The sequence below is a fragment of the Lutra lutra genome, chromosome 6, assembly GCF_902655055.1.
Source record: "Lutra lutra chromosome 6, mLutLut1.2, whole genome shotgun sequence".
NCBI classification, from domain to species: Eukaryota; Metazoa; Chordata; class Mammalia; order Carnivora; family Mustelidae; genus Lutra; species Lutra lutra.
The window spans coordinates 26,973,918-27,536,532 of NC_062283.1; the positions used below are offsets into that span (position 1 = coordinate 26,973,918).

Genomic DNA, 562,615 nt, shown 5'->3' on the forward strand with positions numbered 1-562,615 from the left:
TCTGTGAATGTAGTCTTCAGCCTGTCCAACCAGGGAACCTAACCAGAGCATATGGAAAGCTACACAAACATTCAACATCCCTTTGTCCAGTGAAACTTGAAAAGAAAGCACATAATTTTGCTTCAAAAAATCTGCAGAGAAAAACTGGTAACACCATGTTTAAAAGTATATTTAAAGGAATAATGGCTGAAGATTTTTTTAACTGACCAGGGAATTCAGTGCATACTCTGGCCTGATTTGGACCCCCCAAACAATGAGTTGTACAGGATCTCGGTCCTGGCCTGCTGTTCTGCCTGTCAGGAAAGCTACTTCATAGCCCTCAACTACTACTGAATATGGTTCCCAGTCCCAACCACCCACTAAGCCTGACCAGAGAATTCAGGCAACTGTGGAGTCCATGCTACCAAACCAGCAGTCCTAAGTAACTGTTCTTAGCCAGTGGTACATCACCTTCCACTCCATCCTCAGAGTTTGAACAGTTACCTCATCATAGTAGGCCACACCTGCCCAAGGCATTACTATGAAACACATCCAGAAACCCAAACTGAACTGACTGGTTACACATTATCTCTGTCAAAACAAACCTGTAAACTCTTGAAGAAAAACCCTGTTACTTAAATGTACAGATACTAACATAAGAAATTGAGGATCACAAAATATCATGTAAATATGACACACCAAGGGAAACTAAAAAAGTTCCAATTACTTACCCTAAAGAAATGGAGATCTATGAATGATCAAACAAAGAATTCAGAATAATCTTAAGGAAGTTTAGTGACCTACAAGAAAACACAGACAACTAAACAAAAACAGGAAAGGAATGCATGAAGAAAAAGAGAGATTTGACAAGGAAATGGCAATCATAAAAAAAAGAAAGAAAGAAAAGAAATCTTGCAGTTTAAAAATATAATAAACTAAAGAATTCAATAAAGAGTTTCAAAGTGGACTTGACCATGCAAGAGAAAGAATCAGTGGCCTGGAGGATAGGATATTGGAAATTACCCAGTCAGAGGAGTAAAAAGAGAAAAGATTGAAGAAAACCTACAGGGATTATTGGACACAATGAAAAGAAAGCATATTTGCTTTATGGGAATCCCAGAAGGAAAAGAAAAAGAGAAGACAGAAAGTATTTTTAAGGCAATATGGCTGATCAGTGAAATACAAATCAAAATTGCAATAAAACTTATAACAGTTACAATGGCTCAAATTAACAAGACAGGGAACAACAAATGTTGGAAAAGATGTAGAGAAAGGGGAACTCGTTACACTGCTGGTGGGAATGCAAGCTGGTACAGCCACTCTGGTAAAAAGTATGGAGGTTCCTCAAGAAGTTAAAAATGGAGCTAACTTAGGACCCAGCAATTGTACTACTGGGCATTTACCCCGAAGATACAGATGTAGTGAAAAGAAGGGGCACATGTACCCTAATGTTCATAGCAGCAATATCCATGATGGCCAAACTGTTAAAAAAGCCATGATGTCCTTCAACAGATGAATGGATAAAGTTGTGGTTCATATATACAATGGAATATTACTCAGCCATCAGAAAGGATAAATATCTATCATTTATAGCATCATGGATGGAACCGGAGTGTATTATGCTAAGTGAGGTAAGTCAAGCAGAGAAAGACAATCGTTATGTGGAATATAAAGAATATAAAGAATAGTGCAGAGGTTTATAGGAGAAGGGAGAGAAAACTTAATGTGAAGAAATCAGAGAGGGAGGCAAACCATATGAGACTCTTGATTCCATGAAACAAACTGAATAAAAATAAAACAAACCTAAATAGGGCTACACCATAATACACTATAATTAAATTTCAAAAGTCAAAGACAGAGAAAGAATTTTAAGAGCAGCAAGAGGAAATTAGATAAGTTATATACAAGGAAATCTCCATTATTGACAGATTCCTCAACAGAAATTTTCCAGGTCAGGAGAGAATGGGATGATATACTAGAAAGATTGAAAGAAAATCACTGTCAATGAAGAATTCTATACCTGGTAAATCTTTCCTTCAGAAATGAAGGAGGGACAAAGACTTTCTTGAACAAACAAAACTGAGATCATTACCATTAGACCTGCCTTATAATAAATACTAAAGAGACATCTAGGAGTAGAAGTAAAACAACACCTAATTAACATAAGAACACAAAAAGGTAACATAAATATCATTGATAATGGTAAATATATAGCAATAATTAAACTTACAACAATAGTTTAGAAGTTTAAAAAATAAATCTAGCAAAAACAACTAAGTACAATAATCTGCCATTAGTTATGCAATATAAAAAAACAAAAACATGTAAATTGTAATAATAATGACCTCAAATGTGAAGATGTAAAAGTGTAAAGCAAACAAATTCTATTGAAGTTAAGTTGTTATTAGTTTTAAATAGGGTGTTATAAGCTTAAGATATTTTATGTAAGCCTCATGGTAACCATATGGTAAAATCTTGTAGTAATTACACAAAAGAACACAATAAAGAAGGCAAAGCATACTGATATCAGAACACACCAAAAAAGACAGCAGGTTAAGAAACAAGGAGCAATGGATCTATAAGACAACCAGAAAATTAATAACAAAATGACAATAGTAAGTCCTTACCTATAAATAATTACTGTAAACATACTCAAATTAAATGTGCCAGTCAAAAGACATAGGATGGATGGCTGAATAGATAAAAATAAATTAATTTAATATTTGAAAATCAAGATCCAACAATATGCTGCCTACCAAAGACTCATTTCTGCCATAAAGACATACATAGACTGAGAATGAAAGAATGGAAAAACACATATTTAGCAAATGATAACAAAAAAAAAAGCAAGAGTAGCTATATTTATATCAAGCAAAATAGTCTTTTAAAATGATAAGAAGAGCCAAAGTCATTATATAATGATAAAGGGGCCAATACATCAAGAAGATATAACAATCATAGATATTTATGTGCCCAACATAAGGGTACATAAATATACGAAGTAAAAATTAATAGAGCTAAGAGGAAGATAAACACTAATACAAAAATTGTTGGGGACTTTAATATCCCACTCTCAACAAGAGATAGATCATTCAGATAGAAAATCAATAAAGAAATAGCTTATAAATAGTATATATAGCATAGATATATACAAAACATTCTATCCAACCACAGCAGAATACACATTTTTCTCAAGTGCATATAGAACACTTTCTAGAATAAACCATATTTAAGCCATATAACAAGTCTTAGCAAATTCAAAAAGATTGGAATCATACTAAGCATCTCTTCTGGCCACAATGGTATAAAACTAGAAATCAATAACAAGAAGAAAACTAGAAAAATCATAAACACATGAAAATTAAACATTTGCCTGAACAACTAATGGATCAAAGAGGAAATTAAAGGGAAAATTTAAAAGTTTCTTGAGAGAAACAAAAACATACCAGAACTTATGGGATGTTGCAAAAGCAGTTCTTTTTTTTTTTTTTTAAGATTTTATTTATTTGACAGAGAGAGATCACAAGTAGGCAGAGAGAGAGAGAGGAGGAAGCAGGCTCCCTGCCGAGCAGAGAGCCCGATGCTGGACTCAATCCCAGAACCCTGAGATCATGACCCGAGCTGAAGGCAGAGGCCTAACCCACTGAGCCACCCAGGTGACCCAGCAAAAGCAGTTCTAAGAGGGAAGTTCGCAACTCTAAAATGCCTACAGTAAGAAACAAGAAAGATCTCAAATAAACAACCTAGCTCAGTGCCTTATGGACCTAGAGAAAGAAGAACAAACTAAGCACAAAATTAACAGAAGAAAGGAAATAATTAAGATTGGAGCAAAAATAAATGAAAAGAGAGTTGAAAAACAATAGAAATGATTAACTAAACTGACTTGGTCTTTGAAAAGATAAGAAAATTGACAAACCTTTACCCAAACTAGCCAAGGATAAAAGAGAAGGACCCAAATCAACAATATTGTAAATGTAAAAGGAGAAATTATAGCCGATATCACAGAAATTCAAAGAAGCATATGAGGCATACTATATGCCATCAAACTGGAAAACCTAGAAAAAAATTGAAAAATTCTTAGAAACACAACTCACTAAGACTGAATCGGAAAAAAATTTTTTTATCTGAATAGAAAATTATTAGTGAGGTAATTGAGTCAGTAATCAAAAATCTCCCAACACAGAAAAGCCCAGGACCACATGGCTTCACTAATGAATTTTATCAGACATTCAAAGAATTAATACCAATCCTTCTCAAACTTTTCCAAAAATTTGGAAAGGGGGGAAATTAGTCCAAAACTAATTTTTTGAGCTATCTGGATACCAAAACCAGAAGAGGACATTACTAGAAAAGAAAACTATAGGCCAACATGTCTTATGAGTATAGATGCAAAAATTCTCAATAAAATACTGGCAAACCGATTTCAGCAGCACACTGAAAGGACCATTCACAATGATCAATCAAATGGGATTTATCTCTGGGGTGCAAAATTGGTTCAACATATGCAAATCAATCAATATATCAATATGATACATCACATTAATAGAATGAAAGAAAAGAATTATATGATCATCTCAGTGGATACAGAAAAAGCATTTGACAAAATTCAACATCCATTCATTATAAAAAAACACTTAAAAATTAGGCATGGAAAGAACATATATCAGGATAATAAAGACCATGTATGACTGACTCACAGCAAACATCATAGTCAATGGTGAAAGGTTGTAAGATTTTCCTCTAAGATCAAGAACAAAATAAGGGTGCCCATTCTCACCACTCCTATTCAACATAGTACTGGAAGTCCTAGCTGGAGCAATTAGGCAAGAAAAATAAATAAAAGTTATCAGAATTGGAAAGAAAGAAGCACAATTGTCTGTTTTTGCAAATGACATGATTTTACATATAGAAAATCCTTATGATTCAACCAAAAAATTATTAATTAGTGAATTCAGTAAAGCCAGTAAAACTAACATAAAAAATCCATAGTGTTTCTATATTCTAATAATGAAATTTCTGAAAAGAAATAAATTCTCTTTATAATAACACTAAAAACAATAAAATACTTAAAAAATAAAGTAAGGAAAGATCTCTATGCTGAAAAGTATAAGACACTTGTGAAAGAAACTGAAGAAGGCACAAATAAATGGAAAGTCATCCTATTTCATATATTGGAAGAATTGATATTGTTAAAATACTAAAGACCATCTATAGATTCAATGTGGTCCTTATCAAGATTCCATTGCATTTTCTTCAGAAATAGAAAAAACACTCTTAAAATTTATATGGAACTCACAAAAGACCCTGAATAGTAAAGGAAATCTTGAGAAAGGAAAACAAAGCAGGAAATGGTACACTTTCTGATTTCAAGCTATACTATAAAGTGATAATCATCAAAATAGTATGGTATTAACATGAAAACAGACAACTAGACCAATGGAACAGAATGAAGATCCCAGAAACAAACCTAAGCATACACAGTTAACTAATATTTGACCAAGGAGTCAAGAAAACTCAATGGAGGAAAGATAGTCTCTTCAGTAAATGGTGTGGAAATAACTGGATATTCACAAGTATGAATGAAACTGGATCCATATTTTACAGCACCTGCAAAAATTAACATGAAATGAAAGAAAGACTTAAATTTAAGATGTGAAACCATGAGATTCTCAGAAGAAAAAAATAGGAAGAAAGCTCCTTGACATGGTTCTAGGTAATGAGCCTTTGGATATGACACCTACACAAGCCAACAATAAAAAATAAACAAGTGGGATTACATCAAACTGCAAAGCTTCTGCACAACAAAAGAAACTATCAATAACCATGAAAAGACCACCAATGGAATGGGAAAAAAACTGCAAACCATATATCTGATAGAGGGTTAATATCCAAAACTTATAAAGAACTTCTATTAACTCAGCAGCAAAAAGACAACCTAATTAAAAAATAGGCAAAGGACCTGAATAGACATTTCTCCAAAGATATATGAAAGGCCAGCAGGTACATGAAATGATGTTCAACATCACTAATCATTAGAGAAATATAAATTAAAATCACAATGAAATATCACCTTATGCCTGTTAAAATGCCCATTATAAAAAAGACAAGATATAACAAATGGTAGTGTGTATGTGGGAAAAAGAAAGCCCTTGTGCACCATTGGTGGTATTGTAAACTGGTACATCCATTATGGAAAACAGAATAAAGAATTCTCAAAATATTAAAATAGAACTACTATATGATTCAGCAATTTCAGTTCTGGGAATATATCTTTTTTTTTTAAGATTTTATTTATTTGACAGACAGAGATCACAAGCAGGCAGAGAAGCAGGCAGAGAAAGGAGGAAGCAGGCTCCCTGCTGAGCAGAGAGCCCAATGTGGGGCTCCATCCCAGGACCCTGGGATCATGACCCGAGCCAAAGGCAGAGGCTTTAACCCACTGAGCCACCCAGGCACCCCTCTGGGAATATATCTAAAGGTAAAAAATCACAGACTGGAAAAGAAATCTACAACCCCATGTTCACAGCAGCATGATTTACAAGAGTCAAGACATGGAAACAACCTAAGTGTCCACTAATGGATGGTAAGAAATTAGTGTGTGTGTTGCGGGGGGGGGAATACAATGGAATATTATTCAGCCATTTTTGACAACATGAGTGGATTTTAAAGGCATTATGCTCAGTGAAATAAGTCAGATAAATACTATATGATCTCACTTATACATGAAATTAAAAAACTAAAAAGAAAGAAAACCTGAGTAGGTTTCTGTAAATACAGAAAAAGAAATTATACTTGTGGTTCCCAGAAGCAAGGTGTGGGGATGGGGAATTGGGGAAAGGTGGTCAAATGGTATAAACTTCCAGTTTTAAGATAAGCAACTACTAGTGATGGAATGTTCAACATGAGGACCATAGCTAACACTGCTATGTGATATACAGGAAAGTTAAGAGAGTAGATCCTAATAAGAGTTCTCTTCGTGATAAGAAATTTTTCCTCTTTCTTCTTCTTTCTTTTATATATATATTACATATATATATAATATAAATATATATTTATGTATTATATATGACGGATGTTCACTGAACCTATTATAGTAATCATTCTACAATATGTGTAAATATATGTAAATCAAACCATGCTGTATGCCTTAATCTTACACATTGATGAATGCCAATTATTTTTCAATATAACTGGGGGGGGAGTGTTTTAAAGCAGTATGCAATAAAATCTCATGTTCTTAAAATAGTAAAACAAAATTGTTTACATAATTACACTACCTCCACTTCTCAAAGATTCTCCTAATCTTGATTTTAAAATGTCAGGTGCTTATTATTTTCGTTCTCTCTGAGCATAGGTTTTATCTATGTCATCTAAGACATGTAAATGAATAGTAGTAAAAAAATGATGCTCTAACATCCAGATGCTCACACTGAAATCTGGATATATAAACTTAAATATTGAAATGCTTAGACTAATGCCTTAGTCACTTTGTTTTTCCTGTCATTCTTCAACATTAGGTTCCATATGTTGATCTTCTCTGTCTACTTCAGGATCAAGTAACTCATATTGCATGAGTATTAGGAAAGCAGGGTGTTTATGTCTGTCTGCCCATATATATGCTGTATGCAGTGTAACTTTTCATTCATTTATTTTCTCATTAATTCATTCATTCTATGATTTAGGCTCCATTCACTTCAAAAAACCCAGAAGGCAGAATAGAAAAAGAATGCAATCACCATCTTTGACTGCTTTAGATCAGTAAGATGATTTTTACATGAATACTCAACATGACTTTCACACAAACATTTAATCATACACAACTGTGATGAGCACTGGGTGTTATACACAACTAGTGAATCACTGAACACTACATCAGAAACTAATGTTGTACTATATATTGGCTAACTGAACATAATAAAAAAAGAGTTATTTTGCCATCTCTGAATCATTATAATTCCAAATTTCTTTATTGTATAAATTATAAGCAACCAGAGGATAGAACTCAAATCTAAGCAATATTCTTTGTTTTTTAACCATAGGGTATCATAGATCCCTTAACTGATCAATGAGTACTTCTTGATTGTGACGAAGAAACTTCTTAAATCACTGTTCCTGAAAAAAGTAAACTGGAATTGCAGGCAGCAAGTGCCTAATGCATTTGTGCTCATAATGCTGAAGTAAGAAGGTAACTTTCACATGCTGGTAGTGGCCTTATTAGTTAGTATTAGCTAGTTAGTATTAGTATTAGTATTAGTATTAGTTAGTTAGTGTTAGTTAGTATTAGCTAGTAGTTGGCCTTATTACTTAGTATTATATATTAAACTATAAGTAAGTACTATATGTAAATAGAAGACCACTGCTCAGATGAGCACAGTTTTGTACTGGACAGGTAGCAAGGGTCTTCAGTGGTGAAGTTCTCCTCCAGTCTAAGACACCATAGTCTGGCTCCAAAATGGTGGGACACTCCAATGGAGGAGTTAAACAGCCTGAGCACTGGATGAGCAGACTGTACTAGAGAGTCACCCCCTGTGTTATGAGAGAGGCTTAGCTATAACACCAAAACAGTTCATTGCTCAAAGCAGCATATTGGCAACTTGTTCCTAGAAAAAAAATACCATATTCTTAATGCAGAATGAGTTTGGTAAAAGCACTTGCCTTATTAGATAGAAGATTGGCGAGGTAGCTTCATAGTACTTTGCCAGTTCTAAGATTCTAGATTCTTCCTATAAATGAGAGGTGCTCTACACATTCAAAGAGTTGAAATGTTTAACATCAAAGAAATAAGACTCAAGACATATGGGATAGACATGGCCACTACTATCAGACTGTATGAACTAAAGAAAAGCAAACTAACACATGTATAATAAACACATGAACAAGGAAGGCTATTTCCTCAAGGCTTTGTACCTTTTCCACTTTGATGCTTTGGGTGGTTTTCAACCTTCTTTTTGCATTCTGGATGCTGTTGGTAAGCAGCAACAAAAAGAAAGGAAATAATCTGAGGAGCTGAATTAAAACTGGCAAGGTAAAAATTGTCAGGGCATACTTTACCTGGGCATAACTTTATCATGTTATCTCCAGTTTGCTACGAGAGCTAGGCATTACTGTGAGACTGTACATATTTGGGAGAGCCAGGAAAATATCTTTTTGTTCTGTTGTCTTTAAATATTATCCTGAAGGGGAAAATTTTTAAAAAGCTAGTATGTTACAATTACTGGCTGTGTAAAGATCCAGGGAAATGAAAGAATTCAAGAGGGAATCAATCACAAGAGATCTTTCTTCAAAAAGAAGTAAAGAGTATACAATTAATCAAGTTGGAATTTTTCTCTCTAGGATTCAAAACACATTCCCTGAAAATGTTCCTATGTCTGAAAAATGCATATCACCACTTCTCTAAATTTAAAAATGTTGAGTTAAAAAGTCAAGGGGCATAATTAGACTATATTTTATTAAATATATATATGAATCTGACTGCCTGCTCTATCAGTTATTATACATAAAATTCCAGTTTCAGAAATTCTTATAATTTTAATTATTTTTAATAAAAAGCTAATTTTATCAAAATTTTAAAATATAAGTAATGCTTTATTCAGATGTCCAAATCCAAGTAATTTAGCAAGGTTCAAACATCTGCTTCAAAAACAGGCTTAGCAAATGTAAGACAATAAAATTGTTTCTCCATCCTCACTCTAAATAATGTATAAATGTTAAACAGTGTTTGCTGGAAATTAAGAGAAAGTGTTTTAAGTTTCCACTAAGTCACAAATAAGCAAATGGACTGAGAAGATTCTACGTGATTTATAGAGCTAAAATAACACCTGAAGGATAAAACTCATTTTACAATTAAGAAAAATAATCCAGAAAGGTGAAGCAAATTACTGAAAGCTACCCAGTGAGCTTATGCAAAAGTCAGGCTCATAACCTGAAGCTCTGTTCCCTCTCTAGGGAGTTTCTCCTGGTGGACTTGTTCTCTCCCATGAACTATTTTAGGTTCATGTGAAGTAACATAAATTAATCTACATTTGTTTGAAATGAAATCACTGACATACTATATTTGACATTATAAATCCATTAATCCAAAAATCCATTAATACTCATTAGGAAATAAATCTGGAGTTTTCCAACTTAAGATTTTGAAAGTACTGTATGTTTAAAGCCAGCAACTTTATTGATACATAGTTTTTATATCATATAATTCATTCATTCAAAGTGCTCAATACAATGTTTTTTTTAATATATTCAGAGTTATAAATCCATCACCACAATTTTAGAATGTTCTTTTATCCCAAAGAACCTATGAACCATTACCCTCAAACCTCCATTCCACCATACACCTCAGCAGTAAGCAACCATCTACCTCCTGTCTCTACAGATTTCCTATTTGAGACATTTCATATAAATGTAATCAAGCAATATATGATCCTTTATAACTAGTTAGAGTCATCTCCCAAAGACCTAAAAAAAAAAAAAAATCCATATCCAGAAGAATTCCTTGAAATCTCTATTTTTTCTCTTTTTCAATAGTCTAGGGAACTTTGTGAATTTATTTCAAACTTCCCTTTTCCAGTTCTGAAAATGTGGTTTTATTTTTATCATCAAGAGCATGATAAATGTTTTGTCGTACTAGAGCTCTCAAGAAAATGTTCCAAAGTCATTGTGTATTCTTTTGTGACCCCTGCTGGCCGAATGTAATAGTGTATTTTCACTATTTTCACTAGTACCTTGAAACTCTTCCTCTTATTAAATCTTAAAATACTGAACAGAGAATATAATTATTAATTATCACAAAATACAATTTGAATTTGTTTGCTGGTTTCAAGTATCCTAATCTTTTCTTAGATATTACAACTCTTTGAATTTGTCCTAATCAAAAGACTGTCTAAAATTGTTGCCTTCCTAATGCTTTTTATTTTTTCATAAGGAAAACGCTTAATCCTAAAGAATTGCATTTCAGTCCTAACAAAAACATAAAATCTGAAAGACGGTTTAAAAGAATAAAACATGTAAGTGATAAAGACTTTACTGAAGCAATATGTGAGGAGTAATAAAAACGAAAAAATTTATACTTTATATATAAATAATAAAGTCCCTCTAACTCCTAGAACCATATGAAAATTATTTTTAGTAGAGTTATTTAACATACGTATTGCTATTTGATTATTAATCAATTTTTTCTGTGGCTCTCAAATTGAAATTTTAATGTTTACTGAATATTTTCCCTACACTAAGTTTCCCTTATTATTTTTTTAATTTAAAATAGAGAGATGGTGAAAGTAAAATCCATAAAAAATTTTCTATGGTCTTCATAATAAAATAGTTTAGCGCTCCAGCTTCACAAATATTAAAATTATTTTTAACTTGTCAATAAAATGCCATAAACCTAAGACTTGTGCTTCAAAATCTATGTTTAAAATTCTTAGTAGGCATTTAGACATTTTTTTAAACCATTATCTCTAATCTTACAGAAAGTTTTAGAAATTTTCAGAAGTCAATTTTGATTTAATATACATTACTCCAAATTTCCCTCTTGGTTTAAAAAAAAGAGAAATAACATTAAAAAATAATTTGGGACAGATGAATGAGTATATTGTATTAGACTTTCAGTTATTTTACTATTATTTATATGTCTTGGGTAAGTTTACAGGAAGTACTTTATTCTATTTTCTGGAGATTTTAAAACATATCCATGTATCACATAGGGCAAAGAATTTTTATAATCAGTTTATGTGTAAATAAATAAACCTTTTGAGTTAAAGAATGCAAATTGGGTTACTACATTTAACTTTTTAATAAAATATTTTAAAAGGAAATGTATAAAGAAGATATGGAAAATAAATTATGTCTTCTGGAACATTCTATGCAAACGCAAAGTACAATGAAGAAAGGAATGTTGCATTAAATCTGCATTTAGATAAAAAGCTTTGGTTTCTGAAGGTTAACAAAGCATGATAAGGCTCAGGAAACCCATTACAGGGCTTTGAACCATAGGGATCTCATCATCTGATAGAAGTGAGAAGGAAGGGAGAGGACAGTTGGTCTTCATCCATCATTACAAAGGAGAATATATCATTTTCAAGATTATCAACAGGACATATGTGTAAAAGAAAAACTGGATGAGGGGAACATGTTTACATCAATTATTATTGCCCTATCTAATGTGTGTTTTTATATTCACTACTGCAGTTACCTCTTTAGAATGGTAAAGTTTACACATTTTAGTAACAAAAGTAATGCTGGGTAGGTTTTCCTCTCCCTCTTTATTACATATCATTGCCTGCAAGACTGATCCAAACTACTGATTTTTAAATATAACAGTCTTAATTTCTCATATATTCAAACTTTTACGAAGAATATCAACATTCCTCATTCTTGTGGGGTTTCTTCAAACATTTATTTAATTGTAGGTGACCTTTATTTTTGCACTATAGGATCTTTTACCTTTACTTTGTCAAAAAATCAAAGAGAAACTTTAAGAGGCAGCAAACCATTTTTTAAGTTTGTTTATTTTTAATTTTATAAGAGGCTAGTTCAACCCATCTTTCCAGTCCAAAGTAAAGAAATAAGAAAATTAGAGAATGATTTATTCTCTTGGCCTGATTGATGCTAGAAGATGATTTTTAGTCTTCCTTGAGAATGGAAGACTGTCTTCAAGGAGGTCTACTTTTTCTCAGAAAACAGCCAGTTACTGTTTACAGCTCCAGTACTCTTTGATACTGATTGTTGAATTCATCCCCTGGCCCTCAGAGATATTGGTGTTTACTCTATTAAACCGTGCACATTTCAATACAGTGAAACACATGTTCAACTGAAATCTGATCTCTCTGCTCTTCAGCTCCCATGATGCAGAGGTTAGAGAAAAAAGACAAAAGTCTGTTGGTGACAAAAGCAGATAAATTAAGAGCAGTTTCCAAGTGCCTTTTCTTAAAGCAATGGAGATGTTGGAAATCAGTAGGGTAGAGGCTTTGGGTAAAACAATTTGACAGGAGACAGACTTCTTGGGCAGGGACACCTGACTAAAACATGCACGCTTGAGTCCTGCCTTGTCCTCTGCTGTGGCCCTGTGCTCCAGTGATAGCCCCATATAATTTCAGTACAGCAGGAAACCGGGAGCCGCATCCTGACTCTGACAAGGTAATGAGGACGCCAGACACAGCGAGAAGCTTTTGTTTCTGTGCTGGGGTTTTATAGTGAAAGCTTCCATTTCTTACCAGTCTGAATTTGTTACCTGCTTCTTTGTCTTGGACAGGAATCCATCATCAGAAGCATCCAAATGGGGACATTGAAACAGATGGCAGTAACAGGCACATCTCCAGTCTGGGAGGCAGTGTTCCCAGGGACAACTGGGGAGATTTCTAACCTGGTTATTATGATTAAATCTCTTATTTTATACAACAGACATTTTTGCATTTTGTTATGAACTGATGAAATGTGTGAATGTGATATTTTGTAAAAACATGCCATGAACATTTTAAATTATATATATATATATTATATATAATATATTATATATATATTATATATATAATATATATATATAATATATATATATATTTTTTTTTAATTCTGTTACTCTTTACTTCCTCCAATACCAAAAGATTGGGGATTGGGGCCAGACATAATCTAAGGTTCATTGTGAAATACTAAGCTAGAGGAAGAATAGGGAACTTTTCCTGCCTGCCTCCCACTTAACAGATAAATAATGTGAGAAGGAAGATAGAAAGGATCTCTAAGAAAGAAAACTCCTCAGAGCTTATGCGCATGAGTATGATGCAGGACATCATTAAGATGTCCTCCTCCAGCGGATTTAACCACTGTCTCCTAAAATTAGACACACAATCACCTAAACTCAATAGACTATCAGGGTCATCTCAGCCTCACCCTTCACGACCCCACCTCAGGACTCTCCCTCCCCCCATTCAACAGAGCTGGCCAAGTCAAGGAATAGAAATGAAGCCACTGTCACAAAAATCATGCTGCAACTTTCAGCATTAACTGGGCATCTAACTAAATTCACTACTAATTTGTGAAAAAGTCCAGTTATTGGATTTAAACTAGAAACTTACCATAACTTGTCCTACATATTCCAGATCACAGGTGAACTTACAAACTTAAGCTAATTTTTAACAGTAAATGCTTTCTACATATATGACAAAGAATTATATCTATGGATGTATCTATATACATGTATGGAAAATAATACAATTAACTCATTTAAATTTTATAGAAAGTATCAAAATAGTTTATAAATACCATTTTAGAAGAAAATAATTTTTTTCTAAGCAATATATAGCCAGATGAAAGGATCTTAAGATATTCTAAAATAAATTCTGGTGAAATATGTTGAATACATTATTACTATTAAAAAGTCTAATATATAAATGAAAAGTAGAATATGAATAAGGAAAATATTTTAGTAAGTGTTACCCACAAAAATCTTTCAAACTGCTTTTTACTTCCTAGATTCTATGATCTAAGAAAAACTCATTTTCAGTGGTAAAACTTACAACTAAAATACAAAACACTGAGTTGGAAAATAAATTGCATTTGTTACATTTAATGCCATTTTAAAACCTGAGTCAAAATTGAATGTCAGAGCTAACGTTTATTATACACGTGTTGGAGCTCGTTAAAGCTTTCGTGGAGTACTAAAATGCCCCACTGGGATTTTCAAATAGTGATGGAGTGGTCAGAAAATGAAATGCATGTTTCCAATAGCCAATAGTCCTGTGACACATCTACTACATCAATCACAAAATACCTGGAGTGAATCTTGCTTTTCAGTTTTTAGTCACAGCATCATTCCTGTTTACATTAGCCCTTTGTTTGCATCTCAGTCTGTTTACTCCTTCTTCTTCCCTCTGAAGCAGAGGTGGGATGTTTTAGAGAGAAGAGAGGGAGAACAGGCAGTTCTGCTTGGCTAGCTTCAGTCTGAAAGAAGATGTTGTCTATTTCAGAGTTGGCTGAGGGGCCAGGGAGCATCTGGACCACGGCTGACAGAGAAGTTGAACAGCTTATTAGCTGTCCTGTTCTTCTCCAGCTTTATGGGGGAGAAGAGAGACTTCTTTATTTCATAAAAAGTGAAATGTCAGACAGAACTTCAGGAACATATTAAAATTTAAGACCAAAAACAAATCCCAAAACCAAATATACTTTTTGGATTGCCATTATGTTGAATTACTACTATGACTTTTTTCCCTTAGTTAAGAAATGAAGAGGTAAATTTGTTGTAGTGAAGGAAAATGAATAGATTTTCTTATAATTTATTTTCCTATCCAAGAAAATAAGTGGGCCCATTGCTCATTAACATAGCAACCCATTTCCTTCTCGAGATGAAAACAAGCCCTGTCAAGAATTTTAAGGATTTGTCTTATTTCCAAAGAAAGCCTATTGCTTAAATCGATGTTTCAAATACTGCCATATATCTGGTTGCCTTAAGCAAAGTTTTGATTGATTTCTTTATAACCTCAGCCTTTCTGGTTGTGGCAAATTTGCTAAGAGAAGCTGCAATGATCTGAAACTTCATGCTAGCCCTCAGTTAACAAAGTGAGCTCATCCATTCTGAGCCACACAAAATGACAAAATGTTACAAGGTAAGTTAAGAACAGCATGACAGTATTTTGGCAATGGTGTAATTCTCAAGGAAATAGTGCAAAAGCTGAAGGAAAAACAGATTTCCTCAATAGGCCCAATTTGATAGGAAGCAAGCAAACATGAAAAGTGAGGAATAAACAGTATAGTTTTGTAGAGACTTAGGCAAAAACTTAATGGATCTGGGGATTTACAATCCACCAATGGGTTTCCACCACATAGTTGTACATTTTTTCATGCCTACTTTGTGTTATTATATACATAATAGCAATAATAGCTCCCATTTTAATTTTCACAATAATAAGCTTGTCATTGTGCCCATTCTACAGCTGAACATTTATACAACAAACTCAAGATCAGCATTGAGTTGTATGTAACTGTGCCAGTTCTTATTCTGAGCTTGTGTATTGTATCTATATCATATTATCAAACGGTAAAGTTGGAGGAAGTTCACAAATAGATTACTAGCATAAACTATTTTTAAATCTATTAACACAGAAACCAAAATTCCAGATGGTAGAGAATATGCCCTACTCTACAACCCATTATGTTGAGTAGGAGTCTTTTTGAAAGTTGAAGGAAGTCTCTTTTTAAGCTGTTGTCTCTAAAATTCTTATGAATCTGCTAAATAATATGCACTTTTAGGCTATTGTGAAGAGTAAATAAGCTAAGTCACATGACCCTCCTGACAGTGCTGCTCTTCTCTTCTGCCTATGAGGACCAGTCTTTAAAGCTACATTAATGATAAGAAAAGTTGATGAAAAATGCATGAAGACACACATAGTATTCTCTTACAAGACCTACATAAAAGACATCTCCATGGGCATAGGGACATTCTAGAATTAGAAAGCAGCACAAACTGTTTTTCTATCATTGGGTATTCAGCCAATGCTATTTTCATCCCCAAGAGTATTTTGAAGGCAGCCCATGACATCCGGGAAGTTTGGCTCTGTTAACCATTTAATCACACAATATTCACTTGGAAAAAGATATTTGATATCCAAAGATTTCTTCCTGCTGTTTTATGCAACTTCTTTTAGAACTTAACTCCTATTAGGAGCTCCTGGGTGGCTCAGGGATCAAACAACTGGCTCTTGATTTTGGTTCAGGTAGTAATCTCTCCTGGGATCCAGCCCACGTCAGGCTTCTCAATCAGCATGGAATCTCCTTCTCCTTCTCCCTCTGCCCCCCTCCTCATGCTCTCTCTCTCTCTCTCTTTCTCTCTCTAAAATAAATAAATAAAATCTTTTTTTTTTAAAAGGAACTTAAGTCCTATTAGACAGTAGGCAAATTAAGGCATTTCCTCAGTTTTCCCTCCATTCTAAACCTGGTATAAGAAATATAATCTTTAAACTTCCTGAGTATTAAAATTGCTGTCTATTCAAATTGATTAGAAAACAGCTGAATTAATTTGGAGAAGGAAAGGGGACATTTGGAATCAGACCTTGTTCATTCACCAGTTAGCCATGTGTCCAGAAGATGTTTCTTCTATTGTCTGGGCCTTTATTTCCTTAACTATAAAATGAAGACTATTTGCCACATAATGCCATAACTTGAATTTGCAAATCCTATGATTCTAAAAAATAGAATTTCAAGCCCAGAGCTCTCTGGCACCCACCTGGGACTGTGGGAGGCTCTTGAATAAACCCTAAAAGAGGAAAGTGAGCAGCAAAATAGTCAGCATCCAAACTACATACACTCCAAAGTTGAAGCATCTTGGTGTTTTTTAGATCTTACCAACACTTACTTATTCCTTTTTGATTGTTGTGTTTGTTTGTTTGTTTGTTTTCCCAACAGTCTGCAAAATCAACCTAGAGATGACATGAATGCAGTTTCTAACATAACCAAATTCTGCAGTGTCTTCAATGCTTCCACTTGAGAGCAGGAAAAGCAAACAATAGGCAGGTTCTCCATCCATCATTTTTCTTCTCCAATTACTATAAGGATAGTAGAGAAGGAATACAAAAGAGACTTCGACCTTACCTATATACTTACTTACTTACTTACTTATTTTAATTTATTTATTTGAGAGAGAGAGAGAGCATGAATTGGATGAGGGGCTGAGGGAGAATCAGACTCCCCACCAAGCAGGGAACCTGATGCAGGGCTCAGTCCTGGGACTCCAGGATCATGACTTGAGCCCAAGATACATGTTTAACCAACTGAGCTACCCAGGTGCCCTTACGCTCTATTTATTTCATATAAAGAATGACCTAAAACAAATAATTTAACATTAGCATTCTTGAAAGGTGAACACCTGGGTTTTTGTTATATTATTTTCAATATCCATATTTTTTAAATTTTCAAATAGAAAAGGCAGCAAGAGACATTAAGCACAAAATATAAAGAAAAACAATTTAAGGTTTCCTGAGAAATCTTAATAAGCTTTCTTAGAAAATTTGAAATCAGACATGTATTTTATTTTTCTATCCCTACATTTATTAATAAATTGTAAATCCCTACATTTGCTAATAAATTGAATATTTCTTTCCTGGAAAGAAGAAAGAAGAATTCAAAAATGACAAAATAATGTTTTCTACTGAATTAATATTTTGGTTTTCTACAATAGCTATAATAGATACAAAGTGTCCATAAAGTCTTCAAATTTTCTATTACCAATCTTTTTATTGTCAAATGAAATACATCAAGATTGAAATTACATTACAATAAATATAATTCAATGTGCATATGCTTGTATTAATTAGATAATTTTAGGTTGCAAGAAAATTGATATTCTTAGATTAGCTAGCTATTAATTACTTGCTATAAACATGTTTACTTTCATATGGAATGTACAGATATATAAGACACATCTCAATTTTTTTAAGAAAATATTTTGAAGAAATTTAAAGTGATTTTTTTTAACGTTCTGGATATATAATATAATGTATTAATTCTGAAAGGAAAATATTAAATTACAATGCTTAAGAAAATTATACTGATTAGGGGCGCCTGGGTGGCTCAGTGGGTTAAGCCGCGGCCTTCGGCTCAGGTCATGATCCCAGGTCCTGGGTTCGAGCCCCACATCGGGCTCTCTGCTCAGCAGGGAGCCTGCTTCCTCCTCTCTCTCTGCCTGCCTCTCTGCTTACTTGTGATTTCTCTCTGTCAAATAAATAAATAAAATCTTTAAAAAAAAAAAAAAGAAAGAAAATTATACTGATTAATATGGACATATGCTAGGTGACAAAACAAGCATTTTTGCTGGAAAATTAGCTTTTACACTATAATGGGGCACTGCAAGAGCAAATTAGTGTATTCTAGTGAATATTAGGGACTAAAAAGCAAGCCACATTATAAAATAACTTTGATTGACTTTTAATAGAAAACATAAAAGGCAAATATAGCAGTAAAGACTTATACAAATAATCAGCAAAGTAAAACTCTGAATTATTCCTAAACAGGTAGTTTTAGTATATATAGACAAATCATTGAAGTTACAAAAATATAGAGAAATTATTTTGAAGACTACTGTGCCGAGATTCTGCCTTTGTTTGGAAATACCCATGTTTGTGAAGAGTTACTTTGTTTTAAACTGAATAAAAACTAAATTTTATTCTTAAAAAAAGAAAAGAAAAATAATTTTGAAGAAAATCACATTTCTGCATGACTGAAAACAAATCCAACCTTAACATTATCACAAATAAGAAAATGGAATAATAATATATTATAATAGAAACTGGTATTTCAATAACTATCATTGTATATATGTAATAACCGGAATAAGTGGGAAAAAAAAGTACCCAAATTTCAATCTTCATCCTCAAAGACTAGAAAACCCTCATCTTCGAAAGCAAGGAAAACCACCCTCCTGGAAATCCATTCTTGCTGCTAGAATACAGATAATTCTTTTTCCTCACACTGGTTTCTATTAGATACTGAACCATCACTATCTTCAAACAATAAATCATTGTCCATAGAGGTGGAGACATTGCTAATTCCATATGTTTAAGGGACTTTACCACTACCTCTTGATATTCAGCATTCCACAATATCTTAGTTCATTCACACACTTGTCAAAGCAGGCCACTTCCTTCCTCCTGTCAGGGTTATTTCAGAAGCCCTGGCTTGTACCCACCTGTTCCACTCCTTCTTCCTGAATCCTTGAAATCACACAAGGACACTCACATCTGAGGTTTATGACTGGTCTTAGACTGTTCATAATTAAGAGTTAAATAAGTGTATCCTCCAAACACTTGGCACAGAGCAATAAAGCTGAGATTTTAAAAAGCCCAACAGGGGGGCACTTGGGTGGCTCAGTTGTTAAGCATCTGCCTTTGGCTCCAGCCCTGATCCCAGGGTAGTGGGATTGAACCCCTTGTCAGGATCCCTGCTGAGCAGGGAGCCTTGTTTCTCCCTCTCCCACTTCCCCTGCTAGTGTTCCCTCTCTTGTTGTGTCCCTCTCTCTGACAAATAAATAAATAAAATCTACAAATAAATAAATAAAGCCCAACAGGTTGCTTGGACCTTTCTCTATTAATAATTTTACTCCATCCTTGTTCATCCATCATTTGCATGAACACACATATAAATTTCATTTGAGAGTCTTTCTTTTGATACAATATTTATTATTATAAATGGCCTTTCATGAAATTGGCACATGCTAACACAACTCTGTGGTGTTCCTTCTCATGTCCAAAAGTTTTAACAAGCACATATTGTACTTTTTAAAAAGAGTCCATGTTTTTCTTTTTTTCTTTTGAGATGCACAATAAATATCAAAAGAACTTTGGCCATTTATCTGATCAACAAAAGGCAAAACTTATCTTTTCTCCTAGCATTGTAATGTATTTAAGTTGATTATTTTAACTGAACTATGGACCAGGTATATTTTGTGCTCAATATAACTCTATTCTCCTTATTAGTCTATAGCAACAAAAGAGTTACTCCATCTGTATATTGTTACTAATAGTTGATACATTTTCATTTCAATAGTTACTAAATTCTCTGAGTTTCTTTTATCTAATATTCGAGTTTATAAGATGTTATGGTTGTGGCCACTGTGGAGATTATTTAGTTTGTTCTTGTTATATTGTTACATATACCAGCTTCTCCCCTCCCTTCTTGATTTCTAGAATCCTCATGATTTATTCAGGTTTCAGTAAACAAAAGGCCAGTAACCAAGTTTTTCCTAATTTATTCTACTGAATCATTAATAGGGAGCATCTACCTAATACTGTAGCAGTGTCTCCATAGATTTTGAGTCATGGGTTATTGTACCAATAAACATAAAACTAAAATGTGAAAGGAATAACCAATATTGTACCTATCACAAAGTGCTTTGCTACTTTTCCTGAAAAAAAGAAGAAGGAAGGAAGGAAGGAAGGAAAGAAAGAAGAAAGAAAGGAAGGAAAGAAGGAAGGAAGGAAGGAAGGAAGGAAGGAAGGAAGGAAGGAAGGAAGAAAGAAAGAAAGAAAGAAAGAAAGAAAGAAAGAAAGAGAAAGGAAGGACGAAAGGAAGAAAGAAAGAAAGAAAGAAACCAACCCCACTCTTGACTAAGTTTTTTTGTGATATCGTCCCACTAGGAGGTCACAGCATGGCCGCTGTCCTTTATGCACTCTTTGCCAGTAGTAGACTTATGGATTAGACTTTCTATCAACATTTCCCTAACATTTCTAGGTACACTTTTCATTCATAATGTGCATAAGTGTTTATCAGAGTTAACAGAGTAATTAAATAATTTAAGAAATTATTTTGATGTGAGTTATGTGTACTGTTAAGTAGAGACAGTTCAGTGATAAGAATTTTCTTCTGCCTTTAGGCCAACCCATTCTTTTATATCTTTAAGTTTTAACATTCCATTCATAACATAGGTACTGTTTTAAATAATGCATCTTTTGCATCATCAAAAGCAGCATATTTAAGAAAGTAAAAGAGAAAAAAGAAGCCTCAGAAATCACAGAGACTAAACTGTCATTCAAAATACAGAATTGCTCTGTGGTCTAACATTAGCTTCTCTGACTCCCCAAAGTGCGAAGGTTTGTTCCTCCTGTAGTGGGTGGACTACTCAGATGGCACAGCTTCTCCCTGTCTGTATTCTTTCTCCTCCTTCTGCCACAACCAACTCTTCTTTCTCTATCCTTTCTGTTCCCAGTCATGGAATCTGCTGCCTCAACCAACACAAAGCTTTTGCTTACCCTTTCATTTCTGCTGATTTCTCCACTTTAGTACAAACCCATCCTTTACACATTTATTCAGAAATTATTTTTTGAGTACCTAATATGTAGCAGGCACTCCTCTAGGCATTGGGCATATCATATTAAACAAAACTATAGCCCACATTCTAGTGGGGGCAATAAACAAAGTAAGTATGTACATAAATTGTGTGTAGGGGATGAAAATTATTACAGGAAAGAGGAAAGTAGGGAGTTTCAGGACAAGAAGGTGCAATTTTAGTAAGGGTGATCAGGCAAGTGATATTTGAGCAAAGATTTGATGGAGATGAGGGAATGAGATATGAATCTCTTTGGAGGAAGAGAGTTCCAGGGAGAGGATACACAAGGGCAAAGACCCCAAGGCAGTGGTGTGCCTACAATGTCTGAAGAGTAAGAAAGCCAAGTTGGAGCCAAATGAGTGAGTGATGGAATGGTAGGAGAAAGTCAGAGAGGCAATAAGATGCCAATTTGTATAGGGCACTGTCAGACACTTAAACTTTCCTTTTGAGAGATAGGAACCCTTAGAAGATTTTGAACAAACAAGAAACATGATTTGATTTACATATATAAAGAGTGAGTCTGGCTACTCTATTGAGAAAACACAATGGTGAGAGGTGGGGGACACGGGAACAGAATTTGGAAGAACATAAGCCAGAAAGTCAGTTAGGAAGCTACTTCAAGCTCTCAAATAAACCATGGTGGGAAAGTGAGAGCTATGATTTAGTACATATTTTAAATGTAGAGCCAAAATGATTTGTTCATGGATTTGATGTGAAGTATGAGATAAAAAGAAAAGTTAAAAAAAAAAAAAAGACTCTAAGGATGCTGGTGTGAAAAAAAAACTAGGACGGGGCACTTGAGTGGCTCCGTGGGTTAAAGACTCTGCTTTTGGCTCAGGTCATGATCTCAGGGTCCTGGACCCAGCCCTGCATCGGGCTCTCTGCTCAGTGGGGAGCCTGCTTCCCCTCTCTCTCTGCCTGCCTCTCTGCCTACTTGTGATCTCTCTTTCTGTCAAATAAATAAATAAATATTTTTAAAAAATAGGACAAATTTGCAACTTACTGACATGGTCAGAAATTTGCTTTGCTTTAGAGTTGGTATATTTTAAGTGTTTATTAGATATCCAAGTGGAAATGTCAAAGAGATGATAGGATATCTGAATCTGGATTCTAAGAGAAGGATCTGATCTAGAGACATAAATTTGGAGAGCTTTTAGGATATCAAATGATATTAAAAGAAATGATACTGGATGAGAAATCCAAGATGTAAGGATATTTACACAAGAAAAAAGATCCAAGCATAAGCTCAGGAGAAACTTGAATTAGAGATCAGAGAGATGATAAAGACCAGCACAGGAGACAGAGAAGGCAAAGCATGTGAAATTAAAGGAAACCCAGGAAATGTCATCTTCTGGAAGCAAAGCAAATATTTCAATGACAGAAAGAGATACAGTGAGAGAAGGAACACAGGCAGGGGGAGTGAAAGAGGGAGATGCAGGCTTCCTGCTGAGCAGGGAGCCCGATGCAGGGCTCAATTCCAGAACCCTGGGATCATGCTCTGAGCTGAAGGCAGATGCTTAACAACTGAGCCACCTAGGCGCTCCCACTCCCCCTTTCTAAAACCCCCAGTTTGTTTCCTGGAGTCCACAGTCTTTCATGGTTCCTCTCCCCCTCTGCTTACCCCCCTCTTCATTTTTCCCTTCCTTCTAATGCCTTCCATGCTTCTTTATGTCACAAATAAGTGAAACTATATGATAATTGACTTTCTTTGCTTGACTTATTTCACTTAGCATACATGTTGATGCAAATGATGGATATTCACTTAGCAACAGTTGCATACATGTTGATGCAAATGATGGATATTCATCCTTTCTGATGGCTGAGTAATATTCTACAGTATATATGAACCACATCCTCTTTATCCATTCATCTGTTGAAGGGCTTCTCTGCTCTTTCCACACTTTGGCCATTGTAGACATCGTTGCTATGAACATGGGGGTGCATGTGGCCCTTCTTTTCACTATGTCTGTATCTTTGGGGTAAATACCCAGTAGTGCAATTGCAGGGTCAGAGGGTAGCTCTATTTTTAACATTTTGAAGAACCTCCACACTGTTTTCCAAAGTGGCTGCACCAACTTGCATTCCCACCAACACTCTAAGAGGGTTCCCCTTTCTCCACAACCTCTCCAATATTTGTTGTTTCTTGCCTCGTCAATTTTTGCCATCCTAACTGATATAAAGTGGTATCTCATTGCGGTTTTGATTTGGATTTCCATGATGGTTAATGATGTTGAGCATTTTCTTTCATGTGTCTGTTAGCCATTTGTATGTCTTCTTTGGAGAAGTGTCTGTTCATGTATTCTGCCTACTTTGCAACTAGATTATTTGTTTTGTGGGTTTTGAGTTTGAGAACTTCTTTACGGATCTTGGATATCAGTCCTTTTTCTGTAGTGTCATTTGCAAATAACTTCTCCCATTCTGTAGGTTGCCTCTTTGTTTTGTTGACTGTTTTCTTTGCTGTGCAGAAGCCCTCAGAATCTTTTTGTTTTTTTTTTTAAAGATTTTATTTATTTATCTGACAGAGAGAGACACAGCAAGAGAGGGAACACAAGCAGGGGAGTGAAAGAGGGAGAAGCAGGCTTCCCACTGAGCAGGGAGCATCATGTGGAGCCCGATCCTAGGACCCTGGGACCATGACCTGAGCAGAAGGCAAATGCTTAACGGCTAAACCAGGAGGCACCCCAGCCCCCAGAATCTTGGCACAAAGTTGAAACTAAGTATTAATTGGCTGATTAGTGGTTTCACAGACTCATATTGTTAGTGAGGTTGTCTAGTTTGGAAAATTGCTATGACCTCTACTTTCAATAATGCCACATTGATAATAAAGCAAATAGCGTAAAATATTAAGAAATGATGAACCTAGTTTTAGGGTTATGGAAGTAGATTGCACTATTTCTGTTTTATTTTTGTTTTTGTTTTTATTTTTCAAATGAAGTAGTTTTAAAAACAAAACTCACTTTTTAAAAAAGACAATGAGAATATCTGACAGGAGGGGTTTGGTTAAATCAATGTAGTATAGTCATACAGTGGTTGTGACTAAACATGGCAAAATGGCTAAGAAATTTTGCTTAAAAAGGAAAAGCATTTTCTCACTTTCATTCAACCAAAATCTCTGTACCCTCTCTATAGGAGAATGTTCATGTGGCTTCTTTCTACTCCTTTTCCCCTCATTGTTAAATGGAAACAGCATAAAGAAATTTTATGTTCACATGCTCACTCTTTCTTTATCTTAATTTCCTGAGGTCCCAGAATTATTTTCTTCCAGTAAGTAAAGGCTAGCAACAATATTTCTTCTCATTCTCCCCAGCCAACTTGCTTCCTTATTGTTCCTCATTGGAAACTTATAGCTAAAACCACCCAAATACTACATAGCATGACAAGAGGCAAAGGGTAAAAGCTGAAATCTGGGTTGACCTGGACCAGTGTTCAGCACCAGTGATCCTTCCAGAGCTGATGTGTGTCTCTATCACATTATTTCACTTACAAAGTCAGCTCCATGAAAACTGTTGGAAAAACTCCATGAAAACTTTCTTGGAAATCTGTTTGAACTTTGTTTACTGTTATCTTAAACAATAACATATCTCTATTCTGATCTTTCCCCTCCCACTCAAAAATTCCCACTTGCACCTCACTATACACTGAGGATACCAGCCCTGACATTTATCTAAATTATATGGCATTGAACAGCAGGAAAGGGAACTAATATAGAAAACAGGAAAGGTAGAGCTTCATGTTACCCAGCAGCAAGGTGTTTGGGAGAGCTATTGCCTGTAATGACACCGGGGGCAGGCCAATGCCTACAAGTTTTAGTTGGAGGAGAAGATGTAGGAAAACTGAAGGTGAGTGCCATGTGTGACTGCAGTGGCTCCAGTCATTAAGGTGTGTCTAGAAATAAATGGTCTCAGGAATTATTCATCCAGTGTACAACAAGCAGATATAAAAGTGAATAGAGGAAGAACAGATATTCAGAGCCCTAAAGGTTTGGAAAAACCAAATACTTCTGAATCCCAAACATTAACAGATGGGACTAAAAGAGACTTTGAGAGCTAAAGTTCATAAAACCTTCCAATTTGGTAAAACGACTTGGGGCAAAAAACACATGGAAGGTATGGCCTCCACTGTTATTGCAGCAAACCCCAGGGATGAAAGAGGAAGAGAAAAAGCAAGAGCCAGAGTGGGACTAGGGGGGAGGAGGAGGGTGGGGGCAGCAGATGGGTGGGAGGAGTTAGAGAAACAAGAAAGCAAAGAAATTATGCAAATTTGAGAATTATTCCTAAAATATCATTTGAGTGTGGTTAATGGCATATGGAACTGACCAGAATCATACAGGACAGAAACCTACTAAGTTTTTAAGAGTTTTTTAAAGATAAAATTCACTTACTACAGAAATTGTCCCTTTAGTGTATATAATTCAATGGCTTTTAGTATATTCATAGACGTGCACAATCATCACCACAATCAATTTTGAACACTTGACTCACCACAGAAACCCCATGCCCATCCCCCCACCCCAACCCTCTTCTAGGCAACCACAATCTATTTAATGCCTATAGATTTGCTTATTCTGGAAATTTCATATGCATGAAATCATATAATATGTCCTTTGTGTCTGACTTCATTCATGAAGCATGTTTTCAAGATTCATCCATGTTATAGCATTCCTTCTTATGAAGCATTCCTTTTTACGGCTGAATAACATTACATTGTATGGCTATACTACATCATGTATATCCAGTCATCAGTTGATAGACATTTGGGTTTTTCCTACTTTTTCCAATTGTATATAATGCTGATATGAAGATTCACGTAAAGTTTTGTGTGTACAAAACTTTTGTTTCCAGCATAACAGTATTCATTGTTTTTGCACCACACCCAGTGCTCCATGCAATCCGTGCCCTCTCTAATACCCACCACCTGGTTCCCCCAACCTCCCACCCCCCGCCCCTTCAAAACCCTCAGATGGTTTTTCAGAGTCCATAGTCTCTCATGGTTCACCTCCCCTTCCAATTTCCCCAACTCCCTTCTCCTCTCTGACTCCCCTTGTCCTCCATGCTATTTGTTATGCTCCACAAATAAGTGAAACCATATGATAATTGACTCTCTCTGCTTGACTTATTTCACTCAGCATAATCTCTTCCAGTCCCGTCCATGTTGCTATAAAAGTTGGGCATTCATCCTTTCTGATGGAGGCATAATACTCCATAGTATTCCTTATCCATTCATCCGTTGAAGGGCATCTTGGTTCTTTCCACAGTTTGGCGACCGTGGCCATTGCTGCTATAAACATTGGGGTACAGGTGGCCCTTCTTTTCATTACATCTGTATCTTTGGGGTAAATACCCAGTAGTGCAATGGCAGGGTCATAGGGAAGCTCTATTTTTAATTTCTTGAGGAATCTCTACACTATTCTCCAAAGTGGCTGCACCAACTTGCATTCCCAGTTAGAATGGCCAAAAATTAGCAAGACAGAAAACAACATGTGTTGGAGGGGATGTGGAGAAGGGGGAACCTTCTTACACTGTACAAAACTTTTTAATTTTGTTGAGTATATACTTAAGAGTGGAATTGTTGGGTCATATGGCAACTCTATTTTTAATTTTGAGTAATTTCCAGACTGTATTCAAAAGTGACTGCACCATTTTGCAATTCTACCAGTAATGTGTAGGGGTTCCAATATCTGTATCTTCTGCAATACTTGCTATTTGTCTATCTTTTAAATTATAGTTTCTGGGAAATGGTATCTCACTGTGGTCTGGATTTTCAATTGTCTAATAACTATGTTGAGTATCTTTTCACACACGCCTTCTTTGAAAAAAATGTTTATTTAAATCCTTTAAAGTGTGTTGCCATTTTATTGTTGAACTTTAGGAGTTCTTTATATATTCTGGATAATAGACCCTTATCAGATATATCATTTACAAATATCTCTCCCATTCTATGAGTTGTCTTTCAATTTCATGAAGGTGTTCTTTGAAGCACAAGAGTTTTTAACTTTGGTCAAGTTTAATTTATATGTTTTTTCTTTTATTGGTAGTGCTTTTGGTATCATAACTAAGAAATCAATTCCGGCATATCATAAAATTCCACTCTAAATACCTCTAGCAACTTTTGACAGCTATAGAGGACTAGGACTAGCCCATATAAATATTCAGTTGTGTTTTTAAAAATCAGAGATGCAAGAGAATACAAAAATTATTCTGAAATGAGTGAAGTACTGAATTTTCAGATGAAAACAGCCCATCTTCATTCAGAAAAGAAAGTAGAAAATAGTTATCAAGACACATCCTGGTTATTGAATTTCAGTTAAGTTGTAACAATTATAAACATTTTCTCCTAATATCCAGAGAAAAGAAAGCCAACTACAAAGGGGAAAATTCCTTTTAGGCTCAGAGTTTTCCAAGTAATGCAGGAAGAAAATGGAGGTAAGTCTATGAAACTCTATAGGAAAGAAAGTGTGACTACGAATATTCAAGTGGTCAACTTGTGATTGAAGTTTAGGAGCCATATGAAAGTTTTTAGAATAGTCTCTGTAATATCACCTGTATTACAGAAAACCACCGAGAAATGTATGAACTTAAATGGGTAATTATTTATATATATTTCTATACTGTTTATTAATCTCTATTTTTTCTGTATGTTCCCAGTGAGGACTACAATTCCTTCAAGGCAGGAATATTTCTCTCTTGCTTTTCATAGAACTGGGCCATAGAACATTCTCAACACTGTGTTGATTGGTTGTTAAATATTTTTGTGTCCTAAAAAAAATATATGTTTTCGGTGCCTGGATGGCTCAGTGGGTTAAGCCGCTGCCTTCCGCTCAGGTCGTGATCTCAGGGTCCTGGGATCAAGTCCCGCATCGGGCTCTCTGCTCAGCGAGGAGCCTGTTTCCCTCTCTCTGCCTGCCTCCCTACCTACTTGTGATCTCTCTCTCTGTCAAATAAGTAAATAAAATCTTTTAAATATATATATATAAACATATATATATATGTTTTGAGATACTTCTGTATCCAGCCTCTCTTCTATAGACTTTTGGAAAGTTGATTTCTCTAATATAGCTGTTCTCAAACTTCAGTCCACATCAGAATGACCTGGAGGTTTTGGTAACAGGCTGTTGGACACCACTCCCAGAATTCTTGATTCCACAGGTCTAGGGTGAGACTAGCAAGTTTGCAACTCCAGCAGTTCCTAGGTGATACTGATGATGCTGGTCCAGGCAGCACATATGGAGACCACTGTTCAAATTCCTCGGTCCCCAACTTGGGGTTGAAATCAGAAATCACCTGGGGTGATTGTTATTGATGCCAGGTCTCACACCCAGACATAATGATTCATTCAGTCTGTCAGAGAAGGGCCTAATCTCTCAAATAATTATATTTGTATAGGTGCATCCAAGGTTGAAAACTACTATTACAGTGTCTGAAGCAGGCCTTCCCTTCTCCTTTAGCATCCTTTGTCTTCATTTGTATCAAGATACAGATATATGTAGATATCTTTACTTGAATATAATGACTAATTAAGGCAGGGACTTTGGCAGGTTTACCTACTGCTTCATTTCCCCCCCATTTCTAATATTGATCACTAATGGGTGGTCCAAATGGGTTATTTTGAAATGAAAGAAGGAATGAAAAAAGGAAATGGGACAGATCAGAAAAAGCAATTATAGGATAGTGTCTTGGTGAGAATTCACTCCCACATCCTTCCATAAATACCAGCTTTGTGTGTAAGACAGAATTTCATTCCCCTGAAAGTACATTTCTTTTTTTTTTAAGATTTTATTTATTTATTTGACAGAGAGAGATCACAAGTAGACAGAGAAGCAGGCAGAGAGAGAGAGGGAAGCAGGCTCCCTGCTGAGCAGAAAGCCCAATGCGGGACTCGATCCCAGGACCCCGAGATCATGACCTGAGCCGAAGGCAGCGGCTTAATCCACTGAGCCACCCAGGCGCCCTGAAAGTACATTTCTGCTCCAAATTACCTTAATCCATGTCACCTAGTCTCCTAAACACCTCAGAGTTTTAACTCAAGATTTAGTGATGTTCCTTGATAGCTAAGTTCCACAGGGGCAAGTAGTCGGAAATAGGGACCAGAGATCCTGTCTCATGGTATGAAATAGACTTGGAGGCCACATCAGGTTTTTTCCCCTAAATTTCATTATTGCCAAAAACTAATATACCTGTTTTTAGAATAACTAAACTTTTATGTTAATTTTGGCACATAGGGTTTTCACCCTACTATTCATAGAAATTACTCTTGTTGAGTTCAGCACTGGCCTCCCTCTTGTCAAACATAGTGGTTACTCTTCTGAGTTCATCTTACTCAACTTCTCAACAGTTTTGACAGCAATTATCACTGAAGATGTTTTCATCTCTTAGCTTAGCCTGTATCCCACTCTCCATCTTTCTTCTACCTTATGGCTGCTGCTAAAAGCTCCTTTGCTAGTTCTTCCTCTTGCCTCAACTTCCAAATGTTGGGAGGTCCTTACATTCTTTTCCTAAAGTTGCCCTTCATCCTCATAATCTTCACCAGTGATAATCTTAACAAATCTTGAGAGGGAATTGGGGAAAAGAAGGAGGGAAGGGGGAAAGGGTAGTGAATTCTTGCCATTACACTATGTGTATGTATATATAACATATAGCATATAATTCATTGGTTATATTCTCTCTCTGTTTTATAGACATCTTCTAAATTACCAACACTTTGCTTATTCAAAATATATGGAGACAAGGAAGATTCCTCATTCAGAATCTCCCAGGCCTTCATGATGGATTCAATCGGAAATAGGACAACTCAATCATTTCTTGGAACTTCCATTTCACTTGGCCTGCTCTATGGGAGGTCCTTCTCTTTGGTCTTACATGTACTGCTCATTAAAATTCTGACTGGGTTTAGGATCAAAGAACCCTGTCCCATTGCATTTCCACATTCTTCCTTCTTCTTTCAATGTCTTCCAAGATCTATTTTAAACTGGAAGTGTTGCATACTTTTCAAAGGCCCTTTGACCTGTTCCCACTAAATCAAAAGGGGGAAATAGGTCTCAGGCATTCACCTAACAGCCAATCAGTATAAGTCTGAGGTCTGAACAAGTTTGTCTTGCTCCAATGTTCCCACCAGGGAAGTGGTTATTTCCAAATGCTTCCCAGCCAGTTGGTCAACTACTAATCTGAATCCATATTAGTGGGTAATTTTGGAATTCATTTCTTGGGGGCTAAGAGGGAAAGTGTGTAAAGGATGAAAGTCCTAAAGAACTTTTACAAACCTTAGGAGACTGATACAAGAAGTTTGCAATGGGCTGGAAAGGAGTGTAGAGAACTAATATGGCTCTGGAACTTTTCCAAATCCCACCCCAGTGTGCTTGGCAGCTCACATGATACCTTGACTTTTCCAAATATTGGGAAGAAAAAGCAGCCAAGGTTTTATGCAAGAATGAAAGGCCTGAAGCACTTCAATTTCCGGGTGGTTAAACAAAAGAGGACACACACCAAGAAAAGCCACTTTAAGAATGTGCAGAAGAACTGGACAAAAGAGAATAGGCATCAGAAAAAAATTAGAAAAAAATTAAAGTGATCTCATTATTTGGATACAGAAGAATTGCAATATAGGTGTATTTTCATAAATTCCTTCAGCTTCTCCCAGTGATGGAAAATGTAATGTTTACAATTACTCAAAAATTTAACTAGAACTTGGAGTTAGAGTGTGCAAAGGATGAAAGTTCCAAAGAACTTTTACAAACCTTAAGAATGGATACAAGAAGTTGGCAACAAGCTGGAAAGGAGTGCAAAGGAAGAGTGTGGCCCTGGATTGAGTCCAAGTGATATTAATCATGAAACACAATTACCACACAGGTAAAGCTATTCTTATCACAAATATGGCACATCTATCTACTGGATCGTACAGTTGCTAATGCCAGGGGGAATCCCAATTTCACAGTTAGTACACTTGAAACCCAGAGACATTAATTAAGTGATTTCTCCACAGGCACACACTCTCCAGGGAGCAGTGACCTGGAGTAGAGCTTGCCTGACCAGGGCAAATATTCTGTTAGTAGTTACCATAAAACTATCCATCAAAAAAGTAAGCAGAGTGGGAAGGCTTGAAAAAGAGTTACAAATTGATTCCAGACTCCTCTTCTTTTAGGCCATGATGAAAATAGTTACTGAATGTATTGAAAAATTCCTACCAAGGTGTGACTCCTCCAATAACTATTCCTTTCCCCTAGTACCCCTGTGTAACAAGCTGAAGGAATGCCCAAGCATAAAGCTCAGAATGCCCTGGATTTTACCTGTGCCTTACCTGTGCCATGAAGGTCATCTATAGGGAAGGTAAGCATGGAGAGGTATAACTTCAAGAACCCTGCAATGGTAATAGTCCTCTTTCATGTTCTTAGATACCTGAAAATCTTTTACTAAGGGACATTTTATTGGGCTGTTGAGTATAATCTTCCTCTAGAAGTCTTAACCTGACCACTTTGAGTAATACCTAAAGAATCATGCTGAACAAAGAGAAGTACCAGAACACTGGAGATAGACAAATGGGTTAATTTTATATAAGAAATAACAAGAAGATGAATTTTAAGGTTCTAACTTGATATATTTGATTCAGATATCTGAAAAACTATTACATGGAATAATCAATTTATTGACAGCTTAATTACACTTTAAAAGGAATAAAGAATGCATCCAACTGAATGATTTAATTTAAATTTTTGATGGGGTCAGTAGGCAGGTAAATCAGAAGAGCTTAAGCGGTGTGATTCCTGTGAACTGTTTGGCTTGATGGAGAAGTGAAGGCTAAATAAAGTGTTATTAGACATGTTTGTATTTGACGTAATAACAATGATATCAACACCAAAGTATTTTGACACATCAATTAATGTTAACCTGGGAGAAAAGTCTCATAAAACCAAGCTGGTAGGGATAGCTGATATACTAGGTAACAGAAACTACATCCAAATTGATTTCTAGGCCTAGAATGAAGAGCCAAAAATGAATAGACAAAATGTATTAGAAATAAAAATAAGAAAAATGTGCAATTCTGTTTTTGGATATTCACAGTTACACAATTCCAGTGTGGATAACATCTAGCTTGGGATTGATTTTTGAGAGAAAGACCTGAAGATGATTTATAATTGCTTTAGAAAGGGGAAGGAGGATCTGGGTGGCTCAGTCGACTAGTTAAGGGTCTGCCTTCAGTTCAGGTCATGATCCTGGGATCCTTGAATCAAGCCCTGCATCAGGCTCCCTGCTCTGTGAGGAGCTTGCTTTTCCTCTCCCTCTTCATTCCTGCTGCTTGGGCTCTCTCTCTCTCTGTGTCAAATAAATAAAATCTTAAAAAGAAAAAAAAAAGGGGGGCGCCTGGGTGGCTCAGTGGGTTAAACCGCTGCCTTCGGCTCAGGTCATGATCCCAGGTCCTGGGTTCGAGCCCCACATCGGGCTTTCTGCTCAGCAGGGAGCCTGCTTCCTCCTCTCTCTCTGCCTGCCTCTCTGCCTACTTGTGATTTCTCTCTGTCAAATAAATAAATAAAATCTTTAAAAAAAAAAAAGAAAAAAAAAAGGGCCAAGCTTATGCTTCACTCATAGAAGCATGGAGTCCACACCAAGGCTGGAAATAGGACACACAGATATTCCCCCAGGATCCTCCCAGCTCTCTTCGCACATGTCAGAACAGGCCATTGGCCCCGTCCTACACTCTCTCCCTCCCACCTTCTTCTTTTTTGCTTGCCGTGCTTTCCCAGAAGTTTCATTTTTTCTTCTTGTCAATCTGCCCAGATGCTAGTCAATCATTGCTTGCATTTAACACAGTTTTTCTCACATTTCATCTATTGAAAATACAATGACCCTACTCATTTTGAAAACCTAGCTCAAATTCTGCCCACACTGCATGAGTCTTCTTTCCTCACCAACAGAAATAACCTTGCCAACCTCTGTGTTTATGGACTTAGTGGCACTTGGTCCTTATGACTCTCACAGGTATTGTCAGATAGTGTCTGTTTTAAGCCTTGTTTGATACATATCATGTTTACATCCTAAACAATCTTGTAGGCCACTGGGGATATAGGCTACTTTTAAAAAATATAGTTTGCTTGGGTTATGGACATTGGGGAAGGTATGTGCTATGGTGAGTGATGTGAAATGTGTAAGCCTGGTCATTCACAGACCTGTACCCTGGGGCAAATAATACATTATATGTGAATAAAAATAATTTTTTTAAAAATATAGTTTGCATTTGTAATATAAACATATTTGTCTTGTGCACAAGAAAAGAGAAGGAGGGAAAAACAGAAGGAGAGATGAAAGACACTAGTGGCCAGAATAGGTATGTGATCTACCTAACTACTAGGGAGGAAGAGTTAAAATCAGTCATGTCAAATGTTACACTGTATATGATACCCGTCAGTCAATTATAAAGCTCTACATCAATGTGAAGAGTTAATATAGACACACCTTGGGATATTCAGGCTTTGTACTTACAGACTGACATTTCTCAGGCTGTATGAATCAGTCCTTTAAAACACTCCATTACTGTCATGACACTACCACTCCCACATGTTGGCAGGTGTCTCAGATAACATATACAAGGAGAATTTATTCACAACCCAACATCTCAATACATAAGATAGGAAAAGTAGGTGCAGAGAAAAATGTGTTTCTAAGCCCCACAATAATTTATTAAAAGGTCAGGAGGATATATAAGCATTTTCCCCCTGAGGCTTATGTAGACAAAACTAGAGGAAAATGCAAGTATAAAATATATTACATTTCAAGCCAGTAAGGTCTGGTTCAAAAACTTTTAAAGAGGTGCTGGTTGCGCAACTAAAACTTGTAAGCAAGTCTGCCTCAAGAGAGTCAGTTTTGTGCTCCCCCAAAATGGAAAGAATGTGGTTCAGGAGGACATTTTTACATTAACCAACCTATTTTGTTTTGGAAACAAATTTTTCTAGAATTTTCTAATGGGTTATTACTTTTTCTATTGATTTTCTCTAACCTCTACTTTTTTCTGAATCTGAAATTTGCCAATCGATAATTTTAAAGAATATGGCTAATGATCATGAATTCTATCAGCATATCCCCACAAGGACTGATACATCTATGATAGGTTTACATATACATAAGCAAATTTTTATCTAAAGAGACCCCCAGACAAAGATTCTAATGCCAAATCATCATCACTATACAGATAGAATAGTAGCTGGAGGCAGAGGCTCTGCCTCAGGCCCATTCATAATGGAATGAAGAAGTAAATGTGCAAAGCTTCTCATATAATCCTTGAACTTGGACATAAATACATCAAAGGTTTGGAAGAGATTATGATAAGCCATGAGAACAAAACTCAGATTTGTTTATGACACCAACCCAAACTGAAGATCTGAAGGGTGCTTTCATTTCAGATTCAGGGTCATTTGACACAAGGCTGATGGTGAAATATGCCAAAGTATTCAAAACCAAGATGGTTTCACTCAAACAGTGAAGGGCGTCAGCCTGTGAAAACTGCATCAGTTAAGAAAAAAAAATCTCATTTAACTTGCTGCAAATCCAACCCATTAAGTTCCCCTGTAAAGTGGGTTTATAGAGCATATGGAACTTGCTGGCTTCTTGGGATATTGCAAAGACAGATTTGTTGATGGAGAATATTATGCATTTTTGCCTATTTCCTACTTCAAATTTATTATTCTCTTCCTTTTAAAATATTTTTTGCAGAGAGTAAATTTTGGATCAAACTAAAACCTCAATTTTATTTTTGAATATATTATAGATAGACATTTGAAAATAAATGTTGAAACGCTTGTTCTCTTTTAACTAATCCATAACAAAGAACTTAAACTTTCTAAGATGCTTATCAATTATAATATGTACAAAAATTCTACAAAATCATGAAAATCTTACTTTTTTTTTTTTTTTTTGACAGAGAGAGATCACAAGTAGGCAGAGAGGCAGGCAGAGAGAGAGAGGAAGGGAAGCAGGCTCCCTGCTGAGCAGAGAGCCCGATGCGGGACTCAATCCCAGGACCCTGAGATCATGACCTGAGCCGAAGGCAGCGGCTTAACCCACTGAGCCACCCAGGCACCCCGAAAATCTTACTTTTAAACAGCATGTATTTCCATCATCAGAAAAAGGTATATTCAGTATGTTTTTCTTCAGAGAACTTTTCAGATGAAGTACCTCTAAATTTAAAGCTATGATTCTATTGTTAATCTGAAACAAAATTACACTTCACTTCAGAGTACACTTCAGAGTGTGCAACTATTCTGGAAACATGAGAGAAATAGTATTAGTATTAGTGTTTATTAGTACTATTAGTATTGTACTTTTTTCAGACTAAGGATCAGACCTATTGCTTTAAATTTAGAGTTACTTTACCTAAAATGGTGTCTGGAGGTTGAGGGAAAGTATATTAAGTATACTATTTGAAAAGGTAACTAATAAACTATTTGAAATAAGTTTATCCTGTGTTGCCAGACTTTTCAGACAGCCTATATTTTATTTTGGCTCAAATAGCAGAGCATTTTACATACTAATGAATTGCATATGGGTTGCAAAATTGCTGCTCAATAAAATCTGAAGATATGAATGTACATATTGATCTACAGAAAAAGGCTGATTATGGACAGGGCATAGACTCTCGTAGAGAAAAAAACTTGAACAAAAGTAGGGGATTGACATACCCTGGAGAATCAAGTTTCTAATAAGCACAGGACTAAGTTGTGGGATGCTCAACAATCTACCATACAGGTATTGATGGTTGGTACCAAGTCTATGGTCAATTATTTTGTTCATTTACTCCACACACATTTACTTAAGTACCTATCCTGTGTCAGAGATCATAATCCCTGGGAAGTTTTTTTGTGGTTATGCACAAATTTCCTAGAAGACACAAGACTCAAGAAAATGTAGTTCAATTCACAGCATTGACACCCTTTCTCTGAACACTCCAAGGAAGCTTGCCTGAGGAGTACAATTCATAAGGTATATGGAGGAGGCTTGGTTCCTCTGTGAAACATAGTTTCTAAGTCTTTGGACACTGCCTTCTGCAGCACCCCTCTGCTGCTCACTGGGCTGGGACCATCCTTAGGATAAAGTTAGATGATGCTATTTTTTTGCTTCTGGACAAGAATTGAGCCCTAAGAACAGCATCACAAACCTACCAAACATAAATACACACCCAATTTTAATCTTTGATCAGCAATATTATACAAATCTGGACTATGTTATTTGATTAGACTGTAAATGAGCAATATACAATTTATTAATTTCCAGATGTCAGCTTAATCAGTTTAAAATGATTATTACTGCAACTCCAACAAAACACCCTAACTCAAATAATTTTCTCAACCAGATGCATTCAAACTGACTTTCAAATATAAGCATTCACATATCGAGAAGTATGTTAACGTAGAGTCACACTCACTGAAATTTCTCCTTTAATATTTTCCCAGGATGTTATCTCAAGTGTCTTTCTCTTGTTCAAGTCACACCTACCCAAGATCTTCCATTAACATTCTCTCCACTCCAGTCCTTATGCTCCCTCCTATATTACAGGAACTCTTGTCACATTAATATTAAGTTTGTAAACATGAAAATCTAGGTCTAAAAGAAGTAACAATCTAAAAGTAAGAATCAGACCATGAAACAGCTCAGCACAAAGAAAGCACCAACCACAGAATCATGAAAAATGCGCAACACATGTAGTCCACCTATGTCCCTCCAAATTTTACTGTTAATATTACTGCCAGATTAATTTCCCTAATCTGCTAGTTAGAATATAGGCTTAGCCTTGTTGACAAAGACCCAAAATAATGTTAAGTGCTTCTACTCCATAAAGTCTCTGTAGGCTCAGGCTCCACCTGCCTTGATATTCTGCTCTCCCAAAAGTGCTGTCTTTATCCATATGACCTTCTCCACCAAGCTCACTTTCAAGCCACTATGAAGGAAAGAAGTGAAAGGGGAGAGCATGTCCAGTCTTTACTGCCTTTGCAAAGCACAGGCGTGGTTTATGTTATTTCTGCTCACATCAGCCCCAGTAAGAATTAGTCACATGGCCACAACTGCCTCCAAGAGAGTCTGGGAATTAAATCGGCATTTCGTTCAGCTTTTAAAAGCTAAAAATTCTATTGCTATAAGAGATGAAAGAATAGACATTGAGGGACAAGTAGGAGACTGCCATACCAAAATACTTCACTTGTCTCTGCTCAAAATTTCACAATGAGTGTCTACAGTCCTGTAAGTAGAGTAGATTACAGACTATTCAGCTTGCATTGCAAGGTATTCCTGAACAGATTCTTCTCACTTTTATTAGCAGCTCAGGCTTTCAGAAGCCCTTCCCACCTTTCAGAACCTGGATCAATTCCCAACCCCTTTCACAAATTTCTCCTTCCTTGCTATATCCCACAATACTCTCTTTCTTGTGCATTAGTTGCCAGACCACTCTTTAAAACTCCTGATTATTATAGCAGACGCTCTTGATGCCTCATCCTGGTATCCTCCCATACCCCTTGAAGCCATCTTACTGCAACTGTCCAATGGAAGGCTTTCTCCTGATAGTACAGGAAAAAAACAAAAGTGCTAGGGAGTAAATGCTCTTAGGAGCAGCCCTTAGCTAATGATGGTTGGGAATTAAAGGATAATTACCCATCCCCCCTACTTTTGGGTAGACTAATATCAATTTGTGTTCTATACCATTTCTCAGCAGAATTACCAGTTTCTTACAGTGGTGTCTAGATATAGTTGTCTTCCTTGCTTTCCTTGTCTCACTTTTTTCACTTTCTTACCCATGTTTCCTGGAATCACTCCTGAATAAACTAGTAGTCCTCAAATCCTCATCTCAGTGTCTGCTTCTGAGGAAATCCAAATGAGATAATCGTGACCTATCTTTCCCACACTCCATGGAGTTCTGGAGAATCCAAAAGCCTCCATTTCATTATCATTATTTCATAGCCGCAAGTACCTGACACACAGTAGGTGCTTATTAGATGTTGGGAGGATGTCAGAATTCATTGTATATATTTTTCCTTGTCTGTTCCAAAGCCAGTGTAGTAATTTGTTAGAATAACACCCACGTTGCTAAGGACTAGTTGCTGCAAACTTAGAAACCTTTGGTCCAAGTAGGTACCAGCCTGTCACTGACCACACAGTGATTAAACACAGAAGTATTTTACCTTGTGCTTACAAAGCATAAAGCTGTTTATCTTGGCTTTATCACCATCACTTCATTAAGCAGTGGAAAAGTGAGGTTATACACTGAATCCATTTTGCACTAAGATTTGTTTACTTTCTGTTAAACGAACATGCTAATTCACTGTTATAAAATTTATAGTTTACATGAAGATCCATTGTCCACTATTCTCCCAAATGTTAGCAATTCAAAACGTGTAGCAAATGGTTCCATTTATAGAGCAGTGCCAGTGACTATTCAGAGCAGCCATGATACCTCTGTAGTATGGTTCTCCTGCTCCTTCATTTTCTCCCTGCCTTATATGCCCATCATTTTCCATTTCCCTTCCACAGAGAAAAAGTTATAGAAGAAATAACTATTTCCATCAGGCACAACCATGCATAAGCTATATACTGTTTAGATTGGCATCTATCATCTTAGTTATCTCCCCAGGTCATTTATATATTTTTTGCAGTTGTGTATGGGTGTGTGACAGGCATACATAGACATTCCCTTTCCAAAATGGAGAAAATGCAAGGAATAAAAAGGTCACTTGTCGGGCGCCTGGGTGGCTCAGTGGGTTAAGCCTCTGTCTTCGGCTCAGGTCATGATCTCAGGGTTCTGGGATTGAGTCCCACATCGGGCTCTCTGCTCTGCAGGGAGCCTGCTTCCTCCTCTCTCTCTCTGCCTGCCTCTCTGCCTACTTGTGATCTCTGTCTGTCGGGTAAATAATAAAATCTTTAAAAAAAAAAGTCACTTTTTTCTAGCAAGTTCAAAACCCAGCAGGGCAAATTCCAATAGATTTCAAGGCCTATGGACACCTTTCAAGGTGTGTCCATACTCTGTTCTTCAAGCCTGTGGAAGCCCCAGGCAAAGTCCCATCAGCTCTGTAATTAGGGCAATTCATTTTCTGTTTGTGACATTCCAGAAACCTGCCAACTTGCCTTCATTTCATCCTGTCTCTGTCCCCTCCAAACCAAACTGGTGGTGTGTCTGCTGGTAGAGCTTCCTCAAAAACCTTGTGGTCTTCCATGGATATCGTGGGTACTAGTATCATTAGACATAGGGTCCTTCATAAACTTTTCCTGGATAACTCCGTCCCTATTTCTAGCTTCTGTTGCAATGGTTAAGTAGATCCACAAGTCATATACCTAATCTCTTCAAAGAGATTACTCAGCTTCACTCCTGGCCTTTTCTCCAGAGCACACCTTGGCCTCTGTGCAATATGTGCAGGCTGAGAATTTTTCAAATCATCAAATCCTGGTCCTTTTTTGTTTACCAGTTCCATCCTCAATTTCTCTTTTCTCCTACATTTTACTATAAACAGCCACAAGAAACCAGGCCTCACCTTCTGCACTTTGCCTGGCAATCCCCTCACCTAACTATCCAAGTTTATCACTTTATATGTTCTACTTTCCATCCAATAGTAGAACATAATTTTGCTAAATCTTTTGCTGTTTCATGAGTCACAATAACATTTTCCCACTTTCTTTTAAGGTTTTTACCAGGAGCACCTTAAATGTTCACATCTCTGGCAACATTCAGATCATGATAATGTATGTATTTTCTTAGACAATGAACATTTTCTCTACCACCATACTCTAGAGAAACAGAATCAATCAATAAACAGATGGATAGATGATGGATAGATAGACAGAGATTTAGGGAGTTAGTTCACATAATTATGGGGTTTGGAAAGTCCAAAATGTGTAAGGCTCACAGACATGAGTTGATGCTAGAGTCTTTTTTTTTTAAGATTATTTATTTATTTGTTTGTTTATTTGAGAGAGAGAGAGAGAGAGAGAGTATAAGCAAGGGAGAGGGGCAGAGGGAGAGAGAGAAGCAGATCCCCCCTGAGCAGGGAGCTGGGTGTGAGGCTCAATCCCAGGACCCTGGAATCATGATCTGAGTCACCCAGGCCCCTGATGCTATAGTCTTGTTGCATAAATTCTCTGGAAAACCTGAGTTTTGCTCTTAAGACCTTCAAATGATTGGGTGAGGACCATGTACATTATCCAGGGTCATGTCCTTTACTTTTTAAAGTCAACTGATTATAGATATTAACCAAATCTATAAAATATCTTCATGGAAACACCTAGATTAGTGTTTAATTAGACAACTGGATACTATAGCCTAGCAAAACTGATACATAAAGCCATCACACAGTCCTAATCTTACAAGACAAGAATTAAAATAATTTGTTTATATTTTATTGGTCACTATTTTACTTATTTTTAAGACTAAATTGGCCTAAAATGAAATTATCATGTGACTTGCAGGGGCAACAGTATCATACTTTCCTATCAAAGTTCAGAGATAAACACAGTGAAGACAAAAATAATAGAAAAGGATAACTAGCTGACTTATCCTGGTTTATACAGCTTTAATAGATAAGTGGGTTGGAGAAATATAAGACAAAGACACTCCTGTCCAATATGCAAATGTAGGATGTTTGTCTTGAGTACCAAAAAAGAGGGGTGCCTGGGTGGCTCAGTGGTTTAAGCCTCTGCTTTTGGCTCAGGTCATGATCTCAGGGTCCTGGGATAGAGCCCCGCATCGGACTCTCTGCTCAGCAGGGAGCCTGCTTCCCCCTCTCTCTGCCTGCCTCTCTGTCTACTTGTGATCTCTGTCTGTCAAATAAATAAATAAAATATTTTAAAAGAGAGAGAGAGAGAGAGCATACACCATATAGCATACGAAAATATACTTGATTTGTTTTATTTAATTTTTTAAAAGAATCTTTATTTCTCTTGGTTACAAAAATAATACATATTCAATTTAGATAATGGGAAAAAATGTAAGGAATAAATGAAGAAAAATCATTTATAATTCCACTTTGAAGAGAGCCTCTCTTAACATTTTAGTATATTTCCTTCAAGTATGCCTACATATATTTACATAATACATATATAATACAGAAATGTATGTGTGTATACATAGAGGCATACATATATATAGACATACACATGCATACAGGCATATATATAGAAAGAGATGTCATTATGACATGTCACACTTCTGGTTCATAAATCCCTTTTTCCTTCCCAACAATTATCTCTATTAATTAGATCCTTCAAAAAAAAATCCAATGTATATCAAAACCCATATTCTAGAACAGATGTCAGGAAACTACTAAATAACCTATTTTCAAAAGAAAAACAACTATTTTCAATTCAGAGCAGCAAGATGTCATAGTAAGTCACATAGATTGTAAATCAGCAGATTTGGACGCATAGAGCTTTCCTAGCTATGTAACCTAAATATATTTGTCTTCATAAGACTCTAGTCTCTCATTTGCAATGTGAGCACATTTCCTATACTTCTGACATTGCAGCTTTGAAATAAGGATGAAAATATGTACAGAAATATATCTCATGAAACCTTAGTTTTGGTGAGAGATTCTTTAGTTTTCATCAGTGAGGTAATTGCCTCCTTTAAATATTTCATATTTCTATTCCAGCCATCAAGTTTTGAGATAGTTTTATGCTGCTCAGTGATTATATACAGCATTAATATGACTAAACTATAATGATAGATTACAAAATAACCTTATAAAAACCTACTAGTGATTGTGAAATAATATGTAAAACAAGATTTCATATTTAAGACATTGCAGCTGTGGCAGACCTGCTGCAAATTTATCTGGGTTTTGCCACACAGGAATTTGCATTTGTATATATCTACTGGTTTCTTCCCTCATAACCCTCTCTGCCAGGGCCAGAACCTATACTGGCACCCACACCTGGCAAATGAAGCTGCACAAGACCCCTAGGCCAGACTAGTCCCCTGAAACTATCCCACAACAATATGTACATGAATGGGGCTAACCCCTCCAGCTGTGCACCTGCAGGGGGCCTAACACCATCACAGATTTTCACTACCATGCATCTGGAAGACAGTGTTGCTGTAGGAGTGCATACTTAGAGCCAAAGATCCTGCAGTTGCTTGAGGACCTGAATTGGGCCCTGTCTGTTGTCAGTGGTTGGCACCATAGGGCTCACCTGCAGGTAGCCACTTCAGTTGTGCAACTACATGTACCTGGCCTGAGTCCCAACACTGACCTACACTATGTGCCTGTTGTGAGAGCCAGCAGCCAAAAGAGAATATGCTAACAGCCAAGGCCCCCTAGGCTGCATTCTACTCTACTTACATTTGGACCTGTCCCTTGCTGCCTACTCTTTAAATGTGTGTCTGCAAATGGCCCCTACTACCACACAGAACCCACAGTTCCCACAGCCAAATATGCATACCACTGGCTTCAGTCACCACTACTGCCTGTGCTGATCCCTAGCTATAGATCTGAATGCACCTCTGAGGACATCATTAGCATTAGCAGACATTGAGAACTCCCTAATGGCTAGCAAGGAACTAAGAGATGTCAATGCTGTGGACCCCAGTGGCTTGAGCCAAAGACACGTCATGCCCTCCTGAAACTGGAGCCACTACACACCTGTGCACTTAGCACAACCAAATCAAAGGTCACAGCATGCTCCAGTGTGTCACCATCCATAGATGAAGGTCTTTCCATGCCAAAGTTAGTCTATAAATTCTAGAAGGGTCAACTGCTTCTTCAAATATCCAGAGACCTACACAAGGTTACAAGGATCATGAAGAATCAAGGAAACACCACCGAGGAAACATGTTAAACTTTCAGCAAATGACCCCAAAGAAAATGATATCCAGGAATTGCTTGACACAGAATTCAAAATAATTGCCATAAGGATTCTCAAAGAGCAACAGTCTCTTTAACAAATGGTGTTGGGAAAATTGGGCAGCCACATGCAGAAGAATGAAGCTAGACCACTTTCTTACGCCATACACAAAAATAAACTCACAATGGATGAGAGACCTAAATGTGAGACAGGAATCCATCAAGATCCTAGAGGAGAACACAGGCAACAACCTCTTTGACCTTGGCCACAGCAACTTCTTGCTACATATGTCTCCAGAGACAAAGGAAACAAAAACAAAAGTGAACTATTGGGACCTCATCAAGATAAAAAGCTTTGCACAACAAAGGAAATAATCAACAAAACTTAAAGGCAACCTACAGAATGAAAGAATATATTTGCAAATGTTTTATCAGATAAAAGGCTAGTCTTTTATCCAAAGTCTGTAAAGGATGCATCAAACGCAACATGCAGAAAATAAAAAATCCTGACAAGAAATGGGCAGAAGACATGAACAGACATTTCTCTAAAGAAGACATACAAATGGCTAGCAGACACATGAAAAAAAAAATGCTCAACATCACTCAGCATTAGGGAAATACAAATAGAAAACACAATGAGATATTCCCTCACACCAGTCAAAATGGCTAAAATTAACAACTCAAAAAACAACAGATCTTGTCAAGGATGTGGAGAAAGGGTAACCATCTTGGACTGTTGGGAATGCAGACTGAAGCAGCTACTCTGGGAAACAGTATGGAGGTTCCTCAAAAAGTTAGAAACAGAACTATCCTCCAACCCAACAACTGCACTACTAGGTATTTAATCAAAAGGATACAAACAGTGATTCAAACAGGCACATGCACCCCAAAGTTTATAGCAGCAATGTCCCAAAAGGCAAACTATGGAAAGAGCCCAGGAGTCTATCAACAGATGAATGGATAAAAAAGATGTGGTATATATACACAATAGAATATTACTCAGATATCAAAAAGAATGAAATCTTACCATTTGCAACAACATGGATGAATTAGAGGGCATTATTGCTAAACAAAATAAGTCAGTCAGAGAAAGACAAATACCATAAGATTTCACTCATGTGTGGAGTTTAAGAAACAAAACAGAAGAACATAGGGGAAGGGAACAAAACATAATAAAATAAATAAAATAAAAATAGAGAGGGAGGCAAACCATAAGAGACCCTTCACTACAGGGAACAAACTCAAGGTTGCTAGAGGGAAGGTAGATGGAGGGATGGGGTAACTGGGAAAAGAGTGTTAAGGAGGGCATTTGATGTAATGAGTGCTGGATCTTACATGCAACTGATGAATCACTAAACTCTACCCCTGAAATTAATAATACAGTATATGTTACCTAAATTAAATTTAAATAAAAATAAATAAATGATTCTCAGGAGCTACAAGAAAACACAGGTAAACAATGTAATGAAATCAGGAAATCAATACAAGAACAAAATGAGAACTTCAACAAAGAAAAAGAATCAAAATGAAATTTTGGAGCTTAACAAGACAATAATTGAACTGAAGAATTCAATGGAGAGTTTCAACTGCAGACTTGACTAAGTAGAAGAGAATCAGTGAGCTCAAAGAAAGACCAATTGGAATTATCCAGTCAGAGGAACAAAAAGAAAAAAATAATAATGAAAAAAATTTTAAAAGCCTTTGGGACTTATAGAACACCACGAACAGAAACAATGTATGCATGATTGAAGTTTGAGAAAGTTGAGAGATGGAAACAGTGGTAGAAAGCTTATTTAAAGAAATAAAGGCTGAGAGCTTCTCAAACCTTAGGAGCTATTTGGACATTCAAGGTCATGAAGCCAATAGGTCACCCCAAAATTAAATCCAAAACAATTTTTCCAAAGGCCAATGTAATAAAATTGTCAAAAACCAAAGGCAAAAGATAATGGGAATAAGGAGAGAAAAATAACAAGAGAAAAAAAAATTCTCCCATACAAGAGAAACTTCATAGGGCTGTCAGCAGATTTCTCAGCAGGAATCTTACAGGTTCAGAGACAATGGGATGACATATTCAAAGTGCTGAAGAAAAAACAGCCAACAAAGAATACTGTAACCCACAAAGTTGTCCTTCAGAAGAGGTGAGATAAAGACTTCCCCTCCCAAAACAAGGTGGGGGGATGTAGTACTACTAGACCTGCCTTATAACAAATGCTGAAATGATTTCTTAAAGCTGAAACAAGAGAATAATTGGTAACATGAAAACATGACAATATACAACAAATCAGTAAAGGTAAGGATACAGTCAGTTTCAGAACACTCTAATATGGTATTTTGTGGTGTGTTAACCACTTAACTCTACTACAAAAGTTAAAAGACAAAAGTATTAAAAATAACTATAATGGGATGCCTGGGTGGCTCAGTTAAGTGGGTGCCTTGGGCACATGTCATGATCCCAGGGCCCTGGGATTGAGTCCCACATCCTGCTCCTTGCTCAGCAGGAAGCCTGCTTCTTCCTCTCCTTCTGCCTCCTGCTCCCCCTGCTTGTGCTCTCCCTCTTTCTGTCAAATAAATAAATAAAATATTTTAAAAAAATAAAAATAACTAGAGCTACAATAATCTGTTAAACAATAATACAAAAAGTTGTAAATTTTTACATGAAAAACAAAATGTAGCAAAGGATGTAAAAGGGTAAAGTTTTGATATTCAGTCAAAGATAAGTTGTTGTCAACCTAAAATAGACTTATTTGTCTATGAGATGCTTCAAAGAAGCCTCAGGGTAACCGTAAAAACTAACAGTACATACAAACAAGATAAAGATAAGACAATCAAAAGATACTACTACAGAAAATCATCAATTCAAAACGGAAGACAATAAGAGAGAAAAAAGAGACAAAAGAACTACAAAACATCAAGAAAATAATTAACAAGATGGCAGTACTGTCTTTATCTCAATAAATACTTTAAATGCAAATGGATCAAATTCTCAATTCAAAAGGTATAAAATGGCTGGAGTGAGTTTTATTTATTTATTTGTTCATTTGTTTGTTTTTGGTTGAACTGATTTTAAAAAAAAAAAGTTGAGGCCCAAATATATGTTACCTATTAAGTCACCCATAGGATCCAAGTGGAGATGGAGAAATATACTCCATTCAAACAGAAACCAAAAGAGAGCAGGATTAACCATACATTTATCAAATAAAATATGCTTTAGGTAAAAAACTGTGAACAGAGACAAAGGCATTATATAATGATAAAGGAGTCAAGAGGTTATAAAATCAAATATATCTACACACACCGTCAGAGCACCTAAATACGTTAAGCAAACACAAACGGAGCTGAAGGAATAACAGACAGTAGAATAATGTAGGGGACTTAAACACCTCACTTTCCACAACAAATAGACAACTAGACAGAAAACCAATAAGGAAACATTTGACCTGAAATATATTTTAGATGAAATGAAACTAAGAGACAGAACATTCCACCTGCCAGCAACAGAATACAAATTCACCTCAAGTGCACATGGAATTTTTTCCAGGATGGAGCATATGTTAGGTCACAAAACAAGTCTCAGGAAATTTTTAAAAATTGAATTATACCAACTGTATTTTCCAACCACAATGGTATGAAAGTAGAATTCAATAACAGGAAGAAGTCTAGAAAATTTATAAATATGTGGGAACAACACAACACATTCATGAACAACAAATAAGCCAATGATGAAATCAAATATATTTCAAGTAAAATCAAATATCTTGAAACAAATAAAAATGGAAGTATGACATACCAAAATTTATTGTATTTAATAAAATGAGAGCTAAGATGGAAGTTTATAGCAATAAATGCTTACATTAAGTAAGCAAAAAGAGTTCAAATAAACAACCTAAATTTATACCTCAACTAACAAGAAAAACAAGAACAAACAAGCCCCCAAATTAGCAGAAGAAAGGAAAAGACAAAAATCAGAACAGAAATAATTGAAATAGAAAACACACAAAAAAATAGAAAAGATAGAACTAAGAGCTGGGTTCTTTAAAAAGATAAAATAGGTAAACTTTGAAATAAATTTATAAAAACTGTGAGAGAGAGAGACAGAGAGAGGGAGGGAGACTCAAATAAATAAGAAATAAAAAAGCAGATATTACAATTTTACCACAGACGTTCAAAGGATCATGAGACTAATATAAACCATTATGCACCAAAAAATGGGCAACTTAGAATAAATGGATAAATTTCTAGAAACACACAACATGAATCTGAAGAAGTTTGAATCATTAAATAGAAAATCTGAACAGACCAATAAAAAGTAAGGACACTGAATCAATGGTTAAAGACTCCCAACAAAGAATACTCTAGGAGCAGATGGCTTCACAGGTGAATTCTAACAAAAAAAGAAAAATTAACATCAGAACACAGTGAGTTTTCCTTCTTCAAAATAAAATGCTTCTGTACAGCAAAGGAAATAATCATCAAACCTAAAAGACAACCTACTGAATGGGAGAAGATATTTACAAATGACATCTCTGATAAAGGGTTAGTATCCAAAATACATAAAGAACATATACAACTCAATGCTCAAAAGACAATCCAATTTAAAGTAGGCAGAAGACACAAGCAAACATTTCTCCAAAGAAGACATTCAGATGGTCAACAAACACATGCAAAGATGCTCAGTGCCACTCATCATCAGGGAAATGCAAATCAAAACTATAAAGAGATATCACTTCACACATGTTAGAATGGCTAAAATCAAAAACATAAGAAACAACAAGTGTTGACAGTGATAAACAAATTCAGTACTGTTGCAGGTTACAAAATCAACATACAAAAGTCAGTTGTATTTCTACACAACAATAATGAATTATTGGAAAAAGAAATAGAACAATCCCAATTTTTTTGACATTTTAATTTTATTTTTTTCAGTGTTCCAAGATTTGTTTATGCACCACACCCACTGCTCCATGCAATATGTGCCCTCCTTAATACCCATCACCAGGCTCACCTGTTTCCCTGTCCCCTCACTTCCCAAACCCTCAGTTTGTTTCTCAGACTCCAGAGTCTCTCATGGTTCATCTCCCCCTCTGATTTCCCCCAATTCACTTCTCCTTTCCTTCTCCTAATGTCCTCCATGTTATTCCTTATGCTCCACAAGTAAGTGAAACCGTATGATAATTGACTCTCTCTGTTTGTCTTATTTCACTCAGCATAATCTCCAGTCCTGTCCATGTTAATACAAAAGTTGGGTATTCATCCTTTCTGATGGCTGAATAATATTCCATTGTATATATGGACCACATCTTCTTTATCCATTTGTCTGTTGAAGGGCATCTTGGCTCTTTCCACAGCTTGGTGATTGTGGCCATTGTTGCTATGAACTTTGGGGGCACAAATGGCCCTTCTTTTCACTGCATCTGTATCATAGGGGTAAATACCCAGGAGTGCAATTGCAGGGTAGCTCTATTTTTAATTTTTTTGAGGAATCTACACAGTTTTCCAAAGTGGCTGCACCAACTTGCATTCCCACCAACAGTGTAAGAGAATTGCCCTTTTTCCACATCCTCTCCAACACTTGTTGTTTCCTGTCCTGTTAATCTTGACTATTCTAACTGGTGTAATGTGATATCTCAATGTACTTTTGACAATCCCACTTTCAATTGCATGAAAAACAATAAAATACTTACAAATAAATTTAGCCAAGGAAGTAAAAGACCTATACACCAAAAACTATAAGACATTGATGAAAGAAATTGAAGGCACAAATAAATGGAAAGGTAACCCATGTTCATGGATTATAAGAATAAATATTATTACGATATCCATGCTACCCAAGGCTGTCTATAAATAAAAAAGCATTTCTTAAAATTCCAATCTAATAGCATTTTTCATAGAAATAAGGAAAAAATTCTAAAATTTATCTGGAGCCAAAAAAGACCCCACCAGCCAAGGCAAACGAGAAAAAGTAAGCTGGACAACCTGAAGCTATCATGGTTCCTGATTTAAAACAATTTAACAGGGGTGCCTGGGTGGCTCAGTGGTTTAAAGCCTCTGCTTTCAGCTCAGGTCATGATCCCGGGGTTCTGGGATCGAGCCCCGCATCAGGCTCTCTGCTCAGCGGGGAGCCTTCTTCCTCCTCTCTCTCTCTGCCTACTTCTCTACCTACTTGTGATCTCTGTCTGTCAAATAAATAAATAAAATCTTAAAATAAATAAATAAAACAATTTAACAGAGCTATAATAATCAAAAAATTATAATATTGACGTAATAACAGACATATAGACTAATAGAATAGAACTGAGAACTCAGAAAGAAATCCACACATATTCAGTGAGCTAATATTTGACCAGAGAGTCAAGAATACTCAGTGGCGAAAGGGTAGTATCTTCAACAAATGATTCTGGGAAAACTGGGTAGACATATACAAAAGAATAAAATTGCACCCCTATCTTACACCATTCACAAAAATTAACTCAAAATGGATTAAGAACTTAAAACTTGAAACTCTAAAACTCCTAGAAGGATACATAAGGAGTAAACTCCTTAACATTGGTCATGGCAATGTTTTTTTGTTTTGTTTTGTTTTGTTTTATGACACCAAAAACACAAGCCACAATAGCAAAAATCAACAAGTGGGACTACATCAAACTAAAAATCTTCTGCATAGCAAAAGAAATGATCAATAAAATGAACAGGCAATGTACACATAGGGAGAAAACATTTGCAGACCATGTATCTAATAAGAAGTTAATATCCAAAATACATAAAACACTTATAGAGCTCAACTGCTAAAAAAATAAAAAAAAAAAAGGCAAGCAGATTAAGATGAACAGAGGATTGAATAGAAAATTTTTCAAAGAGGGGGGCCTGGGTGGCTCAGTGGGTTAAAGCTTTTGCATTCGGTTCAGGTCATGAACTCAGGGTCCTGGGATCGAGCCCCACATTGGTCTCTCTGCTCAGCAGGGAGCCTGCTTCTTCCTCTCTCTCTCTGCCTGCTTCTCTACCTACTTGTGATCTCTGTCTGTCAAATAAATTAAAAAAATTTGTTTAATAGAAAAAGAAAAAAAAAGAAAATTTTTCAAAGAGTACATGAGAAGTATTCTTATTTACAACAAGTACATGATAACACGCACATCACAAATCATCACAGAATTGTAAATCAAAACCACAAAAAGATCACCTGACACCTGTTAGAATGGCTATTACCAAAAAGGTAAGAAATAGCAAATGTTGGGCATGTGGAGAAAAGGGAACAATTATGTGTTGTTTGTAGGGTTGTAAATTTTAAAGCCACCATCAACAACAATATGAGGATTCCTAAAAAAAAAAAAATTAATAATAATAATAATGATAATAATAATAATGTTTTTAAAACAACTACATGGTATGCTTGGGTGGCATAGCTGGTTAAGTGTCCAACTCTTGGTTTTGGCACAGGTCATGATCTCAGAGTCATGAGATCAAGCCCCAAGTCAGAAGGCCCACTCAGTGGAACTCTGCTTAAATTTTCTATTTCACTCTCCTTCTGATTCTCCCCTCCTCTCTCTCAAATAAATAAATAAATCTTTTTTAAAAATAAAATAAAAACACCATGTGATCCAGAAGTCTCACATCTGGGAATATATTTGAAGGAAATCAAATCACTATCTTAAAGAGATATCTGCACTCACCATCATTATGCAGCATTTTTCATAAGAGCTAAAACGTGTAAACCACCTAAGTGTATATAAATGGACGGATGAATATAGAAAATGTTGTGTGCATATATACAATGTAATGTTATTAACCATAGAAAAAAAGAAAATCATATTACTGTGACGTTGATTGATCCTAAGGGTATTGTGTTAAGTGAAAAAAGTCAGACAGAGTAAGACAAAGACTGCAAGGCATCGCTTATATGTGAAATCTAAATATCTCAAATATCTTCTCAGAAAAACAAAAATTGAAGGACTTTGTTGCCAGTAGACCTGCATTGCCAGAAATTTTTAAAGAACATCTTTAGACGGGGGAGGAGTCAAGATGGCAGAGAAGTAGCAGGCTGAGACTACATCAGGTAGCAGGAGATCAGCTAGATAGCATATCAAACCATTGCACACACCTACAAATCCAACAAGAGATTGAAGAGAAGAAGAACAGCAATTCTAGAAACAGAAAGTCGACCACTTTCTGAAAGGTAGGACCAATGGAGAAGTGAATCCAAAGCAATGGGAAGATAGACTGCGAGGGGAGGAGCTGGCTCCAGACAAGCGGCAGAAAAATAGAGCACCAAATCAGGAATTTTAAAGTCTGCTCCACTGAGGCACATTGCTCCAGAGGCTAAACTGGGGTAAAGCCCACATGAGGTCAGCGTGGCCCCAGGTCCCACAGAGTCACAAAAGGATCAGGCGTGTCTGAGTGTCACAGAGCTCACAGGTATTAGAGTGGGGAAGCCGGCTACAGAGACAGAGCCGAGGAGTGAGCTCTCAGCTTAGGGTTACCTTGAACCGGTCACAGGCTGGGTGAGCTCGGAATGCAGCCAGAGGCCAGGGAGACAGGAGTGATTGGGCACTTTTCTCTAAGCGCAGCCAGGGAGACAGGAGTGATTGAGCGCTTTTCTCCAAGCACAGCCAGAGGCCAGGGAGACGGGAGTGATTGAGTGCTTTTCTCTGAGGGCGCACTGAGGAGTGGGGTCCTGAGCTCTCAGCTACTCTGGGCTGGAGATTGGGAGGCCGCCATTTTCATTCCTGTCCTCTGGAACTCTATGGAAAGGTTCAGGAAACAAAAGCTCCCGAAAGCGAAACCAAGCATATTACTTAGCCTGGCCCCTGGTAAGGGCGGGGCAATTCCGCCTGGGCAAAGACACGTGAGAATCACTAAAACAGGCCCCTCCCCCAGAAGATCAACAAGAAATCCAGCCAAGACCAGGTTAATTTACCAAGGAGAACAGCAGAATTCCAGAGGAGGAGGAAACAAAGCATGGAATTCATGGCTTTCTCCCCATGATTATTTAGTCTTGCAGTTAATTTAATTTTTATTTTATTTTATTTTTTTCTTCTGCTAGTTTTTTTTAACTTTTACCCTTTCCCTTTTTTAACGTTTTTTAACTAGTTTATCTTAACAATACCTTTCATTAAAAAATAATAATAATCTTTTTTGAACCTTCATTATTATAGTCATATTTTATCATTCATTGTATCTAACTTTATTTTTTGTATACACATAGATTTTTTTCTTATAAAAAATTTGGCATACAACTTCTTCTAATATATCAAAATATACCCTAAATCTAGCTCCAGGTTTGTTCTAGTCTCCAGCCTGAGCAAAATCTCTCCACTTTCTTTTTCGTTATTCTCCCAACCTACTTACTTTATCAACTCCTTTTTTAGAAATTTAAAAATAATTTTTTTTTCATCCTTATAGGCATATTCCATCCATTCATTGTGTTTACCCTTATATATGTTTCTCATTCTTTAAAATTTTGGGAGGTAGTTTCTTCTAAGAGACCAAAAATCTCCCAAAATTAAGTGGGTGACCCTGTTCTAGTCAACAGTCTAATATATATATATTTTTTTCTTTCTTATATTTTTTCTCTATTTGTTTTCTTTAATTTTTTTTTCTGAACTTCTTTGATTCCCTTTCTACCCCCCATGATTTGGGGTCTCTTCTGACTTGGTTAAAGCGCATTTTAATGGGGTCTTTGCCACCCTTTTAGTATTTTATTTCCTCCTTCGTATATTCTTATCTGGACAAAATGACAAGGCGGAAAAACTCACCACAAAAAAAAAAAAAAAAGAACAAGGGGCAGTACCGAAGGCTAGGGAACTAATCAATGCAGACATTGGTACTATGTCAGATCTAGAGGTCAGAATAACGATTCTCAAGGTTCTAGCCAGGCTCAAAAAAGGAATGGAAGATATTACAGAAACCCTCTCGGGAGATATAAAAGCCCTTTCTGGAGAAATAAAAGAACTAAAATCTAACCAAGTTGAAATCAAAAAAGCTATTAATGAGGTACAATCAAAAATGGAGACTCTTGGGGTGTCTGGGTGGCTCAGTGGGTTAAGCCTCTGCCTTTGGCTCAGGTCCTGATCCCGGGGTCCTGGGATCAAGCCCCACATTGGGCTCTCTGCTCAGCAGGGAGCCTGCTTCCCTCTCTCTCTCCGCCTGCCTCTTGGCCTACTTGTGATCTCTCTCTCTCTGTCAAATAAATAAATAAAATCTAAAAAAAAAATGGAGACTCTTACTGCTAGGATAAATGAGGCAGAAGAAATAATTAGTGATATAGAAGACCACGTGACAGAGAATAAGGAAGCTGAGCAAAAGAGAGACAAACAACTACTGGACCACGAGGGGAGAATTCGAGAGGTAAGTGAAATCATAAGACAAAACAACATTAGAATAATTGGGATTCCAGAAGAAGAAGAAACAGAGAGGGGAGCAGAAGGTATATTGGAGAGAATTATTGGAGAGAATTTCCCCAATATGGCAAAGGGAACAAGCATCACAATCCAGGAGATGCAGAGAACCCCCCTCAAAATCAATAAGAATAGGTCCACACTGTGTCACCTAATAGTAAAATTTACAAGTCTTATCGACAAAGAGAAAATCCTGAAAGCAGCCCAGGACAAGTAACATACAATGGTTAAAACATTAGATTGGCAGCACACTTATCCACAGAGACCTGGCAGGCCAGAAAGAACTGGAATGATATATTCAGAGCCCTAAACAAGAGAAACATGCAACCAAGAATACTATATCCAGCTAGGCTATCATTGAAAATAGAAGGAGAGATAAAAAGCTTCCAGGACAAACAAAAACTGAAAGAAATGGCAAACACCAAACCAGCTCTACAAGAAATATTGAAAGGGGTCCTCTAAGCAAAGAGAGACCCTAAAAGTAGTAGATCAGAAAGGAACAGAGACAATATACAGTATCAGTCACCTAACAGGCAATATAATGGCACTAAATTCATATCTCTCAATAGTTACCCTGAATGTTAATGGGCTAAATGCCCCAATGAAAAGACACAGGGAAACAGAATGGATAAAAAAAAAAAACAAAACCCACCAATATGCGGCCTACAAGAAACTCATTTTAGACCTGAAGACACCTCTAGATTTAAAGTGAGGGGGTGGAAAAGAATTTACCATGCTAATGGACATCAGAAGAAAGCAGGAGTGGCAATCCTTATATCAGATCAATTAGATTTTAAGCCAAAGACTATAATAAGAGATGAGGAAGGACACTATATCATACTCAAAGGATCTGTCCAACAAGAAGATCTAACAATTTTAAAAATCTATGCCCCTAATGTGGGAGCAGCCAACTATATAAAACAATTAATAACAAAATCAAAGAAACACATCGACAATAATACAATAATAGTAGGGGACTTTAACCCCTGATCACTGAAATGGACAGATCATCCAAGCAAAAGGTCAACAATGAAATAAAGGCCTTAAATGACACACTAGACCAGATGGACATCACAGATATATTCAGAACATTTCATCCCAAAGCAACAGAATACACATTCTTCTATAGTGCACATGGAATATTCTCCAGAAGAGATCACATCCTGGATCCTAAATCAAGTCTCAACTGGTATCAAAAGATTGGGATCATTCCCTGCATATGTTCAGACCACAATGCTCTGAAGCTATCACTTAATCACAAGAGGAAATTTGAAAAGAACCCATATATGGAAACTAAACAGCATCCTTCTAAAGAATGAATGGGTCAACCAGGAAATTAAAGGAGAAGTGAAAAAATTCATGGAAAGAAATGGTAATGAAAACCCAATGGTTCAAAATCTATGGGACACAGCAAAGGCAGTCCTGAGAGGAAAATATATAGCAATACAAGCCTTTCTCAAGAAAAAAGAAAGGAGGGGGTGCCTAGGTGGCTCAGCTGTTAAGAAACAAGAAAGGTGTCAAGTACACAACCTAACCCTACACCTAAAGGACCTGGAGAAAGAACAACAAAGAAAGCCTAAACCCAGCAGGATAAGAGAAATAATAAAGATCAGAGCAGAAATCAATGAAATAGAAATCAAAAAAAAACAATAGAACATATCAACAAAACTAGGAGATGGTTCTTTGAAAGAATTAATAAGATTGATAAACCCCTGGCCAGACTTTTCAAAAAGAAAAGAGAAACAACCCAAATAAGTAAAATCATGAATGAAAAAGGAGAGATCACAACCAACACCAAAGAAATACAAACAATGATAAGAATATACTATGAGCAACTCTACGCCAACAAATTTGACAATCTGGAAGAAATGGATGCATTCCTGGAGACATATAAACTACCACAACTGAACCAGGAAGAAATAGAAAGCCTCAACAGACCCATAACCAGTAAGGAGATTGAAACAGTCATCAAAAATCTCCAAACAAACAAAAGCCCAGGGCCAGACGGCTTCCCGGGGGAATTCTACCAAACATTTAAAGAAGAACTAATTCCTATTCTCCTAAAATTGTTCCAAAAAATAGAAATGGAAGGAAAACTTCCAAACTCATTTTCATGAGGCCAGCATCACCTCGATCCCCAAACCAGACAAGGATCCCATCAAAAAAGAGAACTACAGACCAATATCCTTGATGAACACAGATGCAAAAATTCTCACCAAAATACTACCCAATAGGGTCCAACAGTACATTAAAAAGATTATTCACCACGACTAAGTGGGATTTATTCCAGGGCTGCAAGGTTGGTTTAACATCTGCAAATCAATCAATGTGATACAACACATTAATAAAAGAAAGAACAAGAACCATATGATACTCTCAATAGATGCTAAAAAAGCATTTGACAAAATATAGCATCCCTTCCTGATCAAAACTCTTCAACGTATAGGGAGAGAGGGCACATATCATCAATATCATCAAAGCCATCAAAGCCATCTATGAAAAGCCTACAGAAAATATCATTCTCAATGGAGTTCCACTAAGGTCAGGAACATGGCAGGGATGTCCATTATCACCACTGTTATTCCACATAATACTAGAAGTCCTAGTCTCAGCAATCAGACAATAAAAAGAAATTAAAGGCATCCAAATCAGCAAAGAAAAAGTCAAACTATCACTCTTTGCAGATGATATAATACTATATGTGGAAAACCCAAAAGGCTCCACTCCAAAATGGCTAGAACTTGTATGGGAATTCAGTAGTGTCAGGATATAAAATCAACGCACAGAAATCAGTTGCATTTCTATACAACAACAAGACAGTAGAAAGAGAAATTAAGGAGTCGATCCCATTTACAGTTGCACCCAAAACCATAAGATACCTAGGAATAAACCTAACCAAAGAGGCAAAGAATCTGTACTCAGAAAACTATAAAGTACTCATGAAAGAAATTGAGGAAGACACAAAGAAATGGAAAAATGTTCCATGCTCCTGGATTGGAAGAATAAATGTGAAAATGTCTATGCTACCTAAAGCAATCTACACATTTAATGCAATCCCTATTAAATGGATCATCCATTTTATTCAAAGAAATGGAATAATCCTAAAATTTATATGGAACCAAAAAAGACTTTGAATAGCCAAAGGAATATTGAAAAAGAAAGCCAAAGTTGGTGGCATCACAATTCCGGACTTCAAGCTCTATTACAAAGCTGTCATCATCAAGATAGTATGGTACTGGCACAAAAACAGACACATAGATCAATGGAACAGAATAGAGAGCCCAGAAATAGACCCTCAACTCTATGGTCAACTAATCTTCGACAAAGCAGCAAAGAATGTTCAATGGAAAAAAGACAGCCTGTTCAACAAATGGTGTTGGGAAAATTGGACAGCCACATCCAGAAAAATGAAATTGGACCATTTCCTTACACCACACACGAAAATAGACTCCAAATGGATGAAGGACCTCAATGTGAGAAAGGAATCCATCAAAATCCTTGAGGAGAACACAGGCAGCAACCTCTTTGACCTCAGCCGCAGCAACTTCTTCCTGGGAACATTGCCAAAGGCAAGGGAAGCAAGGGCAAAAATGAACTATTGGGATTTCATCAAGATCAAAAGCTTTTGCACAGCAAAAGAAACAGTTAACAAAACCAAAAGACAACTGACAGAATGGGAGAAGATATTTGTAAATGACATATCAGATAAAGGGCTAGTATCCAAAATCTATAAAGAGCTTAGCAAACTCAACACCCAAAGAACAAATAATTCAATCAAGAAATGGGCAGAGGGCATGAACAGACATTTCTGCAAAGAAGACATCCAGATGGTCAACAGACACATGAAAAAGTGCTCCACGTCACTCAGCATCAGAGAAATACAAATCAAAACCACAATGGGATACCACCTCACACCAGTCAGAATGGCTAAAATTAACAAGTCAGGAAATGACAGATGCTGGTGAGGATGTGGAGAAAGGGAAACCCTCCTACACTGTGGATGGGAATGCAAGCTGGTGCAACCACTCTGGAAAACAGCATGGAGGTTCCTCAAAAAGTTGAAAATAGAACTACCCTATGACCCAGCAATTGCACTACTGGGTATTTACCCTAAAGGTACAAATGTAGTGATCTGAAGGGGCACGTGACCCGAATGTTTATAGCAGCAATGTCCACAATAGCCAAGCTATGGAAAGAACCTAGATGTCCATCAACAGATGAATGGATAAAGAAGAGGTGGTATATATATACAATGAAATACTATGTAGCCATCAAAAGAAATGAAATCTTGCCATTTGCGATGACGTAGATGGAACTAGAGGGTATAGTGCTTAGCGATATAAGTCAATCAGAGAAAGACAACTATCACAGGATCTCCCTGATATGAGGAAGTGGAGATGCAATGTGGGGGGTTTGATGGGTAGGATAACAATAAATGAAACAAGATGGGATTGGGAGGGAGACAAACCATAAGTGACTCTTAATCTCACAAAACAAACTGAGGATTCCTTGGGGGAGGGGGGTCAGAAGAAGGGGGTGGAGTTGTGGACATTGGGGAGGGTATGTGCTATGGTGAGTGCTGTGAATTGTGTAAACCTGGTGATTCTCAAACCTTTACCCCTGGGGATAAAAATACATTATATGTTTATTTTAAAAACGTTAATAAAAGGGAAAAAAAGTTCTTTAGAGCGAAGCAAAATAATATAGGACAGTAATCCAGGTCTACATAAAGAAAAGAAAATCATCATTGAAGGAATACATAAAAGTAAAAGTAAAATTTTATTTTTCGTATTCTTAATTTATCTAACAGATAACAGTTTGTTCAAAATAATAGCAATAATATTTTAATTTAATATCTTTATGTAAATATACATGTTTATGTATGCTTAGTGTAAGTGGAATAAATACCAGCAATAATACAAGAGACAGGAGGGAAGAAATTAGGTTATTTTATTATTATACTTTTTCCTTTGTCATTTCACTTATACTACCCATAATGTTATTTAAAAGTGGATTTGGCTTAGTTGTCAATGTATACTGTAAATTCTAAGGCACCCACTTAAAATTTGTTTTGTTTTGTTTTTATTGTTTTTTTATCTTTTTAAGATTTTTTTATTTGGAGATAACAAAGAGCACAAACAGGGTGGAGAGGGAGAAACAGGCTACCCAAAGAGGAGGGAGCCCAACACAGGGCTTAATCTCAGGACCCTGGGATCATGACCTGAGCCAAAAGCAGATGGTTAACTGACTGAGCCACCCAGGCACCCAAAAAATTTTTTTTAGAAATATAACTGATGTGTTAAGAATGGAGAGAAAATTTGTATCAGTCATGTTGGGTTGCTATAACAAATTATAGACTGGGTGGCTTAAACAATAAACATTTATTTCTCACAGTTCTGGAGGATAAGAAGTCCAAGATCAATGTGTCAACAGATCCAGTATCTGTGAAGGGCCTTCTTCCTTGTGTGCAAATAGCTATTTTGGGTAGAGGGAGATAAAGGTCTCATCTCTCAGGATGCCTGGGTGGCTCAGTCAGTTAAGGCACTTCCTTTGGCTCAGGTCATGATTCCAGGGTCCTGGGATCGAGTGCAGCATCTAGCTCCCTGCTCAGTAGGGAACCTGATTCTCCCTCTGCCTGCTGCTCCCCCTGCTTTGTCTCTCTCTCCCCCACTCTCTTTGTGACAAATGGATAAATAAAAATTTTTTAATTAAAAAAAACTCATCTCTTTTCCTCTTTTGTAAGAGCATTTATCCCAGAATGAGAGCCCTACCTTCAAGACCTAATTAAAATTCCACTTTCTAATACCATTACTCTGGTGGTTAGGATTTCAACCAGGAATTTTGAGGTGAAACAAACTCTAGGTACATAACAAAAGAGAATCATAAAGTGCTCATTTAAAACCACACAAGGCCATAAAAAAAAGAGTGGAAGACAAAAATAGGAACAAAGAACAAGATCGGGGAATAGAAAAACAATAACAATTATACATTATATATATCCAACTATATATATAATACCAATTATATCCAACTATATTAAAAGACAGATTATCAGGGTGGATTAAAAAACAAAACCTAGAGTTGCCTGGGTGGCTCAGTTAAGCATCCCATACTTGGTATCAGGTCAGGTCTTGATCTCAGTCTCAAGCCCCATATTATGCTCCATGTTGGCATGAAGCCTACTTAAAAAAAAAAAATACTAGCTGTATGTTGTCTACAAGAAATTCACTTCAAATACCAAGATGCAAATAGATTAACAGTAAATGGATGAAGAAAGATATGCTAACATTGATCCAGAGGAAGTAGTAGCTACAATAATTTCATATGGAATAGACTATAGAGCAAAGGAAGTTATAAGGGATAAAGAGGAGAATTACATAATAATAAAGAGGTAAATTTTCCATAAAGACATAGCAATCCTTTATGTGTATGTGCCTAACAACAAAGCATCAATCTAAGTAAGGCAAAAAAAACAATACAATTGCAAGAAGAAATAAATAAATCCACTGTTGTATTTGGAAACTTCACCCCTTCTATCAGAAATGGACAACTCTAGCAGGGAGAAAGCCAGTAATGACATAGTTGAAATCAGCATACCACCAATTAACTGAATATAATTGATAATTGATATCTACTGAGAATGTCATCCAAAAATAGCAGAATACACAGACTTCTCATGCTCACATAGAATATTCACCAAGATAGATCACATCTGGCCATAAAACACACTTTAACAAATTTTTAAAAATTGAAATCATAAAATGTCTACTCTCAGACCACAATGAAATTAAACTAGAAACATGAAAGGGACAAGTAAATTAACTCCAAGGTAAGCAGGAAGAAAAAAGAAAAAAAAATAAAAATTAGAGCAAAACTCAGTGAAACTGAAAAAAGGAACTCGATAGAGAATGTTAACAAACCTCAAATCTGGTTCTTTGAAAAGATCAATGAATAGATAAACCTCTATGCAGGCTAAGAAAAAAAAAAATAGAAGACAGAAATACTAATACCAGAAATGAAAGAGAAGGCATCACTACAGATCCTATGAACATTAAAAAATAATAAACATTATTAATAACTCCATGCCCACTTTGGTAAAATAGAGCAATTTTTGATAGATATAATCTAACATAACTCACACAATAATAGACAATTTGAATAAGCTTATATACATTAAGGAAATTGAAGCAATAATTAATAAGCTCCCAAAAAAGAAAGTTCAAGACTCAGATGGGTACCTTCCACTCAATATTGCTGTGAATCTAAAAATATTCTATTTATTAATTAATTAGCTAATTAATTAATTCTAAAAACTATCTGTATCAGACAGGAAACAGCAAGAAAGCAAATACTCACTGGGTAAGGACAGTTTAATGAAGAGACCATTATAAATGTGTGGGCAGTGGTTAGGAATGTCAACAAGGGGTGAAGCACTCTCTCAGTGCTAATGACAGCTGGAAGTCCTCACTACTCTTTGACCTGAAGAGAAAGAGGGTGGGAGGAATTACTGGAATTCAGAGAATGATATATGACAGGAGGTACAGACAGAGAGACTTCATTCTCCTCTTAGTCTCCAATTTCCTGGTTATGCTTCCCATTGGTTCAAAAGAAATAGAAGAAATGAAAAAATACTGGTAGACAATAAAAGAGAAAACAAACACAAAAGAGAAATTCAGTGAAAACAAAAGGTGATTTGAAAGGATCAACAAAATTGATAAACTTCTAGCCAGACTGATCAGAAAAAAAAGAGAAGACACAAATTATTGACAACATAAATGAGAGAGTAGATTTTTCTATAACTCCTCTAGACATTGAAAGGGTGATATAGGAATATTATGAATAACTTTATGCTAATAAATTTTAAAATTTTAAATGAATGGTCAAGGAAATACTTTTCCTTAAAAGACAAACTAATAAAACACACTTGAGAGAATATACAGGCCCAAATATCTCCATTAATTAATTCAACCAAACATTAAGGGAATGAGTAACACCAATGCTCTAAAATCTCTTCCAGAAAATAGAAGAGGGAATACTTCCTGACTTATTTTATAAGGCCAATATTACCTAACACTAAAATCAAAGACATTATAAGAAAAGAAAAATATAGACCTATGTCTTTTATAAACATAATTAAAAAATCCTTAACAAAATATTAATAAACTCAGGGTACCTGGGTGGCTCTGTGGGTTAAGCCTCTGCCTTCAGCTCAGTTCATGGTCTCAGGATCCTCAGATCGAGCCCCGCATTGGGCTCTCTGCTCAGCAGGAAGCCTGCTTCCCCCCTCTCTCTCTCTGCCTGCTTCTCTGCCCACTTGTGATCTCTCTGTCAAATAAATAAATAAAATCTTTTAAAAAAATTAATAAACTTGAATCAAGCAACACTTTTTTTTAAGATTTATTTATTTATTTGACAGAGAGAGATCACAAGTAGACAGAGAGGCAGGCAGAGAGAGAAAGAGGGAAGCAGGCTCCCTGCTGAGCAGAGAGCCGATGCAGGACTCGATCCCAAGATACTGAGATCATGACCTGAGCCGAAGGCAGCGGCTTAACCCACTGAGCCACCCAGGCGCTCCAAGCAACACTTTTTTTTTTTAAATAATCACAACATGACTAATTGGTGGTTATTTCAAGAATGTAAGTTTCAACATTCAAAAAATCAATCAATGTAATTTAACACATGTGCAGATTAAAGAAGAAAATCACAAAATTATATGAAGGGATGAAGAAAAGTTATTTAATAAGCTTCAACTTTCATTCACAATAAACTTAACAAATAAGGAATAAAAGAAAACATCCCAAGTGAGATAAAGAGCAGCAATGACAAACCTACACCTAACATAATATTTAATGGACAAAGATTTAATGCTTTTCTTCTAAGAACAGGAACAAGGTTTTTTAAGAATGGGTTCTTTCATCGCTTGTACTCAACATTGTACTGGAAGTCCTAGCCAATGTGTGAGCAAGGAAAAGAAATAAAAGACAATCAGATTGGAAAGGAAGAAATAAACTATCCCTATGTGCAGCCAACATGATTGTCTATGTAGAAAATTCCAGGGAATGTTCTAAAATGCTTCTAGACTTACTAAATGAATTAAGCAAAGTCGTAGAATACAAGGTTAATATACAAAACTCAATTGTGTTTCTATATCCTAATTACAACAATTGGATATTGAAAATTTTAAATATTTTGTAACAGCATCAAAATTTATAAAATACTTAAGAATAACTTTAACAAAAATGTGCAAGGTCTATATATTAAAACTATAAAACCAAATATTGTTGTCATAATTTGAAGATCACAAGAATGGGGACAACTGGGTGGCTCAGTCAGTTGAGCATCTGATTTCAGCTCAGATGCTTATCTCAGAGTTCTGGGATTCTGTCCTACATCAGTCTCCCTGCTCAGCAAAGAGTTTGCTTCTCCCTTCATCCAGCCTGTGCTCCCTATATCTCTTTCAAATAAATAAACAAAATCTTTTTTAAAAATCACCTGAGTGAATAGAAAGCTATATGTGCTCATGGATCCAAAGACTCAATATGGCTATAATGTCAATTCTTCCCAAAAATGATATATGTATTTGGGGGCACCTGGCTGCTTCAGCCAGGAAAGCATGTGACTCTTGATCTCAGCTTCATGAGATGAAGCCCCACATTGGGCATATAGCCTACTTAAAAATAAATAAGTAAACAAACAAACAAATAAATAAATAAATTACATATTCAATATAACCCTAATCTAAATCACAGCAGGATCTTTTGTAGGTATAGACAAGCTAATCTTAAAGTTTACAGGGAGAGGCAAAGGAGCAACAATGACTAAAACAATTTTGTAAACTAATAGCGAATTACTAGAACTCACACCACCTGATTTCAAGGCTTATTGTAAAGCTACAAGAATCATGCCAGTGTGAAATTGGTGAAAGGACAAACAAATATTCCAATGGATCCAAACAGTGTCTAAAAATAGTACACAATACAGTCAATAGGTCATTGCTAAAAGTGCAAAAGCCATTCGGTGGAGAATAAATCTTGAACAAATTGTTCTAGAACAAATGGGGCATGTATATACAAAAAACAGAAATGAAAATTGACCTACACCTCACACCTTTATATATAAAAATTAACTCAAAATACATTATAGACCCAAATGTAAAAACTTTAAAAGAAAATAGAGGAACAATATCTTCATGACATGAGATTAGGCAAAGACTTCATAAACATGACACCAAAATCACAATCTATAAAAGAAAAAAATCATAAATTAGGCTTCTTCAAAATTTCTTTACTCTGAAAAGACTATCAAGAGAATGAAAGAAAGACAAGCCATAGACTGGGAGAAAATATTTGTAAATCATGTATTTAACAAAGGATATGTAGCCAGAATATTTAACAAATTCTCAAAATTCAACAATAAGAAGAAAACTAACAGATGCAAAAATTGAACAGACATTTTACCAAAGAAGACATAAAGATGATAAAGATAGATACTCAACATCTTTAGTTATTATGGAAATCCAAAGAAAAACCAAAATGGGATACTACAGCACATTTTTTAGGATAACTGAAATTTTGAAAAATAATAATAAACTAACAATACCATAGTCTTTTTGGGAAAGTGGAAGCACCTAGAACTGTGATACATTGCTTGTGAGAATTTGTAGTGCTACAGTCATGTTGAAAATCAGTTTGTCAGTTTCTTATAAACCATTCTTATAAACAATTTCTTAGAACCATACACTTATCATGACTCAGCAATTACATTTTTAACATTTTTATTTAAATTCCAGTTAGTTATGACTCAGCAATTTCAAAAACCAGTGTTCACACAAAAATCTGTCGATAATTATTTTTAGCATCTTTTTTTTTTTTAAGATTTTATTTATTTATTTATTTGACAGACAGAGATCATAAGCAGGCAGAGAGGCAGGCAGAGAGAGAGAAGGAAGCAGGCTCCCTGCTGAGCAGAGAGCCCGATGCGGGGCTCGATCCCAGGACCCTGAGATCATGACCTGAGCCGAAGGCAGCAGCTTAACCCACTGAGCCACCCAGGCGCCCCTATTTTTAGCATCTTTATTCACACCAAAACTGTAAATAATACCAATATTTATCCACTGCGGAATAGCGAAAAACCTCTGGTATATCCATACAATGGAATACTAAGCAATAAAAAGGAATATGCTACAATATTTATGAATCTCAAATTTCTTACACTGAGAAAAATAAGTCATATTTGAAAGGCTAACATTTTGTATGGTTTCATTATTTGGAAGTTTAGAAAAGGCAAAACCATAGTGATAGAAAACAAATGAGGGATGAGTTGGTGGGTAGGGGGATTGACGCTAATCCCAAAGGAACATTTTAGGGTGATGGAAAAGTTCTATATCATGAATTTGGTTGTCTGGTGGTTGTTACATATATACATACATACATATACATATTTGTCAAAATTCATCAACTTAATTTTACTTTGTGCAAATTATACTTCAAATAAGCTGAAAAAACAAAAGGTTTATTTATGGACTACCCACTAACTGGGTCACACACACAACCCTAAATGTGATGTACACAGTTTCCAGAGTCATACTAGCACCATAATTCTTTCTTCATGGTGGGCAGTATAAGATACAGCAATTTATCTCTTATTCTAGGGTTGTATTCCAACATATCCCCAGACCACAACACCTCTAGACACATCACTTCTTTATTAGGTTCCCAAAAGATATTTTGCAGAGTTTATCTACTACTCTCTGCCATGCATGTATGTCATCAAGGCATCTAGAAAGCTTAATATTTCCTGCCCTCTAGGTCTATTAACATAATATTATCAACATAAAGGGCCACCTTGATGGCCTATAGGATAGCAGAATAATGAATTTCCCTCCAGTTTACATTATGACAGTGAACAGAAGCATGAGAGAAAGTGTTTACTGCCTCATGAAGGTAAATTACTTTGAGTACTTTTGTTTTCAAGAATGGGGCAAAAAATTTTTTTAATCTAGTTCAATGCTATATGACAGGAAATATAGGTTAATTTGTTCCAGAAAATATACTATATCTATAAGATTTGGATATCCAGATGAAGATATCCAGAAGAGCAGCTGAAATTAGCATCACCATCTTATTAAATTTGGATATCTTTCACAGAAGTTCTCAAAGAGTGTTTTCAGAACCAGCAGGATTACTATCACCTGAAACCTATTAGGAATGAAAATTCTCAGGTTTTACCCAAGAACTGCTAAATCAGAAATTCTAAGGATGGTACCGAGAAATCTGTGTTTTAATGACCCTGCAGGTGATTCTGATGCTCACTAAAGTTCAAGAACAACTCATCTACAGGTATTCTCCATGAATCATCTGGATTTTGCAATAGCACAGTTAAGATTAAGATGCTAATTAAATTAGGATGTAGTAGAAATCACTATCCTACATCTTTCATGTCTTTGAAATCTCTGAAATTCACCAAGGGCTCCATTATTGCTTTAGGTTTATTATATTTATGCCTGGAATTAACAAGAAAATAGGAACATTTTCAGGGTCTGCCACTTCATCTTTTCATCAGAGAACACAAATGAGGATTTTGCCAGACAGTAATTATATCTATAATCAAATATATTTTTCTCTACATACATTCTTGGCCTGGGGAAATAACTGTGGTCCTCCTGGCCCCTTGGGACAGACCTGGTCCAAGATTCTTCAATCACCTGATTTCCTTAAGCTTCTACTCTAACTGGTGAACTATGGTGGAGTTTCAAACCAGTCTGAAGCCAGTATCAAATAATTCACAAGAGATCTCACTATCTCTCTTTTCCCAGTATGCTGTCACCCTGATGAATGCACAAGTCTCTTTGGGAAGTCTAGGGGTAGAATAACACTATATGTCTAGGGCCAATTTACAGGTCCTTCCTTTAAGAGAATTTTCTTGCTTTCAATCTAGGAGCTCTGGGTCTGCAAACTGCCTTAGGTGTAGGCACTGGTATTAGGACATGTATCCCCATGATTTCTGCCAACCAAAATTAGAATTTTTCCTGATATACATCAAGGTCTCCTTGGTATGCTTCCCATCAATGTCATTTGTAACAATTAGGTCAATTAGCCATCACTGTAGATCCATGATTGCCATTCTTCCCATGGCTTATTATGGTAATTCTGTTCACCTTGCCTCTGCCACTTAAACACCACCAACTGGTATCTGTCACTTCTAGGTGCAACATCTTCCATCATCATCTCTGTCCTATAGATGTCAGACCCACAGAGCTTTTCAAAGATGCTGGTGCTCCTTTGCTGGTGGAATACCTCCTTAAGGGAATGTCCTCTAGGCGCTGCCAGGAAAGGGGTCGGGGAGAAGGAGTAGGAAAGGGACCTGATTAGAAGCTAGTCAAGTTGGACTTAATAGGTGCATTCAACTTTTCTATTTTCCTAAGCGATTAGGGGAGTATTTGAACCTCCCAGACTCTAGGTCACCATTGAGTCCAGGCTTCAATTAGTCAACCTTGTAGACTCAAGCCAACATATGAAATTCCAAATCATAAATGTATACCTCTATTACAATAAATATAGCCCAGTTAACCCTTATATTTCATTTTTATTGGTCTAAAACCCTTGGAATATATTCCAAAATATGTTCCCCAACCTCCAGCAGATAAAAACTGGCAAGATCTTGTAACTATTTGGTGGATCCCCTACAAAAATGGGTTTTTTGCTCCTCCATCTGAGTCCTATTGGTTTCTAACTCTCTTATGGGCCTGGAGTCAAGCAGGGATGATAGAAACACACAGCTGAGGAGAATCAGTATCCTTTTATTGCCAAATTCCCTGGGTTCCTTCATGGAGGGTATTAATAATGTATGGGAAGGGGTTACCTAATGGCAAGGGTTCAGGGTGATTTAGAGGTTTAAACAACTTAGTCTTTTCTATGTCTGCTCAAATGGCCCTTTCCTTATCTTGGGGTCCCACTTCTGCCCCACCAGTGCCATTACCTTAGAGTAAGAGCTATAGGCCTATACATCCACTGATGCTGCAACTCTGCAACCCATACATCATCAGTCACCCATGGTTGGTATCTCAGCCATGTCTACTGTGTGACTGTAGAATGTTAACTTCTATAAAGCCTATAAGCTTTCTGTCTAAGTGTGTTCTGAGTAAATAGTAATAATAATCACAATCTTCAATTTCTTCTTGTCTCTTCTTACATTTTCTCATGCCAACAGAAATAGCCAGCTGACCTTAGTATCACTGTTGCCATAGTTACCAGGGCTATTTGATCTCCCTATTGCTAGTCCTCCACCTCATCTTGTGCCACTGCTGGGAATTTGAATAAATGTGATGTCACAACATGCTACAACAGACGAGTGTCTTACTTCCTCCTAGCAAATTACTGTATACCTCTCTAATATATGAGCAAACCAATATCAGAATTACATTTTGAGGTTTGTTTTTTCCCCCAGAGCCATTTCTGGTACCAATGACTATGTCAGTTCAGTTAGATGTTATACATTTTACACTCAAATAGAGTAATTGAGGATAGTTTAATAAAGGAACTATTTCAAAATATCTGAATAAAAACAGAGATATATAGATGATCAATGATTAATAGATAAATAGATGATTAGATAGAGAGATGACTGATAATTGATAAATAGATAAATAGACAGATGACTGGCGTGGGAAGCATTCAGAGAAACCCATGAGGGACAGTGAAGTATCTCATTTCAACATTACAACAGCAGGGAGACATTACCACTCTTAGACTTGAAGGAGCAAGTTCTATTACAGGAAGGCAGAAAGAATAGCTATATGGAGAGAGTCACAGAGTTGTGGCATTGACAGAGTGATGCAGCCAAATCATGTGGTCCTTATGGAGCTGGAGGATTAATACCCCAACCTCACTCTTCTGGTGTTTTCACAGCAATCTCCTTTACAGAGCAGATGGCACTAAGAGGGCAGCAGGGAGAAGTGTAGACAGAGGACCTGGAGGCCCCATAAAAGATACCCAGAACATTGTGAAACAGAAAACTTCCCTTAACTGATCACTAGAAAATCACCACCCAAAGCAAGACAACAAGGTGAAGCAGGTCACGGGAAATAGAGGGCTGCTGTCACTGCTGCTTTCCTCTCACTCCACTTCACTGCTCTCCCATCAAGACCCCCACAGTCCTCAAATGCTCTGACAAAGACAACCAAAAGGTGATTCAATTTTCTTAGAATTTTAGTTGCAAACATGTCCTATTAGTGAAGACATGTTGACCTCTCCTATGTTGTTTCCCTAGAACCATCATTGTTGTCAGAGACTGGCTAATCTGATCAATTCATGTGTGTTTATGAGCTAACTCATGCTGTTGACTCCAGGTGTTTTTTTACGTTGTACAAGTGCATAAAGGAGATAGTATTCACTGGGTGGGTTAACCACCACAGAGGAATTGTTTTTAGTGCCAACTCCTTGGGATAGAACTATTTTCTGGCCTTGAAATGGCCATATAGTGGTTTTAAAGTTGATGAGATAAAATAATTCAAAGGGTTTTACTTAGAAAAGAAGCTGACCAAAAATTTCAGTAAAATGAAAATTGTTCTATTTTTTCAGTAGGAAGCACATCTAAAAATTTTCAGTATTACATTCCTTTTAAAAATCTTCTAAATGAAAGTTAATTTTCATTGTGAATTATAATAATTTGGCTTTAGAAAGTCATTTTCTGAGGGGTGCCTGGGTGGCTCAGTCAGTTAAGCATATGCCTTCAGCTCAGGTCATCATCCCAGGGTCCTGGGATCAATTCCCCTGTCAGGATCCTTGGTCAGTTGAAGACCCTGCTTTTCCCTCTCCTTCTGCCCTTCCCCCAAGCTCATGTGTTGTCTCTCCCACTCTGCAGTCTTTCTCAAATAAATAAGAAAAATCTTAACAACAACAACAACAAAAAAAAAGTCCTGTTCTGGTAAGTTAAGTAGTCTGCCTAAAATGGAGAAGGAAGGGGAAATGATTAGTCAAGAAGTAATATGGTTTTGGAATATAGGTGAGGTTCAGTGGGGTGAGGTCCAGAGCCAATGACCAAGAAAGAATTCTTGAGACATCTTTGGTACAAAATAGTGGTTTATTGAAGCACAGGGACAGGACCCATGAGTACTCCTTGTGAGGGGTGGCTGATTATATAATATGAGATTGGGGGAGGTAAGGGAAAAGGGAGGTTTCAAAAGAACTTTCATATGCTAAAGAGGACCTGCCAGATACTGGAGGCCTTGCCATTGTCAAGTTAAGGTTGTTTTTCCCCTCTAGCAAGGCATTAACATTAAGATATTGGGAGATTCCTGGAAGAATGTCACACATGTCCATGCAGGAGTGGGGGTGGGAGGAGGTTGCAGGGTGTCAGTTTATCCTTTGTCTTCTGCCAGCCTTCTGCTCCCTCATCATCATCATTTCACAGGGGAGAATGACTTTTTTAAAAAATTAGATCAAAGTGATATAATTGTTGAATTTTAGGCAATAATAAGAGTAAGGAAAGACGTTCCTATGCCTGAAGGTAGATCACTACATTATAATCAAACATACGCAGTGCCTACTATGAGATAGTCACCCCATTAAGAGATAGAAATGCGTATGTGGGTAAGACACAAACTCAATTGAGAAAGCTCTCAAAAATCAATCTCCTCGTATAAATGAAACAGGTCCAAACCATTTCACCACATCATTTCAAATATTATTCAAAGTGCGTACATTTCTATTTAAACTCTCACAGAACTAGAAAGAAGTTTCACATTATTTTTATCATTCTAACGAATGCTGATATCACAGTCTGACAAAAATTGCTCAAAAAAGGGAAAAATGATAAAAAGAAATCACTCAAAAGCAGTTAAGAAGAAACATAAGTGCAAGTTCCGTCTCTGACAAAACAAAAATTTGAAATTTGTCAATCTTAAGCATTGGTAAAGATAGGAAGCACTAAAATGCACATATAATGCTGGTTGAAATATAAAATATTAAATTGCTTTGAAAGAAATATGAAAATATCTATTAAATAATGAGGATGTGTATACCTAAACCCCAGCAATTCCACTTCTGGCTAAAGTCAAGAAAAAAAGTTCACATATTTATAAGGAGACTGCAAGAATGTTCATTACAGTATTTTTTACATTATGGTATTTTAATGGAAAAAAAGGATAATAAAGTAAATTATGGCATATACAGTGCATGTATTGATGTGAACAAACAAAGTAATGTTGAAGGAAAACAAGATATAGAATAATATCTGTCTTATGATAATGATGAAGTTCTAGAATATAGGTGAGGTTCGGTGGGGCGAGGTCCGGAGCTGATGGCTAAGAAAGAATTCTTAAGATGTCTCTGGTGCAAAAAGGTGATTTATTAAATCATGGGGACAGGACCCATGGGCAGGAAGAGATGCTGCCCTGGGGTTGTTGAGGGGTGGCAGGTTTTGTACCAAGGAGTTGGGGGAAGGTAAGGGAAAGGGAGGTTTCAATAGAACTTTCATATGCTAAAGAGGATCTACAAGATACTGGATACCTGAGGCCTTGCCAGCATCAAGGCTGTTTTTCCCTTTTGGCAAGCTATTAACATTAAGATAGTTGGGAGATTCCTAAAGAATGTCATGTATGTCCCACCCAAGAATGGGGTGGGGGAAGATTGCAAGGTGTCAGCCTTTTGCTTTGTCCTCAGCCAGCCTTCTGTTCCCTCATCAATAGTACTTATATAAAATTTGATAACATGCAAAATACTACATATGTATTATTTACATATATGTTGATTAAAATGTTTAAGGGAATGAAAAATACAAAATTGTGAATAATAACTAATACTGAGGAGGTCAGAAGGAATGGGATTAGGAGTTTTGAAAATGAGTTTCATAAAATGAAATTTAAAATAAAATAATAAGGGAGGGGCAAGATGGCTGAGAAGTAGAAGACCCTGTTTCAACCGGTCCCCTAAAGTGAGCTAAATATCTACTAGAACACTCTGAACACCCACAAAATCACCTGAGATGTAGGATTATACACTTCTGGATCTCTAAAGGGACAGAAGACATCAGTGCAGAGGTAACGCAGAGTGGGAATGCTCAAACTGATATTGGAGGATAAACAGAAGGAGGAGGGAGCCACCAGAAGTGATCCACTGGAAATCAACATCCCAATAAAAAAGTGCCCTGTAATTGGAGACCAGCATTAACTTAGAGACTGGTTAAAAGCACTCAAAAACAGCAAAAGATCTTAAGATTTTATTTATTTATTTGACAGACAGAGATCACAAATAGGTAGAGAGGCAGAGAGAGAGAGGGAAGCAGGCTCCCCACCGAGCAAAGAGCTCGATCCCAGAACTCTGGGATCATGACCTGAGCTGAAGGCAGAGGCTTTAACCCACTGAGCCACCCAGGTGCCCCCAAAACAGCAAAAGATATTAAGGGGCAACTGTTGGAATTGGGTGGTCATGGGCACAGGCCTAAGCCCATGGTCCCAGGACAGTCATGGCCAGTGACCACCTGTGCCAGAGAAAGCCCAGCAGTGGGACCAGTCCATTGTCCCTGAGCCAGCAGCTTCCTGCTGTTTGCACTCCCACCCATGCCTGAGAGAGCCTGGTGTGGGCACCATGGGGTCTGAGCATACCCAAACCGGTGGGGTCTCCATGCGGGGTCTCTTGGCATGCAGCCTTCTGCAACCTCTCCCTCTACCAGGTGTGTGCACACCTGGACAGCAGTCCTGGCAAATGCAGTCACACAGGTTTAGGCTCGCTGGGACCAATATTGCTCATAGTTTTAGTGGCACAGGGATGCAGAGACAAACATGGACTTGTGTTGATGAACTTCTAGAACCTAGGTGAGGTTCGGTGGGCTGAGGTCCAGAGCCAATGACCAAGAAAGAATTCTTGAGACATCTTTGGTGCAAAATGGTGGTTTATTAAAGCACAGGGACAGGACCCCTGGGCAGGAAGAGCTGCTGCCCCGGGTTGTGAGGGATGGCAGGTTATGTACCTTGCAGTTGGGGGAAGGTGAGGGGAAGGGAGGTTTCAAGGGAGTTTTCATATGCTAAAGAGGGCCTACTAGGTACCAGGATACCGGAGGGCTTGATCAATGTTGTCTTTTGGCAAGCCATTCACATTTTTGCTATCAAGCATCTTTGTTAGTGAGATTTGAGTTTAGAAGAAATTTAACTTTATTTAGGGCTTGAGGAACTGAGTTATTTGCCTCTGGAAATTGTGCTATTGATAAGGTAACTTCTTTGTTTGTAGATCTCTAGGACATTTGTAAACCAAGGGAGACTCTGTCTTGCAGGATGTGATCTCTGCAAGTTAACTATTTGTTTCTCCTTTATGGCAGTCAGGGGTGCCTGAGGAATGTCACACACATTACCAAGGGGAACGGGTGGAGAGGGGGTGCAAGGTGCCAGCTTTTGCTTTGTCTTCAGCCAGCTTCCTGCTCCCTCATCAGTGTGACCACTGAGATGGTGGCTTGGGTGCACACTGCCTGTGGGAGACTGAGGTGTTCAGCGGGATTATGCAGAGGGGGAGTCTGTATGTTCTGGACCACCCAGAATGGAGCAGACTGAGGGTTCTCTTTGAGGCAGAGATCAGGATGCAAACAGTTTGCATTCCAATACACTTCCAAAAAGCCTAAAAAGCCACCAAAAACAAAAACCTCCAGAGAATAAAAGCCTGAAAAATTGTTTCCACAGAGCCAAGACCCTTGATGGGGGCAGAACTACTCAGCCCAAGCAGGACTGACTAAAAAAACAAGGCTGGAGTCCTTATGCCCAGAAGACAAGCCAAAAGGAAAAGAGGACAACCACCACAGGGTACTCATAAAAATGTAAAACCCCAACATCTGGGAAAACAATATATTAAGCTCCCAGTATTGTCCCAAAGACTCTTTGTTTCATATATACAACTTTTCTTTCTTTTTTCTTTTTTAAAATCTGTTCTCATGATTCTTTTTCTTTTAATTTTTAACCTACTTACCACTACAACTAAAGTTTTTTTTAATTTTTTTTTACAACTAAAGGTTTAATATAACATATTCCATGATAACTTTTTAACTTGAACTTTTTCATACATATGCCTGTCTTTCTTTTCTTTTTTTTTTAATTATACATATACATATAAGCTTCAAGGTAATCCTTTTTCCCTATTCAATACTACCCCTATATATAAACCAGTTTTAATCTCCCTGTATCTCTGCAAAGTTGAGTCCTTTAACAAAGATAACAAAATTCACCCAGGAAGAACCAAAATAAACTTCCTTGCTCACATCGAGGGTTTATAACCATCTTCCCAACTTCTTTTTCTGTTAGGTTTCAGTGTATTTGTTTTCATTTTTGTACTACATAACTCTTATTCGTTCATTTTGGTTGGGTATTTTTTTTCTTTTTTTTTTTTTTTCCTAGTCTTTTACTTTTGTCAGTCTTTTTATTTATTCCTAAATCTTACTTTTGGGGCTAATTCTGCCTGGGCTTTCTCTCTTTTTTTTCTTTTTTCTTTCATTTTGGTGGTGACTTCTGATTGCTCCAAAACATTCCAGGGTGCACCTTGCCTGGATCATGGTTGATATATTCAGCTATAAATCCTGTCAACCACCTCTCATCAAAATGACTAGGAGAAAGAACACCCAACAGAGGAAAAATTCAGAGACTATGCCCTCTGCCACAGAGCTATTGGATATGGACATAAACAGTATGTTGGAAAGGGAATTCAGGATAAAAATTATCCAGGCAATGGCTAAGTTGGAGAAGACCATTAGTGACAACATAGAAACTCTAAGGATGGAAGTGAGAGCTGATCAGTAAGTACTTAAAAATGCTATCAGTGAGATCCAATCTAATCTAAATACTCTAACAGATAGGGTAACTGAGGCAGAAGATCAAATTGGTGATCTAGAAGACAAACTGATAGAAACTGATAGAAAAGAAGGATCAGGAGGAAGCCTGGAATAACAACTTAGTACACCAGGAAACATTCCAATGTCACAATTACTGGGATCCCCCAGGGGTTGGAAAAAGACAGAAGACTAGAAGATATAGATGAACAAATTCTGGATGAAAATTTCCCGAATTCTCCTAGAGACAGAAAGGATTGCCCAAAGATCAAAGAATCCAGAGAGGACACCAGACACTAAATTGTGGAATTCACGAATCAAAATTTTGGACAAGAGGTCCCAAGGGCAGCTAAGGGGAAGAGATTCCTTACATACAGAGAAATATCCATCAGAATAATGTCAGACCTGTCCACAGAAACCTGGCAAGCTAGAAAGGGATGGCAAGACATATTCAGGGCAATAAATGAGAAGAACATGCAGCCAAGAATACTTTATCCAGCAAAGCTGACATTCAAAATGGATGGAGAGATAAAAAGCTTCCAAGACCGGCAAGGTTTACAAGAGTATATGAACAAAAAGCTGGCACTACAAGGAATATTAAGGGGGGTTCTATAAAAGAAGAAAGAACCCAAGAGTGACATAGAGCAGAAATTTACAGAGACAATCTACAGAAACAAGGACTTCACAGGCAATATGATATCAATTAAAATGTATCTTTCAATAATCATTCTCAATATGAATGGCCTAAATGCTGCCATAAAATGGCACGGGGTTGCAGAATGGATAAAATGACAGGTCCCATCCATAGGCTATCTACAAGAGACACATTTGGAACCTAAAGATACATCCAGACTGAAAGTGAAGGGATGGAGAAGCATCTTTCATGTCAACAGGCCTCAAAAGAAATCAGATAAATGAGATTTTAAACTAAAGACTCTAGTCAGAGATACAGAAAGACACTACCTCATTCTTAAAGGGTCTATCCATCAAGAATATCTAACAATTGTAAATGTTTATGCCCGCAATATGGGAGCAGTCAACTACATAAGCCAACTGTTAGTCATGTTGATATGAATACTTCAATAGTAGGGGATCTTAACATGACACTCTCAGTAATAGACAGATCATCCAAGCAGAAAATAGATGAGGAAACAAGAGCTTTGAATGAAACATTGGACCAGATGAACCTCATATATACAGAATATTCCACCCTAAAACAAACAGAATACACACTCTTCTCAATTGCACATGGAATTTTCTCCAGAATAGGCCAAATACTAGGTCACAAATCAGGGTTCAACCAATACCAAAGACTGAAAATATTCCCTGCATATTATCAGACCACAATACTTTGAAACTGGAACTCAACCACAAGAAAAAGTTTAACTTTAAAAATGTGGAAGCTAAAGACCATCCTGTACAAGAATGTTTGGATCAACCAGGAAATAAAAGAACTTAAAGAATTCATGGAAACCAATGAGAATGAAGACACATCTGTACAAAACCTCTGAGATACAACAAAGGTGGTCTTAAGGGGGAAATACATAGTCACCCACGCCTCACTCAAAAAAATGGAAAAATCCCAAATACACCAGCTCTCTTTACACCTTAAAGAACTGGAAAATTGGCAACAAATTAAGCCAAACCCACACACAAGAAAGGATATAATTGAGATTAGAACAGATATCAATGGGTTAGAAACTAGAGATACAGTAGAACACATCAAAGCAACTAGAAGCTAGGTCTGTGAAAGAATTAATAAGATCAAAAAACCACTGGCCAAAGAAATCCAAAAGGAAAGAGAGAGGACCCAAATTAATAAAATTACAAATGAAAGGGGAGAAATTATGACTAACACTAAGAAAATAAAAACAGGGACGCCTGGGTGGCTCAGTTGGTTGGACAACTGCCTTCGGCTCAGGTCATGATCCCGGAGTCCTGGGATCGAGTCCCGCATCCGGCTCCCAGCTCCATGGGGAGTCTGCTTCTCCCTCTGACCTTCTCCTTGCTCATGCTCCCTCTCACTGTCTCTCTCTCAAATAAATAAATAAAATCTTTAAAAAATAAAAAAAATAGAAACAATCATCAGAAATTATTTTCAACAGCTATATGCCAATAAGTTAAGCAACCTAGAAGAAATGGATGCATTCCTAGAAACATAGAAACTTCCACGACTGAATCAGGAAGAAATTGACAACCTGAACAGACAATACCTAGGAACGAGATTGAAGCAGTAAACAAAAACCTCACAAAAAACAAGTGCCCAGGATCTGACGGATTCCCTGGGAAATTCTACCAAACATTCAAAGAAGAAATAATACCTATCGTCTTGAAGCTGTTTCAAAAAATAGAAACAGAAGGAAAACTTACAGGCTCTTTCTATGAAGCCAGCATTATCCTGATCCCCAAACCAGGCAAAGACCCCATCAAAAAGGAGAATTTCAGACCAATACCCCTGATGAATATGGATATCAAGATTCTCAACGGTACATTAAAAAGACCATGACCAGGTGGGACTCATCCTTGTGATACAAGTGTGCTTCAACTTTCCACGTCAATTAGTGTGATAGAACAAATCTATAAGAGAAGAGAGAAGAATCACATGTTCCTCTCAATTGATGCAGAAAAAGCATTTGACAAGATACAGCATCCGTTCCTGATTAAAGCACTTCAAAGTATAGGGGTAAAGGGAACATTCCTCAACTTCATAAAATCTATCTATGAAAAACCCACAGTAAATATTATTCTCAATGGGAAAAGCTGACAGCCTTCCCTTTGAGATCAGGAACACGACAAGGATGTCCACTCTCGCCACTGTTGTTCAATGTAGAACTAGAAGTCCTGGCAACAGCAATCAGACAACAAAAAGAAATAAAAGGTATTCAAATTGGCAGAGAAGAAGCCAAACACTCTCTCTTCACAGATGACATGATACTTTATATGGAAAACCCAAAAGACTCCACCCCCAAACTACTAGAACTCACACAGCAGGATACAAAATCAATGTACAAAATCAGTTGCTTTCTTATACATGAACAATGAAAATATAGAAAGGGAAATTAGAGAATCAGTTCCATTTACTATAGCACCAAGAACTGTAAGATACATGGGAATAAACCTAACCAAAGAGGTAAAGGATCTGTACTCAAGGAACTACAGAACACTCATGAAAGAAATTGAAGAAGACACAAAAAGAGGGATCATGGATCAGAAGAATAAACATTGTTAAAATGTCTATAAAGCCTAGAGCAATCTATACTTTCAATGCCATCCCAATCAAAATTCCACCAGCATTGTTCAAAGAGCTAGAACAAACAATCCTAAAAATTGTATGGAACCAGAAGAGACACCCAATTGCTAAGTAAATGTCGAAAATGAAAAACAATACTGGAGCATCACATTGCCTGATTTCAAGCTTTACAGCAAATCTGTGATCACCAAGACAGCATGGTACTGGCACAAAAAAAGACACATAGACCAGTTAAACAGAGTAGGGACCCCAGATATGGACCCTCAACTCAATGGTCAAATAATCTTCAACAAAGCAGGAAAAAATAGCCAGTGGAAAAAAGACAGTCTCTTCAACAAATAGTGCTGGGAAAATTGGACAGCTATGTATAGAAGAATGAAACTTGACCATTTGCTTACACCATACACAATGATAAACTTGAAATGGGTAAAAGGCCTCAACATGAGGCAGGAATCTAGCAAAATCTTAGAGGAGAACATAGGCAATAACCTCTTCAACATTGGCCACAGCAACTTCTTTTAAGATATGTCTCTAAAGGCAAAGGAAACAAAGCAAAAATGAACTTTTGGGACTTCATCAAGATCAAAATCTTCTGCACAGCAAAGGAAACAGTCAACAAAACAAGGAGGTGAGGGGGAGGAGTCAAGATGGCAGAGAAGTAGCAGGCTGAGACTACATCAGGTAGCAGGAGATCAGCTATATAGCTTATCAATCCATTGCGAACATCAACAAATCCAACAGGAGACTGAAGAGAAGAACAGCAACAATTCTAGAAACAGAAAACCGACCACTTTCTGAAAGGTAGGACCAGCAGAGAAGTGTATCCAACGCGATGGGAAGATAGACCGCGGGGGGAGGGGCCAGCTCCCGGCAAGCGGTGGAGCAACGGAGTACTAAATGAGGACTTTTTAAAAGTCTGCTCCACTGACGGACATGGCTCCAGAGGCTAAACTGAGGTGAAGCCCATGCGGGGTCAGCATGGCCCCAGGTCCCGCGGGGTCACAGAAGGATCGGGGGTGTCTGAGTGTCACAGAGCTCGCAGGTATTAGAGTGGGGAAGCTGGCTACAGAGACAGAGCCGAGGAGTGAGCTCTCAGGTCGGGGTTACCTTGAACCAGTCACAGGCTGGGTGAGCTCGGAGTGCAGCCAGAGGACAGGGACACGGGAGTGATTGAGCGTTTTTCTCTGAGGGCGCACTGAGGAGTGGGGACCCCGAGCTCTGGCTCCTCTGGGCCAGAGATTGGGAGGCCGCCATTTTCATTCCCTTCCTCCAGAACTCTACGGAAAGCACTCAGGGAACAAAAGCTCCCGAAAGCAAAGGCGAGTGGATTACTTAGCCCGGCCCCTGGTAAAGGTGGTGCAATTCTGCCTGGGGCAAAGACACTTGAGAATCACTACCACAGGACCCTCCCCCAGAAGATCAACAAGAAATCCAGCCAAGACCAAGTTCACGTACCAAAGAGAACAGCAGAATCCCAAAGAAGGAGAAAGCGAAGCATGGAATTCGTGGCTTTCTCCCCATGATTCTTAGTGTTGCAGTTAACTTAATTTTTTTTATTTTATTTTTTTTTCTTCTTCTAAATTTTTTTTAACTTTTACCCTTTCCTCTTTTAACGTTTTTAAACTAGTTTATCTTAACAAAAGCTTTCATAAAAAAAAAAAACCTTTTTTGAACCTTCATTATTATAGTCATATTTTATCCTTCGTTGTATCTAACTTTATTTTTTGTATACACATGGGGTTTTTTCTTATAAAAAATTTGGGGTACAACTTCTTCTAATAGATCAAAATATGCCCTAAATCTAGCTCTGGGATTCTTCTAGTTTCCCGCCTGAGCAAAATCTCTCGACTTCCTTTTTCTTTATTCTCCCAACCAATTTACAAATACTGGACCACGAGGGGAGAATTCGAGAGATAAGTGACACCATAAGACAAAATAACATTAGAATAATTGGGATTCCAGAAGAAGAAGAAAGAGAGAGGGGAGCAGAAGGTATATTGGAGAGAATTATTGAAGAGAATTTCCCTCATATGGCAAAGGGAACAAACATCAAAATCCAGGAGGCACAGAGAACCCGCCTCAAAGTCAATAAGAATAGATCCACACTGCGTCACCTAATAGTAAAATTTACAAGTCTTAGCAACAAAGAGAAAATCCTGAAAGCAGCCCAGGAAAAGAAGTCTGTAAAGTACAATGGTAAAAATATTAGATTGGGGACGCCTGGGTGGCTCAGTTGGTTGGACGACTGCCTTTGGCTCAGGTCATGATCCCGGAGGGCTGGGATCGAGTCCCGCATCAGGCTCCCAGCTCCACGGGGAGTCTGCTTCTCTCTCTGACCTTCTCCTCGCTCATGCTCTCTCTCACTGTCTCTCTCTCTCAAATAAATAAATAAAATCTTTTAAAAATATATATTAGATTGGCAGCAGACTTATCCACAGAGACCAGGCAGGCCAGAAAGAACTGGCATGACATATTCAAAGAACTAAACGAGAAAAACATGAAGCCAAGAATACTATATCCAGCTAGGCTATCATTGAAAATAGAAGGAGAGATAAAAAGCTTCCAGGACAAACAAAAACTGAAAGAATTTTCACCAAACACCAAACCAGCTCTACAGGAAATATTGAAAGGGATGGAACTAGAGGGTATTATGCTTAGCGAAATAAGTCAATCGGAGAAAGACAACTATCACAGCATCTCCCTGATATGAGGAAGTGGAGATGCAACATGAGGGGTTTGGGGGGTAGGAAAAGAATAAATGAAGCAAGATGGGATTGGGAGGGAGACAAACCATAAGTGACTCTTAATCTCACAAAACAAACTGAGGGCTGCTGCGGGGAGGTCGGTCAGGAGAGGGGGGTGGGGTTATGGACATTGGGGAGGGTATGTGCTATGGTGAGTGCTGTGAAGTGTGTAAACCTGGCGATTCACAGACTTGTACTCCTGGGGATAAAAAACATTATATGTTTATATGTTTATTTAAAAAATTAAAAAATTTTAATAAAAAAAGAAAAATTTAAGAAAAAAACAAAAACAAACAAACAAACAAAGAGGCAACCCATGGAATGGGAAAAGATATTCGCAAATGACACTATATAAAAATTGCTGATATAAAGAACTATAAAGATCTATAAAGAACTCCTCAAACTCAACACCCAAAAAACAGATAATCATGTCATGAAATGGGCAGAAGACAGGAACAGACACTGCTCCAAAGAAGATATACAAATGGCTAAAAGACACATGAAAAAATGTTCATCATCATTAGCCATCAGGGAAATTGAAATCAAAACCACATTGAGATACCACCTTACCCCAGTTAGAATGCCCAAAATTAACAAGACAGTAAACATAAGTGTTGGAGAGTATGTGGAGTAAGGGGATCCCTCTTATACTGTTGGTGGGAATGCAACTTGATGCAGCCACTTTGGAAAACAGTGTGGAGATTCCTTAGGAAATAAAAAATGGAGCTACCCTCTCACCCTGCAATTGCACTACTGGATATTTACCCCAAAGATACAGATGCAGTGAAAAGAAAAGCCATCTATACCCCAGTGTTCATAGCAGTAATGGCCACAATCGCCAAACTGTGGGAAGAGCCAAGATGCCGTTGAACACACAAATGGATAGAGAAGATATGGTTCATATATACAATAGAATATCATGCCTCCATCAGAAAGGATAAATACCCAACTTTTGTATCACCATAGACAGGACTGGAGATTTTGCTGAGTGAAATAAGTCAAGCAGAGAAAGTCAATTATCATATGGTTTCACTTACTTGTGGAGCATAAGGAATAACATGGTGGACATTAGGAGAAGGAAAGGAAAAATGAATTGGGGGAAATTGGAGGGGGAGATGAACCATGAGAGAATGTGGACACTGAGAAACAAACTGAGGGTATTGGAAGGGAGGGTGGTGGGTGTTGGATGAGCCTAGTGGTGGGTATTAAGGAGGGCACATAGTGCATGGAGCACTGGGTGTGATGCATAAACTTGAATCTTGGAACACTGAAAAAATAAAATTTAAAAAAATAAATAAAATAAAATAATAGGATAAAATATAACTAAGGCAAACATGGTAAAACTATATGATTTGGTAAAGCTGGGTGTAGATATGGAAAATTTCGTTTTGTTTTTCTCTATATTTTTATCTTTATTTAGATTATCTTATAATTAAAAGTATATAATTCAAGAGGTGCCTGAGTGGTTCAGTTGTTAGGTGTCTGCCTTTGGTTAGGGTCATGATGCCAGGGTCCTGGAATCAAGCCCCACCTCAGACTCCCTGCTCAGCAGGAAGCCTAATTCTCTCTTTCCCACTCTCCCTGTTTCTGTTCCCTCTCTTGCTGTCTCTCTCTCTCTGTCTGTCTAATAAATAAAATCTTAAAAACAATACTCATGAATGGTAGTTCAAGAATTTTACAGTCAACTAAACTTTCATTTACATAAAAAGTACAATGGCAAATTTTCACGAACATGTACAAATGCAGTTTCCATTATCTCTTACTGAAAAAATTATTAATGGATGGATTTTGGCCAAAATGAAGCAGTGAACACTAAATGTATCAAACTGCACAAATAAGATTAGAACAAGTGTGGGTTGAATACAGTAAACTTTATGAATCTTATCTATATAGAAGTAATACTACAAAAGATGTGAGAAGGGAAAAAAAGGTGCAAAAAAATTAAGTAAAAATTTGACAATTTCATCCTTAACCTCTTACTCTTGGATATACAATTATGCACTTGGTGCTGATGAATCAAATAACAAAGATAGAAATATATTTAAAGATATAAAAATAACATCAGGAAGAATCAAACAATTAAAATTGAATAGTGGAGGGAGAAAAGGGCAAGGTGAGATAGGAAAACATTAATTATAATATTGCTCAAAGAGGGAAATCAAAGGATATTGTGTAAACCACTCATGTTATCAGAAGAAATAGAAAAAAAAAGGATGAGGAAAATATAAGCCATTTATGAAAAAAAATTAAAATAAAAGATATAGTGTTCAATATGGTGGCACATCAGAACTGGCAAAGGATTGTGTGAACAAATACAGATGACCAAGACACTCTTAATACAATGGAAACAGACTTACAAAGTATACAATAAAGGAAAATGCAACATTATGCCATATATAATCTAAATATTCAAAATACAATGATGGCAAAAGGATATTAGACAAATAATAAAAAACAAAAAGGAAGTTGTTCATTTAATATTATTTAAGATTGATTTCAGAGCAAAAGTATGTTAGACAAAGGTAAATTTATTAAATTATACACATCAAATAATATAGCATCTGCATTCATAAATCAAATGATATATTGACTCTAAAAAGAAATATACAGAAATGCACTTATTGCAGAAAACTTTATTTTACATCCCTCAATTCAGTATAGATGAAATGACAAAAAACACAGAAAGATCTAATTAATATAATGAGATGTATATATATGGATATTTGGTGGATTATATGCCCTGAAAGAAACAATACATCTTATTTTCACAGATACGTGGACATTCATAAAATTGGCTACATATTAGATCATAAAAATTCATCAAAAATTTTTTTAAAGTATAAATAATACAGACATCATTCTCTGACCAAAATGAAATAAAACTACACATTAATAACAATACATGAAACAAAAAAACCACTGTCACCTGAAAAGTTTAGAACTCTAAACAGTTCTTTGTTTGGAGAGAAATAAAAATTGAAATTGAAGCATAGCTATTAACTTTTCATGAAATTAGAAAAAAATTAGAAATTATCATAGAAACACTCTGAATTTATGGGCTACAAATGATCAGTGCTCAGAGAAAAATTAATAGCCCTAAATATATATATATGTGAGAATAAGAAAGATAAAAATCTATATATTAAGAATCCAATTTAAAATCTTAGGAGAAGGGGTTCCTGGCTTACTCAGTCAGTAGAGCATGTGACTCTTGATCTCAGGGTCGAGTTCAAGCCCCATGTTGGCCATAGAGATTACTTTATTAAAAATTTAGAAGGGACACCTGGGTGGCTCAGTTGGTTAAGCAGCTGCCTTCGGCTCAGGTCATGATCCCAGCATCCTGGGATCGAGTCCCACATCAGGCTCCTTGCTTGGCAGGGAGCCTGCTTCTCCCTCTGCCTCTAGCCTGCCACTCTGTCTGCTTGTGCTTACGCTCTGTCTCTCTCTCTCTCTCTCTAAGAAATAAATAAAAAATTTTAAAAAAAATTTAGAAGGCACCTGGGTGGCTCAGTTGGTTAAGCAACTGCCTTCAGCTCAGGTCATGATCCTGGAGTCCCAGGATTGAGTCCCACAGCAGGGAATCTGTTTCTCCCTCTGACCTTCTCCCCTTTCATGCTCTCTCTCTCATTTTCTCACATACATAAATAAAATCTTTTTTTAAAAATTAGAAGAACATTATAATAAACCTAAGAAAAGCAAAGAAAATTAAAAATAAGGGCATTATACCACCAAGAACCATAAGATACCTGGGAATAAACCTAAGCAAAGAGGTAAAGGAACTGTACTCAAGGAACTACAGAACACTCATGAAAGAAATTGAAGAAGACACAAAAAGATGGAAGACCATTCCATGCTCTTGGATCGGAAGAATAAACATTGTTAAAATGTCTATACTGCCTAGAGCAATCTATACTTTTAATGCCATTCCGATCAAAATTCCACTGGTATTTTTCAAAGAGTTGGAGCAAATAATCCAAAAATTTGTATGGAATCAGAAGAGACCCTGAATTTCTGAGAAAATGTTGAAAAACAAGAATAAACTCGGGGCATCACGTTACCTGATTTCAAGCTTTCCTCAAAGCTGTGATCACCAAGACAGCACGGTACTGGCATAAAAACAGACACATAGACCAGAGGAACAGAGTAGAGAGCCCAGATATGGACCCTCAACTCTATGGTCAATTAATCTTCGACAAAACAGGAAAAAATATACAGTGGAAAAAAGACAATCTCTTCAATAAATGGTGCTGGGAAAACTGGACAGCTATATGTAGAAGAATGAAACTCGACCATTCTCTTACACCGTACACAAAGATAAACTCAAAATGGATAAAAGAACTCAACGTGAGACAGAAATCCATCAGAATCCTAGAGGAGAACATAGGCAGTAACCTCTTCGATATCAGCCACAGCAACTTCTTTCAAGATATGTCTCCAAAGGCAAAGGAAACAAAAGCGAAGATGAATTTTTGGGACTTCATCAAGATCAAAAGCTTCTGCACAGCAAAGGAAACAGTCAACAATACAAAGAGGCAACCCACGGAATGGGAGAAGATATTTGCAAATGACAATACAGACAAAAGGTTGATATCCAGGATCTATAAAGAACTTCTCAAACTCAACACACACAAAACAGATAATCATGTCAAAAAAAGGGTAGAAGATATGAACAGACACTTCTCCAATGAAGACATACAAATGGCTATCAGACACATGAAAAAATGTTCATCATCACTAGCCATCAGGGAGATTCAAATTAAAGCCACGTTGAGATACCACCTTCCACCAGTTAGAATGGCCAAAATTAGCAAGACAGGAAACAACATGTGTTGGAGGGGATGTGGAGAAAGGGGAACCCTTCTTACACTGTTGGTGGGAATGCAAGTTGGTGCAGCCACTTTGGAAAACAGTGTGGAGATTCCTCAAGAAATTAAAAACAGAGCTTCCCTATGACCCTGCCATTGCACTACTGGGTATTTACCCCAAAGATACAGATGTAGTGAAAAGAAGCGCCATCTGTACCCCAATGTTTATAGCAGCAATGGCCACGGTTGCCAAACTGTGGAAAGAACCAAGATGCCCTTCAACGGACGAATGGATAAGGAAGATGTGGTCCATATACACTATGGAGTATGATGCCTCCATCAGAAAGGATGAATACCCAACTTTTGTAGCAACATGGACAGGACTGGAAGAGATTATGCTGAGTGAAATAAGTCAAGCAGAGAGAGTCAATTATCATATGGTTTCACTTATTTGTGGAGCATAACAAATAGCATGGAGGACAAGGGGAGATGGAGAGGAGTAGGGAGTTGGGGGAAATTGGAAGGGGAGGTGAACCATGAGAGACTATGGGCTCTGAAAAACAATCTGAGGGTTTTGAAGGGGCGGGGGGTGGGAGGTTGGGGGAACCAGGTGGTGGGTACTAGAGAGGGCACGGATTGCATGGAGCGCTGGGTGTGGTGCAAAAACCATGAATACTGTTACGCTGAAAAGAAATTAAAAAATTAAAAATTTTTTTAAAAATAAGGGCATTAATTAATAAATTCTAAAATTCTCAAATGTACTTTTCTTTTTAAATAAATAAGGAAACTGATGGTTGCAAATACTTGGTTTGGCTCTCTCAACCTCCTTTTAAGGCACCTTCTATTTGGACAGGATATAAAATAAAGAACAATTTTTCCACACTTCCTTTGAATTTGGGGTACTGTTATATATTAGAGTCTACCAGTTAAATGCACTTGCAGAATATTTAGTTTTAACAACTTGAAAGGAATTGTAGGTGGAGCAGTTGGAGGTAAAATATGAGGGATTCAATTCTAAGCATGTTGAGTTTTACTTGTCTATTGAAAATCAACCAGATACATGGAGTATGCAACTGAATATATAAATGTGAATTTCAAAAAGAGCTTATAGCCAGAAGTGTAAATTCAGGAGTGATCAGCATATGGATGGTATTCAGTCAGGACACTAGATGAGATACCCAAGAGAATAAGTGTAGATAGAAAAAAGAAAAGAACCAAAGTGTGAGAACTGGAGTATTCCAACATTCACTCAGTGATAACGGATGGAACCAGCAAAGACTGAAAGTGACCAGTAAAATAAAAAGGCTTGAAAAGAGTGATTCCTTTGAAACCAAGGAGTTATCAACTGCTCATAGATCAAAAAAGATGGGAATTGAGAATTGGAAGTTAGCAAATGGAGAGTTCATTGTTGACCTTGGAAAGATCATTATTGGTTTAATAGAAACAAGATATTTAACTTTTTTTCTGTCTGTTTATTGCTTATAAAATAAGAATAATAATAGCATCGACTTCAAAGGTAGTATTGTGAGGGTTGAGAGCACAAATATATGTAGAATCATGCCTACTGCATAATGACCAGTGAATAGATTTTGTTTTTACACAGCATATTTCACTCATAAAAGAAGGAAAACCAGGGGGGCGCCTGGGTGGCTCAGTGGGTTAAGCCTCTGCCTTCGGCTCAGGTCATGATCCCAGGGTCCTGGGATCAAGACCCACATCAGGCTCTCTGCTCGGCGGGGAGCCTGCTTCCCCCTCTCTCTCTGCCTGCTGCTCTGCCTACTTGTGATCTCTGTCTGTCAAATAAATAAATAAAATCTTAAAAAAAAAAAAGAAGGAAAACCAAACAATAATCCTCAAACTGCTATATGTATGAGAGTGTAGAAAATTGTGTGGACTAATATGCATATTGTCACTTTTAAGATGATAACTGGGATTTGGAGCAGGGATCAAGGATGCAGAAAAAGTAAAAGAAACATTTTATCATATATAGTTCTTTATTGAGGGGTATGAACTTAGAATGTGCTCATGTATATTAGCTGTACCACCTTTTCTAATTAAGAATTTATAGAAGGGAACATTTTCAATCTGATAAAGATCATCTATAAAAAATGCATGCTAACATCGTACCTAATGGTGAGAAACTAGATCCTTTCCTCTTAAGACCGGGAACAATCAAGAATATCTCCTCTCACCACACTTACTGAACATTCTATTGGAAGTCCTAGCTAATGCAATGAAATAAGAAAAGGAAATAAAAGCTTTACAAATTGGGAAGGAAGAAAAAAAACTGTCTTTGTTTGCAGATATTATCATTGTCTATGTATATAATCCCAAAGAATTGACAGAAAAAACCACCACCAACAACAAAAAATAACCAGTAAACTGTTTTGGAACTAATGTGCATTTATAGTAAGGTTGCAGAATACAATGTTAATACACAAAATTTAATTGCTTTCCTTTATGCCAACAATGAATATTTGAATTTAATATTAAAACCCATCATTTACATTAACACCTAAAAAATTAAAATCTAGGTATAAATGTAATAAAATATATACACGATCTATACATGAAAAACTATAAAACTGATGAAAGAAATCAAAGAAAATCTAAGTAAATTGAGAGATATCTCATCTCCATGGATAAGAAGACTTATGTAATTAAAATGTCACTTCTTCCCAAATTAACTATGGATATTGACAATTGTATTTTAAAATTTTATGGGGAAAGACAAAAAAAAACCAACAGTCAACACAATATTGAAGAACAAATTTGGAGGACTGATACCACTTAATCTAAAAGCTTACTATAAAGCTACATTAGTCAAGACAGTGTGGTATTGGTGGAAGACTAGACAATTAGATTAATGGAACAGAATAGAGAGCCCATAAATAGACCTACACAGCCAATCAATAGTTGACAAAGGAGCAAAGACATTTCAATAAAGGAAGGATAATCTTTTCAACTAATGCTGCTGGAAAATCCAGACATCTGTATGCAAAAAAAAAAAAGAAAAGAAAAGAAAAAAGAATCTAGACACAGAATTTACACCTCTCACAACAATTAATTCAAAATAGATCACAGACCTAAAGCAAAATACAAAACTATAAAACTCATAGAAGACAACATAGGAGAAAATCTAAGTAACCTTGAGCTCGGCAATGACATTTTAAATACAACACCAAAAGCACTGTCATGAAAGAACAAGTTGAAAAATGGGACTTCATTAAACCTTAGCAAAAGACACTCTTAAGAGAATGAAGAGATAAACCAGTAACTGGGAGAAAATATTTGTAAAACACATCTGATAAATGATTGTTATCAGTTATCTTAAAACTCAATTATAAGAAAACAAACATCAAACTCATAGAAACAGAGTAGAATGGTGGTTACCAGAGATGAAGAGGTGGGGGAAATGGGGAGATATTAGTCAAAGGGCACAGAGTTGCAGTTAAATAGGATGAGTAAGTCTAGACATCTATGGTGCAGCATGATGACTATAATAACACTATATCAAACACTGAAAATAAACAAATGACTCAATTACAAAATGGGCAAACAATCTGAACAGGTACCTCATCAAAGAAGTTGGCAAATAAACAAGGTTCTCAACATCATATATGATTAGGGAATTGCTAATTAAAATAATGACATACCAATACACACCTATGAGAATAGTAGTACAGAGATTTCTATCATTTACCTGTGGAATAAACACAGATTTGCACTTTGATGTTTCAAAAAAGCATGATTTTTGGTCAATAGCCAGGGGAAGTAGATCTTACATCTACAGAAATGCAATCTGAACTAACTAGAAAGTAGGTTAACCCATTAGACCACTGGCATGATAAGGAAAAAGCAAGCCTTAAATGAGCATAAATAGAGCAAATAAAATATTTAATATCCAAACCTAACTCTGTCATTATTTCTTGTTAAATATAATCAATGGCCCATCCCCCAACCATTACTATCATAATGAAAATATTTCAGAAGTAGAACTGTTACCAGTTTTTTATATATTTTTTTCTCTTTCTCTTCTCATTTCTTAATAAAAAATACAATTGTGGATCTATCGAAGGCAGTGGTTATCCACTTCGACTGCACATTAAATCAATAGAGAGCTCTAAAATGTCCAGGTCAATGAAATCAGAATCTTAGGTGATTTGTTTATTTTAATTGAGATAAATTATAACTGGAAGATGTCTTTCTCTTATTTCATATTTTTGACAAGATAGTCTTTGATATAGAATAATAGCTAACGCTTATATAGTGTTTACTACATAATGGAAGCTACAATAAAACCTCAGGTTCTTTATAAATTATATATAGCTATGTTCTCAGCCTCTACATGCATAACTATCTTCTTTTGCTCTTTAAGGTAAAGTGCACTTACTAGGTTATATTTAAACTGGAAGACAAAATTGAAGACTTTGCATTTGTCCACACACTAAAAGAGGATGCATCTGAATAAAAGGCTGTCTATTTCATTTGCTACCCATGCATAAAACTTAAATTATGAAGAATTTAAATACATGATGGAAATATTTTAAAAGTCATCTTTCATTTCACAGCAACAATAGGACACTCCCTGTCGCTAATCTTGCTATCTTTAGGTTGTGTAATCAGAAATTTCCTCTCCCTGACTTATTTATAAGCAAGCCCCCAGTGGGCAACATAGCCAAAAATCCATGCCATCTTAAGACCACACTCAGCACTTCGCTTATCTTCATAGCAGTCCAGCTGGACAATATGTAGATAAGAACTGGATTGTTCACTCAGAACCTATGGAGATATGGATAAAAAACTAAGTTGTGGGCGCCTGGGTAGCTCAGTGGGTTAAGCCTCTGCCTTCGGCTTGGGTCGTGATCCCGGGGTCCTGGGATTGAGCCCCAAATCGGGCTTTCTGCTTGGCGGGGGGCCTGCTTCCCTCCCCTTCCCCTGTTTCTCTGCGTACTTGTGATCTCTCTCTTTCTCTCTGTCAAATAAATAAATAAAATATTTTATTAAAAACAAACAAAAACTAAGTTGTACACTGCCCAAAAGGAATTTAATCAAAATCCCCACTAAGCAGTGTTGTTCCTTTCCTCAGTTTGTCTTCTCTGCCTATAAAAATTATTTCTGCCAAATCTACATACTAAACTCTTGTCCTCATTTTCAGAACCCAGTCAGCAGAACAAAAACGCAGCCTTAAAGTGACAATCTACGTTTCCTCAAACAGTCCCTTTAGGGACCTTATCTCCCAGCATAAGCAGCCTATCGGAGTGTACCTTCAATAAAAACAAGGCCTAATTTTGTTTTCTTAGAATACTTTTCCCCAGTAAGTATGTATGCAATTATATTTTTTCAAAGAATTTTATAGAAAATACATAACTACATACTGACTGCAACTCTGAATCTACATGTAGTTCTAAAGATACAAAAATAAATTTCACTCTCACTTACAGTTAGAGAAAAAGTATTGAAAGAATAAGGGATTTGTCCAACTTCTCATAGCTAATGGCAAAATTGAAACTGTAACTCTGGTCCTTTGACTTATAGCCCAACTTTCTTCCCACTGAAGAAAGAGATCTGCCTTTCTGCTTTAATTAGGTGTAAAGATTAAGATCTTTATTTTCTCATCCATAAACTGAAGCTACACCTTATCTTTTAAAATTGAGTGGTTTCTATGAGGATATGTATTGTGAATGTGTACATACTTTGTTTCTTAAAAGAAATATATCTAATCAATACAAGGTGTTGCTCCAACAAAGACTCAAGTTTTGACCTCTGATATATGTCAATGACTGATGTCATACATTTCAAAGCAAAATGTAGCCTGATATTGCCTGGGTAAACCAGGCATGTAAATTAATTCAGCCATAAAACCTTTTTTAAAAATTTAAAAGAGGGGGCCTTGGCAAATAGATGAAAATACAGAATACTGTAAGTATTTCAGGCTGTTGGTACCGCTCACTGCCATCCTGTACATTACGATGACGTTGATGAGCGTGGGAAGGAATAGCAATTCTTGTGGGTGGGTAGATATTTTTAAACCTGTTCCTAAGATCATTCAGATGAACCTCTTAAACTGTCCCAGCACAGGGAAGAAGGGAAAATTGAAACTACAAGCTGAGATAAAGCAGATAATCCAGTCCCACCTTCTGATCTCCCTTCCCCCAGTGTACTGTCTACCTGGATAAGTGGAAGTGAAAGGTGAGCCATTAAATCATTTTTCTTTAACATGTGACTGATTTTACTATGCTGAGAAGATGATGACATCTTAAAACATCTTTGACAGTTGGTAAACTGAATAGCATTAACTTCATGCCTGGAAATCTGAAGTTGCTAGTTTTTTGTTTTGTTTTGTTTTTTAATGCAGAAAACGCATTTGAAATATATTTGTCTGATAGGGGTATAAGATTGGCGTAAAGATAAACAACTGGCAAATTTTTCATAGCAATGAGTTTGTGCAGTGGCTTTTCACTCTAAAACTAGAAATTAGAGACTGTTCACCAGATGTTGTAAAAAAAAAAAAAAACGTGGGAGAGTTTCCTAATTTAACTACTAAATTGCTAAAAGGTACACTCTGGTAAGTCCTCTTCTGACTGAAAACGTCTGTGTCTTATTATATGTTTATTGAATACTGTAATTATATTGCTTTTGCTGTTAAATGATATTGACATTTTTGAACATAGATTTTTATTTAGGCAAGATGAAATGTGAACATCTGGCAGTAACCTAATGTGTAACATTGAAACAAACAAACAAAAAGCTTGACCAGTGTGTTCTTTTTTCCTTTTTCTCTTTCTAAATTCTCTGGATGTGACTCACAACGTAATGTACTTAGACATGAGGACTTTGTCACTTATCATTGAAATGTTCAAAGTAAATCCCTAGCAAACTAGAGGCTGCTAGAGTTGGGATCAATTTAGCCATGAAACAACTGTTTCTCAAGCAGTGAGGCAGCTGCTCGTTTCACTTCGAATTATTGTGGTAGTAAAAAAGAAAAAAAATATTTTAAAAATAGATGTAATACAATGACCATTTGTTATAACATTGCCAGAAGAATAATATTTTGTATAAGCTTATTGGGACTCCAAGACACCACAAATAGATAAAGAAATAAATTTCCATATGGTACTATCAGTTTACTTTTTTCTCTACACAGAATATTTTGGTTTAAGAATCTCTTAATTTGGGGCACCTGGGTGGCTCAATGTTACACGTCTGCCTTCAGCTCAGGTCATGATCTCATGGTTTGGGGATTGAGCAAGCATCAGGCTCCCTGCTCAGTGGGAAGCCTGCTTCTCCCTTTCCTACTCCCTAAGTGTTTCCTCTCTCGCTGTCTCTCCCTCTGTCAAATAAACAAATAAAATATTTTTAAAAAAAGAACCTCTCAATTTTATCTATTATATGATTGACCCTCCACAAAGTAGTCATAATTAACCCACAGGAAGAGGATCAGTAGAGTGGCTGGCTTACTGTGTTCCTAGCACATTGCTTTCTTCTCTTTCCCATTTCCTATTACGTAATGGAGGATGACAGAAACTTGGCTCTCCTGAACCTTGGGAACTTTTTATTAATTTAAAGGCAAAATTTTGATTTAGGTGGAAGAAAGAAGCAACATATATTCCTGAGTGTTTCACAAGGAATCTTCAAAGCAGACTTTTTTTCCTTTAGGTATCCCTGTCAAAAAATAGATTTAGACATCAGAGTAAGTCAAATATTATCAAATGCAAATGTCTAACACCAGCTGTATCTACACAGCAAAGCAACAGTTGACAAGCCAATTCCCTAATCCAAGCCCAAGTCTGAAGGCATTCATTCATCTTAAATATCCAGAATGGTTATCGAGAATGTCCCCAGTTGGCCAAATCGCTCAGCATCCTGTTTGCTTTACTTGCTTGAAAACATATTTTCATAGTCATGGCATAACAAAATGTAGCCAAAAGATCAAGTCCCTAATCTTCTGCTCATCCACACGACTGCTTTTAGAATGTGCTAGAATAACCTAAGTAAATGGAGAGAACAAAATTCTACAGTCCCAGAACAGATTCTCAAGCTGAATTATCTCAGCTGGCTATTAAAATTGACTTGAATATGGCAGGCCTGGAGACTTAAAGAGAACTTATAAGAACATTCAAGTTGGGAAAAAACATATCAACACAAGTATAGTTGTTGAAAACCATAGGGCATATCTGGTGAAAAATAAGTGGGTTAACCTAGTCAGAGTAGGAGGTTACTTTCAGTCTTGAAAGATGTGTAGATGGATGATGACAGATGTAATGAAAAAACATTAAAAAGTACAGCATGTACAACAGATCAAATTAGTCTGGCAGGTAAAGATAATTGCAAAAATCTTGACACAACTGGGTACGGCAAGGTAGGCAGGAGTGAGGGAACAAAGTCCCCAGGCATGCTAAAAAGTTTGAATTTAATCTAAGAGGCAATAGTATTTGGGGCAAGGATGTAATATGATGAACTTCATGTTTTAGAAAGATAACCCCTATGACTTTATGGAGGATGAATTGGAGGGACAGTAATGTAAGAATGAAGAGAGGAAGTGGATAGGAGACATTCTAAAAGGGTAAGACAAGCATGCCTTCTTGTTTGGTAGAATGTGAAGGGTGAAGAAGATGATACCCCAGTTGATAGTTTGGGTCACTGTCTCCATGAAGGTGCTAGTCTTAAACACAGGGAAGAAGATATGGATTTTGATTTGAGATATGATAAACTAAAGACTTGCTTATTAAACATTATGGCTGCATCTTTAGTAGATGGGTATGGAATTCAGGAAAGATAACTGGAGTAAATAAATACATACATTATTATAATACTGTATAAAATAAAATATAACTATAGTAAATTATATAATATCTAATTATTCTTCTGATTAAAGAGTAACACATGCTCATTTTAGAAAACTGAGGAAAATCAGAAAATGTAAAGCAGATATGCAGCTGGGTTAGCTTATAGATTTAATAGTTAAATATCCTGAATAATAATTGTTACCTAGCTCATATGTGAAGCCTACATTTTCAAAGACTTATTGAATACTAAAGTGTATTTAAAAGTAAAACCAAACTGTATACATAAGATATTTTGACTACCATGTATAAGGAATGACTTTAATAAATGAAGACCATAAGAAAGTTCCATATTAACTATGCCAAAATCTCAATCATTCATAACAACCAAATTAAGTCTTCTACTTTATAGAAATATCTTTGCAGCAAGCTCATCTTGGCAGGACCATTAGAAAATGGTGCTACAGAATATCAGTCTCCACAAGAGACCCAGCCTCAGGTTTATCAACAGTTGAGACAGATACCTGTAAACACCTGCTCCTATAGTTTTCTATTTTCTGTGTATGTAATTCTAAGATCTCAAATAATAAGTGGCCAAATACAAGAGCAAATCCAAAACTTTCTTTGAGAAATAGCCTCTGTCTTTGGTGATCTCTATTGTCAAATTTCCATTAAGAGGTGGACTGGAACCTCTTTGGGACAAGAATAAAATAAGTATCTATCATTTTCATAAGGGATTGTATAAATTTTAGGTTCATATACTCAGTGTCTCTCTCACTCATGTAGATTCTATACCCTCTAGGCACTTATCAAAACAACTATATAAGCTTATAAGATCTTTTCTTGTTTAGTGAGGTGTAACTTGTGTACAGTGCACAAATCTTAAGTGTACAGCTAGATGAATTCTCACATGTGCTGTACAGACCTATGTAATCACCACCAAGATCAAGATAGAAAATGTTTTCAACAGGAAGAACCCTTGTGTATCTACCCGGTAACTACTGCCTTGAACCCCCACAGATAAACGTTATTATGAACTCCAGCATCATAAATAGCTTTTCCTATTCTTGAAATACAAATGGAATCATTTAGTATCTTTAGCATCTGGTTTCTTTTGTTCAAAATATTGTTTTTGAGCCTTCTCTATAAAGCTACACATTTCGGTATTTGTCTCTTTTATTGTTGCATAGTATTCTATTGTATAAATACACCATAGTTTGCTTATTCACTTTCCTATGATGGACATTAGGGCTGATTCCATTTTGAGTCTGTTATGAATAAAACTAGCATTCTCAGTATCCACATTTTGGTGGACACAGGCATTTAATTTCTCTTGGATATTACCCAAGAGTGTATATATGTATGTTCAACTTTAGAATATACTATAAAACAATATTCCAAAGCTCTTTACAGATTTGTACTTTCAACAGAAAATTTAATCTTCACTTAGACACAGTTTCTTTCAACTCTGTGGGCAGAATTCATATTCTATCAGGATAATATGAGAAACATAAAAACTTCTTATTCTACTAGATTATTAAGCTCAGACCTTGTTTCAAGGTAGAACACAAGAAGTACATGCCTTTACTATACTATTTCACATACCCAAAGAAATGTCTCATTGAATTTTATCAAGAATCTGTATTAGAAACAGAAAAAGAAAAATTAGAAGTATTTAGAACTTCTAATCACTATGACGGATGAAGTTTTCTCCAACTTACTCAAAACCAAAGAAATGTTAGATTTGATCCTTTAGAAAATTTTAATACATAGCCAAACTCAAAAGTGAAAAAAGGAAAAATCCCAGGTGCTCTAAATATAAAAGGGAATTATGGTCAGAGTAAAATGTTGGGGTTGACATCAAATGGCCTACCCAAGAATCAGAATGTGAAACGTGCCTAAGGAACAAGGGTTGAAACACTCACACAAGAATCAAGAGCCAAATATTTTTCTGGATTCACATCAATACCTCAAATTCAGCTTCTCCCAAGGTAAACTACTTATCTTGTGGATTTTCAAACTCAGTGCATTTCATTCAACCAGTTAACTAAACCAGATTCAGGGCTTGGCAAACTTCTTCTACAGAGTTGTATAGTAAATATTTTAGGCTCTGCAGACCAGATGTTCTCTTTCACAGCTACTCAACTCCACTTGCTATAGTGCAAAAGCAGCCATCCATGACACATAAATGAGCAGCCATGGCTCTGTTCCAATAAAACTTTATTTACAAGAATAGGCAGCAGACCAGATTTGGGCCAAGGGTTATGGTTTTCTTACACCTGCTTATTAGGGCAACAAGCTAGTATCTTCTAACATACTTCACTTCAACATCTAATCAATCATCTAATCCTTTTTTAAATTGCAGTGCAATCTGTTCCCACTTCTCATTTGTTGACAACCCAAATTCATTATATTTCCATGTTCTTCTGTGTACTTCATTCACTTTCACCTGATATATAATAAATAGTTCATTGTGTCAATATTTAAAAAAATATTTTATCCATTCTCTTGTGATTGAATATTTGGGCTATTTCTACATTTGTGCCTCAGTTTCCTCTATTGTATCTACTTCTTATGATTTTTCATGTATTAAATAAGTAAATGTACATACATTGCTTGAAAAAATGTCTGATGTGATAAAGCCCATAAGAGTTTTCTGCTATTGCTATATTGTAGTTGTGTCTGAATGTCTACCTCCCTATTGGACTGCAACTTTGTAGAGTTCAAAAATTATGTTCCTTCACTCTTCTTATGCCCAGGACCTACCATAGTGGCTCAGTGACTATTTCTTAAATAAATGAATGAATGAAAAACTAAAGAAAGAATTGATTTGATATATAGATTCTAAGCAATTCCAACCAAAAGCCCAGCAGTGCTCTCATGGAATTTGATGAGTTAATTCTTAAATTTATTTTGAAGAACAAAGGAGTGAGAAAAGATAAAATACTCCTGAAGAAAAAGAAAACTGTGGAAAACTTGACGCACCAGATATTGAATATAAATATAAACTTCTTTAATTAGAACAGAGATTCAAAAACTGGCAAAAAAAATAACAGAAAAGAAAACATGAAAGATGGGGCGCCTGGTGGCTCAGTGGGTTAAGCCACTGCCTTCAGCTCAGGTCATGATCTCAGGGTCCTGGGATCAAGCCCCACATCGGGCTCTCTGCTCAGCCGGGAGCCTGCTTTCCCCTCTCTCTCTGCCTGCCTCTCTGCCTACTTGTGATCTCTCTCTCTGTCACATAAAAAAATAAAAAAATTTTAAAAATTAAAAAAAATGCTTTTTTAAAAAAAGAAAACATGAAAGATAACTGTGCATTTGTGGAATTTTGGTAATTGGCAGAGGTGGTATTGTAAATCACTGGGAAAATTGGGAACTAATCAATAAACAGTATGAGGGCAACTAATTATCAGTATGAGTGAAAAAAAAAATGACCCCTGCCTCACACCATACACAAAAATCAATAACAGATAGATCAAAGACATAAATATGCAATTACAATTCTCAAAAAAATTTTCAAGTATAACCATAAAAGAAAACATGGGTGCTAAAATGAAATACTTCTTTTAGTCAAATGACATCACTTTAATAGGGAAAATGCAGTTCCTAAACTAGAAGAAATTATTTGTAACATATATAACTGAAAAAAGATTCATATCCAAAAGTATGAAGAAATTCTAAAAATCAAACAACATAAGAACAAACAACCCAAGTGAAATATAGCTAAAAGACTCAAACATATGTTTCACAGAAGAGGAAACACGTATGGTAACACCCTCAATGTCAGTAATCACAGAAATGTAAATTAAGAGCATATAAGAGGTCAAAAATTGGCAAGAATTAAGAAATCTGATAATACAAAATGTTGTAAGAAAGTGAACCAAGGGTAATTCTTATAGACTGCCAGTGGAAGTATAAAATGGCACAGAGAGAAAGTGGAGAAAAATGTAGCATCATCTTATAAAATCTAACATTTACTGAATGACCACTTATAGCTATCCACTCTAGAAAACTTTAAAACATGTGTATCATGAGATGTGTTGTGTACAAAAATGTTCATAGCAGCATTGTCCATAGTAACAACAACAACAAAACTAGAAACACCCCAAATGTCCAATGATAGGTAATAGATAAATTGATTTTTTCTACTTACACAATGGACTATATTATATAACAGTTGAAAATGAATGAATCGTACACAATGACATGAAAGACTCATGGAAATCTCATGTTCAGTGTAAAAGGAAAGTCCCACACCACTTAAAATTAAAAGATACAATTGTGAAGCTCAAAAAAGTTAAACAATATATTGTTTTAAAATGTAGACAAAGGGGTGTCTACAGTGGCTCCCTGTAGAGGATGGCTCAGTCAGTTAAGCGTCTGCCTTCAGCTCAGAACATGGTCCCAGGGTCCTGAAATGGAGCCCCACAGGCTCCCTGCTCAGCATGGAGTCTGCTTCTCCCCTTACCTCTGCATCTCTCCTGCTTATGCTCTCTCTCTCCCTCTCTTTCTCTCAAATAAATAAAATCTTTAAAAAAAAGAAATGTAGACAAATATAAAAAGTAAGGTAAGAAAATAATGAAAATAAAAACTGAGATAGTGCTTACTTAAAGCCCATAAGTGAAGAAGTGCCAGTTAGTGGGAATGGCGTGTTTCAGAATGAGTTTGTACTCTACTATATGCTTCATAGTTTCCATATGTTCATATAGTTTGTATCAAATGTTATATTAAACTATCTTAAAAACACAGAATAAATGAACAAGTCATGTTAATGAAATGCCAGGTAAGACTATTATCTCTATCAAACAACTTGACTTAGAAAAGAAGAAAAAAAAAAACCCACAAAACTTGATCTCCACTTCAGGCTTAGAAGGAAAAGATGATACATATATTCTCCAACATAACAAAGTAGATCAATCTTTCTCTACTATTATCTTGGAGTGATCAGATTTCTCTTGGATATTCTCAAGAAGTCACATTATTAGTTCTTATGCCCAATGCATTTAGAAGTCAGTCCTGGAGCTCCATGGGGCAACCTAGAAGCATCAAGCAAAGGTCAGTATCTAATTACTTTCTTTCCTCAGGATGAACAAGAACACTAGCCTCTCCATAAAGATGATGGTGGATCATGTTAACCTCCATGTATTTATTTGTCTCTTCAATTCAAAGCCTTGAATGGATGAAATGTTTGACATTTTAAGTGAACTAAGGGGTTTTGTTATGAGGATCCATAAGGGCAAAAAAACAGATCCTGAAGAGATTTTGTACAGGGAAGATGCATTTGGGGGAGAGTGTGTAGATTGAGGAAGGAAATATATCTGGAAGCATGAGTGTGAGGCATTCCACTCCAAAAGACAGATCATCAAACTGGGGGAATTTAAGATTGTAGGAAGCATCTAGATGTTGCACTCAGGTAAGAAAGGAAAGAAAAAGGGGTAGGAAGAGGTTGTAAAGATTGACAGATATAAAAAATATGACAAAAAGGAATTTTGCCTATGGCTTATGTATTCACACCCTCAAAAGAACAAAGATGCAATGGTAGGGCAATGTGGACACAAATAGCCAAGAATCCACTGTCACCCATGCTGTCTGGGTGATCACAGCTTTGTTTTAAAGCTTGAAATCAGGCAATGTGATGCTCCAGTTTTGTTTTTCAGACAATGTGATGCTCCAGTTTTGTTTTTCTTTTCTTCTTTTTTTTTTAATTTTTTTTAAGATTTTATTTATTTATTTGTCAGAGAGAGATCACAAGTAGACGGAGAGGCAGGCAGGGAGAGAGAGAGAGGGAAGCAGGCTCCCTGCTGAGCAGAGAGCCTGATGCGGGACTCGATCCCAGGACCCCAAGATCATGACCTGAGCCGAAGGCAGCGGCTTAACCCACTGAGCCACCCAGGCACCCTTGTTTTTCTTTTTCAACATTTCCTTAGCAATTTGGGGTCTCTATGGTTCCATACAAATTTTAGGATTGTTTGTTCCAGCTCTTTGAAAAATGCTGGTGGAATTTTGATTGGGATGGCATTGAAAGTATAGATTGCTCTAGGCTTTATAGACATTTTAACAATGTTTATTCTTCTGATCCCTGAGCATGGAACGTTTTTCCCTCTTTCTGTGTCTTCTTCAATTTCTTTCATGAGTGCTCTGTAGTTCCTTGAGTACAGATCCTTTACCTCTTTGGTTAGGTTTATTCCCAGGTATCTTATGGTTCTTGGTGCTAGAGTAAATGGAACTGATTCTCTAATTTCCCTTTCTATATTTTCATTGTTCATGTATAAGAAAGCAACTGATTTTGTACATTGATTTTGTATCCTGCTGTGTGAGTTCTAGTAGTTTGGGGGTGGAGTCTTTTGGGTTTTCCATATAAAGTATCATGTCATCTGTGAAGAGAGAGTGTTTGGCTTCTTCTCTGCCAATTTGAATACCTTTTATTTCTTTTTGTTGTCTGATTGCTGTTGCCAGGACTTCTAGTTCTACATTGAACAATAGTGGCGAGAGTGGACATCCTTGTCGTGTTCCTGATCTCAAAGGGAAGGCTGTCAGCTTTTCCCATTGCGAATGATATTTGCTGTGGGTTTTTCATAGATTTTATGAAGTTGAGGAATGTTCCCTCTACCCCTATACTTTGAAGTGCTTTAATCAGGAACAGATGTTGTATCTTGTCAAATGCCTTTTCTGCATCAATTGAGAGGAACATGTGATCCTTCTCTCTTCTCTTATAGATTTGTTCTATCACACTAATTGATGGGGAAAGTTGAACCACAATTGCATCACAAGGATGAATCCCACCTGGTCATGGTGAATAGTCTTTTTTTTTTTTTTAATTTTATTTATTTGACAGAGAGAAGAGAGATCACAATTAGGCAGAGAGGCAGGCGGAGAAAGAGAGGGGAGGAAGCAGGCTCCCTGCAGAGCAGAGAGCCTGATGCGGGGCTGGATCCCAGGACTCTAGGATCATGACCTGAGCTGAAGGCAGAGGCTTTAACCCACTGAACCACCCAGGCGCCCCTGGTGAATAGTCTTTTTAATGTACTGTTGGATTCTATTGCTAGGATCCTGTTGAGAATCTTGACATCCATATTCATCAGGGATATTGGTCTGAAATTCTCCTTTTTTATGGGGTCTTTGCCTGGTTTGGGGATCAGGGTAATGCTAGTTTCATAGAAAGAGTCTGGAAGTTTTCCTTCTGTTTCTAATTTTTTAAATAGCTCAGGAGAATATGTATTATGTCTTCTTTGAATGTTTGATAGAATTCTCCAGGGAATTTGTCAGGTCCTGTGCTCTTGTTTTTTGGGAGGTTTTTGTTTACTGCTTCATTCTCATTCCTAGATATTGTTCTATTCAGGTTATCAATTTCTTCCTGATTCAGTCTTGGATGTTTATAGGTTTCCAGGAATGCATCTGTTTCTTCTAGGTTGCTTAACTTATTGACATTTAGCTGTTGAAAATAATTTCTGATGATTGTTTCTACTTCCTTGGTGTTCGTCGTGATCTCTCCCCCTTCGTTCATAATTTTATTAATTTGGGTCCTCTCTCTTTTCTTTTGGATTAGTTTGGCCAGTGGGTTTATTGATCTTGTTCATTCTTTCAAAAAACCAGCTTCTAGTTTCGTTGATGTGTTCTATTATATCTCTAGTTTCTAACTCATTGATCTCTGCTCTAATCTTATTTCACTTCTTGTGTGTGGGGTTAGCTTAATTTGTTGTTGATTTTCCAGTTCTTTAAGGTGTAGAGAGAGCTGGTGTATTTGGGATTTTTTCCATTTTTTTGAGGGAGGCTTGGATGGCTATATATTTCCCCCCTAAGACCAACTTTGTTGTATCCCATAGGTTTTGTATGGATGTGTCTTCATTCTCATTGGTTTCCATGAATTGTTAAGTTCTTCTTTGATTTCCTGGTTGATCCAAACATTCTTAAGCAGGGTGGTCTTTAACTTCCAAGTGTTTGAATTCCTTCCAAAGTTTTTCTTGTGGCTGAGTTCCAGTTTCAGTGTGTTATGGTCTGAGAATATGCAGGGAATAATCTCAATCTTTTTGGTATTAGTTGAGCCCTGATTTGTGACCCAGTATATGGCCTATTCTGGAGAAAGTTCCATGTGTGCTTACGAAGAATGACTATTCTGTTGTTTTAGGGTGAAATGTTCTGTATATATCTAATGAGGTTCATCTGGTCCAATGTGTTATTCAAAGCTCTTGTTTCTTTATTGATTTTCTGCTTGGATGATCTATTACTGAGAGTGACATGTTAGGATCCCCTACTATTAACTGTATTCGTATCAATATGATTCTTTATCTTGATTAACAGTTGGCTTATGTAGTTGGGTACTCCCATATTAGGGGCATGAACATTTATAATTATTAGATCTTCTTGGTGGATAGACCCTTTAAGAATGATGCAGTGTCTTTCTTTATCTCTAACTACAGTCTTTAGTTTAAAATCTAATTTATCTGTTATAGGAATCGCTACCCCAGCTTTCCTTTGAGGCCCTTTGGCTGAAAGATGCTTCTCCATCACTTTCAGTCTGGATGTATCTTTAGGTTCCAGATGTATCTCTTGAAGACAGCATATGGATGGGTTCTGCTGTTTTATCCAATCTGCAACCCTGTGTTGTTTTGTGGGAGCGTTTAGGGAGCGTTGAGAATGATTATTGAAAGATACATTTTAATTGATATTATGTTGCCTGTGAAGTCCTTGTTTCTGTAAATTTCTGCTCTATGTCACTCTTGGGTTCTTTCTTCTTTTATTGAGCCCCCACCCCCTTGATATTTCTTGCAGTGCTGACTTGGTGGTCACATACTCTTTTAAACCTTGCTGGTATTAGAAGCTCTTTATCTCACCATCCATTTTGAATGTCCAACCTTGCTGGATAAAGTATTCTTGGCTGCATGTTCTTCTCATTTAGTGCCCTGAATATGTCTTGCCATCCCTTTCTGGCTTGCCAGTTTTCTGTGGACAGGTCTGACTTTATTCTCATAATCCTTTCCTTGTATATAAGGAAACTCTTCTCCCTAGCTGCCCTCAGACGTTCTTGTCTAAAATTATGATTCATCAGTTTCACAATTAAGTGCCTCGAGGTCTTTCTTGATTGGTTGATCTTGGGGGGTGGGGAGGGGTAGAATGTTCTTTCTACTTCTAGGACATGAACACTTGTTCCATTCCCCAGACTGGGAACATTTTCACCCAGAATTTGTTCAACTATATCTTCTAGTCTTCTTTTTCCACCCCTTAAGGGATCCCTTAATTGTGACATTGGAATGTTTCCTGGTGTCATTTATTTCCCTGATTCTGTTTTTATGGCTTCTAAGTTGTTTGTTCCAGGCTTACTCCTGATTCTTCTTTTCTATCAGTTTGTCTTCTAGATTACTAATTTGATCTTCTGCCTTGGTTACCCTAGCTGTTAGAGTATTTAGATTAGATTGGATCTCACTGATAGCATTTTTAAGTACTTACTGATCAGCCTTCACTTCCGTCCTTATAGTTTCTATGTTGTCACTAATGGTCTTTTCCAACCTAGCCATTGCCTGGATAATTGTTACCCTGAATTCCCTTTCCAACATACTGTTTATGTCTATATCCAATAGCTCTGTGGCAGAAGCCACAGTCTCTGAATTTTTCCTCTGTTGGGTATTCTTCCTCCTAGTCATTTTGATGAGAGGTGGTTGACAGGATTTATAGCTGAGTATATCAACAACAATCCAGGCAAGGTGCACCCTGGAACGCTTCCGAGCAATTGGAAGTCACCACCAAAATGAAAGAAAAAAGAAAAAAAGAGAGAGAGAAAGAAAGAAAGAAAAGAGAAAACCCAGGCAGAATGAGCCCCAAAAGTAAGATTTATAAAGTATATAAACAAAAACGGACAAACAAAAAGACTGACAAAAGTAATTGACAAGAAAGAAAGAAAAAAAGAACTCAGTCAAAATGAACTCCAAGAATAAGATTTATATAATACCAGAACAAAAACACAATTACAGAAACACTGACAGAAGAAAAAGATGGGAGGGTAGTTATAAACCCTCGTTGTGGACAAGGAAGGTTATTTTGGTTCTTCCTGGGTGTATCTTATCTTTGTTAAAGGACTCAACTTTGCAGATATAGGGAGATTAAAACTAGTTTATATATAGGGGTAGTATTAAATAGGGGGAAAGGATTACCTTAAAGCTTATACCTATATGTATTAAAAAAAAAAAAAGAAAGTAAAGAAAAACACAGGAATATGTATGAAAAAATTCAAGTTAAAAGGTTATTACAGGGCACCTGGGTGGCTCAGTGGGTTAAGCCTCTGCCTTCAGCTCAGGTCGTGATCTCAGGGTCCTGGGATTGAGTCCCACATTGGGCTCTCTACTCTGCAGGGAGCCTGCTTCCTCCTCCTCCTCTCTCTCTCTCTCTCTCTGCTTGCCTCTCTGCCCACTTGTGATCTCTCTGTGTCAAATAAATAAAATCTTTAAAAAAAAAAAAGGTTATTACAGAGTATATTATTAAGCCTCTAGTGTAACAGTAGGTAAAGAAATTAAAAGAACAAGAATTGTGAGAATGAATTTAACTCACTGAGCCACCCAGGAGCCCCAATGAGAATGGATTTTAAAAAAAAAATTTTTGTATCTATGAAATATACAGGTTTTAGGGTAATAACGGGAGTTTAATATATTCTTTTCTCCTGATGTTGGAGTTTTACACTTTTGTGAGGACCCTGTGGTATTTGTCCTCTTGTTCTTCTGGCTTGCCTTCTGGTGGAGGTGCCTGCCAGCATTGTTTTTCAGCAGTCTTACTTGGGTTGAGTCGTCCTGCCCCCTATGAAGGGGCTGGGCTCTGTGGAAACCGGTTTTTCAGGCTTTGGTTCTCTGGAGGTTTTTGGTTTTGTTTTTGTTTTTTGGAGGCTTTTTGCAGCTTTTAGGAGGTTTAGTGGAAAGCAAATGGCATCCAGACCTCCACCTCAGAGAGAAGCCTCAGTCTGCTCCCCTCAAAGTAGTACAGAACTCACAGACTCCCCCTCTGCAAATTCTGCTGAACAGCGCAAACTCCCACAGGCAGTGAGCCCCCAGCCACTGTCTTAGGGGTCGCCTGAAGTGCCCTTTTGTCTCTGCAACCCCCTGCCACTAAAACCATGAGTGATATTAGTCCAGGGAGCCCACTTCTGGTGGCTGCCTTTGCTGGGACTGCTGTCTGGGGACCAGGCCCATGCCATTGGATGTGCTCAGTCTCATGGCTGCTGCCACTGAGGAATCCTGGCCAGAGTTCCTTACGTGTAGCCTGGGAACATCCAGACCCTCTGCTGGTCCTAGAGACCACCCACACCAAGCTCTCTCAGGCACAGGTGGGGACCCCCATTGCACAGTGTGTGCAGAGTACAAAAGGATGTCATTCTAGAGAGCGCCCACCAGACTCCCTCACATATGGGTGGGAGTGCACCCAGCCAAGTGGTGATGCAAGCAGCCGACAGCCAGGGGCTCAGGGACCAGGAACTGGAGGCTCTGCCACACTCTCTTTGGCATAGGTGGTCACCAGCGATGGCCATCCTGGGTCCATGGGCTTAGACCCATGCCCGTGACTGCCTGATTCCACCAGTTGCCCCTTAAGATCTTTTGTTCTTTTTGAGTGCTTTTATCCAGACTCCAAGTTAATGCTGGTCTCCAATCACAGGGCACTTTCATATTGGGTATTACTTTCCAATGGGTCACTTCTGGTAGCTCCCTCCCCCTTCTGCTTATCCTCTGATATCAGTCCAAGAGTTCCCACTCTGCTTTACCTCTCCACTGGTGTCTTCTGCCCCCATAGAGATCCAGCAGTGTATAATCCTACATCTCAGGCTGATTTCATGGGCATTCAGAGTGTTCTGGTAGATATTTAGCTCACTTTAGGGGACTGGTTGAAACAGGGTCTCCTACTTCTCTGCCATCTTGCCCCTCCTCCTATTTTGTTCATTTTCTACTAAAATATGATATGAATATTGGTTATATTTGCCAAAAGAATAGACATATTAAAACAATTTTAATTTTGTGAATCAGCTTAAAATTTTCCCAAATAGTCATTTAATGGGCCAGATTAACAGTAAGAAAAGTCAGTAGCTTTTGGCATTAAGAACAAATATTAACTTCCTGATGGTTTGGAACACTTCATTTATTCATTCATTCATTCATTCTCTCATTCAATTTCTCCATTCTCTGAATAGCCTATTAATATCAAAGTGATTTAGAAAGTGTCATTTATCAGTATAATTACTGGGGAAAAGAACCTAAATGTAACATCTACTTACTAAAGGAAATAAATAAATGACATTCCCTGTGACATATATTAACAGGGTAGATTCCCTTTGTATACTTCTAGACTATAATAATATTATCAGATACTTATTGAAAATGAATTTTGTAGATGTGTACTGCAAAACATGCATCTTCCTTCATCAGTCTAAAATATTGTCCTAGATTCTATTCATAGTTGGATCTTTTTTTTTTTAAGATTTTATTTATTTATTTAATAGACAGAGATCACAAGTAGGCTGAGAGGTAAGCAGAGAGAGAGAGGAGGAAGCAGGCTCCCTGCCGAGCAGAGAGCCCGATGCGGGGTTCGATCCCAGGACCCTGGGATCATGACCTGAGCCAAAGGCAGAGGCTTAACCCACTGAGCCACCAAGGCGCCCCCATAGTTGGATCTTTTAAAATCTCCCTTAATATATATGGTTAATATTTTTGGATATCAATCATCATCATAATCATGGCCAAAAGAAAAATACTGTTTATTTGGCTTAATTACCTCATTAATAGTAGTATATTAAAATTATCTCATTAACTGGAGAAATTAAGCAATTGATAACCCAAGCTGAAAGGCTTAAGCTAGTAACCTTGTAAGCTCCTTGTAATGGCTCTGCTAAGGAATAAATTTCAACAGCAGAGACTAAGGAGAAAACACCTTTTTATACTCATAAGTGTACATTTATATTTTGCCCACGGATATATTATGAATGCAGAATGAATGTGACCACAGCACTTGTTTTCAGCTGTCTTCAAATTTCAGCAGTTATCTATAAATGTTGATTCTCTCTTTTCATGTTATCATTATTTTCTTATATTAACATATGCTTAATTTTTTACTTATAACACAGTTCACAAGACAGTGATCTACCCTTAGGTGATTTTGATTTGGCATACATAGTGATGTTTTTAAAGTATGCATTAGTTATCAACATATGAAAATTGGGAGAGTTCATATAAAAATCCAGTTTTCCAACTTGAAAACTCAGACAACTGGCCAGTTTGGGGCCTGTTTCTTTGATAATTACTTCCCTTAAATTACAACAAACACACCATAGTTTGCCAGAGTTCCTCACCAACTTATTTTTACCTGCACCCAAGAAATGTGAGTTTTCAATTCTTCAGAATGTGTCTACTGACACAAAGATGAAAGACAGCAAATGTTATTATTTAATCGTATAAAGATCCACCTCAATATAAGAAAAGATAAATTGTGGTTTTTAACATGTGCTTTTTTCAAAATACCCTGTAAGAAGGTATACCTGAGCAGAGAAAAAAATTCTTAGAAATAAAAATTCTGATTTCTTTATTTTGATCGTATTTAGTTCATAAAGCTCTTTTGTAAACATATCTCATTAGAAAGCAAGGGCAGAGTCTGATTTATTTTACCCAGATGAACTTCATTTTCCTGTTAATGAGGTCTAGACAATAGGAAATGTTAGAAGGTGCTAGAGGGGAATTCCAAGGTTCACAGGGTCAGGGTGAAAAGTTCCAAGAGAACATAAGGTCCTATATATGGGGCAAAGACCAACACAGATCAAAGCTGTGGCTTAAAAGGTTGAGAAATGGGAAGATGTCTTAGTGTGGATGAATTGTCACAGCAGAAAAGTCAGAGAGGAAAACTACTTGCCTAAATCATCAAGGAAAGTGTCTAGAATATCAGTTCTGACAGTATGAACTTTGGAGAAGTGGTAAACGATGTATATATGAAAGGAGAGATATGTATAGCACTTTTTTTTTTTTTTAACGGAGAAAGGGGCCTGGTTCTTTTTTTTTTTTTTTAAGATTTTATTTATTTATTTGAGAGACAGAGATCACAAGTAGGCAGAGAGGCAGGCAGAGAAAGAGAGAGGAGGAAGCAGGCTCCCTGTGGAGCAGAGAGCCCGATGTGGGGCTCGATCCCAGGACCCTAGGATCATGACCTGAGCTGAAGGCAGAGGCTTTAACCACTGAGCCACCCAGGTGCCCCTGTATAGCATTTTTTGATAAAAGCTCTACATCAGGTGAATCTAGTAGTGCATAAGTTTTTTAATGGAAGGAAGGAATGAAGGGAGGAAAGAAGGAGAGATGATGGGTACAGTCACTTGATATGAATGTAAACAGGAGAAATCTAGAGAAAGAATGAGCCTGGAGGAAGAGATGGAGTGGCTTCCTTTTGGAAGCATTTGTGGGGAAAGAGTGGAGAGAAAACCAAACTTCGTTCAGTTGAAGAAGTAGGAAAAATGGATGACCAAGAATGTTCAGTATATAAAAGAATTTGCTCCAAGTTAAACAAAGGATTCACAGGTGTAGTCCAGCTTCTGTTTAGAAAGGAATTAATGAAAGCAAAAACCCAAATGACCCATGTTAGAGAAACAAAGCATTTCTCCATTTCCAAATACTCATGATTAATGGTCTTTTCTCAAATTACGATTTTAAATTGTTAAGAACTTAGCTTGACTATCCTATAAATTGTCAAATGAATTCTAGTCAAAGGCAGAATTTAATACATTTCTGCCAGAACTTCAAACACAATGGTAGAATTGTGTGAATTGACTCCCTTTTCTAGATTAAGTCTCCTCAAATGTAAAAAGAATGTTCTTCATCAGCTAAGTTTCATATGTTTGTGATACATTTTAAAACTACAATGGTACTAGAGTTCTAATATGAAGTGGAAAATTGACTTGAAAGTATAGGATTTCTTTTTTCCACCAGAAACTTTCCTGGACTCTTTCTAGTTCAGTACATCAGGAAAACCAAACAATTAAATATCTTGCTTTGATGCTCTCATTAAATTCACCCTACCTATGGGTATTGCATGTAAATGATGAATCACTGAATTATACTCCTGAATCCAATATTGCACTGTATGTTAACTAATATTAGAATTTAAATAAAAATTTGAAGAATAAAAATTTTTTAAAAACAAAGTGTACATTGTGGTAATTTGATATGCATTGTGAAAAGATTTGCCCCACTTAGTTAATTAACACATCCATCACCTCACTTTTTTTCATAAAAACATTTAAGATCTACTCCCTTAGCAAATTTCAATTATATGATACAGTTTTGTCAACTATAGTCACCATGTTTTATATTAGGTCCGAAGATCTTATTTATCCTTTACCTGAAAGTTTGTACCGTTTACCAAACCCCCTATTTCTCCCACCCACTAGCTACTGGCAACAATTTTCTTTCTCTCTGTTTCTATAAGTTGGACTTTTTTTTTTAGATTCTATCTCTAAGTGATACCATGCAGTGTTTGACTTTCTCTGTCTGGCTTATCTCAAATAGCATAATACCCTTGAGGTCAATCTATGTTGTATTGAATAACAGATTTACTTCCTTTCTCATGGCTGAACAATATTCCCTTTTATATGCACACCACATCTGTATCTATGAATCCAGTGATGAACATTTAGCTGCTTCCATATCTTGGCAGTTGTGAATAATGTGATCATGAACATAGGAGTGTAGATATTGTTTTCTATATCTTATTTTTTATTGTATTTTAATACATACCCAGAAGTGGGATTACTGGATCATTTGGTTTCGGTTTTTGTTTTTGTTTCATTTTTTGAGGAACATCCATGTTTTCCATACTGTCTGCACCAATTGACATTCTGCCAACAGTGTACAAAGTTTCTCTTTTCTCCACATCTTCAACAATACTTCTTTTCTCATGTCCTTTTTTTTTTTTTTAAGATTTCATTTATTAATTTGACAGGCAGAGATCACAAGTAGGCAGAGAGGCAGGCAGAGAGAGAGAGAGAGAGGAAGGGAAGCAGGCTCCCTGCAGAGCAGAGAGCCCCACGCGGGGCTGGATCCCAGGACACCGGGACCACGACCCGAGCCAAAGGCAGAGGCCTTAACCCACCGAGCCACCCAGGCGCCCCTCTCATGTCCTTTTAATGAGAGCCATTCCAGCAGGTGTGAGGTCATATCTCATTGAGGATTCAATTTACATTTCTCTAAATATTTGTGATTTTTAAAAAATATCAGTGATGTTGACAACCTGTTCATATACCTTTTAGCTGTCTGCATGTCTTCTTTAGAAAAATATCTATTCAGGGGCAAGACACCTGGGTGACTCGGTCAGATAAGCATCTGCCTTTGGCTCAGGTCATGATCTCAGAGTCCCAGGATTGAGTCCCACCTCAGGCTCCTCACTCAGCGGGGAGTCTGTTTGTCCCTCTGCCTGCTGCTCCTCCTGCTTGTCTGCTCTTTCTCTCTCTCTGACAAATAAATAAATAAAATATTTAAAGGGAAAAAAAGAAAAGAAAGAAAAATAATCTATTCAGGGACACCTGGGTGGCTCATTCAGTTAAGTGGCCAGCTCTTGACTTTGGCTCAGGTCATAATCTCCAGGTCCTGGGATTGAGCCCTAATTTGGGCTCCACACTCAGCAGGGACTCTGCTTGAGGATGTTCTTTCTCCCTCTCCTTCTGCCCCACCGTCCAGTCACTTGCACATGCACATGCTCACTCTCTCTCTAAACTAAATAAACAAATCTAAAAAAAAAAAAAAAAGAAAGAAAAAGAAAGAAAGAAAGAGAAAGAATATCTATTCAGTTTCTCTGCCCATGTTTTATTCAGATTGTTTTTGTTTTTGCTAACATTTTGGATATTAACCCTTTGTCAGCTATATGATTAATAAATATTTTCTCACATTCTATAGGTTGCCTTTCCATTTTGTTGGTTTCCTTTCCTGTACAGAGCCTTGTTTTTTTTTTTTTTTTAAGATTTTATTATGTGTTTTATTTTTAATGTAATCTCTGCCCCCAGTGTGGGACTCAAACTCGCAACACAAGATCAAGAGCTGTATGCTCTTTGGGGCGCCAGGGTGTCTCAGTGGGTTAAAGCCTCTGCCTTCAGCTCAGGTCATGGTCTCAGGATCCTGATATGGAGCCCCCGCATTGGGCTCTCTGCTCAGCAGGGAGCCTGCTTACCCCCTCTCTCTCTGCCTGCCTCTCTGCCTACTTGTGATCTCTGTCTGTCAAATAAATAAATAAAATCTTTAAAAAAAAAAAAAAAGAGTTGTACACTCTACAGACTGAGCCAGACAGGCACCCCTCTTATACAGAAAGTTTTTGTTTGATGTAGTTCACTTGTTTATTTTTGCATTTGTTCCCTTTGCCTTTGGCATCAAATCCAAAAAATCATTACCAAGACCAATGTTAAAGAGTTTACCTTCTATGTTTCTAAGTTTTCTTCTAGAAGTTTTATGGTTTCAGGTCTTTTGTTCAAATCTTTAATCTATTTTGAGTTGACTTTTGTGTATGGTGTAGGATAAGGGTCCCAGTCTCATTCTTTTGCACATAGCTGTCCAGTTTTGGCCACACAATTTATTGAAAAGACTATGCTTTTCCTGCTTATATTCTTGGCTCCTTTGTCATAAATTAACTGACCATACATGCATAGATTTATTTCTGGGTTCTTTATCCTGTCCCACTGATCTGTTTTTATGTCAATACCATACTGCTTTGATTCCTATAGCTTCATAATACAGCTTGAAATCAGGAAGTGTGATCCCTGCAGCTTTGTTCTTCTTTCTCAAGATTAGCTTTGGCTATTTGGGGGTCTTTTGTAGTTCCATGCAAAGTTTAGGATTGTTCTATTTCTATGAAAAATGCCATTGGAATTTTGATAGGGATTGCATCAAATCTGTAATTTGCTTTGAGTAGTATGGACATTTTAACAATATTGATTCTTCTAACCTATAAGCACAGAATCCATTTATTTGTGTCTTCTTCAATTTATTTCATTAATGTCCTACAGTTTTTAGTGGACAGGTCTTTCACCTTGTTGGTTAAATTGATTCCTGGTATTTTATTCTTTTGGATGCAATTATAAATAGAAATATTTTCTTGATTTCTCTTTCTGATAGTTCATTATTAGTGATAGAAATGTTATATCCTTTAAGTTATTTATTGTTCTATCAATTTTCTGGAGTCTTCAGAGTTGTTTGTATATAATGCCACTTCATCTACAAATAAACAGTTCTACTTTTTTCTTTCTAATTTGGATGCCATTTATTTCCTTTTCTTACCCAATTGCTCTGGCTTGGACCTCTAATCTTATGTTGAATCAAAGAGGTGAGAGTAGACATCCTTATCTCATTCTGTATCTTAGAGGAAGAGTTTTCACCTTTTCACTGTTGAGTATGATGTTAGGTGTGGGATTGTCATATACGGCCTTTATTATGTCAAGGTACAATTCCTCTATATCCAGTTTGTTGAGAATTTTTCTTGTGAATTGATGTTGAATTTTGTCAAATGCTTTTTCTGCATCTATTGATGTGATCATATAATTTTTTTTCCTTCATTTTGTTAGTGTGGTATATCAATTGATTTGGTGATGTTGAACCATTCTTTCATCCATGGAATAAATCTCACTTGATGATAGTGTATGATCTTTCTAATGTGTTGTTGAATTCAGCTTGATGTTTTGTTGATGATTTTCGCAACATATATTTGTGAAAGATATTGGCCTGCAATTTTCCTTTTTTGTAGTGTCCGTAGTTAGTTTGACAGCAGGGTGGTGTTGCCCTCATAAGATGAGTTTGAATCTTCTACTTTTTGGAAGAGTTTGAGAAATATTGATAATTCTTCTTTAAATGCTTGGTAGAATTCACCAGTGAAGCCATCTGGTCCTGGACTTTAATTTGTTGAAAATTCTTTTTGTTACTGATTCATTCTCCTTTCTAGTAATTGCTCTGTTCAGATTTTCTACTTCTTTGTAATTCAGTTCTGTTTGATTGTATGCTTGTAGATATTTACCTATTTATTTCGGGTTGCCCAATTTTTTGGTCTATAATTGTTCATAGTAGTCTCTTATGTCCCTTTGTACTTATGTGGTATCAATTGTAATGTTTCCTCTTTTATTTACAATTTTATTTTTTTGAGTTCTATTTTTCTTGGTAAGTCTAGCTAAAAGTTTGTCTGTTTTCTTTTTTTTCTTTTCAAACACAACTTGATTTCACTGATCTCTTCTACTGTCCTTTTGGTCTCTGTTTTGTTTATTTGTGCTCTGATCTTTGTTATTTCCTTCCTTCTACTAACTTTGGGCTTACTTTGTTCTTCTTTTTCTAGTTCCTTGAAGTGTAAACTCAGGTGGTTTATTTGAGCTCTTTCTTTTTTTCCTAATGTAGGTATTTATCATTATCACATTGTTTTTAGAACTGTTTTTGCTACAGACTATAAGTTTTAATATGTTATGTTACCATTTTCATTTGTCTCAATTTTTTTTATTTCCTTTTTTATATTTTCTTTGACTCATAGGTTGTTCAGTAACATATTAAGTCTCCATGTATTAGTGAATTTTCTAGTTTTCTTCTTGTATTGATTCCTAGTTTCATACCATTATGGTCAGAAAAGATATTTGATATGACTTTCTTAAATTTACTAAGACTTATTTTGTGACCTATTATACAATCTATCCTGGAGAACATTCCATAAGCGTTAAGCTCTAGCTTAAACTCCGTACTCCCTCTTTATTTCTCCATAGTATTTGTCACATCTAACATACCATAAATTTCTTAATGTTTTCATTATTAATCTTCCCCACTAGAATGTAAGCCCTGTAATTGCAAGGATTTTTGTCATTTCATTTCTGCTGTGTTTCTAGCACTTAGAAGAGTACCCAGGATATAGTAGATATGCACTAAATATTCTTGAATGAATGAAGGCCACCTATGTTCAACTATTTTGAAAAATGATGAGAGGAAAAAATGTATCTAAGAACCCTTGAGAGGGGGTCAAGACTTTTAGTTACTGCAGTTATTAGCATCTGCCAATGCAGTCATTTAGGAGCATTGCCAGCAGCCCTCTCGGTGTTATGTGCCTCATTGCCAAATCAAAATTATAGAGCAGGGTACACTCATTCAAAGATTTTTCTTCCTTTAGCCACTTTTGAATCAAATAAACATTATAGAAACATCCCTCATTTCCAATAGATCTTGCCAAAACCCTCCAAACAGTGTTTCAACACACTCCCCAAAGAAGAAACCCAATGCTGGGAATGAGTCAAGTAATCAGTTAGCAGCTGCCATTCTTAGGTTACTTTACACACCCTGTTTTTTCTCTCCATTTAAAATTCTTAAACCTTCCAGTTATTTTCATTTCTTCTGGTGAGAGATTTAATTATTGGTATTTTTAATGGTACATGTTCACTACAGGAATGATGAAAGGCAATTAGAATCATGACTGAGAGAGGCAAGAGTGTGCTGTGGTGATGATGAAAGTGAGCAGTGAAGGAACAGTGAGTGATGGCAACAGACCATACTGGTTTGAAACACCCACCAAGACAGGAGACTTCAAACCCTTTACAACTTCTACAATTTATAACAAACTCCATATTCACCAATCATCTCAAAATTTCCAAAAGAGTCAGATAATTTAATTTTTAGCATTATATTTTCTTTATATGTACAATTATAAAATCTTAGTGCAATGTCAGCATTGAAAAGTAAACTGTAATTTGTGTGTTTTTCCTCTACATGCCACCTTTGTAGAAACATTTACATGAATGAAAAATTCTTTGTGCTCTGATCTTGGTTCAGAATAATTTCCTTGGCTGGTTCAACAGTAAAATAATCAATATTTTTTCTCTTATCACATTGGTTTCTTACTGGTTTCATCCAGCTATTTATTCAACACAATTTACCTACTTTATAGAAGCTGATAATATATAGATGTTGTGTGGCATTCATACACAGTGAAATTAAAGCAAAAGGATATTACTAACAGCTACTGCTATTTCTAAATCAGATAGAAATTTATTTATCTGCAGATAAGATTATGTCATTTGTCCTACGGAATTCAGGAGGATGCATAACAAAATTTCTCAATTTATTTCATAATATTAGTTACTCAAATTCTGGATGCAATCCTAACCTACAGAGATTTACTAGTCTACACAGGCAGGTACATATTTTAACTGATGGGCTTATTTTATGTATGAATCTTATTTATTACTTAGAGTTTATAGAAAATGTAATAATCTCACTTTTAACTAATTACATGGAATAAAACAAACAATGTTGTCTAAACTTCAGTATTCTAATTTCTACTCTCATGATTTTTGTCATCTCCATCATACTATCACTTCTCTTTTTTTAAATTTTTTTAAGTAGGCTCCACACCTAGTGTGGAGCCCATGTGGAGCCCAACTCAGCACTTGAACTCAGGACCCTGGGATCATGACCTGAGCTGAGATCCTAGAGTCAGACACTTAACAGACAGAACCACCCAGGCACTCTGTACTATCATTTCTTTCTTTTTTTTTTTTTTTTAAAGATTTTATTTATTTATTTGACAGAGAGATCACAAGCAGGCAGAGAGGCAGGCAGAGAGAGAGGAGGAAGCAGGCTCCCCGCTGAGCAGAGAGCCCGATGCGGGGCTCGATCCCAGGACTCCGAGATCATGACCTGAGCCGAAGGCAGCGGCTTAACCCACTGAGCCACCCAGGCGCCCTGTACTATCATTTCTTAATAGCACTCTTTAAATTCCCTTAATATTTTACTTTACAAACCAACCTTTATCTTCATTTTAAGCAATTGTAGCTATGAAATCATCAGTTTGATTCACGAATTAACTTAACAAGTGTGTTTTGAGCATGTGCTTTGTGACACATTTGGGGGAGCCAAAGGTATAGTTGTGCCTAAGACAAAGACCTTCACATGGGGATTACATTCCCATGAAGAAGATAAGTCAGTCAATCAATAAATCAATCAATATAGGGCAATCTACAAATACAGTGTCAGCTAAGTGCTATGAAGAAAACTAAAGGAAAGTGAAGAGAAGACAAGAAAAGGGAGGAGTGTAAGCAATCCTTTAAAGAATTGATATTTGGGTAGAAACTTGACTGCAAGCCCAACCTGGAAGGCCTCAGCAATAGAAAATGGAAGGGTAAATGCCCCAGTGTGCTAATGAGCCCACTATACTCAAGGAATAGCAAAAGGCTGGTGTGGATGAAACAAAGAAAGGAAGACAGAGAGGCTTGGAGTTGAGACTTCAGAGTCAAGTAAGAACCAGATAGGACCTCATAGGTCCCAGGGAAAAGTCTGGATTTTCTATTGAATATTATGAGAAATCACTGGAGAGTTTTTAGCAGGGAAATGTCACGAAAGGTTTTTCACTCATAATTGTTATTATTTTTTTAAAGATTTTATTTATTTATTTGACAGATAGATCACAAGTAGGCAGAGAAGCAGGCAGAGAGAAAGGAGGAAGCAGGCTCCCTGCTGAGCAGAAAGCCCAATGCAGGGCTCGATCCCGGGACCCGGGGATCATAACCTGAGCCGAAGAAAGGCAGAGGCTTTAACCCACTGAGCCACCCAGGCACCCCATTCACTCATAATTATTATTCAGCTTTCTGTGTTAAGAACTGACCTTAGAGTAGAAATTCACTTAGAAGTTTTCTGCACTGAAGGGGCCACAGAGACAGTAACAATGGTAGAAGTGAGAAGAGTAGGTGGATTGACTACTTATATTTTTTTCTCTGATACATTTCAAAAATAAATAAACCTTTTCTGATAGTTCTGTAAGTCTGTTCCATGTACTATCTGAAAGTATTTCATGGGATGGTTGGGTGGCTCAGTCAGCTAAGCATCTGCCTTTGGCTCAGGTCATGAACCCAGGGTCCCAGGATGGAGCCTTGAGTCAGGCTCCCTGCTCAGTAGGGAGTCTGCGTCTCTCTCTGCCTGCTGCTCCCTCTGCTTGTACTCTCTCCCTCTGTCAAATAAATAAATAAAATCATTTTAAAAAATAAAAGTATTTCATATCCAGTGTTCTGGCTCCCATCGTCTGTGAGACTATGGTAAAACAATTTGACTTGAGGCTCTGAATTCAGACGGCTTGAGTTTGAGTACATTATCTGACTTATTGCCTGGCCAACATTTTGCCAGTTACTTTACCTTTTAAAGTTTCTCCTTTTTTGTCTAGATAATGGGGATGCTATTATCTCTCTCATAAGGTTATTAGAAGTATTCAGCTGGGTAATGCACGTACAGTCCTTAGCACAGTACCTGGTGGATAAAAATAATGACCATTATAGATCTATAAATAACATAAATCATAAAGACATCCAGTTATTATTTTGTCTTCTCACAATAACCACAACCAGAACTATATTAATCTTACAAATATGATTGCTTATCTTTCTTTAGTCATTGCTATTATTACCCTTACAAAGAACCAATTTTTTAAATTGGGCATTTAATAAACAGAATTAATATATTGCAAATGTGGTGGTGATTTCCAAATAATTTTAGTGCTTCAGATTCAAAGTCCTGGGAGATTTTTTGTTGCTCTTGTGCTCCCACAGGTGAAATAACAGCTGGAACTTACCAGAATTCTACTCGTCAAAGAATCTGCATGCAGTGGCATAAAACTAACACAGGTGCCCCAGCATGCTGACAAAGAATAAATAGAAGCACATGTTCTGAAAGGTACATAATACTTCACTTCTTAAAATCTACTTATAAAATGTGGTCAGCTTTGTTCTCCAAATTGGCTGACACCTAACATATAGAGGAACTGCTGTTGGTGCCCACATTGCCATGCCACCTGGATTCCCTTATCTCGTTTATTATTATTAACCGTTTTGAAAACACTTTGGAGATTTAAAGAAAGGGATAGATTGTGATCTCTGCTTTGAGTGTGGTCCTGCTAGGAGGCCAAATGACTTTTTAAGGGTCCCTTTAGTGACATGGTATGTCTTAACTGATACTTTCCTTTTAAAAACAACTGTCCTTTTGGGGAGCTCACAGAAAGGATATTAGGGATTATGTTTGAATAAAAACACTGGAACTTGCTTTCCTATCCGCCCCCCCCCTTTTTTTTTTCAAGGAAGAAATCCTCCTGGAATGTGGAAAAGAAATGAGTTTGAGCATACTAAATCCAAATAATGCAACACTGATCTCTCTTAGTCACAAGTCAATACAATAGCAAAACCCCCAATAACATTCAACTCACTTTTGGGAGACAGGACCATGACATGCTCTATGTATGTTGGACAGACGGGTGGTCTGAAGGATGTGATTCTCCTGTAAAAACAAGGGCATACACACACACACACACACACACACAGGCACTTATAAAACTTCTTGGAGGAGGCCTTCTAAGGAATCTCTGTGTCACCACCTCCAATCATTCCAACTGAAATTGAAGAGTCTTCGAAGTTTTCAAGCTTTCCCTAAGTAACACCAAATGTCAGACTTTGCAGTGCAGTTTGCAGTTTGATTCTTATGTGACTGACCTAATCAACCATCATCTGAGAATAACCTCCCCAGCTTAATCCTTAATTTTCTTCCAACCACTGAAACTATGATTGCCAGGGAAGGTTTGCTTATCACTCAATTGCCTCTCCTTACCTAACCTCCAAAATGAATGTAAAGGAGTAAATTTCAAGACAGAGCCAACCCCAGGCTCAGTGAAATGCAGGATTGGGTTACCAACAAAATCTTATGATTCAGAGCAAATCTACCTAAGAGTTTTTACTAAGTGCTCACTTAGTTTTACAATTCATTGATCTGTAGAGCTGGGCCAATGTTAACCTAGACTAGTGGTAGAAACAATATGAGACAAATACTAAGGATGGCGTGTTATAACACTGTCTTCTGTACATGTTCCTCTAAGTCTGAATGATATGTAGGCATTACCAACGCTTTTGGAAAGTGGTAAAAAGCTAGATTTCTCTATCTGGATAAATATTTCTTCTTCTGGACTCTTGTACTAACTGAATCATTCCACATATTTAAAAAATGTAATAAGTGCTCTATTTATGGAGAACTTTACAGCTAAAATGTAGAAATACCATGGTCAGAATATTTTATGAAAGAGCCAAAACACATAGTAAATTAAGATTGATTTGCATGAAATTTTGCAGACACCCAGATGATAATATAAAAAAAGAAAACAAACTTTGTTTGAACTCTATTGCTGTTATATTAGGTTATCCGCTTGTCTGTACTCTACCCCTGTTCCTAATTTAACACCTGTAAATTGCCATGGAAATTGTATATAAAATGCACATTTCATATTGCAAAGGTAGGGAGGTCAAATTGTATGAGAGTCAGTATTTTATTAGAATTTCTTCAGCTCATGCCTTTCCCCAGCCTTGAATATGTGGGCAATTCATTTTCTATCATATTTTGTATCTTGTAGCATTTGGCAATGGTTAGAAAAAGTGGTCAGGAAAGCAGGAGGCATTGCTAGGACTATAAACCACGGCAAAGAGATGAAACACATTGGGTGTGAACTTAAAAGTCTTCTAATTCACTTTTAAATTTAATTTTTTGAACAAATGGAAAAATTGGAGAAGGCCCTGGTGGCTCCAATGATACTGAACACTTGAGTTAAAGGGCGGGCAAGTGCAAGAAAGGTAGGTGTGGCTGTGTGTCTCTGAAGTAATGAGGTGAGTCCTTCTGGAGTTGCGCTTTTATGGCTCATTAAATTAGCTTTCTTCTTTCTATAAATGGAACTTGTTGATTTGCTGCTAAAAAGGTCTGAAAGCTAAGGTATCAGAGAAATTATTTCCCAGGTGCACTTATGTACTAATCCTTCTGAAATGTTTCATCAGCTCAAGTTTTCTAGCAGGAGTGGTAGGTCATGCTTGTCTTTGCCAAAGTGTCTTTTCATCTTTTTTGGTAAATGTAACTTTGATCTTTTCTAATTTCTTCCTTGGTCTCTCTCTCTGCCTCTCCACCTGCTCCCCCCCCCCACCGCCTTTCTTATTTTTGAGAGCCAAGAGTGTGGTGTCCAATTCCCATAATGCACTGAGTTGTGCTTAGGAGGACTGTTCTAAAATATAGAGCTTACCAAAAGAGCCCCAGAGTGCAAAGTCTTGGAAGGGGCTTCTGTCCAGGTCCTGTCTGCTCCTCCTGTCTCAGACTCAGTGAAGCACGGACCAGCTTCTAAGAGGACTTTCCCTTCCAGACTCTAAGATATGCTGCCCTTGTTTTTATAAATGCAAACAATTAACCATGATTTTCAATTAGTAACATAGTGAGAGAGCATTTCCTAAACACGTGTGCCGAGTACGATATGCCATTTTTCAACAGTGGAGAGAGTACTTCAACTTCCTTAGCTCCCAAATCCTGTATTGCTCTCCAATTCTATCTCTCTCTACTATATTAGCTTACAGTAGGTTAACGGGAAGCACAGCTCATATTTTACATGTATATGCTTTGAAAACTAAGTGCCATGGAAGGTATTGTTATTATTGTCATTGTTGTTATTGTCATTATTCAAAGTTCTTGTAGCAAAAATTATAGCATCTATTTTCCAAATCTATTGTGGATCTATCTCTGAGCTAGAGCTAGAACCTGGACTTTTTCATAAAAACTCCATTTGCAGTGCTTGAAGTTACTTCATACCCTTCCTTTGATATGAAAGCACTTAAGTTTTCTTTCCTCCTATGTTCCCCAGGCAGTCAACAGGTGTCCCAAGACCTCAACAGGCAGGTGGGCATCAAAGACTCGGGATAGTGTGACGCCAGATGGCTAACCCTGAATGATGCTTCCTGCCCCTAATAAGTGTAAATTTCCCATTCTTTCTTTCTTTTCTTTTCTTTTTTTTATCATATGTGCTGCTGAAGGTAGCACCCGTTATTTCTTAAAGATTGTATTTATTTATTTGAGAGAGAGAGAGACAGTGAGAGAGGGAATATAAGCAGGGGGAGTGAGAGAGGGAGAAGCAGGCTTCCAGCCGAGCAGGGAGCCCAGTGCAAGGCTTGATGCCAGGACGCTGGAATCATGACCTGAGCTGAAGGTAGACACTTAACAACTGAGACACACAGTCGCCCGCACCCATTCTTTCTTAACTAAAGCAGCAAAACTTAAAAGTCTAGCCATTATTTTAAAGATAATTCTTTTAAAAATCGGGGCGCCTGGGTGGCTCAGTGGGTTAAGGCCTCTGCCTTCGGCTCAGGTCATGATCCCAGGGTCCTGGGATCGAGCCCCACATCGGGCTCTCTGATCAGCAGGGAGCCTGCTTCCTCCTCCCTCTCTCTGCCTGCCTCACTGCCTACCTGTGATCTCTATCTGTCAAATAAATAAATAAAATCTTAAAAAAAAAAAAAGATAATTCTTTTAAAAATAACTCAGAGAAGTGAGTTGGGAGAAATCGGGGGGGGTGGGGGGGTGGGACAAACCATGAGAGACTGTGGACTCTGAGAAACAAACTGAGTGTTTTAGAGGGGAGGAGTGTGGGGGGTTGGGTGAGCCTGGTGTTGGGTATTATGGAGGGCATGTATTGCATGGAGCACTGGGTGTGGTGCATAAACAATGAATTTTGGAACACTGAAAAAATTAAATTAAATTAAATTTAAAAAACATAACTCAGAGAAATGAAAGAAGAAATTCTAACTAGTTGTTACCTCTTCCCAGTATTTCTGCCATTTGAATGTATACCTTCAGTCCAAGGCTCTCTTTTGCCGCTCTTTTGTTCCATTTCCATTTGTACCACCACACATTGACCAATTCCACTTTGTCTTAGTAGCTACAGGCCACTCAGAGGTTATTCATGGCTTATGCTGGTCAATGGGAAGAAGTTCTTAGGTGAATGAGCTTTGATTTACATCTTCACATGCAGGGAGAAAATGGGAAAGAAGAAACTGACAAAGAGATCCTTTTGGATTCCTCCTTTCCCCTGTTAAAAAGTGACCATTTTCACTCTGAGTTTCCACCACCTGCTAGTTACTGAACTTTATTAGGTAGACCTTGGTGCAGCCTAATTTGTGTATTATACTCATTTATTTGTGCCTTTAGTATTGGCAACAATCTGAACTCACAAACTGAGAAAAAAAGAAAAGTCTAAACAAAATGTAAGCAACTCCTTAAGACTGGCTTTTATACTCAGTTAATTACACCATCCATTAACTGATGCTAATTTTCAACTGACAATCACCTGATCTCCCAGGGTTGGTTCCTGTAATACAGTATAATTTTGGCATAACTACAGGACAAGAAATCCCAATAGATCATAGCTATCCACTTATAAATTATAATTTTCCTCTATGTGGAAGAAAATATTCAAGACCTATATAATTCACATACTTAGAAATGAAAACAACTTATTTTTTGTCCTACTTTCTCGAATTGCTTGTAGGCAAAAAAATGTTAAACGGATAATATCTTTCAACACTGAATTGATTTCTCAGCTTAATTTAAGCATAGAAATTATGTGCCAGATGGCATAATCAACATGTTCTGTTGAAAGATTGCAATCTTACTCTTATAAGAAAAAATAAAATAAGCCTTTTTCCACGTGGTCTCCTCAGTGGGAAAGAAAGTTTATGTATGTTCACTCCAACAATCCCATCTTTGATGAGGAAAATGACAATAGCTTTGAATGTATTAACTGAGCTCTTTTGAAAGCACTATTCCTGCTCTTGTTTTGATTCATCCTGCCATAGGCTTCACCTAAGATCCATGGTGAATAACCGGAAAGAGAAATAGTAGAAGGAATAATCATGAATATAGTAAAAATTTATCTTAGCGCCCTTGGACATTTAAAGACTTTCCAAAATCCATTTCATTTTTAATCATGTCATAACTGTATTTCATCCAATATCCTGAATTTTGTGCTATAAAATCAGAATATGCACTTGGCTCTCTCCTCCCAGGGAGGTCATTCAAAGATTGGCCTATGTTAAGAGAGATGGGAACTGCCTGTTTTCACAACTCATTCCATTTTTATGTGACATTTCTATTTCCAACACTTCCATAAAGCACTTGGCCAAGGAACTTAGTCATGAGCTAAAGAGGAAAGCACGATGTTATAAAGATGGAAGAGTACAAACGGTTAACTTATACAAAATTTGAGCACACAGAGTGTCAAGAAGAGAAAGGGAAAGGAAAAAAGGAAGGAGAAGGAAGTAAAAAAGAAGGGGAAGCAGAGGAGAGGAGATGGGGGCAATCAATTAATATAGAAAAATAAACACATATAAAATAATTAGTGACTTTGTTTCTGAAAAATGAAGAATGCCCTTCCTATAACACAGCAGCAAATAAATAATGTTCAGTAGATTTTAGAGTTACTGTCCTCTATTCCACCCCCACCCCCATGGACAGAAAAGCAAATGCCTAGTACCTAAGTACAGCTCCATCCTCAATTCTTTAAGTGCTAATGTGTATCTTACAATTTTGTGTAAATTTTACAATCTACTTATTTTGCATTTGAGTAATATTGACTATTGTGTGCCCTAGTTTTGAATTTTCCCCACGCAAGTGAAAGAGGAAAAGAAAAGAAGCCGTGAAGAGACTATTGTTGAGCTGATTGCTACTGTGGGCAAATGGAGTTGAATTTCCTTATGATCCTTTGAGAAACTACACAGAGTGCACCTCAGAGAATCATCCCTTTGAAGGACTGGAAGCTGGAGAATATATGCACTGATTTCTGCCTTCATTGATTAAGAGTTGCTCCCATAGGCATTAACTCCTTTCGCATTTCCCAGATGTCTAACTGCTTGGTGAGGAAGAACTTGTATGATGAAAGCCTATGGTAGAGGAGTTCAGAGATGTAGTGAGCCTGGGGCAGTGGGGAAGCAGGCACAAAGAAAGTGTCCACAACCCTGAAGCAGAGGTCAGTGGGATGGTAGTAAGGCACAGGGCACAGACATCATCCTAATTCCATCAAAAGTCTCCAATAGAATTACCACTCCAGTAAATGCCATGCTGATTCTGTATTTTCTCTTTATTCCCTACACATGGCAGGGAGCACTTATATCTGTTTGAAAAGCATGGACTTAGAAGTTGTATATATAGGTGTCTTTAAAGAAATGGACAAACAGGTGGGGAAAAGTCCAGGCTGTCTATGAAATCTGATTCAGACAGGGTCAGCTATCTGAGCTGAGGTTAGCCCAGGTTGAGTGAGGGAGTTGTCAGACAGACTCTATTCAGAGGCAAAGAGCCCAGCTTGCTGTCAAGAGACAGTCTCATAAAGATAGGGACAAAAGATCAGTTCTCCTACCAGTCCCTGCTTGCTATTTCAAAGCCAAGATTAAACCCATATCTCACAAAAAATGAATGAGGAAATTAACACCTTCCCTGACCCATATTATTCAGACAAATTATTTCACTGTTAAATAAAATAGGCAGTTAATAATACTACTAACACAAGTAACAGTGAGAAATAACTGTATACTCTTTTCCAAACTAATAATCTGACTGTCTCCATGCCATTCTCTCTCCATCCTCATGACTCCCATTGTATTCACAGATATTCCACGTCTTAGCTGGAGGCTAAATTATACCTCTAACAAAGTCTCTTCCCACAAGTAGATCAGCCAAAAGGTGAAACAGCAATTCCAGCTCTTTCAGCCTGAATTGGACTCTGGAACAACACATGTGTTTTCTTATTCTTGATGAAATTTGTAATGTTCTAAACCTGTGGGTCTCAAAACTTGGTTTCCAGACCAAGAGCATCAGCATCATCTGGAAACACTTTAGGAATACAAATTCTTAGCCCCTGACAGATTCTCTTCTTGACAAACTTGAGTCAGTTTCTTCCAAACTTTCTTCTCAGGTAGGCCACATCTTTTCAGCTTGTTTTAGCAAGAATCCTGCTAAGTTGGTTTAGCCAGGTTCCCCTAACCCCTTACTATCTAATTGGGCTCCTTATGTCCCAGCACCAACCCCCTCCTATAACTGACCACTCTGGCCTGCCTTCAGGAATATTCCTCTTAGTTTGGTTAGTCAGAATCCTCCTTCACCCCTGATACCTGCTTTTAGTAATTTTCCTTCCACTAACCAACCCTCACTCTGCTCCTAGCTATAAATCCCCACTTTTCTTTGTATTCAGAATTAAGCCCAATCTCTTTCTTCTACTACAAAATCCTGTTAAAGTAGCCCCTTTGAAAAAAGTCTTCCCTACCACCTTTAGCAAGTGTCATGAGCTATTTTTTCTTTAATACCCCCTCCCAGACCTACTAAATCAACAACTCTGGGGGTAGGACCCAGCAATCTATAATTAATCAAGCTCATTATCAGAGTCTGGTGCTTCCTAACATCCCATTGCTAGAAACAGGACTCTACGGAAAGGCGGATACATGCCACAGAGGCAATGTACTAACCAATGGGGACAGGTGCAAGACTACACAGAAAGACCAAATCCTCACTCTCAGAGATCTCACATCTAGTGAGGGTATTTCTGAGAGCTCCATTTAGAGAGGGGTGCACACTAATGTTCAATAAAATAAAGAAAGGCTCACCTAGGACCCCTGGAGAAACCAGCATTATTTCAGGCATCAGATGGTAGTAATTTAAGGATCTGGATGTAAAGTGTGGAGTCAGTTGTGGCTCTGAAAACCCCACAGGACAGTGGCTAAAATTCTAATTGTCAGGATCAGTTCTGTGGTTCTTATTGACCTGTGGTTTTACATGAGAAATACCCACAGCTGTAGAGGAAACCACAAAGGTCTGGAAACTGCAGGAAGAGGTAAACAGAACCACGGTATATTCTACAAACGATAATAAGGAACCACAGAAAAGTATCAAAAGTGAAAAAAAAATGCATTCCTTGGCTGGAAACTTATTGAATGTTTAAAATCAGGGAACAGACTGGTAAGAAAGGGAAGGGGATCTCCTTGGCTTTAATTCCACAAAGAAATAGCAGTGAAATCCTATATTTTTATTTCCCATTAAGACTAGTTAAATACAGAATACAACAGAGAGGTTTATTTCAGAATATAGCATTATTTCATTTTGTATTTTTTTAAGTAAGCTCTACACCCAGCATGGGACTTGAACTCATGACCCTGAGATCATTTTTAATCTCTATAGACATTAGGAACTTATATGTCTCTGCTAACGTTTAAAAATTTTGAACTTTTTTTTTAACAGACATGCCTTTATAAGAGAAATATTCAAATAAGGGAAAAACTTAAAATCTCCAACTTTAGCTTTTTGACCATTTCTATTAAATCTGCTCCCTAGGAAACTCTAGGTAGCAATGAGTAAGCAGTAACTGCTAGGAGGCAAAAGTTTAAATTTTGTTGACGTTTCCTTCCAGAGGAGAACGTTTCAGAGACCTTGACTATTCATTCAAAGGCCTTTCATACTCCCTCTAGTGGTGGCACCTTTGGAGCCTGAGAGCAACAGGGCATTTCCAAAGTCTGGGCAACAGAACTTACTATGAATTTTCAAACCCCAAAATTGCTCTATTACTGTTGCCTGCCCCCATCTCCAAAAAAAGTACATTTTTCTTAATCCGCTAGAAATAAGTTGACAAAGTTTTACTTTGTGGTAAACCCCTAGTATAATATTTGAATATCATTACATTATTTATTCCTTAAAATTATAATTTTAATGTTAGTACTTATAGTATAAGTCATTTATATAGCATGATCAAAGACAGTATTTAATATTCACAACACAGAACAACAAATTACTCAGCCATCAAAAAGAATGAAATGTTGCCATTTGCAACAACGTGGATAGAACTAAAGGGTATTATGCTAAGGGAAGTAAATCAGTCAGAGAAAGACAAATACCATATGATTTCACTCATATATGGAATTAAAGAAAAAAAACAGATGAACATAGTCAAAGGGAAGGAAAAATAAAATAAGATGAAAACAGAGAAGGAGACAAACCGTAAAAGACTCTTACCTATAGAGAACTGAGGGTTGTTGGAAGGAGGTAGGCAGGGAATGGGCTAGAAGAGTGATGGGGATTAAGGAGGGCACTCATGTAAGCAGTGGGTGTTGTATGTAAGTGATGAATCACTAAATTCTACTCATGAAACCAATATTGCCCTGTATGTTAACTAACAAGAATTTAAGTAAAAACCTGTGGGAACGTGGAAAACTAATACTTTAATTATGAATTGTGTGTTGTATAAAAATTAGTGTATTGTCTACAGACTTAGAAATGTATATATCTTTACAAAGGTAGAAGTACATTATACTTCTTAAAGAGTCAAGCTCAGGATACCTGGGTGGCTCAGTCAGTTAAGCATTTGCCTTCAGCTCAGGTCATGCCCCATGGTCCTGGGACTGAGTTCTATGTCAGGCTCCTTGCTCAGTGGGGAGCTGCTGCTCCCCCTGCTTGTGCTCTCTCTCTCTCTTTAAAAAAATAAACATCAAGATCTTTATAATAGCAATATTCAATGCTGGAGGAAATTTCAATTCTCCAACATTAGCTTTTTTAACATTGTTATTTATCCCCCGAGTCCCTTTTCATCCTATGTGCTCCTAGCCCCTTCAGATAGTCCCTTCCCTCTGAACACACCATTCCCAACAGCATGCACACCAGCTTTATTCTTGTTCATTGTAAATAGCATCTCTCTTTACCCCACATGTCCTCCAGCTACCCTACCCCTATTTCTCTATTCTCCTTCCCAGCTAAAGCTTCACATTCTCACCTCACATTCTCTCTTTAATGCACTCTGGTTTAAAGCAGTTTCCATCCCCACAATTCAGCTAAACTGACCTTTATCAAAAGCACCAACTATTGTCCTCTAGCCAAATCCAGAGATCTTTCCTGGGTTCTTTTCTTACTTCCTAAGAGGTATTTGACATATTTGACCAGCCTTCCTTTCTTTAATATCTAATATTAATATAATAATAATCTAATAATAATCTAATAATAATATAAGGTACCTCACACTTAAAGCCAAACCATAGCTTTAGATCTGTTTCCTCAACCTTGCTTATAGTTCTCAGTACATTGCAACACCATCCACAAAATCCTGAGTCAGATTCAGCTTTTCCTCTCTTTTCCTCCCTAGAATACGCCACCAAATAGCAAATCCTGGCCATTTTTAAAAAAGATTTTATTTATTTATTTATTTATTTATTTATTTATTTATTTATTTATTTGAGAGAGAGAGTGATTAAGAGACAGAGGGTGTGCACAACCGAGGTGAGGGGCAGAGGGAGAAGTAGACTCCGCCATGAGCAGGGAGCCCAACTCAGGGCTCAGTCTCGGGACCCTGAGATCATGACCTGAGCCGAAGGCAGATGCTTAACTGACTGAGCCACCCAGGTGCCCCAAATCCTGGCCACTTTACCACCAGAAAATATTCTGAAACTTCTACTGCCAGCACCCTGATAACATACCACTATCATCTTCCACCCACACCTCTGCAGCACCTGTTAAACCTGCCTCCCCTTGGCTTACTTCCCACAGTTCATCTCCACAGAAGCCAGAATAACCTTTTAAAAATATAGATAGAATCTTATCTCTCGGTTTCCAACCCTCTAGTGGCTGCCCACTCAAATTAGAAGAAAATACAATTCCCTCCACCTGCCCCATCCGCCCTGGCCCATGGCCATCAAGACACTACATCGCCTAGCTCTTGCCAAACATCTACATCTACTTTTCCTCTATCCCTGCCCTTATGTTTCATCCATCTTATCTACTTTTTCAGTAGCTGTTTCCTCTGCTTGGCATGCGATTGTCTATTCATTGCTAGCTCCTTCTCATCTTTCATATCCCAGGTGCACTGTCACTTCCTCTGTCTACATCGCTGACCATTCTGTCAAAAGTAGCCCCTTCCACCATCTCCCACTACCCTCTTCTCAAAATCTTCATAGCAACTCTCCCTATCATGTTTCTGTTGTGTCTCCACACACCAGAATGTAAACTCAAAAAAGTCATAGATCTCTTCTTGCTTTTTCACTACTGGATTCTGAGTGTCAAGTGCATATTACATAGCACACTTATTAAACAAGTCAACAAATGAATAAATTCCTTGGCCTGTGACTGGCAACATGCCCAACCCATATGCTGTGATTGCTGTGAATTGCCCCTTCCCCAACATGTCTTTGGGCATATAGTTTGTTTCTTCCTCTTTGCTATACTTGTGGTGCTTCAGAGCCTGTGTCCCAGTGAGTATCCTCTTCAGATTTCCTCCAATTCCCAAAGATCAGCAGTGCCTTGAAGGGAAGCTCTGACTCCAATTTTATATTCCTGGTTCTGATCCCAGAGGTTAATGAATAGCATAGAATGAAGAATGAGTTGATTATGACAGGCACAAGACCAATACAAAGACTATTTTAATTGTCCAGGAAGGAAATAATAAGCATATGAACAAGGCCCCAGCAGTGGGCTTGGTGAAAAGTGAATAAATTTAAGAGATTTTGTAGCACTAGAATCAAATAGCTAAGTAAATGAAGATGGGAGTGCTATAACAAAATACTACACACTGGGCTTCTTAAAAAACAGACATTTATTTTCCATAGTTCTGGAAGCTGGAATTCTAAGACAAAGATATTGGCAGGGCTGATTTCTCCTGAGGCCTCTCTCCTTGACTTGCAGATAGCCATCTTCTCACTCTGTCCTCTTACTCTGTGTGTGTGTGTGTGTGTGTGTGTGTGTGTGTGTGTGTGTGTTTCTCTCCCTTCTTTAAGGACATTGTTCTTACCAGATTAGGACTCTGCCCTTATGACTTCATTCACTTTACATCACCTCCCTTAAAGGCTTTATGTCCAAATGCAGTAATATTGGGGGTTAGGGCTTCAAATATATAAACTTGTGGAGGACACAATTCAGTCCACAACTGAATTATGGAATTATGGAAGCATCTTCCATAATTCCATGATTTTGTCTAATTCTTCTTCATTGCTATTATAGATATCTAATTTATTTTACAAAGCTCATTACAATCATTTTAGAGGGCAGGAAAATTTTCTGTTTACCTGAAGAGCATAATCTGTATTGGTTTTAGAGTTTAGGATCTATATTGGTTTTAGGATACTGTATCCCTTAACTTCCAAATCCCTTGACTTTCAGTTTACACCCACAAATCTTTCTGTGCCAATTTATGTATCATTTAGATGAGTATATCAGTTGGCTTCACTAGTTTTAAGCAACAGAACCATCCCTGCTGCTCCTGGATCCTTCTTGAAGAACTGGGAAGGAACTGAAAAAACCATGGGCCTCACAGAATTGCCAGTCTGGAAGATCTCATATTTGCACAGATCCAGGCTGTATGGATAAGAAGCGTCTGGAACCTTTGGGTGCTTTTACTGAGCTGTCTCTACTTCCTCACTTCCTGTTTTCCATGGTTCATTCCACATAGGCTTCTGACATGACACTGAGGCCCTTCCTGTCTGAGTCACCAGTTTCCTACATTTACCACATTGTATGTCAAGCCTCAAAACCCACTGTACCTGAATTCTCAGTGAGAATTAATACAGCTGACCACACTTATTTTCTTGAGGGACCAGTTCCCATGAAAGTGCATTATTATTTCCCTCCACAGCACTGGTTTCTTCTTTTTTTCTCCACCTCCTGGCTCTTCCTCCTTTCCCCAACCTCTCCACATTCATGATCTCATTTGGGACCCCTTCCTTTCAAGACCAAATCTATATATCAGATTCTGGCCTCTTCCTTGAAATTCCAGATCTTTAGGTCTAGCTCAACACCTCTACTTAAAAGTCTAACCAACATCTTAAACTTAACACTTCCAAAATAGAATTCCAGATATTTTCCCCAAAACCTGCTCCTCTTCCCATCTTCTCTGTCATGGTAAATAACAACAAATTCACCTAGTTGCTTAATTCACAAATAACAATTATAGTAATACTTACTGACTTTGCCAAATTCTGTTCTAAACAGAAAACCTGCTTATTTTTAAGGTTTCACATTTTCTGTGTTTGGCTTCCTTTTGCCTTAGCTTAGAAAGGTTTCTTTTGTACATAGAAGGAGTACACTCCGGGGACATGTTCACTAGCTCTTCTCTCACTCTAGACTCCCAGCCATTCCAAGGTTAGACTATGTAAGTTCCCTATGTCTGTCATACATAGCTTGTTGTAAGTAAATTTGCTGTCTTGTTGACTCCTGAGTAATCCCCTCTTCTCAGGCAAATACCAATCCCTTTTTTTGTGGTAAGAATTAGCTAAAAATAGTAATTACCATGGCCATTTTACAACTAGAATAAGGAGATTTCATGCAGAAGATGTTGCCTCTCAAAATTATAATAGGATAAACTGTTAAAAAGCACAAGCACAAGAAAATATTTTGGCCAAAAATGGAATAACAAGGTAACAATAGTACAAATAGTGCTTTACGATACTCTGAACTACTGTTTTATGTCACCTTGTAGCTGTGAAAAGCAGACTATGAAAGAGGCTACATTCATGAGCCAGTCAAGGCATATAATAATTACTGGGAACATACACCCTTTGCCTCAGATTTTGATGGCCATCTCTCATTGAAGGGCTCAGTGCGTGTGGTTCAGTTTCATAAGCAATCACGGGTATGGGTAAACATGCTTGACTGATTAATGATAACAGCTCTTAAAACACCACAGATATTTCCAGCGCCCAGGAATGTTTATTTTTTTATACTAAATTAAATTCATTTTCTCTCTCATTCTCTCTAAAGAAAATGGTGACAAATTTAAATTCAGAGTGGACTGCTACATAGAAGATGGCCATGCGCCACAACCTCTAAATAGACTATGGTTTGGGTTTGTATTTCAGCTGGAGGATCGTGGGAGGGAGGAGGTTTAAGGGCAGGGAAAGGGAATGGAAAACCCTCAACAAGCACTGTACCAGTGTATAATAGTGTTGAGACAATGGCCTTGCACACAGAAAGACCTTGATAAATATTTTGTATTTATTAAAAATAGTAATAATTTATCATATTATAGTATACAATAAATACTTTTGTGATGGAAAAAGAGAAAGAAACAAATAAATAAGGAGCATCTCCTTTATGCCAGATACTAAAATGCTGGGAATTAGGGCTCTGCCTTATGACCTCATTTAATTTACCAATATAGTCATATTGGGGGTTACATTATCTCCACTAGACACATTAGGAAAAGGAAGGTTAGAGTGGCCCATTTGCCCAAAGCAAAACAGGGAAAACTCAGCATGAGTCTTTTGGATTCCAAAGCCCACTTTCCACCTATTTATATTTTTCTACACTGACTCCAATGATGAGAGCAACAATAGACAATATTTCTATAGTGTCTGTTTATTTTGTTTATACTAATAATTCTGGCCATTTTTATGCTGATACATTTGTTACCTCTTAAAAATTTATATTACACTGGACATCCTAGTCTTGGTGACCTGTTATTTTTTTTCATGTTACTGTGACTTGGTAATTCCTTCCAGCTGTATATTGGCCAGCAGAGAGATGTACTCAAAGAGCACAATCTTCCAATAGATAGCTTCCCAGGCTTCTAAGGATCAGAGCTCTATAACTTAGAAATGTACTAAGATCCTAGCATGAACTGAAGCAGGGGGAGAAATGTAGATTGTTGTGACTCTCATTTTAAAACACTGAGGTGAAATAAAGCTGTGGTTTGCAAATCAGTTCCAAAGAACAATGAGACATTGTAGTGTTTTTCCAATTTTTTAAAAATTTTAGTCACAAGTGAATTTATAAAGGCACACTTGGTTACATACAATAGGAAGATATGTGGCATAGCTATAAATCATAATATTCAAGAAGAAAAGATACTTGACTTACTGTTAAGGAAAAGTCATTTTAAACATTGGACAAGTCATGACAATGATTCCGCTTTTTTCCTATATATTAAAAAGAAGCATATAGTTTCATTTCATGAAGTATGCATATATTCCACATGTAAGGAGGAATAGGGGAGCCGACAATATTTATTTATTCTTCCATATACATTTGTTACATGCTCCTTTGTATCAAGAACTGTGCAAGGATTCAGGATAAGAGCTCAGAAAAACACTACCCATGCCCTTTAGGGTAGAGAACGCAGAAATGAAAGCAAAGAAATAAAATTAATACATGTTTCAGTGCCAAAATATCAGCAAAATGCTGTAATTTCAGATCAGATTTCAGAACTTTCTTTCCCATTTAAGCAAAAAACAAAACAAACAAAAAACCTCTTGTTCGAACCTACTAAATATTCTTTGAGTTAAAGATTTGTTCTAGAAGAGGCAACACACTTTCTGAAACATTCATGCCTTTCTATCACAGTGTTTCTGATCATAATGAACCTGTGGGGCAAATGGCCGTGTCCTGCTATCTCTGAAAGTTCTTCAAAATCTACCTGAAAGGCTATCTTCTCTGAGAAGATTTTATTGATCCCCTAATCTGAATATGCTCCGTGCTTGCTTTTCTACAATCTTCTAATTAGATTACTTTTTAACCTATGTCATGACAATTTTTTGTGATTTTTGCCTTTAAGAACACATGACACAGGTCAAGGTCATCTAAAGTTACCAAAGAGAAAAAAGTTCACCTTCCTCCATTTTCCTGGATAATTTCTTCCTCTTGGCAGCTAAGCTGATGTTTCTGAAATTCAGTCAAATAAATGTGCCTCAAGGTGTATATAGACCCAGTTACCAACTAAACAGTGGGATCCATGATTTTCTGGTGTGCTCTTCTCACCCAGGCCTGGCTTCAAATGATGAGACCATCTGTGGAATCCTGGAGCAGAGCACTGGACGCCTGCCCTCCATGAACTTTTTGATCTAGTACAAAAAGCTAGCGATGTGATATATATAATGATCCTGATCAACGTTAAAGTATACAGAATGGAATGGGTAACTACTGGCCAAGCAATCTCTGGTTTGAGGTTTGAGATTTGAGATTTGAACAACAGAATGTATCAGTTGGCTGAGGCTGTGTTTTGCTGCAATAACAACACCTCTGAATCTCAGGCTTACAACAGAGATTTCTCTTTTGATCCTTTTATATCTTTCTTGGCTGTGGCTCTGCTCCACCCATTCTTTCTCCCAGGACATAGGCTAAGGAATTAACCTTTATACAGAACAAAGCAGATGTCCCAAAAGAAGGGGAAAAAGATGACAGACCATGTAATGGTTTTTATGAGCTTCCTCTTAGACATGGCACAGGTCACGTTTGCTAGTGTCGCATTGTCAAAGCAAATCCATGGCCAAGGCTGACATTAATGGGTTGAGAGTGTATAATTCCCTCAAAGGGAGAAACTTATAGAAGGACCATGAATATTTTAAACAATAATATCATCAACCACAACATATGAGAAAGATTTGGATATTGAAGCAATCCAGAAAGAACACTAGACTGGCAGGTTCTTACTGAGTTTTAGTGGAAAAGTGATCACATCAATTGTCTCACTCTAGGCTTTAACTTCTACATCTATAAAATCAGAGGTTTGGTCTCCATGGTATCAAGGTCTCTTCTAAATCTGCCACTAAGCCAAAAGCCTTACATTATGGTTGTTTGGTTGTCCTAACCAAAGGACAAGCACCGGTATCATTTCTGTATTTCTCAGAGACCTCACCAAGTATAGTGCTTGGAAACATTTGTTAAATAAGTAAGTTAAACCCTACAAGTAACTTATGTATTTGTGTAAGTTCACTAGATAATTTTCTGGAAGCAGGTTCCAATGACAGAATGTGGAGAACACTGAGAGCCTCAGGCAGTGTTAAAGGGAGAGAATATAGAGAAGAAATGAAAAATAAAGAACATGAGAGCAGGGAGAAAGGCAAGCCTGAAAACCAAGGCTGGGAATGCTCCAGTTCCTGGGTAGTCTTCTTAGAGCAACCCTGTGACTGAAAGCATGTATTATAGGGACAGAGTTCGCATTTCCCTATGGCTGAAAGTTGTTTACCTTACTAAATCTAAAGGCAAATATACTTTTAAGCTATTGCAAAAAGAAAGAGGTTTGAGTTTTTTTCTGTTCCTTATTTTTTTATAGGTAAACTAGATGAAGAACCCACTCCCAAACTGTTAGAATTCAATTATAGGAAATGCTGCAGTATTGTATAAAAATGAAATTTCTGATTTTACTGTGAAAAGGAAATGATAGCCTTTCAAAACTAACAAAATAGTTGACTTGCCAAAAAAATGCTCTCAAATCAAGGGAATCAGCTAAGAAGAAAAACAGTGCTTTATTTGTTCCTATTTACTCTGCTTTTGTGAGGTAATGAATAATCACTCTTAAAATGCTAAATCATTTTTAAAAAGCTATCCTAAATTAAGCACAAATACACAGCATTGTTATTTAAATAACTACAAAACATAATTTGAATTTCACATTTAATCTTCAGCGGGAGTGATGGATATTTGTCTTCTACTTACCCATATCATTCTTCCTGCCCACATAATTGTAGCTTGGTGAGATCACTTGTGTTTCATTCCTTCTTTTAGTAATTGTAGTCCATAGGAGCTCCTCAATTATTTCACTTCTTGATTGTAAGAATAAATCAAATGTGTAGATTTACTTTTTATCAATATGGTGTGGAGGTGATCAAAGATTTTGGTGTGACTTGAAATTTACAATTAGATCCACAATAAGATAAAATACATCCAAAATGATAGGGGCCGTTTTGTAAGCTCAACCAACACCATGCTACTGAAAAACTAACCCTTTTTTCTTTTTTCCTTAACTAACTTCAACATGATGAGCTGTAAAACTCCAAATGCTGTAGTGAAGATTTGAGAAGTGAAACAGAAAGCATGTAAGAGAATGACAAAGCAGGAGTCTGGGTGTAATGACCCCTGAAGAATCCATTCTTTTCTATCATTCCTTTTCAGGCTTTCAAGTATTATCTTCAAACTAGTGATTTGAGAATTTCAGAAAAACACATTCAAGGAAAAGGGCTTCCAAACCATAACTTTTTACCTCTCCTAGAAATCTGTAGTCTTACACATGTCTTGCTGACTCAGGAAAGACATCTTTGCCTCTTAACCAGTTGTCCTCGCCACCCCCTCAGCCCCGAAATGCCGCTGGCTCTGGTATGTTAGCCAGCAATGCCACCAAGTGGGAAATAATCGATCCTTATGCCTAACACGTTAAATCAAAAACATTTAATAATTTTCACCAACTGTCCAAAATATTGTTGTTTCCGGTGGTTAAAATGCTGTTTGTGGGGGATACTGAGATTATTTACTAAGCCTATGACATAAAATATGTAATGCCACTAGAACTTTCAAGTGTTACTTCACCATTAAACTTCCAAATATTGAAGCTTAGCAGTACCCTTGGTCAGGATGTAATACCCACTGGGTCTGCTTTAGGAAGTCAGTACTAGCCTATTAACATGAAGTTTTCCTTGGAGACAAGCCATCTTCACACTGTGCTTGCGTTCCCTTTTCCAGCCTTCCTGTCACTGCTCCGTGTCCACGACCCAGCCTAGGGCGCCTTGGACGGATCTCTTGCCATTTCCTGCATTCAGCACGAGCACTAATTGAAAATTTGGGTGGCCTTGCTTATTTATTTTCCTGGAATGCAGTGGGTTATATTTTCATGGCATTTTCTCAGCAGTGCAGCGTTTCAATTTCAAACTAGGACAATGAGAAGAAAAGCCAGTCCCCATCAGCATGCACACAACAAAAGACCATACCCCCGTTTGAATTTGTAGTACTGCCTTTATAAATTGTAACTAAATGTAAGCGATCAGAAATGCCTGTTTTCTCAGGCAACTGAAAATACAAGTTCACTTTCTCCTTGAAAAGGAGAAAACATGGTAATGCGCTCAGTTACTGAGGAAAATAAAAGATAAATAGAAGGTAACATTAAAAATCACTTGGTAAAATTCAACAATTGACTGCCCATGCCTAAATCTTCATAAAAAGCACTGGCTCAAATTTTGTCAGATTAATATATTAAAAAAACAAAACAAAACAAAAAAAAACTTGCTTCACCATCCTGTAGCACTGCCGTTTCATACCGTTTACAGGCTGCATGTGCTGCATGAGCATTTTTCTTTAGGAATATGAAGGCTAACAGTGAAATTTTTAATTTTATCAAGATGTTATAACATGTTGTTCTAATAATCTACCACTGCTGTAAATTTCGTATTGCCTGACATTCAAAGAGGACTGTACTTCAGTGAATTTGTATAAAAACACAATTTTGGCAAAAATTAAATTATACACACGGTTTATAGAATTTACACCTTAAAATTGACTTTTGATTTCACCCTGGGTGTGTGCATCTTTCATTTCTGAACTAAGAGTATATAGAGGGAGTGAGTTTTTAACATCTGATACATTTTGAATGAAATATATTAAAAGAAAGATTTAGGATGGTTGAAATGCACACACATTAAATAGTTATTTACTAAAGACAATTACCTTAATTCAGCTCTGAAAGTGTGCCAATTGACGAACAAATACATTTCCAGGTTTGTATCCTTAAAATAGGACTGAGTCTAAATTATTTTCTTAATTTTGAGAGCTACCTTCCCATGGTTTATTGCATTTCGGCAATTGGTGTAACGGATGGGCACACTAATTGTACATCAATTAACCTCAGAAACGAGAAAATGGTAAGACATTTCTGTAGAGCAAGGTTGTCAAGACTGTGTGAGCTAAAAGTAAAATCTTAAAAACCATTTGTCCTATTTAGTTTGAACAACTGATTTTGGGGGAAAAAATGACATCTGTTCATTTTAATCAAGCAATTAGCGGTATTAAGCACTATTCCAAGTTACTTCTTATAAATTGGAGATAGCACTATATTGTCAAAAAAACAATGACAATCACACTTAAGTCATGTCTTCACATAAAGAATAAGTACATACAGGTATCTGACTTCTCAGTTGAACAAATGTATTAATGCCTTACTATATTTCATCAGTAGGACTTCTTTTCCTTACACATTTTATCTTAAAAGTAAAGGTAATAAAGAGGAAACAAATCTGCTTGGACTGGGCAAATATTGCTTAGCTGAAGTTCCTATTTTGAATTAATATATGTGAGCTGAACAACATAATTATGGTTTGCCATGTGATACTGATTATATATTTGAAACTCATTATGTAAGATATGCTGTGCAATTAATAATGGTCATTTTGCATTTATATAGCTCTTCTTAAGCTGTGAAAGTACTTTTCAACATATATAATTAAGGTTCATACTAATTCTCTGAGGCTCACTCATTAAAAAAGTACATTAAATTCACTAAGAAAAGATTAAAGATAAATGAGTTTATGTTTAGTAAAAATACAGACATGCTAATAGAATCAAGTATGAAAAATGGGAAAAATATGGCAGTTTAAATAAAGAAGATGGTTGTGCTTAATACTTAATCCAGCACAGAACAGAATTATTGCAGCTCTGTCACTCTTTTGGATGGTTGAGAAAGCAGGCTAGCAGACATTAATGTGGTAAATTCAAATATATTTTATTTAGTAGTTTTTCTTCTCATTTGACTTTCTAAAATAAAATGCTAAAAGCAAATCACATTTTCATAACCATATCATTTTTTTCATAGTAGTGGGCCTCTGATTGTGTCTATCTTGTTATGTTAAATTATACCTTAAGAAAATAAATGCCATCTGGGAAATAGTCCATTTGCAGGCTTGCCTTTTGTAGTTAAAGCTGAACAGATATGGGGAAAGATATGTTTTATTATTTGCACAAAGTTTCAAAAAATAAAAACGACATATTTCTAAGATTTCCCTCTATCATTTCCACTTTGCTAGAGTTAAATAATTTTAGCATGACTGATGATTTCTCCCTTAGGTGTCAAAGAGCAAAATTAAAGTATTTTTTTTTTAAGAAATGTACTTCATAGAATAAGCAAGAACAATACCCACTTCTTGTGACTTACCTTTCCTGCATATAGCAAAGAGCTGCCATTTCCTTTCAGAAGAGATGGGTGACTCCAGAGTATATTTTACAACTTGTCCATAGACATAATTCATAACTGAATTTACGTACTGCCTGAAAGAAATTAGTTCCTAAAATTTCAAAACTATTTCTAATAGAAATGTAAAATCTGGGCTGGAAGATTTATGTAATAGAGGATGGGACATTATGTGGGACATTATTGTGCAGCGCAAGCAGAAGAGGGACAAGGTTGCCAAATGGGTGTACAAAAAAAACAACAAAAACAAAAAATTACAGCATAAGTATGAACCATCTTCTCATCTTTGCTTGCTCTTGAAACTTAACAACTTAGAAAAGTGGGGTATATGTATGATGTTGGATAACAGAATTATTGGATCTATGAATCCGTTTTCTACATCTGACATTCAGCTGTAAACAACTGACCACTCACCTGATTTGGATTAGTTTGTCCAAAGCATAATACAAAGTAAAACAGCTTCCTGATTCCTTTTTCTTGAAAAAACAAGCACATGACAGAGGCAAAAAAAGGCAATATAACTAAGACAACAAGGTGCCTAAGAGACCTCCAGGCTTAAAGATCTGCCAGTGTAGACTGTCTACTCACTTCAAGACTAGGAGAGAAGACGCCTTGTGGCTAGGAAGCCCAAATTCTCCCAAACACAATTCTCCTGTTACATAGGCCACAAATGATCTTAAGCGCTGTTGAAAGCAAAGTACCAGTTTACAATCTTTCTATGATGAGTAGGTCAGCCACAAAAGAGGAATGTGTTAATCAGGGAAATTTTAAAAAATTAGAATGCTGCTGTCAGCATTCTTTTTACATTGAATTCTGCTGAAAACCTCAATTTACAGAAAAGATGAAAGAGATGTAGGGAAAATAAATATTTAAACTGTGATTGATGAGACAGGCTGATACAAGGTGGGTGAAAACGGGGCTAAGACAAAATGGAATCTAAACATTCAGAAGGCCTGGATCCCCTACAGCTACTCCCCACCCCTAGTTCCTTACACCTACCATCAGGAACATGATTTCCAGAGGGACTGCCCCTGACTCACCCCATTCCAACTTTTTTCAGTAGCTGCTACCTCCAAATTCAGTTTAACTTTTCAATCTTTTTTAAGTGTGTGTGAGTGTGTGCAGGTATGTGTGTGTGTGTGGTTGGCAGTGGTGGGCTGTAACCCACGATGTTCACTGCTGGTCTGACCCCACTGCGAAACTTTGGATGACCTGCCAGGCAAGCTTTGCCCAGAGAAACTAGGAGACCCCTTGAGTTTGAGTAAGGAACATTGTTCGGCAGTTTTGGGAGGCCTTCCTTAATCTGCCACTGTCTTTAGTTTACACAAGAATGAAAGTTAAAATGATGTCCATGAAGTTCCTTGTTTAAAAAAAAAAAAAAAAGGACTTCTAATTTTCTCAGAACAATTTGTTCTGTTCAAAAATGAAAATGGAGGGAAGGGAGGAGGAGGGAGGGAGGAAGAGAAGGAAGGAAGAAAAAGCTGTAGTCAGTCTCTCTTGACTCAACTTTTTCCTCTGTCTACTTCTACTTAATTTTCTTCTCTTAAATTTTTTTTTAAGATTTTATTTATTTATTTGACACACAGAGAGAGAGCACAAGTAGGCAGAGAGGCTGGCAAAGAGAGAGGGGGAAGCAGGCTCCCTGCTGAGAAGAGAGCCTGATGTGGGGCTCAATCCCAAGACCCCGAGATCATGACCTGAGCTGAAGGCAGAGGCTTAACCCACTGAGCCACCCAGGCGCTCCTCTTCTCTTAAATTTTTATTAGTTAGCTAATTATTCTCACTTGCCTGCTGCTGGCCATTTCTGGTTTTGTAACATCTTTTTCTTCTCACTGTGAAAGTGTGATTTTCAGGAAATGAAAAGTCATAGGATATAATCCATCCCTATGATTCTAAAATGAATTATTTATGCAAAGAGAATAAGATGTTGACATCTGTTGTTACCATTACTTGCAAAGCAACTGCTTGCTTTTATCTTAGGCAATGTTCCTGTGGCCACCAACTACTAACTGCCCCTGAAGCATGGTCATTCCCTGGACTGGCCATTAGGATCTCTGTGTGTGTCATGTTTACAATGGCCTGAAAAGAACATGAGATATGGCAGTGGGTGGAGATTTTAACACCTCAGACTCCCATAGATTTTTATGTATTTAAGAAGGTTTTTGTTTCTAAGTGTTTCTCAGCAATTGAAGGTATTATTAATTATAAATATTATTAGAAATATTAATTGTATTAATAATCATTACAGATATGTGAAAAAGTAATGTCAGCTTAAATTCATATATCAGAATTGCTAAATTTTAAAATATTTCATGTTTAAATAAAGTACTTACTTAGAAATCTTGGAACAGTGGTTTGTTAAAATACTCCTACAATGAGAAATATTCTAACTTCCACTTTAGAAAAAATATAAAATCTCTCAAGTTTATAGATGTTAATTTGCTGTTGCTGTTAATTTGCTGTTGCATAGAACTATAGTCTATAATTATACTTTATAAAGGTCAGTATTCTAAATTAGTTACTTAAGTTCATTAATTGTCATGCAATATGTAACATTTCTGGTAATTTAAAACTGTTTAATGTGTAGTTGGTTGATTCCTAATCAGGATCTACATATAGTTTTAAAACATATTTGCATGATTTGTCATTATAATTTTTCAAAAATAACAATAATAATATGTATTTAATTGTGTAATTATTCTCATATGAAGCTTACAAATGCCTATATTTCTGTATTTCCAATAGAGATCACAATAATGTAGGTGTATAGTCATATTGTAAATTACAATATATATTTCTTCCAATATGTGTAAGTTCACATTAAAAAATTCAAAGACTAATACTGTATGGGTCACTTACATTTTTAAAGTAGTGAATTTATTCGCACTTGTGTTGTAAAAAGATTAGTTGTGTCAGGGTGCCTGGGGGGGCTCAGATGGTTAAATCTCTGCCCTCGGCTCAGGTCATGATCCCAGAGCCCTGGGATTGAGCCCCACATTGGGCTTCCTGCTCAGCAGAGAGCCTGCTTCTCTCTCTCCTTCTGCTGCTCCCCTTGCTTGTGCTCTCTCACTCTCTCTGTCAAATAAATAAATGGAATCTTAAAAAAAAAAAAATAGTTGTGTCAGTAGCCTTGTGCCTGGGATTATTTCCACCTCCAAATATTGCTTATATAATTGTGTTTACTCATAAACCTAACCAACAGAACTGTCCTTCATTTGGTTCTATTCAAAATTTGCCAATTTAAATGTGTTAGACTATGCTTGAAAAGCTAGCAGGAAAGATGGATTCTTCAGAGTTTTAGCTGCTGTTTTCTTATTTGTTAAAGGTCTTTTCCCCAACAGATTTTTTTAGAAAACCAATTTGTATGAGCCATAATTATAAATATTTATCAAATAAGACCTGGGCACAAAAATTAAAAGAAGACAAAATAGAATCTTTCATTTATCTTCATTACTTCCCGCCATTCAAAATATGATTTTTTATTTTGCTTTTGGAAAATAAATATCGCAAAAAAAATAATTATAATGTCTGGATGTCTGGGTGGCTCAGTCAGTTAAGCATCTGCCTTCCGTTCAGGTCATGATCAAGTCCCACATCGGGCTCCTTGCTCAAAAGGACCCTGCTTCTCCCTCTGCCTGCTGCTCTCCTGCTTGTGTCCTCTCTCTCTGACAAATAAATAAAATCTCAAAAAAAATAATAAATAATTTAATAAATAATAATAAATAATAATTTAAATAATAATTATGTCTTTACCTTAATGTCAGATTAGCTTAATTTGTAGAAACCAAGAAAGGACACGTAGAAAAAAACAACAGTGCCTGGAGCATAAGAGGCATTGTGTCAATATTTGTTGATTTGCAAAAACAAGCCTGAATTGCTGCACTATACATGTACAGGTGATCTCTCTGAATTAGTGGTTAGACAACTAGTTTCTTGTAGAAAATAGACCTTTTTTGAATATGCTTTCCACAATTGCACTGCCTCTAGGAATGAAACACAGATTTCTGAGACATTTAAAAAAATTAATGTCTCTATTGAGGTATAATTGATATACAAAAATGCACATGTATATGATTTGGTGGTGACTTTGGAACTGACATCTTTAAAGGAAAAAACTACTGTATTATAAACCAAGAAAAGAAAGGAATGTGCAAATTCTATAAATATAAAAGATTAACTAAAAATGCAGAAAGCTCCTCTCTGTTTGATATGGAAAGCTGACTCGACTTGTTCAGGAAGAACATTCTAAATTCTTTGAGAATGAATTTATCTTTTATTTCTCTTAAAGCATGCCAAAACCCATTGGGGGTTGGGAGGAAGGACAAAGGCTGGTATAGTGATGCATTTCATTCTTCTTTTCCTTTGAATGATCTTCTACTTTACATTATAGTTCCTGGCTTGAAATTCTATTTACCAGAAAAAATTGCTGCCAAATTTACAATCAGTAGTTACCAGTGAATTTATGCAAAACATTAGAAAACTAAATGGTGTTTAATACTTTTTCCCAGCTATTAATCAACATTGTGCCTTGTTACACCACACTTATCACTTTTCCACTGGACAGTGGAAGAGTACTGACACTTCAAAGTGAGCCAGGATAATCAAGAAAAATATGGTCTATAAATTCTGGTTCAAAACTGATTTTCCTAGGGAAAAAAAACTTCCTTGTAAATGTGTTTTAACAAATACATGCTTACAAACAGGAGGCCACTTACCAGCAAGATCACGTTTAAACATATCCAAAATACAAAATGACATGAAAGGAAGAGCAATCACTGAAATCTTCTTTTACAATTTGAAATCAGCAAGTATACAAATATCTAGGATAGAATTATAGTTACAAATTAGAGAGATATTCACCGATTGTTCTTAAATAAAACATTGTTAAGAATCCTCATAAGTTAACAGTCTTGAAAAGCTGTTTTTTGTTTTTTTTTTAATCAGAGAGAAAGGATTTGTATGGGTAAAATTTATCATTCATATGTGGTATTCATTTGACCTTCTAATCTAAAATATATGTAAAACATAATAATAAAGCAATCAGCACAGACGCACACATCCAGGATCTGGGGGAAAAAAAATGTGGCCTAGTTTAGAAGGAAGTACTTCATGGAAAAATAGGAATTCAATAAGAACACAAAATTGAAAATTCAACCCACATATTTAACATTACATTATTTTCCTCTTTATTACTTTACTTCACAGCTAGCCCATTATGATTCGGCTTTGTACTACAATAACCCAGCCAGGAACAAAGAAGCAAAGCAATTAGTTCACAAGGCAAGGGCTGAGGAGGTGTGGAAGTCATTCAGGGCACAGGAGCAAAAGTTACAGAAACAGAAAATGACTAACAATCTGCCTCAAGTTCTGAGAAAGCAACCAAGAAGTTCTCTGGGTGAAAATAGATTGCCTTATATGTAACAAATTCAAAGAACAAAGTATCTAGGAGGGAAAAAAAAATTTCCTTTAATTGGATTGCAGGAACAATTAGTGTGATCCACTACCATGGCATATAGAGTTATTTGGAAAAACTCCACTAACACCACCCATATGTCCTGTCTTATGCAGATGGCCAGATAAAGTTGCCAGAGAGAAGGCCCTGCAGTTCAGCCAAAACTCACTGCAAAATAGTTGTTTGTTGAAAAGTGCAGTCATGGGATTTTAGAGTTTAAAGGGACTTTGAAATTTCTCCCACCCAACCACCTTATTTTAAAAATGAAATAACTGGAACTCTCAAGAGGTTAAAGAATACACTGAATGAGGGTCAATATCAGATTTGGTCCAAAAGGTAGGTTTCTGGACTCTAAGCATAATTAATCTATATTTACATCACCTGTGTCTACGTATGTATCTATCTATCTATCATCAACAGCTCTAAAGCAATTGTTGATTTTTCAGGAGTCATGGATATTTTTGTTTCTTTTAGTTTTTTACTGCTTATGGAAAAATAAGTTCACATTCAAATAAATTGGCTATACTCTATGTTATTACTTTTGTTATAAAAGTTCAGTAAGATAGAACAAAAGTTCTGACTGTTGCCTAAAGTATGAACTGGAAGTGGGATGCCTGGGCGGCTAGTTGGTTAAGTGTCTGCCTTCGTCTCAGGTCGTGATCCCAGGGTCCTGGGATCAAGGCCCTCAAAGGTTAGCCTGGCTTCTCCCTCTGCTTGCCACTTCCCCTGTTTGCTCAGTCTCTCTCTCTCTCTCATTCTCTCTCTGAGAAATAAATAAATAAAGTCTTTTTTAAAAGTATGAACTGGAAATTATCCTTGGCTTTTAAATTTTTGTGTATTTCTCATCCTTTCACACCATAGAAAGTATAAAGAGAGTTCAGAAAGCCCTGCTCTGTTGGGGAAAGGACCCAGGACACTGGCCAGCAGTAGAAACCAGCAGCTGCTTAGATATGAGCTCATGGAACACAGCTAAGTGCAGGTGGGCAGGAGAGGTCCTCCAGGACACACAGTTGTGAGCAGCCAGGAGACAGCCGCAGTGGGCATGCTGAGTGGGCGTCCTGCACACTGATACTTGTAATCACCTCAGGAACCATATTCAGTACCTGCAAGGAGAACACAGTTGAGCTAACAGTGTAAACTACTGAAGTAGTTTTCAGTGACATCTACTGAAAACAGAGATAACTGCCTTTAGGGAATTTAATATCTTTTATTGGGTTTGTGGGAAACTAAGGTGTTATCTGAATAATGAAGGGACTCAGGTAAAAATTGTGTCATCTTAGAACAAAAAGAAATTAGATACAAAGCCAGGCACTCAAAGTTTATGCAAGGCATTTTTGAAAACTCCTGGGAGGAGGGAAGCAAACCTTCGTGGAGTGTCGATAGGTTTCAAATCCTTACACAAAAGTCCAGAAGTCAGCAACATGGTTCTCTACCTGTAAGTGAAACTGTAACTGCTGCTCCTGCTCCCAATGGGGTGATGTTCCTTGATAGTAGATGTATTAAGTGGCAAGCCAACTGGCTTGCTACCCTAAGCCCCAAACTAATAGGGGAAATTCCATGTCGGTGGAAAAACTGAGAATATGGTACCACTTTCTGTGTCTTTTCTATGACTGCAGACACTAATGATAAAATGCAAATTGATCTTGCTCCCACTGAAGTATATAGGAACTTCAAGTGGAAAATTTTAAATGAAAAAATAAAACCTCCACAAACACACACAAAAAACCCAAAACAAAACATACCAACCATCTAGCAATTTAAAATAAGTGAAAATGTCTTGTTGTTATACATTCTTCATTCTGAACATAAAGAGGTCTAAATTCCTGTTCACAGCAAATCACAGAACTTAGACTGACCCTGCCGGCTTTGCAGCAGCAGGGTAGGCCTGATGGGGAAGGGAGATCTCCTGACCACTGAAAGGAGTCTTTTCTCATTCTGGCCCAGTTCCCTATCTGCGGGTTCATCATCTTTCATATCTCTCTGGTGGTGAGTGACTGTCCTTGATTTCTGTGTTCTCCTCCAGACCACCTACAAATACAACCTACTGCCAGAGGCACCCCAGTATAAACACAGGTGGTAAACACAGCTGCATCATTGTGCTGGGTGGTAGAGATGGCCATCTGGTTGGAGTAACACTGTTGAAACACCATATCCCTACATAGATCCAGCTTTATTTACAGTTTTCTTAATAAAATATGCAAATAGAAAGTAAACAGAAAACCACAGAGCTCTACTTTGCTGTAAAATTGGGTGGAGACATTTGACTATTTGAGGACTTTGCACATATGGAGCTCTGGAGCTGATGAGAAACACAGATGCTAAAATCTACATAAAGGTATTTGTTAGAATTATGCAATAGCAAGATTGAGGTAAAAACAAAATGATTTAAGGGGCCCCAATCTGTGAACTGCTACAACAGAGTTGTAATCATTACCACCTTGGAGGATTTTGAATTGTCCTTGTGATCTTAAACTGTAAAAGACACCAGCAAAAGATGACAAAGTTCAGTGGTATTGGGTGAAACATCTCCAATGTTCATGTATTGTCAAGCTTTACATATCAAATTTTGCTCATCTTTTGTGTCTTTAAGTGATCATTAAGACTATTTTGGAATAAATAGCTGGAAACAAGCATCTCTCCAACTCTGCTACTATAATAAGGTATTGTTATTTTTAGTTTTAGTTTTTCATTAAACATTCATTGAGCATCTACTATGTGTGAGTCAGGGGTGCACAATATAAAGTCCTTTCCCTCAAGGAACTTATATCCTAGTGGAAGGAGACAAAAAAGTAAACAAATAGACAATAATATATTTATAGGCTATGGTTAGTGCTATTACTGGGTGGCTATTATATCCAATACCTGTTATATAAGGCTCTGTGGTACCTATAACAATGAATAAGACAGAAATCTGCCAGAAAAGGGCTTAGAATCTATGAGATAACAGAGACCAAACAATTATCAGTCTTTGGTAAAAAGCATCATTAAGATATGGCATATTACAGTTGTTTTGAGGATTAGATTCTATAAAACTATGATCCATTACAAACCGGTAGGCCATGCAGTATGAAATACTTTAGATATTCCTTTAATGTAAAAAAGAAAAAAAATCTAAAAAACAGGGACTTTGTCTGTGATATTATTTCCTAAGACTGAAACCAAAGGAATTTCATGCTTCAAAGTTGTATTTTCTCTCTAGGTCAAACTAAATCTGATGCAGAATTGGAAACATGAAGTTATATGATGATGTTGAATTGCCTCAACAGCTACTACTGCAATTTTAGGTTTACTGATATTATTTGCTGCCAGCTTTTGTATGTATTGCTCTAACATTTGTCAGCTCTCTTCAGGATACGGACCAGAAATTGAAGTAAAAAAGAAAGGAAATACCATCAGTAATTTTTATATTAGCAGAAAATTCTCTCCTCTGAGTATTTGTTTCAGGGATATAGTATTGTCATTCTTTTGATCCAGGAAAGATTTATGAATCCTCAAGAGCCATTCATACCAGCTTAATGGCAGTGTTGCCTAGTTTGAGAAATGTTATGTCACTGAGACCCAAAGGGGAGACAAGTAAAGGGTTTAGTTTCATTTTAAGCAGGGTATCACTGCCAGGGATACAGAAAACTTAATTTCCTTTCAACCTCTGCTGCCAGGTCTCTGACTCATGTTTTCTGTGTGTTTTAACGTGGATGATCCTGGGACAGCTGAGTTATTGCAGACTGGAGCAACACTTGGACATAACTTCTGATGTACAGGAAAGAATAATGAGAGTCATGTTAAATCCCACAACACAAAGGATCTGTACAAAATACCACCTTTTCTTAAGATATATTTCCCTATTAGGTTTGTAATTCATCACATAGACACATTTGAGTTGTAATAAGTATAAGTTGTTTTTGGTCTATGATAATGACTATCTTAGCCAGATTCTCCCAGAAGCCAACTCTGAGATATGGTTTCAAGGGCCAGTATTTAGTCTGGGAGATGATACCAGGAAACACAGAAGGAAAGTGGGGAAGTCAAAAGGGAAAGGGAAGGAAGCCAATAAAAGGTGTGCTGTGAAGGTGTTCCTGAGGGCACTGGAGCTCTGTCTCAAGGGAGATTCTGGAATATGCTGGATAACATGCCTTTCTTTGAGCTACCCTAGGATTGAAGCAAGCTGGATAGTTATACATCAATTCCTTGCCTATCTTTGGCTGAAGCCTGCATCTGGGCCAGTGAATTCTCCAGTGTTTCCAGGTTGCCCCGTGCCCAGGAAGAAAACCCTGAGGCAAAAAGGGAAAGCAGACTTCAGAGAGCAAAGGGGACAGCCGAGGAATATGGGTAGGCTCTGACAGCCTCTACTACTCTCTATCCCCTGCATGCTGTGCTGTATTCAATTTGTTCTGTCACTGATTCTTCATGCTGATGTCAAGTCATACCACACCAGAGGTATTGATAGGCTGAGCTAAAGGCTCCTGTTACAGTTGGTCCTGAGGCTATAGTGATTCCATTATCTTCCTCCTTTATCACCTATTCTAGAATCCCCTCAGCCTCACTTAGCACTTCTGTTGGCCTATGTTGCTTGAGTGATGAAGTGATCCAGACCTCTGTACATGTGGGGTCTGAGCCCATTGCCATGCACTTGTTAGGCGAGGATTGCCATGTTGCCCATTTACTCTTATCACCATGCATGGAAAAGATGGCCAGTGAGTTCCTCGAGTTCCAGAAAAAATATTCCCTGTTCATAGTTCCTTCTGATCATAAGGATCATTTTCTGTTGCCTACATGAGGAGCCCAAATGAGGAGAGACCTTTACATTTAGTGAAACTTTCTATTCCCTGGCAAAGTATCCTCTCCCACCACAGGAGCCAGGACTCCATCAGACACGCAGCACCATATGCTGGTATTAGGTTCAAAATACATATTGCATTCCATAGCATAACATCTTAACCCTGAAAAATGTTATCTTCAAGATGGAGCCTTAGCTATGCCTTTAAGAGGCTTCCTAATGTCCTCTCAGGGTGGTAGCTTCTGGGTATGTGATGTATGGTAGAATCAGTAGATTTTATGTTGTCCTCTTTGTCATACCTCTTTTACTCTTAAGGGTGTCCCTTGTCCTAGGTGTTATTATGGGAAATCCCATTATGGTAAATAAGACACTGTGAGCAACTGGATAGTGATGGTTGTCAGGGCTCTGCAGGCAGGGAAGACAAACCAAAATCCAGGATATGTATCTGGGTCTGAACAAATCAACTTGCCAAATGATCGCACTGGCATCTGGAGCTGGAGGGAGTGGATGCACTATCTGGATCTGCATTGTTGAAAGGTGCCCGTGTAGCTCCATCCCTGCTACCGTGGCTATACCATTCATAGACCCACTGTATAAACCCTGGGGAGGCCCAGGACGGAGGGTGGCCAAATCACCCTGGGTAGTCTGAGCCCCTCTGCTGTGGATGCTCTCTGGTGGGCATTCCTGTGAGACATACAAATCAGCCAAAGATGAAGTTTGTGTGAGGTACATGTCTGAGTTCTTAGAGAGATGGCAAAAATCTTTGCCATGGTTGTGCCTCTGCTTTATAGCTACCCTCCTTTCCATTTAGCTGTAACTGGTCACTCAAATAGCTCTCATACTTTTGAGAATTTCTAGACCAAAAGCAGACAGCATACTCTTAAATCATGTATAGTCCCAATGGCAGGCCAGTTCTTCCAAGAACTTTGTCCCTATCCTGCATGCCTCGGGTCAGCAGAGAGACTGCCTGCTTAGAACCACTTGCAGAATCCCTTCTAAGCCTTGAAGAGGTGTCTGATCTCAATTGTTTGCAGCTCTCTATATAATGTGCAGTGACTTTAGTGTGATGACATATTGTCTAAATGGACATTTTGGCAGGGGCACTCTTACTTCTTAGGTCAGGATAACAGAAAAAACAAAAAACAAAAAACAACCCCCCCACACACCAAAAAACAAACAAAAAACTAGAGTTCTCTCATGCAGAGTGGGACATATGATCAGTTACCTGACAGCTTTTATAGTCTAAGTTGCCAATTCCAAGACAACCAGAACAATCCCTCTAAATACCCTATCACAAGAGGTTGAACTCCATGGTCCTCCATAATAACATTTCTTTGCAGAAACTTTCAACTCCTTTGTTGGCTGCTCCTTCTACCTTGTAAAACTGAATCCTCAGTTTTACAACTAATTTTCTACTAATTCTCTACCTACACCAGAGCAGCCAAAACATACCCAAGTACGCGGACTGCTTTCGTTTTAAATTTAGGACTATACATCCCAAGAGGGCTTTCAACCCTGCCTGGAAATCTTGCCATATTTTCTTAGTAATTTGCTTCACAACATCCAAGACAAAGATTTCACCATTTCTCTCCAAAACTCCCTTGCATCCCATCCTCCATCTTCACAGATGATCTTAATGCATCTTTTGCTAATAAAGCAGAAGGAACCAGAAGAGAATTTTCTCAGTTTCCTGTCACCACTTACCCTCCATCTCCACCATTGCCTCTTCAGGGCAAACTACAATCATTTCTTGCCTAGACTGCTGCATTCTCTCCCTTAGTGACATTTTTCCTCTTACCATGCAACAGTTTATCCTCAGCCCAGCGAGATCCTTTCAAGGAAGTGACTACCTTTTATTCACCTTTGTGTATCTAATGCCCTTCACAGCGCCTAGCCGAGGGTGGTGTTCCCTAAATTTAACTTAGACAATCAACAACACTTCAGAGTCTGGCATTCTCTTCCACAATTTCCGAGGTCCTGTGACTTTTGTGCGTCATCTGGACTCCCAGGGCCTAGGTAGGAGCTACATCGACCTGACCCGGTGCAGATCCCACCAGAAACCGACCGAGTGTCATTCTACATCCTCCTGGAGGTGATCCGAGGGCACCTCACGGCGGTTGCACGCGGCGATCTGCTCCGGGTCGCTTCCTCCTCGCCCTTAGCCCCTTAGTACCCCCCCGCCCCCAAAACCCTCCAGCTAGCCCCAACTGTCACCCATTCCCCCGCAACCCCCGCCCCGGCCCCCACCTCAGTTCCAGCCCTACGGGAAGCCACCCCCGCCCCTCCCAGAGTGGCTTGGCCCATCGAGGACTCGGTGCTCGACTACTCGGCGGATCGACGCCCTCGGCGCTCTCAGCGGGCGGAAGTGAAGGCGCCGGCGGTTGGGGCAGCTGTTACCCCGGAGCTTTTCGGGAGAGCGGCCGGGAGCTTTGTCGTTGCGGGCCGTAGGGGGCGGCAGGCAGGTCTGAGGTATGTTTTGGAGCCTGGAGATCCTGGCTGAGGGCCAGACCGGGGAGGCACGGACAGGCAGGGCGGCGGGCGCCGGCTGGCCTCGCTCCCGGAGAGGCGGGTGGAAGTGGTCCGCCAGCGCCGGTATCAGCCTCCTGCACCGCTCTCCAGTCCTTGTGAGGAGGAAGGCGCGGGGCGGTTCCTGTCCCCAACTCCGCGAGGTCCCTGGACACCTGCTAGAGGCCCAGAGCCCCCCATTCCCCAGGCCGGGCGTGGGCCTCCAGAGCATTGACCCTCGACGGGTTTGTTGTAGTCGGCCTCGCATGGCCCCTGGCGCCCCTGCGTAGTTGTCACTGCGCCAGATGTAAGAATTTATTCTCAAAGAGCGAATGTGAGGCATATTTTGCTTAGGTTTGCATCAGAGTTACACTGAGCATTGTCTATGCGCCTTTATTCGACTCTTCTAAGCGTTTACATTTACTGACTGATATACTCCATACAAGAGGTAAATGCGCTGTATTATCCCCATTTTACAGAAGGGGAAACGGAAGCCCAGAGTGCGTATGTAACTAGCCTGTAGTTACTCAGTTTTTTAACTTCCTTTGAGACCATGCACTGAAGCTCTACAGCCTGCACTATCTAAACACGGTATCGTCCCTCATTTAAGCCTGGTGATGCTTAACTTGGTGTCACAGGATTTTGTAGACACTTTCTAAATATCCAAGAAACAGTTCTTGAAAAGCTTGTCTGTAAATGGAAATAAGCTATTCTGAATTGGTAAAGGTCAGTCATAATAGTAAGTATGAGGACATTTCTTTTTTTAATGAATCTGAGTAAACTGACAAGAACTTTGAAAAATACTCAAGAATCAGACACATCTTAATTAAATCATTTGGATGCACTATATTGAAAAGTTAGTTCTAACCAAGGTTATGTGGCTCGGTCTTCTGATACATAACAATATTTTATTTATAAAAGTCAGTATATTCTGGCCAGGCTTTATGTAACCGACTCTGCTAACAAACTGAAAATCAGAAGTTTCCTGAAGATCATCTGTATGTTAAAAGTTGTTGACTCAAAGTACGCTAGATAAACTCAAAGGTGACTAATAGAGGATGATGTGCGCTTACTATTCAGATATTCTCTTCTGTTTATGTAGGAACTTAATTTAAGCAGAGAAGCAAAGGATCCCCCACCGTAATTTGGAGTAACTCTTGGAATTTTCAGAAATTTCTTTTTTTATGTCAACAATTTAATTTTCTGTACTGAATGTAATTTTGAACTATCTCCTTTTGAAAAGATGATTATTGACCTGTTTAATTAAATTTTCATTCATTCCTCTAATATTTGAGAGCCTGTTATGTATGAATCTTATGGGAAATGAAATTGGTACTCAAAAAGTTTTGCAAAGGCAGTCTTCTAATAAAGTGCTTTGGATAATTTCTAGTGACAGGGAGTGGCAGGATTAGACCATCGTATAAGAAATGCTGTTATATAGTTAGTCTTTTAATTACTTTTTCACCCATTCTCCAATTTATTTATTTTTATGTAGCCAGGATCTTAGTATAGCACCTACCACATTTCAGGAGCATAAATGTTAATTGAATGGATAAGTTTTAGGTCGATGTTGAGTAGGCAGGATTTTGAAATTGACTGGCATGGGAACTAACACTGATTACTTGCTAAGCAGTATGCTAGAATGTTTGTTCTCAGATGGTGAAGAATATGTTCATGGATCTCCTGGAGTGCCTGGTGAATTGCATGGTAGTAAGTAGTGTTGTACTATCATGTGGTTCAGTGTATGTTTATGTTAATTTAAAATAATTATTCTTGATACACAAAAACTTAAAGTACTTGTAAAGAAATATGACTCTTGAAGAAGCTGTGGACACACTCAGAGTCATCTTTGGCTCTCACTTTGAAAAGCAGGGAGTCAAAAGGTTTTTTGGCTTACGAGTCAAAGCAACCATTTACTGGTTTGTGAGCTACCACCTAGCTTCTTCATAGCATGTACTTAACCTCTTTGGTTTTCAGTTTCCTTTTTCCTGTAGTCAGGGAGTATATGAATCTAGATTTTTTTAAGAGCTCTTCCTGGTTTGAAATTTTCCAGCTCAGTGAATCCTTTAACCAGTTAGCACTATCCTATGCCTGTGTTGTCTTGGGGGCTGTAGGTATCATGGTTATTTACATAATCTGTCAAAAGGCCAAGTTCTGGCTGGACAGGAGTTAGTCTTGGTTATTTGTGTATCTCCCAATTTTAGCATATGCCTGACACATACATTAGAAATAAAATAATAGGCTAGATTCAGAAGGGGCATTTTTACTCTCTCAATTAAAGAATAGCTAAGAACAAAACTATAATATTGAGTGTAAGTACAGCAGGAATTCAGAGAGGGGAAGGATCTGTTGGGGTTAGACAGAGGTCAGACCTTGTTGGGGGAGGATGTGGCCCTTCATAGGGAAGGCACAGGAATGTCTGATTAGTACACCAAAAACAAAGGCCCGTAGGCTGGGTAAGTAAGTGCATTTTGGCTTATGGAGTGCCGTGAAGAAAAGGCAGAGGAGTTTGGGAGTAATTTGTCATGCATTTTTTCCCCCGGGAAAATTGTATTAGACTTGCTCAAAAGCTTCGTGAACATTCTTTAACTTAATACCATTGGTAGTATTTAAGACTGGTGCATCCCAGTCTTAATTTCTGGTTTTGATTTTAATTATTCCCTCTACCTACTGTTTCTTTCTTAAAATAAGTCTTGGTGTCAGTAGTGGAAAGAACAGTGGACACTAGGATTTGGAAAACATGGGATTTAGTTAATTAGAATGTAAGCTGCCTAAGGTGGATGCAAATAGGCACCTAGAGTGGTGTCTGGCACAGAGTTAGCATTTGGTAATCATGGTGCAATGAAGAGTGAATTCTCCTTTTGCTACTTGCTGGCTGTGCTGCTCTTGGCAAGGTTGGCTCATAGTTTTATCTGTAAGATTTGATGATTTTTAAAGGCCTTTTCCATTTATAAAGTTATGTGATATTGGAGGGTATAATATTTTAACTTTCATTCATTGTAATTTTACTGAAAGACAAAACAAGACTATAAAGCCAGGAATATTTGGTTTTAGTTTAATTTTAATGAAAGCCCCATGTGATTGACATGATGTGTATCTGGATAAATGAGGGTCTCAGCAGGAATCAGAATTCATGCCAGATGGTTCAAATAAGGAGGTTTTAATAAAGCGACTACTTGCAGAGGTGTGGGCAGGGTTCATGAACAAATAAGGGGTAGTGAGGCCCAAAGAGAAAACTGACAAGTAAAAGGAAAAAAAGGACAAACTACAGCCTGCTGAGAGCTGGAGCCCCAGCAAAGAGGTAGGGCTATTGCCAGAGATGTGCTTGGGAGTATGGGAGCAGGACTAAAGTAGGTCCACTTCTGAAATCCAAAACTCAAATCTCCCACTCTTTGCTTAGTGTCTTTCTAATTCTTCTTCAGTTACCTCCATTACACCTGCTCTTTCACCTCATCTTTGGTCACTCATATCAGCACGCTCAGTTGTATCATTATCCTTCTGTAGCATTTGGTAGCAAATTCTCAGCCCTCAACCATTTCAACCCTTTACCTTCTGTAATGCTTGAACTGAGCTGCTGAAACCAGCAAGGGAAAATATAGTATCTAGATTTGTACTCCTGTAGAACCATGGTCACCATTCCCAACTGCCCATCAAGGAATTTTTTAGAGTTTTCCATGTCAGTTCATGGTTCTGTCCTGTGCAGAATCTATTTTAAGCATTTTCAATTCTTCTCAAATCTCTCATCGTTTCACATGTCTATACTCTTAGCAGATAATCTAGCCTTCTGATTCACAGTGAATAGAACTATCAGTCGGGGGGGAAAAAAAGAACTATCAATGGAGAATCCCATGCTCTTTCTTCCAAAAAAAAGCTTCCCCCCCTTCTCCACTTTTACTGAAAGAGATTGCATTTACTCTAAGACAGATCTCTGTACCCCATCCATTCTTGCCTTTGGGAGTACTTGCCAAAGGTTCATTCTTGTCAGCATTTAAACATGCTTAAAGACAGAAAACAATAAAGCAAAACAGAAAAATTATAACAGTAAAAAAGTAGCATCCTCGGGGCGCCTGGGTGGCTCAGTGGGTTAAAGCCTCTGCTTTCGGCTCGGGTCATGATCCCAGGGTCCTGGGATCGAGCCCCACATCGGGCTCTCTGCTCAGCGGGGAGCCTGCTTCCTCCTCTCTCTGACTGCCTCTCTGCCTACCTGTAATCTCTGTCTGTCAAATAAATAAATAAAATCTTAAAAAAAAAAAAGTAGCATCCTCCTTTGATTTCACATTCCTCTGTTAAAATTTCTCTTTCCTTCCTAGGCTGATTTCTTAAATAGTTACTTATACTCAATTTGTCACTTATCCCACTGTTCTCTGGTTTCAGTACCCATCACTCTATTGAAGGTCAAGGTCATCCATGACCTACTTGTCACAAAATCTTTTTCTTGTCATTTCCCCAGGATAGTGCCTGGGACATAGCAAGTCCTTAATAAATATTTGTTTTGACTGAACAATCTATTCCAAATTCTAGTTTATCTATCTAACAAGGAATCTAGCACTACCACCGTTTGAGGTGCTGAGTGACCAATCTCTGTATATTTCTCAAACCTTCTTGATGGACTAAACAAAGATAGAAATCAGTTTTATTTGATGATGACTTTGCCAGTGTTGTCCATGTGATCTTTCTGAAAAAACAAACACCGGGACACTTTTTTCCCTGAAAAAATTGTTTTTTAAAATACCAAGAAATAATGTTTTGTTCACCCAGTGTAGACCTAATAAAGAGAGAATGGTAAGGGACATGGTACAATTGACAATAGATTGATGACTGAATAATGCTATGCTTTTTTTTTTTTTTTACATGAACTACTGTTCCTTCTTCCATTAAATAGTGAATCTACTTTGAAATTTTTGTTTTTGTTTGTGTTTTTGGAGGGTGGTAGAAGGGGGGGTGGATTTGCACTGGCCTACTTCATTTTCAGTATGTCATCACTGTCTGGTGGCATGAGTCAGAGAATAAGCCACCTTTAGACCAAATTAGTAAAGCTTTGGCTTGAATTGTAGTGAAGGTCATTGTCCTCTTTGAAGACTTAATACTGCTAAGGCAGGAGATTTTATAGTTTCTGGGAAATAAAGAAGGAGACTTTTAATTAACTCTTCTAATTAAGATGAAATCCTCTGCTTGTTTTAGGAGATCAGCTGGGTACTCAAGTATTTATGTAACAGGTGAGTTACGCGGGAGATCTAGCGAGCCAAATCATCAGGCTTTTCCCCTATATACTGTCTTGCTTCTAGTATTCTTTCCTAGTCATTTCATGTACATCCCCTTCCCTTTAATCCCAAACATTGTAGCAGGAGTGAAGTTATTTTTCATATATATAATTAAATTAAATTAAATAAATATATATAATTTAAATTATTCTTTATTCCCAAACGAATTAAAGCACAAAAACTTACATTTTCATTTAAAAACATAGTATATTTAAATTATATTTTGTTTATAGGAGTGATGAAGGAAAGAAGTCTAAAGAGAGAGCTGGGAAAGTAGGGATGCTTTATCTATTCATTCAGTCCTTCCTTTCTGCAGATGTCCCTTCTGAGACCAGTGTTTCTTTGCACAGTTTATACCCTACACATCCTTTCAGATTCGTGTATGATTATATTTTTGTTGACCATGGTTTTGAGATGGAGAGAGATGATTAATTTAGAAAGCTAGGTGGAAGAGTTCATGACCCTTTCTCTGAGACTTGTCCCACCCTGTGCCCTTAGATGGTTAAATGTGTGGCTGTGCTGAGATAACTTGACCTTGACCCTTCACAGGAAAAGTAGAGTCTGAGTTTACAGAAAACTGAAAGAAATAAATTACCATTCTTAAAACCCTTTTCCAGTATTTGTAGGAGATCCCTCTAGGGTTAGCCTAGCCCAGCCCCAAGAGGCACGTATATTCTAGGATAGGTTGAACCTGACTCAAGGAGGATATAGTGAATTCTACATTTGCTTCTGTTACCGGGTGGCCTGAGAGTCTAGTTGAGTGTAATTTTATTGTTGAAACTCTCTAGGCATTTCTGCAATGAGATTTTTCTGGGGGTTCTTTGGAACCATGATGGTTCTGGACAGGATAGATTTATCAAATGTTAATGTGTGCAGAATGGGCTCAAACGTAGGTGGGGTTGGGTTGGGATCTTGAGATTCTGTGTTTCTGATTTGTTCCCTGGTGATGCTAACTTGAATAGCATGGGGAGGGGTGGAGTTCGGGAGGTTTTTTTTTTTTTTTTTTTTTTTTTTTTGGGTTTTGTTTTTTTTAATTGTTGCTATTTTTTTTTTTGCGGAAAACTTTCACTTTTCTGTGGCCTGATCTAAGAAAATAGTTCTTTAATATCAGGCTTTCCTTGGCTTTTTTGGTGAAGGTTCTCCCAAGTCTTCAGTCAATCAGAATTTATGTTATTCCAACTCCTGTCTTATCCCTTTAGCTGAGCTGAGTGAGCCAAGCCTCTGGGGACCTGACTGGGTAAGACACCTGATTACTTGTTTTCTTCATGTTTCTTGTTACGAATTAAAATCAACAAAATTCTTCCTTAATAAGTAGTAAAAAAAAAAAAATTTTGGTTAATCACCTGAAAGCTCTTTGTGTTTCCATTTTTCTGGTTTTTTTCCCCCTAATATCACTGCTAGTAGTTATTTTTTAAATTTATTTTTAGTCTGAAGTTTTGTAAAAAATACTTTCCATCTTTTATTCTACCAGTAAGTATGTTAGAAAAATAAGGTTGCATCACAGTGAAATATGGGAAAATTATAAAATTAAAATTTTCTATCTCTGTAACAGAAACACTTTAAATTCATTTCATTAAAAGAGGAAGATGGGTTAAAATTATTATAATATAAATCTAAAAGAAAATGTATTTATTTAACTATATATTATAAGTTATAAGAAAATGTGTTTTTTCCTCTTTATTTTAGTGAAATGCTTTATAATGGTAATTTTCTCTTTTGACCTGTGATGGATAGGAGGTTAATTGATGTTAAATGCATGCTTTGTTAATCCTTCATCAGCTACTAAATTGATATGGGGGAGTACAGGTCAGTGATACATAAGGCCACAGCCAGCTTGTTTTCTTAGGGAGGTTTTTCCCTTTCTCCAAACCACGTATCACGAAGTCCAGCTGTATGTAGAGGAGATTCTTCACTCTCCCCTCCCCCTCTTTCCTTCTCTCTTTTCAAACCCCCCTCAATTCCCCCCCTCCTTTTCCTCTCAGTGCTGCAGAGTGACAGCTTGTAGATGTTGCGTGCGAGGAGTTCAACTGGCGCTGTGTGGTCTGAGTGTGTGGTCTCCACTCAGTCGAGAGGCTGCTAACAGGGTGGATGAGAGAGCGCAAGACTGTTTACTTTCATTTATTTCGGATGCCGGAATTGTGCCCAGAGTTTCTCCTAAACTTGATTTCATAGCTAGCAGCTTCAATCCCTCACAGCTGTGGTGCAGTCTCAACACTGCGCCTGTCCTCTCCCAACAGGCACTTTCCATAGCATCTGCCTGTTTAATCCCTTGTGGCTCAGAAATGTTAATAGCACTGCTGAGTGCTGTGATTATTTTGCTTTCACTCTGTCAAGATATATGGCCTTGTAGAAGTTTCTTTTGAGGTCGAGCTAGGGAAGTAAAGCAGAAATTTTAAGATACGTGACAAAGTTGATGTATTTTTAGAAATTGGGAAAACTGTTATACAAAATTTGGGTCAAATTAATCCAACTTTGCTCATGTAAAAAATCTGGGAGTTTTGTGACAGCCTGTCATGTTTAACCATTTTAATAAAATTAACCAATTTAAGCTGACGGTTGATTCCTTGACCCTTTTTGAAAATCTGCATTGATTTTGGCATGCCTGTTTACTATAGTTTTTATATTTGTCAGCAATGATATTGGTTTATTTCATAATAAAGATTTGACAGGTCGAGACAAGTGAAACTTTTTATGCAATAGTATAAATTTAGGACAATATTTTTTTCTAATTCTTTCATTATAGACAAATTAGCAGTAGTGTCTTGATTTTATTCCTCTCTTACTTTTGAACGTTATTATTGAGGTGGTCAAGTTTTTGTCATTTAAGTAAACACTAGACTTAATATCACTCGGGATTTTGCATTGTTAGCTTCTTTATTTTCCCATCTTCCCCACAGTCCTGCTGAAATGGAGCTGGTGTCATTGATGTGTTGTCCAGGGCTAGAAAGTCTAGGCCACTGATGTTTTCCAGAGGGATTAATATACTTAGCTTATTGTTGTTCAACAACTTTTGTTATTTTTAACCCTGAGTTTCAGTAAATGAACTCAGTTTCCATCACTGGGAGGGTAAAGTCTTCCCTATTCCCTGGCACCTTTTCAATTGTGACTAAGGCCAAGGTCTTCTTTGGTCTCCTTTGATCTTGTATCGGAAGACTTTAGGAAATTAGGTAGTGTCAAATGCTCTTTTTTTCTTTTTTCTAATGCTGTCACCCTGTATTTCCTCTTGTGTCCACTTTTTGGGGGTTCTATTTATGTTTACGGTGAAAATGATAATCTAATGCTCTCAAGAATTCTGAAGAAAAATTACTGTATTTATAAAGTTGTGCAACCATCAACTACTGTCTAATCCTGAAACATTTTCCTCCAAAAGGAAACCTTGAGCCCACTATCAATCCTTTTCCATTACCCCTCCTGTAGCTACCACTAATCTACTTTGTCTTTATGAGTTTACTTACTCTGAATTTTCATATAAATATAATCATATTATGTAACTTTTTAATGATTATGGCAAAATACGTGCATAGTGTCAGTCATTACCCTACGTCTTTTACCTAACAAGAGAAAATTATATATATACAGAGAGAAAACATTCGTAAGTGATGAGTCAAGTATTCACTATAAATAGAATTGAACTTATGTTTCAGAAACTCAGAAATATGTAAAGGAGCTATGAAATGCTCTAGGCTTATATTTGGTAGAAATACCATGTGCTTGTATTGTCAGTCACCCAGCCCTTTGTTGCAACAGTCAGTCATGCAGGGATCGATTCCCAACCTGTCTTGAATTGACCAATGTCATCGCTAACTGGATTTTGAAATTTGATTTAGAACTCTAAAAGGATAAATCCAAAAAAAAAAAAAAAAGAAAGAAAAAAAAAACGAAATAAAACTGTCCACTGTGAAAAATACAAAACTTAAAAAAGAAAAAAAACAACAGAACCTGTCCACCATGAAAAATACAAAACTTAGAATAAATAAATAAAGAAAAGGATAAATCCTGATTGAACCAAACCCCGCTATTCTTGTCTTTACTTTTATCAGGCTAAATCCTCCAAGAATGGGCACTTAACAAGAAAGAGAGTAGGGTTTTGCTCTATATAACTGAAGTGGCAGTTGGCCTCAACAGCAGTTGATTTCTCTTTCAAGGGCAGAGAAACAGAGTTGAGCTACATTTCTTTGGCATCATTTTTAAACTAGCACTTTTTTTTTAAAGATTTTATTTATTTATTTGTCAGAGAGAGAGAGAGCAAGCACAGGCAGACAGAGTGGCAGGCAGAGGCAGAGGGAGAAGCAGGCTCCCCACAGAACAAGGAGCCCGACATGGGACTCGATCCCAGGACGCTGGGATCATGACCTGAGCCGAAGGCAGCGGCTTAACCAACTGAGCCACCCAGGCGTCCCTAAACTAGCATTTTTAAAAGCATCTTCATTGAATACAAGTTCATCCTTTTTTTTTTTTTTTAAGATTTTATTTATTTATTTGACAGAGAGAGCATAAGCAGAGGGAGCAGAACACAGAGGGAGATGGGGAAGCAGTCTCCCCATAAGCAGGGAGCTCGATGTGGGGCTCAATCCCAGGGCTCTGGGATCATGACCTGAACTGAAGGCAGATGCTTAATTGACTGAGCCACCCAGACGCCCCCAGGTTCATCTTTAAATCTAAGGCAAAAATTACTCTTCGTTTGGATTTTTCATTATTTAGAGCTGAAAAGTGGAATATTTTAATGTATTTTTAAAATTCCGCTCTTCTTTCTTATGTGTGGATTTTGACAATTGAAAGATCAAACTTAAATCAGTTTTTGCCTGGTTTTTATAGGAATAAAAGATGGTTGAAAAATAAGTATTTTTTCTAATGCAAAGAATTATGAGAAGTCCAACTAATTTTGATTTAGACATTTAAAATATTTTTCAGAAAAGGACACATATTAAAGATTTTGTTCTACATATTAGAATTTCTGATTTTCAGGTAATTCTTTATGGAAGAGGTAATAGAATATCAAGTCAAGGTTTTCACCTCTTGGACCTTATAGTTAGTTAGAGGTCGTGTTTGAACTTGACCCAGTGTCACCTAGAGGGGACCCATAGAAGACAAGTTGTTCTGCTCAGATCTTTGTGGTTAATTTGGATTCCTCTGATATATATATATATTTTTTTTTTGGTGGCATGAACAAATAACTTGTCTTTGTAGTTAACATTTTTGTATAGAGTATTAAGAGGAGTTGATTGAGTAAACTTTTTTTTAAGATTTTATTTATTTATTTGACAGACAGAGATCACAAGCAGGCAGAGAGGCAGGCACAGAGAGAGGAGGAAGCAGGCTCCCCACTGAGCAGAGAGCCCGGTGTGGGGCTGGATCCCAGGACCCTGGGATCATGACCTGAGCCAAAGGCAGAGGCTTTAACCCACTGAGCCCCCTGGCGCCCCAATTGAGTAAACTTTTAGGATGTAATTACAAGACTCAGTTTCTATAGTAGTGTTTGGTGATTACTACTTTGGCACATATTTATTGGTTTATATTTGATCTTAGCCTAAAGGCTAACAAAAAATAGATTTACTGTTAAAAAATATTATATGGGACATGGTACAGATTGAAGGAATGGTGTTCATCTTGCAGTGGGACACATAAGCTGATACCCATCTCAAAGACTGCTTCTTAGTGGTTTCTTATAGCTGGAATTCCACATGGCCTAAGGTTTGCTGCCATCCTTGAACAGTGAAAAGAAAAGAGTTGCCAGTGAGCCCAGGTGTTCCCAGGTCTGTTCAGCCCAGCCACACTGTTTTACTGAGTTTCTGCTTTGTTCTGGCACTATACTAGGTCCTAGGAGTAAAGAAAGAACGTGATTCAGTCCTAGCCAAGCCCATTGAGGACAGTTCCTTATCAGGGACATTGATATAGTAATTTTTTTTTTCCTTTTTTGTTTTAAATGTAGGGGATATTATTTGATCCTTTTCCTAAGGAAATCAATTTATAAGGTAAATGAGCAGGTCCAGAATTGCTGAGAGGAAACATTATGTGGTCAGTATTCCCAAAGAAGCGGTATACTGCCTTGTATCCCCATCCATAAGGGCTGCTCCATACCGTGTTCTGGAATTGGCCTTTCTGTGTCGAATTACTTACTGCATTTCTGATGAGATTGGGTGCATTCAGGGTGGTATGGCCGTAGACTATGTACTGCATTTCTAGAAAACACTTGTATTCTTGCTCACTGCCACAGGGAAAGCAATGTAAAAGTGTAGAAAATGTGTGATTTCCCTGATCCTCTACCCTCTCCAGTTTCATTGTCCCAATAATGCTAACCTCTGGTGTCTATTCATCTCAGACTTTCTCCATATTCATACAAGCATATATACTTGTACAAAGGTAGGCTTTGTCTTTCTTCTTCTTTTTTTTTTTTTTCCTAATAACATTGGTTAGATCAAGATTCTAACACATAAACAATTTTTTTAAGAGGGGAGCTAAGGGAGAGAGAATCCTAAGCAGGCTCTATGCTATGGGTGGACATAGGACTTGATTCCATGACCCTGTGATCACAACCTGAGCTGAGGTTAAGAGTCAGAAGCCTAATTGTCTGAGTCATCCAAGTGCCCCTCAACTAACAATTTTTGAGACAACATAGAAAAAATGAATTTGGGTGGGTTAGGAAGTCCATTGTAGAGATACAAACTAAAATATTTATGGGTGATATGATACATTTGGGTTTTGCTTTAAAATACTGGCTCAGAAACAACATAAAAGTGTGTTGGGAGCATGGAGATTCATATTCCTAATCTCTTCTTTTGTGTATGTTTCGAATTTTCATAATAAGTAAAAAAAAAAATCACGTGGAGAATTAGATTAGCATAGAGCTAAGGCCTGGTTTTGAAGGTCAACTTTACCACTTATAGCTGAGACTTTGGCAAACTGTTTAATCTCTGATGATGCTACCACTATTAATAAAACCATTTAACATTTTAGAATACTTGCTTCCAGAAACTTTTACTGTAAATTTTAAAATCATAATATATATATAAAAATTATATAATAATACATACTTATAAATGTGTAATATATATTTTTGTTTGCAGAAGCTGAAAATGTTCATATAAATATCCAGATGAGAGTGTGGATTTCCACTGGATACATTACATGAAACAAGAGTCTATAATTTCTTGCTGTATTTGGGGGACTTTTCTCAGCCTTGGTTGTATTTTCAATGAAGCTGATAATTTTTGAGCAACAGCCAGTTGAAGTAGTTGACGTAGTTTCCCTAAATCTTGACCTGTAGGTTGTCCTTAGCCTTAGGAGAGGGGATGATGGTAGTGTTTAATCTGACATTGTGCTGGAGGATGGCAGCCACCAAATATGGGTCCAGATCATAGATAGACCTCAAGGTTTTTTTTTTTTTTTTTTAAAGATTTTATTTATTTGACAGAGAGAGAGATCACAAGTAGGCAGAAAGGCAGGCAGAGAGAGGAGGAAGCATGCTTCCTGCTGAGCAGAGAGCCCAGTGCGGGGCTTGATCTCAGGACCCTGAGATCATGACCCGAGCCAAAGGCAGAGGCTTAACCCACTGAGCTACCCAGGTGCCCCAGGCCTCCAGGTTTTGAATCACAGCTGCCTTTTTAATAGAAGCTCTCTGTGCAGGAGTAATGTCCCTTGGGTCGATACTCCCTTTCTTCACAATAGGCTCTTGTCCAGGAAAGGTTGCTTGATAAGCACATTGAAATTTTTCCAAGCATCTGGTCAGGAGACCATCCAAAGGAAGGTTCATAATATATTATATACATATACGTACACAAAATAATTTTAAAATGTACAGGAAAAGTTCCCAGAAGTGAGTGTTCTAAAATGCTAAATGGTTCCCTAAATATATATAGATTTATATATTTACATATATATGTGTATATGTCTCTTTTTAAAAACTAATTTGTTATAAGTATTCTCTTGCTCTGGCATACTTTTCATATTTCACTTGCTGCATAATATTTCCTTGGACGGACCTCCACATTTTAGTTACATCATTTTCTAGTTGTTTGGGATGTTCCTATATTTTTTCCTTTGTGGTAATAAATCATTGCAGTTATGGAAATCTTCATGGCTAATAATCCCCATGGTTTGGATTATTTTATTTATTGGCCACATTTCAAGACTATGTTTTAGGTTTCGACAAAATATTAGCAAAGCACATTCAACAATATGTTAAAAGGATCATTAACCATGACCAAGTGGTATTTATTCCAGGATGTAAGGATAGCTCAGTATTCCCAAATCAGCGTGTTACCCCACATTAACAAAATGAAGGATTAAAAAACATATATTTATCTAAATAGATGCAGAAAAAGCATTTGACAAAATTCAACATCTATTCATGATAAAAACTCTCAACAAAGTGGGATTAGAGGGAATATACTTCAGTATAATAAAGCCCTTATATGACAGTCCCATAACTCACGTTATACTCAATGGTGAAAAATTGAGAGCTTTCCCCCTAAGATCAGGGATGAGATAGGGATGTCCACCTCACCACTTCTATTCAACACAGTACTGGAAGTCTTAGCTACAGCAGTCAGACAAGAAAAAGAAATAAAAGGCACTCAGATTAGTAAGGAAGAAGTTAATCTGTCACTATTCACAGATGACATACTATAAAAATTTTTTTTGAAGACTCCATCAAAAATTAGAATTAATAAATGAATTCAGTAAAGTTACAGGATATAAAATTAATGTACAGAAGTCTGTTGTGTTTCTATATACTAAAAGGAAAGTAGCAGAAAGAGAAATTAAGAAAATAATTCCATTTACAATTGTACCAAAAAGAATAAAATACCTAGGAATAAACTTAACAAAGGAATTGAGAGGCTATACTTTCAACAGTAGAAAACATTGATGAAAGAAACTGAAGACCACACAGACATATGGAAAGACATACCATGCTCACAGATTGGAAATTAATATTATAAAAATGTTAATACTATCCAAAGTAACCTACAGATTTAATGCAATCCTATCAAAATACCAACAACATTTTTCACAGAATTGGAAAAAGTAATAATAAAATTTATATGGAACTACAAAAGACCCCAAATAGCCAAAGCAATCTTGAGAAAGAAAAGAAAGCTGGAAATAATCACAATCCCAGATTTCAAGACATACTATAAAACTACAATAATCAAAACAGTATTATTGGCACAAAAATAAACACACAAATCAATGGAACAGAAGGAGAGCCCAGAAATAAACCCACATTTATATGGTCAATCTATGACCAAGGAGGCAGGAATATACAATGTGGGGAAAAGAGTCTCTTCAATAAATAGTGCTGGGAAAACTGGACAGATACATGCAAAAGAAAGAATGCTTTCTTATACCATGTATAAGGATAAACTCAAAATGGATTAAAGACCTAAAACCATAAAACTCCTAGAAGAAAACATAAGCAGTAATCTCTTTGGCATTGGCCTTTGGAAGATTTTTCTAAATGTGTCTCCTCTGGCAAGGGAAACAAAGGCAAAAATAAACTACTGGAACTACACCAAATCTAAAGCTTGAGTGCAGTAAAGGAAACCTTAAACAGAATGAAAAGGCATTTTCGTGGGAGAAGATATTTGTAAATAATAAGGGGTTAATATCCAAAATTATAAAGAACTTCTATAACTAAACACCAAAAACCCAATTGATGCAATTAAGAAATGGGCAGAGGACCTGAACATTTTTTTTTTAATATAATTTTTACTTTTTTAAAATTAACACATAATGTATTATTAGCCCCAGGGGTACAGGTATGTGAATCCTCAGGCTTACACACTTCACAGCACTCACCATAGCACATACCCTCCCCAATGTCCATAACCCAACCACCCTCTCCATAACCCCCCTCCCCCAGCAACCTTCAGTTTGTTTTGTGAATTAAGAGTCTCTCATGGTTTGTCTCCCTCCTGATCCCATCTTGTTTCATTTTTTCCTTCTCTACCCCCTAAAGCCCCCACTTGGCCTATCAAATTCCTTATATTAAGGAGATCATATGATAATTGTCTTTCTTTGATTGACTTATTTCACACAGCATAATATGCTCTAGTTCCAACCATGTCGTCACAAATGGCAAGATTTCATTTCTTTGATGGCTGCATAGTATTCCATTATATATATATATACCACATCTTCTTTATCCATTCATCTGTTGATGGACATCTAGGTTCTTTCCATAGTTTGACTATTGTGGACATTGCTGCTATAAACATTCGGGTGCACGTGCCCCTTCGGATCACTACATTTGTATCTTTAGGGTAAATACCCAGTAGCGCAATTGCTGGGTGGTAGCGTAGGTCTATTTTCAACTTTTTGAGGAACCTCCATGCTGTTTTCCAGAGTGGTTGCACGAGCTTGCATTCCCACCAACAGTGTAGGAGGGTTCGCCAGCATCTGTCATTTCCTGACTTGTTAATTTTAGCCATCTGACTGGCGTGAAGTGGTATATCATTGCGGTTTTGATTTGTATTTCCCTGATGCTGAGTGATGTGGAGCACTTTTTCACGTGTCTCTTGGCCATCTGGATGTCTTTTTTGCAGAAATGTCTGCTCATGTCCTCTGCCCATTTCTTGATTGGATTATTTGTTCTTTGGGTGTTGAGTTTGATAAGTTCTTTATAGATTTTGGATACTAGCCTTTTATCTGATACGTCGTTTGCAAATATCTTCTCCCATTCTGTCAGTTGTCTTTTGGTTTTGTTGACTGTTTCCTCTGCTGCGCAAAAGCTTTTGATCTTGATGAAGTCTCAATAGTTCATTTTTGCCCTTGCTTCCCTTGCCTTTGGCAATGTTCCTAGAAAGAAGTTGCTGTGTCTGAGGTCGAAGAGGTTGCTGCCTGTGTTCTCAAGGATTTTGATGGATTCCTTTCTCACATTGAGGTCCTTCATCGATTTTGAGTCTGTTTGTGTGTGGTATAAGGAAATGGTCCAGTTTCATTTTTCTGCATCTGGCTGTCCAATTTTCCCAACACCACTTTTTTCCATTGGACATTCTTTCCTGCTTTGTCAAAGATTGGTTGACCATAAAGTTGAGGGTCTATTTCTGGGCTCTCTATTCTGTTCCATTGATCTATGTGTCTGTTTTTGTGCCAGTACCATACTGTCTTGATGATGACAGCTTTGTAATAAAGCTTTAAGTCTGGAATTGTGATGCCACCAACTTTGGCTTTCTTTTTCAACATTCCTCTGGCTATTTGAGGTCTTTTCTGGTTCCATATAAATTTTAGGATTATTTGTTCCATTTCTTTGAAAAAAATGGGTGGGATTTTGATAGGGATTGCATTAAATGTGTAGATTGCTTTAGGTAGCATAGACATTTTCACAATATTTGTTCTTCCAACGCATGAGCATGGAACATTTTTCCATTTCTTTGTGTCTTCCTCAATTTCTTTTATGGCTACTTTATAGTTTTTGAGTATAGATTCTTTGCCTCTTTGGTTAGGTTTATTCCTAGGTATCTTATGGTTTTGGATGCAATTGTAAATGGGATGGACTCCTTAATTTCTCTTTCTTCTGTCTTGTTGTTGGTGTAGAGAAATGCAACTGATTTCTGTGCATTGATTTTATATCCTGACACTTTACTGAATTCCTGTACAAGTTCTAGCAGATTTGGGAGTGGAGTCTTTTGGGTTTTCCACATACAATATCATATCATCTGCAGAGTGATTGTTTGACTTCTTTGCCGATTTGGATGCCTTTAATTTCTTTTTGTTGTCTGATTGCTGAGGCTAGGACTTCTAGTACTGTGTTGAATAGCAATGGTGATAGTGGACATCCCTTCCATGTTCCTGATCTTAGAGGAAAAGCTCTCAGTTTTTCCCCATTGAGAATGGTATTTGCTGTGGGTTTTTCATAGATGGCTTTGATATTGAGGTATGTGCCCTCTATCTCTACACTTTGAAGAGTTTTGATCAGGAAAGGATGTTGTACTTTGTCAAATGCTTTTTCAGCATCTATTGAGAGTATCATATGTGAACAGACATTTTTCCAAAGAAGACCTGCATATGGCCAAGAGTCTTATGAAAAGATGTTCAACATGACTAATTGTCAGGGAAATGCAAATCAAAACCATAGAGATAGAACCTTTCACCTATGAGAATGACTAAAATAGAAAGGATAAGAGGGGCACCTGGGTAGCTCAGGGGTTAAGCCTCTGCTTTCGGCTCAGGTCATGGTCTCAGGGTCCTGGGATCAAACCCCGCATCCGGCTTCCTGCTTAGCAGGCCTGCTTCCCCTTCTCTCTCTCTGCCTGCCTCTCTGCCTACCTGTGATCTCTCTCTCTTTCAAATAAATAAAATCTTAAAAGAAGATTTTGAAGATTTAAAAATTTAAAGATTTTAAAGATTCAATAGAAATAAATGTTGGTGAGAATGTGGCGAAAAACTTTTGTGCAATGAATGTGGGAATGTAAGTTGGTATAACATTTGAGGAAAAAAGTATGGAGATTCTTCAAAAAAATTTAAAAAAATAGAAAAAAAAAAGTAGAAATACCATATGATCCAGGAATTCCACTGCTGGATATTTACCCAAAGAAAATAAAAACACTAGGGGCACCTGGGTAGCTCAGTGGGTTAAGCCTCTGCCTTTGGCTCGGGTCATGAGCCCAGGGTCCCGGGATTGAGCCCCACATCAGGCTCTCTGCTCAGCGGGGAGCCTGCTTTCCCCTCTCTCTCTGCCTGCCTCTCTGCCTACTTGTGATCTCTCTCTCTCAAAATAAATAAATAAAAATCTTAAAAAAAAAAGAAAAGAAAAACACTAATTTGAGAAGATATTTGCATTGCTATATTTGTTGCACGATTGTTTACGATAGCTAAGATATGTGAGCAATCTCGATGCTCACCATTGAATGAATGGCTAAAGTAGTAGTATATATATTTGATGGATTATTATTCAGCCATAAAAAGGATGAGATCTTGCCATTTGTGAGAACATGGATGGGCCTAGAGGCATTATGCTAAGTGAAATAAGTGAGAGAAAGACAAATACAATATGATTTCATTTATGTATGGAATCTAAAAAATAAACCAAATGAACAAACAAAAAGCAGAAACAGACCCATAAATACGGAGAACAAACTGATGGGTGCTAGAGGTGAGGGGGAAAGGGAGGGATGGGTAAACTAAGTGAAGGGGAGTGAAAAGTACAGAATTTTAGTTGTAGAATAAATAAGTCACAGCATGAATGGTACAATATAGGGAATATGGTCAATGGCATTAGTGATGTATGGCAAAAGTGGTAGTTACACCTGTGGTGATCATAGCATAAAGTGTAGAGTTGTTGAATTAATATGTTGGGGAGAAAAAAAAGAATATGTTCCAGTCAAGAGAAGCATTTGTAAGACTTGGACACATTTTGCTAAATTGTTTTCCAATATTTTGTATTAGAACATTTATATTTTTGTTGGAATGGTTTATATTGCTGCCAGCAGTGCATAGGAGCACTACACAGATTTTGTGACTGTCTTAAGTATTTTTCACTAATAGTTCAACAATGGAATCTCTTATAATTTGCATTTCTGTGAGGTTGAATTGTTTTCTATATATTTGTTTATTGGTTGCATTTCCTCCATTGTAAATTTTCTGCTTATGCCTTTCTCTTTTTTTTTTGTCTTAATGTTTTCTTATTGATTTTGTAGATGTGTTTATAATAAAACGAGTCATGTTTTATTTTGAATATTTTCTGTAACTTACTCTTGGGCTTTTAAATTTGGTTGTTGCATTTATTAACCTATAGAAGGTATACATTTCTATGTGGTGTGTTCACTGTTGGGATTCTTCCATCAGTTCCAAACTTAGTCTTCCTTGCCCAAAGCTGTAATATACATTTACCTTTATGTTATTCTAGGTTTATTGACTTAATGAAAATTATATTCAACTCCCTAAATTATCCAAATTCTTTAACTCTATAGATGTTTGAAGTAATGTAAGAAAAAGAAAATTATGCTTTAATTATTTTGGGGTATTGGAATTAATATGTTAAAAATAACGAGGCAAGAAAATAATTGTTTAGAATATTAAGCTTGGTATTTGGCTATTCTGAGTATATATCATAAACAGTATATAGAATTTTTTCATCAGATGGTGAGGTACAGTGCTGTGGCTTTAAAGAAGTAGTTTACCCATTTGCTGTGGAGTTGATACACTTTGGTTCTTGAGACTTAATCTTTGCTTACAGTTGCAGTATTGTATTCAGCCTTCACCCTCCTGCTTCTTGGGTCTTTGTTACCCAAATTATATAGCACGACTGTAATTTTCTCTTTTCTCTGTTAATAACATCTTCAGTCTTAAATAGATTAAGGGTATAAAGGATGTTTTACATCCAGTCTTCTTCAAAACGGCAACACATTTAATGACTCACCCAGCCTCCAAATTCCACTTGTTGTTTTTTTAACCCATGCAGAGGAGCAGTACTCTGTTACTTTTTTCTATTGGGCTTTAATGTTTGCAGACATTTTTATATCCTTGGTTTCATTTAATCCTCTTGGTTTACCTGTGAAGTTAGCTATTATTCCCATTTTATAGATGAGAAAACTAAGAGTTTGAAGGTCTTTTGACTCCTAGTTAGGTGGCTTTTCTACTGATTTTGTGTCTTTCCCAGATGTACAAATTGGTTTGTCTGGTTAAAGTGTGGTCTAATGACACCAGTGTTCTTTACCCCTTATAAGGCCCCAAGATGCCAAAGCATTATAAAATATAGAAAATTAAAAAAAAAACAAAACATGATTAATACATGGACTAGGACTTTGTATCACAGCTTCAGGATTTAGTAGCGGAGGAGAGCAAAGATCAGTAGAGCAGCGATTCTTTTTTTTTTTTTTTTTTTTAAGATTTTATTTATTTATCTGACAGACAGAAATCACAAGTAGGCAGAGAGGCAGGCAGAGAGAGAGGGGGAGGCAGGCTCCCCGCCGAGCAGAGAGCCTGATGTGGGGCTCGATCCCAGGACCCTGGGATCATGACCTGAGCCAAAGGCAGAGGCTTAACCCACTGAGCCACCCAGGTGCCCCTAGAGCAGCGATTCTTATCACTAATGAGAAGAGGCATAAATTTGACCTAGAAAAGAGTATTAGAGAAAGCATTTGATATCTAACCTCCTACTCTTCCCAGTTATTTTTGAAGTTACTATTATGTTTTGGAGATATTCTTTCTTCTGTTTAACACAGTCCAAATTCATTTTCACTGTTAGGCTTTGAGAAGTGTTTACAGTCCACATTTTGTACAAGATAGTTTTTTTACAGGGTGTGTGAACTCTTAAGAGGAAAATAGCCTGTAGGCTAGCTAACTGAAAGAATAAATAAATCACTTTTAAGGCTGAACAAATTGCATATATATGTGTATTTTACTTTTTTACTTTATTTTTAACCAAGTTATATGAAGAAAGGAAGTAATCATGTTAGCAGTCTTTGTTGTTCAGTTAGAATCACCTGTTTTGTGATTACGGTAGCAATAAAACACTCATTTTGATCTTAGAGGTATCGATTTAGGTATAATGACCCAAATTTGACTAATTGCTTGTGAGTTATGACGAATTTGGCATTTTTGCATAATTTCTACTTGGAGTTTGATAGTCCTGTTAGTCTTTGGCCCAGCAGAGCAATGTAAAATTTGATTAGAAACAACGACAGTTTGGGGAGCTGGCTGGCTCATTTGAAAGAGCATGAGACTTTTGATCTTGGGGTGAATTGGAGCCCCACATTGGGTGTAGAGATTACTAAACAACAACAACAAAAATGATAGTTCTCTTTCCTATTTTTGGATCAAGGAGGTAGCAGGTAACCACTCATGAGCTTTTGTATATATACTTTTTGGTCGTTATTTGACACTAACACTTGTCTGTAACCTAGAGGGCTACCACAGATAGCAAAGTGAAAACCTGTCACAATTAAGTCTTCCCTTGAGTTGGTTTGTTAGTACTTTAGTAGATAGGGATCCAGAAAGGGAGGGTCAGAATAAATAGGGATTAGATCCTGGGGATATGGGATGGTCAGTAGCCAAGACATAATGTTAAGGAAGATGATGGTGGTGATTCTGGGAGTTTGAGGGGTAGGAGGAGTGGGAATCTTGTCAGGGATATGTTGAGATCTCGGCCTCATTCTCACTCTCCCAAGGTGATGCAGAGTCTCTGGAAGAGGGGTCTTATCCTGAGCACCCAGATCTCTAGCCTCCATTCTAGTCCCTGAAGCAGTGGTCCTCACCTGGGGGTAACCCTCTACCCTTCCCTGGGGGCATTTGGCATTGTCTGGAGATACATTTTAATCATTGTAATTGAGGGTCTGCTGATTTTATGTAGTGCAGAGAGGCCAGATATGCTGTTCAGCACCCTGCTACGTACAGGACATGCTTCATTACAAAGAATGGCCTTGTCCCAAATATGACTAGTACCACGGTTAAGAAATCCTGCCTGAAGCATCACAAATAACTCTGGGTTTTTCCTGACCTGATGGAGATGTGGAGGGCAGCTAGGATACATGGAGCTCCTGGACACCATTCTGACTTCTGTTATGGAGGAAAGCTTGAGAACTGAAGGGAACAAAAACTAGGACAGGAAAAGAATGGTGAGAATGATCGTCATCCAGGAGCAGTGCAGCAGATTAGAAGCAACAAATTAGAAAGAGAGGAAATAGATTTGTCAGAACCTGGCACCCTGTTTTAATAATCAGTAAGAGTCTGACATCAATTGAGATGACTATAAAAAGCAAGCTCAATAAAACTGCAGCTTGAAGCAATAACCCAGGAACATGTACCGAACAGTCTTCAATGATCATGATAATGGCTGTGAATGATTCTTTAAGTTAAATTATGTTTAATATGCTATTTTAAGACAAATTTAGACAATTTCAAAAAGATTCCTGCCAAAATAGTTACAAGTTATATATATATCTATATATCTGTGTATAGATATTTCCATCACAGAATTGAGGTTACAGCAAACTGTTGCTCCCCAAATTAGAGAGATACAGACAGAGAATCACAACTTAACCAGAGCAGAAGTCCAGGAGCAGACATCTCTGTGGGACCAGTACCAGTTGCTTTAATCAATACATCCTGTCCATCTTTCAATTAAACTTACAAGACATACTTAAAGACAAAAAACGCAGTTTGGAGAAACAAAGCAAGCATCAGAACCAAACCAAGATATGGTAGGGATGTTGGAATTATTGAACCAGGAATTTGAAACAGCTGTCATTAATATGCTAACGGCTGTAAATGGAAAAAGTGGTAACATGCAGGAATAGATGAGAAATGTAAGCAGAAAGAAACTTTAAGTAAGTATCGAAAAGAAATAGTAGAAATAAAACACGCTATAACAGAAATGAAGAATTGCTTTGATGGGCTTATCAGTAAACTGAATATAGGTGAGAAAAGAATCATTCAGCTTAAAGAAATGTCAGTAACAATTACAAAGAGAAAAAAACTAAAGGAAATGAATAGAATATCCAAGAAATGGGCAGTTACAAAACGTGTAACACATAATGGAAATACCGGAAGGAAAAGGAGAGAAAGGAACAGAAAAAATACTTGAGGTCATAGCTGAGGATTTCCCAAAAGTGATGATAGATCCCAAACCACAGATCAGAAAATTCAGAGAAGTAGTAAGCAGACGAATAAGAAAAAAAATATACACTTAGATATATATTCAAACTGCAGAAACATCAAAGGGAAGATAGTGAAAGAAGTTGCGGGGTGGGGAATACCCACCTTACCTAGAAAGGGACAAAGACAAATATTACATAGTACTTCTCTTCAGAAACCATACAAGCAAGCAAGGAAAAACTATCAGAATTCTGTATGCAGTGCGGTTAACCTTCAGAAGTGAAGGAGAAATAAAGACTTTCTCAGACAAGCAGAACTAAGGAAATTTATTACCAGATTATGTTAAATGTTAAAAGAAGTTAAAATGTTAAAGAAGTTTTCCAGAGAGAAGGGATATGATATATAGAGAAACTCAGATCTACATAAAGGAAAAATGTTCGAGAAGGAATAAATAAAGGGGCTTCTTGTTTCCTTCTCCTGAGGTACTGTGCCATGTCCAACACCCAGAACCCCTATCCATGCTGAATAATGCAGATATAGAGCATGGTGGATTGTTAGCTTAATAAAGAAAGAGTAGACATGCTTTCTTGTCCTACAGCTGCAGCTTCCTCATTTGAAAATACCAGAGTAGATATAGTGGGTTCTCTGACTTATGGGAAAGAAGAATCTATTCCAAAGACTTTAGGCAAAACTATAAATAAGAAATGAAAATATGATGAAAACTATCTTCCTCTCAGCTGTATAAATGTTAACATACCATATGTCTTATGCAACAGAACAAATACAGTATTGTAATGCCACTTAAGTTGTGTCTTCTTGAGACCAATCATTCAGAGATTACAGAAAAGGAATTATATTAAATGTAGACAGAATAAGCTTTCAAAAAGCCAAAATTGTTACAGCTTTTCTTACTAGAAATGGAAAAGCCACTGAAGCGTCCTATGTTTTTATTTCTAATAAAGTAAGTATTAATGATATTAACCTAAAAAATATAACTACCAGTATTTCGCCAGCAGAAATAGGTCTCTTTGGGAATAGTAGAGAATTGCAAAAGCATAGCCATGCCCAGAGAACATGGACAAGGAAAAGAACTCTCTTTTATAGAGGAAAAGGGAGAGTTGGTAGGCTGTTAGAAACAAAAAGTCCATAGGGAGTAAACTGGGAGTAGAAGTATCGTGGCTTTTCATTGCCTCTCTTTCTGGGCTGTTTCTGGGAGAGAAGGAAAAACTTTCTTTTTCCTGCTGGGGTAGTAAAATAGGCCCTTTTCTTCCTGTTGGATCTGCAGTTGACAGGAATGATAGGCCTTGAGAGCTCCCCCTGTCAGCCTCCTGAGTCCATTCTGAATGAGGTTTTCCTATTATTAGTGTTAACAATGGCTATAACCTGCACAAATAAAGTCTTTTGGTATCTGTCACCCTCCCCCACACTTTTTTTTTTTTTTTAAAGAGTTCTTGAGATCAAAAATCGAGAAAATCACTGTGGATTATACCTAGCTGTGATTGGTTCATTTCTTGCTAGGATCTCATGAGGAGCCCTTGGTAGGGAATTTGAAGCACCTGTTTAAGTCCCTGGCTGAGCCTAGGTTTGGGACCTTTTAACCTATTTAGCTTATGTTTGGTGACCTGAAGGGCTTTTTAGTGTTTATTTTGTTATTTTTTTCTTTTCTTCTCCTAATCTTTTTTTCTTTTTCTTCTCCTCCTCCTTCTTTTAACATTTTGTGATTTTCTTTTTTTCTTCTTTTTTATTATTCACTGTACAATATAGGGGACAGGGTGGAGGATAGGGTGGAAGGATAACTGGTGGACCTCAGTGGGGAACTGTGGGAGACAGTGTGGGGGTAGTAGTAGGCTGTGGGGGACAGGGTGGGTGAGTCTCCATTTATGCTGTGCATGAGGGCCTGTCTGTGGAATGACCTGCAACAATAACTGAGAATTTTCCAAAATTAATAATAGGCAATAAACCATAGACCCAGGAAGTTCAGAGAATACTCATGCAGGACTTATGCTAAAAAAAAATCTATATCTAGTTATATTCAAATTTTAGGAAATTAAAAACAGAAAATCTTGAAGTAGGCCAGGGGGAAAACACCTTGGGATATCAAGGATAAGAATTAGATTGGATTTCTTTTCAGATATCATATAAGCTAGAAAAGAATGAATAAGAAAAGTGTAATATTTATAGTGCTGAAAGAAAAAAAATAGAATTTTGTGTACAAGTAAAATTATCAAATTAGCCTTCAAAAATGAATGAGAACTACTTAAAAATTGGAGGAATTTGTCTCCAGTAAGCCTACTTCACAAGAAACATTAAAAAAATTCCTCAGGGGCGCCTGGGTGGCTCAGTGGGTTAGAGCTTCTGCCTTCGGCTCAGGTCATGATCTCAGGGTCCTGGGATCGAGCCCCACATCGGGCTCTCTGCTCAGCAGGGAGCCTGCTCCCCACACCTCCCCGCCTGCCTCTCTGCCTACTTGTGATCTCTGTCTGTCAAATAAATAAATAAAATCTAAAAAAAAAAAAAAAATTCCTCAGAAAGAAAGATGATAAAGGTCAGCAACTAGGATCTACATAAAGGAGTGTTAGAGAAAAATAAATGAAGATAAATATAATTATTCTTAACTGATCTAATAGTTTAATAACAGGAACAAAGTATTTGGTGATTTTAGCTTATGGAGAATAGAAATTAATGAGAATATATTATAAAGCATATGAAGGAGAAATTGAGAATAGTCTGTTATTAGGTCCTTCCACTAGCCGTGAAGTACAGTGTTATTTGACACTTGCCTTGGTTTAGTTGTGCATGTGTAATGCAAACTGTAGGGCAACCACTGAAAAACATTTAACAAGTATGATTGATATGCTAAGAGGGGAAAAAAGGATTTTAAGGCATTGAAACTCTTCTCCATGATACTGTAATTGTGAATACATGTAATTATACATTTGTCAAAACTCAAATGTACAACACAAAAAGTGAACCTAATAGCAAACTATGGCATTTGGCTAATGTATCAATTTTGGCTTATCAATTGTAACAAATACACCAGGCTAATGTAAGATACTGGTTATAAATGAAACTGTATGTGGGGCTTGTGAAGGGCTATATAACCTTCCAAATAAAATGACTACTTATTTTACCGTAAAACTGTTTGGGGGTAGTAGAAAAATTGCAATTCAGGACACGCAGGCTATGGAAAACCATAGGCAAGTCTGGAGAATGAGAGGAAGGTTACTTTATAGAGAAAAAGAAGAGGAGAGACGGCTTTGAAGGAAAGTGTGTTGGAGGAAAGCAGGAGTTTAAGGTGGTGATGTTACTGCGAGTTATATGGAAAAGGAAAGAAGCCTCAGTTCTTTTTTCACTGCATAATATAGAATTATCAACTTTTTCTTTTGCATGAGTCCTCAGGAGGCCACATTTGAATCACAGGCCTAGATTTATACAATAATGAGCCAACTCTACATGTCCTTTCCTAAAATGTTTTAAAAATGATGCTCGGGATAGGAAACTGCATTATTTCTATACTAGAGACATAGGTCAAAGAAGGACAAGGAGCTGCTTTCTGCAGGAGCACAACAAGCACAATGTACTTCTCTCCAACTCTGTTGCAACCACAAACCAAACCACCCTCTAGATGGGTGGCATGGGGTTGTCTCCAGGTGGTGCTCTGTTAGGGCTCTCCATCAGGATGTCTAAGGTCCATCCTCCTTGTCACTCATGCCTAGTTTCCTGCCTAACAGTGATGTTTCTCATCATCTGAATTGTGATAGTTTCTTATTGGCTGGGCTCTTGCTTGGCAAGGAGAAGTCTTCCTCCTTGTTGGAATGGTAAATTAAATTTCTTCCTGTCCAGGGATGTGAAGTAAGCTGTAATGAAAAGTCCCATCAGGGCTTCCTGACTCCGTCCAAAATGAGGTTTCCCTCAATTAATATTCACAGCTATATGGGAATTCTCTGTACTTTCTACTTAATTTTTCTATAAACCAGAAACTATTTAAAAAAGTTTATTAAGAAAAAAAAAACCAACTTGTCAAGTCTTTAAAGAAATAAAGCAAAGTACCGAATTTCTCAGTTCTGTGGAACAACAGATTCAATAGACCTTAATTTCTTTTTTTATTTTTTAAATTTTTAAATTAATTTTTATTTTTTATTAAAAAATTTTATTATGTTAAGTTAGTCACCATACAGTATATCATTAGTTTTTGATGTAGTGTTCCATGTTTCATTGTTTGCATGTAACATCCAGTGCTCCATGCAGTATGTGCCCTTAATTTCCAAAAGGGATGCTAAGACAGTTTTTGAAATTCCTTTTGTAAGCATAAGATAATAATATTTGGAGTATTTATTCAGTTTTGTATCAGTAGGACTTACAGGACAAAGATGCTGTCACATATACCAATATTTTTTATTTTCTCTCTTAGTTTCTTATATGTTCTAATCACTATTATAAATCACTAAATCACTATTATAAAAAATTCCTCTTAGTTTCTTATAGGTTTTTTCCTCTTAGTTTCTTATATGTTCTAATATATCACTATTATAAAAAATTCCTCACAATTGTGAGGAAAATATCAGTGCTGGAAACAGGAAAGGAACCTTAACATATATTTGGAAATTAAAAGAGCTGAAAATCTGCAGATGTTTCAAGTTAGAATGGTGTTGATACAGGCGATGCTGACCTGCCATCATCTAATAGGGGTTGGCACACTTTTTCTGAAAGGGTGATTAGTAAATACTTTATAAGTATTTTGGGCCTTAAAGTCTCTATTACAACTACTCAATTCTGTTGCAGTAAGAAAACAGTAATAGACAACATGGAAATGAGTTTGCGTGCACCAATAAAACTTTATTTATAAAAACAGGTGTATTTCTTGGTTGCTATAGTTTGCTGACTCCTGATCTAAAACAGGCACCAGGGAATGTCAGTGAATAAGTAAGTGAAGGGATTCCACAAAAGAAACCTCAGTAAATTCCCCAATTAGGACATTTATGGGCTATATTCTCTGACCAAAACAAGTAAACATATTGGACTAAGAATAAAGCTAGTAAATACTGGAATTTAATAATCACAATAATCATCATCATAATAAAGCTCAACAACAAACTGTTAAACTGTGGAATTCTTTAAAGCCTTCTAAAGTTAATCTTGGGTTAAAGAAGAAATCAAAACTGCAACTACAAATCGCTTATAAATGAAGAGTGAACCCATTGCATGTCAAAATCAATGGTGTGACCAACATTATAGATAAGAAAAGTAGTGGCTTTAAAGGAAGACTGAAACAAATGAACTAATTATTCAATCTAGATAGATAGGAAAAACAACAACAACAACAACAAAATATAACCCAAGCAAGAGGAATTGACAAATGTTGAAGCTACGGGTTGACGCTATAGGTAATAAACACCTCTCCTGAAAAAAGGAGGTAGAATTTACAGCTTATATCACGGCCTGTTATTATAAAGGCTCATTAAAACAGAAAGCATTCACAAGTCTAACCATGAAAAAAAGATACTTACAAATACTCAAGACAGTGGCAGAGATGATAAAACCACAGCTATATAAGAAAGTAGTATGATGTTAAATTTGAAAATCAGAATGATATATCTAACTTTCTGAAACATATACTAAAATTATCTAAAGAAGAGTTATAAAACATGGTCCTATTACCATGAAGGAAATTCTCAAACAATCATACATAATGATGTACTAGATATAGATGGTTTTACAAGCAAGCAACAGGAAACATACAAGGAATAGAACATTTCTATACTATTTAAATAACTACGAGATAGCAAATATGGAAAACTTTAAATTCTTTGTGTAAGGCCAGAACAGCACTCTGGATACAGTAAGTGCTCAATAATACTTGTGCACTGCTGAATGCTTCTTGATACTACAAAAATGAGCAAAGAAATATAAGAGAAGGTAATTTCTAATTAATTGAAAATAAGATTTAAGATGTAAAACTCTTAAAGTAGAAGTGAATCAAATCTAGGAATGTTTGAAGAACTAATAAAATGGAACCAAGCGGGGTGCCTGGGTGACTCAGTCGGTAAAGCATCTGCCTTTGGCTCAAGTCATGATCTTAGGGTCTTGGGATCTAGCCTAGTATTGGGTTTCCTTGTTAGTGGGGAGCCTGCTTCTCCCTCTCCATCTGCAGCTCCCCCTGCTTGTGCTCTCTCTCACTCTCTCAAAGAAAGAAAGAAAGAAAAAGGAAGAAAGGATAAAAGAAAGAAAACAACTTAAAAATATGGAACCAAGTAATGTTTATTCCTAGAATATAAACTAATTCATTAATAGGAAATTTATTTTTTTAATCCACTGTATTAATAGATTAAAAAAGTTATCTCAAAAGTTGAGAAAATATTTGGTAGATTTCACTGTCCATTCCTAATTTTAAAAATAAACTTTTGGGGCACCTGGGTGGCTCAGTTGGTTAAGCAACTGCCTTTGGCTCAGGTCATGACACCAGGGTCCTGGGATCGAGGCCCACATTGGGCTCCCTTGTCAGTAGGGAGCCTGCTTCTCCCTCTTCCTCTGTTGCTCTGCCTGCTTGTGTGTCTCTCTCTCAGTCAAATATTAAATAAAATCTTAAAAAAAAAAACTTTCAACAAACTAAGGATAGAAAGCTATTTTCTGTAACATAATTATTAGCTATGTAGTATCAATAGTAAACATCCTACTTAATGATACAGGGCTAGAACATGTATTCTCAACAGAAACAATAACTGAAAATTAACCCTTGAGGGGACAAAAAATATCTTTTAACTTTTATGTGTAAAGTACAGATATACATATAGTACATTATATAGACATTCAGTATATTTATGATATTAGAATTTCTTTAGGGCAGTTAGGCTAAAAAGCCTCCTCACAGAGGCAGTAATGAAAAACAGGTTGAGAAACTTCTAGAGGATTGCCTTTTTTAAAATTGAAAATTTTAATTAATTAGTTATTTATTTTTTAAGATTTTATTTGACAGAGATCACAAGTAGGCAGAGAGGCAGGCAGAGAGAGGAGGAAGCAGGCTCCCCACTGAGCAGAGAGCCTGATGCGGGGCTCGATCCCAGGATCCTGTGATCATGACCTGAGCTGAAGGCAGAGGCTTTAACCCACTGAGCCACCCAGGTGCCCCTAAAATTTAAATTAAAAAAAAAAATTAATATGTAGTATATTACTGGTTTCAGAGGTGCAGGTCTGTGATTCATCAGTCTTATATAATGCCCAGTGTTTGTTACATTATATGCCCCCTCTTAATGTCCATTATCCAGTTACCCCATCCAGACCCCTCTCCCCTCCAGCAACCCTCGGTTTGTTTCCTAGGTTTGTCATTTATGGTTTGTCTCCCTCTCTGGTTTGGTCCTGTTTTATTTTTTCCTCTCTTACCCTATGATCTCCTCTTTAGTTTCTTAAATTTCACATATCAATGAGGTCATGTTAATTGTCTTTCTTTAACTTATTTCACTTAGCTTAGTACTCTCTAGTTGCATTAACATCCTTGCAAATGTCAAGATTTCATTTTTTTTTTAAGATTTTATTTATTTATTTGACAGAGATCACAAGTAGGCAGAGAGGCAGGCAGAGAGTGGGGCGGGGGTGGGGGGGGAAGCAGGCTCTCTGCTGAGCAGAGAGCCTGATGTGGGGCTTGATCCCAGGACCTGAGATCACGACCTGAGCCAAAGGCAGAGTCTTAACCCACTGAGCCACCCAGGCACCCCAAGATTTCATTTTTTGATGGCTGTGTAATATTCCTTTTTATACACACACACATACACATATACATAGACATATACATATACCACATCTTTATCCATTCATCTATTGATGGGCATCTAGGTTCTTTCCATAGTTTGGCTATTGTGGACATTGCTGCTATAAAATTTGGGGTACAAGTGCCCATTCAGATCACTACATTTGTCATCTTTGGGGTAAATACCCAGCAGTGCAATTGCTGGGTCATAGGGTAGCTCTATTTTCAACTTTGTAAGGAACCGCCATACTGTTTGCCAGAGTGGCTGTACCAGCTTTCATTCCCACCAACAGTGTAGGAGGGTTCTCATTTCTCCGCATTCTTGCCAACATCTGTTATTTCCTGACTTGTTAATTTTAGCCATTCTGACTGGTGTGAGGTGGTATCTTACTGTGGTTTTGATTCTATTTCCCTGATGCTGAGTGATGTGGAGCATTTTTTCATGTGTCTGTTGGTCATTTGTATGTCTCTTTGGATATATTTCTGTTCCTGTCTTCTGCCCATATCTTGATTGGATTATTTATTCTTTGGGTGTTGAGTTTGATAAAATTTTTATAAATTTTGGATACTAGCCCTTTACCTGATACGTCATTTGCAAATATCTTCTCCCATTATGTTGGCTATCTTTCTGTTTTGTTGACTCTTCCCTTTGCTGTGCAAAATCTTTTTATCTTGTTGAAGTCCCAATAGTTCATTTTTGCCTTTGTTTCCCTTGCCTTTGGAGATATGTCTAGCAAGTAGTTTTTGCGGCTGAGGTTTAACAGTTTGCTGCCTGTGTTCTCTAGGATTTTGATGAATTCCTATCTCACATTTAGGTCTTTTATCCATTTTGAGTCTGTTTTTGTGTGTGGTATAAGGAAATGGTCCAGTTTCATTCTTCTGCATGTGGCTGTCCAATTTTCCCAAAACATTTGTTGAAGAGATTGTCTTTTTTCTCTTGGATATTCTTTCCTATGTCGTCGAAGATTAGTTGACCATAGAGTTAAGGGTCCATTTCTGGATTCTCTGTTGTTTTCCATTGATCTGTGTTCCATCTTGATGATTGTAGCTTACCTTTTATTGTTAGAAATAAGACAAAGATACTTGCTAATACTATAGTTATTCAGCATTGTTTTAGAAGTTATAGCAAATGCAGTAAGGCAGTTAAAATAAGTAACACATAAATATTGAAGAATAAAAGCCAAAATTATTGTTGTATTTTCAGGTAATAAGATTTTCTACAGAGAAAACATAATAGATGACTGGAAAATGATTTCAGTTGAGAGAGACTCAGTGTCCAGGAGGTTGACTAGCTTCAAGATAGTTACATGGGCTTCTCTGAACAGAGCTGAATAGTTTATTGTCAGTTACAAGTGATTTGAATAAGTGGGAAGTTTCAGTATTATAGATAGTTAATGTAATTGATACATTTGTTCATTTAACAAGTATGTGTTGAGCGTCAGTATATCCAGATGAATGTTCTAAGTACTGGGTATATAGCAATACATGGAAATATAAAAACCTGTTCTCTCCTGGTACTTATAGTCTAGTCAGTGGAGATAGAGAAAGAAGCAGGAATATAGTATGTCAGGGTGTTGATAATCCCATCACAATTTTCATAGGGTTGTTTTAAGAATCTTACTCAATATTTTAAACAAGATTTTATTTATTTATTTAGAGAGAATGAGTTGGGGGTACGGGGTGAGGAAGAGGGTGACAGAGAATCCCAAGCAGACTCCATGCTGAGCATAGAGCCTGACATGACCCTGCAATCATGACCTGAGCTGAAATCAAGAGAATCTTAACTGACCGAGCCACCCAGGTACCCCACACAATATTTTAAAGTTCATTTATATCAATATCTGTGACAGAATGGCTAAAATAACTCATTAAAAATTAATTGTCCTAGTGGACATTTAAATAAAATACAGAAATCAAATCATTATGTTATAGTTGCAAAATAGATCAGTGGGACAAAATATAGAGAAGTGCAGAAACAGTCTTAAAATGATAATTTTTGTTACTGATAAAAGTGACTTTCCAGATCAGTGGAGAAAACAGTGGATTGTTCAGTGAAATAGTATTTGGTCAACTAGCTATTTAGTACCCCAAAATAGATTCCTAATGAGTTAAGTAATTAAGCAGATAACAACAGTATTAAAGTACCAGAAACATAACTTTTTTTTTTTTAAAAGATTTTATTTATTTATTTGACAGAGAGAGATCACAAGCAGGAAGAGAGGCAAGCAGAGAGAGGGGAGGAAGCAGGCTCCCCGCAGAGCAGAGAGCCCGATGCGGGGCTCGATCCCAGGACCCCGAGATCATGACCTGAGCCAAAGGCAGCTGCTTAACCACTGAGCCACCCAGGCGCCCCCAGAAACATAACTTTTAAAGCATGATTCTATAAGTAGCAAGGAAAGGGTCCATTGGTTTGACATTAAAAAAGACTCAGAATTTCCCAAGGGCAAAGACCACCATAAGCAATGTGAAAAAAACAAATGATAAACTGGGGAAGATATTGACAGTGTATATAAGGGGACAGAGAGTTAATGTTTTTACTAGAGATCTTAAAATCTAGGAAAATAAATCTAATGCAGAATTGCAAAGATCATAAAAATGGAATTCATCCACAATGCAAGTTCAGACTATTTATTTTATTTTGCCTACCAGATTGCTACAAATTAAATAGATTGCTACTACCCAGTGTCCCTGGTGGGAGGTTGTGTTTTTTAAAGATTTTTTTTTTTTTTTAATTTATTTATTTGACAGAGAGAGATCACAAGCAGGCAGAGAGGCAGGCAGAGAGACAGGAGGAAGCAGGCTCCCTGTTGAGCAGAGAGCCCGATGCAGGACTTGATCCCAGGACTCTGAGATCATGACCTGAGCCAAAGGCAGCGGCTTAACCCACTGAGCCACCCAGGAGCCCGGGAGGTTGTGTTGATAAACTTTTCTGCAGGCCAGTTTGGTGATACATACATGTTAAATCCACATCTTTTGACTGGAAGTTCCTCTTTGAATGTACTGCAGCGCAATGATTGGATAAATGTGCAAAAAATGTTTTATAGAAAAATGTTCATTGTCGTGTTCATAATAGAAATAATTAGAAATTGTCTAAATGTCATTTTGACTATACATCCATACAGTGGAACGCTAAGCAGCCTGAAAATAATGTAGATTTATACTTGCCAACATGGGAAGATGTCTGTCATGTAGTTTACATGTTAAAAAAAAAAAAGGTTGCAAATGTATGCCTAGCATGCTATAATTTTATAAAGCACATATAACTATACCTACATATATGACCTGGTTGATGAAGACAGTATTTTTTTAAAATTTTTATAATTTTTTTATTTATGAGAGAGAGTTTGGGGGGAAGGGGTGAGTGGGTAGGAGCAGAGGAAGAGGGACAAGCAGACTCTGAGCAGAGAGGGGATCCTGACTTGGGGCTTGATCTCATGACCCTGAGATCATGACCTGAGCTGAAACCAAGAATTGGGTGCTTATCCAACTGAGCCACCTAGGCACCCCCTGATTAAGACAGTTAGAATGTATGAACCAACAAGGTTGAAAGTGGTTCTAGGAGTGATGATTTAAATTTTCTTCTTATAGTTTAGAAAGAATATTTAGACATTTCTGTGGTAGAGTGCCTATCCTTTTAATAATCAGAGTGGAAACAGTGAAACTCTTTTTAAGGGAGGAGTTGGAGGGAAGAAGATGGGAACAGAGGCCTTGGTTTTCGGGCCCGAGGTCTGCCATGCCTTGTGGCCCTTCTCGGGGGCCTGCAAGTAAGTGGAACCTGAGTGTTGGCTGTGTTGGGACCTACCACACTTGAGCTCCCCTCTTACCAAACTCTGGATGCAGTCCGTCTTCATGGCTTCATGAAGTTTTGTGCCAACATCACTGGTGAGGACTTTTTAGAGCTCTTTATTCATATCCCACTTCCAAAGCTAGTGGGAGCCTGTGTGCTCTATGCGCTTTAGGCCTGATGACCTCAGTCATCTGTGATGCCAGAGTGTGGTGTGAGGTGAGGCGGGGAGACTTCTACCACTTTGCGTGGAAGATGTTTTAGAAGCGTTGAAGGAGATTTATTTAGAGCTAACATCTGAGCATTTGTTCAGAACAGTGAGAAGCACAGGGAATGCCTTTTACCTTGAAGCCCCAGTTGACCGACAAGTGGCGTCCCCACCTCACTGTGTCTGGAGCTGCCATTGCCCACAGGTTGGGCTCCTGTGGTAGTACTTGATCCATCTGATGGGCCTGTGAGGGTTCTTAATCCAGTGGCATGAGAAGATTTCCTGGAGCCCAGCATGAAAGCCTGTGATGTTTGGGTTTATCTTCTGGCTTTGAAGACTCTGAAGAGCAGTGTAGAAAGGATAGCCAACTTGGGTGATAAGTGCTGGTTGAAACAAATCTAAATGGCGAAATGAACTTCAGTGTAGAAACTGATGTCATGTCTATTAAAAGTTATTTTAACAATCTTGGAAATCCTCCAAAGTCTGCTCAGGATATGTCTCAAGACGGAAGCCTGGAGAACATGGTGGGAGTGCTAGTAGAGAGTGGGAAGCTTCTGCAGTTTTTCGAGGGACAGCAAATAAATCCTGTAACAGCCTTATGCAATGTTTTGAGCAATACTATTCTTCATCTTGTTTTGGTTCATGAAGATGTCTCTCTTCAGTATTTCATTCCTGTCTTATAAAAATTCAAGCAGCCTGTATTTTTTTTAAGCTTATGATCTTTTAAAAACTGAAACAGACCCTGAGTTAATTGGCTTGCAAGTCTACACCCTCACTGGCCTATGGAGAATGTACATTTTGCTGAGCTCTTGTTCCTTTGCAAAGCTTTTATTTAAAAAAAATCATTGGTGAAAGAATTGGATAATTTGTATGTTTATTGATTTTGTCAGTTTTTTTTTTTCTTCATACTTTTAAAGAGGCCAACAACAACAAAAAGACTTTCTACTTTAACTTTTTTGGGGGAAAAGGATTGTAACAAAATAAAAACTTTGAATTTTTGAAACACTGGATCAATTTTTATTATAAAATGCTACTGTGTGAAATGGGAACTTCATTCTTTTAAAACAATTATAATTTTGTGAGGGATTTTTCTTACTTTAGAGAGCTTAATATACTGTCTAAAAGATAGAAGTTATTTAGCATTTGTGTATATTGCATAGTTTTTGTTAAAGCTGTGTTTTGTCAGTATATATATATATATTAGTTTATATTCATAGTTTTAGATTTATCATCTACAGAGCTTGAATTGGTTATTAGGTTCACTAATAATGCATCTTACTCATAAAGATTCAATTTTGAAATAGTCAATTTATGTGGACTGAGATTTTTCTTATGGGTAACTTTTATATAAACCAAGTTTTCATTTTTTCCCTATAGTATTATGTTATTCTATTTAGAAAATGATGCTCAATGTTTCATTATTTTGAGAAGAGGAAGGAGAGGTTATAAAGGACTGGTACACTGATGAGAGGGAAGGTTCATATTCTTTCATATTACATTTTAGTTTTTTAATGGCTTATGCAATAAAAGGAGCCATTAACTTGGCAACCTTTATTTTTTGCAGACTCAGTAAATTCTCATGACTACATTTTAATCAGTAATGAATAATTTCCTACTAGATTTAGTGATAAAATGCTTAAATTTGCTAATTTATTTTGTTTTGCTGATTTCTAAATTCCATTCATGGTGTTGTGGAAAGAACACAGAAACATGAGACCTAGGCAAGTTACTTGAACTCTGGAACTTTAAGATTTCTTTCAGTTTGAGTAGATTCCATTTCAGTACTCTTAGGGTTTCAATATAGGAAAATTAAACATTTGTTTTCCAAAGTATTTCAAACATTTAAAAATTATTAACACATAACTATTTCAGAATTATAGCTTAAGTTTTTTTCTTTCTGAATTATGTACAATTGCTTTGTGAATTTTTTTTTAATTTTATTTATTTGTCAGAGAGAGAGAGAGCGCACACAAGCAGAGGCAGAGGGAGAAGCAGGCTCCCCGCTGAGCAAGGAGTCCTATGTGGGACTCAATCCCAGGACATGACCTGAGCCGAGGGCAGCTGCCCAACCAACTGAGCCACCCAGGTGTCCCTGCTTTGTGAATATTTTTAAAGTTGTTTGTAAAGATTGTTTTTTTTTTAAGTGATTTTTAGGGGCGCCTGGGTGGCTCAGTGGGTTAAAGCCTCTGCCTTCAGCTCAGGTCGTGATCCCAGGGTCCTGGGATGGAGCCCCACATCGGTCGCTCTGCTCAGCAGGGAGCCTGCGTCCCTTCCTCTCTCTCTGCCTGCTTCTCTGCCTACTTGTGATCTCTGTCTGTCAAATAAATAAATAAAAATCTTTTTAAAAAAAGTGATTTTTAATGTTTATAAAATCCCCTGCCCTCATCAGCATTTTTGTATACTTTAAATGAAAGCTGAAAATGCAAAACAAATATTTTAACTCAGTGAGAAAATTATAAGATATGCAGACTTTTTTCTTTCTGTGCATAAAATGACTTGTAATGCTTGTTTCTAGTATCTTTTTCAATTCTTTCTTTGGTTTATTAATTAAATGAGAATTTTCAAGCTGCCTTTTTACCTGTTTTATCACCTCTCCTCTCCTTCTTTCCCTTAGTCTCTCTTCCTCTGTCTCTTTGTTTCTGTTTCTATTGTCTATATTAAATAAAACCAGGGAAATGAAGAAAACCTATGTTTTGTTTTGGAAAGTAAAATTGTGCATTTTAAACTATGGTGAGTTATTATAATGGTTAACTTTTAATAATTCATTAACAAAGTGTCTATAAAAGTTTTGTAGCCTGGTCTTTGAAATGTAACTTTTGAAAACGAGAGGGGTTATTTATTCTTCTGCTCAACCTACAGATATGTTGCTATTTAAAAAAAAAATTTGCCTATCTCATACTGTAACATTTAAGTATAAGATCTTAAAATTTAAGATTCTTTTTAATATAGTAGAAATTGTTTATAATTAATACAAAAATTTTAAAATAATAACGTGTTCTTGTTATAGTTTAGTTTAATTGTGAAAAGCTGTGGACTGCCAGTTTCTAGTCTTACATTAGTAATTGAACTTAAAAGCCTGGTCTTATAAGTAAGATTCTCATAGAATCCAGAATGAAAAGGGCTTGGGAATGATCTCATCTAAACACCTTATCGATAGATGCGAAAACAGTTTTTTTTTTTAAAGATTTTATTTATTTATTTGATAGACAGAGATCACAAGTAGGCAGAGAGGTAGGCAGAGAGAGAGAGAGAGAGAAGAGGGAGCAGGCTACCTGCGGAGCAGAGAACCGGATGTGGGGCTCTATCCCAGGAGCCTGGGATCATGACCTGAGCCAAAGGCAGAGGCTTTAACCCCCTGAACCACCCAGGCGCCCCCGAAAACAGTTTTAGAGAGCATAAAAGTAACTAATGTTTTTTAATTGTCAATGCCAGAACCCATTTTAGAACCCAGATCTCCAAACTATTTATAGATGTTAACTTTTTGAGCTTGATCTGTCAAGACTTAATTCAGAGACTTACAGCTTGGATACACTTTTGTTTATTAAAATAAACGTAGAGCACCATGCAAATCTCTTACTTACCTGACAAGATAAAATGTAAATGAAAAAGTCTAAAACATGTTATAAGCCATTGTCATATCATCCTTGTGTGAAGATATCCTTTGTTCTTGCAGGTAGGTAGGAAGGAATTTATTTGCTACAAAATGATAATTCGTTGGAAGACCAAAGCCTCACATTTAAAAATCAAAGCATCAAGTTTGGAAATTATTTCAGCTTCTATTTCTTTTTTTTAGAGAAACACCACTAAGAAGCAAGAAAATACACCTTTATGTTTCAGTGTATCTTCAGAAAATAAAACACTGATGAAATGTATATAAAGTGCTTCCTTATATCCATAAGTGGGTAGTTTTTAATTGTCTCTTTATATATTGTAGTCTTTATTGTCTCCCTAAATATCACTTGTTAAAAACTGTACTGGCCTATTTATGTGACACACTTGTACTATTTTTTTATTCCACTACTAAAAAGGTCACTCATTAGTATACTGTGATGATACATACTTACTTATTTATATAAGTGTACTATACCAGTATCACAAAAGATCAGACAAGTATTTATTAGTGGTTAATTTTTGTAGGGGTCCTCCTCTAAGTTTTATCTCCATTCAGGTCTAGGTAGTTGAAAAATGCTTCATAAATTAATCTGAGTCTGGAGACACATCAGAATTAATATTTCTTTTTAAGCAAACTTTTGTAAACCTCTTTGGTAACTGACAGGATATGTTATATATAGTTCTTAGACTAAGAGTTAGTATATCCTAATTTGCAGTCCATCTTCATGTACCGTGAATATGTGAAATTCCAAATAGGTACTCCAGTGCTGTCAAATTTATCATTTGCCCATTTGTGTCATTTAATCCTGTGTTTATTATAAGTGTACTTGTGTGAGGATATTGCCTAATAAAAGTGGCTTATTTTGTATCTGCAGTTATTTTCCTTAGGTGGGTAATAATAGCTACTTTTCTTTTTGTTTCAATCATTCTGCTTTCAAAAGATGAAATTAGCTTGTGGTGTGTGTATTTTTAGGGTAGGTTTGTTCACTTTATTCCTTACCACTTTCATGATCTTAAATGGCTGTGTAATATAAAAACTATATTGTTTTAATTAAATAAGGTTAATGACAGGCAAAGTTAGACTTTTGTTAACCTTTGTCCAGTATATTTACATAAGAAAGACCTTAGGACATGTTTTCAAAGATTATTGGTTTATTGCGTTTGGAAAATCTTTGTGAGGCAAATTTGTACGTACTTATTGACAACTATAGGTGAGAATTTTCCTTTAAAAAATAATAAAAAAAATAAAAATAACATGGGTTGTTAAACTGAGAATGTTCAGAAATAAATTGTTTTCTTAAGGCTTAGACTCTTTCTTAAGGCTTAATGATAAGAGATTATTTATTTGTGATGCTAAACATAATGTAGAGTATTTCTAATTGGACATGGGCTGAAAAGAGACATCTCTTTCCATAATTTATTCCACAAATAATTACTGAATACATACTGTTTGGTATGCACTGTTGTATGTGTTTTGGACACTGTACTGTAAAAAGTAGATATTCATATATTTCTGAATTAAATAGATGGTCTTCCTGCGATAATGGTTTGCCTATGTTTGGGGACATACCATTAATTTTTTTTTTTTTTAAATATATGAACCAATAGGATGAATGCTGCATTTTCAGCTGCCTCTGATTTCTATGCCTGGAACACAGTTGTATTCCTTAATCATAAATAAGAAAATAGATCATACTTTTTGATTCAGTTGTGGCCTAGGCATTACCTATTGTCAGCAGACATTACTTTGTTATATTTGGACAAACTTTGAGGGTAACATAGTTAAGATTATGATCATGTGCTCAAAATGGATTAGAAATACTGGGAATAGATTGGAAATGCCCTGTCCGAGTTTTTCTTTGTCTGTTTGTTTTGTTTTTCTTTGACTAAAGGTAGTCTAATTTCAATTCTGTTGCACACCAGAATTAGCATTCCTCAGTCATATAGGAAACAACTAAGGTTCTCAGAATATGGGCTATCAGATACAAAAGTTACCTCATAATATATACATGGTGTAAAGGAAAGAGTGATAATTAGACTCCTATTTAGAGGACTCAGGAAACCAAGAATCTGGTCTATTTCATAAATAATTAGGTGTGTGACCTTGAAAAAATCATTTAACATCTCTTGGTTACAGTTGCTTTATTTTTTTTACTTTTTATTTTTTATTTTTTAAATTTTAATTTTTATAAACATATATTTTTATCCCCAGGGGTACAGGTCTGCGAATCGCCAGGTTTACACACTTCACAGCACTCCCCATAGCACATACCCTCCCCAATATCCATAACCCCACGCCCCCCTCCCAACCTCCCTCCCCCCATCAACCCTCAGTTTGTTTTGTGAGATTAAGAGTCACTTATGGTTTGTCTCCCTCCCAATCCCATCTTGTTTCATTTATTCTTCTCCTACCCCCTTAACCCCCCATGTTGCAACTCCTCTCCCTCATATCAGGGAGATCATCTGATAGTTGTCTTTCTCCGATTGACTTATTTCGCTAAGCATGATACCCTCTAGTTCCATCCACGTCGTCGCAAATGGCAAGATTTCATTTCTTTTGATGGCTGCATAGTATTCCATTGTGTATATATACCACCTCTTATTTATCCATTCGTCTGTTGATGGACATCTAGGTTCTTTCCATAGTTTGGCTATTGTAGACATTGCTGCTATAAACATTCGGGGGCACGTGCCCCTTCGGATCACTACGTTTGTATCTTTAGGGTAAATACCCAGCAGTGCAATTGCGGGGTCATAGGGTAGTTCTATTTTCAACATTTTGAGGAACCTCCATGCTGTTTTCCAGAGTGGTTGCACCAGCTTGCATTCCCACCAACAGTGTAGGAGGGTTCCCCTTTCTCCGCATCCTCGCCAGCATCTGTCATTTCCTGACTTGTTCATTTTAGCCATTCTGACTGGTGTGAGGTGATATCTCATTGTGGTTTTGATTTGTATTTCCCTGATGCCGAGTGATATGGAGCACTTTTTCATGTGTCTGTTGGCCATCTGGATGTCTTCTTTGCAGAAATGTCTGTTCATGTCCTCTGCCCATTTCTTGATTGGATTATTTGTTCTTTGGGTGTTGAGTTTGCTAAGTTCTTTATAGATTTTGGACACTAGCCTTTTATCTGATAGGTCATTTGCAAATATCTTCTCCCATTCTGTCAGTTGTCTTTTGGTTTTGTTCACTGTTTCCTTTGCTGTGCAAAAGCTTTTCATCTTGATAAAATCCCAATAGTTCATTTTTGCCCTTGCTTCCCTTGCCTTTGGTGATGTTCCTAGGAAGTTGTTGCTGCGGCTGAGGTCGAAGAGGTTGCTGCTGGTGTTCTCCTCAAGGATTTTGATGGATTCCTTTCTCACATTGAGATCCTTCATCCATTTTGAGTCTATTTTCGTGTGTGGTGTAAGGAAATGATCCAATTTCATTTTTCTGCATGTGGCCATCCAATTTTCCCAACACCATTTATTGAAGAGGCTGTCTTTTTTCCATTGGACATTCTTTCCTGCTTTGTCGAAGATGAGTTGACCTTAGAGTTGAGGGTCCATTTCTGGGCTCTCTATTCTGTTCCATTGATCTATGTGTCTGTTTTTGTGCCAGTACCATGCTGTCTTGATGATGACAGCTTTGTAATAGAGCTTGAAGTCCGGAATTGTGATGCCACCAACTTTGGCTTTCTTTTTCAATATTCCTTTGGCTATTCGAGGTCTTTTCTGGTTCCATATAAATTTTAGGATTATTTGTTCCATTTCTTTGAAAAAAATGGATGGTACTTTGATAGGAATTGCATTAAATGTGTAGATTGCTTTAGGTAGCATAGACATTTTCACAATATTTATTCTTCCAATCCAGGAGCATGGAACATTTTTCCATTTCTTTGTGTCTTCCTCAATTTCTTTCATGAGTACTTTATAGTTTTCTGAGTATAGATTCTTAGTCACTTTGGTTAGGTTTATTCCTAGGTATCTTATAGTTTTGGGTGCAATGGTAAATGGGATGGACTCCTTAATTTCTCTTTCTTCTGTCTTGTTGTTGGTGTAGAGAAATGCAACTGATTTCTGTGCATTGATTTTATATCCTGACACTTTACTGAATTCCTGTACAAGTTCTAGCAGTTTTGGAGTGGAGTCTTTTGGGTTTTCCACGTATAATATCATATCATCTGCAAAGAGTGATAGTTTGACTTCTTCTTTGCCGATTTGGATGCCTTTAATTTCCTTTTGTTGTCTGATGGCTGAGGCTAGGACTTCTAGTACTATGTTGAATAGCAGTGGTGATAACGGACATCCCTGCCGTGTTCCTGACCTTAGCGGAAAAGCTTTCAGTTTTTCTCCATTGAGAATGATATTTGCGGTGGGTTTTTCATAGATGGCTTTGATAATATTGAGGTATGTGCCGTCTATCCCTACACTTTGAAGAGTTTTGATCAGGAAGGGATGCTGTACTTTGTCAAATGCTTTTTCAGCATCTATGGAGAGTATCATACGGTTCTTGTTCTTTCTTTTATTAATGTGTTGTATCACATTGATTGATTTGCGGATGTTGAACCAACCTTGCAGCCCTGGAATAAATCCCACTTGGTCGTGGTGAATAATCCTTTTAATGGACTGTTGAATCCTATTGGCTAGTATTTTGGCGAGAATTTTTGCATCTGTGTTCATCAAGGATATTGGTCTGTAGTTCCCTTTTTTGATGGGATCCTTGTCTGGTTTTGGGATCAAGGTGATGCTGGCCTCATAAAATGAGTTTGGAAGTTTTCCTTCCATTCCTATTTTTTGGAACAGTTTCAGGAGAATAGGAATTAGTTCTTCTTTAAATGTTTGGTAGAATTCCCCCGGGAAGCCGTCTGGTCCTGGGCTTTTGTTTGTTTGGAGGTTTTTGATGACTGTTTCAATCTCCTTACTGGTTATGGGTCTGTTCAGGCTTTCTATTTCTTCCTGGTTCAGTTGTGGTAGTTTATATGTCTCTAGGAATGCATCCATTTCTTCCAGATTGTCAAATTTGTTGGCGTAGAGTTGCTCATAGTATGTTCTTATAATTGTCTGTATTTCTTTGGTGTTCGTTGTGATCTGTCCTCTTTCATTCATGATTTTATTTATTTGGGTCCTTTCTCTTTTCTTTTTGATAAGTCTGGCCAGGGGTTTATCAATCTTATTAATTCTTTCAAAGAATCAGCTCCTAGTTTCGTTGATTTGTTTTATTGTTTTTTTGATTTCTATTTCATTGATTTCTGCTCTGATCTTTATGATTTCTCTTCTCCTGCTGGGTTTAGGCTTTCTTTCTTGTTCTTTCTCCAGCTCCTTTAGGTGTAGGGTTAGGTTGTGTACCTGAGACCTTTCTTGTTTCTTGAGAAAGGCTTGTACTGCTATATATTTTCCTCTCAGGACTGCCTTTGTTGTGTCCCACAGATTCTGAACCATTGTGTTTTCATTATCATTTGTTTCCATAAATTTTTCAATTCTTCTTTAATTTCCTGGTTGACCCATTCATTCTTTAGAAGGATGCTGTTTAGTCTCCATGTATTTGGGTTCTTTCCAAATTTCCTCTTGTTATTGAGTTCTAGCTTCAGAGCATTGTGGTCTGAAAATATGCAGGGAATGATCCCAATCTTTTGATACCGGTTGAGCCTTGATTTAGGACCAAGAATGTGATCTATTCTGGAGAATGTTCCATGTGCACTAGAGAAGAATGTGTATTCTGTTGCTTTGGGATGAAATGTTCTGAATATATCTGTGATGTCCATCTGGTCCAGTGTGTCATTTAAGGCCTTGATTTCCTTGTTGATCTTTTGCTTGGATGATCTGTCCATTTCAGTGAGGGGAGTGTTAAAGTCCCCTACTATTATTGTATTATTGTCGATGTGTTTCTTTGATTTTGTTATTAATTGGTTTATAATTGCCTGCTCCCACGTTAGGGGCATAGATATTTAAAATTGTTAGATCTTCTTGTTGGACAGTTCCTTTGAGTATGAATAGTGTCCTTCCTCATCTCTTATTATAGTCTTTGGCTTAAAATCTAATTGATCTGATATAAGGATTGCCACTCCTGCTTTCTTCTGATGTCCATTAGCATGGTAAATTCTTTTCCACCCCCTCACTTTAAATCTGGAGGTGTCTTCGGGTTTAAGATGAGTTTCTTGTAGGCAACATATAGATGGGTTTTGTTTTTTTTTATCCATTCTGATACCCTGTGTCTTTTGATTGGGGCATTTAGCCCATTAACATTCAGGGTAAGTATTGAGAGATATGAATTTAGTGCCATTGTATTGCCTGTAAGGTGACTGTTATTGTATATTGTCTCTGTTTCTTTCTGATCTACTACTTTTAGGGTCTCTCTTTGCTTAGAGGGAGGACCCCTTTCAATATTTCCTGTAGAGCTGGTTTGGTATTTGCAAATTCTTTCAGTTTTTGTTTGTCCTGGAAGCTTTTAATCTCTCCTTCTATTTTCAATGATAGCCTAGCTGGATATAGTATTCTTGGCTGCATGTTTTTCTCATTTAGTACTCTGAATATATCATGCCAGCTCTTTCTGGCCTGCCAGGTCTCTGTGGATAAGTCTGCTGCCAATCTAATATTTTTACCATTGTACGTTACAGACTTCTTTTCCCGGGCTGCTTTCAGAATCTTTTCTTTGTCACTAAGACTTGTCAATTTTACTATTAGGTGACGGGGTGTGGACCTATTCTTATTGATTTTGAGGGGGGTTCTCTGAACCTCCTGGATTTTGATGCTTGTTCCCTTTGCCATATTAGGGAAATTCTCTCCAATAATTCTCTCCAACATACCTTCTGCTCCCCTCTCTGTTTCCTCTTCTTCTGGAATCCCAATTATTCTAATGTTGTTTCGTCTTATGGTGTCACTTATCTCTCGAATTCTCCCCTCGTGGTCCAGTAGCTGTTTGTCCCTCTTTTGCTCAGCTTCTTTATTCTCTGTCATTTGGTCTTCTATATCGCTAATTCTTTCTTCTGCCTCATTTATCCTAGCAGTGAGAGCCTCCATTTTTAATTGCACCTCATTAATAGCTTTTTTGATTTCAACTTGGTTAGATTTTAGTTCTTTTATTTCTCCAGAAAGGGCTTTTATATCTCCCGAGAGGGTTGCTTTAATATCTTCCATGCCTTTTTCAAGTCCGGCTAGAACCTTGAGAATCATCATTCTGAACTCTAGATCTGACATATTACCAATGTCTGTATTGATTAGGTCCCTAGCCTTTGGTACTGCTTCTTGTTCTTTTTTTTGTTGTGAATTTTTCCGCCTTGTCATTTTGTCCAGATAAGAGTATATGAAGGGGCAAGTAAAATACTAAAAGGGTGGCAACAACCCCAGGAAAATATGCTTTAGCCAAATCAGAAGAGATCCCAAATCGTGAGGGGGGAGAAAGGGGATAAAAAGGGGTTCAGAGAGAAAAAAAAAAAAGAAACTTAAAAAAAAGAATGCCGATAAAAAATAAAAAAGGAAAAAAATATATATATATTAGATAAACTATTTAAAAAACGTTAAAAAAGAAAACGGTAAAAGTTAAAAAAATTTAGCAGAAGAAGAGAAAAAAAAATTAAATTAACTGCAAGGCTAAAGAATCATGGGGAGAAAGCCATGAGTTTCGTGCTTTGCTTTCTTCTCCTCTGGAATTCCGCCGCTCCCCTTGGTATTGAAACTGCACTCCTTGGTAGGTGAACTTGGTCCTGGCTGGGTTTCTCATTGATCTTCTGGGGGAGGGGCCTGTTGTAGTGATTCTCTAGCGTCTTTGCCCCAGGAGAAGTTGCACCGCCCTTACCCGGGGCCGGGCTGAGTAATCCGCTCGGGTTTGCTGGGTTTGCTTTCGGGAGCTTTTGTTCCCTGAGCGCTTTCCGTAGAGTTCTGGAAGACGGGAATGAAGATGGCGGCCTCTCGGTCTCCGGCCCAGAGGAGCCGAGAGCCCGGGGCCCCACTCCTCAGTATGCCCCCAGAGAACAGCGCCCAATTACTCCCGTCACCCTGGCCTCTGGCTGCGCTCCGAGCTGACCGAGCCTGCGACCGGTTGAAGGTAACCCCGAGCTTAGAGCTCACTCCTCGGCTCTGTCTCTGTAGCCGGCTTCCCCATTCTAATACCCGTAAGCTCTGCGACACTCAGACACCCCTGATCCTTCTGTGACCCTGTGGGACCTGAGGCCGTGCTGATCCCGCCTGGGCTTCACCCCGGTTAAGCCTCTGGAGCAATGTCCCTCAGCGGAACAGACTTCTAAAAGTCCTGATTTTGTGCTCCGTTGCTCCGCCGCTCGCCGGGAGCCGGCCCCTCCCCCCGCGGTCTATCTTCCCGTCGCTTTGGATTCACTTCTCCGCCAGTCCTACCTTTCAGATAGTGGTTGATTTTCTGTTTCTAGAATTGCTGTTCTTCTTCTCTTCAGTCTCCCGTTGGATTTGTAGGTATTTGCAATCTTTAGATAAGCTATTTAGCTGATCTCCTGCTACCTGAAGTAGTCTCAGCCTGCTACTTCTCCGCCATCTTGACTCCTCTCCGGTTAGAGTTGCTTTAGATGAGGAGTCTAGACTTTAGTTGGATGAAGTCTCTTGGCCTTGATTCTGTGGAATACTGGCATGTCCCTCTGCTGATACTCAGCACCACCATGGGAAGGGTAGCTGACAGTTTAGTATCTTATTAATCACCTTTTCAGTAATATTAATGTTAGTGGTGATTTCTTTTGTTTTCACCCTATTCTTTTTTTGGAGTTAAGGATTGTAGAATATTTCTGCTTAAAAATTTATTCTTTATGTGAACTAGACCTGATTCTGAAATAAGTTGAAGCCACATGCTTATCTGTTTTATAGTCTAATACTATAGACAGGGATTAATATATATTATTAAATTACCACTCAGTGGTTGGTCTGATTTTCCATGCCAATTGAATGAAGGATTTTCCTTTGTCAGGAACTGTAGACATTAATCAATGAGGCAGCTTAATTACCCATTATTTCTTTAATGTTTGTTTTCCTTGCAGTGTTATGGTATCTCTGTGCAATATAGTTTCTGTTTATTAAAGCAGTTGTCAGAACTTTGTGTTGAAATATGTCTTTGCTCTCTTGAAAGTTTTTATTAATATGTGTTACCTTACCAAATTTCAGGCTTAACAGTTTATAATAGTTTTAGGGCACAATCTCAAAGCAAGCTTTTTCTCTTTTGTATGTATTTAGAAACGTGTTTAAAGAGAGTGTAGTAGTATGACCCATTAAAAGAATACTTATTTCTGAAATTAAGTATATGGGACTTGGTTTACCATTCTTTTTTTTTTTTTTAACCAAACACTAGTTTTCGCACATCTGTCTTTTAATAACTGTTTATTCATTGCTTATTTGTGCATTTTCTAATGCAAATGTGAAAATAAGTATCTTTTGGCTAATAGTGAGCTTTATATATTGATTAGCTGGAGAATATTAATTTGATTTAGTTTTGCTTTACTTTAAAATATTACCAAAGCATTATTTTGGATAACTTTTTATTTTGATACAGCTTCAAACTTATAGAAAACTTTCAAAAATAGTAAAAGTAACTCACTCCTATGAAGGTGTTTTAAAAAATTATGGTAAATGACACTGTAAACTCTAACTAGAGTCACCAATTGTTTACTTCTCTTTCTTATGCTTTTTTTCTCATGTTTTTATGTAAATTCTAATTAGTTAACAGCATAGTGTAATATTAATTTCAGGTGAAGAATTTAGCAATTCAGCATTTCCATACAACACCTGCTGCTCATTACAAGTGCCCTCCTTAATCTCCATCACCTATTTAACCCATCCCCCCAACCCACCTACACGCTTGTTTTTTTTTTTTTTTTTTTTTGCTCCATTTATTTTTATTCTGTCAATCTATTGGTATGTATTTGTTTGAATCATTTGAGAATATGGTGCAAACATCATTTTTCTCTTAAATTCTTCAGTATGTAGTTATTAAGAACAAGGACATTCTCTTTTATTACCACAGTATGCTTATCAAAGTCAGAATTTAATATTAATACCATACCATCTAATCTACAGTTCAAATTCACATGGTGATAATTTGTCCAATTATGTACTTTACAGAAAGTATTTTTTTCCACTTCTAGAATCTATGCAGGATCATACAATACATTCAGTTGTAATGCCTCTTTAGTGTCCTTGAATATAGAGTTCTTCAGCCTTTCTTTGTTTTTCTTGACCTTGACATTTTCAAAGAGTACACACCAATTATTTTGTGGACTCTCTGTGAATTTAGGCAGTCTGTTGATGAGTTTTGAGTTACGCGTTTTTGGCAGGAACATCACAGAAGTGGTGTTAGATTCTTGTCAAGATGGACATGATGTGGGGTGCCTGGGTGGCTCAGTCGGTTAAACCACTGCCTTCTGCTCAGGTCATGATCTCGGGGTCCTGGGATTGATTCCTGCATCGGGCTCCTTGTCCAGCAGGGAGCCTGCTTCTCACTCTGCCTCTGCCTGCTTGTTCTCTCTCTGACAAATAAATAAAATCTTAAAAAAAAAAAAAAAAAAAAAAAAGATGGACATGATGTCTTTTTTTTTTTTTTTTTTTTTTTGGAAAGTCAAGATCTTACTGTTGTACTTACTGTATTGTTGTAAACCCCACATGGTCATGGCATTTTTCCACTGCTGCTGTTTTCTGAAATAATATGTGTAGGCTTGGTATTATATCTTCCTTAAATGTTTGATAGATTTTTTCAGTGAAACCACTAGGTCTGGAGTTTTTCTTTGTAGGAAGGTTTTTGATGATGAATTTAATTTATTTAATAAACATGAAGGTATTGAGATTTCTTATTTATCTTGTGTTTGGTAACTTGTCCTTTTAAGGAAATTTTCTACTTCATCCAAGTTATAAAATTCATTGACATAAAATTTTTCATAATATTCCTTCATTATTCTTTAAAAAATATCTTTAGTATCTGTAGTTACCTGCTCTTTCATTCCTGAGATTGGCAATTTGTGCTTCTCTTTTTAAAGAGAATTTTGCTTAGGCTTATTGGTTAATTTTTGCAGAAAGACTTCTGGCCTTACAATTTTTTCTTGATTTCTTTTTATTTTTTGTGTGGGTTTTTGTTTTGTTTTGTTTTGTTTTTGGGGATTACCAGTATTTGTTATTTTCTTTATTCTACTTCCTTTGTTCTTCCTCCCTGCCCCTTTGTGTTTTATTATTAGCTTTGCCTTTTCTAATTTCTTAAGATAGAAACATATATCCTTATTTTTAATTGTTCTTCTCTTATTATAAGCTGTGAAAGCCCTGCTTTGGCTCCGTCTCACAAATTTTGATTATATTTTCATTAATATTCAGTTTAAATTTTTTTCCCCTGTTCATTATTTTTTGACTGTTGGGTTATTTAAGTTTGTTATTTAATTTCCAAATACTTGGATACTTTTCTCAATATTGTATTGCTACAGCTTTGGAATTTCAGTCTTTGGAATTCATTATGACTTACTTTATGGCCCATCATATAGTCTGTCTTGGTGAACATTCTTCAGACACTTGAAAAGGAGCTTTGGTATATGTCGGGTCAAGGTAATCAGTAGTGTTGTTCATATATTCTGTAACCTTACAAATTTTTGTTTTTTTGTTTAACTGTTATCTTTATTTATTTATATATTTATTTAGAGCATATGGGCACATGAGTGAGGGAGGGATGGAGTGGGACATTGGGAGGGGAGAAGAGAGAGGTTCCATACCCACTGCAGAGCCTGACATGGGACTTGATTTCATGACCCTGAGCTGAAATCAAGAGTGAGATGCTTAACTGACTAAGCTATCCAGATGCCCCTATGTAAAGAGTATATTAAAATCTCCAATCATGATTGTGGATTTAGCACTTTAACCCTTTCACTCAGCATTTGCATCATGTGTTTTGAAGCTGTATTACTAGGTGTATACACAGTTTACATGGTTATGTCCTGATGAATTCATCCTTTGTCGAGAATTATAAAATCTTCCAAGTTACTGTGTGGTGTCATTTCTCCTTCAGATTAAAGAAATTCTTTCAGTGTTTCTTGTCATGCAGATTTGTTCCCAGTAAGGTTCCTTTATTTGAAAATAACCAATCCTATTCCCTTTTTTTGCCAGCTTTATTGAGGTATGTAACTGACAAAATTATAATATACTTTAAGTGTATAACATGATTTGTTATTATATACATTGTGATATTATATACATTCCATAATTAGGTTGATCTACACATCTGTCACTTCACCTATTTACCCTTTTTTGTTCATTTTTTTGGTGAAAATACTTAAGTTCTATTCTCCCAGCGAATTTCCTTTATACAGTATAGTGTTATCAGCTGTGGTCACCATTAGATCCTTAGACCTTACTTATAACTGGAAAGGATACAAAGGATACAAAGGACAGTTTGTATCCTTTTCTGTCTCTTCCCCAATTCCCCTGCCCCACAAGCCCTAACAATAAGCATTTTACTCTGTTTCTATGAGTTAGCCTTTTTTTTAAAAAGGGTTTTTTTAGGTTCCACATGTGATAACCATGTAATATTTGTCTTTCTCTCTCTGCCTTATTTCGCTTAGCATATGTTCTCCAGTTTTATCTTTTGTTGTCACAAATGGCAAGATTATTTTCCAGCTTCTTCTCGAGACGATGATCAGTCTTTTAGCTCAGCAAACTTGTGAGCATTATGGAGCTTTGTGATAATCCAGCATAGGCACATAGCCAGAACTGATTGGGCCTGGATATCTCAGGATAATCACATGAGCCATGAAGCCAGTTTCCTCTGTTGGTGGGTCATTTTTGCTGTCACCAGCTATGTTACCTTAATCAACATCTTTGACAGACATATTCTTGATTGAAGCCCAGATTGGCCCTAGGAAGAACTTCACTCAAGCTCAAGTTGTAATTTTGACTGGAACAAAGGTGACCATCACGCTGGGTTTGACAGTTTTCACTCAGCCTATAGGGACAGAACCAATACTATCAATTTCACGGATGTCCTGATACGGAGGGACAGATGCAGGGGGTTTTTGGACGGGTGAGTTGATTTTAGTATACGATTCAGAGCTTCAGGCAGTGTGGTTCCACTGGCATTGCCATCTTTAAGGATTGTTTTCCATCCGTGAACCAAAGCATGTTGTCACCATTCCAACCAGAAATTGGCACAAATGCTAATGCGTGTCAGGGTTATAGCCAATTTTCTTAATGTATGTGCTGACTTAATTTTCTCAAATCTCTTCTGTCTGTAGGGTGGCTCAGTGGAATCCGTTTTGTTAATAACCAATAATTAGTTGTTTCACACCCAGTGTGTAAACCAGAAGGGACTTTTCTGTTGTGGGATCATTGAGTGTGGTGGTCGAGAAAGAATTCTTGAGATGTTTCAGGGTTCAACTTAGTAAGTGTATTCAGGTAGCACAGGGACAGGACTCATGGGCAGAAAGAGCTGTACTTTTGCTGTATGAAGCTGGCAGTTATATGCTTCATGTTCAAGGGGGAGGGAACATATAAGGAATCTTAGATCATGTTTCCTTTGAATTTCTACTCATAAAACTACTTTTGCAAGATTTCTTTGGTGCCTTACTATTGTTGAGATTTACGGCAGTCATGAGACCCTTAATATAACAACCAGCTTGTATTTAATCCTTATCAGAACTATGCAGGCTGTAGGTCTGCATTCCAGGACAGCATGGTTACCCTGACATATGCCTGTTTTGTTTTGTTTGTTTTTGATAAAATCTCTGTGTGTTAAGGCATCAATGATGGTCACATAACACTTGGTGGTCTCAGATTTCCACAGAGAGAGGTCATTGGCGATACTGTGCCTAAATTAAACTTCCATTTCATCCAAGATCCAGATATATTTGAAGAAGCTCTTTCTTATCTCAGCAGGCTTCTTCTCAAATATTAAGGTTCGTATGTGGATCCCACCACATTTGTAGATCAGATGGCTAGTGGTGGTAGACTTGCCCAAATCTATGCGTCTAATGGTGATGGTGATGGACTGAGTCTTTTCCTTGCCCATTTTGGCTTGGATTTCGCAGTGGTTTCATGACACCTCTGTTCTGGTGGCAAACCCATTATGAAAAACTAATTTTAATCTCTTGAGGAACTTCCATGCTGTTTTCCATAGTGGCTATACCAGTTTATATTCCCACCGGCAATGTATAAATACTCCCTTTTCTCTACAACCAGCATTTGTTATCTCTTGTCTTTTTGATAATAGACATCTTACCAGGTGTGGGGTAATCATGTCATTGTGATTTTGATTTGCCTTTCCCTGATGAATAGTCGATTTGAGCACCTTTTTGTGTTCTTGTAGGTCATTTCTATGTCTTCTTTGGAAAAGTGTCTTCAGCTCATTTTTTTTAATTTGGATTATTTGTCTTTTTTTTTTTTTGCTTTTGAGGTATACAGGTTCCTTCTATATTTTGGATGTTGACTACTTTTTGGATATGTGGGTTATAAATATTTTCTCTCATCCATAATTGCCCTTGATTTTTTTGGTTTCCTTTGGAGTGCACAAGCTTTTTAGTTTAATGTAGTTCTCCCTGTTTATTTTTGCTCTTGTGGCTTTTATTTTTGGTGTGAAATCTGAAAAAAATCATTGCGAAGACCAGTGTCAAGAATCTTACGTCCTGAGGAGTCTGGGTGGCTCATGAGGTTAAGTGTTTGCCTTTGGCTCAGGTCATGGCTGGGATTGAGCCCCGCATTGGGCTTCCTGCTCAGGTGTGGAGTCTGCTTCTTCCTCTCACTGTTGCTCCCTGCTCTCCCTTTCTCTCTCTCAAGTAAATAAATAAAATCTTAAAAAAAAAAAAAAAAAAACTTACATCCTGTGTTTTCTTGTATGAGTTTTACAGTTTCAGTTCTTATGTTAACATCTTTAATCTGCTTTAAGTTGATTTTTATGTACAGTGTAAGATAGGGATCTAGTCTCATTCTTTGAATGTGGCTATCAGTTTTTCCAACAGCATAAAATTCCTTTTTAAAAATCTTCATTTCTGACTTTTAAAAAATTCCTTTCAGCACTTTAGGATGTTCCATTTGTCTTTTGGCCTTTAATTTTTCTGATGAGAAGTTATCATCATATTGTCATTCTTATGTATATAATGTGTCACTGTTTTTCCTGTCTGCTTTAATATTTTTTTCTTTATCTTTGATTTTTAACGGTTTGACTTCAGTGTGTCTAGGTATAATTTTCTTTGTATTTATCTTGCCTGGTGATTGCTGGACTTCTTGAGTATTTAGAAAATAATAGTTTTCAGTAAGTTTGGGAAAATTTCAAACTTTTTTTTCTTCAAGTATTATTTTCTGCTTCATTCTGTCTACTCTGTTTCTGAGATTCCAATCATAGCAGTCAGTGTTTGATATTTTCCACAGGTCAGTGAACCTCTCTTCCTTTTTCTTTTTTCTATTCTTTATATTACATAGTTTCTTGACCTATGTTCATGTTCACTGTTTCTTCAATTAATTTCTGTTTAACTCAGTCATTGTACTTTTCATTTCAGGTACCATACCTTCCTGTTCTAAAACTTCCATTTTTTTATATTTGTTTTTATAATTTCAATTCTGCTATTTTGAGTGGTTATATATCCATTCATTATTGTCATATATTTCTTTAATAGCTTATTTTATACTCTTTCAGATACTTGTTTAGGTTTGGATTTGGCTCATCTCGTTTCTGTTGTCTACTTGTTACTTGACTAAGGGCTACATATTTTTCACTTTTTTTTTTTTTTTTTTTTTAATTTGACAGAGAGACACAGTGAGAGAGGGAACACAAGCAAGGGGAATGGGGGAGGGAGAAGCAGGCTTCCTGCTGAGCAGGGAGCCCATGTGGGGCTCCATTCCTGGACCCTGGGATCATGACCTGAACCGAACGAAGGCAGATGCTTAATGACTGAGCCACCCAGGCACCCCAATTTTTCACATTTTTTAATGGGATCATTCATTTTTATTATGTCCTAGGTATGTGGATATTACATTTAGAGACTTTGGAATCTGTTCTGTTCTTCTGGAGAGTGTTGGCTTTGTTTGTTTTTTAACAGGCATTGTTAATTTGACTAGATTCACATTTCAACCTCTTGTCTCCCCTGTGGTGGGCAGGTACCAAAATCCTTGCTCACTTCTTTCATTCTTTAAGCTCTTGGTCTATGTTGTGCTACTTGCAGTCTCTCCTCTGCATCCTATGAAGTGCAGTTCAGGGGCCAGTCAGGGGTTTCAGTAATATATTTTTCTGCGTCTGTGGCCCCCTCTACTCCAGAACTTTGTTCTTTTCTTTTCTTTTGGTTTCTTTCTTTTTTTTTTTCTTTCCTTTTCTGTTTTTTATTTCTTTTCTTTTTTATTCTTTCTTTCTTTCCTTCTTTCTGAAAGATATATTTATTTTAGAGAGAAGGAGAGAGAGCATATGCACACACTGGAGGGGTAGAGGAAGAGGGAGAGAGAATCTCAAGGAGGCTCTGCTCCCAGCTTGGAGCCTGACTGATGTGGGGCTCGATCTCATGACCCTGAGATCATGACCTGAGCCAAAACCAAGAGTTGGAGGCCTAACCCACTGTACCACCCAGGCACCCCTCCTCCTCTCCTTCTAGCTACTCTGTTAGCTTAAAATTTCATCCTCCTATTCCTTAAGCCATAAGACTGTGGCTTTATGATTAAGTTTACCTGCTCTGTGCTAAGTGGACTGGAGTTTTCTCTTAGATGAAAATTGAGTATCCAGTATGGGTGTGTATTGAGTGAGTGGTTTTGAAATTCTCAGAAATATCCTAACAAAAATAGTGATCATTATATTCCTCTCTAAACTTACTATCCAAATAATTTTTTGTCTTTTTTAAATAGAATTATTCATATTCTATATAGTTTACCCATTTAAATGAAAAAATTCACTTGTGTTCAGCATAGCCACGTGATTGTGTAACTATTACCATGATCAGCTTTAGAATTTTCATCACTACTGAAAAGACCATACTTACTGACAGTTCACTCCAGTTCCTCTCAATCTCCCCTCTTCAGCCCTAGGGAGCTACTTTGTGTCTCTGTAGATTTGCCTCTTTCAGAAATTTATTATAAATGGGGTTATTTAGTGTGTGGTTCTTTCTGACTGGCTTCATTAATAACTTAGTATAATGTTTTCAAGGGTGATCCATTTTGAAGCACATGAGAGTACTTTGTTTCTTTTTTCTTTCATGCCAAACGATATTCATTGTATGGATATACTTCATTTTACCTTCTCATTCATTCATTTATAGACTGTTGAGTTATTCTACTTTTTGACTTTTATTAATGCTACTGTGAACATTCATGGACATATTTTTATGTGGACATATATTTTAATTTCTCTTGGGAAGCTGCTTAGGAGTAGAATCAGTGCATTGTATATTAACTCTGTGTTCAACCTCCTAAGGAACTGCCAAACTTTTCCAGAGTGGCTATATATATATAATGGCTATATATATATAATGTACAGTGGTTCTAATTTCTCCCCATCATTGCCAACACATTATTTTTTGCCTTTTTGATTATAGCCTTCTAGTAGGTATAAGGTTATATTTCATTGTGGGTTTGATTTTTGATTTGCATTTCCTTGGCTAATGATATTGAGCATCTTTTCATGTCTTTATTGGATGTTTTAAATCTTTTTTTGCAAAAATGTCTATTCAGATTCTTTCCCATTTTTTAAGTATTCACTTTTACAATGAGTTGTAATTGCTCTTTATATATTCTATTTTTTTTTAAGATTTATTTATTTATTTATTTGACAGATCACAAGCAGGCAGAGAGAGAGAGAGAGAGAGAAGCAGGCTCCCTGCTGAGCAGAGAGCCCGATGTGGGGCTCGATCCCAGGACCCTGAGACCATGACCTGAGCCGAAAGCAGAGGCTTTAACCCACTGAGCCACCCAGGCACCCCTCTTTATATATTCTAGATAGAAGTCTCTTATCAGGGAGACTATTTGCAAATATTTTCTCCTGTGGGTTGTCTTTTTCACTTTTTTAAATGGTGTCCTTTGAAGCACAAAGGTTTTTAATTTTGACCAAGTCTCTTTTTCTCCTTTTGTTGCATATGGTGTTGTGTCTAAGAGGTGTTTGCCTAACCCAAGATCACAAAGATTTACTCCTGCATTTTCTTCAAAGAGTTTTATAGTTTTGTCTTATACATGTAATTCTATAGTATATTTGGAGTAAATTTTTGTGTATGTTACAAGAAAGAGACCCAATGGGTTGCCTGGATGGCTTAGTCAGTTAAGTGTCTGCCTTCGCCTCAGGTCATGATAGTGAAGTTCAGTACATCTATGGGAATGTATTTTAATTTTTATGAACATGATTAATCAGAACGTCTTCCTTTAACAACTTGGACAGTAGCACAGTTTCTAGCATATTTTTGGGATTCAGCAGGTGTAGGTATGGAGCTAATGGTGACATTAGGTTCTATCTATCATATTGAAAGTTCCAGAACCAAGATCTTAGTTGTCTATTATTTTTCTGACATTTCCCTCATAGTACCAGCTATAATGTCCTTGGTAAATTTAATGTTCAGTAGATGTTGGCAGGTAGGTTAAATAATAGCTAAAAAAATTTGGAACTTTATGTTTAAGAATACTTCTTATGTTTGGTATTGAATCTCTAGCTTTCTTGTATTTTTAGTCAATACTTATTTCAGTTGTCACTAATACTTTCCTTTCTTTTTTAGCAGATTACTTCTGTAACTAGACCTCCTGTTTCCCCAACAAAGCACAATGTCCCGATCACGACAACCCCCTCTTGTGACAGGCATATCTCCAAATGAAGGAATACCATGGACAAAGGTCACAATTAGAGGAGAAAACCTGGGAACTGGCCCAACTGACCTCATAGGTAAGAGCAAGAAATATGTTTTCATTTTTGTAGTGGGCAGTTGAGATAAGCTGATAGAAAAAAAAATTGTGATCTGTATGGAATAATCTGAATAAAGAGGAAAGAATTATTTATTTTTCTGGCTTTTCTGTGTAAAAATCATTATTTATCAAATCTTGTCTAAATTGCTTTTCACCGAGTCCTTCAAAAAGTTTCCCACAGCTGAGACTTGCCTCCATTTCCTCAGCCTTGCTTTCTCCTGCTTTGATTGACCAAATAGCCTCCCTAGCTATTTTTGCCCACTTTAGTTTTCCCTCCATTATCTATCTGTTTGTATTTGTTCTGTAGTGCTCTGTAAATTGTAACTCTTCTGTTCTTTATTGCCCTTCAAATCAAATCTAAACTCTGTCTCCTGGTGATATCGGTACCAGTTGGTCATATTCTCAGTTCACCTAGAAGAAACTATCTACTCTCACCAGGTGCATATCCTTACTAAGACCTGTGAATCTTATTTCCTTTCATCTGCCACACTGATGCTTCATCGTGCTTGAGAGCCCCACCATAGATCTGAAATACGAATAGTCTCTGTCTGCCAAAACTTGAGACTTAAACAACCAAAAAAAAAGCTCTTCACACTAATTCCCACCCATGTTAATCTGTCTTTTTATTTAGGCTTCCCTAATATTTATATATTTATGGTAAGCTAAATCATAGTTTCTTGTATCTGTTTTTTTTTAATCTTTTTAAGTTCAAGGACATGCACACTCTGTATCCTGTTGGCACTATATAAATTTATTAGTTTGTATAGTGCCTGTCCCCTCCACTCCCACTCTGTAACATGAAGACCTCCTACTGCTGATTATTTAAGCATTCATGTTTGTGAGTGGTTCTCTCATCCCTTGCTTGTCTTTTCTTAAGTTTTTTTTTTTTTTTAGTTCCCCTTAGTTAACATATAGTATATTATTCATTTCAGGTGAACAGCTTAGTGATTCAGCACTTCCCATACAGTACCCAGTGCTCACCACAAGTGCACTTCTTAATCCATATCACCTATTTAATCCATCCACCTCGCATACCTCCCCTCTGGTAACCATTAGTTTGTTCTCTGTAGTTGAGTCTGTTTCTTGGTTTGCCTCTCTTTTTTTTCCCTCTATGCTTGTTTTATTTCTTAAATTCCATATATGAGTGAAACATAGGGTATTTGTCTTTCTCTGACTGACTTATTTTACTTAGCCTGATACTCTCTAGCTCCGTTCATGTCATTGCAAATGGCAAGATTTCATTCTTTTTTAATGGCTGAGTAATATTCCATATATATGTATGTTTATATATTTATATGTATATTATAATTGTTTGGTCAGGTAGGATTATTTTCTTGTGAACTCTGAGATGCATTTAGAATAGAGATGCATTCAGAATGAGGAAGCGAGAGACTTTAGTATATGCTATTCAACATATATGCTGATTACCATGTAAACTTATCTGGATTCAAACATTCTCTTGACTCTTCTTAATTTATGAGGGATCCTAGGGACATGTAGGTGGCTCAGTCTGTTAAGTTTCTGCCTTCAGCTTAGGTCACAGTTCCAGAGTCCTGCAGTCAGTCCTGAGTCAGGTTCCCTGCTCAGTGGGGAATATGTATCTCCCTCTACCTCTGCTCCTCCCCCACTTATGCTATCTCTGTCTCTCAAATAAGTAAATCTTTTAAAAATTTATGTGGGATCCATTGGTAAAGTATTGGAGGCTGTGAGTTGGAACTTATTTTTCTTATTTTTCTTCCATTATTGGTGCAGGTTGACAGGGAAAACCCTTGAAAAAGAAAAAGTGAATTGGAGCTCGGCACTATGTTTAATAAATGAGTTTTGCATTTTCTAGCTAGTTCTTTTCACTAGTGTTATTTAAATATGTCTTATTTTATATGTTTTCTCTAGCCATAGTTTTTGATTCTTCAGTAAACAAAAATTATTCTTTTTTTAAAAGGATTTTATTTATTTATTTGTCAGAGAGAGAGAGAGAGAGAGAGAGAAAGAGAACACAATCAGGGGGAGCAGCAGGCAGAGGCAGAAGAAGCAAGCTCCCTAACAGCAAGGAGCCCAATGTGGGTCTGATCCCAGGACCCTGGGATCATGACCTGAGCCGAAGACAGATGCTTAACGGACTGAGCCACCCAGGCATCTTAAAAGTTAATTATTCTTATGAAGATAGTTTTATCTAATTCAATGTCTTGATTTTTGACATAGCTCATTCTAGATTTTTCTTTATCCAAAGTGGAAGAGTCCCTAGAATGCATAGAAGTAAACCATAAAGATGGAGGTTATGTCCTACATTTTAACTGGAGCTCCTAACATGATAGTTACTAGTCTGTATAAATTTTAATCTTGCTTTAGCTTTAAGCCATGCTATTCTTATTTGACTAAGTGTGTGTACTTCTGTAAACCTTGCTAGTTCAGCTTTCAACCTGCCTATGTACTGCCTAGAAACCATTTTTTAAAAAAGCAAACCCAATCTGCTAAATAATTTCAGTGTTTTTAGCTCAGAAGATATCTACGCTAGCCAAGTGAAACATTATAAAAACAGTTTATTTGAAATTCTACAAGTTACTTTAAAAAAAAGATGTTATATTTTATGAAGCAGATTTCTTGGTTTGCAGTAACTTAGCAAAAATGTGCTTTAGAAATTAAGAAATTGGTCTTGTGATTTTATTTAATTTTTATGACATTTAAAATGATCTGTTTGAATCTATGTTTAAAATTGTGATTTTTTTTTTTTTTTTTTTTTTTTAGTTAAAATGTAGAGTAGATATTAAATCATAGAAACCTTGAGAGCTGCTACAACTAGATGAATAAACTATTGTTCTGGGTAGCTTTTTCCCAGCTTGTACTGTCATGGATATCGTTTATATTTGCTCATCTGAACATGTTTTTAAGGCTTCCTGTCTATATATTTTAAATCTGCTCTCATTCTTCAGTTTTAATCATAAGGTTGTTCTCCAGCAGGGATCCTATTTTAGGAATGACTTTATATTAAGTCCTGACATTTACTAGTGAGTTAGTTTCTTTTCTGAAATGAGTCAATATATAAAATCACAAGTATCTTTTTGATATTATAACATTTTAAAATATTAAGTTAATGTGTTAACCTAGAGTGATATCAAAATATCTACCACCTATAACACTAAAACTGCTTAGTTTATTAATTAAAGACTTTTCCATCATTTAAAATATACATAGACTGATATGTGTAGGCATAAACATTATGTGAGCAAATACTCATTGAAGTGTTTCAGAGTGCTTCTCTTAAAAATGGAGAGGAGTTCTAGGGGTGTTTTGAATCTCTTAAATTGTTTACATTTTTCAAAACAAAATTGATTTTCAGGAAATATATCATTCTCATATTGAAAAAATAATTTTGAATTATGAATGCATTTAAAAATGTGTAAATGTCATTATACATTTAAAAAAATTAACAGAAAACTTTAAATGCTGTTATTAGAAAGACAGAATTCCAGGGGTGCCTGGGTGGCTGTCAATTAAGCATCTGCCCTGAGATCAAGCCCCACATCTTGCTCCCTGTTCAGTGGAGAGCCTGCTTCTCCCTCTCCCTCTGCCCATCCCTTCCCACCTCCTTGCTTCTCTCCCAAATAAATAAAATCTTAAAAAAAGAAAGGCAGAATTCCATACATGTATAAATAATGGCTGTTTTAGGGAAATCTCTGAAATTCATTATTTTAACAAATGCATCTCTAAAAGGTGATTGTTTTTATTACTCTATGGTTAATATAACATTCTTACCAAACAGTGCATTAAGTTGTGACAAAAGATGACTTGAATCCCTTCCTCATTTTTTCAGCCCAATTTGGCATTAGTTGAGGTGTTCCTGGTATCTGAAAAAAAAAAAAAAATTGTAATTGCCAAACTTGACTGCTGAGCAATATAAAAAGTTAAATAATGAGACTAGAAAGTGTGAAGTGTCTGGTCTTTGCCACATACATTTTGGCCTGTTTTTTCCAAAAATATTTATGAGCTTGTTCTGTTTTGCAGAAATGGAAAATACAAATAAAATAAGTAGTAGAAGAGCTGGCAGTTGTCCTTATGGTGATATATTGGTGTTCTGTCTGGGGTCACATCTTCCTCACTATAATCTTTCAGTGCCTCCCTGTTTGATTATTGCCAAAATTATAATAATTTACTTGATATCAGGGCCTGAGATTCCAGGCATGAGTTGACATTTTGGGAGTTCTGGCTCACTATAAGAGCAAAATGTAGTTTAGTGACAGTATCATTAGGGAAACACTAAAGCAGCATGAACTACCAGTATAGGATACAGATATAAAAAATGAAATAATAATCCAGTTAGGCTCTAGAACATCAGCTGGATTTACCAGACTCCAGGCTCTGCTTGAAATAAAGTGTATATTATGTATACCATATATAATTTAAATGCTAGGAAAAGTAAGTGTGCATTATTTTCAGGAACATGGATAAATATATTTTTAGGGAATGATATATATATATTTAGTATATGTCAGAAATTTATGTCAATAACTTAGATTTCTTTTTTTTTATAAATTTTATTTTTTTCAGCATAACAGTATTCATTATTTTTGCACCACACCCAGTGCTCCATGCAATCCGTGCCCTCTACAATACCCACCACCTGGTGCCCCCAACCTCCCACCCCCCACCCCTTCAAAATTCTCAGATCGTTTTTCAGAGTCCATAGTCTCTCATGGTTCACCTCCCCTTCCAATTTCCCTCAACTCCCTTCTCCTCTCCATCTCCCCTTGTCCTCCATGCTATTTGTTATGCTCCACAAATAAGTGAAACCATATGATAATTGACTCTCTCTGCTTGACTTATTTCACTCATAACTTAGATTTCTAATAATAGCGATAATTTCCCATAAAAACCTATGAAAGCAATTTAAGAGTCGCATAGTCTGAGTATTTGGAATGCCTACAGATATTATGGTCATTATTTTTTAATTCCATTGATATTTGAAGAAACTTAAATATAATCTAAAGAAGTCTTAAATATGAAAGAAAAGGATTAGACAAAAATTAGTAGAGACCGTATATTTGTAGGTACATTGGGTATATTCAATAATAGAAATAACTATTGAACAGGAAATGTTATTTCTAGATTTATTTTTCACTTCATGGAAAAAGCCTGGTAATAGTGAGAGAAGAATTGTCTTTTTATGTAATAGATGTGTTTATGATCTTATCTTTGTTCTTTTGAACTTTGTTATTTACATGCTTTTATTTTCAGGTCTGACAATTTGTGGACATAATTGCCTCCTGACAGCCGAATGGATGTCTGCAAGTAAAATAGTATGTCGAGTGGGACAAGCTAAAAATGACAAAGGAGACATTATTGTCACAACCAAGTCAGGTGGCAAAGGAACCTCAACAGTGTCTTTCAAGCTACTCAAACCTGAAAAAATAGGTATCATCTTACTTTAATTTTTAAAGAGGAAAATGAAAATGGCTTTTGTCTTTCAAAATCTAAAAGTGGTTGATTTGTATAAAATTTACCTACTCTCACATCTCATTAACTTAGATTATGTTTATTTTGACAGGAATGGGATATTAGTTAAATTTGTATTACTTTTGGAAAGGCAGTTTGCTGAGGTAACTGAAACCTAAAGATGATGATCATGAGAGAACTATCATCCTAAATTCTTTATAAAATTTATTTCTTTAACATTTTGCTTTGTCGATTTTAGTTCCTTGATTTTGAACACAGTAATTGCATTTCTTTCTATTATGCAGTCAATATTTGAGGTAAAATATCCTCCTCATTTGGCCAAATTAGCAATAATACTCTCTAAATAATGTTCTTGTTTCCTTCATTTCCTCTATCCTTTGAGGCCCGTACAAAATGTTGCCTGGCCAAAATGTGTTTTTAGCTCTCCAAACAAGAAATAATCACTCTTTTTTTGTATACTGTAGCACTTTAAATGTTACTGTTCGTGTACCTAACACTTCCTTCCTCATATTAGGGGTAGTTAAGAACTTGGTCCAAGGAGCTGAACTCTGAATACTAATCTGAGGTCTAGCACTATGAACTGTGGAACTTCAGTGCTAGTTCTTTGTGGATAAAAGTGGAACAACGATATTACCTACCCTGTAGGATTAAATGAGTTATAGCATGCATATAAAGTGCTTAGTATAGACCCTTACACAAAGTTAATGTCAGATTCATCTTTGTGGTCCTGTGATGTCTTATACATAGTTAGTACTTGGTAAATATTTGTGTAATGTAGGAATATCACAGGTGTAATTAAGCCCAGGTCATACTTCTCTCTTATATTGAAAAGTAAATAATTTTGCAGATTGTTTTTGTTTTCTATCTTAGAGTGTAGAGCCTTTCTACAGCAATAGCTTCCTTAGAATCCTAGATTTTTTTTTCCATAAATAAAAATTTAGATAAGGAATTTAAGGGAGAATACAAAATGGAACACACACACACACACACACACACACACGTGTGTGTGCCTATGCATATATCTGTGCATATATAATATTCCCTGTTTTTGTTTACTCATTTAATATATTCAAAAACTGAAAATTAAAGCCAGAACTTGTTACCAGTTTTCTGGAGGAACTTAAAAACACTGACAGAACCCAGCAATGTTTTATATCATATTTATACGGCAGATAAAGACAATTTATTTTATTCTAAAGTACCCTGCCAGGACCTAGCACAGTATAAACTCAATAAAGGCTTATCAGGCCTAATTTAGGAATATCTAGACTTTAGTACAACCTCTAACAAAGCCTCTTGTTGCATTCTGGCAGAACTGTGGGTGCTGATAGAATTTGTGGGTTCACAAAGGGTCATATAGCTTGAAGTTGCCTGGGATCAAATACCTTCCCTCATGAAGACTTCACATGCCCCATCTGCTCCTCTGCTCATTGGCCCTTTGCCCATTTTCTGTTTGAACCCAAGTTTAGAGGTAGTAAGCCTGTGAGTCCTATGCCAAAGTGAATGACAAAGAACTCAGTCACATAAAAGAGGGTATATTTTGTTGACAGTGTTTACCTATTTTTCCTGAATATCCTAGTCATTTCCATTACACAAGTCATGCATTTCTTGGAAAGTATTTGACTGTTTTCTTTATATAAGGAATTGTTGGATATTTTTTGAATTAACCAAATTAATTTTACTTTTTATTGTTTGTAAAATACATTTGTTTTAGCAGAATTTTTTCTCAAGAGGCTTAGTGTTCCTTCTCTATTGAATAATGTACAGTGAAACCATGAACCAAGAGGTGTTATATTTACCTTTTTATAGATTCTTAGTGTTTTTAATCAAGCCACCAACCATTAAAAAAAAAAAACAGAAACAAAAACGAAAGCACCACAGCTTTTGTGCTTTCAAATTTCTCAAAAATCACCTTAGTGTGCATTTTGTATTAGGTCTTTAAAAAGTAAAACAATAGGGAAAGTGTTAGTTTGTATCTCATTAAGGATGTGCTCCTCATTTTGGCAGGTCTTTTGGATCAATCTGCTGTGTGGGTTGATGAAATGAATTATTATGATATGCGTACTGACAGGAATAAAGGAATTCCCCCCTTGTCTCTACGTCCTGCTAATCCTCTTGGCATTGAGATTGAAAAGTGAGTACCATCTTGCCTTCAGTTTTCTTTATTGCTGAAAAGTTTTATATACTTATGAGTAAAGAGGGAAACTCCAGAAACATCCAGGGAAACACAGTTGAAGACATTTCTGTTGTTTGGGTTCAAGTGTTATTCTGAAGCCTGGTCAGTTTGCTGCCTAGTGAATGTTCCAATTAGTTAAAAATTTTGGTGAAAACTACTCACCTCATTAGTTTATTTAGTTTACTTTTTGTGAGGAAGAAAGGTATCTTGAAGTTTGTAATAACTTATCTGGGGCTGGTGAGTTTAAATATTTAGGTGGTACTTGAGATCAAAATAGAATATTCCATGTGCTTGGTGTTTTGGGGAAATATTTTAGAATGATTAGGCCCACTGTAGTCTTTTATTTTGTTTACAATCCCTGCCTATAATTCATACTTAATCTAGACTTAATCTCTCAGAATTATGGCAGGTAAATGAGAGTGTTCAAGATGTAAACAAATCTATGATTTTCTTAATTGCCAGGATAGTATTTTAGCAACTTTTATAATTAGTACCTCTATCCTTATATCTTACTTAATTCATTTAATACATTAGTTGTGTCTAATTTATTTTCTAACCTTGGTGATTCTGCTCATGGAGTTATATACTGAGTGTTGCTCTATAAACAGTTACTGAAGGTGACAAATTAGTTCTGTTAACACTATAATATAATATAATAATACTAATATTTATATATTTAACCTTCAAGCCTACACTTGAAGACCATTAGTAATTCAAATAGCAAGCTTCTTTTTCACCTACTGGGTTTTTACCTCTGGCTAAGAGGAAAGGAACAAGTGTTTGTCTTGGGAATTCACCATGTGTTGAAAAATCCTGGGCCTTAGCAGCTTTTAGTGAACTTGGATTATCCTAGGTCACATCTTTGAAGCTCTTTGGCAGTATGGGTCATGTTTTAAGGATTTCAGTGCTCTATAAAGGAGTTTGAGGATCAGAAAAGTCCAGAAAGAATGGTAATTGCTGGCTATTTAGTTGAGCACAGTTTCAACCATGAATAGACTTTGCAGTTGATAGGAAGCCTTTTAACAGCCTGCTTCAATACTCTTAGAAGCCAGCTTCTTTCCAAGGCCCGCCACAAAAAAAGTGTAGAGCAGGAGGTCCTTTTTGATTGTTCTTTCATAAGGAAAATACAATTTTATATTTGGGCACAGGGAATATAGGAATCTGTATGAATTTTATATGAGCTTTAGACAAAAATATCAATGGTAGGATTAAATTGAATGTTTACTGTCATAAAATGTATTTTCTTAATTTTCAGTTTGGCATATAACTCACCCCTATTTGACTTCTTTACCTTCTCAGGTCCTTCCAATTTTGAATTGCCTTTATTATTTCTGTTTTTGCTGTTACCCAGAAAAGGGATGGGCTTGAACTCTCTCTGATAGCACTTTTTCTTAATATGTGTCAGGATTATTCTTAGGGAACATTGGTAACAGCAGCCAGGAATAATGGCACTAAATAATGGCACTAAATAATGGCACTAAATGTGCTGGGCTCTTTAGAAGTTTTCTTTTTTTTTTTTCTTCTCTGTGAGGTAGTCTAATTTATTCTAGAGCCAAACTCCATTTGAGCCATAGCTCTCCAGCTTACCAGCAGTAGGACTTTGAGCCAGTTACTTAACTACTCTGCCTCAGTTTTCTCAGGTGCAACATGCAGTACCTGTGTCATAGGGTGTTTGTGAGGATTCAGAGAGTGAATGCTTTAGAAGAGTGTTGCTCATAGCAAGTGCTTAATAAATGTTAGTCATTATTACAATGATGCTTTTGCTCTTCTTGCATCATACACTGTTCATGCTCTGCTCAGTCACTTAGGAAGAGAATATCTTTTTAATAACTGTTGAGATTTCAGGGTAACGAATTGTATTAAAATCTTTAAAAAGCATTACATACATTAATTTAAGAAGTGCTAAAATGGCTGTAAAATTAATAGTAGTATTTATTTCAAGTTGTTACTTAAGTTTCAAATAATAATTTGCTTAGCCATAGGATAAAGAGTAGTCTTTTGAAAAGGTAAAGCCATGACTCTCATACAAATATAAAATGAACACGTTAAGAGCTTTTATTTAATTCATTAATTAATAGGAAAGCCAGAAAAACGTTAAAGCCAGTTCAGAGGAAATTCCAGAGGGTAGACATAATAGGCAGTGAGGAATGCTGAAAGATGTAGACTGACCACATCTACTGCATGGTAATTAGTTGCATTGTCACCTGGCAGGTATTTCTGTGGCTGAGACTCTCTATTCACCATCAGTCCTCCATTAGTTAACTTCTCTTTCTACAGCTTAGTTGCAAAATAGGAACAGAGAAAGGCACAGGTTTCTATAGAATCAGAAAACACTGGGAAGCCCCTCCAGACCGTGAAAGGACTCCAGTAGTTCTTTTGCACATTTGAAGTCTTGAAATTTTCAGTAAAAGAAAGACAGGCTAGAATACTAGAAAGCAAGAAAATGAAAGGTGAAAGTACAAAGAGTTATAGAAAACAAGAGAAAGTTTTTGGCCAGAAAAATGCTTTTCATGGTTCCTTTTTATTTTTTAAAGATACTGTCAGGAAAACAGCATTTATTTTACTGAATCCTCTTACTTCAGTAGAGAAATCTTATTTTAGAAAAAAGAGAAAAGGAAAGGAAAAGCGGATATTAAAATATTGATGCGGGTTTTATTTCCCTGACTCGATTTATTTTATTTATTTTACTTTTTTATTTTTATTTTTTAAAGTAGGCTTCACACCCAGCTCAGGACTTGAACTTAAAACACTGAGATCAGGAGTCGCATGCTGTACCAACTGAGCTAACCAGGCGCCCTCTTGACTCAATATTTTTAAAATAAAAGCTTTGCTCTCCATACGGAATGATGTATGTTCAGGTTAGAATCCCCAAGAGTATTTCCTGACTGGTTTTTATTTCTGTGTATTAATGTCATTCGGGTGTTTCTTTTGTTTAAAATTGCTGGGGGGTAGGGGAGTAGGGATAGGGTGGCTGGGTTATGGACATTGGGGAGGGTATGTGCTATGGTGAGTGCTGTGAAATTTGTAGGCCTGGTGATTTGCAGACCTATACCTCTGGGGCAAATAATACATTGTATGTTAATTAAAAAAAAAAGTTTGGGACAGGATCTAATTTTAATTAAAAAAAATTGTCATTAGAGAAGGAATATTAGGGTTTTAATATTACTTGTTTGTTGAAATATATTATTTAGAAGGTTTGAAGAATTATGATTGCTTATTATAAAATACTGTGGTCCTAATGATTTATCATTAAAATTGTGATGTCACTTTGGAAGATGAATCAGCTGCTAGTAATTGCATTGTGAATGTTGATGAAATTCTCTTCAGCTGACAGTCAGATGTACAATGTGGAACAGTGAGAGGTCCTGTAGTGTTGTGGCCAGTTCATCTGAATAAAAAGAAGTAACTAAGGAGGGGCACCTGGGCGGCTCAGTGGGTTAAACCTTTGCCTTTGGCTCAGGTCATGGTCTCATGGTCCTGGGATCAAGTCCCGCATCTCATCGGGCTCTCTACTCAGCAGGGAGCCTGCTTCCCTCCCTCTCTCTGCCTACTTGTGATATCTTTTTCTGTCAAATAAGTAAATAAAATCTAAAAAAAAAAAAAAAGGAAAAGTAAGTAAGAGTAGCAGATTATAGTTTTCTTGTGAGTCAGAGTTTAATAAACATTTTACTGGTGTGCCCAGCATACATGCTGTTGTCTTTTAGTTACTGAGTTTTTTTTTTTTTAAATTTTTTTTTTAAGATTTTATTTATTTGACAGAGAGAGAGAGAGATCACAAGTAGGTGGAGAGGCAGGCAGAGAGAGAGAGAGAGGAGGAAGCAGGCTCCCCACTGAGCAGAGAGCCCGATACGGGGCTCGATCCCAGGACCCTGGGATCAGGACCCGAGCTGCAGGCAGAGGCTTTAACCCACTGAGCCACCCAGGTGCCCCTAGTTACTGAGTTTTATCAACTGCCTCCTTTGACTGCTTAAGTCCTTCATAACCCTAAATTTTTCACTGATGTTGTGCACAAATGGTGCCTTGATACTTACAAAAATGTTACTAATTGCTTGGAAACAGACAAACTTCACTCTGAACTGGGACTAGGATTTAGTTATTAAAAAGTCTGCATTTCTGATTTATTATACTGATTGTCACAGATGCCTCTGTTCTTTGCATAGCTTAAATTGTAATGGAGACAAACCATTTAAACAGAAAGAAAAGGTAAAACAGGTTCATGTTAAGTAAAAGCTCTCACTGGGTTATATTCCTTTTTTTTCTTTTAGAGAGAGAGGGACAGAGAGAGAAAGTGCACCCACATGGGCACCTGCCCAACTGGGTGTGGGGAGGCAGGAGAAGAGGGAGAGAGAATCTTAAGTAGGTTCCTTGCCTAGCATGGAGCCCTAGAGGGGCCCAGTGTCATAACGCTGACATCATGACCTGAGCCAGAATCAAGGGTTGGACACTTAACAGACTGACACCCAGGCACCCTGCTAGGTTATATTTCTTAAAAGAAATATTTGTCTAACTTGAGAATATTAAATTATGTTTTTGGAGATCATACATATATGGAAGTGAGGACATAAAAATGGAGCTTTGCCCTTGTTTTTATATGATCTACAATTTATTATTATTATTATTATTAAACTATTGTTAAATAATTACATGGGAATGGCTGTCTAGTCATTTGATGGACCAGTAATACCTGCTTTATTTCTACATGGATTTTATGGGCAATGCAAATCTGGTTTTCTTCTCATCAATTTGGTGTTTCAGTAGAAAGGAAAGTTGACCAGTTTCCCCACAAACTAGGGACGGGTGGCAAAATAATTCTCAGTATGAGTATAGAAGAGAAGAGTCTTGGATAAATTCGCTTTTTTAGGAATTTATAAAAACACTTTTGTGGGCTGTGATACAGTGCATAAGTCCAGAACCTTTCAGACCCTGCTCCCCAAAAAGGGAGGAAAGAAAGAAAACAACATATACAACCAAGAGCAAGCTCATAATATTTAATACAACAGAGTGAAAATGATGCTAAAAATTCAAAGCTAAAAGAATTGAGTATAATATACAAACACTCAAAAAAACTATATAAACCCACTTTTACTGTTTTAACCTCCCCACCTTTCATCTTTCCATCTGACAAATCAAGAAAACATGTTCTCTTTAATGCAGTAACACAACTATAACCCGACCTTACTCTGTGAGGTGGTTAGAATTTTTCTCAAAGTGATTTTTTTTTTTCTCATTCACAGGTCATTACTGTAGAATTTTCTCATACTCAAAAGCAAATTCTGATATTTTGAGAACATTGCTGTTAGTTTTGTATGTGACCACTCAACCCATGTACCTGGATCTTCCCCTGGCATGGGCTAAACCTTTCCAGAAGATTTAAACCTGAGCTTACACTGCCATCTAATGGAAAGCGTATATTTTAGGGGTGCAAGAGCTGTCAGCTGTTAAAATTGTGTTTTGTTTTCTTAAAGCATTTCATGAGTGTACATAGTAGAATATATATTGCTTTCACTCTCCAACTCCATGGTAGTATATTTAAAGTGTAGATTTAGTTTAAATTACTCAGAATGTACCTTGCTTTTACTGACTTGTTAAGCCATCACTTTACTTGGTGGATTACAGCTTAAATTCCAATTACCATGAACAAACATTTCAGCTTTAACTCTCAAACTTTGTAAGTGCCATTGACACAGTGATTCTTCCTTTGCTGATACTATAATTAGGACAGTTAGCAATTCTCTGCATTGTAAATCAGTTCTCCCTTCACTCTCCTTAAATTTCTGTCTTTGTAAATGTGTAGTTGTGGTTTCATTTTATACCTAAGCGTTACTTGTTCTTTCTTTGACAATAGAGATACCTAGGTTCAAATCTTGACTATTTACATGCAACCTCTCTTAGGCTGTTTCCTCACTGTAATATGGGAATATGTAACTCACTATGTTGTTATGACAGTCAAATGGAAGGATACTTAAGAAAATAGTCGTGAAATATAAAGAACTAAGTATTAAAAATAGAAATAATAAACACTTTTGAGCATTTATCGTGTGTTAGAAAATGCTAAGCCATCTACTTGCATTTATTTATTTTAATCCTCAGAACATTCCTGGGAGGAAGATACGATCCTATTATCCAATAACTGGGAACTCAGAGAGGTTAAATAACTACCCAAAGTTTATACAGACAAATCTAGCAAGCTTTTGAGATTGAACCCAGAGTGCATGCTCTTAATCACTACTCATATTATTGCTTCCCAATTATATAATGCAATGAGTCATCTCTGCTTTTGGAGATAGGTTCCCTGTAGAGCTTTATTGCTTCTAGGCATTGCCATTCACTGTTTCTTTTTTTCCAGATCTTCTGTTTCACATTCATTTTGAGGTGTTTGTGTAAAAGATCAGTATACTTAAGCATATATTTTAGGATAGAATACTGAATTAGGATGCCTTCAGCTATAAGTAACAGAAAATGAAAATTAATTTAAGCTTAAAAAATGTATTTATTTTCTCATAATATACAAAGTCCAAAGATGGTGGGCTCCATTATTGGTTGAGTCAGTGACCTAGTAATGTCACCAAGGTATAAGGAACCTTGGTGCTCTATTCTGCTGCACTTAGCATAACACTGATTTTCTTCATAATTGCAAATTGGCTAAAGCAATTCTGATATTGAAGCAATAATAACACATAATAAGAAATAGTATAAAAATTAAATATTGAAGCAATAATAATATATAATAAGGAATAAAATAAAAACCAAATACTGAAGAAAGAATACACAATAATTAATAAAACCCAATAATGTCTAGATGCAAGAAGACAGTATCTCTTCTTGATTCTTCTTACAAGTATAGGGACCTTTCCCAGAAATATTCCAGTAGATCTTTCCTCAGACATGTCGGGTCAAAACAAGATCACTCCATAGATAGAACAAAGTGAACATGATAAGCATGATTTTCTTAGGATAATTGATATTTACTCAAGGAAGATACAGTTTTGCTGTTGTGCGGGATTATTTGGCCTGAGGGTGGAGAATGCATGTTGGATCACTAGCCAAAAGTGGACTTACTTGTGTGATTTCAAGTTATTTGACCTCTCTTAGAGTTTTGTTATTTTTTTAAAAAGATTATTTGTGAGAGAGAGAGAGCATGTATGCATGCAAGTTGCAAGGAGGGCCAGAGGGAGAGAATCTCCAAGCATACTCCCTGCTGACCAGGGAGCCCTACCCTATTACCCATGAGATAAAGACCTGAGCCAAAACCAAGAGCTGGGCACTCAACTGACTGAGCCACTCAGGAACCCCGAATTTTGTCATCTTTAATATAATTTCTGTCTTATTCTTGTAACTCTGATTCTTAGTTTAGGTCTTAAGATTCTTCCAATTTAAATTTATATAGTAAGATTGGTAAGAGTTTTAATGTCTAAAGTAGGAAATCACTGTAAAGTAAAACTCAGTCTTAGAGGTGAATATGAAGAGATATGAGGAGATAGTATTTTGACCAGGAGATTCAATACTTTTCAAACTCCACTTGACCCATTTAGGTGCCTGAAGGAGCTATATGTATAATAAATAATAGTACATGGCGGGCGGATGGATGCTTCACATCTCAGCCTTTTAGAGCTCTCTGGTAGAAGGAAATGACCTATCCCTAATGTCTGAAGTCGCTCCTCACCACTCACACTAATGTCAAAGCTCAATTTCAAGATCTGCCCTCTATTCCTCTCACCCTTGCCCTGCCAGTGAATAGTGCACCCATGATTGAAGAGATGAGGGTGCAAAGCCTGGCCATGCCCCACGTGCTTCTTTTATCACCAGGAGACTCCACTACTAGTAATGTGGCTAGGCTCATTCCTGCTTCCTCTTGAGGAGGAAGGAGATGGGGAGAGATTCCTGGGGTGGGAGAGTTTCTTAACAGCTCATCTCCTAGAGCCTTACCAGAATCAGGTCTTTATCTTGTGATAAGACAGTTCTGTTTATACTTGTAAAAATACAGTTTGGTAGAATGTTAATGAGATGTTTATAAAGTATACGAATCAGATGAATTTTAAATTGGGGAAGTTCTAGATAGCTGTATATTTGCATTGTTTAGTATCACCAGTTTAAGCATTTTTACTGTTTAGTGTATGACCTTTTTCATATGTGCTACGTATATCTAGGGTTTTTTGTTTTGTTTTGTTTTTCTTTGTCCTGGGTGTGTGTGTGTGTGTGTGTTTACGTATTTTCAGCTTTCTTGAGGCATAATTGACAATATTTTGTAAATAACATCTTGGTGATTTGATAAATGAATACATGGTGAAAGGATTCTTATCATCTAGTTAACACATGTAACACCTCCAATACCTCATGTATTTCTTTTTCTTTTCTTTTCTTTTTTTTTCTTTTCCTTCTTTCCTTTTCCTCTTCCCTTCCCCCTTCCCTTCCACCTTCCCTTCCCCCTTCCCTTATCCTTCCTTTATCTTTTTCCTTCCCTTTCCCTTACCCCTTCTTCCTTCCTTCCTTCCTCCCTCCCTCCCTTCCTTTTTTTGTGAGGACATTCAAGTTCTACTCTTTTAGTAAATTTCAGTGGATTAATACTGTGTTACCAACTATAGTCATTATGTTTTACATTTGTTCCTTCAAGACTTTATTCATCTTATGACTGAAAGTTTGTACTGTTTTACCAACCTCTTCTTATTTCCTCCACCCTCTAGCCCCTTTCATCACTTTGCTGCTCTCTGTTTCTATGAGTTTGACATTTTTGTTTATGTTTCACACATTTTTGCAAATCCAATAAAGGGTTTATATTCCTTATTGATAAAGAGCTAATGTAAACTTGCAAATTTGAAAAGGGGTTAATATCCAGAGTACACAAAGAATGCATACAACTCAACAGCAAAAAAGAAAAACAAAACCAGTTGATTAAAAAATGGGCAGAGGAGCTGAATAGACATTTTCCAAAAAGATATATAAATGGTCAGAGGAGCTGAATAGACATTTTCCAAAAAGATATATAAATGGCCAACAGACATATGAAAAGGTAAAGTGACCAATCATCAGGAAAATGCAAATCAGAACCACATTGAGATATATCATCTCACAACTGTGTTAGACAATTATCCAAAAGTCAAGAGATGATAGATGTTGGTGAGGATTTGGAGAAAAGGGAATCCTGGTGCCCTGTTGAGAGGAATGTAAACTGGTACAGCCATTATGGAGAACAGTATGGAGATTCCTCAGAAAGTTAAAGAAAAGACCTACCATATGATCCAGCAATTCTACTTCTGGGTGTATATCTAAAGGAAATGAAAACAGAATATTGAGATATTTGCACTCCCATGGTCATTGCAGCTTTACTCACAACCGCTAAGGTGTGGAAACAGCCCTAACTGTTCATTAGTGGATAAATGAAGAAGATGTATATATGTATAATGGAATATTATTCAGCCATGAGAAAGAAGGATACTCTATCAATTTATAACAATATGGATGCACCTTGATTTCATTATATCACACAGAAAAAGACAAATACAGTTTTTTGTTTGTTTTTTTAGTATGTTGAACATGATTTAACTTGTTAAACCCATGGGTTATGTGTTGTCTCAGCTATTTCATGAACACATACAACTGCTGGATTTGGTTTTGTGTCTGCATTTTGTACTTGTTTTTTTACTTGCTATTATTGTATCATAGATCCTTTTTTGATACTGTTAATCCCTCTTCACACTTCTCCAATTATGGGTAGGGAACCACCCAATTGTAATAAAACTACAGGGATTGAGTGAAGGATAAAGAAGTTCAGTTTGAGGGGCGCCTGGGTGGCTCAGTGGGTTAAAGCCTCTGCCTTTGGCTCAGGTCATGATCCCAGGGTCCTGGGATCGAGCCCCACATCGGGCACTCTGCTCAGCAGGGATCCTGCTCCCCCCCCCCACCTTTCTGCCTACTTGTGATCTCTGTCAAGTAAATAAATAAAACCTTAAAAAAAAAAAAAGAAGAAGTTCAGTTTGGCTTCTCAAAGTCCCTTTTCTCTGCTTTTTTGTCAGCCGTGTCTCTAATCTGTGAGTTTGGGACTGATCCTTGTTAGAAGAGGATTTCACATAAGTCATCAAGACTGTTAATAGTAGGGATTTAGTTGGTATCAGATGATTCTGTAGTGCTTTTTTTTTTTTTTTAAAGATTTTATTTATTTATTTGACAGACAGAGATCACATGTAGGCAGAGAGGCAGGCAGAGAGAGAGAGAGAGAGAGAGAGAGGAGGAAGCAGGCTCTCCACTGAGCAGAGAGCCCGATGCGGGGCTTGATCCCAGGACCCTGAGATCATGACCTGAGCCGAAGGCAGAGGCTTTAACCCACTGAGCCACCCAGGTGCCCCTCTGTAGTGCTTTTTGATTTAACTTTAACTTTAATTTACTTTCTGAACAAGCCAAGTGTTAAGACCACACAGAATTCCAGTTTAAGTATTGTATAGAAGTAAGGTTGACAAAAATGTGGTAGGTATTTTTCCATGTACTTTGCCCTCACACCATTGACATACCCCCACTAATTCATCTTGCTGTTCTTTCCAGTTTAGACACATGATCCTTGACTTAGCACTCTAGACAGACATTGCCCACCAATTAAGGTAGAGCTATGGAGTATGGCCTATGCATATCTGAAGGAAGTGTTTCTAGTTACCTAGCTAGGGCTCAGCCACTCAGTCATTATATTCCTCAAAAGTTCTAACTTGAAGACATAATATACAAATAAGTAAAATGAAAAAAAACTTCCAAAGGTGATAGGATTCTTTTTTAAAGATTTTATTTATTTATTTGACAGACAGAGATCACAAGTATGCAGAGAGGCAGGCAGAGAGAGAGGGGGAAGCAGGCTCCCTGTTGAGCAGAGAGCCCGATGTGGGGCTTGATCCCAGGACCCTGGGGTCATGACCTGAGTCGAAGGCAGAGGCTTTAACCCACTGAGCCACCCAGGCACCCCAGTGATAGGATTTTTATTACTAACTAAGTAAAGTATCAAACGAACAAGAAGAATCCAAACCAAAATAAACTTATAAAAATACAGAGTTCTCCAGCTCCCTCTCAGAGATCCTGTCTGGTAAAAATGACCATTAAGGTTATTGAACATACACACATCAAGAATATGCAGACTGTAGTCTTTTAACTTTTGAAGCCAGTGAGGAATGATGTGAGATTGACTTAGTCTCTGAGTTATTAACACTGAGGTGATGCCAGCTGGATGTCCATGACTCTCTTAAAATCTCATTTTACCTTGTCTGTTACTGTAGTGCTAAGCAGGGCTTTCTATCCCCTTTATTTAAAAAAAAAAAAAGAAAAAAAAAAAAAAGAAAAAAAAAAAAAGAAAAGATCATAGTGAGAAAGGTAAGTGATAGGAAATAGAGTGGGTCTCTCTCTCCCTCGACTGAGGTACTGACACAATAGATGTTGGGTTCTAGATTAAAGCGCAGGGTTTACAGAGGAAAGCATAGTTGGTTTTGTTGTTTGCATCCCTTGCCCTTTTACGGAGTGTGAATCAAGGAAGGGAGCCAGGAATAAAGGGTGAGGGTTTGTGAGAATCTTTGGTGAAAGCTTTGCTAGGCTGTGAAGGGGAGGTGTGATGAATGTGTATTCTTCTTCAATCATAACTGGTGAGTTTGGCCTCCTTGGAGCCACCAGGTAAAAGTGTTCCTTGAATTTATGAAACAGAAACCCTGGCACCTGAGAGCACTATGGTGTACATTGACATTAAAGGCATCTGTCCTTCGAAAGATGTTTCTTGGGACCAGATAAGCACCTCACTGGAGAGAGCAGGCTCCAGGGTATTATAAGTTGTATGCAAGGTGACTAGTCACCTACAGTCATAGAGCTCCATTAGAGATCAGAGAGTATTTTTAAAAAGATGGAGTGTTGATCTTGGACCACATTGCTTAGTTTCTTTTTCTTTTTCTTTTTTTTTTTTATCGTTATATTTCTTTCTTTTTCTTCATTTTTTTAAAAGTTAAATTCAATTTAGCATATAGTGTAGTATTGGTTTCAGGAGTAAAATTTAGTGATTCATCACTTAAATGTAACATCCACTGTTGACCACAACTGCCCTCCTTAGGGCCCACCACACCCACCCACCACCCCTCCAGCAATCCTGAGTTTGTTGTCTATATTTAAGAGTCTTTTATGGTTTGCTTTCCTCTCTGTTTTTACATTGTTTTATGTTTCCTTCCCTTCCTCTCTTCATCTGTTTTTTTTTCTTAAATTTTACATATAAGTGAAATCATACGGTATTTGTCTTTCTCTGACTTATTTCGCTTAGCATAACATTCTCTAGCTCCATCCATGTCACTGCAAATGGTAAGATTCCATTCTTTTTGATGGCTCAGTAATAATCCATTGTGTATATATACCACATCTTCTTTATCTGTTAATCAGTTGTTGGATATTTGGGCTCTCTCAATAGTCTGACTACTCTTGATAATGGTGCTATAAACGTTGGGATGCATGTTCCCCTTCTTAATCAGCATTTTTGTATCCTTTGGGTGGATGCCTATTAGTATAGTTTCTGCGTCGCAGTTAATTCTGTTTTTAACTTTCTAAGGAACCTCCATACTGTTTTCCAGAGTGGCTCTTCCACTTTGCACTCCCACCAGCCTCACTGCTTAATTTCTGAATTGAGGCTGTGCTTGTAGTAATGTGACATCAACTCTCTCTCAGAAGAGAGTGAGTAGAAGTCATTGCACCTGCCCACATTTTCTTCCAGGGTGGTGATAATCCCCACTTCCCTCAGTCTTACTCCAAATACACTGGACTATACAACAATGCTGTGTCCTATGCATACCCCGTGAGTTTGGCTTATCCAATATATGGGACTGGGGAAACACCTTTCAGTCAGAGGCGACAACAAGATCAGAGAAACAAAGTAAAAATTAACATGATGTGTGCAGGAAAGTATAATCCTAAATTGAAGTATAATCCTAAATCCTAAATTGAAATTGCTAAAGCTTTAGTTTTAAGGATTAGAGTAGCAAGAATGAGTCCAAAGAGATAAGCAGGTTTGAATCACGGAGAGATTTGACTATGGAACTTGGGCTTCATACTGTGCAGACGAAGAGGTAGGGATATGGTGAGGGCTGCTAGCTCATAAGCCTGTAACAGGGTTTGCCCATGTTACTTTTGCTCTTAGACACAACTTTCTAACTTCCAGCATGGAGCCTGAACTGTAGTAGTATTTATTATTTGAACAAATAAACAAACGAAATGATCCACAAGTTGGTCATAAAAATGTAGGCAAGAAAGTAAGCTGCTGGTAAGGTATTGCCTGTTACAAACTTTTCTTAAAATAATATTCTAGATATAGACATCTAAAATTAGTACTTTATAATTAGCTCTAATTTTTATCAGTAGGCATTAGCATTTTTAAAACAATTTTCATATGTCTTTAACAAAAACCATTTTAACAAACTAATGCTCTTAAATTTCAGTATATCCAAATTTTGATTTTTATCCATTGAATAGAGAATGATTGCATATTTAGATAGATATCATGAACTTTAAACTCTATATTGATATAATTTCTGTATTTTAATTTCATCTTTATACAAAGCTTATATGATAAATCAGCTGCAGTTTAGGAAATATACTTTGTATACACATATAAATATAGAGTCCATAATGTATGATGTATAATTGTGATGGTTTATAGTCATGCTTATTATCCTAGGTACTCTGGGATGTCTGTTGCATTATTGTAGTAATAGCATTTCAAGTATATTTTAAACCTTTTTTCTCCCTTAGAAGTAAATTTCCCCAGAAGGACTTAGAAATGCTGTTTCCTGGAATGAGTGCTGATTTTACAAGTGAGAATTTTTCAGCTGCCTGGTATCTTATAGAGAACCACTCAACCACCAGGTCAGTGGATGTTCGGCTACTGATTATGCATGGTTTCACGTGGATGTACCTAATAGGATTATATAATAATGTGGGTTTTAGGTCTGCCTCTGCCACTTAAGTCCTTTGACTTTAGGTGAGATCATGAATATCGCAGAATGTTTTTCCCCTTATTTATGAAATGGTATTATTAATTAGCAGATTCTTAATTCCTGCTATCTTATTGTTTCTATATGATTCATATTTGTGCAACACATTAAAATTTTGTGGAGTCTCAACTGGGTACCTAAACTGATGTATCTAAATGTGACCTTTCTCTTTTCAAATAATACAGCTTTCAAGTCTTGGTGTAAATTAGCAGCTTGCCTCCTTCCCTAGAACAAAGGAAGATGAGTTGATTTGTCATTTTGCAAAAACTTGCCTTAAAATTAGCCAAAAAATGGTCAAGGTCATATATCCAAATTGAAGTGTGCTCCCTTTTGTCTGCTAATTACATTTTACCACACTCTGTACAAGAACATGTTTGTAACTTTTTTGCAAGATTGATTTAAAAAACTATATTTAGTAACAGTGTTTGAATAAATGAATGGTTTATTGCTTAAAATTTACATTCTTGAAAAGTCAGCTTGTTAAGATATACCTTAGGAGAAATTTTTCCTTCACCACTTAGAATGAAAACCATTAGAAAACATGAAGAGTTGGTATATATATAAAGAGAGAGAGAGAGACAGAGACAGAGAAGTTGGTATATATGTATGTGTGTGTGTATATATGGAGAGAGAGAGAGAGAATCCTGATAAATTTTTAAAATTTATTTATTTTTAGAGAGAGAGAGAGAGAGAGAGAGAGAGCATGCACTCAGGGGTAGGGCAGAGGGAGAAGATGAGAGAGAGAATCTTGAGCAGACTCCCCACTGAGCATGGAGCCTGAGGCAGGGTTCTATCTCATAGCCCTGAGATCTTGACCTGAGCCAAAATCAAGAATTGGACACTTAAGTGACTGAGCCACCCAGGTTTCCCAGTCCTGATAAATTTTTAAAATAAATGTCAGATCTTTCATTGCAGAAGATGGTTCTAATTTTACATTATGGATGTGCTTTTTGTATTACTATAAGTCAGAATTGGTCTCTGCTTTCTGTGTAGGGCTGTCATGGCACTGAAGAATATATTCAGAGTTTTATAACCAGATTTTCTTAGCCTACCTGAAAATAAAACTTCTAAAATATAGAGACCTACCTATTTTTCTCTGCTTGAGATGTAGAGATGAAATATTTTGGTCTTTTAAGTTATTTAAATTGTGAGTTGACTCCCCAAGTGTTTTTTTTTTCTTTTTTTTAAAGTTTTTATTTATTTATTTGAGAGAGAGTGATTGAGAGAGAGCGGGAGCAAGGGGAGGGGTAGAGGAAGAAGGAGAAACAGACTCCCCACTGTTCAGGGGGCCCCACCTGGGCCTTGATCCCAGGACTCCAGGATCATGACCTGAGCCAAAAGCAGTTGCTTAACGACTGAGCCACCCAAGTGCCCCTTGACCCCCAGTTTTTCTGTAATTTCATTGTTAATGACAGAGGACTGGTTATTGACGTGGTGAATAACGGTATGCTTAATTTATATACAGAATACAGAAATGAACTTATAGAGGAGTTCTGTCTTAGATAACTTGATAACCACTGCATTGATCTATCTAGGTCTGCCCACAGGGAATTGATATTCATGACTCCTTACCTGGCATATCAACGCATGATATATATTGCTTATAGAACTACCCACATGTATATTTACTTTTTAGGGGTCTGACATATTTGGAATGATGATATGAAGGCTACAGTACTATAGTTCTATAGTTGCTTTAATTTTGTCATTCGTAATAAAAGTTTAGGTGTAGATGAGAATTTGAAAGCTTTTTGTTTTCATCAGATTACATATATCAATCCGTGTCTTTCTTAACTTAGGCTTCCATATTTTACATTTAATGCATTATCTTAATTCTTTTTTGCTTTTTAGGAGTCTGAAACTTTTGGTTTCTTAATTTCATTTCAGTTTTGAACAGCTCAAAATGGCAGTTACCAACCTGAAGAGACAGGCTAACAAGAAAAGTGAAGGCAGCCTGGCATATGTGAAAGGAGGTCTTAGTACTTTCTTTGAAGCCCAGGATGCCCTCTCAGGTAAGGTGACCCTCACAGCCATCTGTTGGGGCTTCCCAGTGGAAACCTGACACTCTGCTTGTGGAGCATTTACAGGGTGTGACATTCAGTCTGTATTTATAAAAGTAAAGATCTGAAATGTGCCATAAATATTTGTTGCAGACCAGACTGAAACCTCTTAGAAGGCTTGATACTTTAAATACTTGTCTATGAGGCTTTTGTTGATCCACTGCATATATGTGAAATAGGAGACTACTTTGCCTTTCATGATGCCCAATCTCTAGGGCTGATTAGAAACTAAATCCCAATAGGTAATATTCTAGAATTTTAAAAATCCTTTTATAGCCGTTAGTATCTTAGATATGTGACTAATTCTGTATATATGACCCATTGTCTTTTTGGTTTGGAAGGGACTGATGATACTGCATCATTCTTTTTAAGTATCACCCCATCAGCCCCTATACAATAGTTAAATATCTGCCATCCGTGCTGTCATCTTTATATGGGAAAGAAATTAAATAGAAATAGCATAGCTTTAGACATTTCAGGAAAAGATGTTGGGTATATTTTTTTCCCCTAAAATTACCTTAACTAATAGAAATCAAATTAATGTTTAGTAAAAAGTAAACTATATTAATAAAAGCCTAACTCTTTTTAAAAACTCTTTTAAAAAAACCCTCTTTAAAAAAAAGAACAAAAAACAGGTATCTTTAAATAGTAACTAAGTACCTATATGTAAGTACCTGTGAGTTTAAGTATACACTAAGAGGCCACACTGTCTTCACTTCAATAATAATTTTTTTATTATTAATTTGTTTCCTTAAAGTATAGACATCGTCTTATTGTTTTTATTTCATTTATTTATTTTTATATTTAAACATTATTTTATTTTTTCAACGTTCCAAGATTCATTGTTTATATATCACATCCAGTGCTCCATGCAATATCTGCCCTCCTTAATACCCTTCACCAGGCTCACCCAACCCCCTCACTCCCCTCCCCTCAAAACCCTCAGTTTGTTTCTCAGAGTCCACAGTCTCTCCTGGTTCGTCTTCCCCTCCACAGTCTCTCCTGGTTTGTCTCCCCCTCCGATTTTCCCCCAACTCCCTTCTCCTCTCCTTCTCCCCATGTCCTCCATGTTATTCCTGGTGCTCCACAAGTAAGTGAAACTATATGATAATTGACTCTCTCTGCTTGACTTATTTTACTCAGCATAATCTCCTTCATCCTGCATATGTTGATACAAAAGTTGGGTATTCATCCTTTCTGATGGAGGCATAATATTCCATTGTATATATGGACTATGTCTTCTTTATCCATTCGTCTGTTGAAGGGCATCTTGGCTCTTTCCACAGTTTGGTGACCATGGCCATGGTGCTATGAACATTGGGGTACAGATGGCCCTTCTTTTCACTGCATATGTATCTTTGGGGTAAATACCCAATAGTGCAATTGCAGGGTTATAGAAAAGCTCTATTTTTAATTTCTTAAGGAATCTCCACACTGTTTTCCAAAGTGGCTACACCAACTTGCATTCCCAACAACAGTGTAAGAGGGTTCCCCTTTCTCCATATCCTCTCCAACACTGTTGTTTACTGTCTTGTTAATTTTTGGCCATTCTAACTGGTGTAAGGTGGTAATCAGTGTGGTTTGGATTGAATCTCCCTGATGGTTAATGATGATGAAAATTTTTTTCAAGTGTTTGTTAGCCGTTTGTATGTCTTCTTTGGAGAAGTGTCTATTCATGTGTTCTGCCCATTTTTTTACATGATTATCTGTTTTTTGAGTGTTGAGTTTGAGGAGTTCTTTATAGATCTTGGATATCAGCCCTTTATCTGTAGTGTCATTTGTGAATATCTTCTCAATATTTGTGAAACCTATATTCTCAATATTTGTGAATATTCCGTGGGTTGCCTCTTTGTTTTGTTGACTGTTTCCTTTGTTGTGCAGAAGCTTTTGATCTTGATGAAGTCCCAAAAGGTCATTTTTGCTTTTGTTCCCCTTGCCTTTGGAGACCTGTACTGAAAGAAGTTGCTGTGGCTGTAGTCGAAGAGGTTACTGCCTATGTTATCTTCCAGGATTTGATGGAATCCTGTCTCACATTGAGGTCTTTCATCCCTTTTGAGTTTATCTTTGTGTATGGTGTAAGAGAATGGTTGAGTTTCATTCTTCTGTACATATCTGTCCAATTTTCCCAGCACCATTTCTTAAAGAGATTGTCTTTTTTCCACTGTATATTTTTTTCCTGCTCTGTTGAAGATTATTTGGCCATAGAGTTGAGGGTCCATATCTGGGCTCTCTACTCCGTTCCATTGGTCTGTTTTTGTGCCAGTACCATGATGTCTTGGTGATCACAGCTTTGTAGTAAAGCTTGAAATCAGGCAACATAATGCCCCTAGTTTTGTTTTTCTTTTCAACATTTCCTTAGCAATTTGGGGTCTCTTCTGGTTCCATACAAATTTTAGGATTGTTTGTTCCAGCTATTTGAAAAATGCTGGTGGAAGCTGTCCCCCCCCCCCCCAAAAAGAAAGAAAATTGCTGGTGGAATTTTGATCAGGATGGCATTGAAAGAATAGATTGTGCTGAGCAGTATAGACATTTTAACAATGTTTATTCTTCTGATCCCTGAGCATGGAATGCTTTTCCCTCTTTTTGTGTCTTCTTAAATTTCTTTTATGAGTGTTCTGTAGTTCCTCAAGTACAGACTTTTTTACCTCTTTGGTTAGGTTTATTCCAAGGTCTCTTATGGTTCTTGGTGCTGTAGTAAATGGAATCGATTCTCTAATTTCCCTTTCTGTATTTTCGTTGTTTGTGTATAAGAAGGCAACTGATTTCTGTACATTAATTTTGTGTCCTGCTATATTACTTAATTTCTGTATGAATTCTAGTAGTTTGGGAGTGGAGTCTTTGGGTTTTCCATATAAATTATCAGGTCATCTGTGAAGAGAGAGAGTTTGACTACTTCTTTGCCAATTTGAATACCTTTTATTTCTTTTTGTTGTCTGATTGCTGTTGCTAGGACTTCTAGTGCTATGTTGAACAACAGTGGCAAGAGTGGACATCCTTGTGTTCCTGATCTCAAAGGGAAGGGTATCAGCTTTTCCCAACTGAGAATGATATTTACTGTGGGTTTTTCATAGACAGATTTTATGAAGTTGAGGAATGTTCCCTCTATCAGTGTACTTTAAAGTGTTTTAATTAGAAACGGATGCTGTATTTTGTAAAATGCTTTTTCTGCATCAGTTCAGAGTACCATGTGGTTCTCTCTTCTCTCATTGATTTGTTCTATCACATTGATTGATTCGTGAATGTTGAACCATCCTGGCAACCCAGGGATAAATCCCACCTAGTCATGATGGATAATCTTTTTAATGTACTGTTGGATTCTATTAACTAGGATCATGTTGAGAATCTTGGCATAGATATTCATCAGGGATATTGTTCTGCAGTTCTCCTTTTTAACCAGGTCTTTGCCTAGTTTGTGGATCAAGGTAATGCTGGCTTCATAGAAAGAATCTAGAAGCTTTCCTTCTGTTTCTATTTTTTGAAACAGCTTCAAGACAATAGGTATTATTTCTTCTTTGAATGTTGGTAGAATTCTCCAGGGAATCCATCGGGTCCTGGGCTCTTGTTTTTTGGGAGGTTTTTGATCACTGTTTCAATCTCATTACTAGATATTGGTCTATTCAGGTTGTCAGTTTCTTTCTGTTTCAGCTTTGGAAGTTTATAGGTTTCCAGGAAGGTGTCTATTCCTTCCAGGTTGCTTAACTTATTGGCATATAACTGTTGATAATAATTTCTGATGATTGTTTCTATTTCTTTGGTGTTAGTTGTGATCTTTCCCTTTTCTTTCATAATTTTATTAATTTGGGTCCTCTCTCTCTTCTTTTTGATTACTTTGGCCAGTGGTTCATCGATCTTATTGATTCTTTCAAAGAACCACCTTCTAGTTTCATTGATGTGTTCTACTGTATCTCTACTTTCTAATTTATTGATACCTCGTCTAATCTTGTTTATTTCCCTTCTTGTGCATGGAGTTGACTTAATTTGTTATTGATTTTCCAGTTCTTTAAGGTGTAAAGAGAGGTGGTATATTCTGGGTTTTTCAATTTTTTTGAGTGAGGCTTGGATGACTATGTATTTCCCCATTAGGACCGCTTTTGTTGTATCCCATAGGTTTTGAACCGATGTGTCTTCATTCTCTTTGGGTGCCATGAATTGTTTAAGTTATTCTTTGATTTCCTGGTTGATACAAACATTCTTTTTTTTTTTTTTTTAAAGATTTTATTTATTTATTTATTTGACAGAGAGAGATCACAAGCAGGCAGAGAGGCAGGCAGAGAGAGAGGAGGAAGCAGGCTCCCCGCTGAGCAGAGAGCCTGATGCGGGGCTCGATCCCAGGACCCTGAGATCATGACCCGAGCCGAAGGCAGCGGCTTAACCCACTGAGCCACTCAGGCGCCCAGATACAAACATTCTTGAGCAGGTTTGTCCTTAGCTTGCAAGTGTTTGAATTCCTTCCAAACTTTTTCTTGTGGTTGAGTTCCAGTTTCAAAGTATTGTGGTCTGAGAATATGCAGGGAATAATCTCAATCTTTTGGTGTCAGTTGAGCCCTGATTTGTGACCCAGTATGTGGTCTATTCTGGAGAAAGTTCCATGTGCACTTGAGAATAATGAGTATTCTGTTGTTTTAGGATGGAATGTTCTGTCTGTATCTATGAGATCCATCTGGTCCAGTGTGTCATTCAATGCTCTTGTTTCTTTATTGATTTTCTGCTTGGATGATATGTCTATTACTGCGAGAGGCGTGTTAAGATCCCCTACTATTAATGTATTATACCAATATGACTAACAGTTGGCTTATGTAGTTGGCTGCTCCCCCATATTGGGTGCAATAATTACAATTGTTAGATCTTCTTGGTGGATAGACCCTTTAAAAATGAGGGGTAGTGTCCTTCTGTATCTCTGACTACAGTCTTTAGTTTAAAATCTAATTTATCTGATATAAGAATCGCTACCCCACTTTCTTTTGAGGCCTGTTGGCATGAAAGATGCTTCTCCATCCCTTCACTTTCAGTCTGAATGTATCTTTAGGTTCCAAATGTCTCTCTTGTAGAGAGCATATGGACCGCCCCTGTTGATTTATCCAATCTGCAACCCTGTGCCATTTTATGAGAGCGTTTAGGCCATTAACCTTGAGAGTGATTATTGAACGAAATGTTTTAATTGACATCATGTTGCCTGTGAGGTCTTAGTCTATAGATTGTTTCTGTAAATTTCTGTTCTATGTCACTCTTGGGTTCTTTCTTCTTTTATAGAACCCCCTTAATATTTCTTGTAGTGCTGGCTTGATGGTCTTGCTGGTCTTGGAAGCTCTTTATCTCACCATCTATTTTGAATGTCAGCCTTGTTCGATAAAGTATTCTTGGCTACATGTTTTTTTTCATTTAGTGCCTGAATATGTCTTGCCAGCCCTTTCTGGCTTGCCAGGTTTCTGTGGACAGGTCTGACATTATTTTGATGGACTTTCCTCTGTATGTAAGGAATCTCTTCTCCCTAGCTGCCCTTCGAACATCTTGTCTAAATTTATGGTTCATGAATTTCGCAATCAAGTGTCTGGAGATGTTTCTAGATTCATTGATCTTGGGGAGTTAACTTTCTTCCTCTAGGACCCGAATGCTTGTTCCATTCCTTAGATTGGGAAAATTTTCATCCAGGATTTGTTCAGCTTTATCTTCTAGTCTTTTCTCTTATTCCACCCCCTCAGAGATCCCAATAATTCTGACATTGGAACATTTCATGGTGTCATTTATTTCCCTAATTCTGTTTTCATGGCTTTTATGCTGCTTGTTCCATGCCTTCTCCTTCTTCCTTATCAGTTTGTCCTCTAGATCACTAATTCTATCTTCTGCCTTGGTTACCCTAGCTGTTAGAGTATTTAGATTAGATTGGATCTCACTGATAGCATTTTTAATTTCTGCCAGGTCGGCTCTCACTTCCACCCTTAGAGATTCTATATTGTCACTAATGGTTTTCTCCAACCCAGCCTTTGCCTGGATAATTGTTACCCCGAATTCCCTTTCTGACATACTGTTTATGTCCATATCCAATAGTTCTGATGGAGAGGGCCCATTCTCTGAATTTTTCCTCGGTTGGGTGTTCCTCCTCCTAGTCATTTTGGTGAGAGGTGGTTGAGGGGATGTATAGCTGAATATATCCACCACAATCCACACAAGGTTCACCCTCTCCGCTGATATCTTCTGCTCTCATAGAGATCCAGAAGTGTATAGTGTTACATCTCAGGCTGATTTTCTGGGTGTTCAGAGTGTTCTGGTAGATATTTAGCTCACTTTAGGTGACTGGTTGAAACAGGGTCTCCTACTTCTCCTTCATCTTGATGATGAATGATCTGTGCTCTGTATTTTTTGAAGGGTTACTTTTCTTTCTTTGTGCTTGTTGATGTTCTACATAATCAATGTCACTGTGTTTAAGAATAGAAACCTGAGCATATATGAAAAGAGTTTAGCATTTTCAAATAAATTATTAATTCGCTAGTAGCTATGCAAATGATAACTGGACATATGTGATTAGCATTTCTCAGAAATTATTGTTATTAAAATTATTTCACTTAACAGAAATGCATGTTTAGCTTTTTCTGTTTTCTAACATATGTTTTTGTATAAACATATATTTATTTATGGTGTTAGTTTTATAAATGGCTTCAATCTTGGCAGGTTTCAAGGTTTTTTGTTTTTTTTTCAATTTTTTATTTATTTTTTTTATTTCTTTTCAGTGTACCAGAATTCATTGTTTATGCACCACACCCAGTGCTCCATGCAATACGTGCCCTCCATAATACCCACCACCAGGCTCACCCAATTTCCCACCCCCCGCCCTTTCAAAACCCTCAGATTGTTTTTCAGAGTCCATAGTCTCTCATGGTTCACCTCCCCCTCCAATTTCCCTCAACTGCCTTCTCCTCTCCATCTCCCCATGTCCTCCCTGTTATTTCTTATGCTCCACAAATAAGTGAAACCATATGATAATTGACTCTCTCTGCTTGACTTATTTTACTCAGCATAATCTCTTCCAGTCCCATCCATGTTGATACAAAAGTTGGGTATTCATCCTTTCTGATGGAGGCATAATATATTCCATAGCGTATATGGACAACATCTTCCTTATCCATTCGTCCGTTGAAGGGCATCTTGGCTCTTTCCACAGTTTGGCGACCATGGCCGTTGGTGCTATGAACATTGGGGTACAGATGGCCCTTCTTTTCACTACATCTGTATCTTTGGGGTAAATATCTAGTAGTGCAATTGCAGGGTCATAGGGAAGCTCTATTTTTAATTTCTTGAGGAATCTCCACACTGTTCTCCAAAGTGGCTGCACCAACTTGCATTCCCACCAACAGTATAAGAGGGTTCCCCTTTCTCCACATCCTCTCCAACACACATTGTTTCCTGTCTGGTTAATTTTGGCCGTTCTAACTGGTATAAGGTGGTATCTCAATGTGGTTTTATTTTTTTATTTTTTTATTTTTTTTTAAGATTTTATTTATTTGACAGAGAGAGATCACAAGCAGGCAGAGAGGCAGGCAGAGAGACAGGAGGAAGCAGGCTCCCTGCTGAGCAGAGGGCCCGATACGGGACTCGATCCCAGGACTCCAAGATCATGACCTGAGCCGAAGGCAGCGGCTTAACCCACTGAGCCACCCAGGCGCCCCTCAATGTGGTTTTAATTTGAATCTCCCTGATGGCTAGTGATGATGAACATTTTTTCATGTGTCTGATAACCATTTGTATGTCTTCATTGGAGAAGTGTCTGTTCATGTCTTCTGCCCACAGATTTCAAGTTTTATTTGGTGCATTAAACTTGTATCATTTATCTATCACATTTGCCCTAGAAGTATATTGGTAACTTAACGTTTAACAAAGATTATTCTGACCAACTGCTTAATCACATGAGCAGGTGACTCTATGGCATATAGAAAGTGATTTTAATAATAAATTCAAAAAGTTTAGACACACATATTTCATATTTCTATTTTTGATGTAAATGAAATGTGTATTACAAAAACAGTAAATAGATAAATGATAAAGACTACTTGTAATCCCATTGTAGAGATAATGACAGTGACATTTTGATGTATTTCCTTTTGGTCTTTTTGTTGTTAGCTTATATGAGTACATATTACATAATTGGAGTTATAGTGTATATATAGTTGTGTATGCTAGATACCTCCTTTACTCTTTAGAGTACTCCTCTGGGTAATTATTTTAATATACTGTAACATTTGATTTATTAGTAGTTCTTCAGAAACTTTTCTGCTTATTGTCTTAAGTGAAATTGATCTATAGTTTTTTTAAAATGCTTTTTTGGTCAGGTTTTGGTGTTTATGTTCCACAAAAGCACATAGATCTATATGTGTAGATATGTAGGTACTGTGTGATCGGTTAAGTAGGTTAGGAATTACAGGTTGGAAATCTGAACAAGCTAATATTTTGAAACTGTCAGCTAGAATTATGTTATTAATATCTTTTCATACTTATTTCTTTGATGATTTTTAAGATTGGTTGGTTTTTGTTTTACTTATCTCAAGCAGTGAATCTAAAACAGCATATTTCCCTTTAGTATGTATTAAAGTATGATTCCTTCCAGATAAGGGCGTTTACCTATATAACCAGAATGCCATTATCACAACCAAAAAAGTTTCAGTAATTCTTCAATATCATCTAATTCCCATTTCATATTAAAATTTCCCCCAGTTGCTCTCCAACTTTCTTAATTGTTGGTTTGTCCAAATCAAGATTCAGATAAGATCCAGGCCTTTCATTTTTTTTTTTTTTTTTTTTTAAAGTATCTTAAGATTCTTTTAAACTGGAACAATCCCCTTACCTTTGCTGCCTTGGCTTTTTTTTTTCCCCCATGCTGTTGATTTGTTGAAGAAATGGTCTTTGTCCTATAGGATATCCCATACTCTGTATTTGACTGATTACTTCCTCATGGTGTCATTTAATTTATTTTACTCTCCATTGCACTACTTGGACTTAACTATTTGGACATTAGATTAGATTTGGTTTTTGATCATATGTGGTAGTGAGTACTTTTTGTTTCATTATATCAGGAGGCCTTTAGTGTCTGTGTGTTCCTTCTTTAGAGATACTATGATGGATCAAGTGGGTTCCAGTGGAATGGGTACTTGGTAGTTGCATGTGTATGTGTATATATATTTTTTGAAAATACATTTTTTAATTTTTGAAATTTCTACTCTCCGTGTTCTGTTTATTTTGATTTGGTTTTCCCCTGAAATTCTCTATTTCATCAAGATTTTCATTTTTAGCATTGTATTATTATTTTTAAATCATTTATAATCCATGTTATATGCTCTTCTTATCAATTCAGTTTGTGTTCTACTTCCTTTATTTATATTGATTCTTTAGTGATGCCCTTTCTTGTGTTTTTAATATTTAAAAATTTAATTTTCCTCTTAGATCTAGTAATTTGTACTGGATTTCATTTTTAAAGTTAGTGTCCAGTGTAACATGAAAAGAAATATATGTCAATCCATCTGTAACTGTGCCAAGATAAAAATGGGAAGGGAGGGCATGTTCTCATCAGGGCACACTGTCTGATATATTATCAATGCCTGATTACATTATTTAAATCTAGGTTATTTATAGTAAACATGTCGGAGAAACCGTCCACTTTGATTCTGCCAGTTTTTATTATATGTAAAACGTGTTTCCTTTGTAACTTTTGGTAGCTTGGATTCTCTTGATATTGTTATGTTATTACAGTGTAATAATGATAGCTGTGAAATTAAGGGAAATTCCCAAGACCATGTACAAGTTTGATAATTTGTTAGAAGAAATCACAGAACTCACTAAAGGCTGTTTTTCTCACAGTGATGGTTTACTCTAGTGAAAAGATATAGACTAGAATCAGGCAAGAGAAAAGATGCATAGGGCATAGTGCAGGAAAGTTCTGTGCATGGAGTGAAAGCTTCCTTCTCATGGTTGAGTCATGGACGGAATTGATTTTCCTGGTATGATGTGAGACAGTGTACATGGAGTATTGCCATCCAGGGAATCCAAGCCTTGGTGTCCATAGTTTTTTTTTTTTTTTTTTTTTTAAGATTTTATTTATTTATTTGACAGACAAAGATCACAAGTAGGCAGAGAGAGAGGGGGAAGCAGGCTCCCTGCTGAGCAGAGAGCCCAATGTGGGGCTCGATCCCAGGACCCTGAGATCATGACCTGAGCTGAAGGCAGAGGTTTAACCCACTGAGCCACACAGGCACCCCCGGTGTTTAATGGATCTCTGTCACATAGACATAATTGACTGTTCCAGTGGCTGACCTCCATCTCTAGTCCCTCTGGAGGTTGAGCTGATGCTGAGTGACCCAGAGTCTTCACTATAAATCACATTGTTAGACTATCTGGCATGGCCCAAGGCCCCCATGTAAACAAAGACACTTTTATGAAGTAAGAATTCAAAGAGCTTAGTGGTAACCTCTCAGGACCTAAGGGCAAAGGGCAGACTCTTTTGGGGCAAGATTAAATTCTTTACTACACAATATCATTAATATTTCATACCCTTCCTTTTGCATGCATTTGCCTAATATAGTCTACATCATATTCTTTTTAACCTTTAGAAATTGGATTTTGGCATCTCTCTGGTAAGCAACATGTGGTAGGATTTTTGTATTTTTATGCCATTTTGAGAGTCTTTGCCTTTTAGTAGAAGAATTTAAGTTATGTATATTTATCATAACTGACATTTTTATCCTTTTGTTTTATTGTTGTATCATATTTTTTGGATTTCATTTTACCCTTTGTGCCATATAGACCATGTTGGTTATAAATCTTCCAGATTTGGAAGAAATGTTTTTATTTTTAAATTCTGTCATAGCTTGTCTTTGACTCCTGTTGTGTAGGACAATAGTTCAGGGCATCTTTATTTCTTAGGCTCTTTCCTTTTTCCTGATCTTAATTTAACCTGAAGTTAGCTACTATTTTATTTTACCTTTTCTTTTTCATGTTATTATTATGTTTTTAAGATTTATTTTTGTCTTTTGCATTTAATTTTATAACATATTTACCATAGTTAATTAAAATTTACCGTATATTCATATACACTTAATTGGCTTTAATTTTTATTGCCAGTCATTTTATATTTCATGTTTTCTGTATTTGAATTTTTGTTTTGAAGAGTGGGGTATACGTTTTATGCTAGAGCTTTTGAATTCTTGCATGTCCGGAAATGTCTTTTGCTTTCATACATGAACAGCCTCTTGGCTATTAAGAGAATTGTTGTCTGAATTGATCCAGTGTCTTTTACTATTATAGAGAGAAAACCTAAGCCAGTGTAATTCTTTATTAAAATATTAAAGGAATTGTTTTTCTCTCTCCCTAAATGGTTTAAAGATATATTTGTTTCAACTTGAATTAAAAAAAAAAATGCCTTTTCCGGATATATTAGAATGTCGGTCTTATCTTTATTAATTTTTCCCCATGCTTGATAAACTTTTAGAATCTGTAGACTCATATCTTCAGTTTTTAATGCTTTGTTATGTCAGATATCATGTATGATTTATTTCTGAATAACTTTGTGTAAAAATGCTACTCCTTTCTTTCTGCTCTCCTGTGTGTTACCCAGCATTTTTTCTGTTTTCAGTACACTGCTAAGTTGCCCAGTAGTTGTATGCCTCAACTAGTTTCCTTCTGTTTCCTGCTATACTGGATGTTGGGAAATGTGGTCTGTAAATGATTAGAAAGGGAAAGGAGTTGTTAAAGGTAAGAAAAATGGGAGAGCAGAGTTATAGTCCTGAAGATAAAAAATTAGATGTTTCTTGTCAGAACTAGGCTCAATAGAGATCACAGAGTATAAATAAACACCATTCTCTGCTTTTTTGATATCATCTGTGTTCTCCTTGAAAGGACTGTTTCATTTGCATCCAAGGGTGTTTTTCGAACCATCCTGGTCGGGTAGACAGTATGGCTTTTATATATCTTTAAGTTTTTATGCTATTGTCAGTTTGCTTTTTCCCTGTGTATATTCATAAATATTTTAGTTAAAACTTGATAGGTATGTCTGATATAACTTATCTGCCAGTGTTGACCTCAGTGTGTTTATTGTAGTTATTACTTTACTATATCCTGCTAAAATATTCCCAGCAACTTGTGTTACTTTTCTTTGGCAGTCACTCTGCCATTCTCTTCATTCCTTGAAGTCTTGATAAGCCATAGTTTCTTATCATTTACTGTTCAAATGAATTCTGGCAGGCCATGGTGATGTTTGTGGAGCTTTTCATATCATTAAAGGCTTTCTTCAGTTCCTCAGTGCCTTCTGATCATCACCTTTGTTTTGGTGACCATTTCCCTGACTGCTCCTTGAGCTTATCACTTGACTGATATCATTCTTTTTATTGACAAGTCCAGCATTAATCACTTGCTTCTTTTAAGAACAATTATGGACCCAAATGGTATGAATTACTTTTATTTAGGTTATACTAAAGAGTATCTGAGAAAAGAGACCAGAGCAGAGTAAATAACACATGTTGCTCAATGTACAATTGACCTTTTCTCTCATGTTACTTTTATTGCTGCTTCTTGAGGCATTGTAAGCCATAACTGATTTTTTGGCACATTCTGTTGTGTCTACTGATATATGAAGGTTTTACGCAGATGTGGTTATCAAGGATCCAATTCTCTAATAGAGAATCCTTTATACCCTTTAGTGCTTTATGTAATAGTTGTAATTATTTGATTACTTATTGTTTTTTTTTTTTCAATATAACTGAGGAAAGGATTCATAGGTTACCTAACCTATTTCAATGTAATTTATAAAATTTTGTCACTCTCATAAAAATTTGGTAGAATAAGAAGTAGGAATTAAATGTTTGAAAAGCTTTCTACAGATTTAATTTTTTTTTTTAGAGATTTTATTTATTTGTGAAAGAGAGACAGAGAGAAAGAGGAGGCAGAGTGGCAGGCAGAGGCAGAGAGAGAAGCAGCCTCCCTGCCGAGCAAGGAGCCTGATGTGGGACTCGATCCCAGGACTCTGGGATCATGACCTGAGCTGAAGGCAGCGGCTTAACTGACTGAGCCACCCAGGTGTCCCCAGATTTAAAATTTTAAGACACCTCATTCTAACTCTTCTTAGTCTTCTATTTTAGTAAGTATTGTTTTCAGAGTTTGGCATATAGGCCAAATTAGGCCATCGCCCATCTTTGTACAGGCCAGGAGCTAAAGATGGCTGTGTTTTTCAAGGTTTATTTGGGAAGAAAAAAAAAGAGAAGTAGAATATGTGATAGAGGCCCTATGTGGCCCACAAAGCCTAAAATATTTACTGTGTGGTTCTTTATAGAAATAGTTTTCTAGTCTCTGACCTAGTTTGAGTATTCCTGTCTCATAAGCTAGTACTAATATATAGTGGTTAGAGTATATGGATCACAGTGTACCTGAAATAAATCCTTATAGACATTGCCTATACACACGTCATTTCTTAGTGCCTCATTTAATAATGGCATTGTATAAATGTGTAGACAAATACTTTGAAATTTTTAATTGAAATCTGCAAATCTGATGTCCACATTTAATTAGAGATAAATAAAACAATTTCAGTGAATCAACAGGCAGTCTTTCTATAATTCTGATTTTTCTTTAAATAGAACTTTTATATTCATACTTTTTTGGTTTCTCAAATACAATTTTATGGTGTTCAACTGCTTCACATATTTAAGTTTTAATAGATTAGAAACAATAACAAACCTGTGATCATGTACCAAGTTGCTTATTGAGTTATACTATTTAAAAATGTTTTTAGAGAAAATAAAAGGTCAAGGAACCAGACATTTAGTTATTTGGTTTAATTTTCTGGAAAATAGGATTGCCTTTATCAGATCCCAGTGTCTCTTGGTCCTCATGCTTGGCTGACAGCTTGACAGTGACTCTGCTGTGGTGGAGATGGGTGGCAGGAAGCTGCTTTGTCAGCAAAAAAGAGCTGTAAACTGAGCTGAGGGGAGCTAGGCTTACCTTGTTTTGACCTGCTGATCAGTGATGGGTTTTGCCAGCAATAGAAATGTGACTGCCTGATTTCCTTTAATGGTTTTAACTTAGAAAGCAACATTTGAAGCAGGGCTCTATAAGATACAATGTCTTATTGCCATGGAAGAACCTTACACAATGCTCCCGTAATATGGAATGTGTGCCCCACGTTCTTTTGCAGCATGATTGTCAGAAAATTACACCAGCATTTAAATGAATAGTGTGAGCAGTGTTTTTAGTTTAGCTTTTTTATATTTGGGCATTTTTATCTCCTTTCTTTAAAGATAGGGAAGTTATTTTCCATTTAATGTAACAAGTTCAAGTTAAATTTAATTTTGATATGTGGAAACTTTTATGTCACTATCACCACATAATCCAAATTTGAAACATTAAACAAAGAACTTTTTTTTTTCTCTTGTGAGTCAACCAAGACAATTAAGAATATCCTGGCAGACTTTTTTTTCCCCAAATGTATTTCTTTTTCTTTCTTTGAATGTGTTTCTCTAATAAAGAAGCAGTCTGTTTATAAATTTCAAACAAAATTTGAAATTGCTCTAAAAGAAAGGTATTAAAAAAGGGCAGGACTAAAATTAGAAAGTAATTATAAGAAGCAGAAATGTAGATGTTATTATGCATTGAGAATATTTTTATAGTGCATTTGAGCACTGACTTTTACCCAGGATTTTCTAATCAGTGAGTCAAAGGAAACAAAATTGTGACTGATTAAGGAGGGCATGTTTTGGATGGAGCACTGGGTGTTATATGCAAACAATTAATTATGGAACACTATATCAAATACTAATGATGTACATAACATAATAAAGTAAAAAAATTTTTCTTTTTGCTTAAGCAGACTACGCCCCCCACCCCCGAATAAATCTACCACTCGTGACTGATGGGTTGACGCAGAACCTGTAAAATCCTTTTAAGAAGTGTTTGACATTCTTTTTGAATGTTGGAGAATAGCTATATCAGAGTGATGTTAATTTCATTGTACTGGCTGTAAAGCCATGGAGTTATATACATCTTATATTTGAAATTTTGCTAAACGAAGTTAGGTGAAAGAATAAAATCCTGGGTGTTTAGCAGCCATTATTTTAGAGAGAGGTATCATTTGCAACTGAATGCAGTTCCCAACTAACATAATAAGTCTATTATTTTCATTCTACAGATATGAAAAACAGGCTTAGCCAAGTTAAGTTGCTTTCCTCTGCAATACAGGCAATATAGGGTGAAGTTTTTTGTTCTGGGATCAGACAGCGTGGGTTCAAATTTGGGATTTGGCTTTGTGATATTGGTCAACTTGTTTAATTTCCCTCAGCCATGGATTTCTTCTCTTGAAATAGAAGTAATATTGAAACATACATCATTGACTTCTTACCAGATGAGCAATATGCATTAGAAATTTATCATTGTGCTTAATTTATGGTCATGGTTCAATTAATGTTTGCTTTGCTAGTTTTTTTCTTTTTATTATGTCAGAATTTTGAATTTGAAATTATATTTGGTCATTTCATCTTGAAAATTTTCTTAGTGCTTCCCTTAGGCAAGCCTGATTTGCTCTGTTTAAAACCTACTCTACAGGGGCGCCTGGGTGGCTCAGTGGGTTAAGCCGCTGCCTTCGGCTCAGGTCATGATCTCAGGTCATGATCTCAGGGTCCTGGGATCGAGCCCCGCATCGGGCTCTCTGCTCCGCAGGGAGCCTGCTTCCTCCTCTCTCTCTACCTGCCTCTCTGCCTGCTTGTGATCTCTCTCTGTCAAATAAATAAATAAAATCTTTAAAAAAAAATACCTACTCTACAGTAGGTAAAACATTTTTTAAATACAAATTTTTAAGTGATTTTTAAATAATGTTTATCAGAACCATGCAGGCATGTCAATAATAACAAAAACTCCAATATAATTTGTATATCCACAAATTGATATATTGGTAGATGTTACCAGATAGTTCTTGAGAACTTCCAGGGAAATAATAAAAAAAATGGAGAGAACATGAATAGTATGTATTTTGCCATGTTTTGTCCAAGGCTGAAATGGAATATTTTGAAGTTGGTATACTTCAAATACTAGTACTTCTCTTTTGCAGATGGTGAAACTGAGAAATAAAAATGACTTTCCTATGGCCAAATATCAAAGATATTAGTTACTTATGTCTCACTTTTCTTTTTTAGTTTAACTGTTTTTAACCACTCAACCTTGATGCTCAGATGATTGAGTATATGTATTATTGTACTATTTTAATAGTACTAAAGTATGAGTAACATAGACTGGTGTCTCCTGGTTACTTTGCAGAGTTTTTGCATGTTTGTGCTTCTTTCCAGCAGTGAAAATAATATGACCATTTTTTAAAGTTGTTTAAAAATGTCATTTTGATGTAATGTCTTCCCACCCACTAAAATAGCACACACTTTAACTAGATGTTTTTTCTAGCTATCCATCAAAAACTAGAAGCGGATGGAACGGAAAAAGTAGAAGGATCCATGACGCAAAAACTGGAGAATGTTCTGAACAGTAAGTTTTGTCCTACTACCCAAAACTATTTATGGACTTTATAATAAGCTTTAATATAGTTCTTGGAACTGGTTTCACAGAACAGGCAGTGAGTTGCATTTTAATATTTATTTCTAAATAGTAATGATTTAATAAATATAAAAGGGGAATAAAAACATTTAAAATGAGCATTCTGTTTTGTTTGCATTTTCTTTATAAGAAATCATAATTTAAAAAATAAGCCAGTATGCTTCTAAGAAGTAAAACTTGCTACTGTAAAAGAGACTGGTATATAAGTAACATTATCAAAGAGAGAAAAGTACGGAAGCAATAGCCAGGATTGCCATTGACCAGAACCCTGAAACTTATCTTCATATATCTAAGAGTTTTAAAGCAAATATTATCAGCTCCTGGAATGACAGATACTTACATGTCATTTATTTATCCATACCATGTCTTTTTCCAAAGTGAATTTACGGCAGCTTCATCTTTAAGAGTATTACTAACTGTGAGACATTTTGTAAAAATTGTATGTCAATAAAACCTGATATATACAAAGTTTTGGGTCCCACCCACTTGCCTTATATCTTTCTTTTTCCTCCTGACATTCTAGTTCTCAGCTACTGATCCTAATGATCTGGAAGAAACTCATCAGATGAGTCAATTTCTATTTTAATATTGGCAGCTTAAAATAACATTATCCTCTTTCACTCATATAGTAAACATCTGATAGAGAGCAATAGTCCCCAGGGGAATCTCCCTGTTTTTAAGTTTATGTATAGCAAATGATTTCCCCATGAAATAGGGTTAAGAATAGCTAAAACATTTAAGAACCCTCACATCAGGTATTTAGTGATCTGTGAATGAAGGATTGTGATATTGAGTTAGTTTCGGACTACTAGCTTAATTTATTCCTTTGGTAACTTCCTGAACTTTTTTTTTTTTTTTTTGGTAAATGTCTGTTTTTAAACCCCCAGGATCCCTGATAAAACATTTGCTGGAAAGAAGCTTTAATTTGATGTGGACTTCCTTTGCTAGAATTTGAGTACTTTGATTTCATCCTAAATTTATGAGTTTATTAGCACTTGAAATAATCTTTCCTCTGGTGGTTGTGGTGGTGGGTTGTTATTATTTTGCCTTGAGATTTTGCCTTGTTTTCTGAGAACCAAGTCACCAGTTTAGATAAAGTTAATATATTCTGAATTCAACTCAAATAAACATTTACTGAAGCTATTTCTATATTGGTATAGCCAGACGTTTTAAGGTCTTAGGTATTTCTACTCAGGGATACTATTTTCACTGGAGTACTTGTCATCAAATCATGGTATCTGTAAAAAATGATATTTTAGTAACTTTAAAAAGAGTGATTCATAAAAACAAGCTGATGTTGTAATTAAATTGTTATATCAGTAAGAGAAAATAGACACTTATTAAGATTTGGAAAAAATTAAGATCCATTTCATGTGTTAGGTTTAGCATAGTGTGTGAACATAATTTTTTTTTCTTCTAAGGAGCACTTTAGGAAATCCTCCCTTGGGACTTGCAGTATAAAATTTTAAGGGAAATTATTTTACTTCTGTTCTTCATAACCACAAACTTTATTTAGAAATGTGTCATATTAACTTTATTGAAGTTTACTATTCTTCAGTAAATTTGGGCTAAATTAGTCATTTCTTTATGAGACTCCACTTCAGGATTTTCTGGTGTAAAGATTTTTCTTAAAATGTATTCCTTTTTATAACACTTTCTTTTTCTGGAAACATTCTTTTTTTTTAATGCCAATTTGAGTCGGATTTTATTTTATTTATTTTTTATTATGTTATGGTAGTCACCATATAGTACATCATTAGGTTTTGATGTAGTGTTCCATGATTCATTGTTTGTGTATAACACCCAGTGCTCCATGCAATACATACCCTCCTTAATACCCATCACCTGGCTAACCCATCCCCTCACCACCCTCCCCTCTAAAACCCTCAGTTTGTTTGCGAGAGTCCATAGTCTATCATGGTTCATCTCCCCCTCCAAATCCCCCCCCCTTCATTTTTCCCTTCCTTCTCCTAATGTCCTCCATGATATTCCTTAGGTTCCCCAAATTAGTGAAACCATATGATAATTGACTTTCTCTAGAGAGCTTGACTTATTTCACTTAGCATAAACTTCTGGAAACATTTTTTATGAACTTGATGTTGATGTTTGCTATCTTAGGATGAGGTTTTGCTAATTCAGGTCAACATGACAAACATTTATTTAATTGTGTAAAAGTACCATGTTTGGTTCAGTGTGAGATACAAAGATGGAAGACATATGGCCCGTGCCCTGTACACATATCCTTTGTCCAGGTCGGTGTATCATAGTTTGTAAGCTGGAGAATCAGCAAAAAAAAAATTATAGACGGGCACCTAGTGGCTCAGTTGGTTAAGTGTCGGACTCTTGGTTTCAGCTCAGGTCATGATCTCAGGGTCTTGAAATTGAGTCCCACATCAGGCTCTGCACTCAGCGTGGAGTCTGCTTAAGATTCTCTCTCTTCTTCTCCCCCTGCCCCTCCCACTCCAGCTCATGTGCATGCTTTTTCTCTCAAAAAAATTACAGAAGTACTATGGAAAATTTAATTTCTTTTCTTTTGGAAAGGAAAGAAAGAATAGATGAGTTTGAATGTATTTTAGTTTGCTTAGATTATTATTAATGCTTTAATCTTACATATAATTATATACCAATTTGTATGTTTTTCCTGAGTTATTTTAAATGAAGGTTTTAAAAATTCAAAAGGGCAACCTTTTTACTTTAAGTTTCTAAAGGGTAATGTCGACTCTAAAAACTTAGTCCATTTTATTCAGAATATATCAATATTGATGCCATTCATTGAATTTTTTTCATTTTCCTCGATATGTGTTTTTTATATTTGCCTTTGAACCTAATAATTCCTTCTTGATTTCAAGCCAGGGATGAAGGGATGACTATTAATTTATATCAAATTCACATATCCAACTCTATGTCCTTACCTATTCCAGGAGTATAGAATAGTGTTCTTCAATAGAAGTTTTGCGATTATAGTTATTGAGCACTTAAAGAGTAACTATATTGCTGAGGAATTGATTTTTTAAATTTTTTAAATTTTTATTTAATTTTAATAAATTTAACTTTAAATTGAAGTAGCCATATGTGGCTAGTAACGACATATTACATAGTGTAGGTATAGACAATAAGTATTTATAGTAGCAGCTGTGGTGGTTAATAGTTAAAACTTCTGGAGTGCTCACTGAGGGTCAGGTATGGCTTCAGACATTCTCTATGTATTTAGTTCTCTATGGGGCTTGTGCTGTCATACCTATTTTTTTTTAAGTAGACTCATACCCAATGTGGAGCCTAATGGGGTCCTTAATTCACAAGCCTGAGATCAAGACCCAAGCTGAAATCAAGAGGTAGGCACTTAACCGACTGAGCTGCCGAGGCAACCCTGTTATTTCCATTTTATTGACGAAAAAACTGAAGCCCAGGAAGATTATATGAGTTATCTAAAGTCATATAAGTAGTAAGTGGCAGAGCTGGGATTTATATCTAGAAACCTAGCTTCAAATCTGTACTTTGAACTACCAACAGAGCTTGCTGTGCATGGTTTTGATAGGCATGAATTTCAATCACCACAGTTTGGTTAAATACACTTGTCCCTTAGCAACACAACTGAGATTTTAATTATCACAGTGTATTTGTCAAAATTGCATAAAGTACAAAAGTGGTTGCTAGTTCAGTCCATAGGTCACTCCATAAATAAGAGATGTTAGAGATGATCAGTGAGCACTTAACCTCTTTTCCTTCAGAGTCTCTGTGACTGGTCACTATACACATATTCACACACAGACAGCAAAGCATATAGTTGTGTGGACTCCTTGTCCCCCAGACATAAACTCATATAGCTTTTTATACAAATGAATAATCAAAAGAGGGGATTGACCCACAAAGATGAAAGTACATTAAAAAAAAAAAAGTGGTAACAGTGTAAGTGAAATTCAAGTCTACCATGACTGGAGTTACAGAAGCAGCAGCTGTAGGCACTGCTGCTGTTCAGGACACTCAAGCTGTGCAGCCAGAGGAACTGGATAAATGTGAATTTATCAGTGGAAATGAGGAAGGTATGAAGAAAAGAATAAGACATCGTAGGGAAAGTGATGCTTAAAGGAGTGCTCAGAGGCAATCAATGACATTCAGAGTACAAAAGATAAGTTTAGAAAGGAGAATGATAATTTATCAAAGTATAGAAAAGATGCTTGATACATATTATAAATGTTATGATGAATAAAAGCAAGCAATTTTTTTTTACAAAGAAATAGAACAGTTGTATTTTCAGTGTTTCTAATATTTTAAATCATAGATTACTAAGTAAATACTGGTTTTACTGTTTTTTTCATTTTCTTATTCATTATGACCAACAGTAAGCATGTTTTTAATGGTGCAACAATTTTTATAAGTCACAGAACAATCATAATTTTTCCATTACTTATTAAGATTGTTTGCTTGGTTTTACCTTGCATAGCCGTTTATGTGGTTCTGAACACTGTGCCGAAAGGGGCTTGTACTGTACTGTACCACCTCTCTAAGTAGAAGGAATACTGGATGCTGATTCAAAGGGTTATTTTTAGTCCTTGCTCTTAAGCCTTTATTGAGCACATGTCAGTTCCATCCCAAGGTTATAAAGATAGTAGTTTTGCATTATTCCTAAAGCTTATAGTCTAATGGAGAACACAGATAAGCAGGTGATTAAATTATGGTATGGTAATTGTCTGCCGCTGGTAATCATGGGGTGCATCTGGAGCCTACACAGGATGTATCTCATTGAAAAGTAGAGTGAAAGACTCTCAGGACAGGGTCATGTGAGCCTTCAAAGGTGAGGAGGAAGTATCTAGGCAAGCGGAGGTTAGCATGTGGACAAGCCAACTGGATACCGGTGTCCCAGACAGGGAAAGCCACATGAGGAGGAAGCCCCTGACTTCAGGAGAGGAGACCTCCTGCAGTCGAGGGACCAGGATCCAGTATTGTAATGTGGAAGTGTGAGATGTAGGACTACGAGGTAGATGGGGGTCTGCTCAGGATAAGCTTTCTTTCAAATTCTAGTGTAGTAGAATTTGTATTTATTTTGAGGACTGTTGGTGATCCATTTAGGGATTTTAAATAAAGAAATGACATTACAAATTTTTTAAAGAATATTCTGCCATCTATGGAAAGAACCTAGACGTCCATCAACAGATGAATGGATAAAGAAGCTGTGGTATAGGGTTAGGGTTAGGGTGTGGTATAGGTATACAACGGAATACTGTGCAGCCATCAGAAAACCAAAATCTTGCCCTTTGCTACAATGTGGATGGAACTAGAGGGTATTATCCTAAGTGAAGTAAGTCAGTCAGAGAAAGATAATTATCATATGATCTCATTGATATGAGGAATTTGAGAAATAAGACAAAGGATCATAGGGGAAGGGAGGGGAAAAATGAAACAAAATGAAACCAGAGAGGGAGACAAACCATAAGAGACTCAATTTAAGGAAACAAACTGAGGGTTGTTAGAGGGGAGGTGGTGGGAGGGATGGGGTGACTGGGTGATGGACATTGGGGAGGGTGTGTGCTTTGGTGAGTGCTGTGAATTGTGTAAGACTGATGAATCACAAGCCTGTACCCCTGAAACAAATAATATATGTGAATTAAAAAAATATATTCTGCCATCTGCATAGAGAATGGATTAGGAGAGAACTAGACTAGAGACAAGAAGATGCATCAGATAGAAGTGCTGAGGACTTTTAACCAAAACAGAGGTAATGAAGGTAGAGCGAATGGCAAGATGAGAGATTTAAGGAGATGAGAAAGGCAGTGTTTGGTTACCAGTTTGCAGTGGCAAGTAGGAAGAAAAGTAGTCAGTGATGACTTTCAGATTTCTGGCCTCAAGCAGAGCAAGAAGGAGCAGGTTTGGGGCCTGAGGAGAAGAGTAAAGAAGTAAATACTCAGTTCGATTCAATTTTGAGATTCCTGAGGATTGTACCTATGAATATCTTTCTGGCTCTCACTATCTTCTAATTGTGTGTGTCACACTGAGCAAATTGAATAACCTATCTTTTTTTCAGTTGCTTGCACTATAAAATGGAGATAAGAATAGTGACTGTTTTAGGGTCATAAACAAGTTTAAGTGGATTAGGAAATAATACATCTTTTTGGAATAATTAAGAACATAGGAGACTTACTAAGTTTTAAGAATAGCACCTGGCATAGAGTAAGCATTCCATATAGTATGTATGTCTAGTATGTCTTTATGCTACCCACCAAAGCTTCCCAAAACTTTTTATGTTATAAGGGATCCATAGAGGCTAAAATGGTTTTTCTTCCTCTACAGCATCTTCATTCTTTTCTTCCTCTTCCTCAGTTCTTGCCAAAGAAAAGTGAACTGAGGGTCTGTGAGTTGATCATTAAAACCTTAATATTAAAGCTATCTGCCTAGATTCACAATCCTATTCCTGTGCTCCAAGTCCCCTAAAGCTGACATGCTCGAGATTATCGCCCTCCTTAGCTCTGCTGCCAGGGTTCACTCAAAGGGAAATCCTCAGGGTTCCTCTTAGGAACTGAGTTGGTCCCATAGGATGATGCTGGGATGTCACAAGGAATGCTCTCATGAGATCCCTTTAAAACAGCCAAGGCGATTGAATTATCTTTGGGATGGTTAAGAATAAGGAATTTCTTTGTGGTGAGTATTCTTAAAAAAAAAATATGTTGAGGAAAATATATGTAAAGATTAGTCTTTTTTGAAAATACATTATTATTGACTCATGCCATTTATTACATCCCCATGACTTATTTTAAAACTGGAAGTTTGTAGTTCTTGATCTCTTTGACCCATTTTGCTCTCAGCTTTCCTCCCCTCTGGCAACTACCAGTCCATTTTCTGTGTTGATGAGTCTGGGTTTTGTTTTGTTCTGTTTTGTTTTTTAGATTCTACATGTAAGTGAAGTCATATGGTATTTATCTTTCTCTGTTTGACTTCTTTGATTTAGCATAATACCTTCAAAGTCCATCCTACTGCAAATGGCCAGATTTCATTCTTTTTATGGCTGAGTAGTATTCCTCTGTGTGTGTGTATGTGTGTATTGTGTGTTTATGCATGCGTGTGTCTTCTCTCAAGATTAGTCTTAAGCTAACTGACATCATAAGATATATATGATTTTGGAGTCACCAACATATATATATGGTATTTGAATTTAACAGGATTGAATGATTTGACCCAAATTGTATGAATAAAATTAGGAGAAGAAAGACAAGTTCTTAAACCGCTAAGGAATATTGAACCAAGTTTGTAAAAAAGGAATTGACTTGGTGGTGTGCTGGTAAATGCTTAACAATTGGCATTCCAGAAAAGAAAAGAAAAAGAAAACTAACCTTAATATTAGCATTCCCAATGTATAAATTTTCCCATCATGATTGATTTCAAGCTATCAACTTGAGATTACTGAATAGAATTTGAGGAAATGGGAATAGTTGGCTCTTGGGAGCAGTATGGAATTTTTTTCTCATTCCCAAGATTCTAGTTCTCTGTACTTTGGGTAGTGCTATAGAATTTCATTGTCAAGTATGGCTCTCTAAACAAGAATGAACTTTTGGTTATGATATTATTTATGTAAAATCATTATGTTATAGATGGCAGCATATCTGGTCATTATCTGAAATCTGTTGAGAGAAACTGAGACACATAGGGTAGGTTATTAGGTCTCTGTAATCCTGGTTTTGCTATGAACTTAAGTGTATATTTTAAAGTTATTTTAAATTGTTAGGTACTTTTTATTAGGTACCTGATCTCATTCAATTTGCCTATTCCTGGAATAAATTGTGTTATGGTATGTGTGTGTGTTGTGGGAGCACTCCTTCCATTTACCTTTGTCGCCAAACTCACATCAAGCAGAGAGTGTAAGTTAAAAATCACTTCTGTCATCTACAGTCTCGGTGTCAGTTCCTTGAAAAGGAACAATAGGGTCACTTTAAAATAAGAGAAAGTATAATGCTTACTTTAAATAAACATACTTGAAATTAGAAGATAATCATTAGAATTTAGAATTATACAACTAATTTTTCTAGATGATAGGAGTTTCTGATACAATTAATTTTTTTTCATTGTTAAGGATATAAGATCAATAAGGAGATATGAGTTTGACTAGTTAGTATGCAGTGTGATTGTGTCTTCTCTTCCCGTCTTTTTTTTTTTTTCAGCTTTATTGAGATATAATTGACATGTAGCATTGTGCAAATGTAAGGTATACATCAGGTTGGTTTGCTACCCTTCTATCTTGGAATACGATTACCTTAGCATTAGCTAACCTTAGCATAAGCATAAGCTTACCTTAGCATTAGCTAACACCTTCGTCACATCACATAATTCTGTTTTTTTGTGGTGGGGACATTTGAGATTTACTCTGAGCAGTTTTCAAGTATATGATGTATGTTGTTAACTATATTCACAACACTATGCACTAGATCCTCAGAATGTATTTATCTTCTTACTGGAAGTTTGTAGCCTTTGATCAACATCTCTGTATCCCCCAACCCTCTAGCCCCTGGTAACCACCATTCCTCCCTGTTTCTATGACTTGAGGTTTTTTTGTTTTTTGGGGTTTTTTTAGATTTCATGATTGCATGATACCATGTAGTATTTGTCTGTCTCTGACTTATTTCACTTAGCATAATACCCTAAAGGTTTATCATGATCTTCTTACACTGAGAAAAATTTTATAGCTCTTGTTGACCTGACTATGACAGCAGCAACCCAGTGTCTTTATAGCAACCTTGCTCTTGGTGCTTGCTGTGCATCTGTAACTGAGATAGTCACAGTCCTATGAGCTGGGGGTGTTGTGACACCCCTCGTGAGGAGAAATGACCAACTTTCAGGTCTAGAGTTGCCCAAGGCAGGACTGGTTCTGCAACCTGTAAGATCTAAGTCATGTTTTTCAGTGTTGTTCTGCGAGTACACACTGGTTGTTCAAACTCCTGCCAGTGGCCCTAAAATTGGATGTTCTCAATGTGAGAAGGTGAAGTAAAGATGTGGATAGATTGGTATGTGGGGGAAATTGTTCTTGAGAGACATGGCCAATGTCTGACTGATGGTTTATCTGTAATGTCTCTTCGTATGTGAACACCACCACTGAGTTTAGTGGTTTTGTTTTTCTTAATAGCCCTACAGAATAAAGACATAAAATGCATTTTATGAGCTGTTGGTGATTTTTATCTGCTTAGTTTCACTGCTTTCATTTATTTTATTATTGATATAATCATGCAGTTATCAAAGAGCTATAAACTCCCAAAATTTTACTGTGAATGTGGTGTAATTCATAACACAATAACAATTTATGGATAGACATTATTTATAAATTAAAATTATGATTTCATAGCGTATTTCTCTATATGCATATGTTAAAATTCTCCATATATACATTTCTGTATTTATTTCTGCCTATAAATTTTTCTCTATAAAAATTTTTATGTTATTTTATTTATTTATTTGACAGAGAGAGAGAGATCACAAGTAGGCAGAGAGGCAGGTGGGAAGCAGGCTCCTTGCTGAGCAGAGAGCCGGATGCGGGGCTCGATCCCAGGACCCCAATATCATGACCTGAGCTGAAGGCAGAGGCTTTAACCCACTGAGCCACCCAGGCGCCTTCTCTATAAATTTTTTTTTAAGTTTATTTAATGATAAGTGAATTTTCTACGCATACTTGTTTTCATACTTTCTAGAGGAGTTAAAATTATTAGTTGGTATTTCTTTCTTACCTTTAAAATACAGTGAGCAAAGTCTACTTTTGAATATTTATACTTTTGTCCCAAATTCTTTCATTATGCAAAAAAAAAAAGTGCTCCCAAATTCTTTCATTGTGCAAAAAAAAAAAAAAAAAATGCTCGGGAATTTAACATCCACAGCCCACATATAAGTAATCAACTGTTTAAAAATATTTAGTGACATTTACGTATCTTTTCACTTATGAAGCCTCAAAGGCAAAAAATTTATATTTTTAACTGATAAAGAAACACGTAATTTTCTGTGAAGAAAAATGTTTTAACCCTAATCAGATTTCAAATATTACATTTAGCCACCATTATGTGGTTTGGTGGGAAGTAGGGAATATATTTTTTCTCATCTTATAGAAACTTAGTATTCTGCTTTTGAAAGCATGTGGTGAAAACAGCTATCTTGACAAAGTTTTTCTATTAGGCCTTTAAGATTTCAACAATTTAAACATTATTTAGATAAAACAATTATGTTACAAAGACAACTTTTAACATGATCAGGCCACCCACAGTGGAGACTAGAGAATATGGCATGCAAGCCACCCAGTGAGACTGAGGTAATTTTTTCATCTTTGCTTAAAGTATAGTCAGTAGACCAGATAATGTAGAAACTTTTTATGAGCAGCGATCAAACAGCCAAAAACAGTTTTTCTTTTCCCCCTCTTTTCTTGTGGCTAATTAAAAATATTTGACAAGTTGAAAAAGTTAAACTTTGTAGCCAGTAAATTTTGCTTTAGATAAAGCAATTCTTTCATTATAGTGATTTGTATAGTTTGAAGTTTTTTAGGTTAAAAAATGTATATATATATATACATATATATATATAATATTATGTTATATTATATATATTATATATATAATATTATGTTATATATATATATAATATCTAGTGTGTATAAATTGAATTAGCTGATATAAGAAGTATTCATTGGTGATATGTTAAAATTTGTCATTTAAGTTGCTTATGTAATTATTTGTGCATGTTGCATAAACAGATAATTTTACCAAGAAATAGAATTAGTTCTGAAATACTTCTTTTGAACAACTTTCCTGAAAAATCATTGTTTTTCTTGTTTTATTACCATATAGTGTAGGTATTAAATCCGGAGAATTTAATTCATGTGGTTGTGTGTACCTATGTATATATGTGTGTGTTTTAACCTATTATCTGAACTAATGAAATAATCTAAATAATTGCTATACAATTTAAGAAGAGTAGCCAAAATAAATGTAGGTTCACATTAGCAGTTTTATTTGGGCCTGGTAAATATGATTATTTTTAATTGGATACTATTTTTAACATATGAAAAGACTTAGTTGGCAAAGTAGAAGTGTATTTTAGAAAACCGTAAAAGAGCTCCAAAACAGCTAACTTATAAAAAAGTCTTTGAGTTTTAATGTAAAGCTACAATAGCAGCCTATCATTTTGTTTTATTTAAGCTTTTTTTGGTCTTTTTAAAATAGGAGCAAGTAATACTGCGGACACATTATTTCAAGAAGTATTAGGTCGAAAGGACAAGGCAGATTCCACTAGAAATGCACTCAATGTACTTCAGCGATTTAAGTTTCTCTTCAACCTTCCTTTAAATATTGAAAGGAATATTCAGAAGGTAGAGTACATATTTACCCATAGTTATGATGTCATAAATTTTAAAGAGTTACTTTTTAAAAAAAATCTTAATCAAATGTATGCATGATACTTTACTGACAGTCTCCAAAATGTTTCTTTATTTTAAAGGGTGATTATGATGTGGTTATTAATGACTATGAAAAGGCCAAGTCACTCTTTGGGAAAACGGAGGTGCAAGTTTTCAAAAAATGTAAGATTTGTTTATTACTTTTAGATCTCCTAATTTCTTTTTACAGGAAGAATGTAGAATGTATTCTGCAAAGAAAGTTATGTCATTTTAATTTTTGTTTATATGGTGCTCTTTTAAAAATGTGAAACATTACTTCAAAAATAACATGGCTTTTCTTACCTAAATTTAGAGAAAATGAAAAACCGTGACTATAGGATAGGTTTAGGATAGGTTAGTCTTGGACATTCTTTGCCTTTTGTTAACTGTGATAATATTAAAAAAATCTTTTTTACTGGAAAGAATCAATTATGGATATTTTATAGAGATGGAAACTTATGTTTTAATCCCTCTTCAGAAAAGCCATTGTTAATGAATTTTAATCTTATTTTAAAGTGAACTGAACAACTGTTGAAATTATCTCGAATGCAGGAGTTATAGAAAATAAGAAAAGCCTAAAATGTCATGTGGTAATGCCTTATCAACAAAGAGAAATATCATAGGGCTTTAATAAATTCTTAAATGAAATCCATAAGGATTCAGAAAACTTAATTTCATTTCTTTATTGTGATAGATTTACATACAGTGAAATGCACAGACCTTACATATTACAGGACGGTGAGTTTGACAAATACACATACCCACGTAATCCACACCATGGACAGAATGTTTTTGTCACTCCAGACAGTTCCCTTGTGCCTCTTCTTAGTCAACCCTTGTCCCCCAAGGCAATCACTCTTCTGCTTCCCATAATTTGATTATAAGTTTCCATCCTTTAAACCTTATATGTTCTTTCCTTTTTAAAATAGATTATGCTGAAGTAGAAACACGGATTGAAGCTTTAAGAGAATTACTTCTGGCTAAATTGCTTGAGACACCATCGACTTTACATGACCAAAAACGTTACATAAGGTAAATCCTCAAGAATTTTGATAAATCACATGTATCTGTGTAATACTAGATACATCATCTAACTCTTAAAACTAATTTAGGGGAAGTTAGGAAATTGATGAAATGGTGAGAGCGAAGACAAATAGAAATTTACAAGTATCTGCTATGGGACACCAAAGTTCTTTTGTATATTAAATTTAGGAGTTCTCAAGGCAAGAAAATTCTGCTCATTGTCTGGTAATTTCTTCCTCCTGCTCAATAATGGCTTACCTAAGCCAGTAGGATAGTGTAGGTGTTGTACTCTGTGGGTACCCATAGACCACAAGGCAGGGGCTCCCTGTATGGTTTAGAGTACAGCACTGTCATTCTGGGTAGGAAATTCTTTATGCCACAGAAGTGGGCCATGGCTCAGTGGTGTAGAAATTTTGAAAGGTTTTAGTATTAAAAATAAAAAATAAAAAATAAATTTAAAAAATTGCAATAATATAAAAAGTGATGGATACCATGGTATGATGAGAAGGTCTTAGAAGGAAGCAGTATAGCATAATGTAAATGAGTAAGCTAGTTGTTCACTTGCATTCTCTTTTCAGTTTCTTCATCTGTGAAATGACATGATGGCTATCTGTATCTTGGGGTAGTTGCAAACATAATCAAGAATACATTTAAGTATTAAATATAGCACCTGGCATATAAGTAGTCAGTAAATTGTATATATATCATGTTTATACCAGGATTGGAGACAAAGCTAGAGGCTTTTTATATCTGTGATTTAAAAATAAAAATATTAACATTATTTTCTGGTGGCATATTTTGAATGTGGCCTTTATTCTCAGAATAAGCTATTATTTTCCAAACTTAATGCTCTCTCTAATTAGTGAAGTTTATTGAATATTCAATACTTATAAAAATAATAAAATGACCGTATATATTTTTGCATTTAGCTGTCATCACCATATGACCATTGAAAATAATTTCCATGTATGAAAAGAAGGTCTAGCCTGAAAGCTGCTAAGTTTGCCATGGGGAAGGAGACAATGGTCCACACTCTCAGACCTGTGGTCTTGGTGACTTAGGAGAAGAGTAGCAGCATGAGCCCTTGTCATTGTCATAACATTTGTGTTACTGAAGAGGAAAGGGACAGGAAGCTTTAAAAGGGGAGTAGAGAGAACTAACATTGATTGCTGCCACTACCAGGAGTCTGTAGTACATTTGGACATCACGTTAGATGCTCTGTGTACACCATTTCTAATCCTCACAGCTGCCTTGCAGGGGCATATGTCTGATACTTATAATATAGGTGAGGAGACTGAGCCTCAGACTTCATTTTTGCTCAGTGCATATAGCTAGGAGTAGGACTCACTCATGTTTGTGTTTTCAAAGCCTATCTTCGCTTTTCTTTAAGCCGTCTCCATAGGAAAGAATGTATTTGTGGGATTTTTTCTGGCTTGTAGAATCGTGGAAATTTAAAGCTAGAAATAAACTACATGTTAGTTATCCATCTGCTTTTTCTTTTCTTTTCTTTCTTTTTTTTTTTTTTTAAACATATAAAGAAATAGAGTTTCAGGGAGGTTAATCCTCTCTTGTCCAGGGATACACAGCTGATTAGTATATTATTGTCTGTGTTCCACTATGTGACTTAATTGTGCTTTGTATTTATTTACCTGTTTATATTTATGCTATTAAATTTGCCAATAGTGGTATGTTAATCCTTATTTAACGTATGATTTCTTTATTTAGTGAATTACCATTTATATAGATAACTAATATATAGTTCTTATGATTAGTGAAGATGTTAAAAAAGATTTTTTGAATGGCCTATTTAAGTGTTTTTTTCCTGTCATTTTAAAGGGAAGAGAACAAGCATGTCAACAAGAATATCAAGTAGTTTACTTATTTTGTAATCATTATTCTATTTTTGATGCTTTGAGAAGACATTGAGCAAATAATTTTATTATTCTTTTTAATTAATTTTTAGTTATTAATAAGAAAAACAACATCACAACAAGGCCAAATATCTGTTGGACTTTGGAATCTGGCAATAGGTATTATGAGCCTCAAGTAGGATGGAGACCGCTTTATCATCAGCAAAGTGTATCTTTATTGGTTCTCTTCCATAATTGAAGTTATGCATGGTGTGATTGGAAATCAAATTACTACTGTATTGTTTCACTTTGGTTGACTGTCTTGTCTAACTAAACATTTTGGATTATTTTTACTCTCCTTATTATAGCTTTCCTGAGAGGTGAAGTTATGTCATATGCTTCTTTCCATATGAGTGTAATCCTGTCCCTGGTAATTGTTAAAAATCATGTCAGAATATGGCTAAAAAGTATAATGCTTAAATTTTAAAATATTGAGCATGTGTTCATCATAACTATAATTAGCATTCTTTACATTTCCCCTCTAAAAAAAAGCTGTCAAATTTCTTTGATAATGCAGTTTTAGAAGAAATAGTAACATGTACCATATTTTAAACAAAAATCTTTGAAATGAAATTGCAGTTGACTGTTGAACAGTGTGGGGTTTGGGGCAGTCAAAAATCCATGTGTAACTTGATTCCCCTGAAACTTAACTACTAATAGCCTAATGCTGACTAGAAGCCTTATCAATAATGTAAATAGCTGATTAACACATTTTGTATGTTGTATGTGTTACATAATACATACATATATACACACATATGTGTGTGTGTATATATATATATAATATATACCTATTATATATATATCTGCTATTCTTAAAATAAGCCAGAGAAAAGAAAATGTTTTTAAGAGAATCATAGAGGAGAGAAAATACATTTACAATAGAGTACTGTAAAAAAATCTACATATAAGTGGACCTGCACAGTTCAAACTCATGTTGTTAAAGGGTCAGTTGTCCTTTGTTAAACTACATACTAAAAGAGAAGAAGAAATTTATTGGATTAAGTCATTTAACCAAGGAGAAGCCTACCCATAAGTTGTACTTTTGAATTGCAACACTGTAGAATTTCCAAGAGAACACATTTATCTTTCTTTATGAAATTCTTTTAATGTAATACTCATTAATAAGATTATATAAGGGATTATTTTAAATTTTGCAAGTCACCTAGTCACCATGCTAAAGAAATGTGTGATTTTTAAAATTATTAAAAGAATTTAATTATTTCTCTTGTAATGGACCATTTGTATTCCTATTCAGTAGTTTAAAAATTAAAAGGAAGCAGCTTTCCTAAGAGTATTCCTGTAGTTTACTACTAACACTAAATCTGAGGATGTTATATGAGTGAAAGTGTTAGGAGAGAGTATTGTAGAAGTATTTGGAGGCAAAATAAACTTATCTAAGGAGAATGCTAAGATCAATTATCCCCAGCAAGAAAGAATAAAATCATGTGTTTTTTGCAAAGAAATGACACCATGTACTATTTATCATAGTTATATTCCAGATGAAAAAAGCCCTGTGTGAGAGGAAGAATCTATGTTTGCAATATTTATGCCAAGCTAAATGTATTTTGTTAGACTGTAGTTTTATTCTTGGGGTGCTGTTAATTGATTTGTCCCTTTCTCAACACAGATACAATCTATTTGCAGCCTGTAAATAGAGAGTCAGGGAGGGGTAGAAGGGCCAGCTCTTTGGCTGACTTTGAGGTATCTTTGTACAGTGTGAACCCCCCCGTTTAAGGGGCCTGTTTGCTGGTTGATCAAATGCCCAGCTCTGCTCAGAGCCGAGGCTGTCTGCATTAGCTTGTAAAGGTCAAGGCGTATAGTTCCTAAATGTGATGTCCCATGTCTCAGCAGTTTATTTATTGCTAACTTATTACAAAATGTTTCTCCTCTAATTAATTGCTAATTGAGATGTCTGTAAGTAAGGAAATACCTAGTACTGGAGGAACGTGGGAGAGAAGCATCTAGTGTATCCCTCAGTGGTTAGAGTTTGGCTAGAGGTCGCAGCCATTAATTAAAATTTTATCATTGAACAAAAATCTTTAACCACAAGACAACAGACAGCTTATGGTTTAAGAACAATTTCAAGACAGTAAATTAAGCTTTTGGAGTTGATTTAATTGAATTTAATTTATTGCAGTAGTCCCTCCATATCTGGGTTCATTTGCATGGTTTCAGTTAGTCTAGTGCACTGAGGTCTGGAAGCAGATGATCCTCCTTCTGAAGTACAGTCAGAAGGTCACAAGTAGCTTAGTGCTGCAACTCAGTGCCTCCATCATTCTCCTCACTTTGTCTCATCATATAGGCATTTTATCATCTCACATCATCCCAAGAAGAAGGGATAAGTACAGTATAGTAAGATATTTTGAGGGAGAAGACCACACATAACTTTTACTCTGATACATTATATGTTGTAATTGTTCTGTTTTTTGTTAGTTGTTGTTAATCTCTTATGTGCCTAATTATAAATTAAACTTTATCATAGGTATGTATGTATAGGAAAAAGCAGTATATGTAGGGTTTAGTACTATCTGTAGTTTAACGCATCCCCCGAGGATCTTGGATTATATTCCATATGGGTAAGGGGACTACTATATGTTTATATATTTTGTGATGGCCAAGGGTCAAATCTTGAATAATATGTGTCAGAAATTTTTCAACTGAAATATATTTTAATTTTCAGTCCGGGTTTGGATATTTTATATACAGAGATGACTTTGAGTATTTCAAGAACTATTAAAAAAACTGCCCATCTATACTATATTTTCTAGAGCAATATATTTTCTAGAGAAAAATGCTCATCTATATTATTTTCTAGAGAAATATTTTCTTAGACAGGAAAATAGAGTTCAGATGTTAGAGATAAGTGCTTATTGTCACCATCTCTCTTTATGTAATAAAATAGCCTGTTAGATTACATAGGAAATAATGTCACACTGCCATCTAGGGGCCATTTTTCAGATCAGAAAGCAATGAAAAAACAACTGAAATTAAAAAAATATTCACTAGGTGTCCTCTACTGGCTTCCACTTGTATTTTCTGTAATAACTGAGAACTAAGTATGGAAACACTCTGAACTGAATGTAGATTTCAAGATAAGTTCTCACCAAGGATTTAGGATCATTGCAAGTTGTCTCTGTCTTTTTGGTTGTCGTTGTATAAAGTTCTTATTTTTAAAAAATACAGTTTTATTGTTAATTGCATAAAAAGAAATTTGAATATTAATTCATTTAGAATTAAGTATTGAAGACTAATGTTGACAAGTGCTTTACTAATTGATAATATTTTAGATTTTCTTAGAAAAAAAGTAATGATTTAATAGTATACTAGCTTTTCTTTTGTCCTTTATTCATGGCTCTACAGAAGCCTACTTGGTCAAACTTGGCCTTGCTTTTTCAGGTACCTGTCTGACCTTCATGCACCAGGTGACCCTGCTTGGCAATGTATTGGTGCCCAACACAGGTGGATCCTTCAGCTCATGCACAGCTGCAAAGAGGGATATGTACAAGATTTGAAAGGCAAGGCTGCTTCTCTTCTAGTGCATTATGCCATTCCTTATTATCAATTTAATACATTTCGGAAATGCTTAATGATTAAGGGAATGTTTAATTAATTTTCTTGATATCTGTACTTGTTTTTTGTTTTGTTTTTGTTTTTGCCCCTGGTTAGTGTTATACCTGAGTGAATAACAGGGAGGGATGAAAACTCTCTTGATATCCCTATTTTTATGGTTGACAGCCAGTATTGACAAAGGTTTGATTTAAGGAATAGTTAAACTTCTATGGGAAATAACATGATGTTGTAGAAATATTAGTCTTTAATAAATGTGAGTAGTCTATTCACTATTCATCAAATATATGTTGAGCTCTGCCATGTGCCAGGCATTGTGCCAAGTACAGAAGGACAGTGGTGAATAAAACAGACACGGTCCCTGCACTCACGGTATTAAACACTTAACTCACCGAATACAAAGTTGTTGACAAGCGATACAAAGAAAAATCACAATATTCTGAGGGAGTAAAACTGAGGAGCATGCTTTAGATGGTCCATTTGGGAAGGTGTCTCAGAGAAGCCTCCTTGTTCACTAAGAGCTAGAAGAATGAGAAGTAGCCTGCTGGGATGATTTTAGTCTGAAAAAAGAAACAACCTTTGCAAAGGCTGTGAAATAAGTTTAAAGTAAGAAGTCACAGCTGCATTCACATGCAGTTTTATCAACTTCTTTTTGTAAAATTCTATCATCCCACAGATACTGAATGTATTCAATGTCTGCTGTGCTGTGTGTTGGCCACTATTGGATGCTAAGGATTCAGTGGTTAGTCTGGCAGATGGGCCTGGCTCACTCAGTACTTATAAAATAGCCGGGGGTGGGGGGATGTGGGGAGGAGATAGACAAGAAAAGTAGAACAGACTAGTAGAATACAGTGTTACTTTCTAAGCCTGAGAAGTTCCTCCTGCCTTGGAGCACTTAGGAACAGCATCCAATTCAGAGTTTTGAGGTCACAGAAGTGACATTCCAAGATCTGAAAAATATCTATATTGGCCAGTTGAAATAGAGGAGGGGAAAAGGAAAGAGGTAAAGACCATTCCAGGAAGAGAAAATAGAACGTGCACAAGACCTCAAGCAAGAGATAGCCACTGAATTCTCTGTGGCTGGAGTTTAGTGCACAAAATGGCAAGAGCGGGAGGCTAGAGTTAGGTGGTGTCAGGTCTTGTGTGGACTTTGTTAGCCCTTTCAAGGGCTTTGGACTTGATCCAGAGGACATTGGGGTGACCATTAAGGATATGAAGCCGAGGAAAGACTCATTGAGACTTATTTTAAGAGACAACTCTGGCTTCCTTGTAGTAATGGTTGAGGGGGAGCAAGACTGGAACAGTACAGCTGGTTAAGAGGCTGCTATGGTGATTCAGACATATCACCTCCCATGAGGTGGTAGAGGTGGAGAAAGCTCTTGAATCTATTCAGAAATTGGAGTTGATAGTACTTGGTGATTAAAGAAGGAAGAGGGGATCAAGGGGAAGAGGGGACTTCCAGATACCTGACCTCAGCAACTAGTTATGATGATGGTACCATTGAGTTAGGGAGGCTAGCAGAGAAAAACATTTTTTTCCTTTTGTTTGGACAGATTGATTAGGCATTGTCTGGCATGCAAGGGAAGATACCCTATAGGTACTTTGGATTTAAAGAGCAGGAGATTTGGATGTGATTTGTGTGTTGATGGTCCCTGGGAGTTGATGCATTCACCCAAGAAGATGAAAAAAGGAGAAAATTTAGGACAGAATCCTGGGGAATGATATTTACAGGCCTAAGAGAAGGGAAGCCTACAAGAGACAAAGAAGTATTGGTCTGCTGGGCTAAGGGGAAAACAGGGGTTATAATGTCACAAAACCACAGAGGAGAAGAGTGATCAGCAAGTGTTTTAAGATGAAGAATAAGATGAATAGATGTCCTTTAGATTTAGCACAGAGGCTATTGTTGGTGACCTTGGTAAGTAGAGTTTCAGTGCCATGAGATGTCAAATAGAGTATATAAAATAGGAAATAGAGATACAAGACAAAGTTTCCAGGAGGAATACGTGAGATAACATAAGAACAGTCCTGGAACAGAAGGGAGTACAACGGAGAGGTTACTATTATTTATTTATAGCATAGTTTTGTCTTGAATTACTTGGCTTGGTTTTGAGTACTTTCCAGCTGTGATTTTGTTTTTTCCTAGTCTTGATATTCAGGAAAATCCAAATATCTCTTTATTAATGCTACATCAAAATTCCTGTTAATGTCATTAACTATTTTATAGTTTTAGCAGGTGAAAATGACCTCAAATGACATACATAGTTTGTAGTCTTTAGGGATATTTAGAGGGCCTTTCATATTTGTTTATTGAGTGTTCATTATTAGCCAGGACTCCCAACCTTAACCACCCATCAGAATCCCCTGGGTGTTTTTAAAGACTGTCATTCCTGGCCTTCACTTTATGCCTACTGATCATTTTAGAATCTCTAGGTCCAGGCATCAGTATTTGCTAAAGCTTCAGGTGATCTAGGAGCAGTCTGGATTCATAATCTGGGCACTGCATGCTGTGCTAGGGACTGGAAGTACAGTGGTCAGCAGGACAGACATGATCTATGACCTCTTGGAGCTTGTAATCTATTGGGGAAGACATTAATTTTAAGAGTTACGTAGGTATATTTAAAAAAGTATCATGAAGTAGAGCATAAAGAATTCTACTCCAGTCTATTTAGGGGGAGGGCCAAGGAAGTTTTCTATAAGAAGTGGTATTTCCATTGAACCTAAATGATAAATATCAGTTATCCAGATAAAGAGGCATGAAGTAGCCCAGATTCCGAGAAGGTGCTCAGTAAATGTCACCCTATTCCCCACTTCACAAAGTAGGTTAATAAGTATGGTAATGATATTCTCCAGTTACAAAGAAGACAATTGATCTAACAAAAATCTTCCTACTTATGCTAAGAAGAGACAATCTGACCATATAATTTGGTTATGAGAATATTTGAATTTTGGGGATATGTATAATTTATGAAGACAACGTATAGACTATTTGAAATTGGAAAAGTACCATGAAATTTCATATATCTTATAGTCACATCCATAACAGAAATATCTGATAACCAATATTCCATTGCCAAAGGTATGAATCTTTCTTGAAGATAAATGGACACATGCTTTTACCTGAATGATTCCTTCCCTGCCATCTTGATGTTATACATTGCTATATGTAATCATCCAAAACTATTTAAAATGAGTATGTCTGAAAATAAATTGATTAAAAATAAATTGATAGACGTTTATGTGTAATTGGAGCCCTGCCTTTTTAATTCACTGACCACGTTTGTTGCAGAACTTGCTCATTACTTAAGAAATCATGAAAAGAATGTACATTTTTTAGTGATGAGCTTTACTTATTTTCATAAGTTGGCCTTTTTGATTAGGAATAAAAACATAACAATTAACAGCTCTTTGAACTTAATCTGCAGGTTTCATAACAGTACAATGTAAATTTCCCGAATATATTAGTTACATATTCATAGATTATTTTTATTTTTTTTCAACATTCAGAAGAACATCTTTCTTTTTATTTTCAGCAAATACTACTAATGTAAACAGCATAGATAATCCAAACAGAGAGAGCCTTTTAATTGGAAAATTGGTGTGTTCTTTGAGCTCATATTGGGATGAGTTTTTGTGATTTTATTTTGGAGAATTCCAAATAAATATGATAAGATAACCTCCCTTGTACTTAACCTAGTTTCAATCGTTATCAATTCATAGCTCATCTGATTTTATTTGTACCCTTACCTGCTTCTTACCTTCCCTCACCCTGAATTACTTTTGAAGCAGGTCACATTATTTTATAATTATTTCAATATGTAATTTTCAGAGATAAAAATGCTTTTTAAAGACTGTAACCAAAACATCATTATCATTACCTAAAAGTTATTAATAATTTCTTAATATCAAATGGTTATTTTTCAGAATTCAGGAACTGTTTATCATATCCAAGAATCTTTCTAAGTCCATTGATACCAAGGCTTTTTAACTTATACTCAGTGCAGAGGCAAATGACATGAAATGTGGCCTGAATATAGACTGAACTGAGCATGTATTTCCTCGAATGGAAAAATTAGCCCACTAGTAAACTATAGCCCAATGTAGCCAGTTTGCACTTAGTTACTCTTCAGGTTGTTTTCATTAATGCCTATATATACAGGTCATTGGACACATGTTAGCTCTTTAATATACACTTGCTACATTTACACAGGTAATGTACTCATATATGGTATCGGTATGTGTATGTGTGGATATATTTATATAGAATATTTGTTTTAATTAGAAGTTTGCTGGAAATAAGCCGGTTGTTCATGATGGACTCTCAGTTGATATTTGAGTGCCTATATATACTATAAGTATAAAGTAATATGGGATAGATCTCCTAAATATCATTTGGATTTTTATTGGATATCTTCTTATAGTTAGGTCATTTTAGAAATGGGGAAAAAACCTGGGATATGGCCTAGTCCAATTGATGACTTTAGACCTATTGTGCATGTGAAGAAGGTATCTCAGAGAGTGATAACCCAGCTTTCTCTTGACCTAAATAGGGGCAGAAGAAGTGAATGGTTCAGATTTCTCCCCATTCTGCCAGACTGTGCTCTGGACCAGTGAGGTTCTTTGTGTTCTATTTTAGGAGCAAATATTTCATGAAACAGGATTTCTGAACATGATGTACATGATGAAGACAGTGCCTGTATTTCATCAGGCACTTCATTATGAAGTTTCATTGTTTTTATTCAGGTAGTCTTAGGATCCTATTTTCTTTTTTTTAAAACTTTTAAAAAAACATGTTTATTTGTCAGAGAGAAACCATAAGCAGGGGGAGCAGCAGAGGGAGGAGAAGCGGGCTCCCTGCTTAGCTCAGAGAGGGATGCAGGACTCAATCCCTGGGATCATGACCTGAGCTGAAGGTAGATGCTTAACCAGCTGAGCCACCCAGGAGTCTCTAGGATCCTATTTTCAAAATGAAATCTTGTTGCATTCTGAATCTAAAGAATGAATTGTTAAGTTCCTCTATTAGAATATCTACACTTGGAGTTTTAACACTCATTGTAATTGTTTAAATAAACCCTCAGGCAGCAGAACAATGGTTAAGAACTGAGACAGTACAGTGAAATAAAATAAAATAGATAAACTAAATATTTCAGACAGGAAAAGTTTTCTTGATGTCTTTTTAAGTAAAGTTGGTTGGTCTTTTGTACAAGAAATCTAATTAACATATAAATGTTTTTTTAAAGTCTCAAAGTCTTTACACAGTTGAGGAAAAAATGTTAATTGTATTTAGTCTTATGGTCTTCAGAGAAAATTTCATAAGCAAGGATGGTGATAGATTTTCAGAGACAGCAATCCTACATTAAAAAAGCCACCTTTTTCCAAGAAAGATTTTTTCTCCATAAAAAGCATTTGTTAGCAGCTGGGTCGTAAGGTTGATATTCTTATGAACACTGCATTAGATCTTTCTCTGGATTCCAATTTTTATAGTAATAACATATAATGGCTAGTAGAATGGTGCCTTCCGAATTATAAACACTGGGGCACAAAACAAGAGATGACCATTGTACCCTAAACAAGCTTTGACATTTATCCCCAAATATTCCTCACTACTCTTCCATGACCCACCTCTGTAGCCCAAATGTGATCTTTTGTTTTTTTCTAAGGGGAGACACAAAGATGGGGGATGGGGGAGAGCAGGCATAAAGATTAACATTAAAAAAAATGCATCCTAGTTTAAATACTAAAGGAAGGCTTTGATTGTTTTTTTTTTTTTCCAGCCTGACTTGTTAACCATTTTGCTGCTGTTCCCCTATATTCACAGCAGCCCTATGTCCTGAGTTGTTACACACAGAAAACTTTTTACCACCTTATAAGAAGTGTCATTCGTCTCTTAAAATTCCTATGAAACCAGTCCAAAATTAGACTAAGTTTTCGGGTTTCCTGTCAGGAAAAGCCTTTGGTTAGTCCCCTACTGATATTCTCAAACAGGATTTTTAAAGGTAGGCTTCAAAGGTGTTTTTGTTGTTCTGAAAATGAGTTTAACTCTTAAAATATATACTGGTTATATCTAATAACTCAAGGGAAAAGGCAGCAGCCTGCTTGTAGAGTAATTATTCCCTTCTTTCAGATATGTACTTAATTAGGACTTCCCAATTGGACATTTTAGAATACGAGCACAATAATAGACATTTAGAATAGGAGCAATAGTTTAAGCAACAGATTCTATAAAGTAGTCACACAACAGAAGAAAATACATTTATATGTAGCTCAGGTTCTCTTTGGAAAACTTAGAGATATGTAACACCAGAAAAGTTCATTCTGAATCATCACAGTGTGGACCTATTAAGGCAGAAAAAATATTAAGAATAGAGACACTATGTTAAATATCTACTCTTTTAATTTTTCACACACTGAGTAGATTATTAATTACATGCTTAAATAAAAGCATTTGTTTATTTGATCTTAAGCTACAAAAGGCTATATTTTCAACTCAAGCTTATAAAATACATGGATAAATATATTTTATAAGTTATATTCAAATTTCTGAATTTACAAAGTGCAACTAAACTATTTTTTCTTGATATTTAAAAGATACAGGTATGCTCTTTGTGTCCATAATTTGTGTGTGTGTATACACTTTTAATTAGTGGAGTTAATATAATTCTGGTATTTTTATAATGTAAGATTAAGTAAACTTCCTGTACTCTAGATTAAATTGCAGCCTCTGTAGGAAATCAGCAGCAGATTCATCAAATTTTTTATGGAACTACAAAAATACTTTCATGGTTAAAAAGACAGTAAAAATGTGTTGTTATACTTACATTAAGTATTTTAATAAAATTATAATTTTTATTTTGAAGTTGTTACAATGAGGTTGAGGAATGTTCTTTTATGAAATTTATTTTCTGGAGATTTAAAAAATAGTTTTTCCCCTGAATGTTGATCATAACAGAATCCAGAATAATAGAAGTTTATTTAAAAAGAAAAAAAGGAAAGGCACAACTGCAGCAACTACAGATAAGAGATAATTGCTTTGATTTCCACCTGCTCTTCCTAAGTCCCTTCTGATGTAGATTACACAACCCCAGCTTTGTTTTTTTTGTTGTGACTAGAGTATTTTTTTTAATTGGCTTTCGAAGATAAAATGCTCCTGATGGGATTTTATTAACTTGCTTTGAGGTTTATAAGCTGTAAGGGATGTATAGAAGAGAGCAGAGTCAAGAGTGAAAAGTAGAAGTATCAGTTTATAACTGCTATTAAAAACATCTCTTCAGTGAAGTGGTGGTCCGATATTCCTTTCTCCTTTGCCCTTTTTTCAGAAAGAGAAAAAACTCAGGTGATGTTCAGAATGCCATGAATTAGATTTAAAGTGCATACCATTAGAAATCATCACTGTTGTTTGTAAATAGTTTAGGTTTATATAAGCAGTGTTAATTACCTGAATACAGATCAGCAGGGTTTTATATAATTGTGGATTTGTTTTTAATCTAATTTGAAAAAACATTTGTGCTACCAAATTAAAATTATGATTAGTAATTAATACTAGTAATTTAGTGTTTTTAAAGTCAGTGACCTAGGACTTATGAATAACATAGCATTCATTTGTAGATCTGTATAGTAAAATAATAGCTGTTAAACATCATAGGAAAGAGTTGATTAAGTTCTTCTATTTTATACTAGATTCAATTCACCTTATAGTGAATAAGTGATCTATCTTTGTTAATCAGACAGGCCAATAAGACTTATGTCAAAAGGGCCTTTTTTTCCCCCCCCATTTTTTTTTTTTTTAATTATCCTAGCAGCTGGTTCTTTTCTACTGTCTTGGTTTACTGTACATCTGGAAGAAGACTTCTTACAGCTGGGAGCCATTTCTTGTTCAATTCATGTTCCCTGTCCTTAAGAGAGAAACATTTTTGACAATGCATGTCAAGCACACATTGAATGCTAGCATTAACTGGTAATTTTAAAATATTCATTACAAATATTTTAATTTTGTATTTTATCATTTTATAATAACTCTATTGCTCACATATTCTAAGCGTGTTTTCTTTACTTAGATCTATATATAATTACAAAGAATATAGTACTTTAATAAAAGCATAAATAATTTTATTTTGGTTTCACCTATCCAGCTTATTATAAATATCTGGTTCTTGCTTATATAGCCAATGTTAGCTAATAAATACTTCTTTGTAGTTCACACCTGTGGTTTTGCTTTTAAAATATATTTTTTCTTTTACCTATTGTTTTGAATGGTGTTAAAATACACCAGAATTTCTGCCTGGAACCTGCTTAGGACAGTTCTGACACCCTAAAAAGTGAAGTTAAATATGAGCATGTTAAATATATCTCCCTTCATTTAATTTAGATTAAAAGATCCTCTTTAAATTGAGGAAATGCCCCTGTAGGAACTTTAAATATAGAGATCAAAAAGAACATTTTTATCTGTTGACACAGGTCTAATTTGTGAGGAATTTGTAATTCTGTCTTGATATGTCTGCCCCACCCCCCAGCTTTGGCATTGAAATTCTTCTGTGTGGGGTGCTTGAAAGGAATCCCATCCTGCCTGTGTCTGTGGAGACTCCTGGCCCCCGTGTGTTTGGTCAACAAGCAACAGTGGGTGGTCGGGCAGCAGCTCAGGACAAGGGCCCGCTGTGCGCAGGAAAATGTGTTCAAAGGTGTTTAAGGGTGGTAAGGAAGTCGGCCGCCCTTCTGGCCCTTCTGAGAGTCCAGGGGCTATAGATCAGTGTTCTCTACACTATTGTAGACTGTGAGAAAACTTGCTGCAAGAGGCACGAAGGATGAGAAAATATAGTAAACTTATTCACCTGGTTCCACATCTGCAGGCTTCCCTTAAGAAAGGTCTCTTCTGCCCTTTATGTTGTAGAGTCTGTTAAACAAATATTGACTACTCTTTGCATTTAAAATAGGGAAAACTTGCAGGGCTTGAGTTAAAAGGATTTGACTGATACATGATAAGGTACCCTGGAAGTCTTATGGAGTGCTAGGTATAATAAGCATATTTTATAAAGTCTAAACTTCATTATCAGTTTTTGTAGCAATCGGTGTTTTAATGTAAACTGTTAAATTTTTGAACTTTGGGGAAGATCTCTTCAGATCCATTGGTTAACATAAAGCTGAAGATTTTTTATTTAAGAGAAATCTCACAGTTGGAAAAAATTAGCAAGCATTTAATTTGTTAAGAGCAAATTGTGAAAGATTGATAGTTTATTTTCTTTTAGAAAAGTAAAGCATTTTAAACTTTTGATTATTTCTACACTGCAGCTTTTATTCTTTTAGTGAAGTTCCTAGGATTGTTTTATTGATGTTCTATAAAAAGTAACTTCAGCAAACTTTTGAAAGTAAGTTTTCTCTTAATTAAAACAAATTTTCTGTTCTGTTTAGAATGTGCCAGAAATGTTTTTTTTTTAAATTTTATGTTTGTTTACAATCATTAAGTTTCTCTTACATCCTCATAATTAGAAGAAGAGTTCCTTTTGAGAATGCTGGTAGCATGTTACAGAAGCTTTAGTTGGAGAAACAAAACATGGATTCTTATTTGTCAGTAATTAAGAAGCTTAGGCATTATTATTATTTTTTTAAATTTTAAGTGTTTGAAGGTTCCCCCCCACCAAGGTGCTTCTTCTAGGCATCTGTAGAAAACTATATATTTTTTCTTATGATATACTAGTAAAATCGTTAACTCGAACACTACTTTGTAGAATTTAGAAGACATCTTTTTAGTTCTAGGATTTTATTTGTATCATTTTTCCTACAAACACCACATAGTATTTTTAGAACTAGAAGTACTGTAGTGATGGTTCTCATGCTGTGGGATGTGTTCCTATATGGAATTTTCTACCAGAGTAATCATTACCCTGTAATTATTCCCCAGATATCTTTGACTGTCTATAGCCAAATAATTTTGATCTCATAAGCATTTATTCATTTGAGTCTATTTATTGGTTACCCTGCTTAGTGTTGTTAAAATAGCCAAGCTGTAAGGTCCATAACAACAAGTATTTTGAAATTCTGATGAGGTTTTCACTGTTACTTTTTTGTTGTCTTTATTATATTCTTTATATTGGGGCGCCTGGGTGGCTCAGTGGGTTAAGCCTCTGCCTTCAGCTCAGGTCATGATCTCAGGGTCCTGGGATCGAGCCCCACATCAGGCTCTCTGCTCAGCGGGGAGCCTGCTTCCTCCTCTCTCTCTGCCTGCCTCTCTGCCTGCTTGTGATCTCTCTCTGTCAACTAAATAAATAAAATCTTTAAAAAAAAACTAATATTATATTCTTTATATAATTTATATTTAAGGCTTAGTTTTCATATTGGCTCATTGTGTAGGGGCAGACTTTTTTGATAACACCACTTATCAGTGTTCTAAATTGTAAGAATAGTGAGCAAAATAAACATATCTTCCATTTTGTTCTCAGTGGTCATTTAAAGTTTCTCATTCAGACTTCACACCATAGAATCACTATTTTATACTCAAAAAAGATTCTACAATTTTATTGTGTCAAGCCCTGATTTTTACAGGTCATGAAGCATTGGCTTACTAGATTGCTTAAGCTAGCTGCAGAACCCCCTTCCAGTTATATAACCATGAGAATCTTGGGTTAATCCCTGTACCAATTTCAAATATAGCAAACAGTTTGTTAGTATTAGCATAAATGAAGCCAAAAAGTTACAACCTTTCATCAAGATTGTAATCTAAAGGCTTTAAAAGAATTTCATCTAGAAAAAATTATAGGAATAGTTCATTTTTTTAACTTCCAAATTTAATCTTTTATTTTTTTTAATTAAATTTTATTTTTCTTCAGTGTTCCAAAATCCATTGTTTATGCACCACCACTGAGTGCTCCACGCAATATGTGCCCTCCATAATACCCTCCACCAGGCTCACCTAACCCCCTCTACCCCCTCCCCTCCAAAACCCTGTTTGTTTCTCAGAGTCCACAGTTCATTTCTAGAGAAAGTTTACTATCAAGAAAACAAATGATCTCTCATAACCTAATGCAGTATTGAGAAAGACAAAGACAAATACAATTTCACAAAAACTTTAGTCTCTGTCACCTGCAAAATGTGCTGTGAAAAGCTAAAATTGTAATGAAAAAACTGAAGTTGTATATATACAGTTGAATACCATCCTCAGCTGGATATCAAGGGGCAGATAATTTAGGTTGTTAGGTAAAACACACTAAATAACACGAATTTCAGTTACACATAAGTTAGACCATAATAATATGAAATTTCCAGAGAGAGCCAATTATTATATGATTTCACTTATTTGTGGAGCATAACAAATAACACGGAGGACATGGGGAGATGGAGAGGAGACGGGAGTTGAGGGAAATTGGAAGGGGAGGTGAACCATGAGAGACTGGACACTGAAAAACAACCTGAGGGTTTTGAAGGGGCGGGGGTTGGGAGGTTGGGGGAACCAGGTGGTGGGTATTGGGGAGGGCATGGATTGCATGGAGCACTGGGTGTGGTGCAAAAACAATGAATACTGTTACGCTGAAAAGAAATTTAAAAAAATATGAAATTTCCCAATTATTCTCATTTAATAACCATATGTTTTATTTAATGTATATTTGTCTCTTAAATACATCAAAAGAGGTTGCTGTCATATTGTGAGGTAAAACAATCAAGAAAAAATATACTGATTTCTTGTGAGATATTTTAAAGCCTTTCATTGATTTGATGTTACAGAAATAGTTTTCCTCATCTTTTTCTGTTTTCTTTTCATAGTAATGTTTACTTATCATCAAAGCCGCTTCATATTTAAAATAATTTTATAGGGTAGGAATGCCACGTCATATAATTTAAGTTTAAAAGGAGGGTATGAGTCCTCAGGGTTTTTCTGGACTCTTAATAGTAAATAGTTTCTGACAGCTGAGATTTAAAATGTTTTAATTCTGTCTTCAAAGGAAGTCTTCCTAATTCCCTATAAAATAACTGATCTTAAGACCTTTTTCTTTTTCTTTTCTTTTTTTTTAAACAACAAAAAAGCAATGTGTAAGAGAAGCTCATTTCTGAGTTTAATGCCCACTGTTTGCAGGGCTTATGCATGTGTGCGGTGCTGAAGCGCTATCTTCTGGTCACTCTGCAAAAATGCATCTAGCAGATGTGTTCCAGATGCTGGTTCGTCCTGAGGGTGTGTATATGCTGTTTTAGCTCCCTGGTGCTGTGCTATACTTGATGCAATTCAACACTATCAATTAAGAAATTAGTTCATGTTAAATTTTCTTTTCTTGATGTTATAGAAACTGATGACATGGTTTCTAAAAGAAGAAAAGCGTATTCTTAATACAGTTTCTGTTATTAAAAGGGAAGATAAATCAATCCTTTAATGGTTTCAAAATTCAAGATTTACTTAAACTACATAAATGATTTAAAATTAAACCATTTATGTTAACATTGTAAACACATCAGTTTTGGGGAAAATCTTTTTCTGAGGATCTATTCAAATAATGGTAATTATATTTTTTGTAGGAATGGCATATAATTTATTTTTAGGAAACCAGGAGTGCTTTCCTTCTTAATAAAAAATGTATAGTTTTGGGGGCACCTGGGTGACTCAATTGGTTGACTGTCCAGCTCTTGGTTTTGGCTCAGGTTGTAATCTCATGAGTCCTGAGATCAAGCCCTGCATGGGCTCCATGCTTAGCGGGGAGTCAGCTTATTAGATTTTCTCCCTTTGCCCCTCCCCACACTCATCCTCTCTTTCTCTCTCTCTCTCGAATAAATAAGTAAATCTTTTAAAAAATGTATAGTTCTGAAACCTTCAAGAGTAACAGGTAACTTTTTATGGTAGGCGCCACACCCAATGTGGGGCTTGACCATAAGATCAAAAGTCAGGTGCTCTACCCACCGAGCCCTCCAGGCACCCCATATGTAACATTTTAACCCACTGAGCCACCCAGGTGCCCCTGTAACATTTTAAATTAAAGCATTTTCATTCTTTTCTTGCATCTTTTAATGTAAAATTTTATATATATTATAATTTTATGTAAATATTGTGATGCTAAGTTTGCCTCCTTTTATTTCCTTTTAAATAGGTCAGAAAATTGATATTTTGATATTAATTTCCTGAATTCTACAGTTAGTAGCAGTGGTAACTATATAAACTGCAAAGGAAAATGTCATAAGTCATTAAAAGCTTCCACACAAACTTTGCCTTTAATATAGAAAAAAATAAATTATAAAAATATCATTTCTTCATTATATTTTTTTACTCTATATCACATATCATTTATTTTGTTTTAACAAATAAATTGTTTTAAAATACGGAATCACACAGGTCATATCTTAGATATGTTTTCCCAAGTAGAAATGAATGTAAATGAAGCATTTAGCACATAGTATGTCTTCAGTAAAATTCTATTTCAACAAAAATTCTGTCCACAAATGATTTTATTTCTATTTCTACTAACTGTACCTTAGTAGAATTTGTGAGACTACAAGGAGGTAGCTCATACTCTATCATGTTAAGTGGCTCATGAAAGGAAGGATCTCCTGAAAGCAGGTTTTCCATAGCATGTTTTTACTGTATTTTATTTATTGCTTTATTTTCTGCCTCTACTACCAGAAAGTAAATACTTTGGGAGCAGAGCCATATCTATTACTCATCAGCTTATCTTCATGGCTTATAGTTCCTGGCACATAGGAGATACCCAGTAAATACTTGTTAAGTGTTACGGAATAACATTATCAATGGCAGGGATGTGTTTTATATTTTGCATTTGAAAACAAATTTATATGCTTTTATTATTCTATTAAGTTATAAAAGAAGGAATAGAGTCCTTACTGAGTAATTTAGGATTAATCACTCAGTTTACATTGAGAGAGTTATTTGCAGAAGGTCTAGTGATTGAAGGTCTAGAGCAGAGATATAATATTTAACTCTTAAACCTGAGAAGATAGTATTTTGATTTGGATATAGGAGACACTTGACTATTAATGAGCAATAGAAGGCAGAATGTCAAATCAATTGAATTATGTTACTTTTCACTGGTATCTGAAGGCAGAGAAGATAGGTAACTCTGAGTTGGAATAATAAGAGGTGACTTCATGGAGCAGCTGAAATTCAGGTTGCATTTTTAAGGATGAGAGTTTAAGTGGGTGGAGAGGACGGACAGGTAGAGAGGATAGGAAATAAGGCATAAAAATGTAAGATACATTTTCATAGGGAGAATATGTAAGTGTTCTATGCATGGTAAATACTCTTTTTGTTGAATTGCTTGTTTTGAAGCTCTTTGGATGCCCAGCTGAAGAGCTCAGAATGGTAGTGACAAGCACCTCTACAGACTGACAGTGCAAATTTTACCACATAAAGCCAAAGTCTTACTAACTCAGCAACATGAGATACAAGTAATTCTTGAAATCCATTTTAGAAAAAAAATGTTTTCTGTTTCTTAGGATAATTTGGACTGGATTTCTAAGGGTTTTCTGGAAGACCTGATGCTCATATCAAGAAAATACTATTTCAGTGATACTACTCCAGGCAATAAAGAAAGTTTCCTGACAGTAGTTAAAATGTTAGACTTCTAGAGTATTTACAGGGTGAGGTGAGAAGGATCCAAATTGAGTGGCTGGCATCAGGAATAGAAAGAGGGAATCAAATTCCACATCCCAAACAAAGAAATCTTAGGATTTAGGGATTTAATTTTTTTTTTCCATTGGTTTGAGAGAGAGACAGAGATAGCAAGAGAGAGCACAAGTGGGGAGGAGAAGGAGAAGCAGGCTCCCCACTGAGTAGGGAGCCCAACACGGGGCTGAATCCCAGGACCCCAGGATCATGACCTGAGCTGAATTCAGGCAGATGCTTAACCAACTGAGCTACCCAGGCACCCTTTGGGGATTTAAATTTTAAGGAAAAGTCAGACTGCTCTAAGGCTGCTTCATTAAAAAAGAGTCAGAACTCCAAGTATCAAGTTGTTCTTCAAAAAAGGATTTCTCATCCTGATTTTTTGATTTTCCCCCACCTTTGCTCTTGCCAGTTTTGCTGAACATTCATTCTAAAATGTTACATAAGTTTCTCTCACAGTTTGTTACATCTCTTTAGTAAGCCAGAGTAATGGATCGAATCCTATGAATCTGTCATGGTGGGAATGACTTTTAAAAGCTATTTAGAGAAACTATTTTTTATTTTGCTTGATAAATATTTTATTTATAAGAATAGAACAATTGAGGAAGAAATAACTCAGAGAAGTAGCCCATTAAATCAACTAAATAAGAATATATGGAATCTATGGGAATGTCACCTCTCTTCTAGGTACTCCAGGCCTTCACAGTCCCATGTTGGATCTGGATAATGATACCCGTCCCTTGGTGTTGGGTCCTCTTAGTCAGACGGCGTCACTGAAGAGGGGCAGCAGCTTTCAGTCTGGTCGAGATGACAGTAAGTATCTCTATCCACTGCTTTGTCTTTTAAATTTGTACTTGTGCAATTTTAAACACTTTTCTCTTGGAAATTTTCCCATTTAGTCATATTACTGCTGCTAAGAATTACCAACCTTCATAGGTGAATGTTTATTCAACATTCATAGTTGTTGAATAAAACTCGCTAAAGTCTAGTTTTATTTTTCCTATGATTGGCTTTTTTAAAAAAACATGCCACAGAAAATATTTTGTGAGAATTTATTTAAGATGAAATTTGTAACAAAAGTAATCTCTATAGTCGTTACAAAGAAATAACTTATGCATTTTAAAATTTGCTTTGGAAAGAAGGGTTAATAAATATATTTATTGCTAATCATTTTTCCTAAGAATAAAGCATCTTGAATTATAACTATGTTACATTTTTTAACTTTCCAAAGTTGATATTTACTTATTGTTTATTTACCTGTGTGAGATACAAATCATTGGTTATAATGCATTTGGGTACCAATTAAATGCTGTTAGTCACTGGTTATTTATAACCTCAATATCAGATCTAAGAAATCCAAATAGGGTGAGATGCCTGGATAGCTCAGTTGGTAGAGCGTTCAACTCCTGATCTTGGGGTTGTGAGTTCAAGCCCCATATTTGGTATAGAGATCATTTAAAAATATAAATCTTAAAAAGAAAGAAAGAAAGAAAGAAATCTAAATAGGGTATAGAAATATCTTGCTTTATATTAAATACCTCTAAAGTTTATTTTAAAGTATTTTATGTTATTACAAGTCCTGGAGAAGGGCTTTTTCTAAGGTTTCATTAATAAATATGAATGAATGCCCATCATAAGAACAACTTAAAATTAGATGATTCATTTGTACTAAATGGAGGGCTCAATGTTCCTTCTTGTTCTGTTCCCATTTCCTACCAAGCCCATCAAACTAATATACACAGTGAAAGAACAGAATTACTTGCTTCTGTATAGCCCTCTAAGCAAATATGGCTTCCAGGGTCTGACTCTGAAGTGCATCCCACCTGAGTTTTTAAACAATATTTCCTTCTTTTAATTAGTAGGATAATATATCAGGTCTAAAAACCCTCCACCTCACTTCTTAAGTAATTAACTACCATAGCTGACATGCTAACAGGCTTAATTAAATCAATTAGAGACTATTCACGGGTATTGACTTTAAATGAGTTATATCATCTTGAACAGTTCAAATTTATCCTGCCTGGGTTTTGCCAAACCTCTTGAATCTATTTTATGAGATTCTGGAAATTTTCATCAAATTTAGAAAATTGGGGGCCATAGTTTTCTCAGGTGTTTTTCTGTTCTACTTCTTTTTCCAGGACTTCAATTACATGTTTGTTTGTTTGTTTTTTAAGAATTTATTTATTTGACAGAGATCACAAGTAGGCAGAAAGGCAGGTAGAGAGAGAGAGGAAGGGAAGCAGGCTCCCCACTGAGCAGGGAGCCCGACGCGGGGCTCTATCCCAGGACCCTGAGATCATGACCTAAGCCGAAGGCAGAGGCTTTAACCCACTGAGCCACCCAGGCGCCCCCAATTACATGTATGTTAGGTCAATAGATTATCTCATAGATCACTGAGGCTCTGTTTCTCCTTTTCCCCTCACCCCAGTTTTTCCACTCTGCTTCATTATAGAGTCAATTGCTAATGCCTTCAACTTTTCTGATCTTTTATCTTCAGTGTTCTAACCTGAAAATTCCAGATACTGTATTTTTCATTTCTAGAAATTCCACTTGGTTCTTTTAAGTATGTTACCTTTCCGTCCTCATTATTTTCCTTTTCCTTTAAATATTTGAACATTGCCCTTATTGGTTAATTTGGTCATCTCTGTTATTTCCGAATTTACTATTATTGATCTTTTCCTCTTGGTTTCTGGTTCGTATGTCCCTGCTTATCATGTGAATGTTTGATGTTGAGTGTCTGAGTTTTGTTGTCTTCCTTTAAGGAATGCTAGACTTTGTTTTATCAGTACCTTACTCAGACTAATCAGTAAGTTTTAGCCATTCAAGGCTTTTGTTGGTTTGCTAGAGCAGGCCTAGAGTAGCCTTCATTCTGGGAATACTTTAGCCCTACTACTCAGGCATGATCTTTTGGGTCTGTACTGAAAGGCCCAGGTAATTGATAAAGACTGTTCCCTCTGGCTGTTCAGAGGTATAAGGTCTCCCTGCTCTATATTATTTCTGGGAATTGTTTACCCTGGTTGTTCTTTCCCTGGTTTTGTGAAGTTTCCCTCCATATGCAGGACTCAGCAAAGACTTAGGACTCTTACACAGATTTTTGGAGTTTTGTTTTGTTTGTTTTTTTTAATGTAGGTCCTCCCTCCTTTCTGGAACTTTTTCCTGCATTTTGTAGTCACTTCCCCCTCCTTCTTTCCAACTCAGAAAGGCCATTGAGCTTTGTTTAGGTTAAGCTTCCTTTTGTCTGTTGTCTAGAAATTGACTGTAGACTGAAAGCCATGGCAACTGTGGGCTCACCATACATTTCCCTTCCCTTGGGAATTAGTCCTGTGCTGCCTGTTGTCCAGTGTCTAAAATAGTTTATATTATCTGCCCCCATCCCCAGTTTTCTAGTTGTTTATAACTGGAGGTTGAATCTAATCCTTATTACTCCAGTATAGCTGGAAGTAGAAGTAAAATCCATGTTTAATTTCCTTAAAATTATTACTTGAAACTGAAACATTGAAGAAAATTGCTTATAGTAAAAAGTTCTTTTCATCAGTCTTAGGCAATAACTCTTGAAGTTATTCTGTGACTGATAATACCATATAGGAACTTATTTAAGACATGTTGGATTCAGTACAGAAATAACACCCAGGATCATTTTCAGATAATGATCAAAATTTGGATGAAGTAGATGTAGAAGGAATAGGTAAATAGGACTCTCATTACATATATATATATATATATATATATATATATATATATATGTATAAAGAATCTTAGTAATAAAAAGATCAAATAAAACATGAAACTGAAAATTATTTCCTGTTTCTGGGCAGGAGGCTACAGGGACCTGTCTGTTTCCAAGAACCTTGATGATTAAGTGTCAACACATTAAGTAATTACAGAACTCCCAGCTCGTATGATTATTTGGTAATATTATTTAGCTGCTGTATTATCACTCTGTACTATAGTGAGCTTAGAAAAAATTTTACCACTTACTCTGTCATAGAAAGATTCAGCTGAAGAAATCTTTTTGGAAGCCTTATGGGATTGTTTTGTAATATTTTCATTTATATTTGTCCAACTGCTTTTCCTACCATAAAATCCCTTGAGTTGGAATACTTATTAATTAATGGATTTAATAAGACTGAAGCTGTTTAATGTGTTTGCTTATTTTGTATTTTTTGAAATGAAATTTTCCTTTACATTGGTAAAAAGGCAATGTTCCTTATCTTTCTTTGGAGTGGGCACATTGCCCATGACAGACTGATCTTTGAGTCCTAGTGGTCTATATATGTAGAATATTTGTATCTATGTATCTATGTAGAATACATAGATATGTGATAAGCCAGGCCACTCAGAGTGCTTGTCCAGCATCAGATCCAATACAGACTTGGTCCACCATAGGATGTTTTCATTTTAATTTCCCAGCAAAAAAGCTTTGCAAAGAATATATGAGATAAGGATATTAGATGAGTTTCTAACAATAGAGTTACATAAATAGTTGTAAATATAGCTGCATAAAGGAGCTCAGACCATTGAAAGTCTAATTTAGGGGAAGAGGTCATGTAAGAGTCCACTTGCTACCACATGAGGCAGGTCTTTCAGTGCTTAAGTTTTTAGATTTTCTTGTCTTATTTCTTACCTTGTCATTGCCTGTCATACACTGGGCTGTGGCCTATGCTATGTAGGGTACTACATGCCATTTGGAAAATAGTGCTTACCTGTATTTGGTTTGTCTGCTTTAGCTCTGTCTCCAGAAGAGAAATACCTCCAATCTCATTAGACTCATGTCACATTATCATTTAGGACTCCTTTCATTGTCAGTCGTAGGCTCTGTGAAGGTAGAGACTTGCCCTTTTCATTCAGTATTAGTGGTGAGCATCTTAGACATTAAGGTATAGCCACAGGATTAGCACACAGTGGACACTTAATAAATATTGGCTGAATAGACAAGTACAGTTTATAGTGTACCCCTAAATAAAGAACCATGCCTTTCACATATGTGACAACTGAATTTAAAGCTTTTCCCCACAACTCATAGACAAAGTATATGAAGGTAGGCACTCAGCCTCACTTAAAATAAAAATTTAAATGGCCATGTAATGCTACAGTGGGATACCAATTGGCAAAATCCCCAAATTTTTCCTATTTGGAAATTTTTTCTGTTTGGTTTGTTCATTGGTTATTATAGATTATAAGGAAGCTTCTATGTGTTTATGTGTGTTGCTGGTAGGTGTGTAAAGAATCCCCATAGAGGTCAATTTAATAACACTTACTAAAAATCACAACTCCATGTACTCTTGGACTCAGCAATTCTTGTTCTGAGTTTATTCTACACTGATAACTTGTACCTGTGCTAAATGTACAGAGTTATTGATTAAAGCACTTTATTTATTTTGAAGCACTAATTTTAATTACAAAACATTGGAAACAGTCTTGTCCTTTATAAAGGGATTTTTTAAAAAAATTATGATACATACACAATATGAACCACAGTTAACCCTTGAACTGTACTGGTTTGAACTGTGCAGGTTTACTTATACATAGATTTTGTTCAGTAAATATATTGGAAAGTTTTTTGGTGATCTGTAACAATTTGAAAAAACTCCCAGATGAACCATGTGGCCTAGAAATACTGAAAAAATTAGAAAGGTATTGTTTTAAGAGTATAGTACGTAATACATATATAAAACATATTAATTGACAGATTATATAGTTGGTAAGTTTCTTGGTCAACAGTAGGCTATTAGTAGTTCAGGTTTAGTGGAATCAGAAGTCATTCATGTATTTTTGACTGTGCAGGAGGTCAGTGTTCTAACCTCTGCATCGTTCAAGGGTCAATTGTACTGTGTAACTTTGGGGGGAAAAAGAAACATTTTATGTACAGATAGGGAAAAATTTCAGGATCCATTATTAAATGAAAAAGGCCAAGAGTCAAAAGGGTGTGTTTAATATGTTTTCATTTGTGTGAAAGAACAGTTGGAATGGGTGAGAATATGTATTTATATTTGCTTGTGTATTTAAAAGACATGTTAGAAAGAATCACAAGCAGCTAATAGTTTCTTAGGGCAGCAGCTGGGAAGTAGGCAAATGGGGAATGTAGGTGGGAGACAGACTTTGTTCTATATATCTTTTAAATTGTCTTTTCTAACCATATGTTGTCTTTTTAGGTCATTATGAAACATTTTAAAATAAATAAAATCCACCCTTCCTAGAATAACAATAGTAATTTTTGCAACAGAACTTTTTGCCTACGAGTATTTTAAAAGGAAGCTGATAGTTGATGAAGGACTTAATGGAAGTTCCCTTATCTGAACTGTCTTTGAAGTTGCTGAATAGACCCCAGTTCTCCTGATCATTGCTGTGAACTAGACAGTAGGAATGCCTCTGCCTTGCTCCTGCTGGAGGCTATGAAGCAGAATAGGAGGGCGGGAAGCACGGCATGGAGGAAGGAGGAAACAGGAAAGAATGTGATAAAGAAAAAGAGAAGAAACTGGAAGTGATTAACACTCACTGAATTACTAATTTGCTTTTATTCCTGTGAACTTATTTCCATAAAAAATCTTTAAGATCCTATTTCCCACTTCACAATAACTGCATTAAATGATATGTAATCCAAGAGGTTTCAATATTTTTATTTTTTCTTAAATTTCTTTGTTATGGGAAGAGTTATTCATTATATGATTATATTTGAATAAGTTCCTTTATGATAATTTGGTTCACTATTGAACTTTCTAACTGGTTTCTAACATTTCTAACTGGTTGATATTTGCCTCCAATTTAAGGCTAATTGGCCTTGCCCTATCTTTGCCTTTTGTTTGAAAACATGAATTTGCTGTTTGAAAACATGACTTTTGAAGAGAAATAGAATATCTTGAAGACAAGGTTGAAAACCCAAAGGATCCTCCTTACTTCTCCTGCTGTGTCGTCCTGACCAGTCTGCCACTCCCCCACCTGCCATGCACCTTTGAGAACAGCATGGTATTCTCTTTGTATTCTTAAAGTGTATTCGCTGTGCTGGGGAGGCTTTGGTAATGTGATGTGGAAAAGGAAATATTTGGTCTATCACCAAATTAAAGCTCTACAGCCAAAGTGGGACAAAGTGTGACACCTTTTTAGGTGGGGGGGACATTAATATGTTCAAACCGATTTTTATTCTTAATTCAAAATATATTCATAGTATTATTCCCCCCTTAGCATGGAGATACAAAACTCCTCACCGGGTGGCATTTGTTGAAAAGTTGACCAAGCTTGTTTTAAGTCAGCTGCCTAACTTCTGGAAACTCTGGATTTCATATGTTAATGGAAGCCTTTTCAGTGAGGTATGTATATAAATTTGACTGTAGATATAGCTAAGTCATTGTGTAATCTCGTCTTAAAAGTTTTAGATTTTGAAGTGGCTTTTTTAAAACTTAGGAGGCACAAAGCCTGTTAGTTATTGTCAAATATCTTAAGATTAATTAAGATTAATTAAAAGCTCTATAAAGCTCTAACACTTCATAAGCTGTATGATCTTAAAGAAGTTACTTCATTGTTCTGGGTCTTAGTATCCTCAACTGTAAAAAGACGATAAGGGTATCTATATCAAAAGGTAGTCATGAAGATTAAATGAGATATTCAGTTAAAAAAAAAAAAGAAAATGTGAAGTATTTGAAGGAATTTGAGTAGATGGACAGTCAGGCAAAATTATAGATGAAATTATTGTATAGTTGATATGAGCAAATGGTAAAACAAGGATAAAATGTTTGCAGCTTGCACATGGGTCTGAAGTAACCCATGTAATTATGGAATTTCCTAGTTTGAAAGAATTTAAAGATCTTTTTTCTAGTACCCTGTGATCAGCCTGTAGAAGTTGTATAAGCATTTACATTTTCACAAGTAGCACATTCACATGGTGTCTATATCATAATTGGTAGCACAGAAATTATGAACAGAAAGTAATGAGACTGATTTTTATAACTCAGACTCATCGCTCTAGTGTCTCACTTCAAGTTCCCCATGAAAGACCCTCAGATTCTGGAGTATAGACTCTTAACGCCCCTTGCCTTGAGCTGCGAAGGAGGCCGCCACGGGTAACATGGAGAAGACATCTCTGGTTTTGTGTCTCTACAGAGAACTCTTTACAACCCCGAGAGATGGCAGAGGTAGAAATCTTCCTGATGGTAAAGACTATTTCCTGCTGTCTTGCACTTGCCAAAATGAAAAGTGGATATGGAAAAGGACTAACTGATTTTGATTTTTTGCACAAAAGCATACCATATAGTTCAAGACCTTTCTTCCTTTGCAGAAGTCGTCAGATGTCCGGGGGGATCCATCCGGTCTCTCTTGATCCATGAACATTTATTCATGCTACTTTTTTTTTTAATTGCGTTATTGTATTTAATTGTGTTACGGTACAATACATCATTAGTTTTTGAGGCAGTGTTCCAAAAGTCATTGTTTACATATAACACCCAGTGCTCCATGCAATACATGCCCTCCTTAATACCCACAACCAGGCTCGCCCTCCCCTCTAAAACCCACAGTTTTGTTTCCCGGAGTCCAGTCTCTCATGGTTCATCTCCCCCTCCTGTTTCCCTCCCTTCACTTTTCCTTTCCTTCTCCTAATGTCCTCCATGTTATTCCTATGTTCCACAAGTAAGTGAAACCATATGATAATTGACTTTCTCTGCTTGACTTATTTTACTTAGCATAATCTCCTCCAGTCCCATCGATGTTGATGCAAAAGTTGGGTATTCATCCTTTCTAATGGCTGAGTAATAATCCATTGTATATATGGACCATATCTTCTTTATCCATTTGTCTGTTGAAGGGCATCTCGGCTCTTTCCACAGTTTGGCGATCGTGGACATTGCCACTATGAACATTGGGGTACAGATGGCCCTTCTCTCCACTTCATCTGTATCTTTGGGGTAAATACCCAGTAGTGCAATTGCCAGGTCATAGGGTAGCTCTATTTTTAATTTTCTGAGGAAACTCCACAGTGTTTTCCAAAGTGGCTGCACCAATTTGAATTCCCACCAACAGTGTAAGAGGGTTCCCCTTTCTCCATATCCTCTCTGACATTTGTTTTTTTTCCCCTGCCTTGTTAATTTTTGCCCTTCTAACTGGTGTTCTAACTTCTAACTGTGGTTTCGATTTGGAATGCCCTGATTGCTAATGATGATGAACATTTTTTCATGTGTCTATTAGCCATTTGTATGTCTTTACTGGACAAGTGTCTGTTCATGTCTTCTGCCCATTTTTTGACTTGATTATCTGTTTCTTTGTGTTGAGTTTGAAAGTTCTTTATAGATCTTGGATATTAGCCCTTTGTAGTGTCATTTGCGAATATCTTCTCCCATTCCGTGGGAGTTACTTCTTTATTTTGTTGACTGTTTGCTTTGCTGTGCAGAAGCTTTTGATATTGATGAAGTCCCAAAAGGTCATTTTTAATTTTGTTACCCTTGCCTTTGAAGACGTGTCTTGAAGAAGTTGCTGTGGCCAGTGTTGAAGACATTACTGCCTATGTTCTCCTCTAGGATTTTGATGGATTCCTGTCTCATATTGAGGTCTTTAATCCATTTTGAATTTATCTTTGTGTATAGTGTAAGAGAATGGTCGAGTTTCATTCTTCTGTACATAGTTGTCCAGTTTTCCCAGCACCATTTATTGAACAGATTGTCTTTTTCCCGTATTGTCTTTTTCCCGTATTGTTGAAGATTATTTGGCCATAGAGTTGAAGGTCCATATCTGGGCTCTCTACTCTTTTCCACTGGTCTATGTGTCTGTTTTTGTGCCAGTACCATGCTGTCTTGGTGATCACAGCTTTGTAATAAAGCTTGAAATCCCAACGTGATGCCTCCAACTTTGTTTTTCTTTTACAATATTTCCTTGGCAATTTGGGGTCTCTTCTGGTTCCATACAAATTTTAGGATTGTTTGTTCCAGCACTCCAATAAATGACAAAGGTATTTTGATCAGGATCGCGTTGAAAGCATAGATTGCTCTGAGCAGCATAGACGTATTAACAATGTTTCTTCTTCTGATCCATGAGCATGGAATGTTTTTCCATCTTTTTGTGTCTTCTTCAATTTCCTTTGTGAGTGTTCTGTAGTTCTTTGAATATAGATCCTTTACCTCTTTGGTTAGGTTTATATCAAGGTATCTTACGGTTTTTGGTGCTATTGTAAATAGAATCGATTCTCTAATTGCCCTTTCTACAGTTTTGTTGTTAGTGTATAAGAAAGCAACTGATTTCTGTACATTCATTTTGTGTCCTGCTATATTACTGAATTCCTGTATGAGTTCTAGTAGTTTGGGGATGGAACTTTTGGGTTTTCCATATAAAGTATCATGTCATCTGCGAAGAGAGAGAGTTTGACTTCTTCACTGCCCATTTGAATACCTTTTATTTCTTTTTGTTATCTGATTGCTGTTGCTAGGACTTCTAGTACTATGTTGAACAACAGTGGCGAGAGTGGACATCCTTGTAGTGTTCCTGATCTCAAAAGGGAAGGTTGTCAGCTTTTCCCCATTGAGAATGATATTCGCTGTGGGTTTTTCATAGATGGATCTTATGAAGTTGAGGAATGGTCCCTGTATCCCTATACTTTGAAGGGTTTTAATCAGGAAAGGATGCTGTATTTTGTCATACATTTTTTCTGCATCAGTTGAGAGGACCATGTGGCTCTTCAATCTTTTCTTACTGATTTGTTCTAGCACATCGATTGATTTGTAAATGTTGAACCACCCCTGCATCCCATGGATAAATCCCACCTGGTCATGGTAGATAATCTTATTAATGTACTGTTGGATCCTATTAGCTAGAATCTTGTTGAGAATCTTGGCATCCATATTCATCAGGGATATTGGTCTGAAATTCTCCTTTTTGATGGGATCTTTGCCTGGTTTTGGGATCAGGGTAATGCTGGCTTCAGAGAAGGAGTCTGGAAGTTTTCCTTCAGTTTCTTTTTTTTGAAATAGCTTCAGGAGAATAGGTATTATTTCTTCTTTGAATGTTTGGTAGAATTCCCCCAGAGAATCCATCAGTTCCTGTACTCTTATTTTCTGGGAAGTTTTGATCACTGCTTCAATTTTGTTGCTAGTTATTGGTCTATTCAGGTTGTCAGTATCTTCCTGATTCAGTCTTGGAAGTTCATAGGTTTCCAGGAAAGCATCCATTTCTTCTAGGTTGCTCAACTTACTGACATATAGCTGTTGATAATTATTTCTGATGATTACTTCTGTTTCCTTGGTGTTAATGGTAATCTATCCCCTTTCATTCATAATTTTATTAATTTGGGTCCTTTCTCTTTTCTTTTGGATTGGTCTGGCCAGTGGTTTCTTGATCTTATTAATTCTTTCAAAGAACCAGCTTCTACTTTTGTTGATGTTTTCCTACTGTATTTCTGGTTTCTGACTCCTTGATCTCTGTTCTAATCTTAATTTTTCCCTTCTCATGCATGGGGTTGGCTTAATTTGTTGTTGATTTTCCAGTTCTTTAAGGTGTAAAGAGAGGGGGTATATTTGGGATTTTTCCAATTTTTTTGAGGGAGGCTCGGATGGCTATGTATTTCCCCCTTAGGACCACCTTTGCTGTATCCCATATGTTTTGTACCAATGTGTCTTCATTCTAATTGGTTTCCATGAGTTGTTTAATTTCTTTAATTTCCTGGTTGATCCAAACATTCTTAAGCAAGGTGGTCTTTAACTTCCAAGTGTTTGAATTTCTTCCAGACTTGTGATTGTGTTCTAGTTTCAGTGTGTTGTGGTCTGAGAATATGCAGGGAGTAATCTCAATCTTTTGGTATCAGTTGAGAACTCATTTGTGACCCAGTATGGTGTCTGTTCTGGAGAAAGTTCCATGTGTGCTCAAGAGGAATGAGTATTCTGTTGTTTTAGGGTGGAATGTTCTGTATATATGAGGTTCATCTGGTCCAATGTGTCATTCAAAGTTCTTGTTTCTTTATTGATTTTCTGCTTAGATGACCTGTCGACTGCTGAGAGTGGCGTGTTATGATCCCCTACAATTAATGTGTTCATATCAGTATGACTCTTTATTTTGATTAACAGTTGGCTTGTATAATTGGCTGCTTCCATGTTGGGTGCATAAATATTTACAAATATTAGATCTTCTTGTTAGATAGACCCTTTAAGAATGATGTAGTATCCTTCTGTATCTCTGACTATAGTCTTTAGCTTAAAATAATTTGATATGAGAATCACTACCCCAGCTTTCTTTTGAGGCCCATTGGCATGAATGATGGTTTTCTATTCCTTTACTTTCAGTCTGGATGTACCTTTAGGTTCAAAATTCATCTCTTGTAGATAGCATATGCATGTGTCCTGTTGTTTTTTCCAGTCTGCAACCCTGTGCCATTTTATGGGAGCATTTAGGCCGTTTTTTTTGTCTTCATGTTGCCTGTGAAGTCCTTGTTTCTATAGACTATCTCTGCAAATTTCTGTTCTATATCACTCTTGGAGTCTTTCTTTTTTATTGAACCCCCCCTTAATATTTCTTGTAGTGCCAGCTTGGTGGTGACCTAGTCTTTTAGTCTTTGCCAGTCTTGGAAGTTCTTTATCTCTCCATCCATTCTGAATGTCAGCCTGGCCAGATAAAGTATTCTTGGCTGCATGTGCTTCTCATTTAGTGCCCTTAATGTGTCTTGCCAGCCTTTTATGGTTTGCCAGGTTTCTGTGGACAGGTCTGACATTATACTGATGTTCTTCCCTCTGTACGTAAGGAATCTCCTCCCCCTAGCTGCCCTTAAAACATTTCTCTGAATTTATGATTCACGAATTTCACAGTCACATGTCTCGAGGTCTTTCTACCCTCATTGATCTTGGGGGAGGTGTCCTCTCTGCCTCTAGGATGCAAACACTTGTTCCATTCCCCAGAATCAGGAAATTCTCATCTAGGATTTTCTCAATTATATCTTTTAGTCCTCTCTCTCTCTCTTCAGCCCCTCAGGTATCCCAGTAAATTCTGGCATTGGAACATTTCATGGCATCATTTATTTCTCTAATTCCATTTTCATGGCTTCTAAACTGTTTTTTCCCAGGTCTCCTCCTGATCCTTCTTTTCTATCAGTTTGTCTTCTAGATCACTAATTTGATCTTCTGCCTCATTTACCTTAGTTGTTAAAGTATTTAGATTAGATTGAATCTCACTGACAGTATTTTTAAGTTCTGCCAGATCAGCTCTCACTTCTGTCCTTAGAGAATCTATATTGCCACTAATGGTTTTCTCCAGCCTAGCCATTGTCTGGATAACAGTTACCCTGAATTCTATTTATGTTCATATCCAGTTCTGTGGCAGAGGTCTTGGTCTGTTGAATTTTTCCTTGGGGGCTCTTCCTCCTAGTAATTCTGGTGAGAGGTGGTTGAGGGAATGTACAGAGTCCATTTTGATCCATATTGATCACAGTCCAACCAAGATGCCCCTGTTTTATAGGGACTTTGGTGTTCTTGACCTCTTTTTGTTTCAGCCTGCCTTCTGGAGATTGGGGAGTGTCATGCCATTACTCAGGCAACCCTGTTTGGGCAGAATTCCTTTGCCCCCTGTGGTGGGGGATGGGCTCAGTGAAAACCAGTTTTGGGGGCTCTTGTTTTCTGGTGGCTTTCCCTGGTGGGTTTCTGTGTCCCTTCCAAGAGTCAGAGCAGAAGTTACTCCATCCAAACTTCTGTCTCAGAGAAATTGCAGACTGTTCTTCAGAAAGTCTTCCCGGTCACACTGACTCCATTTTTGTCTGTGTTGCTAAAAACCGCAGTGACCTGGGTTGTGCACCCCACAGCAGCTCTTCCAGCCTTCTCTTCAGGTCCAGGCACGTCTCTGCCCTTTGTGTTTCTAAAACCGCCAGCCACCCACAGTTCACCCATGGGCCCCTGCAGCTTCAGGTTGCAACCTGAGGGGCTGCCCTGAAGTCCTTTCCCTGTGGCTACCATTCTGTGAGTCTGTGCTTGGCTCCAGTGTGAGATGCTTTTGCGCTGCTGTGTTTTTTTTACCTTACCAGCGCCAGTGCCTATGGCGGCTCCCTACCTCTTCTGTTTATCTTCCAATATCGGCCCACAGAATCACAGCTCCCAGCTTCATACCTCAAAACCAGCCACTGGAAATATTCTGTTGGTATAGATCCTGATATATCTTCTTACATCTCAGGCTGATTTTTTGGGCATTCAGAGTGGTCTGTTGCAAATGGCAAGATTTCATTCTTTTTGATGACTAAGTAATATTCCAATGTGTATAAATATACCACATCTTCTTTATCTCTGAGTTGATAGACATTTGGGCTCTTTCCATAGTTTGCTATTGTTGATAATGCTGCTAAAATGCTGCTATAACCATTACAATGTGTCCCCTCAAATCAGTATTTTTGTATCCATTGGATAAATACCTAGTAGTGCATTTGCTGGGTCAGGTAGTTCTATTTTTGATTTTTGAGGAAACTTCATACTGTTTTCCAGAGTGACTGTACCAGTTTGCATTCCCACCAACAGTGAAAGAGGGTTCCCCTTTCTCTACATCCTCATCCATACCTCTTATTTATTGCCTGTGTTGTCAATTGTAGCCATTCTGACAGTTGTGAGGTAGTATCTCATTGTATCTTTGCTTTGCGTTTCTTTGATGATGAGTGATGTTGAGCATTTTTTCATGTGTCTGTGAGCCAACTATGTATTCTTTGGAAGAAGGTCTATTCATGTCTTCTGCTCATTTTTAAAATGGATCATTGAGTTTTGGGAGGTATTGTTTTATAAGTGCTTTGTATATTTTGGATAGTTACTCTTTATCAGATATGTCATTTGCAAATATCTTCTCCATTTCCATAGGTTGTGCTTTAGTTTGGTTGATTGTTTCCTTTGCTGTGCAGAAGGTTTTTTAATCTAAGTGTTTTATAGTTTTTAGAGTACAGATCATTTACCTCTTTGGTTAGGTTTATTCCTAGGTGTCTTATGGTTTTTGGTACAATTGTATAAGGGATTGATTCCTTAATTTCTCTTTCTGCTACTTCATTATTGGTGTATAGGAATGCAATAGACTTCTGTATATCTATTTTATATCCTGCAGTTTTATTGAGTTCACATATTAGTTCTAGGAAGTTTTTGGTATAATCTTTTGGGTTTTCTCTATAGAGTATCCTGTCATATGCAGATAACGAATGTTTGACTTTATCCTTACCAATTCAGATGCTTTTATTATTTCTTTTTGTCTGATTGCTAAGACTAGGACTTCTAATACTGTTAACAGTGGTGAGAGGGGACATCCCTGTTCTTATTACTGACCATAGAGGGAAAAGCTCTCAGGTTTTTCCCATTGAAGATTCTCTTAGCAGTGGGTTTTTCATATATGGCCTTTATGATGTTGAGGTATGTTCCTTCTAAACATATTTTGTTGAGGGCTTTTATCATAAATGGATGTTGTACTTTGTCAAATGCTTTTTCTGCATCTGCTGAAAAGATCATATGGTTCTTATCCTTTTTTTTTAATTGATGTGGTTTATCACATTGATTGATTTGCAAAATTGAACCAACGTACAGCCGAGGAATAAATCCCAGTTGATCATGGGTGAAGTATTGTTGGATTCAATTTGCTAGTATTTTGTTTAGAATTTTTGCATCCATGTTCATCAGGGATTTTGCCCTGTACTTATCTTTCTTAGTGGAGTATTTACTGGCTTTGGAATCAGGGTAATGCTGGCCTCTTAGAATGCATTTCAAAGTTTACCTTCCATTTCTATTTTTTGGAATAGTTTGAGAAGAATAGGTATTAATTGGTATTAAATGTTTGTTAGAATTCCACTGGGAAGCCATCTGGCCCTGAACTTTTGTTTGTTGGGAGATTTTTCATTACTGATTCAATTTCTTTGCTGTTTATCAGTCTGTTCAAGTATTCTCTTTCTTCCTGTTTCAGTTTTGGTAGTTTATATGTTTCTAGAATTTATCAATTTCTTCTAACTTGTCCAATTGTTGGCATATCATTTTTCATAACATTCTCTTACAATTGTTTGTATTTCTGGCTGTTATTTCTCTTTTATTTCTGGTTTTATTTATATGGGTCCTTTCTCTTTTCTTTTTGATAGGTCTGTCTAGGGGTTTATAAATTTTATTAATTCTTCCAAAGAACCAGCTCCTGGTTTCATTGATCCGTTCTATTGTTCTTTGGTCTATATATCATTTATTTCTTCTATAATCTTTATTATTTCCCTTCGGCTGGCTTTTGGCTTTATTTGTTGTTCTCTTTCTAGCTCCTTCAGGTGTAAAGCTGTTTATTTGAGACTTTTCTTGCTTCTTGAGGTAGCCTTGTATTGCCATACACTTCCCTCTTAGGACCACTTTTGCTGTAAGGTTATGAACCATTGTGTTTTCATTTCTGTTGGTTTCCATGGATTTTTTAAATATCTTCTTTGATTTCCTGGTTGACCCATTCATTCTTTAGTAGTATGTTATTTAACCAGCACATGTTTGTGGTCTTTCCAATTTTTTTTCTTGTGGTTGACTTCAAGTTTCATGGTGTTGTGGTCTGAAAATATGTATGGTATGATCTCGTATTTTTTTTTTTGTACTTGTTGAGGCCTGATTTGTGACCTAGTATAAAATCTATTCTGGACAATGTCCTAAGTCCTTGAAAAGAATGTGCATTCTGTTGCTTTAGGATAGAAACTTCTGAATGTATCTTTTAAGTCCATCTGGTCCAGTGTGTCATTCAAAGCCATTGCTTCCTTTTGATTTTCTATTTAGATGATCTGTCCATTGATGTAAGTGGGGTTGTTAACATGCCCTGTTATTATTGTATTATTATCAGAGAGTTCCTTTATGTTTGTGATTGTTTTATGTATTTAAACATGTTGGTCATATAAATATTGGCAATTGTTAGATCTTCTTGTTGGATAGACCCCTTTATTATGAAATAGTGCTCATCTTCACCCCTTATTACAGTATTTGGTTTAAAATCTAATATATTTGCTATAGGTATGGCTGCTCAGAGTTTCTTTTGACGTCCGTTAGCCTGAAAAATGATTTTCCATCCCCTCACTTTCTTTTTCGTTTGTTCTTTCTCTTTTATTTTTCTTCTTTTCTTTTCTTTTTAGTTTCTGAGGTGAAATTTAATGATTCATCAGTTGCATATAACACCAAGTGCTCATTACATCAAGTACCCTTCTTAATGCCCATGGCTGAGTTATCCCTTCCTCCCAACTACCTCAACTCCAGCAACCCTCAGTTTGTTTCCTAGAGTGTCTCTTTATCATTTGCCTCCCTCTCAATTTTCATCTTATTTTATTTTTCCTTCCTTTCCCCTATGTTCATGTTTTATTTCTTAAATTCCATGTGTGTTGCTTTTCTCTGACTGACTTATTTCACTTAGCATAATACCCTCTTGTTCTATGTTATTGCAAATGGCAAGATTTCATTCTTTTTGATGGCTGAGTAATTCAATTTTATATATATACTACATCTTATTTATCCATTCAGTTGTTGATGGACATCTGGGCTCTTTCCATATTTTGGCTATTGTGCACATTGCTGCTATAAACAGTGGGATGCAAGTACCCCTTTGAATCACTGTGTTTTTGTATCCTTTGGATAAATACCGAGTAGTGTAATTGCTAGGTCAGAGGGTAGCTCGATTTTTAACTTGTTGAAGAACCTCCATACTGTTTTCCAGAGTGGCTGCACCACTTTTTATCCCCACCACCAGTGTAACAGGGTTCCCTTTTTCCATATCCTCTAACATGTGTTATTTCTTGACTTGTTAATTTTAGTCCTTCTGACTGGTATGAGGTGGTAAGTCATTGTGGTTTTGATTTGTATTTGCCTGATTACAAGTGATATTGAGCATTTTTTCATGTGTCTGTTGGCCATTTGTATGTCTTTGGAGATATGTCTGTTCATCTACCCATTCATTCAGTGGATTTTTGTTTTGTTTTGTTTTTTGGGTGTTGAGTTTTGGTAAGTTCTTTATAAGATTTTTGGGTGCTAGCCCTTTATCTGATAAGGCATTTGCAAATATCTTCTCCCATTCTATAGGTTGCCTTTTAGTTTTGTTGACTGTTTTTTGCTGTGCAAAAACTTTTTATCCTTATGAAGTCCCAATAGTTCATTTTTGCCTTTGTTTCTTTTGCCTTTTCGAGACCTGTCTAGCAAGAAGTTCCTGTAGCCGAGGTAAAAGAGGTTGCTGCCTGTGTTCTCTCTTTTTTTTTTTTTTTTAAAGATTCTATTTATTTATCTGACAGAGAGAGAGAGAGAGAGAGAGAAAGAGAGCGAGCACTACCAGGGGGAGAGGGAAAAGCAGGCTTCCCACAAAGCAGGGGAAGCCTGATACGGGACTCAATCCCAGGACTCTGGGATCATGACCTGAGCCGAAGGCAGTGGCTTAACCAACTGAGCCACCCAGGCATCCCAACTCCTGTAGGATTTTGACAGATTCCTGTCTCACATTTAGGTCTTTCATCCATTTTGAGTTTATTTTAGTGTATGGTGTAAGGAATTGGTCCAGTTTCATTCTTCTGCATGTGGCTGTCCAATTTCACCCCCTTTGTTGAAGAGACTGGTCCCCCCGCCTTGGATATTCTTTCCTGCTTTGATGAAGATTAGTTGACCATAGAGTTGAGGGTCCATTACTGGGTTCTCTCTTGTGTTCCATTGATCTATGTGTCTGTTTTTGTGCCAATAACACACTGCCTTAATAATGACAGATTTGTAATACAACTTGACATCAGGAATTGTGATGCCTCTAACTTTGGTTTTGATTTCAACATTCCTATGGCTACTCAGGGTCTTTTCTCATTCCATACAAATTTTAAGATTGTTTGTTCTAGCTCTGTGAAAAATGTCGATGGTATTTTGATAGAGATTGAATTGAATGTGTAGATACTCTGGGTAGCATAGACATTTTAACAATATTTATTCTACCAACCCAAGAGTATGGAATGCTTTTCCATTTCTTTGTGCCTCCCTCAATTTCATAAGTGTTCTGTAGATTTTAGGGTACAGACCCTTTACTTCTTTGGTTAGGGTTAGTCCCAGGTATCTTGTGGTTTTTGGTACAGTTGTAAGTGGGATTTATTCCTTGTTTTCTCTATCTTCTGCTTCATTATTAGTGTATAAAAATGCAACTAATTTCTGTGCATTGATTTTATATCCTGTGACTTTGCTCAATTTTTGTATCATTTATAGCAATTTTTGGGTGGAATATCTCAGGATTTTTACATAAAGTATCATGTCATCTGTGAAGAGTGAGCGTTTGACTTCTTCTCTGCCAATTTGGGTGCCTTTTATTTCTTTTAGTTTTCTGATAGCTGAGGCTAGGACTTGCAGTACTGTGTTGAACAACAGTGATGAGAGTTGATATCCCTGTCATGTTCCTGATCTTAGGACAAAAGGTCTCAGTTTTTCCCTGTTGAGAATAATATTCACTGTGAGTTTTTCTTTCTTTCTTTCTTTCTTTAAAGACTTATTCACTTGTTTATTTGAGAGAGAGATAATGAGAGCATGAGCAGCGGGGAAGGGGAGAAGCAAGCTCCCCACGGAACAGGGAGCCCAACATAGGGCTTGATCCCAGGACCCAGGGATTATGACCTAAACCAGAGGCAGATCCTTAACTGACTGAGCCACCCAGGCGCCCCTTGCTGTGTGTTTTTCGAATATGCCTTTTATGATATTGAGTTGTGTTGCTTCTATCCCTACACTGCAGGGAGTTTTTGTCAAGAAAGGATGATGGATTTTGTCAAATGCTTTTTCTGCATATATCGAGAAGATAATATAGTTCTTGTCCTTTTTTTTTTTTTTAAATTAATGTGGTATATCACTTTAATTGATTTGCAAACGTTGAACCACAGTTTGTAGCCCAGGGATAAATCTGACTTGGTTGTGGTGAATAATCCTTTTAATTTACTGTTGGATCCTATTAGCTAGTGTCCTGTTGAGAATTTTAGAATTGGTTCATCAGGGATATTGGTAATTCTCTCTTTTCGTGGGGTCGTTGTCTAGTTTTGGGATCAAAATAATCCTGGTCTAATAGAATAAGTTTGGAAGTTTTCCTTCCATTTCTATTTTTTGAAACAGTTTCAGAAGACTAGGTATTAATTCTTTAAATGTTTGGTAGAACTCCACTGAACTTCCCCTCACTTTGAATCTGCAGGTGTCATTAGGTCTAAATAAGTCTCTTGGAGGCAGCATGTACATGGGACTTTTTTTTTTTTTAATATTCTGACATCCTGTGTCTTTTGATTGGAGCATTTAGTCCATTTACATTCAGAATTATTATTGATAGATATGTATGTAGTGCCACTTTATTCCCTGTTTTGTCTTTTTTTTCTGGAGATTTTATCTTTTTCTTTCTAGTCATTGCCACTTTTGGTCTTTCCTTTCCACTCAACAAGTCCCCTTTAATATTTCTTTCAGGGCTGGTTTAATGGTCATGAAGTTTATCTGGGAAACTCTTTATGTATCCTGCTTTAGTTTTTGTTTTTGTTTATCTGGGAAACTCTTTATGTATCCTGCTGCAGAGAGTATTCTTGGCTGCAGATTTTTCCCATTCAGCACATTGAATGCCACTGTCTTCTAGCTTGCCAAGTTTCTGTGGAGAGTTCTGCAGCTACCCTTCGGGTCTTCTGTTGTTAGTTAGGGACTTCTTTTGTCTTGCTGTCTTCAGGAGTTTTTCTCTATCACTATATTGTGCAAATTAACTGTGGAATATGTTGGTTTTGGCCTGCTTTTGTTGATTTTGAGGGAGTTCTCTGTGTCTCCTGAATTCGGATGTCTGTATTCTTTCCTAGATGAAGGAAGTTTTCAGCTATTATTTCCTCATATAAACCTTTTGCCCACTTTCCTCTCTCTTCTTCTGGGACTCCTATGATACGAATGTTTTTGTGTTTGATTAATTCACGGAGTTCCCTAAGTCTATTATTGTGATCCATAATTCTCTCTTTTGTTTGGCTTCATTATTGTCCATTGTACTATTTTCTGTATCACTTATTCATTGCCCTGCTTCTTCTGTCCTTGCAGTCATTACATCCAGTCTGTTTTGAATTTCAGTTATTGCATTTTTCATTTTTTTAACTCTTTTATATCTGTGGTAAGCGTCTCCCTGATATCTTCCATTCTTTTTTCAAGCCCAGTGATTATCCTTATGACTGTTTCTTTAAATTCTGCATCAGGCATATACTTATACCTTTTTTGATTTGATCTCTGCCTGTGACCTTTTTTTGTTCTTTCTTTTAGGATGAATTCCTCTGTCTTTTTGTTTTGTCTAGGTCTCTGTCTTTTTCTATATTAGAAAATCTTGCTATGTTTCCCGATATTGAGAGCTTTAGGAAGAAGAGGTCATACAGTGTCCAGGGCCTGGTGCTTCAGGAAGCGTCTCTGGTGTATGCTGCATGCATTCTGCTACTGTGTTTGGGAGTGTTTGGACATTGGCCAGAGTATGGCAAGTTTTAACTAGGTGTGCTCTGGTCTTCTTGTTAAATGAGACCTGATGCTATTTCCACTACAAGTGAAGTTTTCAGAACTCTATGGTTAGTAGATGTGGTAGGTACAGGGGTTTCTGCTGGTCTTCTGGGAAGGGGCCTCCTGCTCTGAGAAAAGCAGTACCAGCAGAATGCAAGGGAATGAGATTGGTGTAAGCAGATTAGGCAGCCAGTGTTGGCATTGTGTTGTTTACTTAAGTTGGTTTATGCTGAAGGATGGGGGAAAGAAATGGTGCCAGCCAGCTCCTTTGTCCCTAGAGAGGGGTATCTGTGCTTGCTGCTCCCAGGGAAACACTTCCAGAAGAGTGAATAATTTCCTCTTATGCATCCCTGGTGTTTCTCAGATTGCTGTTTTCTCTCTTTCTATGTCCAGGTTGCTTGCCTGCCTGGAGCAGCACAGTGCACTTTGGATTATATCCCATCCACCTCTGGTGACTTTTGAAACTCCAAACTTTAAGGTCATGCTGTAGTGGGTTCTGAGCACGTCTTCTTAGGGAGGGTCTCGTTGCTTTGGGGCAGTTATGCTAGAGTGCAGGGGCATGGGATTTGTAGCAAAGGAGGCTAAACAGCCAGTTTGCAGGTTTTCTACCTTTAGTGCCTATGCTAAGGGGTGTGGAGGGGAAAGAAATGGTGCTCTGCAGCTCTTTTGTCCTCCAAGAGGGGTCTCTGTGAATGCCACCTCTCACAGATGTGCTCCAAGAAGAGTGAACAGTCTCTCTTCCATGTACCTTAGGTGATCCTTGGATTGTCCTGTCTGCCCTCATCTGCTTGCTTGCCTTCTCTCTAGGAGTAGGATCTCTATCTCAGCCAAGCCCACTGCCCTTTGAACTCCAGTCTCTGAGCCCTACTGGTTGCAGAAACTCAAAAAAATCAGCCCCTCTCCAGCCCTTCTCATTTTTACAGCTAATGGCTTTGAGGAAGTGTTGTCCTTGTGCATTTCCCTGTATGCTCTTCTCTCTCTCCTTTCTCTGTGAGTAGGGCTCCTTCCCCTCTGCAATACCTGTGATCCTTTTCTTCCCACAAATCATACCACCACAGTTCCTCTCTTCCTCAATTTGGCCTCTTCTCTCCCTCCAATTAAAAAGTTTTTTTCTGTCAGACCTTATGTTGATTTCTTGGGTATTCAGAATGATTTGATAGTTATCTAGTTGTGCTGAGGTGCCAGACAGGCCTAGGTTCCTCCTAGTACACTTTAATCTTAGTGTACACTTTAATCTTAGCTCCTTAGTACACTTTAATCTTCGCTCCTCCCAGTCTGAGGAAGAGAATGCTTTAATTTCAGTTTTTCTGGTGTCCTGAAAAAAGTTTTTTCAACATTCTGCTTTCACACATGTCTGTATCATTTTGCTTTTTTGTTCCTCTCAGCTGCATGAGAGTTGCGTGGCTCTGTGTGCTGAGGACAGGTTTGGGGTTCTTGCCCTCTGCCATGGTGTAGAACAGCCACACCACTGATACTGTGTCATAACTTCCTCTTCCTATCTGCTTCGTCTCTATTCCTGATGGCTCGTGAGGACTGGAAAGGTTAGCTGCTTCCATATCAGTGCCTTGGCTGATCGTGTTAATAATAGCTCTTTTACAGAGCACTAATTTTAGTGTTTAAATAGAAATGTCCAAAATATATCACTTATTAGCTGCGACTTGAGGCAAATAACTTTATTACTCTATGCCTGATTGCACAGGTCAGGTTTGAGGATTAAACAAGTTAATGTCAGTAAAGTGCTTATAACAGTGTCCAGCAGGTAAATGAAAATTTAATCTTATTATTTGGAATACATATTTATTCCAATATTTAAAATTGTATTGGCCTGGCACATAATAGGTGTTCAGAGAATAAAGTTTAGTAGCATTAAGAAATAGTGGACTGTTGGGGTGCCTGGGTGGTTCAGTTGGTTAAGTGTCTGCCTTTGGCTCAGGTCATGATCCCAGGGTCCTGAGACTAAGCCCTGCACTAGGGTCCCTGCTCAGCAGAAACACTACTTCTCTCTCTTCTTCTGCTGCTCCCCCTGCTTGTGTGCTCTCTGTCTCTCTCTTTATCGAATAAATAAATAAAATCTTAAAAAAAAAAAATAGTGGACTGTTGAACTACTAGAGTCATACTGAATAATGTCTAGATGGATTCACTCATCAAAAGAATTAATACCTTAGGAAATGGGTTTTAGACCTAGTTATTTATTTCCAGTCCAATGTTTCTTCCTTCCAGATTGATTGCTGTAAGTCGCCTACCACACAAAGATAGTAGTTGCCTTATCTTGAGTTTTTTAGAGTTCATAAAATTCCTAAGATTTTCATCTGGAGTATTTTAGTGAAACATTAGTTGTTGGATATGCCTATGGTATTTCTACCTATCTGTATTTTTTTTTTTTTTACTATTTTAAATTTTATTTTTTATAAACATATATTTTTATCCCCAGGGGTACAGGTCTGCGAATCGCCAGGTTTACACACTTCACAGCACTCACCATAGCACATACCCTCCCCAATATCCATAACCCCACCCCCCCGCCCAACCCCCCTCCCCCCATCAACCCTCAGTTTGTTTTGTGAGATTAAGAGTCACTTATGGGGGCGCCTGGGTGGCTCAGTGGGTTAAGCCGCTGCCTTCGGCTCTGGTCATGATCTCAGAGTCCTGGGATCGAGCCCCGCATCAGGGCTCTCTGCTCAGCAGGGAGCCTGCTTCCTCCTCTCTCTCTGCCTGCCTCTCTGCCTGTTTGTGACCTCTCTGTCAAATAAATAAATAAAATCTTTAAAAAAAAAAAAAAAAGAGTCACTTATGGTTTGTCTCCCTCCCAATCCCATCTTGTTTCATTTACTCTTCTCCTACCCCCTTAACCCCCCATGTTGCATCTCCTCTCCCTCATATCAGGGAGATCATATGATAGTTGTCTTACCTATCTGTATTTTTAAGCCTTTAAGAGATTATAGTAATAATTATTAATTATAATTATTAAAAAATTGAGTATACTATACTGATTTGGGCATGTTTTTAAACTATTTATCCTCTATTAAAAAGCGAGAAAGACACTGAAGGGTAGTAGAAGGGAATGGAATGGAGGAGTTAGGAATGTGTGGTCACCATATCAAACTATTAGTGAAATCCAGAAACTTAATTAAATTAAAACCAGGAAGAGTTCCAAGGCTTTTGATAGTTGGTATTTAAACCCACATAAGAGAGTTTTGTAATATTTAAACAGAAGTTACTTGAAGGGTTTTTTTCTAGTTAGAGAACTATTTTGCTTTATCAAGAGCCCATCCGTTAAAGATTTAGATGGAGTTTCAGACAGTTTAAAAAATAGTTCTTCAAACCAGTCATGCCCATGTGAAGTAACATACATGAATCAGAACAGTGAAATCTAGCCGTTGGTCTTACCACAAAGTAGTTTTGGTCTGTGTGTGCAGGAAAGAGTTAAGGTTTTTAGTTAACGAAATGGTTAATATTAGGTTGAGATCTCACCTTTAGATATACCCTAAATATAATATAATTGGAGTGAATATGTTAAGCATCCAAATAATTTTTAAACATTAATAATCAACATTTTAAAAAGTTGTATAACTCATAGTATATAAATTAAAATGCACTTTATCTTCCAAAATTAGATTTTCTTTTAAAAATAGGGCAACTCATGTAGTTCAATATGTTGATAAGTAACTATTTTTTAATTAACAGTTTCAAGAGGTATGCCTTAAAACTAATTCCTGCCCTCTCCAATTTCTGTGTATTTGGAGACCAGTCCTTGAAGTTTGTAAATTATTTTGTCTAGTTAATGTCATCATGCATTCATTAGTACCTGTTTAATAGGCAAAATTTAGTTTTAATTTTGATATAATGTTTTGTAAGGATTGATCTTCACTCTTTTTTTTTATTTAAAAATATTTAGAACAAAGCTACGAAATAACTAGCCCATTAAACAAGCCTACTATACAAAAAGTTCAGTATTAAGTACTGTGACAGGTAGAATTAGAAAAGCACCATCTGTTATCAATATACTTACAGTTTTATGCTGGCTTGACTCATTATTGAAACAAATTATGCCTTTATTTCAGAGCTCCATCCCTTTGTCCATAGCACACTAAACCAACACTGTCATTCAGGGTTCAGAGAAATAGAACCAAGAAGATGTTGATTCTGCTTCCAATTGTATATAAAGAGAAAGATTGAAGGAATTTGGCTTACCTGATTATAGAGGTTAAGAAGTCCCAGAATCTGCAGTCCTCAAGTTGGAGACTCAAGAATGCCCATGGTGTAGTTCCAATCTGAAAGCCAAGAGGCTTGAGATCCAGGAAGTACCAATGTTTCAGTTCAATGTCCCCATTCAAGGCAGTGAAGCGGGAGGAATTACCCCCTTACTGGAAGGAGGGTCAGCTTTTTTGTTCTAGTCAGGCCTTCCACTGATTGGATGGGTTCCACCCTCATTAATGAGGACAATCTGCTTTCCTTGGCCTACCAATTCAAATGTTAATCTCATCCAAAAACACTCTCACAGACATACCCAGAATAATGTTAAATGAATATCTGAGCACCCTGTGGCCCACTTAGGTTAACAGGTAGAATTAACCATCACAAGGTCCTTAACTTAGGTTTTACAGTATAGAATTCCAGTGTCATTCTGTGCCTTTTCATATCACAGTGGGTGCTGGGTTCCTTAGCAACATCCGAATTCCATACCTACAGGAGTCCTCCCAACCCTCAGTATTCACAGGGAGTTCTTAAACCTCTGTTTATCCCTCTTTGTTATTTTAAATCTCCAGGAGAAGCAGTGAATCTGTTGGACTTTTTAGGAATATATCATAGGATTATGCCTGGCAGATCTCCTTCAAAGGGCCAGTTAGCCTTGTGGAGATGTAGGAGTTCAAGTTTTTTTAACAAGTTTATTTTTTTTTTTATTTTTTATTTTTTTTTAAGATTTTATTTATTTATTTGACAGAGAGAGATCACAAGCAGGCAGAGAGGCAGGTAGAGTGAGAGGAGGAAGCAGGCTCCCCGCTGAACAGAGAGCCCGATGCGGGGCTCGATCCCAGGACCCTGAGATCATGACCCGAGCCGAAGGCAGCGGCTTAACCCACGGAGCCACCCAGGCGCCCTTTTTTTTTTTTTTTTAACAAGTTTATTTTTTTTTTTTAAGATTTTATTTATTTATTTGACAGAGAGAGATCACAAGCAGGCAGAGAGGCAGGTAGAGAGAGAGGAGGAAGGGAGTTCAAGTTTTTTAAAGAAGACCTTCAAATTATTCTAGCAGTATGCTTTCTAAAATATATCCCAGGAGGTCCTGAGGAACGCTAACCCTAGGTGATCCTTCATTCACCAAATATCCTGAACACACTATGTGACAGGTACTGATACATGTACATACACTACATATACATGTATGTACATGTAACACACATATAATATAAATTCTAAAATATATAAATATATAAAATAGTGACCAAGATAAATATGACATCTCCCCTCCTGGAGAGACAGAACCAAAATCAATTTTTAAAAAAATTTATCTTAAATTTTGCTAATAGCTATAAAAGAAACAAGTAGGGTTCTAAGATAAAGAATATCAGTGGGATGGAGGTCAGGGAAGATCTCTCTAAGGAGATGACACTGAAACCAAAACTTGAAACATAAGAGGGAAATAGCCACACAAAGAATCAGGGAAAAGAATGTATTGGGAAGAAACAACAGCACATTGCAAAGCCAAGGAAAGGAGCTTGGCGTATTTGAAAAACAGAAAGAAGGTAAAAACATTCAGAGTATACTGAGCTGTGGTTTAGGGTATCAGGAGAAGCGGGAGATGAGGCTAGAGGAGGAAGCAGGGACCAACTGACAAGGCTTTGTTACAGACTGTGGTAAAGAATGTGTATTCCAAGTATGGTGGGAAGCCACCGATAGACCCTAACTGGTGAAGTAATCTGATCAGAGTTTTGGTTTTAAAAAGACCAATCTGGTTATCTGTTCAAGAATGAATTGGCAGGGAACAAAAGGCAGAGTGGATAAACTATTAAAGCTCTCTGGGCAGGAAATGATGGTGATTGGATTAAGGTTTTGTTAGTGGAGTTGGAGAGAAAATGATAGATTTCATTTGTATTTTGGAAATAGTGTTGATCAGACTTACTGATGGATCAGATGAGTAAGAGGAGGGCAAGAGTAAACATAGAGCTACCAAATGGACTCTCAAATGAGTAGGTGTGACATTTACAAAGTCAGATAGACCTGAAGAACATGTTTGGAGGAAAATATTAGTTTTCTACTTTTAATGTATTGAGTTTGAGATTATTGTGAGTTATTCAAGAAGAGACATGAAGTAGACAATCTGAAAATCAGATTTGGGCTTCAGATGAAAGATTTGGGGTAGAGATATAAATTTGGAAGTGTGACATTGTGATTTATAATAAGAAATATATATGGTCTTTTGGTTTGGGGCACAGAGCTCTAAACCCTGGGGATTTCCTTAAATGAGGAAATCTTTTTGTTAATAATGTGTCTTTTGTTAATAACATGACCTCCGTTGCCACCTAAGGATGGGGTGCTGATTGCTTGGATCACCAACGATACAATTAGAGGGTTGAAATTTATAGTCTAACCCTCAGACCTCTAAGTAGGGGAATGGAACTGGAGGTTGAATCAGTTGCCAATGGCCGGTGATATAATCAGTCATGCCTTTGCAATGAAGCCGCCATAAAAACCCAAAGGACAGGGTTTAGAGAACTTCCAGGTTGGTGAATGTGTGGAGATGCAAGGAGAGGGGATGGAAACACTGCATCCTTTCCTTATACCTCGCTCCAACCATTTCTGAGTTTTATCCTTTTATAATAAACTGGTAATCTAGTGGGTAAACATATTTCCTAGTTCTGTGAGCTGTTGTAACAAGTTAATTGAACCCATGCAGGGAATTATAGGAATCTCTGATCTGTAGCCAATAGGTCAGAAGCACAGGTGACAACCTGGTCTTGAGATTGGCATCTAACTGTGTGTTGGGGGGTGCAAATCTTGTAGGACTGGGCCTTTAACTTGTGGGATCAGATGTTATTTCTAGGTACATTGTGTCAGAATTGAGTTGAATTGAGGACACCCAGCCAGTGTCTGGAGAATTCCTTGTTCTTGAGGGAAAACTCCTCCCCCTATATACACATGTTGGAATTGAGTACAAAATCCAAAATAGGAAGACACTAGACAGAAATGATATGTGAAGCCTTGAGAATAAATTAGAGTGTATAGAGAAAAAAAGTGCCTAAGACTAGGACACGACAAACTGCATTAATTAGAGAATAGCTAATAATATATCACCTTGGTAAGCCTGGGCCCATTCATTTGCTTTTCTACACCTAGGCCACTATATTGCCTGAAGTGTTAACTTTGAATCAGAGCATCACACTTTGACAGAAACAGAAAGTAGGCTAACAGACATTCAGGGCCAGTTGGACTTAACCTGAGTGGTCATGACTCAGATGGGAGTCACTCTTGACATCTTTCATTTCTCGCTGAAACACCCAGTAGAATTGACAGGTTCTTCAGTCACCTCTACCTAGGAATCTTGTGTCTAAGCCATCCGCACGAGTTCATGGCTTACCTCCTTTCACCTTAGTTGCTGTGATTGCTCACCTAGGTGAGTGCAACATCCTTCTAATTGGCTGTGATAATACCAGCCCCTATAGTCACTTCTCACTGTCACTTTAAAACACTGCAGTTACTTCTCATTTGTTTTAAAAATAAAGGGACAAATTGGAAGGGGAGGTGAACCATGAGAGACTATGGACTCTGAAAAACGATCTGAGAATTTTGAAGGGGTGGGGGGTGGGAGGTTGGGGGCACCAGGTGGTGGGTATTGTAGAGGGCACGGATTGCATGGAGCACTGGGTGTGGTGCAAAAATAATGAATACTGTTATGCTGAAAAAAATAAAAAAATTTAAAAAAAAATAAAAAAAATAAAAATAAAGGGACAAAAATATCAGCTTCTAAGTGAAATCCTCATTTATAAAGACTTTTGAGTGTTGTTTCTTAATGAATTTAAGAATTTGCTTATTGAATTATTACTGAGGTATATTTTAGGCTTAGTTTTTTCAAAAATTAAACTTTGATTCTTTAAAAGCAGAAGTACATTTCTATAAAGAAAAATTATAAAAGCTATATAATTTTAATATAAAATTATACAGTAAATGTAAATTAGAGCCTGAAGAGGTATGTATATATGCGTATGTTGGCCACTTTTTAACAGGTATGTCTGATGTTTTTGTTGAAAACATTCAGCAATCCTTACCCTTCTTTTGCTCATTCATGTTAGTAATGCTTATCATAATAATGAACTCTATAGACTGTTTCTCTGGCTTATATCAAAAATATATGGAACATTATTTGTATTTTTTTTTTAATTTTTTTTTTTTTTTTAATTTGACAGAGAGAGAGAGATCACAAGCAGGCAGAGAGGCAGGCAGAGAGAGAGGGGAGGAAGCAGGCTCCCCGCAGAGCAGAGAGCCCCACGCGGGGCTCGATCCCAGGACCCTGGGATCATGACCTGAGCCGAAGGCAGAGGCTTTAACCCACTGAGCCACCCAGGCGCCCCCATTATTTGTATTTTAAAATTAACTTGAAGTCAGTTGTCAACTTGAAAGTTCTCTTGACATGTCTCTAGTGAATAATTCATAAGCATTTTACCTTTAAAGGATAATTTCACATTATGTTAGTGAAGTATCAGAATTTTTGTTTTTACCCTACCATTTTGTTATTATTTCTTTATTTTGAAAGTTTTCCAAGCTTACCCTCCCTTCTCAGGCATTTTTTATGGTAATATTTAGTTGTTTGAAAATTTGGGAGTAAAAAGTTAACTAAAATCCAATTGAATGTATTTCTCTTTTAATCAATGTAGTCTTCCACATACTACTTTCAGGAGAAAGAAATATCAGAGGAAAACATGGCTAGCAGTAAATAGATAAAAATTTAGTTTGAGAATTCTAGGATATATTCTCTCCTGAATTAAACTATAAAGTCCCTAAAAGAACAGTGATTTATAATTTTTAAAAAATAAAATGCCAAGTATAATGCTTATTTATAAGTGCTTAAAGGAAGGGAATGGATAGCCCAAGATTCCTAGATGTTAATCGAGAGTTTACTTTTCCTTTTTTTTTCCTATACTGTCTAATGAGAAATAGTATTGAGAAATTTATCCTGGGTATGATTTAGGTTTAACCATAAACAATTATTAATGAATATGGCACATGAAATTCACCTACAAAAAAAGTAATTTCAACTTAATTCTTAGGCTTACTTATGGAAATTGTATTTAAAGGTTTTAAGAAGATGAATAACTTCTTTTTGGAATAAGAAAGTTTTTCTAAGTCTGTTTTTAAATCAGAAACTTAGATTATGTCTTATACATTCCTTTCAGTCACGTTACAACTATATCTTACGGTCTCTTTATATACAACTGGTATCTGAAGACAACTAATATATTTGATTTTGCTTTTTTAATTTTTAAGACTGCGGAGAAATCAGGCCAGATTGAAAGATCAAAGAATGTAAGGCAAAGACAAAATGATTTTAAGGTAAGTTAAGGATAAGTATGTAGACTTTTTCACAGGGTAAGGTTTTCTCAACCAAAGTTACTAGAAAACTTTACATTCAAACTATTCATCATTGTTCAGGCAGATTCCTTTAGCTGATTTAGTCAAATTAATGACTTTTAATGCAGTTTTACTCTCATCATTATCTAGAAAATGATTCAAGAAGTAATGCAGTGTCTTGTGAAGTTGATCCGTGGAGCCCTGCTCCCACTCAGCATCCCAGAGTGTGGAGTGAGGCAGTATGGAGGCTGGGAGGTGAAATCTGAGCTCTCAGGACAGTGGCTTGCTCATGTCATCCAGACCATAAGGTAAATATGGACTCATTCTTCTGAAAAGGGGTAAATTTTTTTTGTCTTTTTGAGGGAAAAAGGAAATACCAACACATTCAACTTGGGATAAGATTTTTTAATATAGTCAACAAAGAATTTTACTCTGTCTTCTTGCCTCCAGTATTTCCTCTGTATCATAAAGCATCTAAGCTAAACCTTCCTGGTGCTTATGTTTGATGAGAATGTCATACTGAATGAGGATCTTCTTATTGTTTAATTCGGTATTAGTGCTGTATTATGATTCCTGTTATGATTTTACTTTCCCTGGGCTTTCAGTATAATATTGTAGCTTATAACCTCCATAACCTGGCCAAACTGATGACAGGAATTGCTTCAATATCATACTCTGCTCATTTTTGTTTTATTGTGTCTCTTTCACAGGCTTACTTATGAATCGTTGAATGCCCTTGAAATTCCTAATGACATGTTACAGACTATCCAGGATCTCATTTTGGATCTCCGAGTACGTTGTGTGATGGTCACATTGCAACACACAGCAGAAGGTATGTTAAGAAAAATTGATGACATTTGCTAGGTAATGATTATCTACATATGCCACCTCTTTCTATCTTCTAATCCTTGAAAATGACAATTACTTTTATGGGAATTTGAATATTTTAGATCACAAATAGCTGCTCAATAGGATTTTTTTCCTTTTCTAAATATCTTTCCAAATCTATTTATGTGAGATGTCAGACGATGCATAAATTAATATAGATATACTTGAAAATATTTCAGGATATAAGAACATCCTTATGGCAAATGTTAAGTAGAAAAAGTATAGTATAAAATGTATATAAAGTATGAGTCCAATTTTGAAAAGATGTATACTTTATTTATTTTTTAAAGATTTATTTATTTATTTATCAGAGAAAGAGAGGAAGGGAGAGAGGACAAGCAGGGGGAGCAGTAGGCAGAGGCAGAAGCAGGCTCCCGTTGAAAAGGAGTCCAATGTGGGACTTGATCCTAAGACCCTGAGCCAAAGGCAGATACTTAACTGACTGAGCCACCCAGGCGTCCTGTATGTATATTTTAAATATTTAGAAATACCAGTGTAAAGTCAGAGGAAAGACTAACAGTGGTTTTCTGTATAGTAGAAATTATAAGTGATGCACATTTTCTTTATATATTTTAGAATTTTCAGGATTTTGTGCATATAATCATAAAAGGAAGGGTTATCTTTATAAAGCAGCAATTTAGATATTAAATATTTTCAAAAGCAGTCAAGAACATCATTATAAATAACATAAGCCATAAGTGTCTGTCACCAGGACTTTCAAGTAAGAAGGTCACTTCTTGGGGCACCTTGGTGGCCTGATCGGTTAAGTATCCAACTCTTGGTTTCGGCTCAGGTAATGATCTTGTGGTTGTGGGATTGATCGAGTCCAACATTGGCTCTGTGTGCTCAGTGTGGACTCTGCTTTAGGTTCTCTCTCCTCCTCTTCCCTCTCACCCGTGCTCTCTCAAATAAATAAAATCTAAAAAAAAAAAAAAGTCACATCTCTACAGAATTGGTGACTAAACATACTGTGTCAACAGAAAGGGAACAGAATCCGGGTGAGAAACAGCAATGTCCTCTGAATTTACCTGGGGACCTGAGACAGCCTGAAATGCTAAAGGTTTGGACAGGTGGCATTCCTTTGTCAGTCATCAGAAGTGTCTAAGATTAGGGGCACCTGGGTGGCTCAGTTGGTTAAGTGACTGCCTTCGGCTCAGGTCATGATCCCAGAGTCTTGGGATCGAGCCCCACATTGGGCTCCCAGCTCCACGGGGAGTCTGCTTCTCCCCTGACTCTCCCTCTCATGCTCCTTCTCACTCTCACTCTCTCTCAAATGAATAAATACAATCTTAAAAAAAAATTTTTTAAAAAGTGTCTAAGATTAAAACAATATAAATTTTTCATCAGATATTTTAGGAAAAAGATATTTTGTAGTTTATTTTGTACATGTTAACTATTTTCTTTTTTTTTTCTTTTTTTTTTATGTTAACTATTTTCAAGAGTGCTTTGAATAAGTAATAAACCATTATCTGAAGTTGTCATTAAGCCTAGCCTAGCAGTCTCCAAATTGGCTAAATTTATTTACATTAATGTTTTATGAAAAAAAATCCAGAAAACAATACATATTTAAATCCTTGAGTTTACCAGAATTATGTTTTATATTATTACCTATCTTTCATTTTTTTACAAACCCATATAAAACAATGAAAACCCATAATATTTACAGATTTTTATCTCTGCAAAGTTCAACTAGATAATTATAATAAAAAGTACTTGTGTGCTTATTTTCTCTTTAGAAATAAAGAGGTTAGCTGAAAAGGAAGACTGGATTATAGATAATGAAGGACTAACTTCTCTTGTAAGTTTAAATTCTTTTCTGTGATTAATCATTAGTGCATATTCAAAATAATGATTTATTTTATTAATAAGCATATATTCTAGGGGAGGCAGTGGGAGGGCTGGGATAGCTAGGAGATGGTCATTGGGGAGGGTATGTGCTATGGTGAGTGCTGTGAATTGTGTAAGACTGATTAATCACAGACCTGTACCCCTGAAACAAATAATACATTATATGTTAATTAAAAAATAAGCATATATTCTCTGCATTGTAATTCTATATCATTTTCAGAAATAGAAAAAAATAATGAAATAGAAATAATAATAGAAATAGAAAATATAAATATTTTTATATATAGAAATATATAAAAATAGAAAATATATAAAAATATATGTATAAATATATATAAATTATATATGTAATTTATATATATATAGAAAAATAGAAAAATAAACTTCTTAATGTTTTCCTTTTCAGAGTCAGTTTTGCTTAACACTAACCACAAATATTTAAAAATTAATAAAAATTGTGATTTCTTTTAGGGTACTCTTCATCATGTGTCACTGTTGTCTGCATTACATTTTAAAATGGATTGTGCTTCATTCTAAGTTACCCAGTAACTTGAATTTTTTAGAAAAATAGAATAGAAAGAAATGCTGGTGCTGGCCTCTAAGCCAAAACAAAACAAAACAAACAACAATAACAGCAGACCTCTCCAGATACATACATAGGTCAAGCAGGCAATTAAAAAGTTGAACTATGATATTAAGCAACTATAACCATAGAATAATTTCATGTTTGTCACAAATACAAATTAGAAGACTAAACTTTGTAGATGAAGGCAGAAACCTGACTGCATTCCCCAGATGTATTTTCTCCATTTTTCTTTCTAAGTTAAAACAGAAACTGTTGGGATTAACAATGTGCTCTGCAAAACAACAACAAAAACAGCATTTTTCCAGCCTCCACTGGGATAAGAATGTGAATAAATTCTAGTCAACTAGATGTAGGAAGACTGGTCAGCTGTGTCTCGCTCCTAAGAAAGTGCTGGACTTTTCTCATGACAGGAATAAGGCCAGGGTGGTTGGAACTACAATGGCCTTTTTGTGATCATGAGGCCATCCAGAGACAGAAGCCACAATAAGGATCACAATGAAGAAAGTCAGAAGGAGCCTTTCGTATTGACTGCATCACTAAGCTGCCATACTAGTTCTGTTTCTTTAATGTTAGAGAAAAAAGAAATGCCCACCTTGTCTAAAGGCCCTCGATGTTTTAGCATCTGAATGTCAATTTAACTGATACACCCACCTACAGGATCGTTGTGGGAATCCATGAAACAGATGTGAAAACATAGTATATCATGAAAACTATTTTCAAAATTATTTTGAAAATCTAAGACTCTCATCTGAACAGATGATGACTCTAAAATTAATATGCCATGTTTCTGATTGGCTCTGTGTGCTCAGTGTGGACTCTGCTTCAGGTTCTCTCTCCTCCTCTTACCTCTCACCCATGCGCTCTCTCTCAAATAAATAAATAAAATCTAAAAAAAAAAAAGGTCACATCTCTACAGAATTGGTGACTAAACATACTGTGTCAACAGAAAGGGTACAGAATCCCGGTTCAGTCCTTAGTTCTGTCACATAATAGTCATGCAATCTTTTTTTTTTTTTTTTAAGTTTATTTATTTATCTCTCTACCCAACATGGGGCCGGAACTCAGGACCCTAAAATCAAGAGTTGCATGCTCTTCTGACTGAGGCAGTCAGGTGATCCAATAGCCATACACTCTTAAAGAAGCCACTTTACCTCTCTGGGTCCCATTTAGTGCTTATGTGTTAGCAACTGAATCTGGGTCCTGGTGAATGTTACATGATAACTGCCACATCTGGGTCCCACTGTGTGCTTATGTGGTGGCTGCCATATCTAAGTTTGGTTGTTTGATTATAGTAGTTAAACCTCTTTGAAAATATTTTGAAATGGTCACTATAGACTTGTTTATAATCAATTTAAAGTTTAACTATAATATTAAGAAACTGTAACCATAGAATAATTTCATGTTTGTCACAAATACAAGTAGAAGACTAAACTTTGTAGATGAATGACCCACAGAAAGTTATACTTCTGGTGTCAGCCGTTGTATCTTATAGCCAGATGTTGGTAAAGAAATATGCTAACATAATAGTGTTGATAAAGCTGAGCGTGTTTTAAGCTAGTCAGCATGGACCTCACTTCAGAAAAAAGGTGAATCAGTGCATAGAGTAAAAGTTGAAACTCCAGCTTTGAGTATTTTAACCTAATATCTGTAAAATTCTTAAAACTTTGAACAATGACTTAAATTGTCTCAAATTCTATTATACACTACTAATTTATATCTTCTTAACATTTCCAAAGTACCAGTCACATTTTTCTTTCCCTGAAATTTTTAATTTTTTAATTTTTTAAAATTTTCAATTCTGAGAGCTTTCCTCTTTCCTAAGAACTGGAATGATTTGTGATAACTCCTTTAGTCAGCTAAATTGGGTGGTTCATTAACAATATGCAGAGATAGTACTATTTCTTTTTAGAGAAAGAAATAGATGTTTGTACTTTTACTCCCACTTTAACTGAAATTACTGGAGTTCTCTGGTATTCCCTGTTTACTGTATTAATATAAATATAAAAAGAAATTAATAAAATCTAGTTCAGCTATTAATGCAAGAAATCTAAGTAACTACATATGAACATCAACATGTAATTGCCCACAGTTGAATTTTGGATTTAATTCTATTATTATTTTAACATCTTAGATTTTCCCAACTTTTGAGGCAGGTAGGTTGGAGGGATAAGGTCAGGTATCTACCAAACATTTTGACTCTTGAAATACTTCTGTGCAGTTGGTATTTCATACTATATGGTTTTATTTTTATTTATTTTGGGGGTACTTTGAAGTTTTTTTTTATGGCGCCCTCTTGTGGTTTCAAAGTGGAGTATTAAAATGATATTAAGGTTGAGGCAATATTTTAGCTTTCATTAAGTGTGGGTTCCTTTTTGTAAAAAAAAAAAAAAAGAAAAAAGAATCATCTTTGTATATAGGTATCCCTTCTGTTTAGTTTTCTCCCCCAATCTCTTTTAAAAATTGAAGCATTTGCACATAGCTTTTCAGTTGAACTATGAGCCTTATGTGGCCTTGTGCTCCTAAGTGAAACCCAGACCCTTAGCATCATCTTGTACTGCCAAGCTCACGGTTAGTGGTTGCGATGCACTGCTATTCTTGTGGTTCCACAACCCCTTTGGTCTCTGCCCACCCTGGCCTGTGTACATGTTGTCCTGCCTCTCTGAGCTCATCACCCCCTTCCCTTATCTTTTAAGGGATTGACTCCTCTTCCCCTTCAAATGTCAGCTTAAATGTTTTCACTAAATCTTCTTTGTCTTAGTTGGAGTAGATTCCCCTCCAGCATCCTCCTCCTCCTCCTCCTCATCATCAATTTTTCTCTGAGTTCCCATATGTTCTTTTCGTGTATATAAAAAATAACTGTAATGATTTTGGAATTAAAGATCATAGACCTCCCACGAATAATATTAGTAACATTAAATTTTGAGCAGTTCCAGACATGTAGAAGATCTAGGAGACTGAGCTCAGAATATATCCTGGAAGTAGTATTTAAAATATGAATTTGTGGGGCACCTCTTTTTAAAAATATTTTCCTATTGGCCTTATCTTTAAATTGCTTAAAAATAAGATTTTCTTGGGGCGCCTGGGTGGTTCAGTTTGTTAAGCATCTGACTCCTGATTTCAGCTCAGGTCATGATCTCAGGGTCATGAGATGGAGCCCCACATCAGGCTCACCACTGAATGTGGAGTCTGCTTAAGATTCTCTCTCTCCCTCTGCCCCTACCTCCCCCTCTTGAGCATGCTTTCTCTCTCTCAAAATAATAATAATAAAATATAAACTTGTTACATCTGTTCTTTTTCAGGTCATTTGCCTCTCAGTAGAATTTTGAAGGAAAATTTTATTTATACCTAACTTCTGTTCTAGAAGTAGATGTATTTTAGAATTTCAAGATTTACCCATTTTTAGATATCAAGTGTAAAACATGCCAAGTCTAAATCTTGATGTCTAAGAGATTATCTGTTAAGTTGTTGGCATCTGTTTTCCTTTCAATAAATCTGTAAAATTGAGAGTTTTAGGTCATTATTTGCTTCTGTTCAATATCTTTTATTATTTTTTTTATTTTTTCAGTGTTCCAAGATTCATTGTTTATGTACCACAGTCAGTGCTCCATGCAATACATGCCCTCCTTAATACCCACCACCAGGCTCACCTAACCCCCCACCCCGCTCCTTCCAAAACCCTCAGTTTGTTTCTCAGAGTCCATAGTCTCTCATGGTTCATCTCCCCCTCTGATTTCCCCCAAATCACTTTTCATTTCCTTCTCCTAATGTCCTCCATGTTATTCCTTATGCTCCACAAGTAAGTAAAACCATATGATAATTGACTTTCTCTGCTTGACTTATTTTACTCAGCATAACGTAAAAAATGGGCAGAATACATGAACAGACACTTGTCCAGTAAAGACATACAAATGGCTAACAGACACGTGAAAAAATGTTCATCATCATTAGTCATCAGGGAGATTAAAATCCAAACCACATTGAGATATCATCTTACACCAATGAGAATGGCCAAAATTAACAAGACAGTAAGCAACAAGTTTTGGAGAGGATTTGGAGAAAGGAGAACCCTCTTACACTGTTGGTGGGAATGCAAGTTGGTGTAGCCCCTTTGGAAAACAGTGTGGAGATTCCTTAAGAAATTAAAAATAGAGCTTCCCTATGACCCTGCAATCCCACTACTGGGTATTTACCCCAGTGATACAGACGTAGTGAAAAGAAGGGCCATCTGTATCGCAGTGTTCAATATCTTAATAGCCAATCTTATTTTTGAATTTTAAGATAACGTATTTTTTTTTTCCTTCAGCCATATCAGTTTGAGCAGTGCATTGTACATTCTCTGCAGTCACTTAAAGGAGTTCTAGAGTGCAAGCCTGGAGAAGCCAGTGTAAGTTTTCCATTAACTTCAACTTCTGTTTCAGTCTTTTCCAGGAACCTGTGGGAATCACAGTTGTAAATAAGTCATTTCAGCACAAGAGAGCTTTTCCCTCAGCTGCTTGCTTGTTTTATTTCATTTAATTGCATAGGGTGTCAATCTTGGTTCCATGATAGGCTGACAAGTTAAAATGTGAATTTGTTATAGGTAGAGTAATTGGAATCATCAACACTTTGTATACAGAGAGAGTGACTGACCTGAATGTTATCAGGCTGCTCCATGCCAGTGTATTCTCAGGACAAAAACACTGCCTGGAATGCAGCTCTTTATCACTGTCCCTTTCAGATTAAGGTTACCCACACTGGAAGCAGTTTCCCATGTGTGATTCTTTTTATATCAAGCTTCATAAACACAAAATTTTGTTTTCTCAGTGAAGTCCAAAAACTTATCAAAATTCTTCTTTATAGGTCTTTCAACAACCTAAAACACAGGAGGAGGTTTGTCAACTCAGCATCAATATCATGCAGGTAATATGTAAAAGCACTGATGCCCTGAAACCTGAAATAAAGCAAATTATAGTAAACTCCCACCTATTAATAATATATGTATAACATTCTTTTTTCATCTTGTCTGAGTCTGTAATAGTTTATGGCGAGTAAGGTAACGAAGTTCAAGGTAGGATTAATTCCAGCTTATTCTAGAAATACCCCTTTATATTATACTTCTTTTTATATACTTTTATACTTTTATATACTTTTTAAAAGTATACTTTTGTATACTTTATATTATACTTTTTTGTGTGTTTTCCTCTTTACTTATATTTCTGTTACAGCACAAATTAAATGACATGATAGTTGTTTACATTGTGTCTACAGTGTGAAGTTCTTTGGTTGGGACTAGTGCTTTGTCAGAACATAACAAAGTTGAGCATGTAATTGAGTGGATGAAAGGAAGGAAAAGGTCTTTTTCCTAAAATAAATTCAGGAATTTATAGTTGGATCAAAACATAGGTGCTTTAAATCTTTCAGCACTTAATTTATGACCATATACAGGATATTCTATCACTTCTGGGAGATATACATACATACATACATACATACATATCACTTAGTATATATTTGGGTTTTTTTTATTTACATAGGATTATTGGGGCACCTGGGTGGCTAAGTTGGTTAAGCATCTGACTGTTGATTTCAGCTCAGGTCATGAACTAAGGGCCATGAGATTAAGCCCTGTGTCAGGCTCTGATGCTGTGCTGGAGCCTGCTTAAGATTCTCTCTCTCCTTCTGCCCACCCCTCTCCACTTGTGAGTGTACGTGCATACACTCTCTTTAAAAAAAAAAGGAATTTATTTACAGAAAATTATTTTTAATGTCCAAATCAATTAATATCTAAGAATCATGTTACTGAAACTTCTTATTTTTGACTTAGATTTTTATATACTGTCTGGAACAGTTGAGCACTAAGCCTGATGCAGATGTAGATACTACACAGTAAGTAAACTGAAACTAATCTCACTGATGCATTTAGGAGGATTAAAAATGCACACCAATGTTTTATATGTAGTCTTATAAACTAAGACAATAAGAAAGATAGATTATATATATTAAAATTATATTTTTATATATTTGACCTGTATTTGTATATAATTTCTTCATCTTCTGAACTCATTTTAGCATTCCTAGAAAAATGTTGAGCAAACTGAAGACATGATTGGTTACTAATTACGGAAAGCAACAAGTTTTATAAATAATATATATAAGTTTTATAAATAATAATGAAAATTAAGATATATAATAGATATATAATTCCTAGTTGATAACCTTTAGAACTAATAGCTGATTCTCTAACATTCTGATGTTAGAGAATTCTATACTCTTGTTAAAGACTAATTTTTCTAGTAGAATTAAGTCTGGGTCAGGCTTAGTTATTTGAGCTTCAGAGGATACATGTTGATTCTTAACATTTACAAATTCTGATAATAATTCTTTTATAATATTGTTCTATAGATCTTTTAATATGTAATTTATCTGAATGTTATTGAATGATATTTGGCATATGTAACTTCTGTGTTAAGGTTAATGCTCTGACACAGAAAATACTGAAATAAATGCCATTTAAGGTATTTCTAACAGGTATAAATTGGTATTTATAAAACCAGGTAATGGGGATTAAGGAGTGCACTTGTGATGAGCAGGAGCGATGTATAGAACTGTCAAATTGCTATATTGTACACCTGAAACTAAAATAACACTGTATGTGGAGTTTAAAATAAAATGAAATAAAATTAAAAAAAAAGAAAAGTTCAGAAATACATAACACTATGTATTAGAATTCAGTGGTGTCTGAAACAGAAATTGTAACAAAACAATATGGAAGGAAAGACGTTTAATCAACAGTATCAGGAAATTGATTAACAATACAAATTCCTGGTGGATCGCGTTAAATATATAACATCAAATCACAGAAAAGCTACAGTTCAATATTTATTAAGTCTGAAAGAGGCAGTAGCATTATACACTGAGAGACTTTATATTTTGGATACTCACCCTTTACTGGATATGTCATTTGTAAACCAATACCAAGAATATCACAAACATGGAAAACTTGTCAAATTACCAATTTATTCCTTAAGGATATTCTAACAGGAGTGAGGTGGTATCTCATTGTATCTTTGATTTGCATTTCCCTAATGATGAGTGATGATGAATATCTTTTCATGTGTCTTGGCCATCTGGATGTCTTTTTTGGAGAAATGCATGTTCATGTGTTCTGCTCATTTTTAAATTTGTTCTTTGGGTGTTGAACTTTATAAGTTCTTTATGTTTTGGATACTAACCCTTTATTGGATATGTCATTTGTAGATATCTTCTTCCATTTTGTAGGTTGCCTTTTAGTTTTGAGACTGTTTTCTTTGCTGGGCAGAAGCTTTTTAATTTAATGTAGTCCCAGTGGTTGACTTTTGCTTTTGTTTCCCTTGCAAAAGGGAAGTTATCCAGAAAAAGTTGCTCTGGCTAGTGTTAAAGTGGTTACTGCCTGTGTTCTGTTCTAGGTTTCTTATGGTTTCAGGTCTCACTTCTAGGTTTTTAATCCATTTTGAATTTATTTTTGTGTATTATGTGATAAAGTGGTCCAGTTTCTTTTTTTGGATGTTGCTGTCCAGTTTTCCCAACACCATTTCTTGAAGAGACTGTCCTTTTGCATATTCTTTTCTGCTTTGTCAAAGATTAAGTGTCCTGGGGTGCCTGGATGGTTCAGTTGTTAAACGTCTGCCTTTGGCTCAGGTCATGATCTTAGGGTTCTGGGATTAAGCCCCACATCGGGCTCCTTGATTAGCAGGAAGCCTGCTTTTCCCTCTCCTACTCCCCCTGCTCTCTCTCTCTCTCTGTCAAATAAATAAATAAAATCTTTTAAAAAGAATTAAGTGACCATATGATATTAGTTTAGTCTTGGTTTTCTGTTCTGTTCCATTGATCCATGTTTCCATTTTTGTGCCAATACCATACTGTCTTGATGACTACAGCTTTATAATATAACCTGAAGTCTAGCATTGTGATACCTCTAGCTTTGCTTTTCTTTTTAAGATTGCTTTGGCTATTTGGGGTCTTTTGTGCTTCCATACAGATTTTAGGATTACTTGTTCTAGTTCTGTGAAAAATGCCATTGGTATTTTGATAGGAATTGCATTAAAAGTATAGATTGCTTTGTGTAATACATACATTTTAACAATATTTCTTCTTCCAATCCATGAGCATGGAATGTCATTTCATTTTTTGGTCTTTAATTTCTTTCATCAGTGTTTTATAGTTTTCAATGTACAGATCTTTTGCCTGTTTGTTTAGGTTTGTTCCTGGGTATTTTGTTATTTTTGGTGCAGTTGTACATGGGATTTTTTTTTTCTTAATTTCTCTTTCTGCTACTTTATTATTAGTGTATAGGAACTCAGCAGATTCCTGTACATTGATTTTCTATCCTGCGACTTTACTGAATTCATTTATTAATTCTAGTAGTTTTTTGGTGGAGTCTTTAGGGTTTTCCCTATATTTCTGAACTTTATTTTCTGTTCTATTCATTTGTATATGTTTTATATCTTTTTGTATTATTTTAATGTTCATTACTTTGTTTTTTTAATTAAGATTGATATCTTTTTATCGATTCTATTTTCAAATATTATTTGATATTTTCATTTATTTACTGTTCCATATGAATTCTAAAATCCATTGGTTAGGTTTAAGGAAAAGAATTCCAGCTAAAGTGTTGATTATCATTCTATTTTATCACTTGATCAGTGGATTATAGTATTTCCTCCCCTGCAATTTTGTATCTTTGGTCACTTGTTGATTATTAGCTAATTTCCTAACTCAGCTCACCTATAAGTGGTTTATTATGTAAATGAGCTTGAAAAGCGCTCTGGAGATTCTGATAGTTAAAAACATTTCAATTAATTTGAATCTGTACCTCTATATTAAATTATTAGCTATTTTCCCCTTTGGTTTTTTTTTTTTAATTGTGTTGTGTTATTCACCATACAATAATACATCATTGGTTTTTGAGGCAGTGTTCCAAGATACATTGTCCGCATATAACACCCAGTGTTCCTTGTAATACGTGGAATACCCACCTTAATACCCACCATCAGGCTCACCCATCCCTCCACCCCATCCCCTCTAAAACTCTCAGTTTGTTTCTCAGAGTCCACAGTCTCTTATGGTTCATCTCTCCCTCCAATTTACCTCTCTTCACTTTTCCTTTCCTTCTCTTAATGTCCTCCATGTTATTCCTTATGTTCCACAAGTAAGTGAAACCATATGATAGATTTTCTTTGCTTGACTTAGTTTACTCAGCATAATCTCCTCCAGTCCCATCCATGTTGATACAAAAGTTGGGTATTCATCCTTTCTAATGGCTGAATAATATTCCATTGTATATATGGACTACATCTTCTTTATCCATATGTCTGTTGAAGGGCATCTCGGCTCTTTTCACAGTTCGGTGATTGTGGACATTGCTGCTATGAACATTGGGGTACAGATGGCCCTTCTTTTCACTGCATCTGTATCTTTGGGGTAAATACCCAGTAGTACAATTGCCAGGTCATGGGATAGCTCTATATTTAATTTTCTGAGGAATCTCCACACTGTTTCCAAAGTGGCTGCACCAACTTGCATTCCCACCAACAGTGAGAAAGAGGGTTCCCCTTTCTCCACACCCTCTCCAATATTTGTTTTTCTCCTGCCTTGTTAATTTTTGCCATTCTAACTGTGTAAGGTAGTATCTCAATGTGGTTTTGATTTGGAATTGCCTAATGGCTAATGATGATGAACATTTTTTCATGTGTCGTTAGCCATTTGTATGTCTTTACTGGACAAGTGTCTGTTCATGTCTTCTGCCCATTTTTTGACTTATCTATTTTTTGGGGTGTTGAGTTTGAAAGTTCTTTATAGATCTTGGATATTAGCCCTTTTTAGTGTCATTTGCAAATACCCTCTCCCATTCTGTGGGTTGCCTCTTTGTTTTGTTGACTGTTTCCTTTGCTGCACAGAAGCTTTTGATCTTGATGAAGTCCCAAAAGGTCATTTTTGCTTTTAATTCCCTTGCCTTTGAAGACGGGTCTTGAAAGAAGTTGCTGTAGCCAGGGTTGAAGACGTTATTGCCTATGTTCTCCTCTAGGATTTTGATGGATTCCTGTCTCACATTGAGGTCTTTCATCCATTTTGAATTTATCTTTGTGTATGGTTAAGAAAATGGTCGAGTTTTATTCTTCTGTACTGAGCTGTCCCAATTTTCCCAGCACCATTTGTTGAAGAGATTGTCTTTTTCCCACAGGATTTCTTTTCCTGCTTTGTTGAAGATTATTTGGCCATAGAGTTGAGGGTCTCTACTCTGTTCCACTGGTCTATGTGTCTGTTTTTGTGCCAGTACCATGCTGTCTTGGTGATCACAGCTTTGTAATAAAGCTTGAAATCAGTCAATGTGATGCCTCCAGCTTTGTTTTTCATTTTTTCATTTTTCATTTCATTTTCATTTCATTTCATTTCATTTTCAACATTTCCTTGGCCATTTGGGTCTTTTCTCCCTTTGGTGATTTTTAAAAATTTAATTTGAGTATTGAGAAAACCAAAACAAATAGCATATGACCTATATTAATAGATAGCCTATTGTGTCTACTTTGAGCTGTTAATTGTTAAATATAAAGCAGGGAGTTATGAGATTTTTGACCAAAAGATTTTAAAGTCAAGTTTATATAAAATTCATTGCATTTTTTATTGAGTTGTAATAGATATATGACATTATATTAACACTGTTAATTTTTGTGCTTTAATCATTACTGTTCTCTTACTTGCTTCCTTTTTAGTCTTTCAGTTGATGTTTCTTCTCCCGATTTGTTTGGAAGTATCCATGAAGATTTCAGTTTGACTTCTGTAAGTAAGATGATAAATAAAAAGCTAAACTTACCATTTTAAAATTATATAATGACTTATAAATTAGTCTAAATTACTTTGACTGCTTATAAATCAGTCTAAATTACTTTGAGAGGCAGATATTGTATTCCTGTTGTAGTATACTTTTCTATAATTTTGAGCTCTGCTTTATTTTGTGAAAATTTTAGTAAAAATATAATTTTATATGTATTCCACAACTTAAAAACCTTTTAGTCGAAGTTGTTATTTAAGTGGTTCCATCTACTCCTTGCATAATTCAAGTTTTTGAGTGTGAAGTAGGTGTCCTAGTGGTTCCCTGCTGTTTGAAAGTTGAAGAGGCAGCAGAAGATGGGGGCCCATCTCCCCATGTTTTTCCTCTTTAACTAGAGAAGTTATGCTTTTCTCTATTTTATTTCTGTAAGTTCCCTAATAGCATTTCATTTGAACATAAAGTTCTGTGGCAAAACAAAGCCAGCCATACCACCTTTTTATATATGTACACTTATATCTTATTTTAGCATATACAGGTATTTGGGGATGATTAACATACATACTTTATTATATGTATAAATTCAGCTCTTTAAATTTAGACCTGTCCATCTTTTAAAAAAAATAACGCTCTCTGGTTTGTCATTTGCTTGAAGGGTGTATGCGTGTGTGTGTGTGTGTGTGTACATGTATGTATGTATATATGTATCTCTCAAGAAGGAAAACATATGACCAGAATTTCCTGCCCTGTATCATTCCCACAGATATTATATTTATAAGTATGAACTCCTAAGTAAAGAATTTGTTATAATAGGAAAGATCAAAAATTCAGTTTGGGACCAGATAAATTAAATGAGTGACGTTCAAGCAGAGATATTTAGCAGTTGATTAGATATATGTGTCTGGACTCCAGGAAAGAAATCTAAATACAGATTTCTGAATCAGTAATACACAGTTGACCCTTGAGCAGTGAGGGATCCCAATGCTCCATTCAGTCAAAAATCTGTAACTTTTGACTCCCCTAAAACTTAACTACCAATAGTCTATTGTTGAGCAAAAGCCTTCCCAATAACAGGCAATTAACACGTTTTATATGTTATTATGTTATATGTTATATGCTATATCACAATATCACAATAAAGTAAGTTAGAGAAAAGAAAATGTTACCAAAATCATAAGAGAAAATACATTTACAGTACTGTACTGTATGTATCAAAAAAAATTGCATATAAGTGGACGAGTACATTTTGAACCTGTGTTGTTCAGGGGTAAACTGTATAAGCAATACAAGGCCTGGGAGTGGATGAGTATACTCAGGAAAATACTAGGAAAGATATTGGTAGAATGAGAGGAGGGCCAGATATATAAAAATAACATTGGGGTACCGGTATTTAAGGGATGGCCAGAAGCAGAGAGCCTCAAAGTTCCCAAAAAAGAATAATCAGAGAGAGAGAGAGAAGAAAATTCAAATGAAACAGTGTTCCTGAGAGAGATGGAAGAGATAATTTAAACAAAGGAGTATTTAACAGTTTCAAAGACTAGTAGAGGATCAGGTGGGTCAGATGAAAACTGGAGTGTTATGGGCTTGGCAGTTAGGCCTGTAGGAGAAGCGTATCAGTGGATTGCTAATGAGCTATCTGAACATATATAGGATCCAAGGAAGTTGATGTAATGAGTTTGGATCATTCTTTGCACTGTGAACTTAGTAGACTAGAGAGACACAGGCTGGAGGAAAGAGCCTTCTAAATTGAGAAGGGCCTTATGAGCTATTGGGTCAACTATGCTCTTTTTCTCTGCCCTTTAGAACAAGCCTGATTTCTACATGACAATCTCTTTACTGTTTGAAAACATTTGTTGTGTGGGCTTGGAATCTTCCTTTCTCTTAGGTAACACCCTAAATCTTTTAGGCATCTCCTAGTCTACATGGCAGTGAGTCTCCTCTTAATCTACTTCTGTCCTCTTTCAAGAATGGAGTACCAGACTCTGATGTGGCCCTGGCAACTGGGAAGCAGCCAGAACTACACATTAGGTTACATCTCTATTGAGTCACATTGAATTTACTGTCAACCACACAGCAAGTGTTTCATACTTGCTTCTCCCAGTCACAGGACCTTTTCTCTCCCATTTTACTCCCTAAAATTGTTCATTTGGTACCAAATTTAGTTCCTGTGTTTCTCTGTATTTGTATGATAACTCATTAGATTTAACCCAGATTATTGAGATCTTCTTAGGGTTTTGTTCTATTATTCAGTGGAGAGGCAGTTATGGTATGGTAGAGGTCCAGGTTGCTTCCTGGTCTTACTGACTGAATAATCTTGGGCATGTCATTGATGGTGTCCTGTTTTCTCCTGGAGAAAATTGAGATGGTAATGCCTACAATCTCAGAGATTGTGAGAAATAATTGAAATAATACATAATTGGCAAGTACTGCCTTTGATAGGTTGAGTTGTTATTTTCAAACATACATATTCATTTAAGTTGCTAGTAAGCTTTTAATAAATATTCAAGTTTAAGAATTTGATTATTGTAGTGTTCAATTATTCTTCCCACTTTCACTTCTAATTGGTCAGAGTTGGGAAGAAAAATATGATTATCAAGAGTAAGACTTCAAATCACTCAAACTATTTTTCCATTTTGGGGGAAGAACAATGCAGATTATAGGGAGAAAAATTTATTTTATTTATTTTTTTTAAAGATTTTATTTATTTATTTGACAGAGAGAGAGAGAGAGAGAGATCACAAGTAGGCAGAGAGGCAGGCAGAGAGAGGGGGAAGCAGGCTCACTGCTGAGCAGAGAGCCCGATGCGGGGCTCGATCCCAGGACCTTGAGATCATGACCTGAGCCGAAGGCAGAGGCTTAACCCCCTGAGCCACCCAGGTGCCCCATAGGGAGAAAAATTTAAAAAGCGTTAATGAACAGGGCAGAGAGGATGTGGCACGCCCCGGGGGTCTGTTAGACTATAAGATTAATATTTGGAGGAAAAGGTAAGGTAATTGAGGATTGATCTTGTAACTGAAAAACCAGTTGAGATTTTTGCAGAGTGCAGTATGTTTAGAGTGGCTGATGACACCTTATGCTTACTTTATTTTATGTTCTTTATGAGGACCACCATATAATGATAATACCAAGTATGGGGCAGGAGGGAATATACCCCTTCCTCAGACTGACCTGTGTGCCTATGCAGTGTTGTTTACTGCTTTCTTGCTGGTTCTCACTTGCCATTTATTCACAAAATGTGGAAGAGTGGTATACATAACAGAGCCCTATTTTCCTTGTTTTGTAATTTATTTCCCATCCATCAATTAATTCAAGGCCATTCACAACCTTTCATTTACTTGAGGGTACTTTTAATAACTCCTTGCCCTTTAATTATATTTGTTGATGACCAAAAGGGGCACTGAATAGGCCACACTGTGCCAGCAGTAGATAATATTTTAAATAAAGAAATTTAGAAAGTTTTAAAATTTTTGATGGAGCTAAATGAAATTATTGGGAGGTATAAGCTGTACTTGGCAACTGAGTTCAGAGTGTTGACTTTAACATAAGTTATATATAAAACAGTAAGCAAAATATGGCTGAAAATTTTTCCTGGAAAGTAGTTTTGCCTTAATGTTTGGTCAAGGGATCTTAAATCAAAGCCCTAAATTAGTCACTGTTGTTCTAGAGAATGCTCTCACACTGAGGGAGCATGGGAAGTATTCTTGGTGAGCCACAACAGTGGAGATAACTGCCATTCCTGGAATTTTGTTTACAAAAATAGTTCTTCTGAACTGTAAGATGATGTTTATTCATCAGCCTGGGGGTGTGGTAATTTTAATAAGAAATTACCTTAAAGTGGCTAGAACCCTGGAGAACATAGAGTATGAGGCTCTAGCCCTCCTCATATCCAATACTATGGAAAAGTTCCCTGCTTTTGTTTTATCACTCTCCATGAGAGGGAAACTATTCTACATAAAATGCATCTGTGAAGGCCCAGTTTTTGGAAGGACCCCATCATATAGATGGCATTATAATTCTCTTTCAAGTTAAGAAAAATTTATAAATTACTTCCTGTGAATTTTTGCATTTGTAATTACTTTAAAATATTAATTTTATAGTCTTTTTTGTTGTAAAAAATATTAGGCAGAATAACCAGTAAAATAAACCCCTTTCACAAGAACAATAGCTGATCCTACCTTACTAGTTAGCTGTTTTTCCATATAGCTATTAAATTTCAAAAGACAGCATTATTTGACTCTTTAGTGCATTATGTAATAACAAGCAGTTATAATATATAGAGTTACAGAATTATATTGTTTCTATATTATTATTGGGGGAAAAAGGGACCAAGAAAAACAAAACATTGAATATTGATATTAAACATGAAGAGATTATAATTAAATGTAATAAATGATAACTGTTACCCAGTTTGTTATTGTAAATGTAATTTTCTAAATATTGGTTTTACTTTTAGGAACAGAGACTTTTGATAGTCCTGAGTAACTGCTGCTACCTAGAACGTCACACCTTTCTGAATATAGCAGAGCATTTTGAAAAGCACAACTTCCAAGGAATAGAGAAAATAACACAGGTAAATGAATTATGCTAAATTAACAAGGTGGTTATTTTAACAATTTAGTTTCCAAACTATTTTCTTAGTACCCCCTGTCTTTTGCTTTTCCTATACTTTTCTGTCCTTACCCTCCCCACACCCATATACCTTCCTCCTCTTCACCCTACCCTGACTTTGAATGATTCCTGCCCTTCTTATAACTCACCTTGAGAATTGTTAATTTAATATTCTCTTCTTTTCTCAAGATCAAAGCTTTCTCAAGGCAAAAGCTGATTTACTCCTCACACAGACTGCTCAAAGTAAGGAAAGGAAATAGGAAAGAAAGGCATCAAACCCAAATCTTTAAGAATCATCTCAGATTTGGCTCCTTTTAGGTTAAAACTTTTACTTTAGAGCCAACAGCAAACTCCCTGAGCCTGCAAATAAACCTCTTCCTGCTTATTCACACCTCTTCTTCCTCAGCCCCTTTCCAGATGACCACAATGATGCTTTTGCTTTTTACTATGCTGAAGCACAGGGACACACACAAAGACTCACACACACCAGAGTGGCTTACAACAGCTTTCCTCTGGAGGTTTAATGACTTACCTGAAAAATACATGCTCTCCACTCTCTAATCCAAGTTGGACAAAAATGAGTGCTGTATAAATCAATGGAGTAGGTTTTTCTTTAGATGTTATACTTTGTTTATATTTTTTCAAGTAAGCAGAAAAGGAAAAAATGAAGCAACCATCTTATTAAAGGTTGGTTGGTTTTTGGGCAAAGGTTTATCAGATTTCTAAGTAAAACTAAGCTAGAACCACTTTTACAGTATTCTCAGTGCAAAAAATAAGAAAGATAATGATCTTGTTAATCTTATAATCAAAAAGTACTCTTGATGGATTGCATACTTTTTACAAATGATAGTTACGGTTTATGAACTAGAAGTGGATTTGTTTTTTCAAAGAATGAAAATGTCAAAGTGGGTGGCTCTGTCTTGTTTTCCTGCCTTTTCGTAAAGATTAATCATCTTGATGAGAAATGTGACTTAAGGCTGTAGGGCCAAATGTTGAGTTTATTTCCAGAAATTTTTGTATTGAGAATTGCAAGGTGGTCCCCTGCAGTAAAGAATTCGTATTTGTACAAAGTGGGCACTTTGTTTTTTGTGCAGTAACAATAGTGACACAAATATATTTATTGAACAGCTTTTTTAATCATTTAAAAATACATGAAATGATTAGGAATTGCATATAACAGGAGTAAGTTTGGTTCTCTTTAGGGTTTTTTTTTTTTTTGACATTAAAATCAATGCCTTTATTGATGTGAGAACACAGAAAGTGAAGTTGGCATTATTTATTCTTCCTTTGGGCTTTTCTAGAGCCTGATGAGAAGTTCTCTATGAGTATATTATCTCTTCTGATAGCCACATATCTCTCAAATACGTCTTCTTCAGGAAAATGGATATCTCACTATTTAGAATACAGTGTACATTTTGAATTAGAAATATAATTCTTAGATAAAGGGTTCAAAAGTTATTCAATATTTTGGGGGCTCATATTATATGGAGTGCTATATCAGTCACAATCCAAACAGGAAACAAAAACCATCTCAATCATTTAAAATAGAATTAAAGCCTGAAAATTGTTAATATAATTTGGCATCTATTTTTTTCTTCTACTCAAATGTAATCCCCATTTATTTACTTATTTATTTATTTATTTTTATTTCTTTTCAGAGTAACTGTATTCATTGTTTTAGCACCACACCCAGTGCTCCATGCAATCCGTGCCCTCTCTAATACCCACCACCTGGTTCCCCCAACCTCCCACCCCCCACCTCTTCAAAACAATCTCCTTAGGTTTTTACAAAGTTATGAGTAGTAACTGTTGCTTCAGTTTATATCATAAAGAAATAGAATGAAGTTGACATACAAGGCTTTGATATCCTTCCTAGTCTTGTTGATATCACTTTTTTTCAAAGATTTATTATGTATTTGAGAGAGAGAGAGAGAGTTGAGGGGGAAGGGCAGAGGGAGAGAAAGTCTCAAGCAGACTCTGCGCTGAGTGTGGAGCCTGACCTGGGCCTTGATCCCATGACCTGAGATCATGACCTGACCCCCGAAGCCAAGAGTTGAACGCCTAACTGACTGTGCCACCCAGGCACCCCCCCAACTTTTTAAAAAGATTTATTTATTTTTTTGAGAGAAAGATATAGAGTATTGATACTATTTTGAATCCAAGGTAAAATGTTGGATCTGGAGGTAAAGCTTGGAACAAATGATGGACCGTTTTTCACACTCAGAATTAGGATTTTTTTTAGAATTAGGATTTTTTAATTTGACATTCAATATTTTGAAATCACTAAGTTGGATAATAAATGAATCAGTAAATGAAATGAAGAGTTGGATGCTTAACTGACTGAACCACTCCGGTGCCCCTCATTTATAAATTTTTTTTTTTTATTAATTTTATTTTTTATAAACATATATTTTTATCCCCAGGGGTACAGGTCTGTGAATCACCAGGTTTACACACTTCACAGCACTCACCATAGCACATACCCTCCCCAGTGTCCATAATCCCACCCCCCTCCCAAACCCCCTTCCCCCACCAACCCTCAGTTTGTTTTGTGAGATTAAGAGTCATTTATGGTTTGTCTCCCTCCCAATTCCATCTTGTTTCATTTACTCATTTATAAAATTTTTTAATGCAAATAACCCTATGAAGTAGTTAAGGAAAGTATTAACTCCATTTTTTTCATATGGAAAGATGCTTGGAGAGGTTCATGATTTGATCTGTAAGTAGAAGAGCAAGGCAGAACTCAAAACTAAGTATTTTCTTTTTTTTTTTTTTTAAAGATTTTATTTGTTTATTTGACAGAGAGATCACAAGTAGACAGAGAGGCAGGCAGAGAGAGAGAGAGAGAGAGAGAGAGAGAAGCAGGCTCCCTGCTGAGCAGAGAGCCCGATGCGGGACTCGATCCCAGGACCCTGAGATCATGACCTGAGCCGAAGGCAGCGGCTTAACCCACTGAGCCACCCAGGCGCCCAAAACTAAGTATTTTCATTCTTAATCCAGAATGGATTTTTGGCCTAACACCATACGTCTTGAAATAAAGAACAAAATTGTTCTCATGAAAATAAACTAAAGAAGTAATACATAAAGCGGGTTGGTTAATGCACTTAATTTAGTATCAGATCAGACTATCAAACTCATCTTGCCCTACAGGATACCTCCTGTAAAATAGGCTCCATTATAAGCCTTACGTGGACTTTGTGCTATTTGGATCCCACATTGAAAGTACCAACAGTGAGTCCCCTGTCATTTGCATATATTTCCATTTGCCTTTATCGCAAGTCCTAGAAATGTTTTTTCCAAGTCATGTATTTTTCTTTTGCTTATAAAATTAAGATTCAATCATTATTTTTATTTATTTATTTTATTTATTTATTTTTTAAGATTTTATTTATTTATTCGACAGACAGAGATCTCAAGTAGGTGGAGAGGCAGGCAGAGAGAGAGAGAGAGAGAGGAGGAAGCAGGCTCCCCACTGAGCAGAGAGCCCGATGCGGGGCTTGATCCCAGGACCCTGAGATCATGACCCAAGCCGAAGGCAGAGGCTTAACCCACTGAGCCACCCAGGCGCCCCTCAATCATTATTTTTAAAAAGGAGAAATACTATGCAGCCATCAGAAAACCCCCAGAAAATCTTGCCATTTGCAACAAGGTGGATAGTAGAGGGTATTATGCTAAGTGAAATAAGTCAGTCAGAGAAAGACAGTTATCATCATATGATCTCTCTGATATGATGAATTTGAGAGGTGGTGGGGGGTCGTGAGGGATAGGGAGGGAAAAAATGAAACAAGATGGGACCTGGGAGGGAGACAAACCATTAGAGACTCTTAATCTCAGGAAACAAACTAAGGGTTGCTGGGTGGTGGTGGGGACAGGGATAGGGTGGCTGGGTTATGGACATTGGGGGAGGGTATGTGCTCTGGTGAGTGCTGTGAATTGTCTAAGACTGATGATTTAAAGACCTGTACCCCTGAAGCAAATAATACCTTATATAGTAATAAAAAAAAATGGAGAAATACTGCAAAGTCTAAAAAAAATTTAAGTATTTATATTGCACCAAAGATAAACAGTTATATTTTAGTATTTATAGTAACCATATACCTATATGTATATATGTTAGAAAAATATGAAACATTTTTCTGAATTCAGTTTACATTAGATATATCTTTTTCTGTTGACAGTTCTGTTGTGAACACCTTTATTAAATATGGAGATGTGAGTTTTATGGCTTATAACAGTTGCTAATGTGGATGTACCTTTTTTTTTTTTAACTTTTTCCTACTGGGAACCTTAAGGTTATTTTTGTTCTTGTTACTGAGAGGTGAAGATACTTTTGAGCACATGTTTTATTTCTCAAAATTGCTTCCTAGAAGTAGAATTAGAGCTCCAAAGACTCTTGGTAAATATTGCTGGTTTCATCACAATTTGGTCATCATTGCTGATTATAATATTTTAATTTGATAGATAAAAATATTCTTTCATGATTTAATTTGCATTCCTTTCCCTATTTGGTAGGTTAACACTTTTTCTTATGTTCATTGACTGTGGATATTCTAGTAGCGTTCATTTTACAGGTATTTAGAGGGTTAAGGAAATTGTGTTTTTCATTTTAAGTGTGCAAACCAAATTTGCCACAAGTCATTAATTCTTGAGCCCTTTGAGAAGGGAAAATTAGAGCTATATGGTTAATACACTTCAGTACATAATTTTATTGTAGTACCTATAATTATATAATTCCAAGGATTTTTTTCATATATAAAATGCTATTTTAACCTGTCCCAGTCTTAAAAAAACAAACATCTAATTTAGAGTTTGTATGGTTGCAGATTTTTGACTGACTTGGGACTGTAGTCATTAAATAAGTTGGGCATTAAATTCTTTTTTTTTTTTAAGATTTTATTTATTTATTTGACAAAGAGAGATGACAAATAGGCAGAAGCAGGCAGAGAGAGAGGGAGAAGCAGGCTCCCCACTGAGCAGAGAGCCCGATGTGTAGGTCTCAATCCCAGGACCCTGAGATCATGGCCTGAGCCGAAGGCAGAGGCTTAACCCACTGAGCCACCCACGCACCCCTGGGCATTCAATTCTTGATTGATGTTTTGTTCTATGCACCTAAATCTCTTTCAGAAATTTTGACACGGTAGGTGGGGAGAGGGCAGCTTCTTTTTTTCCACATGTCCAGGAAAGATCCTTTACATACAACAATCAATTTTAAAGATTTTTGTGTCATCTGAAACATACGTATATACCATATTTTACATATTTGATTATTTTTAGCTTAATTGTATATATTTCTCAAGTTTCATTTGAAATCATTTGAATTCAGTATATGATGTGAATGACTACAGTTTTGAGTCCTCACTGTATTATCTCTTTATATTTTATTTTTCCCATCTCTTCTCCAGCTAAATTTTGTTTAGAGGCTGTTTTTATATAATACATTATTTGTAAATAAATGTGTTTTGGAGTTAAGTAGTTTAGAGACAGATGTGTAACTGTCTACTAAATATTAGTTATGACCCTATTTAACTGCCTCAAGTTCTTTGTATAAATGGGAAGGGAAAAAAGAAAGAGAAAGAGGTAATATAGTAGGAAGGACACAAGGACCTTATGATTTATAAAGTAAAATATTGGTTCCCCAATACAGAAAGTAATTCAGAAAAGCTTTCCCAAAGCAAGGAAGAATATAAGAATTCACAGAGAAATGGTTGTTTCAGAGATGAGAGAAAGGCATTAACTCAACATGAGGCAGGAATCTATCAAAATCCTAGAGGAGAACATAGGCAGTAACTGCTTCAGCATCAACCACAGCCACTTCTTTCAAGACATGTCTCCAAAGGCAAAGGAAACAAAAGTGAAAATGAACTTTTGGGACTTCATCAAGATAAGTCTCTTTGGAAAGTTGGGAAGCTGTAGGCAATAAGTGAGTAAGACTGTTGGTCATCAGTTCCATATTGTGTGGAGTCCTAAATCAAAAACTTTGAACCTGAGCAGGTACAATTCAACAACTTAAGTAATTGTCTTTTACCATCCTTGTACTGTTTCTATTATTTGGACTTGTACTTTGTTTTCTCTTCACATTCTGTGACTATTCCTTAGGAGATCTCATCTATTCCCGCTGCTTCATTTATCATGGATGCCCATGAGTTCCAAATCTGTATCTTTAGCTTATATTTCAATCCTAGGCTGCAAATCTGTTTCCTGTCAGACATCTTCACTAGAAGTTGCCACTGGGATATCAAAGCAGCTTACCCAAACCAAAGTCATATTCCTTCTTCCTCCTTCAAATCAACTTTGCTTTTTGTGTTTCCTGCCTTGGTCAGTAATCACTGAGTCCGCAAGCCAGGGACTTGGGAATTGTCTTTGACTCATTCCTTAGGAATGGATGGTTCAACCTCTGAATGATCTTCTCTCTCTCCCTCCCTAATTTGTTCTTCCTATCCAAGATCAGCTCTCTTTCATCATCTGATCCTTGTGCTATTACAGAATGCTTCCTCCAAATGCTTTGCTTATGCTCTAAATTTCACTCTTTAATTATCCATGGAGTTTCAAAAATACAGATCTGATTATATTCTTCCTCCTTCCCACATTTCAGTCTTCTCATTGACTGAGGAATAAAACCTAAACTCCTTAGGCTGATAATGTTCATATTGTTTTAATCTAGACCCGTACTTCTTTGTCTTATGCCATTCATCTTCTTTATACTTACCGATAGCCTATCATCTAGCTATTCATCTTTCCTTGAGTATTTCGTATTATTTGTCAGGTCTTTTATACCTTCAGCAAATGTTCATTCAACATCAGCTTACCAAGCTCTATTTTAAGAACATTTACCTGTAGCTTGTATTGTTCTATGGGTCTGGAATACCTTTTCCTCAACCTCAACTTGACAAAATCTTGATCATCTACCTATCTATCTCAGATACAGATGTCTCACCCTGTGGAAAGACTTCTCATTCTTTCTCCCAAACTGCAAAATGGATCAAATCCTCTTCTTTATTCCTGTGATACCTTGTTTATAACACTAGAATAACATCTTAACACATTGTATCATGATTAGTTTAATATTGGTATGCTTCTTTTCTAGATTATAAATTCTTTTCAAATATAAAAATATTAAATATTTTAATCTCTCCAAAGGACTAAATCTTATATAGGTATAAGATAGAAGAACAAAAAATGAACACATGTTCACCTGTTGCCAGGCTGAAGAAATGGAGTATATTCCCCAGGACTGTTTGTGCCCTGTATATCTGAATCATCCATTTTCCCTTATGGACAGACACTTCTGCATTTTGTGGTTTATAAACAATACATTATTTAATATTACCTGTTTTTGACTTTTAAGTAGCATAAATGGGATTATATGGTATGTATTTTTTTCTCTGATTTGCTTTCTCTACTCAATATTGTTTTTGATATATATCCATGTTGCTACATGTAGCTTATGCTAATTTGTAAAACGAATTAAAAAACTGTATTCCTCTTTTCTTCCTATGAGTTTATATAACATTGGAATGTTTATTCTTTGAATAGTTATAAGAACTCTCTAGCTTTTTCTTTATGAGATGATTTTTAATTATTGGTTCAATTTCTTTAATGGTTAAAGAACCATTCAAGTTTTGTTTCTTCTTGTTAGTTGTGATCATCTGTATTTTTCTTGGGCTTTCTCCATTTTGCCTAAATTTCTAATTTTATTGGTATAAAGTTGTATTATAATAGTTTCACATTATCTCAGTTTCAACTGCATCTGAGGTTATTTCTAGGCTTAATATTTTCAGTCTTTTTTCTTGATCAGAGTCTTTTCAAGACCCAAATTTTGGCTTTACTTATCTCTCTGTATGTCCTTGTTTCCTGTCACAGTAATTTGAGCACTTAGCTTAATTGTTTTATTTATGTAGATCATTGATTCCAAACCTTTCTGCCTTTTTAATATAAACATTCAAGGTTATGAATGTTCCTCTATCTCTTTAGCTGTTTCCCACATATTAACATATTTTAGTTGTTCTGTTTTATATTTTCTCATTTTAATTGTGAGTTTTTCTTTGACACACAACTATATAGGAGTGTGATTTTAAATTTCCAAATTGGGGGTGGGTGGGTGGGTAGCAATTAGTTTCCATGCTGGGAATTAGTTTCTCTTTGTTAGAGATTTTTAACTTAATTATGCTGATGAGGTCAGTGAATGTCATGTTTTTTACTTTGTTGAGACTTGCTTTTCAGGCTGATACATGATGAGTTTCTTAAATATTCTCCCTTGCTTGAAAATATCCCATCCTTCAGTTTTAAACACCATTAGATCAAGTTTGTGAATTTTATTGTTCAGTCTTCTATATCCATTCCTTTTATGTGTTTTGGTCTTCAATTTGTCACTTACTGAGAGATATATATTAAAGTCTATTTGTCTGCCTTTTAGACATTTTTTTGTTTTCTTTGTCTCTAATATTTCATAGTTCCATTATGATGTGTCTCTTGGTGTATATTGTTGGCCTTTTTTCCCTGACTGATGGATACCGTTAATCAGGTCTAGAAAATCTCAGCTATTACCTCTTTAGATATTTATTCTTTTCTATTCACTCTTTTCTCTCCTTCAAGACGTCCTATGGGATATATGTTAGACCTCACTCTGTTCATGTCTCTAACATTTTTGTTCATGTTTTCCCCACCCATCTCTAATTCTTTTAGTGATTCGGAATAATTCATTCAGCTCTCTCTTCTCCTTGACTTTTTCTTGATTTGTATCTAATCTTGTTGAAATTTGCTTGTCTACTGCCATTTTATTTCAGTTGTTTTTCATCTCCAGAAACTTGTTTTTTTTTTTTTAAAGATTTTATTTATTTATTTGACCGACAGAGATCACAAGTAGGCAGAGAGGCAGGCAGAGAGAGAGAGGGAGAATCAGGCTCCCTGATGAGCAGAGAGCCTGATGTGGGGCTCGATCCCAGGACCCTGAGATCATGACCTGAGCCAAAGGCAGAGGCTTTAAGCCACCCAGGCGCCCCCAGAAACTTGGTGGGTTTTGTTTGTGTGGTTTTTTTTTAAGATTTTATTTATTTACTTGACAGACAGAGATCACAAGTAGGCAGAGAGGCAGGCAGAGAGAGAGTAGAGGACACAGGCTCCCCGCTGAGGAGAGAGCCCGACGCGGGGCTCGATCCCAGAACCCTGGGATCGTGACCTGAGCCAAAGGCAGAGGCTTTAACCCACTGAGCCACCCAGGTGCCCCCAGAAACTTGGTTTTTATCACTAAGTAAAGGAAAATGATTAACTTGCTCTGGAGTGGTATAATTTCAAACATCAGTATAGGAAGTGGTGGCAGTGGCAGGGAAAGTGGCAGGCAGAGGGAGAAAGTTATTTCCCATGGGCCTTGGATTGTTCTTTGTAGGTGGCCAAATCACATACAGTCTATAGTCAAACAAAAGACTCCCTATTAAGAAGAAGATTGGAGCAGTTATGAGAAGCCTCATTAATGGGATCTGAGACAGTTAACTTGATTATAAAAAATTCACAGAAAAAGAAAAGATTGAGGAATAATAAAGATTAGTAGCAAGTCACCAGGTTAGAATCACAGTGGAAGGTGAGGGAAGTAAGGAATAATGGCTCTCACTAAGTGCTAGAGACATTGTCTTTCTGTTTCAGGGTGACAGTATATCCTGTTTTATCCTGTTTTTGTTTTCTTTTATTAGTGCCATCTCTACTAGGGACTAAGAGTTTATTTTTAAAAGTTAATTATTTACTTGGCATTTATTTTGTCCACATTTGACAAGTTGTGTTTTAGTAACAAAAAGTAATGTAAATTTGCCATTTGTCTGACCATTCATTTGTAAAAAATTTTAAAAGTATATTAATTTAACTGAATCTAGTCATCCATATTCACTTGGAGAGATGATGTTCTTATTGTAATTTGATTATTTTGTTTCTATAGAGATCACTTAGTTCACTGTATTCTTTCTGTCATCTTTGAACTGAAATTAACTTTTTTAATATTATTTTTTCTTTTTCAGAAACATACTTTTTAAGAAGGATTTTTAACAAAAGGTTTTAAAAATAGTAAATTAGAAAATTTAAATTTAGAAGATTAATTAATGATCATGTTTTTAACTATTTTGAATGAGTTGAAGACAACTATATAGAAATTGAGGAAATAAGACATCTATGTAGGTGTGTGTTTTTCGGCACCTGTCTGGCATGCGCACTTACTGCTGTGTACAGTACCTGTAGGTCAGGCTGTATGTTGTCAGAATATCTTTTGATATGTGTATTGCTGCCTAAGAAGATATAATGGTAGATTATCACCAACATTATTTGCCCCTGCATCTGAAATGCTACATCCTAATGTATTCCATATTTCTGTAAGTTATTACCAACTACTTGAAGTACTTTAAAAGGTGCTCCTCAGTTCTCAAACATAAGAATTTAGTGAGTACATCTGTTTCTGATTGCATAATTACTAAATTGGCACCTCTTTTTTTTTTTTTTAAAGAAAGCCTTTCCCAGTACCCTTAAAAGTACCCCATAAGCACTCCCTCTCTCCCTTAACAGCTTTGTTCCTTGAACGTTTTATAAATGTTTTCTTGCCTTTCTTCCCTGTGAGACTAAGATTTCCTTTAAGGTTTTTTTTTTTTTTTCCATTTAACTTTCATTCATCACTATTAAATAGTGCTTTAATGATGAACAGACCTTATCCTTGGATAGTAGGGGTCAAGCAAATTTAGCTAACATCTGTATTTATTAGCTATCATGAACAGGGTTCTAGGGAAAATTGGGCATGTTGAAATAAATAATAGTATAATAATGATAGCTGAGAGAATTTGTGATGTACTTTAAATGTACTATCTTTAAGTCTCATAAATTATCTTTTTGAATTCCTACAACAAAATTTATGAGGTACTGTTGACCTTAATTCTGCTTTGTCAGACATTAATAACTGCTACTCCCCTTTCTCTTTCACTTGCCTAGTATCTATCTGCCCATTTATTTATTTTCAACCATTTTTTTTAAATACTGTATGAATTATATACAGTAAAGCATAAATCTTCAGTATACAAATAAGTGACTTTTAATGCATATATACATCCCAGTATCCAACACCTAAATCAAGATATATTTCCCTCATTCCCCATTCCAAGTCAGTAGGCACCCTTCTCATCACTGTTTTGATTTCTGTCAGCATGCATTAGTTTTGTCTGTTCTTTAACTTTGTGTAAAAAGGAACTGTACAGTTAATAATCTTTTGTGTCTAGCTGCTTTTGCTCCAACTTAATTTTTGAGATTCATCCAAATTGTTGTGTCTGTAATTTATTTTCTTTTATAGCTGAGTTTGGATAACTCAAATTTGTTTAATCATTCTCACTGTAACAGGTGTTGGATTGTTTCCAGTTTAAGGGTTTTGTTTTGTTTTGTTGTTTTAAGATTTTGTTTACTTAACAGAGAAAGAGAGCACAAGCAGGGAAAGTGCCCCGCAGAGGGAGAGGGAGAAGCAGGCTCCCTGCTGAGCAGGGAACTTAGTACTCTTTTGAGATCATGATCTGAGCCAAAGGCACACACTCATCCCTCTGAGCCACCCAGGCGCCCGACTTTAAGGTTTTTATGAATAAACTTCTTATGAACGTTGCCGTGGAAGTCTTTCATGGACATTTGTACTCTCTCATCTTGTAATTGCTGTCATGGAATAAGTTAATTAGGAATTCTAAATAGTTTTTCATAGTGGGTATCTGATTTTAGTTCTCATTTTATAACAATGTATGAGTATTCCATTTGCTCCATGTTGTCCTTACAAACACTTAATATATCATTCTTTTTTATTTCAGTTAATTCTGTTGCTTTCATTGGCTTTCTCTGCTTAAATGATGTTAAGCCCTTTTTCTTACACATTACTCATATTCAGATATTTTCTGTTTGGAAGTGCCTTTTCAATTCATTTCCCTATGTTTTTTTCTCATAATATAATACTTTATGCATTTTTATGACACATAAAATTTTTTAAAATTTCTTTTCAGTGTTCCAGAATTCATTGTTTATGCACCACACCCAGTGCTCCATGCAATACGTGCTCTCCATAATACCCACCACCAGGTTTACCCAACCCCCATCTTCCTCCCCTCCAAAAACCTGTTTGTTTCTAAGAGTACATGGTCTCTCATGGTTTGTCTGCCCTCCAATATCCCCCAACTCACTTTTCCTCTCCATCTCCCCATATCTTCCATGTTATTCCTTATGCTCCACAAATAAGTGAAACCATATGATAATTTACTGTCTCTACTTCACTTATTTCACTCAGCATAATCTCTTCCAGTCCAGTCCATGTTGATAGAAAAGTTGGGTATTCATCCTTTCTAGTGGAGGCACAATACTGCATTGTATATATGGACCATATCTTCTTTATCCATTCGTCCATTGAAGGGCATCTTGGCTCTTTCCACAGTTCGGCAACTGTGGCCATTGCTGCTATGAACATTGGGGTACAGATGGCCCTTCTTTTCACTACATCTGTATCTTCAGGGTAAATACCCAGTAGTGCAATGGCAGGGTCATAGGGAAGCTCTATTTTTAATTTCTTAAGGAATCTCCACACTGTTTTCCAAAGTGGCTGCACCAACTTGCATTCCCACCAACAGTGTAAGAGGGATCCCTTTTCTCCACATCCTCTCCAACACTTCTTGTTTACTGTCTTGTTAATTTTGGCCATTCTAACTGGTGTAAGGTGGTATCTCAATGTGGTTTTGATTTGAATCTCCCTGATGGCTAATGATGATGAACATTTTTTCATGTGTCTGTTAGCCATTTGTATGTCTTCTTTGGAGAAGTGTCTGTTCATGTCTTTTGCCCATTTCTTGACGTGATCATTGTTTTTTGTGTGTTGAATTTGAAGAGTTCTTTATAGATCTCGGGTATCAGCCCATTGTCTGTACTGTCATTTGCGAATATCTTCTCCCATTCCGTGGGTTGCCTCTTTGTTTTGTTGACTGTTTCCTTTGCTGTGCAGAGGCTTTTGATCTTGATGAAGTCCCAAAAGTTCATTTTTGCTTTTGTTTCCTTTGCCTTTGGAGACTATCTTGAAAGAAGTTGCTGTGGCCGATGTCAGAGAGGTTTCTGCCTATGTTCTTCTTTAGGATTTTGATAGATTCCTGCCTCACATTGAGGTCTTTTATCCATTTCGAGTTTATCTTTGTGTATGGTGTAAGAGAATGGTCGAGTTTCATTCTTCTACACATAGCTGTCCAATTTTCCCAGCACCATTTATTGAAAAGACTGTCTTTTCCACTGTATATTTTTTTGTGCTTTGTCAAAGATTAGTTGACCATAGAGTTGAGGGTCCGTATCTGGGCTCTCTACTCTGTCCCATCGTGTCTGTTTTTGTGCCAGAACCTTGCTGTCTTGATGATCACAGCTTTGTAGTAAAGCTTGAAATCAGGAAACGTGATATCCCCAGTTTTGTTTTTCTTTTTCAATATTTCCTTAGGAATTCGGGATCTCTTCTGGTTCCATACAAATTTTTGTTCCAGCTCCTTGAAAAAGCTGGTGGAATTTTGATCGGAATGGCATTGAAAGTATAGATTACTCTAGGCAGTATAGACATTTTAACAATGTTTATTCTTCTAATTCATGAGCATGGAATGCTCTTCCATCTTTTTGTGTCTTCAATTTCTTTCATGAGTGTTCTGTAGTTCTTGAGTATAGGTCCTTATAGATTCCTTATAGATTCTTGAGGTAGATCCTTTACCTCTTTGATTAGGTTTATTCCCAGGTATCCTATGGGTCTTGGTGCTGTAGTAAATGGAATCGATTCTCTAATTTCCCTTTCTGTGTTTTCATTGTCAATGTATAAAAAAAAAACCAGCTGATTTCTGTGCATTGATTCTGTATTCTGTCACATTACTGAATTGCTGTGTGAGTTCTAGTAGTTTGGGGGTGGAGTCTTTTGGTTTTCCATATAAAGTATCATGTCATCTGTGAAGAGAGTTTGACTTCTCCTTTGCCAATTTGAATACGTTTTATTTCTTTTTGTTGTCTGATTGCTGTTTTTAGGACTTCTAGTACTATGTTGAACAAGAGCGGCGAGAGTGGGCATTCTTGTCATGTTCCTGATCTCAGGGATCAGGAAGGCTGTCAGCTTTTTCCCATTGAGGATGATATTCGCTGTGGGTTTTTCATAGCTAGATTTTATGAAGTTGAGGAATGTTCCCTCTATCCCTATATTTTGAAGGGTTTTAATCAGGAACAGATGCTGTATCTTATCAAATGCTTTTTCTGCATCAATTGAGAAGACCATGTGGTTCTTCTCTATTCTCTTATTTATTTGTTCTAGCACATTGATTGATTTGCGAATGTTGAACCACTCCTGCATCCCATGGATAAATCCCACCTGGTCATCGTGGATAATCTTTTTAATGTACTGTTGGATCCAGTTAGCTAGGATCTTGTTGAGAATCTTGGCATTCATATTCATCAGGGATAATGGGCTGAAATTCTCTTTTTTTTTTTTTTTTTTGGTGGAGTCTTTGCCTGGTTTGGGGATCAGGTTAATGCTGGCTTCATAAAAAGAGTCTGGAAGTTTTCCTTCTGCTTCTATTTTTTGAAACAGCTTCAGGAGAATAGGTATTATTTCTTCTTTGAATGTTTGGTAGAATTCCCCCAGAGAATCCATCAGGTCCTGGGCTCTTGTTTTTACTCTGTGCCTTGAAGTACTTATTGTACTTAATTTCAGTCTCCATAGTGACCACTGGTTCCTCCAGTTAAACTACTCATTGGTTAGCTTTGAAAGTCGTATGTAGGGGTGCCTGGGTGGTTCAGTGGGTTAAGGCCTCTGCCTTCAGCTCAGGTCATGATCCCAGGGTCCTGGGATCGAGCCCTGCATTAGGCTCTCTGCTCCACAGGGTGCCTGCTTCCTCCTCTCTCTCTCTGCCTCTCTGCCTACTTGTGATCTCTGTCTGTCAAATAAATAAATAAAATCTTAAAAAAAAAGAAAGTAAGTCATGTGTGTTCTCCCTAAGTCTTGTTTTATATTGTACATTAGTCTCCTTAAAGGTTTTCATAATTTTTCTAAGTCAAGTTGTTGCTTGTCTTTTCTACAGCTGAATTTCACTGCATGACAGATATTCCTTTTTACAGATGCTACACTATATGACGTAGAAGCAGACACATCACCAGTAGTCCACTGCAGAGGGCCTGAGCCCATAGACTCTTTATTCCCAAATTTACGACTCTGCCCACCTACTCTAACTTCTTGGCCTCTTGAGTGCCAGTGAGACCAGGAAGGTAGCCTCATCCTGTTCTACTTCCACTACCAACAGGAACTCACAGTTCATGTGGGCTGAACTTTCTATGTATAGGCCATGTATGAGGATTAATTCATATTAAATAACCTGTGTTAAGAGGGTGGTCTTTGTTACTGAAAAATAAATAGAAATCATGATTTTTTTCTGTAGGAAAATTGATAAGTACTTTTAAAATATGCTGAAGTATTTATATTATTTTACTTTTCCCTCATGCTCAGTAAAATGTCATAGTTATTCTTTATTATGTGTTTATAGGTTAGCATGGCTTCATTGAAAGAATTAGACCAAAGACTCTTTGAAAATTACATTGAGTTGAAAGCAGATCCTATCGTTGGCTCCTTGGAACCTGGAATTTATGCAGGCTATTTTGATTGGAAAGACTGCCTGCCTCCAACAGGTATATGGTTTTAAGTAACTGTCCAGCACATCTAGAGTTATAAATATGAATTTTATCAATCAGTGTATTCTTAAAATGCTTTTCTTTTTATTCATATTTTCCCCATTAGTTTGATTTTAACTTTTTACTAGCTTAAACCCATTTTTGAAAGTTTGGAATATAGTGTACTTTTTATTATTCATACCTCAGGCTTAAAATTATTCTTAAATACCAGAAAATAATTAATTATACCATATAGTATTCAGTCATTTTAGTAATTCATATTTGCTTCCCAGGATGTGTCCTTATTGCGTAGATAGAATAGACTGTGAGTGACAGTTTTGTACAATGACTTTGTGACTATCATCAAAAAATTTATGTAAGAAATTTGGTCACTTCTTTATAAGACCTAATTATTAATGCTGACAAGGTGAAGGATAGAAGAAAAATATGTAGGAGTATGATTATTATAGTAATTTAGCAAAGAAAATTGAGCCACAGAAGGATGACTGACACAGTTCCAGTATTATCTCGTGACATCAAATGAAAGTCACTTAAATCACTTCATAATATGTATTTTAAAAATACGTATTGCTTGCTGAATCAAACTTTTTGATGGGTCAGGTAGTTATTCCTTTGTATGAAATAGTGTGAAATACATAGAACCAAGCTCCCTAATAACATTTTTATCTAGAAGTGGTCCTATATAGAAATAGTCATGTTTATATTAGACATAGATTCTTTTTGGATATATATATGTAGATGTACTAGTGAATTGTTAAGAAGTTTGAGTTAATCTTCATTCTTTTACCTAATTGCTTTAAACACCTTTTTAAATTGTGTAATGCTTTTATTAGATGGTGATAAAATTGTTTAATTTTTAAACACCGTTCGGTTTTTATTGTGGAGTGTTCACTTTAAGTTGTAACAATATAGTAACGCCACGAGTCAAAACTAAAAACAAGAATCATGAAATTAAGGATATTGTATGTGACCACAGGTATTTTAGTCACAGCCATTATAGTCACCTGAGGCTTTCTACCCACGTGTCCATAATTAATCTTTTTTCCTTAAATTCTGTTACTTCTCTATATACGTACTTTACTGTGTCCAGTTTGGGTTATAGTTCATATCCCAAATATATCCTTTGAACATTTAAATCAGATCCTATTCATATCTTTAAATCCTTGCAATATCTTCCCATTAAACTTACAGTAAAATGTGCAATGCAGTGCATGGCAGGCCCAAGCCTGGTGCCCTGGCGTTTTGCCCACCACTCACAAGTGTACACCAAGGCCTCTCTTCAGCTACATTTTAGCACAGTGAGCCTTTTTGTTGCCCAAACTTTCCAAGTCCTTCCACCTTACCTCTTCAAACCTTTTTTTTCCCCTTTTCTTAGGTGGTAGTTCTTCCTTATCTCTATAGGATTGACTCCCTTTTGTCATTCAGGTCTTAAACTTAAATGTCACCATACCAGCCACCAGCCTGGAGAAATGACATGGACAATGGACAGTTGTCATGGTGTTTTAAATTTAACCTGTGAAAAGTATTCATTTTATATGTAAAATAATTATTTACAAGGGAAAATGCTATACATGTGGTTCTAGCACTGGCCTTTATACTGGTTGAACTTATTAAAGCTAAATCCATGAGGTCATAGTTTGTTGGTTCATTACCACTTTAAGTGAATAAACATGACTTTTTTTTTTTTTTAAGATTTTTATTTATTTATTTATTTATTTGACAGATGGAGATCACAAGTAGGCAGAGAGGCAGGCAGAGAGAGAGAGAGGAGGAGGAAGCAGGCTCCCTGCTGAGCTGAGAGCCCGATGCGGGGCTTAATCCCAGGACCCTGGGACTATGACCTGAGCCGAAGGCAGAGGCCTTAACCCACTGAGCCACCCAGGTGCCCCTAAACATGATTTTTAACAATAAATTATCATCCTCAAGATCATCAGACAACAGCGTCTGGAGCTTTTGATCTACAGTCCCTTTTTCAAAACTCTTGAGCCCAGATGACTTTTGGAATTGCAGTATTTTGGATTTTGGAAAGATATAGTGCATGTGCCATATATTATGTTACATTCCCAGCAAGGATTTCTGCAGGGAAACATGAATACTTAGACTAGTAGTGATACTCAGTATCCTTACTCAGGTCAGGTGAGAAATTGCCGCCAGAAGAGTTGATCAGAAATTTGTAAATTCATGAACAGAAAATTTTGCCTTTTACATTCTGTGTCTTCACTATCTAAACTACTTGATACATAATACCTGCTCAGTAAATATTTGTTCAGTAACTGCACCAACGACCCCTTTATAGCTTCCACTGATGCCTCTGCTAGTGTCTTCAGTGCCCATTCATCACTTCCCTGACTGGCTTGTGCATGCTTCAGGGTCCATCTCTGAAAGGAGTGGTTTTTCTGGCAAGTCTTCCTCACATCAACCCTGACAGGATTGTTTGCTTTGTTTTATTTTCTGAATTACACCTTTTAACCTCTCTTATAATTCTCAGGTACATATACATTATATATGTATATCATATATATGTGTATATATATGTGTATATTATATGTATATATAAATGTAAAATACAAAATGTAAAAATATGTATATTATATATGTGTACCCAGTATGTATATTATATATACACATATGTATATATGAGATACATGTTAATACATATATAATATACACATTATATGTATATGTGCATGCATATAATATACATATTTAGTACATATATAGTATACATGTTTTTTGTTACCTGTCACCTGTTTTTTTATTGCCCCATTTTGGGAGAATTTTTAAAAATGTGTAACGATTTCTTTTCACATTCATAGACTTCAAATTATGTAAGTATTTTTATAGAGCAGTGACTGAAAGTTTCAGAATTCCAAGAGATAGATATCAAAAGGGTTTTTCAATAAAATCTCTTTTCTACTAAAGGTATTAATGCACAATACTTAGATTTTGCCCCTACTGTTCTTAGCCCACTGCTGGTGAGCTAAATGTCACTGCCCTGTCCTTTCTCCCCAGTCTTAGATGAACTAGACAAAAAGAGCTCTTTGGACCAGCCTGATTCCTGCTTCTCCCTTGGTTGGCCTGCCACCACCTTCTGTCTAAAATGGCTGAGAGGAATGGTATTCAGTGACCACTTTTCCTTACTTGGGGTACTTCCCTTTGTGTGTGTGTGTGTGTGTGTGTGTATAAATTATCTCATGGGAAAACAAAAGTCTTACTTTTGCTGTAGCAAACTTTTGTGGAAGTAGTTTAGCAATCCCAGATATTCAGAAATAAAGGAGTTGTTATGTGGCAGGCCATGCGTGTGCAAACACATGCACACACATGCACACATGCACATATTCATGTACCTCGCAGTTTTAAGCATCTTGCTGACAGATGGTTTCAGTTATTTGTGTCCTCATAACATCTGACTCAGTGCCTTGAATATAATTATCACTTACTACTTGTGGTTCTAATTTTCTGGATTTCAACCATCTTAAGATAACTAAATTATTTATAACCTCTTGAGAATCTGGGGGTAAGGCTAGGACATTGGGCACTAAACTGGCAGTGTGGTTGCCCTAAATATAAATCACAATCCCCACAAAAACTCCCCATCACTCTCTTTGCAACCCAGCTTTTAAAAAGTTGTCTTTCCTTGAAGATTCCTTGCTAGTGCTATCTCTGTTATTGTGTCACTTGATCTCTCACCCTGAGAAGTCTACTTTCACCCCCCCCATTGAGACTATTCTCACTGAAGCCACTTCTGATGTTATACATTTGACCCTTGAACAACATGGGTTTGAACTGTGCAATTCCACTTATATGTGGATTTTATTAATACATAACAGCACTGTAAATGTGTTTCCTCTTCCTTATTTCCTTAATAACATTTTCTTTTCTCTATCTTACTTTATTGCAAGAATACAGTTTATAATACATAGAACATACAAAATATGTGTTAATCAATGGTTTATATTACTGGTTAGGCTTCTGGTCAGCAGTAGACTATTAGTAGTTAAGTTTTGGGGGAGTCAGTTATATGTGGTTATTCAGTTGTGCAAGGGTCAGCACCCCAATCCCCACATTGTTCTAGGGTCAGCTGTAGTTGGGAATCTGTGATGCCTTCATTCCTTTTCATATTCCAGGTTTCTGTAGTACTTCCATTGTTGAACACTTTTCCTGAGACTTTCTGTGGCATCTCTGATCCCACTACTAGTTGGTACCCTTCACTTTACTTTGTGGATTGGCTTCTCTTCCTCTGCATAGCCTTGTGCTGCTGACATCTCCAGGACTCTATCTTTCTCTGTCTTTCTTGCCAGACTATCTTTAGACTCTCTCTGAGAAATTTCATCCACTAACGTTAGACTGACTGGTGCCCCCAGCATCGAAGTCTGCAGCCTAATCTCTCTACTCAGCTCAAGGTCTTTCTATCAACTATCCTGGTAGACATCTCCATTGGAACATTCCAGAGACTTCTTCAGCTTAGCAAATCCAAAAGCAAGCTCAGTCACTTTTACTTTCTCATCATCTCCAAATCAGCTCTTTCTGCTGCCGGACCTCCTAACACTGGGAAGGAGTGAAGACATCAGCCAAGGCCTTTCTCCCCTTCTTGTTCTAGCAAACAGTTAATTGCAGGTTCCCTCTTTTCCATTTCTAAGTTCTGCCCCTCATCATTTTTCATTGTTTCTTGTCAGGATTCTTGAGGGTTCTCCTCTTCATCCCAGCACTCAATCTTACCTGTTTCAAGTTCACCTCTAACTTTTTGAAATCTTCCTAAATTATAAATGGGTTCTGTCGTTCCTCTGCTTAAAACTTGTCAGGATGACCCATTCTCCCTCAGGCTAAAACCTAAAATTCCAGGCATTGCTAATGCGCTTCCAATTGGCACATGGCAGCTCTCTGTTACTTGCTTCACACTCCTCTCCTGTACACCTCAGGCATCCCTTCTCTAGGCAGCAGGCAGTCAGAGCCACTTCAGTCCTGGCAGCCCCATGCCTGTTCCCCTCTTCCTCTTGCCTGATAATTAGGCATTGCCTTCTCTGGGAAGCTTTCCTTCCTGCCTCCTTGCACACCTCCAGGTTGGGTTGGTCTTCCCCATCTCCTGCTCCTGAAGCAGTTTTCTGTCCCTTGTAGCATTGTTATGCTTTGGAGCTATCATCTGCTTGCTGCTGTTCTGCTGTGCTGGGACAACTCAGCACAGTAGCTGATTTTTTCATATCTACGCTCTGAGAGTTTAGCACAGTCTCGATACAACAGAAGATACTCTGTATATGTTAAGTGAATGAAGACAGGTAGTTTATTAGTATACAGTTTTACTAAATGTGCAGGTCACTTCTTTGTTATCTTTCCGGTGTTTGCTATATGGTTTTGTAGTGATTTTTCTCAATTTTATTTTCATTAGGAGGCTTAATCATATAATCTAGTTTCCATTATTTACTTTTTTAAGGTGGTACACAGTGGATATTCATATTTGTTGAATTGAATTAAAACGATTAGCCTTTTGGCATTCATTTTCTTATCTTCTGTAAATTCTCATATGCTAACTTTATGTAGTCCCTACATTTTGAACAATTGTATTTGAGTTAACATCTGAGTACAAAATATATCCAACATATCAGCAGTTCTATGTGACATTGCCCAGTTTAAATGAATTTAGCTAAATTTAATATTGGACATAATTGTTAGCACTGACATCGTTCTGAAATTATTTGGTTTATGTTCAAGGTTATGAAATTACTTGTGATGTTTCTATGAGAATAGGAAAAATCATGATACAACCATTCCAAGTTTCCTGCATGTTCAGTGATTACTACAAGGCTTGGTCACTAAGCTTTAGTGTCCACAGACAGTTGCTCATGTCTATCTCCATTGAAACTCTAATTGTTATGTGAGAAACATAATTTACTTGTGAGTGATGCAGAGGAAGGCTATCTTTCCTCCTTCTTCCCGAACCTCAGACTTGGCACTTCTCCTAATAAGCAGGTGCTTTTCTCACGCTGAGGACCAGAAATAGCAGTCACAGAATTCCTGGTGGGGGAGGGCATAGATCTTTCTTATCAGCTCACCCATTTAAAGGATGTCTTTGGAAAAGAGTAATTCAGGGGGTTCTCTCATCTCCAAAGTGGCATGGTCATGTCACTACTTCAGAGGCTGTGATTGCTGGTCATTGTTACTCCCTGGTGGATCCTAGAACATGGCCTCAGTGAGGAGTTATGAGAGAGCAAGGAGTATGGGAAGGGCAGTGCCAGGCTATTAGGAGTTTTTTATTTCAATTTCATCTAATTAGGTGATTCAATGATTCAGAGTGTCCAGGTCCTCTCTTTGTAGTATTTATTTAAGGTATTCAAAGTTTCTTCTCTATTATCTTCATATTTTCTCAGCCATGAAATTGAACTAGTATAAGCCATTGATGTGAGTAATAAAGGTTTGTGTCCTCTGGATAATTTTTTAATAGAAAATTAAGATTTACTGGCCACATGACATTAGTGATAAGGCTTTTTATCTTTTATTATTATTTTTTTAAAGATAAACATTCTTTCAAGAACAGGGCACATGGCACTGCACTGTCAGCAATTGACTTACTCTTTCTCAGATTCCAAAAACACTTAGAAATTGTCAGTGTTTGTTTCACTTTTATGAACTGTTTTTAGTTCTGTTCTTTGTGTAGTTTTGTCTTCGTGATCACTAACTGAACCTTAGTCTTGCATAGTCATATAGTGATTTTGAGTTGTTTAAAGTTGACTTAAGTTGAGACCTCATGTAAAGTGAGCGACCAAAATAGTTTGACTATTAATCTTCCAAAATAATTTCAATTAACAACTTTAGTATTATCTTTAGAGTTTTCATCTTGAAAAACTGAATTTTGCAAATCATATAGATAACTGATTACTTATTACTGTAGTTAGCAATAAATTTAGTTTCCGATACTATATGTAGTAATTTAAAAAAAAAAAATCCAGTTGATTAATTTCATGATTCAAGAGGAGATATCCGTTAGAGCCATAGCTATGCTTTTTTAACCTGACAGTTGGATATTTAAATTGCTGTCACCTCTTTATTTGTGTATATGTCAGGAAAGGTTATTCTGGTTAGTTCTGAGTCACCTAACTGATTGTTTAATTGTTCTACTATCCGTAGTTATTAAGAGCTCTGAGTATTTGTATTTGATAAATTTTAGCTAAATTAAGAATATTATTCCCCATTTGCAAAAATACACATGAAACTTCATATTTTCAAAATAGATTAAATTAAAAAAGTTTCTTTAAATTTTTACTTAAACTTGATTTTAGTGTTTTTCTATCTAAAAAGGATACAAATTTATATATATTCCTTATACATATTTAACAAATGAATTTAAACATCCTTTTTATATACATAAATTAATTGACCGATTTTTGATTATTAATTTTTTATTGACATATAGTTGTCATACAATATTAGTTTCAGGTATACAACATAGTTATTCAGCAATTCTATACATTATGAAATGTTCACAAAGTAAGTTTAGTTACCATCTGCCACTAAAGTTATTAAAATATTATTGACTATATTCCTTATCCTGTACTTTTCATCACTATGATGTACTTATTTTATAACTGGAAGTTTGTTCTTCTTAATCCCCTTCATCTATTTTAGCCACCTCCCCTTTGATAACCACCAGTTTGTTCTGTGTATCTATGAGTCTTTTTCTGTTTTTGTTTGTTTTGTTTCTTAGATTCCATATGTTAATGAAATAATATATTTGCTTTTTCTGTCTGATCTATTTCACTTAGCATAATACCCTCTAAGTTTGTGCATGTTGTTGCAAATGGCAAGATCTTGTTCTTTCTGTGTCTGAGTAATAATTCCATATATATATGTGCCGTATCTTCTTTATCCACTCATATTTTGATGGACACTTGGGATGCTTCCATACCTTGGCTATTATAAATAATGCTGCAGTAAACACAGAGGCGCATATATCTTTCCATGTTTTTGTTTCATGTTCAGTGTTTTTGTTTTCTTCAGGTGAATACCCAGAAATGGAATTACTGGGTCATATGGTATTTCTGTGTTTAACTTTTTGAGGACTCTTCATATGTTTTTTTGTAGTGGCTGTACCAATTTACATTTCAGCTAATAGTGCACAAATGTTCCCTTTCTCCACATCCTCACCAGCATTTGTTATTTCTTGTATTTTTGAACTAGCCATTCTTACGTGTGAGGTGATATCTCATTGTGGTTTTGATTTGCATTTCCCTGATGATAAGTGATATTGAACGTCTTTTCATATGTGTCTTGGCCATCTCTGTGGCATCTTTGAAGGAATGTCTGTTGAGGTCCTCTGCCCTTTTAATTGGATTATTTGTGGGTTTTGTTTGTTTGTTTGTTTGGTGTTGAGTTGTACAAGTTCTTTATATAGTTTGGATACAACCCTATAGTGGATGTTATCATTTCCAAGTATCTTCTCACATTCAGTAAGTTAGTTGCCTTTTCGTTTTGTTGATCCAAAAGCTTTTTGGTTTGATATAGTCCCAGTTGTTTATTTTTGTTTTTGGTACCCTTCCTTGAGGAGATAGATGCAGAAAAATTCTGCTAAGGCTGATGTCTAAAAGGTTACTGCTTGTGCTCTTTTTTTTTTTTTTTTTTTTTAGATTTTATTTATTTATTTGAGAAAGAGAGAGCCTGAGTATGGGGGGCAGAGAGAGAATCAGGCTCCCCACTGAGCAGGGAGCCTGACGTGGGGCTCAATCTCATGTCCTGGGATCATGACCTAAGCCTAAAGCAGATATTTAACCAATTGAGCCATCCAGGCGCCCTCTGCCTATGTTTTCTGTTAGGAGTTTCATGGTTCAAGTCTCACATTTGGGTCTTTAATCCATTTTTTTAAAAGATTGATTTATTTGAGAGAGAGAGACGAAGAGAAAGAGCATGTGCAAGTGGATGGGGGCAGAAGGAGAGGGAGAGAATCTCAAGCAGACTCCCCACTGAGTTCGGAACCAGACATGGGACTCAGTCCCGTGACCCTGAGATCAAGACCTGAGCTAAAATCAAGATTCAGATGCTGAGCCACTTAGGTGCCCCGATCTTTAATCCATTTTGAGTTTATTTTGTGTATAGTAGATGGAAGTGATCCAGTTTCATTCTTGTTCATGTGATTATCCAATTTTCCTAAGAGCGTTTATTGAAGAGACTGGTTTTTTTTTTTCTTTTCTTTCTTTTTTTTTTTTTTTTTTTTTTTGCCTTATGTATTTTTGCCTCCTTTATCATAGATTAAGAGACCATAAGCATGGGTATATTTCCGGGCTCTCAATTCTGTTCCCTCGATCTATGTATCTGTTGCTGTGGTAGGACCATATTGTTTTGATTATTGTAGTTTTATAATATATCTTGAAATCTGGGGTTGTGATACCTATAGCTTGTTCTTCTTTCTCAAGATTGCTTTGGCTATTTGGGGTCTTTTGTGGTTCCATACAAATTTTAGGATTATTTGTTCTAGTTCTGTGAAAAATGCCATTGAAATTTTTATAGGGATTACCCTGAATCTGTAGCTTTCTTTGAGTAATATGGACATTTTAACTCTTATAATCAATGAGCATTTCCATTTGTTTGTGTCAGCTTCAGTTTCTTTCATCAGTATTTTATAGTTTTCAGAGTACATTGGTTAGGTTTATTACTATGTATTTTATTATTTGTGGAATTGTAAATGGGATTTTTAAAAAATTTTTGCCACTTTATTAGTGTATAGAAGTGCAACAGATTTCTGTACATTGATTTTTGTGTTCTTCAACTTCACTGAATTCATCCTAATTTTTTTTTTTTTTGGTGGAGTCTTGAGGGTTTTCTATGTTTAGTATCATGTCATCTGCAAATAGTGACAGTTTTACTTTTTCCTTAACAAAACTTGGATGTCTTTTTTTTCTTGTGATTGCTGTGGCTAGGACTTCCAGTTCTATGTTGAGTAAAGGTGGTGAGAGTAGATATCCTTGTGTAATTCCTTATCTTAAAGGAAAAATTTTCAGCTTTTTATTATGAGTGAGATCATAGTAATGGGTTTTTTTATACATGGCCTTTTGGTGTTGAGATACATTCCTTCTAAACCCACTTTGTTGAATTTTTATCATGAATGGGTATTGAATTTTGTCAGTTGGATCTATTGCAATGATCATATGATTTTTATTTTTCACTTGGCTAATGTGGTGTATCACATTGATTTGCATATATTGAATCATCATTGCGTCCCTGGAATAAATTCCTCATGATTGTGGCAAATGATCCTTTATATATGCTGTTGAATTCAGTCTGCTGGTACTTTGTTGAGGATTTTTTTCATCTGTGGTTTATCAGTAGTATTGGTATTTTTGTAGTATTATAATTTTTGTTTGGTAGTCTCTTACTGGTCTCTAGAATGAATTTGGAAGAATTCCTTCTTCATCATTTTTTGGGGGGAAATAGTTTGAGTAGATAGTAATTCTTCCAAAATTTGGTAGAATTCAACTGTAACACCATCTAGTCCTCAACTTTTGCTTGTTGGGTTTTTGGGTTACTGGTTCAGTTGCACTATAAGTAATCATTCCGTTCAAATTATTTATTTCTTCCTGATTCTGTCTTGGAAGATTGTATGTTTCTAGGAAATCTTTCTTGTAGATTGTCCTGTTATTTCACATGGAATTTTTTGTAGTAGTTTCTTACAATCCTGTGTATTTCTGTGTGTCAGTTTTAACTTCTCATCTTTTATTTCTGAGTCCTCTCTCTTTGTTTTCTGGATGAGTCTGATAAAGGGTTCTCCATGTTGTTCATCTTTTTAAAGAAACTGCTCTTAGTTTCATTGATCTTTTCTATTGTTTTTTTTTTTAGTCTTCATTTCGTATTTTCCACTCTGATCTTATATTATCACTTTTCTACTAAAATTAAGCTTTATTTACTCTTTTGTTTTGTAATTCCTGTAGTTGTGAGATTACATTGTTTATTTGAAATTTTTGTTTCTTGATTGCTATCAACTTCCTTCTTAGAACTAGTTTTGATGTGTACCAAAGGTTTTGAGCCATTATGTTTTCATTTATCTTTAGATTTTTTTTTAAATTTTTCTCTTTGATTTATTCACTGACCTATGGTTTTTAGTAGCATGTTGTTTATCTCCTATTCTCCTTTCTGTCTAGTCTTTTTTGTTTGATGTAAGTATTGCTACCTCAGCTTTTTTTCTTTTTAAATTGGCTACCATTTGCATGGAATATCTTTTGCCATCCCTTTACTTTCAATCTCTGTGTGTTCTTAGGTCTGAACTGAGTTTCTTGTAGGCTGCATATAGATAGTCTGAATTCCTTTCTCAGTTCTGGTAGTTTTTGGTAGTTTTTTTTTTTTTTTTTTTTTCAGTGTTCCAAGATTCATTGTTTATGCACCACTCTCAGTGCTCCATGCAATACATGCCCTCCTTAATACCCTTCACCAGGCTCACCTAACCCCCCTACCCTTTTCCCCTCCAAAACCCTCAGTTTGTTTCTCAGAGTCCTCAGTCTCTCATGGTTCGTCTCCCCCTCCGATTTCCCCCAATTCACTTTTCCCTTCCTTTTCCTAATGTCCTCCATCTTATTCCTTATGCTCCACAAGTAAGTGAAACCATATAATAATTGACTCCCTCTGCTTAACTTATTTCACTCAGCATAAGCTCCTCCAGTCCTGTCCATGTTGATACAAAAGTTGGGTATTCATCCTTTCTAATGGAGGCATAATATTCCATTGTATATTTGGACCATATCTTTATCTATTCTTCTGTTGAAGGGCATCTTGGCCCTTTCCACAGTTTGGTGATTTTGGCCATTGCTATTAAGAACATTGGGGTACATATGGCCCTTCTTATCACTACATCTGTATCTTTAGGGTAGGTTAAGGATCTGTACTTGAGAAACTACAGAACACTCTTGAAAGAAATTGAAGAAGTCACAAAAAGATGGAAGAGCATTCCATGCTCATGGAATAAACATTGTTAAAACATCTGTACTTCCTAGAGCAATCTATACTTTCAATGCCATCCCGATCAAAATTTCACCGACATTTTTCAAAGTGCTGGAACAAACAGTCCTAAAATTTGTATGGAACCAGAAAAGACCCCGAATTGCTAAGGAAATGTTGAAAAAGAAAAACAGGGGCGCCTGGGTGGCTCAGCGGGTTAAGCCGCTGCCTTCAGCTCAGGTCATGATCTCGGGGTCCTGGGATCGAGCCCCGCATCGGGCTCTCTGCTCAGCAGAGAACCTGCTTCCTCCTCTCTCTCTGCCTGCTTGTGATCTCTCTCTGTCAAAAAAAAAAACAAAAAAAAAAAACCTTTTTTAAAGAAAAAAGAAAAACAAAACTGGGGGCATCACGTTGCCTGATTTTAAGCTTTATTACAAAGCTGTGATCACCAAGACAGCATGGTCTTGGCATAAAAACAGACACATAGACCAGTGGAACAGAGCTGCCAGATATGGACCCTCAACTCTATGGTCAAATAATCTTCAAGAAAACAGGAAAAAAATACCCAGTGGGAAAAAAGACAGTCTCTTTAATAAATGGTGCTGGGAAAATTGGACAGCTATGTATAGAAGAATGAAACTTGACCTCTTACACCATACACAAAGATAAACTTGAAATGGATAAAAGACCTCAACGTGAGGCAGGAATCTATCAAAATCCTAGAGGAGAATATAAGTTCACCTCACTGAAATAGGCCACAGCAACTTCTTTTGGTAGTGTTTTTTGGATTTTCTATATATAGTATCACATCATCTGCAGATAGTGAAAGTTTTTCTCCATTCTGACCAATTTGGGTGATTTTTACTTCCTTTTAATTTCTAATTGCTATGGCTAGGACTTTTAGAGGTAAGAATAGATACCCTTATCTTGTTCTCAACCTTAATGGAAAAGCTTTCATTTTCCACCACTGAATATAATCTTAGCTGTGCATTTGTTATACATGGTCTTTATTATATTGAGGTATGTTCTCTCTAAACTAGTCTGTTGAGGGTTTTTATCATGAAGGGATATTATACATTGTCAAATGCTTTTTCTGCATCTACTGAAATGATCATATGACTTTTATACTTTCTCTTGTTGATATGGTGTCACACTGATTTGAGAACATTGAACCCCTTGCATTCCAAGAAAAAATCCCACTTGATTGTGGTGAATGATTTTTTTTAATGTATTGTTGTATTCATTTTGCTAACATTTTGTTGAGGAATTTTGCATCTATGTTCATCAAAGATACTGGCCTATAGTTCTCCTTTTTGTAATATCTTTATCTAGTATTGATATCAGAGTAATGCTGGCCTTATAAAATGAATTTGGAGGCCTTCCTCCTCTTCTGGAATAATTTGTCAAGAGTAGGTATTAACTATTCTTTAAAGGTTTTGTAGAATTCATCTGTGAATCCATCTGATCCTGGATTTTTGTTTTTTGGGAATTTTTTGATTTCTGATTCAATTTCTTTGCTGTTAACTGGTCTGTTCAAATTTTCTGTTTCTTCCTAGTTCTGTTTTGGGAGGTTACACCATTTCTAGGGATTTATCCATTTCTTCTAGACTGCCCAATTTGTTGGCATATAATTTTGTATTCTCTTATAATCCTTTGTATTTCTGTGGTGTTGGTTGTTATTTCTGCTCTTTCATTTATGATATTGTTTATTTGAAACCTCTCTCTCTCTCTCCCTCTCCATCTCTCTCTCTGTCTCTTTTTAATGAGTCTGGCTAAAGGATTATCAGTTTTCATGATCATTTCAAAGAACCAGCTCCTTGTTTCATTGATCTGTTCTGTTGTGTTTTTATTTTCTATTTCGTATGTATCTGATCTTCATTATCTCTTTCTTTCTGCTGGTTTGGGTTTTGCTTGTTCTACCTTCTTTAGGTGTAATTTTAGGTGGTTTATTTTGAGGTTTTTCTTGATTTTGAGGTAGGTCTTGCTATAAATTTCCCTTTTAGAACAGCTTTTACAATATCCTAAAGATTTTAGACTGTTAAGTTTTCGTTTTCATTTGTCTCCATAATTTTTTTTATTTCCTTTTTGAATTCTTGGTTGACCCATTCATTGTTTAGTCACATGTTACTTACCTCCATGTGTTTGTGTTCTATCTAGATTTTTTCATGTGGTTGATTTCTAGTTTCATAGCATTGTCAGAAAAGATGCATGGTATGACTTCAGTCATTTCAAATTTGTTGAGATTTGTTTTGTGCCCTAATACATGATCTTTTCTGGAGGATGTTCCATGAGCACTTGAAAAGAATTTATATTCTACTATTTTAGGATGGAATGTTCTGAATATATCTGTTAGCTCCATCTGGTTCAATGTGTCTTTCAAAGTGACTGTTTCCTTGTTAATTTTCTGTCTCACTGGTCCTTGCGTGAAGGGATCTGTAGCCGCTTGGAAAAATTACCAAGGCCTGCTGGTTAGGAGAAGAATGCCTGGTATGCTGTTACCAAGATAGGTGGAGAAATGTTGGCACTATGCTGCTTCTACAGGTGTCTGTATATTTAGGCTGGGACATGGGGAGGGAAATGGTATTGCCAGCTCTTTTCATGGTTAAAGAAGTCTTCCAAAGATCCCTGCTCCTCCGGCATAGTCTCTAAGATCATTAAATAAATCTCCTTCCCATATATATTAGGCATTTTTCAACTGCTGCTTCTAGGCTGTATCTCAGCAATGCTGTTTGTTATACTATCTCTTTAAGGATAGGGATTCAGTTTCCTCTCTCCCTCCCAGCTCTACCAGTGCCGAGCCAGCTGGGTTTTAAAGTTTGAGATGTTAAGTCTCACTGATGGTAAAAACTCCAGAAGACCGGTGCTTTTTTTTAACGGGGATTTCTCCTTCCCAGTGCATGCCCTCTATGCCTAGAGAGCCCAGCATGGTGTCCACTCTTTACCCCTGTCCATGCTCCACAGCATTGCTTCTTCCTGTGGACCCTTCCATTGGTTTGTATACCTCCTGACTCCATTTCTGCCCGTACTACCCTTTTAAATGTGGCCTTTTCTCTACATTTACCTGTGGAGAGTCTGTTACTACAGTCTGTGGGTCATTTTCTTATTTATTTATACTGATGTGTGTGTTAATAGTTATATCTGTGGAGTGAGGTGAACCCAAGATCCTCCTCCTCTACCATCTTTTTTAAGTCTTTTAGACTATTTACACTTAAGATAATGATAGGAATATACTTATTACCATTTTGATCATTGTTTTCTGGTTGTTTTTGTAGTTCTTCTCTGTTCCTTCTCCTCTTGCTCTCTTCCCTTGTGATTGATGGCTTTCTGTAGTGTTATAGTGATTTTTTTTTTCTCTCTCTCTCTCTCTCTTTTTGTATCACATGGTTTTGGTTTGTGGTTACCATAAACTTCATATATAACACTATTTTTCAGATATCACATTTTAAGTGTATAGCAGTATATATTAAGTTGATGGTCACTTGAGTACAAATATATTCTAAAAGCGCTATATTTTTACTCTTCACCTCTACATTTTATGTATATGATATCCTATTTTCATCTTTTTATTTTGTGAATCCCTTGACTTATTTTTTAGATATAATTGATTTTGCTACTTCTTTATAAGTAATTGAGCTACTACCTTAACTGTGTATGTTTACTTTTGCCAGTGAAATTACTTTCTTTCATAATCTTCCAATTATGTCCTTTTCTTTTCTGCTTAAAGACTGCCCTTTACCATTTCTTGTAAGTCCAGTTTAATGGTGAGGAACTTCTTTAACTTTTGTTTGTCTGGGAAACTGTTGCTCTCTCCTTTATTCTTGGATGATAATTTTGCTCTGTAGAATATTCTTGGTTATATTCTCTTCTGGTCTGCAGTTTCTGCTAAAAAATCAGCTGATAGCATTATTGGGTATCCTTGTATGCAACTGTTTGCTTTTCTTATGCTGCTTTTAAGATTCTCTCTTTATCTTTAATTTTCAACATTTTAACTATTATATAACTTGGTGTGGATCTCCTTGGTGTGGCTCTCCTTCATCTTGTTTGGGGACTCTGTGCTTCCAGGGCTGGGATGTCTGCTTTCCCCAGGTTAGGGAAATTATCAGGTATTATTTCTTCAAATAGGTTTTCTATCTCCTTCTCTCTTCTTCTTGAAACCACTATAATGTAAATGATACTATACTTGGTAATGTTTTAGAAGGCCCTTAATCAAGTCTTATTTTTTATTATTCTGTTTCTTTTAGCTGTTCAGCTTTAATGCATTCCATTACCCTGTCTTCCAGATTGCTGATCCTTCTTTTTGCATGGTCTAATCTACTGTTGATTCCCTCCACTGTATTTTTAATCTCAGTTACTGTATTCTTTAGCTCTGATTGGTTCGTTTTTATACTTCCCATCTTTGTTGAAGTTCTCACTGAGTTTATCCAGTTTTCTCTCAAGTTCGGTGAGGCTCTTTATGACCATTACATTGAACTCTTTATCAGGTCCATTGCTTATTTCTATTTCATTTCATTATTTTTCTGAAGTTTTGCCTCATTCTTTCATTTAGAGCATATTCCTCTGTCTCATTTTGTTTTACTTTCTGTGTGTTTTTCTATGAATTAGGTAAAACTGCTACCTCACTCAGTCTTGAAGGAATATCCTAGTGTAGGAATGTTCCCTGTATAGACAGTGTATGCCTAGCAGCTTAGCTGACTGGAACTCTAATGGGCATGATCAGGGTGATCCCAGGGGTGTTCTGTGCCAAGGCTTCTTTAGTATGAGATTGCTGGAACTGGGGCAGAACAATTCAGGGTGCTTCATGCAAGAGACACCCTGGTGGGATGGCTGAAGCTGAAGTTGATGAGGGCTGCCAATACCTGTGGCACTCTGCAGTGGGGGCACCCCAGAAACAGCTGGAGATTTTGTGCGCAAGGGCAGAGACCTCCTTGGCAAGACAGCTGGAGCAGGGGTGGGGATAGATGGAGAGGCTGCCTTGGGAGAATGGTTGGAGAAGGTATGGGCTGAGAGCTCAAGACTTGTTGAGGTGGCAGGCCAACTAGAGCACCTGAACCCTGCTCTTGCCTGTGTTATCAAGGTAGAGGGAGAACATGAATAATGTTTCTCACCAGCACCTCCAACCCGGAGAGAGTTTACTAGTAGTTTCCTATAGTTTCATGGGCTCTCTAGGATTAGAAATGGGTTTCTTTCATTTAACAGTCTAGTTTCTTGTCAAATCATTGTTGTTTTGTGGTGTCCCAGGTTGGACAGATCTCTCCAGGGGCCCCTTAGTGCTCTCCCTCCGCAGTGCATTTCACAGTGTTGGGGGTGGGTTTCCTGTAGTTACCATATTTTCATTTCTCCTACCATATGTGGTTCCTCTGTCCTTTGTTGTGCAAAAGGTTTTCAGTCAGCCCTCAGTTATTCTTTAGAAGGATTCAGTGTGTCCAAGTAAGGAAGTCCAAGTAAGGAAGACCCAAGGTCTTCCAGTGCCATACCACCTTGGAGACAAAGGCAAATGCATAGCTTTTCTTAAGTCTGTGGTTAGTCTATTGAAGATAATTTCAATTTTATTTTAAGGTATCTGTGTTTCAGAATTTATCTTTCAGACATTTTTACTGTCTGAACTCTGTAAAAGCCACTGCATAGTTAGCTATTTTTTGCATTTTCAACTTTAAATAATTCAAAGTTGGGGCCAGTTTAGCATTTCTAAAGAATAGATGTTAGAAGGCCAGTGATAGGGGCTCCTGAGTGGCTCAGTCTAATGGGTTGTGAGCTCAAGCACTGTGTGGGGCTCCATACTCAGTGGGGACTCTGCTTGAGGATTCTGTCCTTCTGCCATTCTCCCCACTCACTCTTTCTCTCTCTCTTACTGTCCTTCAAAATGAATAAAAGATACTATTTTCTTTAACTCCATCCTTCTTTTTTTTTCCCAAAGATTTATCCATTTTGAATGGATATGAAATTTAAACTCAATTAACATACAGTGCATTATTAGTTTCAGAGGAAGAATTCAGTAATTCATAAGTCTTATACGCAGTGCTCATTACATCACATGCCCTCCTTAATGCCCATCACTGTTACTGTATCCTCCTACCCCACTCACCTCCAGCAACCTTCAGTTTTCTTCCTATGATTAAGACTCTTTTATGGTTTATCTCCCTCTCTGATTTAATCTTATTTTATTTTTCCTCTTCAAATTGATTTTTAAAAAAATAAGTTCTGTATAGCTGGGAAATTAGAATTAAAATCAAATATGTAGCAATTGTAGTTAGAGTTTCTAAAAGTGATTAGCTTTGTAAGAAGTACATTTTCTATAAATACCAGTGTTCACATCAGTGATGAGCAGACAACAAGACCTCGAAGACTTTCAGGGTGAGACCCTGCTACTTTTAGCTGGGATGATCAGATTTGGCATATAGTAGGTGTCTTGAGGAACAAATAGGATATGGAGAGTTAAAATTAGCATAGTAGGAAATTCCAAACTCCTGAAAGTTTCTCAAGAAGTAAGTAAGGTATTTAAAGTGATGTTTTAAGGGAAATTATTAATGTAGTAATAGCAAGATAGCATGATTATGGTTTAGGAGATGAAACAGAGAGGCTATATTAGAACTCTTGGAGTGAAATGGACTGTGAGCTTGCATGGGGTCAGAGGATGGATAAACTAGATTTCATTTATAATGAACTGTGGGTAGATAAGTTAGCATTGTTAAATATAGTAAGTATATTTACAACTTGGGGAGAACTCTCAGACAAGCATTTTAAATTTTGGTCAGCACAGTATCTGTTTTTTTCTAGAAAAAAATAATTAAATTTAAAAGTAAGTATATGTGGGCAAGATGGTGCAGGGTAGGGGACCTTGTTTAATCTGGTCCCTTGAAGTTAGCTGGATATCTGTCAAACCATTCTGAACACACCCGAATTCAACCTGAGATATAAGAAGATTTATCTGGATCTCTACAAGAATCTGAAGATTCTTTGAGCCTTTCAGAATTTTCAGGGCACCATTATGAACATCATCCTTTTGCTATTTGTTGGACATTTCAAAATATCTGTCCCTTTCTCTGAATTTGGAGCATTAGTGGTTCTCTTATGTTTCTCTTATGACCCATCTTCCACAGCTTTCCTGCTTTCTAGTCATGGAGTGGTTTGACACTTTGTTATACTTCTGCTTTTTTTTTTTTTTTTAATACTTCTGCTTTTGATCAAAGCAAATGCTAATTGAATGAACTTCCTGTTTGAAGAGAGAAGTCTAAGTTAATAATCTTTTCCTTTGCTGACCTCGGAAAACTAGTTTTCCTCATTTCTTGGACTATTTTTCTTAATTTCATTTAAAAAGTATTATGAAGTAGCCTTTAGTAAACTTGTATTTGATCTTGTGAGAAAAGCAATTTTACATTTTCTTTTTTTTTTTTTTTATAATTTTTTTATTTTTTTTCAGCATAACAGTATTCATTATTTTTGCACCACACCCAGTGCTCCATGCAATCTGTGCCCTCTACAATACCCACCACCTGGTGCCCCCAACCTCCCACCCCCCACCCCTTCAAAATTCTCAGATCGTTTTTCAGAGTCCATAGTCTCTCATGGTTCACCTCCCCTTCCAATTTCCCTCAACTCCCTTCTCCTCTCCATCTCTCCTTGTCCTCCATGCTATTTGTTATGCTCCACAAATAAGTGAAACCATATGATAATTGACTCTCTCTGCTTGACTTATTTCACTCAGCATAATCTCTTCCAGTCCCGTCCATGTTGCTACAAAACTTGGGGATTCATCCTTTCTTTCTTTTTTTTTTTTTTTACAGCTTTATAAACATATATTTTTATCCCCAGGGGTACAGGTCTGCGAATCGCCAGGTTTACACACTTCACAACACTCACCATAGCACATACCCTCCCCGATATCCATAACCCCACTCCCTCTCACAACCCCCTCCCCCCATCAACCCTCAGTTTGTTTTGTGAGATTAAGAGTCACTTATGGTTTGTCTCCCTCCAATCCCATCTTGTTTCATTTACTCTTCTCCTACCCCCTCAACCCCCCATGTTGCATCTCCTCTCCCTCATATCAGGGAGATCATATGATAGTTGTCTTTCTCCGATTGACTTATTTCGCTAAGCATGATACCCTCTAGTTCCATCCACGTCGTCGCAAATGGCAAGATTTCATTTCTTTTGATGGCTGCATAGTATTCCATTGTGTATATATACCACATCTTCTTTATCCATTCGTCTGTAGATGGACATCTAGGTTCTTTCCATAGTTTGGCTATTGTAGACATTGCTGCTATAAACATTTGGGTGCATGTGCCCCGTCGGATCACTACGTTTGTATCTTTAGGGTAAATACCCAGCAGTGCAATTGCAGGGTCATAGGGTAGTTCTATTTTCAACATTTTGAGGAACCTCCATGCTGTTTTCCAGAGTGGTTGCACCAGCTTGCATTCCCACCAACAGTGTAGGAGGGTTCCCCTTTCTCCGCATCCTCGCCAGCATCTGGCATTTCCTGACTTGTTCATTTTAGCCATTCTGACTGGTGTGAGGTGATATCTCATTGTGGTTTTGATTTGTATTTCCCTAATGCCGAGTGATATGGAGCACTTTTTCATGTGTCTGTTGGCCATCTGGATGTCTTCTTTGCAGAAATGTCTGTTCATGTCCTCTGCCCATTTCTTGATTGGATTATTTATTCTTTGGGTGTTGAGTTTGCTAAGTTCTTTATAGATTTTGGACACTAGCCTTTTATCTGATATGTCATTTGCAAATATCTTCTCCCATTCTGTCAGTTGTCTTTTGGTTTTTTTAACTGTTTCCTTTGCTGTGCAAAAGCTTTTGATCTTGATAAAATCCCAAAAGTTCATTTTTGCCCTTGCTTCCCTTGCCTTTGGTGATGTTCCTAGGAAGATGTTGCTGCGGCTGACGTCGAAGAGGTTGCTGCCTGTGTTCTCCTCGAGGATTTTGATGGATTCCTTTCTCACATTGAGATCCTTCATCCATTTTGAATCTATTTTCGTGTGTGGTGTAAGGAAATGATCCAATTTCATTTTTCTGCATGTGGCTGTCCAATTTTCCCAACACCATTTATTGAAGAGGCTGTCTTTGTTCCATTGGACATTCTTTCCTGCTTTGTCGAAGATGAGTTGACCATAGAGTTGAGGGTCCATTTCTGGGCTCTCTATTCTGTTCCATTGATCTATGTGTCTGTTTTTGTGCCAGTACCATGCTGTCTTGATGATGACAGCTTTGTAATAGAGCTTGAAGTCCGGAATTGTGATGCCACCAACTTTGGCTTTCTTTTTCAATATTCCTTTGGCTATTCGAGGTCTTTTCTGGTTCCATATAAATTGTAGGATTATTTGTTCCATTTCTTTGAAAAAAATGGATGGTACTTTGATAGGAATTGCATTAAATGTGTAGATTGCTTTAGGTAGCATAGACATTTTCACAATATTTATTCTTCCAATCCAGGAGCATGGAACATTTTTCCATTTCTTTGTGTCTTCCTCAATTTCTTTCATGAGTAATTTATAGTTTTCTGAGTATAGATTCTTAGTCTCTTTGGTTAGGTTTATTCCTAGGTATCTTATAGTTTTGGGTGCAATTGTAAATGGGATGGACTCCTTAATTTCTCTTTCTTCTGTCTTGTTGTTGGTGTAGAGAAATGCAACTGATTTCTGTGCATTGATTTTATATCCTGACACTTTACTGAATTCCTGTACAAGTTCTAGCAGTTTTGGAGTGGAGTCTTTTGGGTTTTCCACATAGAGAATCATATCATCTGCGAAGAGTGATAGTTTGACTTCTTCTTTGCCGATTTGGATGCCTTTAATTTCCTTTTGTTGTCTGATTGCTGAGGCTAGGACTTCTAGTACTATGTTGAATAGCAGTGGTGATAACGGACATCCCTGCCGTGTTCCTGACCTTAGCGGAAAAGCTTTCAGTTTTTCTCCATTGAGAATGATATTTGCGGTGGGTTTTTCATAGATGGCTTTGATAATATTGAGGTATGTGCCCTCTATCCCTACACTTTGAAGAGTTTTGATCAGGAAGGGATGCTGTACTTTGTCAAATGCTTTTTCAGCATCTATGGAGAGTATCATATGGTTCTTGTTCTTTCTTTTATTAATGTGTTGTATCACATTGATTGATTTCCGGATGTTGAACCAACCTTGCAGCCCTGGAATAAATCCCACTTGGTCGTGGTGAATAATCCTTTTAATGTACTGTTGAATCCTATTGGCTAGTATTTTGGCGAGAATTTTTGCATCTGTGTTCATCAAGGATATTGGTCTGTAGTTCTCTTTTTTGTTGGGATCTTTGTCTGGTTTTGGGATCAAGGTGATGCTGGCCTCATAAAATGAGTTTGGAAGTTTTCCTTCTATTGCTATTTTTTGGAACAGTTTCAGGAGAATAGGAATTAGTTCTTCTTTAAATGTTTGGTAGAATTCCCCCGGGAAGCCGTCTGGCCCTGGGCTTTTGTTTGTTTGGAGATTTTTGATGACTGTTTCAATCTCCTTACTGGTTATGGATAAGTTCAGGCTTTCTATTTCTTCCTGGTTCAGTTGTGGTAGTTTATATGTCTCTAGGAATGCATCCATTTCTTCCAGATTGTCAAATTTGTTGGCATAGAGTTGCTCATAGTATGTTCTTATAATTGTCTGTATTTCTTTGGTGTTCGTTGTGATCTCTCCTCTTTCATTCATGATTTTATTTATTTGGGTCCTCTCTCTTTTCTTTTTGATAAGTCTGGCCAGGGGTTTATCAATCTTATTAATTCTTTCAAAGAACCAGCTCCTAGTTTCGTTGATTTGTTCTATTGTTTTTTTGGTTTCTATTTCATTGATTTCTGCTCTGATCTTTATGATTTCTCTTCTCCTGCTGGGTTTAGGCTTTCTTTCTTGTTCTTTCTCCAGCTCCTTTAGGTGTAGGGTTAGGTTGTGTACCTGAGACCTTTCTTGTTTCTTGAGAAAGGCTTGTACCGCTATATATTTTCCTCTCAGGACTGCCTTTGTTGTGTCTCACAGATTCTGAACTGTTGTGTTTTCATTATCATTTGTTTCCATAAATTTTTTCAATTCTTCTTTGATTTCCTGGTTGACCCATTCATTCTTTAGAAGGATGCTGTTTAGTCTCCATGTATTTGGGTTCTTTCCAAATTTCCTCTTGTGATTGAGTTCTAGCTTTAGAGCATTGTGGTCTGAAAATATGCAGGGAATGATCCCAATCTTTTGATACCGGTTGAGACTTGATTTAGGACCAAGAATGTGATCTATTCTGGAGAATGTTCCATGTGCACTAGAGAAGAATGTGTATTCTGTTGCTTTGGGATGAAATGTTCTGAATATATCTGTGATGTCCATCTGGTCCAGTGTGTCATTTAAGGCCTTGATTTCCTTGTTGATCTTTTGCTTGGATGATCTGTCCATTTCAGTGAGGGGAGTGTTAAAATCCCCTACTATTATTGTATTCTTGTCGATGTGTTTCTTTGATTTTGTTATTAATTGGTTTATATAGTTGGCTGCTCCCACGTTAGGGGCATAGATATTTAAAATTGTTAGATCTTCTTGTTGGACAGTTCCTTTGAGTATGATATAGTGTCCTTCCTCATCTCTTATTATAGTCTTTGGCTTAAAATCTAATTGATCTGATATAAGGATTGCCACTCCTGCTTTCTTCTGATGTCCATTAGCATGGTAAATTCTTTTCCACCCCCTCACTTTAAAGCTGGAGGTGTCTTCGGGTTTAAGATGAGTTTCTTGTAGGCAACATATAGATGGTTTTTGTTTTTTGATCCATTCTGATACCCTGTGTCTTTTGATTGGGGCATTTAGCCCATTAACTTTCAGGGTAAGAATTGAGAGATATGAATTTAGTGCCATTGTATTGCCTGTAAGGTGACTGTTATTGTATATTGTCTCTGTTTCTTTCTGATCTACTACTTTTAGGGTCTCTCTTTGCTTAGAGGACCCCTTTCAATATTTCCTGTAGAGCTGGTTTGGTATTTGCAAATTCTTTCAGTTTTTGTTTGTCCTGGAAGCTTTTAATCTCTCCTTCTATTTTCAATGATAGCCTAGCTGGATATAGTATTCTTGGCTGCATGTTTTTCTCATTTAGTACTCTGAATATATCATGCCAGCTCTTTCTGGCCTGCCAGGTCTCTGTGGATAAGTCTGCTGCCAATCTAATATTTTTACCATCGTACGTTACAGACTTCTTTTCCCGGGCTGCTTTCAGGATCTTTTCTTTGTCACTAAGACTTGTCAATTTTACTATTAGGTGACGGGGTGTGGACCTATTCTTATTGATTTTGAGGGGGGTTCTCTGAACCTCCTGGATTTTGATGCTTGTTCCCTTTGCCATATTGGGGAAATTCTCTCCAATAATTCTCTCCAATATACCTTCTGCTCCCCTCTCTGTTTCCTCTTCTTCTGGAATCCCAATTATTCTAATGTTGTTTCGTCTTATGGTGTCACTTATCTCTCGAATTCTCCCCTCGTGGTCCAGTAGCTGTTTGTCCCTCTTTTGCTCAGCTTCTTTATTCTCTGTCATTTGGTCTTCTATATCGCTAATTCTTTCTTCTGCCTCATTTATCCTAGCAGTGAGAGCCTCCATTTTTGATTGCACCTCATTAATAGCTTTTTTGATTTCAACTTGGTTAGATTTTAGTTCTTTTATTTCTCCAGAAAGGGCTTTTATATCTCCCGAGAGGGTTGCTTTAATATCTTCCATGCCTTTTTCAAGCCCGGCTAGAACCTTGAGAATCATCATTCTGAACTCTATATCTGACATATTACCAATGTCTGTATTGATTAGGTCCCTAGCCTTTGGTATTGCCTCTTGTTCTTTTTTTTGTTGTGAATTTTTCCGCCTTGTCATTTTGTCCAGATAAGAGTTTATGAAGGAGCAAGTAAAATACTAAAAGGGTGGCAACAACCCCATGAAAATATGCTTTAGCCAAATCAGAAGAGATCCCGAATTGTGAGGGGGGAGAAAGGGGATAAAAAGGGGTTCAGAAAGAAAGAAAAAAAAAAATTTAAAAAAAAGAAAGCCGATAAAGAAAAAATATAAAAAGAGGAAAAAATATATATATATTAGATAAACTATTTAAAAAACGTTAAAAAAAGAAAACGGTAAAAGTTAAAAAAAATTTAGCAGAAGAAGAGAAAAAGAAAAAAAAATTGAAAAAGAAAAAAAAAATTAAATTAACTTCAAGGCTAAAAAATCATGGGGAGAAAGCCATGAGTTCCGTGCTTTGCTTTCTTCTCCTCTGGAATTCCGCCGTTCTCCTTGGTAGGTGAACTTGGTCCTGGCTGGGTTTCCCGTTGATCTTCTGGGGGAGGGGCCTGTTGTAGTGATTCTCAAGAGTCTTTGCCCCAGGCGGAGTTGCACCGCCCTTACCCGGGACCGCGCTGAGTCATCTGCTCGGGTTCGCTTTCGGGAGCTTTTGTTACCTGAGCGCTTTCCGTAGAGTCCGGAGGACGGGAATGAAGATGGCGGCCTCCCGGTCTCCGGCCCGGAGGAGCCGAGAGCCCGGGGCCCCGCTCCTCAGTGCGCCCTCAGAGAACAGCGCCAAATGACTCCCGTCACCCTGGCCTCCGGCCGCGCTCCGAGCTGACCGAGCCTGCGACCGGTTCAAGGCAACCCCGAGCTGAGAGTCACTCCTCGGCTCTGTCTCTGCAGCCGGCTTCCCCGTTTGTAATACCGGTAAGCTCTGCGACACTGAGACACCCCCGATCCTTCTGCGACCCTGCGGGACCTGAGGCCGCGCTTACCCCGCCTGGGCTTCACCCCAGTTAAGCCTCTGGAGCGATGTCCCTCAGCGGAACAGACTTTTAAAAGTCCTGATTTTGCTCCGTTGCTCTTCCGCTCGCCGGGAGCCGGCCCCTCCCCCCACGGTCTATCTTCCCGTCGCTTTGGATTCACTTCTCCGCCAGTCCTACCTTGCAGAAAGTGGTTGATTTTCTGTTTCTGGAATTGCTGTTCTTCTTCTCTTCAATCTCCCGTTGGATTTGTAGGTGTTTGCAATCTTTAGATAAGCTATTTAGCTGATCTCCCGCTACCCGAAGTAGTCTCAGCCTGCTACTTCTCCACCATCTTGACTCCTCCCCCAATTTTACATTTTCTAAGGAAGATAATCCTAAGTCACTCATTTTTTTTTTAAAATCACAGTTTCATTATTACACCTTACCTTTTTTTTTCAGATATTTTTCTCCTTTTTTGTATGCAGTTTAGTATATTAGAGCCAGTGCTATAAAACCATTTGTGCAATGCTTTGAACATTTGGTTATAATTATTTTGTCTGCCAAGCATTTTTCGATGTGATATTTATTAACCTTGAGTTGACCTGTGACATACATACTTTCTTCATTACATGCCTTATTTGTTAAAGCATTTGTTGTGTTATATATTAAATTGATAGCTGCAAACTATGCTGTTTGGCGTCAGGGGAAACTAAAGTACTTGTGTGCAAATAAACAATATAAGTCATTTTTTAAACTTTATTTTGGACATTTCAGGCATCTATCAAGATATTGTAGTAAAACATATCTTGATTGACCTTTGGCCAGCTTCAACAATTATGAGCTCATGCCAATCTTGTTTTATCAGTACCCCTCAATTCCCCACTACCCTGAGGTATATTATTTTGAAGTGAATCCCAGACATTAGATCATTTCATCCATATACAAATCAGATAAGGACTGATCTAAAAAACAAAATAAAAGAAAAACAAAAACTCCAAAACAATACCATCACAAAATCACAGTACCATCATTAGATCTGGAAAAAATTAACAGTAATTTCCCAGCTTCATCAAATACCTAGTCAATGTTCAGAAATCATAAAAGCTTTTTAGACAGTTTGTTCAAATCAGGATTCAACCAACTCTGTATGTTGCATTTGGTTGATATGGTTCTTAATTCTTTTCTTTCTTTAGTGTCCCTTCAGTTTATTTGTTGAATAAATCAGTTTGTTCTATAGGTATTCTCACTTTCTGGATTTCAAATTGCTTCCTCATTGTGTCATTTACCATGTTCCTCTGTTCCTTGTGCTTCCTATAAATTTGTAACTAATAAAATAGCTCTATCAGTTTTAGGCTTGATTTTTTTTTTTATTTTGTTTGCTGTTACCAGGAGGTAGCTGGTGATTGAACAAGATTGAAAATTGGATTCAAGTATTATAGCTTGATCCACTCCTTAAAAAGTTTATCATAACTTTTATCATAACAAAAGTTTATCATAAACTTTTCATCTGATGCTTTAGCATTTTTGGGAATTGTTGTAATGACCTATTATTTCCTTAAGGATTAAAAATTTATGATTGTTAGCTGAAACACTAAATAAAAAATTTCATCAGCTATCCATATACTCTGAGAATGTAGTTCCTACAGGAAAGGCAGGATAAATTCTTGATTCTTTCCCTTTTTTATAAATTTTAAAAATGAGTTGGTTCTCTCACATTTTGAAAAAGTGATCAATAATATTTAAAAATTTTTTAAAATTTTTATTGGTTTGAGCACATTTTATGAGTTTCAACTCAGTATAGGAGTTATTATTACTATTTTTTTAAATAATCAATTTGTGTCCTTTTTGGCTTGGGAGTCTCTTCAGATGGGCTCCTGACTCCTGAAAGTACAGCTTCATGATGCTCCCTTGCTCTCTTGTATGTTGAGGTGTTACATGCTTACCCTGTGCTTTCTTGTCCCAGATGTGGAGTCAGCCATTGGAAGGGAATGAGATAATTCAAGTGTTGAAATAATGTAAAGTCTGAAGAAACTTCTTTTCTTTAGTCTTTCCATACTTTGTCCCTGTTCTCCCTTTGTGCCCCTGGCTTTTTTTGTGGTCTTATTAACTCTTATCCAAAAGTTCATTCTGTAATTTGATAAGCAGTGTTAGCAACAGTCACATTACCTGGTGGCTTTTTATGTTCCAGCAATACTATTACTTCTGTTCAAGTCAGCACCAGGTAAGCCAGTTCCCTAATATCACAATTCTTACAAATCAGGTAGTGAAAGGTATCTTTAGAGATGCCTCTAAGGAGGTGTCCCCTAGTCAGGAAGACATTAGAAGGACGATGTATTTATGTTCTGTAATTATGAATCTGTGAAACTTCTGTTCTAAGGGCCTACGGGAAGTGTTAGGAATTTTATCTCCTTACTTCACCTGATTCTCTTTGTTGAACTATACACCTAAGGGTCTTTCTAAAACTCATTACGCACTTCACAAAGATATCAGATACTTGTCTATATTCTACCATTTTGACATTCTTTTTTCCACCCCAGCCATTTTATTGTTTCTTGAAACCTTGGCTACACTAATTTAAAATATTTGTCTTTAAATAGTTCTGTGTAAAAAATTTTAAAGGGCATTTGAGGGCCTGCCTTTTGTTCTGATCTCTGACTTAAGGCATGGCCTGAAAGCCTGTGGAAGTCCATTGTACCTGCCGACACAATGAACAGGTGGCTACGTCCACTCTTCTGTTTGGCTAGTTGCACATCCAGCGATATAACCACACAAATCCATATTTGGCAACATCAACAGCTGATAGCAAATGTTGACATTTGGATCATCATTTTCATAAATTTAGTCTAGATGTTGTAGCTATTATCAAAGGAGTTATTTTATCTCCACCATGATTCCTCCTCAGAACAAAAACTTTCTGATCATATTCAGAAATTTTTTATTCTAGCATTAGTAAAGGTAGCCTGTTATAACAAACTGATTAATTTTAGTACTTCTGCTCTCTGCATTATATGTGAATTTTATGAAGCACTTTAGAATTGTCTTAGAATGTGGATGGTTGGAGTGCGTTGGACTAGTAGAATGAGTAGATAATTCCAAATTATTACTTTAACCTGGAAAATAGTGACAAATGTTATGCTTTCCCAGTTATATATAACATGTATCACAATAGAAAGCTGAGGTTCAGATGATTTCCAAATGTTATATTTGGACTTCTTAACAAATTTTAAGTCACCATCAAAAACGCTTTGATATTTTGGACACTGGTTAACAGAATCAAAGGTGTTAAAATAAAACTAAGGCATTAAAGGCATTAAAGTAAAACTAAGGACAGATAAGTTGTCTTAAAAAAAAAAAAAAACAAACCCTCGGGGCACCTGGGTGGCTCAGTGGGTTAAAGCCTCTGCCTTTGGCTCAGGTCATGATCTCAGGGTCCTGGGATCGAGCCCCACATCAGGCTCACTGCTCCGCGGGGAGCCTGCTTCCTTCTCTCTCTCTGCCTGCCTCTCTGCCTACCTGTGATCTCTGTCTGTCAAATGAATAAATAAAATCTTTAAACAACAACAACAAAAAACAAACAAACAAACCCTGGAAGCTACTTTATACTGGAGATACCTAAATACTCTGTGTGTGTGTGTGTGTGTGTGTGTGTGTGTGTACATGGTCTCCTTTTTTACTGAAAATCATTATTTAATTAAAATTATTACTGCTTGTTGTTACCTCTCCTGCAGGATTATATAATGTGCCCCTATCCCAACACACCGAGATTCTAATTGCCAATACTTCTAAGCTCTGGTGCTTAGATGGGTTAGGATAGCTCTCTGGAATTGCCTTATATCCAACAGACATTTGGATGACTTTAAAAAGAGCAAAAGAGATTACAAAAAAGCCAGGGATAAATAGGAGATCAGAAGACTTAACACAGAAAGGTTAGGAAGATGTTAAGAGAATTTCTTTTCTATTTTTCTATTCACTTCCAATGCCCACATTCCCCAACCTGCCTTCCTGGTTTTTTTGTTTGTGTTTTTTCATTTCTTTGCCTCTCTTTGTGTTTCTGCATGTGGGGTGGTATGGGAGTAAGTTAGGGTTCCTAGTTGCTGACTTATAGGAAGAAGTGAAAAGTATGTATTTCAAATATTCTCTTCTTTATGCCTTACCATTACAACATTATAAATTTGTTTCTGGCATGATAGTCTCTAAAAACCAAAAACCAGTATGTTTATAGTTTCATTAAAAGCAATACCATTCATATGCTTTTACTGTGGCTAGGATTGAAAGGGAAAATTTTGAGAACTGTTAGTTTAGAACTAAGCCTTTGTTGCTTATTGTCCTCCTTAAGGTTTTAAATATGCACAAATGGTCATTGGCTCTTGTAACTTCCCAATCAGAATACCTTTAAAGATATATCTCTTTGTGCTCACTTGGCTTTGCTAGCCCTTAATCAGCTACACCTGCATCCCCCTGTCTTCTGCTCTGGGCTCTCCTAACCCAACCTGAGCTTCACACCTAAGCCTGCTTGAAGGCCATGTGCATCTTCATTTCCACCAAGTCTGAAGCCACTTTAGAAAGCACCACAGACAGTGTACTCAAAAATTGTGCTAAGTGAATGGAATAGGCAAATGAATTTACTCATTCTAATAGAAGATGCACACCTATAGAATGTTGTGAGAAAGCTAAATCATAGAACAATTCTTTCTTTTTCATTTCCTCTAATACGTCATCAGCCAAGGTCAGCAATGCCATCTCTGTCTGTGTCTCTCCCCCAGTACTAGGAGAGAACCTCAGAGATAAACAGTTTAGTAAATACTTATTGAATTAATTATATGCAACTTCCTTAACCATCTTGTTTTACTAAGCAGCAAAAGCCACCCCCCCAAAAAACACTTTAGTACAGCTTAATTATAAGCCATTTTAATAACTATTGAACATCACAGTGGAAAACTTTTGAGTATGGGTTTTTAAAACAACAACGTCTTGAACATTTCCTGGGAGTCTCCATTAGAAGGGAAACTGACAGGCCTGAGAGGGACTCAGAGACCTGACACATCCTCTGCTCCAGAGCTGAGGAAACCCAGCCCAGGTGAAGGATTACTGAAGGCCCTGGAGTACCATGTGATCCACATTACTGGCCAGGACTTTTCTCTTTCTGCCTCAGTTTATCATTTATCAGCAAGGTAATTAATGTGGTAAACTCTATATTGTATAAACAGTCCAACTGTAATACAGTTTGAATCCAAAACTCAGTCTGGGCTAAGTTTTAAGTGATTGGAACAGTAGACATCCACAAAGCAGTTTGTGTCTCTAAGAGTAAGTTAAATGTGGTGTTAATTAAGTCCTTATATTGTATGAGATACTTACTTGGGATATGGATTTTCTTTTGTATCAGTTTACTTCAATTTTGTGATAATGTCCAGTACTATAAAAATGTTTGAGTGACAACCAAAGTAAATTCATAAATATGATATATTTGAAAACCCATTTTTTATTTTTGTAACTGCTGTCATTTCTGATTGCAAATGGTGTGACAGTCTATGATTATAGTAACAAGAACTTGAAGAATTATATGTAGAATGCATATCACTTTTAGCAAATTTTTGTATTGAAGGAGCATAATAATGGGTTTTATGAAATCACAAAAAGCCGCCTTCAGGGAGTTTAAATATGGTGGCTATGAATAAGATTTATATTCTTGTACTCTATAGTACAAGTTAGGTTCTATTAATGAAAAGAAAAATTGGTGTATATTCTTGGACTTTTTTCTCTTTTTTTGATTTTGTGCTATGGCTTTTTCTCTGCTAAGGAAAATGTATAACAACCCCCCCCCACCTTTTTTTTTTAACTAGAGCAAGTGCTACTTTTGGGCATGTGTGCCCATATCCTACAAGACTATACTTAAATTAATGTTGACAATAAGGTGCTTTTGGTGGGGCACACAGTCTTTCACCATTGAAAAACTGGCAGTCCCCACTAAAGATAAATTTGCATTTCTGCAATGACCCAGTTCTGTTACCTAAGAGAAATGAGTGTTTATGCCTACCAAAGACAACAACAATATCCATAGCAGCTCTATAAAATAGCTAAAAATTAGGACGCCTGGGTGGCTCAGTCGGTTAAGCATCTGCCTTCACTCAGGTCATGATCCCACGATCCTGGGATCAAGTCCTGCATCCGTCTCCTTGCTCAGCAGGGAGCCTGCTTCTTCCTCTACATCCTGCTCTCCCTGGTTGTGCTTTCTCTCTCTCTGTCTGACAAATAAATAAAATCTTTTGAAAATTTTTTAAAAATAAAATAGCTAAAAATTGGAAACATTTCAGATGTCTATCAGCAGTTAGAGTGGATACATAAATCATGATGTGGTCATACAGTGAGATTTGTATAGTAGTGAGAATGACCAGACTCTCCTATATGCAACAACATTAATTCTATATATACTATTGAGGGAAGGAAGCCAGATGCACAAGAATACTGTCTGCTTCTGTATGAGTCCATTATTTCATTTATATGAAAACCAAGAGACGGATCAATAGAGAGAGAGAGATTGGAATAATGATTATCTTTTAGACAGGGATATTGCCTGGTAAGGACTACCAAGAGAGCCTGCTGTGAGGCTGGATATAAATATCCTCTCTCCGGGCACTTGGGTGGCTCAGTGGGTTAAAGCCTCTGCCTTCAGCTGAGGTCATGATCCCAGGGTTCTGGGATCGAGCCCCGCATCGAGCTCTCTGCTCAGCAGGGAGCCTGCTTACCTTCCTCTCTCTCTCTGCCTGCCTTTCTGCCTTGTGATCTCTGTCTATCATATAAATAAATACAATCTTTTTAAAATAAATAAATAAATAAATGTCCTCTCTCTTGATCTGGGTGGTGGTTATATGTGTATATACAAACGTAAAAAATCATCAGAATATACATTTAGAATTTATGTATTTACTATAAATTATACTTAATTTTCCCTTCATTTTGTTTTTACTATAGCATGTTTGCTTAATTTACAATCAGCAGAAAATAAGCTGGGTCTTGTTTTGATACTAACATTGATGTTTTAAAGGTTCTACACAATATTTGTTTGAAAGAACATATTAAAAATTCCTTTTTAGAAGCTAGAAAATACAAAGTTTAACCCCACAATTTTCCTCTTTGATAGAATTGAAAACTTTTGCTACAATTTTAAATGGACTTTTCATTGTTTAAACTACATCTAAGAAAATCTAAAAAATTTTAAAAATGTGCAAACAAATGATTGCATAGCAGAACATGAACATTAACTGCAAACAGTAAAAAAATGAAAATTAGAAATACTTTCAAATATACAAAGGTTCCAGAATAAATCCTTTAAACACATTCCACAAACATTATTTCAGAACTATCTTTTGTTCTTTATAGGCAAGACCTATATTACTAAAACCAAAATTGAAATAAAAGCAGTTCTCTACAAGGAATTGTTTCCTTACAATATTTCTTACTTATATCTTCCATAAGTTTTTAAAATTTTTAAATTTTTAAAGATGCTAGCTTTTATTCTGAAGTGAGATTGGACATGTTGCTTTTATTGCCTCCCCAAATGATCTCTCAGAGAAATGCTAGAAATTATAAATGGTTGAAGTATTATTGTTTTTTGTTTTTTGTTTTTTGTTTTTTTTTGTCAGGGACTGCCAGGTACTACATTGATAATTAAACTCAGAGAATTGACTCTTACTTAAAATTAATTCTTTTTCCAAAATACTTTAAATTTCATGGCACCATAGAATCACCTGGAATGGGAGTATTAATCTTTTAGCTTGCCTCACATGAAATAAACAGGTGTGAAGAACAAGGTGTGAAGAACTCCTTCATAGAGTGGTAGGCAAATTTTGATACAAATGTACAGACTGAGTGCTATAAACATCAAAATTCACTTCTTTCACACTATGCATAAACTTAAATCAACTTTGAAACAATTTACTTACTAAGCAGTATGACCCAACAATAGTCCTTAAGTTTGGAATAACTGTAGGAGAGCATTTTTTTCCCCTTAAAATTTTTTCTGCTATCATTGACCTATTCAGATTTTAAGGTGAGTTCTTCCAATGATTATATGTTCCAAATCTTCATAGAAACCAGAAAAAAACAGTGAAAGTTCCCTGTTTCTGTAAAAAATTCAGTCTTCTCCAAAATCCTATTTAACCCAGTTGACACCATTTCACAAGACAGTTAACAAAAAACTGTTCCATGCTTCATCATAAATTAACTATCATCAGGGACCTAGACATCTTAACAAGACAGAAAAGTCCACCCCAAACTTAAGTGTTCTGATCAGTCAGTTGTTATACTGTAGCTACACCTTTACTTTTTTTCATTCTATCTTATTAGCAAGCTACATCTCTGCGTTAACAGTTATACAAAATATGGGTATAAAAGTTTATTTTTAATAAAACTGTTACAAATTATGGCCAACCATCATCTTTTCACCAATACTTCAAGCATAAAAAATGAGAATCTTTACAAAAATACAGAGAGACCACAAATTGGTAGCTACCCATAACGTTAAATAAACTGGACTCTTCAGAGTGGGTTCTCAACAGCGTATCATTTTAATTACAGCCATTTGCCTCGTACAGGGAAAACTGACAAGCATCATTGCAACATTGTATTCATGATAATTTAAGTAAACCAAACTGAGTGATACATGCCTAAAAATATCAAGGTTTATACTATCCATTGAACTTAAAGATTAATCTAAGACCTTGATCTAGATTTTGACCTAGACCTAGTTTGTGATCTTGATTAGATTTGGATCTAAGTGGGTCTTTCCCTTGACTTCTTTTTATACCTTAAGCGAAACATAATATGTCTTGGACTCTGTTTTACAAGTGCCTCTAGTTTTGGTGTGAGATGCAGACTTAGAATGTGATTTAGCATTCATTTCTTTCTTGAACTGGGACTTGGACTATGGTCTTGAATTGGATTTAGATCTTGAAAGAGATATGTTTCAGTGTTCGAATCTTATCATCGTCAGAATGGCTTCTGCTATGCTATGGTCTTCTAGCTGGTCTAAGACTATAAAGTCTTCTTTGTATACATGAATGTATGTATGTATTTTAGTGAGAGAGAGCATGAGTGTCAGGGGCAGGAGGACAGGGAGAGAGAATCTCAAGCAGACTCTGTGCTAAGCACCAAACGGGCTTGATCTCACATCCCTGAGATTACAACCTGAGTCGAAACCAAGAGTGGATGCTCAGCTGACTGTGCCACCCAGGGCCCGTAAAATCTCCTCTGGTTGTAATCATAATGCCGGCTTCTTGATCTCCTTTCGTAACTTCAAATTTTAGAACATTTGTATCTGCCGTCATCATAGTGTAAAGAACTGTACACATTCCACCCTCCCTTGGTTTTCACATGATTTGGAGTCTTCTGATCCCCTTGTGCAAACTGTGTTTCATTTTGGCATCCATGAATCCATTTTCTGTCTAAATTATGTAAAGCATCTTTGGTGTCACAGACATCTTCAAGTTGAACATAAGGAAATCCTCTTGGATGATAGGTGTAGAAATCGAATGGAACATACATATCAACTTTAGGACCATAATGACCAAATTTGCATTGTAAATCTTTGGACCAGGTATCGTCGGCCACATTTCTTAATAATAGAGATGGGGTGGGGTGGGGGCCTGGGTGGCTGAATGGGTTAAAGCCTCTGCCTTCAGCTCAGGTCATGATTCCAGGGTCCTGGAATCGAGCCCCACATTGGGCTCTCTGCTCAGCAGGGAGCCTGCTTCCCTTCCTCTCACTCTGCCTTCCTCTCTGCCTACTTGTGATCTTGGTCTATCAAATAAATAAATAAAATATTAAAAAAAAAAGAATAGAGATGGGGTGGGGTGGGAGTGCAAGTAGAAGGACATGACAACATGAGTCTCAACAGGGGTTATTAATGGGCTCAGGAAACCTTGCGTAGATCCTCACTCTCAGCCAGAGGGCTCCACTACGACAGCCATCTGTAAGTTAGACTTAATTTTTAAAAGAGGGGAAAACGTCAAACTTAAAAATCTTGAGAACAGAGTATCATGATTTAGTAAGTGCAGCCAAATGTGTATTTTTTTCAAGTGCTTATCTTTGTGTAATACTTTGTGTAGGACTTTTCAGCTGTGAAAGTCACTAAATCCAAGTATCTAAATAAAGTGAATTTAGATTCAGACCTTTAAATCACTGTGATTTCAGTTTAAAAACACTTTTATTTGTTAAATGTAAAACTTAAAAACTTACCTTAAGGTGAAGCCTCCATAAGCTGAGGTCCATGAATGACTACAGGGATCAGCCCCTCTGACCCCCATGGGACATGTCTCCTGAGCATGTACATTTGCTTTTGTGTTAAGCTGATATTTTGGGGTTGTTTTTTAACTTTAGCATAACCTAGCTTGTTTAAACTAATAAAATAGTTTTTAGTTACTTTTTATCTTCTTTTCTAATTTGTTTTTCATATTTATAATGCATGGAACATATAATGTACATATATATGTCTAAATTATTGTTTTATAAATTTATATATTTTATATCACAATATATATTATATAAGTATATTATAAATATGTATTTATATGTTATTTATTTGCATTATTTATAATATTCATATTATTTATTTTATTTATATTTAACATATATAAATTTATTCAAATTTATATTTAATAATTTGTATTTAAATTAAATAACTTAAATATTTTTAAATTAAGTAATTTATAATTTATATTTAATAATTTAAATTTATATTTATTTATATGTACATTTTACTTATATATTTATATAATATATATTTATATATTATATAAATATATTAAGATATATTTATATATTACAATATAATATATTTACATAGTGGGACATAATTATATAAATCAGAGGTTATATATTATACATTATAATCTTATATCAAGAGGGCTCAAAAATTTTTGGCCTGTAACTTGCATAATCAAAAAAGTTTGGAGACTGCTCTACTACACTGTGCCTCTTGATGGCAGGCACCATGCCTTAGTCACCACTGGAGTCCCCACAATAGGGAGTCCCTTTACATAATGAATTCTCAACATATATTTGAACAAATGAATGTTTTAGTAAATGGATTCCTTTAGAAATGGAAGTGACACCTTGTATGTAGTGTACACTGCCTTAGGAGTGCATGTGAGAGAACCTGGTGACATACTATTTAAGTCATAACTGTGTGAATGGAAACATGTAAGACTGGCCCATTTTTGTCATTTTTAAACTCATAACATTAAAAATAAAATACCAAACATCAAGTTTGCTTTAGTTTATATTGAAAACTTGATAAATTTATTACGATATTCATTTTGGTCCATTTTATTTTTTTTTTTTAAATTTAAGTTCATCTTTAGTTTTTGATGTGGTGTTCAGTGATTCATTTGTTGCATATAACTCCCAGTGCTTATCATGTCATGTGCCCTCCTTAATGCCCATCACCTAGATACCTCATCCCTCCCCCCACCTCCCTTTCTGCAAACCTTGGTCCCTTTTTTTTTTTTTTTAAGATCTTATTTATTTATTTGAAACAGAGAGAGAGTGAGTAAGAGAGAGCACAAGCAAGGGGAGCAGCAGAGGGAGAAGCAGACTCTCCACTGAGCAGGGAGCCCAATGTGGGGCTTGATCCCAGGACACTGGGACCACAACCTGAGCCAAAGGCAGATGCTTAGCCAACTGAGCCACCTAGGTGCCCCTCCCTAACTCTATCTTTAAATAAAAACATTTTACAGTTTAACTTATTTTTACATACATTATCACATTTTATCCTGCCAACAACCCCACTGGGGTAAGATTTTATTTTCCCCATTCAGCTGATTTTTAAAATTTGGAGATTCAGAAAAGGAATCAGTCTTGTTCAAGGTACTAAAATTAGGACCTTAGTGATTCTCCTCTGTCTTCAAATTCTGACTTTATCACTCTTATTGGAGAAGTATCTGAGTTATAGGAGATGGCTCAGGCCAGAGGGATAACAGTACTATATAATTTTGCATATCTCAATATTTTGTAAATAATTGCGTTAAAGAAAAAGCACTTTGTGTCTTTTCTGTTCGAGGCATACCTAACAAGATCAGAAGAGGGAGAGCTGCTGCTTTCCCTGAGTGATGGCTCATAGGCTTTGGTCTCACAGTCCTACCCCAGCTGAAGAAACAGGTGGTGGCTTGCCAAAAGGGCAGTATGTGTATCCAGTTTTCCTTTTTCCCTGATAAACAGTGACATACTGGATCATGTCAATGTATGGCAGAGTTAAAAGGTTACAATAATGAATGGTAAAAGTATCAGGAAGAATACAGGGGTTATTGCATTTGTTTTTGGATAAAACTGTACCAGAGACTTCCATAAGCAACAAATTTTGTAGAGTCATAAAAGCGAGCATTGATACTGAAGATGGAAAAACAACTGAATAATTATTAATAACATTTTTCAAGAGTAAAAATAACTGAGGATTCAAATATTGGAATGAAGATGTTATTAAAAAGAGAGAAACAAAATCCTGGCAATGAAATGAGTCATTGTTACTACCTCTGCTGCTCCTTCTCCTTGCTGCTGTTGAGCTCCTGTGCCTTTGTAGTTGGTAGTGTTTACAATAAGCTTTTAAAGCAGTATTACAGATAATGGAAGTGTAGCTAATATATGAAAACAGCTTGTCTAAGTCAGATGCCACCATCCAAGCCCTTTCTACCTTGCCATGCTGCTTCTTCAATTTCATTTCCAACAGTTAAAAACCCAGGGCTTAGTAGTTTTAATTGTCACAGTTAGGCTTAAAAGATGCTTATTAAAAGATTTACAAGATTTTATCACAAATGGCAAAGTTTCATTCTTTTAATGGCTGAGTAATATTCGTGTGTGTGTATGTGTCTGTGTCTGTGTACACACCACATCTTCTTTATCCATTCACCTGTAGATGGACATTTAGGTTGCTTCCATATCTTGACTACTGTACATAATGTTAAAATAAACATAGGGATGCATATATCTTTTTGAATTAGTGTTTTTGTTTTCTTTGGGTAAATACCCAGTAGTGGAATTACTAGATTGTATGTTATTGCTATTTTTAATTTTTTGAGAAACTTCCATACTGTTTTCACAGTGACTGCACCAATTTACATTCCCACTAACAGTGTTCATGGGTTCCCTTTTCTTCAAATTCTCACCAATACTTGTTATTTCTTGTCCTCTTGTTACTAGTTGTTCTGACTGGTGTGAAGTGCCAGGTGACTGGTTTGAGATGGACCTAAAGGATATATGCTGAGTAAAATAAGTCAGACACAGAAAGACAAATACTGCATGTGAAATCTAAAAACAAACAACCAGAACCAAACCCATAAATAAAAAGAACAAACTTGTTTGCCAGAGGGAGAGGGATCGGAGGATAGTCAAAATGAGTAAAGGGAAGTAGGAGACTCAGGCTTCCAGTTCTGGAGTGAATAAGTTACGGGGACGAAAGGTATAGCATGGGGAATGTAGTTAATGGTATTTTGATAGTGTTGTATGGTAACAGATGGTAAGTACACTTATGAGCATAGCATAATATTTAGAGTTGTTAAATCACTATGTTGTACACCTGAAACTAATGTGACTTTTTTTAATCAACTGTACTTCAATTTAAAAAAAAATTTCTTGGGCACCTGGGTAGCTCAGTGGGTTAAAGCCTCTGTCTTCGGCTCAGGTCATGATCCCAGGGTTATGGGATCAAGTCCCGTATCAGGCTGTCTGCTCAGCAGGGAGCCTGCTTCCCCACCCCCCCACCCCACCCCCGCCTGCCTCTCTGCCTACCTGTGATCTCTCTGTCAGATGAATAAATAAGACCTTAAAAAAAAATTTCTTATCCAAGTTAGCTACTGGCTAACTTCATATTTTTTTTCATATTTTTTTTTCTGCCTTCAATTTTATTACAACTTCATTGTTTTTAATTTCAACACTTTTTTTTTTTTTCAGTTTAATGGTTGGAACAGATTTTATTTCTTAAGTTGTATATGGAACCATAAAAATGTTGAAAATAGGGACTTTATCTTATCATTTCTTTACTGTGCTCCACAGTGGTGATTCCAGTTTTAGGAATGCAATAGCTGCAATAGGTGCTCCATAGATGGTACCACCTATCATGGGTCAGACAGTGGTAGAGCACTTTCTGTGTGTTTGTTCAGTGAATCACAGAGACCAACACAGCTAACTAGGGGAGCCAGGATTCTAACTCAAACAGGCTCTTTGTGCCTGGCTTCTCTCATGAGCATTTATTGGTTTTGATTTAATCAGTGTCATTTTATTTAAAAAAAAACTTATTTTGAAGTTGAACAGTTACTACAGACCTATTTATGAAATGTGATATACAAATGTAATAAAACATTGCAAGTGTAAAACAAAATGCATCCATTTGCATAGATAGAATTACTTTTATTTTCTTGTCTTTTTCATTTTGCTAATTGAAGTTGCCTTCTAATGAAAATTTTTTTTCTGCCAAAAGACTAAATTGAAACAAATGAGTTTGATTTATCAGCTAATGTTAAATTGATTAAATGTCTACCTTTAGGTCTGAAATTCAGTGTATCATGTTCAAATGATGAAACTGATACTCTATGCTAAATGTGTACAGTGTTCTTTAATATTCTATGTTAGTGTAATTCATAATCTGTTTTACCAACCAGACTTTAACTTTGAAATGGGATATGTTGTGATATCCTTGCTCATTTTTAAGTCTTGAAAGCTATTTGTGATGTATATGAATGCTAAACTCTTATGAATATAAATCCTTTCTTACAAATGGAAAGCATAAGCCATGAAATAATTTTATTCTTATTTTCAGTGCTGGTAGTATTTTCTATTTTCATAAGGCAGAGTTTTCCTATTCATATTTAAAAGCTAGGAGATCATATTAATTAAAGCCAGAAAAATAAATATCCTGAGAGAGAAAATAGAGAACTGTAAAGGTTGAGATTATTCATTCACATACTACATATGAAAGGTATCCTCTCCTCAAGTGTTCATTTTTAAAATCTCTGATATGGCAAAAGACATTTATCAGTTTAGGAAAAGAGATCAATTTAGGAATGAGCCAACTAAAATATGAAGACCTGAAACTTAAAACCCTTTCTCTATTCCAACAAAAACTAATTTTGGGGCTGCCTGGGTGGCTCAGTGGGTTAAGCATCTGCCTTTGGCTCAGGTCATGATCTCAGTGTCCTGGGATTGAATCCCACATCGGGCTCTCTGCTAGGCAGGGAGCCTGCTTCCTTCACCCTCTCTCTCTCTCTCTCTCTCTCTCTCTGCTTGCCTCTCTGCCTACTTGTGATCTCTCTCTGTCAAATAAATAAAATCTTAAAAAAAAAAATAATTTTGTTGCAAGATATTTAGGCCTTTCTGTTTGTCTGCCAATATTGATAGTTTTTGGTTACCTTTTTTTAATAGGCAGTAATTTCAATAATGTGCCTTCAGAGTGTAATTGAGTAGATAGTTTATTTAGAAAAAAATACCCCAAAGCTCTTTCATGTAGTGTTTCAGTTTGACCCAAAAAAAGTACATTGTGGGATATTTTTAGTATTTTTCGATCTATTTTTGTCTGTAGACTAGGACTGATAACTGATTTAGGGCATAGGGGTTAAAAACAGGAAATGTGGTTTATAAAGTAGGTAGTATCTCCAGAGTTTCCAAAGTTTGATTTCTTATAGTATTGACTGAAGAATATCATGTTTCAAAACAACATTAGGCAGCGTACCTTGAAATCAGTCTATGTTTAAAGGAGTTGTCTGTCCAATTATGACAGGAAATGCTTCATGGAAAAATTTGCATTCTTGGTATAGGTTCAAATAGTACAGCAGTTGCTTTCTGTAATTGCACAGTGCTCTTTTCTCTCTAGCTCTTTTTTTTTTTTTAAAGATTTTATTTATTTATTTATTAGAGAGAGAGAGCGCGCGAGCACAGGCAGAGTGGTAGGCAGAGGCAGAGGGAGAAGCAGGCTCCCCGCCGAGCAAGGAGCCCGATGTAGGACTAGATCCCAGGATGCTGGGATCATGACCTGAGCCGAAGGCAGCCGCTTAACCAACTGAGCCACCCAGGTGTCCCTCTAGCTCTTTTTTACACAGTCTTTATGTAGTTAGATTGAGTATAAGTCTTGTGTAAATTTTAGTAAATTTCCTTTGATCTTTGTGTTTTGGTTAAAATTTTATTTTAGTATTCTAGTGGAAGGTTTTGTCATTGTCATAATTGAGAAAGAGCATATATTATAGTTATTAAATATCATAATTAGGGAATCCAAGTTAAAATAAAAAGGTATAAAAAAGCAGAGTTATAATTTTGTATGGCTTTGAATGACAGCTTGGCAGAAGTGATCAAAACTAAAAACCTTTGACTCAGCAATCCCATTGCTAGGAAAATATCTTACATAAATTATTCTATGAGAATACGAGGTTGATATTCATTGCAGCATTATTAGTAGTATGTACTGAAAGTCAATGTAATTGTCTAATAGAATAAATTATGAACAGAATAAAATTAATAAATTAGAATAAATACAGAATAAATAAATTGTGGCACATCTATTGCATAAAATACCCAGCAGCCACTGAAAATAATAAGGTAGATATGTATATACTGGCATGGAAAAATGTTTGTGATTTATTACAAAATGAAGTAAGCAAGTTTCAAGAAGAAATGTGTAGTGTAATCTCATTTTTGCAGGAGAAAAGTTTATATTCATTAAAAGAGATTTGGAAGAATACATACCAAACTAGAGAGAAGGACGAAAGAGTTTATTGGACTTCTTGTTATTATGAAAACATATACTTCTGTGTTTTAATTCTTTTCAATTAGTATTTGATTTTTTTTTTCAAAATAAAAAAATCAAGAAGAAAGGTTGATCAATCCAAAATGTTTACTATTATGTTTTTTTAATATAGACATTCTTTAGAGAAGTCTGCCTAGCAGTTTTTCCAAAATTATTATTAATTTTAAAGATTTTATTTATTTACTTGATAGAGATCACAAGTTGGCAGAGCAGGAGGCAGAGGAGGGGGGAATTAGGCCCCCTGCTGAGCAGAGAGCCCGATGTGAGGCTCCATCCCAGGACCCTGAGATCCATGACCTGAGCTGAAAGCAGATGCTTAACCCACTGAGCCACCCAGGTGCCTCAGCCAGAATTATTAATTATAAGAAAAATCAAATCTGCTTATAAAACACTTTTTAATATATAAAACATTTTCCCATATGTCAAAGAAAACTTGAAGCTCCAGCGAATTAGCTGATTTTCCAGCTAAGATGTAAATCCAATTCTTTCTTTACACATCCATACATTATCTATTATAGCTTATCGCTAGGTATTATTCCATGAGATCAGCACAAAAATAATAGTAAGATCCTTTCAACATGTCAGGGGACCGTTTTCTCATAAATGGTCCTGAGGATTTCATCAAACAGAGCCCTATTTACCAATTTGAGTTTTAGTGTTTGGCAAACAGTTTTCTTTCATACAGTTGCTTTCTTGTGCTGTTTTAGAGACAATGTAAAGCTCTCTCCCATGTGCAATGTATGCCCTGTGAGGAGGAGGGCTTTATTTCTTATGAATTTGTTTTTTGTTTGTTTGGTTGGGTGGTTGGTTTTGTTTTGTTTGGTCACTACTATAACCCCAGCACCTGGAAGAGAATCTGACCTGTAATAGTAATAGGCACTCAAAAATATTTTTAGTAGTATGCCTATTCCAAAACCAACTGTCCCCCTTATGTGATTAAAAGAAGAAACTGACAAATATGGCAAGAAAAAAAAATATTTCTTACCCACTTTCATGTATGAATATAAAGACCTTCATTATTGGAGAAGATGGTGTGTGGTCCAAGCCCAGTTACAGGAAGCCCACCCTGCAAGAAGGAGCCTTGCTCAGGTTCTTGCTCAGAGTAGAGACGAGCTTTGTTTTCTCCATGGGGAATTTCCACACTGGGCTACTAGATTAATTGCTAAGTGATAGTCTAGATTGATACCGTGTGGGTGGGGACACTTTTTTGTCAAATATCATGACACATTCTAATTTTATATTCAGAAAGTAGAGGAGATACATATTGTAAATACTTAGAAGTTGTTCTCATTCCTTTGGAAAGTTGTGGGGGTTTATCTAAGAGGAACCTTTTTAAAAACAATACTTATTACTACATCATAATAATGTAACATTTGTAACTCCAAGAAACAAGTCAGTTTGCCTTATTTTTTCTGTGTGCACTGTTCACATGGACAGCTCATTTCCTAGTAGTACTGTAAATAAATGTGGTATTTATGGCCCACTTTAATGTTGGAGCTAAGGTTAAAACCCTGGTTTCCTAACACATTTACTAAGTGTTCATTATGTTCTAATATGTCTGGGCTTCTTCCTGAGTAGCACATAATGAGCATTCAATAAATGTAAAGGTTTATTATTTGAAATAAGCTATTTGCTAATTAAGTATATAGCCAGAAAAACGAAGCATATTTGGAAAACCTATATTTAGACTCAGCAGTATTCCATTTTGTTATACATAATTGATTCAAATTATATTTTTCAAATGGATCCTACAGAATTATTTCAACAGAACTGTTTTTGTTTTCTTGAATCCTATGAAAAGTAAGAGATATATGCTTTAGCAGAGAGTATCTCCTTTACACATAAACTGAGGCACTTACATTTTTAGTGGATGATGGCTCAAGTACAAAATTCATATTATAGAATCCTACATGCATTAAAATTTTTCTCTGATGTATTTGTTCACTCATTCATTCCTTTATCACTTTATTTAAGAGGGTTAAGGGAACTTACTAGTGAGCAAGCCATACATGATGTTTGCCTTCTTTCTTCATTCATAAATATTTTTGAACTTGTGCCTCAGACCAGCCACTGTAATGGGTATTGAGGATAAAAAGATGTGGTAAATGGAGGACAATGCCTATGCCTGTGGAGTTAACAATCTAGCAGGGTAGATAGTTATCAATTAAGTAGTCATGTAAATCAATGGAAAGCTGCTACAGTGGGAGAAGAGGGAGTTGGTGCTGAGAGGACATGAGAGGTGATCTAAGTGTATCACCTCTGAAATACAAGGGAGAGTCAGCTGGTTGTAACCAGTAATACTTCCTCCCATTTGCTGACTGCCCGACAGATATACTGTTAGCCTCTTAGAAGCATTATTTCATTTATTAAATGGTATCTCTGTTTGATAAATGAGAAAGCTACACATTAGAGATGTTCAGAAACTTTCTGCAAGATGATAGCTTAGTAAGTAACGTGAGTATTTGAGGTCAGCACCTGCATCTGCCTTCTGTTCAAATGTATAATTCTGATTTACCCAGGCCATTACTCAGGTGTCCCCGTAGAAGTCAGTTCTTCCCTAACCATTGCTGGTATGTTATGTTCAGCCATTTTTTCCAAACCAATGCAAAGTGTGACAAAAACAGTTCCACTAAAATTACAACTTCTAGAGAACTTTGTGTAAACTAGAAAAATAAGTGTATAGTCAAAGACAGATCTCGTTATTGCACATCCCAGTAGCATTTGATATTGTATCTGGGCTGTCTGCTGCTGTCATGTTCTAATACACACATTTAGCTGTTCAGAGATTGCTAGTGCCACTCAAAAGAACTTTGCCTACAATTAAGCTGTAGCCAGGGCGTTACATGATGGATTATAGTATCCAAACTTCTAAACCATGCGTTTCAGAAAAAGAAATTGGCTCCCTTCTTCTAGTTATCATACATTTTACCCAACTATTTATGTCTTTCTTTTTAAAAAGTACCTTAAATATGTGTACTGCTTTGCAATCTACAACATGTCCTCTACCACATAAACTCTCCTAGGGTGGGTCCATGTCTGTTTTGCTCACTTTTTTATACCATCATCTGGCGGTGCCTAGCACATAATTGATGCACAACAAATATTTAAACAATAAGGAGATAAATATATATCATTTTTATAACAGCTTTGATAGCAAAACAGGCATTGTAATCTCTACATTTTGTAAACTAAGCTGCTATCTAAAAGGTGAACTGATTTTTGTCTAGGGCCTTATCATTAGCATATAGGTAAGCCAGAACTTTGATCCCAAGTGTTCTGGCTTTACATTGAGTGTTCTTTCTATCACCTCAATGAACTTAAAAGTCTTCATCAACCATTAATGTTAATAATATTAAAACTAGAATAATATGTAGTGAGAAGAAAACACACTACCAAAATTAACTACAAAATCATCCCTTTGTCGTAGTCATCATAGACCTTTTGAAAATAGTACCATAACCAAAAATCAAATCCTGGTCCTGCCCCCATGAATCATGGTCCCTTTAAACTCTGCCATCCACTTTAAGACCTGAGGCACTTTAATAACAAAATTTATGTACAGCTCTTCTCTGAGAGCTATGGGATCTTTCTTACTACCTCTTGCTTGCTTTCCAAATCTAACCCATTCCATTCAAGCAACTTAGCTGTCAGTGAAATCACAGGGAAGACCCAACTTTATATTTTACAAAACCTAATTCTGTTTCTTTCAGCTCTGAGTAATTGAATTTCTGTCCTTTTGGCATGATTGCCTTGTACTTTCCTCTTCCAGGTCAGTAAAGAGCAAATTTGTCACTCTAACCACCAAAAAGAAGATTGCTACCTTCTGTCAGCTGTGTTTTGATGGGGTCCTTTGACACCAGTACCACATAAGCAAGCAAGGCAAGCTCGTGCATCCTACCAGGATGCTATAGGCTTTTTGGGGTACATATTTTTAAAAGAACTGACAATCTCTTATAGCTGGATTTGGAGCAATATTTTAAAACAGAAAACTCACCAGGCACTTAAACCCAGGGGGTTAATCTGTGTTTATTTTTTTAGAAACACATCTGAAAGTCTCAGTGTGGACACCTGAGTGAGTAGGATAGGTGCTAGGGAGGATAGACTAGTGTGTAGGGTGTGATACTGGTTTTGTTTCTCCTTCGGCTGATAACAGGCTATAGAGTGGAGTAAAGAGAAAGGAATTGAAATTCTTAACTAGGAAGACCACAAAGATCTTATCTGTTTGATGTTTGTGAACCTTCAGACCTCAGTCCCTAGACACTGACGCTGTCTAGTCTCTAAGTCCAGTGCCCTTCCTCCACACCTCCCCAGTACTAATCTTTAACCTTTCAAGAACTTAAGAAAAATAGAAATTGTAAGTAAATGTTTTACAAATTAGTATAAATTGTATTACAAAGATTTTTTTCTCACAATATAAAACCCTTTCATACCACGTATTTGCTACATGCGACTTAGACACACATGTGAATACCAATACATTAGGATAAAATTTAATAACTAAAACTTTGAGGTCTTAATACATACTGAGGATATACACATGCTCTACTTGAAAGACTTAATGTCTCATTACCTCTGATGTGAGCCTTTCAGGGTCCACCATGGAGTAGAATTTCAACAAATGGATGTTAAATGAATTAATGAGAACTTTAGCCATTCCCTTAGAACTAATAACAATTTCAGCCCAATATGCAATAAAAATAATTCTCTCTGTATTTAACACAATGGATTTTTGTAGAGAGGCAATCAATGACTTATTTTTATTTTAAAAGTTTTTATTTTTAAGTTATTAACACCAGCATATGCATTGCTTTGGAAGGTTGTAATAATATTTCACAAATCTCCCATCTCAAACTAAGCATGCATTTTTCAGACGTGTTCAATTTAATGCTGTCTTTTTGAACCCATACTGACATGATGTGTGGCTTGACCAAGAGCTCTCTTTCTGTTCATTCCTAGGGCCAGAAATTTTTTTCCAACATTACCACTTAATCTCTTAAAGTGGTTGTTGGGGTTATTTTGGAGGGGGGGTACAATTATTTCATTTTGTTTCTAGTCATAAAAATTAAGTCTCCAAGAGATAGAATTTTTTTTTCCTCATTTTTTTCAGGTTGAGGCTGTGTGTTCCTTCTAACATATTATCCTTGTGAAACCTGTGGTCAGCCTAAAACAGGAACCTTGTTTTTGTTTTCATATTATTTATCAACAGCAATATAGTTCTAATGGCTGAAAGTATCTTAGTTTTTATTCTTACTATTCATAGCTTTGCTTTAGAATTATATTGAGTAATTTAGATTTATCTCTTTTACAGGGTGTTTTATTAGTAATGCTCAGTCTGATGGGTTCTTGCCAGGAAATGTTTTTCCTATCACGGTCAGAGTGGGAGTTGAGTTGATAGCATGTGACACTGGCTTGCTTTATTCTAACTTTAATTTTCTGCTTTTTAGTCAGCACTCTGGCCCCACTCTTGTCTTTTACATTGAAGAATCTTAGAAGTTAAAAACTGCCCTGACATTTCTAATCATCATTGCTAGAACATTGCTAGCACCTAAACTCCTGACATTTGTTCAGATAGTAGTATTGACAGAATCCTGGTTTTCACAAACAGCTGAGACTATTGAATTTCTTACTCTTAAGTTCCTTACATCATCACTGGCTTAAGATCGTGCTTATATTTTTAGTAACTATATACATGGTTATGTATATATGTATATAAGTATGTATGTGTGTATGAGCTAGTCTTTCACGTATTGCAATTTAAAAATTCTTGACCTGAGAACGGTGGTTATGAATTCTTGAACTGGAGAACCCTTCCGTGCTTTCCTCCACTCACCCTAAGAGAACTGCCTGGAGAACAAGGGACAAGAGGAGTCCTTTTGACTGGGATGACCATAGTCACCAGAAACAGATGTCACAGCCAGATCTCCCTGTTGCCTTGACTATATATAACAGATGAACAATCCAAAGGAACAACTCTGTGGTATGACTTTCCCCTTAGAGGAAGAAAGCTTTTCTGGTCTTGAGCACAAGGTAGTCTATTTCACTTTCACTTACAATAAGTTCCTGATATTTTTCTCTCCTACCTTCTAGATAAAACTTGTACCTTTCAATTAGTTGACTTCAACTAACTTCTGAATATTTTTTGCTCTTCAACAGTTTTCTCCTTTTTTCCACCAGAAAAACAGAATTAATAACACTTGATCCTTGTATCCCAAAGTATATATAAATTGGCTCCTCAAAAGAAAAATAGTGTACCTATTTATGTACCATTGCATATGACAGAACCGAAAGCTTGTTATATATTTAGAATCTGAAAATGCCAATTCAGAAAGCTTATTATAGTTCTTGGCCTTTAATCTCAACTTTTCTAAATAATCAGTAGCTTAGATGACATTATAAAAAAAGATTCTCCTTAATATTTTTACTGTTAAAATCCATGATTTTACAATACAGGAGACTTTTCTCTGTTCTATAGGAAAAGATTTCTCAGTATTTGCAATTAATTCTAGAAGGCATTCTGAAGTAATATTCCACTCCAAGTAAATGTAATTTCTTTAGAGTTACAGTAAAGTAGCATTTTGTTTTATATTTTTTCCTACAAAATTATAGTAATAAAAGTTCTTACTGAGCCTGTGGATACCAGGACTAATCACATGCATTATCTCCTATAATCCTCACTGTAAACCTACAAGATAAATACTGTTCTTATATTCTAATAGAAGAGAAAACTGGGCTCTCAGTCTTCTTGCCAGAAATCATGGTTTGTAGCTGATGAAGCTGGGGTTTGATCCAAGATATTCTGACTTAAGACTCCTATACTGTTAAATCTTGTGCACACCTGCTTTTGAGTACCTGCTTTTGAGTGAAGTAGTATTTGTTAATTCTCTACTGTCCTGAAATCTTATATTTTGTCCAGTTTTTAACTTGCTTTACAGAATCAGATTGTGACTTTGTCAAAAATTTCTCCCAGAAGTAATTTTTTAAGAGCAAAATGGTCATTCTGGGGGCACCTGGGGGGTTCAGTGGTTTAAGCCTCTGCCTTTGGCTCAGGTCATGATCTGAGGGTCCTGGGATCGAGCCCCACATCAGGCTCTTTGCTCAGTGGGGAGCCTGCTTCCCCTCCCCCTCTTTCTGTGTGCTGCTCTGCCTACTTGTGATCTCGCTCTCTCTACCAAATAAATAAAATATTTTAAAAAATGGTCATTCTGCATGACTTAACTTTTACCTTTGGAAATAAAATGTTATAATAGATAATTTAGCTTTTATAAGCTTTGGTGAATATCTTCTGTCTTTTGGGGGGCTCTGCTAATGTAAATGTGTGTGTGCATACACACACACACAGATATGAAGAAACTGAAGGATAGTTTTAGATTTCAATTTTGAAAGAGACTGACCATCAGTTTCAGAAAAATAATGACAGAAATGGAAAAACAATGAAAGAAAATGCCTAATTTTACTTTTTTTTTTTTTTTAACCTGTACGAAAATAGTCCTTTTACCATTTGGTCCTCAAAAGGAAATAGAAGGTGGTAGTGTTACTTTCTGTTTCTCCTTAGAAAACTCTAAAGCAGTAGTACATATAGTGCACAGTAATGCCATCAAGGGAGATGGGTAGCTTGTTTCCATTAAATGCCTTTTTTCCCTCCCTCATTTTTATTTCAGGTGTCAGAAACTATTTAAAAGAAGCATTGGTGAATATAATTGCTGTGCATGCAGAGGTAAGCTATCATTAGGTGTTCCTGAGAAATATGGGTAACTGGAAAAAAAGAAAAAAAGGCAAATTTGATGGTTTATATAGTTGTTTTTTTTTCCCTTCAGAATATATATTGAGTATAAATAAAACACAACTCTATTTTCATACATGCACACACAATCACACTCAACACATGTGTGCTTTTTAACTCTGAGAGGTTTTTTTCTGAAATTGTGTGTGTTTAAAACTAAATTCATTAGTGTTCAAAAGGTAAGGAGAAGAGAGATTGAAAAAATGAAAGGTATGTTAAATCCCTTGTCTTGGAAAATTCATTGACCTCTTTTTAACTAGGAGACAAATAAGCACTGGTGTCTTATTCGTGTAGCAATGTGCTCTTACATAGTGGCTGGGATTCCAAAAAACTAGACTTGTTAGAAAAATAGACTGAAAGGGCACGCTGAGGTTAGGAAGCAGGTGCATGGTTTCCTATCACTAGCTGACTTAGGTACATGTAGATGTTGATGCCTCCGGTTCTTGCTAAAAGTTGTCCTCACTTAGCATAACAAATAGCATGGAGGACAAGGGGAGATGGAGAGGAGAAGGGAGTTGAGGGAAATTGGAAGGGGAGGTGAACCATGAGAGACTATGGACTCTGAAAAACGATCTGAGTATTTGAAGAGGTGGGGGGTGGGAGGTTGGGGGCACCAGGTGGTGGGTATTGTAGAGGGCACGGATTGCATGGAACACTGGGTGTGGTGCAAAAATAATGAATACTGTTATGCTGAAAAAATAAAAAATAAAAAAATAAAAAAAAAATTTAAAAAAAAATTAAAGTTGTCCTCACTTAAAGCATTATCATCTTAAGTTTCACATTAACCTCCTTTGTTAACATCCTTCTTAGAAGGACTCTTCTAAGGAACATCAAAAGAGGCACAGCTATCACCATTATCACCACTATGACTACCTATTCTATAATTTCACAATCCATTACTCACTGCTTTGCCAGTACTTTCAGAGTTGTTTTAGCTCATAGACTGATGGATGACCAGATAAAATGGGGCCCAGCAAAGAGGTTATCATTAGATAATTTCCACTGTTGCTTGAGTGCCTTTTAAGCTGTATATATCTGATGTAAGTGTATTTAGTTTATGCCACTATCTTCATCCAAAATTATCAGAGGTTATCAAGGTAAACTGGAAAAACGGATAATGCAGGCTAAAACAAAAGAGTAACCAAAGGAAACAAGAGAATGCTTCCTAAATTTGTCTCTAGGTTTGAAACAACTCAAGCAGAAAGAGAAATATAGTATGTTACAGTTTCCATTTTTTTAAAAAAGTTTTTATTTATTTGACAGAGCAAGATGGCAAGAGAGGGAATACAAGCAGGGGTAGTGGGAGAGGGAGAAGCAGGCTTCTCACTGATCAGGGAGCCTAAATGTGGGGCTCCATCCCAGGACCCTGGGATCATGACCTGAAGGCCCTTGCTTAATGACTGAGCCACCCAGGCACCCCTATAGTTTTCATTTCTTAATAAAGGAAAACCTACATTTCTCTCTAAAGTTTATATGATTTAACTCTAGCAAGAATTTATCACATACATTTTAAAATTATTTTATCATGGTTTTCCAAAGAACTACAAATGCTTTCTTATTATATTAGCTTCCAGTAAAATTAGAGTATAAAATTAAATCATCAGTCAGTGAAAGCATTTCTGTGGTAGATGAACAGGTGGTAGTCAGAAGAATTGCAAAATATGTAGGCATTTTTAGTGATCATGGTGATTCTCAAAGAAGCAGCTATTATTAATGTTCACTATCAGTAACCATGATTTGTATTAGGTTTTCCAATTTTAATTTTTTTAATTAGTTTAAGATAAACTTTTAATTTATCTCAGTGACTAAAGGTAGAATTTCATTCGTAATGTTTATTATTTATTATTTCCTACCTGATCTTAACCTGACAAATTTATAAATCAGCATAGTAAAATGTTTGACCACATTTTCAAATATAATAACTCTTAGCCTGAAAATATCAAAATTCAAATTTGGAAAATATTTTATGTCAAATGAAAGGAAATACATATTAAATTCAGCAAATAGTAAAATTGGGGACTTTGTTGTCCCCAATTGGGAACTTTTGTTGTCCAATACACAATAAAGGGCCCAGTATGATATGATGTTTTAATCTAAGAGTCTGTCTGGCCCAGTATGTTTTTCTTTTAAATGTGGTAAAACACTGACACAGTATATTTTTATTTCTACAGTTTTCTCTTTAGAAATAATATTTCATTTTGTGAAAAAGACAAGAGGAAGAAGAAATCTTTGAAACTATTTTTACTTTGTCAACATCAACAATACCTTTCAGAATTATATTTGCCAATATATTTTAGAGGATTAGTTTTGGCATGAATCACTTAATACAACTTAAGTATATCTTCCTTTCATTCATAATTATGATCCTTTAAAAATATGACTTAGAAGACCTGTGAGTTATTTTGTTTTGTGCATTTCTTTGTTTTTAACAAATTCAAGTTAGGAAATGTTCCCATAATGCACTATTCCTTCTTACCTTAAACCCTTCCATCAGGTGTTCACTATTTCCAAAGAATTGGTACCTCGAGTTCTATCCAAGGTGGTCGAAGCAGTTTCCGAAGAGCTGAGTCGACTAATGCAGTGTGTTTCATCCTTCAGCAAAAATGGAGCATTACAGGTACCAAAATAATTCAGTTCCATGTTGAACTTTTATTTCATTTAAAACATACAAATATATTTTTAGTCATCAATCTTATGATATACAGACAGGTTTGGGGGTTGTTTTTTATGTATCTGCTGATTTATCATCTGCCATCATATCTTTTATATAAGCCATACCCCTTTCATTGTCTAAAAATTTTAGAGTTTCTGTTTCTTTAGAGTAGAGCAAGATCTTAATGACTCTTGTGAAATTATCTGAATGCAGATTCCTTCTAAAGTTTGTGATTTTTTTTTTTTAAGTTTATCACTGTCTTCACTAAATTCAGTTTCAGCAGGAAATTTTTAGCAACTTAATAATTTGAAACCAACCAGGGCAGTTTTCATAGAAATGACAACAGTCCCTTTCTACTCATAATCCATTGGTTTATGTTATAGTTATTAAAATTACATAATTATAATAACAAATGTAACTTCTATAAACCAGATACTTCTTAGTATGTATATAACCAAATTGAGAGCATCCAGGATATGCACCGATATGGCAGAGTTACCTGGTACCTGTGAACTGCAGTGATCCTAGAGCACACTGCAAATGTATTTTTTAAAAGTACTGACAGTTTTGCTTCCAGTAGTGGCTGAGGAAGTTTCTCTCAGGCCATCTTCCTACAGATAACAACTATAATCTTAAATAATGTAGAAAAATAAAAAGTATAAAAACAAAAACCTAAAGATACTGGAGAATGACCATTAGTGAGTGATTTTGAAGAAATGGCACTTGAGGAATTTTTCACTTTTTACATCTTTTAGCCTGAAGGCAGGCCAAGGGATGACTACAACTTCACAAAACCTGCTCTCTTCTTGGCTTGAGGAATAGGCTTCAGAAGAATCACAATTATAGGAAAGCAAGGTGTTCCAGAGAGCAGAAAGCAAAAGAAAAAATTTTGTGTATATACTGCCTAAATCACTAGTTGACCCCTGAACTACACATGTGTGGTCAAACTCTGTTTCAACCAGATCGGTTAGGCTAGAAGAAATGAAGTAAGAATTGAAGTGCTGCCCAAGAGCCAAGAGTTTTCCATTTGAGGCCAAATAAGTTAATTCCTTGGTAAAACAAACAAAACAAAGATCAGTCCTCTTCAGGGGCATATTATAGAATCCAGAGTCTTCATACATAATACTTATAGTGTCCAAGAAAGAATCCAAACTTACATGAAGTGCACAAACAAAATAAAATGGGAAAATATGACCCACTCTCAATTAAAAAAAGAAAAATCAACTGAGATCAATCTTGAGGTGACACAGATGTTGGATTTTGAAGACAAGGACTTTAAAGCAGCTGCATTCAGTGATGTTAAAAAAGAGACTGTTCGTGCTCATAATGAATGAATAGTTAGGAAATCTCAGCAGAAAAATAAAACCCAAAAAAAGGAACTAAATGGAAATTCTGGAATGGAAAAATACAATATATGAATTTTTTGAAGTCTACTAGATGTGAATAACAGCAGATTAGACAGGATAAAAGAGAAAGTCAGTGAATTTCTAAATCAACAGAAGTTACCCAATATGAAGAAGAGAGGAAAGAATCATTGGGAAAAAAATAAATAGAACTTCAGAGACCTGGGACAATGTCAAAAAGTCTAGCATACATGTAATTTGATTTCCAGAAGAGTCAGAATGGCTAATCAGTACATGAAAGGATGGTCAGCATCATTAGTTATCAGAGAAATGAAAATTAACACTATAATAATATGCCATTACACATCTACCAGAATGAAGAAAATTAAAGGCTTAAATACCAAGTGTTGGCAAGACTGAAAAGAAACTAGAGGTCTTAGGTGTAAATACCCAGTAGTGCAATTGCAGGGTCATAGCGTAGCTCTATCTCAATTTTTTGAGGAGATTATGCTGAGTGAAATGAGTCAAGCAGAGAAAGTCAATTATCATATGGTTTCACTTACTTGTGGAACATGAGGAATAACATAGGGGACGGTAGGAGAAGGAAGGAAAAGTGAATTGGGGGAAAACCGGAGGGGGAGATGAACCACGAGAGACTGTGGACTCTGAGAAACAGGGTTTTAGAGGGGAGGGTTTGGGGGGGGTTGGGTGAGCCTGGTGGTGGGTATAAGGGCACGTATGTGTGGTACATAAACAATGAATCTTGGAACACTGAAAAACTAAAATTAAAAAAACAAAACAAAACAGAACTAGAGGTCTTGCGCATTGCTGGAAGTATAAAATAGTACAGTGACAAGAAAAGCCCTTGCAACAAAACAAAACTAAAAACACCTAAACATACTGTATGACTCAGCCATTCCAATCCTAGGTATGTAACCAAGAGGACTAAAAACATAATGACCAAAAGTTGGAAACAGCCTAGGAATTGATCAGTAGAATAAACTGTGATATGTTCATGTAACCAAATATAACTCAGCATTAAAGAGGACAGATTACTGGTACCACCTGGATTAATCTCAGGAGCATTCAGCTGAGTGAAGGAAGGTTTACACAAAAGCTCACATACTGTATGGTTTTCACTCACATGAAATTCTCGAACAGATAAAACTATCTATGAAGGAAAACATCTCGGGATAGTGTTTTTCTCTGAATGTTTGAGATTAACTAGGGAGGAGCCTAATGGTCAAATTCTCCCAAAGCTAGCAGGGAAGGGCTGGGAAGAGATATCAGAGTTAGCTGGAGAACATCTTTGTATATACATGTCCATGAGACTATTGGCCTCCTAGGACTTGGACAGTCGTTTCTATATTGGAAAAGTCAGATATACCTAACCCCCTACTCCATTTCAGCCTCTCCCATTGAGAATCACTGTGTTAGGCTATTTTCTTTTGAGCATATTACAGGTTAACCTGCAATAATTACTCACATAAGGGCCAGTGCGTTGGGACACCTGGGTGGCTCAGTCGGTTTAAACATCAGTCTTCAGGTCAGGTCATGATCCCGGGGTTCTGGGATGGAGTCCCATATCCAGCTCCTTGCTCAGCGGGGAGCCTGCTTTTCCCTCTGTCTGCCTCTCCCCCTGCTTGTGCTCTCTCTTTCTCTGACAAATAAACTATATAAAATCTTGAAAAAAAGAAAAAAGGGCCAATGCATCAATCTTCAGAGCCTTCCTGAGAGCCAGTTTAGAGAGGAGTGCAATGATAATTTGGTGATTTTAGCTCATATTTTAACATGACATTTTCTGGTGTACAATTCTATGTGTATTTTATAAATAACCACAGCTTTTATAGTTGACATAAGTCATAGATTAATTAAAACACCTATTACTTTGAATAAAATTTGGGCATGAAGATTATTTTTACAATGATGTAATCCTTCTACAGCATTCAACTAAAAGTTCTACCTAGGGGTGTCTGAGTGGCTCAGTCATTAAGTGTCTGCCTTCCGCTCAGGGTCATGATCCCAGGGTCCTGGGATCAAGCCTCACATTGGGCTCCCTGCACAGCGGGAAGCCTGCTTCTCCCTCTCCCACCCCACTCCGCGCTCGCTCATGTTGTCTCTCTCTGTCAAATAAATAAAATCTTTTAAAAAGAGGAAACTTGTACCTTACTCTTTCTTTTTTGATACTCTCTTTGTAGATCTGTTTCTATATATACTACAGTATAAATAATAGAGACAAACTGCCATGTATATGCTTTTACTTACACACTATTTTTTATGCTTCTAAGGCACTGAAAAATGAAACGAAACAACTGCTTTCCAAACAGAAAAAGTTTCACTGTATTGGTTATAGAATTTCTAATTAACTCTTATTTAAAACACCTGCCATGTCTCTTACCATTGTTTTATGTTTTATGTATTCATGGAGAAGAAAGGTTGTCTCTTTGAATAGTCTCCTGAGCAGCACACATATGGTGGGTACACCAGTTCAAAGGTAGAGAATGTATGCTGTGGGCTTCTGCATTCATTCAGGAGCTCTGAAGACAATTGATCTGTATGTAAAGTCTCACTTTTTCAAGCTTGCAAGAAGTTTAAGCTTTAGGTTGCCTTTTTTATTCTTAAAAGTTTTATGCAGCTGTAACTTATCTGCCATAGAGTGTTGTCTATAAGGTAAAAAGTGTACACAGTTCACTGTTGTTGTTGTTTTACTATGTTGACAGAGTTGTGCAGTCATCAACACAATCACCTTTAGAATATTGTACCTTAGAAAGAAACCCTGGTTCCATTAACAGCCACTCTCCATTGTCCTTCTAACCTCCCTTCCCAGCCACAAACAAGCAGTATTCTGCTTTCTATCTTCATGACTTTTTCTTTTCATTTTTTTTCTCTTTTTTCTTTTTTCTTTTCTTTTCTTTTCTTCTTTCTTTTCTTTCTCTCTTAATCTCTCTCTCCTTTCCTCCCTTCCTTCCTTTTAAATATTTTATTTATCTGAGAGAGAGAGAGAAAAAGCATGAGCAGGGGAAGGGGCAGAGCGAAAGGGAGAGGGACAAGCGGACTCCCTGCTGAGCCTGAAGCCCAGTGCCAGACTCCATGCCAGGCCCCTGAGATCATGAACTGAACAGAAGTCAGGTGCTTAACTGACTGAGCCACCCAGATGCCCCTCCATGACTTTTCTATCCCTATGATTTGCCTATTCCAAAACTGTCATATAACTGGAACCATATGGATATGGGTTTTTGTGACTGGGTGCTTTTACTTATTAGCATAATATTTTCAAGGTTCATATAGGTTGTAGCATGTACCAGTACTTTCTTTTGATGATTTCTTTTGATGATTAGGTAATATTTCATTGTATTTTCTTTTTTTTTTTTTTTTTTCTTTTGATGATTGGGTAATATTTCTTTTGATGACTGGGTAATATTTCATTGTATTTTCTTTTTTTTTTTTTTTTCTTTTGATGATTGGGTAATATTTCTTTTGATGACTGGGTAATATTTCATTGTATAAACATACCACAGTTTCTTTATCTGCTTCTCATTTGGTGGACATTCATGTCATTTCTACTTTTTACCTAATAAGACCATTCACATAAAAATTTTTATATGTTTTAATTTCTCTTGGGTATGTACTTAGAAGGGGAATTGCTAGATCAAATGGCTACCCATTGTTTAATCTTTTTTTTTCCTGATTTAATTTAATTTTATTTTTTTCAGTGTTCCAAAATTCATTGCTTATGCACCACACCCAGTGCTTCATGCAATACATGCCCTCCATAATACCCACCACCAGGCTCACCCAACCTCCCACCCTCCCCTCCAAAACCCTCAGTTTGTTTCTCAGAACCCATAGTCTCTCATGGTTTGTCTCCCCCTCCGATTTCCCCCAAATCACTTCTCCTCTCCATCTCCCAATGTCCTCTGTGTTATTCCTTATGCTCCACAAGTAAGTGAAACCATATAATTGACTTTCACTGCTTGACTTATTTCATTCAGCATAATCTCTTCCAGTCCCATCCATTATGATACAAAAGTTGGGTATTCTTCCTTTCTGATGGAGGCATAATACTCCATTGTATATATGGACCATATCTTCTTTATCCATTCATCTGTTGAAGGGCATCTTGGTTCTTTCCACAGGTAGATGACTGTGGCCATTGGTGCTATGAACATTGGGGTACAGATGGCCCTTCTTTTCACTACATCTGTATCTTTGGGGTTAACACCCAGTGGTACAATTGCAGGGTCATACATTAGCTCTATTTCTAATTTCTTAAGGAATCTCCACACTATTTTCAAAGTGACTGTACCAACTTGCATTCCCACCAACAGTGTAAGAGGGTTCCCCTTTCTCCACATCCTCTCCAATACTTCTTGTTTACTGTCTTGTTAATTTTGGCCATTCTAACTGGTGTAAGGTGGTATTCCATTGTGGTTTGGATTTGAATCTCCCTGATGGCTAACGATAATGAATATGTTTTATGTGTCTGCTAGCCATTTTTATGTCTTCTTTGGAGGAGTGTCTGTTCATGTCTTCTGCCCATTTTTTGACATGATTATCTGTTTTTGGATGTTGAGTTTGAGGAGTTCTTTTTAGATCTTGGATATCAGCCCTTTGTCTGTAGTGTCATTTGTGAATATCCTCTCCCATTCCATGGTTTGCCTTATTGTTTTGTTGATTATTTGCTTTGCTCTGCAGGAACTTTTCTTCTTGATGAAGTCCCAAATGTTCATTTTTGTTTTTGTTTTCCTTTGCCTTTGGAGACATGTCTTGAAAGAAGTTGCTGTGGCCAGTGTCAAAGAGGTTACTGCCTATGTTCTCCTCTAGGATTTTGGTAGATTCCTGCCTCACATCGAGGTCTTTTATCCATTTCAAGTTTATCTTTGTATATGATGTAAGAGAATGTTCGAGTTTCATTCTTCTACACATAGCTGTCCAATTTTCCCAGCACCATTTATTGAAGAGACTTTTTTCCACTGAATATTTTTTCCTGCTTTGTTGAAGATTATTTGGCCATAGAGTTGAGGGTCCATATCTGAGCTCTCTACTCTGTTCCACTGGTCTGTGTGTCTCTTTTTGTGCCAGTACCATGCTGTCGTGGTGATCACAGCTTTGTAGTAAAGCTTGAAATCAGACAACATGATGCCCCCAGTTTTGTTTTTCTTTTTCAACATTTCCTTAACAATTTGGAGTCTCTTCTGGTTCCATACAAATTTTAGGATTGTTTGTTCCAGGTCTTTGAAAAATGCCAGTGGAATTTTGATCGGGATGGCATTGAAATTATAGATTGCTCTAGGCAGTATAGACATTTTAAGAATGTTTATTCTTCCAATCCATGAGCATGGAATGGTCTTCCATCTTTTTGTGTCTTCTTCCATTTCTTTCATGAGTATCCTGTAGTTTCTCAAGTACAGATCCTTAACCTCTTTTGATTGGGTTTATTCCCAGGTATCTTATGTTCTTGGTGCTATAGTAAATGGGATCAATTCTCTAATTTCCATTTCTATATTTTCATTGTTAGTGCATAAGAAAACAACTGATTTCTGTACATTGATTTTATTTCCTGCCACATTACTGAATTGCTGTATGAGTTCTAGTCATTTAGGGGTGGAGTCTTTTGGTTTTCCATATGAAGTATCATGTCATCTGCAAAGAGAGTTTGACTTCTTCTTTGCCAATTTGAATACCTTTTATTTCTTTTCGTTGTCCGATTGCTGTTGTTAGGACTTCTAGTACTATGTTGAACAACAGTGGTGAGAGTGAACATCCTTGAGTTCCTGATCTCAAAGGGAAGGCTATCAGCTTTTCCCCATTGAGGATGATATTCGCTGTGGGTTTTTCATAGGTAGATTTTATGAAGTTGAAGAATGTTCCCTCTATCCCTATATATTTGAAGGGTTTTAATCAGGAACAGATTCTTGTCAAATGCTTTTTCTGCATCAATTGAGTGGACCATGTGGGTCTTCTCTTATCTCTTACTGATTTGTTCTGTCACATTGCTTGATTTGCGAATGTTGAACCACCCCTGCATCCCATGGATAAATCCCACTTGGTCATGGTGGATAACCTTTTTGATGTACTGTTGGCTCCTATTAGCTAGGATCTTGTTGAGAATCTTTGGCATCCATATTCATCAGGGATATTGGTCTGAAATTCTCCTTTTTGATGGGGTCCTTGTCTGGTTTGGGAATTCAGGGTAATGCTGGCTTCCTAAAAAGAGTCTGGAAGTTTTCCTTCTGCTTCAATTTTTTTTAAACAGCTTTAGGAGAATAGGTATTATTTCTTCTTTGAATGTTTGGTAGAATTCCCCAGAGAATCCATCAGGTCCTGGGCTCCGGTTTTTTGGGATATTTTTGATCACTGCTTCAATCTCATTACTAGATATTGCTCTATTCAGGTTGTCATTTTCTTCCTGATAGTGTTTTGGAAGTTCATAAGTTTCCAGGAATGCATCCATTTCGTTTAGGTAGCTGAATTTCTTGGCAAATAGCTGCTGATAATAATTTCTGATGATTGTTTCTATTTCCTTGGTGTTAATCTTGATCTCTCCATTTTCATTCATAATTTCAATTAATTTGGGTCTTCTGTCTTTTCTTTTGGATTAGTTTGGCCAGTGGTTTATAAGTCTTACTGATTCTTTTAAAAAACCAGCTTCTAGTTTTGGTGATGTGTTCTATTGTATCTCTAGTTTCTATCTAATTGATCTCTGCTCTAATCTTATTTTCCTTCTTGTGCATTGGGTTGGCCTAATTTGTTGTTGATTTTCCAGATATTTAAGGTGTAAAGAGAACTGGTGTATTCTGGATTTTTCCTTTTTTTTTTTTTTTGAGGGAGGCGTGGATGGCTATGTATTTCCCCCTTAGGACCGCCTTTGCCATATCCCATAGGTTTTGGACCGAAGTGTCTTCATTCTCATTGATTTCCATGAATTGTTTAAGTTCTTCTTTGATTTCCTGGTTGATCCAAACATTCTTAAGCAAGGTGTCTTTAGCTTCCAGGTGTTTGAATTCCTTCCAAACTTTTTCTTGTGGTTGAGTTCCAGTTTCAAAGCATTGTGGTCTGAGAATATGGAGGGAATAATATAAATCTTTTGTATCGGTTGAGTCCTGATTTGTGACCCAGTATGTGGTCTATTCTGGAGAAAGTTCCAGGTGCACTTGAGAAGAATGAGTATTCTGTTGTTTTAGGGTGGAATGTTCTATATGTATCTATGAGATCCATCTGGTTCAGTGCTCTTGTTTCTTATTGATTTTCTGCTTGGATCATCTATTACTGAGAGTAACAGGATCCTCTGCTATTAAATGTGTTCATATCAGTAAGACTCTTTATCTTGACAGTTGTCTTAGGTAGTTAGCTGCTCCCTCATTGGGGGCATAAATATTTGCAATTGTTAGATCCTCTTAGTGGATAGACCCTTTAAGAATGATGTAGTGTCCTTCTGTATCTCTGACTACAGTCTTTAGTTTAAAATCTAATTTATCTGATATAAAAATCACTACCCCAGCTTTCTTTTGAGGCCCATTGGCATGAAAGATGCTTCTCCATCCCTTTACTTTCAATCTGGATGTATCTTTAGGTTCCAGATGGGTTTGTGTAGACAGCGTATAGATGGGTCCTGTCATTTTATCCAATCTGCAACCCTGTGTCATTTTTTTTTTAAGATTTTATTTATTTATTTGACAGAGAGAGATCACAAGTAGACGGAGAGGCAGGGAGAGAGAGAGAGAGGGAAGCAGCCTCCCTGCTGAGCAGAGAGCCCGACGCGGGACTCGATCCCAGGACCCCGAGATCATGACCTGAGCCGAAGGCAGTGGCTCAACCCACTGAGCCACCCAGGCGCCCCCCTGTGTCATTTTTATGGGAGCATTTAAGCCATTCATGTTGAGAGTGATTATTGGAAGATACATTTTTACTGACAGCATGTTGCCTGTGAAGTCCTTGTTTCTATAGATTTTCTCCATAAATTTCTGTTCTATGTCACTCTTGGGTTCTTTCTTCTTTTATAGAACCCCCCATGATATTTCTTGTAGGGCTGGCTTGGTGGTCACATACTCTTTTGAACCTTGCCGGTCTTGGTAGCTCTTTATCTCGCTATCCATTTTGAGTGTCATCCTTGCTGGATAAAGTATTCTTGGCTGCATGTTCTTCTCATTTAGTGCCCTGAATATGTCTCGCTAGCCCTATCTGCCTTGCGTGGTTTCTGTGGACAGGTGTGATGTTATTCTGTTGGATCTTCCTCTGTATGTAAGCAATCTCTTCCCTCTAGCTGCCCTCAGGAGCTCTTGTCTAAAATTATGATTCATCAGTCTCACAGTCAATTGCCTTGAGGTTTTCTAGATTCATTGATCTTGGGGTGATCTTTCTGCGAAACTCTAGGACACGAATGCTGGTTCCATTCCCCAGTTTGGGAAAATTTTTATCAAGAATTTGTTCAACTCTACCTTCTAGTCTTCTTTCTTTCTCCACCCCACCCCAATAATTCTGATGTTGGAATGTTTCGTGGCATCATTTATTTCCCTAATTATGTTTTCATGGTTTCGCCTCCTCCTGATCCTTTTTCTCTATCAGTTTGTCCTCTAGATCACTAATTCTGTCTTCTGCCTTGGTTACCCCAGCTGTTAGAGAAGTTAGATTAGATTAGATTGGATCTCATTGGTAGCATTTTTAACTTCTTCCTGGGTGGTTTTCACTTCTTCCCTGAGAGTTTCTATGTTGTCACTAATGGTTTTCTCCAACCTAGCCATTGCCTGGATAATTCTTACCCTGAATTCCCTTTCCGACATACTGTTTATGTCCATATCCAATAATTCTGAGGGAGAGGGCACAGTCTCTGAATTTTTCCTCTGTTAGGTGTTCCTCCTCCTAGTCACTTTGGTGAGAGGTGGTTGAGGGGATGTGTAGCTGAATGTATCAACTGTGATCCAGGCAAGGTGCACCCTGGAACACTTCTGAGCTATCGGAAGTCACCACAGCATCACCTGCCTATATGGGTTTCTGTGAGCAAAAGTCGCATGGTCCTTGGTTACTGATTAGCCGCAACAGGGTGACTACTAAAAGGAATACCTGTTCAGCCCAGCCTGTATTCAAAGAATCTGCCCAGCACAAGTCTTTCCTGATCTCTTCCTTGGATTTGGTGAGCAGGTTCTTAATGGGGTGTTGTATCGCCCTCATTGAAAGCACCCAACTCACATTTCCATGCTTAATGTTTTGATGAAGTGCCAGACTGATTTTAAACTGACTGTTCCATTTTACTTTCTAATAGCCATATATAAAGATTTCCAGTTTCTCCACATCCTCACCAATACTTGTTACTATCTGTCTTACTGATACTAACCATTTTAGTGTGTGTGAATTGGTATCTCATTCTTTGGGTTGTTTTTACTTTTATGAAGCTATAGGTCACAATACATACAAAGTTTTAAATTTTGATGAAGTCTAATTTAACAATTTTTTTTCTTTTGTTATTTTTAAGTTTTTATTTTAATTCCAGTATAGTAACATGCAGTGTTACATTGGTTTCAGATGTACAATGCAGTGATTCAATACTTCCATACAATACCCCACTGCTCATGATGACAAGTGCACTCTTTAATCCCCATCACCTATTTAAACTTCCCTCACCTCCTCCCCTCTGGTAACCAACAGTCTGTTCTCTCTACATAAGAGTCTATTTCTTGTTTTTTTTTTTTTTTTCCCTCTTTTATTTTCTTTGCTCCTTTGTTTTGTTTCTTAAATTCCACATATGATTGAAATCCTATGGTATTTGTCTTTCTCTGACTTATTTTACTTTGTGTTATACTCTCTAGCTCTATCTATGTCATTGCAGATGGCAAGATATCATTCATTTTTATGGCTGAATAATACTCCAGTGTGTGTGTGTGTGTGTGTGTGTGTGTGTGTGTGTGTGTGTCTCACATCTTTTTTATCGGTCATCAATTGGTGGACACTTTGGCTACTTCTATAATTTGGCTATTTTAAATAATGCTGCAAAAACATAGGGGTGCACTTATCCTTTTATTACTATCTTTGTATTCTTTGGGTAAATACCTAATAGTGTGATTACTGGATCATAGGGTAGTTCTATTTTTAACTTTTTGAAGAACTCCACACTGCTTTCTGTATTCTCACCATCATTGCAAGAGGGTTCATTTTCTGTATCTGTTGTTTCTTGTGTTGTTGATTTTAGCTATTCTGGTGTGAGATGATATCTCATTGTGAGGTTTTGATTTCTACTTCCCTGATGATGAGTGATGTTAAGTATGTTTTCATGTGCCTATTGTCCATATCTATGTCTTCTTTGGAAAAATGTTCATGTCTTTTGCCCATTTTTTAATTAGATTATTTGGTATTTGGCTGTTGAGTTGTATAAGTTCTTGTTGAGTTGTATAAGTTGTATAAGGTATAAGAAGATGGTCCACTTTTATTCTTTTGCATGTTTCTGTCCAGTTTTCTCAACACGATTTGTTGAAGAGACTTTTTCTCATTGGTTATTCTTTTCTGCTTTGTTGAATATTAACTGACCATATAAATGTGGGTTTTTTCCTGGGTGTTCTATTCTGTTCTATGATCTATATTATCTGTTTTTATGCCAGTACCATACTGTTTTGACCACTTTAGCTTTGTAATATAACTTGAAGTCCTGAATTGTGATGCCTCCAGCTTTTCTTCTTTTTAAGGATTGCTTTGACTATTTTTGATATTTTTTTATACCATACAAATCTTAGGATTGTTTGTTCTAGCTCTGTGAAAAATACTATTGGTATTTTGATAGGGATTGCATTAAATGTGAAGATTGCTTTGGATAGTATAAATGTTTTAACAATTATTCTTCCAATCCATGAGCATAGAATGTATTTCCATTTCTTTGTGTCATCTTCAGTTTCTTATGTCATTGTTTTATAGTTTTAGGAGTATAGGTCTTTCATCTCTTTGGTTAAGTTTATTCTTAGGTATCTTATTATTTTGGGTTCAGTTGTAAATGGTATCAATTCTTTAATTTCTCTTTCTGCTACTTCATTATCAGTATATAGAAATACAACAGTTTTATGTACCTTGATTTTGTACCTTGCCACTTTACTGAATTTGTGAGTTCTAGCAGTTTTGTGGTGAAATTTTTCAGGTTTTCTAAATATAGTATCGTATCATCTGCAAATGGTGAAATTTTTATTTCTTCCTTACAGATTTAAATTACTTTTATTTCTTTTTGTTGTCTGATTGCTCTGGCTAGGACTTCCAGTAATATGTTGGATGAAAGTTGTGAGAGTCAACATCCTTGTCTTGTTCCTGACCTTAGAGGAAAAGTTCTCAATTTTTCCTCCTTGATGGTGATGTTAGCTGTGGGTTTTTCATTATATGGCCTTTATTATGTTGAGATATGTTCCTTGTAAACCTACTTTGTTGAGGGTTTTTTATCATGAATGGAAATTGCACTTTGTCACTTGCTTTTTCTATATGTCTATATGTTCTTTTTCTATATGGTTCTTATCCTTTCTCTTATTGATATTATGTATCATGTTAATTGATTTGAACCACCCTGGCAACCCAGGAATGAATTTCACTTGATCATCGTGAATGACTTTTTTAAGGTATTGTTGGATTCTGTTTGCCAGTATTTTCTTGTGGATTTTTATGTGTGTTCATTGGAGATATTGGCCTGTAGTTCTCCTTAGTCATGTCTTTATCTTATGTTGGTTTAAAGGTAATCCTGGCCTCATAAATGAATTTGGAAATTTCTTTTTTGGGAGTTGTTTCAGTTTTGGTAGTTTATGCTTCTAGGAATTTATCCATTTCTTTAAGGTTGTCCAATTTGTTGGCATATAGTTTTTTCATAATATTCTATTATAATTGCTTGTATTTCTGTGCTGTTATTTGAGTCCTTTCTCTTTTTTTGTCTATAAGTCTGTTTTATTGATTTTTTCAAAGAACCAGCTCCTGGTGTCATTGACCTGTTCATTTTCTTTCTTTCTTTCTTTCTTTCTTTCTTTCTTTCTTTCTTTCTTTCTTCCTTTTTTTTTTTTTTTGTGTCTATATCATTCATTTCCGCTCTAGTCTTTATTATTTCCTTCCTTCTGCTGGTTTTAGGTTTTGTTTGTTGTCCTTTTTCTAGTTCCTTTAGGGTAGATAGGTTGGTTTGTTTTTGTTTTTGTTTTGTTGTTATTGTTTTTGAGATTTTTCTTGCTTCTTGAGGTAGGCCTGTACTGCTATATACTTCCCTCTTAGGACCACTTTTGCTGCATCCCAGAGATTTTGCCTCATTGTGTTTTCATTTTCATTTGTTTCTGTGTACATTTTTTACTACTTTGGTTTCCTGGTTGACCCATTCATTGTCTAGTCGCATATTATTTAACCCCATATATTTTTGCTATTTCCATATTTTTTCTTGTGGTTGACTTCTAGTTTCATTATATTGTGGTAAGAAAAGGTGCATCGTAAGACTCCAGTCTTTCTGAATTTGTTGAGGCTTGTTTTGTGGGCTATGATCTATTCTGGAGAATGTTTTGTGTACACTTGAAAAGAATGTCTATTCTGCTGTTAAATCCATCTGGTCTAGTGTGTCATTTAAAGCCATTGTTTCCTTGTTGATTTTCTGTTTAGATGGTCTGTCCATTGAGGTAAGTGGAGTGTTAGAATCCCCTACTATTACTGTATCATTATCAATTAGTTCTTTATGTTAGTTATTAACTGTTTTATATATTTGGGTGTTCCCATGTTGGGTGCATCGATATATAGAATTATTATATCTTCTTGTCAGATTATCTTCTCTATTATGATATAGTGTCCTTCTTTGTCTCTTGTTACAGTCTTTTTTAAAGTCTCTTTTTGTCTGAAATAAGTACTAGCTCCTTTTTTTTGACATCAGTATGCATAATAAATGTTTCTCCATGCCCTCACTTTCAATTTGCAGGTGTCTTTAGGTCTAAAATGAGTCTCTTTTAGGCAGCTTATAGATAGGTTATGCTTTTTCTTTATCCATTTTGTTACCCTGTGTCTTTTGATTGGAGCATTTAGTCCATTTATATTCAAAGTAATTATTGATAGATATGTATTTATTGATATTTTATTGTTTTGTGGTTTTTTTTTTTGAAGATTTTGTCTGACCCTTTCTTCTTTCTTTCATGGTTTGGTGGTTTTCTTTAGTGATGTAATTGGATTTCTTTCTCTTTATTCTTTGCACTTTTATTAGTGCTTTTTGGTTTGTGGTTACCAATATGTTTATATAACATCTTGTGCATATAGCAGTTTATACTGAGTTGATGGTTGTTCAAGTTTGAACCTATTCCTTACTCCTTCCCTCCCCACATTTTAGGCATATGGTGTCATACATCACATCCTTTTTTTTTTTTTTAATGAGTTCATTGACTTGATTTTTTACAGAATTATTTATTTTTACTGCTTTTGTGTTTCCTCCCCTTCATACTGCCACTTTTGGTCTCTCCTTTCCATTCAGAGTCTCCTTAACTATTCTTGCATGGCTGGTTTAGTGGCTATGGACTCCTTCAGTTTTTCTTTGTCTGGGAAACTCCATATCTCTACTTCTATTCTGAATGATAGCCTTGCTGGATAGAATATTGTTGGCTGCAGATTTTTCCTATTTTGCACTTGGAATATATCATGCCACTGTCTTCTGGCCTGTCACATTTCTCTCTCTCTCTCTTTCTTTTAAGATTTTATTTATTAGAGAGAGAGAGCATGAGCAGAGGGAAGGGGCAGGAGAAGCAGTCTCCCTGCAGAGCAGGGAGCCCAACACAGGCCTCAATCCCAGGACCCTGAGATCATGACCTGGGCAGAAGGCAGACAGTTAACTGCCTTCCCCACCCCAGGCCTGCCTCATTTCTGCTGAAAAAAATCCCCTGCTAGCCTTATGGTGTTTCCCTTGTATGTTACTGTCTTCTTTTGTCTTGATGCTTTTAAATGGTTTTTCTTTATCACTGTACTTTGCCAATTTAATTACAGCATATCTTGGCATGGTCTGCTTTTGTTGATTTTGTTTTGGGTTGTCTGTGCTTCCTGGATCCGGATATCTGTTTCCTTCCCCAGATTAGGGAATTTTTCAGCTACTATGTCTTCAAATAAATTTTCTGCTCCCTTTTTTCTCTGTCTTCTTCTTGGTCTCATATAATACAAATGTTACTATGTTTGATGACATCTCTGAGTTCCCTAAGTCTATTCTCATTTTGCATAATTCCCTTCTTCTTTTTGTTCAGCTTGATTACTTTCCATTACTCTGTCTTCTAGGTCATTAATTCCTCTGCTTCTTCTAGACTACTGTGCATTCCATCAGGCATGTTTCTAATCTTGTCTATTGTAGGATTTGTTTTCCTCATATGAGCGAGTCTTATCTCTCACCCTTCTCTGTAACTGCAGCTCCTTCCCCACTGAAGCAGCCATGATGTGTCTCCAAAAATACATCTAATTGATTCTTTTTTATCCTTCAGTGTGGCCTTTTCCCTACCTTTAGTTGTAGAGTTTGTTCTGCCAGTCATTAGGTTAATTTCTGGGGTGTTTAGGATGATCTGATAGTTAATGTGGTTGCATTCGTGTGATGAGGTAAGCCTAGGGTACTCCTACTCTGCTGCCATCTTCCAACTCCCACTGATCTTTAACACTCCAGGCTTTAGTTGTAAGAGCTCATGAAATTTGGGCCCTCTTACTTTCCAAGCCAATTGCTATGGAGATTTATTTTCCCTGTACACTCCCATGTGTGCTAGGCTGTTTCTCTTCTTTCTCTGTGGCCATGATGACCACAATCTGTCTCCCTAACCACATCTCCATACTTCCTACCTTCTTCAATGTGGTCTCTTCTCTACCTTTATTTTTGGAGTTCGTTCTGCCAGTCTTCAGATCAATTTCTTGAGTATTTAGGATGATTTAATAGTTGCCTTGTTGTATTTGTGGAGTAAGGTGAGCCTAGGGTTCTCCTACTCTGCTGCCATCTTCCTCTCGTTCTTTTTTGCTTGTACTTTTGATGTCTAAGAAGGCTTGCCTAGCCTAACATCACAAAGATTTACTGTTGTTTTCTTCTCTGTATTTCATAGTTTTATCCCTTACATTTATGTCTGTCATCCATTTTGAGTTTGTTTGTGTTAAGGAAGGCATCCACGTACAGTCTTTTTCATTTGGAAATCCAGTTGTCCCAGCACTATTTGTTGAAGAAATTGTTCTTTCCCCCATTGAATGGTCTCAGCACCCTTGTCAAAATCTGTTGATCGCAAGATTTATTTCTGGACACTCAGTTCTGTTCTACTATTCAGTTTCTGTCCAATTAGCAGTGCCACACTGTCTTAATTATTATAGATTTATAAAAAGTTTTGAAATCAGTAAGCATTTATCTGTGTTATTCTTTTTCAGATGGTTTTGTCTTTTTGGATCAACTTGTCAATTTTCATAAAAAACAATCACCAAAGAAACAAAAGCCAGCTGTGATTTTAATAGACATTGTATTAAATCTGCAGAACTTTATTTTAACCTTTTAGAATAAAGTCAGTATCCCCAAAAGGGCATAGGTATAAAGAAGTAAGCCAGTGCATTTTCTTAAATCTGTTGCGTGGACAATAATCCAGACACAGTGTTTCAAATTTTGCTTCTTCTCACAAGCAAACTAAAGGAAAAAATTACTAGTTAGGTAGTAAATATAGCTTTCTGGAAAATCCTTCCATAGGTTGAACCTTTTTATAAAAAGATATCTGACTCCCTGCCTTCACATAGTCATACTTGACTCTAAGTTAATTTTCAGTAAAAGAATAGTTCGTCATAGCTGATTTATTTGGAGTGTTTTAGAAAGTCTGTTCATAATTAATTGTCACCATGACAGGTGGGGGATAGCTACATGCCAGTGGTAATCTGTCAACCCTATCCCTGCAGTAAACAGGCTGGAGACTGTCCGTTCATCACTTGTTTCAATTTAATAATTGATGCAGTTCCCTATGGTCACATTATCTTTTTCTCATGTTTAGGCACGCCTTGAAATCTGTGCTTTGAGGGATACCGTTGCTGTTCACCTGACGCCTGAAAGCAAGTGAGATGCTAAATGTTTTGTTCTGAGTGCTTCATTAAAATACAATTATACACAACTAATGAATTGTTGAATACTATATCAAAAACTTATGATGTACTATATGCTGGCTAACTGAACATAAAAAAATAAAATAAAGCTTATTAGTCTATTAAATCCTTTGTAAGGATTAACTGATCAGACTGAACGCTCATGATTGTGATGTGATAAAGTTTATATTTGATTAATTTTTTAGCTTAAAAGCATAAAAAGCCAACGATTCCTAATACTGGTTCTTTGTAGCATAATATAAAGGAAAAAAGACTTAATATGATTTTATGTTTTCATTCAGTAAAATAAATCTTAATCTCACAAATGATATATCAGAGCATTACATACTTCTCGAAAAAAGGAGAAGAAAGATTGAGTCTTAATCTATTCATAGCAGACTCTGAGGGACAGTTTAAGCATTGTAAATATCAGCATAAGAGGAAGCCTTGTGGTTTCTCTACAAAATTTTGTAGTGGAAATTTGATGATAATTTTTAGCTGTTTTGAATGAAAGTCAGGATTTCCTATCATCAGAGTGAACTAAAATATCACTGACTACTTACCTATACAAAATTGTTTACTCCATTGTCAAAGTACCTAGGAAATACTCGGTTATATTGCTAATGTGCCTGATAATCCAAGTAACATACAAGTAAAATGTTTAAGGACACTTTGTTTGATATACTTACTCATTTCCAGCTTTCGATGACATGGCTTATGCCATCAGTTTTACTGTGTTTATTACAACTGAAGAGACTTCTAATTTTTTTATTAACGAATGAAGTTAGAGTCTATTCCTGTTCATGATGGCTGACAAGAAGCCATTTCTAGATGGTTCCCATGTTAGTTATTTAGTCACACCTTTCCCATGCTTAATTTTTCTACATAAAATATTAAATAATGGATGATAGAGGGCACTCCACTTAGTCCAAAGCTTATATGGGTGCATACTTTGTGTAAGTACCTGGGTATTTATTCCTATTAATTTAAACTTTCAGAGCCTAAGTTCCTCATCCATGAAAGAAAGATAATAAATACTCTCTAGGCAAAGTTTTGGGGGAAGTAAATTAAAAGATATGCCAAGTTTCCTTCTAAACTATTGGTGCACTACAAATAATCAGTGATATCATCTTCATGATCATCATTGTTGTCATAGTGTAAAAATAAAGAATAATAGAATTAGATTTCTTTTGATTAATTGAGAAGAGGTTTAAGATGACAGTGGAGATAACAGCAAAGACTCCGCTCTACATCAGGAAAGAAGAAAGTCAATTTCATATTGGAAAGGAAACTAAGTGTGCCCACAGGCTATATAACCTATCCCTTGTCCTAACTGGGAACAACTAAAGCTTTCGACTATCAGTTTTTTTAATCCATTCGGGACTTCGTAGTCTATTTGTTGCTGTGATATTTGCCCCTTGTTTGAGAAACATGCCCAAAAGTATGTTTGCTAGTATACTGATGAGGATCCATTTTTATAATACAAAATTATATTGACTACCTTAAAGTCAAGAATAATTACATTTATTTCTTTACCCTTAGACAACAAATTATAAAAGAATAAGAGAAGTTAAAAATTATACCTTAATGACCAGTATAAGTTATTACCAAATAATTTCCCCTAAAAGGCTTTTTATTTGATTCGGTAGCTTCTCTGTTACTTTCTACTTTAAAAAAGTTAAGCATACTAAGTTGGTGGGCTTTTTAAATTCACACCATTTTAGGTATTCATGAAAAGAAAGTATGTTAAATTAAAATCAATCAGTCAGTCTCCACTTATCCTACAAATTTTAAATATACTAATAACTAAATCCTATATTTATAGTTATATTTAATTAATATAAGATATTGGCTGCAAATCAGGCCCTGTATATGTCAATACTATAAATGTCCTCATTCGTTTAATGATCATTAAAATCATCCCTATTTCTACTTCATTCCTTCCTTTCTTACCAGTTGCTTTAATAGTTCAGTTTTGTTTTGAAAAGACTTTTTAAAAATTGAACATGGTCACATTAAGCTCTCATGTACCATGAGTAGCATCCTCTTGTCAAAATCATTCTCTCTTTTAGCTTTTCAAGTTTTGTTTCATTTCCTAGTTGAGTTTTTTCTGACCCTACTCCTACAAGACCTTCGCCTGGGAACTATACCCTGTACCCTCACTTTTACTTTTACTTTTTCTATTGTTTTTCACTTTTACTTTGTCTCATATTTCTACGTGCTTCACTGGCTTATACTGGTTTCTTTACATTTTAAGATATGCTTAAGAATTTTTAATGATGCTTTTCATTCCCCTTAGAAATATAAAATGTTTAATTTAAATGTTGCTTGTCTGTGTACCAGGTCTAGTTTTAAACAGGCTTTGGAAGCCCTGCCTCAGCTTTCAAGTGGAGCAGATAAAAAGTAAGTTCTGTATGCTGTTTTCAAGGTTTTGTTACCTAAAAGTACTTTTCGAATAGATGATGATTTGGACTTAAGGAGAAGCACTACTTAATAGCCCTTTATAGTATGCATTATGTTGGCTGTACCCGGCTTGTCTCCAATGTGACAGAATAAGGTAAAACCTTTTCTCTTGGTTTATGGCAGTTTAGAAATTAGCTCTTTTCTTGTTTTAAGTGACTAATACAGAAAACATTTTAAGAAAGTTTATTTTGACTCCGTAAACTATGTTATTGTCCTACATTTTTAAGAAGGTAATACTAAGAGAAATATAAAAAGCCAGTAAAATGTAGGACTTGATGATTTTTTCCTTTGAGTAGCCCAGCAATGTACATTTTTCCTTTATATAATGTAAAGTCATAAAAAAGTAAATTTGTACACATGACGTAATGAAATTGTTTATGTTTCACTAACACTATGTTAATGGTCTTGACCAGAATTTAAACTCTGCTACTCATAAAACAGGAAATCCTGACCTGAGACAAAATGCAGGCCAGGCAAATTTCATAAATGCTCAACCTACCCTCAACTGAGGTAGTGGAAACATTGTAGGTCTTTGCTTCTTCACTAACCATAACTGAAGTCCACCTGCCTTTACATTTGGCTGCTTAGTCTACAGACATGAAAACCATGGTATAGGCTCTGTGATTTTGCATAGGTGAGTGTTATGAAAACTCAGAGGTCAGAGAGAACACGTGAGGCTGGGAAAATGTCACGTGGAGATGGTGGTCTAATTTTTAGCATTGTTAAACCCATGAAATAATCTTTTGACTCCAGTATCATTAAGCCCACTTCTTTCCTTCATCTGAACCAGATGAACTCTAAGCTCTAAAATTACACATCAAACCAGTTAAAGAAAACAGTTGAGTTATTAAGTACTAGTATAGTTTGCCCACTGAGTTAGAACTGACCTTGATTGTTCTGGTTCTTAATTCACCACTTCAGTTTACCTCTCTCCCAATATTTGTTCAAAACAAAAATGCAAAATAGGAGGAGCTAGGCAATAGACCGGTAGCTACCTATGAGTGAGAGAAAGGAGAAAGGTGGCCACAAAGGGGCAGCACAAGAAGATTTGGAGGGTGATAGAACTATTCTGTGTCCCAATTATGGCAGTTATTAGGTTGCTAATATGTTTATCAGTATTCATAGAGCTGTATGCCAAGAAGAGTACATTTTAGTATTTTTAAAATTTTTAAAAAGTGAATGTAAAAAAGTACAAGCCCAAGCATTAATATATTTTAGGAAGAAATCTAATTACTCTAGGGAAAGGAGACAGGTGGGAGATTTTTATATTATAAATATAGATATGTATATAAATACATAATCCTTTTGACTAGCTCCTTTGACTAATTTACTTCTGTTATTGAGTTAAGAATCAATAAGTAAATAATTTCAACAAGCAGAAGCTCAAGCTGAGCAGTTGGCTCCCCTGCATGTTTTCTTAAGTTGCTAGGCAACCTTCACTCTGCCAGGCTGTAAAATAGATTCTCCTCCCTACAGGTTACTGGAAGAGCTGCTGAACAAGTTCAAGAGTAGCATGCACTTGCAGCTCACCTGTTTCCAAGCTGCTTCTTCAACTATGATGAAAACATAAATACCACCCCCAAAAAAGGGCATTCGAAAGATAACAAGTAATAATTGTTACCACTTTATTAAGTGCCCTAAAGGTATTAGCATACAAAGCATTAGGTTTGTACTCTTTCTCTTTTCCCCAAATTGGCAGCTTAGAAAGATGTTTGTATGTTTTATTTCAACCAAAATGACCCAGTTTGAAATGCCCAAGCAATAACTTGTTTTGTCATTTTTATTACATTGGGCTCTATATGTCTTAAAATACCTTTAAATCTATATATTCTTAGCTAGGTGTTGCATGATGAATGCCGTAAGGAGAGCTACTTTTACAGGGAGTGCTTTGAGATGGCATGTGATGTAACTAAGGCATTCTTCAGTGTCTCATATACTAGACTTTTATTGTCTGCAGCTTCCAAGACACATAGAGAGATTGGTAAGAAGATTTGGAAAGTTATATTTAGACATCTTTGGAACTTTAACTGTCCTAAACTGTACATCTTTACTTAAAAACTTTATTTCATACGAATACCTCTAACTCTCCTAATTCAAGTGGAATTTTAGAGAATTTGCAGTTTGCCTAAGAAAATGTTATATTTGGTGTAAATTATTTGTGGTCCAGATGTCCATGAGTTAACTTTGTGTCTTGCTGCCTCATTTTTATTTCTCACTGAGCTAATAAACATTAAGCACCTTTCAGTGTAGCTTTTCTTTGTCCCACTCACTCTTAAAGTATTTTTTCATGTCAATGCATTGCCTGTCCCTTAGGGCCCATTTGTTACTGTGGTAGAGCTTAGATACCCCAATAGATGCTGGTGGAAATAGCTACAGCCTTCACTGCCTCTTAAAGAACAAGCCAGGCCCCCTGGTGACAGCTGACACTCCTGCCCACCTCTGTTCACTCCTTCCTCTCCAGCAATGTCTTTTCTTTCCACTGCTCCTTACCATTTGAAGTATCTTGCTCAGTAGCTAAAAGAACATTGCTCCAGCGTAGTCTGTGTTTTCTGAAGATTCAGACACTCCTCTGTTACCAGGCAGTAGGAACTGCTGATGAACCTCATGCCATTTGTCCTACATTCGCTGCTGACTTCATTTACCAGCATAGGCGCAGGGCACCGTAACCTCTTTCAAAGGCAGCTTTCCCTACCTAATTTTACCATACCGTTTGCTCAGAAAACCGAGTAATTCTCTTACCTATTGGCTGTGTGTTAGGGTTCTCAAATTTTTCTATGGGTGTCACAGAATCCCTTGTTAAGGCTGAAATTAATATCTTTACTAATACAAGTAATTTTAGAGTATAGATTGCCAGATACAGTATCCATTATTTGGAATAAGTCAGTGTTGTTATGTTTATTCATTTTGTGTATGGGGGAAATAATAATAACTGGAAGTGAAAGTGTAATTTTTACAAATGTGCTTGATAAAACTTATTAAGTAATACACAGAACATTGTCTCTCCTAAGCATGTTAATTATTGCACCTAACATGATGATGAACTAAATTACAAATCTACAGTCCTGGATGTTTGTATTATTTTCAATATCTACTACAGAGCATTCATCCAATAAAGAATGTGTCTTTAATACAAGATGTAATTTAGTTGTCATTTTTTTCCCAAGCGTCTTTATTTCTACATTTTCATTAGGTATATAATTTTTTATGTCTAGTTTTAATGTGCAAAATAAATACTTAAATTCTAGTTTACCTTATATTTGTCTAATCATTGTCAGAAAGCATTTATCAGCTGTTCTGCTAATTCTCTACTTGTTGGGGGCTTACTATATGCTAGGCATTATACCAGATTACCTCATTTAGCCTCCCAATAGCCTTGTGACAACCTTATGAGCTGGAAGGTATTATGTCCATTTCACAGATGAGGAGGTTGGGGCTTAAGAAAGAGGTTAGTGACTTTTAAGACCACCAGGACAGGATGTGTCACTGAGAGTTGTCTGGTTTCATCACTCCTTAAATTACCCATGGCAGTTCTTCCTCCCAGCCAAACATGCTTTCTGCTGTCCCTCCATCAGTGACACAGCTCAGGGAGCATATAAGTACTAGAGGATAATAAAACTTAAGCAAAATAGGGACAAATAAGTGCTTTTATGGCTCAGAGAATGAAGGGTAGGCACATAAAAACCCCATACCCAAATGAAGTGGTTCAAGGGCTACTATTCCAACAAGTCAAGGGGACTTCTTGGAAGAAAGGGGGATTTCAAGGCCTTCTTGAGGTACAGAAGAAGAATTCAGTGGTTAAGAGGAGAAAGCTGAATATAATGTAAGTTAGAGGAAAGCTGAGAGGTAAACCAGGACTTGGAGCAAATTTACAAAAACACAGCCAAGAAAAAGAGTTAAGATACTCAAAGGTGCTTTCACACACAGGTAGCATTGGTTTTAGCACATCCACATTAATGTGGTCAGCCTGGCTGTGCACGAGTTAGCAAAGTCAGCCTCACCTTCAGCGCTAAAAATGTATTAGGAATAATTTGGTTTTACTAAGACTTTCTATATCAGTATGCCATGAAAGTGGCATGCTCTAGAAATGATTCTGGCATTGCAAGACAAGCATCATTGTTGTAGACAAGCTTTCTGAGGCACTCTCTTGTCTCTGCATCCTTGCAAATAGATTTCTTAGAGGGGATAAATAGAAAAGATAATACTTTAATTCTGGATTTGCTACACAATGGTAATGTGTTTCTTTTTTGATCATGTGCTGTAGAATATTCTATTAGTTGTGTAAGAATGTTATGTGTTTACTGAAAAGTTATTATAAATTTCAACAAGCTTTTAAACCAAGATTAGGTTTCTAAAGTAAAGTTAGCTGTATTTTACTTTTTTCCTTTTACTTGTTTTTAAATTAAGTTATTTATTCATTTACTTATTTACTTATTTATTCATCTGAGAGAGAGAGAGAGGAAGAGAGCATGAGCTGGGGGACTTGCTTCCAGGACTTTGGGATCATGACCTGAGCTGAAGGCAGATAAAACCACTGAGCCACTAGGATTCTGATGGATTCCTGTCTCACGTTGAGATCTTTTATCCATTTTGAGTTTATCTTTGTGTACGGTGTAAGAGAATGGTCAATTTCCTTCTTCTGCATATAGCTGTCCAGTTTTCCCAGCACCATTTATTGAAGTGACTGTCTTTTTTCCCCACTGTATATTTTTTCCTGTTTTGTCGAAGATTAATTGACCATAGAGTTGAGGGTCCATATCTGGGCTCTCTACTCTGTTCCACTGGTCTGTGTGTCTGTTTTTATGCCAGTACCATGCTGTCTTGGTGATCACGGCTTTGTAGTAAAGCTTGAAATCAGGTAACGTGATGCCGCCAGTTTTATTTTTGTTTTTCAACATTTCCTTAGCGATTTGGGGTCTCTTCTGATTCCATACAAATTTTTGGATTATTTGCTCTAGCTCTTTGAAGAATACCAGTGGAATTTTGATCGGAATGGCATTAAAAGTATAGATTGCTCTAGGCAGTATAGACATTTTAACAATGTTTATTCTTCCGATCCAAGAGCATGGAATGGTCTTCCATCTTTTTGTGTCTTCTTCAGTTTCTTTCATGAGTGTTCTGTAGTTCCTCGAGTACAGTTCCTTTACCTCTTTTGTTAGGTTTATTCCCAGGTATCTTATGGTTGGTTCTTGGTGCTATAGTAAATGGAATCGATTCTCTAATTTCCCTTTCTGTATTTTCATTGTTAGTGTATAAGAAAGCCACTGATTTCTGTACGTTGACTTTTCTCCAATGAAGACATACAAATGACTATCAGACACATGAAAAAATGTTCATCATCACTAGCCATCAGGGAGATTCAAATTAAAACCACATTGAGATACCACCTTACACCAGTTAGAATGGCCAAAATTAGCAAGACAGGAAACAACATGTGTTGGAGAAGATGTGGAGAAAGGGGAAACCTCTTACACTGTTGGTGGGAATGCAAGTTGGTGCAGCCACTTTGGAGAACAGTGTGGAGATTCCTCAAGAAATTAAAAATAGAGCTTCCCTATGGCCCTGCAATTGCACTACTGGGTATTTACCCCAAAGATATAGATGTAGTGAAAAGAAGGGCCATCTGTACCCCAATGTTTACAGCAGCAATGGCCACGGTCGCCAAACTGTAGAAAGAACCAAGATGCCCTTCAACGGACGAATGGATAAGGAAGATGTGGTCCATATACCCTATGGAGTATTATGCCTCCATCAGAAAGGATGAATAACCAACTTTTGTAGCAACATGGACGGGACTGGAAGAGATTATGCTGAGTGAAATAAGTCAAGCAGAGAGAGTCAATTATCATATGGTTTCACTTATTTGTGGAGCATAACAAATAGCATGGAGGACAAGGGGAGATGGAGAGGAGAAGGGAGTTGGGGGAAATTGGAAGGGGAGATGAACCATGAGAGACTATGGACTCTGAAAAACAATCTGAGGGTTTTGAAGGGGCGGGGGGTGGGAGGTTGGGGGATCCTGGTGGTGGGTATTGTAGAGGTCACGGATTGCATGGAGCACTGGGTGTGGTGCAAAAATAATACTGTTATGCTGAAAAAATAAAAAATTTTTTAAAAAATCAGTTAAAAAAAAAAAAAAACCACTGAGCCACTCAGGTGCCTCTGTTTACTCACATTTTTAATTCAATTTTATCATATGTATCACGAAAACCTTTTTGTTCCTGGCCAGGCTATAAATACATGATGATAAATATTTTATAAACAGGATCCGGGTCTTTGGGTTACCTGTTGGTAATTTAGCCAATAAAAGCCAACAGTATGTCAAAATACCTTTTTCCCGTCTAGCCCATAAACTCTTAGACACAGTTAACATTGCAGCTGGCTACAGTGTCTTCATCAGCATCATAACCATGACTCCTATCCCACTGGCTATGTTGCTATAGTCATTGTTGATAGTGATATGGTTGTTCTCATTATCACATTTTTCTTGTAATATTCTGTCCCATCTGCCTACAAACTCTTCAGCTAGTCACAGATCCCTGAAAAGACAATTACATGACCACTACCTGCTGAAGAAGGCCCACAGAAGGACTCATCATAGAGGGAGGAAGAGAACCAGGGAAGAGTCATGGGGTGGGAGGGCATGTCACAAAAATCAAGGGAAGAACAAGGGGGCACCTGGGTGGTTCATATGGTTGAGCGTCTGCTTTCAACTCGGGTCATGATTCCAGGGTCCTGGGATTGAGTCCCGCATCAGGCTCCCTGCTCCTTGGGGATCCTGCTTCTCCCTCTGCCTCTGCCTCTGCTTCTCTGTCTCTAATGAATAAATAAATAAATTCAAAAAATGGGCAGAAGGCATGAACAGATACTTCTCCAAAGAAGACATACAAATGCTAATAGACACATGAAAAAATGTTCATCATCATTAGCCATCAGGGAAATTCAAATCAAAACCACATTGAGAGGGGCACCTGGGTGGCGCAGTTGGTTAAAGCCTCTGCCTTCAGCTCAGGTCATGATCTCAGGGTCCTGGGATCGAGCCCCGCATCGAGCTCCCTGCTCACTGGGGAGCCTGCTTCCCTTCCTCTCTCTCTGCCTGCCTCTCTGCCTACTTATGATCTCTGTCAAATAAATAAATCTTTAAAAAAAAAAAAACCACATTGAGATACTACCTTATACCAGTTAGAACGGCCAAAATCAACAAGACAGTAAACAAGTGTTGGAGAGGATGTGGAGAAAGGGGACCGACTCCTCTTACACTGTTGGCGGCAATGCACATTGGTGCAGCCACTTTGGAAAACAGTGTGGAGATTCCTTAAGAAACTAAAAATGGAAATTCCCTATGACCCTGCAATTGCACTACAGGGTATTTACCCCAAAGATACAGATGGGCCATATGTACCCCAATGTTCATAGCGGCAATGGCCACAATCTCCAAACTGTGGAAAGAGCCAAGATGCCCTTCAACAGATGGATAAAGAAGATATGGAATATTACTCAGCCATCAGAAAGGACAAATACCTGACTTTTGTATCAACGTGGGTGGGACTGGAGGAGATTATGCTGAGTGAAAGAAATCAAGCAGAAAAAGTCAATTATCATATGGTTTCACTTACTTGTGGAACATAAGGAATAACATGGAGGACATTAGGAGAAGGAAGGGAAAAGTGAATTGGGGGAAATTGGAGAGGGACCAACCATGAGACACTGTGGACTCAGAAACAAACTGAGGGTTTTGGAAGGGAGTTGGGGGAATGGGTGAGCCTGGTGTTAGGTATTAAGGAGGGCATGTATTGCATGGAGCACTGGTGTGATGCATAAACAATCTTGGAACACTGAAAAAAAAATTTTTTTAAACTTGTTTTTAAATCTTTTTAAAAAAGGGAACAAGAATCATGTTAGAATAAAGAGATTATTGGCAAGGTCAAATGTTGCAAATGTGTCCCAACGGATGAATTCTGAGAACTGGTTGCTAGACTTGACATTTAGAAAATCATAAATGACCAGAGAACGATGAGGAAGGAATCAGAAACTTCCTCTTAACTCACCCACAAGGGCTATCAAGAAAGCCATCTCTTTCTTGAAGATCACAAAGTATCCTGCCAGAGCACAAAAGTGAAATTCCTAAGGGTCAGTCTTTAAAACTTTTTTTTAAGCTTCCTTTTCTTTTTAAATTATTTTCCTAGATGTCTGATCAATTCCTGCTGCCCCTGCTTCTTTTCCTTTTAAAATGACTTACAAAAATTATCCCCATCCCTTTCTTTCTTCCAAAGTTTTCCTTTAAAAATGCTTGTTAAATGTATGCGTGCACCCAGATAGCCATGGAGTTGTCTTCCATTCTACTCTGTGTCTGTGCCCTGCCCTCAGCTGACCCCCCAAAGCCCTTGGATGGCATAAGGAGCTCCATGTGCTGCAGCCACCGGGCTGCCTCGGTATGGTTACTGCATTTTCTAGCCCAGCAGTTGGTACCAAATAAGCCCTCCAGAAATATTTATTTAATGTTATTGATGAAGTTATAGTAGCAGATGTGTCAGATTACCTTTTTACATTTTTAAGCTACATACATAAAGAGTCAAGTGGTTCCACAGAGCTGGTTGTGAAAACGAACAGTCAGTCCCTCTATACGCTCCCTTCACATTTGCCTGCTTCCAAAACCATTCACTTTCAGCTCCTTTAGCTAATCTGATCCTTTTGGTATTTATCTCAACCGTGTCTAACTTAATAGGTTTATACTGTTACTTTTTATTTCTTCTGCTTAGTCTCTACTGTCTTCCTTAAAGCAGAAGATGAGAACTTAACTCTCCTTCATCACCTCTACCATATAAGCACACTTCCCTAGCCTTTCCTCCCAATATGTTTGCTTTGGTTGCCTCATTATTCATTGTTCAAGTTATACTTACGTAAATGCCTTCAGTGGTAAGCCAGCAACATACTAGCATCCTTTTCCTATTGTACTTTTTTATTTTTAATGTATTCTATGTAGTTTTCTCTCATACCCAAACCTCTTCCACCCAAGTTATGCAAAATGTCCTTGTGTTGTATTCAAAAACATAGATATTTCATCAAGTTTATCTTCTTGAAAAATCTCACCCACAGCTTCTCAGCCTTCTCTCATCTAGACTGGATGCTCTCTAGGTCAGCCTCACATCTGTCTTCTCAGGGTCTCCCATCATCATCCTAGATTTTTTCTCTGCCCTTCTTTAGTATTGAATCAACTGCTTTTGTGTCACATAACATCCTCTTTCTTGATTTACTTCCTTCACTTGATAGAACTCAACCTCCAGTAACTTCCTGGGGAAAGACTACATAGGAAGTAACTTTTGAGAACACTGAAAACTAAAATCAATATATTTTATATATTAATGTTAATATGAAATTATTTTTTATATTTTGTTTTATATATTTGATATAATTTTATATTAATATAAGAATATATTTTATATCATATATTGTATTATATTTTATGTATATATTTATAATATAATTTATATATTTATAAATATATATCTTATATATTTTAAAATTATATATATTATATACTTATATAAAATATATTTTATATTAATATAAAATATCAATATAGAATTAATATATGTATATAAAATAAATTATATGTGTATGTATATAAATTATAATGCATATAGGTATATATACATATATAGTGTATATATATAAATTTTATTTTTCAGTGTTCTCAAAAAAGTTTCTCTGTAAAATTATATATATATATATATATATATATATAAAAAAGAAGTTATGTATATATAAAAGTTATGTATGTATATATATAAAGGGAGACCTTGAATATATGATGAAAATCTTTATGATAGCTTGGTTGGATATAGAATTCTAGGTTGGAAATCCTGTTTCCCCAGAATTCTAAAGACTTTTCACTGTTGTCCTCCAGTGTCTGTCAATATCTGCTTATAGAATCTTTTGTAGAATCTTTCCTTTTCCCAGGTTTTGAAAGTTCATAATGTTGTCGGAGTATGATGCCCTTTTATTCATTGTGGTAAGTCAAGTCTTTAGATTTGGGGAATTTTTCTTAAATTATTTATTGGAATCCCTTTTGTTCCTCTTTTTATCCTTTTCTGTAGTATTTGAATCTTCTATCTTGATCTTTTTAAAAATTCTTTAAGTCCTTTGACTTTTATTCTACTTTCTGAGAAACTTCCTCACACTTATTGTCCAACCTTTTTTTAAAAGAAATTCCAGTGTAGCTAACAATGTTATATTTCAGCTCGTCCAAACTTCTTACTGGGTTTTCATTTCTGCTATGTTGCTTCTCATTTATACGAAGTTTTTTTTTTTTTCCTCTGAATATTCTTTTCTATAGTTCTTTTGATTTCCTATTTCTCTGGAGATAATTATACTATTTTAGAAGTTTTCTGTTTTCTTTTTGCATAGTCTCCAAATTTCTTTATTCTTCTCAATAAGTAGAATAAATGTCATAAACTTTTCTGAAATGTCTAGCAACCTTTGGATATTTATTCATATTTAGCAGTAGAGCACTAAAAAGCTGAACTGGATTGTAAGTTCCATGGACTGGATGGGGCTTATCAACTATGAACGTCATAGTGTAGTATGGGTGGATGGGCCTTTTCATTGGAGAATCCCTAATATTATTAAGGTCGTTTTTCTGGGACTGGTCAGATTTTGTAGAGACAGTTGTTCTTGTCTCCTGCCAAAAACATATAAACTGCTTTCAGTATCCTGAAAATCAGTAGAAAGAAGGAGGTTTAGAGGTCAGGACAGTGGCTCAACTGGTTATACAGCTGTCTACATTTACCCTCCAGAGAAAACAGCTGTAATCTGCTGGAGTGGGAAGGTAGAAGGCATGTTCCCAACTGTGTAGGGAGGAAGAGAAGACCTGGGAACATGTAGCTGTTTCTTAAGCAGCCTTTAAACTGATCATTTGATCCCTACTTCCAGAAGTTCCCATACCACAAATTCTTAAGCCTTTGGGGAATTTTGCAATGTAAAGTAGGTTGCATCTTTTTGTCTTTCATACTGCCAATTTAGCATCTGACTGTTTTAGGTCTGCTAAATCAGTTTCCACTTACCCAAATAATTGGCAGCTTTCAAATTCTTCTAGCTATTATTTCCTCTCCTTTCCTCTTTTACTTTTGGATTTATACTTTGTGTATTTATCTGTATTATTAACTATTGTAACATACAGTTATATGCAGTACACATATGGTGTATATATACCTATATACAGCATATACTATATGCAGATACACACATGCATGAACACACACACAAATATATAAAATGACAGAATTCTTTATATGTAGAGAGAGATGGTTTGGGTTAGAGCTAAAATTAATGATGTGTAGTTTCAGTATTACATCTATAGCTGAAACTTCAGATTAATTTTTTATTTGTTTTATTTGACCTTTAACACTGAACTCTTCACATCTGCATGAGCTTCAGATTTGTTGCGCATAAGATATTTTTTATAACAACTTATAAACATTGAAAGAAACTTTCTATTCTGATGACCCCATTCCCCATCCTTGGGTGCTAAAGGTACCAAATCAAGCTTATCATGCAGAAGTTGTTTTTTATTTACTTAGAAACAAGTCTTACAGTACACCAATGATGTATTCTTGCCAAAAAGTCAAACTTGAATGTCTAGATCTACTTAATTTATAGGAAATACAGGGGATAGAAGAACATAATCAATGGATAATCAGTAAAACCAGTATTGCTGGAAATTACAGCAAACAACCCCATTTCTTCAGTAACAGAATTTCAGAGAAAATTAAAGAGAGGGAGAGTCCAGAGGGCATTCTACGTAATAAAAGATATTTCAGAGATCTATCTAATTGCATTGTACAGATGTTATTTATATCCCGAGTTGAACCAACAAATTGTGTTTAGAAAATTAGACATTTGGAAAAATGTTAAACACTGTTGTTCTAATAATATTTAAACAATATTATATTAAAGAATTATTGTTGCTATTTTATATGTTGTAGTGATATATGGTTGTAATTTTCAAAAGGCATTATCCTTGAGTTGGAGGAAATTGGAGGGGGACATGAACCATGAGAGACTGTGGACTCTGAGAAACAAACTGAGAGTTTTGAAGGGGGTGGTGGGAGGTTTGGTGAGACTGGTGGTGGGTATTATGGAGGGCATGTATTGCATGGAGCACTGGGTGTGGTGCATAAACAATGAATTCTGGAACACTGAAAAGAAATTTAAAAAATAAAAATTAAAAAAAAAAAAAAAGAGAGGGAATAACCCAGGATTGTCCCAGGCAAACATGCATTCATAATGACTTCAATTATTAAACACTGTTGACAGTTAAAAAAGTCATTATCCGGGGTGCCTGGGTGGCTCAGTGGGTTAAAGCCTCTGCCTTCGGCTCCGGTCATGATCTCAGGTCCTGGGATTGAGCCCTGCATTGGACTCTCTGCTCAGCGGGGAGCCTGCTTCCTCCTCTCTCTCTGCCTGCCTCACTGCCTACTTGTGATCTGTCTGTCAAATAAATAAAATCTTTAAAAAAAAGTGATTATCCTTTAACTCTTTATAAATGACATGATAACGTGCCATATGAGATGTCAGTGTAAAGCTATAGTAACCAAAACTGGTATTGCCTAAAGAATGCATAAATAGATAATGAATAGAACACATAGCCCAGAACAAGACCCAAACAAATACAGTCAACTGACCTTTGACAGAGGAGCAAAGGTAATACAATGGAGAGAAGATAGGCTTTTCAATAAATTATGCTGGAACAACTGGACACATTCAGAGTAATGAATCTAGACATTACTAATAATTTTACAAAAATTAACTCAAAATGGATCACGGACCAAAATATAAAATGCAAAATTATAAAACTCCTAGTAATGTAAGAAAAAAATGTAGATAACTTTGGGTTGGGTGATGACTTCAGATACAACAATTATTTCTAGTTGCCAGCACTTTGGAAGCAACCAAGATGCCTTTCAGTAGGTAAATGGATAAATAACTGGTATAGTCACTCTGGAAAACATTTTTCAGTGCTTAAAAAAAAAAGGACATATCAAGTTATGAAAAGACGTGGAGGGAGTTTTAATGAATATTACTAAGTGAGAGAAGTCAATGTGAAAAGGCCCCATACTGTACAGTTTCTACTATGTGACATTGTGAAAAAGGGAAAACTATAGAGATAGTAAAAATATCAGGGGTTGGAGGAAGGAGTAGGGGGAAGAATAGGCAGAACACAAAGAGTTTTAAAGGCAGTGAAACTATTCGGTGTGATACTATACTGGGGAATACCTATCTTTATATATTTGTTCAAAACCATACAACACCTAGAGTGAACCCTAGTATAAACTCTGGACTTTGCATAATAATAATGTGGCAATGTAGTTTCATTTGTTGTAGCAGATGTACCCCATGGTGGGGGTGTTGACAATGCAGGGAGCTATGAGTGTGTGGGGGCAGGGAACGTATGGGAAATCTGTACTTTGTGCTCAGTCTTGTTGTGAACCAAAACTTCTCTAAAATATAATCTATTGAATGTGTGTGATTATCCACTCATTACAAATAATATGGTAAAATGTCTGGAATTTGCTACAGAAAGATCCCAGGTGAGGTGTCAGTGGAGAACAGAGGTAGGGAGTAGGCTATAGATTAAATAAGAGGGGCCATGAGTTGATAATTGTTGATTCTAGCTTCTAGTAAATGATGCTTTATTATAATGTTCTTTCCACATGTAATTGGAGTCCTAGAAGAAAAACAAATAGAGAATGAGGCAAAAAAAAAAAAAAAAAAAAAAGTAATAGCTAACAATTTCCCAAATTTAATGAAAAATATAAATTTATTGATTCAAGATACTCAACAAACGGCAAAAAAGGATAAACACAAAGATTGCCAACCTGTAGCAAACTATTAAAGCCAAAGAAGCAAATCTAGTAAGCAGCAGTAGAAAAACAACATATTACATGTAACGGAACAACATTTGAATTCACTTCTAACTTTACATAAGAAACCATGGAGACCAGAACAGGGTGAAATAATAATGTTTGAAAAGACAGAAAAAAACTGTCATTCCAGAATTCTATATCAAGTAAAAATATTCTTCAAGAATGAAAGCAAAATAAGGACATTTTCAGATAAAAATAAGAGAATTTGTTGCCAGCAGACCTACATTATAAGAAATGCTAAAGGAAGTTCTTGAAACTGAAAGGAGATACCTGATGGAACCTCAGATCCTCAGTAATGAAGAGCATCATGTATGATAAATAGCTGGGTAAATACAAAACTTCTGGGGTGGGTTTTTTTTGTCATTTTCTTCTCTTAAAATTTTTATAATACATATGACATAATACATATTATATGCATGACTGTTTAGAGAAAAATTATAGCATTGTCATGGTTTAAAACATTTACATGTGTATCATAAAATAAGGGGAAAATGGACCTACATGTTTGCAAGATTTCCGCATTTAATGAGGAGTAATATAGAACTGCAAATGGACTATGAAAAATTAAAGACATATATTTTAATTCCCAGAACAATCACTAAAATAATAATGTAGAGAAGTATAACTGAAAACCAATAAGACAATTGTAACTGAATTTTTTAATAACTTAAATATTAAATATTATTAAAATAATGCTTAAAGGACATGAAGGGAAGAAGAGAAAACAGAGTGAACAAGTAGAAAACAAACAATGGAATGATATACCCAAACACAACCACAGCATTAATTTTCTTAGCTATTAATGGATCAAACATTTCAATTAAAAGGCAGAGTAATCAAAATAGATTTTAAAAAGCTTGACCCAACTATATACTGTATATAAGAGATGCACTTTATATTTAAAAACACAGAAATAAATAACTGTATGGAAGAGAACATACCATGCAAACAGCAAGCATAAAGAAGGCTGGAGTGGCTGTATTAATATGAGATAAAGTAGATTTTCTGACAAAAAAACATAAGAGATGAAGAACTTTTCACAACCATAAAATCATGATCAGGAAGATATAATCATACATGGTCTAATAAAACAACATGTACAGCATTAAAATAAAATAAAGCAGTAGCTATAATGGGTGAAATAGGTGAAGGGGATTAGAAGTACAAACCTCTAGGGAAAAAAAAAAACAATGAAACGAATTGATACAACTAAAGGGGAAAATAGGCAATTGCATCATTCTTATATTCAGAGAGTTTTAAACTCCACAGCAATTGCTAGAACAACTAGACAAATCAGTAGAGACATGGGTTCTGAGCAATACTACCTTGACCTGGTTGATATTTATAAACCACTACACCCAACAAATGCAGGTGTTTTTTTTAAGTTGCATAGCACATTCATCAGCATAGACCATATGCTGGGCCATAAAATAAACCTCAAAAAAATACTCAAATCATACCGTTTACTCCCTGATCACAGTGGAATCAAGAATCAATAACAAAATATTTCAAAATAACCTTAAATATTTGAAAGTTAACATACTTCTAAGTAATCCATGAGTAGAGTAAATCACCAGAGAATTTAAAAAATAGTTTGAACTGAATGAAAATAAATTAGCTGAATGAAACATACATCAGCAAAATTTGAGTGCTTAGAGGGGAATTTATAAACTTTAAATGCTTATGTTAGATAAGAAAACAGATATAAATCAATGATCTAAGGTTCCATGTTAAGAAACTTCAGAAGAGAGGGACGCCTGGGTGGCTCAGTTGGTTAAGCAGCTGCCTTCGGCTCAGGTCATGATCCCAGCGTCCTGGGATCGAGTCCCACATCGGGCTCCTTGCTTGGCGGGGAGCCTGCTTCTCCCTCTGCCTCTGCCTGCCATTCTGTCTGCCTGTGCTCGCTCTCCTCTCTCTCTGACAAATAAATAAAATCTTTAAAAAAAAAAGAAACTTCAGAAGAGTAAATTAAACCCCAAGCAAGTGGAATGAAGGAAATAATGAAGGGCACAAATCAATGAAATAGAAAAAGCATAAGCAATAGAGAAAATGAAATCAAAAGGTTCCAAGCTGGTTTCTCCCTCAGCTCTGTCATCAACTCTGCACAATACTGGGAAATGCATCACCTTTCAATGCATCTGTTTACTCATCTATATAATAATGGAGGTTGGACATAGATCATACACAAAATTCTCCAGATTTTTAGGTGCTCACAGAGGTGAAAGAGCAATAATAATGGAATTCTAAAAATAAGCATGTGCTAACAGTTTCTCAGTAAATATGTTGAATAAATGAAGCCTCAGGATATGACCACTTTTCCAAGGATCTATTTTTATAATCTATAACATTGATTAGTTTGTATCTTAATACTGAAAGGATTATATACCATGGACAATAGGCACGGCACACAAAAACACACAAATACGGGGCGCCTGGGTGGCTCAGTGGGTTAAGCCGCTGCCTTCGGCTCAGGTCATGATCCCAGGTCCTGGGTTCGAGCCCCACATCGGGCTTTCTGCTCAGCAGGGAGCCTGCTTCCTCCTCTCTCTCTCTGCCTGCCTCTCTGCCTACTTGTGATTTCTCTCTGTCAAATAAATAAATAAAATCTTTAAAAAAAAACCACACAAATACAATGTTGTTCTGTATCAAACATTAGACTCTCAACTCAGCTAAAAGTGAACATGTGCAAGTAGTTGGACTGCAACCAGAGATTAGAGATCCCAGGCTTGATTTCTGTTTGACTTGCTCCTGAGACCCTTGGGAAATTATTGTCTTTGTTCTGTGGGTCTATTTTCCCATATGAGTTGTCTGCATTATTTTTAAGATTTAATCAGACATCAACAAAGCCAAATATTTTCTGCCTCAAAATAAATTCTGGTACGACTGCTACAAAGGATCATCCTTGATTTTTCCCTTAGCTTTCATTAAATGAGATTTTTTTCTTAAAATTATTGGATTCTTAAAATATCAATTTAGAATATGACTTTAATTAATGTCCAGAAAGAAACGTACCACTGAAATCTTGAGACTTTAAAGGGAACATATTACTCTTCCTCCTAATTAGTATTGGACATAGTCTCAAATTACATGTTCTTCAGACCAGTTCCCAAGAGTCCTCATATTCAGCTATACCAGCAACTGTTAAAGGGGTCTTCCTTTTGTCTTGTCACCGATTTTGGCCCAGGATTATGTCTTGAAATTTAGTGGGCTGAGTGGATGGATCTTGGTATTCTTTTGTCTGTGAAGTAGGGGGCATGAGATAGAAAATCAGGATGCGATGAGCATAATAACTGGAGGAAAAACCATATTGGCACTGGACATCTCCAACTCACCAACAGGCAGCATTAATAGTACATTTCTAGCAAAAATAGCAGAGAAGTCATGCTTGTAACTTGAATTTAATCATACAGACACATTAAACAAGCACAACTAAGGAATATTCTACAAAATACCTAATACTCTTCAGAAGTGTCAAGTCATGGAAGACAAAGACTGAAGCCTGTCCCAGATTGGAGATGTTACAGTTAAATGCAATGTATGATCCTGGATTGGTTCCTGAACCAAGGAAAAAAAGACATCAGTGATACAATTGGTGAAGTTTGAATAAGACCTATAAATCAGTTAATAATAAGTTATATTAACATTAACTTGTTGGTTGTGGCCATTGTACTATGTCTATGTAAGATTTTGATATTTAGAAAAGCTAGGTGAAGAGAATGAATACAGAATGCTTTATACTATTCTTGAAACTGTTTTTTGTAAGTCTTAGATTATAAAACAAAGATGTATTTTGATTTTTTTTAAAGTAAAGATATAGAAACATTTAAATCAGTGTATGTTGGTGAGGAATTTTTAAGAAAACTAAACCAATAGAAGTAACTAAATATGGGGGATTGAAGCACAAAGAGAGGGAATAGAAAATGCAAATGACAAAGGTAAAAATATTTTTAAATTAACACAATGTCAAGAACTAATTTTTTATAAAATATATCTTCAGATTTTAACAAAATCATTATATGGTATTTTAAAATATATGTTACTTCTAGGTCCTGAAATATACTCATAAAGATTAAAAGCAAAAGAATAGCAGGCGAAAAAAAAAATGTATGTCAGGAAAATATTCATGAAAAGAAAGCTAGTAGTGCTGATTTGATGTCAAATAAAGCATACTTTAAAACAAAATGTATTTAAGAATAAAAATGACTCCCATATACTGATAAAAGTAACAATTTGCCAGGAAGTTTAGGTACCTAAGTTTACGTACACTCAATAATACAACCTCCATATGTAATTTTAAAATTGGTGGAATTCACAACTCACAATTTGTGTGTTTTAAACACATTTTTTTCTCAGTATTAATGGATTAAGCCTATAAAATAATTATCAAGTTTGAAGAAAATATAAAAAACACAAAATATCTGTCAGGAATATATAGAACCCTATAGTCATTAGAGGACTGACCACATACTAGTCACAAACCAAGGATCAAGAAATAATAATCACTATCAAGTTCTGTCACCACAATAAAATGCTGTTAGAAATCAGTAACAAGAAGATAACTTTTAAACCCCCATACATGTTTGGAAATTTTAGAACAGATTTCTGAAGAACATATTGATCAAGAAAGAAACCATTACAAAAATTAGAAAAATTGAGAGCTAAAGAGTAATGACAGATTTCACATCAAAATGTGAGCTACAGCTCAATAAATATTTCAAGAGCAGGGGAGATCAAACATGAGGTAAGCCTCAAACACAAAAGTTTAAAAAAAAAAAAAGGAAGGAAATAATAAAAAAAAAAAACAGAAATGAAAGAAGTACTAAACACAGATACACTTAGAGACGATCAAACCAACAAAGCTGAAATTTGGTTCTCTGACAAATGTAAAAGGGAATGGAGACAAAACCTGGCTGATTGATAAAAAAGAAAAAAAGAGGTAGCACAAATATTAGGAGGGAAGTATTTGGAGAAAATAACAAAATACCATATAAAATAAAATACTGCTTTTAAAAAGTAAGATAATTCTGTGATCAAACTGTGTTCCTGAACATAGCAAGCTGAGGGCCTAGCCCTCAGTCTGATGACCAGTGGGGAGTGAAGGATCTAGTAAGATAGCCTTTCCTGATCACCTCCTAAGAACAACGCTAGGGATCCTAACCAGACAGGAAAAGCTTCTCAAGTCTGAGTGAGCCCTTCCCCCATCGCACCTCAGTCCTGTCAATCACTTAATACAGAGTTTAAAACATACCCTCATCAGAAGAAAGATTCTTTTGAGAAGGAGAAAACTAACATATATAATTTTTGAAGGTTTATTATCCTATGTTTGACAGTACCAAGTCGCAACACGAAATTCTATTATATATAAGCCAATGGGTGATATATTATCCACAATGACAGTTTCAAAGACAAATGGGTTTTGAAACTGCAGATTCCTAATCAGAATCTTTGAAAACTGCCACTGTTTTTAAGAATACAACTGTTACTTTGCCACCTGTTAATTACCTGTTAATGATGATGTTCACAGCTGTACTGCAGTCCCTCCCTGCATTTACTTCCTACACTGCTCTTGTAGGAAGTCAGCCTTCACCATTGAACACTCCTCCACTAACTTACACTAAATAAAAGAATTTAGGGACAAGAAGTGCCTAAATTTCTCTGCCTTTGCTTTGCTTTTCAAAGTTTTTCTTTTGTAAAAGGGAATAATCCAGTTTTGTCTACAGAATGGTTCTTTTTTATTTTTTCTTCCAAATTTTTAAATTCTAGTTAGTTAATATACATTGCAATATTAGTTTCTGGAATAGAATTTAGTGATTTCTGACTTACCCTCATCATTTACATACAAAACCCAGTGCTCAGGGCAAAGTGCCCTCCTTAATACCCATCACTCATCTAACCCATCCCCCACCCACCTCCCTCCATCAATGCTCAGTTTATTCTCTATCTTCAAGAGTCTTTTATGGTTTATGGCCCTCTCTCCTTTTTTTCTTTTCCCCCTTCCTATATGTGCATGTCTTCTTAAATTCCCCATATGAGTGGAATCATATGGTATTTGTCTTTCACTGACTTTTTTGCTTACCATGATGCATTCCATCCACATTGCTGCAGATGATAAAAGTCCATTCTTTCTGAGGGCTAATATTCCATCGTATATATATATACCACACCTTCTTTATCCATTCATTAGTGGATGGACATTTTGGCTTTCTCCATAGTTTGGCTATTATTGATAATGCTGCTATAAACATCGGGATGCATGTACCCCTTGAATCAGTATTTTTGTATCCTTTGGGTAAATACCTAGTAGTTCAATTGCGGAATTATAGGGTTGTTCTGGTAGTTCTATTTTTAACTTTTTGGGGAAACTCCATACTGTTTTCCAGAGCAGCTGTACCAGTTTGCATCCCCACCAACAGTGCAAGAGGTTTCCCCTTTCTCCACATCCTTGCCAACACCTGTTGTTTCTTGTGTTGATTTTAGCCATTCTGACAGTTGTGAGGTGATATCTCATCTGGTTTTAATTTGTATTTCCCTGATGCTGAGTGATGTTAAACATTTTTTCAGGTGTCTGTTAGCAATCTGGATGTCTTCTTTGGAAAAATACCTATTCATGTCTTCTGCCCATTTCTTGACTAGATTGTTTGGTTTTGGGGGTGTTGAGTTTGATAAGTTCTTTAGTGATTTTGTGTGCTAACCCTTTATTTTTGCAAATATCTTTTCCCCATTCCATAGACTGCCTTTAGTTTTGTTGATTGTTTCCTACAAATTGGTTCTTAAACCAATTTGCATTGGGATCAATTGGAGCGGGGGTTTGGAGGGTTAGGGCAGGGAACACGGGCATCTGTATTTTTACCTAACTGTCTGTTGATTCTGAGGTACATCAAGGTTTGAACAACACAGTTTAAGGTTTTAACATCCGCATGTTCTAGAGTCTGTATATTACTTGTGTAGCATGTCATATCCCTAGGCACCTTGATAACACTGACTTACTATTTGTTAGACATTTTTCTAATATGCAGAACTTGTATTAGCATTTATTTACATATATTAGCATTTATTTTCACAACAGACTTTTCAGATCTATACTATTATCCCCATTATACACAAGAGGAAACTGAAATACAAAGAGGTCAAATTACACCCAAAGTTACATAACTAATTAGGAACAGTCTAGCATAACTCAAAGAGTCTGGCTCTAGAGCTTGTGCACTTAACCAACATCTGTACTGCCTGATAAACACTGGCCATATGACAGTAAATATTGCTAAATGAGAGTCCTCTTTATAGTAACAAAGTCACAGAGCAAAAATACAAACTCATCTGCTGGATGTCACAACTCAAGAGTTGTTACCCTAGATAGGTTAGTAGTTCTCAGGATCCATGAGGTTTCAGAGATGAATCACATTTAGTTCTGCTCTCAAGGAGTGTAGAACTAGTTGGAGAAATGAAAAGACATGTGACCCCAATCTGTGCTCCACATAAGGAGAGGTATAGGCACAAAATAACAAAAAGGTCTGGTTTTGGTCTTCTTATTGCTTACCTCTGGCAAATCTATGATCAAAATATTTAACCCATGAAAAATAGGCTGACAGAAGTTCTAGATAAGCTTGATTATTTTCCCCAACTCCTTGATATTTCTGTTTTGTTTTGAAGAAATTGATTGTACCATTCTGGACTCCCATGGCCATGCGCACAAGAAGTCATTGTCACTTCATATATGCTAACTGAAGCCATGGAGTAAATTAGAAGATAGATATGTCCAGGTCAAAACTCCAAAGTACACCATGTCTTAGAGGCAAATCTCTGAAGATATGTTTGCAGAAGAGACTGAGTGGCCTAAGAGAGGAGATTGAGTGGCTCCCTAAGAAGGGAGTTACAAGTGCACAGAGGCTCATTGCTGAATGCAAAAATCCCAATTACATATAAGTTTACATTTTAGAAAATTGTGTTCAAATTTAGTCATTTAATTGATGAGTGTCCTAATATTTTTAGGGGGAAATTCCATAAGCCAACTTCATCTCCTGATGCCACTTATACTATATCTCCTAAGGTTTATGGGAAAAATACTGTTACACTTGATGAACGCCAGTGATGTGAAGTCTATTTGTCATTATATAACAAGCTAATTATACATCTGTGTGAATAACAAAATATAGATATCATCATGCACACTCATATGCTAAGAGGCCAGCTCATGAGCCACATGTCTATACAGGCATGCCGATATTTAACCATCATTTCTATCCACAGCATTGCCTTTCATGGGAAAAGCAAAGAACCTTTATGCACAAGACGTTTTACTCCCTGTCAATTAAGCAGAAACAATATTTACATGTGGATTTTGCCAAGCAGAAAACTGATCCTAAAAGAAGTTAGTGCTTTCCTATGATCACAAAACTAGCTTAAGAAAGAGCCTATAACCAAGACCCACTGAATCCCACTTTGTGTAAACCCCTTTGCATTAAAGCTTGCTGATGAGGAGTTGAAGCCATCAGTGTGTAACCTCAAAAAATGAAGGATAGTTTCTTCTAGGCTTTTCTACAAATATTTCTTCTGATTGACTTCTTGCTTCAGAGTACTAAATGATTGTCCTGGAAATTTGAGGTCTTTCCTTAAGAAAAAGGACTGTTTGTTTTTTTAGAGAGAGAGTGGTACTTAAAAGAAATGGCTTCAACCCCTATCAGAACTTGCAAATCCAAACAAATTCTCAATGTAATTTGTAATATATTATTTCAATATAATAGTTGGTAAACCAAATATACAAAAACATTTTAAGGATGATCAGAGGAAGTTTAAATATGGTTTGGTTTGGATGATATTTAGAAGTTAGTTTTGGGGGGCGCCTGGGTGGCTCAGTGGGTTAAAGCCTCTGCCTTCGGCTCAGGTCATGGTCCCAGAGTCCTGGGATCGAGCCCCGCATCAGGCTCTCTGCTCAGCGGGGAGCCTGCTTCTTCTCTCTCTGCCTACTTCTGATCTCTGTCAAATAAATAAATAAAATCATTAAAAAAAAAAGAATGCAAAAAAAAAAAAGAAGTTAGTTTTGGTAGGTATGATGATGAATTACACTTGTGTAAGGAAATGGTCTTCTAAACCTCATGCTGGTATTCATGGGTGGAAAATATCCTAGGGCTTAGGCTCTGCTTCAACAACAATATGGCAGTGTTAACTTTATGCAGATAAATGATACAGCCTGGGTATAGAATAGACAACAGCTCTGCTGCCTGAATGTTTTGTTATTGTTTTTGTTTTTTAATTTTCAGGAATGCCCTCAGGATCAATTTTATGAACCACAAAGAAACTGAGTCACACTTGCATTTAAAATGAAATTACCTGGCTGGGTCACTGAACCCATTCTCCAGTGTTGGCTCTGAACAACTATACTATTTCCACGTACTTATTACCTTAAAAGAGCTTCCTTCTATATTGTATCTGTCTGTGAAAGAACCTTAAAAAGTTTTATTAAATTCCATGGCCAAATCTTAGTCTCAAATCTTGATGAAACCAAATGACTCCACCCAGGCTTCTGGAATAAATTTTATAGAAACTGAAGGTGATTCAAATTCTTTCCTCCCAGCTACCACTGCCTAGAGTTTGCTGTGTGGGGCCCAAAATGGCTGTGCTGGGAACTGAGTGGGACAACCATGGGTAGGGTTAAGAATAGTAGAACATCTCATGGAAGATAAGATCTACCATAGGTAGGCGGCCAGCCCTTGCCTCTGAGATGAAGGCTTATCTTATTAAGCACACATGGCAGTGAACAAGATGTCAGCAGAGGGTGCTTGGAAAGAGGTAGGAAAATGAGATGTCCTAAAGAGTATCATCACAGCATCTAACAATCCTGAAATAAGAATCTGATCTTATGCTAACAAGAAGCATGAATGGGGACAACTTTCCTTCTCTCTTTCTTCCTCTCATTCCTAGTATTTGTTTGGCTTTTTTTCTTTTTTTAAAGGGGGGGGGCGGAATTTGCTAAGATAGTAGATTTCCTTTTTTCACTTTTCAAGGAGTTACTGTATACTAAAAAGTTTCTTTTTTGCAAGTACTGTCTGCTTGATTAGCAGTTCAAATCAGCTTTATTGATAGAAGATGGAAGCAGTTTTAATTAAGCCAGTGTGAGAGACCTGCCTGTGAGCCTCAAGTCAACCCAAATAGACTCTTTCTTACTGGTGTGAGTCTGCTTAAAAATATTATGGTTCAATGAAAACCTCCCAGTCTGCCTTTGTGTGCAGTACCTTCTCCAATTAAACCCTCTAGAGTAAAAGGTCATGCACTAGCCAAGCATCAGTCACTGAGGTTGTTGACATCTAATCACCCCAGAGGTCTCATACATAGAGGGCCACACACCTGTTTCCCTTCTTTACTCTGAGCACAGGTTTGTATCTCTTGCCCAGTCTATGTTTCCTAATGTGGGGCAGAGAGGTTTGGGAGATGTGTTTTTAGGGACCCAACAGAAACTAGTCAAAACTCCTCTAAAGGCCCCAAACTTCTCCCTGTATCACAGGCAGATGCTGAAAGAGAAGTGGCTACAAAGGCCATATTGTCACTTTTGAGAAGAAGAAAGAGGCTCCCATGCATGCTTCATGAAGGCCAGACCAGAGTGAGACCTTATTCCACTTCATTTCAGGAAACCTCAGTGCTGTTTCATTTGTAAAAAAAAAAAAAAAAAAAAAAAAAAAAAAAAAAAAAAAAAAAAAAAATCCCATAAATACTTTTTCAGTAAAACAACAAGAACAACATGTTTCTTTACAAAAATAGACAATACATTTGATAACTCACCTCACAAATGAAACTCAAGTATTTTGAGATATTTTTAAAATATAAAGGTACTCATTTAAAGAACATGGGAAAACAAAAACAAAACAAACAAAAAACAACAACTACAACAACAACAAAAACAAGTGACCAGAAAGTTATTAGGCACGAAAATTTCCCATGGAAGTTCAGGGTTTTAGAAAACACTACATCAGCTTTTCTGAGCATATGGCCTTAGAATAATGTAGAAGAGTTAAAATTCCACATTCCCAAGCCAGCAATTTCTTAACTCTTCCTCAATGACTCAAGAATTTTCTCTTCTTAGCATCTGCATTGAAAGACCTCCTTGATGGAAAGTCTCTGATTCTCTGCACTAACCTTATGATCCAAACTGAAAAGACTATCAAGAACAAGTCATGTCATTTCTGTTTTCTTAGTTGTAAGTTTTACTACCCAAGTTGTAAGATTTAAGTGAAAATATCTAGTAAAGTGAAGATTTTAAGTGAAAATATCTAGTAAAACAAAAATGGGATGAGAAATCAGAAGCTGGGCTGCCCTCCCTTATCTGTGACACAACAGAAGCCACTCATATTAGCTCTGGGCCCCGAGTGCCTTTTCTTTGACTGCTGGGTTGGGCTAGATCCTTTCTGAGGCTCCTCACAGCTCTAAGACTAACCTGTGGTTAGTCAGACTCAGATTTTGGACATTCATTAGTCATTTTGTGAAAAAGTTTGTAAACTGTAAAGAGCTCCACAACCATTATCTCTCTTTCTATCAGGTAGCTTGTCTCTTCCCACAATAACCCACCACAGAATTGGCCTGCTAGTACTTTCACCCTTTCAGATAAGGAGATGGGTGAGGCAAGGGAGTCAAGATATCTAGTGATAGAAGACCATCCTCACCACCACTCCCTGAGCCTGCCTCCTTCAGGGTCCCAGCTCTGCCCTTTTCCAGCTGCCTCTTTCAACCATTTGCCACCCTTCTCAGAACTCCTTAAAGCTTTTTCCCCTGTGGTAATTGCAAGGCCTTCCATCTCCTCTCTCCATTCCACTTATCTGGACCTGAATTTTAAGAGTTGAAAACTACACTGTCACTTGGAAATAGCTATGTGTTAGATTAGCTCTTGCTATTGGCAGTGAAAGAAATTGAGTCCCTGAAAATGGTGCATAATTTCTTTCCTTGAAACAAGTCAAATATGGAAAAAAATCTGTATTTTCACAGTAATAATGCCTTAGTTCTCATAATTGTACTATATTTAGATATATATGTGTAGTATAATTGAACTGTATTTAGGCCTGAAATGTCCCTCCCTCTGTATACCTAATTCTGACTTCCCTATAAGCCTTATAATTGTACTATATTTATATAATTTACTACATTAGGGGAAACTAGGTGAATCTGTATATGGACACTCTCTGTACTATCTTTGCCACTCTTCCGTAATTTTAAAATTATTTCAAAATAATTTCCTTCAGCTGGGAAAAAAAACTGAGGTCTACTTTCTAAACCTGCTAGAAGTTTAAGTGAATAATGGCCAACAACTCTTCCCTTGCCACCTGAAGAGATTTAGAGGGAATGACGAGCAAGGGAAGTAGTTTGGAAGGGTAGTCAGAACAAAACATTTGCTCATACTGCTTCCAATCAGCTCTAGGAACTTCACTAAAAAGAATGACAGCATGCTACTGGCATAAAAACAGACACATAGACAGTGGAACAGAGTAGAGAGCCCAGATATGGACCCTCAACTCTATGGTCAAATAATCTTCAACAAAACAGGAAAAAATATACAGTGGAAAAAAGACAGTCTCTTCAATAAATGGTGCTGGCAAAACTGGACAGCTATATGTAGAAGAATGAAACTCGACCATTCTCTTACACTGTACACAAAGATAAACTCAAAATGGATAAAAGACCTCAACGTGAGACAGGAATCCATCAGAATCCTAGAGGAGAACATAGGCAGTAATCTCTTCGATATCAGCCACAGCAACTTCTTTCAAGATATGTCTCCAAAGGCAAAGGAAACAAAAGCGAAAATAAACTTTTGGGACTTCATCAAAATCAAAAGCTTCTGCACAGCAAAGGAAACAGTCAAGAAAACAAAGAGGCAACCCTTGAAATGGGAGAAGATATTTGCAAATGACAGTACAGACAAAAGGTTAGAATGGCCAAAATTAGCAAGACAGGAAACAACATGTGTTGGAGGGGATGTGGAGAAAGGGAACCCCTCTTACACTGTTGGTGGGAATGCAAGTTGGTGCAGCCTCTTTGGAGAACAGTGTGGATGGGACGCCTGGGTGGCTCAGTGGGTTAAAGCCGCTGCCTTCGGCTCAGGTCATGATCCCAGGGTCCTGGGATCGAGCCCCACATCGGGCTCTCTGCTCAGCGGGGAGCCTGCTTCCCTTCTTTTCTCTCTGCCTGCCTCTCTGCCTACTTGTGATCTGTCTGTCAAATAAAAAAAAAAAAAAGGAGAACAGTGTGGAGATTCCTCAAGAAATTAAAAATAGAACTTCCCTATGACCCTGCAATTGCACTACTGTGTATTTAATCCAAAGATACAGATGTAGTGAAAAGAAGGGCCATCTGTACCCCAATGTTTACAGCAGCAATGGCCACGGTCGCCAAACTGTGGAAAGAACCAAGATGCCCTTCAATGGACGAATGGGTAAGGAAGATGTGGTCCATATACACTATGGAGTATTATGCCTCCATCAGAAAGGATGAATACCCAACTTTTGTATCAACATGGACGGGACTGGAAGAGATTATGCTGAGTGAAATAAGTCAAGCAGAGAGAGTCAATTATCATATGGTTTCACTTATTTGTGGAGCATAACAAATAGCATGAGGACAAGGGGAGTTAGAGAGGAGAAGGGAGTTGGGGGAAATTGGAAGGGGAGATGAACCATGAGAGACTATGGACTCTGAAAAACAATCTGAGGGTTTTGAAGGGTCGGGGGGTGGGAGGTTGGGGGAACCAGGTGGTGGGTATTAGAGAGGGCACGGATTGCATGGAGCACTGGGTGTGGTGCAAATACAAGGAATACTGTTATGCTGAAAATTTTTTAAAAAAAAGGAATAAAAAATAAAAAATTAAAATAAATAAATAAATAAAATCTTAAAAAAGAATAAAAGGATGTACCCCTATTCAAGTTCTCCAGTCTCCACTCTTTACAAACTTTTCTCTTGTCACTGTTTTGATGGTGTCCAAATGGTACTGGTGTCAGGACATTCCAGACTCTATGACAGGCTACAAATAGGCTCTTCCCATATACACATACTGTGCCCTGAGTCATAATTTTACCAGAAGGAGCACCTCCAAAACTTTTAGAGGATTCATATTTATTCCTTCTTTTATTCATTTTTTGCAATGACTATTTTCAGTACCCACTCTATGTAAAGTGTCATGCTAGTCAGAAGTAAAAGTCTATTCCAGAACTAATAACCAACCCATTTCTCATAGATTTCTAACAGCTTGGGCAGATTTCAGTGTTCATTCTGATGTTTTTCCCACATCCTGGTGACCACAGGCACTTCCCTGTGACTCAGAGAACTTTTGGTCCCTCAGTGAACAAGCAAGTGAATAAATGCTAGATTAAATTGTCCTCTTAACTTCTTTATCCAGTATACTATATCCGGTATATTAAGTGTCAACCAGAACTTAACATTTTGAATTTCAAATCTAGGCTTTTCAAACACAAATCAGTTTTGCTCCTCTTTTTATCTTTCTCTTTTTGTTGTCAATGCCATCATTTTTCAAAGATTTACCAGTCTTCTCTTGAAATTTTCTTTAATTTCCTTCCATCTTCATTCTCTTCCTCCTTCCTTGGTCAGTACTTGTCTACCCATCCTTGCTACACAGGGTTTCTTGTATTCTACTCACCCATCACCATCTCATTAGCCTGACCCAGGAAGAATGACATTCTAAAGGAGAGTAGATTCAACTTTAAAAAAAAATAAATGGTGAAGGAGATCCCAAATGGCAGCTAAGTAACAGGTCTGCAGAACAGTCAGTCCAGCAGTCAAGATCAAAGAGAGGACCCCAAATTATCTCCAAGGCCCTCAAGGAATAAAGATGAAGAAGACAACTGAATACCAAATATGATAGAACATTTAGAAAAATTAAAAGCATGTAGATGGAATTTGGGCAAAAGAAGAGTACCTAGAAAAATCTTAAACTATACAATAATCAGTATATTCATACAAAGTGCTGGTTTCTGATCACTTAAATTCATAATTTATCTATACTGGGAAGAATGGAGGAGAGAAGGTGAGTGTTCCAAAAGTGATAAATCCTTGCTAATCAAAACAGGAAGTCGATAAGCAATCTCTCAACTTGATTAATAAGAGTATAATAGTAAAAACATATCATTGTAAGGACATAACCACTGAAAATAAAGCAAATAAAAGCATTAAAAATGAAAAAAAAAAACAACAAAAAAGTCCAACTACTCTATCAGCATGAAAATTTTGGTGACTCAACACAATAAAAGGTTTGTTTTGTGCTCACAGAGAAGTCCAATGTGATTTTCTGGTCAGGTGACCCCTTTGGGAGGCTCTCTTCCAAGTGAGGACTGCTTTCGTTTTGTATTTCTGCCTTCCCTTGTTCTTCCCATGCAGGCATCATATAGAAGTGGGAAATGTGGAGACTTGCCCAGGAAGGGCTTCTGAGGGCCAGGCCAAGTGTATGACTCCTACTCAATGTCATTGGTCAGCACTTAACCCTATGGCCCCTCCTAACTAAACCAAAGGCTAGCAAATGGAGTCAGGCCATGTGCCCTGAACAGAAAAAAAAGTAGGTTTGGTGAATATGTATTCATTTCTACCACACAATTGATATGCTTATGAACCCAACAAACAAATAAACTCTGTCATGCTTTGCTTCCTTTCTTGAAAGGATATCAGACAGGTAGATTTCCATGGATTAGCATCACCTTATCTACTCAATTTCTGCCATTGAATGCTCTTTAAAATCCACTAAATACCAATTTCTGAATTCCTGGATCTCATCAACACCAAGTTGTCAACTCCCTTTGTCTGCCACCCAACCTTAAATATTTGAAAAACTATGATATAGAAGATGTATTGAACTTATACTGAGCTTCAACATATATGTTTAATGAATGGGAATTATAGGAATACCAATCAGAGTTCAGTGTAGAGCGATCTAGCAATCAGAGCTGTCCAGAAATAGAACAGTCTGCACTGAATGTTAGAGTACTATTAATTCTAGGTTATATAAATACGGGGCCTGAGCAATTAGGTGGCTAGAGAATTTGGATGAGTAGTTGAATTGGAGGGACAAAGATCTCCATTAGGCCTCAGAATTTATAATTTTAAGGGTTAAATAAATCTTTAATAAAGATGGTTTTTGAAATGTTAATAGAGACAGAACAGTGGGGGGGGGGGTGGGGAAGCATACTGGGAAGGACTGAGTCTTATGGCCAGTTTCATTAGTCCTACCTGAGTTTGCTGCTGGACCTAGAAGAACTAAGAATCACTCCCACATCAAGTAACACATCAGTTTACCTCTGGAAGCGGAACATGAACATGACGATAGATGCCATTTATGGCACAGGCATGCAGGAATGACTGGAAACTGAGGGTGGAGCTCCCTGCACTCGGGCTCCCACTAAGCACAGAGTAACAGAATCCATTACTAGAGAATTTGGAAGATTATAGGCACTAAAGATAATGAAAGCAAACACAAGACCCAAATCCAGTTCAACTATTGTCCAGATTGATTCCACCCTCCACATTAATTGTATGACTAAAAAAGGGACTGTATATATACTGTTTATCTCAGTCCCTACTTTTCTACACATGATGTGTATCATTAGTCAAAAATTGAAATACAAAAAAAGATTTTTGAAAATTGTCAAGAACTCAGCAAGAGCATACACAGAGATGACCCGTATGTTGGAAATATCACATAGGACTTTTAAAAACTATGATTATTCTTCAAGAACCTAGCATGAAAGATAAATAACATGCAGGCACAGATGGGAAATTTCAGCAGGGAAACAAATAATAAAAAAGAGTCAAGTGGAAATGCTAGAAATTTAAACACAGTACCAAAAATGAAGAATCTTTCAGTGAGATTTTAGCAGATGAACCAAGGGGAAAAGTCAATGAAATGGCCTAAATGTAAATAAGAGAATTGGAAAGAAAATTGAACAGTGCATCCAAAAGATATGGGTCAATATCAAATGGTCTAACGCATCCTTTTTTGGGCCTCTAGAAGAGAGACAGAATGGAACAAAAATATTTTAAAAGATAATGGCTGAAAATTTTCCAAAATTAATGAAAACAAAAACCAAAAATCCAATAAACTCTGAGAACATGAAACATGATAAACACACACACACACACACCTAGATATATAAAGTAGTATATTCCAAAGTTTAGAGAAAATCTTCTAGGTAGTCAGAGAAAAAGAAATACTATATATGTTTTCAGGACCTTGGGAAGATGGCAGAGTAGGAGGACCCTGAGCTCTCTCTTTTCATTCTGTGTTTAAAACTAGATATCCTCCATATCCAAGTCAATAAACCAGACAGCAATCCAAAAACTAGCAGAACAAACTCCACAACTAAATATAGAGAGGAATCTGCATCTGAAAAGTTAGGAAGGTCAGAAAGGTGGAGGGAAGCGACTGGCAAGGAAGAGGGATTTGGATGCATGGAGAGGGAAGAGAAATGAGCCCTCTCACCAGGGAGCTCACATGAGGAAGACTAATCCCCATAATGTCTGACTTTGAAAAATAGAGGAGCTGAATTCTGTGAGTTTCTAAAACTGTGGGACTTGGAGCCTGGAGCTTTAAAAGTCAGCAGGCTCAGCATTAGGCAAGCTGGGAGAGCAGGTGGGTCACTGCCCTTAAAAAGACAACAAACTGTGTGGAGAAGCAACATAAAAATGGCAGTTTACACAACTCTGGGGGCAAACAGGAGACAGATTTGTTTATACTTATTTCAGAGCATGTTGAGGGACTTCAAAAATGAGGAACCTGGCAGGTGCCATTTTCTTCCCCTGCCCAACCTCCCGCATAAACACAGCTACCTACAGGAGGTGGCACTGCGCAGACACTAACTACACAACTGGCTAGCAGTGTGCCACACCCATGAGTTCTCCTGAGAACTCACCCACCCCAAGTCTGCTAGCCTTGGCCCTGGGCTCAGGATAAATTTTGTTAGAGTGCATGACCCGCCCAGTCACTGGGTACAAAGCTGACCCTGCACGCCATACCTAGCTGTCAAGCCATGGCCAGCTGCCACACCATGCACAGCCACTACAGTGCACCGCACCCGGTTTCTGGGTGCACAGCCATACCCAGTTACTGTCACATACCCTATGTGCCACCAGGTGCCTTTTTGTGCTGGTCCCAGTTGTCCCTAGTGAACATTGCATTTCAAGCCCAGCCTCGTGCCCTTAGTCACCCCAGCTCATGGTCCCCAGACACTGCAGTGGTTGAGGGGATATAGCATAGGACTAGAATCCTTTGTGCAAATTTTGCTAAAACCAACCCTTCTCTGGCTCCCAAGTTCCCTGGTGGGCACATACCCTCAGGCATGGCCTGCCTGGGTCCCACTAACACAACAGAGAGCTAGCACAGTCCACAAAAGGCAGAAAGCCAGTGCAGTCAACTGCACTGAAAGGAAAAATTTACTCTGACACAACAGCACAGCATAAGCAACACACAGGATACTCTCCTGAGGTGCCCAGTCTGATGAATAAGGGACACTGCACTGCAAGGCACTCCAGAAGCTTTTTTTTATACAGTCACTACTTTAAACAGAAGAAGACATAGCTGACTTTATTTTATTTTATTTTATTTTATCTTATTTTATTTTTATTTATTTATTTGACAGATCACTAGTAGGCAGAGAGGCAGGCAGAGAGAGAGAAGGGAGGAAGCAGGCTCCCCACTGAGCAGAAAGTCCTATGCAAGGGACATAGCTGACTTTCTTAACAAAGAAAAAGATACAAAGAGGCAGACAAAATGAGGAGACAGAGAAATTTATCCCAAAGGGAAGAACAGGAAGATGCTATGATCAGAGATCTAAGATATAATCACATGCCTAATAAAGAATTCAAAGCAATGATAATAAAGATACTCACTGGACTTGAGAAAAGAGAAGAAATCATCAGTGAGACCCTTAACACACAGATAAGGAATAGCATAACAGAGATAAGGAGCTCAAAATGAAACTAGAAACATGCATGATGGAATGAATAACAGGATGGAAAAGGCAAAGGAACAAATTAGTGACCTATAATACAGAGTAATAGATAGTAATGAAGGCTGAACAAAAGGAAGAAAAGAATTATGAAAATGAGAATATACTTAGGGAATGCAGGGACTCCATCAAACATAATAAAACTTGTACCATAGGACTCCAAGAAGAACTAGAGAGAGAGAAATGGGCAAAAATTTACTTGAAGAAATAATAGCTGGAAATTTCCATAATCTGGGGAAGGAAACAGATACCCATATCCAGAAGACTTAGAGAACTCCCTTCAAAATCAACAAAAGCAGACCTACACCAAAACGTGTAATTAAATTTGCAAAATATACACTGTTGGTGGGAATGCAAGCTCATACAGTCACTCTGGAAAACAGTATGGAGGTTCCCCAAGATGTTAAAAATAGAGCTACCCTATGACCCAGCAATTGCACTACTATGTATTTACCACAAAGATATAGATAGAGTGAAAAGAAGGGACACATGCACCCCACTGTTCATAACAACTATGTCAATAATAGCCAAACTGTGGAAGGAACCAAGATGCCCTTCAACAGATGAATGGATAAAGAAGTTGTTGTACATATATACAATGGAACGTTATTCAGCCATCAGAAAGGATGAATACCCACCCTTTGCATTGACATAGATGGAACTGGAGGGGATTATGGCAAGTGAAGTAAGTCAAGCAGAGAAAGACAATTATCATACGGTTTCACTCATATGCGGAACATAAGCAATAGCATAGAGGACCATAGGGAAAGGGAGGGAAATCCAAAGGAGAAGAAATAAGAGAGCGAGAAGAACCATGAGAGTCTATGGACCCTGGGAAACAAACCAAGGGTTTCAGATGGGAGGGGGTTGGGAGGAAGGGGTAAGAGAGTGTTGGGAATTAAGAAGGGCAAGCATTGTGATGTGCACTGGGTGTTATATGTAACTAATGAATCATTGACACTACATCAAAAACTAAGGATGTACTATTCAGTAACCAACTGAACATAATTTTAAAAAGCAATTAAAAAAAGATATAATGATTAAAAAATTAAAGCAGCAGGACAAAAGAGGTAACTTACAAAGGAAATCCCATAAGGCTAGGAGAAGATTTTTCAACAGAAACTTTGATAGCCCGAAGGGCATGATATATTCAACGTGCTAAATAGGAAAAATCTACAGCCACAAATACTCCATACAGTAAAACTATCACTCAGAATAAAAGAAGCTATTAAAAGCTTCCCAGACAAAGAAAAACCAAAGGAGTGCATGACCACTAAGTCAGCCCTGCAAAAAATATTAAAAGGGATACTTTAAGTGGAAAGGAGAGACCAAAAGTGAATGTCTGAAGGTAGGAAACACAAAAGCAGTAAAAATGAATATTCCTGTAAAAAATTAGTCAAGGAACTCACACAGAAAAGATATAAAATATAATAACATATACCTAAAATGTGAAGAGGAGTGGAGAAAAGAATGGGTTCAAACTTACATGACCACCAAGTTCATATAGACTGCTACATGCATAAGATGTTATGTACAAATCTAATAGTAATGACATATCAGAAAACACTAATAAATATGCAAAAAAACCCCCAGAGAAAGTAATCCAAATAAATCACTAGAGAAAATTAGCAAAACATGAAAGATAAAAAAAGGATCAGAAAAAATCCTTAGAAACAACCACAAAACAAGTAGTAAAATGTCAATAAAATGTACACTTATCAATAACTACTTTCAATGTAAATGGACTAAAGCTCCAATAAAAAGACATAAATAAGGTGACATATTGGATTAAAAAACAAGACCCATCTATATGCTGTCTACAGGAGACATATTTTAGACCTAAAGACACTTGCAGATTTAAAGTGAGAGGATGGAGAAATATCTGTCATGCATATGGATATCAAAAAAAAAGTCAGAGTAGTAATACTTATAACTAAATAAAATAGACTTTAAACAAAGACTGTAACAACAGCCAAAGAAGGATATTATATAATAATAGAGGAGACAATACAACAAGAAGACATAATAATTCTATATATTTATGCACCCAACATGGGAGCACCCAATCACATAAAATGATTAGTAACAAACATAAAGCAATTAATTAATAATAATACAATAATAGGTAGGGGACTCTAATATCCTACTTACATCAATGGGCAGATCATCTAAACAGAAAATCAATAAATAAACAATGGCTTTAGGGCACCTGGGAGGCTCAGTTGGTTAAGCAACTACCTTCAGCTCTGGTCATTATCCCGGAGTCCAGGGATCAAGTCCCGCACCGGGCTCCAAGCTCCATGGGGAGTCTGTTTCTCTGTCTGAACTTCTCCCCTCTCACGCTCTCTCTCACTCTCTCTCTCAAATAAATAAATAAAATCTTAAAAAAAAATAAACAATAGCTTTGAAGGACACATTGGACCAGGTAGATTTAATAGATGCATTCAGAAGATTCCATCCTAAAGCGGAAGAATACAGATTGTTTTTGAGAGCACATGAATTATTCTCTAGAATAAATCACATATTACCCCATAAAACAAGTCTCAACAAATTCAAGAATATCAAAGTCATACTATGCGTCTTTTCTAACCACACTATGAAACTAGAAGACAACAAAAAGAAAAAAATCTGGAAGGACAACATATACATGTAGAGTAGATAATATGTTACTAAGTAATGACTAGATCAACCAGGAAATAAAAGAAGAAATAAAAAAGTACATGGAAACAAATGAAAATGACAACATAATGAGCCAAAATCTTTGGGATGCAACAAAAGAGGTTATAAGAGGAAAGTATACAGCAAACAGGCCTACCTTAAGAAAGAAGAAAAATCTCAAATAAACAACCTAAGCTTACACCTAAAGGATCTAGAAAAAGAACAACAAACAAACAAACGAACCCAAAACCAGCAGAAGGAAGGAAATAATGAAGATTAGAGCAGAAATAAATGATAAAGAAATGAAAAAAAAAAAAGCCAACAATAGAACAGATCATGAAACCAGAATCTGGATTCACAAAAAAAAAAATAATAATAAGGAAATTGATCAACTTCTAGCCAGACTTATGAACAACAAAAAAATGACTTAAATAAATAAAATCACAAATGACAGAGGGGAAATAACCAACAGCACAGAAATACAAATGATTATAAGAGAATATTATGAAAAACTATATGCCAACAAATTGGACAATCTGGAAGAAATGGATAAATTCCTAGAAACATATGAACTACCAAAACTGAAAGAGGAAGAAATAGAAAATTTGAACACACTGAAAACCAGCAAAGAAATTTTATCAATAATCAAAAAACTCCCAAAACCCAGGACAGATTGCTTCATAGGTGAATTCTACCAGATATATAAAGAAGAGTTAATATTTATTCTTCTCAAACTATTCAACAAAAAAGAGGAAGAAATCTTCCAAATTCATACTATGAAGCCACCATTATACTGATACCAAAATCAGATAAAGACACCACAAAAGAGAGACTTGAGGTCAATATCCCTGGCAAATATAGATGCAAAAACCCTCAGTAAAATACTAGCAAACGGAATCTAACAATATATTTAAAAAATCATTCACCACAGTCAAATGGGATTTATTCCTTTGTTGCAAGTATGGTTCAATATTCACAAATCAGTCAATGTAATACATCACATCAATAAAAGAAAGGATAAGAATGATTTGATAATTTCAAAGGATGCAGGAAAAAAAATTGACAATGTATAACATCCATTCATGATAAAAACCCTCAATAAGGTAGGTTTAGAAGGAATATATCTCAACATAATAAAGGTCATATATGAAAAACTCACAGTTAACATGATCCCCAAGGGGGAAAAAACTGAAGGGTTTTGCCACAAGGATGTGCACTCTCACCACTTTTATAACATAGTATTAGAAGTCCTAGCAACAGCAATCAGAAAAGAAAATATAATATATATAATATAATATATATTATATATATTTAATATAATATATAATATATATGATATATATAATATAATTATATATATGCACATACATATGTGTGTGTGTATATACATATATACACATATATATATGTCATAAAAAAGAAGGAACTCTTCCATTTACAATGACATGAATGGAGTTAGAGAGTATAATGCTAAGCGAAATAAGTCAGAGAAAGACAAATACCATATGATTTCATTCCTACATGAAATTTAAGAAACAAAACAAAGGAGCAAAGGGAAAGGGAGGGAAAGGGAGATAAATCAAGCCAATAGACCCTTAATTATAAACTGATGATTACCAGAGGGGAGGGAAGTGGGGGGAATGGGTGAAATAGGTGCTGGGTACTAAGAAGTCCACTTGTCGTGATAAGCACTGAGTGATATATAGAATTGTTGAATTATTGTACACCTGAAACTAATATAACACTGCATGTTAAGTAACTGGAATCAAACTAAAAGCTTTATTAAAAATTTAAAAAAAAGAAAAAAGAAATACTATATATACAATTACAAAGACTTCTTATCCTAAACTATTCATGACAAAGACAATGGATAAACGTCTTTAGCACTGAAAGGAAAATTGTCTATCAGAATTCTATATCATTCTTTTTTGATGGTTGAGTAATATTCTACATCTTTATCCATTCATCAGTCGATGGACATTTGGACTCTCTCCATGGTTTGGCTATTGTTGATAATGCTGCTATAAACATCAGGATACATGTACCACTTCAAATATATAAATTTTTTATCCTTTGGGTAAATACAATTTACCCAAATTACAATTTAAATTCAATTGCTGGATTGTAGGGTAGTTCTATTTTCAACTTTTTGAGGACCCTTCACACTGTTCTCCATAGTGGCTGCACCAGTTTGCATCTCCACCAGAAAGAGTGTTCCCTTTTCTCTGCATCCTTGCCAATAACTGTTGTTTCTTGTGTTGTTAATTTTAGCTATTCTGACAGGTGTAAAGTGATATCTCATCCTGGTTTTGATGTTGAGCATCTTTTCATGTGTCTGTTGGCCATTTGGAAGTCTTCTTTAGAAAAATGTCTATTAATGTCTTCTGCACATTTCTTGACTGGATTATTTGTTTTTTGGGTATTGATTTGATGAGTTCTTTATAGATTTTGGATACTAACCCTCTATGAGAAATGTCCTTTTTAATACTCTGTCTTTTTAGAGAGGGAGAAAGGGAGAGAGAAAGAGAGATAGGAAGAGACATAGGGGGAGAGGGAGAGTATCTTAAGTAGGCTTTGTGCACAGCATGAAGCCCCATGCAGAACTTGATCTCACAGCCCTAATACCATTACCTGAACTGAAACCAAGAGTTGGATGCTTAACTAATTGAGCCATCCACACCTCTCTCTCTCTCTTTTTTTAAGCAGGCTTCAGGCCCAATGTGGGGCTTAAACTCATAACCCTGAGATCAAGAGTTGCATGCTTTACTGGCTAAGCCAGCCAGCTTCCTGTAAAGGAAGTTTTTAAATCAAAAGGAATGTGACACTACATGGAAATTCATATCTACACACATACACACATAGAGAGAACACTGCATATTGAAAAAATGAGAATATATATAGACACTTTTCTTATTTTTTAATATTTTAAATTTCTTTTTTATTTTAAAGTTTTAATTCCAGCATAGTTAACATACAGTGTTATATAGTTTCAGGTGTGCACTATAGTGATTCAACAGCTCTATACATTACTCACTCACTGCTCATCATAAGTGTACTCTTAATCTCCTTCACCTATTTCACTCATTCCCCCCCCACCACAAGAATCCCCTCTGATAACCATCAGTTTGTTCTCCATAGTTAAGAGTCAAATTTTTGGTTTGTTTTTTAAATTTGTTCATTTGTTTTGTGCCTTTAACTCCATATATGAATGTCATATGGTATTTGTCTTTCTCTGGCTGATTTATTTCACTTATTATTATACACTCTAGGTGCATCTGTGTTGTTGGAAATTGCAAAATTTAATTCCTTTTTATGGTTGAATAATATTTCACACACATAAACACACAGACACACACATCACAACTTTTTTATCCATTCCTCTATAGATGGACACTGGAAACTTGTGTTGCTTCCATAATTTAGCTATTGTAAATAATGCTGCAATAAAATAGGGGTACATGTGTCTTTCTGAATTAGTGTGTTCATATTCTTGGGGTGAATACCCAAAGGTGGAATTGCTGGATCATATGGTCATTCTATTTTTACTTTTTTAGGAACCTCCATACTGTTTCCCACAGTGGCTTCTCCAGTTTGCATTCCTACCAACAATACAAGAGGGTTCTTTTTTCTCTACATCCTCCAGTTGTTTCTTGTGTTGTTGATTTTTACCATTCTGACTGGTGTGAGGTGATATCTCATTGTGGTTTTCATTTGCATTTCCTTGATGATGAATAATGTTGACCATCTTTTCACGTGTCTGTCTGCTATCTGTATGTCTGCTTTGGAAAATGTTTATGTCTTTTGTCAATTTTTTTTATTTTTTTATTTTTTTTATTTTCAGCATAACAGTATTCCTTGTATTTGCACCACACCCAGTGCTCCATGCAATCTGTGCCCTCTCTAATACCCACCACCTGGTTCCCCCAATCTCCCACCCCCCGCTGCTTCAAACCCCTCAGATTGCTTTTGAGAGTCCATAGTCTCTCATGGTTCACCTCCCCTTCCAATTTCCCCCAACTCCCTTCTCTTCTCTAACTCCCCTTGTCCTCCATGCTATTTTTTAATTGGATTATTTGTTTTTGTTTTTATTGAGTTTTATAAGTTCTTCATATTTCTGAATACTAACCCTTTATCAGATATATCATTAGCAAATATCTTCTACCATTTAGTAAGTTGTCTTTCAGTTTTGTTGATTGTTCCCTTTGCTGCAGAGAAGGTTTTTATTCTGGTGTAGTCTCAATAGTTTATTTTTACTTTTATTTCCTTTGCCTCAGGAGACGTATCTAAAAAAATGTTGTTTTGGCTGATGTCAGAGAAATTACTACCTGCACCCTTCCAGGATTTTTATGGTTTCAGGTCTCACATTTCAGTCTTTAATCTACTTTGAATTTATTTTTGTGTATGGAGTAAGAGAGTGGCCCAGTTTTATTCTTTTGCATGCAGCTGTCAGTTTTCTCAACACTATCTGTTGAAGAGACTGCCTTTTTCCTATTGCATATTCTTTCCTGCTTTGTGGCCAATAAATTGACTATATATTCACGGGTTTATTTCTGGGTTTTTATTCTGTCCCATTGATCTATCGATCAATATTTGTGCCAGTACCATACTGTTTTGATTACTATACCTTTGTAGTATATCTGGGTTTCTGGGATTGTGATACCTCCAGTTTTATTCTTTTTAAGACTGCTTTGGCTACTTGAGATATTTTGTAGTTCCATATAAATTTTAAGGTTATTTGTTCTAATTCTGAGAAAGTGCTGTTCATGTTTTTTTTTTTGCTTTACTTATTTTATTTTATTTTATTATAATACATCATTATTTTTTGATGTAGTGTTCAATGATTCATTAGTTGCATATAACACCCAGTGTCCATCACATCACATGCCCCCCTTAATGCCCATCACCCAGTTACCATCCCCCACTCTCTTCCCTTTCCACAACCCTCAGTTTGTTTCCCAGAGTCAAGAGTCTCTCATGGTTTGTCTGCCTCTCTGATTTCTTCCCATTCAGTTTCTTATATTCCACATATAAGTGAAACCATATGATGATTATCTTTCTCTAATTGACTTATTTTGCTCAGCATAATCCCCTCCAGTTCCATCCATGCAGATGTTAATGGTAGGCATTCATCCTTTTCGGTATCTGAGTAATATTCTATTGTATATATGAACCACATCTTTATCCATTCATCTGTTGAAGGAAATCTCAGCTTCTTCCACAGTTTGGCTGTTGTGGACATAGCTGCTATGAACATTGGAGTGCAGGTGCCCCTTCAGGTCACTACATTTGTATCTTTGGGGTAAATACCCAAAAGTGCAATTGCTGAATTGTAGGGTAGCTATACTTTTTAACTTGTTGAGGAACTTCTATACTGTTTTCCAGGGTGGCTGTATCAGCTTACATTCCTACCAGCAGTGCAAGAGGGTTCCCCTTTCTCCACATACTTGCCAACATTTGTTGTCCCTGTCTCGTTAATTTTAGCCATTCTAACTGGTATAAGGTGATATGTCATTGTGGTTTTGATTTGTATTTCCCTGATGATAAGTAAGGTGGAGCATTTTTTCATGTGTCTGTTGGCCATTTGTACATTTTCTATAGAGAAGTGTCTGTTCATGTCTTCTGCCCATTTCTTGACTGGATTATTTGTTTTTCAGGTCTAAGTTTGAGAAGTTCTTCATAGATCTTGGATACCAGTCCTTTATCTGTTATGTCATTTGCAAATATCTTTTCCCATTTTGTAGGTTGCTTTTTAGTTTTGTTGACTGTTTCCTTTGCTGTGCAGAAGCTTTTTATCTTGATGAAGTCCCAATCATTCATTTTTACCTTTGTTTCCCTTGCTTTAGAGATGTGTCTTTAAGAAGTTCCTGCGGCCAACATCAAAGAGGTTACTGCTTGTGTTCTCCTCTAGGATTTTGATGATTCCTGTCACACATTGAGGTCTTTCATCTATTTTTAGTTTATCTTTGTGTATGGTGTAAGTGAATGGTCACGTTTCATTCTTCTGCATGTGGCTGTCCAATTTTCCCAGCACCATTTATTGAAAAAAATGTTTTTTTTTCCATTAGATATTTTTTCCTGATTTATCAAAGATTAGTTGACCATAGAGTTGAGGGTCCATTTCTGGGGTCTCTATTCTTTTCCATTAATCTATGTGTCAGTTTTTGCGCAAATACCATGTTGTCTTGATGAATACAGCTTTGTAATATATCTTGAGGTCAGGCAAAATGATGCCCCCAACTTTAGTTTTCTTTTTCAACATTCTCCTGACTATTCAGGGTCTTTTCTGGTTCCATACAAATTTTAAGATTGTTTGTTCCAGCTCTGTGAAAAATGTTGCAGGTATTTTGATATGGGATTTTGATGGGATTGGATTGAATATGTAGATTTCCATAGATAGCATAGACATTTTAACAATGTTTATTATTCCAATGCATGAACATGGGATGTTTTTCCATCTCTTTGTGTCTTCCTCAATTTCTTTCATAAGTGTTCTCTGGTTTCTGGAGTACAGTTCCTTTACATCTTTGGTTAGCTTTATTCCTAGGTATTTTATGGATTTTGGTGTTATTGTAAGTGGGATTAATTTCTTAAGTTATCTTTCTTCAGTTACATTGTTAGTGTATAGAAATGCAACTGATTTCTGTGCATTGATTTTGCATCCTGCAAACTCTCACTCTTCACAGATATCATGATAATTTATGTGGAAAACCCAAAAGACTCCACCCCAAAATTGCTAGAACTCATACAGTAGTTCAGCAGCATGGCAGGATACAAAATCAATGCACAGAAATCAGTTGCATTTCTATACACTGTTCATGTCTTGGTAGGCCTTGCATTAAATGTTCAGATCACTTTGGATAGCTTAGACATTTTAATAATATTCTATCCATGAGCATGGAATATCTTTCCATTTCACTCTGTCATATTCAATTTCTTTCAACAGTATTTTATAGTTTTCAGAGTACATGTCTTTCACTTCTTTGGTTAAGTTTACTTCTAGGTATGTTCATATTTTTTCTGCAATTGCAAAAGGGATTGATTCCTTAATTTCTCTTTCTGCTACTTCATTACTAGTGTATAGAAATACCATGGATTTCATATGGAAGTACATTGATTTTGTATCTTGGACTTTACTAAATTCATTTATCAGTTCTAGTAGGGTTTTGGTGGAGTCTTTATTATTTTCTCTATGTAGTATCTTGTCATATGCAAATGATGAAAATTTTACTTCTTCCTTACCATTTTGAATGCCTTTTATATCTTTTTCCTTTCTCATTGCTTGGCCTAACAATGTTGAATCAAAGTAGTGAGAGTGGACATCTTTGTCTTGTTCCTGACCTTAGGGGAAAAGCACTCAGATTTCCCTATTGAGTATGATGTTAGCTGTGGGTTTGCCATATATTGTCTTTATTATGCTGAGGTTTGTTCCCTTTAAACCTACTTTGTTGAGGTTTCTTTTTAACATGAATTGATGTTGTACTTTGTCAAATACTTTTTAAATGATCACATGGTTTTTATCCTTTCTCTTGTTGATGTGATGTATCATGTCAATTGACTTGCAAATATTGAACCACACGTGCATCCCAGGAATAAATCCCACTTGATTATGATGAATGATTTTTAAAAATACATTGTTGGATTTGGTTTGCTAATATTTTGTGGAGGATTTTTGCATCTATGTTCATCAGGGATATTAGCCTGTAGCTCTCTTATTTGTTATGTTTTTATCTGGTTTTGATATCAGTCTAAGGCTGGCTGCATTCTATGACTTCAATCTTTTTTTTTTTCAACTTTCAAGATTTTATTTACATTCAAGTTAGTTAACATATAGTGTAGTATTACTTTCAGGGATAGAATTTAGTGATTCATCACTTCCATATCGTCCCCTATATTCATCTGTTTTGTTTCTTCAATTCCACGTGAGAGTGAAATCATATGGTATTTGTCTTTTTCTTACTGACTTATTTTGCTTAGCATAATATGCTCTAGCTCCATCCATGTTTTTGCAAATGGCAAGATTTTATTCTTTTTGATGGCTGAATAATAGTCTATTGTATATGTGTGTATACATTTTTCCTTTGCTGTGCAGAAGCTTTTTCTTGATGAAGTCCTAATAGTTCATTTTTGCTTTTGTTTTCCTTGCTTCTGGAGACATGTCTTATAAGTAATTGATGTGGCCAAGATCAAAGAGGTTGCTGTTTGTGTTCTCCTCTAGGATTTTGATGGATTCCTCTCTCACATTTAGGTCCCTCATCCATTTGGAATTTATTTTTGTATATGATGTAAGAAAGTGGCCCAGTGTCATTCTTCTACTTGTTTTACATGTAGATGATTACATCTACAATTTTTCCAATATCATTTGTTGAAAAAAAGCTGTCTTTTCCATTGGATATTATTTCTCACCTTGTCAAAGATTAGTTGACAATATACTTACGGGTCCATTTCTGGGTTCTCTATTCTAAAATAGAGAAATAAATAATAAATAAAATAGCAGTTCTAAAATTCATATGGAACCAGAAAAGATCACAAATAGCCAAAGTACTGTTGAAAAAGAAAACCAAAGCTGGAAGCATCACAGTTCTGGACTTCAAGCTGTATCTCAAAACTCTAATCATTAAGATAATATGGTACTGGCACAAAAACAGACACATATATCTATGACTTAAGTCTTTTTTAATTTTTTGAGACTTGTGTTGTGGCGTAACACATGAATCTATTCTAGAGAATGTTCCATGTGCCCTTGAAAATAATGTGTATTTTGCTGTTTTAGGATAGAATATATTGAATGTATCTGTTAGATCCATCTGTCCAGTGTGTCATCCAAAACCACTATTTCATTATTGATTTTCTGTTTGGACCATCTATCCATTGATGTAAATAGGATGTTAAAGTCCCTTACTACTATTGTATTACCATCAGTTAGTTCCTTTATGTTTGTTATTAGCTCCCATGTTTGGTATATAAATATTTACAATTGTTATGTCTTTTGTTGGATTGTTCTCTTTATGATCAGGTAGTATTCTTTGTCTTCTGTTGTATTCTTAGTTTTAAAGTCTGTTTTGTTCAACATAAACATCACAAACCCAGCTTTCTTCTCATTTGCATTTACATGATAAATGCTTTTCCATCCCCTCACTTCCAGTATGCATGTGCCTTTAGGTCCGAAATGAGTCTCTTGTAGGCATCATAAAGATGGATCTTGTTTTTTTATCCTTCCTTCACCCTGTTTTTTTTTTTTTATTAAAGTATTTAGTCCATTTATGTTCCAAGTAATTATTGATAGGTGTGTTCTTTTCTTTTTAATTTCAATTGAATTAGCCAACATAGAGTACATCATTATTTTCAAATGTAAAGTTCAATAATTTATCAGTTGTGTATAACACCCAGTGTTCATCACATCAAATGTCCTCCTTAATGCCCATCACCCAATTACCCAATTCCTCTATCCACTTCCCCTTTAGCAACCCTCAGTTGTCTTTTTTTTTCCCCTATAGTTAAGAGTCTCTCATGGTTTGTCTCCCTCTCTGATTTCTTCCCATTCATTTCTTCCCCTATGATTTCTTCCCATTCATTTCTTCCTCTATGATCCTCTGTGTTATTTCTTATATTCCACATATGAGTGAAACCGTATGATGATTGTCATTCTCTAATTGACTTATTTTGCTCAACATAATCCCTTCCAGTTCCATCCAAGTCAATGCAAATGGTAGATATTCATCTTTCTGATGTCTAGGTAATATTCCATTGTATATATGAACCACATCTTCTTTATACATTCATCTGTTGGAGGACATCTCAGCTCTTTCCAGAGTTTGGCTATTGTGGACCCTGGTGCTATGAACATTAGGGTGCAGGTGCCCCTTCAGGTCACTGCATTTGTATCTTTGGGGTAAATACCTAGTAGTGTAATTGTTGGGTTGTAGGATAGCTCTATTTTTATCATCTTGAGCAAACTCCATACTGTTTTCCAGAGTGGCTGGCTGTACCAGTGTGCATTCTCCCCAGCAGTGTACAAGAAGGTTCCCCTTTCTTTGTATCCTTGTGAACATTTGTTCTTTCCTGTCTTGTTAATTTTAGCCATTCTGACAGGTGCAAGGGGGTATCTCATTGTGGTTTTCATGATAGGTATGTTCTTATTGCCAGCTTATTGCTTGTTTTATAGTTATTTTTATAGTTCTTTGTTCCTTACTTCTCTTGTTGCTACCTCTCATGGTTTACTAGCTCCCTTTATGATATGTTTGTTTTCCTTTATCTTTGTTTTGCATATGTATTGCCAGTTCTTGATTTGTGGTTACCATTGGTTTGTATGTAACATCTTTTGCATTTAGTCATCTATATTAAGTAGATATAAGTAAAATATATTATGTGGTTCCTTATGTTTGAACCAAGTCCATACCCACCCACCAAGTTTTAGGTTATGGTGCCATACTTTACATCCTTTTATTTTGTAAATCCCTTAAGTGGTTTTTATAGTTAATTTTAAGTTAATTAAGTGGGTTTTATACTTAATTTTATGGCTTTCTGGCTCCCTACTTTTCTTACTCCTATTTATGACCTTATCTTTCATTTGAAGAGTCTCCTTTAATATTTCTTATAAGCCTGATTTAGGGGTCATGATTTCCTTTAACTTTTGTTTGGGAGATTTTTTATCTTTCCTTCTGTTCTGAATGATATTCTTGATTAACAGAGTATCTTGGCTTCAGGCTTTTTCTTTTTTGATTGTATCATGCCATTTCCTTCTGGCCTGTAGTGTTTCTGCTAAGGAATCAACTGATAGACTTATGGGTTTCCCTTGTCCTCTTTTGTGCTCTTAAAATTCTTTATCACTACTTTATAACATTTTTATTAATATGACATTTTGATTAATCTGTGTCTTGGTTTGGATCTCTTTTGGTTGATTTTTTTGGGAGGAATCTCTGTGCTTCCTTGATATGGATTTCTGTTTCCTTCCCAGATTCAGGAAGCATTTGCCTATTATTTCTTCAAATAAATTTTCTGCCCCCTTTTTTCTTCTCTTTCTGGGACCCTTATAAACTTAATGTTACTATGCTTAATAGTGTTGCTGAATTCTATTTTCATTTGTTATTAAAACTTTTTTCTGTCTCCTGTGCAGCTTGATTGCTTTCCATTACTCTTTCTTCCAGGTATCTGCTCTGTTCTTCTGCTTCCTCTAGTCTACTATTTATTCCCTCTAGTGTATTTTTAATTTCAGTTTTTGAATTCTTCACCTTTGATTCTTCTTTTTGTTTTCTATGTCTTTGTTGAGGTTTGTACTGAGGTCCTCCACTATCTTCTCAAGTCTTATGAATATCTTTATGACCATTACTTTAAATTCTTTATGAGACATATTAATCTCCATTTCATTTAGGTCTCTTGCTGTAATTTTGTCCTGTGCTTTCATTTGGGACATATTCTCTCTTCTCATTTTGTCTAACTCTCTATGTCTATTTCTATGTGTTAAGAAAGTCTTCTTACCTTGAAAGTGGCAGCCTTATGAAGAAGAGGTCCTGTAATGCCCTGTAGTGTAAAGTCCCCTTTTCACTAGAACCTGGCACTTAAGGGGTGTCTCCTATGTGTGTTGAGTGCACTGTACTATTGTGGTTGAGTCATGTTTGCCTTAATCCAGTTCTCTGCAATGGTTGTCTTTGCATGTTGTGGGGTTTGGTCCCTCTGTTGTTAGTGGGCCAGTCTGGAGCTGCCTTGGGACTGAGTTGAGTCAGACCAGGCATTTGCCAGAGATGCAGTAGCACCAAACTGCAGGATGCTTTCCCAGTGTTGTCCCTGAGAAGCTTTCATTGGTGGTCAGAGCCTGCAGTCAGACCAGATATCTTCTCCCAGCCTCCTCTTGGGGCCGTAGCTGGACTGGTGTGTATGGTTATCTCCCATTATCTCCAGGGGAGGTGTTATTTTGATATGGTTCTGGGCCCTATCAGGGTTTGTTGTGCACTGCTAGGCTTGTGGCACTGCTTTGGATGGGTTCTAGCCAAGGGTGTACTCAAATGGGCAGGTCTGCAGGAGAACATGGGTTGTGCTGTGCCAGCAAGTTCCATACCAGGCCACTGTGGGAGGGAATGTGTAGCAGCCCAAAACTCCTCCTGAGGCCTATCATGTTGGAGGGGTGGATCTTAAGATGTACATCAGGGTAAGGCACACTGCTAGCACACTAGATGGAGAGTATTGGTGTCCTGGTTCCCACAGGTGTCTGTGTATCTAGGAAGCAGGAGAAAGAAATGGCACCCACGAGTTCCTTTGTTCTTGAGAAAGTCTCCCAATGATCCCCCCACCCCCAGCACATGCTCTAAGGTGAGTAAATCACTCTCCTTCTTGTATGCCCAGATGTTTTTCTAACTGCTGCTTCTATGCTGTATCTCTGTGGGGCTCTTTGTTATGCTGTCTCTTTAAGGTTAGAGAGTCTACTCTCCCAGTTCTTCTGGAGCTGAACCCACTGATTTTCAAAGTTCCAGGTGTTAAGCCCCACTGATTATTGCGGCTTTCTTGTTTTCAAAGCCAAATGTTTTGTGGATTCATCTTCTCCATGCCTGGGGTGCTCAGTGTGAGGATCTATTTCTTTCTCCTCCCTGAACCTGTAGCATTCCTCCCTCCCATGCACAGTCCCATGTATCTGTTTAGCCCTTGACCCTACCTCTGCCCTTCCTGTCCTCTTTGATGTGGCCTCTTCTCTACATTTAGCTGTGGAGAGTTTGTTTTGCCAATTTTGGGGTCATTGTCTGGGTTATTTACACTGCTATGGGTATTTTCTATTTTTATCTGAGCTTAGGATCCTCCTACTCTGCCATCTTTCACCAAATCCCACTTTCCTTATTTTTAATTGCTTTAAAAGACTGTCTAAACCCAAAAAAGGAACAATATCTTCTGTATAAATATCTTATGTATATGTATAAAATATATAATGTAAATCCTACATTATATGTAAGTGATAAATTATTTGAAGGTAGACCATGCAAAATTGAATATGTTAATATAATAAACACTAAAGTAACCACTAACAAAGAACTTTTTAAAGATATTAATAAACCAACAGTGGAGATTATTTTAGTAGAATAATAAATACTCAATCCAAAAGAAGGCAGGGAAAAAAGGAAAAAAAATGAACAAAGAGCAAATGAAACAAATAGTAACAATTGGTAAGATGATAGATTTAAATCCAACCTTATTCAATAATTATAATAAATGCAAAAGCCCTGATTAAAAAAACAGATTGCTGATGGAAGAAAGAGAGAGAGAGAAGGAAAGAAAGAAAGGCCCAATTATATTCTGTGTATAAAAAACTCACTTTAAAATATAAAGACATTGATACTCAAAAGTATAAAAATAAAGAAAGGTACACTTACAAACAGTAATCAAAAGATAGCTAGAATGATGGGGCGCCTGGGTGGCTCAGTGGGTTAAGCCGCTGCCTTCGGCTCAGGTCATGATCTCAGGGTCCTGGGATCGAGTCCCACATCAGGGCTCTCTGCTCAGCAAGAAGCCTGCTTCCCTCTCTCTCTCTCTCTGCCTGCCTCTCCGTCTACTTGTGATCTCTCTCTGTCAAATAAATAAATAAAATCTTTAAAAAAAAAAAAGATAGCTAGAATGATTATATTAATATCAGGCAAAGTAATCTTTGGAACAAAAACTATTACCAATTATGAGTGGGAACATTATTTAATGACCAAAGGATCAATTCATCAAGAAGACGAAGTAATCTTATATGTGTATGTACCTAATAAAATTTTTGATTAATATAAAACAGAAGGGTTAAAACTGAGAGGAGAAATAAATGTATAGTTGTAACTGGATATTCCAACATTTGTCTCTCAATAAGTGACAGAATAGACAGAAAATCAATAAAGATATAGAGAACCAGAATAATACTACCAATGAACTTCATATAATTGACATTTTTAGAACACTTTGCCAAACAACAGTATAATATACATTATTTTCAAGTGCACATGGAACATTCACCAAGATAAAGTATAAAACATTAAACAACACACTTCTAAATATCCCATATAGTCAAAGAGAAATAACAAGGTAACTGAAAAAAATATTTTTAACTAAGAAAATATGTTATATCAGAATTTGTGGGACACGTTTAAAGCAGAGCTTAAATGGAAATGAATAGCATTAAGTGCTTATGTAAGAAAATAGGAAAGGTCTCAAATCTATATTCTAAGCTTTCACTTTAAGAAAACAGAAAAGAAGAGCAAATGAAATCCGGAGCAAACATGCTGAAGGAAATCATCAATATGAGAGCCAAAATGAATAAAATTGAAAACAACAAAAGTAATAGAAAAAATTAATAAAACCAAAATGTAGCTGTTTGAAAAAAATCAATAAAATTAATAAATCTATAGCCAGAATGGTATAGAAAAGAGAGAGAGGCACAAATTACCATTGTCAGGGATGAAAGTGGAGATATTCCCCTGATTCTACAGTCATTAAAAGGATAATAAGGAATATTATGAACAGTTTTATGCCAATACATTTGATATCATGAATGAAATGAGTAAATTTGTTGCAAGACAAACTATCAAAGTTCATGCACAAAGAATTAGATAACCTAAGTAGATCTACATCTACCAAAGAATTTGAATTCAAAGTTTAAAATCCTCCCACCTAAAGACACCTCCAAGTTGAGAGTTGAATTCACTGGTGAATTCTATAAAACATTTAAAGAATTAAATTCTTTTGGAATGTAAAACCCATTCAAAATATAGAAGAGAACATTTCCCAATTCATTTTATAATACCCATGTTACCTTGAAACCAAAACCAGATAACGACATTACAAGAGAAGAAAACTTCTAACCAATATTCTTCATGAACATTAACCCTAAGATCCTTAATACAAGTTTGGCAAATTGAATCCAGCAATACATTTAACCCTTGTATAATATGGGCATTGGGGGCACCATGCAAGTTGAAAATCTGCATATGACGTTCGCTTCCCCAAAACCCAATCACTAATAGCCAACTCTTGATCAGAAGCCCTTCTAATAACATACACAGTCAATTGCACATATTTTGTATGTTCTATGTATTATATACTGTATTCTTACAATAAAGTAAGCTTAAGAAAAGAAAATCTTATTAAGAAAATCATAAGGAAGAGAAAATACATTTACAGCATACTGTATTTATTGAAAAATCCACATGTAAGAGAATCCACATAATGCAAATCTATGTTGTTCAAGGTCAACTGCATATAAAAAGGATAAAATATGACCAAGAGGAGTTTATACCAGAAATGAGAGCTTGGTTCAATATCTGAAAAGTAATCAGTGTCGTTCAACTTATCAAAAGGCAAAAAAGGAAAACTGTATGATCATTTCAGTAGATGCAGAAGTACACTAGCTTTGGAGTCAAACCTCAGCTCAAATTCCATTTCTGCTCCTCACATGGCCCTTGCCAAATAACATTATCGAGTAGCCTGACCTAAACACTGAATAGAGTAATTCCACCCTCATGCTGTTGGAGTAATGATTAGTGAAGACATCTATGAAGTGCTCAGAATGCATTCATCCCCCAGTGCCTTCTTTCTGAATAGCCTTGGCTTGAGAACTGGTTATGGGATTACTACATGAGGACCTTGGAAGCAAGAAGGGTCAGCACTTATCAGTGTTCTCCATTCATTGAGCCAGTGGGGCTGACCTCCTGACAAAAACAGCAGCAGCTTTCTTGGTTGGCCCTGAGGGGAGCTGTCTTGCTCTGAGGCCATAAATAGCAGGCATTATAGGATGAGGTCTCTTCCGGTGGGTTCTGTGCACAGAGGATAGCCCACAGCATGTCTGACCCCTTGCCAGAAATCCTGCCTCAGCCATTTCAAAATCCTGTGGGAGGCTGGACTTAATTCACTGAGCCACAGGGAGCACTTCGAGGTTTCTGAGCAGAGCAGTGACATGACCACAGAAGTGTTTGGAGTTGTTATTGGAAATCTGAATTGTACAGGTGTCAGATGTAACTCTGTGGAGAGCCTGGCATGATGAGGTCCTGGAATTTGCCAAGGAATGCTATACCAGAAAATGTACTTTGTAGTAAGGAACATTTCCAGGTTCCCTTGGATATGGCCAGGACCATGCATGGCCTTTAATATTTGCAGGCTAAGACATCTTGTTGTGTTTCCTTGCACAGCTTGTTTGACTCTTCAAGGGAGGGGGATCCCCTTTAGACAAACAAGGGAAATCCCCTTTGGGTCATTTTCTCTGGCCACATGGAAGGATGAGGAGAGATATGGGTGGACTCAAAGAGTGCACCCAAAGCAGGCACTCCCCCTCCAATCTGATGGATGATATTTCTGCCCCACTCTGGCCCCCTTTTGGCTTTAGAGTCCTTTGCCCTACTCCCTCCACTTCAGGGTGAGGTGTAAGGGCATGGGAGAAGGTTTGGATTATCCCCATGAGATGTCCAAATGGCCACGGGCAGGAGTCTCTGGGATATTGTCTGAAGCATTTGCACATTTGTCAAAGCTGAGTTAGGTGAAACTTCCATTTTTCTTTCAGAGATATGGTTGGAGTCTTTGGGGAAACTGACCCAAAGACAAAGACTCTTGGGTAGTTCAAGGTTAAAAGCAGGCCTCAGAGAATAACGACCAGGTTGGGTTAATGAGATTACAATTTATAGAGCACATTGTATGGTGTCTGGGACATAATTGGTGTCCAGTAAATTTCAGCTCTGTTTATCTTTAATTATTTCTTACAATAGAAAAGAAATGGCCAACAGCAAAGAGCCAATTAATAGCCAACATAATAGCACTTAGTATAGACCAGGCACTACTTAAACTGGTTAACACATATGAATTCATTTAATCCTCCCAAGAACTCTATAAGGCAGGTAATATTGGAACCTCTATTTCATATTGGAGGAAACCAAGGCACAGAGAATTTAAGTGATTTTCCCAAAGTCCTACTGAAGGGACCCAGAAGATGTCATACAAACCCCTGCACCAATGACACACTCTGATCACATAATTCAGGGCTGCCTTATGCCTTCAGCTCATGTCACTGGAGTGTGTGTCAGGTTTTGGTCTCATTCACACTCCTGTGGGGTTGATTACTCCAGAACTACCAATAGCTGGCTATGGAATCAGTACAGATTTGTCTCAGCTGAGTTTAAGACTGCTATGCTTGTTTACCAAAAGCAAATAAAAAGAAACCCAGATGCTATATGTATAGAAAAAGCAATGGCATTTATTATTTCACTTAATGAGAAGCCTGTCGGTGGCAACTCTAGGGTTGATTATAAGTGACCCAGTGACAATATTAAGGACCCAAGTTACTGTCATTCTCAACATGTAGCTTTTCCTCTTAAAATGGTCCCTCAAGGTCCCAGAACACCTGTTATAAACAAAGGGAGAATGTAGGGGCAAGAAAAAGAAGAGAACATTTGTGTCTCATATGTCTTTATTTTTAATTTAAATTCAATTAGCCAACATCTGGTACATCATTAGTTTTTTATATAGTGTGACATGATGAGCACTGGGTGTTATGCTCAACTAATGAATCATTGAACGTTATATCTCATATGTCTTTATTTGAGTGAGGCATTCTCAGAAGAAGACAAGACTACAGTTAGGCCATGTCTCGGCAAGAAGACAGATCTCTGCAACTGGCTTAGACTGAACAGCGTTCATCTTCTGGGGCTGGGGGAAACTCAACCTGCCCTATGTGATATAACCTTGGTTCCCTCATTAATAAAGTGAGGGGTCTCACTGATTTCCATTATTCTTTTACTTTTTTAAAGACTGTCTAGAAAGGCAATGTATTAATTTGCTAGAGTTGCCATAATAAAGGACTACAGACTGAGTACCTCATACAATAGAAGTTTATTTTCTCACAGTTCCTTGGCTAGAAGTACAAGATCAAGGTGCTGGCAGGTTTGGTTTCTCTTAAGAGCCACTCTCTTTGGCTTATAACTGGCTATCTTCTCCATGTGTCTTCACATGGTCTTCCCTTGTGTGTGTCTGTGTCCCAAATTTCCTCTTATAAAGACATCAGTCCTATTGGGCTAGGGCCCACCCATATGACCTCATTTTAACCTAATCACCTGTATAAAAAGTCTACCTTCAAACACAGTCACATTCTGAATCCTGGGGATTACGGGGTCAATGTATGAATTTGGCAGAGGGTACACAATTCAACCCAAAGCACTTGAGGCACATTGTGTGGCTTCTGGAGAGGACTTTGTGACCAAGCCTCGATGGTAAGTCCTCCAAGACAGTAGCCAAGGAGAGAGACGATTTTGAAAACAACATTTGAATGATGAGAAGGTGGTTTCAAGATTGCTGTGCTTATACTTCTGACTCTGTTTGTTAGAAGATTTTCCAGTAAACCTCCTTGTGAAAATGTGGGGATTTTTTTCTCCCATTGTTTTGCTGCCTGATCACAACCCAAACAGGTGAGTGGAACATCAGGGCTTGGCCACAGACGCATGACTAGCAGGCACTGTTGCTTCCTCTGTGTTTGTTGTTTTTAGGCACCCTTTCATCTGGCTCATTGTCTTTCTCTCTGGTTTAAATATAGAAATGAACCCCTGACATGGCACTTCAAAGGCAGCTTAGTTTCTGGGGCTGCTTGGACTAGGAAATTCTGGTGAAGGTTGCCATCCAGGGAGAGAAGGACTGCCTCACAGCCCTAGTATGGAAACTCACTGGTATGGAACTCTCACTGGTATGGAAACCATTCGGACCATCACTGGGTCAATCCTTCTCATTGTCGGATGCCTGAAAGCTCTTTTCAATGCAGTTCTCTCCCCATGTAGTAGAAATTATGAATGACCTCTGGAATAAGGAACTGGTTTCTGGCAAAATTGCCAACTTCAGTAAGAGTCTTGTCATGACACCAGTACACACAGAATGGCGTACTCCAGGTAGTCAGTATGTTTCAAGGGACACTGGCATCTCCCACATTTCATGTATGCAGATACATCTTCTAAAATGCCTCCCTGAGGCCCCAATGCCTCTCCCTGGCCTGGACACTCAGTGTCATCCACAGAGTGCCTGCTGTTTGCATCCACACTGCCCATCTAGAGAAGGAAACAACCAGACAAAGAGGTTCCCCTGTCTTCATCCCTAAAATAGGGCTTCAGATTGCTGCATATTGTGGTGCCCCACTCCCTCCCTAGCCAGGCGCCTTCGGGTTTCCCCAGTACCTCCCGGGGCTGCCACAGCCCCCTACCGGTGTTCCACTGGGGGCTTCTTGGTTTCTTGTAAAAGACAAGATTAGAGTAACCCCGAAGCTTTATTCCCACATTATTTCATAAACACAACAGGGAAATGCCAGTGACACGCAAGCCTTTCCTCAAACCACCTTGTTTTTTAGCTCTGCAATGGAAACACACCACTTCCTGCCACTGAGTCAGGCTCAGACGCAGTCCCCTTCTCTCCGGGCACCTGGCTTGCAGCAGCTGCTTAATGCCAGTGAAACATGAGTGCTATATCATTATTTCCACTAAAACTTTTTACTCTCCCAGTGGAACTCGACTATTCAAAAGGCTGGGCATTGGTGTGTGTGTGTGTGTGTGTGTGTGTGTGTGTGTGTGTGTACATATGTTTTTTCTTTTAAGATTGTTTAAGTCCTAGATAAGTGAAAAGAGGTAATGGGTGTTCTTACCCACTGACCACATGCCTAACATAGTAAATGTTTCCCCACTGAGGCTCACTGCCCAGCTGATGCCTGCATGTGGATGTCTCAACCTAAGTTAGCAAGTTTAACATGAGCCAAGAATGGTCAAGGACACAGAGAAAGGGAGTGGCTGGAGCTTGGGGACAGAATAATGCGCCCTGAGGTGATGATGAAAGTGGAGTCCATGGCCAGGTTGAGACTTCTCATTATTATCATTCGTATCTGCATGTCCTCCTTATTACTAAATTCTATCTGTTCTGTAACATTCTAGGTGCTGTAACCACAAGAATTTCTCCCATGTTGGCTCCCCTCTCAGAGCCTTTCAGAGTCCTCCCACTGCCTGTACATAGATGATAAATACCAGGAGCATCCTCTATCTTTATGTCCCCTCTCCCATCCCCAGCAGAAGGTATCTACACTCTCCATCCTTCCAAACAGCATCTGCCTTGCAGGGACTTGTGTGGCAGTGAGCCAGGGCAGGCTGGCCTGGGGAAAGGATGAGGAGCTCATTCAGACAGGCAGAGGTCCCACCTAGAAGGCTATAGCACTGGCCAGGCAAGCATATGGCCAGGTCCTGGAAATGAGATCAGTAAGGTTTCAGAAGCCCAGGAGTCTGGGAAAACAGGAATTTTTTGTAGGAGTAGGAGTCTAAGAAACGGGTTCCAAATATTTCCATTAAAAATGTAGGTAGGAGTCTAAGAAACAGGTTCCAAATATTTCCATAAAAAATGCCACCTGGCATTGAGCTAGGTTCCCTGGCAGATGGGCTTTCTGAATGGAGGCAGCGGGAGCCCACAGGTAGAAACGCTGGCCCATCTGGCCTAAATAGGAAGCTCCCTTGCAAGGGAAGCAGCTCTGAGTGGCCCTGCCTGGGCTATTGCCTTCATTCCCTCTCCCAGCTGCGCAGTGAGCAATCACACCTCATTCATTGCACCCAGACCACTCTTCTTCCAACCTGTCCACACTTTAGCTTCTGAAAGCCCATGGTGACCACAGTACTTTCACACTACCAACATGTACAGTGAACGTCTCCCCCATCCCCCTGTGCCCCAAATCCCTTTGCTGTCATTGCTCCAACTAGAAATTCCTACTGTCCCCTCCTGGAGGGGTGGATGTGCCAAAACCCATATCCAGCTGTTAGTCTGAGTCCCAAAGTTCCAGCTCCCCTAAATGCTTGATGACTCCAAGCCAGAGGGCCACAGATCTGGAGGGGACTTTCCTGACTGCCAGAGACAAAGCAGGATCCAGACCACGTTCACTGCTCCCCGAAGGACTGACTGTCCCTGCAGTTTTTCTGTCTGAATCTCCAATTTTAATACAATGCTAGACTGTGTTAAGGATAAGATATGCTTGTCATTGTCAATTCGTTTTTGCCATTTTTCTTTTAAATCATTTCCTAGAACAGTTCCTATAGTGGCTTTTGGAAAGGCCTGAATCTGAGCTCCTGGGCGAGACTCTTTAACCCTCATACCTGTTTTGTTCCAAAGACTCTATTTCATAACACCAAAGTTAAAAACCACAGAAACCAACTTTACCAGCTAACAGGCAAAAGATGTTCTCCATTTTGTTTATTTACAGTGATTCTTATGAATCCCCTAATTTATTGCTTGAAACTCTGAAAAATCAGAAAAAGGAAAAAAAAAGTAACTACTGTCATCTGAAAGGGGAAAAACAAAAACAACTCTAAGCACACTTCACTCAGTCTGGGGTTTCTGAGCCCCGCCCAGAGCACTGGCTGCTTTTCCATTGTTTCTCTACGATGTAACCCTCACTCTCTCTAGAACCATCCTCTCATTTCCTCTTCATGGGTGTTGTGGTTTGGTCTTTGATTTCAAATTCATTCAACATTCATTCAGCAAAACTCTGATGAGCATGTTATCACATCAATTCACTAAACACCTACTGAAAATCTGCTGTGCCATGTCCATCTAAGCTCCTGGGTCCCTCTGTGGCTCACCACACTGCCTTACAGATTCCAGTCTTCCCCCAAGATGGGGGCTGAGAGAGCAGAAACTGGCTATGATCATGTCTTAGGCCCTGTTTGTTCAGTGGATGAAAGCATGTCGTGCTGCTGCTCATGGAACTTGCCATTTATAAGCACTTGCTATAGCCTGGGATAAATCACAACTGCTCTGTGAGTCATGAGCTATCTATCACTTCTATTTACTAGATGATGGAAACTGAGGCACAGCAAGGCTAACTTGCTCATTCCAGGCACTCTGCTAATCAATGGCAGAATACAATACAATAGACAATACAAATGTAGACCTTACCTCAAAGTGGGGGACATGAGAGCCACCCAAGAAAAGTCAAATGCCACAGAAGCTAAATAAAAGCTACTAATCCTGGTGGGGGTTCCAAGGGCCAAGAGGAGCATTTGGTTTTGGTTTCTAAGGTAATATTATGGGCTGAGTAATCGGGGAGTATTTCATGGTAGAGGGAGTAAATGACTCTAGTCCAGTGGATTGAAAGTATAGGAAAGAGATAGTTTCAGTTCAAGGAAAGGAAACACTCTGATAATCTGAATCCTTGAATGAAAAGAGGGTTGTCCCAGGTGGAATATTTGCCCTTTCTGAAGAAAAAGTGAATGAGGGTGAATGAGGGTGAATTGTCCCTGGACAGGGATGCTACACTGAGGGTCTAGGTCAGACAAATTTCATCCCACTCTGTGATCCATATAACCATCTCCTCTGCCTTCTACGATGTCTCTGGTATTTTAAGGGTCACTGGACTTCACAGCTCCTACCTGTTTTCCCAGCCCCTCCAGCCCTACACCATTATTGCCCCCACAGGGTTCTCCTGAGACTGTCCCCTCGTTCACCAAGCTTGTGCTGCTGCTGGGCAAGTCCTGGGCAGTGCAAGCTATGTCCTGACCCCCACCCTTCTGTCTCACTTCTGCTTTGGGGGATTAGTGATGGTTGTGTGATAGCCAGCATTCCTGCTCTGGTACACTGAGGTTGTCATGTGATGTCTCAGGCTCTGCTTTGCCTCACTGCTCCCAACATGGCTATTATCTCCAGGTATGGATTCAGCTTTGTTAGAAGGCTGTGGTTACAAGGGCCTTGGCAGTGCTGGGGCCCTGAGAACCTTCATCTCCACACTCCTTTTCCCTACCACTCTTTCCTCTATTTTCTGCTTTTTTGTTTTCTTCCATTGCATTCTTGTTCAAGTTGGTCATTTGAAAAAAAAAAACAGGCACGATTTTTCCCCCCTTTCTGGTCTCTCTAGCACTGACTTTCATATATCTACACTTGACATTAGTTTTCACTTTTCATAATTCTGGTCAAAACATTTCCATCAAGACCCATTTCACTTCCTGGCTTTTCTTCTGGGGTGGATTGGGCCCTTCCCTCACTACTTCTGCACTGGCAGGTTCTGCACTGATATAGTTTGTGTTAGACAGTCTTCCCCACGCTTGAACTGAAAACACTTTCTTGGATGCTTGTAGCCTGCTGCTTTCCTGGACCTCTGTCTAGGGCAGTGGTTGACATACCCATTTTAGAGATGGGCTCCAAAACATCCAGTGACCTCAGCCTCACTCTTTCCAAAAGCATCACCAGAAAAGCATTCTTTCTTTTCCTTAACAGCACATACTGCTGCTCTTGACAAAGTCAAACACATCCAAATCTCAAAAATTCGAAATCTTTATATTATGGAAAAATTTGAAACATACTTGAAAACACCTAGAAATAATACAATGAACTTCTGTGTACCCATCACCTTGCCTTAATAATGATAAAAGTGTTGTCATTCCTGTCTCATCCTTACTCCCCTTTAAAATATATTTTTATTTTTTTAATTTTTAAGGAAATTTTACCCAGTCTTATTTTTAATTTTTAGATTTTTAAAAATTTCTTTTATTTTTTAAATTAAATTAAAATTTTTTTCAGTGTTCCAAAATTCATTGTTTATGCATCACACCCAGTGCTCCATGTAATACATGCCCTCAACAATACCCACCACCAGGCTCACTGTGCCCCCAACTCTCCCCCTCCAAAACCCTCATTTTGTCTCTCAGAGTCCACAGTCTTTCATGGTTTGTCTCCCCCTCCGATTTCCCCCAACTCACTTCTCTGCATCTCCCAATGTCCTCCGTGTTATTCCTTATGTTCCACAAGTAAGTGAAACCAAATGATAATTGACTCTCTCTGCTTGACTTTTTTCACTCAGCATAATCTTTTCTAGTCCCATCCATGTTGATACAAAAGTTGGGTATTCATCCTTCCTGATGAAGGCATAATACTCCATTGTATATATGGACCATATCTTCTATTTTTTGTTTTGTTTTGTTTTGTTTTTGTTTTGTTTGTTTTGTTTTGTTTTGTTTTAAATTTTTTTTATTTACTTTCACCGTAACAGTATTCATTGTTTTTGCACCACACCCAGTGCTCCATGCAATCCGTGCCCTCTCCAATACCCACCACCTGGTTCCCCCAACCTCCCACCCCCTGCCCCTTCAAAACCCTCAGATTGTTTTTCAGAGTCCATAGTGTCTCATGGTTCACCTCCCCTTCCAATTTCCCTCAACTCCCTTCTCCATATCTTCTTTATCCTTTCATAGGTTGAAGGGCATCTTTGTTCCTTTCACGGTTTGGCAATTGTGGAGACATACAAATGGCTATCAGACACACAAAAAAATGTTCATCACTATTAGCCATCAGGGAGATTCAAATCAAAACCACATTGAGATACCACCTTACACCAGTTAAAATGGCCAAAATCAACAAGACAGTAAACAACAAGTGCTGGAGAGGATATGGAGAAAGGGGAACCCTCTAATACTGTTGGTGGGAATGCAAATTGGTGCAGTCACTTTTGAAAACAGTGTGGAGATTCCTTAAGAAATTAAAAATAGAGCTACTGTATGACCCTGCACTACTGAGTAGTTTTGCACTTTTGGGGTAAACCCACTGAGACAGATGTAGTGACAAGAAGATCCTCCTCCACCCCAATGTTCATAGCAGTAAAATATATTTTTAAATATGCACTGATTTATGAACTACAAAATAAGGAGCTAAAATGAATTCAGTAGCATTTATAAATAAACTTGCATTTGTTCTATCACAACAGAATCATATACATTTAAAATAGCAGTAAAATGTATATAGGATACTACTTATTCAACTACTATGTGCTTGATACTGCTATATATTCATAGACCTTTAGTAATATCTATGTAGCTATGGATCCAATTCTTTTTGTGTTGTTGCTTTTTAACATTTTATTTTGAAATCATGTAGATTTGCAAAAAAAAAAAAGTTGCTAAAATAATGTAAAGAATTCCCATATACCCTTCATCCAGTTTCCCAAATGGTAATACTTTATTTCTTGTTTTAGCATTCTATCTCTACATATAATTTTTTTCTGAACTAAGTGAAAGTATGTTGCATACATTGCCCTCCTTCCCCACTAAATTCGTCAGTGTGTGTTTACTACAACTAAAGCAAAGACATTCTCTACATAACTACAGCATAATTATCCACATCAGGAACTAATATCTTATAATCTTAACTCTAGACAATATTCCAATTTCAGCAATGATCTCACTAATGTTCCTTACAGAAAGGAAGAAAATCATTTTTTCTGGCCCAGAGTACGATCGAGGATCTCATAGGCATTATCACCTGTCTTAAGCCTTTTCTAAACTCGGATAGTTCTGTATGTCTTTTGTCTTCATGACTTTGACATTTTTGTAGAATGTCCCTATTCCCATCATTATTATTATTAGCTGAAGTTCAAAAAGCCATGTCATTTCTCTTGTAAATGTTTCTCACAGTAATACGTACTTTCCCCCTTGATCCCTCAGCATTAGGGGAAAACTGCTTCCTACCTGTAGATTTCTTGCATTCTCTGGGTGCAGAAGTATGGGTCTGAGATGTGGCTTTGTCCACTTCACAGGGCTTGAGACCCCAGCAAGCCAGGCCTGCCCTCCTCACACAGCACGCAACTGGACCTTAACTTGCTCTGTTCTCAATAACATGCTCCATTATTGCTCATCTCTAAGGATCCCCAGGGAGATGAAATATAAGACTGGGTTTTAAAAGTCTTTACCCCTTCCCCTCTCTCACTTCCCCCACTTTGTCTGCTTCAGTTTGGGCTCCCAGTTAGTCAGCTAGAAATTCTAAGAAAACCAAAAGCTGAAAAAGAAAGCACCTGACATGGCTTGCAAGAGTGGTCCTCACCATGGCTCTGTCAACTGAGGTGCCAGGAGTTAACTATGGTGACTGAACAGAGTTGGTAGTATAGCATTTGATTTACCCACATAAAATAACAATGCAGCTTACAGAGGAGCTGGAGGAGATCTCTGCCTGCTGCAAAGGAGAGGATGAAATCTTCCTTCCCAAGCTCAGTGAAAGAGAAATACAAGTGTATTTTTTAAAGTTAGAGAGCTAACCAGTAAGAGAACTAGAAATAGAGGGGCAACAATAGGAGAAAGTGAGTGAGCATAGGACAGGTTTAATAAAAGAAATCCTCAGGTCCAGTCCACTGGGGAAGTCAGTAGAACACTGCTTAACATTAATAACCCAGAAAACAGTGGTGCTTGAATGTTACAGAGGGACATGGAGGTATTTGCCAGGAGGATAGGTGAAAGAATGCCAAATATAGCTTCTGGGAAGCACGCCTGTGGGGAGAAGATGTACCAGGACTGTTTCTTTCCATTGTAGGCCTTCTCTTATTCTTTGATAATTTACCATGCATAAATTATGTTGAAAATTAAAAAAAAAAGACCAGTGAACTAAGAATTAGAGAAACTGAATTCTTGTCTTGGTCTTACCAGTTACTAGCAATCAGCTATTATCTTAGCAATAGTTTTCTGCCTCTTGCCTACTTGCCTTGCCTACCCTCTCAGAGTCCATTGTTAGGGTCAAGGAAGATAAAGTACATTTAGGTATTTTGTCAGCTGTGTGTTGCAGCTAGTCCAATAGTAGTAGTAGTATTGCAATATCGTCATTATTAGAAGAGGGAGAACAAACATGTGAAAAACAGTCCAAAAATAAAAATAAATAAATAAGGACACTAATGAAAACCATGCAATACCATTTAAACAGAGGAAGTAGGTCTATAAGGGAAAATCTGAAGCACCCCAAGATAAGGTGGAGGTGATGGTCTCAGAGAAGACATCCTACCCTTGGGGAAAGCAAAGCCTCAATATGTATATATAATCATTCCAATGGGCATGCCTTTGACCCATCATTCCACTTGTGAAAATGTATTCTTTTGGAAATAAATATTGATATACAGGAATATATCTAACAGAGCCAATGTAAATGTTAGAGAATTAAGTAATGAAATATGGTACTTAATATCACTATAACATTTTATGAATACTGTAGCAAAATGGAAAATGTTTATTATATTAGAAGCAGACAATAAAATTATAGTTATGATTTATACTACAATTCCAGCTATGCAAAAATGCATGAATATGGACAATGAAGGGAAAGGTATAAAGAAAGTTAAAATATTTATTGTGTTAGAAAGTATATAATGGGAGATTGTGTTCTAAATTTTCATTCATTTCTTTATTCAAAAGCCATTTAAGTCCCCATGCTGTACCAAGCACTATGTGAGCCAACAGAAAGCCCTGCACTCCTGGGCCTCAGAGTTTAGTAATGCAGTTTTTAAATTATTATTATTTGATAGAGACACAGTGAGAAAGGGAACACAAGCAGAGGGAGTGGGAGAGGGAGAAGCATGCTCCCACCAAGCAGGGAGCCCAGTGTGGGCTCGATCCCAGGACACTGGGACCATGACCTGAACAGAAGGCAGATGCCCAATGACTGAGACACTCAGGCACCCCTAGTAACACAGTTTTAATGCCACTGTAATTGTGCTAAGAACTGCAAGAGAAAGGATGAGGATGCCATGGCATTTTCTTCACAAAAACTTTTTTTTTTAATTTTTTTATTTCTTTTCAGCGTAGCAGTATTCATTGTTTTTGCATCACACCCAGTGCTCCATTCAATCCGTGCCCTCTCTAATACCCACCACCTGGTTCCCCCACCCTCCCAAAAGAGGAATAGTCTTTGCTATGGAGTGAATTTGTCCCCCCCCAAATTTCGATGGTGAAGCCTTAACCCCCAATGTGATTGCATTAGGAGATGGGGTCTTTGAGAGGTGATCAGGTCATTGGGGCCTTCATGAGTGGGATTAGTGCCCTTCAAAGAAGTTTTTGAGGATACATTTGAAGACAGTGAGAAAAGAGCTGTCTACAAAACAGGGAGTGGGACCAGATACCAGGTTAGCTGGCACCTTGGTCTTAAACTACCAGCATCTAGAAATGTGATAAATAAATATTTAATGTTTAAACCCTCCAGTCTGTGGTAAGTGTGTTATAGTAGCTCAAATGAACTAAGTTTCTGATGAGGGAACATGAAGACAAGAATGGCTTTCCTTGCAATTAGGAGGTGACGGTGGGGATGAAGCCTGGAAGAGACAGACTTAGAATAGAGTATTTCACAAATAATGCAGTGAAATTATGAACCTTATTTTCCCAAGAGTTGTGAAATATGAATATACAAATACATTTTCAGGGTACCTGTGTGGCTCAGTCAGTTAAGGGTCTGCCTTTGGCTCAGGTCATGATCCCAGGGTCCTGGAATCGAGCCCCATGTTGGGCTCTCTGTTCAGTGGAGAGTCTACTTCTTGCTCTGCCTGCTGCTCCCTCTCCTTGTACACACTCTCTTTCCCTCTCTGTCAAATAAACAAATAAAATTTTTAAAAATGAAAAACAAAATAGGTTCTCAAAACTTTAGATACACTGACCCAATAATAGACTCATCCATGATGACTGAGGGAGGGCCTGTTGTCCCCAGATAATGACACTGAGACAAGAATCATGAGCAAGTGTCTGGGAGGTGATGTAGGATGGGGAGTGGAGAGCGAGGCAGGGGAGGGAGGGAGGAGGTCAGTTGTGGAGGTAGGTGTTGGACACTGAAAGTAGTTGGCAGTATCAGAATCCACCCTATCAATGAAGGCAAGGAAGTTAGGGCATCTGTTCTCCATTCCCACATGCTGTGGCCTGGGGGTTCCCTTTTTGCTTTCCTGCATACAGGTGGATCTTAGGTCAGAAGCTGATGGGAAGCACATGGAAGATATGGGCAGGACCCCACAGCTAAGAGGAGAGTCCCTGAGCTTGAATGGGGACAGAACAAAGGGTGGTCCTACATCTTTGGGAATTAGGCCAGACCTTTGCCTAGTGGAGTCCTAAACTGGGAAGCTGCCTGCTTGGGGCAGCACCCTAGGTCCACAGGCAGGAGTACTTCTCACTGGTATTTTCCAGCTGGTAGTAGTGGTAGGGGTTAGAGTTTCCCTGAAGTAAATTCCATCTTATTCCATGCATTGACTTCATCATGCACTGTTTGCAGATGGACACATCTGGAAAGAGCTGCAATAACCTGCCCCAGGGGAGTCACTAAGGGGAAAATCAGAAACACCTGCTCCTGCCTGCTAAACTCATTGCCTGTCCTCAGACCTGGGCCTCTCCCAGAAGGCAGCCAGGCACACATGGCCCATGTGTCTTAGTCTACTCTGAACCTGCCTCCCACCTGCACTCCAAACATTTGCAAACAGGATGTGACTAGTGGGCCACACCATTTGGAGAGGCTGGTTCTGCCACCAGAATAGTAGATGCTGGACAATGAAGAGGTCATTCTTGAGAGTAGAGGATTGAAAGAGATTGGAGGAAAGGATTTATGGCAGGCCAGAGTATGTCTCAGGAAGTCCTTCAGTCTTGGGCAAAGTGGGATAGGTCATCCTGCACAGCTGAGAAATCCTAGTTGCAGAATATTCTAGTATGGACATGGTACTGTCAGAGAATGAAAGCCTTCCCAGGGCCCTTTACTGTAATTCAGGGGATTTGAGAAGTCTTCCCTTCCCTTTAGCACTTCCACCAAACTTTCACCTGTTAGAAAGTTCTAGAACATGGCTAATCTTGCCCTCAATTTCTCTGATTCCTTGAATATAAGCTACCTGAGAAGGTCACTTAGCATTTATTCTTCCCATTTTTCCTATTGCATAACCACAACCTGGGAGCAAGTAAAGAAGCAAAGGAAATGGCATATTAAAGGGGGAAGAAAAGGAATATGAAGGTTGAAATAGTTAATTATGCCTATGACAAATGCAGTGATGGGGGCCATAAACACAAGAAAAGAGTGACTGACTAGTTCTGATTGGCCTGGGACCTTCACATTTTTATAACAGGAATTCCTGGATTACCTGGATGGCAGTCAGTGAAGCGTTTGACTCTTGGTTTTGGTTCAGGTCATGATCTCAGGATCTTGAGATCAAGCCCCGAGTTAGACTCTGTGCTCAGTGCAGAGTCTGCTTGAGAACCCCTCTCCCTCTACCCCTTCCACTCATCTCTCTTTCTTTCTCACTCTCTCTCTAAAATAAATAAATAAATCTTAAAACAAAATAGAAATTCCTGAGTCCCAGAACCTCCTCAGTCAGTCCTGGGCAATCTGGGGTGGTGGCCACCCTACATCTATGAGAGATCCTTGTGGTGGCATGTCTTGGTGTGGAGGAAGTACTAACAGAGAATGGAAACCAAACCAACAGATTCGTTTAAAGAATCAGAGGGAAGGACAGCAAATGCATCTTCTTCCTAGTGCACGAAGGGCAGGCAGGTCTGGAGCTAACTATCACTCAGCCCTGTCTGCCCTCCTCAAACCCCCCTGTTTGATGGACTCATTTAATCTCCTCCCTAAGCATATAAGAGGTAAAACAAAAAGCAAAAAACAAAAAACAAAACAAAACAAACAAAAAACCCCACATGTTTGGAGCTCAACCGGGCAACTCTCTGCAGCTTGAGGACAGGAGCAGGACATGGGTTGCTGGGCTGGAAGGGCAATAGGATCAGAGGAAGGAATCCCAAGGCAGCTGGCAGCAGAACCTGGCTATGATGGCCACTGGTGCAACAGGTGGAAGAAGCCCTTGTCCACACACAAGTTTCCAGGATCCCCTTGTTTAGGGAAAGGAGACTGTGGCTACTGCATATTAGCTCTTGGCCTACCTGGAGGTAACATGTATCACTTGTTCTCACACCTCATCCATCAAAGTAAGGAATATGGTTGTGCTAATCTGTAAAGATAACAAGGGAGTACAGTCTTACCTGGTGCTTGCAAGGTGAAGAACCAGAGCATTTGTCAACGCCCTGAATGATTTCCATGAGAGGAAGTTAATTTTGTCTTAAGCAATGTGAGGGCAATACTTCCAAACCATAAATAGCAGGATGTCTATAGCCTTACCAGCAACCCAGCTTCTCAAGGCACCTGCAGAATGGAAGCCTGCTTCCCATGTCTGGGGATGTGCCCAGACCGGTAGTTTGAAAGAATGTGCTGTGATCTGAACTGCACCTATGTTTTGATACAAGATTCCTCTTGTGAACCCCAAGGGATAGAAATAAATACATGCAGTAAAAGTAAAAGTGCTTTGCTGGGTGAAATGTTCAGGACAAATTTTAGATACGTCATTATTACCCAAGTCATGGTTTACAGGTTAAAAAGTGCTAATTATTACAGAAGATTTTGATCTCAACTACACTGCCTGGTGGCTATATTGAGTCCATCTTGTTGTAACTGCCTTTTCAGAAGAGCTGCTCCAAACACTCTTTCCTTGAGTTTCTTTCAGTTTCCACAACCAACTTTGGCAGAGAGTGGTTTTGTTACACCCCTATCAGCAGATAAATAGAGCTCTCCTGGGAAATTAAATTTCCTATGTTTTTCTAATATTGCGTGATGCTCTTTTTGGCCATATTTTTAGAAAATGAATATGCACTAGAATCTGATTTTCAATGCAACTAGATCAGCAGAATGTATTTGGTGCATTTATATCAGGGAATATTAAGGTTATGTTTTTTCTGGTAAACCCAGATGAATCTAAACAATGCAAACTGATAGATTTTTAATATAATCTTCAATTGGTCTTCATGATGTATTTATGTTAAATAAAAGGTTTTTCAGGGGTGTGTGTGTGTGTGTGTTTAAGATTTTATTTATTTATTTGAGAGAGAGAGTGACTGCGTGAGAGGGAGCGAGCATGAGCAACCAGAAGGCAGAGGGAGAAGGAGAACCCTCGCTGAGCAAGGAGCCAGTAACAGGGCTCATTCACAGGACCCTGGGATCATGACCTGAGCCAAAGGCAGATGCTTAACAGACTGAGCCACCCAGGTGCCCTGAGGAATTGCATGCTTCTAAAATTAACTTATTTCTCAGTGAGATGACAGGGATTTATTTCAAAACAATCCTGGGGTTAGGAGTCAGTGGGATGCTCACAAATGGAACAAGACTGGCCATGATTAGAGAATTATTGGAGCTGGTAATGAGTTCATAGGCTCACTGTGCTATCCTCTCTATGGCAAAATATGCTTGAAATATAATAAATGATTTAAAAGTCATTGTATTGACACTTTGAGCAGATAGGTTCGTTTAAGGCAATTCCTGGTGCCACTGTCAGTAATGAAAAGTGGTTAATGAAGTCCAACACCAAGGGACTAAAAATAGTTTTCATGGTTTTTTAATGGTTGAAAAAAAAAATCAAATCCTGTGGCCTGAATTTGACCCATGAGCTGAAGTTTGCAGACTTTTTATATAATATCACATAGAGACAAATCTAAGACAAAAATGAAGGTAAGAGTCATCTCCAGTCAGCATAGCAGCCCCATTCTGGTGCCCAGTCTCATAAAACATAGAAAATTTAACATCCACTAATAAAGTTCAGTTGGAGCCATGCTCTCTCAATTTCCTGTATATTTGTGGTTGCTTTCACACTCCAAAAGTGCCCTTGAGTACCTGTGACTACAAAATATCCTCAGTTTTCCATCTTGGCCCACAAAACCTAAAATATTTACTATCTGGAATGTTATAGAAAACATTTACCACCCCATGTGCAATATACAATATCATGATATGTATATTATAATATATATTATGATATATATATATCATAGCTACTTTATTTGTTTCTTTGTTATCTATATCCCCAACTACATTGCAAGTACCTTGATGGCAATTGTCTGGTTGTTTAATACTCTTTTGTCCTGCAGAGAGGACAAAAAAGTGCAAGAAGACCATGGGCTTTGGGGCCAGACTGCCTGGAGTTGAATCTGAGTTCCTCTTTAAAAACTGTTTGAACTTAGGTAATTTATCTGACCTCTCTCTGGCCATCGGTAAAATAGGCTGATCATCCCATCTGTAAAATGGGATGATGATAGTACCTCCACAGAGTTATTTTCATGAACTGATAAACTAATACCTGTAAATACTTGCTTTTTATATGTTGCTATGTTTATTATCCTCAAAGCAGCCTGAATTCACATCAGCAGAGCGCTGACTACAGCAGAGTGCAATCAGTATCCTTTTAGTTAACTTTCCTAGATCTCCTTTCCTTGACCTCCCCCCACCCAAAGCCAATCTGTCCAAAAGGAATATTGAACTCTCTAACTCTTGCCAGGTTGCTGGAGATTTCATATAATAGGATTCTCCTGACATCACGGAAGAATGGCAACCACTGGCTGCTGGGGCTCCCTGGGACAAAATGCAGGGGTCCCTCTCTGGACACAACTCTGGGGAGGTCCATGCAGTGTGTTTGTTTTCACCACTGTCTCCTGCCAATGTGCCCTCCTACAAAATGTGACTAAGGACACATTGTCTTTGATGAAGCCTGCCCTGAAAATGTCTGCAGACTGGTGCACTGACTCTGGGCTCCTGCAGTCACTGCACACACCCCTCCTTTCCAAGAACTCTATTTGGTTAAAATTGCATCTTACATCTGTCTGTCTCTAACTTAAAGAAAATAAAATCCTGGTGTGTTACAGGAAAAATGCCTGGTTCCGCCCCAATTCATATGCTGAAACCCTAATCCCCAAGCTGATGGTGTGAGGAGGTGGGGCCTTTGATTAGGTCATGAGGTCTCCATCCTCATGTGATTAGTGTCCCTGTAAGAGAGACCCCAGAGAGCACCCTCTACCCTTCTACCATGTAAGGACACAGCAAGAAGACAGCTGTCTATGAAGCAGGAAGCTCACACTAGGCAATGTCTCCAAGAAAAGAAGCAGAGCTAAAATAAAAATAAAGCAATGATTGGGGTCTCAGAATTGAAATTATGAACACAGATTTGGATAGCAACCCACATAGGGGGTATTCCTTGGGGAATAAAAGTTAAGGGTTTTTGTTTTGTTTTTAAGTTTTATTTATTTATTTGACAGACAGAGATCACAAGTAGGCAGAGAGGCAGGCAGAGAGAGAGGAGGAAGCAGGCTCCCTGCTGAGCAGAGAGCCCGATGCGGGGTTCCATGAGTTGGGGCTTAATCCCAGGACCCTGGGATCATGACCCGAGCTGAAGGCAGAGGCTTTAACCCACTGAGCCACCCAGGCATCCCAAAGTTAAGGGTTTTTAAAGACACAGGGGAGTACTAGTATATATTATTTAAAAAGAATTTGTTGGTTTTTGTTTTGCTCTGTTTTGTTGTTTTTCTTCAAGTTTTTTTTTTTTTTTTTTTTTTTTAATTTGATAGAGATCACAAGTAGTCAGAGAGGCAGGCAGGAGGGAGAGGAGGAAGCAGGCTCCCTGCTAAGCCGAGAGCCCAATGCGGGGCTCGATCCCAGGACGCTGGGACCATGACCTGAGCCGAAGGCAGAGGCTCTAACCCACTGAGCCACCCAGGTGCCCCTTTTCTTCAAGTTTTTACTTAAATTCCAGTTAACATACAGTTCAATATTGGTTGCAGGAGTAGAATTGACTGACTCATCCCTTACAAACAACACCCTGTGCTCATAATAACAAGTGCCCTCTTTAATACCCATCATCCATCTAACCCATCCCCCTGCCCACCTCCCCTCTAGAAACCTTCAATTTTTCTCTACCTTTAAGATTTTGTTATGGTTTGTTTCCCTCTCTCTTTTTATCCCCCTCCCGTATGTTCATTTGCATTATTTATTAAATTCCACATGTGAGTGAAGTCATACAGTATTTGTTTTTCTCTGGCTGACTTATTTTGCTTAGCATAATACCCTAGCTCCATCCATGTCATTGCAAATGACAAGATTTCATTCATCCTAATGGCTGAGTAGCATTCCATTGTATATATACACCACATCATGTCCATGATGGACATTTGGGATCTTTCCATAATTAGATTATTGTTGATAATACTGCTATAAACATCAGGGTGCATGTGCCCCTTCAAGTCTGTGTTTTTGTAGTCTTTGGATAAATACCTAGTAATGCAATTGCTGGATTGTAGGGTAATTCAATTTTTAACATTTTGAGGAAGTGGCTGCACTAGTTTGCATTCCCACCAACAGTGCAAGAAGGTGCCCCTTTCTCCACATCCTTGCCAATACCTGTTGTTTCTTGCATTGTTAATTTAAGCCATTCTGACAGACGTGAGATGATATCTCAGTGTGACTTTAATTTTTATTTCCCTGATGATGAGTGATGTTGAACATTTTTTCATGTGTCTGTAAGCCATCTGGATATATTCCTTGGAAAAATATCTATTCATGTCTCTGCCCATTTCTTAACTGGATTATTTATTTTTTGGGTATTGAGTTGATAAGTTCTTTATAGAGTTTGGATACTAACTCTTTATAGGATATGTCATTTGTCAGTATCTTCTCCCATTCCATAGGCTTCCTTTTAGTTTTGTTGATTGTTTCCTTCATTGTGCAGAAGCTTTTTATCTTGATGAAGTTCCAAAATTCATTTTTGCTTTTGTTTCCCTTGCCTCTGGTGACATGTATAGTAAGAAGTTGCTATGGCTGAGGTTATTTACAAAGAATTTGGATTGGTATTGACTGCAAAAAACTAATCTTGACTGAATATAATTGGTTGCTAAGACTGTCACTAAGCAAAGTTTCCTACTGTAGAAAGTTACAGGTGTAAATTTTGGGCTGAGTCCTTGGAATATGTGAAGTTTGGCCCAGTTCAGAAGTTCATGGTTCCTCCTGGGAGCACATATATAAGGCTCATCTCCTTCATGGGTTCCCAGCTCCATTTTAAAACTCTTTGACATAAATGACTCCATTTTTTTTCATCTTACACAGCATCAAGTCTGCCAGCATCATCATCTTGGACTCCCCAGCCTTCAGAACTGTGAGAAAATACATGTTTGTTGTTTGTAAGCTACCTAGTCTGTGGTATTTTGTTATACCAGCCCAAATGAACTAAGAATGGAACTTTAGAACAGTATAGCTAGTGTGGAAAACAGTATGGTGGTCCCTCAAAAAATTACCCATAGAATTAACATATGATTGAGCAATTCCACTTCTGGATATATAGCCAAAAGATATGTAAGCAGAACCTTGAAGAGATATTTGTGTCCATGTTCATAGCAGCATTATTCACAATAGTAAAACATGAAGCAACCCAAGTGTCTATCCATTATAGGATAAATGGATAAACATATGTGATACATGCATATAATGGAATAGTATTCCATCTTAACAAAGAAGGAAATTCTGACATATGCTACAACATGCGTGAACTTTGAAGATATTGTGCTCAATGAAATAAGCCAAACACAAAAGGACATAAACTGTATGATTCCACTCACATGAGGTACCTAAAGTAGTCACAGTCATAGACACAGGAAGTAGAATAGTTGTTGCCAGGGGCTGGGGGTGGGGCGAAGGATGAAGACTTAGTGGATACAGAGTTTCAGTTCTGTAGGATGAGAAGACTTCTGTGGTGTCAGTTTTACAACAATGTGAATGTACTTAATACCACTGAACTGTACAGTTGAAAATGGTAAATGGTAAATTTTATGTTATGTGTATTTAAAAAAAAAGATTAAAGTCCAAGTTTCCTTCATATCCCTATACTCTGTACCTGGCTCAGAGCCCGATATCCTCCTTTGGAATGCTTTCCAGAGCAGACTTTAGCATGTTCTTTTGAATATTCATGGTAGTTGCCAGTGAAATTGATTTGAAGAAACAGCCAAATATCACTCGGGGTCAAATCAGCAGAGAGTGTTTAGTTCAGAAGTCATGCGTGGCAACAAACTGATATAACTGTGGAGCCCAAAAGCAGATGCTCACATGTGTGACCACCACCAAGTGTTTGCAGTTTCATTCATGGAACAACTGTTTCCTGAGCCAGGAGCCCACGACCAGGCCCTTACTGGGTCCCAGAGGTCAAAGAGCATGGGCTCTTTCCTGGAGGGCTTCCCAATCCTATATGCAAAATTTAGTTCTATGATTCTCAAAGTGGCATCCAATGCCTACTGGCTTTACTCCATCTGAAACTCTGGAGTTAGAAGTGCTGCCTCTGCAACTTTGCAAACCTGAACAAGGGCCGTAATACCTTGTATTCATAAAAATTTATTTCTTTCCCTTTCTAACCCAAAATAAATGTTAATCAAAAACAAATGAGGCCAGCGTGTGGGCAAATTGCCTCTTGCATTTCAGCTTATGCCAATGAATAAGGCCAAGGATTTTGGGGAAACCACACAGCATTTCTAATAACTGAAGAACTGTGTTTGACCTGGGCGTTTTCCCTGTAAAAGCAGACAGTTGATCAAGTCTTCATGAAAAATGATCATTGGTGGAGGAATGAGTCACTGATCTCTAACCACTCACATTGGCTATGGGATAGCTACCTCTTCATTGGTCTTTGTTGCCTTGCACAACTAGGAGGGTCTCATAGACAACCCCACTGGCATAAGGAATAGCAGATACAGCACAACAAAGAAAGGGTCTCTGTATTCTTGATGGCCAAAGTGAATTGAATTAACTCTCTTTAGAAATCATTTTGCTCATTCCACAATTAAGGGAATTCTCATTTTAACTATAAAAGATTCTGAGTGCATGTGACCTGAGGTCCTGCACAAATAATCCATCTAAGATTAGTTACCTCTCCCCAAAAAGATGTTATCTTTTAATATCTCTGGAATCTCCTCCCCGCCTTCACTTGTGGGGCAGAGCCAAGTACAGCAGTGCAAGCCCAGTTTCTCTGCCAATCTTTATTGATTATCAGTGATATCTCACACCATTTGTTGGTGGCTGGGGATATAGAATGAGGAAGACAAAGCCAGTACCAGCAGCAGCTCCAACTATAAAAGTGGAAAGAAAATGTTGAATGGCTAGGGTCCTCACCGCATCTTCAAACCAAAGCTCTGTTTCTACACTTCTTGGGGAAGCCAGCAGGTAAGTGGGCCAAGGAAAATGTGGAATTTTGACTTTTCTTGAGAATACCTGGCTGGAGCTTCTGAAGATTTACTGGGTTTTGGCATTTTGAACTTTGTTCAGCAAGATAGAAATGCCAAGGAAGGAGAAAGGAACATGAGGGTTTGATGTTGGATGCAAAACAGCACTAGGTAGACACCTCAGGGGTACTTGTCCCCTGCAATCCACTTTCCTCCTTCCTTTCTCTGCCCCACCCCATCCCACAGCACATTAGTTGGCAGTCATGGCCTCAAAGAGCTGATGTCCAGGCCCAACTTAATACTGTTCAAATGTGGTCTCAGCTTCCACATCTATAAAGAACAAGCAAACTAACATTTGATCTTTGAGGTGTCTTCCAATGTAATCTGCTCAAGGTACTCTGCCATGGCCTGCTTAGAAGTTTGCTTCTGTTTTCTGATTATTTCTTGACCTTGAAATGTATAAGCTCTGCAAAAATTGTTAGTGACAGCAACTTCTGTCTTTTCCTTTGTTTTTTTTTTTTTAAATTTAAATTTGGTTCTTCTAGGAATATTAGCTACTAGAAAAATAGAATTCTATGACATTCTTCAGAAGGGAAAATTATTTTTCTGAGATCTGAAGCCACCAGAATTAACTACTTTTGATGTATATTAATACATTATATATACAATATATTAATAAAATATTACAAAATACAAAATATTAATAAAAAAACTTACATGCATAAAATTCACTCTTTCTGGTGTAGAATTGGGTAACCACCACCAGTTAGAGTCTGGACAGTCCCATCATTCCCCAAAACTTCCCCCCCATTCTCATCCCCAGCATCCACTGATTTCTTCTCTGTCTTGATAGTTTGTTGCCATTTTCAGAATGTCATGTAAGTGGAATCATCCAGTAAGTAGCTTTTGAGTCTCACTTCTTTTACTTAAAAAAATTCATTTAAAGTTAATTCATGTGTATGTGAAAATAAGTTTTCAGTTTCCTTGGTTAAATGCCTGGAAGTAGGTTATTTTGATCATATATTAAGTGCATGTTTAACTCTATAAAAAACCAGCAAACTGTTTTCCAAAGTGGCTGTAGCATTTTGTCTTCTTACCAACAACATATGGGGGTTTTGGTTGCTCTACATCCTTGCCAACATTATTTCTGTTAGGTTTTTTCTTTCTTATTTTAGACATTCTAATAGGTATATGGAATCCTTTGTAGTTTGAATTTTAATTTCTCTGATGACTGATTATCTAGAACATCTTTGTAGTGCTTATTTGCCATCCATATATCTTCTTCGGTGAAAATTTATTAATGAAATACTTTAAACATACAGATACTAATAGAACAGATGTCCATCTGCCTAGCCACCACTAACCTCTATGAGATTTAGCTACTGCTCTGAAGTTGCTATGTATAATTCCCATCAATATTTTTGTTCACTTAATATTTTTGTAGATACCCACAAACAATTTGCTGGAGTGGTAGAATGAAAATGGATTATTTCTGGAAAAATACAATGGAAATGGAGATTGCTACCCATTTTAAAGATTACCTCTTCAAACCCATGTCTTCTGACAGCTTCTGTGAGATTGGAAAGGCTATGTCTGTTCTGTTGTTTAACATCTCTGATTTTTCTCTCATAGCTTGATTGTTTGCATGGTGGCTAGGATGTGAGCATAACCTCTGGTGGATGTGGTCTCACCAAACTATCTCTTCTCAGTTCTTTGCAAGGCCATGACTGTTCCTATGAGGTTGTGGTTTGAGGTAGCTACTGGATTTGACCCTGACTGCATGAATACTAGAGGCAAAGTTCTCTGGAACTCTGCTTCTCCTACTGCACTGCAGCAGGATGTAGATGTCAGGGCTCCACACTCCATTTTCACCTTTACCATAGGCATGAGTCCTTGCCTCATGCTTGAACTTTTGTAACTCATTAGGAAAGACTCATATGGAAATGGATTGTGGTGGCAATTCTCCATGGAGCTGAGGCTGATTTAATGGATTTGTCTAGTGAATAAGGGTAATGCCATAGCATTGACACCAATGGGTACCAACCAGGAGTCGGCTAGCTGCAAAATATGTTTCCATGGGCATCTGGGCAAAAAGACATGGATGAAAGAGCCCAAAGTCACTCATCACTGGGAAAATAATTTTGCTCAAGCCCTGTGCTAGTAGGTCAAGGTTTTAGCCTTTGTGGGAGCCCAGCATGTTTCAAGGCCTCTTTTAGGTGGTGGTGACACCCAGAGGAGAGAAGAATCATTTCCGGTTATAAATGTTGTCCTAGGAGAGTTATAAGGTGGGTCTCATTTTCACTTGGCTTTGTGGTACAAGTGAGGCAACCTCAGTCCTCAGAGAGAGGCTCAGGAACCCATAAACAGATACACAACTTGCACAAAACAGTGATAACAGAATCATGGATGAGTCACAGTGGGCCAAAGCATTTAGCTGGAATCTAGCACAGATGACTATTTCATTCATCTACTCCCCCCGTTTCTTTCCTGACCTCTTCCAGTTGTCTCCCCAGACCTGTAACATCTTTATCCTCTGCCTTCCCATTGTTTTATCTTTTCCCTCTTATTGGACTTGTTTTATCATTTTAGTCTAGTAACTAATTTGTCTCCCTTCCCCAGTGGACCAATGGTAAAGCAGGACCACTGTGCACTGTTGTGAAGGTTTTACACAGTACAACTCTTAAGAGCACCATTCATCTCATAGTTAATGAAGATGTATTTATAAATACATATATAATATTTATGTATATGTATTAAATACATATATAATACTTTCTGTTTGTTGGCGATAAAATCCTTTAAGAAAGTATGCCTATGTCTAATTTGCATAAAGGTCAAGTCAGGTTAACAATGGTGCTGATTGTAATCAACTAAATGGCAACGTCCCTGTTTTCTTTTTAATAGATAGGCTTTATTTTTTAGAGCAGTTTTGGTTTACAGAAAAATTACACAGACGGTACAGAAAGTTCTTAAATGCTGCCTTCCCCGGACCCTATCCCTTATAGGGGAACTTTGCCTTTTTAAACATCAAGCTCCCATATCCAAGCCCAAGGTCTATAACACAGGTTTTCAACACAAGTTTTTATTTTAAAAATTGAGGAACTAACTGAGAGTTTTGGAGGGGAGGGGGAGTGGGAGTTTGGGTGAGCCTGGTGGTGGGTATTATGGAGGGCATGTTTTGCATGGAGAACTGGGTGTGGTGCATGAATGTTGAATTCTGGAACACTGAAAAGAAATTTAAAAACACAAATAAAAATTTTAAAAAATTGAGTGAAGATACTCAACACCAGTAATCTCTACCAGAGTATGGTCTTGAATTACCTGAATGATAGGAAATTTACCTAATGAGAGTACTAGCTTTAGTGATAGTTTTATAGATATAGGCATGCTACTAGGTGCCAGGAACTAAGAAGGCTGCTTCCTGGATATCTTGGACTTGGTTGGCTCATTTCCTCATTTTATACTTGAGGAGACCTGAGTTCAAGGGGATTAGGAAATTGTCTAAAATTGCACACGTCGGAAGTGGCAGCACCAGAATGGGAAATCAGGGTTCACAACCTCTGGGCATAGTCTCTGTCTATATGTTTACAGCCTAGTACAATAGCCACTGGCCACATGTGACCATGGAGCACTTGAAATGTGGTTAGCCTGCACTGAGATATTCATGCATAAGTAAAGAATGTAGGGGCACCTGGGTGGTTCAGTGGGTTAAGGCCTCTGCCTTTGGCTCAGGTCATGATCCCAGGGTCCTGGGATCGAGCCCCGCTTCGAGCCCCGCATCGGGCTCTCTGCTCGGCGGGGAGCCTGCTTCCTCTTCTCTCTGTCTGCCTCTGCCTGCTTGTGATTTCTGTCTGTCAAATAAATAACTAAAATCTTTTAAAAAATAAATAAAATTTAAAAAAAAAGAAAAGAATGTAAAATGTCTCATTAACAACAGTTTCATATTGAGTACATTAGAAGGATAATGTTGGATAGACAGGATTTTATATAGAATATATTATTAAAACTTATTCCATCTGTTTCTTTTTATACTTTTTAAAATACTTTTTATATTTTTTCAGGAAATCTAAAATTATGTGAGTGATTCACTTTTTTTTTTATTTATTTGACAGACAGAGATCACAAGTAGGCAGAGAGACAGGCAGAGAGAGAGCGAGAGAGGAGGAAGCAGGCTCTCTGCTGAGCAGAGAGCCCTATGTGGGGCTCGATCCCAGGACCCCGGGATCATGTCCTGTGCCGAAAACAGAGGCTTTAACCCACTGAGCCACCCAGATGCTCCGAGTGATTCACTTTTGTAGGTTCTATTATAATTTACTAGCTAGCACAATGGACCTTGCACTGTGTTTCTACTGGACAGCCCTGATTGCTAAGAGAAACTAAGAGAGTTCATTTTCTTTGATGGGAAGAATGGGACAGGGAGGCTGAAGACTTGGTGTAGTCCCAGCTCCATCAGAAATCTGGTCCTAGGCAAACCCCTATCCCATTCTGTGCCTTAGTTTCCTTATTTAGAAAAGTGAAAAAATGGCCAGGATAGGTGGCAAAAAGCTCTCTCAACTCTAAGTTTTATGGAAGCCAAAGGGACATTTGTGCCATGCATCTTTTCCTGCCTTGAAACACATCCAATTACCCTGTGGTTTTGTGGTTTAGATACATAACCATCCAATAGAGAAGATAATTTTCTCAGGATGTAAAAAAAATTGTTATTAACACTGATGCTGTTCTTTTAACCTCCCTCCTGCTCCCACCAAGGGCACAAAGAACATTCTGCTCATTCACCTGGAGGATACTTGTGGGCGAAGGAATCTTCAGATGCAAAAAAGTCATGCAGCTTTGGTTCTTAGTGACTTTTAGGATGTTGTTCCTCTCATACACTTATTTCTTTCTTGTGGTTTATTTCATCAATAGAGGACCTTGATGCAATCATTTCCCTGTAATTTATAGATAACATCTCTCTCACTAAATATAGAACACTGTCTCTGTCAATATATTTTACAGGCAAGCCCTATCTTGCATGGAAATTAAACAAGAAATTAGAATTACTAATAATGACATAACAGTGGTGTGGACATGAAGTTGAATTTAAGATGTCTAAATTAAGAGAATAACATCATTAGAATAAAGAAGTAGAAAAACATACCCATTGCAACACTTTCCATTTGATGCCAGACACATACTTTCTGAAATAGGCACTTTCCATTTACATAGTAACTTGCATATTATTTTAGCTGCCTTGGTAGAAATATGGTATCTAGAAACAGCAAAGTGATAGTCCTTCCTTGTTCTGTGGTGCTCAGTTAACACCTGTAGAACCATGTTTGACGTTGACTATTTTGGGAACAGGATATGAGAGAGGTAACAGAAATTAGTTCATCCATGCAGTCGGCACAATCCACTCGAAGGTGTTGATACTTCTCTTGGGGTCAAGGACTGCCCCCCCAAATCTTTACTTGAGAATATCAGATCACTCAATGGGGCATCTCATTGCCATGTGTCTTCTATAGTATTAAAGGTATTTTTCTCAAACCTGAGTGATATACATAAGAAAGGGAATTAATAGATAACATACTCAAACCAGGTGAAAGAGAATTAGTGGATGATATAATGGCAATGACCAAAGAAGGAGGTAGGATGGATCCCACCATTTTGGCTACCTTTCCCTTGAAAAAAAAATGTTTTTAATTCATACCCTCTTCCCTATCTTGTTAGATTTGGAGAAAAGAAGGCTCAACCAGCACAGAAGAGTAGGGGCCAAGTGTTTGAAGGCTGTTGTGATGAGAAGGGCTCTGCTGGGCTCAGCTGACTACATTTAACTAGGTGAGAGGGTAACTCAGCACATGGAATCATAGCAAGTCTCTTCTGCTGCCTGACCTCCCCTGGGGCCATGGGGCCCATCAGAGATATTCCATAGTCAGATGTCAGCTTGCATCACCTCTTCCCAGGGGCTTCTGGCCCTGTGGGAATGTGTTCACAATGTCCGATTCTCCAAGAGAAATATGAGGAAGAGTGTCCAGTGTCCTGTGGACCCTTCTCTCACAGCTATCTGCTATCCTTGCTCTCACCTCTAATACCCTCTAAAGCAGCTCAAACCAGATATGGGGGAAGCAGAGAGTGAAAGAGCAAACCAAACTCCTCCCAGTGGTGTGCTAGTAAATGGTTTACATAGTTTACAACAGGCTGGAAGGGAACGTGGAGGGGAAGCCCTGATTTGTATAAACACTCCCACCAGGTCAGTTTCAAGCTACAACACGATGCCACAGAAGTGGAGTTGGCAAAAGTGTTCAGTAGCACCATACAAATACAAAATATAAAATAATGTGCATGGCAGAGATAATAGTAAGTTTAGTCAAAGAATTTGGAAGTAATGAGTATTTTGAGGATTTGTTACCTTTGTGTTTAATATAATTTATTACACATTTAAACAGTTTAGTTTCCAATCATGGCTTTGTTTGATAGCCACTGAAAAGCAGACACTTGGCTATTGAAAGCCGGCTTGAGCCGGCTCCATCCAGGACATCACAGCCCAGCCAGGGGACAAGGAAGGAGGCAGAAGGTGTGTCAGTGATGCTCAGCATGTCAATGTAAGGCACCTCGTTTGACCACCTTCCTCCTTCTGTGCCCTTCATCCCTTACACAAGGTGCAGAACTAAGGGGCTATTTCTCAGGGCAGAGAGAACACAAGAGATTCACAATAAGCCCCACTTTGCAGTCACCGCTATCTCCTCCCTGTAAGGAGGCAACAATGACACTAGGGAACATGCAAACATGTACCTGAGGAAGCAGATCTGGGAGTTTTTTGGTTTCTGTTCAGCCTGACATGTTGTGAGAGCTTCCACATGTTGGCTCCCAGCCTGGCTTCCACAGGCCTTGACTCTGAAAGTCCATCTCTACCCAGGCCTTTGCCCAGTAATCCTAGGGCAGCCCTCCCAGCAGGTGCCCAAGTGCTGCCCCTCAGATCTCTGCTCCTTTTTAACCCATCTCAGGCTTTTGTCCTTCTCTGTAGCTGCCTTTGCCTTCTCTACAGGCCCCGTATTTGTCCTCTCAGGCCCACCCCATGCAGGCTGCAGCTCCCCTCTGCCTTTCTGCCCCACGGGAGCTCCCAGCCTTTCAGCTGTGAGGGTTTTTCTGCCTAAGGAATAGACACCGGAGCGGCCACCATGGGAAGACATACGGCTTGAGAAATCCTGCAAGCTTCCACAGAGCTCCAGCACCTCTCTACTTCCTAGGGAGAGAGTTGACATCCAGATACCTGGCAAAGACCCAGAGCTGGAAAGTGGCAGCAGTGGGATGAAAAAATCAATAGTCCCTTGAGGTGGGGGACATGCTAGTCAACTGGCGAGGGCAGGGGGTAGGTCTTGCCCCAGAACTCACCAGTCCCCACAATGGGGCCTATGGCAGCCTGAGAAGTGGTGGCCCCAGGGATGTAGAGCTATGTGGGAGCACATGCTGGTAGCACCAGGAGAGCCCCAAGATCTCAGTTGTCAGATGAGTAAAGGTTTGTTTTTCCCCTGACCAGAGGTTTTGCTTCTGTTGCTAGTGTTGTGCTTTAATTGCAAAGAAGTTATTCATCATTCTGGACTGGTGGGGAATTTGCTGGGCTTACCAGGAATAGGCTGGCCAGGTTTCTTGCACTTGCTCAGGCCTATAGCAAGATAGGGTCCTGAGAGACTCTCTTTTTGTCCTGTACCTAGGAAAAGAAAGCAAATTGCATATAATTTCATACAAATGGTATGCTATGCCCTTCACAAATACCATTAAGCACTCTCATGACTCCTTTCTGATCTTTGCTGTCCACTGATGGGCTGACATGTGGAGTAGGGCTAGTGAGGGTGTGGAGCCTGCCAGATTGCCAGATCTCTCCAACTCTGTGCCAATGGAAAATGTTGAAAGTTCCTTTTAACTCAGTACATGAAATTGATTGAAGGCCCAAGTTTGCTTTTGGAGTTTCTACGCTTCTACCCCAAATCTTGCCCTTGGTGTGCCCCTCCATACTGTTCTCCACTCTCTTTTCCATTTTGGCCATGCCCACCCTTCATGGGCATTATTCCTCCCCAATATCTCTCAGGCTGAAACTTCTGTCCAGATTGCTCAGGATCACCCAAATCTCATTCAGAATACCTGATACCACAAATCTCTTTCCACTCTCTAAATAACTGTGCTAAACAGCTGGCTTTTCTTCTGCATTTCCAATGGGACTGTACCCTAAAGAGTAGATGGCAACATAACCTGCCTGAAGTCTCTCAGAACTGAAGAAAAAATCTGGAATTAGGAAGTAAGGAGGGCATTCCTCTGCTCCTCACACCCTGCCCACCCCTTGGGGTCAGACCCATGTTTGAGGAGAGCAGCCAACATGCACAGAGGCCTGATCAGGCTAACCATGAACCCACTTTTCCCAGTACATGAGTCCTTTCTCCCCATTCCAAGTTTCTCAGGCAGGAAGGAACTCTCCTGAGAAATCTTCTCCCCTTGTATCCCATTTTGGTCATTGTGGAGACAAGGCTCTCATGAACTAGAGCGATGTTCTAGCTGGAAGGAAGCCCAGGACAGCTGGCCTATTGTAGAAGAAACAGAGAAAAGTGACTGGAAGGTCCCATCAAGGCCTGCCACAGCTGAGGGCAAAGTTCACACAGAGAACACTCACTCTGCTTCCTCCCCCACTTTTTCTTCAAAAGTAGAAGATAAAATGATACTTTTATCTGAACCAAAACCTTTTTTTTTTTTTTTAAGCTTAATGTTGTCTATGATGACTGGGATCCTAAATGTCAGAAAACTTTGAATTTTTCCTTGCTGTTTTTTAATATAATGGAAAGCAGATCATTTAGCTGCATTATAGGAATCATTGAAGCACTGGCAGGAGTGATGTGATAATGAAATCACACAGTGGTGAGTAAGACCCAGGGTGAGATTGCCCAAGCAACATAGTGACAAGAATGACTGAAATGTTTGCACGCTTCTTAATTTAATGTCTCAGCTTTAATGTTTGCATTTCTTGGTGTTTTTGCCAGGAAAAGTCTAGAACATGTCATCATTTACAGAGAAGAGTAATGTTTTAGCAACATAAAAAAAATGTAAGTCAGTACATAAGACTAACCCTCAGCATTTAGTTAAGGTTCTTATCCAGAAGAAAGGCAGCATTGGAGCCCTGGGCTAAATCACATCTCCATACTTCTCAGCAAGACTGGAATTGAACAAAGGGATCCAACCAGGTTTCAAAGAGGGACTTGCTTATTTGCTTGAGATTTATGGTTGGTCAGAGAAAATGTTTTCTAAAGAGTAAATGCTCCCTTCTAGTCTATATAATCTGACCATCAGATGATGGAAGATGGAGGGAATTAGCACTCACTCTAGATTCCGGTGTTCAGAGGGTGCTTAGTCATTTGGGGGATGGGGAGTGGATTTTCTTTAGGGTCTGCAATGCTCCAGTTTTGCAAATTTAACCCTTGAACTGTCTTTGGAAAAAAAAAACCTTAAATGTATTATACTACTTTCATTAATATAAGATATAATTGATTGAGATTACAGGGTAAATGATGGAAAATCTCCCATGGAGTCAATAATCAATCAAGAAGTTAATTCTCCTTAATTAATTAAATATGCCATTCATTTGGTAAACAATTTGCCACAAAGCACCACACCAGGTGCTGTGGGAGATGGGGAGACAGAGGTATTTGGTATCTCCCCAATGAATGGTGTGTCCCACAGGTAGTGTGAGGAGTGTTTTAGATGGTGCAGTGATGGGGATTTTTATTTCAATCATTATTATTTACTTTATTTTTTTTAAATCATTTTTTAAATTTATTTTCAGCATAACAGTATTCATTGTTTTTGTACCACACCCAGTGCTCCATGCAGTCCATGCCCTCTCTAATACCTACCACCTGGTTCCCCCAACCTCCCACCCCACCCTCTTCAAACCCTTCAGATTGTTTTTCAGAGTCCATAGTCTCTCATTATTCACCTCCCCTTCCAATTTCCCCCAACTGCCTTCTCCTAACTCCCCATGTCCTCCATGCTATTTGTTATGCTCCACAAAATTATTTATTTATTTGTCATAGAGAGAGAGAGAGAGGGAGTCCAAGCTGGGGGAGTGTCAGGCAGAGGGAGAAACAGGCTCCTTGCTGAGCAGGGAGTCTGACGCCAGACTCTATCCCAGGCTGGGATCATGACCTGAGCCAAAGGCAGAAGCTCAACCAACCGAGTCACCTAGGTATCCCATCAATCTTTATTATTTAATTTAAGTGGATATTGGAAAATGGATTTACAACAAGCACACTAACTCTCTGTCTTTTGCCGATTTTTATTGATTGCAATGATGCTAAAGTAGACATTTAAATTTGAAAATTGAGTCTACTTAAAAATTTTAAGAAAATAACTTTTCAAATTTAAAAACACGTTTTGAGAAGTCAAATTTTAAGTAGATATTGAATGAATAAATAATATTTGTCATAAATTTTAATTAGGTAATATATAAAAATCATAAAATTTTGAATGCAATATGTGACTATAACTTAGGAAACACTGAAATAAGCTCCTTCTCTACTCTTAAAGGAGCTTATAATAAATACCAAGCTTAAAATAATAACAATAGTTAATAGTTCCATAGCACTAACTATACCACAGACATTATTCTTGGCACTTTGCTTATTTTACAGAATAAACTGAAAGACAGATAGTGGTATAGCAGGAAGGTGGAGTACCTGGCATAGGATGAGCTGGGTTTGTGTGCTTTCCCTGACACCTGTTAGCCATGAAACCTTAACAAGGTACTTACCTCCTGGCCTTCAGTTTCTCCTTTGATAAGATGATAAATACAATGTCTGTCCTCTAAGATTATTTCAAAGATCACATGAGCTGAGACATGTTAAAGCACTAAGTACCCAATAAATGATAATTTAAAGATATTTTAAAGGGGGATTAGCTAGATCATAATGCACAATCTCAAATCCTTGGATTTTTCTCTTTCTGGAAGTCTTGGTGTTGTCTTTGCTTCTGGTCTCTTTCCCCATCTAAAGGGATGGGCTCCCATCTGTGGGACTCCTTTTGGTGAAGGAAGGTCAGAGGTCAAAGAAAGGTTTGATACTGTTGGGCAGCTCCACCAGGCATGTGAACTGGATAAACTGTCATCTCTCTGACTCAGTCCCTCAACTACAGCTTGGCATCAGAATTGACAGTTGAGGTTTTGAAATCAGAAAGATCTGGATCAGAATCCTGGCTTTTCTTCTTAGCAGTTGTTCAACATTAGGCTAGTAACTTCAGGTTTCTGAGCCTCAGTTTCTTCACCTGAAAATGGGGATGAAAATAATTCCTTCTCAGAGGTCATCACTGACCACTCACACCCCTAGCTGATGAATATGCCCTGCTAACAGCACCTATGTAGTATGCTCCACCTCCTATCCCATGACACCCTCAAGGCCAGGATGTTGTCCTGTTGAAGTTGTGTATCCCTGGAAACCAGAAGAGGGCGGTTTTGGTGGATGGTGGATCTTCAGGAGATATTTGTTGAATTAATAATTTTTTAAAAAAATGTTCTTCAGAAAGTAACAAGTGTTTGAGAGGATGTGGAAAAATTGGAACCCTTTTGAACTGTTTGTAGGAATGTGAAATGATGCAGCCACTGTTGAAAGTATATAGGGTCTTCAAAAAATTTAAACGAAGAGTTGCTGTATGATTTAGTAATTCCACATATATCCCAAAGAATTGAAAGCAGGGTCTTGAACAGATGTTTGTACCCTCATGTTCATAGCAGCATCATTCACATTGGCCAAAAGTTGGGAACAACCCAAATGTCCACCCATAGAAGGGTGAATGATAAACAAAATGTGGTATATACATGTAAAGCAATATTTAATCTTAAAGCAAGGAAAGCCTGACATATGCTACAACATGGATGAACTTAGAGGACATTATGCTCAGTGAAATAAGCCAGTCACAAAAGGACAAAAACCGTATGATTCCACTTATACGAGGTACCTAGAATAGTCAAATTCAGAGACAGAAAGTAGAATAGGGGTTACTAGAGGCTGGGGGGATGGGAAAGGAATATTTAATGAGTGCAGAGTTTCAGTTTTATAAGATGAAAAGAGTTCTGTGGTGGTGGTTGCACAATAATGTCAATGTACTTAGTACCATTGAATTGTACACTTGAAAATGGAACATTTATTTTTTGTGAATTTTACCACCATTAAAAATGTATATCAAGCTCTGGCAAGAGAAACAAAAGCAAAATTAAAACTATTGGGACTACACCAAAATAAAAAGCTTTCATACAACAAAGGAAACAAAAAGGCAACCTATTGAATGAGAGATGATATTTGCAAATGATACAACTGATAAGAGGTTAACCCAAAATATATAAAAAAATTATACAACTCAACACCAACAACCCCCCCCAAATAATCCAATTAAAAATTGGCAGAAGACCTGAATACACTTTTTTTTTTCCAAAGAAGACATATAGATGGCTAATAGATACATGAAAAAATATTCAGCAACACCGATCATCAGGAAAATGCAAATTAAAACTGCAATGGGATATCATTTTACAACTATCAGAATGGCTAAAGTCAAAAACACAAGAAAAAACAAGTGTTAGTGAAGATGTAGAGAAAAAGGAATACTGGTACACTATTGGTGGGAATGCAAATTATGTAACCACTGTGGAAAACAGGATGAAGTTTCTTCAAAAAATTAACAATGGAATTACCATACAATCCAGTAATTCCACTAATGGATATCTACCCAAAGAAAACAAAAAGGCTAATTTGAAAAGATATATGCATACCTATGTATATTCCAGCATCAATTACATTATATTAGCCAAGATATAAAAATAATTCAAGTGTCCATGGATAGAGGAATGGATAAGTAAATTGTGATATATATATTCCAATATAGATATTACTAAATATTATATATTAATAAATATTATTCAGTCATGAAAAAGAATGAAATCTTGTCATTAGCAATGACATGGATGGATCTAGAGGGTTAGTTAGGTTAGGGTTAGTGAAATAAGTGAAATAAGTCAGAGAAAGACAAATACCATATGATTTCACTCATGTAGAATTTAAGAAACAAAATCAATGACCAAATCAAGAAAAAAACCAGACCAATAAAAAACCAGACTCAAATACAAGGAACAAACTGGTGGTTACCAGAGAGGAGGAGGAGGTTGGTGGTGGGGGGTGGGGTGAAATAGATAAAGATTAAAAGTACATTTATCTTGATGAGCACTGAGAAATGTATAGAATTGTTGACTTGTTATATTGTACACCTGAAAGTAACAAAACACTGTATGTTAACTATACTGGAATGAATGAATGAATGAAGTTTTCTTTTCCTTCTTGTTTTAAAAAAACCCTAAGCCTTGCCATTCATATGAAGGTAAACAGTGGAGCCAAAGGCAAAGTGTAGGGCCTAGAGGAGTAAATAGGATGGAGTGATGGAGGGCAATCTCCCCAGGAAGGGTGGGAATGGAGGTGAGAGAGGGCCACAGCCACAGCCAGGAAGCCAAGAAAGAATTCATCTTCAATACTATAGCAGGACGGGACATGCCATTCATCTTGGAGAGAAGGTGAGTGGGAGGGAAAGGACATCCAAGTGGAAATAGGCAAAAGAACTGAACCCCAGAGAGGGGTAAGGAAGAAAGAGTTCTCTCCTCTTATCTCCTCCCAAGCCAGGGAGGAGCTTCCTATGGCAGAGAAGGTTCACTCAAATACTTTGTCCCCTAGAAAGACAATGAGCCTATGGGGTCCACTGGGAACCCCACACAGAAGTGTAAGAAAGAAAATACACACACAGGCACACATACACAAGTTTAAAGAAACAAAAACTTAGGAGAATTTAATTTTGTGCTTTTTTTTTCTTCCGATAACAAAATAAATGATCATTGAAGGAATTTTGGAAAATATAGAAGAGACACAAGAAAATTTAAAAGGAAGATGTGGTCCATATATACTATGGAGTATTATGCCTCCATCAGAAAGGATGAATATCCAACTTTTGTTATCAACATGGATGGGACTAGAAGAGATTAGGCTGAGTGAAATAAGTCAAGCAGAGAAGTCAATTATCATATGGTATCGCTTATTTGCGGAGCATAAGGAATAACACGTAGGACATGGGGAGCAGGAGAGAAGGGAGTTGGGGGAAATTGGAGGGGGAGAAGAACCATGAGAGACTGTGGACTCTGAGAAATAATCTGAGGGTTTTGGAGGGGAGGAGGATGGGAGGTTGGGTGAGCCTGGTGGTGGGTATTATGGAGGGCATGTATTGCATGGAGCACTGGGTGTGGTGCATAAACAATGAATTCTGGAACACTGAAAAGAAATTGAAAAAATAAATAAATTTTTAAAAAATTTAAAATTGCCATCACTCCACCATTAAAAAAAAAATCTATCCTATTGTTTGGAAACCTCCTTTCTTTTCACTTAACAAAGTAACATACATTTTCTGTTATAAAGTACTTGTGTGCCATACAAATTTTTAAATGGTTATATAACATTTCATTCCATAGATGCCCCATCATTTAGGTAATACCCCTTTGGGCACTGTTGGACATATTAGGCAGATGCATGTGAGTTCATGCATCTGGTACCTACTAAGGGCCAGGTGCTGCTCCAGGTACTGGGTATACAATGATAAACCCAGGGTCTATCTTCAAGGAGTTTATGTTAGGGAAGAAAAATTAATAAACAGGCAATTACAAAGAAGAATGGCCAGTGTTGTACTATAGATACAGCAGGTACAAATCTAAGTACATAGTGAAAATTTTTAAGAACTCTAATTCATATTTTCTTTAACAATGTAATCTTCATTTTAGCTTTTATTCCACTAGGACAATGAAAATTCAATGTCAATTCATTTTGTACCTCTCCTCTTTCCTTGAGTTGGTACTAAATTTGGCACTGCTTCTTTGACAACCAGGCAAGTGGTAGGGGGAGAAAGTGAGGAGGGGCTCTGGTCCTCAGTGTGATCTCTGGTCAAACTCATCCTGGGATGCACACCATCCAGTCTGATGGTCATTGGCCAAAACAGCTGGAGCTATCCTTCTGTCTCCCCTCCCACCCCCGACCATTCCATAACCTGTGTTTCCTCACTATTCTTTCAACAGACTTTTCTCAGGATTACTATTCCCTAAAGGCTTTCTCCAGGAGGCAGTGGATAGTTCTCCTTTATCAGGGAGCCGCTGAAGTTCCTACATTCATTTCCTATTCTTCTTTCCTGATGTTCTGAACATTTTTTTCTAATCTGGGGTGGGAGACCAGAAAGGGTGAAAGGTTTTATCTTGCTTAAATACCCAGCTTCCTTGAGCACCTCCCCCCCTTTTTTGGTCCCCAGAAACAGTATCTTTAGAAGAGGAATGCCAGGAGCAGACAACCAGGTTATTTTCTTTCTGCTCTGCAGCAGTGATGGCCTGCTTGGGAACAGTCAAGGGGGGAGAGTGTACATACATATAAGTGTACTTTTCTCAATACTCCAAACAACACGTTCCTTTACAGAGCCAATAGAAGGTACAAATAAAAAAGCTTCCATAACCTAGTCATGGAAGTTGAAGAAATGCTTCCAGAAAGAGAAGACATAATGGTTAAAACTTAGTAGAGAAAAAGGTGTTAGCCAGGTGCCCAGGCAGCAGCAGGAGAAGTCTTCTGGGAGAGAGAAGAGAGGTGCCTTTGGGCACTGCAATGGTTCAGCAGAACTGGAATGTGAAATCAGAATGGGGGATAGCAAGAAATAAAGGTAGAAGTTTCAGATGTGTTTGTTGATTTTCTTCCAGATAAAGATTTCTATGGAAACCTGACTCAGAAGGAGAGGGAAAACAAAGGCAAAGGAAATTATATTTGCTGGAATGATTCTCTTTAAAGCCACCATCATGTCTAGGCCCATGAAAAAAAAAGGAAAAGAACTGAGAATTATAATTTACCTAAAGTAGAGAATCAGCGAAGCAATAAAATGTTCATAATTGGAACTACACCGATTCAAAACTTTTGAACAGTCACTCAAGGACGAGGATAAAATGAACTTTACAATCGATCATGGCAGACAGATGGTCTAAACAAAGATGGCAGAGGAAATATTTAAAGACAGCCATCTGCCACAACATACTGTCAACCTAGCAGTAGCAGGGGTCACTGAAGTTGACCTGAAGGTCCCTGAAGGATACCTACAGCACCCTATAATTCATAACTCTCTGCTAATTTAGAAGATATCTATCTGCCTGAGTTAACTTAGGCATGGACTGTCCTAGAAAAAAAAAAGAGAGAGAGAGAGATTATGACCCTTGGAGTGTCTTTCCAGAGAGATGATGTAGAACTTGATGATGTTTTTTTCTGGCATCAATAAACACTGTCAGTGAACTTTATGTAAAAGTATTTATTTGTCAAAGTAATACTTGCTTTGAGGAAACTGAACCCAATACAGTCAAACTTCCACTGTGTAAAAAGAAAGGCTTGTAAACATTGGTACCTGAGGGAGGTGTGAAATTACTTAAACAAGTTTAAGGGCTCAAAATCTCTTTGAAGTTCTTTTTTAGACATAAGGAGTTGATATACTACTTGGAAAAATTTGCTTATAAATACTGACTCAAGTTCATCCTTACTTGTTGAGCAGATAGAGACCCAAAAAACAGTACAATAGTTTATATTCCCACTAGATCTATTTGATTACCACCTAAAAAATTCAAAATTATTCTAAGCTAATATTCTGGGGCCCCTAGACACAGATTACAAACACTTCTGACAGTTCCACAAAATCTTGGCTGCAAGGTTTTTTAAAATCACAACCTGCAACCCTGTCCTTCTCGTGTTCCCACTAGACTTGTGAGCAGTTGATGGGCTCTTTTACTACACAGTTTTATGTTATATTTCACATTCCGGATGCTGGTTAACCTACATCCCCTCCTCTTTAACAGCAGTGACAAAATCAAAGAAACTATGAATATAAAAGGAAACATTAACAATTTCCTTGGGTCTACTAGGCCTTTTAAAACACACAAGGGAGAAGAAGGAAAGGATTGTTCAATTCTCTCCTTAGATGTGTTTCCATGCACTGAGAAACTGCCCTATGCCAGGACAAGTTTTGCTATTTTTTTAAAAAACTGGCAGAGCACTTTGAGATCTGATTTTACAGACGCATATGACAACCAGGAAGGAAGCAGGCTGCCGAAGCAGCCTCTCTGAAAGAACACAACAGAAGGAGGAAGTATTTTAAAAGCTATCAAGATGAGTGTTTAATAACACACACAGAGCTCATAACAAATTACTTTTTTTAAAAAGTCTTTATTTAACAACTACATAAAACACCAGATTATCACGAATATCAATCTGTTTTGAAAAGCAATTTACAGCAAAAATTCATAACGTTATGTACAATCATTTTCTACAGAATGATCTGCCTAGTTCTCTAGACACCCTTGTCTGGGAGACCTAGCAGCAAGATGGAGCCAGCATAGCTATGGATTGAAGCCAAGGAAGCTGCCTGGTCCTAGCCACTTATCTAGATGGGGTGCAAGAAATGAATCCCACTACCCATTAAGTTCCTTCCATCTCAGAGTGTGAAGCAAAACAGGAGTTTATATTGGAGGAGGCCTGCTGGACTTTTTGGTTCTTTTCCGCATCCTATCTTTCTTTTCCCTCACTTCAACTACACTTCACCTACATTCTCTCCTGAAAGCAGTGAAAATAAATACCAGGAAAATTGACCTTCACTGCGTTCATGTGACAAGCTATTTGACACCAGTTAACAAGAGGTGGATGAGACCCACCTACGTTGACATGGATCAGTCTCAAAGATGGAGCTATGAGAAAAGTAAGTTGCAGAACAATGCATATGGCAGGATAGCCCTAATGCAACATTTGAATAGATGCCTGTCCGCTATAAACTAGGGAGATATATAGTAAAAATATACACTTTAAGGAAGCTCACCACTTCTAGAAAAACATGTACCTGTGGAGAAAGGGGAAATGTGATCAAAGAGGAATGAAAGGTGGTTTGGCAAAAAAAAAAAAAAAAAAAAAAAAAAAAAAAAATATATATATATATATATATATATATATATATATATATACTAGAAAAAAAAAATTGATGGTCACTGGTACAGCCAACACAGGATCAAGGCTTCTCTTGGGATGCATGTGCACTTGTTGTTTAGCCTCTCAGGCAAAAGCCCATGCCAGACCCTGCACCAAGACTCCTACACATAGTGACATGCAAAGAAAACCTTGCTCATACCCTAGCCCAGTGTGTGCCTTTTTATAAACACAAACCTGGCATATCTGTGCTTTGGTGATAACCATGTTGTCGTGTTGTTCATTCCATGAAGAATTTTAAACTGTATGTCCCAGTGGAGCAGAGTCTTCCTAGCTTAAAGGCAACAGTCTTGCTGGGCTCTCAATAGGGCTCCTAACTCTCCGGTTTTGCCCGGAACTGAGGGGGTTCCAAGGTTTGGGTTTGAAATGGGTTGGTCACCCCGGTTTTTACAGTGTTCCAGAAGACATCAACTACTGCCCACTGTTTATCAAACACACAGAACAAGAAACAAAACATTAGAACATGCACCTGTGAGACTTAAAACATTTTTTAACCTTCCCATCTGAAGCTTTTTAGCATAATAAATGCCTAAAGTCCTCTATAGTATCTTCCATTGACTACAAACTAAATTCTACTTTACGAAGTTAAGGAATGAGGCAATCATTCATTTTCAAAGTCCTGAGACAGCTGTCAAGATTCTTTACCCTGATTATTTAATAATTCATTCATTAGCACACAGTCTGGATTTCTCCAAATTTAAAAAAAAAAATGTCAAAGTAGATGGGACTAAAGAAGAGAAAGTGGAAAGTGGCCCAAGTCAAGACTATTTTCCAGAAAATATAACTCCAGTGTTAAAGAAGATTAATATTTAGAAAGAAGGAAGAAAGGAATTCACAACAATAGAAATCAAGCATCAAAGCACCTACTTTGAGAATTCAGAAGACACAGCACCCCTGGGACTGACACCAGAGAACTTCTCTGAAGCACTGGTGTGGGGTTAAATATTCTCCAGGGAAGAGGGCCACATACACTGGGGCCTGTGTCACAGTTGTTCCTAATTTTGTTTTCAATTCCCCCTTAGGATAATATATCCTAAAATACTTTGCATCTATAAGATGTATAAATTACTGCAATTCACAAAATATAATCTGCTGTCCATGTGTATTCCCTTTTAGCTGCTGATGAAATTCCTTAAACTGTGCTATGGACTGCATGGTGGTGGAATTCTGTAACGAAAATGCCTCTAAAAAGAGTGAGGTAAATCTGTGTTGTTAGGTTAAGAGAGCACTGCATAAAAGTGGTTGCAAGGTGATCCTATAAGGTTTTTTTGAGCTGATGTATATCTATAGAGAAGTGAAGTGTATTGGAAGAATAAGTCAAACTGTTCTTGTGGATATTTTAAGGGAGCAGGATTGGGGCTGGGAAAAAGAAAGAGGATGTTTCTTCATTTTTGCCTGTTTATATTTACATTTTCTGTAGTTAATATGTATTATGTTATTAAAAACTCTTTGGGGTGGGGCACCTGGGTGGCTCAGTGGCTTAAGCCGCTGCCTTCGGCTCAGGTCACGATCTCGGGGTCCTGGGATGGAGTCCCGCATCAGGCTCTCTGCTTGGCGGGGAGCCTGCTTCCCTCTCTCTCTCTCTCTCTGCCTGCCTCTCCATCTACTTGTGATCTCTCTCTGTCAAATAAATAAATAAAATCTTAAAAAAAAAAAAGCTCTTTGGGGTGCCTGGGTGGCTCAGTTGGTTAAGCATCTGCCTTGGGCTCAGGTCATGATCCTGGGGTCCTGGGATCAGTCCCACATTGGACTCCCTGCTCAGCAGGGAGTCTGCTTCTCCTTTTCCCTCTGCCCCTCCTCCCTGCTCATGCTCTCTCTCTCTCATTTGCGCGTGCGCTCTCTCTCTCTCAAGTAAATAAATAAAATCTTTGGGAAAAAAAACCCTCCTTTTAAAAGTTAAAAAAATGACATTTCCATGCTTAATTGCTTACATAACTGGATAAAGGCTAAATATAATCTGTCTAATGCAAGGGATACTGTTTGTTGAATGAATTTTAAAATATAGATTAGAAGAAGAGTGGCAGGTATTTGAGAACTGCTAAGTCTTTTGCTGTGCCTGAAACTAATGGCAGTTTTTTGTAGTATGATAAAAATATCAGTTGCCAGCATCAGTCTCAACATCTGTACTTTTCCAAAACAATCAACAAGGAAGTGATCGGGTTTACTTAAGCATGTGGAGATCTTAGTGATTCTATAAAAAGATGTATTTGGAAAAAGCCCAGTAATTTTAAGGTCCTGTCAAACCATATTGGCATGAGGAAGCATATAATATGCAAAATAAGCAAAAACAGCGCACTGAGTCTGCAGTTATGCAATCAGTGAAATCCTGTCATCATCTTTCCTAACAGAGTTCACCAAATTGAAAAGCATCGGCTCCTCCTCTTTAGTGTTGTCATGGATAACTAACTGATAGCCAAACAAAACAAACAGGGTAAGAGGGGAAATGTCACCGAGTTTCAAAAATATATCTTTAGTACTTGGATTGTTTTGATCTTTTTTTTTCTTTTTTGAGAAAAAAGCTTTAGCAATAATTTCTACAGAATGAGAAACAAAAAGAAAAACAAAAAATATCTTAAGCAGTCATTACAAGATTGTAGAACTGACAAAAATACACTAATCAAGGGTAGCCCTAATGCTTTTTGGTTCCAGAAAATACAACTGGCTCCCAGGGGCACCCAAGGAGAGACAGCAAATGGAGGGCAGTGAGAGACAGGGCAGGGAAGTCCATGCTGGGGTGAGACCCAGGCCAGAGGGGGATGATTAGCCACCCCAAAGCTGGAGGCACTGACTGAGGCAACCTCAGTCAAAGATTCTCTTTCTAACAGCAAGCATTTTCTACAAGAGCAATATCTTCTATATGCATTAATACATTTCTTTTGTGGGCAGAGTCACTTCAAATTTAGATTTATTTCCCTGAGAAATAGTACAACACTTACGTGCTTTTATCCTAGTTAGTGGTCAATACTGAAACACAAGTTTTCTCAGTTTTCAAGCGAAAAATAATCCACATCAAATTAAAGATAGCATTTAAGTAAATGTAAACACACCCTTTGGTCAATTTTCACAGTAATCATCAAAGATGGCAGTCTATGGAAGACCCCGAAAACCGTTCTTCCTTTTTGCATAAGCTCATCTGACAATTAGATGGAGCAAGCCTTTTTACACCCATTCTTGCTGAGGTTCTCCTCAAGTGCTGAATTGAAGCCCCAATTTCGAAGTTTCTCAAAAGAAAAAGAGGGATTTCAATCAGCTTTTCCTGTCAAAGTCAGATATTTACAATGAAACAAAATCACTTGTCTTGACATTTTCATTCTTGAATGGATGAGTGGCGAATAGATCTGTGATAATCCTCTGGACTGTTTATGTGTTCAGGTAAATCATAGCCCCTCAGGAAATGTCCACTGTTTTGCTGAGCAAAATAATATAGTTGTCTGGCTAGTAGAGGTTCGACCTTTAATAAAAGATTTTAAAAAGATATTATTGAAATATTCTTTTTTAACATCCTGTAATTGGCTCATCATTAAATAACTCGTATCTAAAGATAAGGTAAAGTTAAATCCAAAATTAGGTACTACTTAAATCAAAACATTCTGAAGAAGTAATATTTTGTTAACCCTTCCATACACCATAACCTATAAATAGACGCTACTTAATTCTGAGCTTTTACTCTAGTTAAAGTCAAAGGTGGTGCTTTCAAATTAATAGCTTTGCTTAAAACTTATGTTTAATTAAGCATAAGCAAAGCAGGTAAAAATGACAAAATTAAAAGGAAGTTTGAGGTGATTAATGAAGTTTGAGGTAACTCAGAATAATTTAGGCCAATAAATTTTTCCATAACCACAGTTTGACAAGGATGAGGGTATAAATCCTGAACAATTTACAATTCTTGGATGACCTAGATAATCTGTATAAGATAAAGGAAAAAAGAAAGGAGCAAAATCTATACAAACAAAACACTGTTATTATGGGGAAAGAGGTTAATTCTTCTAGTTTGGTGATTTATGTGTTCATAGTCACTAAAACAATTCAGCTTTCAGAATTTTCCTTAATTTACAGCATCTGAGAAAATTGAATACTTTGTTAATCAATTCTGCTATTAAATTGAGCCGCTGTTATTTGATATTTAGAAACTTAAAGCATAATTCATATGAAATACTTGAAATAAATTAAATCCATAATAAAAAGAAGTAGAAACTCTTGGGTGTACACATACCCATTTTTCTTTTCCATCCCAGACAACTCAATTCCAGGGACCCTTGCTGCAGGAACACATAGCTACCTAACCCAGTGGAGGGCTAGAGCACCCAGCAAACCCTTAAAATCAGACTGATGTGGGAGGTTTTCACCAGGCTTTGAAATATTACTTATCAATACCAAGTTTACTTGGTCATTTAACAACCCTAGCTGTTAATAAGATATCAATTAGTATATCAATTACTAGAGATAATTCATGAAAAAGCTCTAAACTCTACAGGACTATATTTTTATTGGTTGGTTGGTTGGTTTTGATTTTACTATCAAGAGGGGGTACTGTGTGTTTAAAATTAGATAGTGTTTTATTTCAGTTGTCAATAAAAAAACATTTTGGGAACTAAAATATGGCCTGAATGTTTCTATTATTGGGTGTATATATATATTTTTTTTATCTGTTACTGCTTATTGTCTGGGCTCATTAATAATTCTTGAAGGTATGTAGCAATATAAATTTTTCAAATTCAAAATCTTGTGTATCCAAAACTCTGTTTTTTATGACAAAGTTATTCCAAATGACCCTATTATAAACTCTGCTAGAGAACACTGATCTACTTAAATTCGTTGAAAGAGTTAGCCTCCTCCAAATAACATAGGACTCCTGGTTTCCATTAGTTAAATAATTTCTAAAAATCTAGAAGTGAAAGAGGATTTGGAAAAAATTGGAGGGGACTGCAAAATATGTAAGTCAATGGACAGCTTTCCATTTGGGAAAAGCTTCTCCATCAAGTAAAGATCAGCTAGACAGCATTTTAAAAACAATATTAAACATGGAGAATTTTAAAGGGAAACTTTTTATCGCTAGTCCTTTTAAATCCTCATAAAATGGGAATAGGACAATATCTTGATTGATACACAAGATCGGAAGAAGGAAACCGGTTTGTGATGAGTAAACCTCTAGGGCTGGAAAAAACATGTGGTTCCCTGGGCTGTGCTTCCTGCACCATTCACTGGGCCATGCTTTTTCCCTCACAATTTTCCTGTCACTTGACATATAGTTTTCACTTGAGACTTTTCTAACTGGGACACTGCCCTTGTTGAAAAACAGGGAAAGCTAATCATTTGAATATGACTAAATACCCACGTGAGCAGTGATGAGCTTCCTTTGCCTCTGAGGATCTGGAAACTCTTCTCCGAAGCACAGAGTTACCTGGAATCTTGGCAGGGGACGGCCATGGTGAGCGAAAGCTTGCAACTCTGGAGAAGCCCCAGAAAAAAAAAAAAAAAACACAAACAAACAAAAAAACTGATCAGAAACCATCATTGAACATGCCAGGTTAAAGAGGAAGCAAAACTAAAATGGGAGTGAGTATTTTTTATTTCTCTCAGTTGGGTTCATAATTTATAGACCCCAGATATGGAATTGCATGTACGTGTTCATAGGTATGCTTTTCCTGAGAGAGCTCCAGGTTTCACTTGATTCTTTTTTTTTCCTTAAATTTTATGTATTTATTTGAGAGAGAGAGAATGAGAGAGAAAGCTCGAGCAGGGAGAAAGAGAAGGAGGAGAAGCAGGCTCCCCGCTGAGCAGGGAGGCTGACACAGGGCTCAATCCTGAGACCCAAATTGAAGGCAGATGCTTAAACAACTGAGCCACCCAGGAGCCCCTCACTTGATTCTTTAAGGGAAATATGGCCTGCAGATTAAGAAACCTTCATTTGCAGCACTGGACCCAGAAAGGAGTGAAGGATGAAGAAAAAGGAAAAGAAATGTAGCCATGTTGAGGCAAAAGAATAATTTATACAAAGGAGAAATTGTATTTATTTAAAAAATAAAAATTTTCTGTTTATTCAAAAATGTCATCTCAAAACTGCTGAGCCCTCATAATCCAATATCTATGCCACTCAGGATGTCTCCATGATTCAGGCATCTCTGAAAATGCTTTACTGTTATCCTGGGGACTGAGCACCTGTGATGGGCAGCTGTCTCCTCCTTGGCACTAGGCCTAAACTGTGGGACTTTGAGCTGACTTCTTGCCCATCTTCTGGGACAGATTTGAAATGAAAGATGAAATGAAAAAAATTAGTGATGAGACACTAAGGGCCCCACTTTTGTGGATATGTATATCCTGAAGACACCACTCCTACTCTAAGGATGCAGAACAAAGACTGTTGGAAAGACAGATGTGCAATCCCTGACATTGATCCATGTTGCTTTGCCCATATTCAAGATGACTCTTAAGCCCCTTAGCTACTCCTATTCTTTCCTTTCCACCAGAGTTAAATGTCGTGTCCCCAAGAGAAACACACATGGTTGTTGCTACAACTTCTGCAGAACAGTATGCACATGCATCTTGATCAGATATGCACCCTTGGGCTTTGCCTTTAGGGGCTGTCCCTAGTAGTTTGCAAATCCTGAATGGGGAGATATCAAAGATCTTCACTGTTCTCTTCAACCGAAGAAAAGTTTCTAACTAACTCACTGGACTGTTTGACTTCCTGCTTCTTTTTTTTTCCTTCCAGAATTCAAATCAAACCTAACTGATTTAGTCAGAATGTGTAAAAGGCGTTCACACTACTGAGGTCTGAGACTACACCTACACAAGCTAATCAGAGTGGCGAGTTGGCACAATTCTCCGAAAAAGTCATGTCTTAAATGCTTGATAACATGAGAACATTCTGTGGGAATCCTTGATTATGCAGAAGCTGGTCTACACAGCAGCAATTTTTAAGTTCACAGGTTCCTCCTTGAACCTCAGTGAATACTTCAAGGTAAGAGGTGGCAATGAGCAAAAAGCACAGCGCATGGTTACAGAGGAAGAAAAAAAACACTCTTGCTCAAAGATAAATATTAAATTCTAGGCGAGTGAATTCACAACCTACAGATGTTCACAGCTTGTGCATCATGCCTTCCTGCTTCTTGTCTGTATCCAGCTCTCAGTGACTGTGACTCAAAGTGTACTTATCGCCTACTTAGAATGGTAGGATTTGAACTTCCTAAAACATACATGGTGAGAAAAACTCACAGAAGCAAGTGTCATTCCTCTTGGATACCTTAACTAAAGCCCTAGCCCGGTGGCTCTGAATCCAAAGAGACCAAGATTCACAGTCTCTGAGCTGATCCAACCAACCCCCCCGCCCCCTGCCAACACATTGACTCTTTCAGACCCTTTTGCATACTTAAGAGGTGCAGACAAGATGTCCCTCAGTAGGTCCTGAGACTCTTCCTAGGGTTCCCACCATGACTGCCATAGGACCCCAGGATGGACAAAACAGTCATGGCACAGATTTGGAGGCAGTTTTGCAGCTCAGAGGGAGAAAGGGGTGTTCAGGCCCAATTGCCTTTCTCACCCTGGTGCTGCCTTGGGGAACCAGAGGCTCAGTTCTCCCTCTTCCTCTTGTTATACATCGTAGTCAAGGGTTAGTCATGTAGGGACATATTTGTTTTGGGGCATCAAAAGAGAATTTGGATGTGCCCACATGAATTTGGGCAACTTAAACCCAAAAGGCTAAGCAAATGTCAACAATGTCAAAGCACATAGATGCTTCATATTTTTATTTTAAATAAACCGAATCAGGAAGCATATTCAGGGAAAGGAGAGGCACATGAAAACCCACAGACACAGGGTGTTACTGAAGGGGCACTTATAAAGAATAGCTTAAGGATAAGGTACAGAATAAGGGACAGAAAGAGTTGGCAGTTAGCTGACAGAACAGCTTTCTCCCTCCAAAGAGGCATCATCAATATAGATAGCTAAATTCATATTCTGGATGAAGCTGCAACAACACTGTGGCCAGTGGTTTCACAAAAGCCAGTCTGGGGCTAATTTAATTGTCATGAAATCAAAACTAGAAAAACAAAATTTACTGGTTTTAGAAAATATTATTTGAAACACATCATCGAGATAACTCAGAGCTTTCTCAAAAATTTCCCCTTTGCAAAATCGGTTCCACATACTCTATACTTAGTCCCACCTGCTGGAGGGCATATGCATAGGGGTAACACATCACATAACCAAGAAAGTTAACAATACACTTCTAACCTTTATGATTTTCCTAGGAACCTGAAAAAAGCTGAACTATCAGCAGACATGTTTGCTGAGATCATACTGCCAATAAAGTGTGAACCTTTTCAGTCTGTGACTATTTGTTGAATACCAAATTTCAAGATATCAGCCTGAACCACAATCCCCTTGACCAATCTCTCTCCTCTTCACACCCCTTTGTTGATGGAGAGGACCAGGTGGCAGAGGCAGAGGTGAGAGATGAACAAACAAGAAACCTATTCTCAGATCATGCCAGGTCAGCTCAGGGGTTAATAGAAGGAAGACCTCTGTCTGGGATGGGAGTGACCTTCTGTTTGGACCATGTGGCAGGCACAGTGTCACCCCCTCCATTCTGTCTCTTAGGCTCACAGGTGTGGGATGCTCCTTTCTAATAGACCATTTGGTGCATTACCTGCTAAAAACTGCTGTGTGTCAAAGAGCTTGCAAGTCTGGTCCCTCTCCAGTTTATTGGGTCGGTCACTGCAGAGTGCCAGAGGCCCATCCCAGTAGATCCTGCTCTGGCACAGTCTTTTGGCATACAGACCGTCGGGGGCCATCCAGAGGACCACACCCCTTTCCAGGTGGCTCAGAAGTTTCTCGATGTTTTTCCTCTGGCCATTGTCTTCTGGGTAGGGGAAAAGGACCTGGTCCAGGTTACTGGCATCGTAGGTATGCCCATGGGAGATCCGACAGCCTTCTGGGCTAGATGTGGTCAGCTCTTTCACCAGGATCTCCCGGTAGTACAAACAAATGTGGAGTCGACAGTCTGTAAACACAGAGATTTCAAGGTCAGTGCTTAGGGACCAAGGAGCATCGGATATACATCAGGATGCCAAGCTATTCAACCAGAGCATGTGTATTTGATGGGACACTGGTGTCCCAGGATACTCCATTAAAAGCAGAAAGTTCCAGGGTCAAGGAAGTGTAGGAAATGCTGCACACCCCCATCTCCCTCTGGGAGTCACAAACAGTAAAAGATATTAAGGAAATCCTGAAAGAAATTTATTTAATGTTGTCTAACTCAGCATTTTCCAAATTTGTGTGACCATACATTTTTTTGTGTGGAGGGGGAATCACACCTTACAGTAATTTTTTGCACAATATATTTGACGTGTATTAGAGAGCACCCCTGGTTAAGAACTTTCTGCATCATTGTTTTGGTGATGATGATAGTGGTGATGACAAAATTATGTCTAAAATAATAAGTCATGTACCACTGAACAAAATTCATCTCTAAGTATGGCAAACAGTTTTGATTTTGGAGGAAGTAAACCCTAAGTCTAATTTCTATTAGTAATAATGGTGTTTCAAAAAATTAACAAAAATGCTTACCTAAGAAACTACCCTAAAATATCAATATGATGTCACGTACATTAAAAAAAATTATACATACAAGTGCACGGTGGTGATTTCTGTGTGGTAGGAATATGATGTTTTATTCTCCACCTTTTCTTTTCTGATTGTCACATTAGTTTCTATGCTGTGTATGTATGTACTACTTGTGTAATAAAATTAATTCATGTGGAAAGAAAAGAATCAATGAAAAAAAATGTTCTAAGGCTAAAGTCCCACTAGGCTTTCAAAATCTGCCTTGAGGGACGCCTGGGTGGCTCAGTGGGTTAAGCCGCTGCCTTCGGCTCAGGTCATGATCCCGGGATCCTGGGATCGAGTTCCTCATTGGGCTCCTTGCTCGACGGGGAGCCTGCCTCTCTCTCCACCTCTGCCTGCCTCTCTGCCTGCTTGTGTGCTTTCTCTCTCTCTTTCTGACAAATAAATAAAAAATCTTAAAAAAAAAACAAAAACAAAAACCAAAAAACAAAATCTGCCTTGAAAATAACTGTTCTTTTTAAAACATTTAACGAGATGAGTTCACTTATGAAATTTTTCTTCAGAATAGGACCCACAAACTGAAAGGACAACAAAGCTAGGTTTGCAAAGGGTCCCTTAACTGAAACGCAAAAGGGCTTCATGTATAGGCAATAGCTACCCACACTAACTGTATGGGATTTAAAAATAAATAGGAATTACAGTTCTCCAACAAATATGCTCAAGGTCCATAATTAATTTGCATTATGCACACCAAAAAAAGAAACCCACAAAACCCTCTTATTCCTCAATGGCAGGTTTTGAGACTTAATCCACATCACTATCTCAATTCTCCACTTCAGTTTCTGCTGCTGTAAACACACTAGTGGAGAGCGAGCACAGACAGTATACTTTGATGACAGTGAGTGTTGGCCATTTGAGGTGACTTATAGGGCAGGTTTCATTTCATTTAATGTCATCAGAAATCATGAGGTCACAGTAACATAAATAGCTGTTTATTTCCTACTTTCCAGGCACCCACATAGGTCTTCAGTGCTTAAGAGAAGGGTTAGAAAGTTTCTAAAATTAAGCATGAGATTTCCATTTCAAAACATCTCCCCTCCATCATTTAGGAGCATCTAAGAAGAAAGGCAGCAGCCTCATTCAGAACTTCAGAACTGAAAAGAAATGGTGAACCTGGAAGCAAGAAAGATGCCCACAACTTTCTGAAACCTTCAGAATTTACTTCATACTTTTCTATCATCATTTTTAAAAAGCCCAAGCGGCAAGGTGAGAATTCTGAGGCTGACTTAAGGTCTTCATTTTTAATGTAATTACAAATCTCATTTTAAAACAACTCAAAATACTATCTAAAAAATAACTATATACACACCACATATGCTTAGTAAACCTTGAGGTGCCTTCCTTAAAACAAGTAAGATCTTTGAGCTTGCAGAGATTCTTTTAGAAATGAATCTTTAAAAATCAGCTCTAATCCAATTTTTTGCAAAACCCATCGAATTTCAGAGGAAGACTGACTGCAAGGCTCACAACTTTTAGGCATATGAATGTGATAAAGACAAAGGAGTCAGAACTCATGTTCCCAGGATGCCAGAGAGGAAGAACTATTTGTAGCTAAACCTGGAAGGATGATCAGCTTTTTAAAATGAGAAACCTTTGTATATTCTTCTAAGAAATTATGCTACATTGTGAGGATGTTGGCTGAAGGGGGGCGGATCCCTGGTATATAAAGCTGAGGTGTTCACATTCTTGGAAATTCAGATAAATGTCAGTGGAAACCTTAAAATGACTCAGTTCAAACCAACATTTAGAATTGGCATCAGAATCAAAAGCTAGCTTCCTAGTGCTAAATTTTCTAATGATGTTCCTCGTTGATGGAAGTTGGGAGTCAGATTATGTCCATACCCACTCTAGTCCCCAGATGGAAGAAAGCCAATGGGCATGGTCTATGCTCAGGAATACTCCCCTCCCCAATCAAATATACCCAAAGGTGAGGGCTGATCCATAGCAGAAGCCAGCCTCCTGTGGGGGGCCTCTTGAAGGGAACACTGCACTCACCTGAGAGCGCCAAGGCTTCAGCAGACCTTATGCTTGGCTCTATGGGGATTCCAGGGGCCTGGGACTCAGGCGGGGCACAAGCATAAAAGGTTCCTGTCACCTGGCAACCTGCATTTGTAAATAAGAATCAGATGATGTCTAAACAGAGTCAGTCCCACGACGCATAGGAAGGTCTCCTCTCCCTGGGGGTGCACCAACCCTGGGAGGGAGGGGCCAAGTGCCCTCTAGAACTGACCAGTGACATTCTCAAGTGACAAAGACAAGTTGAAGTCCAATCATAAAAAACAAGATTGAAAGAGGAAGGAGACTTTTCATAGCTTTGGAAGGAAACTTGGAATAGTCCCTCTATAATTTTCTCTTTTTTTAAGTTAGTTAACAGCTTAATCACCTCACATAATTACCATTGTGTGTGTGTGTGTGTGTGTGCGCACACACGCGCTATATAGTGGGAATATTTAGATCTACTCTCTTAGCAGTTTTAAATACAATAGAGTATTGCTAACTATAGTCACCATGTTGTGTTTAGATCTCCAGAACTTATTCACCTTTAATTGGAAGTTTGTACCCTTTGAGCAACATCCCTCTATGTTATCTGATAAACAGGATAACTTAGGCTCAGAGAGAGTCGCCCTTGTTCACACCGCAAGTTCACAGTAGAGCTCAGGTCTACTGAGTTCTGATGCCAAAGAGTCCAATTAAAAACTTACAAATTGTTTACTACACATTTATTTAGCTTTCTACTTCTGGCTTCAGGAAGAAAACTGAACCATAGGTCTTGGCAGCATAGTAGCTGTGTACCACAGTTATTACAACAGTAATAGAGAAAGAATATGTGATAGAACATAATTTTGGTGATTCTTCATTTAATGCCAACTATGCTTCAAAATATATCTATGTATCCCATATTTTTGTACAGTTTGAGGCATTGCCTTGTTAATAAGTTTTAGTTCCATATAGCCTAATGCATTAGACTCAAGTCTGAATTTCAGAAACACCAGTTTAATGTTAGCTAACTCCTCCACTATGGAATGGAAAGCAACCTTTGTTGCAAATCACTCTTGAAAAGCTAATAAAATCAAATTCTGAGCTTTTTTGTAAACTGCCGCTAAAAACAAATTTTAATTGATAGTATATTTCATCAATCCCCTAAAGCCAAAAGTGACCTGAACATGATTAAAAAAACAGGAACGGACCAAATAGTGAAGAACCAAATATTCCTAGAAATACTGATGGATCTGAGTCTTGACCCATCTCAGGGTATCTATATAAATATCTAACTCAAAAGTCCTAGAAAGTCTGTGTTTTCCTGTATTCGATACACTGTGTGAAGTCTTCTCTGCACTTAGCTAATTAATGCTTCCACTGAGTGATCTCATTTTGATGTCTGGGAAACTCCTATGAGCATGGGACCACATCTAATCCAGAGTGAACAAAGCTCTTTGGACCCCAACACCAGCACTAGTCACCTTATGGAGACTGTTTTCTTTTCTTAGTATTTATTCATTCCATTCTTATTATCACTTCTAATCCCAAAAATAACTATGATAGGCACACTATTTTTTTTTAAAGTAAACTCTACCCCCATGTGGGGCTCAGACTCATGACCCCAAGATCAAGAGTGGCATCCTCTACCAACTAAGACAACCAGGTGCCTGCTGGGCACACTACTGTTTAAGAGAAATACACTAACTCAATAATTTGCTGATGTCCCAATAGAGGAAAGGCTTGGGCACAGCTATGTATGCCCATTTTGCAGATGTGTAGAAAGAAACAGACCAGTGAGATTACTGGCCCTGTCAACGTTAAGAGACAATCCAGGAGGGAAGACTGACAAAATCCATAACTTTTTGTCAAAGATTATTCAGGGAAATGAAAAATATTAACCTATCAAACCAATAATTAAAAAAAAAATATGGCCAACTAGTTTGACATCTGAGACCCTCTGTCTTAAATGAAAGAGATCTGAGGTTGAACTCCAGCCCCTCACTTTCACTGGATAACTTTCACCATTACTTACATTCTGTGAATTTCCCTTAAAAGGGGGGGTCAGTTTTTAGCTTCCTGGGATGGATCTCTGTGATGTTTATTATTTTTATTTATTTACCTATTTTGAGATTAGTGTCCCCTTTATTTTTTTTTCTGTGATGTTTATTTTTTATTTTTTTTAAAGATTTTAATTCATTTACTTGAGACAGAGAGAGCAAGAGAGAGAGCTCATGAGTGGGGGGATGGGTTGCAGAGGGATGGGGAGAAGCAGACTCACCACTGAACAGGGAGCCTGATTCTCAATCCCAGGACCCTGGGGGATCCCTGGTGGTTCCTGGGAAGCATAACCTGAGCCAAAGGTAGACACTTAACTGTCTGAGCCACCCAGGTGCCTTTTTCTGTGATGTTTAAATAAGATCTCATGTAAGGCAGTTCCCAGCATAGGTCCTGGCACAAGTAGGCCAGGTGTCAGTAAACATTGGAGTCCTTCCCCTGAGGACTTTAACTCTCTTCTTCACTGTACACGAGGTCTTTCCTAGCAGCTCTGAGAAGGACAGATCACGAGAGATCAGGGCCCTTTGGCCAGGTTTGTTCTGTTGGGTGAGCCACAGGCCTAAAAACCAGCCCCAGCAAACCCCTTACCATTTTCTTTTCTTTTTTTTTAATTTAATTTAATTTTTTTAGTGTTCCAAGATTCATTGTTTATGTACCACACCCAGTACTCCATGCAATACATGCCCTCCTTAATACCTACCACCAGGCTCACCTAACCCCCCACCCCATCCCCTCCCAAACCCTCAGTTTGTTTCTCAGAGTCCACAGTCTCCCCGTCCGACTTCCTCCAACTCACTTGTCCTCTCCTTCTCCCCATGTCCTCCATGTTATTCCTTATGCTCCACGAGTAAGTGAAACCACATGATAATTGACTCCCTCTGCTTGATTATTTCACTCAGCATAACCTCTTCCAGTCCTTACCATTTTCACAAGCCGGGCCTTGCCAGTGGTGGCTGCGGGATCCAAACGTCACAGGACATTGATACGGGATTTCTGGGTGGGGCTGATCAGGGACATATTCTCTCCAGCTTCGGTCATGGGGTGGCATCATGTAGTTATGAACCTGCTAAAGGAATATGAGGGAGTAGCTGAGATGAAAGGCAACCAGCTGGGCAAAGTTCAGTTGCTTGGCACTGGGAAAGGGGGGGCAGATTCTTTTCTAGTCAGACTCCTCACAGAATCTCTAATTTGGCTGAGACCCAAATCATTTTACCATCTCAAAAGACTTTGGAATGAATAGCTCATCACACTAGGTGGAAAGTAGCCATAAAGAATCAAAAAGCACAATGAAGACAGTGTTATAAAGTAATGATTTGTGTAAAGCTTCATCATATGGTTAAACCTGGCAACAAAAGTACTGCAGGAAAATTTGCTTTCTTCTACCCACCAAAGTGAATAAAACAGAGCTGTAATTCACATGAGAAAAGTCTGAAGACATCAGCTGCCCTGTGGTTTCACATGATAAAGCACTACTTCCAAAATTTTCATCTTCCACAAAAGATCTGTTTCCCAGATTTCAGAATCAGTAGCATAGGTCCATGCTAACAGGCAGACACATCCACTTCTCCACTCCTTAAAACAAACACCTACAGTAACACCAGGCAGAAAGTGAGACATCATCCAATGATTGGGGATTTGCGTTGGCTGATTGACTAATAACAAAAGGAAGTGCTGCTGTTTTGTTTGTGTATTTTTCCTGGCATGTGGCTCTAATTGGCTCATGTGGCCTCACCCATACCCAGCCTTCCCTTCTAGAAGCCCTATGTCCTCCACCATACCTGAGCTGGGAGTGAGGTATAAGGAGTCGTCATGGTGTAGGGGTGGCTCATGGTCATCTGTGGGTCCTCCAGGGTGAGCTGCTTTGCTCCTATGTGTTTGGGCAAAAGGCAAATGGCAAAGTGTGAAAAAAAGGAACTGTCATAACTAAAAGTGAAATCTTAGAAAACACCTGAGAGTTTAATTCCTAGAATGCATAATGGTGTTGACAAATAGGGTACTTTTTTAGTAATTCCCATGGGCAATTACTTGTTCAGGTTATTAAACTGATTTCTACAAGGTCTGACCTATGTAAGACAGGTAGAGAAGGGGATGAAATGTTGTGTGTGAATGCACTTTGTCACATAAAGGGCCCCACCAGCAAGATGCTTCACAAGTGAAGTCATCTGTATGGACTGCTTAAAATGCAGATTCTTGGGCTCTTCTCTAACACACTGGTCAGAAACTTGGAAAGAGAGGATCTGATTTCAATAAGCCTCCCAACTGATCAGAGTACACTCAAAAAAGTTGACATTTTTATTACTATAAATAATAACAATATATGGATATATGTACACTTCCTTTCTACAGAATGGTTAATCATGAAACACTGATAAGTAAAGATAAAACTCTGAACAAGTTTTCCATATTTTGTTTGAAAAATTTGGACCATATCTTACACCAATAGAACTAACTGAAAAACACATGCACACACATGCACGTGCATACACCCACAGGTAGAGAGTTGGAATCTGAGAAATCAACCTAACCAATACCACAAGAATTTCAATTTATGACCCTGAGAACTTGGGCAAAGAGCCTCTTGGGCTTGAACATGAGGCAGGAGGAAGGAAGGCTATAAAAGAAAAAAAAAAGAAAGAAAGAAAAACAGACCCTCAGAATGAAGTAAGGCCTGAAAACTGAATATTGTCAGGCTGCCTATATTCTGTGACCCCAATCCAGGAAGCCCTACCTTTTTTTGCACCCTCAGGAACAATCCTGTATACTTTGTAGGGGTCTGAGATGTCCAGCTGGCTCCTCTCCACAAGTTCCTCAAAGTCATTGCTCTTGTTCAAAGCACACCGCAAACGTGTCTTCCAGGTAGGAGGGTCTGGCTTATCTATGCCTTCTCGAAACTTTCCTTTAAATAGTGCCCAAGCCTTGTGGGAAAGAAGAGGGGGAAGAAAGTTAAAATATAGGTCTTAAAAAAAAAAAAAAAAAAAAAAGAACCTGAGCATAATATTTCTAAAGGAAAGAACAATGCTTAGTTGCCTCAGATTTCTACTGTTGCTCAAAACATGGGGCAGAAATACACCAGGTCTCCTCCAGGTAAACTACTTTCCCCCTTGGACTCTATCTTTGCTGAATTGAAGACAAACGGTTTGAGCATTCTCTATGTATTCAAAAGAGGTAGGTGAGATGTGGAGGGTCCCTGGAAAGGGGCCCTAATCACCCTCTCCCCTCACAGTGTCTGAAGTGAGTTCCCCTGGAACTAGGGGTGAGCTGCTACACATTGAGTACATCTGAATGTACTGGAAGTCCCCAGCGCCTGTTCTGCCTGCAGGTGGTGGGGCTGGGTCCTAAGGCACAGTTCATTGGGTAAACTGCTGTAGGGGAAAACAATCATCACACACACACACACACACACACACACACACGCCTGCAGAAAAATGTCTAGAGACTTGGAAAGAGGGAATCAGACAGAAACAGATAGAAACACATATGGAAGGACCAAAGAGAGCTAGAAAGATAGAGAGACCGACAGAGAGGGAACTAAAGGAAAAAAAAAAAAAAAATCCAGAGAGAGAGAGACCTGCAGAGAAAAACTGTGAAACAGAGAAAGACAGACAGACTAATGAGAGGGACAGGAAAACAGAGACAGACTCAAGCACACCTAACGGTGCTCACAGAAAAGAAACAGGGAGACAAAAAGACACACGTTGACAGTACAGAAAGAGGCTCCGATGGAGGCAGAGGAACCCACATGAATGCAAACAGGAACCCTCAAGTCAGCGCTGCTCTCCCATGGGCTGAGCCGCCAGACATTTATTTCCCTGCTGCTAGAGCCATCCGACTCCCTTGGTACTGCTCATGCCACACGTTCAGGATTGGTACCTGGTCCCCCGTTTCTAAAAACACTACAAAGGTTGAAACCTCTCTTCTTCTTTCCTAGCTTCTGCGGATTGCCACCTGATGCTCCCGGACCGCCCGCCCTGCGGGGCTCATCCCATCCCGTCCTTCCCGCGCGGTCCCCTCTCCTCTAAGAACCTCCAGGCGCCTACTGGGATCGCCACCGAGTCTCGGTTGGGAATTCAACCTGCTCTCTGGGGCCTTCCCTCCACCCCCACCTTGGCTGGGCTCCCCTCGTGCTAGTAACCTTGAAGAGGGCGGCGTCCTCCTCGCGGTTGTAGTCTTGCTTGCCCGCGTGCTTCCAGGGGATGCGGAAGATGCTCTTCTCCTCGTTCTCCCACACCAGTCCTGGGTACTTGCCGCTGTCGATCTGGTCGATCAGCCACTGGCGGAGTTTCCCATTGCCGCAGCTCACCGAGCTCATGCCGAACTCTCCTCCTCGGCCGCTGCCCTCCAGGTTCATGCCCCGCACTCCGACTGTCGCCCTCACGCGCCCAGGATCCGCCTCCTGCACTCACTCTGCGCGGCACAGAGGAGGGCCAGCCGTTAGCCACCCAGGCACAGCGCTCAGAGCACCTTCTCAAACCTTCTGACAACGACCAGGAGGCCCTGGAGTCTCCGAGATAGCTAGGAGCGCTCTGTAAAAGTCGGTGTCACCAAAGGCCCCTGAGAGAAAGTACCTTCTCAGTTGGCCCGGTCTCATCCCCTTGGCATTCCCGGTCCTCAGTCTCCTAAGCGTGCCTCCCGCGGAGTTCATCCTGCTACCCCACCTTCTGGAGTCTTCATTCTTGTTACACACCCCACAGACCAAACCCTGCCCGGGCAACACAACAAGTCTTGCCTTTGCGCACACTGTGAAATCCAGCTGCCACCCCTCTGGCACCGTTTCCGTGCTCACTCAATTCCCGCTCTTCTTTGCCTATTTCCAAACCGTTGCCAGACCATTTCTCCCTTCATTGTCAGTTACACTCTTGCCCACTCCACCATTCACACTCCTTTGGTGGGCCCCGAGCGCCAAGAATCTCGCACGTGGGAAAGAAAGCCTGCTGTCTGGACATTCCAGGTGCTCAGCACCAGCAACTCCTGCCAGGGTCTTCTCCTCCCATACCTGCACTCTCTGCTCCAAGAAAATCCCCGAGCATTCAGCAGCTAGCAAGAACTAAGTGGGCACTGGGAGCAACTCGCGGCTGAGACCCGGCCCAAGGCAAGGAGCGCAGCCAAATAGCGGGAGATTCTGGCGCGCAGAGTGTCAGCCTGACTCAGGAGGCCCACGAGAGAGAGCGGAGGTGGAGAGGGAGCCAGGAGGTTCTCAGAGGGCACGGGTTGAGGCAGCAGAGCGCAGGGCCCCAAGTGGCCCAAATTTGGAGCTCCTCCTCCACCACCACCAGTCGGGGAGCAATGCGCCGGAGGCCAAGGTAAGTTTGGGCCCTAAAGGGCCGCAGAATAAAGAGCCCCGGATTGAAGCCTCTGGAATAAGAGGCTGTCCTTCCTCAAGAAAGCCTGCCGTGCTGTATAGGTCCTTTGAATGGCCCCGCCTTGGCCACTCCTGGGGCCTGACAGCCTCTTTATCCCATCCCGTCCCGCGCGTGGTCTCCCCCGGGTCTGGGCGGGGCCGAACCACAAAGTGGTGAGAGCAATGCTTGGGCATTGTCCCAGGTGGCCCTCAACAGAGCCCACACAAAGGTCCCGGGGCCCAAAGCAGACGAAGTGGGAATCGGGGCTCCTTCGAGGGGCATGCTCCCTCTCGGGTCCTAAACTGGGGCCCCTGAGCTGCCCTCGAGATGGACTCGGGGACCTCTAGTCTCGCGCTCCCGGTTCTCTGTAGTGCCAGCCTCACATCCGTTCTCCTTCCCGACCCCAAGCCTTACCTCGCCCCCAACTCGGAGCTGAGGGCAGCAGTGGGTCCCAAGTTCAACTGGTGAAACTAAGTATCGGAGGTGGGAAAGAGGAACTTATAAAGCTTAAAAGCCCGCTGGGGCGGAGCCTGGGGCGGGGCTGGGCGGGTACGAAAGCGCCCGCCTGGTTGGAGCGGGGTGGGGGGTGGGGGGCCGCTGTGAACAGAGACTGGGGCGCTGCGGGAGAGTCCCGGGGCCAAGACTAGAAGAAGCATGTGTTGAGGGGTCTGAGCTGCCGCCAGGCTTGGGACCTTAGAGCCCCCTGCGATCCACCTCGCGTGGCGCGGGCCGAGCGCACCTCGAGTCGGGCGTGCGCAGCCTCGGGGACCCTAATGTGTGGAGGTTTCCTGCCGAGGGGAAGGCGCGAAATGGGGACCTCGCCTGAGCACTAGGTCCTACGGGAGCCCGGTTGATAATAACAGCTAAACAACTGCGATGTGGTTAGGACGGGAAGTGGGGGCGTGCAGGAGCGGGAATCTGGAGTGCAGGGGACTTCACTTGAAGAGAATGTAACCAAAAACGGAGGAATTGTCCACATCGTAGAATTGTGGGTGGATGGCGGCACTTTTGGAATCGCAGCTGTTGCTGAAAGCCTGATCTCCTAGGTGTTTAGAGAACATCCTACCATTAAAAATAAAAAGAAGAAAAAGCATGGCTCAGATGCTTTAAGCTAGCTATAAACTGTGGCTCAAATACTGTCTGTCCGTGTGTTTGATATGCATACAGACTTTTGGATCTATTGAACTGGTGAATTGAGTTTACTCAGAAAGACAGTGCATCGCCCCTAAAATTTCAATTTGGGCAACACGAAAGAGTTGAGGGGAGGGGTCACGAAGTATCCAAAGGCTTAATTGCTTCTGGACTTCAGTTCACTTTAAAATGACATAGTTTTAACATCAGTCTGGTAGGAAGCAAATTTTTACTGGGATATAAATGTTCAGAATAGAAATAATATTTAAAAGGACCTGCGATTTTACTTAATTTTCCAAGATGGCCTTAATACTAAAATTAACTACCTGTGTGCCTGCCCACTACGTTTTCACCAGAGCATCTTGGATGTTGCCAGCATGTTTATGTACTTAGCAATTTCAGGTAAACCGTCAGATCACTGGTTTCTATATGATTTTAGACCACCACCACCTTAGGTCAACTTGCAACTTTTGAAAAGCTTTTGATTTCACTTACTTCTCATTTTTTTTCTCTTTTAAACTTACATCTTGGCTTAATGACTCCTATCCAAAGAAAAAACTAAATTTAAGCTAGAGCAAAAGAGGCAGTGAGGCACCGATTAGGTATGCTTTTCCTAAAACTAATGGACTTTCTCAGAAATTAACAGGATGCCATATTTTTATTCACTCAAGCAAGTTTTCCATTCTCAGAGTCTATGTAATAAACAACAGAGTTTTGTTCAAAGAAAATTCTGGTCACAACCTGTTTTTCTTCCTTTCTTTTCCTTTCACAGATTCATTCATTCAACAAATATTTTTTTGAGCACATGCCACATGTCATAATCTGTTGTAGGTTCTTGGGATACTTAATTGAACACAACAAAGACCACTGACTTCGTGTTGATTACATTTTAATCAGTGCGTTAGTTTTTCCAAAAGTGTTCTCAACAGACAAAGAAATTGCTAAGAACAAGAATGACAAATGAGCTTTTTGCACTTTCCTCCACGTGTCTTCTGCACCAGGTTTAGTTTCAACATTTTCTTCACTCATGTACTTATCAAAGTGCAAAACAACAGTCACTGACTGTATGAAACTTTCTGAGACTTCACGTCTACCTTGCTTTAAAATGTGACTGCTAATCTTCAACGCCATCTTCTGGTTTATTCATTTGTCATGTTGATCTGCTAGAAGCGATTTTTGTTTTGTTTTAATGATGAGGGGAATACAAAGAATAATACATTTTAAACACTAAAACTCTTGATGTCCTCATTACCCCTACTCCTACCCAGGTAGGAGTTGCCAGTTACTCACCAAAGACTTACAATTTAGTCATAGTTGAAACAAAAATGACAAAAGTTTTTAAAGTTGAGCATTCCCCTCCACTCCTCCCCAATACATACACTTGAGTAAACCAAAGGGTTCTTCAGTAACAGTAAAAGACTAGACATTTATCGTCAAATGTCACAACTTGTTTAAAAGTAAAAACAAATAGGAAATCAGTAAATTGAGTGTCTGTCTCAAACAGAAGCTGATCATTACATTCTGTGAAGAGGTTATTTCAGTGAGTTGTCCAGAAGTTGTAAAAGGAGCCTAATCTGAATGGAGCATTGTAATTTTCAATTTACATGACCAAAAAAAGATTGTTAGGTTACATTTACTTAAATTCAATGTTAACAAGTTAATCTCTTAAAATTCACATGCAAGAAAAATGTTTTTTTAATTTTATTTATTTGAGAGAGAGAGAACCTGTGAGAGAGAGCATAAGCAGGGGGAAGGACAGACGGAAAGGGAAAAGCAAGCTCCTTACTGAGCAGGGAGCTCCATGTGGGGCTCAATCCCAGGACCCCAGATCATGTCCCAGGACCCTGGGGTTCGTGATCCGAACCAAAGGGACACACTTAACCAACTGAGCCACCCAGATGCCCCAAGAAAAGTGTTTTTAAAAACCCATACTATACACAAAAAAGAAATTATGGAAGTCTTAGGTTTTTTTTTTTTTTTTTTAAAGATTTTTTATTTATTTATTTGAGAGAGTGAGAAAGAGAGAGCACAAGCAAGGGAAGGGCAGAGGGAGTGGGAAAAGCAGACTCCTGGCTGAACTTGGGGCTTAACGAATTGAGCCACCCAGGAACCCTGAAATCTTGTTTTGTTTTTGCTAAAGCTATTTTCTCCCTAATTCATTTTTTAAAGGGGGTGGCACTACCTATCTATTAGTAATATTATATTTATTATATGTAGTACTAATGGTATTACATAATAGTATACCATATACTAGTATAGTATCATACAATATGCTACAGTAATATAGTAATATGCACTATATATTGCTCTTCTATTCAATATATTATAGTAATATAGTATTATTGTATTACATTATATAATATTATAGCATGATTATTGCATGATACTATTGATAATTAAATACTCAAGTATGAGGGTCCGCTAGATCTGGTCTAAATCCATGAGGTCTTGGGTGAACTATTTAACCAAAGTCTTACTTTCATATATGCAAGGAAAGTAATGGCTTTCTTGCTTGTGATAATGTGTGCTGTGATAATGAAATGATGCTTAGCCCAATGCTTGACATGTCCCAAGTGTTCAACAAATTGGGACTATTATTATTTATGTTGTGTTTCAACATTTAAGGAAGTTTCATAGACTTTATCTCATTTGATCTTCCAACCAAATCTGCCTAGAGGGCAGGGCAGGCAATATTCAGCCCCATTGTACAGATAAGGAAAGAGGTCTGCTGAGGTCCAAATAGTTTGCCGAGGGACACATTCTGGCCAATAGTTCTTTCTCATAGTCTACAGGCATTTGGCTTCTTGTTGCATTGAACTTTCAGAACCAGCCTATGAATACAGGCCTGTCAGTCTGGAGGTGGCATGTTCATTCCATTTGGGCACTCACTGGTTAGGACAACTCGGGTAAGATGTAGTCTTCCTGACCTTGTTCTCCTTGTCTGTGAAGAGGAGGTTGGCAGCAGGCAATCACTGAACCTTCCTCCAACCCTAAATACATTTTTTTTTCTGCTTTAACATGAAACCATTAATGATATTCCAGTGGCCTTTTTGGTTATGGTAAATTCCAAGTAAGAAAAGCTGTGTTTTTTTTGTTTTTTATTTTTTGTTTTTTAAGTAACTGACCGAACCACTGGTCTTCACTCTTTATGAAGTCATATTCACTTTGAGGAAACTGGAGGAAAAAAGTACTGCTTCTCAGCCACTACTCTCAAGTCTTTAATCCTTTGAAAAAAAAAATCTAACCTTATAAGCAACTTAAACAGGAGATGGAATACACTGGAAATGAACTTCTATGTTAAATGCTTTGACTGAACACCCAGTTTAAAGGAATTGATTTGATCTTTCTTTGTAAAGTGATAAATCTGAATACCAATATGGTATGTAAACATGATTTTTTTTTTTTTACACAGAATAGCATACACTTTCCTAATTTAATTTGCAAAGTCCTCTGAATTTCTTCAGTGAAAGAACTTTGCAGAGTTCCATCATGAGCATTTCCAGAACACAAGCTGTTCAGGACTAGTTTGTGAACTCTTTTAGGCCACAGAACTAATACATGTGGCTTTTCTTAGGCAGAGTATAACCCACTTTCAGGCTTACAGGAAATTGTACTGGTCATTTTTATCAATTATACAATAAAAAGTCACAAAGTCAAAGAGGTTAAGACAATGTTGTCTCCTTTCCCTTTGTTTATAAACAACTGTTCCTTTTCGTCTCCTCTTCTTGCCAGTATTCCAAGAAGTCTCTTTGTGACATTTCTTTTCTCTCTGACTTGTTATGCCTCTACATAAATAATGACGTGGTTTTTAACTTGATACTGCCAATTCCCTTCACCGAGACAACAAAAATTCAAATGCAATAACTCTGGGTATTTTCTGAAAATTGAAGCAATAGGTGAAAACCAAACAGGTTTATCTAATTCCACCCATTTGTAGCAGTTCATAATGTAGGTTCGTCATCAGCTGTTTTTTCAGCTGAATATTGTGAAACAACACACCATTATTTTTAAATAAAGTTCTGCTTCTGAGATTTAAGGGCATTTTGGGAGGTAAAGTATATCTTCAGGAAAGGTTAGATTATGCTCTGATAGCAAGTCCCTGAAATCTCAGGGGCTTACTACTAAGCAAGACTACTACTTATTTACATGAGTTATTTGCTGGCTGGTTATCACTACTCTGAGAATATGCTTTGGTCACATAGCATAGAGAAATAATACAGGTAAAAACACAAACTGATTCTTTAAGCTTTATATCACCAGGACTCATGTTCCCATTATGAAGTAAGAACTACACTGAAGGAAGAATTGCCTGGAAGTAGCATCTATAAGGTAGGAGAGAGGAATGGCCTAGGAGTCCTGGGAGGACCCAGGTGAATGACAAGTTCTCAGACAGGGGCAGATGGAGAGGTAATTAGAGGGAAAGAAGAGTACATAACAGGTTCTGTGGATATGGTATAACAAGGTCAGAGATAACTGGAGATTTTCCAGGCTCAGAGATTGGGGGAATGATATGACCAAGAACCTAAATAAAGAAATCTGAAGGAGGAAAAGGTTCATGGGAGACTAGACAGGGGACATTTGAAATGACATCCCAACATTCAGGCTGATCTAGGTAGGTGCTGTAGTTCCTTTGGGGTCACTGTCCCTTTGATCCCTTAGCATTTGAAAACACAGAATTATTCCTTGCTCACCTTTGAACCATAGCATCTAAATGTGCTAAGTGCCTTGTAGCAATAAGCTCTAAAAATGAATGTTGTTTTGCCTTTAAGGGGATGCTTTGGGGGACAAGAATACAATGGAATCCTCACTTAAAGGCTGAGGAGTCTCTGGTGAAACAGCAGCAGACCTGTAGATGGAAGTTAGCTTGTGGGACTTATAGGAATTAGGGAGTAAAAACCTATAGGCTAAATACCTATGGAGTCAGGAGAAGGAAGAAGGACGGGGCAGGAAGAGAAGCTAACTAAGAGGCAATGTCTACCAGAAAGGCCTCAGCCAAGGCTGCAGAGAGGTTTAATGGAAGAAGTGATCTTAGAGCCGAACTTTGCTGGGAGAGCTGGGGTTTCCGAGGCAGGGTAGGGTGGAGGTACATTACAGGTAGGGGAACTGTGGACAATGACCAACAGGCTAGGGAACCTGAGCTTTGGTGTAGGAACTAGAGGGAGGTTTGGCACCTGGAGCAGGTAGAAGAGGAGTGGGTGGGAGAGGAAAGACATTCTGGCCGTTTGGGGAGGATTCACAGAGGGTGTTTTAGAGTGAGAAATTGTTAGTTCCTCCTTTGCTCCATACTTTATATACGAGAATGGCCTCTGTCACACAGGAGTTTAAGGGCTTTACACACATTAAGTGATTTTTTATCAAGAGTGACTAAGTTTATTTTAACTTGGGTATTAGGAAACTCAAAAAATCCTCTTTTCAACACTCCTCCACACATGTTTAGCTTAAAAAATCTGAACATATTTTCTTTTTAGTGTTCCAAGGCATTAATAAAGGCAGCTGATTTGTCCTGTTCTAGAAGTGTGAGAGGGCTCCCAGGCTAAGTCAAGTGGAAATTGGATTTGGACAGTGGTTTTGATACGTTCTCCACCTATCCTATAAAGCCACTGGCAGCTCGGAATGGACATCTTTGGAAGTTTGATGTGGGATCCCTGCTTTGGATCTTGAGCTAGAATAAAGGGCTGGACCTCCAAGGGCCTTCTGAGTCTGCCTGGGGGTGAGTGGGTATTCCCCTAAGGCAATGTAGCAAGGCACAGGCCCACGAGGCCACACACTCATTCAAGTCTGGATATTTGGGGGGAGCACAGAGGGCAGCACCAGGCCTGCCCCATCTGGTTTGGAAGTCCATCCCACTCCCCAAACGGGATTAGATTAGAACTTCTGCCCTTTCAACCTCACTGGTGCAGCTTGGAATTTTCCCTTTAGACTCTTGTCCACCAGTGTCAGCCTGTTGGCAATGCCAAACCTCATTTCTGATACTTCAGAGAGGCTTGTGACATATTTGAATATAGTCTTAATAATTTTTCACTATAATCCAATGGAGAAGTAAAGCAGGCATTACAACTCTACTTCAGAGAGGAACATTTGAGATCAAGGGGTTTTTAGAGGTGTCCCTGTCAACAGAAGGAACTGGGCAGCAAAGAAAGCCCTTGGCCACATGGTTTGCTGATGTCCACAACCCCCTGACCTCTGAATTTGCACCCGCCATTCTGCCAGTCTTGCTTTCTCTCCTCAGGGTGGTCCTGAGGAAACAAAGCCACTCAGACTTGGCCTTTTCTGTGTTTTGGTAGTCCTGCAGACTTCACAGTGCAGAGTGCTACATGATTTTGCCCCACTTGCCCCTCACCCCCACACCCCTCCCCTACAGAGAAGATGAGGCAGAAGGTGGGACTGCCCAGAGAGCTTCCCTTCCACCTTACCTTCCTGCCCAGAGGGAGTTTCTGCTTCCACTTATAACATGTTGATACGGCTAGATGAGTGAATAAAGTAATAACTGGAGGCAGCACCATGATGCCAGTTCTGTTTCCCTCTGAGCATTGCAGTCAGGTCCAAGTGCATGGTAAGATGTATGTTTGGACTCTGCCTAGCCATTTCACCTCAAACTTTCAAAGTTTTGAAAGGGTGTGTGTGAATAGGGTAGTAAGACTTGTGAAGGGGCTCACGGACCCTCAGGGCTGGACATAAGTCATGTTGGTGGCATTCACCTTGACAGGGTACAGTTGCACAAAATGTTTGGGCATTCTTGAAAGGCATGTGTTGTTATAAGTTGTTTCCATAATGCTTACCTCATAGCACCAGATAATGGCACTTTTTATGAACAGCAGAGGGCTTTAAGAGACTGATTCTGCTCACAAGTGCCTGCACTCCTCCCTGCTGACCTTGTGAGTTCCTCACCAGCCCTTCTCTCCTCCCACCCATCTGGGTCCTTTGTGTTAGCCCCACCCTGGCTATTCAGGCTATCTTTGTTCTCCTCCAATTCCTCCCAGGCATCCAGCTCACAGAGCCAACCTATGTTAGTGAACTAACCTGTGTCCTTCTTCCAGTTCAAACTGAAATTGTGGTTTTGAAACTCCCTTCAAAAATTCCCCCTTTCCTCTAAATGTAGTGTTTTTTTTTTCTTCAACTCTTTACAAAATATTATTCAAAGCCAGTAGGCAGTACATTTTGAATAATCCCATGGATTCATCTGTCCTTTTCTGCTCACCAAATTTGATTCTCTGTTTTTTAGTCTCATCTGTCAAGTGTAAAAAGGAACCAACTTCTATAAAAGATAAGCCTCAGAGGGGTTATGCTTTGAACATTTCAATTAAGCTTCTTTGGCAGATGTACTTTTCTTTTATCTTGAACGATTAATGTGTCACTATAGTCCCTGACAATGTAGTCACAGTTCATAAATGAATTCTTAAATGTTGTACTTGGGTGTGTTCATCCTGGGTGACCTACACAGAACTTTTGGGAGGCTTAACATGCTGTATTTTGTGAGTCTGTGATATATATGAACTCTTTATTTTATAAATTAATATGCTGTATCTTGTTTGGGTAAACTTTTACTGTTTATTGGCTTCTTTCTGTAGCATTTGTAACAAAAGTCCCCCCAGTACATCCTTTTTTGCCACCATCTTTATAAATTTGAAATCAATATTCTTTTTTTTAATGGAAATTTCCCACTTCCTTCAATGTTTCTTCATTTTGAAAATCAAGTTTAGGGTCCATCAGTAAAATTGAGTTCTAGGATATGTTTATTTTGATTCCCATGCTAAAACACCCTTTAGATAAATGTATATTTTGTAGATGCTATTTCTGTATTGACCTATCAAGTAATTTTTAGAAAAAAAGGCTATTCTTGAAATACTGAATTACCATGCACAGATCTCAGGAGTTTTAGCACTCTCCTCACCATGGGTTTTGTAGACACATGTCTCCCTACTATTTTGTGATCAGACTCCATGAACTCTGCTGCGATGCATTCCGCCCACACCCTCAGCCTCATTGCTCTTCATGGCTGTCAGAAAGAGATTTCTGTTCACTTTCCTTTGTCCAGTTGCAGAGTTCTCAATGTGCAAAAGTATAGTCACAGGAGGCACTTACTTTTCCAGGGGCTGCAAACCCCATTGTGAGACCAGGTCTCTTAGAGAAATATAAGCAGGTGCCTACATTATGTGATTTTGGGGCATTGTAAGTCCCACTCAACTACCACACCATTTATTCCCTCTTCAGTGGTGTCCTGGGCTGTTCTTTCCATGTGGCAGTAAATACTCCACTGTGTTTTTCAGGTCCCTTCTCTAGAGTGGTTGTGTGAACTGTCTAGGGCACCCATTCTCTCTCAATAAGACATTCTGCTGCAGGTTCCCTCCCTCTTCTCGGGAGGCAGCTTGCTAAAGGAGAGTCCTGAAATTGACAGGAGGACACAACATTTCTCTTGTACCCTTTCAAGCTGGAATTACATCCTGATTCTCAACAAAGCCTGATTTTCTTCTGAGACTCTCATTTATTTCAGATAGGGTACTTTTAAGAGGCATAGCACAAGGCACCAAGGAAGACATAAGGATAACCATTACATGGAGCCTACCACACTATGGACCTGGACCATGCACACACAATTTACCCACAGGAGGAAACACAAAGCAGAATGAAATATAATTATGACAAAATGGAAAAAGAGAAGGGCAATTGAGGGAACTAGAGAGCCTCATGAAAATGGCATTTGACCTGAACCTTGAAATCACAAGGTTTCAATACCATAGAAGAGAAAAGGACACTCTAGGCTGAGACCAAAATGGACAAAGTCCTAAAGTATGACAGAGGGGATATTGGTAGAAGAGCATAGTCCAGGGTAGAGGTGAGGATTCAGTGTAAAGAGGCCAGAAAGGACCGTGAAGCCCATCAAGGGAGACCATGGAAGGCCTTGAAACAAACTATTTTGTTGGCAGAATGTTGTTCTTTATCATCACTGTGATCCTAGAGATTCAGACTCAGTCAGTAGAACTAGGAATCTGCATTTCCATCAGACAATGGAAATTTTGATTCAGAGGTCCCAGGACCAAAAGACTTTAGACAACATATAGCAGCAGGGAGGTACATTAACAGTTTTGGAGCAGGAAGTGTCACAACCCAACTCAAGTTTCAGACACACAACTTTGCAGTGGGTACAGCATGGATTGCAGGTACAAGAGCATGCAGTTGGAAGGTCTAGGTATTTCTGGGTCTGGGGCACACCCTGGGGACCAAAAAGGTCACAGAGAAGGAGGCACTGGAGCAGTCATGACTCTGAGGTGTGGTAAGAGAGGGAGACACCAGACATACTGAGAACGAGGAACAGGAAATGATGACAAAGGAGTGACATTTAGGATGGAGGGTGTTAATTCTGTCTTGGGAATTTGGGCTTGAGGCACCAGAAGGATGTTTGGGCTGATTGTGCTATAAAAAGTAGTTGGAATTCAACTTTGGAAGCAGGTTAGGTAGGGGATAAGGCATATATGGCCTACTGGCAGACAGGGAGATAGCGGAGGACTCGTTAACTATCTTAAACATAGTGGATATTTCAGTTAACAGCAGGCTTCTTTATTTGCCTGCCCCAAACTTGTAAGGTTGGGGGCAGTGGGAGGTCAGGAGGAACTAGGTTTCCTCTGACCATGGATGCTGATCACTTCCCTCCAAGGAGGTTTCATTCAGTGTGGCTGTGGAGTGGCTCTGGGTGGGAACGACCCAAGGTAACTTCCTTTAAAGGCTGCTGTAAGTTCCTTTGTCCTGGAAGGTAATGCTGCTCTATGCCATGCCCAGTCAGAGCAGACTTGTTGGGAGTTGTGAGGGAAAGAAGGAAAACAGGTGCCAAGTGTGAGCCGGCAAAGGAGGGAAGATGGGGGAGCTTCCTATGAATACCGTGACTTTTAGGAGGATTCTTCTCCCAAACTGTTTTTGAAACATGAAACTTTTCTGCCTTGCCCTGGAATGAGGGCATCTGGGAGACAAGCATTTAGTCAGGGACCTGTTTGCATGGTCTAGGTGGACTGTGGGGATCAGTGTTCTGTGACAAACTACAAAGAAGCCGACCTAACACCTGGTCTACAGCTTACTATGTGTGGTTTTTTTGTTTTTTTTTTCACTGATTCCTCAATCATGTTTCACTACAACCTGATGGAGAAGTGAAGCAGACATTATGATCCCATTTTTAGAGATGGACACACTGAGATATATGGGGTTATTAGAGGTGTCTGATGTCAACAGAAAGAACTGAACAGTGAGGACAGCCCTCAGCCACATTCCTCATTATGAAATGGGCTCAAAATGATTAATATTGAAACAAATGTTCAGCTTCATTAATAACCTCTCTGTCTGGAAAGTTCTTTGCACTTATCTGTGCCTGCTCTTTGCCTTTCATCAGGTGTTTATTCAAAGACCACCAGGCAGGGGAACCCTCCAAGCCAACACTTGCCTAATCCTGCCTAATCTTCCCACGTGGCTCTTCACAATCTACTTCTGTAACTTGACTTTTTTTAATTTTTTTTTTATTTTAGATTTAACAGAAGAGTTGCAAAAAATAGTACAGAGAGTTCCCATACACCTTTCATCCAGCTTCCCCTTAGGTTAACATTTTATTTATGTATTTATTCACTTACTTACTAACTTAGTTACTTACCTATTTATATTATGTTCAGTTAGCCACTGTATAGTACACTGTTAGTTTTTGATGTAGCGTTCAATGATTCATCAGTTGCGTATAACAGCTAGTGCTCATCACAACACGTGCCCTCTTTTTTTTTTTTTAAAGATTTTATTTATTTATCTGACAGAGAGAAATCACAAGTAGGCAGAGAGGCAGGCAGAGAGAGAGGAGGAAGCAGGCTCCCTGCCGAGCAGAAAGCCCAACGCGGGGCTCGATCCCAGGACCCCGAGATCATGACCTGAGCTGAAGGCAGCGGCTTAACCCACTGAGCCACCCAGGCGCCCCAACACGTACCCTCTTGATAACAATCACCTGCCTACCCCATCTCCCCACCTGAAACTCTCTGAAACCCTCAGTTTGTTTCCCAGAGTCCAGAGTCTCTTATGGTTCATCTCCCTCTCTGATTTCTCATCCTTCAGTTTTCCCTCCCTTCCCCTATGGTCCTCTGTGCTATTCCTTATGTCCCACATATGAGTGAAACCATATGATTAATGTCTTTCTCTGCTTGACTTATTTCACTTAGCACAATCCCCTCCAGTTCCATCCATGTTGATGCAAACGGTGGGTAGTTAATCCTTTCTGATGGCTAAGTTCTATTCCATTATATATATGAACCACATCCTCTTTATCCATTCATCTGTTGAAGGGCATCTCGGTTCCTTTCATAGTTTGGCTATTGTGGACATTGCTTCTATGAACAGGGGGGTAAAGGTGCCCCCCCCCTTTTTACTACATCTGTACCTTTGGAGTAAATACCTAGTAGTGCAATTGCTGGGTCATAGGGTAGCTATATTTTTAACATCTTGAGGAACCTCCATACTGTTTTCTTGAGTAGCTCTACCAGCTTGCATTCCCACCAACAGTTAGAGGGTTCCCCTTTCTCTACATCCTCGCCAACATTTGTTGACATTGTTGATGGCTTATCTCAGCTTACTAAAGCGTGAGCCCCATGAAGATAGGGACTTTGATGCTCTTACTAATTGGCATAGCCAGTGCATAGAACAATTTCCACCCATATTAGATACTCAATCAGTGTTTTCTGAATAAATAAGCAAATGATCACTGAAAAGAGAAAATTCATACCCATTTAAATGAGATCAAAGACAAACCATATGAGACCCTTGACTCTGAGAAATAAACTGAGGGTTGCAGAAAAGGAGGTGGGTGGGGGGATGGGGTAACTGGGTGATGGGAATTAAAGAGGGCATGTGATATGATGAGCATTGGGGTGTTATATTCAACTAATGAATCACTGAATATTATATAAAAACTAATGATGTACTATACCTTGGTTAATTAAATTTAAATAAAAAATAAATAATAAATGATACTTTATGAAGCAACATCTGTATGGCTGAAATAAACAGTCTTTCTAAAAAGCAACTGAACATTCTTAAAACATGTTTATCTCAGCATTTGTTACATAAAGTTTGGAATTAATTTAAATATCTAATCATTGAGGAGCAATTAAATATATGTTAGTACATTCACACAGTTGGGAAATTTATTTATGAAAATTTTTGTTAGTTTGGGGAAAATGCTTATGATATAAAGTTAAGGGAAAAAGCAGAATGCAAAATCATATGCCTGATATAATCTTAACTGAGAAAAATGCGCAAGAGTTAGGGAAAACCCCAACATGTGTGCTGAGGTCACACATTATTTATATAAATTGTTTTTATCTCATTTTTTTCTGATGTTTACACTTTTAGGGGCATTGAATGATATTATAATCAAAACCATCAAACAGTTCCTTAAGAACAGAAAATTAACACATATTAAGATTCACTGACCAGGGGCACCTGGGTGGCTCACTTGTTGGGCATCTGCCTTCAGCTCAGGTCATGATCCCAGGGTCCTGGGATCAAGCCCCACATCAGGCTCTCTGCTCAGTGGGAAGCCTGCTTCTTCCTCTCCCACTCCCCCTGCTTGTGTTCCCTCTCTTGCTCACTGTATCTCTCTCTGTCAAATAATGAATGAAATCTTTAAAAAAAAAAAATGATTCACTGACCATGTTGATTTATGTCAAATGCTGTGACAGTATCTCTTGACCTCCACTTTTACTCAATCCCTCAATCTATGCCAGCCCTCCATTTTCTTCCTTCTTACTACTAAGTTCATTTCTTAAACACATCTTTGATGCAAATTACTCCTATTTTCACATATATGTTTTTTTTTCTACGTTGCTTGCAATCTGGTTTGAGTTGAAGCTCTTGGCAGGGAAATATAGAACTTCATTGTCAAAATTTGAAGATGATATTCTGGGTTAGGTATTTTGGGGAAATACAAAGATATATTAGAGCATGGTTCCTTTCCTTAATAAATTTTCAGTTGGGAGCTCTAGTTCTTTGGTCTTTGCCTTGGAGGAACTACTTTTATTAAACCACCAATGATATTCTTTGGCAAAAATCCAAAGGCCTCATCCCTTTTCTGAGCCTCTGAGCTTCTGAGTTTTGTTGCTTAAACTGACCAGCCCCTATTCTGTGACATCCTACCTAGACTGGTCTTCAGCAGGAGTCTGCACCCTTAATCATAGCTTTCATAATCCTTTGGACTCTAACAGTACTCCTTTCCTGCTTCTCAGAATCTCTAGGGCTCATAGCACTCTTGAATCAACCCTGATTATCTGACCAAATACTTCAAAGATGTTTATCGTCATGACACCAATTACTCTCATAACCTTGGGCCCAGTGGCCTATGCTGCCCTCTTCAACCAAAAAAAATTATCCTCAAAGTTTGCCTCTAACCTCTACCATACCCCTGTCTCCTAATGATTCAAGTGCTCTGTCTTTAGCAGGAAAAGGCAGGTTTCTCTGCATCTGGGAATATTTTCTTCACAGCCATAATTCAACCATTCAACCACAGCTTTCTACTTCCTCTTCCTGGACTAATCCTGTCCGTTCTACTCACCTTGATAGGCTGTCCCTTTTCTTTACACAAAGTCATATCTTAGAATATGTGTAATACCTATGGACTTTTTTTTTTTTAGGGTACAGTGATACGTAACTTTTAAAAAAATTTTTTTATTTTTTATTTTTTCAGTGTTCCAAGATTTGTTTTTTAAGATTTTATTTATTTATTTGACAGATAGAGATCACAAGTAGGCAGAGAGAGGGGGAGGCAGGCTCCCTGCTGAGCAGAGAGCCTGATGCAGGGCTCGATCCCAGAACCCTGGGATTATGACCTGAGCCGAAGGCAGAGGCTTTAACCCACCGAGCCACCCACGCGCCCATGGGTAATTTTTTTTTTTAAGATTTTATTTTTTTATTTGAGAGAGAGAGACTTTGTGGAGACAGAAAGAGAGAGTACAAGAGCAGGGGGAGGGGCAGAAGGAGAGGCAGGCTGTCTGATGAGCAGGGAGCAAGACACAGGGCTCCATCCAGGACTCCAGGATAATGACCTGACTGAGGGAAGACACTTAACTGACTGAGCTACATAGGTGTATGGGCATGGTTTTTTAAATTGATTTTTATTTATTTAATTTAAAAACCACTTTATTGAGATATGATCGACATGTAAAAAGCTATACATATTTAGTGTATATGACTTGAGTTTGGGGGTAGGTATACATCTGTGAAAATCATCATCAAGATCAAGGATGTAAATACATGCATCACCTCCTGAAGTTTCCTCTCATTCATTACTATTGTTATTGTTGTTGTTGTTGTTGTTGTTATTGTTATAATTTTGTGATAAGAACACTTAACATATGGGATGCCTGGGTGGCTCAGCTGGTTAAGTGTCTGCCTTTGGCTAAGTTCATGATCTTGGGGTCCTGGGATCCAGTTCCACATCAGGCTCCTTGCTCAGTAGGCGCCTGCTTCTCTCTCTGCCTGCTCCTCCCTCTGCTTGTGCTCTCTCTGTCTCTCTTACTAATAAATAAAATCTTTTTTAAAAATAGGACATTTAATATAAGAACATCCTCTTGGCAAAGTTTGAGTATGCAGTACAGTACTATTAGCTATAGGCACTACACTGGATAGTGGAACTCTAGAACTTACTCATCCTTCAGGAAAGTTTGTACCCTTTGACCACCTTCTTCTATTCCCCTCCTCCTGGTTCCTGGCAATTTCCATTCTACTTGCTGCTTTTATCAGTTTGACTATTTTAATTCTAATTATTATTGAGATCATACAGTATTTGTCTTTCTGCATCTGGTCTATCTCAGTCTAATGTCCTCCAGACCCATCCATGCTGTCACAAATGGCAGAATTTCCTTCTTTTTTAAAGGCTGAATAATATTCCATTGTATCTGCATACCACATTTTCTTTATGCATTCAATATAGGCATGTTTTTAAATCTTTGTTTTGTGTATTTCTCTTGTAATATCCTTCTTCCATCTAATAAGTTCTAAGGGCAAAAGTGTGTTTCCTATGTCTTTATTATTTTCCATAGGACTTAAAATAGCACTCTGTACAAAGTAAGCTGCCTGACAGGAAAAATGAGAATTTGGGGAATTTTTCAAATAAATGTTACTTTTTCAACCTGCTATTGAGACAAATAAGATATTTGCGTTTGCACTATCTTAAAGGTCCATCTACACAGGCCAAATTCAGGTGCTTTTTCTCTTATACTTCATTTTATCTCCATAGAAACCTCAGAGATACATTTTACTTGACTCTCAACCTTGTCAGATGATATCCAACTCCACCAGAGTAAGATTAAGCATCTCTGTATCCAACTCTTCCCCTTTTGTTTTTCGGACAGCAGATCACCAGAGATTTTTTTTGATGTTTCCTCAGCCTTTCGTTGTTTTTCATGGCTTTGACACTTTGATGGTGCAAGTGAGTTTGTAGAATTTCTAAAAATTTGGATTTGTCTGAAGTTTTCTCATTATTGATTCTATTGAAGTGATGTGTTTTTGGCAGGGAACCCATGGAAATGCTGTATTCTCCTATGTGCATCTTATCAGGGGTGCACCAGCTGACAGATCTCCTTGGTGATGTTTCCTTAAGCACTTCGTTAAGGTGGTTGCAGAGTTTCTTCACTGCAAAGTTACTATTTTTCTCTAACTGATCAATCTCTTTGGGGAAATAGGTTAAGACTGAAAATATCCTGTTTCTTCTCAGGCTTAGCCCAGTGTTTTTTGTATGCATCAGAAAATCTTGCTTGCAATGATTATTAGGATATTTGTCTATTGGTGATTTTATATTTCCCTTATTTCTTCCATATTTATTAACTTGAATTCTTATGTAAGGAAGAGTTGCTCCTTCTCTGTCATTTATCTATCTACATCACTATAAACCCATGAATATTTATTTTTTCTGTGGATTAGGATACATTATCTCTAATTTATGGATTAGAATCCATTATTTATTTGTGAGATTATCCGGTAAACTCAAATTATTCTAATCTTTGCCAATGGGAGCTCATTCAAATTGTCTCTTGTTCCTTCCCTTTCTTTTTCAAACACTTCCTATTTTCTGGCCCTTCAAGTCTCAGGTTTATCTGGTACTTTCCTTACTCCAAACCTGGAATCAACCACTTCTTTTATTTAAATTTAATTCCAGTATAGTTAATAGTACAGTGTCATATTAGTTTCAGTAGTACTATATAGTGGTTCAACAATTCCAAACATCACCTGGTAGTCATCACAACAACGGCACTCCTTAATCCCCAAAACCTACTTAACTTTCCCTCACCTCCTTCCCTCTGGTAACCATCAGTTTGTTCTCTACAATTGAGTCTATTTGTTGCTTTGTCTCTTTCTCTTTCTTCCCCTTTGTTGGTTTGTTTTGTTTCTTAAATTCCACCTGTGAGTGAAACCATATGGTATTAGTCTTTCTCTGATTGATTTATTTCACTTAGCATTATACTCCCTAGCTCCACCCATGTTTTTGCAAATGGTAAGATTTTATTCTTTTTAATGGCTGAATTATATTCCATTATATATGAAAGTCAACCACTTCTCCACAAAATCCATCCTTACATTTTAAAATCTCTGCTTCCCCATCATAGTTGCATTGTAGTCACCAACTTCTCATGGAGACTTTGGCCCCAGGAGAGTGGGGACCTTGCTTGTCTGGTCATAGCTATTTTCATACCATCCAAAGCAGCCCCTGACACAGTTTAGGAGCCCACTCTTATCTCCTTTGGGGACTTCTCTTTACTCAGTAGAGAGATCTGGTGGATGGCCATCAAAGAAATTGTGGCTTTGAAGCAATTCCAGCTTTTGCCAGCCTGGGGAGCTTGAAACTAGGAATCAAATTTCTATACTCATTTCTCTAAAACCAGTTTTTAATGCAACAGAATTTAGGAGAGCATGTCACTCCATATACTTGAATGCTACTTTAAGCAGTCAGGAAACAGGAATATGGTGTAGGACATCTCAGTAACTATTTACTCATTATGCCTGGTATATAATATGCAGTATTGACACAAATTCCAAATAATTCATTGGCACACACTCACCAAATTTATAAGCCAACAGTTGAGAGCCAGGCAATGAGCTGTTCATTCAGGTTGTCAAAGATGTACAAGAGTATTTGGAATAAGGATGACTCCAAATAACAAGGTATGAAGCATTATAGCTGCTTATTGTTGTTAAACGCATCGAAAATAAAGTACTTTAAAATTTATCTCATTGACAAAACATTCTAACTAAATGAATGTTTCAAAAATAAATCCTGAACGTCATAAGATAGGTCAGAACAATCTCTCCATTTGCTATTATTGCATTGTTAAACCAAGGAGTTTCACTGCTTGGATTCATGAAGATTGATGAATTGTGGCATATGACAATGTAAATAATAATTCTATACACCTTACAATGAGGAGCCAAAGGTTTTGCTATCTTACAGAATTGGTAATTGTCATTCCTGGCTCCCAACTCACATTGCAATATTGCAAGATAACAACTAGGAAGCTATTTGAGTTTTTGGACTCACCTTTGGGAGCTAGAAGTAAAAAAAAAAAAAAAAATGGGCAGAGTTGAAAGAGACACCCTTATGTTCAAATCCCAGCTCTTATTCCCAGTCTTACTCATTAGGCACCTACTATATGTCATGTATGTTAGACCCTAGAGAGATAGAATAATGAGTAGTAGGCAAGAGAGGTGAATTCCTCCTCTCATGGGTCCATATAGACCCATGGACATTTATTTTATTCTATGGATTAGAATCCAATATTATGATTATAATTATTTTTCTTCTCTCAACTCTTCCTGCTTTTGCCATTGGCTTCATCAGGTTGAATTTTGAGCCCTTTTGGTTTGTCCCCATCCTTTTTTGAGTGCTTTGCTCTTTTCTGACTCCATAGGAGGAGATAAAATGTTAAAAGAGCAATTACAACAACACAGCACTACCATGCCTGAGGTGCTTTCACCTAATAGGTGACTATACTCTAAGCCTGTGGGATAAAGGAAGGGCTAGGGAGCTGGGAATAGTAAGACTGGTGCCTATTCCTGTGTACCAGGCACAGGGGAGTGGACAGAGTGTGCAGGGGAACTGAAAGAAAGATGCAGACTGAGTGCTAGTGTGGCATGTGGCCAGAAGACAGCCCAGCAGGGCTAGATGCTGCAAAGGGTGTTGGAAGTCAAGTTAAGGAGCTCAGACATCATTTTAAGGGCAACTGAAGCTTCTAAGCATTTTAAACATGGAAATTTTTAGGATTAAACTAAATTATACCTAAGATAATGTTTTGCATATAAGAAGCATTCAATAAAGGGTGACTACAGCTACCATCCTGCCGCCATATCTACTGATACTGTTGCTACTATAATTACTGTTGCTGCTACTACTATTACCACTACCACCACCACTGCTACTTCTACTGCTGCCACCTCTACTGCTGCTATTCTGCTACAACTATCCCTGCTACTACCACCACCACTGCTACTGCTTTTACTGCTCCTACTACTACCACTGGCATTGTTGTTACTATTATTGCTACTTCTGCTGCTGCTGCTGCTATGACTATTACTTTTATGCCTTTATCCCCATTTGGGAAACTATAACCAGGTTTTTTTTTAAGATTTATTTTATTTATTTGAGAGAGAGAGAGAGAACAAGATGGGAGAGGGGCAGAGAAAGAGGTAGGGAATACTCAAGCAAGCTCTCACTGAACATGGAGCCTGATACAGTGCTTGATCCCACAACTCTGAGATCGTGACTTGAGACAAACTTAAGAGTTGGATGCTTAACTCACTGAGCACCCCAGAAGCTCCCAAATTTTTGCTTTTAGTGAAATCTTTGCATATCTGAGAGCCTCCAAATTGGATACTAGCCATTCCATTACCCCCTCTGTTAATTTATAGGGAACTTGTTCAGACTCAATGAATGTAGTATGTGAGAGTCTGGGGAGTTGGTCCAAGGTCCTTCCAGATTTGAAGGAGCTCCAGTCTGGAGAAGACTGGTCTACACATGAAGTTAGGGCTCCACCTGAGTCTTTATTACCTGCTACCATGTTAGTCTTTGGTTCATAAAAAGGTTATTTCAATCCAAATACATTTTCTCCTTTAGTAAGCATGTGTTGAGTATCTACCACATGCCAAGTACTATTCTAGGGGCTGGTATACAGTTAGTATAGGGTAAATCCTGGCACCCTCAGAGCTTACATTGTTAGTGAGCAGAGCATGAAAGGGGTGTCAAAATAATATATTAGAATATCTATTTTGATTTAATGTTGAACTCATCCTTAGCCTAGTGACAATGGCCCCATTTTGGCCAGCCAGGTGGCCACAATGCTCTCTGATCCATACAGGGGTGTCATAACAGGAGGTGGGCCTTCTTGAGGCAGACACTGGTAATGGTAACTTCCTTGGTGATCATCTCAGTGCACTGCAGGGACCTCCTTAAGAGGATTTGCAGGTAAAATCTTCTGGTGTTAAGTAGACAGCCCCAGAAAGAACTATTTGCTAAGAAATTAAGAACAAAAGGCAGTAGTAAAAAAGAGCAAGCAAATAGAAGAAGGCAGAGCCCGTTTTCCTAAGTAAAATCTCTTTGTCAGCTGTCTTTTCAGATTAAAAACATTAGGTACTAATATGACAAGATCTGACAAGAAATCAACCTGCCACATTTAAGAGTCTAATGAATGGGATTAGTATCTCACAAAAGACTCCAGCACCTTGTATCATGTGAAGACACAGTAAAGCCAGGAAGAGGGTTCTCACCAGATATCAAATCTGCTGGTGCCTTGATCTTAGGTTTCCTAAATTCCAGAAACATGAGAAATAAATGTTTATTGTTTAAGCCACCAAGTCTGTGGTAGTTGGTTACAGAAACTCAAGTAAATGAATACAATATATTTCCACCCTTTGTCATTAACATTGAACTTCATACTAGATATATATTTTACTCTAAGATATTAGCTAGTGATTTCAATCCTATGCCAGGGGATGAGGAGTGTGAGCTCAAGCTTTTTCTCCCTTGACAGAGACGCATTATGTAAAAGTTTGAAGTACACTGGCTTAGAATCACCCCAGTCTTACACTCATCAAATGTATGATTCATTTGATAACACTTATGCCAGGCAACATGTTGGAAGCTGGGGGTGCTGAGATGAGTAATACACCAACCCCAGCCTCAAGGGGCTTTCACACATGCACACACACTGCATAATACGTGTGACATGTGAAATGCCAGTAAGTTCCTGAAGGATGAAGTTCTGTGGGTGCAACAAAGGATGTGGTGGGGAAGCAGGGAGGGTTCAGGGGATAAGAAGTTAAGTCCTAGAGGAGATGGGGCTTAGTTGCCTCCCTCTGAGACAGGCTTCTCCAATGAAAAAGAAGCAGGCCACTCTGAGGCGTCAGTTCACTCAGAATCAAGGAAGATCTAGGATGTACAGCATACTTCAGGGACAGCAACATGTCCCAGGAGGGAAGCTGGCAACCTGCAAGCTGTTGACAAGGGCACATGTTTATGGCCACCAGACTCTGTCAAATTGTCCCACACACATCCCATTGCCCAGGGTCCACACAGCCTCTCCTAGGGAGCTGAAGGACTGTAACAAATGCCGGATGAACTTCCCTGAAATTATCTACAGACCTTGTGGTTTCCAAGTGAATCTCACTGTCCTGGGAAGGAGAGTGCCACACATCTCTATGAACATACTGGCTTCATGGGGAGCCACCTAAATTGCAGTTTCTTTCACCTCAGTCCTACCCCCAGACCCTCCCCTGGAGTCCACTACAACTGTGATCTGGGCCCCTCATTCTCTTAACTATTTCTAGCCTTTATGTGTCCATGTGTGAAGAAAAGATTAAAATTTTTGCTTGTTTTTAAAGGTTATAAAAATTATATTCATAACATTTTCTTTTATAGTAAAAAGTAAATATGACAAAATATTAAATTACCAATTCTTATAGTAGGAACCTGGCTATTTGCTAGATTGTACTTTGTATATTTTACATTTTAAAAATATTTTTATATTTTTATTTATTTTGTAGTTCTTGCAGATCATCTTATTAGATGGCTTAGGATTTTCCAGTAAAGCTCGGGGACCCCAAGTGGCTGACAGCCCTGCTCCTTAGCTCCATTCCATTAAAAGTTCAGAATCCAGACTTTCTTAGCAACTTCTCTGAGACATTTACATGAGAGCTTACCAAGGGTGGGGCAAGTGCTCCTTCTGAAGCTGTCAGTATGGTCCTGCCCACAGAGAGCATGTCACAGGGAGCCAGGCGGACCTGTATACAAAGGATCCACTGATCTCTTTGGATTCCTGTTGGCCTCATCCTGGCTCCAGGACAAGACATGAAATCATGGGGGCATTTTTGCCTCACACCTTATAGCACCTTGGCTCCTATGCACTATGTGGCAGGGTCAAAAACATGCCGACGGGGCTGCCACATTCAGCTTGAGTCCTGGCTACACAATTTCTAATTATGTGAGCCTGATTTCCCAACAGACTGAGAATGGAAATATCAGTGCTAATATGACCCTGAATGACATGAGGCTTATAAAACCCTTGACAAGTTGGTGATACCATCTTCCTCTAGCCATCATCCTGCTCTCTGTGATGGAGTAAAAAATGAAATAGACCTACTTTCCTTTCAGGACCAATAAAAGTACTTCTTCTTCCTAATGATAGTATTGCATGGGTTAAAAAAACTCTTGTCAAAATGTTTGTGCTTTTTCAGTGGAGGAGACAGTATATAAATACAAAATAGCATGTTCTCTCATTTTGAGGTGCAGGAAGCCAGTCTGCCAAGCATTGGATGACTTGACAATATTGCACCATCTACAATTGACGTCACTTTTCCCTTCTGGTTGCACTTCAGGTCATGGTATGTCTTCAAAGTTGGGATAAACATTTCTGGAACACCATTTAAAAAATAATAGTAATTGATAGGGTGCCTGGGTGGCTCAGTTGGTTAAGTGTCTGCCTTCAGTTCGGGTCATGATCCCAGGGTCCTGGGATCCCTCCCTGCATCAGCTCCCTGCTGAGCTGGGAGCCCACTTCTCCCTCTCCAGCTCCCCCTGCTTGTGCTTCCTCTGTCTCTCTCTCTCTCTCTGTGTCAAATAAATAAATAAATCTTAAAAATTAAAAAAAAAATAATAGTAATTGAAATTCTCTTATTTAAAAAATGAGTGTCTCCAAAGAGGACCTAAGAATGAGAAAGAGATCACAGAAGTCAGGCTTAAAAAGAGGAGGGAGGTACTGAGCAAAGGGGAACTACTGTCAAGATAGAGCCAGGGAAGATGTTTAGGAGTAAAGTTCTAAAAAGCAACCATTTCCTGCTGAACTGAGAGTTTCTGGCTCCTAGAGATTTTTTTTAGTTTTCCCGGGTGCACAGAGTAGCCCCCAATGGAAGAGCAGTCACATTCTTAAGGGGAATAGTAAGAATAAAAAACAACAACTGCTCCTTTCTGAGATTCTAAGAGCTGCATCCATTAATTGGTTCTGGAGAGAGATGAACACAAGTAATTCTAAGAACACTTCCCTTCTCCCATCTTTGGGAATCAAAATACTTATCTCTGGAAAAAAATTTTTTTTTTAAGTTAAATTGGGGGAGGAGGACTTCACTTACATTTCCTATCCTTGAGACAAAGAGAGAGAGAGAGAGAGAGAGAGGAAAGAGAGAGAGAGAGAGAAGTTAAAGGGAAAGCCACAATCTAGTATTCTACTCTACTGTGTGAAATACAATTTGATCTGGTATTTCTGAAGAGTGTTTAAATACGCAGATCCATGACTCCAGATAGCACTTCTGAAAAATAATCTTAAGGAGAAAATCACTAGACTTGTAAAACTATTGTGTGAGGGTGTGCAGGGGCGTGCTGTACACACCAGCCCCCTACACTCCCTAACTTCCTTTTGTGGAGATTGACTTTCTTTTTTAAAGATTTTATTTATTTGAGAGAGAGAAAATCTCTAGGAGACTCTGCACTGAGCCTGGAACCCAACTCGGAGCTTAATCTCATGACCCTGAGATTAGACCTGAGCCAAAACCAAGAGCTGGACTCTTAACCTACTCCACCACCTAGGCCCCAGAAATTGACCTTCTTTCACCTCTCACTAGAAACCATATTTGTCTTGTTTGCTGAGGTATCCCTGACCTAGAAGACTGAATGGTATATAGTAGGTGTTCGGTTAATACTTGTTGAGTAAAATGAATAACACTGAAAAAATTGGCTGCAATCTCAATGACCAAAAAAATAGAATCTGTCTTCCCAGGATTTAGCACAGAGTAGAAACACATTGATGCAAGCAAGGAGATCAAGCATAAAATCTTGGAATCCTTTCTAGAATGAAGGAGAGCAGCTCAGAGAAATGACTGAGTCTCCAGCTGAGGCAAGAGTCTTTCTGAGCTTCTCTGTAGAATGGAAAACATGCTCATGGGATAGCATGGACTCTTAAGTTCGTAAGTATTCACTGTATTAGTTTTGGTGTCAAACGTTTGCATTAGTGCAAATCTAGTTGTTAGCAGGTTTACCCAGGCGTAAAGAGCTTAGGCTGAAGAAAGCTCTACAATTTTGAGTAATAAGAAATCAAGAGGTTTTGCCTTGGTAAAGGTTTGTTTCATGCAGATGGTGCTGGCTTGATTCCTTTCTCAAAAGCATCCTTTGCCCCATTGTTGGCCACTTGAGATCTTTCTGTCTTGTTCCAACTTCACAATAGGGCTTAAAAAAGGAGAGAATATAAATCAAGTAGATTATAGTTATCAATCAGTGTGGGTTTTGTAATGATTGATATATAATTAGACATAATAACAAGAAGTGTCATCTTATACTTTTGGGGGTAAAAACATCTGCTGTAAAAAAATATCTCTACTATATCACTTATACAAAACTCTACCATCTATTTATCTATCCATGCATGTATATATCTGTGTACCTGTCTCTCTACCTACCTAGAGAAAAGAAAGAGAAATGTTCAAGAGATGTTAAGATTGCTTATCTCTAGGTGAAGAAATGGAGAAAATCTTTTACTTTTTTCTTTTATTTCATATGCGTATATACTATTTCAGTAATTAGCATATGTCATTTTTATCTTTAGGAAAAAACTCTACTTGTTTCATTTTTTCCTTTCTTCCCCTATGATCCTCTGCCTTGTTTCTCAAATTCCACATTATCATTGAGATCAAATGATAATTTTCTTATTTTGCTTAGCAAACCTCTAGTTTTATTTTAAGAAACACACATTCATGTGCACACACACACAGACTAAGGTTTATCATATTCTTGAACTTCAAATCCAGGTAGGTCATTTGATCACTCAGTTGAATCATCTGTCTTGGAATGACTGAGCTGGAACACTTCCATGTGAAGTTATATCTTTTTTTTTTTTTAACAAACTGTACTTTTTTAGGGCAATTTTAAATCCACAGCAAAATTAAGAGGAAGGTATAGACATTTCCCATATGCCTCTTCCCTATGCCACCATCAACATTCCCTACCAGAGTGGTACATGTTACAATCGATTGGCACATCATGATCACCCAAATTCTATAGTTCACAGTAAAGTTCACTTTTGGTGTTGCACATTCTATGGGTTTGGACAAATGTATAATGGCATATCCTTCATTATAATATCATAGAGTATCTTCACTGCTTCTATGCTCTCCCTATTCATTTCCCCCACCCCTGCATCTACTGATCTTTTTATTGTTGGAGTTACATCTTTTTAAAGTCAAATTTTTTCTTCATTTTAAATAAGATTTTATTAATTAAAATCTTTAATTAAATTTTTAATTAAAATTTAAAAAATTAATAAAAATGTTTTATTATGTTATGTTAGTCACCATACAGTACATCATTAGTTTTTGATTAGTATTGCTTCTCTCTTTGGAATTTGGATTTAGATAAAACTTGGTTTCAATCCTGGCTCTACTACCAGCTGTGTGGCTCTAAGCAAATTACTAAACCTCTCACAGTGTAAGTGTCCTTTACTATAATATAACACAGACACATAAAATCTATCTGGCAGTGATGAATAAATGTGTACAGAGTGCTTATGGTAATTCTGAGTAATATGTGTATGTGTGCACACATGTAGGTATGTATGTATTGTATGTTTTATATGTTAACATATATGCATACATTTGTGCATGTCTCTACAGGCACGTTGTGTGTGCAGCTGTGTGTATAAATGTGTGTGCATGTATTATGTGTGCATGTTTTATGTATGTACATGTGTTTGTATATGGATGTATATTGCCTCAGTTTACTTCCACCACATATTTCTGATGTGATTTACTATTAGTGTAAACAGAAGGTGCTAATGAGACTCAGATATTAAAGGGCATTAAAATGTAGAGGAGCTGCCAGAAGACTCCATTCTGCTTCCTCTCTCCTCTCAGCCAGCACACCTACTCCCAGTCGTCCACCTCCTTGCCCTTCTCTGTCCCTGCCTGCATCTGGCAGGACTGAGGTGGAACTGCTCACTGGAACAAAAGAGGGGTCAGAGTGAGGAGAAGTTGCCCAGGGAAGCTAAGACTCCACTGTTTATTTGTCAAATTCCCAAAGGTACTCTCTGCCAAGTATGGTTTACTGACTCATGTCACATCAGTCTCCTTTTATGTTATCAAGCTCCAAACAGAGTACTTTGTTTCTAATTCATCATCATACAAAACTCAAAAGACCTAAGAGATAGAATTCCTCCTCTTGGCATCTCAATTACCCTAGAGAAAAAAAAAAAATCAAGCAGTCAGTGAGTCCCTGGTCTCAGATGAAACAAAATATTTTAATTCTGGCTAATTTCTTCTTATTCCCAAGAGGGGTTTTATGCACCAAATGCTCGTGATAAGAACCCTTTATTTTTGTTTTTTCAGATCTGTTTTCTTTTCATCTCTGCCCCTATGAACCAAGATTAAGAATAACACATTAGATTCAAAATTCTGGAGCTGAACTGACAAAATATAACTAGAGAGCGTAACATTGGTGGTCATGTCACAAAAATGATGGTGCAATTTGTTGTTAAGTAGACAATGTACTTTATTAAATGCCTTTATTATGAACCTTCCAATAGTTCCTGCAGCTTCCTGGGAATTTATGTCATATAAGTCATCACCACTTGCTTATTTTTTGTTGTTAAATTATCACAAACAGATTGTATTGAGATCTCAACCAGGAAACAAGAATTGTGTACTCTTCTTTTCTTGTTCAGTGCAACCTACCAAATAAGACTTTAGAAGGTTTTAGAGTTTTCCTAAATGGTAAAATAATAATAATAATAATAATAATCTGTTTCACAAATGAGTTAATATTTTAAACATACATAAACATTAGACAAACAGAACCCTAATACAAAGACATGTAGTGTGTACATCAAAGGGAGGGTTTCCATCATGCAACATTTGGTTGTAAACATGTAGCCTGATGATAAGTGAAAATTCAGTGACGTTTAACTCTAGGATTCTCAATCTCAGCACCACTGACACTGTGGTAATTCTGTGTCATGGGGGCTGCCCTGTGCACTGCAGGCTGCCTAGCAGCATCACTGACCTCTTTCTATCAGGTGCCAGCATCAGCCCCCATTTCAATGGGTGACAATCAGAAATGCCTCCAGATAACCCCCAGTTAGCCCAGTGTCAAACCACTGGTCCAATCTACCAATGATCAGCCCTCAACTCCAATCAAGGACAAACCAGGCTTGCTTGCTATGCCAAAACTGTACGCTAGGTGAAGGAAGCCAGACAAAGAAGACTATACACTGTATAATCCCATTTATGTGAAATATATTGCAAAGGCAAATCTACAGAGACAGACCGTAGCTTAGAAGCTGTCATTGTTGTGGGTGAGAATGAGTTAACTGCAAATGGTCATGAAGGATCTTCCTGGGAAAACTAAGTGTTCTGAATCTGGATTATGGCTGCACAACTTGGTAGGTGTACTAAAAATCACTGAATTGCATACTACCGATGGATGAATTTATGGCTTGTAAACTTGATCTCAATAAAGTTGTTCTTTTTTAAATGGAAAAATAGGAGGATAAATATATATATATATATATATTTTTAAGATTTTATTTATTTATTTGACAGACAGAGATCACAAGTAGGCAGAGAGGCAGGCAGAGAGAGAGGAGGAAGCAGGCTCCCTGCTGAGCAGAGTGCCCGATGCGGGGCTCGATCCCAGAAACCTGGGATCATGACCTGAGCCGAAGGCAGAGGCTTTAACCCACTGAGCCACCCAGGTGCCCCGAGGAGGATAAAATATATTGCAGAAGAAGAGAAAACATGAGGAAAACCCAATTCCATATATTTCCTTTAACTATGGGAAGTAGTCACCTAAAAACAGAGAGATCAGATTCCCCACATTCTATAAATCTAAATGACCGTTAGAGCAAGCCACAATATTTTGCTGGCCAGACAGCTGCAACGTCTGTTAGCACCTGATGCAACTCAACGGGCTGTTTAATTAGTTCTGGTGTGTATCTTTCTATGGAAAATAAAGTGTATGCATGGTCACCCATGTTCAACATGGCAAGAAAGAAGACAGGGTGATTATTAGGGGTTTGTCTTACAAGACATTCTATGTTTTCTGTTAGCATATAAAATAATTCACATTCATGATGAAACATGCCTAGTGTGACATGAATATGAAGTGTAAAAAGGTCTGAAACCACCCAGAATCTCCCTGTTGCCCATTCAAATCTCTGCCACAGTAAAACAAACAAACAAACAAACAAACCCTCTTCTTTGGTGTGCATTAAATGACAGCTGTTGTTGCTACTCAAAGAAATTCTGGGGACTCTCTTATTGTAAAAGGACAGCACATGTCTTCTTGGAGAATGTCCAGTTGCTGTTTAAATTATTTACTGTATAAAATGTGCACTCTTTGCTTAGAGGTCTAGTCATTTTTAGGGGGTTCATGACTTGTCTGGGGTGTTAGCAAAGGCATGGGGGAACCTTCCCTGTCGAGTTAGAAATATTAACTTGGCCAAATATACAACTTTAAGAGAGGCAGCACTTGAAATTTCTAGAATCTTCAGCTCTGATGGAGCTAAGAAAAGAGAGAAATGGGTTAGAATTGGGCCTTCTGGATGGTTATCCCAAGACTTTAATCTGGCAAATTTTTTGCATAAAGGAAGGTATTGACAATAAATTAATCCTCCCCACCCATCCCCCCCATTCAGCTAGAAACTATGGGATCATGAAAGGGAAGAGATAATTTCAATAATTTAAATTTCCCCAAAGGCCACACCACAAAAGATACTTTCTTCTTTTAACAACTCTATGTATGCTATGTTACAGAACATTACAATTCTGAGAAATTCTGCCCCTATGATTCAGGGCTAGTAATAAACTCTGCCCCCATGATTCGGGGCTAGTAAACCAGAGACATCATATTCAACCTGAGCAAGAAGGCAGCCAGGAAGGCCATATGTCCAACCATGATGCTTGCCAACATTTCAAGAAAAGTATTTGAAACAATAAATAATTCTAATTAGGCCCAATTTACAAACTGGAGTCTGAGAGCAGGAAGGATGCTGATCTACCTGATTAAATCCAACCAATTTCCTAGAAAATGTAATGTAGAACATTCTCTTTGATTTTTGCTGATCAGCTATGATAACAGGCACTGAAATATTATCAGGAGAACAGTACTTGCCCCACGCATAGTCTGTGAAATGTACAAACAATTTTGCTAAGCAGGATTCAGGCAACAAACACATTTTAAAATTAAGCATCTCCTAAAATATGGAACTAAGGAAAAAGTGACATTGCTAGAGAAGAACCAAACATTTTTTTTCACCTGAAATGTTACTTTTTTTGTTAATAAATAAATATAAACATCAAGTAATTTTGAAAAATTTTCTTTCCATGTATTAACAGTTGCCATGCTCCATAATCAGGTAAAAAAAAAACCATATTGTTTGGACAAAATAAAATCGTAGTTACCTAAGTGGTATAAGTTACGTTATTTTCTGAAATACTAAGTTGTCTTTTCCTTCCAAAGAACATAATAGTATTCTGCTTTTCAACCTTAGAGTTTTAAACTTATAGAAACCGAAGTGTAGGGGTATTATTTCAATCTCTTGACTATGTTTACTCTAGCTAAGAAAGTCAGAGATATATTCACCATTATACTTAATCGTTGTTGTTTAAAATATTTACTCATTGTCTCTCAAAAATGGTTGCCATAACCACTTTTCAGTTACCCCATTGCTTCTTCTCCTACTCAAACTTTTCTTTGGAAAAAGTTGACTCTTTTCTGTGGAACTCAGTTTTTTGGGGTGTTTTGTTTTTGTTTAGGAAAAGTTTTAGGGCAATACAATTTTTACCTCTGGATAAGAGGACATTAACTCTATGGTCTTTTTTTTTTTTTTAAATTTATTTATTTATTTGAGAAGAAGAGAGAGAGAGAGTGCATGAGTTTGGGGAGGGGCAGCGGGGAGGAGTGACATTGCTAGAGAAGAACCAAACATTTTTTTGGAGGAGGAGAGAATCCTCAAGCAGACTCTCTGCTGAGCATGGATTCCTAATGTGGGGCTGGATCCCTGGAACCAGATATTGTGACCTGCGCTGAAACCAAGAGTCAGATGCTTAACTGACTGAGCCACCCAGGTGCCCCAACTCTATGGTCTTAATGGTATATTAACTTATAGCTGATGATTTGGTATTAAACTGAATAGCTGTCAGTGGTCCAGAATTATATTTCTTAAAAAGTGTAACTACACATTTGATGTCTAACTATAGATGGTGACCAACCCTTCACTCCCTCGCACAGAGTCCCAGGAACACATGGGTACTCCTTCTGTGTGAGCACCTGCACCTGACCTGGATCAAATTCCCTGCTGTTTGCTCAGTTCCTGGGCCACACTCCCTCACTCCCACTCCTGTGTAGCTTCGGCTTTGCTCCTTGCTTCTTTCCCACACTTTTGTCTTTCTCAGTTCTTCTAGCTTGGTTTTTCTTTGCTTTTCCAGCAGTGCTCCCCGACAGACCCCATCTCTATCTGCTGCCCCTCCTAATCTAGATGTCACCCACTGGCTTGTCCAGACTTCTTCAGTGGATCCTACAAAACCAGTTCAAATCCATACACCTCAAAGACAAGATCAGATTAAAGTCCTTGAGAAAAGGAATTTTCTTGCATAAATGTATCATGTAGAGACAACATTCCCTCATAGTCTAGTTAACTGTGGCCTCTTTTACTATTTGTTTCTGCTTCATTAATTCATAAATCAATCCATTGAGAACCAACTATGTCATATGATAAAGTTGCCTCAATCTTTGTTTCTAAATTATTTTGGCAGGTTATCTTTGTGTTTTGCTCAGATGAAGAGCTCGTTGTCCATTGGTTCCAACATGGTGTAGTGCAAAGAGCACTGGACTAAGAGTCAGAACTGAGTTCCATCTAGATCTGGATCTGCTAGTTAGCCCCTAAATATGGATGCTGGTAATCCCATAGGTTTGTTAGGAAAATGAATTAATATATGTGAAGTACTTCCTAGATGGAAAATATAAAGCATTATAAGATTGACTGAATAAAAGTAATTTTTCCTTATTTGGGTGGGGGGGCAAATTTTCATAATCTCAGAAAGAAGCTATTGGACAGAAAATTGAGAGTCTAAACTTTTGCTCAAGAAACCTGAAGAAGGGTGCCTGGGTGGCTCAGTGGGTTAAAGCCTCTGCCTTCGCCTCAGGTCATGATCCCAGGGTCCTGGGATCGAGCCCCACATCGGGCTCTCTGCTCAGCAGGGAGCCTGCTTCCTCCTCTCTCTCTCTGCCTGCCTCTCTGCCTACTTGTAATCTCTGTCTGTCAAATAAATAAATAAAAAAATCTAAAAAAAAAAAAAAAAAGAAACCTGAAGAAAAGATGTTGTAAACTAAAACAGACATATGTACCTGGATACTGTTCATGCATAGCACTGTACGAAAGACACTTCAGATCTGAATCTGAAGTCTCCCTGGGGACCCTAATCATCAGTGTGTTGGCTTAGGGCTCATCAATCGTGTTGTTCGACGTTAGCTCACATCTTTTCTAGAGAGGTGGGATTCCAGTAATAGACACTGTGTATCTCTAAAAAGTTGCTTTAAACAGCCGTTTCAACTGGTACTGTGAACTTTGTTCAGAGCTAGTTTCACAGCAAACAATCAGCATCAAACTCTTCTGAGAAATGAGTGTAAATTGTGAGAAAGGCAGTGAATGAAGAAATCCAGGAAACAGAATAAGACTATCAGATAGTAACTGCCTGGATTTGAGTGAAAGGTGACAAGGTCAATGCTAGTCTAAGAAATATATAATAATTAAAAAATCAAAGCCACAAGAAGATATGTGAAGCCAGCAAAGTACGGATGGACTCTGGTTGAGGCTGCAGAAGCAATTCACACAAGGAGACGCTTTCATCTGCATGCAAAGGCAGTCTTCAACCCTCTTGAGTAGACATGTAGGCTCAGCTGGGCAGGGGTCTGACCCATTGCTGCACGCATGGTGGGGCTGTCAAAAATTTGGATTGATTGGGGCACCTGGGTGGCTCAGTGGGTTAAGCCTCTGCCTTCCGCTCAGAT

At 37.2% G+C, this 562,615-nt stretch overlaps 3 protein-coding genes, 2 long non-coding RNA genes and 1 pseudogene across 9 annotated transcripts; 4 read left to right on the top strand and 2 right to left on the bottom strand.

Annotated features, from left to right (window-relative positions):
• Positions 1 to 31,533: 31,533 nt before the first annotated feature.
• LOC125102533 (uncharacterized) lies at positions 31,534 to 90,874 on the top strand. Its single transcript, XR_007128148.1, has 3 exons — positions 31,534 to 31,620; positions 31,995 to 32,097; positions 90,722 to 90,874. It is a non-coding gene; the product is annotated as an uncharacterized LOC125102533 (long non-coding RNA).
• A 60,782-nt stretch (positions 90,875 to 151,656) lies between these two features.
• On the top strand, positions 151,657 to 421,105 carry EXOC2 (exocyst complex component 2). Of its 3 annotated transcripts, XM_047733700.1 has the most exons (29): positions 151,657 to 151,780; positions 158,277 to 158,314; positions 208,584 to 208,747; positions 213,997 to 214,173; positions 216,223 to 216,349; positions 230,138 to 230,251; positions 232,267 to 232,391; positions 248,856 to 248,936; positions 260,186 to 260,331; positions 260,460 to 260,541; positions 261,327 to 261,429; positions 266,730 to 266,848; positions 282,172 to 282,297; positions 288,664 to 288,788; positions 312,369 to 312,434; positions 312,603 to 312,760; positions 313,163 to 313,284; positions 315,077 to 315,138; positions 320,078 to 320,158; positions 320,614 to 320,673; positions 321,578 to 321,639; positions 326,502 to 326,568; positions 331,011 to 331,127; positions 346,696 to 346,837; positions 396,907 to 396,962; positions 399,523 to 399,645; positions 416,975 to 417,036; positions 419,406 to 419,465; positions 421,002 to 421,105. In XM_047733700.1, exons 3-29 carry the CDS (start codon positions 208,630 to 208,632, stop codon positions 421,093 to 421,095), a joined length of 2,775 nt encoding a protein of 924 aa, XP_047589656.1. In that variant the 5' UTR covers positions 151,657 to 151,780; positions 158,277 to 158,314; positions 208,584 to 208,629; the 3' UTR covers positions 421,096 to 421,105. The 3 variants fall into 3 exon arrangements, with proteins under 3 accessions (XP_047589656.1, XP_047589653.1, XP_047589655.1); XM_047733697.1 differs by lacking the exon at positions 158,277 to 158,314; XM_047733699.1 differs by lacking the exon at positions 158,277 to 158,314 and having other exon boundaries at positions 208,587 to 208,747.
• HUS1B (HUS1 checkpoint clamp component B) lies at positions 186,211 to 187,028 on the top strand. Its single transcript, XM_053447854.1, is given in 6 exon segments — positions 186,211 to 186,267; positions 186,270 to 186,381; positions 186,384 to 186,475; positions 186,477 to 186,526; positions 186,528 to 186,721; positions 186,724 to 187,028. Coding segments are annotated over 6 exon segments (810 nt in total).
• On the bottom strand, positions 381,178 to 393,141 carry LOC125102521 (serine/arginine-rich splicing factor 10-like; annotated as a pseudogene).
• A 46,079-nt stretch (positions 421,106 to 467,184) lies between the features above and the next one.
• Positions 467,185 to 494,409, top strand: LOC125102818 (uncharacterized). The gene is made up of 3 exons (XR_007128202.1): positions 467,185 to 467,394; positions 487,761 to 487,853; positions 494,305 to 494,409. It is a non-coding gene; the product is annotated as an uncharacterized LOC125102818 (long non-coding RNA).
• Positions 494,410 to 512,747: 18,338 nt separating this feature from the next.
• IRF4 (interferon regulatory factor 4) lies at positions 512,748 to 530,470 on the bottom strand. Of its 3 annotated transcripts, none has more exons than XM_047734667.1 (9): positions 530,356 to 530,470; positions 528,735 to 529,006; positions 527,331 to 527,517; positions 526,381 to 526,469; positions 525,524 to 525,668; positions 522,563 to 522,670; positions 519,591 to 519,944; positions 516,279 to 516,391; positions 512,748 to 514,394 (listed from the first exon to the last, which is right to left on the bottom strand). In XM_047734667.1, the coding sequence occupies exons 2-9, from the start codon at positions 528,948 to 528,950 to the stop codon at positions 514,251 to 514,253; spliced, it is 1,356 nt and encodes a 451-aa protein (XP_047590623.1). In that variant the 5' UTR covers positions 528,951 to 529,006; positions 530,356 to 530,470; the 3' UTR covers positions 512,748 to 514,250. The 3 variants fall into 3 exon arrangements, with proteins under 3 accessions (XP_047590623.1, XP_047590624.1, XP_047590625.1); XM_047734668.1 differs by lacking the exon at positions 530,356 to 530,470 and adding an exon at positions 529,596 to 529,616 and having other exon boundaries at positions 525,524 to 525,665; XM_047734669.1 differs by lacking the exons at positions 522,563 to 522,670; positions 530,356 to 530,470 and adding an exon at positions 529,596 to 529,618.
• Positions 530,471 to 562,615: the final 32,145 nt, after the last annotated feature.

What these genes read in the sequence shown, in the direction of transcription:
- EXOC2 (XM_047733700.1), top strand. Translation starts at nt 208,630, where the DNA reads ATGTCCCGATCACGACAACCCCCTCTTGTGACAGGCATATCTCCAAAT. An exon ending in AAGATTTCAGTTTGACTTCT is followed by an intron (nt 326,569 to 331,010) that starts GTAAGTAAGATG and finishes TTTTACTTTTAG; the next exon opens with GAACAGAGACTTTTGATAGT. An exon ending in TAATTGCTGTGCATGCAGAG is followed by an intron (nt 396,963 to 399,522) that starts GTAAGCTATCAT and finishes CCCTTCCATCAG; the next exon opens with GTGTTCACTATTTCCAAAGA.
- IRF4 (XM_047734667.1), bottom strand. Translation starts at nt 528,950, where the DNA reads ATGAACCTGGAGGGCAGCGGCCGAGGAGGAGAGTTCGGCATGAGCTCG. An exon ending in AGGACGCCGCCCTCTTCAAG is followed by an intron (nt 527,518 to 528,734) that starts GTTACTAGCACG and finishes CTTTCCCACAAG; the next exon opens with GCTTGGGCACTATTTAAAGG. An exon ending in TGAAGCCTTGGCGCTCTCAG is followed by an intron (nt 519,945 to 522,562) that starts GTGAGTGCAGTG and finishes CTGTGTTTACAG; the next exon opens with ACTGTCGACTCCACATTTGT.